The sequence below is a fragment of the Cricetulus griseus genome, chromosome 6 (assembly GCF_003668045.3).
Source record: "Cricetulus griseus strain 17A/GY chromosome 6, alternate assembly CriGri-PICRH-1.0, whole genome shotgun sequence".
Taxonomy (NCBI): Eukaryota; Metazoa; Chordata; class Mammalia; order Rodentia; family Cricetidae; genus Cricetulus; species Cricetulus griseus.
Genome location: NC_048599.1, coordinates 112412373 through 112989088, shown reverse-complemented (window position 1 = coordinate 112989088; position 576716 = coordinate 112412373). Strand labels below are relative to the sequence as shown.

Sequence of the window (576716 nt, the reverse complement as noted above, 5' to 3'; positions counted from 1 at the left end):
GCAGCAGGATGCATCCTGTTTCACATCCATTCTGTTAGTCTGTGTCTTTCTATTATGGAATTCAGTCCATTGAGAGATATCAATGAGGATTGATTGTTTATTCCTGTTACTTTGTTGTTGGTGTTGGTAGAGTGTGTGTTTTGCTGGTGTGAGATTATTTCCTGGGTTTTTATAGATATAGTTTACCTCCTTGGGTTGGAGTTTTCCTTCTAGTGTCTTCTGTAGGGATGAATTGTGGATAGATATCATTTAAACTTGACTTTATCATCGAATATCTTGTTTTCTCCATCTATGCTGATTGAGAATTTTGCTGGGCTAGTAGTCTGGTCTGGTACCCGTTGACTCTTAGAGTCTGCAGGACATCTGTCCAGGCTCTTCTGGCTTTTAGAATCTCTGTTGAAAATTCAGGTGTAATTCTAATAGGTCTACCTTTATATGTTATTTGGCCCTTTTCTCTTGCAGCCTTTAATATTCTTTTTTTGTTCTATATGTTTAATGCTTTGATTTTCATGTGGCGTGGGGACTTTCTTTTCTGGCCCTGTATATTTAGTGTTCTCTAAGCTTCTTGTACCTTTATAGGCATGTCCTTCTGTAAAAAGAAGTTCTTAACTGGTCTAAATAATAAAAACACAGAGTCAGATATAGAGAAAAATGTTGAGAGATCAAAGAGAAAGAGCAAGCCAAAGCTACCTTTACCTCCTTAGCATCTTAGCAGACAGGAGTGAGTTCCTGTTTCTTCTTGTTTATATCCTTTCTCTGCCCAGCCATCTCACTTCCTATCTGTCTGTACAGACCTCCAGACCTCTAAGGTTAGCTAGTGGTAAGCTCCATCCTCTGATCTTCAGACAGGCTTTATTTATACAAGCAAGATAGCACCACATCTTTCTTTAGGTTAGGAAATTTTTCTTCCATGATTTTGTTAAAAATATTTTCTGTCTGATCTGGGGTTGGTGAAGATCTTTTCCCATTCTTTAAGCTGCTGTTTTATCCTATTGATGGTGTCCTTTGCCTTACAGAAACTTTTCAATTTCATAAGGACTCATTTATTATTTGTCTATGTTAGTGTCTATGCTATTGTTGTTCTGTTCAGGAAGTTGTCTCCTGTGCTTTTGATATTATTTCCCACTTTCTCTTCTATCAGGTTCAGTGTATCTGGATTTATGTTGAGGTCTTTGATCCACTTGGACTTGAGTTTTGTGCAGGGTAATAGATTCAGACCTATTTGCATTCCTCTTTATCCAGTTTGACCAGCACCATTTTTTGAAGATGCTTTCTTTTTTCTGTTGTATAATTTTGGCTTCTTTGTCAAAAATCAGGAGTCCATAGATGTGTGGATTTATGAAATTTAATTTTGTCAGATATTAAAATGGTTATACATGCTTGATTTTTCGGTCCATTTACTTGGAATACTTTTTCCATTGTTTCACCCTGAGGAAATGTCTATCTTTGATGGTAAGGTGTGTTTTTTGTATGTAGCAGAAAGATGGATCCTGTTTCCCAATCTAGTCAGTTAGTCTATGTCTTTTTATTGGAGAATTGAGACCACTAGTATTGAGACTTATTAATGAACAGTGTTTACTGATTCCTGCTATTCTGTTATTATGGTGAAGTTTTTTTCCTTTTCTGATTTATTCATCTGGGATTATTTATTTCTTGTGTCCATTTGGGTGTGTAAACCTCTTCAGACTTGAGTATTTTTAGTGCCTTTTGCAGAGCTGGATTTATGGATAGAAACTGCTTAAGTTTGGTTTTATCATGGAAACAAGTATTTTTCACACTTGTCTGTTGTGATAGATAGTTTTATAGGGAATTATAATCTGGGCTGGCATCTGAGGTCATTCAGAGCTTGTAGAACAGCCATGCAGATCCTCTGGATTTCAAGGTCTCCATTGAGAAGTCAGGTGTTACTCTGAGAGGCCTGTCTTTACATGTTGTTTGGCATTCTTCCCTTGCAGATTTTAACATCTTTTTTTTGTGTGTGTACCTTTAGTGTTTTTATAATATATTATGCATTGTGGGCTATTTTCTTCTGGGCCTCTCTACTCATGGTCTTCCAGAAAATTGTTAGGCATCTCTTTCTTTAGTTTTGGGAATTTCTATGAATTAAAAAAATATTTCCTGTTCCCTTGACTTGGGTTTCTCTGGCTTCCTCTATACCTATTATTTGTAAGTTTTGACCTTTATAGTGTCCCAGAGTTCCTGAATATTTTCTGTCTGGAATTTTTTAGATTTAATACATTTTTGATTGAGGTATCAATTTCTTCTATTTTGTTTTCAACATCTGAAATTCTGTTTCATGTCTTTTAATCTGTTGGTGAGGTATGCCTCTGAGGTTTTTGTTTGACCTTCTAAAATTTTCATTTCCAGTTTTATTTCAGTTTCTGTTGTCTTTAGTGATTTTATTTCTTTATAAACTACATATTTGAACCGTTTTCATTATTTCATTCAACTGTTTGCATTTTCTTGGGTGTAGTTAACCTTCTTAGGTTGGAATTTTCTTTCTGGCATCTTCAGTAAGGCTGGATTTGTAGATATATACTGCTTATATTGGTTTTATCATGTAATGTCTTATTTTCTCCATCTATTGTGACTAAAAGCTTTGCTAGGTATAGTCATCTGGGCTAGCATCTGTGGTTTCTTAGAGTCTGCAGGACATATGTAAAGGCCTTTCTGGCTTTTAGATTCTCCAATGAGAAATCATGTGAATTCTAATAGGTCTGCCTTTATGTGTTACTTTGTCTTTTTTCCTTGTAGCTTTTAATATGCTTTCTTTTATTTTTAATAATCTGTACATTTAGTGATTATTATATAGTATGGAACTTTTTTCTGGTCCAATCTATGTGTTGTTATTTTTGCTTCTTGTACCTTCATAAGTATCTCCTTTAGGGTAGGAAGTTTTCTTCTATGGTTTTGTTGAGACTATTTCTGTGCCTTTGACCTGGGTTTCTTTTCCTTCTTCTAGTCATATTATTCTTAGATTTCATCTTTTCATAGTTTTCCAGATTTCCTGGATGTTTTGTGACAGGATTAAAGAAAATTAGGTTTAACATTTTTCTTCTATTGTGTCTTCAATGCCTGAGATTCTCTCTTCTATCTCTTATATGCCCCCGAGGCCTCTGTTCAAGTTCCTAAATTTTTCATTTGTAGATTTCCCTCAGTTTGGGTTTTCTTTATTGTGTATTATCACTTTCAGATCTTGAACTGTTTTATTCATTTCCTTCCACTGTTTTTGTTTTCATAGATGTCTTTAACAGATTTATTCGTTTACTCTTTAAGGAATTCTATCATATTCATAAATGCTATTTTAAAGTCTTACTTGTGTTTCAGCTATGTTGGAATATTCAGGGCCTTCTGTGGTAGGGTTGCAGAGCTCTAGTGAAGACATATTATCTTGACTATTATTGATTGTGTTTTTATGCTGGTATATAGGTATCTAGGATTAGGAAGATTGTATTTCTTGGTGTTAATATCTGGTCTTGTCTTGTCTGGATGGGTGTTTTGTTTCTTGGTTTCTGTTGCTTTCTCTGGTTCTTAGGATGGTGTCATTGCTGTGTTGCCTAGTAGGAAATTTTCCTGGTATTCTGACAGGTGTGGTCACTGGGGGTTCCAAGTGCAATTGATATGTTTCTGGGCATTGAAATTTGATGCTTATGAATAGGAAAGTGCTGAGAGGGTGCTGAGGGCATCCACAGGAGGGAAGAAAGCAGGGTTTTCCAACACGATCTGTTTAGTTTCCTGGGAATGGGGGCAGAGAGTGAGGAAAACCCACAGCAGAAGGTCTTCTACAGAACTCAGGATGAGATGGGGATTGGATTTGGTGGAGCTGAGGGAGGAGTGAAGATCTGCAGTTAGCCTACCTGTTTCCCTGGTCGGAGTGGCCTGGGGGTTCCCAGGGAGGATCTGCTGGAGTTGGGGGCTGGGATAAAACAATGAGTTAGGAAGGGAAGATCCACTGGAGGGTGTGTGTGTGTGTGTGTGTGTGTGTCTGTGTGTGTGTGTGTGTCTGTGTGTGTGTGTGTATACTTACATAGACCATGTCATGCACATGAAGGTGAGAAAACAACTTTATGGAGTCTGTTCTTCCCTTCCACCTTCAGGTCATTTTTGAGGATCAAACTCAGGCTGCTAGGGTTATGACCCAAGCACCTTTACCCACTGAACCATTATACTGGTGTCAGTACATTAATTTTGGAAGAAAATTAAGATCCAAGCCATAATCTCTTCTGAAAATTCTATCATGTTCCTTTCTGGTTTTTATTTGATTGAGTTACTAAATTTTTAATAATTTAATATGAGTATATATACATTTAAATAATTTATATATGTTCCTGACTTTGGTTAGACTTTAATCCTTTGCCTGCCCAGTATCCTCCTATGCCTCACTAGGCCTGGATGTGTCTTTGTTTCTACTAAGTCTTTCTTACCCTTCTTCTTAGCTTTCATACCAATAAAAATATTCTTCCATTTGGTACATTCAGGAAGGCCATTTTCTCTTTGAAAATGAGGAAAAGTACCTTGTATGTAATGTTAGCCTTTCACCAGCAGCTTATTTCCAATGACTGTTGCTAGTTTTTAAGAAGAAATAGAGTAGACAAAGGAACAAGTTTTAACTTTGAAAAAAATCCAATGTTTTAAAGCTACTATTAAAATAACATTTTGTTTTTACTATATAGTAAGATAATGCATTTTTATGGGCAATTAGGGTATAGTTAATATAGCAGAGTTGTTGTCTCTTGTTGCTTTTGGCTAAGCTTTTATCACTGTTCTGTTCTGTTCTATGCTCTGTGCCAACTGGCTATGTGCCTTCATGCCTGGAGTGGCCATGCTGCACCACTGGTGTGAACTTCTTTAGGATGCGGAGGATTGATAGGATCCAAAGCTACTGCACAAATCTTACAAAAGTTGCAAAGGGTAAGAAGATAAGTTCACCCCACTGGGAAATTCAAATAATTCAAAATTAAAACTGAGCCCACTTAAACTCAAGTCCAATGTACAAAGCATGATATCTCACTTTTTATCAGTTTTACTGGAAATTGTTTTTATGTACAAGTTCATGAGCAGGAGTAGAAGAAGAACTGAGAATAGTTGTGGATGTAACAATGAGCAAAAACCAGTGCTTATGTATGAAAATGTCATAGTGAAGCCAATTACTTTGTATGTTAAACAACAAAAAGAAAAAGAAAACTGATGGATTCAAAAAAACATCTTTGTTCCCCAGTAGTGGATACTGAATTTAGGGTCTTGTGCTTATTAGACAAATACTCTACCACTAAGTTGTAATCCTAACCCCAAATGTCAAGTTTTTAAACTTGTAGTTTTTAAAAATTAGTATACAAGATATTAGATACTATTACATAATTTTATTTATTTATTTATTTTGGTTTTTTCAAGTCAGAGTTTTTCTGAGTAGCTCTGGTTTTCCTGGAACCTGCTCTGTAGCCCAGAATGGCTTTGAACTCACATAGATCTGCCTGCCTCTGCTTCCTGAATGTTGGGACTAAAGGCATATGCCATCATGCCTGGCAATTATATTATTTTATTTTTTCTCTCCATTTTTATTTAAATTGAACAAGATTATTTTACATGTCAATCCCAGTACCCTCTGTCTCCCCTCCTCTCTGCCCCCCTCCCCCAACTAACACCCTACCTATCCCATACCCTTTCTGCTCCCCAGGGAGGGTGAGGCCATAGGAGGTCTTCAGAATCTGTCATATCCTTTGCTTTAGGGCCTAGGCCCACCCCCTTGTGTCTAGGCTCAGGGAATATCCCTCTATGTGGAATGGGCTCCCAAAATCTATTCCTATGCTAGGGATAAGTACTGATCTACTACAAAAGGTCCCATAGATTTCTGAGTTCTCCTTGCTGGCACTCATGTTCATGAGGTCTGGATCAGTCCCATGCTGGTTTCCCAGCTATCAATCTGGGAAGCAAGAGTTCCCCCTTGTTTAGGTCAGCTGTTTCTGTGGGTTTCACCAGCCTGGTCTTGACCCCTTTGCTCATCATTCCTCCTTCTGTGCAACTGGATTCCAGTCCAGTTCAGTGTTTAACTGTGGGTGTCTGTGTCTGCTTCCATCACCTACTGGATGAAAGCTATAGGATGGCATATAGGTCAGTCATCAATCTCATTAGCAGGGGAGGGCATTTACAGTAGACTCTCCTCTGTTGCTTAGATTGTTATTTGATGTCATTATTGTAGATCTACAGACATTTCCCTAGTGCCTGGTTTCTCTTTAGAACTATAATGGCTCCCTGTATTATTGTATCTCTTATCTTGCTCTCCTCTATGCTTCCCCCAACTCAAACTTCCTGCCCCCCATGTCCTCCTCACCCCTCCTCTTCTTTCCCTCTTATTCTCTTAGCTCACTCTCCCCACCCCATGCTTCCTATTTGCTCAGGAGATCTTGTCCCTTTCCCCTTCACTGGGGGACCATGTTTACTAGCTTCTCTGGCAGTGTGGATTGTAGGCTGGTAATCCTTTACTATATGTCTAAAATCCAATATGAGTGAGTGCATACCATGTTTGTTTTTTTGTGGCTGGATTACCTCTCTCAGAATGGTTTCTTCTAGTTCCATCCATTTGCCTGTGAATTTCAAGATTCCATTGTTTTTTTTTTCCCACTGAGTAGTACTCCATTGTATAAATGTACCACATTTTCTCTATCCATTCTTCAGTTGAGGGGCATCTAGGTTGCTTCCAGGTTCTGGCTATTACAAATAATGCTGAGGTGAACATAGTTGAACAGATGTCCTTGTTGTATGAATGTGCTTCTTTTGGGTATATGACTAAGAGTGGAATTGCTGGATCTTGTGGTAGACTGATTCCCATTTTCTTGAGGAATCACCATACTGATTTCCAAAGTGGCTGTACAAGTTGGCACTCCCACCAGCAGTGGAGAAGTGTTCCCCTTTCTCCACATCCTCTCCAGCATGAACTGTCATTGGTGTTTTTGATTTTGGCCATTCTGACAGGTGGAAGATGGTATCTCAGAATTGCTTTGATTTGCATTTCCCTGATGGCTAAGGATGTTGACCACTTTCTTATGTGTTTTTCAGTCATTTTTGATTCATCTATTGAGAATTCTTTATTTAGTTCTGCACACCACTTTTTAATTGAAATTTTTGGTGTTTTGGTGACTAGCTCCTTGAGCACATTGTATATTTTGGAAATCATCCCTCTGTCAGATGTGGGGTTGGTGAATATCTTTTCCCATTCTGTGGGCTGCCATTTTGTCTTGCTGACTGTGTCCTTTGCCTTACAGAATCTTTTCAGTTTCAGGTCATCCCATTTATTAATTGTTGATCTCAGTGTCTGTGCTACTGGTGTTATGTTCAGGAAGCAGTCTCCTGTACCGATTAATTCAAGGGTATTTCCCACTTTCTCTTCTAATAGGTTCAGTGTGTCTGGATTTATGTTGACGTCTTTGATGCATTTGGAATTAATTTTTGTTCATGGCGATAGACATGGATCTCTCTGCAGTCTTCTACATGTTATGCCAGCATCATTTGTTGAAGATACTTTCTTTATTCCATTGTATAACTTGAGATTCTTTGTCAAAAATCAGGTGTTTGTAGGTGTGTGGGTTAATATCAGGGTTTTCAGTTCTATTCCATTGGTCTACCTGTCTATTTTTGTGCCAATATCAAGCTGTTTTTAGGACTATAGCTCTATAATAGAGCTTGAAGTCAGGGATGGTGATGCCCCCAGAAGTTCCTTTATTGTACAGTGTTGTTTTGGCTATCCTGGGTCTTTTGTTTCTCCATATAAAGTTGAGAATTATTCTTTCAATGTCTGTGAAGAATTGGGCTGGGATTTTGATGGGGATTTCATTAATCTGTAGATTGCTTTTGGCAAGATTGCAATTTTTACTATGTTGATCCTACCTATCAAAGAACATGGGAGATCCTTCCATTTTCTAATATCTTCTTTAATTTCTTTCTTCAAAGACTCAAAATTCCTATGATATAGATCTTTCATTTTTTTGGTTAGCATCATCCCAAGGTATTTTAAGTTGTTTGTGGCAATTGTAAAGAGTGTTGTTTCTGTGATTTGTTTCTCAGTGTATTTATAATCTGTATATAGTAGGGCTACTGATTTTTTTGAGTTAATCTTGTATCCTGCCACTTTGCTGAAGGTGTCTATCAGCTGTAGGAGTTCCCTAGTAGAGTTTTTCAGGTCACTTATGTAGATTATCATATCATCTGCAAATAGCGAAAATTTGACTTCTTCCTTTCCAATGTGTATCCTCTTGATCTCCTTTTGTTGTCTTAGTGCTCTAGCTAGAACTTCAAGGACAATATTGAAGAGGTATGGAGAGCATGGATAGCCTTGTCTTGTTCCTGATTTTAGGGGAATCGTGTTGAGTTTCTCTCCATTTAGTTTGATGTTGGCTGTTGGTTTACTGCATATTGCCTTTATTATGTTTAGGTATGTTCCTGTTATCCCTGATCTCTCTAAGACCTTTATCATGAATGGGTGTTGGATTTTGTCAAAGGCTTTTTCAGCATCTAGTGAGATGATCATGTGTTTTTTTTGTTCTCAGTCTGTTTATATAATGGATTACATTGATGGATTTTCGTATGTTGAACCATCCTTGCATCCCAGGGATGCAGCCTATTTGATCATGGTAGATGATTTCTCTGATGTGTTCTTGGATTCGATATGCCAGTATTTTTTTTTCAAGAAACTATGTCTACTTTATTTCTTTGAGTTGTGATAAAGAAATTTCATTTCTTTATATGAGGAAGATATGTGAGGAAGATAATATAAATACGTAGAATAAGCCGGGTAGAAACAAATAGAATAGTCAGTTTGAATATTTTTTCCAAACAAGACACACTCTAAAAAGCTAGGCTGTGTATTCCAGATGTTACAGTTTTTAAGAACATATTGTGTATCTCAACTTTGTGAGGCCAGGCATATTCATTTCCAGTCATCTCCTGTGCACAGTGATTGATTGGTTATAATAGAGTCGTCTGATAGGCTTGCAGAAATGTGACTTGCTATATTTTGAACTAATTAAAAAAAAGACGTATTAAACATTGGAATCTAATGTAGTTAGCAGAAAAATTCATGTCTATGTGGCCAAAACAAAGTATTCTAATGACATTCATCTTTGGCTTGCTATTTTAATACTGAAGAATTATACAATCTCAGTCCACTGTTCCTGCAATGAATAAATTCACAAGAACATGCTCCATTCCTTAGGCTCCTTAGAGAAATGGGCTGCATACTTTCATCTTGTTCTTCATTACTCCTCTTTTGTATTGTTTTATTTGTTTCTATTTTTTAAATTTCAGCCCTCACTTTGAATATTTCCTGGCATCTACTACTCTCAGGTGAGTTTGCTCCTTTTTGTTCTAGAGCTTTCAGGAATGCTGTTAATTCTCTAGTGTGACTATTCTCCATTTTCTTCATGTGTGCACTTAGTGCTATGAACTTTCCTCCTAGCATTGCTTTCAAAGTGTCTCATAAGTTTGGGTATGTTGTGTCTTTATGCTCATTGCATTCTAGGAAGTCTTTAATTTCTTCCTTAACCCAGGAATGGTGCAATTGTGCATTGTTCAATTTCCACGAGTTTCTAGGATTTCTGCAATTTGTGTTGTTGTTGAATTCTAACTTTAAAGCATATGATGCTGAAAAGAAAGTATATTCTTTTGTGTTTGGATGGAATGTTCTATAGATGTCTGTTATGAGCCATAACTTCTATTAGTTCCTTTGTTTCTTTGTTAAGTTTCTGTCTGGTGTTTGTGTCTAGTGGTGAGAGTGGGGTGTTGAAGTCTCCCACTATACGTGTATGAGGTTTTATGTGTGATTTGAGTTTTAGTAGTTTTTTTTTTTTTACAAACGTGGATGCCTTTGTATTTGGGGCATAGATGTTCATAATTGATACTTCATCTTGATGGATTTCTCCGGTGATGAGTAGGAAGTGACCTCCTTCATCTCTTTTGGTTGATTTCAGTTTCTATTTTGTTAGATATTAAATTTTCTAACCCTTCTTGTTCTTGTGTCCATTTGATTGGAAAATCTTTTCCCAACCTGTTAGTCTGAGGTACTGTCTGTCTGTGAAGTTGAGTTGTGTTTCTTGTATGCAGCAGAAGGATGGATTCTGTCTTCTTATCCATTCTGATAGCCTGTGTCTTTTTATAGGCAGGTTAAGACCATTAATATTGAGGGATATTAATGACCATTGATTGTTCATTCTTGTTTGTTTAGGATTTGGTGGTGGTGGTAGAATTGTGTGTTGATTTCCACCCCATTTTACTTTTGGGTGTTGGTAAAGTGGGATTATCTATTGCCTATGTTTTTATGGTTGTAGTTAATTTCCTTGGCTTAGAGTTTTCCTTCCAACACTTTCTGTAGGGCTGCATTGGTGGATATGTATTGTTTAGATTTGGTTTTGCCATGGAATATCTTGTTTTATCCATCAGTCCCCAGCCTCAGGTGTCCCTAAGCAGGACAGAGGACCTGGGTCAGAAGCCCAATTACATCATTTTAGATAAAGTATTTTAGTAGATTCTCCTTTCTCCCTTATCCACCCACCCTCTGTTACCCCATTTGCCCTTCTTGTAACCTTCTTTGTAGTCTTTTTACTGTTTTCATATCCTATTTGACCTGTTACCCATACTCTGTCCTTACTCTCTCTGGGTTTCCTTTCTAGGATTAGGCTTTACCTACATTTACTCTCTCTCTCTCTCTCTCTCTCTCTCTCTCTCTCTCTCTCTCTTCTCTCTCTCTCTCTCTCTCTCTCTCTCTCTCTCACACACACACACACACACACACACACACACACACACACTCATAGACTAGGATCTGCATCTAAGAGAACATGCATTTTTTGCCCAAATGACATTTGGTACATGAAAAGAATATGAAATGTCAGGTCCAAGTCCAAGCAAGTCTAAACTGGAGATGACAAATAGGCTTCATCTCATGTCAATATCAATTGCCCAACAACCTGCTTAGAAGATTGTGTTAAGAATGATCCTGAGCTGTGTTAAGTTTGGGGAAATAGTTATACTGTTTACCAAGGATTAAGATAGAGTAGTAATAACATTCGTGTTTATCCAAAAAATCCCATTATTACTTCACAACTCTAAATGCATTCCATAGACAATTTGAAGTTTATGGCCTATATTTTAGAAAGTGAGCTTTTACATTTAAAATATTTATTATTTATAATTTTTGTTTATTTTAATATGTCTTTGTTTGAATTTCTAAGGACTATTTTCCATGCTTTAAACACAAGTCACTTAACAATCATGAAATGCCATATAAATGATGGAGTAAGTCTTTCAAGGATAATGGTATAATTGAGCTCTGTCATGTGGGAGTGATGGCAGGCTATCACTCAAGTTTTTCACAGATTGGCATTCATTCGTTACTTTAAGATTAATCCCTCAGCTCCCCAGCTTTGTTATTTCATTAAAGTTAATCCATTTGTTATGGGTGAATTCACAATAAGCATCTCATAAAAGTACATTTGTTAATTTTCATAGAGGACCTTCTCTGTAATCTTACTTGATTAACTTGACATTTGTAGCTGGTCATTTGGAAAGCTAAACTTAATCTAAATGTTAAATTATTGTTTTATAATAAAAAACAAAATGCACTAGAACTTGGATACTCAAATCTATGGACTTACCTATCTTTCCATAGGAATATCTGGATGGGAAATGAAGTTTTTGTTATAAATTAGGCAAGGAACATTAGATTGAATGTATTTTGGAATTTTTTTATTAGTTCTAATTAGGAACAAGCTTGCTTCACATGTCAATCCCTTCTCCCTCTCCATCCCCTTCCCCCCAGCCCTCCCCCCATTCCCCCAACAGCTCCCCGCCCCAGCCCCATCCACCCTCCACTCTCCAGGTAGGGTAGAGCCCTCCATGGGAGCTCCCCAAAGTCCACCATATCATCTTGGGCTGGGCCTAGGCCCTCCCCCATGTGTCCAGGCTGAGACGTGGGATGGGCTCTCAAAGTCCCTTCTCACACCAGAGAAAAATACTAATCCATTACAAGGGCCCCCCTAGAGTGCAGAGGCCTCCTCATTGACATCCATATTCAGGGGTCTGGATCAGTCCCATGGTGGCCTCCCAGAGAGCAGTCTGGGGTCGATGTGCTCCCCCTTGTTCAGGCCAGCTGTTTCTGTGGGTTTCACCAGCATGGTCCCAACCCCTTTGATCTTCATTCCTCCCTCTCTGCAACTAGGTTCCAGAGTTCAGTTCAGTGTATATCTGTGGGTGTCTGCCTCTGCTTCTATCAGCCACTGGATGAGGGCTCTAGGATGGCATAAAAAGTAGTCATCAGTCTCATCATAGGGGAAGGGCATTTAGGCTATCCTCTCCACCATTGCCTAGATTGTCAGTTCTTGTCATCCTTGTAGATCTCTGGAAATCTCCCTAGTGCCAGATCTCTCCTCAGACCTATAATGGCTCCCTCTGACATGATATCTCTCATCCTGCTTTCCTCTCTCCTTCCACTAACTCAATATTTCTGCTCCTCCATTTCTTCCTCTCCCCTCATCTTCTCCTCCTCTCATTCTGGCAGCTCCCTCTTCCCTACCCTCATGCTCCCAATTAGCTCAGGAGATCCTGTCCCTTCCCATTCTCCGGGGTCCATGCATTTTCCCCTTAGAGTCCTTCTTGTTTCCTAGTTTCTTTGGTGAAGAGGATTGTAGGCTGGTAATCCTTTGCTCTATGTCTAAAATTCTTATATGAGGGAGTACATACCATGTTTGTATTTTTGGACTGGGTTACCTCACTCAAGATGGTTTCTTCTAGTTCCATCCATTTGCCTGCGAATTTCAAGATTCCATTGCTTTTTTCTGCTGAGTAGTACTCCATTGTATAAATGTACCACATTTTCTCTATCCATTCTTCAGTAGAGGGGCATCTATGTTGCTTCCAGGTTCTGGCTATTACAAACAATGCTGCTATGAACATGGTTGAACATATGCCCTTGTTGTATAAACATGCACTATTTGGGTATATACCCAAGAGAGGAATGGTTGGATCTTGAGGTAGACTGATTCCCATTTTTCTGAGCAACCACCATAATGATTTCCAAAGTGGTCTTACAAGTTTACACTCCCACCAGCAATGGAGGAGTGTTCCGTTTTCTCCACATCCTCTCCAGCATAGATTGTCATTGGTGTTTTTGATTTTAGCCATTCTGGCTGGTGTAAGATGGTATTTCAGCATATTTTTGAGTTGCATTTCTCTGATGGCCAAGGATTTTGAGCACTTTCTTAAGTGTCTTTCAGCCATTTCAGATTTCTCTGTTGAGAATTCTCTATTTAGCTCTTCATCCACTTTTTAATTGGATTGTTTGGTGTTATGGTGGCTAGCTTCTTGAGTTCATTTTATATTTTGGAAATCAGCCCTCTGTCATATGTGGGGTTGGTGAAGATCTTTTTCCATTCTGTGGGCAGCTGTTTTGTCTTGCTGACTGTGTCCTTTTCGTTACAGAAGCTTCTCAGTTTCAGGAGGTCCCATTTATTAATTGCAGATATCAATGTCTGTGTTACTGGTGTAATGTTCAGCAAGCGGTCTCCTGTGCCAATTCGTTCAAGGGTATCTCCCACATTCTTCTAGAATCTTCTAGAGGATTCATTTTGGCTGGATTTATGTTGAGATCTTTGATCCATTTGCACTTAAGTTTTGTGCGTGGTGACAGATATGGATCTATCTGCAATCTTCTGCGTGTCCGAATCCAGTTGTGCTAGCATAATTTGTTGAAGAGGCTATCTTTTTTTCCATTGTATAGATTTAGCATCTTTGTCAAAAGTAAGGTGTTCATAGGTGTGTGGGTTAATATCAGGGTTTTCAATTCGATTCTATTGGTCTATCTGTCTATTTTTGTGCCAATACGAAGCTGTTTTCAGAACTATGGCTCTAATTAATAGAGCTTGAAGTCAGGGATGGTGATGCCTCCAGAAGATCCTTTATTGTACAGAGTTGTTTTGGCTATCCTGGGTTTTTTGTTTTTCCTTATAAAGTTGAGTATTGTTTTTTCAAAGTCTGTGAAGATCTGTGTTGGGATTTTGATGGCGATTGTGTTGAATCTGTAGATTACTTTTGGCAAGATTGCCATTTTTACTAGGTTGGTCCTACCAATCAACAAGGGAGATATTTCCATTTTTTGGTGTCTTCTTTAATTTCTTTCTATTTTTTCAACTTTTTTATTTGAATGAGAAACAGGATTGTTTTACGTGACAATCCTAGTTCCCTTCTTCCTCTAATCCTCCCCTATGACCCACCCCCCAACTAAAAACCTATCTATCACATATCCTTTCTGCTCCCCCTGGATGGTGAGGCCTTTCATATGGTGTCATCAGAGTCTAATGTATCCTTTGTGATAGGGCCTAGGCCCAACCCCATGTGTCTTGGCTCACGGAGTATTCCTCTATATGGAATGGGCTCCCGAAGTCCACACTTATGGTAGGCATAAGTACTGAACTTCTACAGGAGGTCCTGTAGATTTCTGAGGTTTCTTCACAGAAACCTATATTCCTGGGGTCTGGATCAGTCCCATGCTGGTATTCCAGCTATCAGTCTGGGGAGCAAGAGTTCCCCGATGTCCAGGTCAGCTGTTTCTGTGGGTTTGATCATCCTGGTCTGGGCCCCTTTGCTCTTCACTCTTCCTTCTCTGCATCTGGGTTCCAGTTCAGTTCGGTGATTAGTTGTGGGTATCTGCTTCTACTTCTACCAGCTGCTGGTTGAAGGCTATAGGACAGCATATAAGTTAGTCATCAATCTCATTATCAGGGGAGGGCATTTAAGGTAACCTCTCCTCTGTTGCTTAGATTGTTAGCTGGTGTCATCTTTGTAGATCTCCAGACCTTTCCCTAGTGCTTGATTTCTCTGTAAACCAAAAATGTCTCCCTCTATTATGGTATCTCCATTCTTGTTATCATCTATTTTTCCCCTGACTCAACCTTTCTGCTCCCTCATATCCTCTGCATCCCTCCTCTTCTCCCCTCCTCATTCTCCTAGCTCCCTACCCCCTCTTCCCATGCTCCCAATTTGCTAAGGAGATCTTGACCCTTTCCCCTTCTCCAGGGGGACATGTATGTCTCTCTTAGGGTCCTCCTTGTTTATTAGCTTCTTTGGCTGTGTGGATTGTAGGTTGGTAATCCTTTACTCTATGTCTGAAATCCATACATGAGTGAGTGCATACCATGTTTGTCTTTTTGTGATTGGGTTACCTCGTTCAGAATGGTTTCTTCCAGTTCCATCAATTTTCCCACAAATTTCAAGATTTTATTGTTTTTTTTTTCTGCTGAGTAGTACACCATTGTGTAAATGTACCACATTTTCTCTATCCATTCTTCAGTTGAGGGGCATCTAGGCTGCTTTTTGTTTCTGGCTATTACAAATAGTGCTGCTATGAACATAGTTGAATATATGTCCTTGTTGTATGAATTTGCTTCTTTTGAGTATATGCCTAAGAGTGGAATTGCTGGATCTTGTGGTAGACTCATTCCCATTTCCTTGAGGAGTCACCATACTGATTTCCAAAGTGGCTCTACAAGTTGGCACTCCCACCAGCAGTGGAGGAGTGTTCCCCTTTTTCCACATCCTCTCCAGTATGAACTGTCATTGGTGTTTTTGATTTTGGCCATTCTGACAGGTGGAAGATGGTATCTCAGAGTTGTTTTGATTTGCATTTTCCTGATGGCTAAGGATGTTGACCACTTTCTTATGTGTCTTTCAGCAATTTTAGATTCCTCTATTGAGAATTATCTATTTAGTTCTGTACCTCACTTTTTAATTGTTTTGTTTGGTATTTTGGATACTAGCTTCTTGAGTTCTTTGTATATTTTGGAGATTAGCCCTTTGTCAGATGTGGGGTTGGTGAATATCTTTTCCCAGTCTGTGGGCTGCCGTTTTGTCTTGCTGACTGTGTCCTTTGCCTTACAGAATCTTCTCAGTTTCAGGAGTTCCCATTTATCAATTGTTGACCTCAGTGTCTGTGCTACTGGTGTAATGTTCAGGAAGTGGTCTCCTGTACCAATTAATTCAAGGGTATTTTCCACTTTGTCTTCTAATAGGTTCAGTGTAGCTGGATTTATGTTGAGGACTTTGATTCATTTTGACTTAAGTTTTGTGCAAGGCAATAGGCTTGGGTCTAACTGCAGTCTTCTACATGTTCACAACCAGTTATGCCAGCACCATTTGTTGAAGATGTTCTCTTTGTTCCATTGTATAAATTTGGATTGTTTATCAAAAATCAGGTGTTCATAGGTGTGTGGGTTAATATCAGGGTTTTCAATTCTATTCCATTGGTCTACCTGTCTATTTTTGTGCCAATATCAAGCTGTTTTCAGGACTATAGCTCTATAATAGAGCTTGAAGTCAGGGACGGTAATGCCCTCAGAAGTTCCTTTATTGTACAGGGTTGTTTTGGCTATCCTTGGTCTTTTGTTTCTCCATATAAAGTTGTGAATTGTTCTTTCAAGGTCTGTGAAGAATTGTGTTGGGGTTTTGATGGGGATTGCATTGAATATGTAGATTGGTTTTGGCAAGATTGCCATTTTTACTATATTGATCCTGTATATCCAAGAACATGGGAGATCTTTCCATTTTCTGGTATCTTCTTTAATTTCTTTCTTTAGAGAGTCAAAATTCCTACTGTGTAGATCTTTCACATTTTTGGTTAGTGTTACCCCAAGGTATTTTATGTTGTTTGTGGCAATTGTAAAGGGTAATGTTTATCTGATTTCTTTCTCGTTGTATCATCTGTATATAGTAGGCCTACTGATTTTTTTAGTTAATTTTGTATCCTGCTACTTTGTTGAAGGTGTTTATCAGCTGTAGGAGTTCCCTGGTAGAGTTTTTCGGGTCACTTATGTAGACTATCCTATCATCTGCAAATAGTGAAAGTTTGACTTCTTCCTTTCCAATCTGTCCCTTTCATCTCCTTTTGTTGTCTTGTTGCTCTAGTTAGAACTTCAAGCACAATATTGAAGAGGTATGGAGAGAGTGGACAGCCTTGTCTTGTTCCTGATTTTAGAGAAATCACTTTAAGTTTCTCTCTATTTAGTTTGTTGTTGGCTGTTGGTTTGGTGTATATTGATTTTTATCATGTTTAGATATGTTCCTGTTATTCTTGTTCTCTCCAAGATCTTTATCATGAAGGGATGTTGGATTTTGTCAAAGGCTTTTTCAGCATCTAGTGAGATAATCATGTGGTTTTTCTTTTTCAGTTTGTTTATATAGTAGATTATATTGATGTTGAACTGTCCTTGCATCCCTGGGATGAAGCCTACTTGATCACAGTGGATGATTTTTCTCATGTGTTCTTGGATTCGATTTGCCAATATATTGTTGAGTATTTTTGCATAGATGTTCATGAGGGATATTGGTCTGTCGGTCTCTTTTTTAGTTGTATCTTTGTGTGGCTTGGGTATCAAAGTAATTGTCGCCACGTAAAAAGAGTTTGGCAATGTCCCTTCTACTTCTATTGTGTGAAACAATTTGAGGAGTACTGGTATTAGCTGTTCTTCGAATTTCTATTAGAATTTTTCACCAAAAACATCTGGCCCTAGGCTTTTTTTGGTTGTGAGCCTTTTGATGACTGCTTCTATATCATTAGGGGTTATAGGTCGATTTAAACTGCTTATGTTCTTGGTTTAATTTTGGTAAGTGATATGTATCCAGAAAATTTTCCTTTAGATTTTCAAATTTTGTGGAGTACAGGATTTCAAAGTATGACCCGAAGATTCTCTGGACTTTCTCAGTGTCCGTTGTTATATCCCCTTTTTGTTTCTGATTTTGTTAATTAGCATGCTGTCTCTCTGTCTTTTGGTTAGTTTGGATAAAGGTTTGCCAATCTTGTTGATCTTCTCAAAGAACCAGCTCTTTGTTTCATTGATTCTTTGTAACGTTTTCCTAGTTTCTACTTTATTGATATCAGCCTTCAGTTTGATTATTTCCTGGCATCTACTCCTCCGTGTTTTGCTTGCTTCATTTTGCTCTAATGCTTTCAGTTGTTCTGTCAATTCTCTAGTGTGACTATTCTCCATTTTCTTCATGTGGGCACTTAGTGCTCTGAACTTTCTCTTAATACTGCTTTCAGAGTGTCCCATAAGTTTGGGTATGTTGTGCCTACATTCTCATTAAATTCTAGGAAGTCTTTAATTTCTTCCTCAACCCAGGTATGGTGCCATTGGGTGTTATTCAATTTCCATGAGTTTGTAGGTTTTCTGCCATTTGTATTGATGTTGAATTCTAAACTTTAAAACATGGTGATCTGATAAGATATATTGGGTTATTTTGTATCTGTGGAGGTTTGCTTTGTTGCCAACTATGTGTTCAATTTTAGAGAAGGTTCCATGTGGTACTGAGAAGAAGGTATATTCTTTTGTGTTTGGATGGAAAGTTCTGTACATATCTGTTAAACCCAGTTGGGTCATAACTTCTTTCAGATCCTTTGTTTCTTTGTTAAGTTTCTGTCTGGTGGTCCTGTCTAGTGGTGAATGCGGTGTTTTGAAGTCTCCCACTATAAGTGTGAGTGGTTTTATGTGTGGCTTGAGCTTTAGCAATGTTTCTTTTACAGATGTGGGTGCCTTTGTATTTGGGCATAGATATTCAGGATTGAGACTTCATCTTGATGGACTTTTCCTGAGATGAGTATGAAATGCCCTTCTTCATTTCTTTTGATTGATTTTTTGTTTGATTTCTAATTTGCTAGATATTAGGATTGCTACACCAGCTTGTTTCTTGGGCCCATTTGATTGGAAAATCTTTTCCCAACCCTTTACTCTGAGGTAATGCCTGTCTTTGAAGTTGAGGTGTGTTCCTTGCATATAGCCGAAGGATGGATTCTGTCTTTATATCCATTCTGTTAGCCTGTATCTTTTTATGGACAGGTTAAGATCACTGACATTGAGGGATATTAATGTCCATTGATTGTTGGTTCTTGTTTGTTTTGGATTTATTGTTGGTGGTGTCATTGTGTGTATTTTGCCCTCCTGTTTCTTTTTGTGTTTGGTAAAATTGGATTATCTATTCCCCATGTTTTAGTGAGTGTAGTTATCTTTGTTGGGTTGGAGTTTTCCTTCCAGAACTTTCTGTAGTGCTGGATTTGTGGATATGTATTGTTTAAGCCTGGTTTTGTCATGGAATATCTTGTTTTCTCCATCTATAGTGATTGAAAGTTTTGCTGGGTACAATAGTCTGGGTTGGCATCTATGTTCCCTTAGTGTTTGTAGGATATCTATCCAGGACCTTCTGGCTTTCAAAGTTTCCATTTTGAAGTCGGGTGTGATTTTGATAGCTCTGCCTTTATATGTTACTTGGCCTTTTTCCTTTGCTGCTCTTAATATTTTCTCTTTATTCTGTAGATTTGGTGTTTTGATTATTATGTGCCGAGGGGACTTCTTTTTGTGGTCCAGTCTGTTTGGTGTTCTGTAAGCTTCTTGTACTTTCATAGGCATATCCTTCTGTAGGTTTGGGAAGGTTTCTTCTATGATTTTGTTGAATATGTTTTTTGTAACTTTGAGCTGTATTTCTTCACCTTCTATACCTATTATTCTTAGGTTTGGCCTTTTCACGGTGTCCCATTTTCCTGGATATTTTTTGTTAGAGATTTGTTGGTCTTGAGATTTTCTTTGGTCGATGATTGTATATCGTCTAGCGAGTCTTCAACAACTGATATTTTTTGAATTCTATTGGTTATACTCATATCTTTTGTTCCAGATTTTTTATCCAGCCTTTCTATTTCCAGCATCCCCTCGTACTGTGTTTTGTCTATTGTGTCTATTTCAGCTTTCATGCCTTGAACTGTTTCAAGTGCTTCCCTCGCTTGTTTGGTTGTTTTTTCTTAGCTTTCTTTAGATTCTTTAAGAGATTTGTTTATTTCTTGAATTTTTTCTTTTGTCTTTTCCTCATTTCACGTAATTTTTTGGTTGTTTTTTTCTTCTATTTCTTTAAGGTGTTTTCTTGTTTCCTCTTTAAAGGTCTCTATCATCTTCCTAAGATAATTTTTGAGGTCCATCTCTTCTTCATCCTCTGTGTTGGCCTTTTCATATCTTACTGGTGTGGAGTCCCCATATTCTGGGTGGTGTCATGTTGGTTTTTACTATGTTGAGTGTATTCTTATTCTGTCTTCTTACCATCTCTTCTTCCAGTGGGTGCAGGTGGGATCTCTCTATCTCCTCTTGTCACCCGGTTGTACGTGTGGGCCAAGACTTCATGTCTGCATCTCTGGATGGTTTGTGTCTCCTGGTAGTCTCCTCACTTGGTAGGTTCATGCCTTGGTAAGGGTCAGGCTGGTGGAGGGGAAGGAAGAATGAACTGTTTTTTGACTCAGGGAGTTCCTCTCTGGCTGAGTGGGTCCACTCTAAGCAGGTGCAGTCCCAGAGAGATCCAGGGTTAAAGGGACTTTGGGCAGGAGTAGAGCTACATCAGAAGAGGGTACATTCACCTCGGTAGGGGTCAGGCCAATGGAAGGGGAATGAGGAGTCCATTAGACTGATTTTTAAGAATGTTTTTTTCAATGGGTTTCATTTGTCTCAGATGCTCCTGTGTACAAATGCTTAGATGATCACTACTGAAGTATGGTGTTCTGGAGAGTTTTTTTTTTTTTCTTGCTTCTGGCTGGCCAATTTCCCTTCGATGGACACATTTAATAAAAACATAGTAATGCAATTAGTTAAATGTCAGCCATTTTTTTGGTCGTGGCTTCTATTTGTCTTTTAAGCTGATTTTGCATCTGTGTTCTCGTACATTAGACATCTAGAGTTTTATGCTCACAGGGAAATTTTATTTCTCTGAATTCTAGAATTTTGTAGAATGTCTTAAACTATTATTACTAGATTTAATTTTAGTGACTAATTGTAATACTCTTTAGTTATGTCAGCTGTTTAAAATAATGATAGTACAGTGATGGAGCGATGGTAAAGTAATGAGTTGTATAGCATAGAGAACATTTTAATGGATAGTAATACTTGGTAAAATATTCCAGAGTATACTGGCTTTCACACATTTTTGTTGTTGTTGTATGCTCTAGCTTTAGCCCTTAGACCTCCCATGCAGACAGCACATATGTCCCATGAGGCTGTGCCACAAAAGTTGGTGTATTTTAGTTTGTGGTAATAGTCTTAAGGAAACAGAATTAGATTCCAGATGTTATCTAAGTAGAGCACAATGTTTATGAAAAATTTAGTTTTGCTTTTTCCACATTATATGAGAATATGTTTTTAAGAGTTTTCTTCTTGTAAATCTGCATATATGTCAATCTGGAAAATAAAAAAAACTTACCCAATTATAATGGTTTCATAATAAATATAAACATATTAAGCTTATAGCAACACCATCTTCCTGAGGAAGTTTCTAGTTCAGATATTTTAAATATTTATATCATAGCTTCATAGTGTTCTATTTACTTAGAACTTGGGCTGAGTGGGCAGGAAAATGCTAAGATTTTAATTTGTTTCAGTTCTGTGACTTCTATATGTATTATGGAGTACATCATGAAAATAATTTTGTATATTCCTTGTTTTGCTGACAACTTTGCCAAATTATATGATGCTGCTACAACAGGAATGAATTCACAGATATGGCTTGGGGGCTTATTGCTTCTTTTCTGTATAAGTGGGAAATTTCCAGTAATTCCTATCCTAAAATATGTAGTATTTTAACTAATTTTGGGGGTATTTCAATAATGTACATAATATCTTAATCATAGTCATTCCCCATACCTCTGATATCCTCCCAGACCCACTGCATTCCCATTCAGCCTCATGTCCTCTTTTTTTATACACCACTGAGTCCAATTTGTCCTGCCTATATTTGCATATGTGTGGGGCCATCCACTGGAGAGAGGGGCCACACACCTAAAGAAAACCTCCATCTTCAGATATAGCAGTTTTCAATCCCATTAACAGTGGCTAAAGGTTTGAATTTTTTACATCCATCAGGTCATCTGTTAAATTTTTTCCTGTTGGGGTGTGTGTGTGTGTTCGTGTGCTGGTGCTCTCACCTGCGTCTGTGGAGTGCCTGCCCTTCTCTACTATTCTCTATCTATCTATCTATCTATCTATCTATCTATCTATCTATCTATCTATCTACTTACTTATGGAGCCTCTCACTGTACCTTGCTATTTTTATCTACACTGGCTGGCCAGTGAATACTTGGGATCCTCCTGCCCTTGACCACTTCCTCAATGGGGTTACAGCTACACACTGCTGTGCCTGGCTTTTATGTGGATATTGGTGATACAATTTATGTCCTGATGCTTCTACAGCAAGGATCTTACCCATTGAGCAGTGTTCCCAACCTAAGGCATCAGTTTTTATATTTGATTTTAGACAAAAGTCTAAGAAGAAATGAAACATCAGTTTTCTTTCTCTGTTTTTTTTTGGGGGGGGGTAATAAGAATATGGTATATTTATACCCTTAGAACAAATTGGATGTTCAATTGTAAAGATTTGTGAGATCTTGTGGTTTGGCATGTCCTCATATTATAGACTTGGTGATCTACATGGTGCATTTTTGAGCAAGAAGGACTAGAAGTGGAGAGTACACAGTGGAATGAGGTAATAAGGAGAAGCCTGTACCCCATTAAGCTGCAAAGAACTATTTGGGTTTCTCAAGGGTCAAATGAGAAAATAGCTGTGATTTGCTATCTTGGCAGAAGTTGTATCAAGACAGCTTGCTACCAGACAAGTGTAATTTGCCAGAGAGATTTTCATTTGTGTTTCACATAGGTGTTTCTAGGGTGTACATTGAAGGAGCATTGGAAGAAGACACACACATTAAATATGGATTTTATGCCTTGTAGAACAATATTTTCTTAATTAAAGGCAGAAGTTTTAAAATGTCTGCCACAGAGAGTCAGTATTCATTTGTGGCCTATGAATAGGGATTAGGTATGTTCCCTCTATTCCTACTTTCTCTAGGACTTTTATCATGAAGGTATGTTGGATTTTGTCAAAAGCATTTTCTGCATCTATTGAGATGATCATGTGATTTTTGTCTTTAAGTCCATTTATGCAGCTTGTTTATTGACTTCTATATTCCTGTGTTTCAAGAATTAAGCCATCTTGCTTGTGGTGTTTAATCTTTTTGACATGGGTTTGTTGCATTCTGTTTGCAAGTTTTTCATTGAGCATTTTTGATTCACGTTCATCAGGAATATTGGCATGTGGTTTTCTCCTCACCTTTACTTATTTTTGGTATTAACGTGATACCGACTTTGTAGAATGAGCTGGAGAGCACTCCTTCTGTTTCTATTTTTTGAACAGTTTAAGAAGGATTGGTTATAGATCTTTGGAAGTCTGGTAGAGTTCTTCTGTGAATCCATCTGGTCCTGGACAGTTTTTAAGTTGGAAGGTTTTTTATTACTATTTCCATCTCCTCATTTGCTATGAATTTGTTTAGGTTGTAGACTTCTTCTTGGTTCGGTTTTGGTGATTTGGCTGAATCTAGATTTTATCCATTTCTCTTAAGTTTCCCAAATTAGTGGATTGTAAATATTCCCTAGTAGTATCTGATTTTCTTCAGTGTCTGTTGTAATGTTTCCCCTTTCATTTCTGACTTTGTTAATTTGGGTCCTCTACTCTTTTACCTTTGGTTACTTGGGACAAGGGTCTGTCAATCTTATTTATCTTCTCAAAGCCCAGAGAATGAGAGAGAATTTTTGCAAGCTTTGTATCTGACCGAGGATTAAGATACAGGAATTACATATTAAAACTTCATAAAATAAAGAGTCAAGAAAACAATTCAGTCAATGGACCTGGGATCTGAATAGAGAGTTCTCAAAAGAAAGGAAAAATGGCTAAAAATATCTTTAAAAGTTTTACCATCCCTAGAAATTCAGGGAACACAAATCAAAACAACTTTGAGACTGTTATCTTACCTTTGTCAGGATTATCAGGTAAGATCAATAAAGCAACTGCCAACAAATGCTGGAAGGGGTGCAGGGAAAGGGGAAACTTCATTCACTCTTGGTGGGATTGCAAGCTGGTTCAGCCACTCTGGAAATCAATGTAGGGAATTCTCAAAGAAATGAAAATAAATCCTATGACCCAACTATACCACTTCTTGGCATATTCCCAAAGGACTCAGCATCCTATTCTACAGATACTTGGTCAGCCATGTTCATTGCTGCTTTATTTGTAGTAGCTGGGAAATGCAAACAACCTAATTTTCCTCCAACTGACAAAGAGATCATGGAATGCACTACCTATACACCATAGGATACTGTTCAGCTGTAAAGAAAAATGAAATTATGAACTTTGAAGGTAGACAGAATTAGAAAATATATTGAAAGAGGTGACTTAGACTCGGAAAGACAAACATTGCATGTTCTCTTTCATCTGAGGCTCCTAGCTCCAAATCTTCAGACATGAGGACATGTCCTAGAGTAACAGCAGAAACCAGAAAAGTACAAAGGAAGTGCTATGGGAATGTGGGAGAGTAACAGGGAGTGGAATAGGAGGGTACAAGTGATCTAAAGTGGGAAATGAGAAAAATGGGCTCTCTAATTAGAGAATGGGATGGGAGATATATACAGAAGATGGAGGGAGGAAGGTAAAGTATCAGTAAAGATAACTGAAAAAGTCATAAGGAGTCATGATATTAATTACCCACCTAAAATACCTATAATACATGTAAGTCAGTGTATATAAATATACATATATAGTTTAAATAAAAATTTCCCATCTAGGGTGAGAATACTCTCTCCAGGATTCAAAGATGACCATCTTAACAAAAACTCAACACTAAGAATGAGAAGCTGTCTTCTGAGTTGTTGGTCAAGGTTGTTCAAGAGAGTCCCCAAACATGACATGCTATTGTCCTGGTTGTCCATAGGTAGAAGTTAAGTCCCTGTTTCTGAAGATACTATGCACTTCAGACAAAGGGCCCAGAGGACCCTGAGCTGGAACTGACCTTAATTCCTCTTCTCTGGGGACTAGAAGGCACCATGGAGCTACCAAAGGAGGGAAGTAGCCAACAATGTTACTCAGCTGTGATGCCTATCAACCACAACAATGAGCAGCATGGCAAAATTCCTAAGGGTGTAGGAATGGCACTTATACCTTAGCCATAATCAACAGCTCTTTAATTGGACTTAAGTCATGCTCAACAAGAGGGTTAGTACTGGAGGCCTAGGCAACTACCCAGGGCTAGTGAAATCATGGATCTTGGAAGGGAACATACAAAAACCACTTTATTAATCAAGCATAATCAGCAACTACTTCAAAACATTTGTCTTTATGCCCGTATTTAAATGTCCTCACTACTCATCAAGGGGATGCCTCTTTGCAACAGACAGACCACTACAAAAAACAACAACCAATTAAAATGCAGAGTTGTGCAGTTCCAACCCAATAGATGCATCTACAAAAAACTCAGACACCTAAGGCTCGGGGATCGTTATGGAAGAGGGGGAAGAAATATTGGGAGAGCCAGAGAAACAGAGATTTTTCTATGAGATTGTGTCTCCTAAAAATGTTAAGAAGCAGCTAGGTGGTGGCGGTGCATGTCTTTAATCCCTGCAATTGGGAGGCAGAGGCATGCAGGCCTCTGAGTTTAAGGCCAGACTGGTCTACAAAGTGAGTTTCAGGACAGCTAGGGCTATACAGAGAAACGGTCTCAAAAACAAACAAACAAACAAACAAACAAACAAACAAACAAACCCCCCAAATATTTGGGAAACAGTAAAAGCTGGCCTCTGTGAGTTGGAGGCCAGCCTGGTCTACAGTCAGCCAAAGCTACACAAAGAAACCCTGTCTCAAAAAGCTAAAAAAGAAAAAAAATGTTAAGAAGCTATACTCATGAAGTCTCACAAAGATGGCTGCTTAAATAAGACCTGAACAAGGATGACACCAATAGACATGCAGGTCTCCTATGGTCGCAACTCTAGACAAAGGGAGCCAAGGAATCCTGAAAGTGGGAGAAACAGTCTTCCCCAGGGAAGAGCACAGCAACTGGGTATCCAGTAACAGTCAGCCCTGAAAACATACATGCAGGTAATATTATATAGACTGTACAGTTTGTATTTATTCATGTACTTAGAAACATACGCGCGCGCGCACACACACACACACACACACACACACACACACACACACACACACACCAATTAATGAAAAAAATAACTCATGAATTTGAAAGAGAGCAAGGAGTATGGAAGGACTTGGAAGGAGGAAAACAAAGATTACTTTATAATGTCAAAATATAAAAAGTTAAAAAAATGAAAACAAATCAACTGAATGCGGATTAGATTTAGGTAAGGAGGAGCCATTGTTCTTACCTCTTGACTACAATAAACCAGGAAAATGTAATAGGACTGTATATTGGCTGAGGGAGAAAAGAGAATGACCCCATTCCTTTCCAACTTTAAATTTTGAGGCTAAATCCAGGATATGAAAGCTCATAAGTCAGGAGTTTCTAAAGATTGGGCTGTTTTATTCCCCAAAAGTGATCTAACAGAGTCTGCAGTCTTTCTGAGGTCAGGGAAGAAGGGAGGATAATGGAGTTGCTGTTGGACAGTTGATGGCAGTAATGGGAAAATGAAACTGTTTCCTTGTCTCCTGCATTCCAGAGCTACCTAGTCCCTGGGTTCCATAAAAGCCTTGTTCCATAAGCACCCAAATTTATCTTGATTTCATGCCTGTGTTTTGTCTATGTCTGAACCTGTTCCACCTGCACTGTTAACAATATGTGACAGTGACTGAGGGATGGATTGAAAAGAATTGCAGCCTACTAGTCGTTTTGAACTACCTGCCAAGACTAGTTTTCACCCAGTGATAAGACATTTTCACAGTGAGTGTGCTGATATGGGATGGCTCCCCTTCACTTTTTCCTGAAAAGGTTCTATCCTTGATACTCATGTTCCTTATTACTGGTGACTTAACTAAACAAATAGCGGACTTGGATGATTTTTACTCTGTAAGTCAGAGTTAAGTAACATTATCATTGCATTTAATATTTTCCAAGTAATATATATCCTCTTTATAATTATAGTTTTAAAAATAACCTATTCAAATGTGTGTTACTCTACTACAAATTTTGGACTGAAATTTTTTTGTTTGTTTTTATAGAGATGTTGCTGTAATTTTTGTGGATTTAAAAGTTTATCTTAAAGATTTCCTTTTATGTGACTAATTTTTCTTTTTTTCTTTTTCTGGTTTTTGTTTAATAGCTCACAGCTTCTAAAAGATCATAATCCATGCTTAGAGCTTACTTCTGTTCAAACTTTTCTCTTTTTAGATTTCATATGTATATGTATATATTATATATGCACATCTTTTTTCTCCCTTTTATTGAAAATAGATTTTTTTTCATACAATATATTATTATTATAGTTTTCCCTCTCTCTACTCCTCCCAGTTCCTCCCTACCTCTCCTCCTATCTGGATTCTCTACCTTTCTGTCTCTCATTAGAAAAGAACAGGCCTCTAAGAGATAATGGACAAACATAACAAAAATATAATAAGACAAAACAATCACATCAAAGTTGGACAAGACAAACCAACAGAAGGAAAAGGGCTTAAGAGAAGGCACAGAATCAGAGACCAGTAGTTTGCACCCTCTAGAGTCCCATAATACACTAACCTGAAAGCTATAATAATACACAGAGGACCTAGTGCAGACCTCTGCATGTCCTGTCCTTGCTGTTCCAGTCTCTGTGAGTTCATATGTGCTTTGCTCAGTTAATTTAGGAGGTTTGTTCTCCTGGTGTCCTCCATTCCCTCTCACTCTTTCACTCTGCTTCTTCTTCTGTGCAGTTCACTGAGCTCTCAGGGTAGAAAATTGATGGAAATCTCCCATTTAGAACTGTGTGTTCCAAGGTCTCTCTCTCTCTATTTGCATAATGTCTGGTTGAGGGTCTCTATATTTGTTCCCATCTGCTTGCTGAGGAGGAAGCTTTTCTGAGAATGGCTGAATAAAGCGCTGATCTATGAGTATAGCAGAATACCATTAGGAGTCATTTAATCACTTTTTTTTTTAAAGAAAAACACCAGTAGTATTGGGTTTTACCCAAGGTCTCTGGGCTTTCTAGTCTCTGGTTCTTAGTCACTCAAGTACTTTTGGATATGGGTTCCATATGGTAGAGTGGACCTTAAGTCAATTCAGACATTTCTGGTTACTGCCACCAGTTTTGAGGCACCATTGTGTAATACAAACAATAAAAACCCAGAGACGAATATTGGGGGGTTCAAGCTGAAGTTCAGAAAAGCAAAGCTGCCAAGCCACCAGAGAGTTCTTACCTCTGCCAAGGCTCAGACAAAAGTGGGGTGATCCTGTCCTCACAGTGACTGTAGACTGCAATGCCCTCCTCCAAACTTCAGACTACCCTGAGTTTCTGTCTCTTCCTTATATTCCTGTCTCTGCCTAGCCATATCACTCTTGGATTATCACATCCTTAGTGCTTGGATTAAAGGTGTGAGTTCTATTTCTCTTTTAGACTGATTCGATCTCATGTAGCCCAAGGGTGACCTTGAACTCACAGAGATCAATTTGTCTCTGTCTCCTGAGTGCTGGGATTAAAGGAGTGTACCACCACTGCCTGACCTCTATGGCTGTGGCTAGCTTTGCACTCTGATCTTCAGACAATCTTTATTTGTTATATCATAAACAAAATATTACCACACTTTCAGGCAGGACATCATTGCAGAATGAAGGTTTGGTGCTAGGTAGGTATTTCTATTTCTTTTTTTTTGTTAACACACAGACTACCTCCCTGACCAAAGACACTAACACATAGGTGTGAAGTGTATTCAGGCACCAGCTTTACTTCTCCCATGTTCAATGAATTGTGTAGGTGTTGTCTTCAGCAATGGGTCCTTGTCTTGGCAATAGCGTGTTGGGTTGTTTGGGAATTTCCATGGGACCCCTTTGGCCAACAACTCAATTAGAAATAGCCCAGTCCTTGTACTGGAAGCTTCATTTGTGGACAAGAGATGGCCAGTTGGGATTCCATCTCTCACATTATTTGAAGACTTTGTTAGGATCACTTTCATATATTTCAGGAAATTTCTACTGCGCTAGGTTATATAGCACACCTCAAATGTCCCTCAATTCTAGTTTTCTCTTCTCTACATTCCCTCCCTCAATCTCATTTCCCCTCTCTCTCCCCATTGTTACCCATTTTCTCCTGTTCCCCAGTTCCCAGTCTATGCCTAAGATGGATTCTATTTCCTCATCCCAGGGAGACCCATGGGGCTCCCCTTGTCTCTTCCTCTAGACCTAACCTCTCTAGGTTAGGTATGGATTGTAGCTTGGTTATCTTTTGTTACCTGGGGGACCAGACTCCAGCAGTTCAGGGCTCAAAGGGAATCCACAAGAGTCTGAATCAGTGCATACTATGACTTTTTCTCTGAGGGTGTTAAGGGAAAAGACACTCACACATACTCTCTTGATGTTTTCCTTCAAACCTTTTTTTTTTTTTTAAATTCTTTGAGTTCTCTATTCTTAATTTTGCTGGTGATTTTCTTCTCTCAGTTTTAATGTATTTTTTTTAAAGATTTTATTAGTTTATTATGCATACAGTCTTCTGCCTGCATGCCAGCAGAGGGCACAAGATCTCATTCAAGGTGGTTGTGAACCACCATGTGGTTGCCGGGAATTGAACTCAGGACCTCTGGAAGAACAGTTAGTGCTCTTAACCTCTGAGCCATCTCTCCAGTCCCCTAATGTTTTCTTTCTAACTCATTTTAACTCCATCTTTATTCTTTCCCTTACATCTTATATACCCCAGCAAAATCTTTCAGGCAATATAAAAATTACGATGTGGTTACATTGTGTTTTTTAAGTGAATGGTTACAATGAACACAAGTGAAAAACAGCATGTTTCCCATATCCCTTACATGATTAAACATTTTACATACTACACATGAATAACAAATTATCCCAGGAACTCACGTACATTCATACCCAAGCAACTTGTTATAGATTAACAGTGTAGGCAAGCAAGGTGTTTTTTTTTTTTTTTTGTGTGTGTGTGTGTGTGTGTGTGTGTGCGTGCGCACGCTTGTCAGGCTGCAGTTTGTGGTTACAAAGAAAGGGCCAATCACTTTATTACTTATTTTGAAAGGTGATCTTACAAAGAATCTTAAAGGAATCACAAATCTAACCTTTTATATGAAAAAAGAATCAGCTAGTTCTACTTTAAATATTTAGTTTTGTGCATGGTGATAGGTATGGATCTATTTGTATTCTTATACATGCATCCATCTAGTTTGACCAGCACTATTTGTTGGAGATGCTGTCTTTTTTCCAGTGTGTATTTCTGGCTTTCGTATAAAAAGAAAAGTCAGGTGTCCAGAGATGTGTGGAATTATGTCTGGGTCTTTAGTTTGATTCATTGATCAATGTGTCTGTTTTTGTGGCAATACAATGCTATTTTTATTACTATAGCTTTGTAGAACAAATTGAAATTGAGAATGGTGAGGTCTCTAGCAGTTCTTCTATTGTTCAGGACTGTTTTATGTATCCTAGGTGTTTTTGTGGTTCCATATGAAGCTGAGGATTTTTCTTTCACTATCAGAATTGTATTGAAATTTTGATGGGGTTGCATTGAGTTTGTAGATTGCTTTCAGTAGGATGGCCATTTTTATTATATTAATCCTGCAGATCAATGAGAATAGGAGGAGATCTTTCCATCTTCTGATATCTTCTTCAATTTCTTAAAAGCCTTTAAGTTTTTATAATACAATTTTCTCACTTGCTGGATTAGAGTCACCCAAGATACTTTTTATTATTTGAAAGGTATTGTATCCTTGATTTCTTTCTCAGACCATTTGTCATTGTTACATTGGAGGGCTACTGATTTTTGTGAGTAAATTTTGTATCCTACTACTTTGCTGAATGTGTTCTAGTGGAATTTTTAGGGTCACTTATATATGTATATAATCATATCATCTGCAAATAGAGGTGCTTTGATTTCTTCCTTTCCAATTTGTATTCCCTTGATTTCCTTCAGGTGTCTTATTGCTCTAGTTAAAATTTCAACTTCTATATTGATGAGGCATGGAAAGAGATGGTAACTTTGTCTTGCTCCTGATTTTAGTGGAAATGCTTTGAGTTGAAACTTGCTTTATGTCTGAGTATGTGGTCAATTTTGGAGAAAGTTCCTTGTGTACAAATAATAAGGTATATTTTATTTGTGTTATAGAGTCTGTAATATCTGTTAGATCCATTTGGTTTATAACATCTATTAGCTCCTCCATTTCTGTTTAGTTTTTGTCTGGGTGTTCTGTCTATTGGTGAGAATGGGGTATTGACATCTCCCACTATCAGTGTGTGAGGATCAATAAGTGATTTAAGCTGTAGTAGTGTTTCTTTTACAAACTTGGGTGCCCTTTTGTTTGGCACATAGATGTTATGAATTGAAATATTATCTTGGTGGACTTTTCCTTGGATGAGTATGTAGTGACCTTCCCTATCTCTTCTGATTAGTTTTAGTTTGAAGTCTATTTTTTCAGATATTAAAATGGCTATAACAGCTTGCCTATAAAGTATATTTGCATGGAATATCTTTTCTAATCCTTTCTTCTGAGGTAATAATGTCTGTCTGCCCTTGATGTTGAGGTTTGTTTCTTGGATGCAACAAAAGGATTGATCCTGTCTTCACATCCATTTTGTTAGTATGTGTCTTTCTACTAGAGAATTGAGACCATTGATGTTGAGAGATATCAGTGACCAATTATTGTTGATTTCTTTTATTTTGTTGTTGCTGTTATGGTGGTGGTGGTGGTGGCGGCGGCGGCGGCGGCGGCGGCGGCGGCGGCGGCGGTGGTGTGTGTGTGTGTGTGTGTGTGTGTGTGTGTGTGTGTGTGTGTGTGTGTGTGTTTCCCTTCTTTTGAGTTTGCTGGTCTCTGATTATTTATTCCCTATTATCATGGTTGTTGTTAACCTCTTGACATTGGTGTTTTTCTTCTAGCTCTTTCATTAGGGCTGGATTTGTAGATAAATACTGCTTAAATTTGGTTTTATCATAGAATGTCTTATTTTCTCTGTCTGTGGTGATTTAGAATTTTGTTGGGTTTGTTAGTCTGGGCTGGTATCTGTGGTCTCTGAGAGTCTTTAGCACATCTGTCCATATACTTCTGGTCTTTAGAGTTTCCATTGAGAAGTCATGTGTAATTCTAATAGGTCTGTCTTTATATACTACTTGTTCTTTTTCCCTGCGTCGTTTTATATTCTTTCTTTTTCTAGACATTTAGTGGGATTACCACTAATTGATCTAATTTATTTGGTGTTCTACAAACTGATATCTTGATAGGCATCTCTTTCTTTAGGCTAGGGAAACTTTCTATGATTTTGTGGAAAATATTTTTGTGCCTTTGTCTTGTATTTCTTCATTTATTCTTATTTGGTCTCTTCATAATATCCCAGATTTCCTGGGTGTTTTGTATCAGTTTTTAGATTTAACATTTTTTATTTCTTGCATTCTCTCAGTTTGGGTTTTCTTTATTATTTTTCCATTTTTCAGGCCTTGAACAGTTTTATTCATTTCCTTCCACTGTGTTTTCCTGAATTTCTTTAAGGAATTTATTAATTTCCTTCTACTCTTTGTTGATATTTTCCTGATTTTTTTCCAAGACAGGTTTCTCTGTGCATAGCTCTGCCTGCAGACCAGGCTGTAGATCAGGCTGGCCTCAAACTCACAGAGATTTGCCTTCTCCCCCCCCCCCCCAATGCTGAGATTAAAGGCATGTACCACTGCCCAAATTTTCCTGGATTTCTTTAAGGGATTTATTTATTTACTCTTTAAAAATGTTTATTATATTCATACAGGCTATTTTAAGATCTTTTTCTTGTATTTCCATTATGCTATGCTGGAATATCAAGGGCTTTCTGTGGTAAGGTTGCTGGACCCTAATGGAGATATATTGTCCTAACTACTGATTTTGTTGTAAGATGGTGTCTAGGAATCAGGGATTGGGAAGATTATAGTTCTCGGTGCTTTTCTGAGTTAGGATTTTTATTGTTGTGAAGAGTCACCATGACCATAGCAACTTTTATAAAGGAAAACATTTAATTGAAGTTATCTTACATTTCAGAGGTTTAGTCCATTATCATCATGGTGGATGGCATGTAGGTAGACATGGTTTTAGAGAAGGAGCTGAGAGTTCTACATTTTGATCTGCAGGCAACAAGTGAACTATGACACTGAGCATAACTTAAGCACAGGAGACCTCAAAGCCCACCCCCAGAGTTACACACTTCCTCCAATAAGGCTGCACCTTGATAAGGCCACATCTCCTAGTAATACCACTCCCTTTGGGGGCCATTTTCTTTCAAACCACCACAATGTTCTTGTCTGGTTTTGTTCTTGTTGGGTGCATGTTTTGTTCCTTTTTTCTGTTTCCTCTCTGGATTTTAAGAGAGTGTGATGGCTGTTCTTGCCTGACATGAAATTTTCTGTGGACATGATAGGTGTGGCTACTGGGGGTTCCATGTGCAATGTGTTTCTGGGAATTGGAACTTGGCACCTAGGAATGTGGATAGGCTAGGGTCTGAGGTGTTCATAGGAGCGAAGAAAGCAGAGTATTCCACCAGGATCTCCTTAGTTAGTCTTGCTGGAATGTGTGCAGGGAGTAAAGAGAGGTCACCACAGAATGTATATTACAGAGCTGGGGATTATCTGGAGGGACAGAAGGAGGGGCAGATTTACAGTCAATCTACCTGCTTCCTGTCAGGAGTCTTAACTATTTTTTCAAGAAAATGATTTGTTCAGTATTACACATTCAAATTATTAGAATATTTGGTTTTTGTTGTTGTTGTTTGCTTTTTAAGACAAGGTCTCATTGTATGGCCCTGGGTGGTCTGGAACTTGCCTTGTAGACAAGGTTGGCCTTGAACTCACAGAAATTCTCCTAACTTTTCCTGAAGTACTTGGGATGTGCCACAACACCTGGATACATTTAAACATTTTAAAGAATCTTGAACTATATTTAAAATATGTGTCTTATAATATTTTTAAGTTTTTATCTGCTACTTCAAACCTTTCCTGCATAGTTCTATTTGACTAATGTTCTGAGTATAGTGTATTTTAAAAGTGTCATTTTTATATTATGTTTTAATTTGCATGAGTTAATATTTATTGAACCCATGTTTTTCATTTCTGTCTTCTTCCCAAAGTTCCTTTAGTCTGTGTACCTTATGCAAACTTTCCCAGTTCTTTTGGGTGTCTACAACATACACTGCTTCAGTTCACTTGTGCACCTCAGCTCATCTGCAGGTGATGCTCTCTACTTTCAGATTTAAGGAGATCCCATCTTCCTATAGCAGAGAGAATTACCTACAGAGTGGATTGTGCCATGCTTCTGTCTAATATTTATGTGTGTCTAGAACATGAAGTCTGTAGCTCATGAATATTGAGGAAAATTTCATAATGTCTCAAGATTATAGGAAGTCTGCCTTACTTTGCCCTTCAGTGCTCAATTGTGAACAGAACCTCTCTGGCACTGGCATTTTGTACAGTTTCAGCTCAGCTTGAAACAATGAATGCAGCATATCTGATCAGAAGCAGTTGATCCCCAGACATGTTTATTGATGGCACTATCAAGGAAAACAGCATACTGACATACAATACAAAGAAACTTGGCAGACTTTATAGTGGCAATTCAGTTTTGGCATTTATATTGGTAAAAACAGATTACAATGCTTAGTGTAGCTCAAACCTTATTTAAGCTCACAAATGTCTGATTTGATCAGTTGGCATTGCAATGAGAGCAACACCTCTATCTCTAGGAATTCCTCTATGTAGTTTACACTAATGCTAGTGTCTGTGCCTTACTTTGAGTGTGTGTTACATAATTGAATCTTCTTTTCTTCCCTGATTGACCCCATTCAAAAGATTCTACTGAGTCACCATGCCCCTGTCAGTACAGTTTAAAAAAATTATAAATGAACAGTGACACTTAGTGGCTGGAAATATTCATTGCAGTTCTTTTCTGTTGGATTCTTTATTAACGTGTCCCATGGTAATAAAGTAAATGATACCAAAATTTAGTCTTCTTGGCAAAGTAATATATAGTATTTGAAGTGTTGTTGGTTTTGTAGCAGCTGTCATTCCATACCAACCCATTTAGTTAAAAAGCAAACAGGTGGCTCACACATATTGTTTTTACTACATAAATTTTAAAATTTTCTTCCCTCTTATTGAAATAAGTGGGGCATTTTTGCTGTTGATTTCAGCTTACCAGAAGAATATGCAACAGTACAATGAAGACATTGTTAAGAGTACTCCTCAATGTGCCTTCTTTCTTCCAAGCAGGAGTCTATTTTCCTGAATACGAACAATCACTTTAAATTAAATAAGTAACATATGCTTATATCTACGAAACTAAAGAAAAAGCCAGACTCATGGTTCCTGTGTCCTCAATTAACCCTTTGTTTTGCTTTGATGCTATGGCATACAGGAAGTTAAATTATAGAGACCTTTCTAAATGTTTAGTTTAAAATCAAGTGTCTATTCCTTTAAGATTATACTTTCTCCGAATTTTAATATATTTATAGGTTTAGTTTTGAACTTTTTGGAAGGTTTGGGGATAGTAATTATGTTTTATTTTACTGTAAAATGAAAGCATGTTATCTTGCCTGAGATTAATGTGTTTTAAGCCTCCTGAGGTACTGTGATTGGTGAGCAATTTAGAATATAGCCTTCTGCTGGTTTCACATGTATCTGATTAGAGGGGCGACAAAATACAGCAAGACAGTTACAGAAATAATGTAAGCCATGTTATTTGACTCACATATGAAACAAATAAAGTGGTTTGTGTGTGTGTGTGTGTGTGTGTGTGTGTGTGTGTGTGTGTGTGTGTGTGACAGAACTAAATTATGAGTTAAGAAGGAGAGTTGATACAGTAGTCTTTACAAGTGTTGTGACCTATCTCACTTTCTCTCTCGGTACTGGAGATTGAATGCAGGGACTCATGTTTGCTATACATGTGCTGGACCACTCACCTACATTATATTATTATCCTACCTTCTTCTTCTTCTTCTTCTTCTTCTTCTTCTTCTTCTTCTTCTTCTTCTTCTTCTTCTTCTGCTTCTGCTTCTGCTTCTGCTTCTGCTTCTGCTTCTGCTTCTGCTTCTGCTTCTGCTTCTGCTTCTTCTTCTTCTTCTTCTTCTTCTTCTTCTCCTTCTCCTTCTCCTTCTCCTTCTCCTTCTCCTTCTCCTTCTTCTTTTTTGGTTTTTCGAGACACAGTTTCTCTGTGTTGCCTTGGCTGTCTTGGAACTTGCTCTGTAGACCAGGCTGGCCTCGGAATCACAGAGATCTGCCTGCTTCTGACTCACAAGTGCTGGGATTAAGGTGTGTGCCACCAATATCCGGCTCCTCTTGTTTTTTTTTTCTCCATTTTTAAAATTTAAATTAGTAACATGATTGTTTTACATGTCAATCCCAGTTCCTTCTTCCTCCCCTTCTCCCCTGCCCCCCACTGATGGGGAATTACTGTTTATGTTTATCTTATTAATTGTTAAATAAAATACTGTTTGGCCAATGAGACAACAAGTAGACGGGACTAGGAGTCAAAGAGGATTCTGGGAAATGTAGTAGAGAAGTGCTGATCCAGGCAGGAAGTGACATAGCAAGGAGACTCATATTTAAACAAAGGAGAAACAGGAAGGACCCCCTTTTTCCCGTTCGCCTCCTCCAGCGGCAAGATGTGAGCCACCGACAAGGAGGGATGCCAATAAGGCGTCCTATAAGTCTTATAAAATATATAGATGTATGATAATTGAGACTGAGCTAACAGATGAAAATCCTAGTCATTGGCCAAGCAACATTGTACCTAATACAAGTTTCTGTGTATTCATTTGGGCCTAACTCGGTCAGGCGGCTGGCCTAAAGCGTACATGTGGTGGTGGGGCTCAGCGGCTTTTGGCAGAAAGATTTATCGTAATACCCCAATAACACCCTACCTATCCTTTATGAAGCATGATATTGCCATATAGCCCAGGCAGATCTTGAACTCCCAGTCTTCCTGCCTTTGCCTAGTGAGAGTAAGGATTATAGATTCGCAGTATTGTGCCTGGTTTTGGAGTTAACCCAGTGCCTTAGAAGTTTACTTTGCATAGCACACTAATTAGAATATGAGACTAGGCTTATAGAAGCATTTACTAATGCCTCAATGTAAACCCTCTATCCTGCCGAAGCATAAAAAACAATTAAATTTTTATTTATAATTATTGTTTGTGTATGGTATGTGCATAATATGTATGAGGGTGTGACATGTCATGGCACATCTGTGGAAATGTGAGGACAGCTTTTGTGGAATTGATTCTCTCCTTCCATGTTCACATGGGTTCTGGTAATTGAACTCAACAGGCTTGCTTGACAAGTGCCTTTACCCAGTATGTGGATAATTTTGGTTGTCAACTTAAAGAGGGAACCCAATTGATGAATTACTTCAGATTGGCCTGTGGACGTTTGGGGGGCATTTTTTTAAATTGCTGATGGATGTGTGAGAATCCAGCCCATTGTGAACAGTCCCTGGATAGGTCAGCATGGAGAGTACGCAGGATTCCTCTATGGTCTTCTCTTTAGTTCCCGCCTCTAGGTTCCTCCCTTGACTTTCCTTCAATGATAGATTGTGACCTGCAGGACAAGTAAATCTGTTCTGCCCTTAGTTGCATTTGGTTATGCTATTTCATCACATCAACAGAGAAACAAACTAAGACACCCTTTGAGACATCTTAGTGGACCCTATTTTTTCCTTAATATTCTTTCCCATAGGAAAATGAACAACAAAGTACTGAATGAAAAAATGTGTCAATACAGAACTTAAGAAAGAAAGTAATAACTTTTTAGAATTGAATGGAAATGAAAATACAGCATATCCAAACTATGACACACAGTGGAGGCATTTCTAAGAGGTAAGTACATAGCACTAACTGCATACTGCACAAAGTTGGGAAAATCTCATATTAGTAACTTAATGATAGATTAATATGATAACAAAACCTGAAAGCTGAAGCGATAACTCCTTCCGCCAGCTGCCTGGGGTCTGCTGCTGCTTCAGGGCCCCCAAATAACACATAGACACTCTATTAGTTAACATGCTGCTGGCCAATGACTAGGATTTCTTATTTGCTAGCTCTGTCTTAAGTATTAACCCATAATTACTAATCTATAATTTTTTCAATGACTTCTCTTACTGAGGATGCCAGACTCATGTGTCCTCTCTTCCTGGGATCACCTATCTTGCTTCGCTATTGGCTAACAGTGCTTTATTTATCAACCAATAAGACAAACATATACATAGAAGGACTTCCCCCATCAGAAAGCTTTAGAACAAAAAGCAGAAATAAAACACCAAAGGAGTAAATGGCAAGAAATAATCAATCTCAGGGCTGAAATTAATAAAATTATGAAAGAAAAACAACAAAACCAATGCAAAGAATCAATAAAACAAAGAGTTAGTTTTTTGAGAAATCAATGAAATTGACAAACCATTAGCAAAATTAACTAAAAGGCGGAGAGAGAAGATTAATAAAATTAGGAATGAAAAGTAACAACAGTCACTGAGGAAATCCAGAGAATCATCAGGACATAATTTAAAAAGTTGTACTTCACAAAATTAGAAAATCTAAAGGCATAAAGTTCTCAATATGTGTCACCTTCCAAAGTTAAATCAAGATCACACAACCATTTTAAATGGAACTATAACCCAGAGTTAAGTAGAAGCAGTCATTAAAGGTCTCCCAACAAAAAAGTACAGGGCCAGATGGTTTTAGCACTGAATTCGACCAGTCTTTCAAAGAAGTGTTAATGCCAATACCTCTCAAATTATTTCACAAAATAGAAACAGAAAGAAAATTGCACAATTCATTTTATGAGGCCACAGTTATCTTGATACCCAAAACAGAAAGACCCAACAAAGAAAGAAAATTATAGACCAATTTGCTTTATGGACATAGATCCAAAAACTCTCAATGAAATACTTGCTAACCTGGGATTGTCATGTAATTCAATCTTGTTTGTAATTCAAATAAAATAATATAAACAAAAAAGAAATACTTGCAAACCAAATCCTAGAACACATCAAAAAGTTCATCTACCATGATCAAGTAGGCTTCCTTCCAGAGATAGAAGAATGGCTCAAAATGCTTAAATCAATAAATATAATCATCCACCATATAAACAGACTTAAAGAAAAAAAAACACATGATCATCTCATTAGATGCAGAAAAGGCCTTTGACAATATCCAACACCCCTTCAGATTAAACGTACTGGAGAGACTAGGGATACAAGAGCCATACCTCAAAATAATAGAGGCAATGCATTGCAATACCACAACCAATATCAATATAAATGGAGATAAACTCAAAGCATTTCCACTAAAATCTGGAACAAGACAAAGTTTCCAACTCTCTCCATACCTAATCTATATAACTATTGAAATATTAACTAGAGCAATAAGACAACTGAAGTAAATCAAGGAGATATAATTTGGAAAGGAAGAAGTCAAAAAGTATATTTATTTGCAGGTGATATGATTATATACATAATTGACCCTAAAAATTCACCAGGAAACTCCTACCACTGACAAACACTTTTAGCAAAGTAGCAGGATACAAAATCAATGCAAAAAATCAGTATCTCTCCTACATACATGACAAATGGCCTGAGGAAAGAAATCAGGGATACAATACCTTTCACAATAGCCTCAAATATATATATTTGAATAATACAAGCACTGCAGGAGGTGTCACCATTCCCAACCTCAAATTGTACTATAGAGCTATATTAATAAAACAGCATGGTATTGAAATAAAACAGACATGTTGATCAATACAATTGAGCTGAAGACCAAGACATAATTCTACACACCATTGGACACCTGGTATTGATGGGGAAACCAGAAATACACACTAGAAAAATGACAGCACCTTCATCAAATGGTCTGGTCAGACTGGAGTGATGCATGTAGAAGAATCCAAATAGATCCACCCTTACCACCCTGCACAAAACTCAACTCCAAATGGATCAAAGACCTCAACATAAAACCAGATATCCTGAACCTATTAAAAGGAAAAATGGGGGATAGCCTTGAACTCATTGGCACAGTAGAAAAGGAAGTCATCCCAAACAGAACACTGATAGCACAGTTACTAAGAACCGCAATTAATAAGTGGAATCTTATTAAACTGAAAAGCTTTTATAAGGCAACAGATACTATCATTTGGACAAAGCAGAAGCTAACAGAATGGGGAAATTATTTTTTTCAAATTACATCTGATTGAGGGCTAATATCTAAAATACATTAGTAACTAGCACAAATAACTCACTTAAAAAACAACCCACTTAAAAAGTACAGATGTAAACAGAGAATTCTCAAAAGAAGAAAGTCAAATGCCTGAGAAACACTTAGACAAATGTCCAACATCCTTGGCCCTGAGGGAAATGCAAATCAAACAACACTGAGATTTCATCTTACACCATTAAGAATGGCCAAGATCAATAAAACAAATTACAACTCATGTTGGAGAAGATATGGAGTAAGGGGAACATTCCTCAATTGCTAGTGGGAGTGCAAACTTCTACAGTTACAGTAACCAGTGTGGTGGTTCCTCAAGAAACTGGTAATCTATCTACCTCAAGATTCACTTGGATATATACCCAAAAGAATGCTTTATCCTATTATAGGGCTACACTTGCTCAACTGTGTTCATTGTTGCTCTTTTATAATAACCAAAAATTGAAAACAGACTAGATGTCTGTCAGTAGATAAATGGATAAAGATAATGTATTACATTTATTCAATGGAATATTGCTTAGCCTTTAAAAAATAAAATAATGAAATTTACAGATAAATGAATTGAACTAGAAAAAATCATTTTGAGTGAAATAACTGAGACCCAGAAAGACAAATATGGTATGTGTTCATTTATAGGTGGATGTTAACTATTAAGTCTTTTATTAGCAAGCTACATTCCATATCACTAAACAAAGGTTAGAAATAAAGTAAGTTACTTGGGGGAAGGGATGGATCTCCTATTAAGGAGAAATAGAATAGATAATTTTGGATGGCTAGGGATGGGGAGTGCTGGAATGTGAGAATCAAATGGGCAGGAGGAGCAAGAAGGAGACATGGGAGGGGATACAGGGAAGGACAGATAAATCTAAAGGCTATTTGATAGGTTTTATGGAACCCTAATACAGATGAAGATTCCTAAAATATATACATATATGAAGGTGGTCTAAATGAAATTGCCAAATAACAGGGGTTGTGGAACTCCAATCAGACATTTTTTATCACAAAATGAAGCTTCCAGTACCAGGAATGTGTTACATCTAATCAAGTTGTTGGCCAAAATAGTCTCATGGGAACCACCAAACAACCAAGGTTGTTGGCAAAGCTATTGGTTGTTCTCCACAAACCAGTGTTAAGACCCTCTGAGGACAACACCTATACAACTCATTGAACATAGAATTGAGTAGTTACCTAACTAGAGCCTTCATCACTATTGTCTAGTGTTCATGATATTGGAAGGTACTCTTCACCACACCAAAGTAGAAAGGTAAGCACCAACTCAGCTACAAACCCTTTGATCTTCAGTGATGACCTGCCTGCAAGATATACTAGTGCAATGGTGGGACAAAATCTATGGGAATAACCAAACAATATCTGATGGAATTTAGGGTCCATCCCATAAGACTGAACCTATTATGGCCACTGAGAAGCAGGGAAACCCCCACTTGTAGGAACCTATTTTGTTTGTCTATGAACATTAGCAGTTGGGGATGACAAGGTCCCAGGCTCTTAATATTTCTTTGTGCTTATGATAACTTTGAGATATGAGTTTGCATAAAAGAGACAATTAGATAGTGAGTAGTGAGAGTTCCATTTCAGTTGGTGTGCAGAAAAATTCTAAAAGAATTCTGGGAGCCTAGATGCCCCTCAACAAAGAATGAATAAGGAACTTTTGGTACATTTACACAATAATTTTTACCATTACTACTCAATGGTAAAAAACAGTGACATCTTGAAATTTGCAGGCAAATGGATGGATCTAGAAAAAGCCATCCTGAGTGAGGTAATCCAGACCCAGAAAGACAAACTCGCAAGTGGATATTAGACATAAAGGACAACCAGCCTACAGACCACAACCCCAGAGAACCTAGGTAACAAAGAGAGACATACATGGATCTGCCTAGGAGGGGGAAAATGACAAGACCTCCTGAGTAAATTGGGAATGTGAGGGGAAGGGAGTATAGGGATGGGGGAGGCAAAGGGACTGGGGAAAATATGTAACTCAATAAAAAAATTAAAAAGGCAGAAAAATCTCCATGTAGAATATGGAAGATTTCTTGTATAAATTAAAGTACTGTAATGAAAGGATATATTTCTGAGTGAGAATGTAGTCTTCTACTACTAATTATGTAATCTTGACCATATTTCATCATGTAATCCTCAATTTATGCTTTTAAAAAGTGAAAGCATTGGAGTTGATGACCCAATGTTCTTTCTCACCTTATATACTAATTTTCTATATGTAACATGTCATGAAAACAAAGATTTTGCACTGGCTTTTAATTACCTACAAGGTGAAGACAGATCTGACCATCAGCATGACACAGCAGGAATTGCTTACTCAGCAATCATATCATTCTTTAACACAGATGTTGAGTAAATATACAATTGATTTTATTTCCTTCTTCTAGTTATGTAAGCAAAAAAGTTTTTGTTTTTATCTATTTATGAGGGAGGTAGAAAGAGACTGACACACACACACACACACACACACACAAACACACACACACACACACACACACACACACACACACACACACAAATACAAACACTGGCACAACTTTTGTAAGTGTAAACAATCACACCCTGATTAGATTTCAAACTATCTCTGCAATATTCATGATTGGTGCTGTAAACCCCATCAAAAATCCATGGATGAGTCAATCTTAGGCTCTAGAGGATAACAGTACTTTTGTATAAATAAATGAGCAGCCTTCTAAATATCTATGTTTACATGAGTAGATAAATGCTACTGCCAGCCTTGATCAGAAAAAATCTTTTCTTTGCAATACACAGAGGTGAATTTTGAGACTCATGACTGTGCAAATAAGGGACTCTTGAGTGCTCACCTCCAAAGAGGACATTTTTATCACCTCTTTTAAGGCTCATGGAATGTCACAGAGAAGGTGTTTTTTTTTTTTATGTAAGAACTGAAAGACTGTGGGAAGGGATGTGAAATGGTGTCTTCTGGGCATTACACAGCCATTGCATTTATAATATCCCAGCACTTGTGTTTTTCCACATTACACTATACAAGACTTGGCCTGTCATCAGTCAAACTTGGTTTAAGGTGGGCTTAGAGCCCTACTCTTTCCTGTTGATTTGACATAAAAAATTCAGAAAAAAGAAAAAGAATGGTAAGCTGGACTTCACAAATATTTAAACCATTTGCTCTTCAGAAAAGCTTGTAATGAGGATGAATGACTGGGAGGAAACATTTTCAAGAAGCATGATAAAAAAGAACATATATTAAAATACTAAAAGTCTGAAAACTCAAAAAATGTTTGAAATCAAATATAATTCTTGAAAAAAACATAAGAGAAATTTCACTGAAACAGATATACATATGTTCAACACTGTAAGCCATTAATGAAATGGCAAATTAAAACATGAAGTAACAGTACATGGGTGAAAAAAGGACTAAAGTTTTTTTTTTTAATATTAAAAGCAAATGCTGGTAAGATACAAAGACACCAGAGAGAGATGACTCAGTTATTAAGAGCATTACTTGCTCCTATAGAAGATCTGAGTTTGATTCCTGAAATCTACCCCAATCAACTCATAACAAGTTGTAACTACAGTCCCAGTATATCCAGCACCTTCTGACCTCCTCAGGCATCTCCACATACATATTCACACAAACATGCACATGAATGAAACTAAAAAGGAAATAAATCTTTTAAAAAGAGAGGACAGGAGGAAGGAAGGAATACAGGAATGAAGGAAGTCAAGAAGAAAGAAACCAGACCATTATTGCTTTGTGCCATTAGAGATGTAAAAGAGTACAACCACTCTGGAACACAATCTGGAGATTTTTACAATAGCTAAACATTGAACTGTCATAAGACACTGAAAATGCCCTCTTGGGTATTTATCCCAGAGGAACAGAAACAAAATCTGAACACAAATTTTTAGAGTAGCTTTATTTATAATAACAAAAACTGGAACTACCCCAGATGTCCTTCCATGGGTAGAACAAGCCACATTCCATGTAATGGAATATTATTCGATTAATATAACAATCTCAATGAATCTCCAGAGAACTATAATAAATAAAAATATCCAATCTCATGTCCTTAGACTAACAAAAATATCTAATCTCAAAAGGCTACAAAATATATAATCATATAATAGATAATTGTGCTTTAAGGAAGGCTGTGGGGAAAGTGGATATGGCTATAAAATGGTAATAAAGGATCCTCATAAAGATAGTAATATTGTATATCTTAAATATAAATATCAATATCCTAGTTATAACATTGCACTATAGTTTTGCACACTATTATCACTGGAGGAGGTACTAAAGACTTGACTATATTGTTTTTTTTACAACTTTATTGTAGTTTTATAAAAAAACTATTGTGGTTTTATATAAACAGTATATAGAATATTGTTTTTATACAAATCTATCATTGTGGGACCTGCCTGCACCCACTGGGAGAGGTTAGTACCAGTCTACCTGGTACTCCTGTCTACCTCCCACCCCTCCTTGGAGTCTACTGACCCAAGCTTGGGCATGTAGCCATGTCCCACCCACTAAATCCCCCAGAGACCTGAGGGCAGATCAAATCATCCAGCATCTGCCGCCATTGGAGTCTTGGATCCACCTGCACCCATTGGGAGGGAGACCTGGGGATACACCAAACAATCCAGAATCTTCTGCCATCAGAGCCTTGGACCTGTACCCACAGGGAGAAGGAAAGACCCCCACCTGCACCCACTGGAAGAAGGGATATGAAGACAATAGTATAAGAACACATTCAACAACAGAAAGACTAATTGTGATACCACCAGAGTCTAGGGATTCTATTCCAGCAAGACCTGAACATCCCAACACAGGGGAAGCAGAAGAGAATGACTTTAAAAAGTCATTCACAACTTTATGAAGATGATAGAGGCCCTTGAAGAGGAAATGAGAAAATCCCTTAAGGAAATGGAAGAAAAAACAAACAAAACCCACAACAAATGGAGGAAAAGACAAACCAAAAAATGCAAGAAAAAAAAAAAACAAAAACAAATCTGTTAAAGAAAGCAAGGAAAGCCAAGAAAAAATGAACAAGTGAAGGAAACAATTCAAACAGTTCAAGACTTGAAAGTTGAAATAGAAACAATAAAGAAAACATAGACTGAGGAAATGCTTGAAATAGAAAATCAGAGTAAATGATAAGGAAATATAGAATACAAGAGATGGAAAAGAGAATCTCAGGTATTGAAGACACACTAGAGGAAACAGATTCATCTACCAAAGAAAATCTTGCCCGCCTTCTGGTGCTCTGCTTGCCGACCTTCCAGTGCCCTGCTCAGAGCCACCTAAGGCCTGGGGTCTGCACACTGTGGATCCCATCCTGGTGGAGCCAGCCCACTCAGAGACTGTCAAAGCCCCTGTACTAGTCCTGCCTCCATCCACGGGAAGAGGACAGCCATCAGAGTATTGGATCTGCTTGCACCCACCAGAAGGGAACCTTGGTCCCATATCCACCAGGGGAGGAAGCAACTCCTTCTGCACCCACTGGAAGAAGGGATGGGAAGAAAACAATATAAAAACACATTCAACAACAGAAAAACCGATATGACACCAGCAGAGTCTAGGGACTCTACACCAGCAAGACCTGAACATACCAGTGCAGATGAAGCAGAAGAGAATGACCTTAAAAACATCTTCATGAAAATGATAGAGGCCCTCAAAGAGGATATGAGAAAATCCCTTAAAGAAATAGAAGAAAAAAATACTAGAAATCAACAATTCTCTTAAGGAAAGCCAAGAAAAACAATCAAACAGATGAAGGAAACAATTCAAACAGTTCAAGACATGAAAACTGAAATAGAGACAATAAAGAAAGCACAAACTGAGGGACTTCTGGAAATAGAAAAGCTGAGTAAATGATCAGGAACTACAGATGCAAGCATAACCAACAGAATATAAGAGATGAAAGAGAGAATCTTAGGCTACACCTGAGGATACACCAGGAAAAATAGAATCATTCACCAAAGAAAATCTTTAAGTCCAATAAATCCCTAACACAAAATATCCAAGAAATATGAGACACCATGAAAAGATCAAACCTAAGAATAATAGATATAGAAGAAGGTGAAGAAACCCACCTCAAAGGTGCAGAAAACATGCAACAAAATCGTAGACAAAAACTTTCCCAACCTAAAGAAAGACATGCCAATGAAAGCACAAGATGCTTACAGAACCCCAAATAGAGTGGACCACAAAATGTCCCCTCAATACATAGTAATCAAAACCCCAAACATACAGAATAAAGAATATTAAGAGCAGCTAAGGAAAAATGTCAAGTAACATATAAAGGCAAACCTATCAGAATTACACTGGATTTCTCCATGGAAACTCTGAAAGCCAGAAGGACCTGGATAGATATTCTACCTACATTAAGAGACCAAAGATGCCAGCTCAGACTACTATATTCAGCAAAGCTTTCAATCACTATAACTGGAGAAAACAAGATATTCCATGACAAAACCAGATTTAAACAATACATATCCACTAATCCAGCCCTACAGAAGGTTCTGAAAGGAAAACTGCAACCCAAGAAAGATAACCACAACCAGAAAAATCTAGGCAATAGATAATCCGCACTTTACTAACAGCCAAAAGAAAAATGGGGTGGAAATCTACACACAATTCCACCACTACCAACAAATCTGAAACAAACAAGAATTACAATCAGTGATCATTAATATCCCTCAATATTAATAGTCTTAACTCACCTATAAAAAGAGACAGGCTAACAGAATGGATACGAAGACAGAATCCATCCTTCTGCTGCATACAAGAAGCACACCTCAACTTCAAAGACAGACAATATCTCAGAGTTAAGAGTTGGGAAGAGATTTTCCAACCAAATGGACCCAAGAAACAAGCAGGATTAGCAATCCTAATATCTAACAAATTACACTTTAAACTAAAACCAATCAAAAGAGATGAAAGAGGTCACTTCCTACTCATTACAGGAGAAATCCACCAAGACGAAGTCTCAATTCTGAATATTTATGCCCCCAATACAAAGGCATCCACATTCATAAAAGAAACATTACTAAAATTCAAATCACACATAAAACCTCATACAGTGGGAGACCTCAACACCCCACTCTCACCACTAGAGAGGACATGAAGAAAGAAACTTAATAAAGAAACAAAGGAACTAATAGAAGTTATGACCCAATTGGGATTAGCAGATATCTATAGAACATTCCATCCAAACACAAAAGAGTATACAGCATCACATGGAACCTTCTCTAAAATCGACCAAATACTTGGCAATATAGCAAACCACAACAGATGCAAAAAAATTGGAATAACCCCTGTATCCTATTGGATCACCATGCTTTAAAGTTAGAACTCAACAACAACACAAATTGCAGAAACCCTAGAAACTCATGGAAGTTGAACAATGCACAATTGCACCATTCCTGGGTCAAGGAAGAAATTAAAGACTTCCTAGAATGCAATGAGCATGAAGACACAACATACCCAAACTTATGGGTCACTTTGAAAGCAGTGCTAAGAGGAAAGTTCATAGCACTGTGTCCACATGAAGAAAATAGAGAATTAAGAGCACATGAAAGTTCTAGAACAAAAAAAGCAAACTCACCCCAGAGGAGCCGACACCAGGAAATAATCAAATTCAGGGCTGAAATCAATAAAGAAACAAGGAAAACAATACAAAGAATCAATGTAATAAACAGTTGGTTCTTCAAGAAAATCAACAAGATAGACAAACCTTTTCCCAAACTTACCAAAAGGCAGAGAGAGAACATGTAAAGTAACAAAATGAGAAATGAAAAGGGGGACATAACAATGGACACGGAGGAAATCCAGAGAATCATCAGGCCATACTTTGAAAACCTGTACTCCCCAAAATTTGAAAATCTAAAGGAAATGGACAATTTTCTGGAAATGCCACTTATCAAAATTAAATCAAGAACAGATAAGCAGTTTAAATAGACCTATAACCCCAAATGAAATAGAAGCAGTCATCAAAAGTCTCCCAACCAAAAAAAATAATAAAAAATAAAGCCCAAGGCCAGATGGCTTCAGTGCAGAAATCTACCAGAAATTCAAAGAACAGCTAATACCAATTCTTCTCAAAGTATTCCATACAATAGAAACAGAAGGGTCATTGCCAAACTATTTTTACAAGGTTTCAATAACCTTGGTACCCAAGCCACACAAAGACACAACTAAGAAAGAGAACTATAGACCAATATCCCTCATGAACTTTGATGTAAAAATACTCAATAAAATACTGGCACAGTGAATCTAAGAACACATCAGAAAAGCCATCCACCATGATCCTAGGGATGGAAGGATGGTTCAACATATGAAAATCCACCAATGTAATCCACCATATAAAGAAACTGCGAAAGAAAAACCACATGATCATCTCCCTAGATGCTGGAAAAACCTTTGACACAATCCAACACTCTTTCATGATAAAGGTCTTGGAGAGATCAGGAATAACAGGAACATACCTAAACATAATAAAAGTAATATACAGCAAACCAACAACCAACATTAAACTAAATGTAAGAAACTCAACATGATTCCTCTAAAATCAGGAACAAGACCAGGCTGCCCACTATCTCCATATCTCTTCAATATTGTCCTTGAAGTTCTAGCTAGAGCAATAAGACAACAAAAGGAGATCAGGGGGATACAAATTGGAAAGGAAGAAGTCAAACTTTCACTATGTGCAGATGACATGATAGTTTACATAAGTGACCCGGAAAAACTCTACCAGGGAACTCCTCTAGCTGATAAACACCTTCAGCAAAGTGGCAGGATACAAGATTAACTCAAAAAAATTCAGTAGCCCTACTGTATATGTACAGACCATAAATGGGCTGAGAAAGAAATCAGAGAAACATCACTCTTTACAATAGCCACAAACAACATAAAATACCTTGAGGTAACCCTAACCAAACAAGTGAAAGACCTGTATTGCAAGAACTTTGAGTCTTTAAAGAAAGAAATTAAAGATAACAGAAAATTGAAAGATCCTGGATGCTCTTGGATAGGTAGAGTCAAGATAGTAAAAATTGCAATGTTGCCAAAAGCAATCTACAGATTCAATGTAATTTCCATCAAAATCCCAGCACAATTCTTCACAGACCTTGAAAGAACAATTCTCAACTTTATACGGAAAAACGAAAGACTCAGGATAGCCAAAACAACCCTGTACAATAAAGGAACGTCTGGAGGCATCACCATCCCATTGTTTTACTTTTAAAGGATTTTTAATATTTTAATTTCGTGAGTGTGTGTGTGTGTGTGTGTGTGTGTGTGTGTGTGTGTGTGTGCATGTACATGGATGTTTTGCTTGCTTGTAATTCTATATATATCACTTATGTGCCTGATTCTCTTGGAGGCTAGAAGAGGCCACTGGATCTCCTGGAACTGGAGTTACTGATAGTTGTGAGTCACTATGTATGTGCTGGGAAATTGAACTTGGGACTTTTGGAAGAGTAGCATGTGCTCTAACCATTGAGTGGTTTCCACGGCCACATTTTCTTCATATTAATGTGACATGATTGCTTTGAATTTTCCTCCATTTAAAAGGATGTTGGCTATAGGTTTGTCTTATATAACTTTTATCATGTTCAGGTATGTTCCCTCTAACTGCAGAGAATATTCTATAAGACTTTTACCATGAATGGATCTTGGGTTTTTGTTGAAAACTTTTGTTCCATTTATTGGGATGATCATGCGATTTCTGGCTTTATTTATGTGATTACATTTATCAATTTGTGTATGTTGAACCTGTTAGGTACTCAAAGCAGGCACTGAAAGGGTACGGCAGTGCTAATGGTAATGACTCAACCTCCACCTGAGCTGGGTTTTGCTAGGAAACCAACCTAAACTGTTTAAGAAGCCCTTAAATGCTGCCTGAATGCTGCTATCTGTAACTGTTAGTACCTCAGCTGTCTGAAAAAAACCCCACACTAACCACCTGGCTATTTCAGCCTCCCCTGCTATATATCTAGACAAAACCCAACAAGCTTTTGCAGCTGGATGCTGCCCTTTCCTATCCCAGGCAGCCTGATCATTCTTTATAAACTGTTTTTTCTCTCCATGGAGAATGGTTGTGTTTAATGGTTTCTTTTTATGCCTTCTTAGAGAAATATTCCTGCATCTTCAGGAGAAAGCTAACTTGATAATTGTTAGTGACATTTGTGATGCATTTCTCTATTTGGTTTGCCAGAATTTTGCTAATAATATTTCTATCTGTATAGGATATTGACCTATAATTTTATTGTGCCTTTATTTGGTTTTGGTATTAGAGTAACATTCTCTTCACATAAAGAGCTTGAAAGTTACTTCTGTTTCTATTTTGTAGAATAATTTTGTTAGCATTGGTTGTAGTTCTGCTGTAACTACAACTTGGACTGTTTTTAGACAGGAACTTTTTATTATTGCCTCAGCCTTCTTGAATGAGATGTTTGTTTATATTACTGCATTCATACTGTTTCAACTTTGGCAGATCAGATATATCTAGAATTTCTTCATTTATTTTATTCTTTATAACATAGAATATATTATTTCAAAGTACGTCTTTAAGCTTTTCTGAATTTCTCTGGTATCTATTGTGATGTTATCTTGTTCATCTTTAATCTTGTTAATTTGGGTCTTTTCTGTCTTTCTTTTGGTTGTTTTGGCTAATGGTTTGTCAATCTTGTTTTTTTTTTTCCAAAAAATTTCCTTTCATTGATACCTCATTTTTCTTTTGTTTGTGAGTTTGTTTCAATTTCATCAAGTTCTGGGCTGATGGTGAATGTTTCTTCCATATTCTCCTTTTGGATTTGGTTTATTTTCATTTTCACAAATGCTTTAAGTAAATCATTAAGTTATTAATTTGGTATCTTTCTGATTTTTAAAAAGTATTTAGGTTAAAATTTTAAATTAAAAATATGTGTATGTAGGTGTGTCTGCTTGTCTATATGTGCACCATGTGTGAGGAATGTTTCTGGAGGCCAGAAGAGTAAGTTGTATCCATTGGAACTGGAGTTATAAGTGGTTGTGGACTGCCCAGTGTGGGTGCTAGGAACTGAATCTGTAAGTACTTTTAACCTCTAAACCATCTCTCCAGCCCTCATTCTTTCTGAGTTTTAAAGTGTAGACAAATTAAAGCCATAACTTTCCCTTTTAGGACTACTTTCATTGTGTTTCTGAGGTTGATATGTTTCTTTTCTATTTTTTAATTTAAATTAGAAACAAGCTTGTTTTACATGTCATTCCCAGTTCCCTCTCCCTCCCCTCCTCCCCTGTCCCCCACTAACTTCCTATCCATCCCCTTTCTGCTTCCCAAGGATCCTTCAAAGTCTGTCATATCATTTGGAGCAGGGCCTAGGCCATCTGCCATGTGTCTAGGCTGAGAGAGTATCCCTCTATGTGGAATGAGCTCCCAAAGTCCATTCATATATTAGGGATAAATACTGATCTACTATCAGAGGTCCCATAGATTGCCCAGGCCTCCTCACTGACACTCACATTCAGGGGATCTGGATCAGTCCTATGCTGGTTTCCCAGCTGTCAGTCTGGGGTCCAGGAGCTCCCCTTGTTCAGGTCAGCTGTTTCTAAGGGTTTCACCAGCCTGGTCTTGATCCCTTTGCTCATCACTCCTCCCTCTCTGTAACTGGATTCCAGTTCAGTGTTTAGCTGTGGGTGTCTACTTCTGCTCCCATCAGCTGCTGGATGAAGGCTCTAGGATGGCATATAAGGTAGTCATCAATCTCATTATCAGGGAAGGGCATTTAAGGTAGCCTTTCCTCTGTTGCTTAGATTGTTAGTTGGGGTCAACCTTGTAGATCTCTGGACATTTACCTAGTGCCAGATTTCTCTTTAAGCCTATAATGGCTCCCTCTATTATGGTATCTCTTATCTTGCTCTCCTCTATTCTTCCCCAGACTCAGAGGTTGATATGTTGTATTTTCATTAATTTCAGGAACTTAAAGGGTTTTCTTCTTGATTTTATTTTCAATGACCCACTCATCATTCAATAGTGTGTTATCTAATCTTCATGAATTAGTGTGTTTTTATTTTCTAAGTTTCTGCTATTGATTTTATGCTTCATTTCACTGTGGTCAGACAGAATATTTGGGTTGTATCAATTTCCCTAAATAGATTCTGGGCCCCACAGAGTGCAGAGGTGAGCTGTTCGGCCCCTGCTTTGGGCCCAACTTCTGCCTGCCCATTCTGGGAAATCCCCCTCCAGAGTCTGCAGGCAGACTGAATAGATCCCTGAAGACCCAGGTACCCTGATTCTGCTGAGATCACTGGGCTACTCTGCCCCCAGGCAGTGCAGAGTGCAGAGTGCAGAGTGCAGAGTGCAGAGTGCAGAGTGCAGAGAGTGCAGAGGTGAGCTGCCTCGGCCCCTGCCTTGGGCCCAACTTCTGCCTGCTCACTCTGGGAACTCTTATCCAGGGGTCTGCAAGCAGGTCGACTCAGCCCCTGAGGACCAAACAGCCCAAAGTGTGCTGACATCTCTTCGCCATTCCTCCTCTCGCCCACCTGGAGAGCGAGTGCCTAAGACCTGCCTGCACCCACCTTGAGACCCATCAGAGTATCAGAGCCAATTGTACCCATCTTTAGAAAACCCTGGGCCCATACACATCAGGAAAGAAAGTGACACCACCTGTACCCACTGGAAGAAGAGATGGGAAAACAACAATATAAGAACACATCCATCAACAGGAAAACCAATATGACACCATCAGAGTCTAGGGATTCTCCACCAGCAAGACATGAACATCCCAATACAGATGAAGCAGAAGAGAGCAACCTTAAAAACAACTTCATGCAGATGATAGAGACCCTAAGAGAGGAAATGAGAAAATCCTTCAAAGAAATGGAAGAAAAGATGAACCAAAAGATGCAAGAAATGAAGGAAATCCAAGAAAATACAACTAAACAGCTGAAGGAAACAATTCAGGACCTCAAAACTGAAATAGAGACAATAAAGAAAACACAAACTGAGAGAATGCTGGAAGTGGAAAAGCTGAGTAAACAATCAGGAACCACAGAATACATAACCATCAGAATACAAGAGATGGAAGACAGAATCTCAGAGGCTGAAGATAAACTAGAGGAAATAAATTCATCAAGCAATGAAAATCTTAAGTCCAACAAATCCTTAACACAAATATCCAGGGAATACGGGACACCATGAAAAGAACAAACCTAAGGATAATAGGTATAGAAAGGTGAAGAAACCCAACTCATAGGTGCAGAAAACATATTCAAAAAATCATAGAAGAAAACTTTCCCAACCTAAGGAAAGACATGACAGTGAAAGTACAAGAAGCTTACAGAATGCCAAATAGAGTGGACCACAAAAGAAAGTCCCCTTGTCACATATTAATTAAAACATCAAATGTAAAGAATAAAGAAAGAATATTAAGCGCAGCAAAGGAAAAAGGCCAAGTAACATATAAAGGCAAACCTATCAGAATTACACTGGACTTCTCCATGGAAACTCTGAAAGCCAGAAGGACCTGGATAGATATTCTACCAACTCAGAAAGAACCCGGATGCCACCCCAGAATGCTATACCCAGCAAAGCTTTCAATCACTATAAATGGAGAAAAGAGGACATTCCACGACGAACCAGATTTATACAATATGTAACCACTAATCCAGCCCTACAGAAAGTATTGGAAGGAAAACTCCAACATAAGGAAATTAACTACACTCACAAAAGCATAGGCAATAGATAATTCCACTTTACGAAAACCCAAAAGAAAAAGCAGGTTAAATCCACATACAATACCACTATCAACAACAAATCAAAAACAACAAGAATAAACACTCAATGGACCTTAATTTCCCTCAATATTAATGGTCTTAACTCACCTATAAAAAAGACACAGGCTAACAGATTGGATATGAAGACAGAATCCATCCTTCTGCTGCATACAAGAGACACACCTCGAATTCAAAGAAAGACATTACCTTAGAGTAAAGGGTTGGGATATGATATTCTAATCAAATGGACACAAGAAACAAGCTGGGTAGCTATCCTAGTATCTAACAAGTTAGACTTCAAACTAAAATCAATCAAAAGAGGTGAAGAAGGTCATTTCATATTCATCACAGGAAAAATCCATCAGGAAGAAGTCTCAGTTCTAAATATCTACACCCTAAATACAAAGGCACCAACATTCACAAAAGAAACATTATTAAAACTCAAATCACAAATAAGACCTCACATAGTTATAGTGGGAGACTTCAACACCCCACTCTCACCATTGGACAGGACCACCAGACAGAAACTTAACAAAGAGACAAAGGAACTAACAGAAGTTATGACCCAATTGGGATTAACAGACATCTATAGAACATTCCATCCAAACACAAAAAAGTACACACCTTCCTTTCAGCATCACATGGAACCTTCTCAAAAATCGACCACATACTCAGCAACATAGCAAACCTCAACAGGTACAAAAACTTGGAATAATCCCCTGTGTCCTCTCAGACCACCATGCTTTAAAGTTAGAATTCAAAAACAAACAAATTGCTGAAAACCTACCAACTCATGGAAATTGAACAACATGCAGTTGTATCATTCCTGGGTCAAGGAAGAAATAAAGAAAGAAATTAAAGACTTCCTAGAATTCAATGAAAATGAAGACACAACATACCCAAACTTATGGGACACTTTGAAAGCAGTACTAAGAGGAAAGTTCATAGATCTAAGTGCTTTAATGAAGAAATTAGAGAATAGTCATACCAGAGAGTTGACATCACAGATGTGAAAGCTCTAGAACAAATGGAACCAAATTCACCCCAGAGGAGTAATCAAACTGAGGGCAGAAATCAATAAAGTTGAAACAAAGAAGACAATTCAAAGAATCAATGTAACAAAGAGTTGGTTCTTCGAGAAAATCAACAAGATAGACAAACTTTTATCCAAACTAACCAAAAGGCAGAGAGAGAACATGCAAATTAACAAAATCAGGAATGAAAAGGGGGACATACAACAGACACTGAGGAAATCCAGGGAATCTTCAGGTCATACTTTGAAAACCTGTACTTCACAAAATTGGAAAACTTAAAGGAAATGGACAATTTTCTGGACAGATATCACTTGACAAAATTGAATCAAGAACAGATAAGCAACTTAAACAGACATATAACATCTAAGGAAATACAAGCAGTCATCAAAAGTCTCCCAAGCAAAAAAAGCCCAGGGCCAGATGGCTTCAGTGCAGAATTCTACCAGAAATTCAAGGAAGTGATAATACCAATACTCCTCAAATTGTTCCACACAATAGAAGCAGAAGGGTCATTGCCAAACTCTTTTTATGAGGCTTCAATAAGCTTGGTACCCAAGCCACACAAAGACACAACTAAGAAAGAGAACTACACACATATATCCCTCATGAACATAGATGCAAAAATACTCAATAAAATACTGGCAAATCGAATCTAAGAATATATCAGAAAAATCATCCACCATGATCAAGTAGCCTTCATCCCTGGGATGCAGGGTTGGTTCAACATTCGAAAATACATCAATGTAATCCATCATATAAACCAACTGAAGAAGAAAAACCTCATGATCATCTCACTAGATGCAGAAAAAGCCTTTGACAAAATCCAACATCCCTTCATGATAAAGGTCCTGTAGAGATCAGGAATAACAGGAACATACCTGAATGTACTAAAAACAATATACAGTAACCCAACAGCCAACATCAAACTAAATGGAGAGAAACTCAACATGATTCCTCTAAAACCAGGAACAAGACAAGGCTGTGCACTCTCTCCATATCTCTTCAATATTGTCCTTGAAGTTCTAGCTAGAGCAATAAGACAACAAAAGGAGATCAAGGGGATACAAATTGGAAAGGAAGAAGTCAAACTTTCACTATTTGCAGATGATAGGATAGTCTACATAAGTGACCCGAAAAACTCTACCAGGGAACTCCTCTAGATGATAAACACCTTCAGTAAAGTGGCAGGATACAAGATTAACTAAAAAAAAAAAAAAAAAAAAAAAAAACAGTAGTACCTACTATGTAAGGATGATAAATGTGCTGAGAAAGAAATCAGAGAAACATCAGCCTTTACAATTGTCACAAACAACATAAAATACCTTGGGGTAACACTGATCAAAAAAGTGAAAGACCTGTATCACAAGAATTTTGAGTCTTTACAGAAAGAAATTAAAGAAGATACCAGAAAATGGAAGGATCTCCCATGTTCTTTGATAGGTAGGATGAACATAGTAAAAATTGCAATGTTACCAAAAGCAATCTACAGATTCCATGCAATCCCTATCAAAATCCCAGCACAATTCTTCACAGAACTTGAAAAAAAATTCTCAACTTTATAAGGAAAAACAAAAAACCCACGATAGCCAACTAGCCCTGTACAATAAAAGAACCTCTGGAGGCATCACCATCCCTGATTTCAAGCTCCATTATAGAACTATAGTCCTGAAAACAGCTTGGTAGACAAATGGAATTGAGTTGAAAACCCTGCTATTAACCTACACACCTATGAACACCTGATTGTTGACAAAGAAGCCAAAGCTATACAATGGAATAAAGAAAGCATCTTCAACAAATGGTGCTGGCATGTAGAAGACCGAAGATAGATCCATATCTGTCGCCATGCACAAAACTTAAGTCCAAATGGATCAAAGACCTCAACATAAACCTAGCCACACTGAACTTATTACAAGAGAAAGTAGGAAACACCCTTGAACGAATTGGTACAGGGACTGCTTCCTAAACATAACACCAATAGCCAGACACTGAGATCCACAATTAATAAATGGGACCTCTTGAAACTGAGAAGCTTCTATAAGTCTAAGGACACAGTCAACAAGACAAAATGATAGCTCACAGATTGGAAAAAAATATTCACCAACCCCACATCCGACAAAGGGCTGATCTCCAAAATTTACAAATAACTCAAGAAGCTAGTCTCCCAAACACCAAATAATCCAATTAAAAAGTGTGGTACAGAACTAAATAGACAATTCTCAATAGAGGAATCTAAAATTGCTGAAAGACACATAAGAAAGTGTTCAACATCCTTAGCCATCAGGGAAATGCAAATCAAAACAACTCTGAGATACCATCGTCCACCTGTCAGAATGGCTAAAATAAAAAACACCAATGACAATTCATGTTGGAGAGGTTGTAGAGAAAGGGGAACACTCCTCCACTGTTGGTTGGAGTGCCAACTCATACAGCCACTTTGGAAATCAGTATGGCGATTCCCTCAGGAAAATGGGAATCAGTCTACTACAAGATCCAGCAATTCCACTCTTAGGCATATACACAAAAGAATCACATCCCTACAAGAAGGACATCTGTTCAACTATGTTCATAGCAGCATTATTTGTAATAGCCAGAACCTGGAAGCAACCCAGATGCTCCTCAACTGAAGAATGGATAGAAAAAATTTGGCACATTTACACAATGGAGTACGACTCAGTGGAAAAAATAGGCAATGGAATCTTGAAATTCGCAGGTAAATGGAAGGAACTAGAAGAAACCATTCTGAGCGAGGTAACCCAGTCACAAAAAAGACAGTCATTGTATGTACTCACTCATATGTGGATTTTAGACATAGAGTAAAGGATTGTCAGCCTGCAGCCCAGGCTGCCTGAGATGCTGGTAAACAAGGAGGACCCTAAGAGTGACATACATGATGGTTCCCTGGAGAAGGGGAAAGAGACAAGATCTCCTGAAGAAATTGGGAGCATGGGGGGAAGAGTGTGGGAATAGGAGAATGATAAGGGGAGAAGAGGAGGGGTGAGCAAGATATGATGGGACAGGGAGGTTGAGTTGGGGAAGAACAGAAGAGAGCAAGATAAGAGATAATATAATAGAGGGAGACATTATAAGTTTAAAGAGGAATCAGGCACTAGGGAAATGTCTGGAGAGCTACAAAGATGACACCAACTAACAATCTAAGCAACAGAAGAGAGGCTACTTTAAATGCCTTTCCCTGATAATGAGATTGATGACTAATTCATATGTCATTGTATAGCCTTCATCCAGCAGCTGGTGGAAGTAGAAACAGACACCCACAGCTAAACCTTGAACTGACCTGAAATACAGATGCAGAGAAGGAGGACTGATGAGCAAAGGGGTCCATATCAGGCTGGTGAAACCCTCAGAAACAGCTGACCTGAACAAGGGAAAATTCTTGGTCCCCAGACTCATAATTGGGAAACCAGCATGGGACTGATGCAGATTCCCTGAATGTGGGTGTCAGTGAGGAGACCTTGGAAATCTATGAGGCCTCTTGTAGTGGATCAGTACTTAACACTACCATAGGAATGGACTTTGGGAGCCCATCCCACATGGAGGGATACTCCCTGAGCCTAGACACAAGGGGGTTGGCCTAGGCCCTATCCCAAAGAATATGACAGACTTTGAAGACCCCTATGGAAGGCCTCATCCTTCCTGGGGAGCAGAAAGGGTATGGGATGGGTAGGTCATTAGTTGGGGGGGGCAGGGGAGGAGAGGAGGGAGAGGGACCTGGGATTGACATGTAAAATAATTTTCTTTCTAATAAAAAATAGAAAATTTTTTTTTCCTAAATTTGTTGAGGTTTGCTTTATGTGCTAGTATTTGATATAATTTAGAGAAATTTCCAAAGGATGCTGATGAGAATATATATTTTTTGCATGTTTTTCTGGCCTGTTTTGTAAACATCTGTTAGTTCTGCTTGGTTTATGATACCATTTAACTCCCATGTTTCTCATTATTCTTTTGTCATGACTTGTATTTTAGTGAAAGTAAGTATTAAAGCCACATACACTTATGGTGTTGTGCCTAACTTGTGGCCTAATACTTAGCAATGCTTGTTTTATAAAACTGGTTGCACCAATGTGGCCTATATACACTTTGGATTGTAATATTCTGGTGGATTATTCTCTTGATCAGAATAAAACTGCTTTCCTGTTCTCCTTTAATTTGTTTTGGCTTGAGCTGTTTTGTTAGATTTAGAATAGTGATGTGGTAGTTTGGATGAGAATCACCTTCATAGCCTCATACAGTTGAATGCTTGTTCCCAGTTGGTGGTACTGTTTGAAAGCAACTAGGCAGTTATGATCTTTTTGATGGAGATGTGTCATTGTGGGTTTTTAGGTTTCAAGAGACTCATGGGATTTTCAGTTCTCTCTCTCTCTCTCTCTCTCTCTCTCTCTCTCTCTCTTTCTCTCTCTCTCTCTCCTTTTTGTGCCTCCTGATTGTGGATTAAGATGTAATCTCTCATCTGTTCCTCAGATCCACCGTCAAGGACTCTAGCATTCTAAAATCATAAGCCACATCACATACTTTGTTTTATAAGTTGCCTTTGTCGTGGTATTTTATTTCAGAATCAGAAAAAAGAACCAAGGCAGAAGTGGTACTGGGAGTGGGATAATGCTGTGACAAGTCTTATCATGCTAATTTTTTTTCTGAAGAAGACTTTGAGTTTAGGTCTAGGAAATTAGTTTAACATTTTAAGCAGGGTTTAATGGACCATCATATTAGGAACTTAGAAAACAACATTGCTGAAAATTATGTGAACTATGTAGGTCCAGTTCAATAGTTTTCAGAAGGGGAACAGTATTAGTAACTGGGCTAGAGACCACTCTTGTGATATATTTGCAAATGATGCCATTTCCTTATGCCATGTCCTGAGAGTTTTCCTGAAACTAAATGGAAAAGTAATGAACTAATTTCCTTGGCAGTGGTCTGTATCTGTTTCTATCAGTTGGTAGATGAAGCCTCTTGATGGCAGTTGGGCTAGGCTCTAGTCTTGTTGCAGGAAATGGCAACAGGCTATGAAACCACTATTGCTAGGAGTCTTAGCTGGGGACATCTTTGTGGATTCCTGGAGATTCCCTTGCATCAGGTTTTTACCTGATCCCAAAATGCCCCCCACTTTCCAGTAGTCTCTTTCAGTACTCTCCCTCTCTGCCCCCCACCTGATTGTTCATGTTCCCATCCCCACCCTCCCTCAGTCCACACAAGAAATCTCTTCTATTTCCCCTTCCCAAGATGATATGTGTGTCTCCCCATGAACCTTCTTGGTTACCTCTGGAACTGCAGATTGTAGCATAGATGTCCTTTATTTTACAGCTAATATCCACTTATGAGTGAGTACATACCATGTTTGTTTTTCATGGTCTCTGTTACCTCACTCAGGATGATTTTTTTAGTTCCATCCATTTGCCTTCAAATTGTCTGGTGTCCTTATTTTTAACAGTGGAGTAATACTCCATTCTGTAAATGTACCACATTTTCTTTACCCATTCTTCAGTTGAGGGACATCTAGGTTGTTTCCAGGTTCTGGCTATTATGAATAATGCTGCTATGAACATAGTTGAGCAAGTGTCCTTGTGGTATGATTGAGAATCCTTTGTGTATATGCTCAAGAAAAGTATAGCTGGGTCTTGTGGTAGATTGACAGTTGAATCCCAAGTCCTAATTGAGAAATCTGTATTATCTCTTTCTTCTAAGATTCAAGAGGTGGATGGGAAGAATTTAATAGCTAGTGGAAGTGACAGAATATTGTAGAATGATGTCTTTCTGATATGGTGTGGCCATTGCTTTCTTTAACACTCACTTGTGATTATCTGCACAAGACCTGCACATGATTGGGCCCATTAACATTTTATCATGGAGCAAGGGAGTAGGGAAGGGCCCAGGTGATCCAGTTCTTCTCTAAAGATTTATAGGCAATTAATGATTACCAGGGAGAGTCTTCTGAGGCCCAACCCAGTTCCTGTGGAACTATAGGCAGTTTAATGGCTGTTAGAGGATACAGACATGGATAAGTTTCCCATAGTTGTGTAAGCTGCCTCTTATCCAAGTTTCTGTAAGTAACCTTAATTAAAGGTAGAAGGTCATTGAGCAAAATAAAACCAAACCTGTGAAAATGGAAGTAGAACTGGAACTAGTTGGGAAGAGGAACAGAATCAGAAGTGTGAGGGTGATGACAGGGTAATAAGGGTGAATATAATCAAAACCCATGTTATAGATCTCTGAAACTTTCATAATAAAATCTCAGATTATGTATAAGTAATATATGTCAATAAAACACAAAATAGGAATGGGTTAGTTTTTGGGACAGGGGAAAGAAAGGCAAGGAAACAGGTTCTGTCAATATTTTAAAAAATGAAAGGAAAGAAAGAAAAATAAATTTGAATCCTGATTGACTATTTGCTTATTTGTTAAGCACTCAGCAAACATACATATGTAACACTGTATCTGTGACTAGGATTAGCAGCAACTCAAGGATAAGCACATGTATTTTGTTTTCCCTACTAGCTCAACATCTAGTAGAGGCGTCTACTCAGTTAAGCAAATGTTTACAGCATGTTATGGTAAGTCTGGAAGACATAGAAGACCTTAAACTCATGAGAAGACAATGTAAGTGAAAAGAATGGTTTGTTGGAAGGCAGAGTAGCATAAAATTATTTTGAGCTTATAGAAAATGGCAAGAATTGGTATAAAAAGGGGAGCAGGGATTTCATATTGTAAACAATGGAAGATCAGGCCAAAAGTAACTTCAAATATTCAAGGCCATGCTAATGAGGTTTTATACTTTTTGCAAGCAATGGAAAGTAATATTCAAATGACTTGAATGAGCACCAGAAGACAAACTCGTTTTGCAAACGTGCAAAGTATAGCGACATATATGATATATATGTATGAAGTGTAACAATTAAACCATTAACTCAAATGCAAACTAAAAATTAATAAAAAGAGAAAACGAATGAAAAATCCCCAAATGGCTTGTTTTTTTCCCTATTTGTATCTATATACATTCATTTCTCTTTCTATGTGCTGGGTATACTTACTACTTTGCCTTCATCTGTCTTTTCTACTTTTTATTATATGATCATTTGTGGTAAGACCATGGAAAGCAAGGTTGACATGGTTCAATGGGTAGAGGCATTTGCCACCAAGCCTCACCACCAGAATTCAACCCCTGGGACCTATGTGGTAAAAGAGAACTTATTTCTTTGGGTTGTCTTCTGACATCTACTATATGCACATGCCTTCTCTCTCAAATAAGTAAATAAATAAACTTAAAGAAAGAAAGAATTGGGAAAATAATGCTTGCTTAAATATTCAAAGTTACTAGACAGAAGTGTGTTGCTAAGACAGACACAAAGTGAACTCTGAAAATGCTATTGTTTCAGATCTGTTCCCATAGATTCCATCTTCACTAGTTGTTAGTATTGGGTGTTTACATTTGGTAGCACCTGGCTAGTCTAACAGTCACCTTACAGGTCTGTTGCCTTCTTACTATTTTAGCCTACTAATTAACAGTGGTTATTTTTTTAAGAATCTAATAAAATTACACACTGATGAGGACATATTAATTTTAGTAAAAAACAGTTCAGATTTATCTTGACAAATGGGAATGTATGATTCTAGCACATTATGTTAGATAAATGTATTTTATCATGCCAAATGTTCCATTACTTTTTCATTATTTTCTACCTCATTATCTGTAGCTATGGCCACTTTCTGTGTTTTTGAGTGTATTTCATTCATATTTTAACCATTCCCTTCTCCCATAATACCTTATGGTATTTCTAATGTATTGCTGTATTCTTAAGAAGCTCATATACAATAACACTTTATTTTTATGCTGTCTAAATCTTTTATTTAAAGACATCTGGTATGGTTGGCTCAGTGGACAAAATATGACAGTGCTGAAAAGTAGTATTAGCAATTCTTATGACTTTCTACATATTTCAAGATGTTTATGGCAGAAATTATATACTGTGGTAGATGGAGCAGCAGACTAAGAGAAACATTTATCATTGATATGCTGCTGCTTACTTGTGTGTGACCTTGAGAAAACCAGAAACATTTTTATTGTCTCCAATTATGCATAGAAATGTTGAGATTTTTAAGCATAATTTCACCCTTCATCAAGGAAATTTCTGTTTGCAACAGATGGAGTCCACTACAGAAAACCACAGCCAATCAAAATGCAAAGTTGTAGAGCTCAGCCCCAATGAATACATCCACAAAACACTCTCAAACCCAAGGCTCAGGGAACGTGGTGGAAGAGGGGTAGGCATATTTTAAGAGCCAGAGGATCAGGGGGGGTTGCTGCGAGAGTGTGTCTCCTAGTAATATCAGAAGCTACACACATTACAATGTCCCAACATCATTGCAAAAACATGACCTGACACCAATGGACTTGCAAAAGTGGTTGGGAAAGCCTGTGAGGCCTACACAAAGAACCATAGACAACTGAGGAAATCTGGGGGTAAGAGAGGTGGTGTTCCCCAGGGAAGAGCATGCACATTGGTTGTCTGGTGTCCCATCAACCTTTAAAATATGCATGCGAGTAAGATATGTTCTGAGCAAGTTATATTTAGGAGTATATATGTATATACATGTAAGAAGGTAATAACAATTACTGAAAAAAGAGGCCATGGAACTGAAGGAGTGTAGGGAGGGGGATAAGGGAGAGTTTTGAGGGAGGGAAGGGAATAGTGTTGTAATTATATTATAATCTCAAAAATAAAATAAAAATGTATAATATGTTACTCCGGCTGTTTCTAAAGTGGCTTATTTGGAAAAGATCCCTATATGATTAGTGGTAACTTTTTGTTTGAATTCCTTCATGAATTACAAAAGTTATGAAAATTAACTCTGAGTGGCACTTTTGTATGTGTGTGTAGTGCATGTACATGTCTGTGTGGGTGCCCATGGATGTTTGGAGGCTTGAGTTCAGTGTTGGATGTCTTCCCCATTGCTTTCCACATTACTGTATGAGACTGGGTCTGGAGTCTACCTGGCTGACTGTTAGGTTAAAGAGAACCACCATTCTGTACTCCACCCCTAGCAGTGGGACTATGGACACACACACACACACACACACACACACACACACACACACACACACACACACACCCCTACATTTACAGTTGCATGTAGCTGATGAGAGTATGAATTCAATTCTTCTTTCTTGCCTGATAGAAACTATACTAGTTGAGCCATCTCCTTAGCACCTAAACTTTTACTCATACTAAAAATTTTATATATTAAAATATACTAGGTATTGAAGCTGAATTGGAGGCTGTAGAGATGATTTAGCAGTTAAAAGAGTTCGCTGGTTTTGCAGAGAACCTCAGTTTGTTCCCAGCACCCATGTTGGGCACCTCTACTGTCTGTAACTTCAGCTCCGTGAATTTGATACCCTTGACTAGACTCTGAGTATCCGCACTTGCTCTCGCATGTGCGCATGCACACACACTCTCACACACAAATTAAAATATAAAAATAAAACACTTTAAAATAATTAGTGGGGTGGGGATATAGCTTAATGGTAGAAATGTTTGCCTAACATTTACAAGACCTTGGGTTTAATCTCCAGTACCAACACACACACACACACACACACACACACACACACACACACACACACACACTGAAACAAGAAACAAAACAACCCCTCTTAACCTAATTAATACTGAGTTAGTATTAATCTAAATTTGAAAAAAATTGTTAGAAATTTGCAACCTGTTTTCTGAATATATATTTGGTTTTTTTGAGACAGGGTTTCTCTGTGTAGCCCTGCCTGGCCTTGAACTCATAGAGATCTGCCTGCCTCTGCCTTCTGAGTGCTGGCATTAAAGGCATATGCCACCACCAACCAGCAAAGACTAAACTCTATTTTTCAGAAGTATTATTATTATTATTGTTATTATTATTATTATTTCCTACATAAGGGAAATAATGGCTGAAGGCAAGGGTGGAGTTACTTTGGAAACTTTTTGATAATCCTAGACTATCTCAGATTCCATCTAGTTGCCTCAAACACTTTTAAAATAGATTATATCTCTTTTTTTTCTGCTAATAGCTTTAGTTCAGGGGTATTAATGTATTAAATACTAACTCTCACAAACTTAATAATAAATGAATGATACTATATGAGACACAAACAAAAGCCATGTTATCATGTGCTATTCAAACCTGTGTATACTGTCCTCTGTTAGATGAAAATGTCATCTTGATTCAAGATTTTTTCAAACTTTGAAAGTCTTCATGTAGTTTTGTTGAGGGTGGGGTAAAGGAACCTGTACATGAAAACACAATTCACTCAGCTATGCATGCTTCTAATGATTTCCTGGATTAATAGAGTAATTTATTATGAATATTCCACAGTCATGGAAAACTGGTTGAAAAAGGGATTAGTTTTCACTTACTATGTATTGACTGTTTGTGATATTATTTATGTTCTTATTTAGGTCAAAGATCAAGGTTCAGACAGACTAGGGACCTAGATAACCTGTGTATTTTTTTTTTTTAGTGGAAGTGATTCTGAAATGGTACATGCTTAGCAGAGGTGCATGAGAAGAAAGATGCTGGGTTTCCATCTTATCCACATCATGCATGCCAGATATATTTTGCTTTCCTCAAGAAGTTGTACTATCTTTACTCCTTCTTTAAATCTGTTGCCTTTGTAAGCATAATACCAAAGGCAAATATCATGAGGAAAAAAGTGATAGGTTTACTATAAAATCTCTAAAGCTTCTGTTTGTCAAATCTAATATAAACAAGAGTGAAAGACAACTGTCAATCGGAAAGAATGGTGTAACTAACGCATATGGTGATCAAAGGCGAAAATCCTTACAAACCATTCTTAAAGTACAAAAGAACATGCAGTACATGCCAGGCCATCTTTTTTTTTCTGCAGAGCTAGGAACTTTTATTGTACAGATAAGTTGAGATTTAAAGAGATCTTTCACTCAGTAATAAATTATAAGCTTAGCACTGATTGAGTTGTCTGACTCCAGAGTCATGTTCTTAACCTGTAAACTGTACAGCTTTTCATTCCTGTAGATTGAAAGAAAGGTTTATACCAAGTACTAGTAATCTTCTCTAGCTAGTGAGGGTATTAAGATTTTGTTTTTAAATTTCTACAGTTGACACCAAAGAAAGTATAAAATTTATTTTTATATAAGACTTTTAAAGCATCATTAGATATTTGCAAATGAAAAAGTCATTATTTTCATCCCCCTTTAATTCCTAATAAGTGGATAATTTTCTTGTTTTTAAAATGACTAGTTCTTAGTATGTTATTTTCAGGTCAGCTTGAAGGATATTTTATTTATAATTTCTATATGACTTCTTCAGTCTCATTTGCTGATCAAGTTATATAGTTTTTAAATTTCTTTACAACTGTATTTACAACTGTATTTATCTTCTATTTGTGATTGTTTTTGATATACTTTCTTCCTTTACAAAAATACCTCCCATTCATTCTTTTGTCCCACAGTACAGATTACATAACCTAATTGTTCATAATTGTTCATAATTGGTTTAATTTCATTATTTGTTCAGTAACTTCCATTGTTACATTTTTCTTTCTGTAAGTATTATACTTTTTAGTTAGGATCTTGCTCTTGAGCGATTGGATTTTTCCTTTTGAGAAAATAATCTCTCCTGATTTCAGTCAGTCAGCTTATATTTGGAAGCATGGCACAGTTCTGGATGATTCAGTCTGAGAGAGAACAAGAACAACAATAACAAAAGATCTCTGGCACTCGTTTCTCCTGAGTGGAGATCCAATAGGTGTCTAGTATACGGTGGGTTTCTTATCTCTGCATTATCAAGTGCAAAGCAGGCAGGAATCAGAAACTTGCATTAGTAGCATCCCATCCTAAGAGAGCATTCTGAGGCTGCAGCATACATCTAAACTATGCCAGGTTTTCATGGTTTGATTTGCTGCAGTTCTAAGATTTGAACACTGAGTGGCACTAAAGCCTAGGTCACAGATGAAATATTAGTCCAAAATTTAAGATTCAGGGGTCTATTGATAGGTAAAATGACTTTGGAAAGTACAAATAGGATTTCTAAAAAGTTCTTTGAGCATAAATAAAGAAGATAGAAAGTTTAGTTTGACAAGAAGTTCTTTTGGGAACTGTAATCTAGCTACACTATTCTATCTGCAAATTGTTAGAGGCAAAAGGCAAGCTGCTTTGAAACAACCGAAGACAGTCAGACTCCTTGCACCGAGTATTCCCATTCTCTCTCAGTTTGTAAGGAGGAAGATTACATTCCTAGAGACAAATTTGAAGCTAGAATTAACCTTGAATTATGTGGCATTATAAATGCTTGTATGCTTATAGTTGTCAAGGGCACAGTAAGAATTACTTCTAGAAATCAAACTTCAAACCTTAGAGATGAATTATACGCATTTATACATTTTGTTATGAATTTGGTAGTTTTCAATGATATTGAAGTAAAATTAGAAATTAGTTATTAGATTTTGGTTATTTTGTAAGAAAAATGATTCTTAAGGTTTTCTAATTCTTTCAACATTAAATAAATGGAAAAAAATACGCAGGGACTGTAGAGAACTCAACAGTGAAAGGCATTTGCCATCAAGCCTGATCCCTGGAAATTATATGGTGGAAGGAGAGAACTGCATCTCTCAAGACTGTCCTCTAACCTCCATATATGCATGCCTCCCCCCCCCCCACACACACCGTAAAAATATAGCACAAAATAGCAGGCTTCCTTGTGTTGTTTTAGCTTGTGTTTAGGTTGGGATCATTTTCTCCACTCTCCCCTGCTCCTCCCTCCCATCCCCTTTTCTTCTCTCCTGCCCCATCTCCATGTACATTTCTGCCCAATGTTCCTCTTTTTATTTTCATATCACATGTGTTTTATTGACTTCCCACCACACTCACTCAAAACCTTCTATTTTCCATTCATAGGCTTCTTTATTTTTTTTTTTGTCTCCTGTCCACACCTAAATGCACAACTTTAACATTTAGAAACTAGGATCAGCATATGAAAGGAAACATGAAGTATTTGCCTATTTGAGTCTGAATATAATTTTATACATTATAAAAAAAGTCTCAATTTTTCTTTATATTTATTTCACTGTGTTTATATGTCACATTTTATCTATCCATTCATATACAGATGGGTGTGTAGGCTGATTCCATTTCCTGGCTATTGTTAAAAGAGCAATAATAACCATGGTTGTACACATATCTCTATGATAGGCTATAGAGTTATGTTCAGGAGTGGTACAGCTGGGTCTTACATCTGTTCACTTTTTAGTATATTGAGAAGCCTACACACTGACTCCTATAGTGACTATAACTTTACTTTCTCATCAAAAGTGATTAGGGTTTCCTTTTTTAATTTAAAAATTTATTTTTCATTTTACATACCATCCCTAGTTCTCCTTCCCTCCCCTTCTCTTGCCCCCTGCCTTCCACTTCTCACCCCACATCAAATCCTCAGGGGGGTAAGGACTTCCTTGGGGATTCAACAAAGCCTGGCATAACAAGTTGAGGCAGGACCAAGCCCTTTCCCCCTGTATCAAGGTACCCCACTATAGGGAGTAGGCACCAAAAAGCCAGTTCATGCCCCTGGGGTATGTCCTGGTGACACTACCAGCCCCCCCCAACACAGCAAGTCACACAACTGTCACTCACATTTAGGTCTAGTTATGTCCCATACAGGTTCCCTAGCCATTAATCCATAGTCCATGAGCTCCCACTACCTCAGGTCAGCTATCTCTGTGGTTGTCCCCAGCATGGTCTTGACTTCCTTTGTTCATATGTTTCTTCCTCCCTCTCTTCAAGAGAACTCCAGGAGCATAGCCTACTGATTGTGGGTCACTGCATCTGCTTCCATCAGTTACTAGATGTAGCTTCTACGATCACAATTAGGGTAATCTGATTTAAGGGGAAGGCCCATTCAGACACCCTCTCCATTATTGCTAGGAGTCTTAGCTAGGGTCATCCTTGTAGACCCCTATAAGAATTTCTCCAGCACTGGGTTTCTCCCTAATCCCATAATGGCTCCCTCTATTAAGATATCTCTTTCTCTGTTCTCCCTCTTTGTCCCTCCCCCAACTCAGAGTTCTTGATCTCTCATGTTCCCATCCCCCATTCCCTCCTTTCTACCTCCCTCCCAGTAGATCTGAACTATTTTCCCTTCCTGGGGCCTTCCATGCGTGCCACTCTTAGAACCCCCTTTTACCTAGCTTCTCTGGGTTTATTATTATAAATAATGCTGCTATGAACATAGTTGAACAAATGTCCTTGTGGTATGATTGTATATCCTTTGGGTAAATGCCTAAAAGTGGTATTGCTGGGTCTTGAGGTAGATTGATTTCCAATTTTCTGGGAAACCACCATACTGATTTCTAAAGTGATTTTACAAGTTTCACTCCCACCAGCAATGGAGGTGTGTTCCCCTTATTCCACATCTTCTTGAGCATAAGTTATCATTAGTGTTTTTGATCTTAGCCATTCTGACAGGTGTGGTGTTTCTCTGGATTTCTTCAGTATCTGTTATGCCCCTTTTCATTTCTGATTTTGTTAGTTTAGATATTCTCTCTCTGCCTTTTGGTTAGTTTGGATAAGGGTTTGTCTGTCTTGTTGATTTTCTCAAAGAACAACTCTTAGTTTTATTGATTTTTTTGTAATTTTTCTATTTGTTTCTGTTTTATTGATTTTAGCCCCCAGTTTGTTTATTTCCTGTCATCTACTACTCCTGGGTGAGTTTGCTTCTTTTTTGTTCTAGAACTTTCAGGTATGCTGTCTATTCAATAATGTGATATTTTTCCACGTTCATTATGTGGGTACTTAGTACTACGAACGTTCCTCTTAGCACTGCTTTCATAGTGTCCCATAAGTTTGGGTATGTTATGCTTTCGTTTTCATTAAATTCTAGGATGTCTCTAATTTCTTCCTTACTTCTTTCTTGACCCAGTGATGATTCAGTTGAGCATTGTTCAATTTCCATGAATTAGGAGGCTTTCTGCAATTAGTGTTGTTGTTGAATTCTAACTTTAAGCCATGGTGATCTGATGAGATACAGGGGATTATTCCATTTTTTTAAATCTGTTGAGGTTTGCTTTGTTACTGAATATGTGATCAATTTTAGAGAAAGTTCTATGAGGTGCTGAGAAGAAGGTATATTCTTTTGTGTTTGGATGAAATATTCTATAGATGTCTCTTAAGTCCATTTGAGTCATAACATCTGCTAGTTCCCTTATTTCTCTGTTAAGTTTCTGTCTGGCAGAGCTGTCTAGTGGTGAGAGTAGGACGTTGAATTCTCCCACTAATAGTTTGATGTGTGATTTAAGCTTTAGTTAATGCTTCTTTTACAAATGTGGGTGCCCTTGTATTTGGGGCAAATACGTTTAAAACTGAGACTTCATCTTGATGTATTTTCCCTGTGTGAATATGAAATATCCTTCTCCATCTCTTTTGATTAATTTTAGTTTGAAGTCTATTTTGTTAGATATTAGGACAGCTATGTCCACTTGTTTCTTAGGTCCATTTCATTGAAAAATCTTTTCCCAACCCTTTACTCTGAGGTAATGTATGTCTTTGAGGTTGAGTTGTGTTTCTTGTATGCAGTATAAGGATGGTCCTGTTTAGTTATTCATTCTGATAGCCTGTGTCTTTTTATAGGCAAATTGATACCATTGATATTAAGAAATATTAATGACCAGTGATTGTTAACTCCTGTTCTATTTGGTTTTGTTGTTGGTAGTGGCAGTGTTTGTGGGTTTCTCTTCTTTGGGGTCTTCTGTTATGAAGTTATCTGTTGCCTGTGTTTCCGTGGATGCAGCTAACATCCTTGGGTTGGAGTTTTTCTTTCTGTAGGTCTGGATTTGTGGATTAGGTATTATTTAAATCTGGTTTTGTCATGTAATATCTTGTTTTCTCTGTCTATGGTGATTGAAAGCTTTGCTGGGTATAGTAGTCTGGACTGGCATCTGTGGTCTCTAAGTGACTGCAGAACATCTGTCTAGGACCTTCTGGCTTTCAGAGTTTCCACTGAGAAGTCAGGTGTAATTCTGATAGGTCTGCCTTTATATGTTACTTGGCCTTTTCCCTTTGCAGCTCTTTGTATTCTTTCTTTATTCTGTGTTTAGTATTTTGATTATTATTTTGGTTCAGTCTATTTGATGTTCTGTAAACTTCCTATACCTTCATAGTCATGTCCTTTTTTGGTTGGAAAGCTTTGTCTGTGATTTTGTTGAATATATTTTCTGTGCCTTTGAGCTGGAATTTTTCTCCTTCTATTCCTATTATTCTTAGGTTTGGTCTTTTCATGGTGTCCCAGATTTCCTGGATGTTCTGTGTTGAGAATTTGTTGGATTTAACATTTTCTTTGATTGATGAATCTATTTCCTTTATTGTATCTTAAGTGCCTGAGATTCTCTCCTTCATCTCTTTCATTCTGTTGGTTATACTTGCATCTGTAGTTCCTGTTTATTTTTCCATTTCCAGAATACCCTTGGTTTGTGTCTTTTTTTATTGCCTCTATTTGTATTTTCAAGTCTTAAAATGTTTCCTTCACTTTTTTTAGTTTTTTTTTTTCTGGTTTGCTTGACTTTAAGGGATTTATTGATTTCTTACATTTTTGTTCGTCTTTTCTTCCATTTCTTTGAGGGAATTTTTCACTTCCTCTTTAAGGGCCTCTATTATCTTCATAAAGTTATTTTTAAGGTCCTTTTTCTTTTGGGTTGGAATGTCTAGGTCTTGCCGTTGTTGAACCACTACTTCTGGTGGTGCCATATTACTTTCATGTTGTTGAGTGCATTCTTATGCTGCTGTCTACCCATCTCTTTCTCTGATTGGTGCAGGTGGAGCCTGTGCCTCTGTGGGTCTCTCTTCCTCCAATCAGTGCAGATCTGGCCTGTGGTTCCAGGGATCACTCTTCCTCCAGATATAGGTGGGGTGTGTCAGGGATTCCATTTTTTCAATATTTTTTCCAAGATTTGTTGTAATTTGCTTTCTTGATTCTGACCTGGATGAGATGGAATCTCAAAGTAGCTCTAATTTGCATTTCTTGGATAGGCAAATATTTTGAATACTTAAAAATTATTTATTGGTTATTTGTATTTCTTCTTTTGAGAATTTTCTGTTCAGTTGGAAGACTTATTTATAGATTCATAGTTATTTATTGATGTCACATTTTTGCAGTTCCTGGTATATTCTAGATATTTACCTCTTGTCTGAAGTATTGCTTTTACTTGCAAAGACTTTTTCCCCAATTCCGAAAGTTGTCTGCTCATTCTGTTGGAAATTTCATTTACTTTTCAAAGGCCTCTCAATTTACAAACTCCATTTGTAAATTCCTGTGTTATTAGGGTCCTAATTGTTGACTATATTTATGGCTTATATCCTAAAATGCTTTCCCTTGTTCATTTCAGTGCTGCAGGCTTTAAATTAAGGTCTTTAATTCAGTTTTAATTAATTGTGCAGTCTGAGATATGTGGATATATTTCGTTTTTGCAAGTACATGTCCCATTTTCAGCACCATCTATTGAATAGGCCATCTTTTGCCTAGTATATGACTCTTGGAACCCTTTATAAAAACCAGGTGTGTATAGCTGTGTTGTTTTATCTCTGAGTGCCCTATTATGTTTAACTGTTCTACATGTCTATTTTTGTGCCAGTATTATGCTTTGTTATTGTAAATCTGTAGTATAGTATGAGGTCAGATAATGCAGTGTTTCTAGCTATGTTCTTTTTGCTTTGGATTGCTTTGGATACCCATGGTCTTTTGTGTTTCCTTATGAATTTTAGGACTTCCCTTTTTAGTTCTATGAAAATGTCATTGGGATATGATTGATACTGCATTATGTAGATTACTTTTGGCAGTGAAGCCCTTTTCATAATATTAATTATGACAGTCCAGGAGGACAGAGGGTTTTCCTATCACTTAGTGTCTTCTTCAATCTCTTTATTCAGAGTCCTCAAGTTTTCCTTGTAGAGATTTTTCATCTCTTTGCTAGGCTTATACTTATGTATTTTTAAAATCTTGTGAATGGAAGTATTTTCTCAACTTATTCTTAGCAAATTTACTATTAGTGTATACAGAAGTTACTTAGTTTTGTATGTTGATTGTGTATCCTGAAACTTTAAAGAAAGTGTTTATCAGATCTAAAAATTTTCTGTGGAATTTATGGAGTCTTTTAAGTGTAGAATCATGTCATCTGCAAAAAAGATAGTTTAATTTCTCTTTTTCTAGTTTTTTAAATTTTATTTTAGAAACAATCTTATTTTACATATCAATCCCACCATTCCCTTGGCCTCCCATCCTCCTATGTCCCACACCAACCCTCCAGTCCATCCCCACCCACTCCCCAAGAATAGTAAGGCCCTCCATGGGGTACCACCAAAGTCCATCACATCATTTGGGGAAGGACCTAGGCCCTCCTTGCTGTATCTGGGCTGCAATAGTATACCTCCATAGCGAATGGGCTCCCAAAGTCCATTTGTGCACTAGGGATAGACACTGGCTCCACTGTTAGAGGTCCCATAGACTGCCCAGGCCTCCTAGCTGGCACCCACATTCAGAGGGCTTGGTTAGGTTCAATGCTGGTTCCCCTTACGACTAGAGTCTTTGAAATCCATTTTATAGTTTTCTTTTATTTCATTGCTGTTGCTAAGACATTGAGCACTATATGAGTATGAGTGGAAAGAATGGGTACCCCTGTTTCATTACAGATATTAGAGGAAATGTTATTGGGTTTTCCCATTTAATATATATTAGCTATATGTTTGTCACTAACATACATACATACATACATACATACATACATACATACATATGTGATGTTGAGGTATGTCCCACGTGTCCCAAGATTTTTCAGAGCTTTTATCAGGAAGGCACATTGAACTTTACCAAATCAATTTTTCTGCATATATTGAAATGATTATGTGACTTCTGTCTTTTAATCTATCAGTATTGTTATATTTCTGATTCATGTATGTAGAATCAACCTTACCTCTATGGGATGAAGCCAACTTGGTTACGATATGTGACATTCTTAATGTGATCTTTATGTTTCAAGTATTTTGTTAAGAATTTTTGTATTAGTGTTTGCCAGGGAGATATGGTGTTTAGCTTCCTTCCTTCTTTCCTTCTTTCCTTCTTTCTTTCCTTCCTTCTTTCCTTCCTTCCTCCCTCCCTCCCTCCTTCCTTCTCTGCCTCCCTCCCTTCCTTTCATTCTTTCCTTTTTTTGAACATGTGTGTCTTTACTCAGTTTTGATGTCAGGGTTATACTAGCTTTGTAGAGTGAGTTTGGTAGAATAGAGTTTCCTCCCTTTCTATTTTGCATTGCAGTTGGAGAAGTATATTTTAGATCATCTTTGAAAGTTTGATGGAATTCACCAATAAATCAATCTGGGTCTTGGGCTTTTTAAGATGCTAAATTACTATTTCAATCTGAATGTTTGTTATGGATCTTTTAAATTGTTTGTATCTTCTGTCTTTAATTTTAGTCAGTCATAAGCATTTAGAAATGTATCCAATTCTTCTAGATCCTTCAACCTTTCCTAATTTATGTGTTTGCTGATGTCTTCTGTATTTTATTGGAGTCTGTAGAAACACTTCCCTTTTCATCTCTAACTTTATTCATTTAAAATCTTTACTTTTTTACTTTGGTTAGTTTGACCAGGGGCTGCTCAATCTTGTTAGTCTTCTCAAAAACCTATTCTTTTTCATCTAGTTTTGAACTGTGTCTATCTTTATTGCTCCAAATGGTTAATTCCTGCATGGGTACTAAAGGAACAGAATATTAGAGATAATAAAATTCTTCCTGTCATGGTAAAGAAATTTTTGTTTGATGAATTGCATTCCATTGTGTAAATATGCCACATTTCATTATCTGTTCAAATGTTTATGAATATCTAGGCTACTTCCATTTCTTGGCTATTGTGAGTACTGGCAACAAACATGGATTACAGGTATCTTTAAAGTAGAACATGGAGTCTTTGGGGTATATACCCAAGAGTGTTATAAATGGATCATATGATAGACCTATTTTTAAGGTTTTTTGAACTTCTACACTGATTTCTATAGCTATTTTATCAATTATCAGTCCTGTCTTTTTGGTTGATTATTTAATTAGTAGTGTGTATGAAGTAATCTTTTCTGATTAGAATTGGTTTAAAGTCTATTTTATTGAATATAAGAACAGTTATGTCTGCTTGTGGTGATATATTATTTATAATTTATTAAAGCTTGCCTGAGGATCCAGGAAGCAAACACCGGCCACAAGCTACAGAGATCAGGCAGTTGTGGTACACACCTTTAATCCCAAGACTCAGGATTAAGAGAGCCAGATCTGTTTTAGTTCAAGGCCGCACTGACTACACAAAATTGATCTAGTCTAAAAGAGAAACAGCTCACAAAAAGGTGATCTCAGCCCCTGGAATCACATGCCTTTAATCCTAGGACTAGGGAGGTGGAGACAGAAGTGGTATGACTGGGCAGAGAAAGGAATAAAAGGAAGGAGGAGACAGGAACTGAGAGTTGTTGCCTGTGAGGATTCGTGGAGACAAGATTGACATTTCGGCTGGGTAGAGGTAAGATCTACTGGCGTGGCTGCTTTGCTTCTCTGATTTTCAGCTTGAAGCTTGAATCCCAATGACAGTTTCATTTGTTTGAAATGCCTTTTCCATCTGAGATGGTGTCCATCTTAGATAGTGAGGTGTCTTTCTTGGAGGCAGTAGAAAGAAGGTTCCTATTTTCTCATCTCTGTTGTTCTTTTATTATTGAGAAATTGAGATCATTAATAATTGGAGTTGAGAAAAAGGAATGTTCTTTCCTGTTATTTTGCTGGGATTTTGGTATTTTCTTAGAGCTCTTGTGCAGAAAAGGTCTGATATATTCCCCCTTGCCATCTTGGTTACACTTTGCCTGCCAGTATCCACTGTTAGAGCCAGTTTAGTGGTCATGTATTCCATTAATCTGTTTTTGTCATGAAAATATTTACCTATCCTTCAGACTTGAGAGGTAGTTGTTAAAGTAGCCAGTCTGTTTTTGGTAGTTGTTATATTTCAGAGCTTAGTGTACATCTTTTCTGGTCCTTCTGATTTTAGAAGTTTACTTGGAATAATCAGCTGCTGTTCAGATGGGCCCACCATTATACTAGACTTGCTCCGTTTCTCTTGCAGCTTTCAGTACTCTTTCCTTGGTCCGTGTTTTTAGTGTTTTGATTGTAATATTTTATGGAGAGTTTCTTTTTTGGTCATGCTTATTTTGGTTTCTCTAGATTTGGGAAATTTCCTCTGGGATTTTATTGAAACTATACTCTAAATCTTTGGTATGGTAGTCTTTTCCTTTGCCTATGCCCTTACTTCATAGTGTTTCAAGCTTCCTGGATATTTTGATTATAATTCCTCTATTTTGTCTCCAATCCCTGCTGTTCCATCTTCTATGCAGTACATTGTATTGGTGATGCTTTTCACTGAGCTTTTTATTAGGCTTACTGATATTTCATCCATTGTTTCATTTTACTTTTCATTTTCTTTAGTGTTTCTGTCTCTTTTTTAAATTAGAGTTTTATATCTTGCATTGTCCTCATTAATTCATTCATCTATTTGCTTGTGTTTTCTTGGACTTCAGTAATTTTGTTCCTGTCCTACTTGTTTATTAAGGTGCTTGTTTGTAACTTCTGAATTCTTTTACCTGTTGGACAGTTTCAAGTTCTGTCTCCTGAATTTCATCTAAATTGCTCTTTCTAGAGGCCATTGGTATGATATTAATGATTTGTGTGTGTGTGTGTAGGGTTGCAGAGCAACAGTGTTTTGGTTTATCATAATGTTTGTGGTTTTGCAATCGGGTCTAGGTATCTGGATTTTGGATGCTGGTTTTATTGTTGCATGGGTTTTAGCCAACAAGGCTGGAAATCTAAGGTGTGATGGTAAGCATCTTGGGGATGCCTTGAGGGAAGGCTGGGGTGGGTGGATGCCCTGTGGGGACTCCTATCAGGGTCATAACACAAAGCAATCTTGTGAAACAACTGTGGTGTAGGTCTGGCATTGGAGTGAACTGGGGTCTGAAATAGGATTGATGACTAGGTCTCAATCTAGTTGGGCCTTAGCAGTTGGTCACAGAGAGGAACTGTTGGGCAAACTGATTTTGTTGGGCAAACTGAGGTTGTGAATGGGGTGTTCTAGGGGAACATGTGAAATGATGATGCTGGGTAACTGGGGTCTGGTTCAGAATGGCCAGGACTCCCTGAGGACAGGGAACTCAATGGTAGGTAGTGACTTTGTGGAGAAATACTGAGATGGAACCAAAGCTGAAATAAGTTGGGTGGAAAAATTGGTGAGAAGAGTAACTCATGAGCTATCAAAGTATGTAAGGAGATGTTGAGGCAGCTGTCTAAGAAATCTTTACATTACCCTAGCTATGTAGATGTATAAAATAGGCATGCAAATCAAAGCACTTAGTGAAAATAAAGTATAAATACACATAATATGATGTTTTTAAAATTCTTTGATAATTTTCTAGTGTGTGTTCTGATCATATCCATCCTCTCCCCTAATTCATCTCATATCCTCCCCATCTTACTACATGCCCAATGTTATGTTTTTCCTTTTGGAAAAATATTTTAAGCCATTTTTGGTATACATATAATTTTATCATTAGTAGATATGAAAACAGAATTGAATACTAAATAGATAGACATGCTTCTTAAATTTTGTATGAATAATTAAGTCTTGGCTGAATATTTGATTCTGTGTGATGTTGAGTCAAATTCTTCTGAACTTCAAATTCAATTTGTGACCTCACATGGTGTCATGACCCAGAGTTCAAGAAGCTGTGTATATTTATGAGTTAAAGCCTGAAAGAAAGTCTTTCAGGTTAGGAATGAAAGGATTCCTGGTTGTGCCATTTCTTTTTTTTTTCCTTTTTTTATTTAAATTAGAAACAATCTTATTTTATACATCAATCCCAGTTCCTTCTCCCTCCCACTCCCATCGACCCCCATTCCATCCCTCTTCTGCTCCTTAGAAAGGGTGAGGCACAACATTTGGTGTAGGGCTTAGGCCCTCCCCCATGTGTCTAGTATGAGAGAGTATCCCTCTGTGAGGAAAGGGCTCACAATGTCCATTCATAACTCAATATAAATGCTGTCCCATTGCCAGGGACCCCATAGACTGCCCAGGTCTCCTAACTGACACCCACTTGCAGGGGGCCTGGTTCCATTCTATGCTGGTTTCCAAGCTGTCAGTCTGATGTCCATGAGCTCTCCTTTTTTCAGGTCAGCTGTGGGTTTCCCCAGCATGGTCTTGACCCCTTTGTTCATCTCTCCGCTATCTACAACTAGATTCCAGGAATTCAGGTCAGTGCTTATCTGCGGGTCTCCGTTTCTGTTTCCATCAGCTACGGGATGAATGCTCTATGATGGCATATAAGGTAGACATCAGTCTCATTATAGGTAAAGGTAAAGGTAGCCTCTCCCCTATTGCTTAGTTTCTTAGTTGGGGTCATCCTAGTATATCTCTGGACATTTCCCTAGTGCCAGATTTCTCTTTAAACCTATAATGGCTCCCTCTATTAAGGTATCTATTTCCTTGCTCTCCTCTATTGTTTCCCTGATTCAACCATCCTGGTCCCTCATGTCTTCCTCTCCCCTCCTCTTCTCCCCTTCTCTTTCTCCTAACAACTTCTCCCCTTCCCCCATGCTCTCAATTTGCTCGGGAGATCAGGTCCCTTTTTTCTTCTCTGGGGGAACATGTATATCTCTCTTAGGGTCTTCTTTGTTTTCTAGCTTCTCTGGAGGTGTGGATTGTAGGCTGGTAATCATTTGCTCTATGTCTAATATCCATATATGAGAGAGTACATGCCATCTTTGTTTTCTTGTGATTGGGTTACCTCACTCGGGATGGTTTCTTCTAGTTCCATCCATTTTCCTGCAAATTTCAAGATTCCATTGTTTTTTTCCGCTGAGTAGTACTCTCATTGTGTAAATGTACCCCATTTCTTTTATCCATTCTTCAGTTGAAGGGCATCTAGGTTGCTTCCAGGTTCTGGCTATTACAAATAGTGCTGCTATGAACATAGTTGAACATATGTCCTTGTTGTATGAATTTGCTTCTTTTGAGTATATGCCTAAGAGTGGAATTGCTGGATCTTGAGGTAGACTGATTCCCATTTTCCTGAGAAACCACCATACTGATTTCCAAAATGGCTGTACAAGTTGGCACTCCCACCAACAGTGGAGGAGTGTTCCCTTTTTTACACATCCTTTCCAGCATAAACTGTCATTGGTGTTTTTGCTGTTAGCTATTCTGACAGGTGTAAGATGGTATCTCAGAGTTGTTTTGATTTGCATTTCCCTGATGGCTAAGGATGTTGAACACTTTCTTAAGTGTCTTTCAGTTATTTTGGATTCCTCTATTGAGAATTCTCTATTTAGGTCTGCAGCCCACTTTTTAATTGAATTATTTGGTGTTTTGGTGACTAGCTCCTTGAGCACATTGTATATTTTGGAAATCAGCCCTCTGTCAGATGTGGGGTTGGTGAATATATTTTCCCATTCTGTGCACTGCCATATTGTCTTGCTGACTGTGACCTTTGCCTTACAGAAGCTTCTCAGTTTCAGGAGGGTCCATTTATTAATTGTTGATCTCAGTGTCTATGCTAGTGGTATGTTCAGGAAGCTGTCTCCTGTACCAATTCATTCAAGGGTGCCTCCCACTTTTTCTTCCAAGACGTTAGTGTGTCTGGATTTATGTTGAGGTCTTTGCTCCATTTGGACTTAAGTTTTGTGCATGACAATAGATATGGATCTATCTGCAGTCTTTTACACACCAGCATCCAGATATGCCAGCACCATTAGTTGAAGAAGCTTTTTTCCCCCCTTCTCATTCTCCTAGCTCCCTCCCCCCTCTTCCCGTACTCCCAATTTGCTCAGGAGATCTTGTCCCTTTCCCCTTCTCCAGGGGACCATGTATGTTTCTTTTAGGGTCCTCCTCGTTTACTAGCTTCCAGGGCAGTGTGGATTGTAGGCTGCTAATCCTTTACTCTATGTCTAAAATCCACATATGAGTGAGTACATACCATGTTTGTATTTTTGTGATTGGGTTACCTTGCTCAGAATGGTTTCTTCTAGTTCCATCCATTTTCCTGCAAATTTCAAGATTCTATTGTTTTTTTCTGCTGAGTAGTATTCCATTGTGTAAATGTACCACATTTTCTCTATCCATTCTTTGGTGGAGGGGCATCTAGGCTGCTTCCAGTTTCTGCCTATTACAAATAGTGCTGTTATGAACATAGTTGAACAGATGTCCTTGTTGTATGAATGTGCTGCTTTTGGGTATATGCCTAAGAGTGGAATTGCTGGATCTTGTGGTAGACTGATTCCCATTTTCTTGAGGAGTCACCATACTGATTTCCAAAGTGGCTGTACAAGTTGGCACTCCCACCAGCAGTGGAGAAGTGTTCCCCTTTCTCCACATCCTCTCCAGCATAAACTGTCATTGGTGTTTTTGATTTTAGCCATTCTGACAGGAATAAGATGGTATCTCAGAGTTGTTTTGATTTGCATCTTCCTGATGGCTATGGATGTTGAACACTTTCTTATGTGTCTTTCAGCAATTTTAGATTCCTCTATTGAGAATTATCTATTTAGTTCTGTACCCCACTTTTTAATTGGATTATTTGGTTTTTTGGTGACTAGTTCCTTGAGCACATTGTATATTTTGGAAATCAGCCCTCTGTCAGATGTGGGGTTGGTGAATATCTTGTCCCAGTCTGTGTGCTGCTGTTTTGTCTTGTTGACTGTGTCCTTTGCCTTACTGAAGATTTTCAGTTTCAGGAAGTTCCGTTTATCAATTGTTGATCTCAGTGTCTGTGCTACTGGTGTAATGTTCAGGAAGTGGTCTCCTGTACCAATTAATTCAAGGGTATTTCCCACTTTGTCTTCTAATAGGTTCAGTGTGGCTGGGTTTATGTTGAGGTCTTTGCTCCATTTTGACTTAAGTTTTGTGCATGGCAATAGGCTTGGGTCTATCTGTAGTCTTCTACATGTCAGCATCCAGTTATTCAAACACCATTTGTTGAAGATGTTTTCTTTGTTCCATCGTATAAATTTGGATTGTTTTTTCAAAAATCAGGTATTCATAGGTGTGTGGGTTAATATCAGGGTTTTCAACTCTCTTCCATTGGTTTACCTGTCTATTTTTGTGCCAATACCAAGCTGTTTTCAGGACTATAGCTCTGTAATAGAGCTTGAAGTCAGGCCTGGTGACGCCTCCCGAAGTTCCTTTATTGTACAGGGTTGTTTTGGCTATCCTGGGCATTTTGTTTCTCCACATAAAGTTGAGAATTGTTCTGCAAGATTGCCATTTTTACTATGTTGATCCTGCCTATTCAAGAACATGGGAGATCTTTCCATTTTCTGGTATCTTCTTTAATGTCTTTCTTTAGAGACTCAAAATTCTTATGGTATAGGTCTTCCACATTTTTGGTTAGTGTTACCCCAAGCTATTTTATGTCGTTTGTGGCAATTGTAAAGGGTGATATTTCTCTGATTTCTTTCTCCACCAATGTGTCATTGGTATATAGTAGGGCTACAGATTTTTTTGAGTTAATCTTGTATCCTGCCACTTTGCTGAAGGTGTTAATCAGCTGTAGAAGTTCCCTGGTAGAGTTTTTCAGGTCACTCATGTAGAATATCATATCATCAGCAAATAGTGAGAGTTTGACTTCTTCCTTTCCAATTTGTATTCCCTTGATCTCCTTTTGTTGTTTATTGCTCTAGCTGGAACTTCAAGGACAATATTGAAGAGGTATGGAGAGAGTGGACAGCCTTGTCTTGTCCCTGATTTTAGAGGAATTGGATTTAGTTTCTCTCCATTTAATTTGATGTTGGCTGTTGGCTTGCAGCATATTGCTTTTATCATGTTATTTATGTCCCTATTATCCCTGGTCTCTCCAAGACCTTTATCATGAAGGGGTGTTGGATTTTGTCAAAGGCTTTTTGGCATCTAGTGAGATGATCATGTGGTTTTTCTTTTTCTTTTTGTTTATATGGTGGATTACATTGATGGATTTTCATATGCTGAACCATCCTTGCATCCCTGGGATGAAACCAACTTAATCATGGTGGATGATTTCTCTGATGTGTTCTTGGATTTGATTTGCCAGTATTTTATTGAGAATTTTTGCATCAATGTTCATGAGGGATATTGTTCTGTAGTTCTCTTTCTTAGTTGTGTCTTTGTGTGGCTTGGGTATCAAGGTTATTGAAGCCTCGTAAAAAGAGTTTGGCAATGACCCTTCTGTGCAATTGTGCATTGTTCAATATCCATGAGTTTGTAGGGTTTCTGAAATATGTGTTGTTGAAATCTAACTTTAAAGCATGGCAGACCAATAAAATACAGGGGTTATTCTAACCTTTTTGTACCTGTTGCGGTTTTCTCTATTGCCGGGTATGTGGTGATTTTAGAGAAGGTTCCATGTGGTGTTGAGAAGACGGTATATTCTTTTGTGTTTGGATGGACTATTCTATAGATGTCTGTTAAAATCAATTGGGTTATAACTTCTGTTAGTTCCTTTTTTTTGGTAAGTTTCTGTCTGGTGGTCCTGTCTTGTGGGGACAGTTGGGTGTTGAAGTCTTTCACTGTAAGTGTATGAGGTTTTATTTGTGATTTGAGTTTTAGTAAAGTTTCTTTTATGAATGTGGATGCCTTTGTATTTCGGACATAGATGTTCATAATTGAGACTTCATCTTGATGGATTTTTCCTGTGATGAATATGAAATGACCTTCTTTATCTTTTTTGATTGATTAGAGTTTGAAGTCTAAGTTGTTAGATATTAGGATTTCTATACCCACTTGTTTCTTGGGTCCAATTGATTGGAAAATTTCTTCTCAACCCTTAACTCTGAGGTACCATCTGTCTTTGAAGTTGAAGTGTGTTTCTTAAAGCATAAGGAAGGATGGATTCTGTCTTCTTATCCATTCTGTTAGCCTGTGTCTTTTTATAGGCGAGTTAAGACCATTAATTTTGAGGTATATTAATGTCCATTGATTGTTAATTCTCGTTTGTTTTGGATTTGTTATTGGTGGTGGTACTGGATGTGGATTTCCCCCCTTTTTTCTTTTGGCTGTTGGTAAAATGGATTATCTATTGCCTATGTTTTTGTGAGTGTAGTTAACTTTTTTTGGTTGGAGTTTTTCTTCCAGAACTTGCTGTAGGGCTGGATTAGAGAATATGTATTGTTTACATCTGGTTTTGTTACAGAATATCTTGTGTTCTCCATCTATAGTGACTGGAAGCATTGCTGGTTATAATAGTCTGGGTGGGAATCTGTGGTCTCTCAGTGTTTGTAGAATATCTATCCAGGACCTTCTGGCTTTCAGAGTTTCCATGGAGGAGACAGTTATAATTCTGTTAGGTTTGCCTTTATATGCTACTTGACATTTTTCCTTTACTGCTCTTAATATTTTTTCTTTATTCTATATGTTTGGGGTTTTGATTATTATGTGGCAAGGTGACTTTTTGTGGTCTACTCTATTTGGTGTTCTGTAAGCTTCTTGTACTTTCATTGGCATGTGTTTCTTCTAGTGGGCAAGGTTTTCTTATATGTTTTTGTTGAATATGTTTTCTGTACCTTTGAGTTGGGTTTCTTCATCTTCTTCAATACCTATTATTCTTAGGTTTGGCCTTTTCACAGTGTCCCACATTTCCAGGATAGGCTTAGGGTTTTGTTGGACTTAAGAGTTTCTTTGGTCCATGATTCTATTTTTCCTAGTGTATCTTCAATGCCTGGGAACCTTTCTTCCCTCTCTTGTATTCTGTTGTTTATGCTTGCATTTGTAGTTCCTGAGCATTTACCCATCTTTTCTATTTCCAGCATTCCCTCAGACTGTCCTATTTTTATTATCTCTATTTCATCTTTCAAGCTTTTCACTGCTTTAATTGTTTCCTTCACTTGTTTGGGTGTTTTATCTTGCCTTTTCTTGTTTTCTTTAAGAGATTTGCTTATGTCTTGCAATTTTTGGGTTTTCTTTTCCTCCATTTCTTGAGTTTTTTCCCCAAGACTGGGTTTCTTTGTATTGCTTTGGTGGTTGTCCAGGAATTTGCAGTGTAGACCAGACTTCTCTGGAACTCACAGAGGTACACCTGCCTCTGACTCCTGAGTGCTGAGATTAAAGGCATGTACCACCACTGTTGGGGCTATTTCTTCAATTTTTTTGCTTGTTTTTTCTTCCATTTCTTTAAGGGACTTTCTCATTACCTGTTTGAGGGTCTCTGTCATCTTCATAAAGTTGTTTTTAGGGTCATTCTCTTCTGTTTCACCTGTGTTGGAATGCTCAGGTCTTCCTGTTGTGAAGTCCCTAGACTCTGGTGTTGTCAAATTGATCTTTCTGGTTTTGAATGTGTTCTTATAGTGTTGTATTGCAGTGGGTGCTGGTGGGGTCTCTTCCTCTCCTGGTCACATAGGTCCAAGGTTCTCCTCTTGTGGGATCAAGAAGGTCCAATACTCCCATGGCTCTCCTATTCCAGTGGGTGGAGGCAGGATTAGCACTGCGATGCTGGCAGACTCTGGATGGGCCATTCCGCTGGGACAGGTTCCCTATGTTCAGTTCCCAAGCCCCAGGAGGCTCTCAGCAGGGCACTAGAAATGGCTGGTTCTGCCATTTCTAGTAATTGTTGTATTGGAACTTTCAACCATGGTAATTAGACAAATGAACAAAAAGAAAGTCCATTCAAGCTAAAAGTTGTTCCTCCTGTGAGATAAATTGATCTCATGTATAGAAAAAAACCCCACAACTAGTGGAGATAATAAAGATAATAAAGAATAAAGAATAAAATTCTTAGTAATAAATTTATCTAAGAAAACTATAAAATATCATTGAGTGTTCTTTTCAATGTAGGTGAGGGTCAATAATTGGGATTTTAGGATCAGACAAGAATTAATTTGCCTGGTAAAAGTTAATCCCAAACCAAGCAGGCAGGCAGAACTCCAGTGACGGAAAAGGCATTGGATCTTAGGAGGCAGTTTCTGGTAAGATTCAGAAATGAGGTAGACAACCTATAACTAGATAACGATGCACTCCTAAATTCAACAGTTTTATCTTAAAAATGGATCATGGTTAGCTATCATAGGAGCAGGACTGACCTTAAATTTGAAGCCAGTTGTTTATATAGGAAAATAGTTTTCAAGAGCTTCTCATTGGTCCAAAGCCAGTGTTAAGTTTTGACTTTTGTAAGATTTGTTGTTAGAAGTGGAAAATAATAATACAAGGTAGCAAGAATGTGTTGTGTGCCTAAAATATGTAAGGACAAATTCCAAATACTGTACATTTACTTTTTGTTCTAAATGATATATGATGCAACAATCTGCATATATATTTGATTTTTAATAACTAATTCAGAGAGTTACTATGAAGTTCCTTCTTATTTCATAGCCAATACAGAAATATATTTATTAAATTTAAATTTTCTGTAAAATGCTTATCATCAATATACATTAAATAATGGCCGGGCGTTGGTGGCGCACGCCTTTAATCCCAGCACTCTGGAGGCGGAGGCAGAGGCAGGCAGATCTCTGTCAGTTCGAGGCCAGCCTGGTCTCCAGAGCCTGTGCCAGGATATAGGCTCCAAAACTACACAGAGAAACCCTGTCTCGAAAAACCAAAAAACTATATACATTGAATTATTGCATTTTATAACATTTCACTTGTATAAATAATATGCCTATGCTGGTTGCTTTTTTGTCAACCAGACACAAGTTAGGATCATCTGAGAAGAAAGAACCTCAACTGAGAAAATTCCTTGATCAAACTAGCCTGTTAGAGCATTTTTTGATTAATGATTTATGTGAAAGGGCCCAGCCACTGTAAGTAAGGCCACTCCTGGGTAGGTGGTCTGGGGCTGTATAACCCAGATAGCTGAGGAAACCATGGAGAGCAAGACAGTAAACAGTGTTCCTTCATGGTCTCTGCTTCAGTTCCTTCCTTCATATTCCTGCCCTGAGTTATCACTGTGGCTTCCTCAGTGGTGGACTATGATACAGAAATGTTAGCCAAATAGACCTTTTTGTTTTGGGCCTAACACCTAAGTTGCTTTTGGCCATGGTGTTTACATCACAACAATAGAATGCAAACTAGGATAATGCCTAAGAAATAATTCCTAAATATATAAAGTTATAATGATCTATCTCAGGACTTACTAAACCTCTTTCACTTGTGACTTCTTTTTCCCTAAGAAATATTTATGTCTCCCTGAGTGTATAGTATGTAAAATGCATGTCAAGCATTTTCTAGTTATTCATCATAAACAAATTGATATTAAAGCCACTCTTGGGTATGAATGTAATTTTAATATTAAAGATGGACACACATTTGCATACTAATGACATTGATGCACCTGTTTAGATTTACACAAATAACTACATTTTGGATGAATATTTCATACCATAGGACCTATATATTTTTCAGAGTTGATTGATATTTTGAATTTATAATTGTCAATACTGAGAATGCTGCTTTACATAATTATGTAGTGCAAAAATGACAGATCTATGTTTAGTTAGGGCCATGGAAGAAAATGTTGGTAACTTTGTCTTTATTCGAAATCAAAATGTATTTAATAGATTTAAAAAATTTAAGCTAACAAGCCAAACAACAACTTTCAAAATCAAACATTCTCCTGGGTAAGGTGGTATTTGCATTTAATCCCAGTATTCAGGAGGCAGAAACAGGCAGATCTCTGCATTCTAGGCCAGCCTGGTCTACATCGTGAGTTCCAAACTAACCACGGCTTTATAGTGAGACTGTGTTTCAGAAAACAAAACACACAACAACTCCAAAACCACAAGCCAAAAACAACCGAGAAAACCCAAACCAAAAAAGAAAAAAAATCAAACATTCACATGGCAATATCTAATGATATATAATTTGATACATAATAAAAGGAATGATAGTAGGAAAATACTGCCTTTGCTTAATAGTTAAACTATTTCTGTGAAAGAGCCGAGAATTGTGTAGTAAAACCATTAAAATTTATAGCACACAGTAGTCCTAACACTGAATTGAGGTGTTTCAAGCAGTTTTCTTTGGCATTGTGTATTGTGACACATGCACATAGCAATATGGCATATTCTATACTCTGAACAGAAATTTGAGTGAAGTCAGGATGAAGCATGGGCAAGCAATGCAAGAAAACACCTCAGATTCATTATGTATTTGATTTTTGAATTAATGTAGGATCATCACACATTCAAAAATCTTTTGCTATTGCCAAAATTTTCTAAACCCTGTTGGGAACCAGACTGATCCAAGGCTTTCTCAGAGCCCCCGATGAAGGGACAAAGGAAATGCTAGTTCTGTATTCTTGGCTGCTACAGGCTTGGCAAGGTCTGGTTTGGGAATGAGGCCTGGACCTAGAAGTTAAGGTTTCAGTTCCAGAGAACCTGGTTTTCCCTTCTGAAGGGCTGTGGTTATCAGTTCTAAGGAAGCTGTGCATAGGTATCCTGTGTTCTCTTTGTAAACACTGATTGCAATTAGTTTATAAAATGCTGCACATCTTATTAAACTTACTTGGCATAAGACATAGCTTATGCAAGCCCTTCTGAGCACAGCTTTCCTATCTTCTCTGTCTTCTTATTCGCTGGTCCACTTTCTCTCAGGAACATGTCACTGAAGCACTGCCTGCTAGCCCAGGTCAAACCACCACATCATTATGTGACCCCCATATAGGCTTATGATGTGTATCTTAAGATGCTAGGATCTAACTCTTCTCTTCGTCACCAGAGCAAATCTACATCAAAAGAACATGAAAGAAAAATATATTGGAGCTATTTAAGATAGATTTGAGGAGTAATTTACTCAATATATATTTAGTTTAAAACACACATCTCTAGATGTCTTTCTAAAGACTTCTTAATAACCATATTGTTTATATTTTCTATTATTACTTACTATTAATACTTTCATCTTAGCAAAATGTTTCCTTTAATACACATGCTACCCACATTGTCTCATTTGTTGCAGAATAAGCATGCCCACGTAACAGACAGATTTCTTTATTTCACTGACCCTGCATTCTCTAGAATAAAAAAAAAACTCCCCTAAGGAATGAACTCACTGCCTTGTACATATTAGGAAAGCAGTGTACTATTGAGGTAGCATCTTTATTTTAAGACAGACTTTCACTAAATTCCATACTTTAGCCTTGAAATGGTGATCTTCATTCCTTAGCCTTCAGAGTAGCCAGGTTTACTATATGACTATGCCATATTCAGCACAATCTCTCCATGCATATATATATATATATATATATATATATATTTATGCAGTTCTTTATGCATTCAGTTTGCAAATGTCATATTGCATCTGGTAACACTTCTTTTAGATTCTGTATAAAATTTAGTCATTGTAGTTTGATAATTCCTTCATTAGACTATATGTAAGGAATCTATTATTTGTTTACATTTAAAAATGACCACTTCTGGTCTGGTGTTGTGTTTAAGATTGCTTACTTTTCTTGCAGAGGATGTGGGTTCCCTTCTCACCACCCAATGGTAGCTCACCACTGTCTGTAAATCCAGTTCCAAGTGATTTAATGTTATCTTTTGACCTACATGATCACCTGCATGTGTGTTACATACATAAACTCTGCTGGCACATTCACATAAGTAAATGATAAATAAAACAGAAAAACTGTAATTGCTATGCAGGAAGGCTACTGATTTGAATGTGTTAATTTTGTATCTCCCAGTTTGCTGAAATTTATCACCTGTAAGAACCTTTTTGGTGGTTTTTAGGGTCTTTTATATATAGAATATTATCTATAAATAGGAATACCCTGGAAAATTTTCTTATTTGTATATTTCCTCTCTTGTCTTATTGCTATACTTTAGACTTCAAGCACTATTTTTAATAGAATTGGAGAGAGAAGGTATCCTTGTCCTGTTGCTGGTCTTGTTGGGAACTCTGAGTTTTTCGCCAATTTGCATGATGTTGGCTACAGGTTTGTTGACTATAGCCTTTATTATGTTGACTCCATAACTAACTTCAGCATGACATTTTATTATGAAAGGATGTTGATTTTGTCAGGGGCTTTTACTAGATGATCATGTGATTTATGTCTTTGTATCTATTTATACGGAAGATAACATTTATTGATTTACATATATTAAACCATCCCAGCATCTCTTGAGCGAAATAAATTTGGTCTTGATCTTTCTGATATTAGCTGGAATTCAGTTTGTCAGCACTCTATGGGGCATTTTCCATCTGCGTTCATCAAGAAGATTGGGCTATACTTTTCATTTATTGTGTCTCTTACCTGGTTATGTAATCAATGTAATACTGATGTTTAAAAGGAACTTGAAAACATTTTCAAGTATCTTCCTTTTTATTTCTGATTTTATTAATTGGGTCTTGTATTTTTTCTATTAATTTGATAAAAATTGTCAACTTTGCTTATCTTTTGTAGCAAATTAACTCTTTCATTTTTTATTTTATTTTAGAGACAATCTTATTTTACATATCAATCCCCCCTCTGCCTCCCATCTTCCCTTGCCTCCCACAAACCCCCCAAAATACTCCCCATCCACTCCCCAAGGATAGTGAGGCCTTCCATAGGGGATCATCAAAGCCTGTCACATCATTTGGGGGAGGGTCTAGGCCCTCTTCGTGTATCTGGGCTGAAGTAGTATCCCTTCATAGGGAATGAGCTCCCAAAGTCCATTTGTGAGCTGGCTCCACTGTTAGAGGTCCCATAACCTTCCCAGGCCTCCTAGCTGGCACCCACATTCAGAGGACTTGGTTTGGTTCAATACTGGTTCCCCAGCTTTATGATTAGGGTCTCTGTGCCCTCACTAGGTCAGGCCAGCTGTTTTGGTGGGTTTATCCAGCACGGTATTGGCCCCTTTGCTCATCCATCCTCCCTCCTCCACAACGGGATTCCAGGAGTATGACTCAGTGTTTAGCTGTGGGTGACTGTTTCTGCTTCGAACAGAGGCTGGATGAAGGCTCTAAGATGGCAACCAAGGTAATCATCAATCTCATTGTAGGGGAAGGTCATCACAAGCAGCCTCTCTAATACTGCCTAGATTCTTAGTTGGGGGTCATCCTTGTGGATCCCTGAACAATTTCCTAGTGCTAGACCTCTCTCTAAACCTATACTGCCTCCCTCTATCAAGGCATCTCCTTTCTTGCTCTCTTCTATTCCTCCCCTGTCTCAGTATCCCTGATCTTTCTTGTTCTCCATCCTCCTCTTCTCCCCTTCTCTTTTTTCCTACCTTCCTCTTCTCCCCCCTCCATGTTCCCAATTTGCTCAGGGGTTCTTTTCCTTTCCCCCCTTTTCAGGGGACCATATGTTTTTTTCTTGGGGTGTCCTCCTTGTTTCCTAGTTCCTCTGGTGGTGTGGATTGTAGGCTGGTAGTCCTTTGCTCTATATCTAATATCTATATATGAGAGAGTACATACCACGTTTGTCTTTTTGTGATTGGGTTATCTCACTCAGGATGTTTTTTCCTGTTCCATCCATTTGTCTGCGAATTTCATGATTTCATTATTTTTTACTGCTGAGCAATACTCCATTGTGTAAATGTACCACATTTTCTCCATCCATTCTTCAGTTGACGGGCATCTAGATTACTTCCAGGTTCTGTCTATTACAAATAGTGCTGCTAGGAACATAGTTGAACATATGTCCTAGTTATATGAGTGTGCATTCTTTGGATAATGCCCAAGAATGGAATTGATGGATCTTGAGGTAGACTGATGCCAATTTTTCTGAGAAATTGCCATACTGATTTCCAAAGTGGTCTTACAAGTTTGCACTCCCACCAACAATGGAGGAGTGTTCCTCTTTCTCCACATCCTCTCCAGCATAGACTGTCATTGGTGTTTTTGATTTTAGCCATTCTGGCCCATGTAAGATGGTATCTCAGAGTTGTTTTAATTTGCATTTCTCTGATGGCTAAGGATGTTGAATACTTTCTTAAGTGTCTTTCAGCCATTTTAGATTCCTCTATTGAGAATTCTCTATTTAGTTCTGTACCCCCTTTTAAATTGGATTGTTTGATGTTTTGGTGGCTAGCTTCTTGAGTTCATTGTATATTTTGGAAATCAGCCCTCTGTCAGATGTGAGGTTGGTGAAGATCTCTTCCCATTTTGTGGGCTGCCGTTTTGTCTTGTTGACTGTGTCTTTTGCCTCACAGAAGCTTTTCAGTTTCAGGAGGTCCCATTTATTAATTGTTGATCTCAGTGTCTGTGCTACTGGTGTTATGTTCAGAAAGCATTCTCCTTACCAATTTGTTCAAGGGTACCTCCCATGTTCTTTTCTAAGAGGTTCAGTGTGGCTGGCTTTATGTAGAGGTCTTTGGTCCATTTGGACTTAAGTTTTGTGCATGGCAATAGATAGGGATCTACCTGAAATCTTCTACATGTCAACATTCAGTTATGCCAGCACCGTTTGTTGAAGATGCTTTCTTTTTTCCACCGTATAACTTTTACTTCTTTGTCAAAAATCAGGTGTTTATAGGTGTGTGGGTAAACATCAGGGTTTACAACTGTATTCCATTTGTCTACCTATTTTTGTGCCAATATCAAGCTGTTTTTTGGTTCACTTATGTAAACTATCGTATCATCAGTAAATAGTGAAAGTTTGACTTCTTTCTTTCCAAGTTGTATCCCCTTGATCTCCTTTTGTTGTCCTATTGTTCTATCTAGAATCTCAGGAACAATATTGAAGAGATATGGAGAGAGTGCACAGCCTTTTCTCTTCCTGATTTTAAAGGAATCACATTGAGTTTCTCTCCACTTAGTTTGATGTTGACTGTTGGTTTGCTGTATATTGTTAAGATGTGTTCCTGTTATTCCTGATCTCTCCAAGACCTTAATCTTGAAGGGGTGTTGGATTTTTTCAAAGGCTTTTTCAGTATCTAGTGAGATGATCATGTGATTTTTCTTTTTCAGTTTGTTTATATGGTAGATTACTTTGATGGATTTTTGTATTTTGAACCATCCTTGTATCCCTGGGATGAAGCCTACTTGATCATTGTGGATGATTTTTCTGATGTGTTGTTGTATTTGATTCGCCAATATTTTGTTGAGTATTTTTACATCGATGTTCATGAGGGATATTGGTCTGTAGTTCTCTTTTTAGTTGTATCTTCGTGTGGCTTGGGTATCAAAGTGATTGTAGCCTCGTAAAAGGTGTTTGGCAATGCCCCTTCTGCTTTTATTGTGTGGAACAGTTTGAGGAGTACTGGTTTTAGCTCTTCTTTGAATTTATGGTAGAATTCTGCACTGAAACCATTTGGCCCTAGGCTTTTTTTTGGTTGATGACTGCTTCTATTTCATTAGGGGTTATAGGTCAATTTAAACTGCTTATCTGTTCTTGATTTAATTTTGGTTAGTGATGTCTATCCAGAAAAATGTCTATTTACTTTAAATTTTCCAACTTTGAGGAGTACACGTTTTCAAAGTATGGCATGATGATTCTCTAGATTTTCTCAGTGTCCATTGTTATGTCCCCCTTTTCATTCCTGATTTTGTTAATTTGCATGTTCACACTCTGCTGTTTGTAAGTTTGGAAAAAGGTTTGTCTATCTTATTGATTTTCTCAAAGAACCAACTCTTTCTTTCATTGATTCTTTGTATTGTTTTCCTAGTTTCTACTTTATTGATTTCAGCCCTCAATTTGATTATTTCCTGGTGTCTGCTCCTTCAGGGTGAGTTTGCTTCTTTTTGTTCTAGAGCTTTCAGTTGTGCTACTAATTCTCTAGTGTGACTATTCTCCAGTTTCTTCATGTGGGCACTTAGTGTTATCAACTTTTCTCTTAGCACTGCTTTCAAAGTGTCCCATAAGTTTGGGTATGTTGTGTCTTCATTCTCATTGCATTCTAGGAAGACTTTAATTTCTTTTTATATTTCTTCCTTGACCCAGGAGTGGTGCAATTGTGCACTGCTCAATTTCCATGAGTTTGTAGTGTTTCTGCAATTTATGTTGTGGTTGAATTGTACTTTAAACCATGGTGAACCGATATGATAAATGGGGTTATTCCAATTTTTTGTATCTGTTGAGGTTTGCTATGTTGGTATGTTGTTGATTTTAGAGAAGGTTCCATGTGGCACTGAGAAGAAGGTATATTCTTTTGTGTTAGTCCCGAATGTTCTATAGCTGTTATTGGGTCATACTTCTGTTAGTTCCTTTGTTTCTTTGTTAAGTTTCTGTCTGGTGTTCCTGTCTAGTGGTGAGAGTGGGGTGTTGAAGTCCCCTGCTGTAAGTGTATGAGGTTTTAGTAATGCTTTTTTTTGTTTTTGTTTTTTGTTTACGAATGCTGCTGCCTTTGTATTTGGGGCATAGATGTTCAGAATTGAGACTTCATCTTGATGGAATTTTTCCTGTGATGAATCTGAAATGACCTTCTTCATCTCTTTTGATTGATTTTAGTTTAAAGTGTAATTTGTTAGATGTTAGGATTCCTACCCCCACTTGTTTCTTGGGTCCATTTGATTGGAAAATCCTTTTCCAACCTTTAACTCTGAGGTACCATCTGTCTTTCAAGTTGAAGTGTGTTTCTTGTTTGCAGCAGAAGGATGGATTCTGTCTTTGTATCCATTCTGCTAGCCTGTGTATTTTCATAGGCGAGTTAAGACCATTAATATTGAGGTATATTAATGTCCATTGATTGTTAATTCTTGTTTGCTTTGGATTTGTTATTGGTGGTGGCATTGTATGTGGATTTCCCCCTTTTTTCTTTTGGCTGTTGGTAAAGTGGGGTTATCTATTGCCTATATTTTTCTGACTGTAGTTAACTTCCTTGGGTTGCAGTTTTCTTTCCAGAACTTTCTGTAGGGCTGGATTAGTGGATATGTATTATTTAAATCTGGTTTTGTCAGGGAATATCTTGTTTTCTCCATCTATAGTGATTGAAATCTTTTCTGGTTATAGTAGTTTGGGCTGACATCCATGTTTCCTTAGCATTTGTAGAACTTCTGTCCAGGACCCTCTAGCTTACGGAGTTTCCATTGAGAAATTGGGTGTAATTCTGGTAGGTTTTCCTTTATATGTTACTTGGCCTTTTTCGTTTGCTGTTCTTAATATTTTTCTTCGTTCTGTAAGTTTATTGTTTTGATTATTATGTGTCAAGTGGACTTCTTCTTGTGGTCCAGTCTATTTGGGTTTCTCTAAGCTTCTTGTACTTTCATAGGTATATCCTTCTTTAGGTTGGGGAGGTTTTCTTCTATGATCTTTTGAATATGTTTTCTGTACCCTTGACCTGTATTTTTTCACCTTCTATGCCTATTATTCTTAGGTTTGTCCTTTTCACAATGTCCTGTATTTACTGTATATTTTGTTTTATGGATTTGTTGGTCTTGAAATTTTCTTTGGTTGATTACTGTATTTCTTCTTGTGAGTCTTCAATACCTGAGATTTTCTATTCCATCTCTTGTATTCTACTGGTTATACTTACCTCTGTAGTTCCTGATAGTTTACCCATCTTTTCTATTTCCATCATCCCCATCACTCTGTGTTTTCTTTATTGTTTCTGTTTCAGCTTTCAAACCTTCAACTGTTTGAATTGTTTCTGTTACTTTTTGGTTGTTTTTTCTCGACTTTTTTTGCATTCTTTAAGAGATATGTTCATTATTGAATTTTTTTGTTTGTCTTTTCCTACATTTCCTGTGTTTTTTGTTTGTTTTTTCTTCCATTTCTTTAAGGGATTTCCTTGTTATCTCTTTGATGGTCTCTAACATCTATAAAATTGTTAAGTTCCTTCTCTTCTGCTTCGTCTGTGTTGGGGTTTTCAGGTCTTGTTGGTGTAGAGTCCCTAGATTCTGGTGGTGTCATATTTATCTTTCTGTTGTTGTGTTCTTATTCTGTTGTTTTCCCATCCCTTTTTCAAGTGGGTTCAGGTGGGGGTCTCTCCCTCTCCTCTTGTCTCCTGGTGGCGTAGGTGTGCCAAGACTTCAGTGTTGGCAACTTTGTTCTCCTTACTCAAATAGAGGGTGTAGAGGGACCAAAACTCAAGTGGAGGGTGGAGGATGGAAGGAGTAGGGGGGCCAAGACTGAGGTGTGGCCAGATTGCCAGGGTAGGTCTCTTTGAGTTTATATATACCTCTACCATGTTTTGTTTGGAACACACTCATTCCTTGTAGCTGTCTGCTACCTTTGGCTCTTATAGTCTTAATACCTTCTTTTCCCATAGATCTGTGATGTTTGAGGAGAGGAGTTTGATAAAGACTTCCCATTTAGTCAGCACTGATTTGATGATTTCTTCTTATCTATTGTTTTGGGTAATGTTTCTTCTTGTTTTCCCAAGGCCTGCAGGTGCTTCATTAAATTATTAACTTGCCATCTTTTACTAAGGTTTTTAATTTAGACTTTCCACCAAGCCAGTATTACCTTGATAACAAAAGCAGAGAAAGATCCAACAAAAAAGAATATTAGAATCCATTTTTTTTCTGATGCATATAGAGTCAAAAAATCTGAACAAAGTACTTTCAGACTGAATTCAGAACACATCAAGAAGATTATCCACCAAGATCAATTTGGCTTTATCACAGAGATTCAGGGTTGGTTCAACATATGCAAATTATAAATGTAATCCACAACATAAATAGACTCAAAGACAGAAACCACATTATCATCTCATTAGACACAGAGAAGGCCTTGGATAAAATTCAAAATTACTTCATAATAAAAATCTTAGAGAATATAGGGATACAGTAGATGTAGCTCAGCATAATAAAGGGAAAATACAACAAAAGCATTTCCAACATCATTCTAAATGGAGAAAAACTAAGCACATCCCCACTAATATCAGGAACAGAGTAAGTAAGAATGCCCAGTTTCTCCATTCCTGTTCAACATAATGCTTGAATTCCAAGATAGAGCAATAAGACAAAAGAAGGAGATACAAACTGGAAAGAAAGAAGTTATTTGGGACACCTGAGTCTGGGGGACTGCTCAAGGGATCCCATTTCTGTGGAATCCAATACACTCAGAGACTGCCAAGACCCCAGAACCAGTCCTGCCTCCATCAACTGGACCAGGTAGGCCACGGGCTGTTTCCGGTCTGGGTTCTGCTGCCCTGCTCAGGGACACCTGAGATCGGGAGACTGCTCACGAGATCTGAACTCTGTGGGTTCCAACACACACAGAGACTGCCAAGGCCTCAGTACCAGTCTTGCCTCCATATATAAGAAGAAGAACAGACATCAGAGTATTGGAACTACCTTGGTCCTGTACCCACCAGGAGAGGAAGAGACCCCTGCTACACCCACTGGAAGAAAGAATTAGAAGAAGACAATATAAAAGCACATTCAATAACAGAAAAACCAATATGACACCTCCAGAGACTAGGGACCCTACACCACCAAGATCATCACAATGCAGATGAAGCAGAAGAGAATGACCTTAAAAACATCTTCATGAAAATGATAGAGGGCCTCAAAGAGGATATGAGAAAATCCCTTAAAAAACTGGAAAAAAAAAACAAACCAAAAAAATACAAGATATCAACAAATCTCTCAAGAAAACAGTTCAAGACCTGAAAACTGAAATACAGACAATAAAGAAAGCACAATCTGAGGGAATGCTGGAAATAGAAAAGCTGGGTAAAATATCAGGAACTACAGATGTAAGCATAAACAACAGAATACAAGAGATGGAAGAGAGAATCTCAGGAGTTGAAGATACGCTAGGAGAAATAGACTCACCAACTAAAAAAAACTTAAGTCCAACAAATCCCTAACACAAAATATACAAGAAATATGGGATACTGTGAAAAGACCAAACCTAAGAATAATAGGTATAGAAGAAGGTGAAGAAATCCAAAGCAAAGGCGCCGAAAACATATTCAACAAAATCATAGAAGAAAACGTTCCCAACCTAAAGAAAGACATGCCAATGAAAGTACAAGAACCCCACAGAACACCAAATAGACTGAGCCAAGAAAAGGGTCTCCTCACCACATAATAATCAAAACACCAAACATACAGAATAAAGAGAAAATATTAAGAGCAGCTAAGGAAAAAGGTCAAGTAACATATAAAGACAAACCTATCAGAATTGCCCCTGACTTTTCCATGGAAACTCTGAAAGCCAGAAGGTCCTGGATAGATAGTCTATTTACACTAAGAGACCACGGAGGCCAGCCCACACTACTACACACAGCAAAGCTTTCAATCAACACAGATGGAGAAAACAAGATATTCCATGACAAAACCAGATTGAAGCAATACATATCCACCAATCCAGTCCCATAGAAAGTTCTGGAAGAAACACTGCAACCCAAGGAAGTTAACTACAACCAGAAAAATATAGGCAATAGATAATCCCACTTTACCAACAGCCAAAAGAAAAATGGGGTGGAAATCCACACAAAAGTCTACCACCATCACCAAATCAAAAATGAACAAGAATGAACAATCAATGGTCATTAATATCCCTCAATATTTTTTTCACCTTTTTTTTTATTAGTTCTAGTTAGGGAACAAGCTTATTTCAAGTCCCTTTTCCCTCTCCCTCCCCTCACCCCAAACTTCCTCCCCCCCCAGCCTACCCCCCACCCCATCCACCCACCACTCCCCAGGCAGGGTAGGGCCCTCAACAGGGGCTCTGCAAAGTCCACCAAATCTTCCTGTGCTGGTCCTGGGCCCTTCCCCATGTGTCCAGGGCCAGAGTGTAATCCTTCACATGGGATGGGCTCTCAATGTCCCTTCTTGCACCAGGGAAAAATACTAATCCACTACCAGAGGCTCCCTGGAGTGCAGAGGCCTCCTTATTGGCATCCATGTTCAGGGTTCTGGATCAGTCTTGTACTGGCCTCCCAGACAGCATCTGGGGTCGATGTGCTCTCCCTTGTTCAGGCCAACTGTTTCTGTGGGTTTCTCCAACCTGGTACAGACCCCTTTGTTCTTCATTCCTCCCTCTCTTCAACTAAATTCCCGATTTCGGCTCAGTGTATATCTGTGGATGTCTGTCTCTGCTTCCTTCAGCCACTGGGTGAGGGCTCTAGGATGGCATAAAGGGTAGTCATCAATCTCATTTTAGGGGAAGGGCTTTTGGGCTATCCTCTCCACCATTGCCTGGATTGTCAGATCGTGTCATCCTTGTAGGTCTCTGGAGATCCTCCCTGGTTCCAGATCTCTTCTCGGACCTATAGTGGCTCCCTCTGATATGGTATCTCTCATCCTGCTCTCTTTCCTCTATTCTTCCCCCAACTCAATGTTTCTGCCCCTCCATTTCCTCTCCTCTACTCCTCTTCTCTTGCTCTTATGGTAGCAGCTCCTTCCCCCCTACCCTCATGCCCCCAATTAGTTCGGGAGTTCATGCCACTTCAATTCCTGGGGACCATTTATCCCTTAGAGTCCTTCATGTTTCCTAGTTTCTTTGGTGAAGAGCATTATAGACTGGTAATCCTTTGCTCTATGTCTAAAATTCATATATCAGTGAGTAAATACCATGTTTGTCTTTTTGTGACTGGGTTACCTCACTCAAGATGGTTTCCTGTAGTTCCATCCATTTGCCTGCGAATTTCAAGATTCCATTGCTTTTTTCTGCTGAGTAGTACTCCATTGTATAAATGTACCACATTTTCTCAATCCATTCTTCAGTTGAGGGGCATCTAGGTTGCTTCCAGGTTCTGGCTATTACAAACAATGCTGCTATGAACATGGTTGAACATATGTCCTTGTTGTATGTACATGCACTATTTGGGTATATACCCAAGAGAGGAATGGCTGGATCTTGAGGTAGATTGATTCCCATTTTTCTGAGCAACCGCCATACTGACTTCCAGAGTGGTCTTACAAGTTCGCACTCCCACCAGCAATGGAGGAGTGTTCCTTTTTCTCCACATCCTCTCCAGCATAGATTGTCATTGGTATTTTTTATTTTAGCCATTCTGACAGGTGTGAGGTGGTATCTCAGAGTTGTTTTGAGTTGCATTTCTCTGATGGCCAATGATTTTGAGCACTTTCTTAAGTGTCTTTCAGCCATTTCAGATTCCTCTGTTGAGAATTCCCTATTTAGTTCTGTAACCCACTTTTTAATTGGATTATTTTCTATTTTGATGTCTAGTTTCTTGAACTCCTTATATATTTCGGAAATCAGTCCTCTGTCAGATGTGGGATCGGTGAAGATCTTTTCCCATTCTGTGGGTGGTCGTTTTGTTCTACTGACTGTTTCCTTTGCCTTGCAGAAGCTTTTCAGTTTCAGGAGGTCCCATTTATTAATTGCAGACCTCAATGTCTGTGCTTCTGGCGTAATGTTCAGGAAGCGGTCTCCTGTGCCAATTTCTTCAAGGGTAATTCCCACTTTCTCTTCTAGAAGATTCAGTGTGTGGCTGGATTTATGCTGAGATCTTTGATCCATTTGCACTTAAGTTTTGTACATGGTGACAGGTATGGATCTATCTGAAATTTTCTGCATGTCCGAATCTAACTGTACCAGCACCATTTGTTGAAGATGCTATCTTTTTTCCATTGTATAGATTTAGCACCTTTGTCAAAAGTAAGGTATCCATAGGTGTGTAGGTCAATATCAGGGTTTTCAATTCGATTCCATTGGTCTATCAGTCTATTTTTGTGCCAATACCAAGCTGTTTTCAGAACTATGGCTCTATAGTTGAGCTTGATGTTAGGGATGGTGATGCCTCCAGAAGATCCTTTATTGTAAAGAGTTGTTTTTGGCTATCCTGGGTTTTTTATTTTTCCATATAAAGTTGAGTATTGTTCTTTCAATGTCTGTGAAAAACTGTGTTGGGATTTTGATGGGGATTGCGTTGAATCTGGAGATTGCTTTTGACAGGGTTGCCATTTTTACTATGTTGATTATACCTATCCAAGAGCATGGGAGATCTTTCCATTTTCTGTGTTTTCTTTAATTTCTTTCTTTAAAGTCTTAAAGTTTTTATTGTACAGGTCTTTCACTTTTTTGGTTAGTGTTACCCCAAGATATTTTATGTTGCTTGTGGATATTGTGAAAGGTGATGTTTCCCTGATTTCTTTCTCATTGGATTTATCATCTTTATATAGTAGGCTACTGATTTTTTTGAGTTAATTTTGTATCCTGCTACCTTGCTGAAGGTGTTTATCAGCTGTAGGAGTTCCCTGGTAGAGTTTTTCGGGTCACTAATGTAGACTATCATGTCATCTGCAAATAGTGAAAGTTTGACTTCATCCTTTCCAATTTGTATCCCTTTGATCCCCTTTTCTTGTCTTATTGCTATAGCCAGAACTTCAAGTACAATATTGAAGAGATATGGAGAGAGTGGACAGCCTTGTCTTGTTCCTGATTTTAGAGGAAACGCTTTGAGTTTCTCTCCATTTATTTGATGTTGGCTATTGGTTTGGTGTATATTGCGTTTATCATGTTTAGATATGTTCCTGTTATTCCTGTTCTCTCCAAGATCTTTATCATGAAGGGATGTTGGATTTTGTCAAAGGCTTTTTCAGCATCTAGTGAGATGACCATGTGGTTTTTTTTTCAGTTTGTTTATATAATATCCCTCAATATTAATGGTCTTAACTCGCATATAAAAAGACACATGTTAGCAGAATGGATACAAAGACAGAATCCATCCTTCTGCTTCGTACAAGAAACACACCTCAACTTCAAAGACAGACGGTACCTAAGAATTAGGGGTTGGGAAAAGATTTTCCAATCAAATGGACCCAAGAAAGAAGCAAGGGTAGCAATCCTAATATCCAACAAACTGGACATTAAATTAAAATCAATCAAAAGCGATGAAGGTGGTCACTTCCTACTCATCCCAGGAGAAATCCATCAGGATGAAGTCTCAGTTCTGAACATTTATGCCCCAAATACAAAGGCATCCATGTTCGTAAAAGAAACATTACTAAAACTCAAATCACACATAAGACTGTACACACTTCAACACCCCACTCTCACCACTAGACAGGAACACCAGACAGAAACTTAACAAAAAAAAAAACAAAAACAAAAGAAGTAATAGAAGTTATGACCCAATTGGGTTTAACAGAGATCTAGAACATTCCATGGAAATACAAAAGAATATAACTTCTCAGCACCACATGGAACCTTTTCTAAAATCAACCACATACTTGGCAACATAGCAAACCTCAACAGGAACAAAAAAAGTTAAAAGAACCCCCTGTATTTTATCAGACCACCATGGTTTAAAGTTAGAATCCAACCACAACAGAAATTGTAGAAACCCTACAAACTCATGGAAATTAAATAACGCCCAATTGCACAATTCCTGTGTTGAGGAAGAAATAAAAAAGAAATTAAAGATTTCCTAGAATTCAATGAGAATGGGGACACAACACACCCAAACTTATGGGACACTTTGAAAGCAGTGCTAAGAGGAAAGCTGATAGCGCTAAGTGTCCACATGAAGAAACAGGATAATAGTCACACTAGAGAATTAATAGCACAACTGAAAGCTCTAGAACAAAAAGAAGCCAATACACCCCGGAGGAGTAGATGCCATGAAATAATCAAACTGAGGACTGAAATCAATAAAATGGAAATTAGGAAAACAATACAAAGAATCAATGAAAGAAAGAGTTGGTTCTTTGAGAAAATCAACAAGATAGACAAACCTTTATCCAAACTTACCAAACAGCAGAGTGTGAACATGCAAATTAAAATCAGGAATGAAAAGGGGGACATAACAACAGACACAGAGAAAATCCATAGAATCATCAGGTCTTATACTTCGAAATCCTGTATTCCGCAAAATTCGAAAATCTAAAGGAAATGGACAATTTTCTGAATAGATTTCACTTACCAAAATTAAATCAAGAACAGATAAGCAACTTAAATAGACCTATACCCTCAATGAAATAGAAGCAGTCATCAAAAGTCTCTCAACCAAAAAAAGCCCAAGGCCAGATGTCTTCAGTGCAGAATTCTTACCAGAAATTCAAGGAACAGCTAATACCAATACCTCTCAAATTATTCCACACAATAGAAGCAGAAGGGTCATTGCCACACTCTTTTTAGAAGGCTACAATTACCTTGGTAACCAAGCCACACAAAGACACAACTAAGAAAGAGAACTACAGTTCAATATCCCTCATGAACATTGATGCAAAAAAATAAAAAAACCTCAATAAAATACTGGAAATTGAATCCAAGAACACATCAGAGAAATCATCAACCATGATCAAGTTGGCTTCATCCCAGGCATGCAAGGATGGTTCAACATATGAAAATCCATCATATAAACAGACTGAGATAAAAATCACATGATCATCTCACTAGATGCTGAAAAAACCTTTGAAAAAATCTAACACCCCTTCATGATAAAGGTCTTGGAGAGACCAGGGATAACAGGGACATAACATAATAAAAGCAATATCCTGAATACCAACAGCCAACATCAAATTAAATGGAGAGAATCTCAATGCAATTCCTCTAAAATTGGGGACAAGACAAGTCTGTGCACTTTCTCCATAACTCCTCAATATTGTCCTTGAAGTTCTAGCTAGAGCAATAAGACAACAAAAGGAGATCAAGGGGATACAAATTGGAAAGTGGAAGTCAAACTTTCACTATTTGCAGATGATATGATAGTCTACATTAGTGACCCGAAAAACTCTACCAGGGAACTCCTACAGCTGATAAACACCTTCAGCAAAGTGACAGGATACAAGATTAACTAAAAAAAAAACAAAAACAAAAAAACCCCAAAAAACCAACCATGAAACAAACAAAACAAAACAAAAAAAAAACAACTCTAGCCCTACTATATACAGAAGGTACATTTGTGGAGAAAGAAATCAGAGAAAAATCACACTTTACAATTGCCACAAATAACATAAAATACCTTGAAGTAACGCTAACCAAAAAAGAGAAAGACCTCTACCATAAGAATTTTGAGTCTCTAAAGAAAATAATTAAAAAGATACCAGAAAATGGAAGAATCTCCCATGTTCTTGAATAGGTAGGCTCAACATAAAAAAAAATCTTGCCAAAAGCAATCTACAGATTCAATGAAATCCCCATCAAAATCCCAGCACAATTCTTCACAGATCTTGAAAGAACAATTCTCAAATTTATATGGAAAAACAAAAGACCCAGGATACCCAAAATAACACTGTACAATAAAGGAACTTCTGGAGGCATCACCATCCCTGACTTCAAGCTCTATTACAGAGCTATAGTCCTGAAAACAGCTTGGTATTGGCACAAAAATAGACATGTAGACCAGTGGAAATGTGTTGAAAACCCTGATATTAATCCACATACCTACAAACACCTGATTTTTGACAAAAAGCTAATTTATACAATGGAATAAAGAAAAATTCTTCAACAAATTGTTGGCATAACTGGATGCTAGCATGTAAAAGACTGCAGATAGATCCATGTCTATTGCCATGCACAAACTATAAGTCCAAAAGGATCAAAGGCCTCAACATAAATCCAGCCACACTGAACCTATTAGAAGACAAAATGGGAAATACCCTTGAATTAATTTTTACCGGAGACTGCTTCCTGAACATTACATTAGTAGCACAGACATTGAGATCGACAATTGATAAATGGGACCTCTTGAAACTGAGAAGCTTTGTTATGGCAAAGGACACAGTCATCAAGACAAAACTTCAGCCCACAGACTGAGACAAGATATTCACCAACCCCACATCTGACAGAGGGCTGATTTCCAAAATATACAAAGAACTCAAGAAGCTAGTCCCCAAAACACCAAACAATCCAATTAAAAAGTGGGGTACAGAACTAAATAGAAAATTCTCAATAGAGGAATCTAAAATGCCTGAAAAGACACATAAGAAAGTGTTTAACATCCTTAGCCATCAGGGAAATGCAAATCAAAACAACTCTGAGATACCATCTTACTCCTGTTAGAATGGCTAAAATCAAAAACACCACTGACAGTTTTTGCTGGAGAGGATGTGGAGAAAGGGGAACAGTCTTCCACTGCTGTTGGGAATGCCAACTTGTACAGCCACTTTGGAAATCAGTATGGTGATTCCTAGAAAATGAGAATCAATCTACCACAGGATCCAGCAATTCCACTCTTAGGCATATACCCAAAAGAAGCACATTCATACAACAAGGACATGTGTTCAACTATGTTCATAGCAGCACTATTTTTAATAGCCAAAACCTGCAAGTAACCCAGATGCCCCTCAACTGAAGAATGGATAGATAAAATGTGGTACATTTATACAATGGAGTACTACTCAGTGGAAAAAAATCAATGGAATTTTGAGATTTGCAGGCAAATGGATGGAACTAGAAGACACCATTCTGAGCGAGGTAACCCAATCACAAAAAGACAAACATGGCATGTATTTACTCACTCATATGTGGATTTTATACATAGAGTAAAGGATTAGCAGCCTACAATCCACACTGCCAGAGAATCTAGTAAACAAGGAGGACCCTAAGTGTGACATACATGGTCCCCTGGAGAAGGGGAAAGGGACAAGATCTCCTGAGCAAATTGGGAGCATGGAGGGAGGGTTATGGGAACTAGGAGAATGAGAAGGGGAGAAGAGGAGCGTGAGGAGGACATGATGGAGCAGAAAGTTTGAGTTGGGGGAAGAATAGAGGAGAGCAAGATAAGAGGATATCATAATTCAGTGAGCCATTATAGGCTTAAAGATAAATCAGGCTCTAGGGAAATGTCTGGAGAGCTACAAATATGACTCCAAGCAACAATGTAAGCTATAGAGGAGAGTCTACCTCAAATACCCTCCCCTGATAATGAGAGTGATGACTGACTTATATGCCATCCTATAGCCTTCACCCAGCAGCTGGTGGAAGTGGAAGCAGACACCCATAACTAAACACTGAACTGAACTGGAATCCAGTTGCAGAGAAGGTCAAGTGATGAGCAAATGGGTCAAGACCAGGCTGGTGAAACCCACAGAAACTGCTGACTTGAACAAGGGGGAACTCTTGGTTTCCAGACTGATAGCTGGGAAATCAGCATGGGACTGATCCAGATCCCATGAACATGGTGTCAGTGAGGAGACCTCTGAAATCTATGGGGCATTTTATAGTAGATCAGTACTTATCCCTAGCATAGGAATAGACTTTGGGAGACCATTCCATGTAGAGGGATACTCCCTGAGCCTACACACAAGGGGGTGGGCCTAGGCCAGATCCCAAAGCACATGACAGACTCTTAAGACCCTCTATGGAAGGCCTCATCCTCCCTACAGAGAAGAAAGTGTATAGGATAGGTATGGTGTTAGTTAGAGCTGGGACAGCAGAGGAGGGGAGGCAGAGGAAACTGGATTGAAATGTAAAATAATCTTGTTTCTAATTTAAATAAAAATGGAGAGAAAAAAGTAGCTCCAATGTCATGAATAAAAAAAAAGAATCTTTATTTGTAGATTATATTATTCTATACATAAAAGGCTCCAAACTCCACCAGAAAACCCCCACAGCTGATAAACACCTCCAGCAAAGTAGTAGCATACAGTATTTTTTTGTTTGTTTGTTTTTTTGCCACAGGGTTTCTCTGTGTAGCTTTGGAGCTTATCCTGGCACTCGCTCTGGAGACCAGGTTGGCTTCAAACTCACAGTGATCTGCCTGCCTCTGCCTCCAGAGTTCTGGGATTAAAGGTGTTTCCATCAATGCCTGGCCGTAGTATGCAGTATTAACACACAAAATTCAGTAATCTTTCTATAGCCCAACAATATGCATACCAAGAAAAAAGAGCAGGAAAACAAGCCCATTTAAAATAGCCTCAAGGAGGAAGGATGGTAGGACCCAGTAGGATCAAGAAAACTCACAGAATCTACTAACCTTGGCTCATAGGGACTCATAGAGGCTGAACCAACAACTAGGGAGCTTGCATGGGACTGATCTAGGCCCTATCTATCTATCTATCTATCTATCTATCTATCTATCTATCTATATGTGACAGTTGTTTAGCTTAGTCTTCTTGTGGGACTCCTGGCAGTGGGAGCAGGGGCTGATTCTCAGAATTTTGCTGGCTTTTGGGACCCTATTCCTCGTAGTAGGTAGCCAGTCTTAATACAAGAGGAAGTTCTTAATTTTAGTGAAACTTAATATGCCATGTTTTGTTGATATCCATGGGAGACCTGCTCTTTTCTGAACAGAAATAGAGGAGGAGTGGATGGGCATGGAGTAGAAAGGGAGTGGGTGAGGGACTTGGAGAAGAGGAGGGAGGGGAAATTGTGGTTGGAAATGAATAAATAAACAAACCTCAAAAATAAATTGGAGTAAGTATAATCAAAGAAGTTAAAGTTTTGTATACTGCAAACTTTAAGACATTGAGAAAAGAAATTGAAAAAAATCCCAAAAGATGGAACGACTTCTCATGGTCATGGATTGATAGTATTGATATTGTAAAAATAACCATTCTATCAAAAGCAGACTCTAGATTTAATCCAATCCACAGATGCAGTTCTTAAAATTGAAAAAACTCTTAAATTTCATTTGAAAACACCAAAGACTTAGAATAGCAAAAACAACCCTCAGCAACAAAAACCCTGCTAGAAGAATCACCATCCCCAATTTCAAGTTATTCTACAAAGCCATCATAATAAAAACCATGGTATTGCCATAAAAGAAAGACATTGATATATGGAATTTAATTGAGTATAAGCTTACAGTATGACAGGCACTGATTTTTCACAAAGAGGATAAAATTACATATTAGAGAGAAAGTAAGATTTCCAAAAATCATGCTGGTCAAATTGGGTAAGTGTGTGTAGAAGAATGAAACTTGAAGATTGATATCTCACCCTGCACCAAACTCAACTCTATATGCATCAAGGACTTTAATATAAGATCTGTTATCCTGACTCTTATAGAGGAGAAAGTAGAGAATACTCTTCATTTTAGAGGCACATGAAATAACTTTGTGAAATAGTCCCCAGTATCATAGGCATTGAGACCAACAATTCAAAAGTGGGACCTCATGATACTAAGGAGCTCTGCACAGCAAAGAATACTGTCATTTAATAAAGATGCAACATTACCGAATAAAAAAATTTTTCTTTACTAGTTTTATATCTGAAAAAGGAATAGTATTTAGATTATATAGAGAATTCAAAAAACTAAATATCAAAAAGTAGGGGAGTCTTCACATGTGTAGAATGAGTAAGTTATATTCTATGATGGGGTAAGACTTTTCAGTGATATGGCTGCTTTGAGTTCCTCCCTGCTCCTGTAAGTAACCCCTCACCAAACATTTTGCACATAAACTCAGTATGCTCATAGATCCCCCCCCAACAAATGGATCTCAATTAGAAAAGAAAAGAAAAACCCCATCACAGTTAGACCAAAGGAGGGCCATTGAAACCCATAAAACAACTCAGGTTATTGCAAAGGCTATTGCAGTTGCTCTCCACATACTGATGGTGAGGACCTAGTGCTGAAGATGACAGCAATGCTTATATATCTCTTTGAACATGGAGAAGTCAAGCTGGTGCCTACCGAGATCCTTCACCCCTCCTGAATAGCGTTCGTGGTACTGGAAGATACTCTGATGCTACTAAAGGAGACAGGTAAATACTAACCCAGCCACAAACCCTACAATGTACAATAGTGACCTACCTGCACAGTATGCTGGTGCAATAGTGGCACAAACACTGTGTGAGTCGGTAATGACTAGCTGATCAGATTTAAGGCCCACACCATGAAATGTAACCCATGTCTGACACTGCCCACGTGTCCAAGAACTTGAGTCTAGATAGGTCATGGACCTAGGGGAAAATCAAGTACTATTGAGCTGCTAAAGGAATGTAGCAATAAAATGACTCCTAATTACATTCTGCTATACCCATTGAACAGTGCCACACTCAGTTTTCACCACAGAAGTTTCTTCCTGCAGTAGATGGGAACTAAAACAGAGGCACATAACTGGACAATGTGATCAGGTGAGAGACCTTGGATCATTCCATTAAATGGTATGTCTTCATCAAACATCCTCTAGGGATCAGGGAGCTATGTAGAAGAGGAAGTAGGAAAGATTTTAAGAAGCAGAGGGCACAAGGAAGCAATGTCTCCTAGACACAATAGGACTAAAATAAGGAAACAGTGTCTTCTACACACAAACGTACATAAGAATTCACAGAGACTGTGGCAGCATGCACAGGGCCTGCACAGGTCCAAACTAGACAGGGTCCCAGTGCTAAGAGAAGGTTGTGGACATGAGCTCCCATCCCTAACTAAGAAGCTATCTCCAATTTATAATTGCTTGGAAAGGAAATTGGTTTTCTTCAGTAGATTCTCACAGGGACTAAAACCACACTTATGGACAGGACTCATCTCTAGAAGTAGGTGGCCAACACAGATCTAGAAAGATGTAGATTATCTGTCTCATATTGCTTTAGTTGAGTATTTTTTTTTCATCTTACTGATTTTTTGCTTGTGTATTATGGCTTCTAATTTTGGGTTTACATTTTTTTTTGTGCGTTTGTTGTGCCTTTTCTTTTCAAATAATCAGTTTGTTTTTAAATTTTCCTGTTAGTTTTTGAAAAAGAGAGAGAGAGAAAGAAGGCATTGAGTTGGATAGGTGAAGAGGTAGGGATATGTTAGACACAGTCCAAGAACTGAGGCCTGTGACGAGAATTCTGAGTGCTTGTGAGAAAATTCCAAGAAAATAAGACAAAAGTCTATGACCCCAGTTTCTTCAAAACACAAAGTTGTTCTTGGAATGTGTTTTCATGCTCCTCCCAGGTGTAGCAGATAGGGGTGACTTTACTTCAGATTATTCATTGTAACAGGATATTGTTATTTGTTTTTATGCCTCTATGGAAAAAAAGATGTTTTTGCCACATGTGGCTTGTCACCACATGCGATTTATCTGACATGTGTGGTTTGCTTTTGTATTTATACACTTTACTGATGTGACTCTTCTTAATCCTCAGAGTATAAACTGTCTTATGCTCTGAATACTGTTGACTATTGCATGAAACTTTAGTCCACCTCATTTTTCGGCTCCAGTCTCTCATGTACCACTGCCTTTAGAGCTGTAAACAGGGAGGACCCAGGAGGAGATGTGTCAGGGGAAGTTGTGATCAGAATATAGTATATGTATTTTAAGTTAGCAAAATAAAATAAATAATTTACAAACAGAAAAATTAGAGATACAATACTAAACAGAAAGTTCTTAAATGATGAAATGCAGATGGCTTAGAAATATTTTAAAATATGTTCAGCATCCTTCAACATCAAGGAAGTGCAAAGAAAACTCCTTTGAAAATTCATCTTACTCAAGTCGGATTGGGTAAGATTAAAAAAAAAAAAAGACAGTGTATGCTGGCAATGATACAGGAAAAGGGGAACACTTTTTTTCCTTATTTATTTATTTGTGATAGGATGAAATCTAGTACAGCCACTATGGACATCATTGTGGAGGTTTCTCAAAAAGTTAAAAATAGATCTATCTAATGATCCCCTCTTAAGCATATACCCAAAAGACTCTATATCCTAATACAGAGATAATTGATCTTACATGTTCCCTGAATGTCTGTTTGCAATAGCTAAGAAATTTACTCAGCCTAGATGTATATAAACGGATGAATAAATAATGAAAATATACATTTATACAATGGAATATTATTCAATTGTTAAAGAAAATGAAATTAAGAAATTCTCAGGCAAATAGATGGAATCAGAAATAATTATTCTGAGTGGAGTATCCCTGACCTAGAAAGAAGCATGTTGTCCATTTTGTCTCATTTGGATGCTATATTTGAATCTTAAAATAAGTGTGTTTAAATTGGAATATTCATAGAGGCCAGGAAGTTAGTAAGGTGCCATGGGTGATGCTTTCAAGTTGGGTAAGGGTGAATGTTGGTGGTATATAGGGAGAATGGCTGATAATGGAGCAAGAAGTGTTAGCTGGTATGAGGGATGGGAAGGCAGGGTAAGAGAAGGGACTGTGGAGAATGAGAACATTAAAGACCTTTGAAGAAGTCATATTGAAACCCAATACTTTAGAAGTTTCCTGAAATATATACATATACATAAAAAGTATTTCAATAGAACTACTCTATAAAGGGAAGACATTGCCTCTTTTAGATGCAGCTATCAAATAAAAACTCCAGTGCCAACAAGGACTACCTTTTTGGAATTGCTAGTCTATTGCTGTTCCACAGATACCCAAACACTGAAGACTATTGAAATTGCTCTTGCTTACTTACCTTCCAGAGCTTGATGGTAAGCCCCTACTGTGGATGGCACTATGCACTTGAATCATATAACATGGAGAAAGCAAACTGGTATACCCCCATGGAAACTTCATCCCTAAAGGTTAGCTCTCATAGTGCAAGGAAGTGCTATATATACCACTGATGGAGAAAAGTAATTGTCAATTATAGTCAGTTGTGGACCCTGCAAACCACATTAATGACAATTCTGACAAGTTATACCCATTGCTGCGATAATGTCATGAAAGTAATGACTCACTTTTTGATTGGATTAAAGTCTACACGAGACTGAATTCATGCCTACCACGGTTATCAATGGCAAGCCCATCTGGCTAGGTCAGGTGAGGTGGCATATGCCTTTAATCACAGTGCTCAGGAGGCAGATTTTTGTGAGCTCATGCCAGTCTGGTTTACATAGAAAGTTCCAGGGTAGATAAAGATATATAAGGGGATTTTGTTTCAACAATAACAGCAGCAAGAACAACAAATGCCCCAAACCAAACAAAACAACAAAAACCTCCAAAATCTATGAGTAGGTAGGTCACAGTTTCTAGTGGAGAGCCTACTAGCACTGATCAGCTAAATGAACATGCTATTAAATAGCATCCTAAGTACTTCTTTGTCTTTTGCTTTTTGCCTTTCCAATAAATAATTAACACAGAGACCCACAAGTGGTTAATGTGGAGAGAACAAGAGACTGTGGAGGGCTCAGCCCTAAAAGGGACATACCCCTTCCTCTCAAGCCTTAGAGATCATTGTAGAAAAGGGAATGGCAAGAGCGTATGAGATAGGAAGTGAATGACTACAGTGAAACAGTGTGATACAACTACTACATACATAATATCTACTCATGACACAACTGCACAAATCAAGCCAGACACAATTGCAGTATGGAGGGGAGAGGTAGTCACAAAGTGTCACCCCTAGTTGAGGAGCTTTTGGAAAGTGATGCTAGCAGAGGCAGAGTAAGTTTTCTTTAAAGATGTGGACCCTGAAGGTTAGGACTAAGGTTCAGGTTAGACAGAGGATTAGGGTTGAAAAAACAAACAAACAAACAAACAACAACAACAAAATAGGTGTGACCCCTAGTAACTCTACCATTTTCTAGTGGATGGACTCACAACAAGTCTTTGGCATCTCTAATGTATTTTCTATCTTTATTGATTTGAATATAATGGATATTTTGTGTAATAGATTCATATAGTATGTGGTCTTTTATCTGTGTCTTTTAACCCCCAGCATAAAGTTTTTGAAACACATTAATGCAATTCATGAATCAGTATTTTGTTCATATATGTAATATAGGGAATTCATTCAGAAATTCATATCTAGAATTTGTGATGTTTCCACTTTTGTCTATTTCAAATTATGCTGCCACTAATGTTTGCATATACATTTTTAGTAAAATTGTTTTCATCTGTGGAATATATATATATATATATATATATATATATATATATTTATACATATGGACTACTTATGTCAGTTTCCACATAGATTTTTAGGTGTAGAGTTTCTGGGATATATAAAACTATATTTAACATTTCAAGAAACTACAAAGTGTTTTATATAATGAGTGTACCATTCTTCAGCCATGAAGATTCATGTTGTTCATATCTTTTACTTTTATTTTTGCAGTAGAAACTCTCTAAAATATATACATATTTGAAGGTGATCTAAATGAAATCAAATAATGGGCGCGAGGACAGAGCTCCAACTGGTCATTTCTTGTCAACAAATGAAGTTTCTAGTACTAGGATTGAGCTATATCTATCTAATTAAGTTGTTGGCCAAAAGAGTCCCATGAGAATCCCCAAACAACCCATGCTGTTGCCAAGATGATAGGTTGTTCTCCACACACTGACAAGGCCTCATTGCTCAAGACAACACCTCCACAACCCATTGAACATGGAGAGGTCAAGTTGGTGCCTACATAGAGCTCTCACCCCTATGTGCCAGCATCTTTGTACAGAAAGGTACTCTGCAGGCTAACAAAGGAGAAATGGAAGCACCTGCCTAGCCATAAACCCTTTGATCTGAATGGTGTCATGCCTGCAAGATATGCTAGTGCAATGGTGGAACAAACCTCATGGGAGTAACTAAGAAATGTTTGAATTGACTTAAGGTCCTCTCCATCCATATGGAACCATATCCAGCACTGCTTGGGTGACCAAGAACCTGATACTAGATAGCCCAGGGACCTAGAGTAAAATCAAATACTGTTTTCTTTTCATTTTTCTTTAAATTAGAAACAAGCTTGTTTGACATGTCAATCCCAGTTCCTTCTCCCTCCACTCCACCCCTGCCCCCCACTAACTTCCTATTCCATACCCTTTCTGCTCCCCAGGGAGGGTGAGACCTTCCATGGAGGATCCTCAGAGTCTGTCATATCCTTTGAGCAGGGCCTCCCCCATGTATCTAGGCTAAGAGAGTATCCCTAAATGTGGAATGAGCTTCCAGAGTCCATTTGTATGCTAGGGATAAATACTGATCTAATACCAGAGGCCCCATAGATTTCTGAGGCCTCCTCACTGACACCTACATTTAGCCACTCTGGATCAGTCCTATGCTGGTTTCCCAGATATCAGTCTGAGGTCCATGAATTCCCCCTTGTTCAGGTCAGCTGTTTCTGTGAGTTTCACCAGCCTGGTCTTGACCTCTTTGCTTATCACTCCTCCCCAAATACTACTGTTATAAAACAAACAACAAAATACAAAGCAAATAGCACTAAAATAACTGGTAATGACATTCTGCTATACTCATAGATGATTGCTTGCTCAGTTGTCATCAGACAAGCTTCTTCCTACAGCAAATCAGAACAGATTCAGGGACCCACAGCCTGATATTATACAGAAAATAAGAAACCTTGAAGCACTGAACCCTAAACGGGATGTCTCCATCAAATCCCTCCCCTCAGGGTGCAGGAAACTCTGCAGAAGAGAAAGGAAATAGAGGACACCAAGAAAACACGGTGCTATAAAATTATCATGATCAAAACTCACATGATCTCATAGAGAGTGAGGCAGCATTCACAGGGCCTGCGTGGGTTTGCACCAGGTCCTCTGTGTCTATATTTTGGCTTTCAGGTTAGTATTGGTTAGTGTTTTTGTGGGATTTCTGAGTCCTGGGTCCTATGGAAATTCCCAAACAACCCAGTTTGTTGCTAAGGCAATGGGTTTTTGGTGCAGGAAGGTACTGTGGAGGCTACTGAAAGAGAAATGTGGATACTAATTCAGCCACAAAACCTTTGACCTACAATCTGTCCTGCCTGCAAAATATGCTAGGGAAATGGTGGCACAGAAGTTGTGGCAGTAACCAAACAATGTCTGATATGATCTAAGAGCTAGTCCTCGAGAAGGAACTCATACCTGACACTTCTAGGGAAACAAAAAAATCAGAGATGGGATAGCCCAGAGGGAGACCTAGGGTAAAACTAAACACAACTGGTGAAAAAAGTTTTGAGAAATGACTCCTAAAATTCTGCTATACCCATAGATCAATGCCTTATCCAGCCATCATATGAGAAGCTTTCTCCAGCAATAGTTGAGACAAATGCAGAGACCCACATCTAGCTAGACATTATGTGGAAAGAGAGAGTCTAAATGAGAGTGCTCCATCAAATCTTTCCCCTTTGAGCTCAAAGAATCTAGCTGAGACTATAAGATACAGAGGAAATGTAGGACACCAGGAGAACAAGGCCCTCTGAATCTACCAAATAAGGTACATTATAGACTCACAGAGACTGAGGCATCTAGGACAGGGCCTACATGGGTCTGTACAATTCCTCTATGTATATATTACAACTTTTAGCTTAGTATTGTTATAGGACTTCTGACTGTGAGAAAGAGTAGGTCTATGACTCTGTGCCTGTTCTTGGGACTTTTCCTCCTGTTGGGTTGCCATGTCCAAATTTGATATGACAGTTTTTGCTTCATCTAACTATATTTTATTTTGTCATGTTTAATTGTTACCTCTTAGAAACCTGTCCTTTTCTGTTGAAAGATAGAAAGGGAGGGGAGAGGAGAGGAGGAGAAGGGAGGGAATGGGAGGTGGTATCTGGGGAGAGTAAACTATAATCAGGGTATTTTATATGAGAAAACAATTTCCTATGAAAGAAAAAAGAATCAGAGACCCATTCTTTCACACACTTAGGAGTTCCATAAAAATACTAAACTGAAAGTATACACACACACACACACACACACACACACACACACACACACACACACACACTGGGGCAGACCCATGTAGGCCATGTGCTTGCTACTTCATTCTCTGTAAGTTCATATGAGCTTTGTTTAGTTGATTTAGAAGACCTTTTTCCCCATGGGATTCCTTTGGCCAACAATTCAATTAGATATAGCTCAGTACTGGTACTGGAAGCTTCATTTGGTAATGAGAAGACAAATTGGGACTTCATCTCAATCATTATTCGGAGACAACATTAGGATCACATTCCTATATTTAGGAAGTTTCTGCTGCACTAGGTTTCCATACCATCCCCTCATTATCTCGCTCAACCTCATCTTTTTCCTACTCCCCTCATAATCCTTCCATTATTGTCTTCCCTTCCTCCAGTCTACAAGTATAAGATCTATTCTATTTCCCCTAGCCAGGGAGACCCATGTGTCCCACCAACACCTTCCTCAATATCTAAAATCTCTGAGTCTATGGATTTTTTTTAAAAATCATTTATTTAGTGGTTAATACCCAGGTATACCATAATTATCTTTCTGGGTCTAGGTTACCTCACTTGGGATGATTTTTTTCTAGTTCCATCCATTTCCCTGCAAATTTTATGATGTCATTATTTTTTAGATGGCTGAGTAATATTCCATTGTTTAAATGTTTTCTTTATCTGTTCTTCTGTTGAGAGACATCTAGGTTGTTTTCAATTTCTGGCTATTATGAGTAGAACAGCAGGATGAAGCATCCTTTGGGTATATGCCCAAGAGTAGTACATTTTGAGGTAGATGGATTCCCATCTTTCTGAGGAACCACTGTATTGATTTCCATATTGGTTGAACAAGTTTGAATTTACACCAACACTGGATGAGTGTTCCCCTATTTGACATCCTCGATAGCACAAGCTGTCACTTGTGTTATTCCATGAAGACAGGTGGAAATGGAATATCAAAGTAGTTTTGATTTTCATTTTCCTGTTGACCAAGGATTTTGAACATATCTTTAAGTGTTTCTTAGACATCTGAGTTTCCTCTATTGAGGATTCTCTTTTATTGTTCAGGATTGTGTTAGGTATCCTGGGTTTTGTTCCCTCCTTCCCCCCCTCCCCCTCTCTCCCCCGCTCTCTCTCTCTCTCTCTCTCTCTCTCTCTCTCTCTCTCTCTCTCTCTCTCTCTCTCTCTCTGTGTGTGTGTGTGTGTGTGTGTTTCCATAGGATGCTGAGAACTGTTCTTTCATAATGTTCAAAGATTTGTTTTGGAATTTTGATGGGCATTGCATTAAAGCTGTAGGTTGATTTTGGTAGGATGGTCATTTTTATTGTATCAATCCTACTGATCCAAGAGAATAGGAAAACTTTCCATCTTCTGATATCTTCTTCAATATTTTTCTTTAAAGACTTGAAGTATTTATCATATAAGTCTTTTACTTTCTTGTTTAGAGTTACCCCCAAGATAGTTTATATTATTTGCAGCCATTATGAAGGGTGTTGTTTTCCTCGTTTCTTCTCAGACCATTTATCATTTTTATAGAGGAGGGATACTGATTTTTTGAGTAAATTTTGTATCCATCTACTTTGCTGAAAGTGTTTATCAGTCTTAGGAATTCCCCAGTGGAATTTGTAGGGTCACTTTTGTATGTAATTATATCATCTGCAAATAAAGATACTTTGACTTTCCTTTTCAATTTGTATCCCCTTGATCTCTTTCAGTTATCTTATTGTTCTAGTTAAGATTTTAACTACTTACTGTATTGATTAGGTATGGAGGGAGTTGGCAACCTTGTCTTATTATCAGTTTTAGTGGAAATGTTTTGACTTTATCTCCAATTAGGTTGATACTGGCTGTGGTATTGCAGTAAATTGCCTCTATTATTTTGAGGTATATCTCTTGTATCCCTAGTCTCTCTAAAACTTTTATCATAAAGGGGTGTTGGATTTTTGTCAAAGGCCTCTTCTGCTTTTAATGAGATTTATTTTTCAGTCAGTTTATATGGTGGATTGCATCTATTGGTTTAAGTATTTTGAAGTATTTTGAGCCATTCTTCTATCTCTGGGAGGAATCCTTCTTGAACATGGTAGATGATATTTTTGGTGTGTTCTTGGATTTGGATTGCAAGCATTTCATTGAGGATTTTTGGATCTATTTTCATAAGGCAAATTGGTCTTTAATTCTTTTTCTTTGTTATGTCTATGTGATTTGGATATCAGGATGGCTGTGGCCTCATAAAATGAATTGCATCAACACTTCTTTGAAAGTCTGGTAGAATTCTGTGCTAACACCATCTTGCACTATGCTTTTTTTCTTTCTTTCTTTTTTTCTTTTGGTTGGGAGAGACATTTAATGGCTGCTTCTGTTTCACTATGGGTTACAGGTAGGTTTAAGTTGCTTATGTGATCTTGATTTAATTTTGATAGGTGGCACATATTAAGAAATTCATCTGTGTCCTTTAGATTTTCCAATTTTGTGGAGTACAAGTTTGTAAATTCTGACCTTATGATTCTCTAGATTTCCTCAGTGTCTGTTGTTATGTTCCCCTTTTCATTTATAATTTTGTTATTTTGAATATTCTCTCTCCCCTTTTGTTAATTTGGTTAACAGTTTGTCAATCTCATTGATTTCTCAAAGAACTAACTGTTAGTTTCATTTATTCTTTGTATTGTTTTTGTTTGTTTCTATTTTGTTGATTTAAGCCCTCAGTTTGATTATTTCTTGCCATCTACTTCTTTTGTTGTGATCTCTTTGTTTTTGTTTTAGAGCTTTCAGATGCATTGTGAAGTTGCTAGTATGAGATCTCTCCAGTTTTTTTTTCTATAGGCACTTAGGGCTATGAACTTGCCTCTTTGAGCTGTTCCATTGTGTCCCATAAGTTTGGGAATGTTGTGTATTCATTTCATTGGATTCTAGAAGGTCTTTAATTTCTTTCTATAGTTCTGCCTTGAACTATTTTTCATTCAGTAGAGTGCTGTTCAGTTTCCATGAATTTGTAAGCTCTCTGCTGTTTCTGTGGTTGATATACAGCTTTAATCCATGGTGCTCTGATAGGATTCAGGGAGTTACTTCAAATTTCTTGTTTCTGTTGAGAGTCACTTTGTGTCCAAGTATTTGGATAATTTTGGAGAAAGTTCCATGAAGCACAAAGAGGGTATATTCTTATGAATCTGGCTGAAATGTTCTGTAAACACCTATTATGTTCATTTAGTTTATAAAGTTTGTTAGTTCCAGTATTTCTCTGTTTAGTTTTTGTGTGGATGAACTGGTGATTGATGAGAGTGGGATATTGAAGTCTCCTACTAGTGTGTGACATCAATATGTGAAATAAGTTGTAGTAGTGTTTGTTTTACAAAGTTGGGTGCCCTTTTATTTGGGGGCATAGATATTGAGAATTGAAATGTCCTCTTGGTGGATTTTTTTATGAGTATGTATTGTCTTTTCCTATCTCATCTGATTAATTTTGGTTTAAAGTCTGATTTTCTTAGATATTAAATTGACTATACTAGCTTCTTTCTTATGTCATTTCCTTAGAACTTTTTCACCATTTACTCTGAGGTAATGTCTTTCCTTGATGTTGAGGTGTATTTTTTTGGATGTAGCAGAAGGATGAATCCTGTTTTCACATCCATTCTGTTAGTTTGTATCTTTTTATTGGGGAATTGAGACCACTGATATTTTGAGAGGCATCAATGACCAATGATTGTTGATTGATTCCTGTTATTTTGTTGTTGTTGGGGGTGTGTTTGTGTGTGTTCTCCCTTTTGAATTTGGTGGTCTGAAATTACTTATTCTCTGTATTTTCATGGTTTTAGTTTGTCTCCTTTGGTTGCAGTTTTTCTTTTAGCACATTTTGTAGGGGGTGGATTTATAGACAGATATTGCTTAAATTTGGCTTTTTCCTGCAATAACTTATTGTTTCCATCTGTGTAGATTGAATGTTTTATTGAGTATAGTAGTCTGGGCTCACATCTGTGATCTCTTACAGTGTGTAGCATATCTGTCCATTTCCTTTTGGCTTTTAGAGTCTCCATTGACAGTTAGGTGTGAATCTTATAGGTCTGCCTTGATATGTTTCTTGGTCTTTTTACCTTGCAGCCTTTAGTATTCTTTCTTTCTCCTCTATTTGTAGTGTTTTGACTATTATGTGCTCAGAGGACTTACTTTTCTATTCCAGTCTATTTGGTGTATGCTTGTTGTGTGTGCTTCTTATAACTTTACAGGCATCATTTATGGTTAGAAAAAAATTTCTTCTATGATTTTTGATGAAAATATTTTCTGAGCTTGATTTCTTCTATTTTTCTTAGATTTGATCTTATCATAGTGTCCCAGATTTCCTGCATGTTTTGTGTCAGGAATTTTTTAATTTAAGCATTTTCTTTGATTGATGTATTCAGTTCTTTCATCACATCTTTAATTCTTGAGATACTCTCTTCCATTTCTTGTATTCTGTTGGTAATGCTTAGGTTTATAGTTCCTATTCACTTACCTAGATTTGTCATTTCCAGAATTCCCTCAGTTTGTGTTTTCTTTATTGCTTGCATTCCATTTTCAGGCCTTGAACAGTTTTATTCATTTCCTTCTACTGTTCTCATTTTCATGATTTTTTTTACCATCTCAGATACATTTTGTTTTTTAAATTTTTATTTAAATTAAAAACAATCTTATTTTATATAACAATCCCAATTCTCTCTCCCTTCCATCTTCCCTTTTCCCCCACCATCTCTCCATCCCATTCCACCCCACATCCACTCCTCAGAGAGAGTGAGGCCTCCCATGGGGAATCCTAAAAGTCTGTCACATCATTTGGGGCAGGACGGACTTCCCCCCCCACACACACACACCAGTATCTAGGCTTAGAGAGTATCCACTAGCAGGGAATGGGCTCCAAGAAAGCCAGTTCATGTACTTAGGATAAATACTGACTCCACTGCCAGGGGCCCCATAGACTGCCCAAGATCCCACCTGACACCCACATTCAAGGGCCTGGTTGAGTCATATGCAGGTTCTCTAGCTATCAGTCTGGAGTCCATGAGCTCCTACTTACTCAGGTCAGCTGTTTCTGTGGGTTTCCCCAACATAGTCTTGACCCCTCTGCTCATCATTCCTCCCTCTCTACAACTATATTCCAGGAGTTTGGCTGAGTGCTTAGCTGTGAATCTCTGCTTCTGCTTCTGTCAGCTACTGGATGAAGGCTCTATGATGGTATTTAAGGTAGTCATCAATCTCATTATAGGGGAAAGGGCAATAAATGTAGCCTTTCCACTATTGCTTAGATTCTTAGTTGGGGTCATCCTTATGGATTCCTGGGAATATTCCTAGTGCCAATTTTCTTGTTAGGTCCATAGCAGCTCCCACTATCAAGGTATCTCTTTCCTTGCTCTTGTCTGTTCTTCCCTCAACTGGACGTTCCTGATTTCTCAAGATAAACATGGTATTTACTCACTCATAAATGGATTTTAGGCAGAGCAAAAGATAACCAGCCTATAATCCACAACCCCAGAGAAGCTAGGAAACAAGGAGGTCCTTAAGAGTCCTGGACCCTTCATGCCCCAGAAAGGGAAAGGAGCAAGATGATCTCCTGAGTAAATTGGAAGCATGGGGGAAGAGAGGTAGGAGAAAGAGGAGGGGAAAAAGGGAGGGGAGGAGAACATGTATATTTTTTAAATAAGGGATTTATTAACTTCTTTAAGGACCTCTGTCATCTTAATCCAGACTGTTTTAAATTTTTTCCATGTACTTCAACTGTGTTGGAATATAAGCTCTAGTACAGACATACTGTCCTGGCTGTCATTGATTGTGTTTTTATACTGGTATCTAGGCATCTATGATTCTAGGTTTAGGTGCTGATATCTATTGTGTAGGTATTTTGTTCCTTGGTTTCTGTTTCCTTCTGAATTTTAGGAGAGTGTGTTGGCTGTTTATTGCCTGGAGGAAATATTTTGTGGTTCTGATAGTTATGGACATTGGGGTGTTCTAGGTACAATATGTTTCTGGGTAATGGGAGCTGACATTCAGGAATGAGTATATAGGAAGGATCTGAGGAGATACACAGGAGGGAGGAGAGCAGGGTATTCTACTGGAACCTGCTTATTTAGTTTCATTGTAATAGGGACTGGGAGTGAAGAGAAGTCACCACACACTGCACTAGAGCCAGGGATGAGACTTGAAGGTGGGATCTGGAAGAACAGAAGGAGGAGGGAAGATCTACAGGCAGCCTACCTGACTCCCTGGCGGGAGTAGTCTGTGGATTAGTAGGGGGTGCCTGCTGGAGTAGGTGGCTGGGATAAAGCAATGAGGGAGGTTAGGTGGAGAAGGTCTGTGGTATCCACAGGAAACATGGACAGGGAGTGAGGGAGGCTACAGAAGGTGTTCTTTTGAAGAGCTAGGAATGAAACTAGAGGACTGGATTTGGAAGAGAGGAAGGGGTGATGAAGGTCTTCAGTTCCCTTACCAGTTTCCCTGGCCTGCTCATCTGGTGGGTCCCCAGGGAATGCCTGGTGATAGTTTAGGCTGGGATAATAGGATGAGTTGGAGGAAGAAAGGTTGGGTGAGAAGATCATTGTGAACCCCTGGAGATGGGGCCAGAGAGATAAAGGAGGCAATAGCAGGGTTTTTGCTACAAAGCTGGGGATGAGCCTGGGATCTGGAGGAGTAGAGAAGAGGGAAAGATCTGCTTGCCTCCTTGTCAGGAGTGGCCTTTTGTTTACAGGGCATGCCTGCTAGGGTTGGGGGCTGGAATAAAGCTATCAGCAGAAGGTGGGGAGGGGTCAGGGGGAGGATCTGTGCCATCTACTAGAGATGGGGTGGGGAGTGGCTGCCACAGGTGCTCTGCTGCAGAGCTAGGGATGACACTGTATAAACCCAATTTCAATAAAAGGAAAAATCATTTTTATTTATGTGTGGCTATGTGCACATGTATGTATAGTTGTGTGACATCATGAGTGTTTGTGGTGGTTATATCTGTATGGGGAATTATCTTCCTCAGTCATTTTCTATCTTATTTTTTGAGACTGGTTCTTTCATGAATTCTGGAACTCTCCAATTTGTTAGTCTGGCCAGCAGTGAGCTCTTGGGATTACCCATCTGTCTTTCCCCCACTAGCTAACTATATACAGACACATAGCTTTTACATGGGTGCAGTTTAACTATTATACCATCTACTTTGCTCTGTCCACATCTTTAGAGACACTTATACATCTTTTAAAAACATTTTAAATCTAGTTAAAATATGTCATTCACCCACCCCCGGCTCTCTAATCAATCCTCTCAGATTCACCCCACTGCCTCCCAATTCCATGGCCTCCTGATCTTTAACCATGGCTTTAATATACACATATAAATGGATAAACATGTAAATACAACTTGCTGTGTCTAGTTCAGCCTTGCCTGCATATATATGTTTCTGGAATTGACCACTTGCTATGGTTTAACCAATCTGAGGGCCCATTCTGAAAAGGTTGCTTTTTATGTTCTCAAAAGTTAAGTGCTTATAAATTTTCATCTAGGAGTGAGACGCTATGAGACTTCATCTGCATTGGATGTTAACTGTTGTTAGAACTGTTCAGGTCTTGTTTAGGAACAGGGAGTTTGCTGTGAGACTGTCTCCTAGGAATTTGAGAAGCTATTCCCATAAAGTCTCATAGACATGGCTGTCTAAAAATGAGCTTAACCAGAACAATAGCAGTAGACATGCTAAGGTGTACTGGTAGAGAGGGCCAGCCCAGAAGGTCTCAACCTTATAGAAAGAACCATAGTCAATTAAGGAGTGCTGAGAGTAGGGCAAATATTTTTCAGGGAAGAGCACACCAATTGCTTTTCTGATACCAAGTGGCCAGCCTCCAAAACAAACACAAGGTAGCATTATACAGACTGAGCAAGTTGTATTTATGTAATTAGGAGTCTATCATCTATCTATCTATCTATCTATCTATCTATCTATCTATCTATCTATCATCTATCATCTATCTGTATGTCAATATATGTTTGTAGCAATAATTAATAAAAAGAGAAGTCATGAATTTGAAAGAGAGCAAGAAAGGACACATGGGAAGGTTTTGGTGGGAGGAAAAGGAAGGGGAAAATGATGTAATTATATTAAAATCTTAAAATAAAAGAAGCAATTAAAATAAATAATTTTAAAAAGCAAAAGATTCTTGGTAAGATATGGAAAGAAAGTAGTTTACCCCATGAGCTCATTTAAGCAAATCCTTTTAAATCTTTACTTACTCTAAACCGGCTTTGTGTTAAACTAATTGGCTGTAGTAACCATGTTTTCTGTTAGTACTGTTTATAAAAGTGCAGTGCTGGAGTTGGGGTCAGGTTATCAATCTGATCTATAAGGCCATATTGATGCTTATTTTTATAACCATTTCACATTGGTATATTGAAATAGAGAGGAGGGGGGGAGCCAGAGAAGAGAAAAGGGAAAGTGGGGAAGGAAAATGGAAAGTAGGAAAAGAGAAAGTATAACAGCTGCACGGAGCCCCTAAGAAGCATCTCAACAGGTACTACATTCTTGAAATTATTGCTTATCAAAATGACTAAACACTATGAAGTCAACTGCTTTTATGACCTGCTTATAATCAAGTATAGTGGGTAATTACCAATACGGAGTCAGGTAGAAATATAAGGGTATGTAATAGGGAAAAGCCTTACTTACAGAGCAACCTAGCCAGCCAGCGTGGTAGTGGTCTGTACAGCAAGAAGCAAAGAGAGACCGAAAGCACAAATGTAGTCACACTACGTCACTCTGACCACTCCCTCACAAGCCTGGTCAGGCACACCTGTAGCCAGCCCCTAAGAAGGCGTGGCTACAGCTTCCCCTACAATCAAGTACAGATATTATCTGATGAATCATGGCTTATAATACACCAAACTATAATAAGCAGTTGACATAATTAAACAATGTTTAATGATAGTTTGTTAGCATAATTAAAAAGCGTATTCTTAATTTTATTCCAATCCTTTTAGAAAAAACTTTAAAATTAAAATGGCAACTGAAAAAACATTAAAATGAACAGACATCCGACCTTTTCACCAAGCAGATCCTATCCATCCTTTAACAAGGTCAAGCCCAGTGAGTCTACCTGACTCTCTTGTTCATACCTGTTCTAACACACCAGATTTATCTTGAGTCCCTCATACAGTGAGTGGCCCAGCTCAGTCTGGCAACTGCAGTCTGTGCACCTGCAACAAACCTCTAGGTTTCCAACCTTTGTACCCAGGTGGATCTACTCCCAACTCCAGGCTGAGACCAGGATGGACATCTTTTCTATCAGCCCAGTCCCCTCATCCACCTGACTTCATTCCACCTAGGCCATTTCTAACCTTAAGGGCCAACCTTCCTGCACATCTTCTCTTTTGGCCCAACTTGCTCTGTCCATAACAGACTCAGAAGTAACAAAAGAAGTCCACATGCCCAGATATCATTGTAAAAGTAACAGGAATATGAAAGTCCCAGCCATTATCTCCTGTCCCAAACCCACCAGTCTGGAAGAAATGTTTGTCAATGGGAATTACCCCAGGATACAGAATTTAACAGAACAAACTTCATCAAAGAATTCAGAGATGACGAAGAAACAACTAAGTGAAATTCAGGAGAAAGAGCTCAAAGAGAATAGATGTCTGGGTAATTTCCAAGAAAACATACAAGTAAGGCTCGTGGAAATGACAAAGACAATACAGAATGTGAAAATGGAAGTCAACCAGGAAATAAAAACATTGAAGAAGACTTAATCTGAAGTGAAGATGGCATTGAAACCCCTAATAGCACAATCAGGAAACTCAGAGGAACCCTTACATGATTCTCCGGCTCCCACTGCTTCCCCATGAGCCCAACTCCGTGTCCTTTCCCTCTATTTTTAAAAAACAAACAAAACGAACAGCACAACAACAATAAGAAAACAAGAAACACGTACAGAAACTCCCCACAGAAACAAAAATCTGAAGCCAATATATACAAGAAAAAGACCAATAAGATACCCCCCAAAAAAACCCAACCAACTGAACAACAACAACAACAACAACAAAACAAACAAAAATGCTCAGACAAGGCAATATGAGACAAAAGGACTAAAAAATACTATGAAGTTAATTTTGTGTTGGCCAGTTACTCCTGGACATGGGGTCTACCTTGGAGTGTGGTCAATATACACAGTGAGATTCCATTGAAGACAACTAAGTTTTCCTTGGCCAGTGGGTAGCGGTTGCAGTTGGGGTGGGGGATCTGTGTCCACTTTCCTCTCTCAGCACTGGAAACTTGTTTGCTTTGACACTGTGCAGGCCCTGTGCATGCTGCCACAGTCTCTGTGACATGTGTGCACCAGCTGTGTTCAGGAAGGCAATTCTTCCTTGGCATCATCCATCCTCTCTTTCCACCTTCCTTTCTATATAGCCCTGAACCATGCCTGAGGAGGTTTGATAAAGACTAGGACTGAATATTTCAAGATCTCTCTGTCTGCACTGTTTATTTGTGGGTCTCTGTATCAATTCCCATCCTCTGCAAAAAGAATCTTCTGAGATGGTGACTAAGTGAGGCACTGTTCTGTGAGTACAGCAGAATATCATTAGAAGTCATCATATTGCTATTTTTAAAGGTCTCTCTCTCTCTCTCTCTCTCTCTCTCTCTCTCTCTCTGTGTGTGTGTGTGTGTGTGTGTGTGTGTGTGTGTGTGTGTGTGTGTGTGTGTGTGTGTGTAGGGGGTACAAGTGGACAGGAGGAAGGGAGACACATGTAGAAGCTAGAGACAACCTCAGATGCTGGTCCTTGCCTTTCAGATTGTTGAGAACAGATCTCTTGTCATCACCATGTATTTCAGGTTAGCTCATTCACCAACTTTTAGAGAGTCTCTTGTTCACCTTTTGTATTGTTGTAGGAGCTGGAATTGCAAACGTTGCTACCATGTTCTGCTTTGTATGTGTTTTGAGCTTGGTGTAGGAGCTGAGATTATAAATGTTGCTACATGCCCTGCTTTATAAGCATTCTGGGAATCCAAACTTAGACCTTCCTGTTTTCATGGCAAGTATTTTATCCACCAAGTCATCTCCATAGCAGTAGAAAACCCATTCTTGTCCAGAAGGAGAGAGAGAGAGAGAGAGAGAGAGAGAGAGAGAGAGAGAGAGAGAGAGAGGAGGGAGGGAGGGAGGGAGGGAGGGAGAGAGAGAGAGAGAGAGAGAGAGAGAGGAGGAGAAAGAGAGTAATCATTAGATAAGAAAGCCAATACTTCTCTTCAGCAGCAATAATGATATAATAACATTTGATCACTATTACCCCATAGTGGTTGAAAGTAGAAGTCAGCTTATATTTGGTAGGGAGAAATGATAAATTAATAAAAAGGAGAACAATAGAAATTCAGATTTAGGTTCAGATTCAGGCATAAAATGTTCTAGGAAGACCTTTCTGAGTATGGTCTTTTAGTTTTATACCTAAATGATAAAATGGAGCTATTTAAAGATCTGAAGGAATTGAATTCTATTCTAACATAAAGTAAAAACATGGTTACTTGCAAATGCTTCAAATCTGTAATTAAGTATTTGAGTTAACTGTATGATTTTAAAATCACCATTATAATTACCCTATTAGTATTCTGTTAAGACAACTGGAACTCCTTTCAGTTCCTTATTTATTTGTTTATACCTTTGCTTTTCTGTCTCCATTCATGTCATTCCCTTAAATTAAAATATCTTGTTTGTCTATTTCTGCCTGCTTCTGGAAATCTTATCCCCTTTTCTAAGTAAGACTAGTTTCCATCTTCCCATGGATCTTCCTGGATAACCTCAGTTACAACCAAATCTTTCCTCTGAATTTCTATAATGGTGTGTGTGTGTGTGTGTGTGTGTGTGTGTGTGTGTGTGTATACACTTTTATATTCTGTATCAAATCTTTCATTAACGCCATTGTTTATACTTACTATCATCTTCTGATGCTTTTCTTGTCTATTTTATTCTGTATTGTCTTTTTATAGAATAGTGAGTGTTTGATGTAGAGTAGAAGATTTGTATATTTGGTATTATATGTTTCTAAATGAAGGCTATATATGTATTGTGTATATATATAAGTGTGTATATATATATGTGTGTGTGTCTGAAATGTGATAAAATTGTAGATAATTTGAAGTGGTCAATTTGATTTATGCAAATTTTTAAATTTTAGTGAGTCCTTCACTTAAAATACCCTTTTTATCAAACTGTATTTTAACAATATCTGTAACATTTTAGTTAATGAGGATGGATAATATACTTTAATTGATCTTCCATAGTGTATACAATACTTGGTTTCTTCGAATGTGGTCTGCAGACTAGCTCCATTGGAATCAATCTGACCTACTGAATTATGCATTTTAGCAGGATTCCCAAGTGGTCTAGAATTGTCTTGACCAGAAGACTGTATAAATGTTTTATTTTTGCATAGAGTTCTCACAGAATAAATATTTGTTAAAAGATTATGGGTCATCTGCTCCAAATGATTTGACAGACTTTGAAGATCCCCATGGAAGGCCTCACCCTCCCTGGGGAGCAGAAAGGGGCTGGGATAGGGAGTTACTGGTGGCCAGGGGAGGAGGGAGAGGGACCTGGTATTGACATGTAAAACAATCTTGTTTTTAATTTAAATAAAAAATAGAGAAAAAGATTATGGGTCATATGCTTTGCACATCACAAATCTTTTCTTAAAAATTAAATTGAATAAAAACTTGAATACATACTAGTAGTCCATTTTCTGGGCAAAACAGTACAACTGTCAATTGTTAAATATTCCAGTAACTGTCAAGATACACAAGTATAGCAATGTTAAAATAGGGTAGAAATTATTGAAGTGGAGCTGACTTTGAAATCAGGACATCTGGATTTAAAATTCAGAAGTTAAGTATTACTGTGTTTTTTAACTCGGAAGTATAAGACACTTCTTTGAGTTTTTTAGTTCCCTATCAAAATACAGTCAGTGTGTTTTTAGACCGTGCCTGTCTGTGACAATAAAATGAAGCCACACTTCTTTTAATGCTTCTATTAAATAAGGATCTTTTAACTTGTAAGAGACAGAAATACAATTTAAACTTCAGTTTTTTTGTGGTTTTTTTTTTTTTTTTTGTGTGTGTGTGTGATCAAACAACAGGATGTGTTGGTTAATATCTAGATCTCAGGGATACTTATAATTTGTCACTCATTACATTTCTTTTTGTTTTCTGTTATCTGTCTGTATATGTATCTGTTTATCTATCTTTTGAGACATGTCTTACTATGTAGCCCCGACTGGTTTAGACTTACTGTGTATACCAGGATGCCTTTGAAATTACAAAGGCACTTTCTCTGCTTTCTGAATCCTGAGATTGCTGGCATGTGCCACCATGCGCGCTTGGCCTGTGACTTAAAGTCATTCTCTTTCAGGCAGTTTTCTTAATGGAGACATGATCTTTAAAATTTCCTCTACCCCTGAGACATGGGAGTCAGGAGTATTTCATATCAAGTTTAAGGATGCAAGAGAAGGGCACATATTAGGTCAGACACCTATCCTTGTTCCAACAATCGCTGGCCAAAGAGCTGACTTTGACTCAGAAGTAAAGAAGTGATCATTGTGATAAACAGATAAGAATAGACTTCTAGAATGAAGCCAAAACATTGACTCTAAGCTTCCATCCCAGAGATACCATAGTTATTTTTTCTCCTACTTTTGTTCCCCTGGTTAATGTGGAAAGTACTGAAGAAATACTTATGTTTCATTAATCTGTCTCAGTGCTGCTTTGTGCTATCAGTTATCCACATTAAGACCTCTTCATAGAGATAAACTGGTAACTGCAGATAATCTAATTCTCCAAGTCACTGTTTCTCATGCAAATTACTCCCATGTGGCAGGGCAAACTTGATATTCTCCAAAGAGAATTCGACTTGAATACTATATCTAGGGACCTGAATCTTCAACTATCAGTTCAGAGAAGTTCCTTTTCCTGCCCTGTCTAAACCCTGCCTCAGCATGATTGACAGAAATCCTCTATAAGAATCTTACAAAGAATTGAGATGTGGGTGATCCAGCCCCGAAGTTGTGAGTATGGGAGAGTTGTCCTTATTAGTCATGTGGCAGCATGGATGGAGGAGAGATACCCTTCACCGCACCCTTCCTGAGTCAGGTGGAAGAGATGGCCCCACGGTCATAAGGGTAGGAAAGCTGGTCCTGCCCCTCATTAGCTGCAGCACTCAGGAGAGTGGCCCCTACTCTATGTCTGGGCAACACAGCAGAACTGTCCCTGAAGATGTATTGTAGCAGAAACCAGAGGCCTCTAACCAGAACAATAACTCTTTGCAATGAATGCTTCCAAGTAAAGATATGTGGATAAAAGGGTTTACTGTATGACTCACTGTGTCACACAACAGTTTCCATGATGAGATTGGTTTTTCCTTCTCTTGTTTTTTATTTCTCTTAAATTTTATTTCAGTTTTTGGGGGGGAGGGGAGGTTGCAAGGGCAGAGAGTGGATATGAAGGGATGGGGAAATAAATGGAAAGGAGATGAATGTTGTAAAAAACATAAAGAATAAAAAGAACGAAAGAAAAAATCTTGCTGTCACCTAGAGGTATGGTCTGGTCTTTGTTGCTCAGAAAAAAAATGGAAATATTGAGTATTCTGCTTTAAAAGCTTCTGTCTAGTCATAAATAATGTCTTGAGGTCAACACTAATATATGTAGGTATCTTTTTCTCGTTCTGGAAAGATACAGTTGTGGTAAAGATTTATCTATTGCATGTTATTTAACAGCACACACTGAATATTCCATATCAACATACCTGCTGGTTTTCACAGATTTCTCCATGATGGCACTCTCAAAATGTAATATCACTCTGGGGAAAAGGAGCTGCTGAGACTCCCTCTTCCAAAAGAAAAAAAGATCCAAATAATTTTTCCTTTACTAAGCATATTAAGTTAGTAATAATGTTATATTATAAACTATGTAACACATGTGTTATGTGTTCTTTAAAGTGTTTTGTATGTATGTAGTAGAGTTATGTGTGGTGATTATTTTTGTAGAAGTAGTTTATTAAGTAAGGTTCTACCTCTGACTTAATGTAGCAACATAAATTCAAGTCCTGCTTGTTCATCTGTTCGTTTAATTTTTGCATATGCTCATTCATTTACTTATTCGTTAAAGTGTTTCTTGTTACAGCTCTATTAAACATTCAGCACCAAGATAGATGTGGGAAAACAGGGAATAAGACAAACTTAGTCTATACTGTTATAGACCATACTGGTGAAATCTTTTGAATAAGGTCCCAAATCAATATCTTCTCTATTCAGAGTTGGGGGGAAAACAGCAAAAACTTTCCATGCTGTTATGAAGAGAGCTGCATTGTTGTTACCTCTGATGTCCTGACCTGACTCTGGGAATTGTATTGAGTTTACCATAATGATTCATTCATTCATTTAGCTGAATGGCATTTTTTGCTTCCTGTCTCCAGCTGATCTATGTCTACCAGACCACAGGAATTACCATTTCATGGTGAGAGAACTGATACCATGATACAGTTTAAAAATATTTGTGTACTTCTTATGTAATCAGGCATTTTAATAAAGGAAATAACTTTTATTTATTGCTGATCAAATCACTAAACCTCCCCTAATAAATGTTCTACCTCCCATTTTTGATGAAAATATTTGCTACTTATTTTTACATGTTCTTATAGCAGTGTTGACTATTATTACACTCTTGTAACAACATGAATTAACATGACTACATTATTTTACTAACTTGTTACTCAGAGAGAAAGCAAAAGGATATATAAATAGGATATTGTAAAATAGTTTATAAAGATAAAGTATCTTGTGTAGTTTGTAAGTCAAGCAATAACTGATACATTTTTAAGCACACTTTTCAATTCCGTCCTAAATGTTTTTGTTCCTCTTTTTCAATTTTCAAGGGTATAATTGTTAATGCTACGATGTCTTTTCTATTGTTTCTTAAATTTTATGCTACAGGGCTGGCAAAATGGCTCAGCAGGTGAAAACACTTGCCATGTAAGCCTGACAATGATTGATTGTGAAATGACTATGGCATGCACACATGTAACCTCCCCCCCCAAACACACATTTAGACACATAGACACCATTCACCTCCCACTCTATTAAACTACGCCTGTAAAAATTCCCCACTAGATTTCTTGTGGGTAAAATTCACATAATTCGGCATTTTTGGGCAGTGGAAATGGCTTCCCTTTTGCTCAGTCTTAAACTTACTAATATCTTTTCTATTATATCCAACATTTTGTCCCCCAGCAAACACATCTAGAATCTCGTAATTTCTCAGGTGATCTGGGCCTTCAGCCTTCCTTCCTTGTGGATCTACATCTTTCCACTTGTTTTCTTTGTCAGAAATTGATTCATGAAGATAGTGTCACAGTCTATCACTTTATTTGCTTCAGAACTGTACTTAAATTTCATACATGTAAGATCCTCTCTGGCTCCCATATAACAGTAGAATCCAGATATCCTTATTCTCTTTATTGTGTTTCTTACTGCTCTTGTCATAACCTCATATACTATGTGCTTTATTCATTTACCTGTTTATTCTTTGATTGCTTCATTTTTCTTCTTCCAAAGTATTATTTTCAATGTCTTGTTTTTTTTCTGCTGTGCTCTCAGTTACTAGGACAGTGAATATCAAATATCTGTCATATAAAATCTTCAAAATAGCAATTTGCTGAAAAGGAATCATCATATATATGTATATATATATATATATATATATATATTATTTTTAAAATATTTTTTGTCTTTCCATCCCAACCAAAGTTTCCCATCCCTCTCCTCTTCCCAACTCCTCCCCCACCCTACTTCCCACCCCCACTCTACGCCCCATCCACTCTTCTGTTCTCTAGTGGGCCTCATGTGGATATCAGCTAGTCAAGGTATGTAAAGTTGCAGTAAGACTAGGCACCTCTTCCATTAAGGCTGGACAAGGCAACCTGGTAGAAGTAAAGGGTTCCAAAAGCAGTCAACAGAGTCAGAGACAGCCCCTGCACTCAGTGTTAGGAGTTTCACAGGAAAACTAATTTACACATCTGTCACATATATGCAGAGGTCCTAGGTAATTCTCATGCAGGCTTCCTGGTTGTTCGTTCAGTCTCTGTAAGCTCCCATGAGCCCAGGTTAATTGGTTCTATGAATTTTGGTGTGGTGTCCTTAACCCCTCTGGTTCCTACAATCCTTCCTCTCCCTCTTCCATAGGATTCTGTATAGTCAGTAACAGTCTAGATAGGTTTGCTTTCCATAGACCTGGAATACTAAGCAAGAATATAATACTCATCCATCTTAATTTTAAAATAAAAACTAATGATGAAAACAATAAAGCATTTATCTTACAAAAATTCTTGTTTGTGTAACTTTAACTCTCTTGTCTTTGAACAGTACATTTCAGTTTTAAATCTTCCTTTTAATTAATATGAAAACTGTTTTGAAATGATGCAGTATAGATTAAACTTAAAGGAAACAAAGTTCGGTGGATCAATACAATGTGAACCCCCTTCTCTCCCTCCCTTTTCTTATAGCAAGCAGCCCTGTCTTTGTGATTGCCCACACTTTTTCCTGTATTTCTTCAGAAACTTGTGAGATTAGGGATTAGTTTTATTATCTTTTACTATCTTTAAAATGGTAATAACAATAAGAAAAGCACTTTCTAATTTTCAAATTAAGTGAGTATCCTGATATTAAAAACTAGATGTTATGTTCACATGTAGGAGAGCTCACGAGGTTAGAGAAGCAGTGCCATTTGACAGATACTAAAAGACAAACACCTTTTCAAAACTCGTTTTATTCACATTTTGTTTATCTTGAAATACTTGGTTTCAGTAAGTGTGCTTGTTTGTGTGTTTGTGTGTGTGTGTGTGTGTGTGTGTGTGTGTGTGTGTGTGTGTGTGTGTATTTTAAAGGAAAGTTGAAATACAAACATGGAACATCACTAGGTTTATAGAATAACAACAATAGATTGTAAGACTACTTACCAAAGGGTTGGAAATGGTTTAACTTATTGGAAAATATTTTATAGCAATATACTTAGACTCAAAAACACACAAAAATTGAAGATGCTGAGTGCCCACTAAAAATTCCTGAACATTTAAAAATATTGATCTTTCTTCAGGGATCTGTTCATTGTTCTAATTCTAGAGACAGCTAAACTCAGATGTTTTTCCCATTCCAAACTCACTTCCAACTCTGTTCTTGCCATCAGCATTTGGCATATCTAGCCAATTGACTCAATGAAATAATGATATTTTCCATTATTTGTTAAGGAATTAAAGGAAAGTTGAAATGCAAACATAGAGCATCACCAGGTTTATAGAAAAAAAGTCAAAATTATTCAGGAAAATAAAAGCCATCAATGTCTTTATGTCACATGTGTGTGATATTTGTAATGCCCTAAAGTGTGTGTGTGAGAGAGTGTGTGTGTGTGTGTGTGTGTGTGTGTGAGAGAGAGAGAGAGAGAGAGAGAGAGAGAGAGAGAGTAGCTGATTCAATTCTCAAAACAGTATAAACTTGTTCTTTGACTAACTTTATAAAACAGAGGTTCAAGAGTTCAAAAAACTTATGCAAGTTGACATGGACATTATATTACACATGAGTTCAAAGCTCCCCTTGCTTCCTTCCTTCCTTTCTTCCTTCCTTTCTTCTTTTATTTCTTTTTTCCACTCTTTTGTCTTGTCCTTTGTTTTCTTAAATACTGAAAATCAAAGTCAGAGCTTCCCACATGCTGGGCAAGTGCTCTACTATGGGACTGTCCCCTACCCTCGCCAGCAAAGTCTGTTACTACAGCCTCAAAGATCAGTTAAGGACCTAGCATCTTTTGTACACATAAGAAACCTTTTATACAAATTTTAATAATTAGTGAATGTTTTATCTTCAGAAAATTAACAATTGGATAAATGCTTCATTATCTTTGACACTGAAGGAAAATTGGTTGGAAATTTATGATTTACCACATGTCTAGAAGAAATAGAAGATATGGGGAAGACATTATATGTGTGGCTAAACAAAGACAAACAACCTAGCTCAGGTCATTACCACTGCAGGATTTCTCACCCTGACACATGGGATTATCACTCCAATTATTTTCTGTCAAGAAACAGGATCACATGCCCTCCCCCAACCCCCCAAAGTCTTTTCTGAATGAAATTTGAAGAAGCCTTGCTATAAATAGAGCAGCATTGCATGCATGATTGCTATAGAAATGTTGCATTTTTGGTTTGACCACATTCATTAAAAACAAGCAACACTTTCTGACTTCGTATCAACGTTGAGTGTGGATGTGGAACTAGTAATTCCTTATGCTAATTAGATTCAGAACAAACATTTATTTGGTACCTAAACTAACTAGAGATCTGTTAAAACATAATGTAAAATGTTTGTTCTTTGAGGCAGATAGCGTTGGTTTGAATTCTTACTCTGCTTCTTAAATTTGCATGAAGCTCAGAAAGTTGTTTCACTTGGTGTATTTCAGGTTTCAAATATATAAATTGATGTCAAAGCATATTTATTAGGGTTGATATGAAGGGTAAATTAAATAATTATATGAAATGTTCCGTATGGTACCCGATATATCTTGAAGACTAAAACCATGGTGGATCATTTATTGTTAAACAATACATAGCATATTGGTTCATTTAGGAAGTAGATAATGTTTGCCATTTGCTAAATAATTACTGATATTTAAGCCAAACTTTTTCTTTTTTCTTTCTGAGATAGGATCTCCCTACTTATCTCTGATTGCCCTGGTACTACTCACTAGTACCAGGCTGGATTCAAACTCACAGAGATCCACCTGTGTCTGCTTCCAGAATACTGGGATTAAAGGAGTGAGCTACTATGCCTGGCCAAGTCATTTTCTTTTAAGAAAGATACATGCTATATTTTGAGTAAGAGAATATATGAAAATCAAGTTACAATAAGTGATACACAGGCCACTTAATATAAACCTTTCAATTTGAAAATACAGAACATTTACTCCCCCCTCCTCCTCTTCTCCCCTTCTCTGTCTCCTAACTCCCCTTCCCTGCCCCTCCCTGCTCCCAATTTGCTCAGAAGATCTGGTCCCTTTCTTTTCTCCAGGGACTATGTATGTCTCTGTTAGGGTCGTCCTTGTTTCTTAGCTTCTCTGTAGGTGTGGATTATAGGCTGATAATTTTTTGCTCTATGTCTAATAACCATATATGAATGAGTATATACCATGTTTGTCTTTTTGTGACTGGGATACCTTGCTCATGATGGTTTCTTCTAGTGCCATCCATTTGCCTGTAAATTTCAAGACTCCATTGTTTTTTTCCCGAAGAGTAGTACTACATTATATAAGTGTACCACATTTTCTCCATCCATGCTTCAGTTGAGGGGCATCTAGGTTGTTTCCAGGTTTTGGCTATTACAAATAGTGCTGCTATGAACATGGTTGAACATATGTCCTTGCTGTATGAATGTGCATTGTGGCTGCTCTTGGCCACTAAGTCCGAGTATTGGATGAAAGCCTGGAGATTTGGATGAATCACAAGACTCCTGGTCCTTTTCTGAGAGAATGTCTCTCACCTTTATTGTGCAGAAGCCTTATATACAAACTTACAAAAACCCAGGTCAAAGGTTTCACAACAGGATTTTGATCCCAGTGGGGTGAGGTCAGGAAAACAGGAGGTACCTGTAGTTATGCTGGAAAACAACTCTTAAGAGACCCCGTGGGGGCTGGGTCCAAACATCTCCCCCTTCTTTATATATAACAAAACAGTTATCAAGTAAGAACTATAAGATTTTAACCATTCTATCTTAGTGTGTTACTATCTACCTTCAACTCCATCAAAGACCATAGAAGAATAATATATAAACTCTAGAACTGACAGAGACATATTGCTTCCCAGACAGTCACCCAAAGTTTCCTGGTAACCTTGGGGCATCCATCTTTAGCCTACAGGCCACAATGCGTTTGGCAGACCTCCCAGCAAAGCAGGAAATTCCAAACTGTCCACCTGCACTGGCAGTCCGTCTGCCATCCCTTTTCTGTGTCTTGCAGAATGTCCAGTAGACTCCCTCATGAAGCAAGAAATTCTAAACTGTCCTTCACTGGCTGTTTGTACTCCTCCATGAAGCAGGAACTCTTTAGGCATTTTCCTGTGGGTGCTGCATGTCCAGTTTATAAAGCAACAGTTTAACAGTTCAGGCAAGAGTAGCTTCTTGCCCAAATGGCTGGTCTTGCCATGTCAAAGTCAAACTCTGTAACAAGTTTCTTGGATGCCCATCTTTCTTTCAGATATAATTAGTGTGCCAGGAGCAGTTGTGTCTCACTGTCAAGAAAAACCCTAAACCATTTAAATACCATATTTTCTGTAGGTCTTTGAAAGGTTTGGAAATATCTATAGATCTAGAAAACCTAACTAATATCAACAAATGAAGATCCATTCCAATACAAAGTTTCAACAAATGAGGATCCATTCCAATACAAAGTATCATTTCTATATCATATTCCTCCTTTTTCCTTTAAAAAGTGATTGACTGTGACCAGTACCATTTCTAACCAACTAAATTTAAATGAAAACAAGTATTTGGATCACCTGGGCCACTGCTTCAGGGGGTCCTGCCCCATGAAACCACATCACTCTGGAAGCCTGGTACCATACCATCCCTTCTCCCTCCATGGAAATAAAAGCAGAAATTTCCCTCCCAAGTAACCTATACTTTAACAATTGTTGCTCCTTCCCCAGCAATTAACGATTTAAAGACAACACAATAGCATTCTTTTGTTAACAGTCACACATTTACAATCACACTTCATACACACATGTGTGGCCACACCATTCATACAGGACATACATACATCTTTTGAACAAAAGTCACAAAGGAGAGGAGGTGTCAGGGATGGCCATCCTTACCATAGCTTGGCATCTTTGTGCATTTCTGTATGGTCTTTTAATAGGGCCTGGGTCTTTTCTTCATCTATTTGGACATATTCTCCTTTCTCATCTGATGTGACAGATGATGTGGATGGACTTATTTGTGGAGCTGGGTTGTTAGTGCCACTGGGTTCAGGGGATGAAGACATTGGGTTCTGCATAGGGACATAATTCTCCTCACTGACTCCGGAGTCTGTATTGGAGATGGAACGGTAGGACTGGGAGGAGCTGTAGTTAAAGGTGTGGTTGACCGTGGACCAAGACTTGGTGACAGGTGACTTGAAAGGGAGCTCACTGATACTGGCTTTGCTTTTCGGCCAGGCTTGAGGTGGATATTGACCGGGGGTGGCTGGATCTCGCTTCCTCGGCTGGCAAAGTGATGGGGCATTGTGCTCATGAGGATGTCAGAATCTGGGTTTATGAGCACATAGTTGTCATCAGAGCTGGCAGTGTCTGATCGATCCACAACAGTCTTTTCTAGAGATTTAGCAGACCAGCAGACTGTTTCTCTGCCTCGTGTCGGATACATGTAGTCACTGACTAGAGGTCTTTGTTGAGGGCTACCCCACCAAGGTGTCTTGGGGTGCCGTGGCGGGGGAGCTATGGCTGAGTCCACTAGGTCTCCAAATTCCCTACACAGGGTGTTGCTGGGTACCTTGAAGGTATACACATCCTCACTATCTGTTGCAGACCCTGTGAGGCGGCTGCCTTTGGTGTGGCTATGTGAAGTCAGGCTACAAGGGGGATGAAAAGCACTGTATTGGCTTGGCTTGGGAAGGCTGTAGAAGTGGTATGAACCTGACCACTGACTCTGTTCATACAGTGTCTATTGCCCTGGGTAAGTTTTTGTGCAGCTGTATCACTCTCCTGTCCGGTGCTCTGAGAGAAGCTGGCATTTCTTGCATTTTATGCTTTGGTGCAAGTGTTGATACTCCTGAGGTGCACTGGTGGACAAGACAGCCTGGATGTGGAGCTGGCTAGAGGGTGAAAGGGCTGAGGACTTTCTTCCTCGGAGCAGGTGATGACTGGAGCTGCTGCTGGTTCACCACTCATTTGACCTCTCCGAAGGATAAACCAGTGTTTCTTCCAAACATAGACCCCCAACTTTTCCTCAGGAGGCAATTTCTCCAGCCAGCTTGTGCACACCACATCGTTGCTGTCTGACTGGAGCCTGAAGCAGGCTCGAGTGGACAAAAGCATGGGCTGCTGGCTCAGCTGGCTGCTGGTGGGTAGCTCATGGAGGAGGGATTCCTCAGTGGCGATTTCCTGCATTTCTTTAATAATTTTTTAAACATTATTGCTTAAGCCAAAGTTAAAATTAAATCTTACCTTGTCTCTTTAAACTTCATCTGTGTGATGGACTGTGATCTCTATTCCAATTCAATTCTCTTAGGAGTTGAGGCACCCCTTTTCCAGTGCTTTTACGATCCAACTTTCTCAGGAGTTGAGGCACCCCTTTTCCAGTGCTTTTACAATCCAACTCTCTCAGGAGATGAAGCACCCCCTTTCCCAGTGCCTTTATGATCCAATCCAACTTCTTAGGAGTTGAGGTATCTATTTTCCAGTGCCTTTCCAATCCAACTCTCTTAGGAGTTGAGGTACATATTTTCTAGTATCTTTTGCCAATCCAATTCTCTCAGGAGTTGAGGTACCTATTTTCTAGTACCTTTTGCAATCCACCCTCACAACTCCTTACTTGCTTTCCAGCCTTCTGAGGGTGATCACCCAGGGTCCCTTTTCTTTCCTGATCTCAGTGAGGTCTCCATTTGTGGCTGCTCTTGGCCACTAAGTCAGAGTATTGGGCGAAAGCCTGGAGATTTGGATGAACCACAAGACTCCTGGTCCTTTTCTGAGAGAATGTCTCTCACCTTTATTGTGGAGCAGCCTTATATACAAACTTACAAAAACCCAGGTCAAAGGGTTCACAACAGGATATTGATCCCAGTGGGGTGAGATCAGGAAAACAGGAGGTACCTGTGGTTATACTGGAAAACAACTCTAAGAGACAACTGTTGGGGCTGGGTCCCAACAGTGTTTTTTTTTTTTTTTTTCTATATGCCTAATAGAGGAATTGCTGGATCTTGTGGTAGACTGATTCCCATTTTCCTGAGAAACCACCATACTGATTTCCAATGTGGCTGTACGAGTTGGCACTCCCACCAGAAATGGAGGAATGTTCCCCTTTCTCCACATCCTCTTCAGCATAAACTGTATTGGTGTTTTGATTTTAGCTATTCTGACAGAGCAAGATGGTATCTCAGAGTTGTTTTGATTTGCATTTCCCTGATGGCTAAGGATGTTGAATACTTTCTTAAGTAGCTATCAGTCATTTTAGATTCCTCTGTTGGGAATTCTGTATTTAGTTGTGTACCTCACTTTTTAATTGGATTTGGTGTTTTGGTGACTAGCTTCTTGAATTCTTTGTAAATTTTGGAGATCAGCCCTCTGTCAGATGTGGTGTTGGTGAATATCTTTTCCCATTCTGGGGGCTGACGTTTTGTCTTGCTGACTGTGTCCATTGCCTTACAGAAGCTTCTCAGTTTCAGGAGGTGAAATGATTTCTTTTGAACCTATTTAAAGTCCAAGATGTAAATGAAAACATTCTTACTTAATTTGAGAGCATATGAAGTAATTGCATCTGTATTTTGTAGATGAGATTTTAAGGTCATAGTAATAATATCATTTTTATTAATTCTATTTCAATCTCATTTTATAATTTAAATTGTTTATTTTTTGAAAATTTCTTACATGCATATGTTATTTATATCATTTTCATGCCCCTTTCTTCTCACTTCCACCCCTCTCCTGTTCCTTCATTCCCTCTCAAATTTATGGCCTTAACTTTAAAATTACACACACACACACACACACACACACACACACACACACACACACACACCACCTACTGAGTATATTTAGTGAACATGTGTTGAAAGCAAATCACTTGGGATTGGATAACCTATCAGTGAGCTTGTCCCTGAACAAAACTTATTTACCCTCTCTCAATAATATTGATTGTAGCTCAGCATCTAATGAGGGAACCTTGTAAAACTTCTCCTGCCCATGTTGGCATGACGAATCTGGTGTTCAAATTGTGTGGTGTATTCAGGAAAAGCTCTTACCTTCAAGTTCTAGGAGGCAACCAAGGACAATGGCAATGACCTATATTATTTTGGGAGCCTCTTGGAACTCCCATGACCAACAACTTCAAAGCTTTCTCATGCCTGGCATTCAGGCTTTTATTAGTCTATGGTCTTTAGATGAGCATTAATACCTTGATGGTGTAATTCATTTTAAACTATATATACACTACACACCCATGTTATAGCACGTAGGTGAATACACACACACACACACACACACACACACACACACACACAAACACACACATTGCATTTTAAGTAAATGATAAGTATATTTCCCTCTGGCTTTTCCAAACTTCCTTTGTGTTAATGTTCCTCTCTTTCCCTGTGTATTACTTTCCTCCCCACTTCAATCATATTTGATAAAACTCCTTCTGATTATAGTTTAATTTTTAGCTAAAATAATATTTGTAACAACTTTAACTATTTATTTATTTTGCTCTATTATTCAATCTTGCTTCAGAGACAATTAGCTTTGAAGTACATAAACAGAAACGAAAGAAAAACAAATAAACAAAACCCAAGAAATAAACCTCAACTAACCTTGTTTCTGTGTTTTACATTGAGCAATAGCTGGCTTTTCCATTCATGTGCCATGAATGTAGTAATGCTATCTGTGCTTTTGCATTTATATATTATACATTAGTATTTTTTTACTTTGACATAAACTCAAATTTATGGGAAACCCCTTTCTATGCCTTAAACTTGAATTCAGATATTATCTCCCTGGGGTGTCCTCCTCGATACCGCCTGCTTTCACTTTGTTCTGAAACAGGTGCTCATTCATGTACCTGTCACAATCACACATGCCTTAGAAGTCATCTTCTTTCCATACTGTAGTCTCCTTGGAGAATACGTGTCTATCTGTTCCAGTGCCTCACACATTATTGGGTTCATAGGAAGTATTTGGTAAATGTTAAGTGAATGCCAGAGACAGAGACAGTGAGTGATAGAGAGAGTTAGAGAATGAAAAGACAGACAAACAGACAGACAGACACACAGACAGACCAAGGCTTAGTGTAGGCTGAGATAAGTGCATCCATCTCAGGTCCAGCGGCAGGCTCCCAGCATAGTCATGGAGGATGCTGTTTCTGCCTAATGTACTCTGTACTGCTGCTGACATCATCTCGTGCAACCAAGTAGCTGCAGTCCAATGATCCTTCAATCTAATCTAAAAAAAATGTTAAGTGAATGCAGCAGTCTGTGTCTTTATTTATGAGATGATTATGTTTATGAGAAGTATTAAATACTTAAGTCAAAATTAATTTTTTCACCATAAATAAAAAAAATCAAAATTTTGCCTGTTGAATTATTACTTAGTATATTTATATTGAAGCAAGATAGTGTCTTGTATCATAACCAAGTTTGCATTTATTCACATGTCTTGATTTATCTCATTTACTCATTGTATTTAATTCTTAGGAGTGGATGATACAATAGCAAATTCAGTGGAATTTCAAGAGACTAAATGCAGATGGGTACTGGTTCCAAACAGAAGCTTTGTAAAGAAAGCTGAAGGTACAAGGCATTCATGCTAAAGGTTTACTTGGAATGGTAGAGAGGAGGAACTGGAAACGAGTAAGACATTTATTTTCAGTGAATAATTTTTATGTGTGTTTTTTCTCTATTAGTTGAACCTTGGTTTAAGATGAAGAGAGAAAAGGGGAGACAATGATAGCTATTTCAAATAGATGCATAGGGATTGAAACTGGAGAGACTGTTTGCTCCATTACCAACTAGAGGCTTTGAAATGTTACTTCATTCTTGACACAGCCTGGCTGAAATAGCATAGATAAATCTTAATGGTGGTAAAGGATCTAATCCAAGATTTTATGCAGGTATTATGTCTTTTAGATAAGGGCTTCCATTTCATATTTATAAATTAACACTATTTTTAAATGTAATGGAAGTGGCCGGGCATTGGTGGTGCACGCCTTTAATCCCAGCACTCGGGAGGCAGAGGCAGGTAGATCTCTGTGAGTTCCAGGCCATCCTGGTCTCCAGATCCAGTGCCAGGATAGGCTCCAAAGCTACACAGAGAAACCCTATCTCGAAAAACGAAAAAAAAAAAAGTAATGGAAGGAATAAACAAAAGGAATTATCCGTACTAAATTCAGAAAAGTAAAAAAATCAAAATACATGACAAATATTAAGAATGGCAATCTCTGCTTGGTGAGATTATAAATCACTAATTTTTTGTCTCTATATCATTATTAATTTTCTTGGCTAAATATTATTCTTTAGGTTTTACCTCCTTTTCCTATTAACACATTAATTAGGCAATGTATCCCTACTAAATGATACTTTATTAAATTCTGGACAGCTTATTCTGTGGTTGCCACAGTACATTGAAAAGTCACTACTTTCCTCTTTAGAGCAGAAGGTACCACAATAATACAAATCTTTAATGAAATTACTGATGAAATACCATCCTAAATTATTTTATGGTATGTCCAAATTATAGTTCCTGATGAGATTCTCTTTCCAGATTTTTGTTCTTTCTTATTCCTAAGAAAATAAGTCCATTTATAAATAAATAATTAGAAAGACATTTTGAATTCTCTGACAGTTATAGTGAGATCAGAATAAATATTCAGGCTGTTAGATTATGTAAGATCATGTAATGTTTATCTGAACATTTTATATAAAATGTATAAGAATAGTATTTACCAATAGCTTGTTTACTTATGATAAAGTGAAGAAATTGCTGCGTTTTAATTTTTTGCCCCTTTTTCCCTATGTAACAACTGTCATCTTTGACAGAGTGCAAACTGTAGACTATTTTTACCATAACTACATATTATTTACTATAAACACAAATTTTTCTTGTTCATAATTTGAGCATATGTAGTAAAATTTACACATGGAGCACTCTGGATTATGATTTTTTACTTGATGTAAAAAGGATCAGTAAAAGATTATTCTACTTATTATTATTTAGATCAATTTTGTAATAAGTGTGATGTTGATTATTTTCAAGTTAGGGACAGAAATGATATATTCAGGACTATTCAGCAAAAACAGTAATAATTAGACAAAAGTCTAATAATCAGAGAAGTAATAAGTTGACACATGTTTTTTTTTTTGTAACAGAGAAGGTAAAATTTCACTTTTTTCTACAAAAGAAACCCCTTAAGGATTTGAAATCTCTATTATAAATGTGGGGGAAGTGTCATTAAAAGTCATTTTGTTTTCTGGTTTTGTCTCCTGTCTCTTTTTAGCACATATTATTTTTATTTAATTATGCTGTCAAATAAGGTCTCTAAACTGTGACCATTAGAGAGCAGAGTCTGTGTTTTGTTCCCATGTTTTTTCTAGTGCACAATAGGCCTTTGGTTCCTACTGAACCGAGGTAGTTTGGATTAAGATACTGTTTTCCAGTGCTCGATTGAGGAAGTAGGCTGTGCCTGAATTTCTCTTTAGCATAAGTGGAGACAAAAATGTTAAAATCAGAAAATTAAAATTGTTTCAGTTTCAGGATTGGGAAAAGCAGCTATGAGCTAAGAGATGTGTGGGTTAAATGTCTCTTTAAGCTTGAATTTCAGCCCAACTCTGGAATACATTACTTAGTTTTCGTATTTTTCTTCTGGTTATTGGCTAAATTAAAGTTAGAGCCCAAGAACATCTGTAAAATGTAGTTAGTGACTTCCCAATTGTGAATAACAATATCCCACATTGTATGTCATGTTTTAGAGTAGGTATTCTTAACTTGTCACATAGTGGTCAGAAATCATTTTTTAAGCTGTTGAGAAAGCATTTTTGAGACAGGCGTTGGTGGCATACACCTTTAATCCCAGAACTCAGGAGGCAGAGGTAGACAGATCTCTGTGAGTTTGAGGCCAGCCTGGTCTACAAAGCTACACAGAGAAACCCTGTCTCATAAAACAACAACAACAAGAGAGAGAGAGAGAGAGAGAGAGAGAGAGAGAGAGAGAGAGAGAGACAGAGAAAACATTTTTGATGTCTCTTGAGTTGGTTAAATTCAACTCAGTACTTTGGATTCATTTTACAAATCAGCATAATATGTTGTAAATTGCTCATAATGTTTTTATAGTCCCAAAAGATATAGACTTGTTGGGACAGAACATAAAAAAACATAAACATATAATGCTGTGATGCATTATCATATGTAAAATATTTTTGAAATATTAACATAAAATATTTTTAATCTCATTGCCAACCTAATGTTCAGATATTTTATATTTAAAAAGACCAAAACAAAGGACGTTGAATTCCAAGCTAGAATGCAATACAAAAAAAATACTGAAAAAACTTTTATTGTTATTACTTTTTGCAATATCTTCTAGTAATTTTTAGAATCCAATGTTTCCTTTGAATACAACCAATATTAGATGGTCTCTTAATCAAGGTAAGTATTGTATTAATATAAATATCTTATTCCCAGATCTTAAAATAGTAAAAAGAGGTAGGAACTGAGAGTACATTGATGGCAGGATAATTTGTACACTCAAGAGATGTGATGAAATTGATCTCAGCAAGAGTCTCATGATACAGGACATATTAAGGAAGGAAGAACACCATGATGGCTACATCTCTTTCCTAACCAACAAATGGATTGTTCAGGACATAGACAGCTAGAGGTGATGTTGGCTCTTTTGTTCAATGCTTTCTCTGTATAGTTGGACTCTGGCCGATCTCTACATTCATTTCATTCTTCAGAGAGGAAAATTCCCCTTTAATATTGCTGGATATTATGGGAAAATAGCATTAGTAAACACAGTACCTCTAACAAAATAAGACTGACTGACTGAAAATAAGACTACTGTCACATTTTTGTAGGGTGTATAGAACATTAATTTATTTCCCTTGATGAATTCACTCATACAGTTTTTAATATGATGCTGCAAATTCTGGCTGTTAGATTGTTCCATTAGATTCTTATTAGATTTTTAATCAAGAGGAACTGATTTTTAATCATCCATCCCAGTGGTTCTTAGCCTTCCTGATGCTGCAATCCTTTAATACAGTTCCACATGTTGTGGTGACCCGCAATCATAAAATTATTTCATTGCTACTTCATAACTGTAATTTTGCTGTTGTTATGAATAGTAATGTAAATATATGATATGAAGGATATCTGATATGTGACTCACAGGTTTAGGACCACTGATCTAGACCCAAGAAAACTTTACTGTAGAACAAATGCTTTGGATTGGGAATTATACAGAATTCACTTCGGAGCAATTTTCAAAGAGGACACTCAGATAATTTCGTTTCCTGGCCTCCAGGAAGGATTCAAGGTAAGATGTTCTCATGCAAGCAAGTGAGGGAGCTCATCCCTGATGGCCAGGATCCAGAGGCAGGATAACCCAGACAGAAACAAACATGACTGAAAAAAAGTCAATGAAGTGATTACTAGTGATATTCTGCTATGCTCATAGATTGGTGCCTAGTCCAACTGCCATCAGAGAGATTTCACCCAGCAACTGATGGAAACATATGTAGAGACCCACACTCAAACATTAGGCAGAACTTGGGATATCCTGTGGAAGAGGAAGGATTATAGGAGCTAGTGGGATCAAAGACACCGCAAGAAAACCCACAGAACCAACTAACCCAGGCTCATAAAGGCTTACAGAGACTGAGTGGGACAATTAGGGGGCTTTCATGGGACTGACCTAGAGGCCCTCTGCATTTGTGTTACAGTTGTGTAACTTGATCTTCTTTTGGGACTCCGACCACTGGGAGCAAGGACTGTCTCTGATTCTGATGTCTGCTTTGGAACCCTTTCCTCCTACTTGATTACCTTGTCCAGCCTTATTAGGAGAGGAGGTACCCAGGCTCACAGCAACTTTACAGCTGGCTGATAGCCACAGGAGGCCCTCCCTTTTTTGAAGAAAAACAGGAGGAGGAGGAGTAGATGGGGTGGGAGTAGGGGTGAGAGAAGTGACTGAGAGGAGAGGAGGAAGGGGAAAATGTAGTGGGGATGTAAAAGGAAGCAAACAAAAGATGTACTCATGCATTTCAGATTTGCTTATACAATTTGGAGTTTCTCTTCTCTTCTGTTTCTCTTTACCACCAGAATTTGGAAACCAATGACACTGAGCTAGAAAAATTCTTTTGTTTTCTTAGTAGAAATTCCATTATCTAGTGATGAGTAGTTTCTTTCTGGCTATTATCGATTTTATACTTATCTCTTTCACTAGGAGTTGGTTAGGGTATTGATTGTTCTAGTATCTCAGGTGTTGGCTATTAACTTTAAGATATTTTATGAAGTAGAGATAGTAGATTAAATGAGGGTAACATTCTTTCTCTTCTTTCATTTTTGCCTGGCAAGTATTTGAAGTTTTTCATCAGAGATGCATATGAAGATTTTTTTTAAATATTACTATTATTGCTTTATATTTGTGTGTATTTGTGGAGGTCAGAGTACAACTTGCAGGAATATATATTCTCTCCTTCTACAAAGTGTGTTCTGCAACATAGGTCATTAGACTTGGTGGCAAGAGCCTTTTCCTGCTGAGCCATCTTATTGAGCTTGAGCCTTAGTAGTAGATCTGATGAGTCCTATCACACTGGTACTTTTAGTAAAGCACTGAAGCAATGGTTGGTTCAAGCAAATATGTCCATAGTTTATTAGTATATATTATAGATAAATGCTGATTAATTGGAATTTAAATACAATTTTGTTATTTTTCACACTTGCAATTATCAGACTTTTCTTAGTTATATTTAAGTTAATTTAGAAAAATGTATAAATTGAGTGACTTAGGAATACTTACTTGAATAGAAATAAATGTTTAAAAGAAATTTTTATTATTTTATTCAAATTAATTACTTCTGATTGCTGGCTATGATTATTTGTATGGGTAGGACATTTACTCATCAGTTTGTTGTAGGAAGTCAAGTTGAGCCCACTGCAGTGAATTATTAATCAAATAATTTGTGATTTAATTCCATTTTATAATCTAAATGTCCTATGAACAAAGCAGTTACATTACACTCTAAAAATAATATTTTCCTATAAAGCAGTAAAGACTTATTATAAGAATTGTATTGAAGATGAAAACAGTAAAAGTGATATATTATTTTAGTGTATTATTAATATTATTTTATATAAATCCCTGTCAGTTAAAACCTATAAAATCAGGTGACTTTTAAAGTTTATAATAAACCATAGTCATAATTTTCAGTCATCCTCTTTAACCCGATAAGATCTTTACTTTTATTTATTTTTAACTTTTATATTCTTAGGCTGAGGTCCAGTGATATATGGATTTCGTTACTTAAACTAATACAACCAGGAACAGTGCTGGTTCACATCTGTGATCCTAGCACTTGGGAGGCAGAGACAGGAAGATAACTAGTTCAAGGCTAGCCTTTTCTACTTACTGAGACTTTCTCAGAAACCTAAGAGATGGGTAGGTATATAGCTCAGTGGTTGAGTATTTGCTTAGCACATCCAAAGCTCAGGCTTTGACTCCATATTCAGGAAATAAATCCATAGCTAATTTCAGGGAATATGTATGAAGCCACTCAATGATCATCACCAACTCCTTCCCTCTAATGATGTTCTTTGATGCTATTCCTTCTATGAATTCCCTAACTAGTTAAAGGAAAGGAATATGTGCTTGGACTGCTCATCAGATTTGCTATCTTTTCATTGTGCTTTAATATCAAAATATTTTCAGTCCCTCTCTTTTTTGAGAGACAAAATTTAGAAAAATTTATCTTATTTTAAATAGTGTATAGTTTACCAAAGTTTCTCACAATTTAAACACTGAAAATTTTGTCTTACTAATTTAACAAGAATTTAAACTTTTAAATGAGTGAATAGTTCAAGCTCAATGACATTGTGAGGTCATATTACATCAAGTATCATACTAAATGATAAAGGTAAGAGAACTATTGCATTGATATAACCATGTTTGATTATTTCCTATGGGATTCTGGAATGCAGTGAGAGTGTCTCAAGGTGTCAAAATCTCAGGCCAGCATGAACTCATTTGTATAAGAAGTTTGCATCTCAGGCAAAATTTTTAATGCCCTTTGCACTTGCAGCATTGTCGGCTGCACTTTGTATGTGTATCCAGGTGTGGGCAGTGATTCAGGGCTTTGGGGATCTCTCTTACCGGCCCAAGGATCCAAGGCAGTCAGTGCAAAACCTGGCCAGCAGCCCGAGTGAGTAGGAGCCATGTGACTCTGGTGAGTTGGAGTGTGCAGTTGCCTCCTGCTTCAGAGCTACCTGATCGGAATACTAAGCAGAGCGAGCGCCGGGCTGAGTGGAAGACACCGAAGACACTGCAGTGCAAGGTGCTTTTTCCAGAGGTGTCACAGAACATGGATATTAAAGACCAGGGAGCCCAAATGGAGCCGCTGCTGCCTACGGTAAGAGACAACCTGCTGTCAGATAGCTTAACCGCTTTGCCGCAGAACCTGTCAGGCAAGTGGCGCGCTGCTAGGTGCTGGGAGAGTGTACTTTTGGGGTGGTGGATAGCTCCCACAACATATGGACAGGGTCTCCTCCCATCTCCGGAGAATGAAATGCTTATAGCACAGAGCACATGCTCCCCCCACCCCTTCTCAATATGGATGCAGCATGGTGATGAAATGTCTCATGTTTGTTGCTGTTTGAAGAAATGGCTAGGTTTTAGTATAAGCAGGGGCAGTTGTGTGTCTTTCTCCCTGCTTATCTTTCTGTTTCTGTGGTTTTGCAGTACTGGCTTAAGCCCCTGCAAAGAAGCCCCCCTTTATCCTATTTAGTCCTGATACATTTCTTCCCTGTGCTTCATCCTCAGACAGTGAGGTGAGGGAATATGCTGCTATTGCGGCTCTAGAGACTTTTAGTCTCCACAGAAAACAGGGGAAAAGGATCGTCTCTCTCTCTCTCTCTCTCTCTCTCTCTCTCTCTCTCTCTCTGTGTGTGTGTGTGTGTGTGTGTGTGTGTGTGTGTGTGAGAGAGAGAGAGAGAGAGAGAGAGAGAGAGAGAGAGAGAGAGAGAGAGAGATCTGTCAGTGTCTTTCTCAAGGGGAAGTGTATCACCGTTCATGTACGTGGACGGTATGCATTTTGAGAGACAGGCATACTATTCACACTTGAGTGTCTGAAAGATTGCTGGACTGTCATTTGGAATTAGCCCATCAATTTATCGTTGGGTCCTTTAGCCGCCTGCTTAGATTTAATTTTGGGAGTGATTGATTTGCCTGTCTTATACACAATCCCTCTGCCTAGCACACAGACTTTGAATTTCAGGCAACATCCTTTTCAGTCTGGGGCAGCTCATGCTGCTATGTTTAAGGGCAGCGTGGAGGAGAGTGCGGGTCAGCATTTACTTGATGAAGCAGGGATGCCAAAGGTTCGTCCCTAACCTTCTATCAGCGTGATCACGGTTCAGAACAACAGAAATTTCCGCAGCCAAACCACATAAGTGTTTTTTTTTTTTTTTTTTTTTTTTTTAAGCTGTTCGGTTGTGACCCACCTTGCAGACTAGGACCGCTACAAACTGTCTTATTTCTAAATCCATTCCCAACTTGCGAACACAGAGCTAAATGATATCATAGAAGGATAGAGTAATTTCTGGGCCACTGATTTAGGGCCTTTGGCTCCAGCTGGGCTCTAATGCTGCAAAAAAGATCCGGGTTTGCTTCCTGCATCAGCTGTGGCTACTGAGCATGCCCAGTGCTCCCCAGGACGCAAGGTTTGGATAGGGAGGGAGCAGAGAGGTGGGAAGAACAGAACCTAAATTAAGAGCAAGGGCAGTGTCAGAGAGGGGGCTGGGAGGGGGAGAAGTATGTCAGTTAGCCTGCCTGCTTAAAGCTAGAGCCATTTGTGTGTGTGTGTGTGTGTGTGTGTGTGTGTGTGTGTGTGTGTGTGTGTGTGTGTGTGGCTTTGAAAAAAATTGAAAAAATGAGTAAAATATTTGTGTACACCCTTAACTTGAATACATACATAAATTATGGCTTAGTGGTTACTCAGAATAAATAGTGTTAATGATACTAGGAGCCCTTGGTCTATAAACGACAGGGAGGAACTATACACAGGAATTACAGGATAGAGATTTAGGAAAGATTAAATATAGAGGGAAAAAAATCCCTTTTGTGTCAGGGGGTTGGTGGGGGCTGGGACTTGTCCTAGAAAAGCAGGCTCAGGCCAGTTTGATGTGGCTTATGGGTTGTCACTTGGTGGGAGCAGTTAAAGGATTTAAAACCAAATGAGGATTATCTGGAGGAATTTAGAATTGGATGACATTGCTAGGCTAGATGGGCAACTGGTTTGTGGCTTAAAAGAGCAAGGGACATAAAAGTTTGGCTAGGAAAGAGGATCTACAATGTTTGGCAGAGAAATTGAATGGCCACATTTAAAAGTTTGCATTTCATGGGCACTGATGGCTAGTATAGAATAGCTTTACATTAATGGTAATGCAGAATCATGTAGACAATGTGTTACGAACATATAAGCCTAAGAAATTAGGAAGAATGGTGAATTTTTGGCCTGATTTTACATTTCTTTAGTGTTTTTAACTTCTCCAAATGCTTTAATTTTAAAGGTCAGATGTGCTATGTGAATCAGCTTTTATTATTTTTATTTTAAAGACAATGAAAATTGTGGCACATGGAGTCAACAAATAAAATGTTGAAGGTTATACGTAGTAAGGAAGCCAAGACTAGATATAGGTCTTCTAAAACTCATTAAGACTTTAAATCAGGCTTACTAAAATCAGTCTCTGGGCTCTCTCTCTCTCTCTCTCTCCATATATATATATATATATATATATATATATATATATATATAGTGTGTGTGTGTGTAAAGAAAAAGCAATAGTTGGGGGTTTATTTGAGAAAATTTATCATATGACTTTGCAAACAATTATCTGAGTGGCAATGTGACAAAATTATTTAGGAACATTCTGTGCCAGGTCCTGGCAGTGCTATTTACTCATTCTTTTTCTGTAACCTTGGAAAACTTAGGTCTTACATTCCACAACTAAAAAATGGGAAGGATATGGTATATGCCTTTTGCTTAATTTATTTATATTCTTTCATTTATTTCTCTGGTATAGGGTGTCACTTTGCACACTATGGCACATGTGTGGAGGTCAGAGGACAACTTGCAAGAGTCACTTCTCTTCTCTCATCATGGGTCCTTGAGCATGAATGGACTCAGGTCCTTTGGGTTAGCAGCAAGCTCTTTTACCAACTGATTTGTCTCAGTGGTCAAAGGCCACATTTTAAATGTGGTTGGATTATATAGGAATGGATGATGGAAGTTAGCATCTTTTTTGCATTTATTTACATTTTACAAATGTCTAAAATTATTGTTTTATTTGTGGAAAAGAAGTTTTGAAAATATTCTATAAATTATATTAAGAAATGGAAAAGTTAGGAAAAGAGAACATAGATTGGCTAAGTAATATTTTTATTTAATTCAAATCATAATCTAAATTATAATTTTAATTTGAAACAAAATTGTTACACATTACTACATAGGAAGATATAGTATAAGAAATCAATGCTAATTTTTACTTGGAAACCTACTCTAGGAATAAATATACGCATCGGATGCTAAGGTCGTGAGGTGGGTGGGAAAATCTGAAATGTAGATGTGTTAAGTTTATGGTAAAGTTTTTGAGGTCACATTAAGGAAGTGTGATAGTTTAAAAAATAAAGGAAAAATCTGGGCCAAGGTGGCACTCTAAATATAATCAGAAGACATGGTCATATATTTATAATATCATTTTAGTGTAGCCTTTGATGATGGTTACTTTAGAAACTGAAACTGTACCTACACAGATAAAAAGTGCATTACAATGTTCTGAGAGTGAATGAATAAATGTGAATACCACTTCCAACCTTTGAAACTTCAACAACCAAAGTAACTTCATTCTCACAAGGCATAAGACCATTTGGCTTTGAGTGTTGCCTCTGTTAGTATATGCAGTAACCATTAGCTAAGATTTCCTATGCATTTATGTGCAGGGACTTTAACCTAGGAAGTCACACATTGAGGTAAGCATTTTTCTATTGAACCACATCCCAGTCCTTTATTATATTTTTAGATAAAAGGGATGTAAGTTGAATATTTAATACTTTTTAAAAATTTTCATAGTCTTACTCTGCAGTTCAGACTGGCTCAAACTCAAGAGCATTCTGCCTCAGCACTGGAAGAACTAGGATTGGAAATATATACCACCACACCAGACTTTAATACTTTGGTCATAAAAATTACCTGGTATATTCCTTGGGTTATGTTATTTTTCTTTAGAAACAAGAAACAATTCATTTATAATATACCATTGATAAAATAGTGTTTTTATTTATTATTAATTACTATTATTTTAATCATTTTTTATTTTAAAACAGTCTTTTCTCATTTTACATACCAATCCCACTTCCCACTCCCTCCCCCGTCTCCTGCTGTTTCCCCCCCCCATCCATTTCACAGAGAGGGTGAGGCTTCCCATAAGGAGTCAATGAAGTCTGGCACATCTATTTGAGACAGGACCAAGGCCCTTCCCCCTATATCTAGGCTGAGCAAGGTATCCCTCCAAAGAGAATGGATTCCAAAAAGCCAGTTCAAGCACTAGGGATAAATCCTTGTCCCACTGCTAAGTAGCCTCATAAACTTCCAAAGCCATACAACTGTCACCCACATTCAGAGGGTCTAGTTTGGTCCTATTCAGGTTAAGCCCCCCTCCCCTGCAAAGTCAGTTCAGAGTCAGTGAGCTCCCACTTGCTCAGGTCAGTTGTTTCTGTAGGTAACCCCAAAATGGACTTCACCACTTTGCTCAAATTATCTCTCCTCCCTCTCTTCGACTGGACTCTGGGAGTTCAGGCTTTATATTTTTATATGAGCATGCTAAATAATGGGTTTTCCTATGAAATCTCATATATACATACATACATATATATATATATATATATATATGGAAACTACTATATATACATATAAATACCATATATAGTATTTTCCTTATTTATATATGTACATATATAAATATACATACTACTTTATTTATTCTCCCTTTATCCTTTATTTTTCCTTCTCTGTCATCAATTTACATTCTTTAATAGGTTTTCTTCTACTTACATGTCTCTCTCTCACACACACACATGCACAATGTTTTACCTTTTTTTTGCAAATGACACAATTTCATTCTTACGATTAGCTAAAAATTCCACTTTTAGGTCATGTGACATATTTTATCTATTTGTCTGTTGATATGCAACTAGATTGCTCCATATCACACTATTATCAGTGATGCTATAGTAAACATGGTTCTTGTAGTATCTCTGTGGTATGCTGATTTAGATTCTTTTGAGTAAATAGTGATGAGTATAGCCAGATAATATGGTGGCTATGTTTTAAAGTTTTTTTGAATCTCCATACTTATTTCCATGTGACTATACAAACCTATTTTCCCAATAGCAGTGCACAACGGTCCTTTTCGCCCTACCAGTATTTGTTGTTTATTTTCTTTGTGATAGCTGTTCTGACAGGACTAAGCTAGAATCTCAGTATAGTTTTGATTTGCATTTTCCTCATGACTGGGGATGTTGAACTTGTCGTATATCTCTATTAAGAACTGTCTGTTATGTTCATTTGCTGATTTATTAATTGACTGGGTGATTGGGGTTTGGGATACTTTATTTGGGTTCTGTGTATATCCTACCTTTATACTTGTCTGTTATCATCAGATATAATAAATAACTAGCAGTGATTTTCTTGATTCTCTGCAGGCTGTCTTTTCACTCTGTTGCTTCTGTTTCTGTGAAGGAGCTTGTCAGTTTTAAGTAATCCTATTTGCTGGTTCTTGGAGTTATGTACTATAGCATTAGTTTCCCTTTCAGAAAGTCCTTGCTAAAGTCTATATTTTGAAGTGTCTTCCCCACATTTTTCTACAGGCATTATGAGTTTTCAAATCTTATCCTGAGGTCTTCCATCTTGAGTTAATTTTTTGTTTTTAGGTGGAGTATATTGCCTGAGAGATACAGATCTAACTTCATTCTTACTTCATTCTACAAGTGGATATCTAGTTTTCCAAGTTCCACTTATTAATTGGCTGGTTTTTCTGAAATGTATTTTTTTGCACCTTTGCAAATAATTAGATGGCTGTAGCACCATAGGTTTATTTTGGGGGTCCTCTACTCTGTCCTATTGTGCTACATGTCTTCTTTTGTTCCAGTGTCATGTTATTTTTGTCCTGATGGACTCTGTTTAATGATGTGAGTTCAGATTCTGTGACATCTAGCATTGTACTTTATGACAAGGGTTGCTTTGACTTTTGGGGATTGGTCTCTTATGCTTTATTTTGTTTTCTTTATTTACAAAGAGTTCCATTAGAGTTTTGATGAAAATTGCATTGAATCAGTAGGTAGGTTTTTGATAATAGAGCAATTTTCTCAATATTAATTCTGAATAGGTTTTATATTTTTAGAGCAGTTTGTGTTCACAGCAAATTTGAGCAGAAAATGCAGAGGTTTTTCATATACACTTTTCCCATCTACATATATAGCCACTTTTATCAGAAACATTACCAACCAGAATGGTTTATTTTGTTACAGTTGATGACACTCTTCAGTTAGTGGTAGGAGTTTTGCTCCTACCTTTCTACCTCAATGTTGGAATTTTGTTTGACTTGAGCTTACTCACATCTTATGCATGCTTTTATTGTTATTAACTAAACAGTCACTGCCAAATCCTGGATCATCTAGATTTTCTCCTATGTTATCCTCTAGTGGTTTTATAGTTTTGTAGTTTTTAAATTTCTGAGTCATTTTGAGTTATTTTTTTCCTCATGTATGTAAAGTACATGTTGACATTTAATGTTTTTCCGTATGTGGATATATAGATGTTCCAGAGTTTTGTTGAAAAAAAATATCATTTATCTACATTGTATTGCCTTATTCTTTGTCAAAGACCAGGCATAATAGATCTTATAGGTCTGTGGGTCTCTTTCTGGTCTCTATTCTGCTCTCTCAAGCTACCTCATATATTGCTGTAGTTTTATTGCAAGTCACAATGTTGGGCACTGTCAGTCCTTTAGATTTGTTACTCTTCTTCAAAAAAGTCTTTTGAGGATTATTCCATCTCTACAAAAACAGATAATCTTACTGATATCTACAAAATGATTTGCTCATTTTCTTTTGCTTGTGATTGCATTGAATCTGATCAGATTTGGAAAAACAGATGTGTAGCAAGCATTCTTGACAGACTCTTTGGATCACCAGCCACAAATAATGACATGGATACTTATTATTAATTATGAAAGCTTAGCCTTAGCTTAGACTTTTTTCTAACTAGCTCTCATAATTTAATTAATCCGTTTCTCTTACTCTATGTTCTATCACATGGCTCAGTTACCAGTTACCTCTTCTTAGTGTGGCACATCTGACTTGCTCTGAGTCTCCTGGCAAAATCACACACCTAGATTCCTCCTCTCAGGTTATCTCTCTCTGCCTGGAAGTCCAGCCTATACCTCCTGCCTAGCTATTGGCCATTCAGCTTTTTTTTTTTTTACACCAATCACAACAATACATCTTCACACAGTGTACACATATTTCACAACACAGATGCCTAGAAAATAATGAGTTTTCCCTTTCGATGGACATAGAGTATTTCGCCATTTTCCATTTATTTAGTCATTTGATTTATTTTGTCAGAGTTTTTTCTTAAATGGACCTTGTATATCTTTTGTTAAATTTATACCTAATTATTTTTGGCATCAATATAAATGTTAATATGTTTTAAATTTTAACTGTACTTGTTTAGTGCTGGTAAATATTGACAACAATTAATTTTTGTATATATCTTATTTCTTGTATTTTGTTATACATACTATTTTTGTTGATTATTTAGGATTTTCTACATAAACAATTATTTTATTTCGAAATAAAGAAAATTTTTTATTTCTTTCTTCCCAATCTATATTTCTCTCTTTCTTTTACTTTAATGTTATTGTAGTTATGGCAGTATTACAATGATAGGAGTAAGAGGGGCCATCCTGGTCTAAGTTGGAAAGCTATGAGTTTCTCATCATTAAGAATGATATTAACTGTAGAATTAATTAACCTGAGAAAGTTAATCTTTGTCCCTAGTTTATTGAATTTTTATCATGAAAAGGAGATGGATTTATGTTAGAGATCCCTTAATGTTCGTAAGAAATGTCTGTCTGTAGCTTCCTTCCTTCTTTCTTCTCTCTTCCTTTCTTTTCTCTCTCCCACCTTCCATTCTTTCCTTTTTATTTTTTAAACAAATGTGCTTGTTTAGTTTTATTATTAGGACAGTGCAGTTTATTTGAATTTTGCAAGGATCCCTGTTTTTTTTTTTTTGTAGAATCATTGATAGAACATATATATATATATATATATATATATATATATATATATATATATAAGAGGACTATAGAAATAAACTAAAAGCTAGAGTTTAGACTAGTCCCCCTGTTTTTTGAGACAGGGTGTCACTATATGCCCTGGGTGGCCTGCACCTCTCTATATAGACCAGGCTGGCCTCAAGCTCAGTGATCTTCCTGCCTCTGTCTCCTGAGTGCTTGGATTAGAGACATGAGCCACCATGCCTAGAAGACTAGTTTCTTGATTCACAGATGATGAACCTGAAACTGAGAGACATAAGGAAATATGTTTAAGGACATATCGTTTCTGATAGTTAAGAGCGAGAGCCCAGCCTAGTATCTGAATCTTTTGATTCCATGTTCATCGTGTTTTTTATCATTATATAGTTCCTGATTTAACATAGTGGCACTAACTGAATGACACATTGAAATGGTATTTAGGCAAACTTTATGAAGCAATGCTAAATATTATTTCAGGCTGATAGGTACAAATACCTCAAATCCTTATGATAGTCCTGAAATGATGCTAATGTCTTCATCTTCACAGATGAAAACTGAGGCTCTGATAGATGAGGAACTTACCGTGTTTCACATAAATAATGAATACTTAGCTAGAGTTGGAAAATATTTCATCTAATTAAAAAGTAATTCCATTCCTTCAAAGCTAATTAAAGATTCTAAGAGCTAGAAGTTAGGGAGTACTTTACAGACATCCTCTCTGTGTGCTGCCCATATACTTCCAGTGTGGGGCTGCCGCTAGTTTCTCATCTATGAGTTGAAATTTGGGATTACTTCTTCCCTTCCTGCTGGGATGTTGTTTGGCTTGAAAGAAATTTTGGGCTGGGCATTAAAATGTTTTAAGACAAGATTAGAGTGACAGTTGCATTACTTGTGGAATATTATTTTAACTAGGCAAAAATGTGTTATACCTGATTGGTCTAATGAAAAGCTGAATGGCCAGTAGCTAGGCAGGAGAGGCAGAGGTGGGGATGCTGGGCAGAAAGAATAAGTAGGAAGAGAAATTTAGATTAGAGAGAGGAGAGAAGGAAGAACAGAGAATGAGGGAGAAAGAGTAGGACATGCTCAGGGCCAGAAATCAGGCAGCTGCCAGCCAGCCACTGAAGGAAATAGGAAAGTAAGACACACAGAAAGAAAGAAAGGTAAAAAGCCCCGAGGCAAAGGATAGATAATGAGAAACAGGTTAATTTAAGTTAAAAGAGGCAGCCAGAAATAAGCCTAAGCTAGACTGAGCATTCATAACTAGTAAGAAATCTCCTTTTCATGATTTGGTAGCTGGATGGAGACCCAAAAGAAAAAGCCTGCTACAATTACTCTATAAATTTACTGAAAATCTTTGTTGAACTGCACACTTAAAATGAGAAAATTAAGTGATATGTACTACACACAAACAAAATTATTTAAATTAAATGGATGAAAAATGAGATTTCCAAAAGCCAAATGTGGTGTCACATGCCTTTCTTTAATCCCAGTACTCATGGGGCAGAGGCAGGAGGGTCTCAGAGTTCAAAGTCGGACAAACTCCCTTTATGAAGGGGAGAAGTAATCCCAAATTCCAACTCATAGATGGCAGCCCTACACCAGAAGTATATAGGTACCACAGATTAGAGAGGAGTTCTGTGAAGTACCATCTAATTTCTAGCTTTTAGACTCTTCATGCTCCACTTTTACAATATTCTCTGAATCACACAGGTAAGGGGCATAGTATAGATGTCTCATTAAGGGCTAAGCACTTCACAGTTACTTATCTTCTGTACTCTGAGCAAATGCATATTTCTATATTAATTTAAACCTGCTGCAAAACTAAGTTTCATGACGAGGATTGAGAACTGCACTAATCTATAGACACAGAGACAGCTATTTAGAAGGCAGTTTGATGCTGTGTCCATTTAGTGAAATAATCATAGTAAGTTCTTCCCTAGGGTCTGTAACCTCCCTAGGCATGGGTCATTGGCCAGAGTATAGTGCCAGCCATGAGTTTTGTCTCACATAGTAGGTCTTAAATGTAATCAGAAAGCAAAATATTTATGTCACTATTACACCAATCGGGCATGCTTTGTCAGGTCTGATGTTTTTGTAGTTAGTAGGATTCACAACTGGGTAAGTGTATTGATGACTTTTCTCTCCCAGTAACCTGCATAGTTCCTTCCAGCACTGTGAATGCTATCCAGTAGAGAGAAAATTTCTAGATCAAGACCAGCTCCATATTTGCATTGCCTATAATCCAAGTATGTAGTTTTTTTAGCAGTATAGTCTTACTGTCTAGTTCTGGTAGATATACAAGGGCAAGGACAATACCCCCCAAAACATAGAGTTTTAAAATATAAGTCACAATAAGTAGTATATGAAGTCCTCACTCTCATGTTTCCTTATTTAGTATTTATTACATAATGTTTAGCTATATGACATCTACATTAGTAATATGTGCACACATATATTTATATCATGTTCTTCAGTGGGCTTGACTTCCTTCAAAGCTGTCTGTTTTAGGTGATTTTGTGTTACTGTCATACAGCAAAATGCATTGAATTTCTTAAATATTTCATGAATAATTTGTTAGACATTAATACCAGTGACATGAATGAAGAGCTAGATCTTCAGGGTTGGATAGTGGGAGTTGTTCTGATTAGACCTTATGCCAACTTTCATAAGTTAGCTACATGTTCAATGTCTTACTTTTCTTATCTGTAAAATAGGAAAACTTAATAGCATCTACCTTGAAGATTTGTAAGAGTTAGAATATATATATTCTTTGTCTAATGACAAGCAACTCTGATTACTGCTATTATTATTGGCTTCATATTTTTACTTTTGAAGGAAAATCATTATATCAAGGATTTAAAACTTGATATACATAATTTATTCAACCATTGACTCAATAACTTGATTTATGTATTTGACAGTAATAGAGAAATGTGTCAATAGTATAATCTGGCAAGTATACAAGTACATCTTTCCTAATTATAAAATTAAGATTTGCTTTTTACAATAGCTTAGAAAGCATTGAACATAAATGTAAAAGTAGACATTTTATTATTTTCTTAACTTTTTATTATAGATAAATTTACTCACACAGTGATCATAAAAACAGTACTTAGAGCTGAATATAAATTTTATGCCTCTTATCCCGTTGTTTACATTTTAAATAACTATAGATAATTTTAAAAAGCAGAACATTGATATTGATGCTGTTAACTTGGCTTTCTTATTTACCTTATCACTGGGAATGTGCAAGAAAGATGGCTCAGTTGGTAATGTGCTTTCTGTACAAGTCTGAGGACCTGAGGTAGGATCTCTACTACCTATGGAAAAAGTTAAACTGTGATGATTTTGCCTGACATCCCAGGGCTGGAGAGGTAGTGACAGTAACCAAGGTGCTCACTGGCTAGCTGGTGTAGCAGAATTGAGAAGTTTCAGCTTTAGTGAGAGATCCTCTCTCAAGAAAATGGGGAGAGCAATTGAAGAAGACAACTGAATTAATGTCTGGCCTGCACACACACACACACACACACACACACACACACACACACAGGTGCAAACACAGACACACAGACACAAACACACACAGACACACACACATAGACACACACATACACAGGCACACACACAGACACACACACATAGACACACAGACATATAGACACACACAGACAGATACACACACACACACACACACACACACACACACACACACACATTAAACTTTTTATCAAAAAACCCCACTAATTTCCCTACAAATATCCTATTAAATGTGTTTAATACACAATTCAGAAAGCCACATTACATATCATACCTCTTTAGTCTTCTCTAATATGTGACCTTGATACTTTTGACATATATAGATCATTTAAAGATATTACTATTATTATTAGTTGTTTTTGAGAATTTTGTGCAATGTGTTTTCATCAAATTCACCTTCCCTTCCCCTATTCCAGAAAGGATCCCCAACGATTTCTTCCCACCCAACAAACAAAAGCCGATTATTTCTTATTGTGCATTTGTTTGATGATTTTTTTTAATTTTTAAAATTTTTTTTATTAGTTCAAAATAGGAACAAGCTTGTTTCACATGTAAATCACTTCTCCCTCTCCTTCTCCCTCTCCCTCCCCTCACCCTTACCCCTCCCACCCCACCCTATCCACCCTCCACTCCCCAGGCAGGGTAGGGCCCTCAACGGGGGCTCCTTAAAGTCCATCACATCATCCTCGGCTGGGCCTAGGCCCTTCCCTATGTGTCCAGGGCAAGAGTGCATCCCTTCATGTGGGATGGGCTCTCAAAGTCTCTTCCACCAGGGAAAAATACTATTCCACTACCAGTGGCCTCCTAGAATGCAGAGGCCTCCTCATTGACATCCATGTTCAGGGGTCTGGATCAGTCTTGTACTGGCCTCCCAGACAGCATCTGGGGTCGATGTGCTTCCCCTTGTTCAGGCCAACTGCTCCTGTGGGTTTCTCCAACCTGGTACCGACCTCTTTGATCTTCATTCCTCCCTCTCTGCAACTAAGTTCCAGAGTTCAGTTCAGTGTGTATCTGTGGATGTCTGCCTCTGCTTCCATCAGCCACTGGATGAGGGCTCTGAGGCTAGGGCACCGGCCGCAGGACAGAGCTTGTTTGAAGATTTTATAATAAGATTCAAGTTGTAAAGTTTGGTCACTAATACCATAGAGATGATGTTCCCTTTTCTATGCTTCATATCACTTGACACAAGACCTCTTTATTTGGTGCTTTTAGCCTTGATTATGGAGGCATTTCTTAGCTTTTGCTATAACAAGTAAAAAAAAAAAAAAAAAACTTTCCTTTTGTAATAAAATCCTGGAGATCCTTTGAGATGTGCAAGTGTGTTTCCTTCAAGCTTTAGCATCCTCATGGTGCATATTTCCTGTAGTAAGCATTCTAGTATTTCCTGCATAATTATTTTCTTATTCCCATATATATAATGTAAGATCTAGGCCACTTGGTGGTCTGGAGGCTCAGGGGGAGGATTCTAGCTACTGGGAGGCTGAGGACGAGGATTGCCAATTCAAAATCTGCCTGTGCTACAGAGTGAGTTCAAGACCAGCTGGGACATCTTAGTGAGACTTGTCTTTAAAAAAAAAAGAGAAAGAAAGAAAAAGAAGCCAATAAATATAGTTCAGTGGTTGATTATTTGCCTAGCACCGAGCCATTGCTAGACTCTGGTCCCAGAAAACTCTTCAGGCGGGACATACTGTAGGAGAAGGTTTTGTGGCAGGCAGGGTTGGTGTCCTAGTCCTCCACTTGAGGCTTTCCTGGTTACAACAGATGGCTAATTCATGCTGTATCCCCATTACTAGTAGTCTTTTCTAGAGTTGCTCCCATAGATCCCATGGAGTTTCCATTATACTAGGCTTCCACCTTGCCCCAAATGCCCCCAATTCCAGTCATTTCTCCCAGTATTTTCTCCTTCCCTCCACCCTTACTTGATAACTTCCTGATCCCAACCCCACCTGCCCCCAATCCATCCACGAAATCTATTCTATTACCCTTCCCAGAGAGATTCTTGCATTCCCTCATCTTAATCCTTCCTTGTTGCTTGGTTTTTCTGGGTCTGTGGACTGCAACATGATTATCTTTTACTTTACAGCTGACATCCACTTATAAGTGAGAACATACCATGTTTGTTTTTCTGGGTCTGGGTTACCTCACTCAGAATGATTTTTTTAAATAGTTCCATCCATTTGCCTGCAAATTTCATGATGCCATTGTTTTTTAATAGCTGAGTAATTCTCCACTGTGTAAATGTACTATATTTTCTTTATCCATTGTTTGGTTGAGGGACATCTAGGTTGTTTACATTTGGTGGCTGTTATAAGTAAAGCTGCTTGAGAGTTCATGATTGCTATAGCTGTCTTGCTCTGCAGATGAAATTTCTCAGCCTCCTGTATTCTGATGCTTTCATTTTTTTCTGCTCTATCTTCCAACAACATTACCTGACTCTTGAAAGGGATGTTAAATAAATTATATAATATGTAAAGATAAACTATAGATTTTCATTTGGAAACAAGATAAGAGGTTTCCTTATGTTTTTTTCATATCACTTTCATTTTGGCTTACCTTCTCCCATCTTATTTCCCCATCTCCTCTACCTCCACTCCTTTTCTACTCTCAAAGCATCTATGTTCTATTCTCTCCATTCCTTAAGAAATCTTCCTCCTCGTAGCTTCTTTCGAATCTCCTGGCTCTTACAGGTCCAACTTGAACACACAAAATTAGAGATCTGAAGTAAGGATCCACATATAAGAAAGAACATGCTTTAATTACCTACCTCAATATACTTTTTTTTTCAGTTTGAGTTATTTACCTTCAAATTTCATTTTCTTTGCAACTGAACAAAATTTCAGTTGTGTGTATGTAACACATTATCAGTTGATTGTATGGTAGTTCAGTCTCTAGCTTTCTGAAAAACTCTTCATTGATTTCTATAATTGCTACACCAATTTACACTTCCAACAGTGAATATGGTGTGCTCTTTCCCCACATCCTCACCGACATTTGTTATTTAATTTTTTTCTTTTCTTTTTTTTTCTTTTGTTTTGTTTTTATGAAATAAAGTCTCCCTTTGTAGCCATGACTGGTCCTAAACTCACTATGTAGAATGGCCTCAAACAGAGATACTCTTGCCTTTGTCTCACAATGCTATGATTAAAGACACATACCATTAAGCCTATTATCATTTGATTTCTTGAGACTGGAGCGACATGGACTCTCAAGTAGTTTTTATTTGCATTTCTTTGGTGGCTGATGATGCTGAACACTTTTAAAAGTAATCATTGTTTCGTTTTTTTTTTTTTTTTTTTTTTTAAACAGATAGTAGGAAAAGTGATTTGTTCAATGTGGCCACATTGGGAAAAACTAATTAGAAATTCCAGGAAACCCCTAAATCTTAGGTGTCTTGCAATGAGATTAAAGTTTAAGTAAAGGTCCTAGAATGTGTTATCAAAGTAGTACTAGTCAAGTTTTAGTCCTGCCCACTATTGACTCATTGTTTGTGCTTCAGTCTTAACCTGTAAAGTAGTCTGACAAGTTAGAACTTTATGAATCTTTTTCTAAGAGACAAGATTGTTCTCTAGCTGGGGCTTTTTCTTCTCTTAGCATGAGATTACTGGGGAAATTTTCATTTATCTGGGGTTCATTTGGGGTTTGATGATTAGATTGAGTGATATTTCATTTCTGCCAGGCTTGTTATAATTCCCCAATTTTTTGCTTTAATACTTCAAGCTTGAAATAGAATAAGCCTTTATTTGTAACAATATAACAAAGAGAATGTGGGTAGGAACCAATGTTAGAACACATTTAGTACCACATAGCAATGCCTAAGAACTACTTTTCATAATCTGTTGGGTTTTAGTTAATTTTGCAAGGACTGACACAATCAACTCCATCTTGTTGATTTGAGTCAGGGTCTTATCATGAAACTTAGCATAAACTTCTCTTATGGGGTCTGAGAGTTGTTCTAGTATATGGTTAGAAAGATAAAAATTAAGAGGGAAGTTTTATACCAAACTCCTTTAGTAAATATTAGTATTAGGTTTGCCCTGGAGCCTTTGAGCTCTGCAACTGAGAGTTCTTGGCCAGATTTATAGTACCAGGAATGTGTTTCTTCTGTGGAACAGTCCTTAAATCCAATCAGAAAGTGGTTGGTTATCTCGCTAACATTTGTGCCACTATTGAATCCATGGGCATACTTGATATGCCAGGCATTACTATAGTTTACAGGGTCCACACCTGGATAACTTTTAACCCTAGCTACCTACATAGTACTATGAAAACTAGCAAACAGTGGAGAGGCTTCCTGGTCAGTATTATCTTGATTTCTCCATGTCCTGTAACAAAAGTGTGTGGTGTCTTCAATGAGGGTCTTAATGTCAAATTCTTGTAGGCAAACAAAAGCAATGAACAAAGCCTGTATTGTTTTGAAGGGTCTTTGGGAAACCTCTGACAAATAACTTGAGGTGAGGGATCTTACATTTGGCACTGAGTTTTTAACTAACACTAGGATTCTTGAAAAACTCATTTGGAAACATACTATTGTGTGTGTGTGTGTGTGTGTGTGTGTGTGTGTGTGTGTGTGTGTATTCATATAAACATATTATTCACATAGAACTATTTAATCAGAGTCACCCTACATAGGGTATAATGCTCCTCCCAGAAGATATAGGTTCTCATACATTTCTCTTAAACCTGTGTCTGAATATGTAGCAAATTGGTTGCAAAGATGCCTTGAAGAATGAAATTGTGAATAATCTTTAGTATGTGAATGACTAATATGATTTAATGAGTTTGGAATTCTGATTAACTACCTTTAGGTAATTTATTTCCTTTATGGCAATATTTTATTGAAGAAGAATCTAGCTGAAAAAGAGGCTTTAATATCCACTATTCTTCAAAGGAAAATAACAAATTAAGCAAAATTAAATTTATTTTTTGAAAACATTCTGGAGGCGATTTGGATTATAATTGAAATTTTAGTCAAGTCTTAGTAAAATGAAAATCAATGGATCTTCACCTGCCTAATGCTTCTAATAGCAAGTGATAAGAGAGAACAATTTAGAAACAATATTTAATAATCACAAGCAATTGTGTATTGGAAGGGCCTATCTATCATTCCTAAAGGTTATACTATATTAACATGTAAATTCTCTTACTAAGGACCTGGTAGGCTAGTTATAATTATCTTATTTATTGGCATTTATGCATGAAAAGGATTTGGGGAATGTCTATTATTTCCCCTCTTAATTTTATATACTTTTACATGCCTTCAAAACCTCAAGAGTGAAGTGTTTTAATGGGAATTTTGTCAAGATTAACAGTTATAAACCAGCCACCATGGTGTATGCCTATAATGCCAGCACTCAGGAGGCAAAAGTAGGAGGCTCTCTGTGCGTTTGTGTCCAGCCTGGTCTACATAGTGAGTTCCAGGACAGCCAGGGCTACATAGAAAGACCCTTTCTCAAACAGCAACAAATAATTACAGATATAATAGTAGTATTTTCATATTGTAAACTTCTTATAATAATATTTGCTTATAGTGAGGGATATACTTTTATCAAATGTGTAGATCATAACAAAAACTTAAAGAATAACTTACAAGAAAGAAAATGTGGTTTTTATTAGTCTTGTCTTAATTTTGCCACTTTTTATACAGTTTAGTGATTAGTTTTACTTTTCAACTTTGTGTTTATTTTTTGGGCTGGAGAGTGGCTCAGCTGTTAAAGGCTAGGCTTACAACCAAAAATATAACTTTGCATTTATTTCTCATAAGTTATTACAATGGTTCAAATTGTGTGAATAAAGATACAAGAGTTCACCTCTAGTTATCTTGGATAAAGTCTGCACAAGAAAACACCCTACATTGCTTGGACTGTCACATTTTCAAGAAAGTTTGATTTTAAAAAGTAACATTGTCAAAGAATTTTATGTTGACTGAACACTCGGTTGGAAACCAAGTAAAGTAACTTAAGTTCAAGAGTCAGTTAAAGTAATAAGGAATGAACATTTATCACAAGCTCTGGGTGTGTGCTTAGAAGTTTCATCATAATTCATGTCCCCTTTAAGGGTCTGTAATATATAGGAAACCCTCTGAAAGTTAGTAAGCAACTACCTAAGGACGAAGAAAGGAGGATAACCCAGGAAAAGGATGACAGTGTGCTTCAGGATGCATATGATATTTTAATTTTCATATAAAGACAAGTACTCATGTAAAGCTTAGCTACTGAGATATAAAAAACATTTCATATTCTTTAGAATTCTTCCTTCCTTAAATGGACTTTTATCTGTATTGTTTCTTAAATTTTCATTATCTTTTGTAGGAAGAGTTCTATGACAACATACTTTTAAAGAAGTTTTTCATTTTGCATTTATTCATAGCTCTGTAATAGGTACTATTCTTGTGGAATTGTCATATCTTTTATTCTGGGAAATCTTAGAGAAGATATTTGAAAAACCTACCCTTTCTTTTTTGAGAATGATTATAAAAGATGTTCTTAATAACAGACTGTTAACAAAATTTGTTGTGGGAACCCTTTCATTGTAGAGAAAACCAGTTTCTCATATTCAACTTTGAAACAAGGTCATTCATCAGTTATCCTTCAGGTAGTGACATTTGCATGCTCATTTTGTTTATCAGTGTCACAATTCTGCACATTGGAACATATTAATTTCAAGTGTTTCAATCTGCCAAGCCAATTGTGGAAGGAATATATTTATTTTGATATTTGAATTGTAAGAGGTTAAACATAAAGGACTTGAAGTATTGATTGATAATCAAATGACATCTACAAATCAATGCCCAACTAATATATTGTGCATGTAAATGTAACAAAGTAACTTTTTAATGTTATGTTTGATGAAATGAATAGAAAATTTAGTACAAAATAATTCATGTTTTAAGTGCTGGAAATGGCTACCCCAATTTGAAGTTAAATTTGAAGCCAGGTTAGAAGGCACAAAATAGTTTCTTAATAACAGACTGCTATGAGAAGATGAAAGCACAACATAGTTAAGTTGTGTACACATAGCTTTTTGTGTATGTTTTCTTACAGAATAAAGGAAAAGCAGGTTTTATTAGATAAAAATAAAAATACTAACACCTTTTTCAAATTTAGAGTTTTTAATCTTAAAAATAATTTGTCTCATTAGTTTATTTTTTTCAAAAATTGAGTGTGTGTGTGTGTGTGTGTGTGTGTGTGTGTGTGTGTGACAAATCTTACTGTCATTCATTTGTCATGTATATCAGGTTAGTTGGGTGAAGAAAGTGAGTGTGGGCCACGTTTTCACCACCAGTACTTGCTACAACATCCTAATGTTAACTCTGCTTAACAGAGTGATGGCTGCTTGTAGCAGCTCTTTCCAGGTTTTTTGCCAAGAAGCACACACATGATTTCATTTCTGCCTCTGCCCTCCATGAAATAATTAGGTCAGATGTTGTTTTCTTCTGGAAAAAGAATGATAAATTCAGGCTCAGTTATCTGACCATAATCTAACAAGTTAATGGCAAAGTCACTACTAGAATTCCTTAAGACGCCTTGACTCTGAATTTAGTTAACTTTCTGCTACTTCTCTTAAATGATGAATTATCACATTTTCCTCAATTGATGGTAAAACTATCCTTTTCTTTTTTAAAAAATAAATTCATTTATTTTACACCCAGCCTCAGTTTTCCCTCCCTCCTCTCATCCCAGTCCCTCTTCCCCATCCCACTCCCACTCTGTTCCCACCCCCTGTCTCCTCCTCCTTCTCCTCCTCCTCCATTTCTGTTTCTGAAAGGACAGGTCTCCCATGAGTATCAATAAAATATGGCATATCAAGAAAATGTGAATCAAAACGACTCTGAGATTCCATCTCACACCTATCAGAATGCTAAGACCAAAAATACAAGTGACAGCTTATGCTGGAGAGGATGTGGAGCAAGGGGAGCACTCCTCCATTGCCGGTGGGAGTGCAACTTGTACAGTCACTTTGGAAATCAGTGTGGCAGTTTCTCAGAAAACTGGTAATAAGGCCAGCAAAAGTCCCAGCTATACCACTCTTGGTCATATACCCAAGGGATGCTCAATCATACCACAAGGACACTTGCTCACCTGTGTTCATAGCAGATTCATTTGTAATATCCAGAACCTGGAATAAACTATCCTTTCAAAGACAGGAGTTTCATGTGATCATTTATACTCATTAACTTACTCATTATTAGAATATATCTGGAAATACACAGTGTATGTTACTGTGTGCTAAGAATTTGGATTCCATTTTCATGTAGAAGTTAGGTACAGAACATTAAAAGTGTTAGTGTGATATTTATTGGAGTTTTGTTATTGCTTGAGTATTTGATAAATATCACCAAAATCTTTAAAGACAAGACTTTTCTTCTAATATTTTAGGATATGTATATGTATATCTATACACACACATCCCATCTCTATGTATATCATGGAGGATAAGATTTCAGTTGATGATCACCATGAATGTGGCTCTCTTACACAGTGTCCAGAATTAATCACTTCTCTTAATTTGGTGAGTAAACTTCCATATATCACAAGCACTCATAGATAATACATAATGTAAATGTTCCCCAAATGTTTCTATTTTTAACTTAGGTAACACATTTTTAGAGATTTATTCATATTTATGTTTGACTTACTTTATCTGTTATATATTTATTTCCTTAATGAAAATTTAGATTAGCTGATTTTAATTTTTTAATTTTACAAATAGTGTTTATATGAAAAGTCTGTGTGTTCTCTAGTGTGGATACTGAGATGTCTAATTGAATTAAAATTTTTACTTCATGCTAAGGAAAATTGACCTCCAGGCTGTCTGGTCCAATTTTTATGTAGTCTTTCAGTTATTTGTCACCATATGCCTTTTCCAAATTATGTTAACATTAACAATTGCTTTTCATCTTAACAGGTTAAAAAACAGTATGTGATTATTTTTATTAATCTGCTTTTGCTTATACTATATTCTAAATATTTTTGGCCATTTTTTTCCTTGTGGATTTCTTGTTAATCATTTTTTTACAGTTTAAAAAAATAGACCTTTCTATTTATAAATAATGCTCTTTCAATTAATTATATGCTACATTTTATATTTATTTTGCTAACAGTTTAAAAAGTTTTTAAATGTGATTTAGTCTAATTTGTCAAGTTTTTCTGTTATTAAATTTTTCTTTTATTCTAGCTCATAAAGATATCCTTCCACATAGATAACAATTAAATTCAAAAGTATTATATAACCTTAACTATATCTGTTTGGGGTAGTGTTTTTTTAATTTTATTAGTTCAAATTAGGAGCTAGCTTGCTTCAGATGTCAATCCCTTCTCCCTCTCCCTCCCCTCCCCCCAACCTCCCACCTGCCCCTAGCCATCCCCCCTCCACTCCTCAGGCAGGGTAAGGCCCTCAAAAGGGCCTCCCCAAAGTCTACCACCTCATCCTGGCCAGGCCTAGGCCCTTTGGGGTAGTGTTTTAAGACAGAGTTAATAGCTTTCTTTGTTCAAGTTCATAACTATATTCCATATGTATAACATTTTAGGGGGTGGTTCAAGGCAGGGTTTCTCTGTGGCTTTGGAGGCTGTCCTGAACTAGCTCTTGTAGACCAGGCTGGTCTCAAACTCACAAAGATCCACCTGCCTCTGCCTCCCCAGTGCTGGGATTAAAGGCGTGCACCACCACCACCAAAAATTTTTAAAAAAAAAAAAAAATCTGTATCTCCCTGCTGCCTTCCTGATTAAGCCTTTGCAACCCCGGTATCCCCTTGCCTTTCACTTTTGTGTCACATCCCCTCTCAATTCCATGTAACCTTAAAAAAATCTCATTGTGTCTGTTTAGTGCTACAAGTATGTGCATGGTTGTAGGTGTATACTGAAATATGAGTTGCCTCTTAGGGCTTATGTTCCTGAAGAAAATTGACTCTACTCCTCCTAGCAGATATCATTTACCAATGGACCCTCAGCGTGGGCTAGGGTTATGTTGATTCCATGCCTGTTCTATGGTGAAATTTTATTTGACTTGATATTAATCAGGTTTTGTGCATGCAGTCACAGCCATTTGTGTAACTGCCCTGACCTGTCCCAGAAACACTATTTTGCTATAGTCAGCCATTAATCTCTGGGTATTAAAATCTTTCTATCATTTCCTCTATGATAATCCTTGAGTCTTGGGAGGAGGGAGTGATTATATATATATATATATATATATATTATATATATATATATATATATATATCCCATTTAGGACTGAACACCCAACACTCTTATTCTCTATATGTCCATCAGTTGTGGGTTTCTGTGTTAATTTCCATCTACTGCACAAAGAAGCTCTCTGATAAAGGTTGAGTGGTGATACAATAATCTATGGGTATATGGATAATCACTCACAAGGCTTAATATAATGTCCATTTAGCAGAATAATTGTATTAGGTTCACTCCAAGGGCCTGTCCTACTCTTGGATTCTTGACACCATTAATAAGTCTGTACTTTGGAGTAGACCTTAATCCTATCGGAAAGCGGCTGGTTACTCTCATAGCTTTCACACCAGTGATTGTATATTGCCAGAACAGTTGCTACATAGTGCTATCACTCCTCCTCTCCACCTCCTCTCTCTTCGTCCAGTATATTTCCTTCCAAAACTATAAAAGCTAGCTAGTAGAGATAATGCTTCCATATCATTACCAGATTGTTTTCTCCATGTTCATGACTCAAGTATGTGTATCTTCAGCAATAGGTCTTAGCATCAAATTCTGGAGGATAACTGAGAGCAATAGCAATGGCCTGTGATATTTGGGAACCTGCAGGACACCCCTGACTATGATTCAAATACTACTAATATTTTTAAAACATGATATATTGACATAAAAATATAGTAATTGATTGTTTCTAACAAGATTTAAAATGCTAGTCTTTGTCTAACATGTTCAATTTGACATTTCATCTTCTATTTGGCACAGTCATCCTTGTGTATTGGATGTCAACATTGAACTAGAATGTCAACTTCATGATATATTCTACAAAAGTAGTATTTAGTTACTGACACATGCCTTTACTTTTAATGATAATTTATAATTTTATAGACATAAGTGCAATAGACAAAATGAGGTAAATAAATCTGTTGGCACATTGGAGGCCCTGCTTATTAGCTTCTAGATGGAAAATCTTTAAACTTAATTGTCTTGGTTATTGTCAGTTGATTGTATTCCTTTGTTCTTTCTCTTAAATTCCATAGTCCCATTTAGACTTTAACAGGGTTTAATATGATCACAGCATCTGTCTTCAGCAGAAGTAGTGATTTTATTAATGGTTATATTGAAAGAAAATTAGTGGGAGATTGTTTAAGAGAAAGGACTTTTCAGTATCCTTCAAATACCATTTGTCATGATACTTCTGTACATTGTGTACTCATGATGGGATGAATGAGTAAAAGGCCAAATAGAACATACACAGAAAGGATTAGTAAGTGATATTAATTTGACAAAGGTTTAGTTGGAGGCATTTAGTCATCAGGGAAATACATAGAATCTTAAATATTTCCCAACCCCAAAACATCCTCCTTCCTTCCTTCCTTCCTTCCTTCCTTCCTTCCTTCCTTTCTTTCTTTCTTTCTTTCTTTCTTTCTTTCTTTCTTTCTTTCTTTCTTTCTTTTTGGTTCAAAAAAATACCGAAGTAAGATATTTTAACTTTACACTACATTAATATATATCTCAGATATCTGGAATTTCCAGGTCCAAGTATCAGAGCAGAACAATCTTACTCTCTATAAAGATAAATAAAGTAATGGTTTAAGAGCTCTGAAAGAGGATTCAGAAGAAAAATGTATCAAGTAGGAAAAGAAATATTTATAAAAGCTATGAGTAGATCAATAATTAGCAAAAGTATATGATAGCTTATAGCTTGAGTAGAGTAGAAAATTAGGACAGTTTCATTTGTATGCATTTTTGTAGGAGACTAAAGAGGATCTGAATAACAAAGGCCATGGATTATATCAATAGATTTTCCATGTGGCAATGTACCCATTTCACTTTCTTTGGGATTACAAACAAACAAACAGCATGAGTACTATGAATAAAGAATATTGATTAATTGATATGCACAATGATGTTTCATTGTAGAAAATATATTTCATCAGTTAGAGGACTGCTATAGTCAGAATTACTTATTTGTAATTTTGCAAATTTGTACATTTGTAGATTTGTAATTTCCTTTTAAAAATGTTCTATTTTCAGTTTATATGTGAAGCATTGTAGAGTATATTGCTGTGGAAATAAAAACCTTGGAGTCAGAAAGTCAAGATTTTAGTACCCTGCTTCTTTTGAGATAGGTTTCACTATGTCAGGCCTGCCTTGAACTCACAGATCTCCCTGACTCTGCCTCCCCATTGCTGGCACTCGGATAATAAAAGAGTGGTAGTGAGGAATTGTCTTGATTTGGTTAGCCTGTGGATGTGGCTGTGGGAGATTGTTGATTGTTATGTGATGCAGGAAGACTCTTATTTTTGGCAGCATATTTCTCTATGTCAAGAACTAGAGAACACAGGAGAAAACTAGGCGAGTACAATCAGGCAGCATGGTGCATTTACTCCTCTCTATTGTTAACTGTGAAAGAGTTGTGACCAGCTGTGACTTACCCATAAATATGGACTATTGCCAGGAATTTTAAATCATACAAATCCTTTCCTCCCCTATGTTACTTTTGGTCAGGGTATTTTCATCATAGCAACACAAATGTAACTGTAACATCCACTGAGATACAAGTGAGCCTTTTGGTACTTTTTGTAACCTTAAGTATAAATAATAAGTAGAAATACTTTAATGATTTAAAAATAAAAAGTAAGTTTTTGTTTCATTAAATGTGTGCAAGAAGTAATATAATATAAATCCTTCTGTTTTAGTTTTTCAGTGCTAAGAAATTAAGCCCAGTGCTCTGGACAGTCTAGTTAAGAGCTCTAGCACTGAGTACAGCCCTAGTCTTTGATATTTTGAGGTAGGGCCATACTGTGTAGTTTAACTACAATTCTCTTGCCTCAGCCTCCTGAGTGCTGAGATTATAGGTATGCATTCTTACTGTGAGCTGTATAGAATCGCAGTGTATGTAAGTGTAAATCTTGGCTCTTCATTTCCCCTTTGATCTCTTTATTTAGTCTATATGATCACAAGTTTCGTATTCATAAAATAATATTCATAAGATCTAACAACTCCATTTACAGAGTAATTGGAATTAAATACGGTGCAATATGTGAATAGTCTTTTGTACACAGTACAGAATGTTTCTGATAAATGTCAGTCCTGGTAACATTTAAAATATACTCACTTATCAGTAATCAATTTGTGGGGCTCCATTATTTTTTACTGATAATATCTGCCTCACTTGTACAATTTTGTACTTATTTTATGTTCTTATAGCATGTATGCTTATATTATAGTTATTTGTATATATCTGTTTCAGTTAATAAATGCTAGCTGCTAAAGAATGGAAACAAATCACACTCATTTTATGTTATCTGTCATGTGTAAGTAATAGGAAGTTTGTCAATATGACCTAGCCATACTATCCCTGAGCTTATACTCAACAAATTCTGTATCCAATTACAGAGCTATTTGCTCATCCATGCTAATTGCTTTTATATTCACAATAACTAGGAAATGAAATCAGCCTAGATGTCCATCAAATGATCAATGAGTAATAAAAGTGTAGTACACACACATAACAGAATTCTATTATTCTGTAAAAAACATGTAATTAGGAAAAATTCAAGTAAACATGTAGAATTAGAAGTATCATAGAGAAAGATGAAGAGCCAGGCCCCAAAAGATAAATGCCACATCTTCTCTCTCATGTATGGGAACTAAGTTCAAATCTCTAGATTTGTGTGTTAAAATTGGAGTACCTATAGAAGTCGTGAAAATAGGGGCTACTGGTGGAGGGAGGACTTTAGGGAGGGGAGACAATAGAACACAGGTGATATGAAGGGATAAAAGGAATAATGGGAGGGAGATTTAAATAGGGAGGGGAATGGAAGGAGAGAAGGAATAATTAACACTAAGATGTTTGAAAAAGCCATATAGAAATATACTATTTTAGAAGCTTCTCTATATTTATTACATATATAACTAAACAAAATAATGTATGTTCAAGTTTAAATGGATCTTCCCTATATAGGGAATAATACCTCTCCTAAATGTCATAGGCTGTCAAAAAACAAAGTTCAGCTTTGGGTGTGCAATATCTCCCTATGATTTGTTGGTGGGGTGGTGGTGTTGTCAAATAGGTCCCCCTCCTCAAACAATACAGGTTATTTTACTGCAACTGCTCTTGGTGGCACACCAGAACTTGATTAGTCACAGGATATGAAGTAATCAAGTTAGTCAATTCTCCCTACTGTCTTGCTTTCATGGACCTTCATATATTGGGGATGAAATGCTTTCAAGTCAGGTGTTCTGATAGTTGCACACCCCTGTGAGCATGTTAATGAACATTGGATCATACATTTTAAATGGGTGCATTGTATAGTCTGTAATTTAATTACAATTAAAGGGTTAGCATACGAAACTGCATGGAATCCTAGCATTGTGATACAACTAAATTGTTGTCTACTTTCCTTACTTGTCCTGATTTTGTTCTGCTATCTTTTTTTTTTATTTTTGGCTTGTTTGATTTGGAAAGGCATAAGTTTCTCAAAGTAAAAAATTCAATTGCGTTAATGAAGTTTCAATAGAAACTGGTAGATAGATATAAGAGAATCATTGTGTCCAGAGATCATATGGTACTTTTACCATATTTTGTCTAGGCAACATGCAGTCCTCTTGGTTGAAAGTGAAGGACAAAAGTACATTGTGTATTCATTAAATAACAAGGTCCCATTTCCTCTTGCATTACATTTAGGCATAAGGCTTGATTAACTGAGTAAGCTCTAAGAACACTCCAGATCATATGCTGTCAGTATAAAACTGTAGCCTTAACAATTTTAACCTTGTATCATATAATTTTCTTCTCCCACTGCTTCTCATTAGGGTTTTTCAGTTTAATTTGTTCCTCTTCTAATGTAATGCTAATGTCATTGAAAGGCAAGATAAGAATAACATTTAATGATAATGTTGATGAAACAGAGTGAATGGAAGTCTTTCTCTTGACTGGATTAAATGTAGAAATCTTTAGTACCGTCTGAGACTTGGTTTGTTTTTGAACATGCTTCATGGAATTTTACCCTATGACATTTTCTTCCAAAAATATACCTCTTTGCCTTTTGGTAATACTTACATCTAGGGCCTAGATTGGTCCCCTGGTTCTCCATAGTGATAGGTCTAGAGTCCATGATTTTCCACAAGCTTGGTTCTGTTGTCTCTGTAGATTTCTCCATTATGATCTTGATCTCCCTTGCTCATATGTTCCCTCTTCCCTCTCATCACCTGGATTCCTGGAGCTTGACCTGGTTCTTGGTTGTTGATCTCTGAGTCTGGTTCTATCAATTTTACTGGATGAAGGCTCTATGATGATAGTTGTGTTATTCATCAATCTGATTACAGGGGTGGGGAAGTTTGGGTATCCTCTCTACTGTTGCTAGGAGTCTTAGTTGGGATCCTTCTTGTGGATTCTTGCGAGTTACCCTAGCACCAGGTTTCTCCCTAAGCCCATTGCTCTTCCACTGCATCCCTGCATGCCTAAACCATCTTGTTCCCTCCTGGTCTCATCCCCTTCCAACAACCCCCCCCCAGTTTTCCCTTCATATATCATCTAATTTCTCTTTCCAGGGTGATCCATGTGCCCTTCTCAGGGTCCTCCTTGTTACTTAGCTTCTCTGGAGCTGTGGACTTTAGTTTGGTTACCCTTTACTTTTCATCTAATATCCATTTATGAATGAATACATACTATGATTGTCTTTCTGAGTCTGTGTTACCTCACTCAGGGTGGTTTTGTCTAGTTCCATTCATTTGCATGAAAATTTCATGAGGTCATCACTTTTTACCGCTGAGTTCATTGTGTAAATGTATCATTCCTTATCCATACTTTGGTTGAGGGGCATCTAGGTTGTTTTCAGGTTCTGGGTATTACAAATAACACTTCTGTGAACATTGTTGAGTAATTGTCCTTGTGGTAATGCCCAAGAGTGGTGTCACTGGGTCTTGTGGTAGATTGATTCCCAATTTTCTTAGAAACCAGCATCTTATGTAATAAAACACACACACACACACACACACACACACACACTGTATGTTTTGATTGCATGGGTTTTAGTAACATATTGTTTATAAACTTTGTTCTCTACTTGACAGTTTTTTTTCTGATTTTTCATGCAGTAGTATTTTCTAATAAACTATGTGATGACTTTGGATAGCTCCATGATCTTGTGATAAAAATATGAAGGAAGGAATAGAATAGTTGACTATTTGGGTCTGGGCGATCAACTTAAATACCTAAAAGTTACTTTGTCAATAAATTGACGTATCAACCTTGGTCAAAGTAAAATATTGATAAAAAGTAAAATAAATAATTTATATCTAGGAATTAAAATAATGGGAAGCATTTTTGGGGATGTGTGACCACCTGGAGCTGTTACAGATTTCTGTTCAGTGATTTGTTGTAAATACCATTCCCCAGCATATATAGGAACTATGACATCTATTGAAACACCATTTTTTATCACCTGGATGTATATAGTACCTATTTTAAAATGTTTAAAGCAAGTGTGTGTGTGTGTGTGTGTGTGTGTGTGTGTGTGTGTGTGTGTGTGTGTGTAGTGTTCCATTAAGAATATCTCCATGATCTCTGGTTCACCAAAATATCAGGAACCCAGAGGATCTGGGAGGAGTCCCACCTTCTTGTCCTCACTTGCACATCTAAGATTTTCTACTGCTATCAGACCCTGACAAACCTGGAGATGCTGGGATGCTATGCATCTTCTGTTTAATTCCCCTCTCACGTAGGAGAAACCCAGAGTGGCATTGGGCTTCTGATCCCAGAAAAACAAATAGGCCTGCACACTTGTTTCTGTTCTAAAAAGTGCCATGAATAAATTCAGATGGGCATATTATAAAAAAGATCATTAAATTAGCCTAGATAATCTGCTAAAATTTGCTAAGGTATTTTCAGTATCTTTTAGAAAGTCTTTATACATATAGATAGGTTTGTGAAAAAATATTTTTGCAGTTCCTTTATGAAAAAACAAACATACCTTCTCTTCAATAGAACTGTAATTGTTTTAAAAAGAACGTGCTACTTTAAAAAGGAAAATTCCTATTTCTGTTAGATTAATTAACATTTATTTATTTATTTTAACATTGTATATTTGTCCAGTATTGTTTTTCTCTGTGAATTGCATCTTCATGCCATGCTTTTCATTTGTCTATAACCAGTTAAAGCTTTCTTGTTGTGTCAAAAATGTCATAACTAGAATATCAAGGAATTAGAAAGAATTATAATATTCATATGTGGAAAACAATAACTTATTTTCCAAATATAGTGTTTTTTATCTCATCTTCTTCTAATTTTTAAATACAAATTTTAATTGTGTTTTTGTATTGGTTAGTGCTCATGGAGGCCAGAAGACAGCTTCAGATCCCCCTGAGCTGGAGTTATAGGCAGTTGTGAGCTGCCTAACTATGGTTAAGGGAACTTCACACCAGTCCTCTCTCTGCAAGAGCAATCTGAAAAACTGCTAAACCATCTCTCCAGCTCTTGTCTTTCTATTTTTAAAAATACATTCAGTTGATATAGCATTAGAGAATGATACACTGTCATTTTGCTTTTGTTGACAATGTTAGGGGATTAGAATTTTTATTCTTATATTCTTTATTTATACCCATTGTTTTTCTTTGTGAATGTATATTTATTTTCTCTATTTTTTGAATCTTTGAGAGGCAGTATAGGAAATAGAGGAACTTTCCCATTTTATTTAATAATATTTTATGTTAACGAACATATTATTATTTAAAATATATTTCTAGAAAAATATTATTTGAAGTATATTTCTAGAAAAAATCTTGTATGGCATCTAATAAGTGACTTATTTTAAACTTTGAAGAACATACTCTGTAAGCAGAATTGTGGGAGTGTAAGTGGGGTCATTCTGGCATTATTCCCAAAACAGTAGCAGCTTTTGATGCACACTGCTGGTGGCAAGTCCTTAGAATGAATTAGTTTCCTCCTTGGAATTGATAAGTAATATCATGAACTTTAATTTTTCATAAAATCACTTTACTTTAGCAAATATCTTTGTTTTCAGGACAATGTATCAGAGAGGCTGTATAGTGCAATGAAGACAAAGGCAGATGATAATATAGCCTGGCCATGGGCATGAATAAAGTCACATTTCCAATGGAGCTGCTGTGGTATTCTGCATTGCCATTGAAATGCGACATTTACATTTTAATCAGTGAAGTCATTTTGTTTGTATAGTGCTATTATGCTTTGAATGGCAACTACTTTTACAAAGAGAAGGCAGATAGCTAGGTGAACTCATATGGAATAAAAGCATATTTCAATATGGGTTTCACCATTTGTGGCTCTTGGGACTTCAGTTAAGAGCTGAATATATAGGATTATAATAAAAGATTTATTATATAATATAATTATATTATATATAATTATATTTATACATATATATATATATTAATATTTGACCCAGAAGGTCAAATATTAAGTTACTTGATGGCTAGAAAAAGGCATTTACTTACATTTTCCAGAATAAACTACATTTTGTATGAGGGAGTTTTTGTATTAACTCTGATATACAGCAATTCACTCATGTCTACAAGACTGCTACATAAACCAGACAGGGCCTAGAGGGCCAGCTTTTCAGTACAGTTTGCCTTCATGTGTATTGAACAGTGTTTGCTCTTATGTGTTTAAATTTGAGTCGTGTGTGTGTGTGTGTGTGTGTGTGTGTGTGTGTGTGTGTGTGTGTGTGTGTGTGTGTGCGTGTGCAGATCCCTTAATATAGTCTTTTGGAAAGTTGTTCTTTAATAGGAAATTATTTTATTGAAATAAACAGTTTTTGTTTCACCTACAAGTGAGCACAAATGTTCTCAGGTTTTTAAGATTTTAATGTTAACTCTTTTCCAAAATAATAAAACAAGGAAAGGTATCAGACATCAGTGATATCAAACAATGTGAATTGAGATAAAACTGTATTAAAAAATTTCCTAACAATAAAATCATTTTTATAATATCAAACGTAGCCTGTAGATTTCTCATGACATAAAACTGTGTAAAAAAAAAAAAAACTTAGAAGCTTTTAAATGATATCCTCTTTGTTCAAGTGCTGGTTCCTTTGGTATGCTATTCCTTTTGTTACCTGGGGCAATTTTTCCAATACGTAACACATGTGATTTTTTTCTGCATTTGTAATAATCAGCTTTTCCTTGTGCTCATTAAGGGGGAAAACTGCAGCCAAGGTATTAGCACAAAGCAAGGTATTAACAGTGCCCAATCTCTACCAAATACCAAGTTCCTTTGTCTATTACCTAATTAACATACTTTAATGAGTTCACGAAGTTTAATGAATACTTCATATAAACTCAGTGCTTTCTACCTCCTCATTTAATCTGACACCTGATGTAACAGATCTGGCTTGATATTATGAATAATTTATGAGCCAGTATTTCTCAGATAACAAATAAAGAATATAAAACATTTAATATGGAAGGAGTTAAAGATTTGCTATTTATTTACTTGAATATACATTATATTTCCCAGCAAGCTATTGAAATGCAGGGTCTAGTTAATAATAGCTTGAAAGAAACAATGTAATTTATGTAAATATATTTCTGTTCATGCTAACCATTTTAAAATGCAATGAACCATTTAATTGTAAAACACACTGCTTATAAGTTATCTTCTATAAATAGACTTGCTTACTTTGACACTATCGAGTTGCTCTGCAAAGTCTTTTTAGTTTTAAGATATAAATAATAAACAGTGTTCACATTAAAACTAACTTAAATTGTTGAAGTAAGAAAAAGTATTAAAGACAATACTATTGGAGACAATACTATTACTAAGAATGAAATCATATTGATGAACATAGGCATGCAATTTCTGTATTCATATCCACATGAAGCATTTCATTTACCACTATATTTGCTAATGAAACAGATCTGAGAATTGTAAGCACTGTCTTAAGGTAGAATTTGGGTGTTTATTCTTCCCACAGCACCACACTGGAAGAGAGAAACATACTAATAAGTTATCTAACATTATTTAGCAAATATGAAAGATCAGCAAATATCACTGTTGTGCTTTCGGTTGTTCTAGTGCCAGGGAAACAGTTAAAAACTGGTATCTTTGCTATAGGGTCTTACAGTGCATTGGGGAAGTAAACTAATTCATACTTGTAGTGAAGTATAGTCAATCTCTAAAGACGTTTATTAGACTCAACACCCCCTTATTGTTCATTGACAAGAAGTAAGCTTTAACACTTAGAAGTTGGACAAGAAAGACACTGTGATGCCTTGCTTACTGTTTCGGTCAAATGTCCCATATGATCCTTAACCAGAAGCTGATGTCATGGATACTTTAACACATCAAAATGTATCTATCAGAATGAGTTGTATTAGTGACTTTGAGAATATGTACAGGTACTTATATTTAGGTCATTCCTGCCTTAGTTAAACTAGTTTAGTTGTACTTTTGGAGTTGTCTTTGGACTATGGTAGCAGGGTTTTATATGTTCAGGGTAGATTTTGTTTTTTGTTTTTAAGACTGAAATTTTCTAGGAAAAAGAGTGTCAAATAAAGAAGATAAATGATGTAAAATTATTCTTATTACTTAAAAGATAGAATAATAGATACAATGGTCAAATAAGAGGGTATTAAGACATTAATGAGTCTACATTTCTTTTTTTGGGAGGGGGCGGTTAGAGACAGGGTTTCTCTGTGTAGCTTTGGAGCCTATCCTGGCACTCGCTTTGGAGACTGGGCTGGCCTCGAACTCACAGAGGTCCACCTGCCTCTGCCTCTGCCTCCCGAGTGCTGGGATTAAAGGCGTGCGCCACCAACGCTCAGCTACATTTCTTTTTACTTTTTTTTCCTCCTGGTATTGGGGACTGAACATAGAGCTCTGCATATACTCAGGAAACTAGGCCACTGTGCTGTACCCCATCCTCTTATTTTATTTATTTTTTTAAAGATTTGAGGCAGGGTCTCACTAAGCTGCCCAGGTTGACCTTGTGTTTATTATGTGACTTAGGATGGTAGTCCAAGAACCTCCAGTCTCACCTACTAATTATATGAGATAATAGGCCTGTCACTAGGCGTGGCTTTCTTCTATACTTGTAAACTGATTTAAAGTTATTTTTTTAAAAGTATTGTTAAAGTATATTGCACTTGCAGAAGCAAAGACGATATGAGTTATGTCTGTTGCAGAAACTATGATTTTAGTTTGTATATTAACTGATAAATAATTCTAAACATAACCTTGAAAACACCATACTAATTAGTATACAGGACATCAGGTTTTTCTGAATTCTGCTGAAGTCTAACTATGGATTCAGAATTTGATGCTTAAGAGCAGAATGCTGGGGTATGGTGGAGAAAAGCTATGGAGATGTGAATGTGTTTCTGATGAAAGGGTAAATGAACTAAGAAAATTTAACTTGCAGAAGATTCAGGGAGGCTCTGAAGACTATTTATAATTATCTTGAAACCTCACGTACAGACTTAAAACTACTGTGTGTTATGAGAGGACAGACAAGATTCAAAGAGTAAATAAAAGGAGCGGTTTTCATCTTCAATCGGAGAATGACCCCTTCTTGGCCACATTGAGGACAGAGTTAAGTGATAGTACTCTACCAATCCCATGACTATATCACATCCAAATGTTTTTCCTTTTAAAATTAATTTTAGTGGATTAAGGAATATATAACATTTTTACATATATTTCAATTTTATTGTTTTCAAGTATTTCCACATTTTATTTTGTGGCATATTACTTAACTTAGTGTTTTTATTCCCAGAAAACACAGATATACAATTTCCTCTTTAGAGGAGATTGTTTACATATTTCTAGGTGTATTAATTTATTCTCACCCTGGTTTGTTAATTTATGCTTCACCTTAGTTTAAGCAGAGGGTGCTAATTCTGTGTTTTAACCTTTCCGTTTATTTCACCTTAATTGTTCCAAAAGATGCCTTGATTCTTCATTAATTGATCAAGCTGTTTTTTTGCTTTGTGTTACAAATTTGTGTGGAGGGTCTCTTCTCTTAGAAACAACAGTTTGTATCTGGTTTGTGTTGAAGCATGCCTTATGTCAATGTTTTTGGAAGAAAATAGCTTTTGAGTAACTTTTGAAATACTAGACACAGCTATATGATATAAAAGTTTCCAATGTATCAGATGAAACTATTTGTTTTTAGTCTTACTTACTGTCTTTGACTTTTGTGAAGAAGGAAGTTAAATTCAATGTTTTTATTACCCAGTTGGGATTATACAATCTCCTAGGATTTGTGGCCTTTGTGGGTAAACATTTCTTATTCAAGAGTACTGAGAAGTCATGTGATCTGCTTCATTTGTTTTAAGCTTTACACGGACACACAGATCAGTGATTTCTTTTTGAGTTTAAGCAGATTAATAATTAAAATGTGCCTTTGTTCCTTTTGTGCAATTAATTTGCCATACAAATACTGTCACATATACTTTTTACTTTTTTTATTTTTGAGATTAGGATATAACTACAACATTTTTCCCTCCTCTTTTTTCCTTTTGAACCCTTTCATGCAACTCCCTTGCTCTTTTTAAAACTCATATAAGTAACATTTAAACCGAGAGATAATTTTATACTGATGGACAATATTTTGAAATATTAAATTGGTAGTAATATGTAATATATAAACAGAGTGCATAGTCGATACTTTAAAATATGGTTAACCTTCAAATTCATATGGTATAGGCAGAAAGTTTTATTTTTATCTTAAAGATGATGTTTATTGTCACTGCTACTTTATAAAAAGTGTAGTGAGTCAAGACATAATTTAGATTATAATCCTGATCTCCAGCCGTGTGACTCAGCGGAAATAATAACACTCACCATGAAACCATAGCTTAATTTATTCTCCAAATGCTGAGGGGAAAACAGCCTTTGCAGGGTTGTAAATGCAAGGTCTGAAGTGAAACAGCTCATGGTCTTTCTTTCTCTTAGAGAAATATCTAAAGGGTGCCTTTGAAAATGTGATGACAAAATACAAAATTTCTAATACTAATGAAATGACAGACTATCCGTGTCCCACCTTTGTAGGTTAGAGAATGTAGTCTTTCTCAGACTGGCTGCTTTCTTTGAGTTAAATGAGTTTGAACATCTGTTTTTCGGGGTATTTGAAACAAATGTTTTATATAATATTTATCATTTTGTGTATAGATTTTCCGTGAAAGACTATATATGATAAGCCATTCGTAATTCAGAAAAATGTACCACAGACATTAGCCTCATAATCCAAGCGATTGCTCTAATTCTGTTAGTGTTAAATCCTAAAGCTAAATTGTACCATGTATCTAATTTTATACTTCCTTAAATGTAAGAATGCTTTGAATCTATCTTGTTATTTTTTTCACTTAGTTGCAGCTACTGTCACTAATTTAAAAATGTGTGCTCAGATGTACAAGGTAAAAGGAAGCATTTTAAGATGGTGCAGTTCTGGAAATGAGGACAGTTATTTTAGGTTATCAAATAAAGGTCAAGCCATTCTGGTACTTCCAAAGTCTCGGGCCAATGCTCATGCCATAGGAAAGTAGCATTATTAGACAAGAAAATTGGTTTGGCATGGGAACTGATGGAGAAATTATATACTAATCAATAGACTCCCTTCCAATTAGCACTCTCCATGAAGCAGTGGGGTAACTAAAATGGAATTAGCAGCATCATTCTTGTATACATGTTGAAAGAATCTGGCAATTTACCAAACTCTTCCCGGCTTACTGTGTAACCCTGAAATTTTAGTTTTCATATCTATAAAATAGTCACTCAGAGTACTACCTTCATTTCAGCTGATTATGGATACTGTATAAACCAGTTTCATTAAGTCAAAGTGTACTGTATCTGACAGATACCCAAGTAACTTTGAAATAGTGACTTCCATTGCTGGTATTTGTTTGCTTATTTATTCATTTGTGTGTGCTTATTTGCATGTACAGATGCACATGTGTGCACAGGTGCCTACAGATATGGAGGTCAGAAAGCAACCTTGGACAGAATTCCTCAGGACCATCCATTGAAATAGGGTCTTTTTCTTGCCTGAAGTTCACCAAGTAGGTTAGTCTAGATGGCCAGTGTGCCCCAAGGATCCAGATGTCTCTGCCTCTCAGTGTTATGGTTATAAGCCAGAGCCACCATGTCAAGCTTTGTTTTTTTCCCTTCAGTAAAGAATGCACAAAGTTTTATTGGTAAGATATGCCATCTTTTCATTGCTTCTGACATAGCAGGCGTATTTCTAGCTTTGACAGAAATCTTTCATGCTCAGTCAACTTGAAATCCTAACACACATAAGATCTTAAGATGACTAGCTGGGCGGTGGTGGCACACGCCTTTAATCCCAGCACTCAGGAGGCAGAGGCAGGTGGATCTCTGTGAGTTTGAGACCAGCCTGGTCTAAAGAGCTAGTTCCAGGACAGCCTCCATAGCCACAGAGAAATTCTGTTTCGAAAAACCAAAAAGAGAGAGAGAGAGAGAGAGAGAGAGAGAGAGAGAGAGAGAGAGAGAGATCTTAAGATGACTTATTATTTCCACACTATATATGGGCATCTAGAAAACAACTTAAGAAAATACAGAGTTTCTATTCACTGGGTAGGAACTACTTTTGGTGTCTTAGTTGTGAGAGGAGAAAGCCTCCATTAATGGCGTATTTTTCCTGGCCTGCTAACATATCACAAGAAAGTGAAGTCATGACAGAGAATCATTCTTATCTACAGTTCTCTAGCTATTCTTGCTCATAATTTTTACTTTTAATAAAAAAAAAATAGAAAACTGAGGAAATAATGGGAGCATACTACTTTGCCTGTTGATTTTCTTTGCATAAAATCGGCCTTTAGCCAAACAGCAGCACAAAGGACAAATCTGCAGGAATTTTTATATGTATGATTTTTGTCTTTTCACTGAAGAAATGTTCTGGTAGAAGTCTGTATACGGGGATCATATAGAACCCTACTACATTAGAAGCTTCCTAGAATATATACATATGTTTTAGTTTCGGTTTCTATTACTGTGATGAGACACCATGACCAAGGCAACTCTTATAAAGGAAAACTTTTAATTGGGGCTGGGTTATAGTTTCAGAGGTTTAGTCAATTATCATCATAGTAGGAGGCATGGCAGCATGAAGGCAGACATGGTGAAGGAGAGGTAGCTGAGAGTTCTACATCTTGATCTGCAGACAGCAGGAAGTGAACTGGCTTGAACTTCTGAGACCTCACAGCCTACCCCCTAGTGACACACCTCCTCCAACGAAGTTACATCTACTCCAACAAGGCCACATCTCCTTATAGTGCCACTTCCCATGGGCCTGTGGGGTCCATTTTTATTCAAACCACCATAATATATGAAATAAATCTAAAGGAATCACCAAATAATGGGGGGGAGTACAAAACCCCAAGTAGACTTTCTCCACCAAAATAAAACTTTCTGGGAATGTGCTGGGAATGGGATACATGTAATTGGCCAAAGGGATTCATGGAAATACTCTCCTCCCTATAAAATACAGGATATTGCCAAGACTATTGGTTGTTCTAGACTAACTGATGGTAAGGCTCTATTGCTGAAGATGACACCTATGTAACTCAGGAACATCGAGCTGGTGCCTACATAGAGCCTTTACCCCCACTGACTATTTATTTATTCATGGTACTGGAAGATACTCTGCATGCTACCAGAAAAAGGTAAACACCAACATGATCTGCCTGAAAGATATGCTGATTCGGTAGTGGCACAGAAGTGTAAGAGTGACCAACCACTGTTTGATCAGATTTAAGGCTCAGTCCATGAGATGGAGCTCATTCCTGACACTGAGAAGGTGCCAATAACTTGAAACTAGATAGGCCATGGACCTAGAGGAAAACCAAATACTATTTTTTTTCCAGTGGCCTGTGGTTCCCAGTGAATGCCTGTTTGAGTTGGGGCTTGAATAAAGCAATGAGTAGTGGGAGGGAAGTTAGGAGGGGAAGATCTGTGTGATCCATTGGATATGAGGGCTTTCTTATCTGGGAGTCTTCTGCAGAGCCAGAGATGAGCCCGAGAGATTGGATTTGGAGGAGAGAAGGATAGACCTGTTGTTAGCCTGGTCCGAGTGGCTTATGGGTTCCCATGGAGTGCCTGCTGGGGTTCTAGGCTCCCTATTGTCTTTTCTTTGTCTTTCTCTCTCTCTGGCTTGCTCTCTGTCTTCCTCCTTTCCTTCATTCTATTTTTTTGGACTGGATTATTTGGTTTTTTGATGTCTAATTTCTTGAATTCTTTATATATTTTGGATATTAGCTCTTTGTTAGATGTGGGGTTGGTGAAGATCTTTTCCCATTCTGTAGGCTGCTGTTTTGTCCTTTTAAAATTATTATTTATTAAGTTTATTAATTTATTTTACATTCCAACCTCAGTTTCCCCTGCCTCCTTTCCTCCCATTTCCTCCACTCCACTTCTCACTCCAATTCACCTCCTGTTTCTGTTCATTAAGGGGCAGGCCTCCCATGGCTATTAACAAAGCATGTTATATCAAGTTGAGGTAGGGCTAAGCTCCCCCTCTTGTATTAAGGCTGGGCAAGGCAAACAGTATGAGGAATAGGTTCCCAAAAGCCAGCCAAAGCATTAGGGACAGCCCCTGCTCTCTCTGCTAGGAGTCTCATAAGTAGACCAAACCACACAACTGCCACTCATATGTAAAGGGCCTAGATTTGTTCCATTTAGACTCCAGACTGTAAGCTCCTGTGAGCCCAGGTTAATTGATTTTGTGGGTTCCCTTGTGATGTCCTTGACCCCCTGGATCCTATAATCCTTCCTCCATCTCTTCAAGCAGGATTTTCTGAGCTCAATGCTTGGCTGTGGGTCCCTGCATCTGTTTTCACCAGTTACTGGATGAAGGCTCCCTGATGACAATTGGGGTAGTCACCAATCTACGAGTATAACAGAATCATTACATTGACTCTCCCTTTCAATAGTGTTTGGTTCTATCCTAGGTCTCTGGGCCATCCAGCCTCTAGGTCCTGGCACTCCAGGCAGTGTCAGGAGTGGGCTCACTCTTGTTGGATGTGTCTGAGGCTGGACCAGTCATTGATTGGTGACTCCCACAATCTCCATGCCACCTCCTCCCCTGCCCTTTCTACAGGCAGAACAGTCTATAGGTCAAAGGTTGGGTGGTTGGGCTGGAGTCCCAATATATCCACTGGAAGTCCTTCCTGGTTATAGGAGATGACTACTTCAGGCTACATACCTCTTATTACTAAGAGTATTAGCTGGGGTTATCCTTGTAGATTCCCAGGAGTTTCCCTTGCACCAGGCTTCTACTTGACCTTAAACACCCTTCCTTCCAGTCATTGTTTTTAGTACTCTTCCCTTTCATTCTTCCCCCAACCTGATCCCTCATCTTCCCTTCTCCACCCACCCCCAGTCCATCCATGAGATCTCTTCTATTTCCCCTTTCCCAGGAGATCCAAAATCCCAACTTGAGCCTTCTTCATTACCTAGCCTCTCTGGGTCTGTGGATTGTAGCATTGTTATCTTTTACTTTACAGCTAATATCCACTTTTAAGTGAATACATTCCATGATTGTATTTCTGGGTTTGTGTTATCTCACTCAGGATGATTTTTTTTCTCTAGTTCCACCCATCTGTCTTCAAATTTCATGTCATTGGTTTTGACATCTGACTAATACTCCATTGTGTAAATGTACCATATTTTCTTTATCTATTCTTCATTTGATGGACATTGAGGCTGTTTCCAGGTTCTGGCTCTTATGAATAAAGCTGCCATGAACATAGTTAAGCAAGTGTCCTTGTGGTATGATTGAGCATTTTTGGATATATGCCCAGGAGTGGTATATATGGGTCTTGAGATAGACTGATTCCCAATTTTCTGAGAAACTGCTGTCATGATTTCAAAAGTGTATTATGTTGAGGTCTTTGATTCACTTGGATTTGAGTTTTGTGCATGGTGATAGATATAGATCTGTTTGCTTTCTTCTGTATGCTAACATCCAGTTATTCCAGCATCATTTGTTGAAGATGCTTTCTTTTTTTCCATTGTATAAGTCAAAGTCAGTCTTCGTCAAAAAACAAAACAAAACAAAACAAAACAAAAAACCAAACACAACATTTACATTTACATTAATTACATTTACATTGGATTTACATTTGGGTCTTCAATTCAATTCCATTGATCCACCTGTCTGTTTTTGCATTGAATCTATAGATTGCTTTTGGAAGGATGGTAATTTTTATTGTATTAATCCTACTAATCAATGAGCATGGGGAATCTTTTCATCTTCTGATGATCTTCTCTGATTTCTTTCTTCAAAGACTTAAAGTTATTCAAATACAAGTCTTTCACTTGCTTGGTGAGAGTTATCACAAGATAGTTTATACTATTTATGGCTATTGTGAAGGGTGTTGTTTCTCTTATTTCTTTCTCAGCCCATTTATCATTTATACACAAGAGGGCTACTCATTTTTTTAGTTAATCTTTTATCCAGCCACACGACCAGAGGGGTTTATCAGCTATAGGAGTTTCCTGGTATGATATTTGAAGTCACTTATATATACCATCATATCATCTACAAATAGCTATTGACAGTGTCCTTTGCTTTACAGAAGAAGCTTTTCAATTTCATGGAGTCTCCTTTGTTTATTGTTGATTTTTGTGCCTGTACTGTTCTGTTCAGGAAGTTGTCTCCTGTGCCAATGGGTTCAAGGTTATTCCCCACCTTCTCTTCTTCAGGTTCAGTGTATCTGGTTTTATTTTGAGGTTTTTGATCCACTTGGACTTGAATTTTGTGCAGGGTGATACATATGGTTCTATGTGCATTGTTCTACATGCTGACCTCCAATTAGACCAGCACCATTTGTTAAAGATGACTTTTTCCCATTGTATATTTGTGGCTTCTTTATCAAGGATCAGGTGTCCATAGATGTGTGGATTTATATCTGGATCTTTGATTAGGTTCCCCCAATCCATCTGTCTGTTTTTATGTCAATACCACAGTTTTTTTTTTATTACTATAGCTTTGTAGTACATCTTGAAATCAAGGATGGTGATACCTCTGGAAATTCTCTTTTTCTTATTCAGGATTGATTTAGCTCTCCTGGGATTTTTGCTTTTCCATATGAAGTTGAGAATTTTCTTGTTAAGGTCTGTAAAGAATTGTGTTGCAATTTTGATGGGGATTGCATTTAATTGGTAGATTGCTTTTGGCAGAATGGGTATTTTTTACTATGTAAATCCTACCTATCTATGAGCATGAGGGATGGTTCCATCTTCTGATATCTTCTCCAGTTTCCTTCTTCAGAGACTTGACCATTTGCTTGATTAGAATTACCCCAAGATATTTTATATTGTTTGAGGCTATTAGGAAAGGAGTTGTTTCCCTGGTTTCCTTCTTAGTGTTTGCCATTTGTATATAGGAGAGTTACTGATTTTTTGAATCTAAATACTTTGCTGAAAGCGATTTTTAGTTGTAGGAATTCTGTGGTGAAATTCACTTTTTTTTTTTTTTTTTTTGGTTTTTCGAGACAGGGTTTCTCTGTGGCTTTGGAGGCTGTCCTGGAACTAGCTCTTGTAGACCAGGCTGGTGTCGAACTCACAGAGATCCACCTGCCTCTGCCTCCCGAGTGCTGGGATTAAAGGCGTGCACCACCAACGCCCGGCTGAAATTCACTTATTTATACTATCATAATTATCTGCAAATTATGATACTCCATCTTCTTCCTTTCCAACATGTATACAGTTGATCTCCTTCAGTTGTCTTATTGTTCTAGCTAAGACTTCAAGTACTGTATTGAATAGATATGGAGAGAGTGGACAACCTTATCTTGTTCCTGATTTTAGCAGAATTGCTTTGAGATTCTCCTCATTTGAATCGATGTTGGCTATGGGCTTGCTGTAAACTGCCTTTGTTATATTTAGGTATGTCATAATATCCCTAATCTCTCCAGAACCTTTATCTTGAAGGAATGATGGATTTTGTATGTATGTAATGAGATGCCTTTTCTGTATATTATGAGATGATCATGTAAATTTTTTCTTTCAGTTTGTGTATATGGTGGATTACATTTATTGATTTTAATTTATTGAACCGTTATTGTATTTCTGGATGACTTGATCATGGCAGATGATTGTTTTGATGTGTTTTTCAATTTGGTTTCCACATATTTAATGAGTATTTTTGCATCAATGTTCATAAGAGAACTTGGTCTGTAATTCTTTTTCTTTGCTGAGTCTTTATTTGGTTTGGGTGTCAGAGTAATTGTGGTCTCATAAAACAAATTGTACAGTGTTTCTTCTGTTTCTCTTTTGTTGAAAAATTTGAGAAGTATTGGCACTAACTCTTCTTTGAAAGGCTAGTAGAATTTTGGTTAAAGCCATCTGTTCCTATGCTTTTTATTTTTAATTTGTTTGGGAAAATTTTAACAACTGCTTGTATGTAAAGTGTTTTTCTGATCTTTATTTAACTTTGCTCAGTGTTTGTTGATAAAATTATCCATTTCTTTTAGATTTTTCTATTTGGTAGAATACATGTTTTAATGTATGCCCTAATGATTTTCTGTAGTTTCTAGGTACCTGTTTTTATATCCCCTTTTTATTTCTGAGTTTGTTAATTTGGAAATTCTTTCTCTGCTTTTTAGTTAGTTTGGATAAGGGTGTGTTTATCTTTTTTTTTTTCCAACAACCAACTCCTTGTTTCATTGATTCTTTATATTTATATTTATATTTATATTTATATTTTACTTTGTTTCTTCTTTCTCTCTTTCTTTCTTTCTTTCTTTCTTTCTTTCTTTCTTTCTTTCTTTCTTTTTTGTTTTTAGCCCCCAGTTTGGTTACTTCTTGCCTTCTACTTCCCTTGGGTATGCTTACTTCTTTTTGTTTTAGAGTGTTCAGGCAAGCTGTAAAATTGCTGGTATAAGAGCTCTTCAATTTTTTAAATGAATGCATTTAGTACTGTCACTCTTATTCTTCGGATCACTTTCATTGTGTCCTGTAAGTTTGGCTATGTTGTACATTGATTTTCACTAAATTCTAGAAACTCTTTGATTTCTTTATTTCTGCCTTGACCTACTATTCACTCAGTAGAGAGTTGCTCAGTTTCCATGAGTATATAAGCTCTCTGTTGTCTTTGTTGTTCTTGAAATCCAGCTTTAATCCATATGATCTGATAGGATTCAGGGGGCTATTTCAATTTTTTTGTATTTATTGAAACTTGCTTTGTGTCCAAGTATGTGGTCAACTTTGGAAAAAGTTCATGAGGTGCAAAGATAAGGTATATTCTTTTGTGTTTGGGTGAAATGCTCTATAAATATCTGCCATGTTCATTTGGTTTATAACATTTATTAGCTCCAGTACTTCTCTGTTTAATTTTTGTGGGGATGAAATATTCACTGATGAGAGTGAAATTTTAAAGTCTCTCACTATCAATGTGAGTCAATATGTGATTTAAGCTGTATTATTTTTTCTCTTCCCAACGTGGGTGCCCTTGTGTTTAGGGCATAGATGTTAAGAATTGAAATGTCATCTTGGTGGATTTTTTCTTTTTGGATGATGAGTGTATATTGTCTTTTCCTATCTCCTGATTAGTTTTGGTTTGAAGTCTATTTTGTTAGATATTAAAATGTCTACACCAGCTTCTTTCTTAGTTCCATTTGCTTGGAATATCTTTTCCCACCATTTACTCTGAGGTAATGTCTATCCTTGATGTTGAGGTGTGTTTCTTGGATGTAGCAGAAGAATGGATACTGTTTTTGGTTCTATTCTGTTAGTCTCTATCTTTTTATTGGGGATTTGAGACTAGTTGATATTGAGAGACATCAATGACTAATGATTGTTGATTCTGTTACTTTGTTGTTGTTGGTAATAAAGATGATGATGATGATGATGATGATGATGATGATGATGATGATGATGCTGTGTGTATGCTTTCCTTCTTCTGATTTTGCTGGTGTGGAATTTATTTCTTCTGCTTAATAGGTGATGCTAACCTTAGGTTTGAGTCCTTCTATCACTTTCTGTAGGACTGGAGTTGTAGATAGATATTGTTTAAATTTGACTTTATCATGGAATATCTTATTTTTCCAGCTATGGTGATTGAAAGTTTTTCCGGGTATAGTAGTCTCTGCTGGCATTTGTTTTCCCTTAGACTCTGCAAGATGTCCAGGCACATCTGATTTTTAGAGTCTCCATTGAGAAGTCAGGTATAATTCTAGTAGGTCTGCCTTTATATTTTACTTGGCCTTTTTCTTTGCATTTTTAAATTTTTTTTATTTGTTCTGTATGATTAGTGCTTTGATTAATATGTGGCAAGGGGGCTATCTTTTCTGGTCCAACCTATTTGGTGTTCTGTATGCTTCTTTTACCATTATAGACATCTCCTTTTTCAGGTTAGGATATTTTTCTATGATTTTGTTGAAAATATTTTCTGGATCCTTCTCCCTTTCTATTCCAATTATTCTTAGATTTGGTCTTTAAATACTGTACCAGATTTCCTGGATAATTTGTGTTGGGAATTTTTTTTTTATATTTAACATTTTCTTTGACCAATGCATCAAATCCTTCTATTGTATGTTCAATACCTGAGATTCCATTTCTTGTTTTCTGTTGGTGAAGCTTGCCTCCGTAGTTCCTGTTTGAATTTCTAAATTTTCATTTCCTGAATTCCCTCTGTTTGTGTTTTCTTTGTGATTCTATCTCCTTTTTCAGGTCTTGAAAAGTTTTATTCACTTCCTTCAAACATTTCTTTGTGTTTTCTTGGCTTTCTTTAAGATTTTTTATTTCTTCCTATTGTTTGTTTGTGTTTTCCTGGATTTCTTTAAGTGATTAATTCATTTCCTCTTTAAGAACCTCTGTCTTCTTCAACTAGTTAGTTTTAAGGTCATTTTCTTGTGCTTCAGCTGTATTGGAATAGTCAGGTTCTGCTATGGTATGATAGCTGGGCTCTAGTGGGGACATATTGCCCTGGCTTGTAATTAATTGTGTTTTTTTTTCTGGCATCTATGCATCTGGGTTTGAAATGATAATAAGTCGGGGTACTAATTTATGAGTTTGTCTTTGTTGAGTGGCTATTTTGCTCCTTGGTTTCTGTTTCCTCTCTGGATTTTCAGAGAACACAATGGTTTTGTGTTGCCTATTTTTACTGGCCTGCTCAGCTGGTGTGTTCCCAGGGAATACCTGTTGTTGGAGGCTGGGATACTAGGATGAATTAGGGGAAGGAAGGTTGGTGGAGAAAGTCTTTGTGATCCATTGAAGGTGGGGTCACAAAGGAAAGGGAGAGGGCAGTGGGTTACCTACTATGGAGCTGGGAATGAGACTGGGAGACTGAATGGCAGGAGCAGTAGGAGAGGTGTTGTTACCTTCGAATGTGTGGCTTTTGATAGTGCCTGTGGGGTAGGAGTCTGGGACAAAGCAATACGTGTGGAGAGGAATGTTAGTGGGGAAGTGCTGTGGACTTCAGGAGGTGGCAAGGAAAGATTTGGAGTGGACAAGAATATGATAAAAAAGGAGGGAGTATGAAAATCAGTTCTGGCCTCTTGCCAAACCAGTCATGTGGCATTTGTTATTGGGCTTCAGTGTTCCAAGGAAAGGGCTCATCAGGCTGGTCACCCCATAGATAAACACACAGTGTCCGAGAATCTTCTGAATCTTTTGAATCACTGTGAGAAATGAGTTCATCCCACTTTTAAAGATGTATTTATAAACTGTATACACACTAATATACATTAAATAGGATAAGAAGACTAAAATTCTACTGACAGTTAACAATTACTAATAATGTATCAGTTTTGTGAAAAAAAAGTTTACGCTTTTCTTAGTTAAAAATATAAGTGAACAGAACATGCAGACTTTTGAGAAAGAACCAGAGAATTAAAACAAAGTATTATAATATGAGATTCCCTTTCCTTTCTCAAATTCCCAGTGCTATTTCATATGGGTTAGTAATTTTATAATAAACTTTGTAGTAAGGTAGGGCAGATACTTCTTTGTAGATGGGGAAATTTATGCCACAGAGAACTTCATTTGTTAAACTTCTTAGTAAATGTAAGAGACTCAGCTTTGTAGGTGTTAGGCTATTTTTCCTTATGGGAATTCATTTAGAAATATCAGTGATTCCCAGATAAAAAGGAAAATGATGAACTCCACAATGCTTTTTAGTTAGTTCTTGTGGAGTGGGCCCTAAATCCAATGAGAAAGTTGTTGGTGACACCAGTGGGCATATCCTGATAGTATTGTCATCATTGTTCAAGGGTTTCATGTGGATTCTGGGGGTGAAGTCAGAACCTGATGGAAGACAAGTATTTCATCTACTGAGCCACCCCCTACCCACAGGTAAAATAGAAAAGCTTGTATTAATTTTGAATAAGAGTCTCAAAGTGGGAGGGGAAGGAACAGAACATACATTTTACCCCAACTCCTATAAAAGTTAAGTGTGAATGAAATTCTATAAAATGAGCAATGATGAGTGCAATCTACATTAACAAACATTAAATAAACAGCGCATTTACTTCTCCATTCAATAAAATGCAACAAAATTTAAAAGATTAAAAACTTTTAATGGTCATAAAAGTTTAATTTAAATGGTCATAAAGCATTTAAATTATAGCACGGTTTTACAATGAAGATTATAAATTTATTTCAAATAGATTTTAAAGATATAAAAATCTGTATTTAAAAATTAATGTCTCACCAGAATGCTCACATTGATTTTTCATCTAAAATGGTGAAAAACATGTATGGAAGGAAGTGTCATTACATGGACATTATCTCCTGAGGCAATGGAGTATAGTAAGATGATAGAGAAAATGGCCTGAAAGACACCTGGACTTGAAACCCAGAACTGTTACTTCTGAATGTGTAACTTTTGGAAAATTCCTTTACCTAGTGGCTTCATGAAGATTATTGCTAGAGTTTTTGATATGGTTATCCCACTTGTCCTCTTGGATTTTGATTCCAGTATTTGATTGTCATAATGATGATGAAGAGATAACATCAGGTGAAGAAATGACTCTACACATAACCCATTTAGTTTTCCCTAATTCAGAAAGAGAATAATTTTCTCTCTTGCACAAAGTGCACTTGCATCCAGTACCTATTTGATGCAAGATGTGCATGTCTGTCATTGATTTGGAAATCTATAAGAAAGAAATCTTTATATTAAAGGGCTAGAAGTTTAGTTAGAAAGACAGATGTAGTAAAGAACTGAAGAAAGTGATTTTGTTATGATCATTATTCAGACACAGAAAATAAAACCCTCGATAGACAGCCAAATCAAACACCTTTTTTAAGTAGAACATTTCTCTACATGGCCAAATATCAATGTTTATCTCTCTCTAATTTATAGCAACTTAATGAGATTTTAATAAAACCTTCTTAGCAGCAGACATATTCCATTTCAGCATTTTTCAGAAAATAAATTTGACTTCAGTATGAAAATTGTGAATTGGTAATCGAGCACTTCACTGTAGCTGTAATTAATTTGAGTGACAGTGACCTTTAAGGTCAATGTTTATTTACATTATGTGATAAGGGGACAAGTCTTACTTGGACATTGTCTTAATTGTGCCTGTGAGGCCTTTTCATGAATCTCTTCTGACTCTAGTTTTGGATTTTGTTTTTCAAAGAAATCACTGATGACTTTCATCATGGTAACTGTCCCTTTGGTACAGGAAGGACTGTCCTGGGGCCTGTTCACTGTGTCTGCCTAGAAGAGAAGTTTCCTCCTGCAAGTGAAACAAGAATGGTACCAAGGATTTGCAGAATTCATGTCTTGTCCTGGTAGCCTTTTTATACATAAAATTCCAATAATAAAAATATTAACTTTGTTGTTGTTTTATTTTTATTTGGGGGAGATAGTTATATTTTAAACCAAAATGTAAAAATAAAGCAGTATATATTTGTTAGCTATTCAGCTATAAGCAGGCCTCTTAACCTTTTTGTAATTCCTTTTTAAGTGAAATGACACAACCTCTGTGAAAGGACATAATCTTTTATAAACTTCTAACTCCGAGAACTATATTTTTATAATGTACTTTTCATAGGCCTTTTCCCCCTTATATTTTCTTTTAAGTGATTTCTATATTCTCCTTAAATCTAAAGTAGTTAATACCAGGCTTAAATTTAAAATTATTATTTTCTAATCTTTTGCTGAAAATTTATGAAAAACATGTCAAGCATACACTGTTTTAAGATTAGTACATTATGACTTGATTCAGCTATGTTATGCATTTTATTCTACTGCTTCCTCAATGAAATAATGTGTTATTACATTTTAATGTAAAATTAGAATTCTGTATTTTTGTTTTTACTAAGAAGCTGGTAAAGCACCTTTTATGCTAAACATCTAGGCTACAATTTGAGGGCCTAATACCCTGTACAGGTTTAAATGTTTTTATGAATCACTTGAAATTACAGAAACCACACTTTGTGGTTGTCCCTTGTGTGCTCGTTTTGGTAGAGAACTGGAACCCACAATCTGCCCCAATAAAGAATTTTCTAGATCAGGCAGATTAGCAAAATATGTTTCTTGGGGAGATTCTTGTAACCATTTGGTATATTCATGGGTTTCAGTGGATAGAATGTTTAAGCTTATGCCCCTTCTAAGAAGAGTATGACATGTGATTGTGGCATGCATCACAGATGCAGATGCTGAGACTCAATTTACAATGATTCAGCCCTTCAGTACCTGCATGCTGGTCTGCATATTAGTGGCATTTGCAAGTGTGCCAATCTTCTTCCTTTTCCTTATTTTCTATTTAATATCTTATGATGTGTTGAGATACTATAACATTTGCTTATCATTGTCTGCCTAGAAATCCACACTGTAGCCAACACATATCTTTAAAACTATATCACAAATTAAGAAATTATATAGTGATATAAATTTTATGCTAGTCATTACAAAATGGAATGGACTCTTCCTCTACTTTGTAGAGCAGAATAAACATGTTAGAAATATTGATATTAGATGAAGTAGACCTGACTGTAATTCAAAATTTCTCAGGCCAAGTGTACTTCATGTTGCTTCAGAGAACAACATTCGGGTATAATTGGCAAGCACAGGGTGGTCATGCTCCCTGTGCATGTCTGTAGTGCTGTGTGAATGGCATGTCTGGGTGTGGTTATGTGGTGCTCCCCAGAGGATATTTAGAAATTTTCCTCTTTATTTTCCCATTCTGAATTCATCACTATTTCTACTTTGTAAATCTCTGTTATGTCTTTCCTAGTAAGCATAGGTCATTTTGTGTATGTATTTGCATATATACTATGGTAAAATTGTCTTCCAAGTGGTCCCTGCCTTCATTTTGAACAATATTTCACTCATTCTTGTATTAGATGTTCTTCCTGAGTCCAATTACTTGAACTTATGTTCCCACTGAAAATTCCGGAACCGTTTCTCATTTTTTGGAGCGAAATCAAAACTCTTTAGCATGCCATCTGAGACTACCATTCTCTAGCTTATATTTCTGGCCTCATATCTTGTACTTCTTAAAATGTATTTAGAGTTACCATGAATTCTCCATTGATTCCATTTTTGGAACCCATTATATCTCATACCTTTGCATATGTATTTCTGTTTGTGTTTCTCTGCCTTAAAGACTTTGACAAAGGTTCATTTACACTGAGTAGCCGTTTCTGATACACCTGGTTTAAATGCCTCTCCTCTGTGTTCTCACAGAAATCTAGTCTTCTTAAGGGTAGGGCTGCATTTAGTTAACGATAAATAAGACAAACATGTAGCTATAGTTTTTCTATGGATAGTATTTTTAATAGATAAACAGGATATAACAATGTATTTCTAAGAGAGAAAATATAGCAAAGCTATTGGGATTAAATTGCATTTTATGTGTAGGAAATAGGTGAGAAACAGCTCAGGGAAGGTTGTATGGGAAGGTTGAACTGCTTGAAGTACTTGATGAGTGTGCATGGGTAATTTATGTTGATGGGGGCAGGAGAAAAGGCTAAATGAGGGTCTGAGATCAAAAGATAGAGGGCCTTGAGAGTCTGACAGAGTTTGACATGAATGACAAGACAGTCATTGTAGGTTTTTTTTTCTTGAAACAAAAACCAAAACCATAATTTCTTTATTGAATCTTGGGGAATTTCACATCATGTGCCCCAATTCTGCTTATTTCCCAGTCCCCCCATATTCAGCCTTCTTCCTTGCAGTGTTACCCCAAAACAGAATTAAAAAATAATAAAACCACACCAACTAACCAAACAAAAAAACCCTCTTTGCTCCTCCATCTTTCCCACCTCTCCAACACCTCATCATTTGTCTTAATGGCATTGTTAAGTGTGTCACACAGTATATGTACCCTTTTTTCAAATCATCGTTACTTACAACTGTTCATTGTAATGAGTCAGTGGTGGTGTTCAAGGCCTCCGGTTTCTGGTACATCAGCATCACTGGACCCTCCCCAAAACTCCTCAGATGTATACCTCGGCCGCCCGTCATGGAGATCCTGTCTGCATCATTCCAGTTCCACAGAACCAGTCTCTTCAGGCGCTCCAGCAAATCATAGATGGGTGGGTCAACCCAAGGCCCGGATGTGGACCTGGGTGGTAGCTGAGCTGGTCAGTCCAGGCCACTGAGGCCAACCCCCCCTCAAGAAAGGGGAGGAGCCAGCCACCCATGCCATCAGCGCCAGTTCTCCCCTGCCGGTGGTGAGATGTTGGGGCATTTCTCTTGAGTGTTGGGAGTGGGCAGCTCTCCTGTAAGGGTCAGGGCCAGCTCTCTTGCTGCAGTGTCCAGCCAGGAACAGGTCCAGCTTTCCCAGGACCATGGAAAGATGGGCCAACTCAGCATGACCTTCTGATTTCATCATGCATGGTTCCTATGGCCTCCTGTGATGACATGGGCCACAGACATCAACACAGACCCTAGCTGCTGAAGGACCACGGCTCCAGACATGGCCATTGGCCGCAGCTGGGGCACTGACAACACCATGGCTTCAGGTGACAGTATAGGCCACTCAGATCAGCATGGTTCTGGCGGGCCATGAAAGGACTTTAAACAGGGATATAATATAATAAAACAATCTTCATGAAATATTAACTTAACCCTGCTTTATCATACTGTACTCAACAAATACTTTTGTGTAGTTAGTTACATGTGCTATATGATATTCCGATGTATTTATTCATTGTGGAATGACTAAGGGATATTTTTGGTAGCAGTCTATGGCATGCATTTTTAATAAAATGTCTGAGTCAGTGAAATCAACCCGAAGCTCTTCATGATAACAAATGAGAAGATCAGAATTCAGACTATGGTAATAACAAGGTGATACACATTAAGAGATACATGCAATTAATATTTTAAGGATAAATAACATGATGGTAAAATTTAATGTTTTCAACTTTCCTCAGTTCAGTAAGAACCCAGAAATATTGACTTTGTGTCTATAAGAAATATCTTGCTTCTTAAAGAAATGTTGTGTTCTTAAAGAATATCAAATTAACTTCTCTGTATTCATTTTGTTTGAAATGAATGCCATTTATTTAAAATCCTCATTATCACTTACCATCCACCTTAATCCATTTATAACTCTCATAGAAAACATAACAGACTCACAGTCTTCCTTTCCCTGCAGTTGGCTGCCAACATTCGTGCTCATGACTCATATAATTCCTCATTGTCACCACTTTACATCAGCCATGTACTGTTAAAGACTTAATCATCATGTGGCACTAATCCACAGAAAATCAGATGCTCACATAATTCTGAAACCAGAATATATGGTTTATATTCACTTTAGAGATGAGGAGCTGAGCCTGGAATATTAAGGGTCTTAGCTTGTGTAACACAGCCTGCTAGTTTTAAGTCTCCTGAATTTTAGTGCAGCATGCTTTTCATTAGTTACATAGTAGTCCTTAATCTTACATTTTTATTTTCAAGAATATGATTAAGATTTTCTTAGGTAGATACTTAGTATTTGTGCTCCTTGAGTTCTTATGCTGTTTGAACAACCACCTTGACCTTGGGAGCTACTTTCTCTAGGAACAACTTCAATTCATTCAGCACCTTTAATCTGAGTTCTTGCTTGATTGGCAGGGCATCTATAGCTATTTATACACTCCCTCTATTAATATGATAACATTTTATTTTAAATCTTGGAGCTCTTCTCCTTACCCCCTTTTATTTTATCCTTTCCCCCTCTTCTCAATTCTGTGGTTTTTCTCCAAGAATATAAGCCTAACATACAAAGACAAAACATGGAATTATGCTGACATAGGCCTCCTGATATTTGGGTTATTGAGTCTCCTATTGCCATACCTAATCTTACTTCTCCTTTGAGTTGTTTTTATTTTTCATATTTTATTGAAGTATGGTATATGTATATAAATATGTTTAAAGTACAATGACTTCTTCACTAAGATAAACTGTGCTGCTGTGTGAACATAAAATGCATGGTTGACTGGGCCTCATTGGGTAATGGACTTCCAGAGCAAATAGAACAGAAAGTTGCTCAGCCTTAGAAGATGTAAAATTTTCCTATTTAGAAAAATGTTTGTTTTCCATTTTGGAACAACCAGGGCTGTATATGATTACTATTGTATTCCTCAATCAGCAAGAAAGTTTATTGGCAGCAAGTCAATGAATAATTGTGTCACATGATTATATGTAAAAAGAAAATCAGGGGATATGTGCTGAACTATTCTCTAGAAAGGATTCTCAGAGAATGCATTTAGAGCATTCTCTAAATGCTAGAGCACCAACCGAAGAGCAAGTTTCACAGGACAGGATGGTGGATAATAGTGTTTATTGTAGCAGAAATGTCAAGGGGAAAAGGGAGGAGAAAAGCTTACAGAGTTTTATTAGCATTCCTAGAAGTTAGAAATATTCTTTCTTTTGTCTTCTTTTGTTTGGTGGTTGAAATGTCTTTAGAGATTTCTCTGGTTTCAAAAATTCTAGCCATATTTTTGGCTTTTGGGTACTTTAAAGTATAATAGGTCCTAGAGAATCTTGTAGTATTATAATTAGACTAAAATGGAGAATTGTTTTACTTAGAACTTGTAAGTATTTTTTAAGTTACATCTATAATTTTTGAGATGAGGTCTTACTAAGTAGCCCAGGAAGACTGCAGGTCTGTGACTATCCTGCCTCAGCCTCCTAACTGTTAAGATTATGTGTGCTATACCATTCACACCCATTCATTCTGTTAAAAAAAATCTGTGGAAAAAAGAAAAATAGTTGAGAAAAGACAATCAGAAATAGAAACAGAGAGAGAGAGAGAGAGAGAGAGAGAGAGAGAGAGAGAGAGAGAGAGAGAAACCACAGGAAATTTTCATCATTGTGGTAAACTATATAATAAATTTATAATTTTAAATCTTTTTAAACCAAACAGTCATTTACTCATTTGTGTGTGTGCCTCTGTGTATCTCTCTCTCTCTCTCTCTCTCTCTCTCTCTCTCTCTCTCTCTCTCTGTGTGTGTGTGTGTGTGTGTGTATGTGTATGTGTGTGCTTATGCAGGTACACACATGTACAATGGTGCATATGTGGTGGTCAGAGGACAACTTATGGGAGTTGGTTCTCTCCTTTCAGCATGAGAGTTCTGATGACTGAACCTAAATTGTCAGGCTTGATGGAAAATACCTTTACCTGTTGAGCCATCTCACTGGCTCCAATGTAAACATTTTTGAATGCACCTTTCAATGGCATTAAGTATATCCAATTTATTGTTTGACCATCATCACTACTCATTCCCAAAATGTTTTCATTACTCCATATTGAAACTTTGAACTGATTAAACAACTCCTCGTTGTTCCGTCTCTCTGATCTAGGTAAAGACCATTCTACTCTTGTTCCAGATGAACTTGACTCCTCTTCTTACTGAAATCACACAATATTTGATTTGTTCATTGGATCTTGTTTATTTGACTTAGCTGGTTTCCAAGGTTTATTTATGCTATAATATATCAGAATGCCATTTCTTTTTGAAGCTGAATAACAACCTCATTGTATAAACATGTAAATTTTTGTTTATTTATTCATCTGAAATAGACATTTGGCTTCTTTTGGTTATTATGATCTCTCTCTCCCTCCCTCCCTCCCTCTCTCTCTCTCTCTCTCTCTCTCTCTCTCTCTCATTCTTTTTCTATTTACTTTGCTGTGTGACCATACTGACTTCATCTCCTCTCCTTATAGTTTAGTTAAGTTCTCCCTATTCTATTTTTCAGTTCTGTTCATCTAAGAAAGTTTATGGTAGTGACTTGGAGAGATGATTGAAGGGCATATTCTCTGCTGAAAGTAGAAATCAGGGCCATCCTTTTCTCATTATTGGGAAAGCTTTGGAATACGGTCTTAAAAGACAAGCAAAGAACCATGACCTTGGAAACCTACGTAATTTGTTTTACTCATGTCCTTAACAATAAAATGTAGAAATAATACCTGTCTCATAGGTTTGTTACAGGAATTAAATGTGCTTTCCTCACAGGAGGATAGTAAATAAAATGAAGTGTCTTGATGTATGTCATTTTTCTTGTATCATTGAAATCAATGGCTTGTTCTTTTACAAATTTAAGCTTAATGCTTGGGATTACAAAATTTAAAATACCTATTGAGGCAGAATCATTCAGGGAAATGAGAGTGCTATAGCAAGAGACAGCATCTTCTGTAGATGTTGATTTTGGGACACAAGAAGAGACTGTGAGAATTAGCCAGAAGGATTGTTAATTCAAGGCAAAAGACTACATTACATGGAAAGACCCTGTTTGGAAAAAAATAGAAAGAGCCAGTTAGAGTGTCACATGATATGCATAATAAGCAATGAGATTTCACATGGAGCCAAGGAGAAGCATAGATAGACTAATTACAGGCATTGATTTATAACTGAATTGGTTATAACCCATAAAATGTAATTTTGTTAGATTTTTGGGTAGGTATCAGTCAGAAGTTATCTATTTAGTTAATAATTAGTTATCTAATTAGTGAATAATTCTTTATTAAATTTGTTTATTTTATCTGTGTGGGTGTTTTATCTGCAGGTGTGTTTGTGTTCCATGTCTGTGCCTGGTGTCCACAGAGGCCAGGAGAGGGTATCAGATCCTTTGGAATAGAGTCTTAGGGAGCTATGAGCTATCACACTGGTGTTAGAAGATGAACTTGGCTACTCTGGAAGAATATCCAGTGCTCTTTTCCACTGATCTATCTCTCCAGCCCCAAGGCTAATGATTCTTTTCCTTAGTTCTGTGTAGATCTATTAAAAACTAACTGCAGCTACCATTTGTTGGGTATTTACTATGTGCTGATTCTAGGCTAGTGTAAATGTCCTCTTGTATCATCCTCCAATCATTCTAAGTTATGAGCCAATACCAACCCAATTTAGAGATGAAGAAATCAAGGTCTAACAAGACTGAGTAATTCTAGGTTTGCATAGATTGTAAGGGGCAAAACTAGCATTTGATCTCAAACATTTCAATTTAACTATACTTTAGCAACTAAACAAAAACAAATTTCTTTTTTAATGTCTTGATAATTATCATTCAGATTACTTGTATTAATATTAAATACATTTACACAAAATATATTATGAAGTTTGTCAATGATTAAGATAGAAAAGGATAACTAGAAAGTTGGCAATAAGGAAGGATCATTGAGTTAATGTTGAGTTTTTCTTTAAGAGAGCAAAACTAAAGAACAACTCACATATTTACAAAGAAATACACTATAATACATCAGATGATTTGAGATCAAAGATATTGGGGAAGAAATGGATGAAACCTGGAAAGGATGCTATGCTGTCACTTATTACTACATTTTAAAATTAATAATATTAAGATTACACTTTAGTAAGGCTTTGTTTTTTGTGCATACATTTGGTAATTATTAGCCTTGTGCTGGAGAGTATAAAGGTTTGCAGCTGAAGAAGCACACACTCTCCAACTTTTGAGAGGCTATAGTATGGTGATGGGAATAGATAAGCAAGCACTATAAATAAAGCATAGGGTCCCAGGGCCAGAGCTGTTGATCCCTAACATAAAGGTGGAGAAAGGTTAGCTGGTATAGGGAGACTCAGGTTAAAACTCAGAGGCCTGCAGATCAAGTGGAAATGATTAAAAAGCATAAAAAATAAAAGTTCAAGAAGAATATGAGTAAAACATTGAATAATATGACACTAAAAGGTTCTATGTATTCATTATATAAAACATCTTTTTTTCCAACTTTTTTTATTTGACTTAGAAACAGGATTGTTTTACATGACAATCCCATTTCCCTTCTCCCACCTGTCCTCCCCTACCCGCCCACCCAACTAAAACCTTATCTGTCACATATCTTTTCTGCTCCCCCTAGATGGTGAGGCCTTCCATAGGGTGTCATCAGAGTCTTTCATTTCCTTTGGGGTAGGGCCTAGGCACACCCCCGTGTGTCTTGGCTCAGGTGTCTGGCACACTTCTCCATTTTAACAGGAACCCTCCCCCTGAAAGTCTCACTCTACATCACCCTGACCACGCCCTCGCAAGCTTGGTCAGACACACCTGTAGCCAGCCTCTAAGTAGGCGTGGCTACAGCTTCCCCTACAGAGTATTTCTCTATATGAACTGGGCTCTGAGCATGTAATATTTAAACTCAAATCCTTTAGACTAGGATTCCAGAGGGGAAGTTTTAAAAACACATAGTAAATAGTCTTGTGAGTGAAGAAATAACTCCCCCAAATCTACTGACACCATCAACAATGTGTGTGGAGGCCAGGCCAATCCTAGATGTAAGTCATCAGGCACTGTTCACTTTTGTTTTTTCATTTTTATTTTTAAATTAAAATGTTTTTTTTCTTATAGAGACTTTAAAGAAAAAACACTCAATTAGATATGTTGTAGATCCTATAAAATGCAATAACCACCGACTATTGGTAATACAAACAAGAATATAAAGCCTTCAAAGACAATTCCATGAGTACAAACTTTTAAACTGTGGCCAATTTATAAGTGCCCATTTTCCAGAAAAGTTTTAGTTTCTTTTTTCTATTTTTGATTTATAAATATTTGTTCAAATATACTGATGGCACTCTTGTTTCCTGAAACTTTGGAAGTTGTATCTCTAAGCAAAGACCCCTTTCAAGAATCCTGTGTAAATGACCTAAATTTTACTTGGATCAACATTTGCTTTTGCACTACAATCATGAATATATGAGTCTAGTTACAATCATAGTTAAATATTATGGAGGGAACACAACAGAACAAATTACATATATATATATATGTATATATATATATGTAATATATATATCCCACTGATTTACAATATCATGTTTTATTTCTCAGTGGTACTTGGGTTTAAACCCTCGACATCACCTGTGATAGATAAGTGCTGCATCACTGTGATTCATTCTCAGCCTGTAAAATCTAGTGGTTTTGGTTCAGATGCAGGACATGGCAGTCAGAAGAACAGGTAAGAGGCCCACCTGTCCTCAGAACTATTTCTTACCGTCAGTTCTGATCCCAAGATCCACACTGCTGACACCTTTTCCAGCCCCACCATTTGCCCCTGCTGCCATGCTCCCACCCCCACCTTATTCAGATAGGATGGCAGGAAATAATCAAATTGAGGACTGAGGTCAATAAAATAGAAACTGAGCTGAATTCTTGGAAGCCAGTTGTAGAGAGGGAGGAGTGATGAGCAAGGGGTCAAGACCATGCTTGGGAAACCTACAGAAACAGCTGACCTGAGCAAGTAGGAGCTCACAGACCCCAGTCTGACAGCTGGGGAGCCAGTATAAGACTGAAACAGGCCCCCTGAATGTGGATGTCAGTTGGGGGGCTTGAGCAGTCTATGGGGCCTCCGGCAGTGGAACCAGGATTTATCCCTAATGCATGAACTGGCTTTTTGGAGTCCATTTCCTATGGAGGAATACTGTCTCAGTCTAGATACACAGTGTGTGTGTGTGTGTGGGGTTGCATGTCCTGCCCCAAATGATGTGACAGATTTTGATGATCCTCCCTGGGAGGCCTCACCTTCCCTGAGGAGTGGATTGGGGATAGGAAGGAGGGTTGGTGGAGGGAATAGGAAGACAGGATGAAGAGGGAACTGGGACTGGTATGTAAAATAAGATTGTTTTTAATTAAAAAAAACAACACTGTTCTATGTCCTTAGCCATCAGGGAAATGCCAATCAAACCACTTTGAGATTCCATCTTAAACCTGTCAGAATGGCTAAGAAAAAAACACAAGTGACAGCTTATGCTGGTAAGGATGTGGATCAAGGGGAACACTCCTCCATTGCTGGTGGAGTACAAACTTGAACAGCCACTTTGGAAATCAATATGGTGGTTTCTTAGAAAATTAGGAATCAACCTCAAGACCCATCTATAATACTCCTGCACACATACTCAAAGGAAGCTTCATCCTACCACAAGAACACTTGCTCAACTATGTTCATAACAGCTTTATTCATAACAGCCAGAACCTGGAAACAATCTAGATGTCTCTCATTCAAAAAATAGAATAGAAAATGTGGTACATTTACACAATGGAGCTGTTAAAAACAATAACATCATCAAATTTGCAGGCAAATGGATGGAGCTGGAAAAGATCAGCCTGGGTGAGGTAACCCAGACCTAGAAAGACAAACATGGGATGCACTCACCTATAAGTGGACACTAGCTGTAAAATGAATGATAGCCATGCTACAGTCCACAGACCCAGAGAGGATAAGTAACAAGGAGGGCTCAAGGGCAGATACAACTATCTCCCTGGGAAGGGGAAATAAAATAGATTTTGAGGTTGGAATGGGGGCAAATTGAGATGGGAACAGGAGGGATCAGGTTGTGGGAGGGTTGGAGCAAGAGAGTACTGGGAGAGAGTACTGGAGTTGTGGGGGCATTTCAGGGGCAAGGTACAAATGTAGTGCAATGGAAACTCCATGGAATCTCTGAAGGTGACCCTAGCAAAGACTCCAAGTAATGGGAAATACAGAGCTTGAATCAGCCATCTCCTGTAACCAGGCAAGGCTTCCGGTGGATGAGTTGGGACACCAACAGCCGTAAGATATTCAACTTACAATTTTCCTGTCTGTGAAATGTGCTGGGGTAACAATGGTGTAGAAATTGTAGGAATGGCCAAACAATGACTGGTCCAACTTGAGACCCATGCCACAACAGAGAGAGAGAGAGAGAGAGAGAGAGAGAGAGAGAGAGAGAGAGAGAGAGAGAGAGAGAGAGATACCTGACACTGCCTGGAGGGCCAGGACCCAGAGGCTTGATAGCCCAAAGACCTAGGAAAGGCCCAAACATGACTGGAAAAAATCAATGAAATGATCCATAAGGATACTCTGCTATACTTGTAAACTGGAGCCTAGCACAATCATCCTCAGAGAGACTTCATCCAGCAACTGAGAGGAGCAGATGCGCAGACTCACAGACAACATTAGGTGGAGTTCAGGGAATCCTTCATAAGATGGGGAGGAAGATTGTAGGAGCCAGAGTGGTCAAGGACATCACAAGAAATCCCACAGAATAAACTAAGCAGGGTTCATAGGGCTCACAGAGATGAGCAACAATCAGGGAGCCTGTATAGGTCTAAGCTAAGTCCTCTACATATATGTTATGGTTGTGTAGTTTGGTGATCTTGTGGGACTCCTAACATTAGTCTGTCTTTGACTGTTTTGCCTGATTTTAGGACAATATCAGTTCTTTTGCAAAAAAGAAAATGGACTTTTAGAAAAGCTTCAATATAGGGCTGAATATGCCAGAATGGTGCAGAAGGCCTAAATTTCGTGGGGCTACTGACTTCTCAAATGTTTTAATTTCAATTTAGAAAAACATTATTTCTCAAAAACTGAATACAAGATTAAGAAGGTATAGCTTGCTCTTTTTGTGACAGTTCTTGGCTGAGTATCCTAGGATGGCCTCAATCCTGTGATCTTACATTAGCTTCTCAAGTTGTGGGAACACATGTGTGCATCACCATCCCTGGATCTGAAAATAAAAATTTTCAAGCTAATGCTGCTTTTACTAGGTTTCGGCAAGCCAGGAGAAATAAAATCAATATAAAAAATTACCCCAGTAGGGATCATTTCTATTGGGAAAAACAGGGCAATAAAAAAGCAGTTAAAGCAAATGGCTTAAGAAATTGTTCACAGAGAATTATAGGGAGTAAAAAAGGCACATTGTGTTTTAAAATGTAATAATGAAAAGCTTAAAAAAGATGATGAATATATTTTAAAATGTTTGTGGTCACCATTAAGAAAACACAACACATCCTACCAGAAAACATAATAGTATTCTTCCATTCATAAGCACAAAATTTCTTGAAAATTAACCAAGTTGAAATGGAGCAGGCATCTGCAGTTATTTAAAACTCCCTTCTAATTTAAGAAAACCCATGATTATGTAGAAGTTAATGAAAACGGATCTAAAAATTTTGAAGGTCCTTTTATTTATTATTAATTATTTGAATAACATTTTTTCATTTATTTTGCATACCAACCAGTTTCCTCTGTCTCTTCTCCTGTCCCATCCCCTTTCCTATCTACCCCCCTTCCTATTCACTCTTCCCCCATCTCCATTCAAAAAGGCACAGGCCTCTCATGGGCTTGGAGGAATTTTAGAAGCCAGGGGAGTCTTGATGGGGGAACCCACAGAGACAGCTGACCTAAGCTCTCTGGAGCTCATGGATGATGGACCAACAGTCAGGGAGCCTGAATGAGACTGACCTAGGCCCTCTCTGCATGTGTGTAACAATTGCGTAGCTTGGTCTTTTAGTAAGGCTTCTAACAGTGAGAGAAGGACCTCTCCCTGGTGTTTAGCTGCCTTTTGGTAACCTGTTCCCCAAACTGGATTACCTGGCCCCACCTGTATGTAAGGAGAGGAGCTGGATCCTGCCTCAAGGCACTTTTAAACAGACTCATTCTATCTAAAAGTTAAGACGAGACACCTTAGTACTTACTATCAAATACATCCACGTGTTGTCAGCTTCTTGAAAAGCTAAAGTACCGTATTTGTCAGTTATCTGAAATACCAAGAAAGGTATCAAGGCTTTAAATTTTATAATGGTTAACCATAAATCACCAATGGTCTTGTAACTAACTACTGATCAAATAAGAACACAAAATATGTTTGGGAACATTTTCTATTTTATGTACTAAAATATGTAGGCATATAAAGAGATACTCATAAAGTTACTTTTAAATATGCATTACAGAAAATAGCAATTTTATAAAATTGAGTCTGCTTATTATAAATATTAGTTTTGGATTCATGATTGAAGGTGAGGATTTTATTACTATGAAGGGCATAGTCATAAATTTTTAAGCTTGTCTCTGTGGAAACACCATATAAGAAACTAACTGGATAATTCTGTAAAGTGTTAGGAGTGACAGTCTTGAACAGATTTTTTTTTTCCTAATTCAGAAACCTAGCTTCCAAAAAATTATACTTATTTAATAAGAATATTAGATACAGATAGAAATTTAGTAAATGAAAGATTACAGAATAGCAAAAATAATGACTTTTTTTGGTGGGGGAATGTTGACAAATTCTGCTCTGGAGGTTGAAAAGTAGGTTAGGTTGCCTGTCCAGTGAGCTCCTGGGACTGCAAGCACATACAAACATACCTGAGTTTTGTTTTGTTTTGTTTTTTAAAGAAACAGGTTTCAATGGGTCAAAATCAGGTCTCATACTTGTGTGTCAAGCCTTTATTAACTGAGCTAACCCTTCAACCATGGTAACCAAAATATCAAAATATTGTGTTTAGCAGCTATAGGAGATTTCTGATGGCCTCTTCAGGGTCTTATACATAGAATCATATCATGCTCACATAATAGTACCTTGATGTCTTTCTTATTTGTATCCTCTATGTCTACTTCACTTGTTTTATTGCTGTAGATAAGACTTCAAGTACTGTGTTGAACAGGAAGGGGCATAGTGGGCATCCATGTTTTGTTCCTGTTTTTAATGGAAATGCTGTGTTTCTTTCTGTTTAGGATGTTGGCGTGGGCTCTCTGTATATTGCCTCTATTATGTTAATATATGACCTCAGTTTCCCTAGACCTTCAGGACCTTTATCGTAAAGGGGTGTAAGATTTTGCCAAAAGCGTTTATTTTGGTTTTCAATAATATGATAATGTGGTTTATGTCATTGTGTATATTTATGTGGTGTATTATGTCTATTTATTCACATTGAATCACTTCATCTCTGGGATGAAGCTTACTTGATCATACTTTTTGGGGGGACACCAATCAGCTCCCAAATCATGACACAGAGTCTTATTATTAGTTATGAATGTCAGAGCTTATATGCTTGTCCCATTAACTTATAACTTAAATTAACCTGTTTCTCTACATCTGTGTTTTGCCTCAGGGCCTTTTACCTTTCTTTTCTTCTGTATGTCCTACTCCCTGCTTGCTCTGTATCTGGCTGATTGGTGGCTGCTTGTCTGGCTGACCCCAGGTATCTCCCCTCCTCTCCTCTCCTTCCTCCTCTCTTCTCCTCTCCTCTCTTCCCCTCTTTTATCCTCTCCTCCCCTCCCCTTCCCTTCCCTGCCCTTTTCTTCCTTCCCTCCCTTCTTCTCCCACCCCTCCCCTCCCCTGTTTTCTCCTCTCCTCTTCTGTCTTCTCCCACTCCTACTCCTCTTAGTGTAACTAAGTAAAAATATTTTTCTATGTGAATATGATATAGTTAATACATTTGTCCTCCAAGAAATAGCAGTATGATATTTGGAGCTCAGTAAAATGGATACTGAATAAATATTATAACTTTAAAATTCAGAGAAATTGAGACACTAAGGTCAGTTCAATAGAGAAAAGATTGTTTTCCCACTTTCATTTTCATGCTTATGAAGTTTTCTGTCCTGTACCACAGAAGAAAGTGAACTTTTAGTTCATTTGCAGTAAGCATTTGTTTTGAACATTATTTACAAATCGAGGCTTACTGCTGCTGTTTCACTCATACTGCTTAATTTGTTCTTCCATACCCAATGCTGGTTGTTTGGAAAGAGAAAGAGAGGAGTAGGTCTGGTTACTTTGAATTTCATATTCTTCTTCTGTGTGCCTGGTTTCCTTTTTTTTTGTTTTTCAGGAGATGGTTTTAGAACAAATCCTCCTGGCTTTGTCTTCAATCCAAAATCTCACTATTATCAACTGTTACCTGAGGTTTCTGAAAGGTTTCTATCTCCACATTTCTACTTGTTTATTTCTAACATTTAAAGGTTGCTCCTGTGTTTTACTATTACAAATCCTAATGCCATCTCTACCCTTGCTCTTATATCGCTTTGCTGTGATTTGTTTAGGCCGCTTTTATAAGAATGCTTTTGCAGTAATTCAAAGGTCTGCTAATAGTCACAGCACTATCTGTAGGGAGGGTTAGGAAACACTCATTGATCAAGTTCAATACCTTCTCTATAAGTGCATTCTCCACCCAATAGACAGTAAAAAGAACAGAAATTCAATAGTATGTTATTTTTGTGGTACTAATTAACTTGCTGAATGACATTTACGTTGTTTCCCTACTTGGGTTATATCCTTGAATCTGCCTTTCGATTTGCAACAAAAAGGCCAGTTTTGGAATAACCATCTAACTACAGAAAGATATGTTTTAGTGTTTTTAAAAAGGCATGTGTGTGTTTGTGTGGGTGCAGAAGCCAAAGGTCCATGTCATATGTCTTCCTCTATCATTCTCCACTTTATTTTCTGAGTCAGAGCCTGTACCGAACCTATTCCCGGTTGTCTAAACTATCGAAACAGAAGCACCTGGCCACTCCTGTCCCTGCTTTCTAGTGCTGGGACTACAGGTGTTCGTTTCCATGCCTGGCCTTTTACACAGATACCCACTGAGCCAGCTCTCCAGCCCTTGGCTTAGTCTGTCACCGATCCCACACATATTCACGTGATTCAGTGAACTCTATTAAATATGGTGAGGAGGTATGAAAAGCAAAGCATGCATAGGCCTTTGTCTTTAGACCTTACTAAGTAATTACAGGTAAGATTAAACCTAGAGAAAGTGAAAACATTTTAGAGAATTCAGGCAATTAAAATTGAGGCCTGAAAGTTTAGGAAAGGGGAGTAAGTCCATAAATATTGGATCATGGACTCTATCTTAGTAGGGTTGCTGAAAAAAATTAAATGTAATTGTTTCAAGTGAAATAGGTAAAGCTGTGCCTGGCACAGAGTAACTGCTGGTAAGTGCATCTTTCAGATACAAGCTGGCTTGTCAGAGTGTCAAACGGAAAAAGTCAACTACATTAAATAAACTCATGAAAGCATCAGACAATATACAATTGAGATTCTAAGATCTGAGGATGGCAACATCAGCATTCCAATCTAGTGGAGTGTAGCATGTTGAAGGTAAAATTCAGGGTTGTTTCACAACTGTTAGACTATAGCAGCCTTCACAGTCACACAAACATTAAGTAAATCTTTGATTCACCAATTAGTAACACTCAACAAGAGGCTTAATCCCTTCATATCCATTTCTTCATTTTTTTAAACTATAGATAATACTATTATCTACCTCAGGAGGCTACTGTTAAAGTTAAATCAAATATACACATATTATATTGTACACAAAGATACACAATCAGCAGAGAATTCCATATATACGCAGAAGAAATGATACTATTCTTAGTGCTAGTATTAAGAAAAAAAAAAAAAACAGCATATCACTGAAACTGCTAAGTTAAAGGTAGGCTATGACCCATTGTGGTAATAGTGAAGGAAGAAAGGCATGTGTTTTAGGATTAAAACTAGCAAACAGTATTTTGGAAATGTTTCTAGCTTGTCATTATATTGGTATTTTATTAGTTTAATTCATTTAATTCACAATGGGCATTCTATAGGTTTTGTTATTGTCTCCATTTTACTGATAAGGGACTGCAGTTTACAAAGTTTGAGACTGTGAAATGTTAGTAAAGGCAGTGTTATGGTATGAACCAAGATCTAGATGTAGCAACATGAACAAAGCTTGTGATCTTAAAACACAGCAGTTTATCTATGAATAGTTTGTATTGGGTATATGTTCAGTGTAAGTGCACTAGTTAAAAGGAATGGCAAGTTTAATCAAAACCAGCCTCGGGGACCATAAAATAGGACAGGGCATTCATCAGGAGTTTTTGACCAGGAAACGGGATAATGGTTTTTGATAGGTTGAAAATAAAGCTCTGTTTTAAAAACATTACTTGACTTGGTGTCCAGGTGATGGATATTAAGACAGTGACTGTATTTATTTCATCATTTCTCTGTGAGTATTGTGAGGTAAATGCTGCCAGTGTGGAGATGAGTAAGAACAAAGGCAGGACCATTGTTGTTGTAAAGGGAAGAAACTGGTCACCTCCCACTGTGTGATTGCTCCCCTACCTTTAACTTAGCAGTTTCAGTGATATGCTGTTTTTTTTTTTTTTCTCTTAATACTAGCACCAAGAATAGTATCATTTCTTCTGCGTATATATGGAATTCTCTGCTGATTGTGTATCTTTGTGTACAATATAATATGTGTATATTTGATTTAACTTTAACAGTAGCCTCCTGAGGTAGATAATAGTATTATCTATAGTTTAAAAAAATGAAGAAATGGATATGAAGGGATTAAGCCTCTTGTTGAGTGTTACTAATTGGTGAATCAAAGATTTACTTAATGTTTGTGTGACTGTGAAGGCTGCTATAGTCTAACAGTTGTGAAACAACCCTGAATTTTACCTTCAACATGCTACACTCCACTAGATTGGAATGCTGATGTTGCCATCCTCAGATCTTAGAATCTCAATTGTATATTGTCTGATGCTTTCATGAGTTTATTTAATGTAGTTGACTTTTTCCGTTTGACACTCTGACAAGCCAGCTTGTATCTGAAAGATGCACTTACCAGCAGTTACTCTGTGCCAGGCACAGCTTTACCTATTTCACTTGAAACAATTACATTTAATTTTTTTCAGCAACCCTACTAAGATTATTTTTATATAAGAAGAAACTAAGGCCAGAGAATACATACAGATCCCAGGTTCAATTGGGATTTTAACTCATTAATTTGCCTCTGTAACCTGAGCTTTTGACTATGGGACTGTGAGGTTTTTGTTTTGTTTTGATAAATAAAGGGTAGGTCTTTAAGTATCTTTACTTTTGTCATTCAGTTGTTTCTTTAAAATCATATTTACTTATTATCTTTGACCCTGCATGTATCAGAATTAATAAACAGCAAATATGATTCAGTTCCCCATAACTAGTAACTTAAACACAGTTTTAGTGTAATTGGGCTGTCTGGAGAATGATCTATGATAGCTATACAGTTTTAAATGATGTTTATTAAGAATGTAGCAAAGCAAAAGTGAAAGAGTAAGTAATAGGCAGCAGATAGTTATACAGTCAGTTCAGGGGCTTGCAACATCCAGCAGAAATGATGGGGGCTCTCCTGCTAAAACAGTCAGGTGGAGTTGTGCAGAGAGCTTTCTTTCCAGAGATGAACTTCCAGCCACCATAGGCATTTTATAACATGCACAGATAGCAGCAGTAACATCTATAGAAATGGTTTAATTAGGGCTATCAATTAAAAATACTATTTAAAAAATACTGTTAGATGTTTGGTATGTTTCTTCCTCCTTATTATAATGAGCAGGCTGTCCCAAACAAGGAATCTCAGGATAAAGTATAAACATGGGCCCATCTCTGTTTTCAGTCTACATTCAATAAGAGCAAGCAACATGGTATTTTACCAATGTAATTTAAATGATAATATTTCTTTCTTACATATGGTTTCACTTCTCATGTTTTAGCTATGGGTGATCCAGAAACTATTAATAAAAATTTTCAGAAATAGAGACCATCTTTATATAACATTTATTGTAGCATTTACTGTAATTATATTATTGCTTATTGTTACTAGTTTCTTAAAATCCTTAACACATGTGTTAAACTTTCTCAGAGGTATGTATGTATTAAAGACAAGAAAACCAGCACCCACACTCCTTGGTACTAGTTGTTGCTCCAGACACCCACTGAAGGCCTTGGAACAAGGCCTTTGAAATTTAATCATTTTCTTTTTCACTTCTCAGCACTGGAATGGTAATTTGTGAAATAAGTTTACACAGAAAAACATTGTGTATATACATGGTATTTTGGTACCCTGTTATATTGTTCCTTATCAGAAGGTTTGTTGAACAGATATTTGAAAGGTTTCCTAAGGCTGTTTTCTTTCTGTTTCAACGAATGACTCACTCTTTCTAGGTCATTTCATTCTATAAATGTCACAGAGGAAAAATAAAGACTAAGTGTGCACCTTCCATTTCACTGGGCTATAATCAATCTACTTTGTTATTGCTTGGTAACATTGATTCAAAGGGACATTGTTTGCTTGACAATCCTGAGTTCACTCTCTAAGCAGGGACTATCATTGTAATTTATCTGTAGGTTTATTTATCCTGAAATTTCATTGTTCATTGACAACTAATAAAGATAACTCTATTTTGCTTAGTTACTAATTTAAGTAAAGTCCACTTGCCTTAAAGTAAGTCTGCCTTTGCTTTCCCTTTTAAAACATTTATATTAACTTACTGAATCTATTTTTTACATAAATACTGTATGATAATCGAATTTGACAAAATAATTAAGCAGCAGATATCCCTGTTGGAGAACACAAATAGATAGTGAGACTTTTGAAGAGAAATTTTATAATTTTGTCTCAAGCCTCCAAAATTCACATTCCCCTCTGGTACTGTTAAAAATATGTTTTTGGCCCAGTACTCACTGGGAAATTATGGAAAAATATTTAAGGAAGGAGAAATATATAAAATAGTGTACAAAGATGTTGATTGTGTTGTTATTTATAAGATTGGAAGTAAAATAGAGGGTGTTAAAATACAGTATCTCTTATTGATTCAACTGCAGTTAGCTGTTAAATATTATATTGTAGAAAATACTGACCTGAGCAAATATATACAATGTATTTTTAATAGAGAAGAATTTAATGTCATTTTAGTAAATATTAAACATTATGAATGAAATATTAATGTATAATTTCTGCATATGAAATTTTTGATTGATTTCCTATCTTTTTGATCATTGGGTTTCCCTGTGTGTATAGCTGTGAAGTATAAAAAAGTCAGTCAAATGTAATGACAATATCACCTTCAAAATTGTAACATTTTTATTAAGTACACAGTTTTACTAAGAGAAGTAGCAGAATGCTGATGAAATTAGAAGAATTAGAATCTATTGAATTTTGAATGAAAAACACATGAGTTATTATTACAGTTTGTTGTTATAAATCTATTGAAACATTACCAGTTCATGTAGGACAGATGAAGTTTTTTGTTTTGTTTAGGTTTTTAGGTACAGGCACTTTATATGAACTGGTATGTCTGCTCTAGTCCACCTGACTCTTTAGAAGCAGTTGTTATTTATTGTAATAATTATCATTTTCATAAGAATGATCAGTTCCTTCACATTAGGTTCTTTTTCCATTTGTTTTTGTTGAGTACTACATTTTTTGATGACCTGTGCTTCCAAAAGCAACTATAGTTCATGCACAATAGAAAGTTAAGGTAGCTCCACATCTGTTCATCTTGAAAGAATTACTTTGGACCAAACCATTATGATGAGGAAAAACTCTATTTTGTACTATGGTTTTCATCTGTCACCAAAGCTAGCTTGAGAGCTAATCTGTCAAAACTACTCTGTATTAGCATTAGCCCAATATCAACAAAAAATGAAAACCTCATTTATGCAGCAAATGATAGAGAAGACTCATAAGATTAATTTTTAAAAGTAAAGATAAACTAAAAGTAGGTTTTATCATTTATCATGAAAATAGAGCAGAAATGTAACTGAAGTACTAGAAAACCTGAAATTTAAGGAATACTTTTCAGTGTAAAAAGAAGTATGTGAGAAACAAAGGTATTTGTTCAACTGGTATCAGAAATTATTTTCTACTTTTATGAGAAATTTTGAAGTCTATAACTTTTGTATTTATAAAGTGAATAATAATATTAGGAGACAATATTTTACAGTATGTTGTTTGTTTTTTCAGTGTACATTTTACATAGCTGAGATTTTACTTCATAGATAGGCATACTATTTTTCATTAAATATTTTATATTAATCAGCTTTTTAATGCTATGACAAAATACATGGGAGAAACAACTTCAAAGGAGAAAGATTTGTTTTGCACGTGTATTTAGTCCCTACCCACTTGGCTCCATGGATTCTCTGGCAGGGGGTGACTGAGACTATGAGAATTCAAGGGCATGGAAAGGAAAGCTATTTACCTCCTGCTGGCCAGGAAGCCCATAAATTTTGGGAAGAGAACAATACTTCAAATCCATACTACAATACCTTCAGACAAAATCTCCAAATCAGAACTTAGGCAAAGTTGAACATTTTAAGGAAACTTTGTATTTTTTGCCATCTTACTGTGACAGAGAAGATTGATCTGTACTTTTAAAAACAGTATATTGGGCCAGGTAGATGATTCAGTGAGTAGGTACCTGATGCTACAAGCCTGAAGACTTGGGTTCTAGCTTTGGGATCCTCTTGATGGAAGGCAATAAGCCACTCCTTCAAGCTGTGTTCTGATTTCTGTGTAGGCCATAATATGTGTGTATGCACATGTACACACACACAATAAGTAACACATATGCTATGAAGTGCAAAACATGTAAATAAAGTAAAATACCAAGGCAATGACTTTATATTTAGAGAAACTTTGAAACTAAAGATAAGGGTTCTGATTTCTGGCTCTGACTAAATTTCTCTACAGTTTAGTTACCTCATATGTAAAATGAGAGTTTGGAATCCTTGTTAACTGAAATAAAATCACAAAATGTGGTAGTTGTCCAATGTTGTCCAGAATGTCTTCTAACGTTGCTCAACTTTTAGTGTTTAGTATGCTCTTATGTTTTACAGATCAATTAAATCACTGTTACCTTCAAATTGGGCTCCTTACCTTATTAGAGTCTGGATGATTATTATCTCTGTCAAGTTCATCTACTGAGAACCCAGCCACCAGTATGATGATAACTCACCAATATGATGGCTATCCCTTTTAGAATTGCATTTTTTCCCTTGTGGAAAAAAAAAAGGGCCCCAGTAAGTTACTATGCTTGCCATGTGAATTTCAGTGAAGAAAACCTTCACTAGGCATTGTTGAACCTAGTGACTACTTGATCTTGCATTTCTTAGCCCCCAGAACTATGTGATACACATTTCTTCTGTATAAACACCACTCATTCTATTTTGTTGTAGCAGAACTAAGGAACCAAATCAACTCTTTTGCTTTTCTTTTCTGCAATGTTTTGTCTACTCTTCATCCCTTTTATGAAATATCTGTCAGAAAAAGTATATAAACAGTCTGCTTTTCTATGAAAATTTTACTGCAATAATAATGCTACGAGTATAAATAAATAATTTTAACAGCACTATAGTGACATAAAGATATATTTCATTTATAGGGGTTGGAGATTTAGCTCCGTGGTAGAGCACTTCCTAGCAAGCACAAGGGTTCAGTCCTCAGCTCTGAAAAAAAAAAGACAAAATAACAACGATATATTTCATTTTAAGACTTATTTATGTACATGTGAATATGTGTACTTGTGTGGTTCTACCCATGAGACCAAAGAGGGTACTGGATTCCTAAGAGCTAGAGCTGCTTGATGGTGCTGAGTACTGAACTCAAGTCCTCTAGATGCACAGTGATGATCTTAATCAATGACCTGTATCTCAAGACCCCACATTTCTTTTTTTAAATACTACTATCTTATTTTATTTTTTTATTATTTTTTATTTGAATTAGAAACAAGATTGATCTACATGACAATCCCAGTTCACTTCTCCCTCCTGTCCTCCCCTACCACCCCCCCAACTAAAACCATACCTATCACATATCCTTTCTTCTATTCTTCCCCTGACTCAAGCTTTCTGTTCCCTCGTGTCCTCGGCATCCTTCCTCTTCTTCCCTTCTCACTCTCTTAGCTCCATCCCCCCTTTTCCCATGCTCTCAATTTGCTCAGGGGATCATGACCCTTTCCCCTTCTCCAGGGGACAATGTTTGTCTCTTTTAGGGTCCTCCTTGTTTACTAGTTTCTCTGGCAGTGTGGATTGTAGGCTAGTAATCCTTTACTCTATGTCTAAAATCCTCATATGAGTGAGTACATATCATGTTTGTCTTTTTGTGATTGGGTTACCTCATTCAGAATGGTTTCTTCTAGTTTCATCCATTTTCCTGCAAATTTCAAGATTCTATTATTTTTTTCCGTTGAGTAGTACTCCATTGTGTAAATGTACCACATTTTCTCTATCCATTCTTCAGTAGAGGGGCATCTAGGCTGCTTCCAGTTTCTGGCTATTACAAATAGTGCTGCTTATGAACATTGTTGAACAGATGTCCTTGTTGTATGAATGTGCTTCTTTTGGGTATGTGCCTAAGAGTGGAGTTGCTGGATCTTGTGGTAGACTCATTCCCATTTCCTTGAGGAGTCACCATACTGATTTCCAAAGTGGCTGTAGAAGTTGGCACTCCCACCAGCAGTGGAGAAGTGCTCCCCTTTCTCCAAATCCTCTCCAGCATAAACTGTCATTGGTTTTTTTTTTTTTTTTTTTTTTTTTTTTTTTTTTTTTTTTTTTTTTTTGCCATTCTAACAGTAGTAAGATGGTATCTCAGAGTTGTTTTGATTTGCATTTCCCTGATGACCTATGGATGTTGAACACTTTCGTATGTGTCTTTCAGCTGTTTTAGATTCCTCTATTGAGAATTGTCTATTTAGTTCTGTTTCCCACTTTTTAATTGGATTGTCTGGTGTTTTGGAGACTAGCTTCTTGAGCTCTTTGTATATTTTGAAGATCAGCCCTCTGTCAGATGTGGGGTTGGTGAATACCTTTTCCCAGTATGTGGGTTGCCGTTTTGTCTTGCTGACTGTGTCGTTTGCCTTACAGAAGCTTCTCAGTTTCAGGAGTTCCCATTTATCAATTGTTGATCTCAGTGTCTGTGCTACTGGTGTTATGTTCAGGAAGCGGTCTCCTGTACCAACTAATTCAAGGGTATTTCCCACTTTATCTTCTAATAGGTTCAGTGTGGCTGGGTTTATGTTGAAGACCCCACATTTCTTATAGTTTAATTGGTCAGTCATGTTAAATTACTATTATATTGTTCTAAAAATGGACAACAAATAAATGATCTTTTGTTTAAAAATATTTTATCATTAGATAATAGATTAAGAGGTATGTCTTCAGGTTTTAATATTATTGCAAGAATCAAGAATGATGGCAAGAAATCCCTGAGGAAAATTTAATAATATACGTTCATTTTTCTTCAAGAGAAAGATAAAAGTTCATAATCATGCTTATTTCCCTTACATTCATTTAATAACTTTATTCTATTTACATATTGGGAAGCCACAGAATTTAAACCAAATATCCCTCTTCAAGACTTTCAATTAAATTTTTTCGTGGCTTCTATTAGTTTTTCTTTTTCTTTAAATTTATTCTTTGCTCATATAATATATCCCAACCACAGCCTCCACTCTTCCCATGTCCCCGTCCCCCAACAGACTTCCTCTCTCCCCCAATCCATTGCTCCTCCATTTTTCTTCAGAAAAGAGCAGGCCTCTCAGGGATATTAACTGAACACAACATAACAGGATGCAATAAGACTAGGAACAAACCCTCATATCAAGGCTGGACAAGGCAACCCAATAGAAGAAAAAGGTCCCACAAGTGGGCAAAAGAGTCAGAGATACCTCCACTCTCACTGTTATGAATCCAACAAAAACCCCAAGCTAACCATACAACCACAGCATGTATGTAGAGGGCCTAGTGCAGACTCATGCAGGCTCCCTATGAACCCTGCTTAGTTGACTCTACGGGCCATGTTGTTGTGGTGTCCTCCATCCTCTGGCTCCTACATTTCTAACTTCCCCTCTTCTGTGGGGTTCCCTAAGCTCCGCCTAATTCATGTTTGGCTGTGGGCCTCTATACAATGTATGTTGATTACATTTACCTTCACTCCTCTAACACCACCTCCAAGACTCACCCCTTTCCTTACCTATTCTTTTAAAAAATCAAGTCCAATTTGTATTGCCCATATACTCTTGGATGTGCCAGTTAATATATTGAAATGTGAGACATATAAACAAAAATAACAAACCCCAAATAATGTGATGAAAATATATTGATTATAAAATGAGATATACAATAACATAGGAGATTAGGAATACACTTGACATTGCTCTTCCCCTTATTTCCTATATCCCTTTTTAATTCTATTTCTACTAACTAAGCCATGCATCTAGATAGAACCTTTTATCTCCATGTTTATTGCCTTTTTGTCTATCATCATGTAATGATAGAGTAACTAAGATCCTACTAACTTTTCTGTCTTATTCCAATTTTATTTTACTCAATTTTTGTCTGTAGTGGGGCTAGGATAATCTGAAACTACAAGACTGGTTATTTTGGTGGATTTCACTCACCTAAGCCCAAAATTCAAATTTTTTTCTGGGCCTTCCAAAGCTTCTCATGCTGGGTCCTTGGCTTTGCACTTGAAAGTCAAAACCTTGGTGTATTTATTGCTTCTCAAATGTGACTTTTCAGAATCATCTAGCCTTTAGTAGTACTCACTGGGGAGACCTCTGATCCCAAGATTAGGAAGAATTACCTGCCATTGCTCCATATCTTTCTTTATTTCTGCTATCAAAACAAAGGAATCCTATGTAGCATCTCCGTTTGTCTTGTTTAACTATCTCCATTTCTGTGAAGTAAATTCTTTGTGGTATTCAAGGTCTCAGCACATATTTAGTATCTGATAGATGCAAATATTCACTACTTTCTACATGTTATGAATGAACGTAAAAGGGAGATGGTGTGGTATAGGAAGGCTTTATGGAGAAGATAATCCTTAAATGATGACTACTATTGGATTATGAGGATAAGTACTACCTAAGTGAACAATACATGTGTACTTGTGATTTTATTCCTTAGGTGGAACAGTCAAAATATCAAGTCCTTGTCTAAATGTGTGCATCTGAAAGCAGTAATTTCCTAAAAGAAAAGTGTTCATCAGGCCACTAGGAAGCCAAATTTCATCTTTTAGGGGGGTGGGTGGGTGGGAAGGTGAGTTAAGAATCTTTAATCAATCCATAGTAATAATAGCAAAAACATCTAAAGTCCCCTACTTCTTTTTAATTTACTTTTAAAATTTTTATTTCTTTACTTTCATTGAAATTTTTTCTCACATAATATATTCTTATGTTTTCCCCTCCCTCTACCTCTCCTAGTTCCTCCTCCCTCCTCTCCCATTCAGATCCACACATTTTCTGTCTCTCATTAGAAAACAGTTTTTTTTTAAAAAAATATTCATTTTACATACCAAACACAGTTCCCCTACCCACCCTCCCCTCCTCCTGCTCCCCCTCCACCTTCCCTAACCCCATCCTCCTATCCACTCCCCAGAAAGCACAAGGCCTCCTCCCATGGGGAGTCAATTAAGCCTGGCACATTAAGTTGAGGCAGGACCAAGCCCCTCCCCACTGCATCAAGGTTGAGCAAGGCATCCCGACATAGGGAATGGGGTTTAAAAAGCAAGTTCATGCACTAGGGATAAATCCTGGTTCCACTGCTAGGGACCCAACAAACAGACCAAGCCACACAACTGTCACCCACATGCAGAGGGCCTAGTTTGGTCCCATTCAGGATTCCTAGCTGTCATTCTGAGTCAATTAGCTGCCATGAGCTTGGTTCAGCTGTTTCTGTGGGTTTCCCCATCATGATCTTGACCCATTCCCCCTTGCTCATGTAATCCTTCCTCCCTCTTTTCAACTGGTCTTCAGGAGCTCAGTCCAATGTTCGGCTGTGGATCACTACATCTGCTTCCTTCAGGTACTGGATGGAGGTTCTATGATGACAAGTAGGGTAATACTATTCTGATTTAAGGAGAAGGCCAGTCCAGGCACCCTCTCCACTATTGTTGGAAGTCTTAGCTGGGATCATCATTATGGATTCCTATGAATTTCCCTAGCAAAAGGTTTCTCTCTTACCCCATAATGGTTCCCTCTATCAAGGTATCTCTTTCATTGTTCTCCCTCTCTGTTCCTCCCCTATCCTGTTCCCTCATGTTCTCATCCCTCATCCCCTCCCCTCTACCTCCTAACCCCCCCCCCAGTTTACCCAGGAGATCACATCTATTTCCCATTCCAACGGGGATCCACAAGTCTCTATTAGGGTACAAACAGACTTCTAAGGGATAATAATAAAATAAAATGTAATAAGTAAAAACAAACTAACATATCTGAATTGGTCAAACCAAAACGAAGGAAGAGACCAAGAGAAGGCAAAAGAATCAGAGATCCAGCCATTCCAACACGAGGAATTTCATAAAAACACTAAACTGAAAACTTTAATGAATGTGCAAAGGACTTGGTGCAGACTGGCACTGCCTCAGTTTCTGTGAATTGTGTGAGCTTTGATCATGTAGGTGTAGAGGCCTTGTTTTTCTGGTGTGCTCCATCCTCTCTTACACTCTTTATGGCTTCTCTTCTGCAGGGTTCTCTGAGGCCGAGGAAGAGGGATTTGATGGGGACATCCCATTTAGGGATGAGTGTTCCAAAATGTCTCACTCACTGAATAATGTTTGTCTGTAGGGAGCATATGTAATGGCATGAATGTGAAGGTCAGGTGACCAGTTCCTGGGGGTTCTATCCTCTCACTTTGTGGACCCTGGGAATTAAACTCAGATCTGTAGACTTGACAGCAAATGCCTTTACATGCTGAACTGTCTCACTGACCCCAGATTCCTTTTTCTTATGTAGTGTTTTAAATTTATTTTTTGAAAATTTCATACACGTACACAATATATCTTGATCATATCCACCCTGACTCTTCAGATCTTACCTCATTGATTTCCCACCCATCTTCATGTCTTTTCCTCTTCTGTTTCTAAAATGACAAAATTCTTAAGACTCATTGTTTGCACGATTATATGTATAAATTATGGAATATACACCATCAAATGTGAGTAGGACAAGGATAATTTAGCAATTTATTGTCAGTCTCCATTTTATCTAAGGCATTTTTTGTGCCATACATTAGCTATTATGAAATTTCAGTAGTTTAGTCCACAGGAATATAAATAAAGTATTGCAGTGTTATTAATTCAGCATGTACTGAATGTGAGGACTGTTTAAAGGTAAGGGACTATATTTTATTCTAATATTGAATTTACTTAATTTGATTTCTCGTCTTAGTCTTTGTGTTTTTTTTCTTTACCCACAAATGCTGTTTAATCACACGCTGAAGACAAAGAACTCTTTATTTCCAGACTTCTTTATCAGTTGTATGGTTTCCTAAGCAGCTGTGTGTGGTGAACAGGCTCCTTCCTAGTGCTTGAGGAGTAGGTACCATGATATTTCAGGCTGCTTATGCAAAGCCTTTCACATAGGCTTCTCTACTGAACAACCATCAGTTTTAGGACTGTGATTGTGTAGTAACTTTTTCATTTTTAACTCTTTATGAGAAGAATTAAAAACATAGAAAGTTTTAATTGGATTATGTATTTCTGAAGAATAAATAATAACCGATTCCTGACAATACATGTAAATAGCATGTACATGTTTATATTGATCACAGTAATCTATTGTCTCATGAATAGCAATTTTTCATTTTTAGGTCCTTCTAATTTTGGTGCTTTGGAAGGAAGCTTTCTTGAAAAGAGAGTACAAATTTACCTATTACATCATTATACTACAGCTTAGTCATATATGGAGAAACCTGCCTAATAGCTAAGATGACGTTTTAATATGTTGTTTGCAACAGGCACATTGGATACTTAATAAATAAAGCATTGCTCATTTTTAAAGTAATGATAAGAAATTAGCCTCTCTCAGGATGTGAATCCATGTAGTAGCAGAAGTGGAAACCTGGAGCTATGTCTGACCTGGGATGATGCAGAACTGCTCCAAGCAGTAAGCCGAGTGTTTTCAGACGGTGTTAACAGCATCAGCAAACAGCACTGTGTCAGCATCTCTCAGCATGCAGTGTTGGGAACTGCACAGAGGAGACGATGAGCAGTGCATGAGAGCTGGTAATTTGATGGTGGTTTAAATAGATTCTGATGGACAGATCTGTCTGCTGTTTGGTTTCTTCACTAGCCTTGGAGATGCCGAGACATAGAAATGGGCGAGCTTATTCTTTGTAAGACAGGAGATACGGTCTTTTAGGGGTTTCTGGAAAGAGAAAGGTCATGCAGCCTGGAAGCTGTGAGCACTTACAGTCTCTAAGTCATCAGGTATGATCTTGTGAATTGTGATGATACTATTAGTATGTAAGGTTGCCCAGCTCTTAGTCATTTGGAATATGTTAATCAACATAGTTGCTTATTAACTCATTTTTCATTTGGATATTTGCATAGGTAATGACTATAATAATGGGTAAAATATGAATTAAGAAGTGTTTGTATATGTGTATGAGTTTTACTTTAGTCTTTTTTGTGATAGAGATGAGGAGTAAAGGAGGATATACTTTGTGTGATTAGAAACAAGGTTTATGGCTCTTTAGATTTTTTTTCTAGGTTAGTCCTGATTACATTCAGACTACGTATTTTACTTGAAATGATAAAAATAACATAAAAATTAACCTGATAATAATATATCATAACCATCTGCCTATAAATACTAATGCATTGCAAAATAGTTGTTAATCTGGGATTTAATCACAGTATTCAGTGCTATTAGCACTGTATTGAGGTACAGAGCAGTGAAAGTTTGGTGAGCAGAATAATGTTTATCCAGGCTGTAAGCTAATTCATGAAATTTGTGTTTTATTCTCTGGAATATTTTAAAGCAATTTAATAATTTTTCCTGTCTGGTGATGCTTTTGGAGCTTTTAATTTACATTGCTGCTAAGACATTAATTACATTTGAAAGCTGACTGTAAGTTTGTTTTACATAAAGGAGGCTTGTGGCTTCTAAGTGTCTTCAAGATTCTTTGACCCAGAGAGATTCAGCATTTGCTTACTTTCATTTTCAATTTACTCCATTAAACTTGTTAGCTATAAATTGGAGAAAATCCTTAGAAATTGGGATTTATATATTTGCTTTGTATTGAAACTCTGCTATTTGTTCATCTAGATCTATAACTATATCTATATATAACCTTTCAAGTTAAAATTCATTAAATTAAGGCTTTCCTCAGAATTATAATCTCAAGAGAATTATGTGACTAATATTCAGATTTTTAAAGAACTGTATTTTATTTAATTTTAATGTTTCACATTGCTGAGTCAGTTTTAGAGAACTATCAAATACATTAGATATGTTATCAAAAGAATATGAATGCTAAAACATTTCTCAATAGGACAGTGTTGACTTCACAATTCTTAGCATGACTATTATTCACTTAACTTCATCAGGCTAACAATTTAGTATTCAAAATGAATACATTGGAAAAAGTCTGAAACAGTGAATAAATTCAGTTAGAGGCTGTTTTTCCTTTTTAATTAAAAACACATTGAAAGCATTCTTTCTACTGATATTGGATATAATTTATATGTTATTCTGGCTACTTAGCAGCTTACATCCTTATTAGTTGGGAAGACTGCCATATTCTTAAGCTTGATTAATTTTAGAATGATTTGGATATACCTTTTAGTTGCTACAAAACCTGTTTAATCTGTTAGAATTTATTTCCAGTATTTGCATGTATTAGTCACTAGAAGTACATTTTGTTTCTTGGCATGGCTTCAGGATTCCTCTAGGCCTTGGTTTCCACAGAATTTGCTAATTATTCACTGTATTTATGACCTTTCAGAAGAACCAAACCATAAAGTATTTGGTTATGTTCTTTTAGAGACACTTAAAAATCATTAATTTTATTATATGAAAAATTTGTCTCAGAATTGCTATTCCTAATACAAATCAAGAAAATATCTGTTACAGTGTCAAAACTCCTTGCATTGAAAAGTAAAATGCAGACATTTAATTGAAATGCAGCAGACATTTAAATGGAATGCCCTTCATTCTTTCTCTTCGGCAAGATGGTTTTGAACTCTGAACAGTGGAGTTCCTTGTGAATCTTCCTGGGAACAAGAGGTCTCCTTTTTACAAAGTTTACCTGTGTCTGCACTATTTTACAATGTCATTATACAGCATAAATATTTCTAAAGATAAGCTATTCATAAATAATTATTTGGATAATCCTTTATTAGAGGAAATATTATGAGAAACCTGATTATTTGTTGGATATTTATTGTATTTAGTGTTCTGTGAAATACAGAAAAGAAAGGCATTTATTCTTTTCAAGATACAAATGGGAAAACACATACACATTAGTTCAGATATTTTGGGTTGATTCTTAACAGTGGTTTGTTACAAGTAATTTTAACTTAATCTGTAAACTGGTGGACCTAGTATGAGTTACACATTACTGTTTTTTTCCTCCCATGTACACGACGTAATATTAGAGAAATCAAAGGTAGATTTGAAGTTAGATTAATAATTATGCAGAGTGCACTTTTATTATCAACTAGAAGATTGAAAATTCAAGGCCAGACTGAATTATACAGAAAGACCTTGTCTCAAAAAATGGTTGTAGATTTATAAGTCAACATGAACTATTTTAAGAGTCAGTTCAACCTAGTCCGTGGCAGGCAGTTGAGGCAAAAACCCTGAGACTCATCTTTAAAATAGGGATGTGGCTGCAATGCCAGGAGAGGTATGAATAATTTAGTAGGTACGTGTATTATGGAAGGGTTAAAACATTTGAAATACATAACAGCAAATATGGGTGAGTCTAACTATAACTAGATAATTTGAACTGTACTTGGAACAAAAAGTATCTGATTGTACACATCAAATTGAAATTTCTAAGAACTTTAAAATTTTGAGCCAGGCTCCCTGTATAGTGCAGGCTTGCCCAGACTTCCTGTGTAGCCAGAGTAGTTGGAAATTTGTTAGTCTTTAGACTCAGTATCCCAGTTGCTGGGATCATAATTGTCCATTGCCTCACCTGGCTGAAAAAGTCAAGATCTGATGAAAAGTGCCGGAGAGTGGTCACCCCAGGCTCTGAGGAAGGGTCGTCGGAGGAGCTGTAATGGAAGCAGCTCCTTCTCTTCTGTTTTGTATTAACATGCCTGCTGAAAATAGCAGAGAGGTGGGTAGAACAGATGCAAATCCCCTATTTTCCAGTCCCAAACTGGGCATTTTGCCCAGTAGTGCCTCCAAAGTGCTTTGCTATCTTGTATTAAAGCCTTCAATTAAAGAAATATAGGGCTGTCTTACAAATTGACTCTGGTTTGTAATAGCAGGGCTAATGTAAGAGGCTATATGTAGTGCAGTTAAGTATCAAGTCAGCCATATCATCTTGGTTCAAACTTAGCTATATTATTAATTAGATGTATGATCTTTAGTCTTTATTTGTAACCAAGGGATAGTGATGGTACCTACCCAAAAGTATTGTGAATATTAAATGAGTTAATATACATAGAGTACTTGTAAAAGTTTGTGGGATATAGTATGCTGATTATTAATATCCTTTTTAGTATTTGGCAAGTTGATTTCATTATATTACTAGGATATATTCATTGTACATGATGATTGATTTCAACATGTCTTTTTAACGCATGGATATCATGGATGGAATTAGTTTAGAAGTTTGTTAACGGATGGATTGATGAGTAAAATGTGTTGATTTACTCAGCCATAAAGAACAAAATCAGGTCATTGGAAAGAAAATGGATGGAGCTAGAGATAATCATGTTCTGTGAAATAAGCCAGACTGGGGGATAAATGTTGAATTTCTCTCTTATGAATCCCTGTTTGAATATATATGTGTATATGTAGATGTGGAAGGTGTAGAGTGGCCTAGAAAGAAGACATGTGCAGTAAAAGGTAGGAGGCAGAAAGAATATGATATACTTGAGTGAAGCACAATAGCTCCTAGTTCAGCTTTAGCTCATTGGAGTAAAATGAACCACCACAGGAGAGGTTTCCTAGAACCCTAGAGCATAGAGTCTTGAACATTACATTATAATTTTCAAATTATGAACATATTATTTTCTTCTGATCTACTGATTCCTGGGGAAAAAACAAAATAAAGAACAGAAGAGCAGCTCTTGTATTTTTGAAGTTGTTTAAGAAGTCTAGCTCTTTTGAGACTGGGAATGAAAATTAAATTCCTGAGTAGATTTAGTAGTTAGTTGACACAGTAGGGGGTAGAAGCAAAGTGAAGGATTTTAATAAAATTCTCTATCAAAATTGCATATGAGAGCATTACTCAGTCTCCCCACAAGCACTCAGAAGTCCCAGATTTCATATCCTAAGAGACCGCCTGCTTGTCCCCAATGTGACTCTGTGTTATTTGTAGGTAATCTGATTTAGCCGTGGCTTTGAGTTTGACATTTCCTAACCAAGGACAATCTAGTGGGATCATTTAATACAGTGAATACTCATGTCACTGTGATAAATATTTGGACAAAAAGAACTGTGTTGTAGAGAAATTTGATACAGTAATTTTTATTCTAATCATGGGAGCCAGTGGCTACTTTATCTCGCCTTTTTGTATATTTAGGAATGATAAAGTAATCCATCACTGGTAATATAGTAATATCACCTCTAAGCTAATCTCACACATTAGAGGCTTGCAGGCTGCCCAAGAATAACAGAAAAGATAAATAAAACACCTGATCAAATTCCTTTGTGATGGCAGCTGGGATGTGATTTGGTATTAGACCTAAGAAAATGTCATCTGTATTGAAAAGTCAAAATCTAATACTATTTAAAAATATAGCTTCTATACCAAATATGTCAGAAGTAAAATTTGTGGTATTGGGAAGATGGTTCATTTTGTAAACTGCTTGCCTTGCCATAATGAGAATCCAAATTTGAAAAGATGAAGTATGCTTTCAATCTTAATGAAAACGAAACCAGAAGAAGCCTTTAACTTTGTTTGTAAAACAATAGAAAACATAATCAAAGACATTTTCTTGAAAAAAACTCCTGTTTATCCAAAGTCATTATGTGTGGTTCTTAACCCTTGTGATTGCTTAGTATTGCTTGGCTAAGAGACAAGGTACGGGCTACACATGGAAGAGGTTTAGCACGTTTTTCTTTTTTTTCCCTCCATTTTTATTAAAATTAGAAACAAGATTATTTTACATGTCAGTCCAAGTTCCCTCTGCCTCCCCTCCTTCCCTGCCCTCCCAACTAATACCCTACATATCCCATACCCTCTGCTACCCAGGGTGGGTGAAGCCTTCCATAGGGGGTCCTCAGAGTCTGTCATATCCATTGGGATAGGGCCTAGGCCCACCCCCTTGTGTCTGGGCTCAGGGAGTATCCCTCTATGTGGAATGGGCTCCGAAAGTCTATTGTTTGGTAGGGATAAGTTCTGCTCTACTACAAAAGGCCTCATAGATTTCCGAGGTCTCCTCACTGACACCCACATTCATGGGGTCTGGATTAGCCCCATGCTGGTTTCCCAGCTATCAGTCTGGGGTCCATGAGCAACACCTTGTTCAGGTCAGCTGTTTCTGTGGGTTTCACCAGCCTAGTCCTGACCCCTTTGCTCATCGCTCCTCCTTATCTGCAACTGGATTCCAGTTAAGTTCAGTGTTTAGCTGTGGGTGTCTTCTTAAACTTCCACCAGGTGCTGGGTGAAAGCTCTAGAATGGCATATAAGTCATGCATCAATCTCATTATCAGGGAAGGGCATTTAAGGTAGCCTCTCCTCTGTTGCTTATATTGTTAGGTGGTGTCATCATTGTAGATCTCCAGACATTTCCCTAGCACCTGATTTCTCTTTAAACCTATAATGGCTCCCTGTATTATGATATCTCTTATCTTGTTCTCCTCTATTCTTCCCACAACTCAAACTACCTGCTCCCTCTTGTCCTCCTCACTCCTCCTCTTCTCCCCTTCTCATTCTCCTAGCTCCCTCTCCCTTCCGCTCATGCTCCCAATTTGCTCAGGAGATCTTGTCTCTTTCCCCTTCTCCAGGGGACCAATGTGTGTCTCTTTCTTAGAGTCCTCCTTGTTTCCTAGCTTCTCTGGCAGTGTGGATTCTCCTTTGCTCTATGTCTAAAATCCATATATGAGTGAGTAGATACCCTGTTTCTCTTTTTGTGACTTGCTAGGAATGGTTTATTCTAGTTCCATCCATTTGCCTTCGAATTTGAAGAATACATTTTTTTTTTGTTTTTTGTTTTTCTTTTATTCCCTGGTGAGAAGTACTCCATTGTGTAAATGTACCATATTTTTTCTATCCATTCTTCTGTTGAGGGGCATCTAAGCTGCTTCCAGGTTCTGGTTATGACAAATAATGCTGCTATGAACATAGTTAAACAGATGTCCTTGTTGTATGAATGTGCTTCTTTTGGGTATATGCCTAAGAGTGGGATTGTGGTAGACGGATTCCCATTTTCCTGAGGAATCCCTGTACTGACTTCCAAAGTGGCTGTACGAGTTGGTACTCCCACCAGCAATGGAGGAGTGTTCCTCTTTCTCTGTAACCACTCCAGCATGAATTGTCATTGGTGTTTTTTATTTTAGCCATTCTGACAGGTGGAAAATGGCATCTCAGAGTTGTTTTGATTTGCATTTCCCTGATGGCTAAAGATGTTGAACACTTTCTTCTGTGTCTTTCAGCCATTTTAGATTCCGCTTTTGAGAATTGTCTATTTAGTTATGTACCCCACTTTTTAATTGGATTATTTGGTGTTTGGGAGACTAGTTTCTTGAGTTCTTTGTAAATTTTGGAGATCAGCCTTCTGTCAGATGTGGGGTTGGTGAAGATCTTCTTTTCCAAGTCTGAGAGCTGCCGTTTTTGTTTTGCTGACTGTGACCTTTGCCTTACAGAAGCCTCTCAGTTTCAGGAGGTCCCATTTATTAATTGTCAATCTCAATGTCTGTGCCCCCACTGTAATGTTCAGGAAGCAGTCTCCTTACCAATTCATTCAAGGGTATTTCCCACTTTCTCTTCTAATAGGTTCAGTGTGACTGGATTTATGTTGACTTTTTTGATCCATTTGGACTCAAGTTTTGTGCATGGCAATAGGCATGTATCTATCTGCAGTCTTCTACATGCCAGCATCCAGTTATGCCAGCACCACTTGTTGAAGATACTTTCTTTATTCCATTATATATTGTATAACTTTAGCTTCTTTGTCAAAAATCAGGTGTTCATGGGTGTGTGGGTTAATATCAGGGTTTTCAACTCGATTCCATTGGTCTACCTGTCTATTTTTATTCCAATAACAAGCTGTTTTCAGGAATATAGCTCTATAATAGAGCATGAAGTGAGGAATAGTGAATGCCCCCAGAAGTTCCTTTCTTGTATGGGGTGGTTTTGGCTATCCTGGGTGTTTTGTTTTTCCATATAAAGTTGAGAATTATTCTTCCAATGTCTGTGAAGAATTGTGCTGGGAGTTTGATGGGGATTGCATTGAATCTGTAGATTGCTTTTGGCAAGATTGCCATTTTTACTGTTGCTTCTACCTATCCGAGAAAATGGGAGATCCTTTCATTTTCTGTTATCTTCTTTAATTTCTTTCTCTATAGACTCAAAGTTCTTGCTGTACAGGTCCTTCACTTGTTTGGTTAGCATTACCCCAAGATATTTTATGTTGTTTGTGGCTATTGTAAAGAGTGGTGTTTCTTTGATTTCTTTCTCAGCCCATTTATCTTCTATATATAATAGGGCTACTGATTTTTTTAAGTTAATCTTGTATCCTGCCACTTTGCTGAAGGTATTTATCAACTGGAGGAGTTCCCTGGTTGAGTTTTTCAGGCCACTTAGATAAACTATCATAGACTCTGAAAATAGTGAAAGTTTGACTTCTTCCTTTCTTATTTGTGTTCCCTTGATCTACTTTTGTTGTCTTATTGCTCTAGCTAGAACTTTGAGTACAACATTGAAGAGATATGGAGACAGTGCACAGTCTTCTCTTGTTCCTGATTTTAGAGGAATTGCACAGAGTTTCTCTCCATTTAGTTTAATGTTGGCTGTTGGTTTGCTGTATATGGCTTTTATTATGTTTAGGTATGTTTCTGTTATCCCTGATCTCTCCAAGACCTTTATCATGAAGGGGTTGTCTTCTGTCAAAGGCTTTTTCACCATCTAGTGAGATGATCATGTGGTTTTTCTTTCTCAGTCTGTTTATATGGTGGATTACATTGATGGATTTTCATATGTTGAACCATCCTTGCAACCCTGGGATGAAGCCTACTTGATTGTGTTGGATGACTTCTCTGATGTGTTCTTGGATTCTATTTGCCAGTATTTTATTGAGTATTTTTGCATCAGTGTTTGTGATTGATATTGGTCTGTAGTTCTATTTCTTAGTTGTGTCTTTGTGTGGCTTGGGTACCAAGGTTATTGAAGCCTCATAAAAAGAGTTCGGCAATGACCCTTCTGCTTCTATCTTGTGGAATACTTTGAGGAGAACTGGTATTAGCTGTTCCTTGAATTTCTGGCAGAATTCTGCACTAAAGCCATCTGGCCCTGGTTTCTTTGGTTGGGAGACTTTTGATGACTACTTCTGTTTCATTAGGGATTACAGGTTTATTTAAATTGCTTATCTGTTCTTGATTTACTTTTGTTAAGTGAAATCTATTCATAAAATTGTCCATTTCCTTTAGAATTTCAAATGTTAAGGAATACAGGTTTTCAAAGTATGACCTGATGGTTCTCTGGATTTCCTCAGTGTCTGTTATGTTCCCCTTTTCATTTCTGATTTTATTAATTTGCATATTCAGTCTTTGCTGTTTGGTAAGTTTGGATAAAGTTTTGTCTATCTTGTTGATTTTCTTGAAGAACCAACTCTTAGTTATATTAATTCTTTGAATTGTTTTCTTAGTTTCTACATTATTGATTTCAGCTCTCAATTTGATTATTTCCTGGCATCTACTCCTCCAGGGTGCATTGGCTTCTTTGTGTTCTAGAGCTTACAGTTGTTCTGTCAACTCTCTGGTGTGACTATTCTCCAGTTTCTTCATGTGGGCACTTAGTGCTTTGAACTTTCCTCTTAGCACTGCTTTCAAAGTGTCCCATAAGTTTTGGTATGTTGTGTCCTCATTCTCATTGAATTCTAGGAAATCTTTAGTTTCTTTTTTATTTCCTCCTCATCCAGGAGTGGTGCAATTGGGCATTATTTAATTTTCATGAGTTTGTAGGTTTTCTATAATTGGTGTTGTTGTTGAATTCTACCTATAAAGCATGGTGGTCTGATAGATACAGGGGGTTATTTTAATTTTTTTGTACCTGTTTCGGTTTGCTATGTGGCCAAGTATGTGGTTGATTTCAGAGAAGGTTCCACGTGGTGCTGAAAAGAAGGTATATTTTTTTGTGTTTTGATGCAATGTTCTATAGATGTCTGTTAAACCCAATTGGGCCATGACTTCTATTAGTTCCTTTGTTTCTTTGTTAAGTTTCTGTCTGGTGTTTCTGTCTAGTGGGGAGAGTGGGGTGCCAAAGTCTCCCACGATAAGTGTGTGAGGTTTTATTTGTGATTTGAGTTTTAGTAGTGTTTGTTTTAGGAACATGGTTACCTTTGTATTTGGGGCAAAGATGTTCATAATTGAGACTTCATCTTGATGGATTTATCCTGTGATGAGTAGGAAGTGACTTCCTTCATCTCTTTTGATTGATTTTAATTTAAAGTCCAATTTGTTGGATATTAGGATTGCTACCCCTGCTTGTTTCTTGGGTCCATTTGATTGGAAAATCTTTTCCCAACCCCTAATTCTTAGGTACCATCTGTCTTTGAAGTTGAGGTGTGTTTCTTGTATGCAGCAGAAGGGTGGATTCTGTCTTCTAATCCATTCTGTTAGCCTGTGTCTTTTGTAAAGGTGAGTTAAGACCATTAATATTTAGGAATTTTAATGACCATTGATTGTTCATTTTTGTTTGTTTTGGATTTTGGTGGTGGTGGAATTCCATTCCATTTTTTTTTTTTTTTGCTGTTGATAAAGTGGGATTATCTATTGCCTATGTTTTTCTGATTGTAGCTAATTTCTTTGGGTTGGAGTTTTCCTTCCAACACTTTCTATAGGGCTGGATTGATGGATATGTATTGATTAAATCTAGTTTTGTCATGGAATATCTTGTTTTCTCCATCTATATTGATTGAAAGCTTTGCTGGGTATAGTAGTCTGGGCAGGCCTCCGTGTTCTTTCAGAGTTGGTAGAATATCTATTCAGGTCCTTCTGGCTTTCAGAGTTTTCATGAAATGTCAGGTGTAATTCTGATAGGTTTGCCTTTATATGTTACTTGACCTTTTTCCTTTGCTGCTCTTTATATTCTTTCTTTATTCTCTGTTTTTGTGGTTTTGATTATTATATTCCAAGACCTTTTTTTTTTGGTCCAGTCTATTTGGTCTTCTGTAGGCTTCTTGTACTTTATTGGCATGTCTTTCTTTAGGTTGGGAAAGTTTTCTTCTATGATTTTGCTGAATGTTTTCTGCCCTTTGAGTTGGGTTTCTTCACCTTCTTCTATACCTATTATTCTTAGGTTTGGTCTTTTCATTGTGTCCCATATTTCCTGGATATTATGTATTAGGGATTTGTTGGACTTAAGATTTTCTTTGGTCAATGACTCTATTTCTCCTAGTGTATCTTCAACTCCTGAGATTCTGTCTTCCATCTTTTGCAGTCAGTTGGTTATTCTTGGGTCTGTAGTTCCTGATCGTTTACTCAGCTTTTCTATTTCCAGCATTCCCTCAGTTTGTATTTTCTTTATTGTCTCTATTTCAGTTTTCAGGTCTTGTAACTATCTGAATTGTTTCCTTCAGCTGTTTGATTGTATTTTCTTGGCTTTCCTTAAGAGATTTGTTGATTTCTATTTTTTGGTTTTTTTTCTTTCATTTCTTTAAGGGATTTCCTCATATCCTCCTTGAGGCCCTCTATCATTTTAATGAAGATGCTTTTAAGGTCATTCTCTTCTGCTTCATCTGCATTGTGATGTTCAGGTCTTTCTGGTCTAGGATCCCTTGACTCCGGTGGTGTCATATTGGTTTTTCTGTTGTTGAATGTGTTTTTATATTGTCTTCTTCCCATCGTTTCTTCCTGTGGGTGTAGAAGGAGTTTCTTCCTCCCCTGGTGGTTACTGGATAAGGTTACCTTCCAGTAGGTGCAATTTCCTAGTCTCATGGATGGAGGTGTGAATGGTATAGGGCTTTGGCAGTCTCTGGATGTGCTGGCTCCCCCACCCCAATGGAATCCACTGCTGTGAGCAGTCCCACTGGCCTCAGGTATCCCAGAGCAAGGCATAAGAAGGAGGCCAGAAACAGGCCGAAGCCTACCAAGTGCCTTGGATAGAGGCAGGATTGGTACATGTGCCTTGGCAGTCTCTGGGTGGGCTGGATACTCCCCAATGGGATCTGCTGCCTTGAGCCTCAGGTGTCCCCGAGCAGGGCAGAGGACCCTAGCACATTTTTCAATTCTTCTTTTAGTATCATAGACATTTCTGGAAGAAAGTTTGTGCTTTGAGTTGCTATAAAGCTTTCAAATATTAGTTTCTTTCTTAAGAAGCAGGCAAAAGACATTTAGAGATATAGGGCCCCTTTACCTCAAATCTTTGTAAACAGTATGGGAACAACAGGATTAAAAATTGGATATTTCATCAGACTTGTGATTTAAAAAGTGATAGATAGGATCCAGTGAAGTATACTGCACTGCATATACTTATGTATCCAATCTACCCATCCTTTGTATTCTACTTTAGTTAGAGTTTGTATGAATATACTGAGAACTATGTACATTGTAGAACAAGGCAGTGTAAGCACAGTAACTAACCACTGAGTTTTCTAGTCCAGGGCTTCCTTGTTTAATTGTCATATTTTCCACTTAAATGACATTTTCTTTTTATCTTAGAAAGTCATTTAACCCTCTTTTCATTAGCAAGATCTGCCCCCTGTTAAATTGAGATACTACTATGGAGATCTCTATACATGGTGTTGAGAGTTACATGACTTCTTGAAATGCTGATAAAACTGACTAAGGTCCTCATTTATGTTCCTAGATTAATTAATATTCATTATGATCTTATTTCTACTGAATTTTGTAATGTTGTGGTATGTATTTATTTAAAGTAAATTTAAATCATCTCTAAATTTTATTTTATGTGTAGTATGGTACAAAAGAAGTTAAATAGCTTATCAGAGATTAAAATTGTCAGCATCTGGGAAGCCTAGCTCTAGAGATACTGCTGTCAGTTACTGTTGCAGGGTACATACCAGGGGTTTGCCACATGTGGGCCGAGACCCCTTCAGGGATTGAATGACCTTTTCATAGGGGTCTCCTAAGACAGTTGGAAAACACAGATATTTACATTGCGATTCATAACAGTGGCAAAATTACTAAGTAGTTATTAAGTAGTAATGAAACTGACTGAATTGTTGGAGGTCACTAGAGCATAAGGAACTGTATTAAAGCATTAGGAAGGTTGAGAACCACTGTTATATACATACAAATGTATAGAGTGTCATTGATAAGTATTCTGCAATTTTCATGGAAGACTCCCTGGAGGAGGTGTGACAGTGCATCAGCTTCCATTATATTCCTTGTTTCTGATTTCCTTTTCATTCAAAATAATACATATAGATGGACAGGGCTGGCACATACCTTTAATCCCAGCACTCTGGAGGTAGAGGCAATTGGGCCTCTAAGTTTGAGGCCAGCCTCATCTACAGAGTGAGTTTCAGGACAGCCAGAGGTACACAGAGAAACTCTGTCTCAAAAACCAAGAAGAAGAGGAAGAGTAGGAGGAGGAGGAGGAGGAGGAGGAGGAAGAAGAAGAAGAAAGGAAGAAAGAAAGAAAGAAAGAAAGAAAGAAAGAAAGGGAAGAAAGAAAGGAGGAAGAAAGGAAGGAAGGGAAGAAAAGAAATAATACATCTAAGTTCACCAGCTCTGGTACTGCAATAGCTCTTCTGTAAATTGTGGTTGCTCCTTGCAGTTACAGTCTTTCTGTTCGATATTACTTAATTAGGGCAATCTATTGTTTGAAAAACACAAAGCAAACCTCACCACATGTGTCTCTGGGAAAGCTCCTTAGCCCCAGTGTCTCAGAATATTCATCTGGTCAGAAGTGTAACGAGATGGTATATGATCTGTATTGCATAGCAATGTTCATGGAGACGATAAGGGTTAGACTGGTTGATAGGTATTATTACTGCAATTGTATCCCACAATGAGAAGAGTCAGAGAACTAAGAAACTCAGGATGTAGCCTCAGAATCCTTCAATGGTTTAATTTAGATAGCAATCAGAAAACCAGACCTTAGTTCTAGTTCTGCTTCTGGTTTGGGTGTATTTTAACCCCATATCAGTTACAGTAAAATTGTTAGTGTTAATGTGGTTTTCATCCATCAGGTGTAATCATTTATGATATATAAAGAAAATCAACTGTCAAAGTAAAAGTAGCTGGGATTTATCTACCATGAAGTCACTGATACCTCTATAAGCCATGCTGTCTATCTGGAATTTTGTTATTCATTCTGGATATCTTGTTTGTCCTATAATATTTAGTTTTATTATAAATTAATGAAGTTAGCATTTATTTATACATCATTTATACTGCTCAGTCAGCATCCAGTATAACATTTACATACTTGTCATTTAAAAAATACACACCTACATATCTTCTCCCTTCAAATATTAAATCTGATATCAATTGTGTCTTTTAATACAGCAGTTTCTGACACATGTTGTGATTAGTAATAAATAAGTAAATGCATTATGATTTATTAATTATAGAACTCTAAAAATGCATTTCCAAGGTTAATGAAATGTTGCTTATGACCTGGAGAATAGAGAACTATGTCAACAATTATAGTGAATAAAAATAGTAGCAGAAAAACTATTAGTAATAGAACAATAGTGATGAGGACAAATATTACCCTGGTTGATGTGTTTCTCTGAAAACACATTAAATATGAAGTAAAGCCAGATACTTTGCTATTCTCCAAAAATAGTATTTAAAGTATTAAAAAAACAACAACCAAAACCAAACCCTTTTGGTCACCAAAGAACAAATGAGTAGGGGAGAAGGAGAATAGAAGATGAAAAGAATTTTTGAATAGAAGCAGAAGGAAAATGCCAAGTGCCCTGATCTATTAAGGGAACAGAATTGTAGTGAGGCAATAGCAAATGCTGAGAACAATCCAGTATATAATGAACCATTCTGAAAAAAAAAGGAGAAAGAGAAAAGAAAAAAAACTATTGGGTATGCCTGAGATTACGATGTCAAAATAAATAGTATTTATCAATTTAAAAGTCAGTTGCAACTCTAGATCATCTTATTCAGTCACTTCAGACAGCCGGATAAATCTCCTTTTCTGATTCAATGAATTTTTTTTTCTCTAGAGAGAGTTAAGTAGTCTCATAGGATTAGGTGAGCTAGATATACTTCAGGGTAAAATTCATGATCTAAAAAAGAAGTAGTGGGACTTTGTGCCCACTATCACCCCTTTGTGCTTGGGTTTTTCCAAGCTTGCACAGGGGTCGTACATGCTGCCATAATTTCCTGAGTTATATGTGCAACTGCCATATTGTGTCCAGAAAACAGTTTATTTGATGGGATCTATTGTCTCTGGCTCTCATACTCTTTTTGCCAAGTCTTCCATGAAGACCACTGAGTATAGGGTGGGGAGTGGTATATGATATGTATGTCTCCTCTAAGGGTGAGCTTTTCAAAGTCTCTAACTCTTGTCATGTTGTCCAGTTGTGGGGGTCTCTGTGTTAAATGCTAGCTACTGTAAGAAGCTTCTTTGATAAGGGTTGAGAGATGTACTAATCTATAGAAATAGCAATAAGCCATTAGAAGTCATTTAATGCTGTATCTTTTTATCAGAATAATTGAGTTTTCCAAAAGGGCCTACAACCAATCTAGACACAGGTTCTTGATCCTATTGACAAGTATGGGTTCCATCTCGAGGAGCAAGCCCTGGATCCAATCATAAAGTTGTGGTTACTTTACTACCATAACATTTGTACCACTATTATACCAGTGGCCTTACCTTTTCAGGCAAGCTATTGCTTGCAAGATTCAAGTTGGGTGAGAATGAGGGTTACTTTTCATCTCTGTAGTATACCAGCAGCATAAAAGCTAGACAGTAAGGGTGTAGCTTCCAGATTAGTACCAGCTTGATGTTTCCATATTTTGTGAATACAGTATGTGGTGTCTTCACCATTAAGCTCTGTCAAATTCTAGATGGCATTAGCAATGGTCTGTAATGATTGTCGGGGGAGGGCATCTATGTGACCCCATTGGCCAACAACTCATAAAAAGGTAACCCATTCCTGATACTGTGGCTTTTAATTGCATTTAGGTGTCTAGTTGGGATATTGCATTTTCATTGTGGGTAGCTCCATTAACTCCTCCCTTTTTATATGTGTATAGGTATATATTTAGGAAGATTTTGTAGTTTTAATATGACACTTTCAAAAGGCTTTCAGTGTTAGTTATCCCTCCCTATCTTTCTTCTTTTCCTGCCCCCATCTTCTACCCCAATTTAATCTTTTATGCTCTGTTACTCTCCTTTAACCCATTATACCCACTGTTTCCTATCTCTCCTTCCTTGACAATATCATACCCCTGTGGTCTCTTACTAAATTACTGAATTCTGAAGTTATTCAAGACTCACATATTTCAAGAGTCAATGTTAACATTCAAAACTGGAAAAACATATGATATCTGTCTTTCTGGGTTATGTCACTCAGGATGATTGTTTTCATATCCATCCATTTACCTGTGAATGTAATAATTTCCCTTCTCTTACCAGCTAATTAATATTCCACTGTGTAAATATACTATATTTTATAATTCACTCATTAGTTGATGGACATCTAGGCTTTTTCCGTATCCTGGCTATCATGAATAGAGCAGCAATGAGCAGGTATTTCTATAGTAGGATATAGGATCCTTTGGGTATATACCCAAGAGTGGTATAGCTGGTGTATGTCCTAAATCTATTTCCAGTGTTTTAAGGAACCTCTACATTGATTTTCACAGTGGCTGTACCAGTTTATACTCCCACCAGCAGTGAGTAGGTGTTTGCATTTTCCTATATTCATGCCAGTACATGCTGTCATTTGCTTCTTTGATCTTGGCCATTCTGACTGGGGAAGATGAAGTTTCAAAGAAATTTTAATTTACATTTTCTGATGTCTAAAGATGTTGAATATTTGAAAAATGTTTTTTGTCCAATTGTATTTCATCATTTTGGAATTTTCTGTTTAGTTCCATGCCCCATTTAAGAAGTGGTCTGTTAGATTTTTTTATGTTTTCTATATATTCTAGACAGTAAACTTCTGTCAGATGTGTAGCTGGCAATATTTTTTTACCATTGTATAGATTAATTTTTCATTTGAATGATGATGCCCTTTTCTATAAAGAAGGTTTTTAGTTTTATGAAGTCTCATTTGTCAATTATTGGCCTTAATTCCTGTGCCATTGCGGTCCTGTTCAGAAAGTTCTTTCCTGTGCCTATAAGTTCAAGCATATTTCCTATTTTCCCTTCTGTCAGATTTTGGGTATCATGACTTACATTAAGGTCCCTGATTCATTTAGAATTTAGTGCAGTGTGACAGGTAAGTATTTTTTTCATTCTACATGTGGCTATCCAATATGATCAGCACCATTTGTTGAAGATGCGCTCTTCTCCAGAAGCTTTACCCCTGCTGTCTAGCTTTTATGTTGCTGGTATACTGCAGAGATGAAAAGCAACCCTCATTCAAAATATCAAGTGGCCAGAGGTGTGTGTACTTATACCAATCTGTGTTATAAGTTCTATTCCATTGATCAATGTATCTGTTTTTTATGTCAGTACCAACCTGTTTTTAATACTGTATCTCTGCAATATAGGTTAAACTCAGGTGGTGTTATTTCTAGAAGTCTTTATTATTCAGGATTGTTTTGGCTTGTGTGTGTGTGTGTGTGTGTGTGTGTGTGTGTACATGTAGGTAGACAGGAATTCTTACCTCTATCTGAAGATCTACTGACAATTGATAGCTGTTGGGAGAGGCTGTTTTCTTTAACAGTATAGACTCTGGTTATCAGACAACAGTCTTATTGAAGTCCACATATCCAAGATGGTAGGTGTAAAAACTTGACAGCCAGTTTGGAAATCAGTATGGCAGTTTCTCAGAAAATTGGGAATCAATCTACCTCAAGGCCCAGCAACATCAGTCTTAGAAATATACCCAAAGGATGCACAATCATACCACAAATATATTTGCTCAACTATGTTCATTGCAGCATTATTCATAATAGCCAGAACATAGAAAAAACTTAGATGCACCAGATGGCCAGATTGGGGGAAGGATGGAAAGTGGGAGCAATGAAAGAGATATCTTGATAGAGGGAACCATTATGGGGTAAGGGAGAAACCAGGTGCTAGGGAAATTACCAGGAATCCATAAGGATGATCCCAGCTAAGACTCCTAGCAGTAATGGAGAGGGTGCCTGGACTAGCTTTTCCCTATAACCAGATTAGTGACTACCTTAGTCGTCATCATAGAACCTCCATCCAGTAACAGATGGAAGCAGATGCTGTGATCCACAGTCAAGCACTGGACTGAGCCCCTGGAGCTTAGTTGAAGAGAGAGAGAAAGGATCATATGAGCAAGGGGGGGGGTCAAGATCATGATTGGGAAAACCACAGAAACATCTGACCTGAGCTAGTGGTAGCTCACAGACTCTGGACTGACATCTGGGGTTCCTGCATGGGACTAAACTAAGCCCTCTGAATGTGGGTGACTCTTATGTGTCTTCATCTGTTGGGGGAGTGGCAGTGGGACCAGATCCTTTTTTCCCATTTTTTATTTAAATTATAAACAAGATTGTTTTACATTTCAATCCCAGTTCCCCCTCCTCCCCTGCCCCCCACTAACACCCTACCTATCCCATACCCTTTCTGCTCCCCAGGGAGGGTGAGGCCTTCCATGGGGGGGTCATCTTCAGAGTCTGTCATATCCTTTGGGATAGGGCCTAGGCTCAGGGAGTATCCCTCTATATGGTATGGGCTCCCAAAGTCCATTCCTTTGCTAGGGATAAGTACTGATCTACTACAAGAGGCCCCATAGATATGCGAGGCCTCCTCACTGACACCCACATTCATGAGGTCTGGATCAGTTCCATGCTGGTTTCCCAGCTATCAGTCTGGGGACCAAGAGCTCTCCCTTGTTCAGGTCAGCTGCTTCTATAGGTTTCACCAGCTTGATGGGATCAGATCTTATCCTGAGTACATGAATGGTTTTTTAGAGCCCATTTCCTATGGTGGGATACCTCGCTCAGCCTTGAAACAGGAGGTAGAGGCTCAGTTCTGTCTCAAATTGGTGTACCAGACTTTGTTGCCTCCCCAAGGGAGGCCTTACCCTCTGGGAGGAGTGGTTGGGGTTGGGATGGGGGAGGTGGGAGTGGAGGAGAAGGAGAGGGAGGGAAACTGGGACTAGTATGTGAAATGAAAAAAAAGTTCAAATAAAAAATTTTGTTTTTCAAAAAAAATTGGACTTAATGAGCCTTAAAAATATAAAAACACAAAGTTGAGTGAGCAGAGAAAGGGTTTGGCTATGAGAGTAATTGTATGGGGTAACTATATTTGCCAATACGTGCATACGTATTTAGTTTTCCCATGGGAAATGTTAAATTGTATTGAAAACAATTATATATTTATGTTCTTTTTCATATACACTGTTAAAGTTGATTCATACATGGATAAATAATTATGTAAAGTAGAGGGTGCATTGGTGTGTTTGATGTTCAGAAACATCTAGAGATGCTTAATACAAAATTATTTTCGATGTAATACATTTCAGGGTAACTTCAAAGTAGCTTCAAAGCCTACCCATAGGTCTCTCCATGTTCCCTGTCTCACAATTCATGTTTTGTGGAGTAAAAAGGGGAAAGAATTTATTCATTAGGTCTCTCTAATAGTATTGATCCTTTGAGCCATAACCAACATAGAGGACTTTAAATACATAAATTAACAACAATTTGTATCTTGGATATTTTCAGCCACAAAGTCCATTCATTTAATATATTTACTGCATATCCAGTGACCATTTAAGGGAGTTATGTATGTAAAAATCTCAAAATGAAACAAAGTAAAATTCATTTTCAACACAGTTTCTGGTTCATTTTTACATAAAGAAGTGTTACAATTCATTGAAATGATGAGCTATAGTTTGAGTTGAAATACACCTATAATCCTATATTTGAAAGTCAAGTACATTTGTGTGACATAAAAGCTGAATTAATATGGATGAGGCTGTTAGTTTGGTCCCCTGCCCAGTTTGTCATTTGTGTTCCATAGAAACAGAAATTAAGTGAGATAGTGATTTCTTGGTCTTTGAATGTGAATGCCTGACTTAGTTTTTGACATAATATGGGAAAGAACAGGAATATTTTTAAGTGTGATACATATTTTAATACATTTTGTACACATAATAAAGTAATTTGTAAATTTATCAGTAATAGTTCTAAATGGACTGAATTTTATTTTGTTCAGAAAAATTACATAAATTGCATCTTTAGTTTTTCTATTGATTCTTCCTGCTTAAACCAAGAGTTAAATATATTAATAAAGAACATACCAATAGCCCATAAATTATTTCTTCATTTTAATTTCTCTCTAATTTTTCTCATTCATAGTGTATATTTCTTTCCTGCTCTCTCCTGGGATATGTCAGAAAGACACAGGATATCAGGCTAAAAATATGTCCTTCTATTGCAGCTTATACACATGTGAAACACACAATAGTTGATCTTATTAGGTGAAATGCATACATACTTCTTTACCTCAGGGCCAAGTACATTTGTAAGAAATGGATGCCAACTATCAAGATTATCTTCTGCAATTAAAAAGCATTTTTATAAGTAAATAATTCAGTACCTAGCAATTTTATGTACCTAGCAATGGTGTCTCCATACTGTCTTAGAATCATTCTTTTTTTGTAGGATTTTCTTTTCATTCATATTCAAAAGATAAATTTTATTTTATTTTTTATTTTTTCCAACTTTTAAAATTTGAATTAGAAACAGGATTGTTTTATGTGACAATCCCAGTTCCCTTCTCCCACCCATCCTCCCCTACCCCCCACCCAACTAAAACTTTATCTGTCACATATCTTTTCTGCTCCCCCTGGATGGTAAGACCTTCCATAGGGTGTCATTGGAGTCTTTTGTATCCTTTGGGATAGGGCCTAGGCCCACTCCCATGTGTCTTGACTCAGGGAGTATTCCTCTATATGGAATGGGCTCCCAAAGTCCACACCTATGCTAGGGACCTTCTACGGGAGGTCCCATAGATTTCTGAGGTTTCCTCACAGAAACCCATGTTCCTGGGGTCTGGATCAGTCCCATGCTGGTATTCCCAGCTATCAGACTGTGGAGCAAGAGTTCCTGGATGTTCAGGTCACCTGTTTCTGTGTGTTTCACAAGACTGGTCTGGACTTCTTCACTGGTCCTTCTCTACATCTGGGTTCCAGTTCAGATGGTGATTAGTTATGGGTGTCTGCTTCTACTTCCACCAGCTGCTGGATGAAGGCATATAAGTCAGTCATCAATCTCATTATCAGGGGAGGACATTTAAGGTAGCCTCTCCTCCATTGCTGAGATAGTTAGCTGGTGTCATCTTTGTAGATCTCCAGACATTTCCCTAGTGCCTGATTTCTCTGTAAACCAAAAATGTCTCCCTCTATTATGATATCTCCATTCTTGTTATTGTGTATTCTTCCCTTGACTTATATTTTCTGCTCCCTCGTGTCCTCAGCATCCCTCTTTCTCTCCCCTTCTCATTCTCCTAGCAACCTCCCCCCTTTTCCCGTGCTCCCAATTTGCTCAACAGATCTTGAACCTCTCCCCTTCTCCAGGGGACCATGTATGTCTCTCTTAAGGACCTCCATGTTTATTAGCTTCTTTGGCAGTGTGGATTGTAGGCTGGCAATCCTTACTCTATGTCTAAAATCTGCATATGAGTGAGTACATACCATGTTTGTCTTTTTGTGATTGGGTTACCTTGCTCAGAATGGTTTCTTCTAGATCCATCCATTTTCCTGCAAATTTCAAGATTCCATTGTTTTTTTTTCCACTGAGTAGTACTCCATTGTGTAAATGTACCACATTTTCTCTATCCATTCTTCAGTTGAGGGGCATCTAGGCTGCTTCCAGTTTCTGGCTATTACAAATAGTGCTGCTATGAACATATGTCCTTGTTGTATGAATCTGCTTCTTTTGGGTATATGCCTAAGAGTGGAATTGCTGGATCTTGTGGTAGACTGAGTCCCATTTTCTTGAGGAATCACCATACTGATTTCCAAAGTGGCTGTAAAAGTTGGCACTCCCACCAGCAGTGGAGAAGTGTTCCCTTGTCTCCATATCCTCTCCAACATGAACTCTCAGTGGTGTTTTTGATTTTGGCCATTCTGACAGGAGTAAGATGGTATCTCAGAGTTGTTTTGATTTGCATTTCCCTGATGGCTAAGGATGTTGAACACTTTTTTATGTGTCTTTCAGCCATTTTATATTCCTCTATTGAGAATTGTTTATTTAGTTCCGTACCCCACTTTTTAATTGGGTTTTTTTTGGTGTTTTGGAGACTAGCTTCTTGAGTTCTTTGTAAATTTTGGCGATCAGCCCTCTGTCAGATGTGGGGTTGGTGAATACCTTTTCCCAGTCTGTGTGCTACCGTTTTGTCTTGCTGACTGTGTCCTTTGCCTTACAGAAGCTTCTCAGTTTCAGGAGGTCCCATTTATCAATTGTTGATCTCAGTGTCTGTGCTATTGGTGTAATGTTCAGGAAGCGCTCTCCTGTACGGATTAATTCAATTAATTAATTAATTAATTCCCACTTTGTCTTCTAATAGGTTCAGTGTAGCTGGATTTATGTTGAGATCTTTGATCCATTTTGACTTAAGTTTTGTGCAAGGCAATAGGCTTGGGTCTAACTGCAGTCTTCTACATGTCTGCAACCAGTTATGCCAGCACCATTTGTTGAAGATATTCTCTTTGTTCCATCGTTTAAATTTGAATTGTTTGTCAAAAATCAGGTGTTTATGGGTGTGTGGGTTAATATCAGGGTTTTCAATTTTATTCCATTTGTCTACCAGTCTATTTTTGTGCCAATACCAAGCTGTTTTTAGGACTATAGCTCTGTAATAGAGCTTGAAGTCAGAGATGGTGATGCCTCCAGAAGTTCCTTTATTGTATAGGGATGTTTTGGCTATCCTGGGTCTTTTGTTTCTCCATATAAAGTTGAGAATTATTCTTTCAAGGTCTGTGAAGAATTGTGTTGGGATTTTGATGAGGATTGCATTGAATCTGTAGATTGCTTTTGGCAAGATTGCCATTTTTACTATGTTGATCCTACCTATCCAAGAGCATGGGAGATCTTTCCATTTTCTGGTATCTTCTTTAATTTCTTTCTTAGAGACTCAAAATTCTTATGGTACAGGTCTTTCACATTTTTGGTTAGCGTTACCCCAAGGTATTTTATGTTGTTTGTGGCAATTGTAAAGGGTGATATTTCTCTGATTTCTTTCTCCACCAATGTGTCATCGGTATAGAGTAGGGCTACAGATTTTTTTGAGTTAATCTTGTATCTTGCCACTTTGCTGAAGGTGTTTTTCAGTTGTAGGAGTTTCCTGGTAGAGTTTTTCGGGTCACTAATGTAGACTATCATATCATCTGCAAATAGTGAGAGTTTGACTTCTTCCTTTCCAATTTGTATTCCCTTGATCTCCTTTTGTTGTCTTATTGCTCTGACTAGGACTTCAAGGACAATATTGAAGAGGTATGGAGAGAGTGGACAGCCTTGTCTTGTCCCCTTTTTAGAGTAATTGCATCGAGTTTCTCTCCATTTAATTTGACATTGGCTGTTGGCTTGCTGTATATTGCTTTTATTATGTTGAGGTATGTTCCTGTTATCCCTGATATCTACAAGACCTTTAATCATGAAGGGGTGTTGGATTTTGTCAAAGGCTTTTTCGGCATCTAGTGAGATGATCATGTGGGGTTTTTTTTTCCTCAGTCTGTTTATATGGTGGATTACATTGATTGATTTTCGTATGCTGAACTATCCTTGCATGCCTGGGATGAACCCTACTTGATCATGGTGGATGATTTCTCTGATATGATCTTGTAATCAATTTGCCAGGATTTTATTGAGAATTTTTGCATCAATGTTCATGAGGGATATTCGTCTGTAGTTCTCTTTCTTAGTTGTGTCTTTGTGTGGCTTGGGTATCAAGGTTATTGCAGCCTCTTAAAAAGAGTTTGGCAATGTCCCTTCTGCTTCTATTTTGTGGAACAATTTGAGGAGTATTGGTATTAGCACTTCTTTGAATTTCTGGTAGAATTCTGCAGTGAATCCATCTGGCCCTGAGCTTTTTTTTGTTTGGGAGACTTTTGATGACTGCTTCTATTTCCTTAGAGGTTATAGGTCTGTTTAAGTTGCTTATCTGTTCTTGATTCAATTTTGGTTAGTGATAACTGTCCAGAAAATTGTCCATTTCCTTTAAATTTTCAAATTTTTTCAAAGTATGACCTGAAGATTGTCTGGATTTCCTCAGTGTCCGTTGTTATGTTCCCGTTTTCATTTCTGATTTTGTTAATTTGTATGATCTCTCTCTGCCTTTTGGTTAGTTTGGATAACGGTTTGTCTATATTGTTGCTTTTCTTGAAGAACCAACTCTCTGTTATATTGATTCTTTGAATTGTTTTCTATGTTTCGACTTTATTGATTTCCACCCTCAGTTTGATTATTTCCTGGCGTCTGCTCCTCTGGGTGAATTTGCTTCATTTTTTACCTCATCTTTACAGTAGGCAAACAGTTAATCATGATAATACCTACTGCCTCCACCAATCTTGTGCTTAGATTTCTGAAAAACTTTCTAAGGAATTAGTAAACAAATCAGAAAGATTAATTGGAGGTATGTTTTATTGCCATGGACTTTCTCACAGGGTCTTAACTGCCTTTAATAATTTATCAAAGGGAAATAGTAGAGATTTTGATGCTTTTCTTTCAGGATCCTCTGTTATCTCAAATTAGAATTCATGGAAGTAGTTATCTCTCTGATCATCCACTTACATGTCTTATGATATCAACGACAATACCATTCTCAGAGTAGATTTAAATATTTTGCTTTCCAGCTTAAAAAATTAACTGTTAAAACATAAAACTTGTGAGTGTTAAAGGATTACTATGTTATATTGGATGCAGGTGTTTTGGGTGTTTATGCTTATCTGTGGCTCATTTCTTTAACGTTACTCACTTTGTTTAGTTGGAGAATGATACAACCTCTGTCATCCAAGCCCCAAGGAACATTACTTGATGTTCTGTTCTTTCTCAAAATATCTCTGACTGTAAATCAGCTGACCTGATCCTCCCTCTAGATCTCAGAAAGTGGAGTCCCTTCATAGTAGCTTTGTACTTAGAACAATACTGTTTTGTTTTCAGGAACTTGCTAAAACAAAAATGTTAATTTACTTTTGCCTAAGCATCTTAGTTCTTTGTATTGGCCTCTTCCTTTCAGCCATCGGATATGCAAAGGAGTGACGTGAAAAGAAAACCATCACTCTTGTGTTGAACACTTTCCTATCCTAATCTGTGTTTCTTTCAGTTATTCCCTTGACAACTTGAGAAACACCACCAGCTGTAGTTCAGGAACCCACTGGACCCTCAAGATAGACTTAAGCTAGAACTCTGTTGGTTACTTACAGTTTTCCAGCCCTGCTCTGGCTATACTTCTCTGCCATTAATGTCAGTTCAGGACCAGGATCCAGCAACTCCTATGTGTTTGTTTCCTTTTTCAGTGCTTAGCTGTCTTGGTAAAAGAAGGTATATTCTTTTGGAGATGGTTATAATAAAGACTATAAATTTGGGTTAGTTTAGCAGGATTTTTGTTCAAGTAGATCTGTATTTTGCCTTATTCAAACATTCAGACTTGTAAGCTGAATCAGTTATAGGAACGTCATTAAATCAGATAAGAATTAGTAGACTATCTATTTACCTCCCTTTTTCATTTATTGTTCACTTGTTTTTATTTTATCACCTCTATTTAGTTGTTGTACATGTGTAGACATGCCAGGGCACATGTCAGGAGGTCAGGGGCCTCTGTTCTTTTCTTCTGCCATGTGGGTCCCAGGGATTGAATCAGCTTGACAGTCTTCTTAGCAAGTACCTTTACCCTCTGAGCTACCTCACTGGCCCTAATGACTTATTTTTGAGACAGGATCTTGCTATTGTGTCCCAGACTGTGTTCAAACTTGCCATCCTCCTGCCTCAACATCTTGAGTGCCATGGATAGAGGAATGCACCACCATGCCCAGCCTCCCACCTTGATCAACTAGCCAGAATTTTAGGTCTCTGTGAATCAGACCATTTTTATCAGTGTTTTGATTTTGTTATCCTTATGATAAACATAACTGTCTTGTCTTTGGTAATTAAGTTCTGTCATGTATGTCCCAGCTCCAGTTGTTCTTATTGCCTTTAAGGATCCCAGCTCAAGGATAACGTTGTTACTGGATTTAGTCAAAGATTGCCATTTCAGTGAAAGGAAGTTGTCACCAGTATCTGATGGTTCAAAGTGGTTAGGTGGACAGAAGGAAAAGTTTGTTCTATTTTACAATGCACTCTTTGGTTTATAAATATTTTTTTTTCATTTTTAATAGTCATGTAATAGGATTGACTTAGAAATAGATCCCAGAAGTTTTGTTCTTTTGAGTATTTCCCTACTTTGTTCATTTTTCATTTTAAAATCATTTTTACATTTTATCATGAGCAGATAAAAGTTGGAAATAGTTTTACTTTATTCAGTATTTTGTACTCTTTCTCATCCTGTGTGGTCAAATTGATTACATTACTTTCCCCTTATTTTGCTGATTTCCAAATTATTTAGTATGTTTTGAGCATGTGTACAATATTTATATGCTTAGTAACTGTCGAGCCTTTCTAAGCTGGAAAATATAAATGGAAACTAAATGAAGATTTAACGCAGATGATAATAATTTATAATCTTGTTCAGTAATTTGCCCCACACTGAATCAAAGTAATTAGAGTTTTCATTATCTAATAATTGCCTACTAATTGCTTTCAAGGGATTAGATCAATTTTTAATGGAAGCAGAATTATTTCACCTTGCCATAACATTTGTGGTGTCAATACTAATGATTTTCCTATTTCCCCTGTATAGTTAAAAATGTGATCTTGTTAATAGCAGTTCTTTATCAGTGATAAAATGACTGTTATTAAATTGACAAGAGTTGTTTCTTGTTTTTCATCTCACTAACAAATGATGCCAACAGGAATGTATAAGTATTGTCAATGTTAAGTCAAATAATTTACTACTCTGAATATATGACCCAATTTATTTTAGCTTCTCTGTTAAACCAACAGTTGATAATCTAGCAGACAACATCTCTAAATAGTAGGTCATATTAAAGCTTACTTTTTGAAATTAAGAGAATATGTATACATATATTTATTTTATTTTATTTTTCCTTACTTTATAGAGAAATGATGAAGAAGCAGTTGTGGATAGAGGTGGAACACGTTCTATACTCAAAACACATTTTGAGAAAGAAGATTTAGAAGGTGAGACATTGTTTTGGTGGAATGGTTGATATACTTTCCATAGGCATTTCAAAGAGAAATGTTACGTTTTCACTTATGGAAAATTGAAAATGCTGACATGAAAGCAATGATAGTGTGCTGGTGTGATTGTTCTGGTACGGCCTAGAATGCCAACAGGAAGACCTGAAAAGGGGGAGAGGCATTTGTTCATACACAGATATTTGTTTAATCCATTCAATATTCTAGAGACTTTTTGGTGCCATCTTTTTAAATTATCACTCTGCTGAGGATTTAAAATGAATTAGATAATGAAAAGAAAAAATAGATATTAATATCACAGGTGATATGCTAGGACAAGAAGAACTTGTTACCAGAGTAAGCTTTCAATAGAAGAAAATTAAGAGAATTAAGGACAGTTGATATTCTCTTATATTTTTGATTGTGAGCCTAGTCTTTAATAGCTGAGTCATCTCTCCAGTCCTAGGACAGTTGATATTCTATTCAGGTATCAGAAGGAAAAAGAAACTCCATTTCTATGTGCTCTCTTGAATGAGAAGGACTGCTAACACAGTGGACAACATAGTACATTTTAGTATACACACTCTAACAGCAGACTGCAGTAGGTTTGAATGACAGATCTGTCCCTTCAGTCTGTCCCTTCAGTAGCATAGGGCCATTAGTTAACTTTCTGCATCTCAATTCTCTCAATTTTTAGCATAGTGATAGCAATCTTAAGAATTTTTAGAAAATCAAGATACAGTAGTTCCAATAATACCTAGGAATAGGATAGCATAGTACTAGCAGTTATCAAAATGCAATTTAATGCTCATGCAGAATTAAATTCTATGTTTTGAATCTAACTTTTAAATTTTTTCATATCTTAGATATATGGTATATAATGTTTGTTATTTGAATGAGAGTAAAACCTAGGTAGTCTTAAGTATAGGTAATCAGAATTAATTATCCATTGAGTGTCATTCAATTTAAACATTAAATAGCAGAATGTTTTTCAATTTAAGCATTGAATATAAGCTTTTAAATTGCAATTAGTTTAATAGTTTTTGAGTCTCTAGTTGCAAGAATTCCATAGTACATTAGTTACTATAATAATTTTAAACAATTTTTATCAACACAGACATTGTTAATATACATTGTCTATTACAGATAATTTATATGGTATACAGAAAATAATATCCAGGTTCAAAAATGTCACACTTCTTAGATGAGCCTAGTGATTTGATATACCACACATTTTTATTGTATAAATTAAAGATTAAAAACCCTTGAAAATTGAAATTGTAATGTTTCATATAAAATAATTTTTCCTGGATTTGAGTACCAAATATATTACTGTTTTTCCCTTAGCATTCTCCATTTATTCAACTTTAACCATGTAAGGAGCATGTGTGGAGACACTGTTAGTCTTAAAAATAAGGTTTATCTTTCACAACCCATGTTGTTTAGGGCCTAAGTATAGTAATCTGTTTGATTCTAAGTATAGCAGAACCAGACAGAATAGGAAAAGTTACAGAGATGAAAATGGACTTTAAAACTTAAAATGAGACAATATAAATTTTCATTTCTTAAAGAACAAATTATAATAAGCACAGTGTATTGACTGTGGAAGAAGCAGTGAAGCAGTCTAACTTCAGTGAGGCAAATTATTTTAGAATCCCTAGGACAAAAGAAAAAGAGCTGAGAATCATCACAAATGTCATGCACTAAATACCTCACACACCTGTCTTTAAGGGTACTTGTGCTAGCCAGCCCATCACCATAAGGGACCAGATTCAGAGTCTATCAATGGAACACTCCCTGGGCACCACCCCATGATGATGTCTAGGGAAACGGCATCTCCTGAAGCAGTCTTTAAAAAAATTAAAAGAAAGCTAAAGTGTATTATGTTTATAGGATATTTTGTCTTTCCCACTGAAATTTTCTTTTTGTTTACTCTCTGAAGGTTGAAACAAAACAGAACCATCAGTTCAGATTCTTGAATTGTTCTTTCCTTACCTTTCTGTTAATATTGGCAAGAGTATTTGGGGGAGGGCTGTGTGATATTTTCCCCACATACACTGGCATGTTAACTGGGTATGTTATTCAGGTCTTGGGATTTCATGGGTGCAGATTTTCTGTCTTATATCGAAGACACAGTCTCTTAGCAGATGTCCTGAGCCTCTGGCTCTTACAGTCTTTCTGCTCCCTCTTCCCTGAGGTTCCCTGAGACTTATGTGTAGCCACCAGACATGGTGAGGATCCCAAAGAGTCACATGTGCTCTCACTTCCCTCCTCCTTCATTAAGGTCCTTCTAGTCTTCTGGCAGCTTACCTCAGACAGCCCTCTCTTCTCAGCCCATTCCCCTTCCTTTGGGACTCTCTGACCCAGCTATATTTTAAGGAATCCATTGTATTCCGTCAGGAGCAAACTGAAATACAATTTCACACTTAATCATTATGAATTCAGGAACAAGAAGCATTTGGTTTTATATGTAGTTCCATAAGTAGGTGCTGACTTTAAATTTAGAGGGTACAGTCACTGCTGTACCCACTGTAATATTATGGGTTGAGATTTTTCATGTGATTGGTTAGATATGTCTGTTTGCCTTTGATACATTTTATAGTAATGCTAAATTGGTCTTTGGTTTCAGAAAGTACATTGATCATGCTTGAAAAGTTATGCTTATCCTCCCTAAAAAACACAACAAGAAAGCCGACACAAAAAGAAATTAGCCTAGAAATATGTTCAATTTCATGGAAAAGCCATCTTGGATTTAAATACTGGCATGGATAAACCACAGATAGATAAATGAAAATTACTACTTAATAATTCACAAATAATTACAGAAAAATACTGAATTTTCCTTAGATATAAAATGCATTATTGAGAAATAATGTAATTGTTGTAATTTCAATATTACAAACATTTTCTATGCCAAACATTTTTAGAGAATATAGACTGATTAGTAAAAGAATTTTCGGGAATTGGCAGAACCCAATTGGATTGTTCTTTATTTGTAGCAAGCTTTCTTGTTGCACTATCTTTGGATTGCCAGCCCCTAAATAATGACAGAGACTTATGAATTATGTAAGTGTGGCTTTAGCTTAGGCTTTTTTCCAACTAGCTCTTACAACTTAAATTAACCCATCTCCTTTGCCACGTGGCTTGGTTACCTTTGTTCTGTACCTTACTTCCAACTTCTTCAGAGTCTCTGGCAAAATCTACAGCTTAGATTCCTGCTCCTAGTTTCTCTCTTTTTTTGCCCAGAAGTCCCACCTATTCTCTCCCACCTAGCTGTTGGCCATTTAGCTATTTATTAAACCAATCAGAAGGCACCTTAGTCAGAGACACATCTTTACAATGTCAACAAATATTCTGCAACATTTACTGGTGTCTATGAGTAGGCATTTTCATCCTAGAACAGTAGTTCTCAGATTTCCTAATGCTGCAACCCTTTAATACAGTTCCTCATGTTATGGTGACCCCCAGCTATAAGATTATTTTCATTGCTACTTCATATATGCAATTCTGATACTATAAGCAACTCCCAAATTGATTGAAACCCACAGGTTGAGAATCCCCATTTTAGAATGTAATGAATATAACTAGGTCATTTGTAAAAAAAATTACTCATAGACCCAGGTGTTGGTGGTGCACTCCTTTAATCCCAGCACTTGGGAGGCAGAGGCAGGTGGATCTCTGTGAGTTCGAGGCCAGCCTGGTCTCCAGAGCGAGTGCCAGGATAGGCTCCAAAGCTACACAGAGAAACCCTGTCTCGAAAAACCAAAAGAAAAAAAAATACTCATAGAAACAAAGATGATATTACATTAAAATTTTTAAAATATTTCTTTTCAATTTTAAACTAGAAAAAACATCTTATTTATATTGATTTACTTTTCTTATCCTCAGAACACACCAAAAGACAGGCACCTGTGCTGTTAGTACGTCTATAATTTACACCCAGGTTTATAAGATCTGGATGTAATGTCAAGGATGATTAGTTTAGGAGTAATTGGGAGAGTACCAGTGATGAAGGAGCAGCACTGAAGCTATAAAGGTAGAAGTTACTCCCTTTGTATAACAGAAAATAATACGACTTTAAGGAGCATATTTAGTGATGCAGATAATACAAAATAGATGTTTCCAATGGATAAGAGGTAGGACTGATATTAGAGACAAAGACATTTTATTAATAGAAATATTTTCAATTAAAATTCTCTATTTGAAAGTTGTTGTTTCCTAGGATTTATGTGTATCTTAGCTACTAGACCTACTAGCATAATTTAGCATTCTAAGTGCAGCTAGTAGAAATGCCAGGTGTTTAAAAATATCTTTGAAGTCTCAGGTACAATATATTTAGCAGAAAATAATCACCTTCTCAAAAACAACAGCTTGAAGTAATATATTGGTTACTTTATTCACATACATTATGCATTCTGATGAGTGACAACAATTGTATAATTTTTTTGCTCTCCAAACTCTTTTGTTTGTTTCACAGGTTTTATACCATTTTTGTCTTTTCTTTCATCTAAAACCAACAGCATACAATTTAGAAGTTTTACGTGTTTATTTTGTACATTATAATGTACATGTTAATAAGTTCTCTGAATTGATATTGGTGACATCTTTTCTATTCCCACTGATTTATTCCACCTGGTCAACTCCTATGTACTGCCTACTGTGTCTTTCCCACCATCCAGCCACCTTAACATACCAGCATGTCCTTTCTAGGCATTATTCTGCTTCCTGGGACAGTACCTAGTGAAGGATATCAAATATCTATAGTTAGAAAACCTTGAGATTGTGGTGAAGGCAAACCTCAATACAATTGAGATTAAGCATTTTTTACTTTTGGTCTTCCATGTCAGTGTGGGATTAGTACAATCTAAAGTGTGATTTACATTTAGAGAAAATACATTAAAACTTTGAAATTTATTTTAATTACCTTCTAACACATACATAGAATACCCAGTTAAATTTGAATTTTACATAACTACTCTATGAATGATAGATAATTTTAATAATGAGTGACATTAATATGTATGGCAATGTAATATTTTCATATATTATTTCATATTTGTTAAATCTGTAGATCTTTAATAGTGATATAGAGATCTAGCCCATTAATATGTCCCTTTAAAAATTGAACCTAAAACAGGTTAGAGAGATAAATTCAGTGGGTAAAGGGCTTGCTGCTAAGTCTGATGACTGGGGTTGCAGCCACAGGATCCAATAGGTAAGAAAGAACCAATTCCCACAAGTTGTCCTCTGATCTTCATAGGAGAACTGTAGCATATACATACCCCCACACACATGAATGCATGAAAGCATGAACATATACCCGATAGATAAATAAATGCATTCATAAATGTAATAAAAGAGAATGGAGTCATTTATTTCCTTAGTTGTCTTTGCCTTCTAATGGTTCACATCTGAGTATCACATAGTTGTTGTTTTCACTGGGAAGTAGTTAACTGTTACCTACAGAAGCAGCCTGCCCTGTGTGGCATACCAAATTCAGAGAATGATCAGTGAAGTGCAAAACTTGATCCTTCTTTCCTGAAGTTTGGACCACTCTGCTGTGCTTCCTCCACTTCAGGGTTTACCACAGGGCTAAACGGGCCTGCTGTTGCAAATGAAGCATGATTTGGCTTTCTCCTGTATTAAGTTGTGTCCTAATTTTCTCACAGGTGTTATTGCTGACAGTCCTCAGCAAGCTCCAAGAACACAAATACCTATCTAAAACTTTTTTTCTAGGAGCTTAACCTGCCCATTGAATATTCCCTGGAACCCATGTAGTTTTAAAGCATAAAGTTGTCAGATCCTTCATTTTGTACTGTTAGCTTATGTGGTTAAGACTTACTATAGTGTAATGGGTGTTGGCTTGGCCTTATCTAACATACTCCCTATCCAGTCTTCAGGCCCAGCCTTACCTGCACATCCTGTGACACTACTTAGCCTGGTGGGTCCATCTGCATGACCTTACTCTGCCTGCACCTTCCCCAATCCTGAAGCCTAGACCAGGTCCTACATCCAGTGTCCTGCAAACTTCAGGGTCAGGTTTTACATTCTATATGCTAAACAAGCCCCCAGTGTCCATGTGAACTTATCCCATCCATATCATACCCAACCTCTAGTCACAGCATGGTCCACAAATTCTGTGCTATATTCCAGCCTGGTGAATCTGGCTGACCCTGTTATCCATGTACTCCCCTGAATACCCATGCCTATGCTGCAATTCATAACAGAAACCCAGCCCAGACTGTTGATCCCACCTGTACCTTTCCCCACCACCAGATTTAAGTTGTGTAGCACATATTTTGTGTCCACATCAGAAATACAACCAAATCTATAGGTCTTCTCACAAAACACAAATGATATGAAAGCTAAAGACAGTATGCTTCCATCCTAATTCACCAGTCTTATAGTAATAGTGTACCATGAGAGTTATCTAGATGAACACCAGCCTGCAGAAATTCAAAGAACAATCAAAAAATTCAAGAAATTTAGAGAAGACAAGGAAACATGTCAATGATCTTAAAAGGAATGAACTTAAAACAAATACCCAAGCAGTGCTCAAGAAAATATTTACATAAAGATGATTGAAACAATGAAGGCAGTACAGAAATTGAAAACTGAATTCAATAAAGAGATAGAAATATTGAAGAGAACTCAACCTGAAGTGAAATGGAATTGAAAAACTTAATAACCCAATTTGAAAACTCAACCGAAATATGTACCAATAGACTGGAACAAGAAGACAGAATATCAGGACTCATTGATAAAGTAGTAGTCGTCTTGTGTAGCAAATACAAGCACGAGATGAGGAAAATACATAGGAAATATTTACAAGATACCTTCAAACTATCTTTAGAAGCTAACTTCAAACATTTGAAAGATAGTTATATGGAAGATAGCATACACTTTCATTTTGTTACAAAGAAATAATAGGATTCTGTATTAAAAATAAAAACTGTTAAATTGCTAGTGCTACCCAACACGTGGATAAAGCTACTTAGCAACATTTTACTTTAGAAATGAGTTGAATTTGAACCCTGTCACTGCTTTAGAGGCAGTGGAACCTGAGAGAATGGAGCTGATAAATAAGGCAGACTAACGCCTCTTGCAATAGACAACTGTATTCAGAGCCTTGGACAATTTATACTCTGAGGTTAAGAAATGTCACCCGAGTAAAGTTCTCCTGAGTTCAAACTGTATACAATAACAAGGACAAGCCACACATGGCGAGGCAAAAACATGTTCTTCCACAGAGGCATACAAATGATAGTTTAACATTTATTTGAATAACAACAGCAAGCAATAATGAGTAATCTTCAGTAAATCACTCTATCTTCTACATGTTGGAGGAGCAAGAAAATGCATTCCAAGAATAATTCTGTGTTTTGAAGAAACTGAGGTCACGAGACTTTTGTCTTATTTTCTTGGCGTGGCTCATAAGCACTCTGAATTCTCCTCACAGGACTCCATTTCTGGACTGTATTTCAAGAAACTTCCATTTACTTCACATTTTAAATGAGAGGTTTTAACTGGGCAATTTCTAAAGCCTTTCCCAGTTCTAAATGTTACGACCTCTAAGTGAAGTTCTAAACCTGGAATGTACATTAGAATGGGTGTTTCACATCGCCCCTGTTTAATGTTTCAATGCATTGAAGCTTTTTAGCCTGTGCACGTTCTGCTAGTAGGAATTTGAAAAAGGATGTCTTATCTATCTAGATGAAGGACTTCACAGGTGTTCAATGAAATGTTTGTTTTAAAAAGCCACGGACTGGCAAACATAATTTGAATTACAGTTGATGTGAGAAAGTGCCACCCCACTGAATTTTGGTATAGAAGGGGTCTGTCTGACTTCATAGACTCTTGTCGGTTAGCTTTCAAAATGTAACTTTGAGGTATGACCTTTAGCATTATGTGAGTATAGCATTTCTCCTGGGATTCTTACTCATAAGTTTCTAAGGATTTCTAATACTAAATGAATCCTATTTAATGAGAATTTATGGAACCATAGAGAATTTCTTTAGTTTTCCATTGACACCTACCTCTCTCTAATTAGTCGCTGTTATTAAGTGGCAGGTAATATTCCTGCTACTAGGAATATAGCAGTGAACAAAAAAACAAGTTAAAATTATAGAGCCTGTATTCTAGACATGCTCTTCAAATTCTGTCTAAGCAGTGTGATACAGAGTGCCAGTCCAATTGGTCTAATTCTCCCTTGAGCCTAGATTTATCCTACTATTTATTCTCTCTGCCCATCAGCCCTGCCTATCCCTCTCCTGCCTAGCTATTGGCCATTCAGCTTTTTTTCTTTTTTAAAAATGTATTTATTTATTTTACATACCGACCACAGTTTCCCCTATTAAACTAATCAGGTGCATTAGGCAGGCAAGGTGAAATAAATAAAACACATCTTTACATGATTAACAAAGTCAGCAGAAACAAATGTAACACACTTTTACACAGTTAGAGTAATATTTCACAGTATAAACAAATGTAAGACATCTTTACATAGTTAAAGATATATTCCACAACAACTTCCATTTACTTGAGAGCAAAAGACATGCTCTCAATGTCTTTTGTCTCAAAAGATATTGGGGTCATGCTGTAGAGACTGCTTAGTAGGTAAGTGCTTCTCGTGCATGTAACAGAAAACTGAGTTTAGAGACTTAGAACCTGTGGTTCAATAACTTGTGCTGTATTCTTGGGTCTTCAACAGTGAGTTTGGAAACAGGCAGAATTCCAGTATTCATGAGTGAGGTAGCCTACTGCATGCAGCAGGAATCAACAGAAACATAGGCTTGAATTCCCAAAAGCCTAATACAAGATAGAAGACATAGATTGGCATTTGAGGATGTCTTTTGACCTTCAAACATGCATTCTGGCATAAGTGCACCTCACTCACACATATGAACAAGCATACAAATATATGCACATATACACATATGCACATATACACATCTCTCACACAAACAATATATTGGTGCCTAAAATATTATGATATGAAGAAAATTCTGCATTTCAAAGTATACATCAATGTATTACAAAACAGAACAGCTTTCAGTGTTTTATAGATGCCATAAAATTAGGAGAACAGTGTTTGCACTTGATGCTGCCATTGGTGTAGAATATTCACTGGCTCCTTGTGCTTAGGGAATGATTTGTCACAGCTGCATCCACTTTATTATAGACTTTGGAGACTAATTCTGTCCACTAATGGTTTCCTTTTTTCCCACTTAAATGATCAATTGAGGCATTTACAGGTTGTCTGGGATTGACAGATAATAAACTGAACCACACTGCACCCTTCAGTGCCAGGGTCTCAGCTGAGCAAATCAGCTGAAGAGACCTGTTGAGATTTAGGTTACTCAACAGTGTTTTGAATAGAACCCACGACTATTCTAGTTAAAATGCAAAGAGACTGGCTAGTTTATAAGTTTGTAAAAATTCTAAGTCTGAAACTGCAGCAGTTCCAGATGCCCACAAATGAATTAAAGCAGAGATAAAATCTTCATTATAAATGGGGAATTGACCATCCGAGTGGCCAGGTTTGTTGTGCTTACATTGGTGGATAACATCTGGAGGAATGGATTCAAGACATATGATAAAACCTACACAGAATTAGATTGATGGCCATCTGGTGGGTATGAGTTCCAAAACTTCCCGTAGCCATTTGAGTCTATGCAGAATTTGGAGTATGTCTAGGTAGTTGTTAAACCTTGCCTGATTACTGGGGAATTTTGTTGTTGTTTAGCAAATACATTTCTTTAATAAGAATTAATACTATAGTTGAATTATTTATAACAATGCTGCTCATTGCATGGTGATAAAATTTAAGAGTAGATTTGTTGAATTTGAATGTTCAGAGGCTTGCACATATCCCTAGTGTATGTCCAATAACTTCTTGAATATTTTCATCAATTCCTAACATGCTTACTTGCTTTAATAGAGCTTCCAGGTGTTCCTTTTCAGAAACAGTAGCTTGTCGAACATAAGATGTTTCTTACAATCCTTAAAGGGTCACACAAGAATGTTCCAGTGGGTCTGGGTCTGATTTGGGATTTTGGGATATAAAATGAATATAATTTTTTTCCTCCCCAAGTTGGTTTTTGGTAAGTCCACAGTAACAAAAATCAAACTAGGGTATTATTTACAGGTCATCAGTTTGAGTGGATCCTAGTTATTTGTCTGTCCTGAATTAGTTGACTATGGCATCTGTAGTCAACTGATAATTTGTCAGCCGAAGCTGATGAAGTTTCTGTTTTGTCCCCGTCCTTGACCCATTCAGTCTCACATCAACTCACAGAGGCTTATATTAATTATAAACTATTTGGCTGATGGCTCAGTTTTCTTATTGGCTAGCTCTTAACTGTTAACCCATTTCTATTAATCTGTGTATCTCCACATGGTCTCGGCTTACCATTCATGCCCAGGCCTCTTGCTTCTTCAGCAGTTAAATGGCATCTCCTTGACTCTGCCTTCTACCTTTCTCTATCCCTGTTTGGATTTCCTACCAGTCCATTGGCCAAAACAGCTTTATTCATCAAGCAATAGGAGAAACATATGTTCACACCATAGAGAAGGACATCCCCCATCAGATTTGTTATCCCTCAGCTAACAGGGCTGACAACAAAGACTTTTCATGATCTATCATCATTCACTCTTGATTTGAATATGCTTACATGGTGGCTTGAATTCCCAAAAGCAATAGAGAGTAGAAACCTGTGCACAAATTCTCTTCAAGTCTCTGTGACACATTTGCTGATTTCTATTTGTCAAAGTAAGTCATACCATCAAGTGGAGATGCAAGAGTTGATTGAATAGATTCCCCCTCATTTATGTATGTATGTATTTATTTTCATAAAATGTTATTTGATATTTTTTCTCCCTTCTGTAACTCTTCCAAGATTCTGTGATCCTCCCCCACTTCTCTCCCTACCCAACTTTATATTCTCTTAAAAAAATCCACAAAACCAAAACAAATAGAAAAATCAATAAGACAAAAAATGCCCTCAGTCCCACGCCCTCACCCAAAACACAATCAAGTTCATTTTGTGTTGGCCAACTACTCCTGGGAATGGGACCTGCCTGGTAATGTGGTTGATATACCCAGTACATTCCATTGAAGAAAACTGATTTTCCCTTTCCCAGAAGTTATCACTTGCAAATAGCATCTCACCTCTAGGTGAGACTTTGAATCTACTTTGACTTTTCAGCTGAAATTTTGTGTAGGTTGAACTTGTGCAGGTCCTGTATGTGCTGCCACAGACCCTGCAAGTTCATGTGTGCATTAATCCTTCTGTGTCTCTGTTTCCTTGGAGTCATCCACTACCTCTTGTTCTTACAGTCTTTTTACCTCCTCTTTCACATAGATCCCTGAGCCTTCAGGGGAGGAGATTTGATGAAGACAACCCATTTAGAACTAAGTACTACAAAGTGTCTCCCTGTCTGCACATTGTCCAGTCTCTGTGCTCATTCTTGTCTACTGCAAGAAGAATAATCTTTATAGAGGGTTGGAGGGTTGGTTGAGCAATGTACTGATCTGTGGTTATAGCAATATGTCATTAGGAGTTATTTTATTGCTCTGTTCCTTTAGCAGAATAATAGTGGTTGGTTTTCTGCTAGGCCCATGACAGTAAGGTTCTGGGTCACTTAAACAATGTAAGTTATGAATTCCATTTCATGGACTGGGCCTTAAATCTAATAAAAATGTGGCTGATTACATCATAACGCTTGTCCTACTATTGCGTCTGTGCCTGACTTGCAGGCAGGTCATTATTGTAGGTCATAGGATTTGAGATTGAAGCTTGCAGAGTAATTTCCAGCAGAGTGAACTCTAGTCAGTGGATTGAAGCATCTAGTTAGGCACCAGTGACTTCTCTGTGCTTGATGGCATAAGTAAGTGTTGTCCTTAGCACTAGGACCTACCATCAGGTTGTTGAAAGTCACCAAGAATCTTGCAATATCCAGTGATATTTGCAGTACTCTTTGGGATCCCTTTGGCTTATGATTCAGCAAGATGTAACTCATCTTGGTGGCATAAAATGTCTAATTGGGGCATTATCTCCTTCATTATATGTTGACTCCATTTAGATTACTTTCATATATGTGTATTTTAGGATGTGTCTCCACTATAGGCTTCCATATAGTTTTCTTTTTAAAATCATTTTGCATATCAAATGCAATTCCTTCTCGCTCCCCTCCTCCCCCTGCCTCTCACCTCCCCCCAACCCACGCCATCCATTTGTCAGAAATGGTAAGGCCTCCCATTAGGAGTAAACAAAGCCTGACACATCAGTTGAGGAAGGACCAAGCCCCACGCCACCCCCAAATCAAAGTTGAGCAAGGCATTCTACCATAGGGAATGGGTTTTGAAAAGCCAGCTCATGCACTAGGGATAGATCCTGGTCCCAAGGCCAGGGGTCCCATGGACAAACCAGGCTACAAAGCTGTCACCCACATGCAGAGGGCCTAGGTTGGTCCCATGTACTCCTGACAAGTTTGGGTCAACTGTGGAAGCAGATGCACAGATTCACCCTGAAGCACCAGGCAGAGCTACAGGAGTCCAGTCGAAGTGAGGGAGGACTTCTCATTATATGAGAATGGACTTCTCATTATATGAGAAAGGGGGCTCAAAGTCATGATGGGGAAAGTCAATATAGTTTTTTCAAAAGGCCTTTAGTGTTAGTTGTCTTTTCCATATTCCTTCCCTCACCCTACTTTGCTATTCTTCTCCCTATTAAATCCTTTCCTTCTAGCTTCCCCTTTATGTTTACATAACACTTCCTTCTATTTCTACTTCCTTGGAAGATCTTCTCTTCCTCCCTGGTCTCTTAATAGGTATCTACCCTCTGTGGTTATTTGGATTGTAGCACACATATTGAAAGTTTAAAAGTGAATATTTATATATAAGAGAAAACATGCAATATTTGTCTTTTTGTGTCTGGGTTTCCTCACCTCAGGATGATTTGTTTCTAGCTTTATCCATTTACCTGCAAATTTTATAATTTAATTTTCTTAACACGTGAGTAATATTTCATTGTGTAAAAATATAATGTTTTACAATTATCTGTTCATTAGTTGATGGGCATCTAGGCTGTTTCCAATTTCTGGTTACTATGAATAGAGCAGCAACAAAAATGGATAAGCAACAATTTCCTTAGTAGGACTGAGAGTCCTTTAGGTATATGCCCAAGAGCTGTATGGCTAGATTATGCCACATTACCTCTTACACTAGTTGGAGATCTTAGCTATGCCTCTTATGATGAGCAACTGTGAGGCTTTCAAGACTTCTGCTTCCTACCTAGTGCAGTCAGTAGTGAGGCTTTTCTTTGGTAATGAAATCAAATGTGGACTAAGGGCAGGCAAATGTGACCAGTATGCATTTAATGCTTCCTTTTTCTTTTAGCAAAACAAAACAATACTAAACCATGCAGCAGTCTGATTATATCTTTTTGCTGTATGCACATATGAATTCATGTTGCATTCCTTCCTTTTCCCTATTGTTTCCCCTCAGCAAAGACTTTCTGTTGCATTAAAATTCTTTGGTACATTATAATAAATGATGTTTTCAGACTCTTTCAGAGTCTGCATTGTATTAAAGATCACATGTTTATTCAGCTTAATGTATGTACTTGACTATTTCTTGGATTGACAAAACCAAATGGTTATAGCAATCCAGGAATTATGTACCAGCTGTGTGGTGTAGTCATTTCACAAAATAAAACACAATTCTCTTCATGAGTAGATGGTATGACTTCCTTCAAACCAGACAAATAAAAAAGAAAGGGGCTTAGCTTTTAAATATCATTACTAACATTAGTCACCAAATGTATCTTTCTTCACTGTGCAACGTAAACATTACACATGCTGTGGCTACCCTACATTAAGAACTGCTTTAGTGCTGGTGTTGTTCTATAATTAAACTGTTTACAATTTTGATCCTTCTAACACAATAGTATCAACATAGTTTAAGTGTCAAACCAAGGTTTAACATGGTTTGCTCACAGAAGTAATATTATTTTTATTGAGTCATTGTTTTGCTCTATGGAAAAAAGTATTTTTTCCCTTTACTGACATATGCGTTAAAAAAAAAAAGCTATGCCCTTTGGGGAGACATTTTTTCCAGTCCACAGCTGTTTTCTATTTGCATTTATTATTCTCAGAATTGATTTGAGTTCTATGGAAATTCCTGTGATCTTGAACTTCTCATCTAGCAAAGACTCAACAAGAGAAGACTTTGGATTAAGTTTTCAGAGACTGTTTAAAGAAAGCACTCAGGCACAATTTGGCAAGAAATTGAGTAGAATAATCACATTTTTAACTTTCAACTTGAATTCCAGGAATGACTGATTTTGGCTATGCCAATAATATTGTTATAAGACATAATTTTTTATCTTGATCATGTACTTTCCACTCCCCCAGATTCTCCCAAATCCTCCCTACCTACCCAGTTTCATCCTTTCTCTCTTTCTCTCTCTCTAAACAATTATAAAACAAAAAATGAAGGTTAAAAATACCCAAAACAAAAACCAAAACACACACACACACACACACACACACACACACACAGAGAGAGAGAGAGAGAGAGAGAGAGAGAGAGAGAGAGAGAGAGAGAGATTGTTTTGTGTTGTTCAACTACTTTTGGACTTTTAGCCTGCCTGGAGTGTAGATGGTATACCTACCTACTGATAGTCCATTGGAGAAAATTGGTTTTCTCTTTCTTAGCACGTATCAATTGCAAAGAGCATTCTGTTTAGGGTTGAGACTTTGGTTTCAATTCTCCTTCTCTGTGCTGGGATTATGTTTGGTTTTAATGTTCTGTACTTGTCTCAAACATTTTTCCTCAGTTGATACTGTTTCTGCTTATCTTTTCAAGATAGTCACATCTAAATGATCCTACACTTAAGATCTTGCATGGGTCTGCTTCAGATGGGTCCCTAGAGCTGAAAGAAGAAATGGACACATGTACGAGTCTCTAACCCAGAAGTTATCTCCAGTTGATAACCACTTGCAAATAAAAATTTAATTTCCTCCAGGAGAGTTTCACTGGGGAAACAAACTACTCTTAAGGGTGGACTGCATATCCAACAGTAGATGGCCAACAGAAAACTCAGCTGCATCTTTGGAGGTTCCTTGTCTCATGTCAGAAATTTTCCCTTTGTCTTATTAATTTATCTTATCACTTTAATTTTATGTATATATTTTTCTTCTCTCTTTTGCACTACAAGTCCTTTGCTTATATATTACTCTTTGCAGTTTAGTGTTTTTATGGGATTTCTGAGTGTGCAAATGAGCGACGGGTCTCTGTTTCTTGTGCCTTTTCTTGGACGCTTTTCCTTCTGTTCATTTGTTTTGTCCAATTCCAATGTGTTAGGCTTTTAAAAATTTATTTTATTATTTTCTCATTGAAGTCTGTTTGTTTTCTAATGAGAGACAGAGAAAGTTGGTCAAGTTGAGAAGGGATGTGAGGAAGAACTGAGTTGAGTAGAGGGAGGGGAAATTATAATCAGGATATATTATGCGAGGAAAAAAGACTATTTTCCATAAAAAAGAAAAAATCTTGTGGAAATTTTAATTGATTTATGTCTGTTTTAAAGTTTTCTTTTCAGCAAAAAGTTGGCTTTTACTTATAAAAATAAAAGTTACTATCTATGTAATCTTGAAAAGTATTCAGATCAGGATCCATAATTTCCAGTTTATCGTAGAATAAGGCCATCATAAGCTTCTTGAATTCCTTTTCTTAAGTGATATATCAGATGAGAAAATGCAGTGTTGGATATAGTATCATGGGAAACACAGATGATCCCTTTGTTTCATAAGCCAGGGTTATGTAGAAAAGTTGGTAAATATAGAAATAAGCAGGAAGACAATGACCTGGGACTTAGAAAATTTCTTGTCCCTTCTTACTCCATTAGACCCCTGATGGTTGACAGTGTGAACAGAAAAGCAAAATAACAAGTATCATTGTCTTCTGTGTAATAGATACTATGTTCAACATTTTGTCTTATCCATTCTATTGTCTGTATATGTGTAGATACTACATATATGTTATCTTGGCCAAAAGGTTAAGGTGTGATATGCCCTTGTAGAAAATCTGAATTTCAGTAAATTTTAAATATTTATGTTCTTTATTTAATTAAAAAACAACATTAGATTTTGGGATCAGAAGCAACTTTTACAGTAAAGGCCATGTTAACTGTGCTTGCTCTATGTTTACTAAACAAGCTTATATAAACATAAGGCAGAGACAAGATTTGAATGTAAGCATTTGACTCAAGCTCAGAAAACTGACTTTCAATTACTACTTTCAATTACTACTTTCAATTGCTACTTTAAATTTACCTCATCCCAAAGCAATGTCACCATGAATGCAGTGATAAACAAGATGAGATACAGACAGATATGAATTCATGTTCTTTATTTCTTGCTTAAAGGCCTCATTACCAGTAAAAGCAGTGCATTTTAGCATTCTGAAGAGAATTAGTTAAAACAATTACAGTTTTCACTTGCCTGTGTGGATCCATTGAGCAATATACAGAAAAAACAAATATAGAGACTATTTTTAACTTGATGTTTTTCAGAGGATTGATCTATAATTATGTCACGTTTATGTTATTAATCGCCCTTACTAATGTATAAACATAATATCAGATTTTCTTTCAGGTTAGAAGAATGTCAGTCTTGCTTCTAATCTTTCTAGAACTTGGGGGTATTTTGATTCTGCCTCAAAATAAGTATTTATGCTTTTTAAATTAAACATACACAATTTTAATACTATCATAAAACTATATAGATGATTTATTCCTTTAAAAGAAACACTATCAGCCTAAGTAATATGCATTGAATATCGAATAAATCTAATAATTTAATGAAATGTCTCCTGAAATTTAATATTACCATAAGAATTTTAGTTAGGGTTCTCTCTGTGTGTTATTTAGCCTGGAGTGCAATTACAAGATGCCACAGAATGGCTTACACAATAGAACTTAATTTTTTTACATTCCTAGATGTAGGGAATCTGGCAGTGGTAGGTTGGTTCTTGCTTTGGCTTATAGGCAGCAGTCTTTCACTACATTCTCACATCACTTATGTGTCTCTACTTAGAAAGTGATTGATGGCCTTACTGTCTCTTCTTTTCAGAATACTCGTTGGATCTAAGTTTTATTTATTTATTTATTTTGTTTTGTTTTTGGAGACAGGGTTTCTCTGTGGCTTTGGAGGCTGTAATGGAATTAGCTCTCATAGACCAGGCTACTCTCCAGAGATCTGCCTGCCTCTGCCTCCCCAGTGCTGGGATTAAAGGTGTGGGCCACCACTGCCCAGAGAATCTAAGTTATTTTATAATTGTTTTACTTTAATTGCCTCTACGAAGGCTCAGCTTACAAAATAGTCACAACTGGGTTGAATATTTAATATATGAAGTTTGGGAGGAGACAAATAGCTCCAGATATTGGTATTATGGACTATGTAGTATTTTGCACTTGAGAACGATTTTAGAGCTATAAGTATTTTCTTAAGGGAATAACTTAATAATATAAACTTAATAAAATAATAAACTTTTTTGAAGTTGTGCTTTACTTACTTGTAAAAATTTCCTTTAATTGCTTATATTTTCTTAGAAAATAAATGTACTCATTCCTATTAAGTGACATGTATAGCTGGGAATAAAGTTACTATAGCTATTTATGTGCAACTTTTTCTTTGTACACAAGGATTAAAGCAGTTAGGTAAAATCTAATGAACTAATTTGATATTTAAAGTAAATTCCAGATGTGTAAGATATTCAGATTGGATGATAGACCCATGTTATTTAGAATGTAATCTAGAATAAGACCTTAAACTTTCCATTAAAATTACCTCAATGTTGGTGATAGACCTACATGTAATGCACAAAGGAGCAATAGATATTCTAATAATCTTGATGAAAGATAATGAGAGTCCAGAATAAGACAGTACCAGTTGGGATACTGAGGAGAGCATTGGAAGAATGGATAGATGGCATATTCATTTTAATTGGTAACAGTTCCTACTTGGAACAAAACAATATGAGTTTCATAGACTTGTTGAAGATGGCATGCCTCTGAGAAGGTTGTTTAGGTGAATATGTCTGATATATAGGACAATATGTAGATTGTGAGTTCAAGAGAGAAGTCTAGCATCACATTATATGTCTTAGAGCCTATAACACACACACACACACACACACACACACACACACACACACACACACACGGATAGACAATTACATCCCCAGCTTTTAATGAGTAAATACACGAGGAATCAACAAAGGAAACAGAATGAATGAAACAAAACACAACAAAGAGGATGACTGGGAAAAAAAAAAACAAAACAACCTTGTCATTAGTTGAGACATTATTGTAATTTTATTGTAAATATTAATAGGACATTGATAAACTAAAACAAGTATAGGGAGAAAGCAAATATTTTTATTTGTTTATTGTTTTCCAAGAAAGGATTTTTCTGTGTAACAGTCTTGGCTGTTCTGGAACTCACTTTGCAGACCAGGCTGGTCTTGAACTCACTGAGATCTTCCTGCCTCTGCCCCCCAAGTGCTGGGATTAAAGGAATGTGTCTCCACCATCCAGCCAGATAACCTTTTCTAATGAAGACTGTAATTATAGTATAGTGAATGATACCAGAGAAATCATTAAGATAATAATAAGGATAGTTGCAAAATTAGAGCAAAATGCCAAATATTGTTAATGTTTGGTTTTACATCTGTGGTATTCTTCACTAAGTATCTTTAAAAAGAAAACTATACAAAAATGTAATAATATGCACTAAGGTTTATGCACCATAAACACTCAACAATTAATTTACTGTTCTGAATTAAATTGAACTGAGATTTCATTAAAATGTAAATCATCATCTTCTGTGTTCTAGAATAGTGAGAGTTTTAACTTGTGCACTTATTTTTTAATGAAGGTCACCGAACATTATTTATTGGAGTTCATGTACCCCTGGGTGGAAGAAAAAGCCATCGTCGTCACAGGCATCGTGGTCATAAACACAGAAAGAGAGACAGAGAGAGAGATTCGGGACTAGAGGATGGACGAGAGTCACCTTCTTTTGGTAAGCATCATTCTTGTTTTAATAAATTATTTCCCCAATGTATAAGCCACTGTTTTTTTTTTAAATATCACCTCCTTCTTTCCTCCCAAACTGTTTGAGTATCTTTACTGAGGCTTAGACCTAAGATCTGCCTCATTAGGGACACATTGATTCACTGTCTCTGAATAACGTAACTTCTTGCACATCACTTTTTCCAAGTTTCTTTAGTAGGGTTTGCTTGAAAACTATTCTACATTGGGTAAAATCAAATACTCAGTCACATGTTGAGACTGAGACCATCTTCTAAACACTGCCACACTCAGATGGAGATTTGATATTTTGTATAGTGAAGATATATGATAAATATTTCTATATTGAGAGAAAGCTTCAAAGAAATATTCTGAAGGAGTCCAAAGAAAATATTATAAGATATTACTGCAAGTGCCTCAAAATTGTTCAGAATTTACTTTCCAAAGACTTGAAGAACAAATGGGAAGTGCTCCATGGAGCATGAGGTTTATCTGCTGGGAATCTGGGTGTTTCACACCATATGTTGTAAAGTGGTGTTTGAGTCTTTAAAACAGGGAATAATTTTGAGTTACAATTTCTAGGTCAGCCATCAATATAACAATGTCTTTGGAGAAGTATTTGGAGTTTGGTACTCTTTTTTTGAGCTTATATTCTATTCAGTTTATTATAAACATACCTTTAAAATGGTTATGATTATATTTCTTTTTTTATTTAGAAACAATCATGTTACATATGAATCTCCCCCTTCCCTTTCCCTCCAATCCTTGCATGCCCTCTGCTAACCCCCTCCAACCCACCTGTGACCTAGTGAGGCCTTCATTGGGCATCTTCAAAGGAGGGCCTAGGCCCTCCCCCAAATGATATGACAGACTTTGATGATCCACCATGGAGTTTGGTACTCCTGAGAATTCTCTCACCTGGCACATGCTCGATACCATCAGACATAATGCTACTTGTTATGTGACTCAGGGTTTTAAGAATCTGACTGTTTGAAAAGGAAAGACCTTCTGAATAGCTAAGAGTAAGTACTCTTATGTCACAGACAAGTGATGACTGCTTTCAGTTCACCAGAACCAGTAGCTGGAATGTGATTTCTTGGTGAGTTCAAAAGTGATTGTGTAGTGGTGGCAATGAGGATGTTTGATTACATAAAATATTTTCCAATAACAAATACAGTTAGATAACTTTAATTTTTAAACAATTTCAGATACAAGTATATATGTGTTCATGTGCATATACGTGTGTGTGTGTGTGTGTGTGTGTGTGTGTGTGTGTGTGTGTGTGTGTGTCCATATGGGTACACATACATATGTATCTGTATCCATGGGGGGGGGAGGTCAGAAGCTCTGACATCAGATATTTTCCTCAGTTGCTGTCACCTTTATTTTTCCCAAGATAAGGCTTCTTTGTGAACTTGGAGTTCACTAGTCAGCAGACTGGCTGGCCAGAAAGCACCGGGAGTCCTCATCTCTCCACTTTCCTATAGTTCTGGGGTGTAGACATGTACTGACAGGCCTGGCTTATATGTGGCTTCTAGGGATCCAAACTCAAGTTGTCATGCTTGCTCAAAAAGCAGACAACTTCCCCAATCTCTATCCCCTTACTTTTTATGCTGTTATCAATAATTACAGCAGTTTTCATAAAAATTCGATGGTAAATATTTACTACTACTCTCTACTGTAACAAATGGAAACTGTTCAGTTTTGCATCTTCTTAATTTTTGAGTCATCCTTTACTCACTTTGTATAATTTAAATTTTGTTTTTAGGTGGGAATATCAATGAGTATTTTAGAATGACCAGTTTCAAGAGTGAACTTACAGTCACTAAAAATATGAATTACATTGATTGAAATTCAGAAAAATTGATTTTTCCCTTCAGCCTCTCAATGTCACAAGAAGATTAAAGATGATTATGTCAGTTACTGCTCATTAATCTCTAAGCAGTAGAAATAAATTTGAGAATATAAAATTGCCAGTTATTACAAATGTGGTACACAAAGATACTGTGTGTATTAGCATAGTCTTGGAATTACATGACTTTTCTAGGTTTAGATGGCCAGTTGAATGCACATTTCAGGAGAAATGGAACAGGTATAGACAAACTTGAATTCAAAGAGCTATTTTTTGAAAGGTAATAATAGCTTTTTGCTCCTATTTTAACTCCCAACTTGGTGATAGATAAGAATATATTTAATTTTTTATTTTCCTTAGTATAATAGCAGTATTCACAGGTGCTAAAACATAGGTTAACACTTGCACAACTCACTGAACTATGATTCAGAAACACCCATTTAACAACCAACTGAGCTGACCCTAGAATCCTGTCTGCTTTTCCCAGATCACTGCTCTCATTTCTCTAGGAAGGCTTGATATCCTCCTTCTTAAATGGAGTTAGTTTCCTGTTGTTGATTTTATATAAAAGACATCCTTCAGGATGCCCTTTTTCAGTATTCTTTTTATAAAACTCATTAATGTTTTTGATACAGCTTTATTTATTCATTTTCATTATTATATAACATACAAATGGACTTTTGTATGTTAAACATTTTAGTGTTGATAGAAATTTAGAGTGTAGGAGCAACTATGAGTAAAGTCATATGGATACTTTTATTTATGTCTGTCAGTGAACATTTTATACACATGAGTCAGACTGGTTATTGCTGCACCATGGAGTGTGTATATTTTGAACTTTAATAGATAATACCAAATACCTTCTCCTCACTAGATAACATAGTTACACTCTAACTGATGTACTTATTTCACTCGACACTTTTTTCTAATTACTTTTGTTCTTATTTTTCAAAACAATCTATTTTTATTTTACATACCAATCCCAGTTTCTCCCCCTCCCATCCTCCTGCTCCATGAACCTTCCCCCAACCCACAGCCCAATTCATGCCTCAGAGAGAGCAAGGCCTCCCTCCCATAGGGAGTGAACAAAGTATGTCACATGACATTGAGGCAGGAGCAAGACCATTCCCCCTTGCCCCCCCCCCCCCCCCCCGTACCTAGGCTAAGCAAGGTATTCCTCCTTGCTTAGTGGTGGCTGTTGTGTCTCCCCAGTAGAGAGTTCTTTGAGACCCAGCCCAGTGTAGCCATTGGGTGGTCCTGGTAGAAAGTGTTTCTCTGTGTTGCAGGCTAACACAAAGGAACGGAGATGGACGAGAAGAAAAGGTTGATAAAGTCTTTTGGAAAGAGCTAAACTTGGTCTCCACCAACAAGCAGAGTCCCCAGAAAATGGAAGTATGGTGGGAGGAGGCACTCCCACAGACAGGCTACAGTAGGACAAAGAATAATGAATGAAGGAATGAAGGGCTTGGAGGAACCCTGGATCCATGTTTTAATTCTCTTAATGATGCGTCTCCAGATTCTATTATAGTCTACTCAGAGGAAAAGATATTATTCTTTAGGAAAATTTATCTGTTTTGTCATTTTTACTTCCACTTTATGTTTTATTAACTATAAACACAGTTTCTTGAACTTGATTATGCTATATTCTATATCTAGTTTATGTTAAATACTTACTTGCTGTATTTTGCTATAAACTTATTTTATAAAATTTTGGCTGAAGTATATATTTCAGTAGCTTATGATTTCAGAAGCTGCTACTAAATCAATAAAATACCAGTCTTTTAAGAGGAAATAGTTAACATTAACTAGGAGAATTTTTCTTTTTTTATTATATATATTACATAACATATATCATACTACCTTAAAGTACCTACTTCTGATAGACAAAAAATAGACATTAGACAATACATTATGAATTTCTATTGCAACAAAACCCAAATCCTTTTAAATGATATTAAAATATTGCTGAGGGTCACAAATAGACTTTGATGAATAGTGCATAAACCCATAAAATTATTTTTATTGTAAAGAATTAAAAGCCAGAAATAAGAAAGAATATGTTATTTTGAAACAAGTAAATGGTCTCTATCATTAAAGAGTAAATTGCTATTTTCTTTTTTTTTTTACATATTAACTAGCAGAGTAGGGAGACTAAAGGAGAAGAGAAATAGGGTAAATGGCGGACTGCCATAGCCGGTCGCCATAGAGAGGCAGAGAGGTGCGTAGGTGGGAGAAGAGAAGAGCAGAGCAGAGAGAGTAGAGAGAGAGAGCAAAGAAGAAGCAAAGAGAGAGTGAAGCAGGGCAGAGTAGGGAGACTAAGAGAGAAGAGGAACAGGGCTTAATGGCTGACCGCCATGGCTGGTTACCATAGAGAGGTAGAGAAAGTGTGTAGATGGGAGAAGAGAGGAGCAGAGGGAAGAAGAAGCAGAGAACGTAAATTGCTATTTTCTATGCTACTGTTATTGTTATTGTGTCTTAGAGAAGTCTTTTTGAGTGACTCTTTATTCTTGAGTAGGAGGTTGTTATTTCTTGTTTACTTTTTGATTTGTACACTGGAGGTATATTGTGACTCACCTTGATGCTTTCTAGAGGGATACACTAAAAATTCTCAAGTTTAAGTCTCATGTAGATAGTAATTGAATTTTATGGGTGGATGCATAGTTCTATAGACACCCAAATTATAGATGAGTAGTAAACTGATATAATTAGAAATAGCAAAAGGAAACATGTTTTAGAGCTATTAGGAGCATACCAGTGATAAGGCGTTCCCCCTGTAAGGTATGTCATTTGAAAGCAACTAGAAGGTTGAGGACGCTCCTTTATACAACAAGAAAACAATTGTGCTGCCTGCCCTACACATATCCAAAGGAAATATTGAACTGATTTCTTAGTGTAACCATAGATTACAATAATATTATATTTATGGTTATTTGATGTAGTGTTTTATTGTAAAATAACAAGTGGTAGCAAACCAACTAGAAATAATGTATTTGCTGAGATCAGGTCAGGAAACAAAAGACAATCTCTAAGATAGTATCCTTGTAGGATAATATTGGGCTAGATCCTTATCTCAGACAAAGTAGTTAAGAAATGCACCTGGCACACCTTTAAATGTATCTGTTTCTTAGGAATTTATTAGTCTCGTTTTCAGAAAACATGCTTCATTTCCTAAGTTAGCATCTTCCTTTGAAGAAGTAATGAATCATGAGATTTAGCTATTAACTCAATTATTGCAATTAATAGCTCATCTTACATAAAATGTAGTTTGACAGATTTCTTAAAATATTTCTTAGTAATACTAAACAGCATTATTATTACCTACAAAGAAAATACTTTGCCAGTGCCCAAAACTAATATGCAGTAAAAATGTAGTTTCCTTTTTCACTTTATAATATATTGACATGCAAATTATGTATGACATATTGCTGAATCTTGTAGACAATATTGCACAAATTATGTATTTGTTCAACATCAATTTTCCTATTTATTGCCCACCAAATTTTTTAAAATTTCCCTTTCTGCTCCCAAATTATTCCCTTTCTCTGGTTATTCTCCAAGTGTCAAAACATCTTCTGTCTCCATTCTTCAGTTTTTGAATCATCACCCAGCATTAGTTACTTTTTGTTGTGATAAAACACCCTGGCCAAAAGTGACCTATGGGAGAAACCTGTATTTTGACTTGAAGGTTCAGGGTTGAGTTCAGAATAGTATGAGTGGAATGGCAGCAGGTAGCCAGAGCAGAGTGTAGAACATTCAAATCTCCAAAGGGACATACACAGCACGGAATGCAATCTGGAAGTAGGTGTAGCTGTAAATACTTAAAACCCACCCACAGTGAATTATCTTTTATTAAGGCTCCACCTCCTAAAGGTTCTACAACTTCCCTAAATGGAACCAGGAACCAGGCTTTGAAATATGTGAGCCTATGGGAGATATTTATCATTTAAACCATCACACAATCATTGTAATAGGACTTCACTAGTTAAATGCCACCAGTGTCCCTGTTTCTAGCCCTGTGCACTTTTCTAGAATCATAGGGATGTGTAGGGTTTCCACCCAACAACCTTAGACTCCTTTTTGAATCATGCAAGTTGCCTTTGTATAAATTTTTCCCTATAGTCTTTACTACTCTTCCAGATGCTTTTCCAAAATGGTGAGACCCTTAAAGGTTAGCATTGTGCAATGGCAACTTTTTACCAAAGTTGGGTAAGATGTCTGAATGCCACTGTCATCCATTACAGTAAGACAGTGCCCGTTAAGTGTTTGGGAGGTATTATATAGTCACATCGTTAGACAAAAGAACAACACACTCCTCATCCTAGGATGTGCTACATGAAGCAGGGGCCTGGGCATTTCTCTATGCAGTCTTGGGAAGGTTGGCTTGTGCTTCTTGGCTTGGCATAGGCACAAGGACTGACTTTAGCCCACTACGCCTGCTGCTGGAATCTGCCTCTTAGCTATGATAGGCTCTAGACCAGAACTGTTTTCCCATCAGCAGTGTTACAGGGTCTCAACAGGTGCCGCTTGGGGGTGGAGGGAAGTAGATGAGACACCAATGACACAGGCACCACGAACAAGCTGAAACAAGAGGCTCAGTTTGTTCCAGGAAAAGGCCTTGTATATCCCTCTACTTTGGCCGAAGGAGGGCAATCCACTGAGTTGGCATCTGCTGAGGTGATGTGGTCACTGTCCATAGGTCCACATCATCTCTCATCTGCTGTTGTCAAGGCCCTCTGGCAGACCCAGGCTGGATGTCAGGAAATATCTACTGTGCACACTTACTCTCTCTGTCTAGGCAAGCTATCAGGAGATATCAACTGCACATGCTCTAATCAGCTGTCAGGCCCATTAAGGGTTTGTTATCCCACACATCTGGATTCTGAAATGGGCTGGACAAAACACTTCATCCTCAACAAAGTTCACACTGCATCCTCTGGGGGAATAGTTGTTCATCTCTTAATCTTTCCTTCCATGAATTTCTGCTCAGAGTTTATAGTCTTCCAGAAATTCACTAAAGGAATGTTTTTGGCTTTCTGTTAATTATCTGCCTGAGAATTCTTACTGGGCACAGATCTTGTCACATTTTATTTCTAGTGAGCTGGATAGTTACCTTTGCCTGCTTTTTTCTTAACATTTCCAGATTGCTTTAGCACCTTATGAATCTGAATGATGTGCCAGTTTAGGTGATGCTAGTCTGCTAAAGCCTCCCCCATTACATAAAGATCATGGCCCTCTCTAGGGCTCAGCAAAACCACTAAAGGCCCATATTAGTTCTGACGTCTCTGATGAATTAACCTTTATCTTACCTCTTCTGTGAATTTGGTCTTATCTGGGCATCAAATACAGGCTTTGCACACCCAATTTCCTCAATAATGCCTGTCTTTGCTCTTGAAATGGACATCAAACACTGTCTCTTGCATACCTATTTATTAGGTTACGTATGCTGTTTCTCTTGAATTGGGCACCAACACTTCCTCTCTAATGCCCAGTCTCTTCTGTAAGCTTGTCTTTATCATAATCTGGTGTCTGATCTTCATGAGAATTTCAGGAGATAACCAATTGTCCTTAATGGCTTGTATGAGCCAGTAAATCAAAGACGAGGGCCCCTTGTTTTGCTTCATGTAATATAGCCTTTGTCTCTAGGAGTGATGGATAGTTGTTTTATTAAGTTTCTTGCTTCCTCTGCACTGAATCCATCCACAGTATCCCTCAGGTTCATGAGCTATGCTGTGATTGGGTCTTTCATTCCTTCTTTAGTCTTTCCTAAGTCAGGCAGTTCAAGTACTGGCTATCTACTGTTCATTGTAGTTTCTTGTGATGATCTGTTAATCCCATAGTAAGACTTCTATATACATGTCTATCAACTCTATCTTGCTCTCATCTTCCTTACATTCTTAATTTCCCCATATGTTCCAAGGTTTTAAAAAAAGTAGTTTTTAGCACGAATTTAGTTTGTATCATTCATTTTGTGAGGTTTTATAGTCTATAGAATACAGGCATCCTATTTGTTTCCATAAATTTAGTCCTAAATATTCAAGCCATTTGAATAATATTTGAAGCCATTGTATTTTGATTATTAAATTATACTGTATAATAATCTAGTGTATAAGAATGATCTGAATAGAATTATACCCTGTAATCTTGCTATGTATGTCTCTAGTTATTTTCTTTATTTTTAGGTTTCATGTGATATTTTCTTTGTATATAAACCATGTCTTCTATGATATAGTCAATTTTATTTCTTCCTACACAGGTTTTCTATGCATATACACTTATATATTTGTGGCCCCAAATTATGTTAGACAGTATTATGTTAAAATTAGTTGAATGCTCAGGTGAGGAAAACAAGGGGTGTGGGGTTGGAGTTGTATCAAAGGTATCAACTGGGACATTAAAGCTTGTAGCTGTGATAAACATATGTCCTTCTGTGTGTTTTTCCATAGATACCCCATCACAGCGAGTACAGTTTATTCTTGGAACTGAGGATGATGACGAGGAGCACATTCCTCATGACCTTTTCACAGAACTAGATGAAATTTGCTGGCGTGAAGGGGAAGATGCCGAATGGCGAGAAACAGCCAGGTAAAAGTTTGGGCCATAGAGTGAAAATGTATTTCTTTATAAATTACGTCATCAGAAGAACAGAGTCCCAGTGCAACAATTCTGCAAGTGTCTAGGGTTTTTGCAGTTTTCTGAATTGCTCATCTGGCCTGGGCAGATCTTATAATGGGATATGGGTCAGAATTACATCTGCAGGCAGTAATTAAACAGTGATGCTGAGTCAGCTACAGCTGCAGTCTTAAAGATAAACAGTAACATGATTTGTGAACTATCAACACAACAATGGAAATCAAAAGTAATTTGTTTCTATCTTTTCAGCTTCTGACTTATACTCCAATTGGTGATATCATAATTTCACTGTGGGGCTTTTTTAAAAATAAAGAATAAACATGAAAAGAGGCTTTAGTTATAGTCCTCAATTTCACATAGTATTTGGTAATGTATAAAAATATTTTATCTTGTTTTTCTAGGATAATTTAGTGTTTTTTAATGTCTTCTTAAAAGACATTATCCTTTTCTATCCCAAAGGCTATGACAGATCCTGAAGACCCCCTATGGAAGGCCTCACCCTCCCTGGGGAGCAGAAAGGTTATGTGATAGGTAGGGTTTTAGTTGGGGGCCAGGGTGGTAGGGGAGGGAGAGGGAACTGGGATTGACATGTTAAACAATCTTGTTTCTAATTCAAATAAAAACATGGAAAAAACTAAGATTCGCTTGTTAATCATTTTGATTAGTACAAAAACAATATTAAAATTTTATGATGCTATTTCTAGTCATAATAATAAATGTTTTATTGTAATTATAAATATGTAAAATTGAATTACATACTTTATAGATATGTCAAAAGAATATTTGCTACATGAAAATACAAATAAATCATCTGGCTATGTATGTTTAAAAAAGATAAATCTACCTTTTCTATCATTTGTAATTAATATTTTGGTAGTGCCATATAATTGATGAATTACTATAAAATCAGTGGATTAAAATTTATACCATTCATTAATTTGTGATCATTTACACATAATTCATGTATTTTTAATTATTTATGGAGTATCAAATGGTTTATAGAACAGCAGCAGCAGGAGAAAAGGCATTAGATCTTGCTGTCAATAATCTCACAGTCTTAGTCTAGACACAAGGATATAGTTGTAAATGTTGTGTATTCAATACTGTGGCTAAGGCATGCATAGTAACTGGGAAAGCCTAGGATTTTCCTTGTTCTACTGATTTCCAGATTTTTATATGACTATGACTCACATGAGGTCTAAGTAAAAATGTAGATTTTGTATGTATTAGGCATAGAACCACAAGTTTTGCATTTTTTTGTATCAGCAACATAAATTTATACAATCTTTTAAATTATCTCATTGTTATATAATTGAGCTTTATTTAGCCAACATTGATAGAAATTTAGTTTTTTCCAACAAAATTTACTGTGATGATTCATTTCTGTATCAAGCTTCTGTTTGATGCTATGTTTAATACTTTTGATTTGAGGACCACATTCTCTATGGCAAGAAACTTTACCACAAGGTAGCAGAGAACGAGTCAGAATAACTACACAGGATGGATGATTCCTGAGCTCACTCAATTTTTTTTTAGTTTTTTAATTTGCTGTATTTTGAGATTTTAATTCATGTCCTCTCTTCCCTCTCAGCATCATACACTTTACACACACACACACACACACACACACACACACACACACACACACACACACAATACTGTATTCATATATATATATGTATATATATATATATATTCTTAAATATGTAAATACAATCTGATCAGTCTATATAATATTACTTATAGTGAATGTCACAATAATTACTGAAAAACGAGGCCATGAATTTGAAAGAGAACATGGAGGGATATTTGGGAGAGTCAGGAGGAACAAAATGCATGGTAGTTTGAATGAGAATCATACCCCAATATGCACATTTATATGAATGTTTAGTTTTCAGTTAGTGGAACTGTATAGGAAGGATTAAGAGGTGTGGCCTTGTTGGAGGAGATGTGTCACTGAGAATGGACTTTGAACCTTCAAAAGTCCACACCAGGCCCAGTGTCTCATTCTCTGCCTGCTGCATGTGGATCGGGATGTAAAGCTCTCAGCTCTATGCCTGTGTGCTTCCTGCCATGATGATCATGAACCAAGCCCCTAAAATTCTAAGCTGGCTCCTAATTAAATGATTTAAATTATAAGAGTTTCCTTGGTCATGGTATCTCTTCACAGCAACAGAACAGTAACTAAGGAGAAAAAGGAAGATGCAAATGATTTAATTATATTAATCTCAAAAGCTGAAAGTAATGATTATTGAAAAGCTAAAAATAGATTTATCATACAGCTGAGCTGTATCCTTCCTAAGATGACTCTTGGTGGCTGTGTTTGGAGTTGGCCAAGCAGAAAAGCAGAAGGGTTGATATGTTCACCAGAGGGAGAGGATGGGCTCTGAGTACATAATAAGTACAGAGGTTATTGTTTTGTTAATCTATTTCCCATTGTAAGACAGTTCTAATTAGACTGTTTTTGATGTTGAGTGCCCTCCTTAGGGGCCTCATGCTGAAAGCAATTCATTTAATTAGATATTAAACTTGAAGCTGTACTAGTTTGCCTTAACTCTGTCCAACAGATTTAGTGTTAAGTGTTCTTCCATGTTATTGAATGAATGATAATGAATATAATGAACAATACTGGCCCATTTGATGTTTATTGAAAATAAAAATACACATTGAAGTAGTTTATTTGAGACAGGGTTTCTCTATGTAGCCTTGACCATCCTGGAACTCACTTGGTAGACCAGGCTGGCCTCAAACTTAGAGATCTGTCTGCCTATGCCTCCCAAGTGCTGATGTTAAAGCTGTGTGCAACCATGCCTAGCTACACTGAAGTAATTTAAAGGGGGGAAAGGAGGGATTTTCTTCTAGGCAATCCTGGTTAACAACAAGCAACCAAGCCAAAAGAAAACTGCCAATATTTGAAAACTCAAAAAGTATGAAATAGTAGACTATCTTAATTTATGCCTCCTTCAAGGGGTATCACTATTAAAAGTTCCTTTTGAAACTTAATATGCATGTTTTCCTTCTTCAATTTATATTATAAAGTGCTTAACTTGGTTTTAATTTCATACACTTATAATGTTTCTTATATTGACCATATAAATTTTATACTTTTTCTTAAATTATGGCATTGCATTAAACTAGATGGATGAAATTTAGTTAGCTAGACTGGATAGATGTTCATGTTTGTTTCTTTTCCCAATAAAATTGTTGTAATGATCTTTTACACATATATTTTAGCACTATATTGTACTTATTTATGGAGGATAAATTCTTTTTTTTTTAAGATGAGACATGTTGACTAGTTTATTATATGGCCTGGCAGAGTAGGGAGACTAAGAGAGAAGAGGAACAGGGATAATGGCTGACCGCCGTGGCCAGTCGCCATTGAGAGGCAGAGAGAGTGCATAGGTGAGAGAAGAGAAGGAACAGAGAGTAGAGAGTAAAGAGAGGAAGCAGAGAGAGTGAAGCAGGAAAGTTGGAGCTTTTAAAGGGAAGACTGTGCATGCACACTGAGGTTCCACGCATGCCCAGAGATCTCCTGCGTAGCAGGTGACGTGATGATGACGTAGCACGTTTTCTTGTGCGTGCCCTGTTGTCAGGGAGCAGGGTCTGTCTCTTAAAGAGATAGAGCCAATCAGCATCAAAGCCTGAACCTTTCATTCCCACCTCTACTTATTATTTAAAAAGGTGGGGTGTTAGACATGGCAGGTTAAGGAATAAGGGCGTCGAATTCTCAAGACTGCTTCCTGCTGACGTTGGGGGCATTGACCATCTTTGGGGGACCTGAGAAGGTTGGGGTGCTGCCACGTCCTGGGGTAGCTGGTTTTTTCATTGCAGTCCAGGCTGTACGGAACTCCCTGACGCCTCTTAGACCTGTTTGTTTGGATCCAATTCAGCTCCCTGGAACTTACAAGAATCCTTAGAGTTTGTGGAAACATAAGTATTAGACACATTAGCAGCTTATTCATGTTAGAAGCAACTTGTCTGAAAGCATTACCATTTTAAAATTGACAGATTTTTTTTAGGATAATAAAAAGCATCTTAATCTTGACCTAGTAGTTATGATCATACAGTGGTATTGTAGAACTGACTATGAACAGTAGCATGAGAAATAGAGAAATCAGGAACATATTTCATTCTTTTTAATGTCTCAACTCACTTTATCATCACATAAGCCTTTTTATCCTCAGACTTTTTATACCTTTAATTCACACTTTACATTACCATCTTAGACATTCCATTCTCAGACCTTCATAACTTGCATTTATCCACTGTGTTAGACCTTTCCATCCTCAGACCTTCATAACTACATTCTCATAACTTTCATTTATCCACCATGTTAGACCTTTCCATCCCCAGACCTTCGTAACTACATTTTCCTATCTTCACATAGATAAATCCTAAAATACCTGTTCCTGGAATCTGTTTTGCTTTAAGCTGGCAAGACTACCAGTTGTCAAAAGCATCAGAGTTCTTGAGAAGGATAAGATTTTACCTGAATCAATGATTAAAGAATAACAGAGACTTGCCAGCAGGCTGCATGGAAAGCCACCCCAAGGTCCTCCATCCATAGTAGTAGACTGCAGGACACCTGCCTTCTTGCTAATAGCATGTGACCTGTGGATTACAGACTATAGGAAGACTCACCTACCGTTACCCCAAGCAACTCGGGGAAAGTCTATTCCACTGTCATCTTGTCCACGGTCTGGAGTACCTTGTTGAGGTGAAGGGCAGAGTTGCTCAGTGACTAGCATTTCTTCAGTGCCCTTGGAGGAAATAGGGTGGAGCCAGAAGTTGGCCTATCTCTCTGTTATAAAAAGCTTTTTAACAAAACATTTTAAATGCCATATTCTCTAGATCTCTGAGCATTTGAGGGCTGTCTGTTTAGTATCTCAGCACTTAAATTTGCCTTTAGTTAGAGAAAAATCCCCTTTTGTAATAAAAGCTGTACCTTTGTAAATGGCTTATAGGATGAACTGAGTGGTATAAATATTTTGTTAATTTGAAATAGACCTTTGTGATTTTAAATTTTGATCATCATTTAAAGATATATGAGTTAAATTTAAGTTGTATAGACTTAGCTTATATTTTAAGTATAGTTAAATTAGACCTTTATGACTTTAAATGTTTGCCATCGTTTAAAGGTAGATAGCAATTTAGAAATATGAGACTTTGCATAGTTTAAGTTGCATATAGAGCTAGATAAGTACAAAGTTAAATTACAGGTACAGAGACAAGTAGGACTGGATAACAGTAAAAGGGGGAACCAGAATGTAATCTCTGATCCGTACATTGTAGCAAACGGACAGGAGATTTAAAGGGACAGAGTAGACTTAAACAGAGGGTCCTGGAAAGGCACAGTATTTAGTAAACAAGCCATGAACAACAGAGCCAGTGAAAGAAGAAATCATAGACAAAAAATAAAATAAAAAGCAAAAAGATCTGGCAGAAATCAAAAATTTGGTAGACAGGTTTGCTGGCACAGGCCACTGGAGCTGGGCGTGCCTACAGGTAGGTCACATGACCAAGATGGTGGCAACCATAAGCCACTTTTGTCTGTTTACCTGCCTGTTGGATGAAACCAGAAAGGTTCCTCTATGCATTTCCCATTGGTGAGGCAAGTGGAAAACCGGCAAAAGCTCCTCTCCGGATGCACGTCTGCCCATGGGAGTTGCAGGGGCCTGGCCCCGAAGGGGACACAGCTGTCCCGAAACCGAAAAAGGACCCAGCGGTCCGAACCAAAAAAGCAAAAAAGCACCACTCCTGGAGCGGGATCCCATGCCTGACCCTCAGGAAATGAACCCAACAAGTGAAAGAAGAAATAAAAGGCAAGATGTCTGGTGGCAGTGCTTGCCAGTGCAAGTCACTGAACTGAGTGGGCAAGCCTAAGCTAGGTCATGTGGTTTGGATGGCACATGACCAAGATGGCGGCCCCTAGGTTAGCCCACAGGGCTGAGATGGGGGGAGGGGCGGGAGAGGGGGACGTAAGCACATTCTCATCCGCCGGAAGTTTTTCTCCATGAGTGAGGCAGTAAGACGTGTGAAACCAATAGGATACCGGAGTCCAAACAGCAAACCTCATTCGTGTGGAAAAATGAAAACCAGCAAACAAACAAAAGCACTCTCAGAGCGTCTCAAACAGACATTGCCAACCAAGAAGAAACACGGTCAGAGATAGAACAGAAGAATGAGGTACATTCCCAGGTGAAAGAAAGTTCCCACTGGGAGGCAGAACTCTGCTCATTTACCTACTTGCTGGCAGTAACTGGAAGGTACTGTAAAATGTATTTCCCATGGGCAAGGCAAAAAAAAGGTTCAGATTGCTCTGTCTGAGAGCACCCAGCAGAAAGCCCTTAAGAGGCTCAGCAGTCCGGAAACCGAAAAAATGTACCCAGTACACCAAAAGGCAGTGAACCCCAAAATGGAGTGCTGGGTCTGCCCCATGGGAAAAGGGATATCTTACCGGATTGCAGCGAACAGGCAGATGAGTGAGTTCCAGAGATCCTTAGTTGGAAAAGTGGCAAGTTGAAGTGTACAGAGTCCTGGCATCTCAGGGCACTGCAGGTAGGAGGAAGTACCAGGAAAAGCCGAGATGGAAGTGGGTTATGAGTTCAGATTTTAGGATCCCTGAAATTTCCCATGCCCCTGGCAGAAGGAGTTACAGAGAAAGCTGATGCCACCAGCAAGCTTTGAGAGTTTACGGAGAGAGTCTAAACCAAGTCGGGCGCCAATGTTATGTTTTTATTTTAAAAAAAGGAAAAGAGAAAGCTTTAAGATGAGACATGTTGACTAGTTTATTATATGGCCCGGCAGAGTAGGGAGACTAAGAGAGAAGAGGAATAGGGGTAATGGCTGACCGCCATGGCCAGTCGCCATAGAGAGGCAGTGAGAGCACATAGGTGGGAGAAGAGAAGAGAAGGAAGAGAGAGTAGAGAGTAAAGAGAGGAAGCAGCAGAGGATAAATTCTTAACAGCAGAATTTTATGTAATAAAGAAAGAATTTTTTTCTTTGACTGTGATAGCTATTACAAAATTACTATTATAAATTTGGTGTATAAATTTACTCCCTCCAAATCATTGATCCTCACTAACTCATGCTGTTTTTCTATTTCAGATATAAAACATACCATTATTTATTTTTTATTAGTGAAATTTGACATATTATATATGCTTACTTTTACCTATGAAATAATATTCCTTTACCCATTATGTTATTTTTTACTATTGTTTTTTTGTGTGATTTAAATTGATGGTGTGCTATTCTGTTGTTACTGTCTTTAATGAAAACTTTTCATAAAGTAGTAAACCTCACCTCTTTCCAACTGCATCCAAAACAATAAGGTAAGCTGGACATGGTGGTATGCTCTCTTAATTCTAGGCAGAAGTAGTTGATCTCTGTGAGCTTGAAGCCAACCTGGTCTACATGGTGAATTTCAGGCAAACTAAGGCTACGTAATGAAAATAGCCTAAAAGCAAAACCAAACAACATTAAAAAGAAAACAAAATGAAACAAAATCTTGATTTTTCAAAAATACAAGATATATTTGCTTATCTTTATTTGGTAACAAAAAAGCAATATATAAGTTCACCTCTACAATGCTGTGATGTAACTCTGCCCCTTTTGTGTTTAAAACCTTTATAATGGAATAAAGTGCACACATCCCTGTTTAAGGGTAGAAGCATTGGTTCTGTATTGGCTACAGGAAATAGATGTTCCTGGTTGGCAGGAAAGGAGAAGTGTTGGATGAGATAACTGTACAGTGAATTAATTGAAGCAAATCTCTAATTTGTTGCTAAGAAGCACTCATTTTTTGAGATTTTTTTTTTTAGTTTTTGAAATTATAATTACAATGTTTTGTCCTTCCCTCTAAACCAGTAGTTCTCAGCCTTTCTAATGCTATGACCCTTTAATACAGTTTCTTATGTTGTGGTGATCCCAACCATAAAATTATTTGAATTGCTACTTCATAAATATAATATTACCAGTGTTATGAATTGTAATGTAAATATCTGATATTCAGGATGTCTGATATGTTAGCCCCCAAAGGGTCATGATCCACAGGTTGAGAACCACTGCTCTCAACCCTCCTAAACATGACATGCACAGTCTACATAATGTTATTTGTATTTTTATGGACTTATGTTTTCAGGAATGACCATTTGTTATTGGATAAGCACTCGTTGTATTCTTCCTTGGAAAAGACTATTTCTTTTTCTCTCATCATTCCTTAATTGCCTGCAGTTATTTGTGTAGGATTGAGGACTCATGGGCTTTTCCCCCTTTTACTTTGGTATTTCTGTTGGTGGTGTCAAATTTTCACTTCATGTTTCCCTAGTCATGTTATTGAGATTGTATGGGTGTAGCTTCCGATATCACTAGGAGACACAGTCTCACAAAAAATTCCTGATTCTCTGGCTCTTACAATCTTTCCTGATCCTCTTCCAAAATGTTCTCTGACCCTTAGGTATACAAGTGTTTTGTAGATGGATTCACTGGGACAGGACTCCATAATAATGCATTTTGACTGGTTGTGGTTTCTGTAGTGGTATTCATCTGTTGCAAAGAGAAGCCTTCTTGATAGATGTGAAAACTACACTTATCTGTGGCTGTAAGGACAAATGTTTAGATTCTTTTTTAGGGACTATGCTGGTTTAGTAAATAGTGGTTGTAGATTTTCCTCCAAGATCCATGACTTCACTAGTACTGAGTAGTTAGCTAAGTTTCCAGTACCAGACATGGTTTTCCTCTTGTTGAGCACATTTCAAGTGCAATTAGAAAGCTATTGGTTATTGTCAATATATGCATACCATTACTGTACTCTTGGGTTATTATTGCCTTTTAGATCTTCTTTACTTTCAACCTTCATAATAGAAATGAGAATTGAAATTGGAATCTATTTTTCTGGCCTGAGTACCTCCTTGTTATATGAATTGTTGGAAATTTTCCACTTTCTGGATCATAAAATGATCCATTTCTTTAATTCAGAAATCTGCTTATAGCTTTTCCAGTCCCAGAAAGCTGGGAAATGGCAGAAAGAACATTAGAAATATCTTTCACTCTCAGAGTTGAGCATGTTAGTATTTCATTATACTCTAATGAAGTGACTGGAATCATCCTGAATGAGCAGTGTGTTGCTGTATATTTACAAAGAATAAGAGATGATTTAGTTAATATCACCATCCTATATTAATGCTAGATAGGATTCATGTTTATAGCTGTATGTTTAGAGTTGGAAGTATGGCACAGCTGTTTAAAGTTCATGGAGACATCTAATGAACAAGCAGAATAGACATTTAAGAGAAAGTTATGTGCATTTTGACTGGGATGTAACACTTCAAGGAAAACAGAATGTATTTGTTGGATATTTAAATTTTGGTGAGTTTTAAAGTGACAGAAGTAGCTTTGTTGCCTTTGTTCATCTAAAAATAATTTGGGTTAATTTATGAATCCATCTGATCTTTCAAATGCAAATTGATTCTATTAAATAATTAGAATATGCCTTGAACCACTTCTTTCTTTTGGTTAGTATTCTATGTGGAATTAATAGCTTTTTACTCTAATAACAAAAATAAAAATATGTATTACCAGCATTTTGAAGTTATCATATACCACATTTGAATGATTTATAACAATTACTTTTCCCAAGCAAAACTTGAACAAATTTTTAGATTTAGAAGTTAAAGTTTTGAAACTTAGAAACTTAATAAATGTTTGTGGAAATCACTGTTTAGTTTAAAACCATAAAAGAAATATATGAAAGGCTAATGAAATAACAAAATTATAATGTTCTACTTAAAATAGCATGCAGTAGTATTAATATAAAGTGAGAAAGGCTACCACAGCTGTGTATTCATGGAGGCAACATGCTTCACTCACTGTGCTTGCCCTTTAAAGATGCCTTTTATAAATGAAACCAGAAAGGGCCAAATAGGGACTAGTACTTAAGTCTTTGATATTTAAAGGTAGCGCTGAAAAGTGTTAGTACGTCAAAACAATTTTTGACGCCATGAAGGAATTTGATATTCAAGATTAGTAAATATTCATATCATCTGGATTTTTTCAGTGGATTGTGAAGTGTAAAGATCAGAAGGATTAATGCGTCCCTGAAAACATGCATGCTAGTAATATTATGCAGACTGAGCAGATTGTATTAAAATATTTAGGAATATATAGATGTCTGTACATCATGTACATCTATGTATACAACAACAGTTAATGAAGAAAAAAAGAGGCCATGATTTTGAAAGAGAGCAAGGGGCATATGTCAGAGGGTTTGGAGAGAGGAAAGGGAATGGAGAAATGATGAATGGAGAAATCAAAGAAATTATTAAAGAACAAAATGGTGCCTTTAAACACTGGGTTTCTATAGTTTCTTTTTCCCATAAAGTAAATTGTTTTGCAGATGATATTCACTAATCCTACCTGAGCTGTCTTAAAAGTGAATGTTTTATCTGGAGACATCTTGCTTCCCCCAAAGCCACAATTTTTAAAACTATAGAGTTCCTTTCTGTTTGATAGAACCAGAGAATAAAACTTCCTAAAAATGTTAAGCTGAGTTAGTGGTAAATAATACCTGCCAAGTTAATTTCCCTCAAAAATATCTGTTTTTAAATGGCAAAAGAATTTGCTTTGTGTATTTTAATATAAGTGGGGCAGATTTTCCTCAACTTAATCCTCAAAGAATTCATGAAACACCTATTTAATGTTGTTTATTAGGAAGTGAATGCAGTGTGCTAATCATGGGCCAGAACAGATCCAAAGTCACTGAGTGAATAAAAGCAGTTTGCTCAGGGTGTAAATCCCCGACCTCATAGACAAAATACCATGTATTTGGCCTACAAATTTTATATTTTATTATTTGTATCATCCACCAAATTAACTTCATGATCTGAGACTTCTATTTGTTTTCGTTTACTATTCAAACAAATGTCAGTGAATTTATTTGGGGTAATTGACCCATTAGGTCATTAATTGAATGAGACATTTTGTAGCTTACCATATATTCAATGGCTAAAAGTCTTGAAACAGGATCTAATATGTCCCACTACCTCTTTATCTGTATATTTGAAGGATGAAATTGGATGAAACACAGAAAACATATACTCATAAGTTATGTATTATTTTTTTAATATAGTCTCCTTAAAACATTCACTTAAATGTCTCTTAAAGCTTTTGGCATCATTCTGGAGTTGGCATAAAGCACAGAATCTTGAAAATGTGGTATTTTTAGTAACTTGATATTTGTAACTTTATGGAAAGTGCCTTCTGTCTTCTCCCATAAAGTTCATAACCTATGGTTACATCAAACCATCCATGCATGTAACTTATATTTGGTCATTTTAGCTACTAAGCTGCTTAGGACTTCCAAGACTCCATTCTTTTTTTTAACAGAAACAAGCCCTCAATTGGAAGCATTTAGTATAAATGAAGCAATATAGCACTTGGGTTTGTATTTAAAATGTCAGTTCATATACATACATAGATCTGCAGATCCTAATCAAGAACCAAGAAACAGACCAATGTGCATGGCTAATTGGTTTTTGACAATTGCAAAAGATATGAAATAAAGAAGAAACTGTCAATGCTCAAAGGCATAAAAATAAACAGGAAAATGTATAGAAATACAGCATATTTTCCAAAGAATGTGTATGGCATATATATGCAAAAATATTTTATGTATGTGTGTATGTGTAGGTATCATATACAGATTCACTGCAATTAAACTTTAGGGGATGACAAATTAAAATATAGAAATTAAGAAGTCTTGGAACACAGCAGGTCCTGTTATGGGCACGGATGGTTTGATGGAACCCTTGTTTCTTTGAGTGTTATAGGAGAAGATAGAACATACACACACACACACACACACACACACACACACACACACACACACACACACACACACACACACATGTGTGGCCAATGACATGTGAAGTATTCACTACCAGTAATATTTAGAAAAAGGCAAATTAAAACTTCTGTGACATGTTACTCTTTAACTACTAAAATAGTTAAGATAAAACATTGGCAAAATGGTAAGTTCTGGTAAGAGTGCAGAGGATTTAAACTTTTCATATTTTTGCTGCTGTGAGTAAAATGCTAAAAAAAGTACTCTGGCAGATTCTTATACAAATAAGCACTTATTTTTTATTTGATACAGCAGTTGTACTCTTAGGCATTTGTTACACAGAAGTGAAAACCATGTTGACACATTAATTTCTCTTTTATATGAATGCTCATATAAAAGAAAAACTTATGAACAATAAATTCCAGTAAACAAACCTTGGTGTATCTATCCTGTCTATACAGAAGAGCATTATTCAGCAGAGAAATGGAATAAACTACTGATGCATGCAGCAACTTTGATGGATCTCAACTGAAAAGTAGACAATTCTGAAACCTTTCCAGTTGCATTGTTTTACATCTTCAAGATTATAAAGAAGCAGTGAAGATTAGTTTAGTGATTGCCAGGGGACAGAGACTAAGTGAAGGTTTAGAATACAAAGATGTGGCATCAGGGCTTTATTGTGTGGCTCAGGAGCATGTCTGAATCTTTTCTGTGACAGAAATGACATGGATCTACACGAGGGAAGAAAACACTCAAATTATACGTCTTGCCAGCATTCTTAAACATATCACACACACGTGCGTGTGAGCGCACTCGTACACACACAGACACCACTAAAGGAAAAGAACTCAGGAATTTGAAAGAAAGCAAGAGGGAGAACATGGAATAGTGGGATAGTTTGGAGGGAGGAAAGGGAAGGGAGGAATGATGTAACTATAGCATTATCTCAAAATAACAAAATTATTAGTAAAAATAAAATGTTTACTTTAAATATGATGGAATAATATAGAAGCCCAATCATCTCTCCTCATTTGTATATAAAAGTAAAATTTAACTGTAAATACTCTTTTTAAAGGAATTTGTTCAGTTTATATAGATGCAACAACCTTTAAGTATCTTAAAAATGAATTTGTGTTGCAATTTATATAAATACTACATAAAATTGTATATTTGTATATATATACATATATATTATATAGGTCAGTTAACACAGTTATAATCAAGTAATTAAAAATGGTATGTATGATAGAAAGAACTGCATCTCTAGAAACCATGGGAATATTTTACATGGAACAAAAATATGTTCTCCCACAAACACTATTAAAGCTTTCCATAATCCATTGCTTTTAAACCTAACATGGTTCTTCAGTGAAATTCGTGCCAGCCGATGTGATACTGTAGTCATCATGGTTTTCTTCTTCCTCCTCCTCTCTCTTCTCTATCTCTTTCCTTCCTCTGCCCCCTCCCAGCCTCATCTTCCCTTCATCCTCTCTCCTATTGTCTGAAAACCACATCACCTGTGAGTAGCATGAAAAGTGACTGGAGATTTAATAAAAGTTGTTTTCTTACTAAAAATTATCAATTTTAATCTTTCACAGATGATAATATAGAAAAACTGTATAAATATAAATAAGGAAGAGAGCAGAACTTTTTCTTGACAAGATTGTTTTCAGCTATGGTTGAAAATTAAACGTATTAGTTACTTCTTTTCTGTTACAGGAAGAAACATAGGAACTTTAGGCTGAAAATAGCTAAAATAAATGAAGCTGGGGAATTCTATAATTTTAAGAAATGCCCAGAGACTCTGGGGAAAACAAAGTTACAACAAGCTGGATTTTAAGAGATTGTTAGCCAGGAGATTTTTCAGCAATTTATTAATGTGCTGAATTTGTTTAATGTTTATGAATATGAGAAATTGGCCCAGAGCACTTTAAGACTTTGTCTTGTTCACACTGTAGTTTGTGTATATATTGCTAATAAAGGTCAGATTTCTTATTGCCATCTGAGCCCAGGGACTTTCTCTATTAGAGTCTGACTCAAATCACTCATCAAGATGTTAATTTTTGTGACATTACCACTCAATGTGATCACAGCTTAATACACACAGAAATCCGATTATGTACTATGTGTGTCATATATATGTATATATGGCAAGAAATACTAATTAATTAAATGTATAAAAGTCATATTCATTCTCACCTGACTTGGATCAGCAGGTCAGTCTTCAGTGACAGGATCTTGAAAGAGATCAGAAAGCTCAGAAGATAAGGAGATAGGAAATAGAGAAGATAAAGTTTGCATTTTGGAGAACTTGCCCACAGTCTTAGATCTGAAAAGTAGGTTGTAAGGATCTAAAGCCAAAGTCCCCCAAAGGCCCTTGCCCCAGATCATTCCTAGCTCTGCTAACATGTTCCTGGTTTTAGAGAAGGAGCTGTGTCCCTTCTATATATATCAGGGCATCAGGAGAAGCTTTGGTGACTCTCAACAATGATCCTAACTGGTTTGTTTATTTGGTTCGTTTGTTGGTTTTTTTTTTTTTTCTGGGATAGATAGCTAAGGTCATGATTTATATCAGTTGGGATCTGCTGAGTTATGCTATAAAATACTCTGCAATCTTAATGGCTTAATATTGTTCGTTTTTGACTAATTATACATGTTCATCATGGATCAATGTAGGCTCTGTTTATATGTTTGTTGTTAAGGACTTTTGCTTGATAGAATAGCCTCCATCTTGGACATGATTGGTTCCCATATCATGGAAAAAGAAAGATCAAAGGAGTCACATGTTGGCAGTAAAATATTTTGTCTTGGAGATGACACACATAATTTGTACTCTGAGCTCATTGACTGTAACTCTAAGTTACAGTCACATGGGTGCATATAATTAAAAGGGAGTCAAGTACTGATGTCCCACTCTCTCAAAAGGGCCAACACTAATTATCATCAAAATAGTATGAGTATTGTGGATGTGTAAGGGGCAGATAACTTCAGGAATCAATCAAATGAAAAATTCTTAAAGGGTCTGGGGATAGAGCTCAGTAGGTAAAATGCTTGCCACACAATATAAAGACCCAATACCCAGGTAAAAAGCCAAGCATGTAGTGGGTTCCTGTGATTTCCAGCTCTGGAGAGAAAGAAACAGGAGGATCCCTTGGGCTCCCTGGCCAGCCAGCTCAGCATAATCAGTGAAGGCTAGATCCTAATAAGACACCTCAAAAATAAGGCATTCTCATTCCTAAATGGGATGTCTTTATCATACCCTTATCAAGGCTCAGAGGTCTGTGTAGAAGGGACAGATCTATGGAAGATCCAGAAGTTGTGAACAACCTCAAGGAAACGAAACTATTTTCCAGACACAAAAGGACTGATACACATATGAACTCACAGACTGTATCAGCATGTATGAGACCTGCACAATCTCAAGCCACACAAAAGTCCCATTAAGGAGGAGGAGAAGTGGGCACAAAATCTTACCACTAGCCAAGAAGTTATTCAAAAGTGATAGCTGCTGGGACAGGGAAAATGGCATTTTTTTCCCTGATGGTCTAACACTGGGTATATCAACCATATTCCATGGCAGGCCCCATACTCAAGAGTAATTGGCCAAGCAAAACCAAGCTCCATGTTTTTTGATGTTGTTGTTTTGTTTTTCATCTTTATTTAAAAGAGAGAAAGAACATGAAGTTCAATGTGTAGGGAGTTGTTGGGAGGATCTGGGAGGTGTTCTGGGAACAGAAAAAAATAAAATCAAAACAGCCAAACTGGAATCCAGTTGTAGAGAGGGAGGAGTGATGAATAAAGGGGTCAAGACCATGCTGTGGAAACCCACAGAAATAGCTGATCTGAGCAAGTGGGAGCTCACGGACCCTAGTCTGACAGCTAGGGAACCAGCATAGGACTGAACCAAGCCTCCTGAACATGGGTGTCAGTTAGGAGGCCTGGGCAGTCTATGTGGCCTCTGGCAGTGGAACCAGTATTCATCCCTAGTGCACAAATAGACTTTGGGAGCCCATTTCCCATGGAGGGATACTCTCTCAGCATAGATACACAGGGGAGGGCCTAGGCCCTGCCACAAATGATGTGACAAACTTTGATGATCCCCCATGGAAGGCCTCACCCTCCCTGGGAAGTAGATGGGGGGTGGAATGGGGGAGCCAGAGGGGGACAGGGGAGGATGGGAGAGAGAGGGAATGGGGGAGTTGATATGTAAAATAAGATTGTTTCTTTCATTATATATTTAGAAAATTATTTTTTCTCCATTTTTTATTTAAATTAGAAACAAGAATGTTTTACATGTCAATCCCAGTTCCCTCTCCCTCCCCTCCTCACCTGCCCCCCACTAACACCCTACCTATCCATACCATTTCATACCCAGGGGGAGTGAGGTCTTCAATGGGGGGGGTCTTCAGAGTCTGTCATATCCTTTGGGATAGGGCCTAGGCCCTCCCCCGTGTGTCTAGGCTCAGGGAGTATCCCTCTATGTGGAATGGGCTCCCAAAGTCAATTTCTATGCTAGTGATAAGTACTGATCTACTACAAGAGACCCCATAGATTTGCGAGGTCTCCTCACTGACACCCACATTCATGGGGTGGATCAATTCCATGCTGGTTTCCCAGAAATAATAAGATTGTTTCTAATTTATGTAAAAAAATTATAAAAAATATATTTTATGAAATTCTCAAAGAATGGATAAAACCATAAAAGATATGGTGGATGATTCCTAGGGAGTGACACTAGCGATGGCCTTCACATGCACCCATGTGCACTTGCATCCCCTCCCCCAACATGCACATCCATACACATACACAGATAGCAAGACTCCTTAGCTCCGTGGGGGTGGTCCAAACCTGTAATTTCAACAATTGGGAAGCAGAAGAAGGAAGGCTAGCCTGGCTACATAGCAGACCCTTTCTCCAGCTAGAACTCCCACAGCCTCGCTCCCAGCAACAATAAGCAGCAACACAAAGAACAGAATCATAGAATAAACAAACAAATAAAGAAATAGAGAAACTATATTGACAAAATGTTCTTTGAAGAGATTGTTGTCAATGATTTAGGTAGAAAACTTGATTTTGTTTTTATCCTTCATGGTTTCTTTATAAACATAGGTTTCCCCACTGTGTGTAAATGCTAGGTGGGTGTAGCTCTTTCCTAGTCATTTGCTATCAACACCCTGAGTAGTATTTTGCTCCTTGATTACTAGGGACATATTCATGGCTTTTTTAAGCTCCTTTTTACAGTGCACATTCTAACAAACTCTTTGGGTCCTATCTGCTAATACGTTTGATTCTCTGTCTCATTTCTCACATGGAGTTTTCATCCATTGAAGTTGAGTCATTTTATTACATAAAAAGCAATATAATATCACATAGAATGTTTTGTGTTTTCACTTGGAAAGAGGAAGTATGGCCAAAGTGATAAGGCCAGAGGCATGAATGAGGGAAATGGAAGAGGAGAGGCAATTTAGGTTAGAATTCATCAAGAAGTGGTGGATTAAACAGGTCCTCTATTAAGATTAGGCAAGTCCCTAAAGCATTGAATAGTTGATTCCTGAATAGTAAAAATAAAAAATTGACTTCCTTTATCTTTCCTGTTTGTCTTGATTACAGATGTTTCTAGATATTGCTAAGTATTTCTTTTACATTTAGAAGAGAGTAGTTTCCATTTGGCTCCAGAAGTTTTGTTCCATCCTTGGCATAAATACCCATGGAATAATGTCCAATTTCAATTCTTGTATATCCAGGCCCTACCACTGATTGCCATAACGAGCTTTCTTCCAGACAAATATAACAAGAATTTCCCCACAAAATAAGTCTCAAACTGCATAAGCCTCAAACAAATGTATTGGAAAATTATCTTTTTAAAATACTGAGATTTAAGACTTCCAACAGAAAAAATCGAGTACTCTTTCACTTTCTTTTTCAACTACAAACATTTCTCCACAAAGGAAAATACTTTTTTTATTAATCCTATGATAGTGACACTAGTGAATGTTCATTAAAAACATTACTGCAAAGCTACATAAATTAATACAAATTGAACCTCTTTTTGTTTTTAATAATCTATTTTAATTGAAATGTTGGTTTAATCCAATTAAAGAGACAGTAACAGTACACTGGGATACCTTTTCCTTATTTCCCAAACCCACAAAAAATCATCTTTTTATAGCTTTTACTTTTGTGTTAAGGGATAATTCTTCTATATTATGGTATTTAATATATTCACAAGAATATGCATTTGTACAGGTGGTTGAAGTTTGAAGAAGATGTGGAAGATGGAGGAGAAAGGTGGAGCAAGCCCTATGTGGCTACTCTTTCATTGCACAGCTTGTTTGAGTTGAGAAGCTGTGTTCTGAATGGAACTGTGCTGCTGGACATGCATGCCAATACTTTAGAAGAAATTGCAAGTAAGTGTTTTGTTACTTTATTTAATTCTGATGCTTTCAGCTGCTTTTTATTATTCCTTGTCCTGATAATTCCAGTGAAAAATAAGTTGTCATGGTCTGTGTCAGGGACATTACAACAGTTTTCTCTTATCCCTTTATTTAAAATAAAATAAACTAGATATAATATAAACCTTAACTCGCTTATAAGTAGTGATTTATCTGTAACAAGAAAATAGACAGCCAACTTCAATATTTACTATTTTCATTAGCATATTGAGACCCCACACAAGGAAACACAGGAAGTAAAAAACTAGGTACATATATTGAGAGCTAGTGTAAATTTTCTAAAAGCTAGATTACTTTTCTTTAAGGACTCTAGATCCTAACTTCCTTTATGTATGAAGTCTGTAGAGTTAGTGCTTTCTAAACATCTTTATAGGAGAACCTGACTTAGATATTGTTTTCGAATGGTAAAATATTTTACATGAGTGTTTTCATTTTTTCATCAGATTTTGATATGTTTTTAACAAACTCAGATAATTCCTTAAAGAGATTTTGTTAGATTTGCCAGCAGAAAATCCCATTTGTATCTGGCAGGTCTGTTAAGAATTTCTGGTATAATTAAAGTAGGATTTTCTTTTGGACAAAGTTAATTTAAAACATATCTATTTCCCTGAGTTTCAGGGAACTCAATAAATCCAAACTTCATCCCTCAAAATATTACTTAACCTTTTGAAATCCAAAAATCTCCAGATATGATTTATTCTGATGTGGAGATTAATTATGTCAAAATGCTTCCTACTTATATTCATATACATTGTAGACAATTTATGGTCTGTGCTAATCTCTTTAAAACTCAGAATTATAAAGATTAAAAATGGAAATATTCTCTTTGAAGTGTGAATACTTTACCCTGATTCTGTCAATGAGAGAAGGAAATTAAAACCAAGCTAAAGTTAGTATCATGACAAATTATCAATCATAACTCATAACTCATTAAAACAGCTTTTGTTACTTTCTCATTGGAGGTTAAATTAATATCTTGCTCCACTGAATACAAACTAAAGATTGGTAGGGGAATCCATTATTAAAAATCAGGTTCATGCCAAGTGTGATGACATATACCTTTAATCCCAGCCCTTGGGAGGTAAAGGCAGTCAGAACTTCATGAGTGTGAGGCCAGTCTGACCTTCATAATAAGTCAGGCTAGCCAGGGTTATATACTGTGACCCTGTCAAAAACAAAACAAAGCCACACAACCAGGTTCATATTCTGACAATCCCCAGTCTAGAAAGTTAAGTATGCTATTTAGTATCCACAATGCTGTTAGTGTTGGCAGCCAAGTAGAATTTACAGCTTCATATTTCCCACTCCTGCCTCTTTGTCTTTGAAAGTTAAGGCAATGTGTTTTCAGAGTATTTATATGATAGATTTGAAGAAGACAGAGATTTATAAAAGTTTCTTGGTAATCGCTATGAGTTGATTATGCTAAAGCAATTGCCTAATTATGATGAAAAATGATTCTTCAGTTTTCAAGCCTTTTTGCACAATTCCTGATAGGTTTTGTAATTCTCTCTATCTTTTCCCTTCTTGCTTCTTTTCTTAACAAGATCCTGGCATTGGGTGTTGCCAAGTTCACTATATTAAGCATCGTTGCCTGCTGAGTTGTGAGGACCTGACTCTGGGCCCAAAGCCAATATGGTTCATTATCTGTTCCTAACTTTTCAAGTTAATGCTGATAAGTATTATTGTGGTTAAGAGAACAGTGTAAGTGATGACTGAATCCTATGCAAGCCTTTGGTGCTTACGTCTCACTCCAGCACGACTGATTCTGAAGCTAGAAGGTTAACCTTTCCAGTTTAGTAATGCAGTCTGTAATGTACGTGTGCTAATGAACAGACATGTATTTCCTATGTATCTGTTTGAAGTAAAACTTATATCTCTGTAATTGCAAAGATAGAAATTAGGGGATTTTATATTGCCCAAATGATTGTGATTCAATGGAATTTTATGATATGTATGGTTTTTATATGGTCAATGTAGGTTCTGTTTAGCATACGAGACAGGGAAGTCATAATATCTTATTTCTGGATTGGCTGTAAAATTGTGTTATATTAGTGTTTAAATAACTTCTTTGTAGCTTCCACTATTATATATAAAATACATATTTTATGTACATTTTTCTGTCATAGCAAGTTTTCAAAGTAATGTCATATGTTGACAGTTCTTTAGTTCCTTTATTTTGTTTTAATTCGGAGATGTTATAATTACTGATCTCCAAAGAACCGAAATACGAATTTACATTTCATCTTTTAATGCCATGCACTTTTCAGATTTGAATGGGACTTTTAATCACAGTGGATGACTTCCAAATACTCCACACACACACATTATTGCCAGCTCCCAAATATTCATTTCTAACTTCTTTCCATTGTGAACAGAAACTGACAGAGCAAACTATATTCCTTGCTTTGAATATGGCCCACTGCCTAGTCTTGTAGGCCTTTTGATCAGTGATTTGGGACATTTCACATGGCTGAAAATGAAAAATGAAAAAGCTTTTATAATATAAAAATTGTATGAAACTAAAATTTCCGCAATCTTTAGAAAGTTTTAATGTAGCGCAAAGGCAGAGTTGGGTAGTTGTGACAGAAACTGCTTATCGTCTGGCTCATGGAAGAAAAAGCTTGGCTAAATAATTCATTTCTTGTTCTGTACAAAATCTATATGAATTTCATCTTCAGTGACAGTGATTGATTCATGTCAGTCATATGTATGATGTCCATGCCAGGTGAAAACGAACCTTTTATACAAGAAAGTGGCAAAAGCTAATCTGTTTCTTACTGGATATGAACAAGGATATTTCCTTATTGCTACTGGCAGCCACCTTATTCCCATTAAAAAAAAATAAAACCTATTGTAAGGATTCAGGTGTTGTGCTGGTCTGCTCTGTCACCTGGAGGACTGCACACAGGCAGTACCCTGGTCAGCCCAGGTGCAAAAGAAAGACCCTGCCCACTTATGCTTTCTTTTTCCTGCTGTTGCCCCGGGGCAGACAGGACTTTTCCTGTCTCCCTCTTCTCCTCTGACCTCTCTCTGTCTCTGTATCTCTTTACCTCTTTTCTCTTTCCTTCCCCTCTTTCCCTTTCTAATAGAACTTCTCACTAAGCTCTGTCTGCATGGCATGTTTGTTCCTTTGCCTCGGTCACCCTTGCCTGCCATGAAATCTGCCAAGTTTATCATCTCACAAAGAAATGGAGCTAAAGCCAGGCTCATTTTGATTTTCCTCTTCTGCAAGCTAATCATGTGAATCAGTTTAACCAGCTTTGTACTTTTTATATCTAGTTGATACTGTTATAAACTATGCGTGTATTGAAGTTTTCACAAATTTCAGAGACCTATACCAAGATTAATAGAAAATGCAAAGAAAATCATCTTCTTATTGATTGTCCTCAATTTGCTAATCAGTTCTTGAAGGGCATTATATTATTTTCCTTGGTGTAATACATGATACATATATTGTTACGCCTGCCTTTCAAGTAATAATATTGTGCTTTTTCAGCTTTGCGAGGTCACACAACTAGAGTTTGTTCCAAGTCCATTTTGATTTTGCTCAAAAAGAAATCCCAGTTTTATCAGGGAAAAGTTTGCTAATATTAAAGCCTGCAATGTACTAAATATGGCAGCAGGACAGAGTTTGTTGGCATTTGCTTTACATAAGCTGTACTTCCCAAAAGCAGTTAGAGTTAACATTTGATTTTCTGAAAGCAGACTAGTTACACTGAGGTTCAGTGAGGTGATATTATGTTACTAAGGAACTTCAAATGCCCATAAAAAAGCTCTTTATTTTATTGGCATTCTTGATACAATGCATAGAAAGTATCAGTGTACTCAGTTCCATCTTCTGAATGTCTATGTTTTACAGTTACAGTTCTGTGTTACCTAACATGTTCTAAGGGTGCCACTGGATAAAAAGAAGATTTTGTAACAAACAAGAGTCTTTTCACTCTAAACCCTGGACTAGATGCTGGAGAGCCCTCCTGTGGTTCCTACCATCACTTACAGGAATCAAGAAAGTTATTCTCTTCTAGAAAGCCATAGAAAAGAAACAATTAAAATATGTGTAAATCCAGGTGTGTGGCTACTGCACATCTGGAATATGAGTTCTTAGGTGGCTGAGAAATATGGAGTATAAGTCTGAAGCAAGCCTGGGTTGCAAAGAGGGACTCAGTTTAGTTAGTGTGATTCGCATTTTTCTGTTATTAAAAGTGATAAACCCAACTTTGAAACTACCATTCATACTGCTATAAACTTTGAGTGTATTGGAGTCTTCATAAATGTCAAAAGGAGACCTATACTCTACGTGTGTGTGTGTGTGTGTGTGTGTGTGTGTGTGTGTGTGTGTGTGTTTGAGAGAGACAGAGACATATCTATTAGTTTGAGATTACCCTCATAATATTCCTACCCATCAGTATGAATAATGTATAAAATAACTTTCTTTAGTACAACTTAGTATATTTGAAAAAATAATAAGTATTTTTTAAAATGAGTGATTTATAATGAAAATTCACATGTAGCAATCCTATAAAAGATAGACTTTTATTCAAAACATAACACATTGAAATATCAAAGGAATTCCTTCCTATTTTAGTTTGAACAATATTCAAGGTGTCCATTTTAAACAGAAAAGCTGTGTTCCTTATCTTCTTCCTTTGTTCAGATATGGTCCTTGACCAGCAAGTCAGCTCAGGTCAACTGAATGAAGACGTACGCCACAGAGTCCACGAAGCACTGATGAAACAGCATCATCACCAGAACCAGAAAAAACTCACCAATAGGATTCCTATTGTCCGATCTTTTGCTGATATTGGCAAGAAACAATCAGAACCAAATTCCATGGATAAAAATGGTAAGTGCTCTTTTGTATCTTCTATGGGACCATGAAGTAGTAAATTGTTTCCAAATACTTAACGCCTTTTATTTGAAAACATTTTATTGAAATTCATAATTTTAGTAGAATTGGTTTTTGTGTGTGTACTATATATTGTTCTCATTTTCACCATCAAAATTTGGACATTGTAACAAAGAACGTTTTTCTAAAAGGCTCCTGAATGAGTAAATTAAACCATATCTAATGCCAACTTACAGATTTAAACAGCAGATGTAAATGGAATGCATCTGGCATCGTGACCAAAATCTGAGCTTCTTCTCATAGCTGAGAAGAGCAATGCAGTGGTGTGCATTGTAGTGGCCGTTTAATTGAAACAGTAATGATCACTATTTACTTTTTGTAGAAAAAGAAGCTTTTCCCATCTGGGCCATAGTCAACAGATTTCATTACTGCTAATAAAAAGATCCTGCAGTGGCTTATGTGGCTGCACCTAACTGAAGCCTATTCTCTGCTCTTGAGCGTGTTTCCGTTTTCACTGCAGCATCTTAATGTACAAGGAGCCTCCTCACCATCTTCACATGACATCATGCTTGAGCACTATTATTTTCTAGTGACCCTATATTTTTGTTTTCTTCTTGAATTCATCATCATTTACATTAATAAATTGCTTAACTTCTTATCATAATTTGAAAAAGGAAAAATGAAGGTACCAGGAAGATCCTATGGATTTGTTATTCTTCTGTCAGCTGTAAATGCACTTCAGTTCTAAAAGACAAAAATTAATGACTGGGATGTAGCTCAGTCAGTACCATGCTTGCCATGTGTTCCCAGTACTCCAAGTTTTATCTGCAGCACTGAGTAAACTGGACGTTGTGGTACATACCTATCCCAGAATTTAGGTAGAGAGTAGAGAATCTGAAGTTCAGGGTCAGCCTCAAGTACATAGAATGTTCATGATCAACCTAGCACATGAGATACTGATTTAAAAATCAAATAAAAATGAAAATATTTTCAAATTACTTATTAGAAAAACTGACTTAGGCAAATTGACTCTAGCACATGGATTGACAGCACAGAATATTTGTATGATTGTTTTCCATTTTCAAACGTTTCAGAAATACTTTACAAATATATGAAGATAAGTTTTCATGAGACTTTGTATTATACAGGAGTTTTCATACTACTGAATGAAATGTACACAAATAAAACAAATAGTTCAGTGAAGGGTCAGTTTTGTTTCAGAGTATGTTGAGGTCATTAAGTACATTAAGTCTCAAGACAACATTAAATAATAATGAATTATATATTTCTAATTGAATAGTTTATTTTAAAGTATTTATTTCAGATTTAGGTGCTATGAGAGAAGTGTCTATTTCATTGAAAATGCATGTATATAGAGTCCTCCATTTTCTTAAGCTGGAAGGAATTTTTTTACTCTGGTCACTACTCTATTGCTATTTGGTGTTCTCTATTTTTGTCTGTTGTTGCTTCATGTTTCTATACTGAGCCATATCTTTATAAGAATATATTATCTTTTACTTATTACACACTATAAAGCCAACAAAGGTATTGAATTTTTTTAATTTCTAATAAATTAAAGACAGAAATGAGATATAGAAGCTGTCCTTGACTGAATATAAAGCATCGATATTACATAGAAGCATATATATTATGTATATGTAGAATTCATTAGAAGTGTTACAAGCATGCTATGACATATATCAACTTATATTAGAAGATTCTACTGACTATTTTGAGGATGTAGAACTCACATTGAGACAAATACTATATTTAAATTAATTCATATTCTAAATTATAATTTAATTTAAAACATATAATACATATTAATGTGAAATTGAAGATTTTATAATCTGATATATAAATGTAGTGCTTTTTTTTAAGGAAGCTCGAGGACAGTTTTATTAGAGTTTAAGAGAAAAACCCCTGGGCAGACAGGCTGTAAATTCTGGCAGCTTCCCAGAGGAGGAGTATGAAGAAGAGAAGGGGGAAACTATGTTGCTGAAGTTATTGTTGCTTTTACAGTTCTAGTACTTATTTGGTTAGCCAATGTTAATAATTTTGATAAGCAATCTTAATAATTTTGACAAGAGATTTGAGTTACTAGATTCTAAAACCCTTATTAAATTATACCATGTTTTAATGTTCATAGAACTTGGGGACCTTTTGAACAAACAAACTCTGTCTTCATTTCATTCATTTTATTGGAGATCAGATAATATCATATAGACAAAAATGTGTTTATTTAAACAGGTAATGATTTTACAAGCTGCAATTTCTATGATTTTCACTTCAGTTTTACTGAGGATAATAGTTATATTTGAAATTTTCATTACACTTTAGGGGAATGAAAAGAAGGTGTGAGATTTACTTAACTGACCAGTTATTGCCATATACAGACCTATATTACTGTTGGTGTTTTAACCCTTGTTAATTTAAAGAGAAAGGACAGAATTACAGCTGTGAATCACAAGTCTATGTGTCGATACATGTAGATACATGTAAATACAAGGTTTACAGAAACTACTTTTGTTTCATTTCTGAAATGGCTTAGTTTTTCTAAAAATGAGGATCTGAGTAACTCTGTTGCCATCTGTACAGTCAACCTTTATATGAACACATACAAATCTTTCCAGGTTGTGTGTTAGGGTAATAGAAACTTGGAAGCACTTATAATAAGATTCATATATCCAATTAAGTATTGTTGTGCAGCATTCTGTCAGCAGTGGTTTCTAAGCCTGGGCTTCTAACACCTCCTCATGACTCTGTTTTGCTTCCTCACACACTTTACATAATTATGTGTGCTGAGAAATCTGAAAATATGTGTAGACTTCACCAATTTAGAAATAAGTTTCCTACCCACAAGTGAAAGAATGTGCGAAAGACCTTTGCTACTAAGGTTCTCCATCTACTTATGACCCTTATAAACTGACAAACTTTAGATAAACAAAGAAACTGGAATGCATAAGCATAAATATAGAATTGACATTCTGTTTCAAAACATGGATTAGGGACTTAATTTTTATGGTGTGATAGTAAAAAGAGATTCAATGGAGTTTTGACATGCAAAAGAGTAAATGTAGTATTTCTCTTACTTAAAAAACTCTTCTGCAAAATATTTTACTCATAAAGATTGATTTTTCTTCTTTTAAGAGGACAAAATTAAAATTAATAGAAGATTTTCTAAAATACTTGACAATAGAACATACTTTCATTAAAAGAAGAAAGATATAGAAGTAAGCTCTCTATCCTTGTTAAATGTCTTTCTGATTTAGGGTCAAATTTTTTAAATGCTCTAAAAAAAATCAAGTGCTGTTTACCTAAAGAAGTCTAAAAACAATTAGAATAGGGTTCTGTTTCCTTGATTGAATTGCTCTGTGGGTATGCTAACTTGCTTGTTTTTTCAAGGGTTAAACATCCGACACTTCATTTCAAATGTAGGTCTTTCATATTTCACATATTACGACAACAAAATAGGTTATTGTCTTTCTCTTCTCTTCCCCAATGCATGCTTTGTTTGTAATTTTTTCTTAGTAATTTATGATAAGTTGTCAATTTCACCTACAAATACATCTACATCAATTTCACCTACAAATACATATACCTACGATATATATATATATATATATATATATATATATATATATACATATATATATGTATATATGTATACATATGTATATATATGGTACATATATGTGTAAATATTTTTGGTATACTGCACATTCTCCTCAGGGTTAAGATGCAAGATGCTATGGATTCACCATGCATTTTAAATGCCAACATGCTGTGTTTAACTTTCACTTTTCATTAAGCATCAAAACTGTGAGAATTAAAATGACTGATTCTGATGTTTCAATAAAAAGTGACAGTTACATTTGGCAAAACAATGGCAAAAATAATAGAAAATAGTATCTACTTTGACATTAGAACCCTGTAAAAATGTACTGAAATGAGAACTATCAATACTATTCAAGTTATTTCTTGAAACTAGAAATATTTTTCCAAACACAAATGTGACTTGTGTTGGATGGTCAGTAAGTCAAAAAACAAATTAATGCTTATATTTATTATTTAGGTCATGTATTCACTTACATTGCAATTCTATTATAAATTATGTTAATTTCCTAATTACATGTTTCTGATAATTCTTGGGCCTCATGGTTTCCAGAGTATAGGATATCTTCATTCCCCCGATACATTCCTATTGATTTCTGTCTCTTCTTTTGCTTCCACACCTTTCCCTGCTCCTAGTTAGAATACTTTCCAGGTGCAGCTTTTATGTAGACTCTGAAAGGGTTACGTGGCTTCTGTTAATTTCCTCTAATTCACTGTTCAAAGTGGAGAACATGTAGATATGTATTGAGTATTTTGACCCAGGTGGATTGAACCTTTAAAACAGAAACACATATGTATTGTTGATATTTCTTTGTGGTTTTAAACTTGTTTTACTACCGTAAAATCACTTTTATTGTTATAATGCTGTACTTTATATTTCCAGATGCATGATGTCTTTATGTGTTTAGAAATTCATTCTTTTAAAAATATTGTGTTATCATAAATAAGATGGCATGTAATATTTATCCTTCATAATGATCTACACTGAAGGAGAAAGCTAGAATATTATGTCTTAATATTACTGGAGAGATTAAGAGATTCCCATATATGGAAAATGTAAATGAAAAATGTTGAAAGAAAATTAAATTATGGTAATTATTGACACAAGTGATGTGTCTGTTTAAAGGCTATGGAAAATTGGTTCTACATTTTATGAGCAAATATATTTCTAAGATAACATATTTAAAGCTTTAATTTATTATTTGAAACTAATTATTTTCAGACATACCAGTTTTCAACAATTTTAATTGCATGCATACTCTTTCTGTTTTTGAAATATAGCTCACCTAATCATAATTTTCTAAATATTTATCTCTCTTTCTTCATGTTTTCTATTTCCATAAATAAATGTATTGTTGCACATGTATGTAACTTTGTCATTCATCTCTATATTTCTTCATTTTGCTCTGTCTTGTGTCTGTCTCTAACAGGCTCATCTCATCTCTGTACCTCCCTCATCTCCTACCCTTTGGGTACTCTAAATGCGTTGAAGGTTCTGAGGTAGTGTAAACCAGCTTGGACTCTAGGACAATAGTACTGTACCTCCATGTCTTCATCCCAGTTTCCTTCTACTACATATGATTTATGCTGGATTAACCACTAGCAAATAATGGTACATATGTGTAACAAATTAGCTAATGATTTGAATTAGACCAGATAAAAAATTTTAAAACTTCTGTTTTCCATCATTCATACACACAGTTTAACATATAGGAGAGAACTGTATTAAAGACTCAAATATGATTTAAAAAAAATCAAACAGCTGTTAATATAAATGCTATATACTATACACTTTATCTCATATAATGAAACATACTAAATTTTTATTGAAATATAGAACCATATATCTAACATAAATAAATAATTGAGATGAATTAAACATGAAATTTGGATACACAGGATGATGTTAGATTTCTCAAATATTTACATTTAAATAGTCATAGGCATCAGTTAATTTTAATGATATTGACTTTTTATCAAGTTTTAAATAATTTTTAGGAAATATAGTAAGAATAGTGAATTCATAAACTTTTCTTCATGGTATTTTAATGCCTTAAGATTTACATGTTATAATATTAAAGGCAATCTAAGTTTATAATGCCATTTGATTACAGGAAGTTTTAATCTGGACAATAATCAATGGACAAGGTGAAGGGATTAGAAGGAAATGGGCAAAATATCTGTTTGTAAGCATAGTGCCAAAGTAACTAGAAAGGTATCACAAGCCAGAGGTATTTGCAAAGTTTCCAATATATGAGTGTTGATTTCTTACTTTTGACTTGTTTGCCCTGGAGAGGTAAATATTGTTGCAAACTCTTTTCTCTTCCATTAGGAAATAGTCACTATGCCTGAAAATTGTTATTTTAGGAATGACAGTTTTCATCATAGAAGTCAGCATATTAGAGATGCCCTTCCCTAAATTTGTTAATTCATTTTATGTGATAGTTTTTGAGTTCATGGAATGCATTTTGGAATATAAACCCATAATCTGAAAAGTGGGTGACAGCTGAATTAAATAAGATCTTAAGCAAAAAATTATGATGGAAAACAAAATTATGAAAGCTATTCTACAGTCTGAGGAATCTAGTAGTTCTATGGAGTATTACAATGCACACATTTTAGCTTTGTATATATAACAAAAATGAATAAGCTTTATTTAAAGTCTTGAAATTTTCCTAAATAACATAACCAAGCTTTTTGGTTTAGATCTTAAATGATACCTACAGATTTTCAGAACCCTAAAAAGTTCTCAAAACTGATTTATTTATATTATTTTACTTTAATCATTTAACGAAAAGTTTTAGAAGTAACACTACAATTTTAAATGCTATTTAAACTTTGAAGGGCTTCGTGTATGATAAATATATTTATGTATTATTCTAAAGTATAGAAAATACAAATACTTGTGGCTTCTGTACCTATATCAGAGGATGGCTGTACTGTAGCATATATTCTCTGTACTGTAGTACTCATTCTCTGGACATGTCTGTACTCTGGAAATAGCAAGAACTTATTGTCATCTAGCGTACTTCCTGCTTGATATCCACAACTAGGTCACTATTAATATCACCTAAAATATTCAGAGATAGTAGTTCCTAATTCACTTCCTAATTACCAGCTATGTAAGGTAACATTTTATACTTTTTAATATTAAAACAAGAATAGCATAGAACTGTAAATCTCCAAGTATATTTATCACAATTATCATATAATAGCAGCACCTGAGAGATTACAAATATTTACAAAATGAAATGTAAGTACCAATGTTTAAATGTAGTTCATAACCTGAATATAACTTATAAAACATTGTTCCTGTGATACATGAATGAAAACAAAAACTAGATATTTTTCAAATTTTAATTTCTAAAGTATTTGCTATCTGATTCAGTCTCATCAAAGTTGATTTTGTATTGGGTTGACTCTTTTAGATATGTGTTTTCTTACATCTTTAAGCAATTGGTATTCCATGTAGCTTATGACCTTATGACATAAATTATTATAAGAAACATATACATTTTTTTAATTTTTCTATAATGAGTCTTACCAGTGAATTTACTGAACGTTTAATAAATTTAGTTTTAAATATACGTAATATCATGTAAATACAGAGAAATGTTGTGAAACTGGTGATTGAAGACATCTGTTAGTAGCACAAATGCATCATGTAAAAAGCTTATTTAAAATAACAGTTATAATTTTGAGAATGGTAAATTGCAGGTAGAGATGGGAGAATGAAAAGCTCGTCTGACTTTTTCTGAAGGGCATGCATTGCCTTGGTTTATGTATTCAAAAGTCAGAATCTGTGTCTGTGGGTTGAGGTGAATTTTCTTTAAATTTCCATTTTATCTTTACCTTCACAGCATATATTATTTTTCTGTTTGATGGAAGCAGAAAATATTTAAATTCTAGAAGAATATTAAATCTATTACTTTCTGAAAAAGTTATTTTAATCCAAGAATTATTATCTATGAACAGATGATCTCTGATTGACAGGCTTACTAGTCTAAGCAGTAAAATTATACTAGTATTTAAAATAAATAATTTGGGTTTTAACTATATTTGATGATCAAGGGAAAATTGCAAAATTTTTTATGTCGCTATTTAAGGGAACTAAGAGAAGTACAGAATTGGCAGCAATCATAAAAGATAAGAATAAAGTTGAATTTTGAAAAAAAATTGAGATTTCCTATTAGAGAGGGAGAAGTTAGGTACAAAGTATTTCTTGTGTTTGGGATCAATGAAGGAAAAGAGGAACTTCGAAGCCACTGCAAAGAATATAAATATAGTCAAGGCTTCAGTGTTGAATTGTCATTACTTGTTGCACAGTGAAAATAATAGGTGAAGATGGCCAGAAGACAGGAAGAGAAAATTAAGTAAAATGGGTTAGTTATCATTTAATTGCTAACTTTTGTGCTTGCAAAGACTGTTACATAGTGAATGATGGATGTTAATGCTTTCTAGTCATTGTCATATTCCCAGCTCCGATATCCTCATAATTAACCTCACCTTTCATACAAGGAGGGACAACTACAGCATAATTATATTTTCAATCATGTTGGTGGAAAATCGATACAACTCTAGTATAGTTATCTCTTCTTGGCTAGCAGATGAATATTAGAGTTTACGTAACTGAATAGTTACAGGGACAAGAGCACATATTTCTAATAAGCTCCATCTCCAAATTTTATTGCTAAAGAAAGTAGTAATTTGCACTTATAACTGTAATAGAACCTAAGAATACACTGAGCCCTTACTGATATTCAACCTTTCTTAGATTGTCAAAACTTCTTTAGTCAGAGCTTGGAATTTATCTTTTTAAATATATGCAGTTAGTTTTGATTGATACTTTGAAGTCAATGAACTTTAAATTATGGTTAAATTTAATTGTTTTGAAGGCAGAATTTCTTCAAAGAGTATAATAATTTAGAGTTTAAAATTGATAATTGGTTTAAAGTTCTTGATTGACTTCTCCCATTTCTATCTGTAACTGATAATCCCTATATTTATGTAGTTCTATTTAATTTAATGTTCATGCTTACATCATAAGCTTATTAAAAATTCTAGTTAGTTTAGTTAAATTGAAGTTCATCTTTCACCCAGTATGCCTAGAACTGTGTAAGTAATTGTTTGTATTCTGTAATAACAATCTCTTTCAGCAGGTCAGCTTGTTTCTCCTCAGTCTGCTCCAGCCTGTGCTGAGAATAAAAATGATGTTAGCAGGGAAAACAGCACTGTTGACTTTAGCAAGGTAAGCTTTTCTTTCTTCCATCTAAGTAAGCTGCTAAATCACTAGTCGAAGTGTGTTACCTGTTGACACATGCATTCACATGCCTTTATTTGGTTTCTCAACCAAAGCTTGAAATTGTTATAGACAATGTGAGAGTTCAGTTCAGGGCTTTGCTTATTTAGGAAAACAAGTGTGTTAGTTTTACGAATCATCTTTTGGATTCAGCCACTTGTTGTAATGTATCTCTTGCAGTAAAAAGGACACGTGGATTTCATAGGGAGCTTAATCTGTTGTTTTAAAATATTTGCTAGATTTCGCCCTCAAAATAATCTTCCTATTGTCTAGAAAACAAATCATCTGATATAAATCTTTTGTCTAGTTATATAATTAGAAGTCAGTGTAAGGATACCCTAGAAGGTAACAATAGAAGCTTGAATAGAAACATGTCTAAGGGCTGGTTATGTTGAGAGTTATTTCTTGTTGGATATTATCTAAATAAAATAATTTATTTGGATATACCTTTAAAAATGAGTTAATGAAAATGAAGAAATTTTTGTTTAATGCATCCCAGACTTTGTATATGAGCTATGGTAGCTGTGACAAAGTAACAGTTGAGTAGATCAGAGAAGTTTTAATATTGGTCAAAAGTAAGAATGTTGAACAATTTTATCTGAATGGCTGATAAGGAAGTAGTTAGTACTTGATAAAGCCCTTAGCATTAGCAACAGGAGGAAGTGGGAATGGACATTGTACGAGGAAATAATCTAAACCAAAGTTCTGAAAGTTTAATGACAGTCTGCTCCTTGGACCTGTTTTAGCATCCTGGGACAATATCTACATGAGCTAGGCTAGTTCTGTGCATGCTTTCCCTCTGGTGCCTGATGGAGTATTGTGGGAGCATGATGTACCAGCTTAAGTCTGTTAATTGTGCGTGCAGGGACTGGGAGGCCAACAAAAGGGGCATACTAGTCCATGTGGGATGAAACAAAGGCATGACAAAGGACCTCCACACCAGCAAGAGAGAGAGGTGAGGGCATATTTGGGCTCTATTTCTACAGTAGTTCAAAGCTCATTTCACTGTATGGAGGCATGTACTTCCAATATTAAGCCAGTTTACATGTATTCCATCTGCCACTCTAAGAATTATATCTTTAAAGCATTACATCATCATTCATCTGTAAGTTATAGTAAAACTGTCACAAACTGCCATAAATTTAATTTCTGCTGTTCTTAATTCAAAATAAATTCAATCTTAAAAGTGATAATATAAAAAATGACTATCTTATAACAATGGAATATATGACATTTTTCAAAAACAGTGATTTTTTTAAACTACGGAGATTAATTATCCTTTAAATAAATTATTTTTGAGCTAAAAATACCCTATACATTGAAATACATTTCCATATTACTTTGGAGTTTATGGTGACTTACCTTCATGACCTTAAAAAATAATTCAACACCATTAAAGAGATGTGAAGATCACCAATTAAAGACAGGACAGTAGTCTCATCCCCAGCACCCTCTAACAATTAGAGCTACAGAAATGTGAAAAATAGATTTTCTCTCTTTTAATCCTTTCCTTCATCATTTCATTTTCATTTGCTGGCCCATCTGATGTAGAAATTTAGACTAGCCATCTGCATCCCTCTGTCTTTTGTTCATAGCACTGTTCATTGGAAAGAACACACCTTTTGAATGCTATGTGTCTAGAACAGGCTCTGTATACTGCAGCCTTAATATTGCCCAAAATAAGTATCATGCATGTTAATTGTTTTGTTGTGGAGATTTAATGCTATTACAGTTTGTCAGACTCAGCATAAAGTAGCTACTCAAGGAAAAGTGACCACTGTATTAAGAGTGGGAATGGTAGTGTCAAAATAAATTCCAGACCAGATTTAATATGCTGGTTTCCACTGAATCTTTAGCACTTTTAACAATGTTTGAGACAGATTTTTTGAAGGAATCTTGTAAGATTCAAAATAGTTTTAACTCCTCAGTTTTAGAGCATTAAAACAAAACTAGAAACATTCCTAGTTTTATAACCTGGTAGAGCAGAAAATTAGAGTTTGGAGAGCATTGTTGTGACCCATCACTATGGAAACAATTCTTAGTGCCAGATTTTGAAGGTATGCAAGTTAAGATGTTTTTAACCAAATTATTTCAGTTTGGTGGTCAATTCATTATAATTCAGCTAATCTCCACAATACTGTGTCCATTTCAATATCTTAATGTTATATGGATAATAAATCTCAAAGATTGAGATATTAAAAAGGCCCTTTTACATTTTATGTAACCTGATCCTGTGTTCTATCAGCCTTCAATCTATATATTTTTAGCCTCAACAGTGATTAGGCCCATCAGGCTTATTTAATTAAGTAACAAATTAACATAATCTACTACATCAGATTATGGCTCGTCCCATTAAGCCTTCAAAAAAGTAGGTGTTTCAAAATCCTGTAAACCTCTTTGTTCTACTTATTTATAAACACAGGAGAAATGGCTATTTTATGTCAACAGTGATTCTTTTATTTCAAATGCCCTAAAGAAGTGTTCCATAATTACCTACCTAGAAAGAACCTCTCTTTTTTGCATCTTTCTTCTGCTGTGCACGAAGCATATTAGGATTAAGAATCTTAGTCATATCATTTAGGGATAAAAACTGAGTCCTAGAGAACTTAAAAATGCCACCTGCTCCCCAATAGTGTCAGGCAGGCACCATTTACCTTGAAAGAACCTCTATTAACTGCTGTGCTTTTGCTAATAGGCTTAAGACTCTAGCTTTCTCCTTAAATCTTCATCTCCTTTTCTTTCATCTCTAAGATGCCTTGATCAGGCATCTCCAGCTCCATCATGGTCTTCTCTCTTATCTTGTTGCGTAGAGATAGCTATTTTCACCAACAGTTTAAATCCCAAATAGCTAGAATCAGCCATCTATCCCTTCTTGGCATATCTGTAGGGCCCACAGAGTCTAGAAATATGGTATAAATCCACAACTCCCAAAATGTAGCTTGATTCTTCAAAGTTCTCTTCAAAGCACTAGAAACTTCTAGGATTTTTCTATGTCCATTTCAAGTGTTTAGGTCCACTAGAGGATTGTCTTAGAAAGACATCGTAACCAAGACCCTCAAGTACTCTTTAGGTAGCTATAAATTTATACAAGATTAAATGTGTTGTTCTTAAATGTAACCTTTTGTTTTAATAAGAGGTGGAGATATTTCTAAAAGAGATTCTTTTTGAATTGTGAATGTAAGCATAAAAATATAGGACTACTCTAGGTATAATTTAATCTGAAAATATAACCATGATTAATGTATTGTGAAATATATCACCTTCACTAAATATCCATGTAGTACAAGAATAACATAATATGATTTCAATACAATGATTGATCACAGACACATATGAGTATAATTTATTATATTTAAAATAAAACAATAAGTTTACTGATCTTGAAATCAGATTCCCCATAGCTTTTTCTAGTAAATTATATATCTGGTTCAATATTATTTAAAAATCATGTATAATGGTCACATTTTTGTAAATTAAACTTCTTAAATACACTATGCAATCCTTGACTCAACTGAATTTCAATTTAAAGCAATAAATTCTGTATGTGCTCCTTCTCTGAGATCTAGAATCATGTATCTGGTTCAATGTTATTTAAAATCATGTATAATGTCACATTTTTACAATGGTCACATTTTTGTAAACTAAACTTCTTTAATATACTATGCAATCCTTGACTCAACTGAATTTCAATTTAAAACAATTAATTCTATATCTACCCCTTCTCTGAGATCTAGACTTTAATAGCAAAGACTTTTATATTTGTTGAGTAAGAAATGAATTTGAAAAAAATCTTCTAGGTAGAATTTATACTTAAAGCATTACCAATAAATTTCATATTAATTGCAAATTAAGTTTTTATTTTAAATTAAAATTTGTATTATATCTGTTTGTGTATGTGAGTGTGTGTGTGCTTGGGTGGGGGCATTTGTATGCTACAGTGTATATGTGAAGATTAGAGGACAGAATGCAGTAGTCAGTTGTTTTCTTCCAGCACTTAGGTTCAAGGGATTGAACTCAGGTCTTATATTTGGCAGTAAATGCATGTGCCATCTCAGAAGCCTCTATTGATCTTTGTAAAAAGTTCATTTCTCTCTTAAATTTCTGTTCTATTGTATTAATAGTTCTTTCTATGGGTTGATAACATTTAGTTATTTATTCTTTTAAATTTTGAATTTAAAAAAATATTACATATTCCCCATAGTACTAAGAGTGGCTAGGTAGGCTGTTCAAATGTGAGGGATTGCATTCAGATTCCTAACACCCGCATAAATGCCAGCAGTCCTGGTCAACTGCCTGTAAACCTAACACTCAGGAAGCAGAGACAGGGATCCCTGACACAGGCTGACTGGGTATATCAAAGGAATCAGTGAGCTCTGGGTTAAAGAGACATTGCTCCATTGTATAAGATAGAGGAAGATATCTGACATTAACTTCCAGCATTCACATACATGCACACACATATGTGTGCACACTCACAAACATGTACACATGCACATTTATCACACGTGCACATTCACAATAACAACAACAAAATATCTCAACATATATGGTATAGGAAACCTTTATCCTTTTCCTGGAATCTTTTCCATTATGGCAAAAGTATAAACATTACTAATTTAAAGCATTTCAAATATCACAATAAGGCCACAAATGAGCCATGCTTACCCATGAATTAAAAGGTTACAATCTACAAAATCAAAATATATGGCAAGTAATATTTGTCATACATAGTTGAAGAACTTATACATTTATATTGGAGGTATATTTATAGAAAAAATGATGGAGCTTGTAGCTTATAATATTTGTGAAATATTTATATGCATACTTTTATATCATAAATGATTCTGTGAGATAAAGTATCACTATACCATTAATAGAATGATACATATTGTTATTTTTTCCTTGTGGTTTTTTTTTTCAGTGCTGGAGAGGCTATGTAAATCCAACTACGTGCTAGGCAAATGCTCTACTATTACAGCTATATAAACTGCTATTAAATTTAATCCTTTTAATGAAATACAGATATATGTACTGTGTTTCACTATTTTAATAGTCATAGCTTATAATATAAATATATTACATATCTTTAAATAAATGTACTAATACTGTAATTCCAGAAACATTTTAAACATAATCTTTAGACTGTAGCTATTGATTTATAAGGTATATTTAAAATTCTTTTAATTTTGAGGTTATAATATAATTATATCATTTCTCCCTTTTCTTTCCTCCCTCCAAACTCTTCCATATATCCTTTCTTGCTGTCTTCCAAATTTATGTCCTCTTCTTTTAATTGTTATTAAACAAATGCATATATGTGTGTTTATGTACATATATGTTTTAAAATATAAGCTACTTGGTCTGTATAATGTTACTTATGTGCATATAAGGTAGTTTAAAACTTCTTGGAATAGGATTTTCTGATTTTTAAGCCTTCAAAATAATTTTCTTATCTAAAAACATCTTCTTAGCCTCATTGATACATGACAGCTCTCTCTTTCTCTCTCTCAGTTATTCTCACTTTGATTCTTGGTCCTCTTTTCATTAGCATAATTGCATAAAACCAATTACTAGGGCAGATAGACTTCTAGTCCCTAAAAACATCGTTCCATAAAAAGCAACTCAAATGAGTTAGAAACAAGAAATAGGCCTTGCAAATTTTACTTTAAAGTCACTGCTTCATTTTCATTGAAGCCCCATGCATAAAAATGATATGTATTTAAAGACTATTCTACATGCATTTTCAGACATCACCCTTTTCTTTTAGCATTTCTTCTTTTTAGTGGTCCTTTTTGTTTTATTTTCATTCACTTAAATCACAGACATTTCATAGTAGAAATTCAATTATAGGTCTACAGTAATTCTAAATGCTCTACTTTTAACTTATTTTTCTTTATTCTGTCATACCTTAGTTATATGGTGAATAACTTAAACTGAAAAATTTCTCAGGCCAACTATACAATATAAAGAACATATTACAATTAGAACTAAAATAAATGTTAAAGCTATATTATGTTATTTATTTTAAAGTAGTCATATGTTGAATATTAGTTGAAACATAAAATTCATCTATTATAAAACATTAAGTTTGTTGACACTATAATTAAACATGATTAAAATATTTGCTTTTGATGCTCTCAGGTTGATCTGCATTTTATGAAGAAGATTCCTCCAGGTGCTGAGGCTTCAAACATCTTGGTGGGAGAGCTGGAGTTCCTAGAGAGAACTGTAGTTGCGTTTGTCAGGTTGTCTCCAGCTGTCTTGCTCCAAGGCCTGGCTGAAGTTCCAATCCCAAGCAGGTAAAAGTATCCAAGCAGTTTTTGTGCTTGTAGATTAATTTATTTTAGGAAATAGTAATATTTTAATGAAATTTTCTGATAGATCCTTGATTAGAAATGAATGTATTATCCATGAACCTGCTGTTTCTTGTTTATTAACTTGGAGGAGTGCTTTAAGACGTACTAAACCCTCTCCTTCTCCTTCTGAAACTTCCTATTTCATTTTTGGCATGCTCCACAGTGTAGAATCCAGGTCTGTTTCACAGTTTTTCAAATATTATATTGAGCACACGGAAGAGGATTTCAGTGTGTAGTCATAACAGAGAGGATCATGGAAAGACAGCTATGTTGGATTAGGCCTTCAACATCTGTGGGAATGGCTGGGTTGGGGTCAAATGTTTCATGTTTCAAGCCTAGCATATTTGGTCTTTCATTCCAAGATTTTGAAGAATCTTTGGTAGTCATCCAATGAAAATAGTTGATTCTGGTCAAAAGACAAAGTTTAATTTGGTTACCTGGACATGTTTCTATTTAATGATATATTAAAACTAATAGATAAAAATAATAAAAACTGAGTTTTATTATTAGTGATTCCTGCTTAATAGACAGGTGCTCATGGGTAAAACTTTGAGAAAACAAAAAGTAGAATATTGACTTTAGGATTGTAGATTTGCTGCTTTATCTAGGAATCTTATTTCGGTCTCTCCTGAGACCGTTTCATCTGAGTCCTATTCACACCTGGCTTTGTTTAGCCATGGCAGAGCCTGTCTACTTAGGGAAACTGAAAGAGTTGAGAAGTGCTGTGGCTTTGTCAAGTGGGTTTTAAGAATATTTTTAATTCTGTGAACATCTGACTATAAGTCAAAATATAACACAAATCACTCCACAATTTAGTTACAGATAAGATTAAAGAAGTAGGGAATAGTGGTAGGAGAAGCCTCATTCTGTAGGGACCCTTTTGGTAAGGCATCTCTATAGGTGTTCAGTTGGAGCACTTGTTTGCTTGATCTGAGTGACAAACCTGGTTACAATTATGGTTATAGAAGTCAATTTCCATGTATTCCATTTGAAAGACACTGATTCACATATCAACTTTATTTCTTTTTTTCCTCCATTTTTTATTTAAATTAGAAACAAGATTATTTTACATGTCAATCTCAGTTCCCTCTCCCTCCCGTCCTCCCCTGCCCCCACTAACACCCTATCTATCCCATACAATTTCTGCTCCCCAGAAAGAGTGAGTTCAACTTTCAATTTAAAATGGGGAGGTAAACTTATTGTATTAAAATAGTATATAATTGTGTGAATAAGGCTATATTTTTCTACACATAAACTACATAGTATTAAGAGTTTCTGGATGCCAGGCAGTGGTGGCGCACACCTGTTGTAGAATTTTATTGTAACTAGGCAAAGATGTGTTACGTTTGTTTATGCTGTAGAAAATTTTTTAACTCTGTAAAGGTGTGTTACATTTGTTTATGTTGCATTTGTTTAATCATGTAAAGGTGTGTTGCATTTGTTTTACCTTCTCTGCCTAGGGCACTTGATTGGTCTAATAAAAAGCTGAATGGCCAATAGCTAGGCAGGAGAGGGGTAGGTGGGGCTGGCAGGCAAAGAGAATTAAAAAGGGAGGAATCTAGCCTTGGAAAAGGAGAAAAGAGGATAAGAGAGGAGAGAATGAGGGACATGCCCAGAGTCAGAAGCCAGGCAGCTGCCAGACAACAAACATAAGAAATATTGAAAGTAAGATATACAGATGGAAAGAAAAAGTAAAAAGCCAGAGACAAAAGATAGAAACAGGTTGATTTAAGTTAAAAGAACTAGCCAAAAATGAGCCTATTCTTGACCAAACATTCAAAACTAATAGTAAGTCTCCATGTCATGGTTGGGAGCTGGTTGGTGGCCAAAAAAAGAAAGCCTGATATACACACCCTCTAATCCTAGCTCTTGAGAGGCAGAAGCAAGAGGATCTCTGTGAGTTCCAGGGTAGCCAGGGCTACACAGAAAAACCATGTCTCAAAAAAACAAAACAAACAACAACAACAAAAACATGATAGCATTATCCTTTTATATATTTTTCTAGAATAAACAAATGCATAGTTTCTTCTATGAAAATCTAGGATTCTGATTTCATGTGTCATGTTTTCTAATTGTAGAGACATTGTAGCTGTTTCAAAATCTCATTCAGTTGGATATTCGTATTTCACCACTGAGAAAGGTATTTGGAGACCTTTGAGAAAAAAGAGGGCTGCTTATGACATTGACAGTTGTTGTATTTCAAAGAAAAGAAAAATTCCCAATAGTAGAGTATAGCCATAATAGTGTTATATACCCTCACTTTGAAAAGTGTCAGGCTTTTTCAGCAAAGTATGTGTAGAGACAATGAAGAAAAAAATTGGGGCACAACAGAACTACTGTGCAGGGACAGATTGAAAGGACTGGGCTATTTATTTAGTAAAGGTGGAAAATGGAAGATTAGACAAATAGAATAAAGAAAACTATCTTTGAACCCCAATTATCCTCTCTTAGGAGGAAAAAAAGGGCATGCCATGACTACAAAGGCAACCTGTAGTGATTAAGTCAGAACAGTGATCTTTTAGGGCTTTATAAAGAGCACATGCAATAGAAACTTTAAAAATAGCAAGATACAGGTTAGAAATTTTCTCAGAAGTGTTATAGCTGATAAAGCTTCTGCCATCACATTCAACTATTCTTGTTTTTTATATATTAACTGTGTGCACACACACGGGGACAGAGAGAGTCTAATTTTATTTGGGCTCAATTATAACTGATAGAATTATCAGTTATCTAATAGATGCTTCATATAAAATGATGAATCTCAAGATAAACCCTTGTTGTCAAAGAGGAAAGCTAATGGTGTGTCTATCATACAGTAGGGACCATAACTGCTGTTTACCTTCAGTGGGTTGGCTTTCATGGGATATACAATTAGGCTTTGTGAATCCTTTACATGATAGCATTATCTTTTTATATATTTTTCTAGAATAAACAAATGCATAGTTTCTTCTATGGAGGATAGAGAGCTTTTTGAAGTAATACTGAAAACCACAAAGATTATCTTGATTCTTCATTTTTGCCTTTGACATAATTGTTTTTAAAACATGTATCCTTAAAATAGTTAAGTCTTTGGGAATATATAACTAGCACTGTTGGTATTGCTTGAAATGCTTTAGTTAAGGTTAGTATACAGATGTACACACTTAAATATAAGCATGTAGATTTGCATTTGTCTCATAAAATTTTATTTCCATAAATTCTTCTGTAGCAATGGGAAACAAAATCTATAGTCTATATGCCACATGTAGTATTTCTGTATTTGAAAATTGCCAAAATATGAACATTCTAATTCTAAATTAAATCAGCAGCCTAATTAAAATTTAAAAAGCACAATGATACAATCTCTAAAGCTTACAGTTAAGCAAAGCATGGAATTATATTAACTAAGAACTACATCTGATAGAGTCGTCCTTAATAATGTAAACCACTTAGCACAAGAGCACTACAGAATACTACTGAAAAATACATGGCATTCTTTAATTTTCACACCTTTTTCTTTTCTTCTGCCCAACTAATCTTTAAGTCCTAGCAGTTTTTGTGTTCAATAAAAGTGTGTATATAGTGACTGGATGTTAATAATATGTTCTCCCTTAATGTATAATACTATAGTGCCTTTCTTCCACTTGAATGTTTCTTCATTTTGTGTACTTGTGAACTTTTCTGCTTCCTGTACAAAAAGATTTAATTTCCTATCATTCTCTTCTAAGGACATAAAATGTTTACAGTTCCTAGTCACAAATGCATGTGCTATGTAGACAGTAAAATGCAAAAACCCTGGGGATAAAAACAACCCAGTATTCTCATTGCCTGATGACATTATACAGAAGTCTCAAGCAGAAAAATTTTCAAAATCATAATGAACAGTCAGAACTTACACAAATATTTCACATCAAAGTCCTCCGTTTGAGTGATTCCATTGAGATGGGTGATTCTGCTCTACTAAGTTTATTGTTACATTTCTAGCTCAAGTTTTTTTTCTTCTTAATTACAGATTTCTGTTCATTCTTCTGGGACCCCTGGGAAAAGGTCAGCAATACCATGAGATCGGCAGATCTATTGCAACTTTAATGACTGATGAGGTATTTATGTGTGTTTATAATGAATATTTTCCTCACAAGATAAATTTATGTTTGAAGGTCCATTTCATGACAGTTTTCTGGGAATCATATTTCTCTGTGTTGAGTCCCATTTTCCCAAGTTTTCACTACTGACTTTCCTTGAGAAAAATTTATTCAAAAGGATAAATTAAAGCCATGAATAATAATTTTAAGAGAACACATGGTCATAAAAACAGTTAAACATTTATAGTATATTGTATTTTCAACAGTACATAGGCCAACATTGTTAGCACTACTTATATATTAATATCATAGAAAATTTGTTGGAGCAAAAATTACTTTGCTGTCTAAATAAAAATAGTAGTTAAGATGCATATGACACCAAGAGCTGGGCAAACTCTGCAAGCTCTCTCCAATTGCCTGACTATCTATCTATCTATCTATCTATCTATCTATCTATCTATCTATCTATCTATCATCTATCTATCTATCTATCTATCATCTATCTATCTATCTATCTATCTATCCATCCATCCATCCATCTGTCATGTATCTCTGTCCTTATCTCTATCTGTATATCTATGTTCCTAACTATGATCTTAAAACTATTAATGGAGCTGTAGATGGATCTTAAGGGGATGCTGATCTCTGTTATACAAATGTATTTATTTATAAAGCAAAAGCACCTGTGTGGTTCTATTTTGAATTATAAATGCTTTCATTAGCTTCTCAGAGAGATGTAAGTCTTAAAAATATAATATCTTAAAAACCTGAACCCATGAAAACTCAACAATAATGACTGATCAAATAAGACTGACCAAGAACACTAATAGATATGCTAACATGAAAGAAGGTACTCCAGGGCCCCTATCCCTTGACAAAGAGCTATAGGTAGTTAACAACCACTGAGAGAGTTAGTCTTCCTCAGGGCTGAGCTTAGCTATTCAATACCAAGTGGTCAGCCCCGAAAATGTACACACAATCAACCCTAAATAGATTCGGCAGATTTTGTTAATATTTTTATTCATTTATATATGTGACAATAATAATCTTTATGAAGAGGTCATGAATTTGAGATGGAGCATGTGGAAGGAGTTAGAGGGAAGAGATGGAGGATTGTTAATTTATTCAGGTATTTATTAGATGTGAACTACATATGAACACTTGTGCAGGTGGTAGATAAAATATAGACAAGAGCAGTTTTATTCATTGACCAAATAGTTGAAAGACAGGGTGTCATAGAAGTTAAATGTACAACACCATGAAATAAATACTAGGGAAGAAATCTCAAGAGCAGTGAAGGGAGACAGAGAAGGCATGATAAAGAGAAGACTTTTTGAGCCAACAATAAACAAGAACAAAGAAATTTGAGATGTGAGTATGCCTGGATCACTTGGGACATTTAGAACAAAAGAGCTTAGCAGAAATGAGGCCAAAGAGATTAATGGACCAGTTGGGTAATGGAACATTGGTATAGCACAAGATAACTTAGAATGACTTGGGAAACAAGTAGAAGAGTAGGGAACTGAACCACAAAGTCATCCTTAACTCATCCTTGACTCCTCCATTTCACATCCATATCCAATCCATAAGTAAACCTTTCAGACTCAGACAATGTCCAGAATCCTACCATGTCTCACTTTCTACATGGTTTGTGTCTCATTTTTCCCATCATCTAGATTTTGCTGTCCCATTATCTAGGTTTTGCTGTCCCATCATCTATATTTTGCTGTTCTTACAAGGTCCACACCATTGCATCAGTCTGTTGTAGAAACTATCTGCTTTTGCTTTGTTTCATTTGACTAGTAACACATTGGTTAGAGCAATACCTCTTCTGCTCAAAGCCCTCAAATAGCTTCCTATTGCTTTCCGAGATTTGACCAATTGTGGTTTTCTATAGCAGCCTCCTATTGAAAAGAGAAAAAAAGAACTTCCTTCGATGTGAGTTACACATATCTGTGGATATAAGACAGATATTTAGAATTATAAATTATGATGGGTCAGTAAAGTAGCAATAGTATGTTCTCTTCTAAGATCCACTACCTCACTAGCCCTGGCTGGTTGGCGAGGTTCCCAGTAAAAGACATGATTTCCCTTCTGTTGATCAGGGCTTACGTCTAGCAATAAGATATAGATGGTACTGTTGTGCCCTTACTGTTATCAGACCATGATGGGTGTTATTGTGGTTTATAGATATTGCAGCAGGTTAGCAATATTGGTTGCTTTCCTCATTTAGAAACATGCTAGTCACCTGTCGGTGCTCTGAAAGCTAGTCTTCAGGAAGGAGGCTTTCAGATCAGATTCAGCTCAGGGTGTCTGGTTCTTGTGACTGAAGTATAGCAATACTTCATATTGTTTGTGGAGTCTCTTGGTCTTCCTGACTAACAGCACAAATGGGTGTTTCTCATGCCTGGTACTGGGGTTTTTGTGAAAGTCTATGGTTCCAGGGGTATTATCGTCAACCCAAGTAGGATTATTTCATTTGAAATATATACTTACAGACTTGTATTGTTGTGTATAACTTTAACAAAGAATATGATTCCTAATGCAGTTTCAGACCCCCTTAGCATTATTTTACTCTCCTCTCTTTCCTTCTGTGTTGGCCCCACACTCCCATCCCTACTAAATTCTGTCACAAATATTTTGCCCATTTCCCCCTTAAAACTCACTTATTCAGATTAAGTTTCTATTATTAATAATAAATGAGTGAATGCTACACTACTGCCACTGTTTCCTCTGCTACCACTACAGCCACCACCACCATTCGACCCTTACAGGTTGTTAAAACTGGGTAAAATCATCATAGTCTAGTGTAGGTCATAAACAGTTAGCTTGAAGGGACTCCATATTAATTTGCATGTGGATGTGTATGGCATTTATTTATGTACTTACTTATTTATCTATTTTTTTAATTTGAGTCACACTCCTTTAATCCCAGAACTGCAGATGCTGAAGTAGGCAGATATCTGAGTTTCTAGGCAAGCCTAGTCTACAGAGTGACTTCCAGGACAGCCAGAGCTACACAGGGAAACTCTATCTCAGGGGAGAAAATAAGCTTACCATCTGCTCTTCCAGAGGACCTGGGTTCAATTCCCAGCACCCACATGACAACACACAACTGTCTGTATCTCCAGTCCCAGGGGATCAGACACCCTTGCCCAGACATACACACAAGCAAAACACCAATGAACATGAAAATACATTATTTATTTATTTTGTTTGGTTTTGTTTTTAAATTAATTTTTATTTAAATGAAAACAATCTTATTTCACGTTCCAATTCCAGTTCCCTCTCCTGCCTGTCCTCCCATTCCCTCTACCAACCAACCAATTCCACGCCCCCATCCACTTCTCAGGGAGGGGGAGGCCTCCCATCACCAAAGTCTGACACATCATTTGATGCAGGACCTAGGCCCTTCCCCATGTATTTAGGCCTTCATAGAGAATGGGTTCCCAAAGACCATTCGTGCACTCCGGATAAATACTTATTCCACTGCCGGAGGCCCCATAGATTGATCAGGTCCCCCAACTGGCATCCACATTCAGGGTGCTTGGTTCTGTTTTATGCTGGTTCCCCAGAGCCAGTATGGGGTTCCTGAGCTCCCACTTGCTCAGGTCAGCTGTTTCTATGGGTTTCCCCAACATGGTCTTGACTCCTTTGCTCATCATTCCTCCCATTCTACAACTGGATTCCAGGAGTTTGGCTCAGTGCTTAGCTGTGAATCTCTGTTTCTGCTTCCATCAGCTACTGGATGAAGGCTCTAGGATAGCATTTAAGGTAGTCATCAATCTCATTATAGAGGAAGGTGATTTAAGGTAGCCTCTCCACTTTTGCTTACATTTCCAGTTTGGGTCATCCTTGTGGATCCCTGGAGACTTCCCTAGTGCCAGATTTCTCATTAAGCCCTTAATGGCTCCCTCTATTAAGGCATCTCTTTCCTTGTTCTCTTCCTCTGTTCTTCCCCCAACTTGACCTTCCTGATCCCTCTTGTGCTCCTCCCTCCACCCCTCCTCTTTCTCTTCCTTCCTTTCCCCCTCACCCATGATCCCAGTTTACTCAGGAGATCTTGTCCCTTTCCCCTTCTCTTAGGGTCCTCCTTGATTCCTAGCTTCCCTGGGGTTGTGGATTTTAGGCTGGTTATCCTTTGCTCAATGTCTAATATCCACTTTTGACTGAGTACATACCATCTTTTTTTTCTGTGCCTGGTTTACCTCATTCAAGATGGTTTCTTCTAGTTCCATCCATTTGCCTGCAAATTTCAAGATTCCATTGTTTTTTCTCCCACTCAGAATACTCCATTGTGGAAACATACCACATTTTCTTTATCCAGTCTTCAGCTGAAGGGCATCTAGGTTGCTTCCAGGTTCTGGCTATTACAAATAGTGCCAATATGAGCATAGTTGAACAGATTTCCTTGTGGTATGAATGTACATCCTTTGGGTATATACCTAATAGTGGATTGCTGGATCTTGAGGTAGACTGAGTCCCATTTTCCTGAGAAACCACCATACTGATTTCCAGAGTGCCAACACCAAATTAAATGGTGAGAAACTCAATGTGATTCCTCTAAAAACAGGAACAAGACAAGGCTGTTCACTCTATATCTCTTCAATATTATGCTTGAAGTGCTAACTAAAGCAGTAAGACAACAAAAGGAGATCAAGAAGATACTAATTGGAAAGGAAGAAACCAAACTTATTATTTGCAGATGATAAGATAGTTTACATAAGTGGCCTAAAAAATTCTACCAGGGAGCTTTTACAGCTGATAAACAACTTCAATAAAGTGGTGGAATACAAGATTAACTCTAAAAAATCAGTAGTCGTCCTATATATAGATGATAAATGAGCTAAGAAAGAAATCAGAGAAATATCACCTTCACAATAGCCACAAACAACATCAAATATCTTGGGGTAACTCTAACCAAACAAGTAAAAGACCTTTATAGCAAGAACTTTGAGTCTTTAAAGAAAGAAATTAATAAAGATAGCAGAAAATGGAAAAATCTCCTATGCTCTCAGATAGGTAGGATCAATACAGTAAAAATAGCAATCTTGCCAAAAGCAATCTACAGATTCAATGCAATCCCCATCAAAATCCAAGCACAATTCTTCACAGACCTTGAAAGAACAATATTTAACTTTATATGGAAAAACAAAAAACTCGGGATAGCCAAACAACCCTGTACAATAAAGGAACTTCAGGAGGCATCACCATCCCTGACTTCAAGTCCTATTATAGAGCTTTAGTAATGAAAACAGCTTGGTATTGGTACAAAAGCAGACAGGTTGACCAATGAAATTGAATTAAAGACCCTGATTTTTTTGATAGAGACAGGGTTTCTCTGTATTGCTTTGGAGACTGTCCTGGAACTCTCTGTAGACCAAGGTGGACTCTAACTCACAGAAGTCTGCCTGCCTCTGCTTCCCGAGTGCTGGGATTCAAGGCTTCCACCACCATCGCCCAACTTGAAGACCCTGATATTAATCCACATACATATGATCACCTGATTTTTGACAAAGAAGCTAAAATTATACAATGGAAAAAAAAGCATCTTCAACAAATGATGCTGGCATAACTGGATGCTGACATGTAGAAAATTGCCGGTAGATAAATATCTATGGCCATGCACAAAACTTAAATCCAAACAGATCAAAGACCTCAACATGAATTCAGCCATGCTGAACCTCTTAAAAGAGAAAGTCAGAAGTACCCTTGAATGCATTGTCATAGCCGACCACTTCCTGAAAATAAATTATTTTTAAAAACTGTTTTAAAAAACCTGTATTAAAGCCCAATAAAGCCTATGGTTCACCAAAAATTTCTATAATTAAATCTTTTATTTAGTAATTTGGTCTCTATAATCTAATATAATCATTTCACTTACAAAACCATTTTAAGAGGATAATCTGAATCTTAAAATCAATGATTTATATAAGGTAACACTGTGCTTTTCCTGCTTTAAAACATAAATGTAGCTGTTTTCCTCCATCAAAGGTGCTTTTGTGGCAGATGGAGATTATTACAGAGATCCACACCTGTAATAAGCCAGAAAATAAATGACTGTGGAAGGCACAATTACAATGAAATCCAAACCCTAAAGCTCAAGGAAGATCATGGAAGAAATGGTTGAAAGATTGGCTATCTAGTCTCAGGTTGTTGGCCATCCAAGTAGTGTCAGTAATGGATTCCATTCCATGGAGTGGGCCTTAAGTCAAATCAGATATTTGCTGATTACTCCTTCTAGCTTTATGCCACCATTGCCCTAGAATACCAATTGTAGATCAAAGGGTTTGTGGCCCAGTTGGTGTTTACTTTTCTCTTTTGGTGGCATGTAGAGTACCTTTCTGTACCAAAGATGCTAGCACATAGGTGTGAAGGCCATGTAGGCACTAGCTCAACTTCTCTATGTTCAATGAAGTTATGTATGTGTTGTCTTCAGTAGTATCAGTTAAGGGGCCCTGACATCAGTTTGTAAAGAGAAAACTGTCTTAGAAACAGACTGGGTTATGTGGGGATTCCCATGTGACCTCTTTGGCCAACAACTCAATTAGATGTAACCCAGACCCAGGGTCATTGGTGACAATAGATAACTAGTTGGGGTGCTCTGTCTCACCCATTATTTAGTGTTTTCATTTAGATCACCTTCATATGTGTGTATATGTTAGGAAGTTTCTACTGTATTAGGTTTCCATACTACCCCTCAAATGGCCCTGTTTTGGCTATCTCTCTCTTTGTAGCCTCCCTTGTTGCCCTCTCCTTCTTCGTCCCCACTTGATCCTCCCATTCTAGCTCCGCCAATCCATCCATCCTAGATGGATGCCATCCTAGGGAGATCTATCTGCACCACCACCCCCAACCCCTTACTCTATACCTTACCTCTATGGTTCTATGGATTGCAGCTTATTTATAATTGAGTTAACAGCTAATATCCACAAATAGGCAGATGCAAAACATGTTTGTATTTCTGGGCCTGAGATGCCTCACTCAGAATTATTTTTTTCTAGTTCCATCCATTAACCTGCAAATTTCATGATTTCAGTTTTTAATGGCTGAGTAATACTCCACTTATAAAGGAAATGTGTCACATTTTCTTTATCCATTTTTCTGTGTGGGATATCTAGTTTGTTTCCAATTTATGGCTATTATGAATAGAGCAGCAATAAACATGCCTGACCAAGTGTCCTTGTAGTAGGATGAACATCCTTTGAGTATATGACCAAGAGTGTTACAGGTGTATCTTGGGGTACATCAATTCTATATTCCCTACTAAACACCACATGGTTTTTAATAGTGCCTGTACAGGTGTGCACTCCCACCAGCAATGGAGAAGTGTTCTCCTTTCTCCACATCCTCTCTAGCATAAGCTGTCTCTTGTTTTACAGGTCTTAGCCATTCTGACAGGTATATGATGAAATCTCGAAGTAGTTTTGATTTGCATTTCCCTAAAAGCTAAGGATGTTAAACATTTAAGTGTTTCTCAGTTATTTGAATTTCCTCTATTGTTAATTCTCTGTTTAGATCTATACCCAATTTTTAAATTGGTATATTTGTTTTCTTGATATCTATTTTTTTAGGTTCTTCTAATATTTTAGATATCATTCCTCTATTTGATGTGTAGTTGGTGAAAATCTTTTCCTATTCTGCAGGCTTCTGCTTTGCGTGATTGCCAGTGTCCTTTGCCTAACAGAAGCTTTTCAGTCACATGAGGTTCCATTTATTAATTATTGATCTTAGTGCCTGTGCTACCGGTGTTCAGTTCAGAAAGTCTCCTGTGCTGTTGAGTTCAAGGCTATTCCTCACTTTTTCTTCTAACAGGTTCAGTGTATCTGGTTTTATGTTGAGATCTTTGATCCATTTTGAGTTGAGTTTTATGCAGCATGATAAAATGGTTCTATTTGGATTCTTTTTCATGAAGCCATTCATTTTGACCAGCACCATGTGTTGAGATTTTTTTCCCAATGTGTATTTCTGGAATATGTATATGTATGTGTGTTGTATATATATACATATACATAATCAGAAATATACATACACATACATAGATATATACATATACATATGTCCATAGGTAAATGGACTTATGTCTGGGTCTTCAATTTGATTCCATTGGCTGAAATGTCTGTTTTGACCAATGCTGTCTTTTTTTTTTTAATGATAGCTCTGTAATAGACCTTGAAATTGGGGGGTGGTACCCATGCCCCCCCCGTACATAATTCTTCCATTACTCAGGATTGTTTTAGCTCTTCTGGGGATTTTGTGTTTTCATATATATGAAGCCAAAATTTTCTCTCAAGGTGTGTGAATAATTGCATTGTAATTTTGATGGACATTGTATTGAATCTGTAGACTGGTTTTGGTAGGGTACATATTTTATTATGTTAATTCTACCAATGTTTTTAGTATGTTATTATGTGCTACTGCTTTTCTTCTGTAGGTATTTCATGATGTTGCTTACAAAGCTAAAGACCGCAATGACTTGGTGTCAGGGATTGATGAGTTTCTGGACCAGGTCACAGTTCTTCCTCCTGGAGAATGGGACCCAAGTATCCGGATAGAACCTCCAAAAAATGTTCCTTCCCAAGTAGGTATATTTGAAAACATTTTCTTTAATTCTAATACTTTGGTTTCCTTTAAATTCAGGCCCCTAAAATAATGCAATGCATCATAAAGTATCAAGTGATATAACCTATTCCAAGAAAGCAAAAATATTAATTTACAAAATGTTCTTGTTAAGACCTAACACATTGAGAAATTTGGCATTTTGCGCATGAGTCACTGAGTGAGTCTCATATGCCTGGAAATATTTCAGGCCCGACATGACAGATATTGTATTATGGAGATACTAAATGTAATGGCATAAAACATGACCTGAGATAAAGCTCATTATTTTAAGGGTTTTGGAAGTTGACAAGGATTGGGAAAATAAGAAGGATAATTAACTATGTTTTGTACAAACTCCATATTACTGCTAATCAAAATGGAAATTGGGAAAAGCTTTTCATCATGATTATTTTTGTATCATTTCATGTATGGTATAATTTTTTTAGTTCTGCCTATGTAAATCAAATGTATATTTTACCTATTCTATATTACAGGAGGAAATAATAAAGAATGTTGTTAATGTTTATAGCATTGTCTTATCTTAGGCATGACTGTTGAAAATGATGGTCAAATATCTGCAGTCCTATTTTCATGTTTCATCTTTGTTCCTGTGGGATCTGCTTCCCATATTCTTCCAGTTGCTTTTGACCCCTGGTCCTGCAGAGTCCAGGCTTGTCTGACTCCGATGTTCTGACTGAATTGACAGATGGGTCTACTGACCCAATCCTGGACTTAGATTTTTAGGTGTTAGAAGTGGGCAAACTGAGGCCTGGTGGTTATAGTGCACACCTTTAATTCCAGCACTTGGAAGGCAGAGGCAAGCTTGTCTCTGTGAGTTTGAAGCCAGCCTGATTTACAGAGTGAGTTCCAGGACATGCTCCAAAGATACAGAGAAACCATGTCTCCAAAAAACAAAAACAAACAAGCAAAAAACCCAAACAAACAAAAAAGTGGGCAAACTGGCAAGTATATTACTTAACCATGAGACCATGAGTATGTAAAAAGGTCATGTTAACTCCTCTGTCAGCTTAAATATATATTAATAGTGCAGGCCTGTATTTTTATTTGAAGTCAGTCTACCACTACTAAAGTCTATTTACTTTTCTTAATAATTACCATTTTTTAGTTGTGTAACTGAAACCATGTAATTTAAGTTCCTCTACTACTAAAGTAAAAGCAGTGGCTTAGAGAGGGATTGTAAGGGCTTTCTCATTTCTCTACACATACATGTCTCTGTACTGATGATATTAGAAATGGCAACATGACAGTTTCTAAAATAATAGAAAAAAATTCTAATTAATGATATTTAGATAAATTTAATGAAAGTGACACTTTGTAACTCACTGTAACACCAATTAATACTTGAAAAGTTAAAAGTAAATTCATTTAAACTACCCTGGTGTTGAGGAATGGTGTTTTTGAGGCAAGGTGAATGGTTGGAAATCTGTATTTCCTATTAATTTTATGAGAAAATAAGAATTAACAAATTCCAGGTATTGGGAGAGTGTAATGTAATGAACATTGAATTAGGGATTCTAGTATCTAGGTTCTGCCATTGTGTGTTTGTTTGTCCTCGAATAAATGGTTTATCCTCTCAGTATACTGATGCTTTGTTTCAGAACTGATCAATAGAATTTCTCCAATAAAGGAAGCATTCCATAGTAATGCTCCCTAATCACCCAGCTACTATTAAATGCTAGTAATGTGGCTACTGGGGTTAACAAATTAAATTTTTATTTTAGTTAATTTAACCTTGTGTAGACACATGGTTAGGGGCAATAATATTAGAGAGTAAGATTTTATCCAATGTATATGAATTATATACATTGTATAATTCATTATAATATTAATATTTTAAAACTCAATGATATATTTAAATACTAGATCATAGGAGCTCTGTTTTCTTTTATTATGGGACTAAAATGAATTAGCATATATTATGTACCTTGAATTCACACTCATTTAAATAATGTTAACCTCATCAAATAATATTTGCACTTTTCATTCTTTTGAAATGAACAGATGACAGCATTTTTAATACATTTCCTTTCAGTAAAAAAAAAAAAAAAAACAACCTGTCATCTTAAGAGATCAGCCTGAAATTCTTTATACTCTAATGTCAGTCATCATGATCATTTTCTTATATGTTCCTCCATCTTCTTTGTTCTCTTCATGTCATGTACTTGGTTGTCAAAATCACAATTCCATGAGGATTCAAATTTTACTATATACCCACACCGCTGTTACCACAGCAGAAGGGGAAAGCATGATTTCATTGATTAGCTTCCCATCACTTAATGATCATGGGGCTCAAATGATCCCTTCATGCTACATGTTCAGCATCCCATCCCTCTCAAGGCCAGTCATTGGTTTTAAGTGACCATGGCACAAGTGGGCTCCAATTTTAGCATACCCTCTGTGACTCTTAATGCTACATGTTTACTGTTCCTAAGTTTTATTAACATTTTGAAACAATCAAAAAGATCTTCCATAGATTCTGACCAGCACATTCATTTGTCAGCTCAGCCTTCCCTGTATGGCTTCTGATGTAAACTAACATTCCAGTGTGCACCAGATCCCCTCTCTATGGTCTCCTCAAGAACTTTGCTCTGTCAAAACACCTCTCATCATTGTATCAGTCCTTTGTTTCTATTACATCATTTTATTATCCCACTTTTAAGTCACTATCTTTAAAAAAAGTAACTGCTTTGTTATCATTATTATTGTCAGTTAGTTACATACTTTGTTTCCCTTTGCAATAGAATGTTGTAGAGAAGTTCTCTATACTATGTCTCTACTCCATAAATACCTATCTCCCCACTTTAATCCACTAAACTAATTACCACCAGCGTCACCCACAATGAATAAAAACTGTGATAACTTACTGATCTATGTTGCACTTAATGCAGGAATAGCAGCATTTGATAGAATCGGCAATGCCCTTATCTTTAGTGTACTTTCCTTGCTTAGTTCCTCAACAACAGTCTCTTGTTGTTTCTGCAGTCTCCAGGGACAGTCCCAGTTTTTTTTTTCTGGTTCTTCCACCTCTCTCTGATTTCCTTATGTTGAAACTATCACTTAGACCATAACCATGTTCTCTCTAGTCATATTTTCTGCTATCTACATTCATGTTCTTAGTAATATCGTCCAATCTTAGAATGTAAACCTTTTCCAAACTTATTTTCTAAACTAAACTCACATCTTCCTATCTTACATCTCCACTTGAATATTTGATAGATGTGTAAGCTGACTATTTTGAAAGTTTAAGCCAAATTGTATGTGGTCTTAAGTCGTTATCTTTCTCTGTTTCTGTAATTATAATTTTAAGACAAGCAATATGTGATATGTTTCCAGGAGTATATAAGATCTTTAAGTTTTCCTCAAAATCAATTGTAATTGTATCTTCCAAACACAGTTAATAGCTAAATACATTCTTGTAATTGATCAGCCCCAAGTAATTGGTTATTTCATCTTATAACTTATATAGATTCTCCCAGAGAATTCTGTTGGCTTTGATTTCAGTGTTTATCATTATTTGTGTTTCTTTCTCACTGTGACCACCCTGATTCTACCTTCCATCACCTTTCTCATGGATAGCTGCCTAACTGGTTGCTTCATTCTGTGTCCTAGAATCTCTCCCCATCATCATAGTCAAAGTAATTCCCAGTTCTCTTATATCCTTTCTCTCTTCAAAACCTTGGAAATATTTTTCATTTCATGGAGAATAAAAGCCAGATAGATACACTGGCTTATTACGTCTCTATACTGTCACCCCCCCCCCCTTTTCTGGTACTTTATCTCTACTATTTCTTACTTCCTGGTGTTCTTCAAACCTTCCAGGCATTCTGATCCTAAAGACTATAGCACTTGCTGGTCTTCCTTGGTATCCTCCAATTATTTAGCATGCCTATTTCTCTACTTCTCTTAATTTTTCTCAAATGGCCCTTTTCCTCAGGGCCTATTCGAAAACTTAGTTTATAATTGCCACTCTTGCCTTCCCTTCCAGTCACATCAGACACCTTGTGTTCCATGCAAAATAAATTCATTTTCCATAGATTTACTTCTTTTTTTTAACATACTATAGACTTAAATATTTAATTTTTAATTTTTTCGGTATTTCCTATGAGAATATATGCTCTACAAGCCTAATTTATCTACTTATCTACTTTAGGGATCTTTCACACATATAAAAAATACATGTGTTTGTTTCACAACTACAATAGGTTCTATTTCTTAAGAATATTTATTGATATTATTTATACAACTTACATTTTTTCAATGCATTTTATTTCTTGAGAAAAATGTGTGCTTTAGGATGGTTAATATCTTAATTATCTATTTTATCAACATATGGCTCTTTAAATTTGTAAAGCAAAAGTTAAATTATGCAAAGGAGATTATTTTTACAAATGGCCAGATATTATCACTTGTTTTCTGAGAAATTTAGAAGCTGTGACATGTTTTCCTAGGTAATTGGAAATAATGATGGCCACTCTTAAGTCATGTTATAAATATTTTATATTTACCTGTGAAAATAAGCCTCTCATCAGTTGAAATATATCTTCTTTTTTACCTTTAAACTTTAGTCTAGTGCTGTAGAAATTGTATAAATATTAAATAAGGAACTTTCCTATATTGTGCTTATACAAAAACACATTTTGTTATGTGTGAAACATGTGTCATTCTATCTAAATGTCTCATTGTGCATAAGATAAACTAATGTATCAATTTTGTGCTTCACAGTCATTCTAGTTTGGAAAGGCAGTCAAGTAAAAAATTAATTACACAACTTAAAAGTTCTTTATTCTTTAAGTACTTTTAAAATCCATTCATGTGATCTAAGATAACCAGAGATGTAATTTTAGGGAGACTTTCTGATTTGTTTATCTCAGATATCTCTGTCAGAGACAAAAGTAAGTGGAATTAATCTGAGGGAAAAGAACACTTGCATAAACCTCAGTTAATCTGCCATTGGCTTAAGTAGAAACTTCCTTTTGTAATAGAATTGCATCTGAGTCATGAAGACTTAATAGCATAAGTTATTCCTTTCTAGAAAGACATGATATAGAAGAATAAAGACAATAGTACTTAAAAATAGTAAAATGGTATACTTTTTCTTTCTTCTCTTTCTTTTATGATATAAATTATGATAGGGCCTTAGACATGATAGACAAGTGCCATTCCAGTGAGCTATGTGTATCCCAGCCCTAGAATACTGACATTTTCTGTATACCATTGCAACTATGGTGTCTATATCAGTATATTGCAAAAAATGGGCACTCCAAAACTGGTAGGTGTATGAATTAAAAAATTGCCATCACTCATCTAGTTAATCCATAAGGGAAGAATGAAGGTTTTAGGAGATTGGAAGGATTTTCATAGGTTAAGCAGTCACTAAGTCACAGAACCTATGGACTTAGCCCTTCTACACATGGCTTTACTGACAAAAAAAGGTTTTGTCATTAATGTCTGGCATTACAACAAAATATACACCAACAAAAACTTTCCTGCAGGAGAAGAGGAAGATTCCTGCTGTGCCAAATGGAACAGCAGCTCATGGCGAAGCTGAGCAACATGGAGGACACAGTGGACCTGAGCTCCAGCGAACTGGAAGGTTAGTACAAACCACTTGTATGGGACTTAAACGGTGTGCCATTCTTATCTGTCAGGAACTGTTGTTTCTAGACCTAATTTATTTTATATTTTAATAGCTACTCTTTGAGAGTGAAATGCCAATTAATTTGATTTCTCTGAAGTGAGTAATGATTGTCACTACTGTTAAAACAGAACAGTGGCTAGACCATTCCATCTTATCCTAGTCTTTCATTTTATGAAGCATAAAATACATTCACAGAATCTTAGAATGAATCTAAGGAAACTGTCAGTTGACGATTCCAAAACAGCTTGTTGAAAGCTTCAAGTTCAAGATGGAAATAAAACTAAATACCAAGAATTAAGTCCTGTAGACTTTACCTCATTAAATGCTAGTAGGATGTATATAATGGTATTTTTATTATTATGCCTGTGATGTGAAAGAGCTATATGATTTACTTTTCTAATCACACACCTTTGAAGAGATGAAAGCTTCAATTTATTTCATAAAATGTTTTTTATGGGTTTTTGACAGCTTGTCTTTCTGCAAGCAATGTGTGAGGAGAAAATCAGAAACCCTTGGGTGGATGTCTCTTCAGGGAACTTGTGTGGACAGCCTCCCTATAATTAAAGACAATTGCCAAGGCTTTGTAGGAATGGTAGCCCTCCCCTTGGGCGATTTTCTGTACTGCTTGCAGTATGCCCACTGAGCTGATGTTCCTGTCCCTGACAACTCTGCATTTTAATTCTGTGTTTTCCCTTTATCGCTGTTTGTCTCTGAGGAAATATGTCCTTTAGCATCTTCCTTGGCTTCATACCTATTTTTAGATGGTTCAAGTTTTTCCTTTTCCCTTCACTGGAAGCCTTGTTATTCATTCTGTTTGCTTTCATACTTTCAAATACAGTCTTTTTATTTTTGGTGGTGGTATATTTTTTTTTCTTTTTCTCTCAGGTGTAACATGCCACATAGCTTAGATTTTTTTCGAGTTCACTTTCCTTACTGCTTCCTAAATCCTCCCAGGTCAACAATATCCGGTATCTTCGCTTCTCCAGCGTTCTTCCACAGATTCTGTTGCTGACATGACTTGAAGTATCCATTACTCATCTGCTCTCCTGGAGTTGCTGGTGCACATCTGGGCTGCTCTTGCACTTTCTTCTGTAACGAACTCCCACTTCTGGATTTAGATTTTTACTGATAAAAGCACATTTATTACATAACTATATAATAACTATGCAGACTAATGTATGATCTAATAAGTGATTAATTACAAAGCAGTGGTCTAATATAAAATGCTATCAAAACTATAAATATTAACTACCAATTAATAGTTCATAACTATCTCAATTTATTTTTAGAACTAGGTAGGATATAAACCATACATGAATGCTAGTAGAATAAATCTACTTTGCGTTATGACTTTGACAAGCTAACATTATTCAGAAATAGAAACTGTTCAGCATAACATGCATATGCTTTACCAAACAGAGTTAGAGTGACCTGGGAAAATTTGTATACCTATAAGGTCCACATGTTTTCTGGAAGTGCCTCTGAGTTTAAAATGTCCTTTTGTCTCAAAATTCCATTTCTCTCAATTCTTTCTTGTTGAAGAAATTATTAGATAAACAGTGATTTTACACTCACATATCATTAGATGGCTACTAATAGACAATTATTATGTCTCCATCAGATCAGGGGAATTTAAAAATAGTAGTGAAGAGCTGATGAGATCGCTCAGTGCTGAGCCCAGAACCCACAAGTCGTCCTCTGACAACTCACAGACACACACAGTAAATAAATAAATAAATAAATAAATAAATAAATGAAAAAAATCAGTTGAGTATAATTTCAAGGTCAAATATAACTTGGTTCTTAAGAAAACAATTATCTTTGTGATAACACTGCAAAGAATACTCATCAGATAACAAACATTTAATTTTTATGATCCAAGAACATTCTGCATAATATCAGAATTCAGGAACCCCACAGGTTTTGCTTTATTATTTGTTTTGAGACAAAGTCTTGCTGTATGTTTCAGATTGACCTCAAACTCACAACCCTTCTGCCTCCTGCCTCTGGAGTGCTGGCCTTTTGTCATGTGCCACCCTATACAGCTTTAAAATATTTGTTTTTAATCATTAACTTTCACATAGGAAGCATATTGCAATTTTACTTTACAATCACATCTTTATTCCTTGGAATAAAATGAACTTTTAATATCAAATATTAAATTTCAATGTTATCAAATATACAAATAATGATAATACCTACTTATTAGTGTTCTCATTACTAATACACTAAAGAATGTTAGTGCTCAGATTTTAAGCATCAGTTTACAATTTAAAACTTCTGAACCCAAAACAAAACCCTTTGAAGTATTTCAAGGTGTTTTTCTTTATCATATTTGAAATAAGTGAATTATTTCCAGGAAAGGCCATTGTAATTGATAGATGTTAGAATGTGTGTTGGCAATAGAAGATCAAAGTAACATTTATCTGATTTTATTATATTAGGTTAACTTCTCCGTTTCCAAAACTAAAAACAACCTCAGAGTCTCTCTGTCTCTATTGAATGCTGTTATCCACATGCCCGTTTAGTTGTCCTCTTAGGTAAGGTTTTGTTGAGATACTTTAATGTTGGCAGAGGGATAGTTGACTGGAGTCATGATTGAACACCGCTTTATCCGCTTTAAGGTGATGTTTACTACCAGTACTCACAAAGACCAGTTGTCTCTCTGTCTCATTTTCTGATATGATAAATTAAGTGAAAAGTATTAGAAAATACTTCCAAGGTTGACAATGAAGGCCTGAGTTTACATGGTGTGTGTTAATGAAATGACACAGACATTGAAATAACCCACGAATCTCATTATTTGAAAATTGATTGATGAATCTTGTTTGAGATCTTAGATGAGATATCTTGGATGAATCCCTGGATCTTGTTTGAGAAACCCTGATGATTTTTAGTTGTAGGCACAGGCACACTATTTGGGGTATTGTAGTAGTGTGAAGCTATTCCTGTAGGTCATTATAATGCAATGTGGTAGTCTAATATGGGTCTCATCTGTGCTGGTGGAAAATATTACTGTGACCGGGCAACACAACAAATGCACATTTTAACTTTTTATCTTTGGGTTTCACTATTGTGTTTTTCCCCCCATGTCTTAGGATTTTTGGGGGACTTATATTAGATATCAAAAGGAAAGCTCCATTCTTCTGGAGTGACTTCAGAGATGCTTTCAGCCTGCAATGTTTAGCATCTTTCCTGTTTCTCTACTGTGCCTGTATGTCTCCTGTCATCACATTTGGAGGACTGTTGGGAGAAGCAACTGAAGGGCGTATAGTATGTATTATGCTTTTCTCTAAACTTTCAACCTTAATCTGGTTTGTTTTTTTTTTAAGATTTGTTGTTATATAAGCAAGCATTGGATTTGGTGGGGTTTTTTATTTGTTTGTTTGTTTGGTTGGTTGGTTGGTTGGTTTTTCGAGACAGGGTTTCCCTTTGGCTTTGGAGTGGATTTGGGATTTTGAAGAGAGATTTGATACATGGTCCAGCAAATTCCTATGAACTTCCTGGAAGGCTAGTGGAGCTCGTGATCTGGGAATAGAATGTCTAGGAAATACATATTTTGAGTCTTAGACAAGGCTATGGCCTGATGCCATGTCGCTTGATCTAAAATTCTGTATCAGTTTTAGGTTCAGTCCAATTTTCAAAAACTTGAGCCATGCTTCTGTTAAGGCATTGATCCAGAAAATATTTAAATATCATATAAAACAATAAAAAATGAAGCAAGAAGGTATAGATTATACTTCCCAATTGCTGTCACTAATTCTCTACCCCCATATGACATTTTCTCAGCCTTATTTCTCATATTTTGCCTGGGGTTGCTAGACATAAAATGGTGAAGAGTAAAACTCTGAACAGACATATTTGAAATATTTGTACCTATTATGGTGACTGCCCATTTAGCTTAAGTAATGGATCCATCCACATTTTCTTTCACAGAGTGCAATCGAATCACTCTTTGGAGCATCTATGACCGGGATAGCCTATTCTCTTTTTGGTGGACAGCCTCTTACCATATTAGGCAGTACAGGACCTGTTTTGGTGTTCGAAAAGATTTTGTTTAAATTTTGCAAGTAAGTATTATTACTATTGTCTACTATATGCTTTTTTCTTCATCCAACATCAGTTTTGGAGGTCTGTGGGGAGAAGTGAAATTGGCTGGTATGATTCAGGTTGTCATTTTTGTCTCTCAATGGAAATGAAGGAAAAGTTAACAGATTTCTACATATATCATACATGAAATATTTATAAGAAACAAGATTCCATCTTAAGCACCAAGAAACCTCCATTAGTTTGTCCCCTTAGATTTCGCTATAGACAATGTCTTGCACTGAGAGACTCATGTGATGGGAAGTTACTCACTTTCACTGCCTGAATTAATCTTATTTCCATTATTTCAATAGTAGCCAGCTATAAAATGACCTTCTTTCCACACTTTCATATTTCTCCTAGAGAATATGGGCTGTCATACTTGTCTTTAAGAGCCAGTATTGGGCTTTGGACTGCAACCCTGTGTATCATCCTTGTGGCCACCGATGCGAGTTCCCTTGTCTGCTATATCACTCGCTTTACTGAAGAAGCTTTTGCTTCACTTATTTGCATCATTTTTATCTATGAAGCCCTGGAGAAGTTGTTTGAACTCAGTGAAGCCTATCCAATCAATATGCACAATGATTTGGAACTGCTGACACAGTACTCGTAAGTCTGATTTCTGCTCTTGGCTTCCAGGCTTTTCTTTTCACAAAAATTGCTATTGTTTAAGAAATATGATGGCCTTACTCAGCATAGAGTGTGCTTTAATTGACTCATGACCTACATCCTGACTTTTAGAGCTGAATAGAATTTTAAGTCATGTAATCAGCCACACATCTGATTCTTGGGTTCTTGTTACAGCATCTCTGCCAAGAACATAGTTCTAAAGCTCTGTTTGTCAAGTGTTTCATAAAATAAATACATAATTAACCAAGTCAATATAAATACAGATTGGTTTTGTTTTTCCAAACTGTATCATTTTGCTCTTCTTTTAAGTTCAGATTTAAAGTAACTAAGTGAAAGAAACTCTTTGATTCTAAGTTGTGGTAGTTTGATGTTTGAAGTTGCTATTGAAGACAGATAAAAATCAACAAACTTAAGGTTTCATTTTGCTTTTGGATGCTTGTGATAAAAAGTAGTGATGTATTAATTTCTGAAGGAGATATACAGTTCAAGACTGAGGTGTAATTGGAGCTTTCTGAATTGATTCACTAGAAATCAGTAAGTGCTCTAACACTGAACCCATAGAGTATCTGTGGTCATTAAATAGTACTTTAATTTTAGGATTTTTGTTCCACTTATATATGGAATTTCACAGAGCAAATGTTTGAAGTTATGTGCTCCTCATCAGTCACTTTAATCTCTATTCTAGCCACCAGCACCATTTAGATATAGCTTATATACTGTAAATATTTCTTAATTGCTGGAAATTCAATGTCAAAATTACATAGTAATAGTTTAATGTAGCAACTTTTAAAGAGTGAGGTAATGATTCGTTGTTAAAAACAACATGGTTCTTAGTATTTAACATTTTCTGGCCTTTGGAGAAAGCTTAAAACAAAGTATCTGTATTTGGAAGCAAGAAAATTCAAGATTTACATGTAGAATAATTTTCTGAATAATAAATAATATTGATGATATTGTGAATAAGGCCATGAAGGAAATAGGTGGATATCCTGGACACTCTGGAAAATGCAGATAAAAGAGTAATTTGGTCAGAATCAGATGTAATACAGGCACATGCTAGCATTTCTTTGATTGATTGATTGATTGGCACATTGCTACAATGCACAAGTAACAATCAGGGATAACTTGGAAGTGTCTTTTTCTCTTTCTGGACATTGAACTCAGGTTATCAGACTTGGTATCAGCACCTTGACCTGCTGAGCCATGTCGATGGTCATTTTTATGTTTGTTGAAAAGAAGGTGGAACTGAATTTGGTTATCTTTGTTAGGATATGTAATTATTATATGTAATTATTTCTGTTTATAGTCTCAAACCAGTGATAATTTAATGCTAGTCACTATACTAGAAGCTAGTGTAACTATAGCCAATGATATTCTTACATCAAAGACCTTACTTTATATGATAGGACATAAGAGAGACAGAATAATAAATGAGTTCTGTGTTGAGAAATTGGTACAGAATGTAAAGGTGCCACATCAAATGAGTATCTCACTTTGTTATGAACTTTGAGAAAGGTATTAAGAAGAAAGATAGAGATGTTGTCCACATAGAAGACATCATGCCCAGGATGTTGGAGTTTCACTAAGCTTTGAAACATTTGTTTGAAATCAAATTGATAGTGGTAAAGCCAGAAATGCCGCCAGGGTCTTATTAATTTGATACAATTTTTAGTGTATTGACAATACCAATAAGCTGTCTGAGAGAAAAGATATACAACAAATAAAACAGGTAAAAGCCATGATAGGAAGGCACCAACTGTTCTTGCAACTTTGGTGGAAGCTTCTTAGGTATTTAAACTGAAAAACACAGTTGAATATCCTTCCATGCAGAAAGAAAAGTCTTAAGCAGGGACTGGATCCTGGATAACATAACTAGTTCAAAGTTAGAGTAATGGAGATTACTGCAGGCATGTAGGTTTAAAGGATAAAGTGGAAGTGAGGAGAGTTGTAGGAGGCAAGAGAGAAACAAGGAAAAAAGAGAGAGAGAAGAAGGCAAGAGAGAATGTATCACAAATCTTTAGAGAAGAAAAGAGATACAACAAAATTAAAGAAAGAGCTTTTTCAAAGATCATTATAAACCATGAGAGAGAAAGTAGAATGAGAAGCCATTTAACCAAAAATTAAGAAAAGAGAAGGTGGCAAAGGAATGGAGAAAGTATGCCTACGCCATTTGGGTGCCAAAGACAGTAAAAATGCACCTGTTGGAGAGGGCAGTGAGACCATTGGAAGGGCAATTTATGACGTCAAAGAATCACGTTTGAAACAAAGAATGGAAGCAGAGAGAAGGAAGTCATAGAGATATTAGAGACAGTGTGAATAACATGGAGTTAGAGCTTCCAAGGAGGAAAAAAACAAGGAGGGTCAGACACATGATACTAATAAGTAAAACTAATGGCATGTGGATGCCTGAGAGTGGAGCTTACTGTGCCCATGAGCCTTCCTTAGCATGGTGACCAAAAGACAAGTGGCCCTGCTCCTGATTTCTGCATGCTTCCATCTCTGCTTTCTTAAAAACAAATCTTTCTTTAAAAATAATTTTTGATCAGTCTACAGATTGTTAAGTTTCATAATGAAATTTTCAAACAAAAACTGTTTTGTTGATTTTTCCTTCCCACTCCTCACCACGCTCTCGTTCCTCTCCACTCCCCTTAGCCTCCTTCCATGCACTTGGCTCCATTGCCCTCCTCTATTCCTTTAACAACCCTGTTAAAGGAATTCCATTTCCCCACCTCCAGTGGGGAAAACATTAAAAGTTAGGATCTCCATGGAGGAGAGAACATATGAAAGAATCTTCGCAATCTTAGTTTTCCTTGGAGAGTGCAGGCCGTATGTAGTAACCCAGCTGTATTCACTAAGCATGAACTGTGTGCTGCTCTCTGTGCTCATTGCCCGCACATACCTCTTCACCAAAGTTAGGGCGATAGAAAAGCTGATTTGGCATGATAGATAGTGAAGTTGTACTGTCAGTGGTACCTGAGCATTACAGAGACTGAATAACAGTCTCCAAAGGCAAAGTACTGCCCATGTGCTGGCACTGCCCTGAATCCTTATTTGTTTTTACATGGTGGTTGCTGCCAAATGTACTCCAGTTTGAATATACACACTCACTGATGAGCTCTAAACTCTACTGTCAGAATTAGTTTTATGAATTGAACAGGTTTTTTTTTTCGACAAATACATGGATTTTCTCAGGTATTGTCATGACTTGGTTTCTATAGCAGAATCCAACTTTTTTTGTTTTACATCATATGCTTTTAGTTATCTATACTAAAGAAATTTTAAAAGTGGCTGCTAAGAACAGCTGTTTTATTACAGTAATGTTTTGTGTAATCTGTTTGCTTCAAGAAGTCCTATGACACTGTGGTGATTTTACTAGTCCTGTCACTGTGCCCATAAGTTTTTAAGGTTCATTATACTAATGCCCACCTAAAGTTTTGTACATTAAATATTGCTGGCTTCCTGCTTTCACGGGTTTCATCTTAAAAGTTCCTAGAAAATGTTATGGCCTGGGCACACTGTATCTGAAATTGTGATTTTTGCAAACTGAATGTTCCTGTAAATTGCATATATGTTACACTATGTATGCCATATGTTGTGTTCAGGAATAAGATATTGGGAAAATGCCAGCATCTTTAGGTTCTACATTCTAGATATACTTTGTATTTGGACCTTCTATATTCAAATTTCCCTATAATATACCAACCAAATAGCAAAATCTTCTTTATTTAAATGAATAATAACAAAAATTCCCTGGATTTTCTGGCAACTTAACCTTATAATGTGGTAACACGTAGACCTTGCATTTGAAAATATATACTTCCCTTTTATTGTGCCAAGAGCAAGTGTCAAAATAATCTTTTTATTTTTGAGTGTATTTTGTACCAGATGATCAAACTGAATATGTCACATTAGCAATAAGTAATGAGTTTGAGGGATTCATTTTCCCTGGTAGCTTTGATTTTAAGGAATGGCAAAAATAAAATGTTATACTTGTATAAGATGAAATGTTTCTTCAGTATGTAGTAAAGTTCTCAAGGATAACTACTAAAAGAATAAGAATGCATGCATATGACAAGAAGGAAGATAGGGATCCCCATGGGTAAGAAAGGGAACTAGCCAGAGGGTGCTGGCAGATGGCGGAGGAAAATACATGAGAACAGTGAATGGCACCTATGTATGAAAATGCATAGTCAAAGTCATTGCTTTGTATGCTAACCTAAAAATCTAATTTTTAAAAAAGGCATATATTAGACTTTGCAAATATATGAGTTAAAGCAAAATTCAGTATCTATTACCTGAGTTTCTCATATATATGTAAACTAAAGTTAAATTAAAAATATATTTTCCAAGTTTCTTTAATCTTTTTATTTTTTTATTTATTTTTTATTTTTTGAGACAGGGTTCCTCTGTATTGTTTTGGAGCCTGTCCTGGAACTCGCTTTGTAGACCAGGCTGGCCTTGAACTCACAGAGATCTGCCTGCCTCTGCCTCCCTAGTGCTGGGATTATAGGCATGTGCCACCCATGTCTGGCCTTTTTTATTCTTCTCTCATATATTACATCCCGACTGCAGTTTCACCTCCTTCCCCACCTCCCAGTCTCCACCCCATGCATTCCTCCTCCATTTACCTTCAGAAAAGGGCACACCTACCAGGGACATCAAACAAGAATGGCATATCAAATTGCAATAGGTCTAGGTATCTCCCGTCATATAATGCTGAATGAGGCAGCCCAGTAGGAGAAAAATAGTCCCAAATATAGGCAAAAGAATCAGAGAAACCCCCAGTTGCCATATGCAGAGGGCCTAGGTCAGATCCATACAGGCTCCCTGATTGTCAGTTCAGTCTCTGTGAGCCCCTATGAGCTCTGCTTAGATGATTTCTTGTGGTGTCCTTGACCCCTCTGGCTCCTACAATCCTTCTCCCACATCTTCCACAGGATTCCCCAAACTCTGCCTAATGTTTGGCTGTGGGTCTCTACATCTGTTTCTATCATTTTCTGGATGAAGCCTCTCTGATGACAACTGGCAATTGGGCTAGACACCAATTTATTAGCATAGCAGAATATCATTAGGCATCATTATACTGATTTTTCTTTCTTTCTTTTTCATTTTTCTTTTGGCCAGTGGTTTTGCTTCTCTACTAGGTCTCTGGGCTATCCTACCTCTTGATACTGCCCTCCAGGCAGTGTCAGCAGTGGGTCCCTCTGTTGGCATGGGGCTCAAGCTGGATCAGTCATTGGTTGACCACTCCCACAATTTCTGCACCACCTTTACCTCAGCACATCTTGCAGGCAAGACAAATTGTAGGTCAAAGGTTCTTTGGCTGGTTGAGTCCCTGTCCCTGAACTGGAAGTCTTGCTTGGTTATAGAAGATGAGTATTTCAATCTCAGTATCCCCCATTGCTAGGAATCTTGGCTAGGGGCACCCTTGTGGATTCCTGGGAGTTTCCTTTGCACTGGGTTTATTAGCCTATCCTTGAGATGCTCCTCAATTCTAGTTGTCTCTCCCTGTACTCTCTCCCTCCATACTCCCCAACCTGATCCCTCCTTTTCCTGTCCCCACTCACCCCCAGTGCACCCATGGTATCTATTCTACTTCCCTCTCCCAGGGAGATTCATGCATTCCCCGCCCCCTTGAATTCTCCTTGCTTCTTTCCAGGTTTCTTTTTTTCTTTTTATTTAAATTAGAAAGGATCTTACATATCAATCAATTGATTTTACATATCAATCCCAGTTCCCTCTTGCTCCCATCCTCCCATGCCCTGCAACAATGCCCCAATCCCATCCCTTTCTTCTCCCCAGGGAGGATGAGAGCTTCCATTGGGGATCATCAAAGTCTGTCACATCATTTGGGGTAGGACCTAGGCCCTCCCCTGTGTGCCTAGGCTGAGAGAGTATCCCTCCATGGGAAATAGGCTCCCAAAGTCCATTTGTACACTCGGGATAAATACTGTTCCTCTACCAGAAACCGATAGACTGCACAGGTCACTTAACTGACACCCATGTTGAGGGGGCCTGGTTCAGTCCTATGCTGGTTTCCAAGCTGTCAGTCTGAGGACCATGAGCCCCCCCTTGTTTAGGCCAGCTGTTTCTGTGGGTTTCCCCAGACTGGTTTTGACCCCTTTGCTCATCACTCCTCCCTATCTAGAACTGGGTTCCAGGAGTTTGGCTCAGTGGTTAGCTGTGGGTCTCTGCTTCTGCTTCCATCAACTATTGGATGAAGGCTCTAAGATAGCATATAAGATAGTCATCAATCTCATTATAGGGAAAGGGCATTTAATGTAGCCTTTCCACTATTGCTTAGATTCTTAGTTGAGGTCATCCTTGTAGGTCTCTGGACATTTCCCTAGTGCCAGATTTCTCTTTAAACCTATAATGGCTCCCTCTATTAAGATAGCTCTTTTCTTGCTCTCCTCTATTCTTCCCCCCACCTCTCGACTCAATCTTCCTGGTCCCTCATGTCCTCCTCCCCCCTCCTCATCTCCCCTTTTCTGTATCCTAACTTCCCCCACCCCGTGCTCCCAATTTGCTCAGCAGATCTGGTCCCTTTCCTTTCTCCAGGGTACCATGTATATGTTAGGGTTCTCCTTGTTTCTTATCTTCTTTGTAGGGATGGGTTGTAGGCTGGTAATTCTTTGCTCTATGTCTAATAACCATATATGAATGAGTATGTACTATGTTTGTCTTTTTGTGACTGTGTTACCTCACTCAGAATGGTTTCTTCTAGTTCCATCCATTTACCTATGAATTTCAAGTTTCCACTTTTTTTTTTTCCTGCTGAGTAGTACTCCATTGTGTAAATGTACATTTTCTTTATCCATTCTTCAGTTGAGGGGCATCTAGGTTGCTTCCAGGTTCTGGCTATTACAAATAATGCTGCTATGAACATAGTTGAACAGCTGTCCTTGTTATATGTATGTGCATCCTTTGGGTATATGCCTATGAGTGGAATTGCTAGATGTTGAGGTAGACTGATTCCAAATTACTTGAGGAACCGCTATACTGATTTCCAAAGTGGCTGTATGTGTTTGCACTCTCAACAGCAGTGGAGGAATGTTCCCCTTTGTCCACATCCTCTCCATCATAAACAGTCATTGATGTTTTTGATTTTAGCCATTCTGACAGGTGCAAGGTGGTATCTCAGAGTTGTTTTGATTTGCATTTCCCTGATGACTAAAGATGTTGAGCACTTTCTTAAGTGTCTTTCAGACATTTTAGATTCATCTATTGAGAAGTCTCTATTTAGTTCTGTACTACTTTCCAGGTTTCTAAAGAAGAGTGTCCACTGCCAAGTGATGAGAAATTTGCATTTGCCTCTATTGACTGCTTCATTTCTCTATACTCCAATATTTGCTTTATCCTCCTTTATATATGAAAAGACAGTCATTTGTTTTAAATAAATGCTACTGATTGGTATTATACTCAATGTCCTTTCTCTTAGTTATTCAACTAGATTTAAGTATCCTTTAAGGTTTTAAAACTTAAATAACAGTTTTGTGCCCCATAATCCTATCATAATGCTATATTAAAGGTCAAAGCATATGTAATACACTTTAGTTAATTGAAGATACGCAAAATAGTTTTCATCCGTGCCAAGTTTGACAAGTCTCTCTCTGTGTGTATGTCTCTCTGTGTATGTGTGTGCAATGTGTGTGAAGACAGAGAGAAGACAGACAGGCAGAGAGAGAGAGAGAGAGAGAGAGAGAGAGAGAGAGAGAGAGAGAGAGATGCTTATGGTGACCAAAAAAGGGTATCTGATGTCCTGAAACTGGAGTAGTTAAAGTGCTTTGTGAACCACCATGATGGGTACTGGGAGCTAAAACCAGGCTCTGTGCAAGAGCAGCAAGTGATTTTTCCACTTATTTGTGTCTCTATATGGAGATATTTCTCTGAAATTTAATTTTTTGTACAGTTGTTTTTAACAATACATTACTCTGTAAGTCTGCCTGCTTTTCTGAATTACTCGGAAAAGCTTAACTTTTTCTTTCATCTCTGGTCTAAGAGTGCATTCCCTAACATTTTGTACTTTCTTACTCTTTCTCTAACCACCCCCCCACCCATGGCTGCTTGTCCATCATGGCTGACCTCTATGCTTTCCTTGTTGGCTTAAACAGCATGGCTTCCCCTTTTCCCCTTCTCTAGGAAGCCACGGGGGGTTTATAATTTGTCTGCCTTGGACATTTTCTTTTAAACACTAATAACATAGATTTCAATTTTTAAAAATCATCGAATCTACAAAATTTGAATAAATTTGACACACTAAAAGGATCTTAACATGGAATGAATATATATATATATATATATATATATATATATATATATATATAATTATATATGGACATGTATAATTGTATATGGAATATATGTGTCCAAAAATTAGTTCTGGTTGAAAGTTTAAATGGGATATTGACTTGGTGAAGAAATCCTCTGGAAGAAGTCAGTAAAATAGGATGTTATCCTGCCACATAATTTTAAATATTGACTAGAAACACAGGACAAAGACAAAGGAAGTTTTCATAGTTCAGTCACTAATTAGAACTCACTAGTCAAGCAATAAGAAATGAGATTTAAGGAAACTGTATTCTAACTTTTATGTTTATTTTTCTATATACCATTGAATGCATTTATTCATAATTAATAATACCATTTTAAGAATATTTTTATGTGTTCTCTTTGAATAATCCCTGTTTCTCTACACTAGAATATTGTCCACAATGGCAGGTCAAGATGGTTGAGCACACTTTTGTTGATACTGTATCTTCAAAGAACTTGGCACATATAGTATAAATATGTTTTTATATGTACCCATTACCTCCTATAACTCCCTCGGGCCTCCCCAATGCCTCCTCTTCCCAACTTCATGCTCTATTCTTTTAATAACCCACAGAATCCAGTTAGTGCTACTCCTAAAACTTATGTGCAGTCTTGACATACATTGTGAATTGTATGTCATCTTGCAATGAAACAAATGCACCTGTAGGCACCCCATAAAATCTTTATCAACAAATGAGTTGTCAATAAATGAGTCATGTTGGGTTGGAGAGAAGACTCAGTGGTTAAGAGCACTTGTTCTTGCAGACAACCTAGATTCAGGTCCCCACACCCACATGGTAGCTCACAATAGAAAATATCCCTCCAGTTCTGGGGGATCCAGTGTCCTCTTCGGACCTCCATGAGCAAGAGCAACAAAAGTGGTGCACATAAAGATATGCAGGCAAACCACTTAAGCACAGCAAATAAATAAATTATAAATTTAGTCTCCTAATTCTTGATTTTTATTAAACACTTGCTGTCTTTGTTTTCTGCTCTTGATTTTGAACTCAAGTGCTTTTAAAACTGATACATACATACTTTTGTCATGTAATGTTTGAAAACATATGTACATTGTATAATGTTCAAATCTGTGTAAAATTATTTACTCAGCACTATTGTTTCTTTATGGTGGAAGCATTCACACTGATTCTTTCTAGCTTTTTAAAAAGAACAATATGTTATCATTATCTACATTATCGTTATCTACAGAAGAGCAGCATGACTTTTTATGTGACAATAGCTTATTACTATTCATAATGTCCCCTGCTCTACTGTTCTCCCCAGACTCTGGTAGCCAACATTCTGCTCTCAGCCTCTATGAGGTTAAATATTTTAAATTACATATGAGTGCAATCATGTGGTGGTTTTCTTGTTCCTGGTTTATTTCACTTAACACAATGACCATCCATGTTCATATGATGATAAATTATATACTGTTTTTAGAGAAATAGTATGTCATATATATAACATATTATACATATATGCACATGCATTTATATGTATATAAATTTTTCTTTACTCATCATTTTATGTGCACTTAAATTGGTTCTTTTTCATGCCTCTAATGACTCGTTATACAATAAATATGAGAGTGCAGATGTGTCTTTGACAAAGTGATTTCATTTTCTTTGGCTATATACCCTTTAGTGGTATTGATGGATCAAATGGTATTTGTTTTTTTGTTTTGGTTTTTTTTTTTTTTTTTTTAGTTGTCTTCATGGATGTATTTTTCAGGTGAACTTCTGATTTTTTTCTTTTTCCTTTTTTTACTTAAATTAGAAACAAGCTTCATTTACATGTTAATCCCAATTCCCTCACCCTCCCCCCTCCCCTGCCCCCCACCAACTCCCATCCCATCTCCTTTCTACGCCCTAAGGAGGGTGAGGTCTTCCATGGGGGATCTTCAAAGTCTGTCATATCATTTGGAGCAGGGCCTATATCCTCCCCCATGTGTCTAGGCTGAGAAAGAATCCCTCTATGTGGAGTGGGCTCCCAAAGTCCATTCATGTACTAGGGATAAATACTGATCCACTACCAGAGGCTCCATAGATTAACCAGACCTCCAAACTGACATCCTCTTTCAGGGGGTCTGGAACAGCCCTATGCTGATTTCCCAGCTATCAGTCTGGGGCCCATGAGCAATCCCTTGTTCAGGTCAGCTGTTTCTGTGGGTTTCTCCAAACTGGTCTTGACCCCTTTGCTCATCATTCCTCCCTCTCTGCAACTGGGTTCCAGGGTTCAGTTCAGTGTTTAGCTGTAGGTGTCTGCTTCTGCTTCCATCAGCTACTGGATAAAGGCTCTAGGATGGCATCTAAGGTAGTCATCAATCTCATTATCAGAGAAGGGCTTTTAAGGTAGCCTCTCCACTATTGCTTAGATTCTTAATTGGGGTCATCCTTGTAGATCTTTGAATATTTCCCTAGTGCCAGTCTATTATGGTATCTCTTTTCTTGCTCTCCTCTATTCTTCCCCTGACTCGATCTTCCTGATCTCTCTTGTCCTCTCTCCCCTATCATACAGTATTTCTGTTTTTAATACCTTGAGAAAATCCACATTGTCTTCCACAATGATTTTACTAATTTACATTCCCATCATGTGAAGAGTTCACTTTTCTCCATATTCTGGCCAGGACTCTTGTCTTGATAGGATTTGTTCCATTTTAGGGTTCATAATATTTAGGTCTTTAATATATTTTGTTCTGTCTTCTGTTTAGGGTGAGAAATTGTTGTTTAGTTTCATTCATGTATTGACTTAACTTATTCTAAAGATAAACTTGTTTCTGGAAGCAGTAGTAACAAAATTAGTACATTATTGATTTGTTTCATTCTCTCTGTTCCCCTAATAACCTACGAAACATTCAGGAACAGAGCTGTCTTCATATTAATTACCTCCCAAGACCCTAGAAACTGTGTAGATGCCCTGCATGTTTATCGACAGTGCCCATCAACAACTTATTCTTCATGTCCACTGTCAGCTATTTTACTTCCCTATGACTATAGTTTGCTTTATAAGTCCTAAATAGCCTTATCTTCCATACTTTCTTGTCAAGGACAATGAGAAGGCAGAAAAATTACATCATTACTCAATATTTAAAGGAGGGCTCTTTCCTTAAAAATGAACCAAATAGCCACATGTTATGCACCAGATTTTGGTGAGATAGAAAGACTATTCTTAGAGAGTTCACAGTCTATGAAGTACTGACCCAATTTCTCTTTGCTTCTAAGCTGACCTAAATTGAAGGATGTATTTTCAAGTATTTAGAGTGGAATTTAATGGTGTTTCAATTAACATTAAAATATCGATATTGAGATAATTTCATTTTGCTGCCTTGAGAAGTTGATGTTCTGACCTCTAATCCAGCAAACTTTAAATCAGAGAAGCTATACTCTAGAAAAAGCCTATATAAACTTTGCAAAGGTCCTCTGAATTTCTCTTTTTCTATACTTTTGTGTTTGCTCAAGTTTTGTGAAGCAGATAATATTTGTTTTAAAAAAGCAAGTTAGTGGTTTATGATATATCAATAATCAAATAAGGCATACTGGAGTAGGAGTAGAACACATTTTCTAATGTTATGCTTTTTCTAATTAGATGGTGTGATTGATATCTCTGTACCACTCAGCTTTATCTTTCTTGTTAGACACATTGCCTTGAATTCCATATAAAAATAATGTGATGCTTTGTATATGATTTGATACATTTACTCAAGGTATCTGCCATTCCTGTTGTAAAGTTTTGATCAAATTATTTTGGTTCATGTAACATTCTATGCTCTGTTCATTTCTTCATTCATCACAGCTTTCCTGGATGTTGAGGTGTCACAGTTACTTTCTTTAGTCATCTTTACAAGCTTTTCCAATAATTTGTAGTAGTGGAAGTACATTTCCTTTAAACTTAGAAATGAACATTCTAATTGCTCTGAACAATATACTTTTAAGATAGTTATTAACTAGCCAAATTTGGTTAGTTCAGAATATCTTCCTATTTATAAATGCTTTTCTTGGTAATATAAGGTGTTATGTTAACATTTTACATTTATTAGTTAACATACAGAATAATTCAAATAGAAAGTATGTGTGTGTGCATGTATGTGCCTTTGTGTGAGAGGGAAACAGATGTTTATTTTATATAAAATAAATAACCTGTGGTGTGGCTTTATTATTTTTATAACTCAAAATACTATTAAAATAAAAACATAAATATGTTTGGCTTCTATAAAACATATGATTCTGTAATTTTGTATCTTGTATTAATATATAATATGCTATGAAGCACTCTTGGGGACTAATTTAGTCAACAAAAATGCTTAGAAAACAAAGCCCTTCCAGTTTAGTGCACAAAGGAGGGGACTATTAATAACTGCTGAGGCAAAGGGACAGCATCTGTAGCCTAGGAACTAAAATTAGTGACATCGCTGAAGGGAGTTCTACCAAATTATGCTTTCCAGAAGACAGCCATGGGCACTCGCATAAGGAAGACAGATCACCTCCATTAGCCTCGGGGGGGGGGGGAAGCAAGGCATTTAATTACACTCTTTATCTAATCACTTTGTGGCCATTTATATAAACAAGATTGCTGGGAGAACTCGCTTTTCTTTGAAAAGCAAAGGATAGCAGAGGACATGTTTTATAAAAAGTGCATTTCAAGCTAATTGATCCATTACTACAAGGCATTTTATACTGTTTTTCGGAAATCAAAGGATTTGATTAGATGAAGATCCAAAAATCCAAAATCCAAAAATCCAAAAATCCAAAATCATCTTATAATAAAAGTCCTAGAGGATCTAGGTACTCAGGGGAATATTCATTATATTAATGACAATGTGCAGGAATCACACCACCAAATCACGTTAAATGGAGAAAAACTCAAAAGAATTTCTACTAAAATAAGGAATAATACAAGAATATTCACTTTCTTTATTCTTTTCAATATATGGTTTGAAGAGTTAGCTAGACCAATAAATGAAAGAGATAAAGGAGCACAAATAGAAAAATATGTCAAATTACCCCTATATGCAGATAATATAATTCTCTCTATAAAAGTAACTATGTACTCCACCAGGAAACTTCTTTTATAATTTTTATATTTGTAATTAGACCAATTTTAAATTAGAAACAAGCTTCTTTTACATGTCAATTCCAGTTCCCTCTCCCTCCCCTCCTTTCCTGTCCCTCCCACCCTCTTATCCCAACCCCTTTCTGCTCTCCAGGAGGGTGAGGCCTTCCACGGGGGATCTTCAAAGTCTGTCATATCATTTGGAGGAGGGCCTAGACCCTCCCCCATGTGTCTAGGTTGAGATAGTATCCCTCTATGTGGAGTGGGTTCCCAAAGTCCATTCGTATGCCAGAAATAGTGATCCACTACCAGAGGCCCCATAGATTGCTCAGATCTCCAAACTGACATCCTCGTTCCAGGGTCTGGAAACTTCTACAGTTGATAAATTATTCAGTGAAGTAGCAGGCATACAAAGTTAACATGTGAAAATTAGTAGCTTTCCTATACACAAATGACAAACATAATGATAAAGAAATTAGGCAAACAATCCCAATTATAGTAGCCTAGAAAATATCTTGGAATAAATCTAACTAAAGAAGTGAAAGATAGATTTATAAAATAAAAAACTGTATGATAGCAAAGAAAGTAATTGAAGAAGATACTGGAAGATGCAAAGAACCTCCCATGCTCCTGGGTTGATAGGAAATAATATTGTGAAAATTGCCATACCATCAAAAGCAAATTGTAGACTGGTGGAAATCCCCATCAGAATTCTAACTCAATTATCATGGAACTTGAAAAACACACACACACACACACACACACACACACACACACACACACACATGAGAGAGAGAAGAAAGAGAGAGGGAAGAGAGAGAGAGAGAGAGAGAGAGAGAGAGAGAGAGAGAGAGAGAGAGAGAACACAACCCTGGATAATAAAAGAACTAGTAGAGGAATCACTATCCCTGATTTTATGTTTATAGCTCCAGAGCTATAGTAACAATACAGAGAAAAACAATAATGTAGCAGAGACATGGTTCTTTCACAATTCTACTTTCTATTCTAAGAGCATGTGATAATCACAACAGTGACAATAACCACAATGATGGTATAGAACACCTAATTAGTATTTACTTATAATAGGTCCACCTTGGGGCTTTTGACGACATTGTTTGCTCTCACCATAACCTGTGAACTTGGTGACTGTCATCACCGTTTTATACATAAAGAAACAATAACACAGATCGCTTAAGTATCATGTCCAGGATCATTGCTAGAGACCCTAGAAGTTGGTTTGGGTGAAATTAACAAGAGAATTTGGTCTTTACTCGGGTTTTATACCCTCACAGCACTACTTCTTTGTTTTCATTTCATTTCATTGATTTAGATTTTAGGTTGGCTCCAGATAATTTGAATTGATTCATATAAAGGGAAGATAAGATATTTTCCTCATTTAATTCTTGATTCATATTTAAGAGCATGCAAGCCCAGCATTCAGAAGTCCCTTTCCAACCTCCAGGGGCTTTATAGAGATCACTTACCTTTTTTCCTGGTTCTGTACTAGGGATTGACCCTAGGCCTCATATTACTAGACAGATACTTTACTGATAGCTGCATGCCAAGTGCCAGAGATAACTTAAACTGTCTATGAAAGTGTGCATACTATGAAACCTGATGACTGAGAGTTCCCATATCCAGTGTGTGGACTCTAGAAAGAATGGCAATTTTCTTGGCTAGTCATGATGTCTTTATGTAACTGTTCTTCCAGCTTGGAACTGATCTGAGAAAAGGGATTAGCCATAGAACCCTGCCATGGAGGCAAAGTAACTAATGTACACTCCAAAATATGTCTCTCCTTTGAGTTTGCCACTTTTATATCAAATTTCTAGCTTAACACTTTCAGAAAATCACTGTTAATGTGTAAATGAAGATAGAATACCAGGAATGCAGGGGCATTTTATGCCCTTGTGCTCACTGATACGATGCAATTACTGGAAATAGCAGAGACCACTGTCCCAAGGAAATCCATACATGGCCAGTAAAGTGAATGGAGAAACCACATCACCAAGTTTATCCATGGCTGTGAGAAACAGGACACTGAACAGTAGGAATGAGAGTGGTGGAAGTAATGTAGCTGCCACAGTAAAGGGCAAGAGTGCAGGATATTTAGAGGAGATATCTTAAAGGAGACTGGTCCTGAAAAAGGAAATAGGGGTGGCATAGGGAATAGAGATCTCTTTATTTGATCAGGGACATTCTCACTTTTCTAGCTATCCTGATAGAAATGGCATCAACTTACATCTAGAGGCAGCATATCACAGCTGAAAGAGCAGGACTTACAGGGTCAAACAAACAAGGATTCAAATCTAATTCTATCAGTATGGGCTTGTCTCAGTTATCCCTCCTTCACATATGTAGTATGTTCATATAACCTGTACACACCCTCTTGTACCCTATCTATGTCATATGATATATAGTGCGATGTAAATAGCTGTCACCTGCACTCCTTAGGAGATGATAACAAGGAATAAGTCCACGTGAGTTCAGTAAAGATATGATTTTCCTCTGGAAATTTTTAAATCACCGTTGATTAAAACTATGAATGCAGTATGTGGGTGAGAAGAATTGACTGCATATGAGTTTACTTTGAAGGAAAATGAAGATAACTCTAGCATGTTAGGAATGCACTGATGTTCCTTTCATATTATGTTAGGGTGAAAATTTAACATTTGTCAGATGACTAAAAGGGAACTAGAAAACAATTTGTGTGTGTGATGTTAACCTATTCCTCATATTAAGCTAATAGGTGAGGATTTTCAACTCCATTTCTCATAAAACAAAGCAAATGTAGAGTGGTTGACTCATTTGCCCATTGTTACATAGATGATTGAGCTCCCTGACACAAAAACCTGTATTCTATCATAATGTCTGGAACTTGGGAACAGCCATAATTAATAACTATCTACTGCTGCAAACTGCACCTTTGTTTCTTTTTTGCTATTATTCTTCTCTCTGCTGCCAATGGAGAACACTGAACTGTCTGTGGTAGCTAATACTTCAATTTTACATTCCCTTAAAATCCTCATCACTAACTTTTCCCCTGCAACCATCTTCATGTGAGCTCAGCTGGAGGAACTCTATATCCCCCTAGTGAGAGCCAAAACTTTGCCTGTCCTTATGGGCCATCTCATGTAGGAGTTCTTTTTTTTTTTTTTTTTTTGTTATTTGGTTTTTCGAGACAGGGTTTCTCTGTGTAGCTTTGGAACCTATCCTGGCACTTGCTCTGGAGACCAGGCTGACCTTGAACTCACAGAGATCCACCTGCCTCTGCCTCCAGAGTGCTGGGATAAAAGGCGTGCACCACCAACGCCCGGCCTCAAGTAGGATTTCTTATACTTATATAGACTATATAACCCCATGAATCATGAAAGTACCGGGTAGTGAACAAAACAAGTTCCTGTAGAAGAAGCAGAGGAGAGAAAGCTTCCTAGACAGATAGATACTTTCCAGTAGAAATAACCTTAGCAGTGGAAGTCAGTTTACAGTTCTAGTAATATTACTACAGCAGCAATCTAATGCTACTTGCCAGCTGTGTGGTCTATGTGGGTTATCTTGGAACCCAAATCACCATTTGAAGTCTGTTTCTATAGGAAAATGCTTTCCAACAGACAAGGTAAAAGGATCATAAACGAATCCAATATTCATCACAGAAATTCATATACAGTGTGTACTAAAAAATGTGTATTGAAGCAGGGCGTTGGTGGCACACGCCTTTTATCCCAGCACTCGGGAGGCAGAGACAGGCGGATCTCTGTGAGTTCGAGGCCAGCCTGGTCTCCAGGGCGAATGCCAGGATAGGCTCCAAAGCTACACAGAGAAACCCTGTCTCGAAAAACCAAAATAAATAAATAAATAAATAAAATGTGTATTGATTGATCTTTAGTTGAATTGTCACTCATCACAAAGGCAAGCATAACACTGAGCTGTCTAGGGTTTTCACTTCAAACTTTAAATTAGAATTGTATGGCAAAGGTAAATGTGACCTTCAGAGTGTGAATTAAATGTCATTCCATTTTTAGTCAGTATGATTGTACAAATAACTAAAGAAGGATATTTATAATTTTCAGGAGCTTATAGTTTACAGAAAAGTAGAATGTCCCTCATTCTAGGAAATACTGCTAAGTGGTCTAGTATCCCAGAATTCTCCCAGAATTCTGATTGTTGGTATAGTCTTTCCAAGAATGGTTTAGGTGAACTAGCTACTTGCCTGTCAGATGGATGAGTACTTTGCCTGGGAAAATGACTCCTTGGGTATATGCTTTGGATACAGAAAAAAAAAACTGCTTATTTCAGAAAAGAAATTATTTTGCTCTTTCAGATGTAACTGTGTGGAGCCACATAGTCCCAGCAATGACACACTGAAGGAATGGAGGGAGTCCAATATTTCTGCCTCTGACATAATTTGGGGGAACCTAAGCGTGTCAGTAAGTAAAACATGGCACAAGAAGATATATCTTGAGTCATTTACTATAAGACTTTTATTGACATTTTTAATCAGTATTGCAACTAAGGTAAGAATTTTGGAAACACAAATTTATACAAGTGATAGCTTTGTGTTAAAGTTTCTCCATTTCAGTTATCCATCCACATGGGGTTTTCATTCCTCACAAAAAAATGATTCTTCTCATAGCTCCGAGTTGCTCTGAAGGTTCACACAAACAGAAGAATATGACTGAAGTCAATTGAAAACATTGAATTCTAGCACTAGTGACCATCATGGCGGGGCAGGTTCTCCCTTGCACATGAAAGACCAAAGCTATTCTATTCCACTTACTCCGAATGCTTCTCCCACTGTTCAGAACAGGGTTGGGGGAGAGGGTGGGCCTGACATTTTACTGTAAATACTATTCTTTGATGAATGTGACAGTTAAAAAAACTCTCATGTTTCTCAACAGATTTCCAACTTCCATTTTTATTCCTTAGTCTACAAAAAAAGGGAGGGGGCTAGATACACATTTTTGCCCATAAGGGTTAAATTCTGTACCTTTGCTTTATTTTCGTAGGCCCTTCTTTGTAAGTTTTTCTCTCACAGGAATATTTCTCTGTTCTTACTCTGTATCGTGTGTGTGTGTGTGTGTGTGTGTGTGTGTGTGTGTGTGTGTGTGTTTCTTAGAATATGTATTCATGAGCTTCACTTATTTCTGTTCAGTGAAAGCATAAGATTTGGGTAAAAAGAAATAAACAAGTGGTCTGCTTTATAATAAAAGCAGAAGTTCCTGAATAGCCACTTTTCTATTCCTTCCAGTTATATGCATTATTATTAAAATCTTTTGCCACTTTGCCTGCCTTTATGTTCACAAATTTCTTTATAGTCATCAGCACAAAGCTAAACAAATTATACCTCATTTGATCAAACACTACTATTTTAGTAAGTGAATCAGTTAATGGAACATGGAAATATTTTTGTTGTATAAATATTATAAGCCTCTAAATATTTTTATTTAAGAAAGATATGACCTATTATCTGTTTCTGTTATATATGTTCCTTCAGAATTAAAATCAAATGACTTACTCTTGGTTTACAGTTCAATCCTGGCCTATATTTTTTGACCTTTATTTTCTCCTGCCCTCCCCCACCATGTAGGAGACATACAATTAGCATAAAGCAGAAATTAAATGTTGAATTTTTTTTTTTTTTTGGTTTTTCAGGACAGGGTTTCTCTGTGTAGCTTTGGAGCCTGTCCTGGTACTCGCTCTGGAGACCAGGCTGGCCTCGAACTCACAGAGATCCGCCTGCCTCTGCCTCCCGAGTACTGGGATTAAAGGCATGCACCACCAACGCCCAGGCACAAATGTTGAATTTTTCATGTTACAGATTTTACTTTATAAAATCTGGTCATCCTGAAAAGAACAGTCTCTTGTCATTTTCTTTAGAACAAGCCTTTGCTAGCTCTTGTCTCCTTTTGTGGTTAACATTTATTCTTTCCTACCTACATTTCCCTACAAAAGTAATGCAACCAGGTTTTTTGCACCCAGAAAACCTTTCAAATTATCAGTAAAGTAACCAATGATGTGAACAAGAAAGAACAATGTAGTTTATTAAAAACTTAGATCTGGGGTCATGGTGGATGTGTTTTGTAGTGAGTATTCTTTCTAGATTGCCTGTTTATCAATTGTATCTAAAAAAATAAAAAAGCCTCTGTTTGTGTCACTTATCTCTTATTTCCTCTTCCGTACAAATTCAGAGTAATCCATTCTGAATTATTTAGAAAAATAATTCAAGTTTTTTATATTTTCTGAGTCACTTAGTGCTAATAGTAAAATTTACTCTATATATCAGCTAATCCTAATAGCCTTCTAAAGACAGACTTGTTACACTATGGATATAGTTAGTAATAAGTGAATTATTTTCAATTTTTTACATAATATTTTGAATAAATGTATTTTGATAGTGTTTTCCCCTTCCCACTTCCCCCTAGATTGTTCCCGCCCCCTGCGCACCCAACTTTTGAAAATAAAACTTTGAGCTCAACTAGAGGATTGTGAAAAATATTTTGGAGGCAAAGAAAATTTAACATTTGGTGGCTTGTTTTCATGTTTAAAGTTCTCTACTACAGGTTACTGTTCTAGAAGATTTCATATCATTTTTCATGAGTCAGTAGCAGAGTTTGTAATAGATACTTTCTATTCTTGACCAGAAACATTCTTAATCACAAGAATGAATGTTACACAAAGAAAAAGCCCTATGATTCTTAAGTCAATAAAAATTAATTAATTTATCTTATACTGTTTTTTCCTCAGCATGACCATAATTATTACCTAATGTATATCTTTAAAAAGCACTATATTAATGATTATTATAACTAGATTTGTAAAAAATACTGATGTAACAATTAATTTACTTATTGTATATTTGGCATATATTATATTATTTTACTTTATCATAATATATCTCATGATTACTAATTTATTCCTTGCTAACTCAGAAAAGGCAAAGAATCAGAATCAAAGGTTCAAATATTTGATAAATACAGAATGATTATGTTGAACTACTGTTGTGGAATATTACTTTAACTATGTAAAGATTTGTTACACTTGTTTATGTTGAGGAATATTACTTTAACTATGTAAAGACGTGTTACGCTTGTTTATGCTGCATTTATTTAATTATGTAAAAATGTGTTGCTGTTTTACCTTGTCCACCTACGTCACCTGATTGGTCTAATAAAAAAGTAGAACAACCAATAGCTAGTGAGAGGAGGGATAGAAGGAGCTGGCGGGCAGAAAGAGTAAGAAGGAGGAATCAAGGCTCAAGAGAAGAGAACTGGAAAGAGAAGAGAACAGGGGAGAAAGACAGGAGACACCCAGAGCCAGACAGGCAGCCAGACACAGAGTAGGACATACAGAATGAAAGAAAGGTAAAAAGCCCTAAGGTAAAACACAGATGGAGAGAAACAGGTTGATTTAAGTTATAAGAGTTAGTGGGACAAGCATAAGATGAGGCCGAGCACCTAAAAGATCCCGAGGTCTAAAAGAAAGACTGCTACAAACTACTTCCATCTCACATGTCTACTATTTAATTCAACTTTTATGGCAAGCCAGTATTTTTAGATTACTGTCTCTATACACATACATAAGTACTGTCAGCACTAGCTCAGAGTCAACCATTCTAAAGAGTATTTAGGCACAGTTTAAAATATTTCATATATGGACATAGTAGCAATTAATGAATTTTAAGAGAACAAGGAGGAGTATAGGGGAAGGTTTGAGGGAGGAAAGGGGAGGGGGAAGTGTAATTATATTGTAATCTCAAATTTAAAAGCAAAAAGAAAGAGCATTTGCAAGCGATTATCAGTTTATTGAAAATTGTTTCAATGCTTTTTAATGCACATATGTGGAAATACACTCATAACTCCAATTGTTATTTCATAAAACTTATTTTTGCCAACTTACAGAATTGTTTAAATGAAATGTGTTCATAGAGTAATTAATTAGTAGAAATATGTTTGCTACCAAGTAAGTATCTTTTGAGTTTAACCACGTTAGACTAAAGTGAAAGAAAGGTTTTGAAATTTTTTTTCATTTCTAAATTTCAGGACCCATTTCTCCCCCTGTCCCACTGTTTTTTATCCCACCCTCTCCTGTGTGAGAGACACACAACATAAAACTGAAAATAAATGCTGAATTTTGTAGGTTACAAAATTTACTTTTCAAAATTAAGACCCTGTTCCCTGGAAAACAAGAAAAACTAATACTTTACAATCTTCTTTGAGTTGAAATTAACTAGGCTTAGCATTGGCGGTTTGCTATGGATAAGGCAGCTGAATGATCTTTTACTAGTATCTTTCTTCTTAGGAGTAGAGGCTATGAGGCAGCTGTGTCCAGGGAATATGTAGAAGCCTTTCACACCTGCATCAAAGATTGCAGGTGTTCACAGATCAGTATGCACCTGTTTGGGACCCTCGCCTCCTCTACTTCAACATCCTGGGATTATTGCACTGCTTAGTAATTGTTCCAAATTTTCTGAATAGGCTCACAAAAAAAGATTGAAAAATTAAAGGATTCGGTTATTGTTTTTGTTTTTTAATTTATTCTGATTTAGATAATGAAAATCAAGGTTATAAATAGTGCCTAGAGGCTAGTAGTTTTTCAATAGCCATTTTCTGTACCTTGAATCAGCTTAACATGAATTTAACTAATAAGAAAGATACTGCCAGGTCTGTTAGGTGGTTATAAACTATGCAGACAGTATTTCTCCAGAGTCTTTAGATGGGGCACCTATGTCAGCTAGAATTTACTGGCTGATTGCTGGTTTCAGAGGATGATGTAGCTCCTTGTTCATCCTAAAACATTCTAGAGGCGTCTATGTTATGATATAGAAGGCTCAGCTCCTTGAGGTTTAATTCAGTGAAAATACTGTGTCCTCCAAATTTTCTTCCTGCTATTGCACAATTCAAGTTTTGTTCAGAATACCTAGATGACTAAAGAATTCAGTGGATTCTTTAAGCTTTTATTTTTTATTTATTTTGGAACAGAGCAATACAATTTTTAGAATACAAAAGTTTTCCAAGATGACAGAAATAGTTTTTTTCCCTTTCAAAATATTTAATGCTTATATAAAATGTTATTTTGTCTTGAAGTTCTTTTTGACTTTGCTGCCACCTAATGGCTAAGGCAGTAATTTGAAAATGTGTTTTCCTTTTCTTTTCTTTTTTTTTTTTTTTTTTTTTTTGAAAGAAAAACAGAAGAAAAGGGATATATGTGGAAAGCAGAATAATAGACATAAACTTTGCCTTACTTATGTAGTAGTTTTTTCTTCATTTGGTCTTTGAATTTCAATGGTTACCATAGGTCAATTTCTTTAGTTACATATCTTCATTTTCTTGTTGCCGTTCTTGTCTTCCTTGGTAGCTTTAAACAAGTTTTCCTAAATAATTATTGGTTTGGTTTTTTTCTTTTGTTTTGTTTTGGTTTTGGTTTTTTGAGACAGGGTTTCTCTGTGGCTTTGGAAGCTGTCCTGGAACTAGCTCTTGTAGACCAGGCTGGTCTCGAACTCACAGAGATCACCTGCCTCTGCCTCCTGAGTGCTGGGACTAAAGGCGTGCGCCACCACTGCCCAGCAATTATTGGTTTTTAATATGCTACAATTCCTACCGCAGAAGTGATGCATGTGCCCAACCCTACCACACAGCATCAATGAGACTGAAGTACATTGCTCATTCTCTCCATGCCTTGGCTGTCTTAGATATCAAACATAAATGAAAACATCTATCTTGTGCTGTTGGTGTGAAAAATAGTGAAACTGATACATTTAAATGCTTTGTCATGTATCTGATGTTAATATAAACTGACTTATCAAACTTACCACATTTGAAGTACACCTGATACCTTGAACTTAATAGAGGTTTGGTTTAATACCTATGCAAGTAGAATTTTGAAAGCAAATATCATATCTGCTAAATCCTTGTGGGAGCCATTGGTGAACAGTCTTGATATGTCAGCTGCAACTGACTAGGTGTTGTTTTCTGGAAGAAAAACACTGAACTTTCTTAACCGACTCTATTTCTCTTCCTGAGCAGGAGTGCAGATCACTGCATGGGGAGTATGTTGGGCGAGCCTGTGGCCATGGCCACCCTTACGTGCCAGATGTTCTCTTTTGGTCGGTGATCCTGTTCTTCTCCACAGTTACCATGTCGGCCACCCTGAAGCAGTTCAAGACCAGCCGATATTTCCCAACCAAGGTACTTGGACTCTAATATTTCTGACCCAAATATAAGCTAAAGCTCAGTTGTTGTGAGATCCCACATGCTTAAGGACAGGATAGTTACTGACCAGTGAGTGAAGCAAACCATGGGGAGGTTTTGTCATGAGGAACTGGCAAGTTAGAGGTAGGCTGTAGAAAGGGGCTGAAGGAAGCACTTTCATGACTCAGGTATCTGAGGTGGCACAGCCCTTCAGGTTTTACTTCTGAGTGTCAACACTTCCCTTCCCACTTACAGTTTTGGAAAGTGTAATCACACACCATATTACTGATTGTCACTTCCCCAGGAGGCAAAGGAGCCTATTCCAGCCCAACAAATATCTCAGAGGAGCAGCTATTACATTTCCTAATCACTGGTTCTCAGACTTCCTAATCCTGTGACCCTTTAATGCAGTTCCTCATGTTCTGATACCCCCAACCATAAAATTACTTTAGTTGCTACTTCATAACTGTAATTTTCTACTGTTATAAATTATAACTTAAATATCTGTATTTTCCAACGGCCTTAGGCAAACCCTGTGCAAAGGGTCATTTGTTGTGCAAATGGGGTCCCCACCCACAGAACCACTGCCTGTATGGAGAAGCCCTACAATGCTCATTAGAACATTATTTCTCTCTTGTTTCAAAAGCTTCAATCCTTTCCTCTATCCGCCCCCCATGCTTGTATCTGCATATTTGGGAGGTAAACAGAGAATCGGTTGAGTTCAACATTTAACACTGCAAAATAACATCTATGATGTCTGATTCCACCACAAAAGGGGACAGAAGATGAGACAGAAAATAAAGCCAAGGAAAAAAGCACTTACAGGTTGAGGTACACATCTCAAAAACATTCCACCTTGGCACGTGTGTCAAGAAGAGTCCCTTGTTAGAGAGCTGCTTTTTCTATCACCTTCTTTTTTGCTAAAATGACAGAGTCATTCCTTCCACCCCAGATTAATACTGAAATTGTCTCTGTATGTTGGAACCTTAATCCTGAATATTTTGTGTGTATGTTGCAAAAGCATACTAATAGAAAGCAAATATTGTTGATAATTGCTTAAGGGTAATTACTCAAGCATGTCCTTTTAGGACCGGAGAGGTGGTTCAGTCAGTGCAGTACTTGCCTTATAAGTATGAATGAGATCCTGAATCCAGAACCCCAGAACTCATGTGAAAAAAAAATGGGTGTATTGGTACACATCTGTAATCCCAGAGATGTGAGAATAGTGGATCCTACACGTGTCTGTGGCCTGCTTGGTGAAGTTCTATGTCACTAAGAAACTGTCTGAGGGCCAGTATCTAAGGAGGTTCTTTTCTGACTTGCTCGTGTGTGCCATGTACTGTGTGCCCTACACAATGGCTTTCTACATTGAGAAATGGCTTGAAACCTGGTTTGTATAGAATTCATTTTAAATAAAAGAAAATTTAAAACTTGCCCATATTGTTTTTGTATATTACTAATTGTCGTGCCTTAAGTAAAGTAATTAAAACAGGTAATTTTATTTAATGGTCCTTTAGATTCCTAATATTAAAATGTAACTTCTATGGAAGAGTCCTAAAATTCATTAGATTCAGGCCAGATGACCTAAATCTGTGTTCTGAATTTTCACATACTTGGGATTGAAATAAAGGTTTTAAGTAAATATTGAAAAGAAAATTACCATTTTCTGGTATATTCTTTAATTTATTTCTTTAAAGACTCAAAGTTCTTACTCTACAGGTCTTTCTCATTTTTGGTTAGTGTTACCCCAAGATATTTTATGTTGTTAGTTGCTACTGTAAAGGGTAATGTTACTCTGACTTCTTTCTCAGTGCATTTATCATCTGTATATAGTATATGTATTCTAGCATAGCTAGTGATAATACTTTATAATGTGCATACAATATAACATCACAGAATTATGTCACTGTTTGTGAAGTATGATTTGAGACTGCTTCTAAATATTCATTGTTACTTATAGCTCCCTCAAGTAACAACATTTTCATTATTTTTAGGTTCGATCCATAGTGAGTGATTTTGCAGTTTTTCTTACAATTCTGTGTATGGTTTTAATTGACTATGCCATTGGGATTCCATCGCCAAAACTACAAGTACCAAGTGTTTTCAAGGTGAACATAACTATTTTCTATCTCTCTGTGTCTACATCTTCATGTAGATGATATCTGTGACTCCAGTACATGAGATTTTCTTGAGGGCATGAACAATATACATTAATAGAATAAGAAGTAAATAATGCACAGCATGAATAAAATTGTGGTCTAATATTAAAAAAGAATCATAGAAATAAAACCTGAAGTCTGCTTCAACATTTTCCTGTTGGCCATTACAGTTGGAGTATATGTGTACATTACAACATGCCTAATCCCAAAGAATCATTCTGAAACCAAGGAACATGCATCATTGTGAGGCAAAACTGTAGAGTGAATGAGGTTTGAAAACCAGATAAAACAGGCTTTGGATAAGACTGCCAACCATATTACAAAGGGAGGACATGACCTTAAAGCCAGGAACTTACTGTCTCAGCCTGTTTTCTCATCTGTCAAACAGAGCTAGGGACTTAATCATAGGATTTTTGCTGTCAGAATGAATCCCTCTGGGACACAGTTCCAGCACCAGACATATTTTTAACCTTTTTCTGAGCTTCTGATGTGACTGAGTTTCTGGTTTGTATTTTTTTTAATTTTCATATAGTAGCCTGCATACATAACTAAAAGAAGTTACTATATTAAAACATTCTGTTTATGTATCTCCTTCTGATTCTAAACTAAAAGAATGTTCTGTCTTATTTATTTATTATCTTGTTTCTAAGATCGTATTCAATGTGTAATTTTAAATATAGAAAACAGTAAATTTGCCACCAGTAAATGATGTGTTATTTATTTAATACAGGTATTGATTGAGAATATGATTTTTAATTAGCCTGCTAGAGTTCAAATTCAATCTCAATTAATTACTAGCCCTGGAACCTTAGACCATTTACTATAGCATTCTATGCCTCAATTTCATCTTTACAGTGTAGAGGAGAGAAAACGAATTAAAAGACAGCATAGTTAGAATGGTGTCCTTAATGATGTAAATGCTCCATGAGTTCATTATTATTGAATGCTCAGACTACCATTTTGTAATTAAGAATTTTCTGTTTATATTCATATGACTTAGTTTGATTAGGTATATATCAATCTAGGTAGTAATGTGTATGATTAACTTTATTCTCAGCCTACAAGAGACGACCGTGGCTGGTTTGTGACACCGTTAGGTCCAAACCCGTGGTGGACAATTATAGCTGCTATTATCCCAGCTTTGCTTTGTACAATTCTAATTTTCATGGACCAACAGATTACAGCTGTCATCATCAACAGAAAAGAGCATAAGCTAAAGGTGTGTTTCAACAATGATTACAATATAAATAATTCTCATTTAGTTGATAGGAATTGGTGGTCACAGATTTTGGCTGTATTGAGTATTCATTTGTTCAGTATAAAATACTGTTTTCAGGTTTGTAGTTTGTATTGTTTTCCAGGACACTTTGTCTTACAGTGGTATGAAAATTTGCTTGCAACAATTGACTAGCCTCTAGAGCCTGAAACCTTTCTTTTAGGGGGGAAAACCAGTTCTTACTTTAGCATGCTTGATACTGATTTAATGAAATATTCAATTCTGGTGAAGTATGATTTTACCTACCAGCTTACTTATGTCTAAGATTCTTCTTTCCTTTATTTGACACCAAGTATGCTCATTATTATAAGAGATCATGTCTTCAGGTGTCTTTCACTGAATTATATCATTTAAAAAATTTCTAATGCCTAAAACAAAGGAAGACCATGGCCATAAGTATGATACATTGTAAGTGACATCTTTGAGCATTATTGCAGATTGATAATAACTTTTCTAAACAACTAGATTTTATTTAATGTATTCTGACATACTGTTTTGTAACTGTAATTAAACATTTTCACTATCATTCAATCTGTATGCAATATAAGTATTATTGGGTATGTAGATGTTAAATCAATAAAACATTGGATGGTTAAATATAATCAGAATTAATAAAGGAATGGTACAGAAGATGGTAAAAGCCAGAGGAACAGGAAGTCTGCTGTGAAATAGGGAATCTACCTGTGAAACCTCAGCAAGGATAACACCAATAGACATGTTGAGATGAAGGGGGTGGATCTCACCAGATCCCACTATTAGACAAAGAACTACAGACAACTAATGACTGCTAAGAGAGGGAGAATTAGTCTCTCCCAGGGATGTGCCCCCTAATTGGTTATCCAGTACCAATTGATCAGCAGGTTATATTTACATATTTATGCATTTGAGTGTGTGTGTGTGTGTGTGTGTGTGTGTGTGTGTGTGTGTGTGTGTGTTATGTATGTAACAACAATAAAAAGAGGCTAGTCTGAGGAGGAGGTTGGGGACATAGCAGATGTTGAAAGAAGGGTACATGGGAGGGTTTGGGAGCAGGAAAGGATGGGTGGGATTAAGTAACTATAATTAAATTTTTTTTAAAAATCAAACCTTGTAAAACAGGACATGTACAGTCTTATTCTGTTCAGAAATCTGAAGAAATTGCCTGCTGCTTTTTCGTATCTTTTAAACTAAAAATTATTGCTGAAGTAACAGATATTGTGCTATGTAAAATTTTATAAATATATTATGATAATTAAAATATCTGTGTAAACTATTTCATTGATATAACAATAAGCATAGTTATAAGAATGCACAATTACTATTAATAAATTATAAGGAGTTTGGGGTACATATTAGGAAGAATGAGCATTCCTCATTCTCTTGAAGAAAATAATTTAAGATGAAACCTCTTTTAAAAATAATTAATTCAATTTGCTTGTGTATCTTGTTAAATAAAATGTTTAATTATTGAAGGTCTATATTTTAAATCTTTGTGAACTCTTAGGGATACTGGCTATTGTGGCTGACACTTGAAATCCTAGCATTTGGGAGACTAAGTTAGAAGGATCTACATTAGTTCAAGGCCACCCTGACTACATAATGAAATTCTCTCAACTACAAATGAAAAAAAAAGAAATAAATTCTTAAGAACTAGCCCATTGATGTGTTGACCTAACCAGTTCCCTATGTGGAAGGAGAGACCCTGACTTACAATGTTGATAATTTTCATGGTGCAAATGTCCCTGCTATGCTACCAATTGATCTCAACTAAAGAAAATTTTTATTTATTTTTATTCATATATTTATCTTAACCAGTGTAGAGAAAAATTTAATCAAATTCATATTCCTCCATGATTTAAAAAAAAAACCAAAAAACTCCGGCTCAGAGTAATCAATCACTAAGAATAATAAAAGCAATATATGACAAGTCCACAACCAACATCATACCAAACTAAGAAGAACTGAATGTGTTTTGTCCAAGACCAGGACATGGCAGCCTTCTCTGATCACTCCTGTTCTCCACAGCACTAAAAGTCTGGGGCCCAGCAATATGACAAGAGAAAGAAATAAAAGCATACACATAGAAAAGGAGGAAGCAATTTATCTCCTGTACATGAAAATCATTGATTAATTAGTTTTTGTAAGTGATCAAATTGGCTGCAAAACATTACTAATCTAGGCCATTTGATATTAGAAATTTTGAATAACAAAATTATTTCTAAAAATAAGGAATTCACATCATAAGTTTAATAGCCTCGTTAAATTCAATATGTTTAATTTAACTTAGTATTATTTAAAAGTTTAAAATTTAATCAAAAAACAAATATCACCACAACTTTATTAGTAATATGGCACAACTCATCACAGCTAAGCACAGCTATGTGAAGTGAGTGTGACACTGATGCTACAAAGTATATTAACCTGTACTCCCTAAAGTCTGGGACTCACTTAATACTACATGATGCTACAAAGTGTATTAACCTGTACTCCCTAAAATCTAGGAATCACTTAATACTACACATTCTGAGTGTTTTTTTTAGTAAAAACATTTTCTCTTTTTATGTTTGACTTAAAAACCAGAGAATATGAAGAGTTAAAGGAAAAAAGTAAAAATTCTATATTTCATAATTCTATAATCTGACATGGCATTGCTTATGCTTTTAATAAAAACTTAGGTAGCTTTTCTTTGGTTGCATACACACAACTCCAGGTCCATGCAACATGCCCAGCTCAAAGCAAGCATTTTGCACAGAACATTTACTGCTTGCTTTTCCACACAAGAACAATGTCTTAAAGATCATGTCAACCACATAAATTAAATTGTCATTTTAATTAACTGTATATGTTATTACATTCATGTTTTAAATTGAACTAAATAGCTGATATTTAAGGAAAAAAGTAAGATATAAAGCCATCATTTGGCTTTCAACAGAGTAGTTTAGCCTTTGTAACAACAGGCAGAAATGCCACCTTGCTGAAGCCTGGCCGTCTATCCTGAGTGTGGGATAAAATGCTTTAGGTTGAGCTATTCCAAACCACTAGTGGAATCCTAATTTAAAGACTTGACATAGATGAAGATTTACTGAGGTTGGTGTCATCTTCTCAGCTGTCATATACCCTTCTCCTTCCAGGCTACTCAGTCTTGTGGATCACAGGTCCTTGTTCTTTCCCTATGTTCTTCATACAAATAGATTATAAGTCTTTCACATTTACCACTCTTGCAAAGTTCCAAATAGATGCATCAGTTTTCTCCTTTGCATTGAGGACAGTATTGCTAGCATACAGTGAAACTTCCTTTAAGGGGTATTTTAAAGTACTAGAATGCATAGAATGGAATGAAGAACTAAATCTTTTAATATTTGTCCCTGATATAAGCCCAAGGCTATGTTACATTATCTCTTTTGTTGCACAAATAAATCAGTATAGATTTAACTTTTTTTTTTTTTTGGTTTTTTGAGACAGGGTTTCTCTGTTTAGCTTTGGAGCCTATCCTGGCACTTGCTCTGTAGATCAGGCTGGCCTCAAACTCACAGAGTAGATTTAACTTTTAAAATTTAAATTTTAAGTCAGCATGGATTTAGTGAACAGAAGACTGGATCCATCACATTGTGCTGTACTCCACCAGTCTGTCAGTCTGTCCTTGACCACTGCAGTCTGAATACTCTGCACTCATGTTGGATGTGGATATTTTCAAAGCAGGTTCCCTCCAGTCTAGCCATAATTTAACAACAATAAACGCTTATTTTCTGCATATATCATTTCTCTCCTATAAGTTCCACTAATATAATCTACTGTTCTTGGTTTTCCTCCTGACAATGAAAATATAACCTTCTTAGAACACTGCTTACTAAGAGTAAGAGTTTATTCCATGACTATTCAACCTGCCTGTTGCTACACTAAAATTTTTTCAAAGTTTCCTGGCTTTGGCTTGAGCTTCATGTTCATGAAAAGATGTTTTCTGAATGCAACCCCAAATCACAAGCTAACTACACTTCCAGATTTTACTAGTTTTTAAGTTGACAGCTTATTGTTGCTTTGGTTGCAACATTGTCTGGAATTGTTCCGTGAATCATATTTTTTCATTTATGTGTCAAGCACTTTGTGGTCTTCACAATGTGTATCTGAGTGCACAATCATCTCTTTAGGTCACCTCAGAATCATGTCATTTTCTGTCTCTTCCAAATGTATTATAGACCTTTTTGATTTTTCCTCACATCATTGGCAGAACTACTCATTTTCTTTTCCATGATATTTTTTATGACAACAAGAAAATGTTTTTACAATAATCTTTGGTAGTAAATACACAATAAAGTGTTGAGCTATAGAGGCTAAAACCCAGCTCATTGGATAAGTTACTATACCTGAGAGTGAGGGAGCATAAAATTAATAAACCTCGGAATCAGCCCACTGGCTTCTGTGTCATGCAAGCATGACAGCAGCCACAAATATCAAAACATGACCAGGAAAATTATCATGTATTACATAGATGCAAATTAAGTCTGTATTCTAGCATTGTTTTCTTTTAGAGTTGAGGGGCATGGGTAAACTGAGTCCTTTTTAAAGGCATTAAAAACAAAAGCCTGGTTTTGTTTAGAGCATGCTCCGTAAACGTGAAAATAAAGAGAGACATTATTTTGCAGAAAAGAAAGTTTCTGTTAAGATACAGCTCTGGGATTTTCTACATGTTTCTGTAGACAGTTCAGGCTTCTTTTGACATCATTTTTAATAAACAGCAATACAATCCCAGATCACTGGAGTAAATGAATGCGTTTGCAACATTCATTTGGCACCACATTCCCTTGATGATTATGGCATTTGATATGTTCTTTTTTGCCCTCTTTGTCAGCCTGGTTCTTCATGTCAATCTATAGTCTTTTATGTGGTTAACTTGACAGATGCAGGAAATTGCTGCCAAGCTTTGAAATGATTTTTTTCAGCGGTGGCATCTGGGTATCAGATGGTCCTCTTGGCTGGCCTCTTGTCTTGCTGCATGTTGGTTTTAGTGGGGTCTGGTGTAGCATCACCTGTTGCTATGCTCCCTTTTCCTCCCATATGTCCATTTCCCATGATTCAAGGATGAATGTGAGAATAAAAGCTACAGTTCTGTCTTTATTTTTGAAGAAAAAAAAACAGTACAGAAATATGTTACAAGGTGCAGAGTTCTCTCTCTGACAAAGGGATACTTCCTTTTGGCTGGCATGCCTAATCAGCTAATAATTTGTTTGCAATGAACAAGTTTTTAAAACATTTTAAAAGAAAGACAAGGAGGATGCTGATTAATGAGTGGAAATGTCAGAACTGCTTTATTTCCATTAAGTCAAATTATTCTTATTGTACAGCATAATTAAGGGAAATCATGTATTCATTTTAAAGACAAAATTATTCTCTCTGAAATAATTATCTTGCCCACTTCCAAACCCAAAATTCCACTGTTTACATTTATACCATATTTTTTAAAACCAAGAAGAGCTACATGAAATGATTGTTATGAATGAGAAAGACATTCTTCATATTAGTAAATTTAGCAGATGTGGATGCTTAGAAAGTCCAGAATCTACTAAAACAATAAATATATTTTTAAAAATCCCTCAACTCTCAAGAGCTCTGTCATCTTCTCTCTTTAGGTATTCATCTTGTCTCCCCCCCCACCTCTCATACATCCCATTCACTTTTGTTAGGATGGCAGCTCTAAAATATTCCAGTGGCACAATTTCATTAAATCCCCTCAGATGTAGCAGTTTGAGTAGATTCTAATTCATATTATTATTTGCAGTCCCTAGGACAAACACACTTGTAACTGTTTCAGGCATTGCTTTTCAAGGGCTTGAGTTTTATGCTATGAAACTATAGTTTACAATTTTTTCAGGTCAATTTTTTATTTAAATTAGAAACAAGCTTGTTTTACATGTCAATCCAAGTTCCCTCTCCCTTCCCTCCTCCCCTACCCACTACCGACTCCCTATCCCATCCCCTTTTGCTCCCCAGGGAGGGTGAGTCTGTCATATCATTTGGAGTGAGCCCATTCCACACAGAGGGATACTCTCTCAGCCTAGACACACGGGGTTAACAAAATGTTTTACCAAAGGCTTTTTCTTATGCATATTTGGTTATGTTGACACCAGGATGGGGGATGTTTTCCCATTTTGTGGATCTCCACTGATACTTTATCCTCTCTATCCAGCCAAAATTTATTCTACAATTTCAATTATCATACTGAATTTTAAGATGGTTGGATGTGTTTCTAGAATACTTGTTTCCTTATAAAAGTAAACTCAGGAGACAGAGTTAAGAGGACTGACCATGAGGTCAAGGCCAGGCTGCTCGATATAATATAATGAATTACAGGACACTTAAGCTATACAATATGACACTGTATCAAAAAATTCAATATGTAACTTCTATTGTTTCTTATGTGTTAATAATTATGGTAAGAAACTGGAAAATACTGAGAAATGATTTGATGTTATCTGTCCTTAATAATAAACTTAGTTTTATTATTGTAGATCCCAACATGCACTGCTGTTTATGATACAGCACACATTACTCTCAATGACTTCTAGAATTAAATAATTTATTTATCATAATTTAATGAGATGCTTTTTATTGTTATTATCAACTTCTCTCAGATAGGAAAAGTCCTGAGATTTATTTTTTATTATTTTTAATTTTTTAATTGAAAATAGTTTCTTCTCTCATACACTATATCTAACCAGTTTCCCCCCCTCCGCACTTCCAAGCCCCCTCCCACATCTTCTCTCCCCTAGATCCACACCTCCTCTGTTTCCTCTTCAGAAAAGAGTAGGCCTCCAAGACCTACTCCGGACAAACCAGACAAAACAAGATACAATAAGAGAAGGCAAAAGCCCTTATATCAAAGCTGAACAAGGCAACCCAAAAGGAGGAAAAGAGTCCCAAGGGCAAGCAAAAGAGTCAGAGACACACCTGCTCCTTCGGTTAGGAGTCCCACAAAAACACTAAACTAACAGCCACGACATACACACTGAGAACCTGGAGGCTGACCCATGGAGGCCCTGTGCTTGCCATTGTCTGATCCCAGCAATGTGTTTCCAAAACTATATTACACTGGCTTTCTTGAAGCAGTACTGAAAATAATAAAAATAAGAACTAGAACACAATGTAAATCACTACTTTTGCTACCTCTGGAGTTTTTACACTTTCTATAGCTACAGGGCACAGCAGGAGAGGCCAACAGACACTCTTGGGTATCTTTTGAGTTCTCTCCTTGGAAATCTAATCCAATCAGCTTGTCAAGAGAGCAGTCTCTGATTACCCTGGCACCAACTTTTCCTCACTCCATTTCCTGCCTGCACTCAAGTGCAGCTTTGTGAGAGTGGAGTGGAATTACCGAGGAGGCAGAAAAAACTAAATGCTGTCATTCAAAGGATGGCTGGATTCTTTGGCACTTGAGAGGGGAACAAAATGAAAATAAGGTCACAATGTACTGAGATAAAGGAGAATAAATAAAGGATATTAGACTCTATGGTATTATTCGTTCCAGTTAAACATCACCCACTAAAATGAGAGAGGACTGCTGGAAACAGTACTAAGAGGCTTAGTTCCAGGGCATCTGCTATGGAGGGAGACTCATTATGGTCAGGAAGTGGTGTCTATTCACAACGAAGCCATCAGCAGCTGTGTTGCTGACACAGTACCTTCTTTTCCTTTTTGTTTCTCTAACAGAAAGGTTGTGGCTATCACCTGGATCTGTTGATGGTGGCCATCATGCTGGGGGTATGCTCCATTATGGGCCTGCCATGGTTTGTGGCTGCCACAGTCCTCTCCATCACTCATGTCAACAGCCTGAAGCTGGAATCAGAATGCTCCGCTCCAGGAGAACAACCCAAATTTCTTGGCATCAGAGAACAGCGGGTGACAGGGCTCATGATTTTTATTCTTATGGGTTCATCAGTTTTTATGACCAGTATTCTGAAGGTAATGAAATTATCCCTAATGAAAGAATAAATATCTTTAAGGTAGCATTTTAATATGAACACAAATTTGCAAATATTACAAGGCATGAGATAAAAGTGACTTTGAAAAACATACATAATTTTCCTTCACCAAGAGTGAATGAAATTTTGTCCCATGTTTTAGAATCCTTAAGTACTTGAAAGTATAAATTTGTTATACTTCCTGACTGTAATGATTTTGATTTGTAATTTCCAAGCTATGGGAAATGTCATACTTGCCGAGTAGCTAGTAACTAAATTCACCATAATCCAGCCCAGGTTAAAGGTTCTATTATTTTGTCAGTCTATAGATTGAATGTTATTTGCTATAAGTCAGTGATACAGACCAGACAATGATCATGCCATGGGCACACAGCTTTTTATTTTGAAGGCCTCACACAAACACTGCATGTGAATCTTCATTGCATATAAGAAATGTTCACATTTTTAAATTATCAAATTCTGAGTAGCAGTAAAGAGGGATTGTTTTATGATATAAATCTGACAGATATTCTTGCAGCATGTTAGCTGTATTATAAATTATTATCATTCACTTTGATTGCTTAAGTATAAAATATTAATTGAATTACTGAATTTTTTTCTTGGTTTTTCGAGACAGGGTTTCTCTATGGCTTTGGAGGCTGTCCTGGAACTAGCTCTTGTAGACCAGGCTGGTCTCAGACTCACAGAGATCTGCCTGCCTCTGCTTCCTGAGTGCTGGGACTAAAGGCATGCACCACCACCGCCCAGCTGAATTATTGATTTTTTGCAGCTTCTTGTAGCTAATCATTGAAAATTTGTATTTCTGTTATATCAGTAATAGGACACTGGATAAAATGAGCTAACCTAATAAAAGAAATTTGAATAATCCACATGTTAACAAATATCTACCATAATTAAGGACCAAATTATAAAAGTAAACTTTATTCTTTACCTTTAATTCAAATATTTGACTAATTTAAAATAGAATGTAAATTATCTTTAAAGTGGCTAATAGTCGATATTTATTGTGGCACAATAACAATTTACAATATTATTTCTTAGGAATCATGTGGTTTTTAGGATAAGTTCAACACTTAGAACTGAACTATTATTATCGTCTCTTTTAGACATTGAGAAACTAAGGAGGAGGCAGCTTTTGTAGCTGCTTAATGTTATGCAGGTAGGAAATGCTGAGGCGGAGTCTGAAACTATGTCTTCCAATTCCATACTATACTCGCTTCTAGAGCGTTTTCAATTGTCCATATTCCCCCTCTGCGGTAAGTGCAAAATTGAATGAGCACAAGTTAGAAAATAATGTTTCCTGTTTTCTAATTGTTCTTTTACAGTTTATCCCCATGCCAGTGTTATATGGAGTGTTTCTTTATATGGGTGCTTCATCTCTAAAAGGAATTCAGGTAAATTACTTTACTTTTAAGGCATATTTGTTGTAACTTAAAGTGTAGATGCTGAGTCATGTGACAGCAACCATCATTTCAGGAGAGGCTTTCTGACCACATGTAAATTTTATGAAAGTGGCCAGAATTGTAGATACTAAAGAAGATTCTCTGCTAAGTGGACACACGCTCTCATTTATGTGCTGAATATCCAGCCCCAAAGATGGATAAACTTAAATTACTGTATGTATGTGTGCATGTTTGTGCTGTGTGTGTGTGTGTGTGTGTGTGTGTGTGTGTAGGAGAATGCATATATACGTGGAGGAAAGAGGGAAAACCTGGTGTTCACTGTGGTTAGGTTAGAGTGGCTGGCCAGTGAACCCAGAGATGTTTCTAATCCTGTTACCCCAACTCTGAGATTGCAAACAAGCACCACCATGACTGTCTTTATTAAGTGAACTCTAAGGATGTAACTTCAGTCTTCATGCTTGTATGGCAAGCACATTGACTGTTGAGCTACTGTTTGTCATAAATATATTAACACTGAGAAAAAGTTTACTTTTCATCACCCTTTTAGAAAATGAATTAAGTTCATTTCACAATATACACAAATGCAGTCTTTGATAGTTATCAAGTCATGTTTATGAACTCTATCTAAAACAAAAGAAAAATACCTTTTGCAAAAGATTTATTTTGGCACATGGTTTCAAGGGATCTCAGGCCATCATAGCAGGGAAGCCATGGTGGAGTAGTTCTGTGCACATCAGTGGGAACATGTGGCAGCAAACCAGAAAGCAGAGAGTGTGGGACTTGAACTGTTGGTTGGCTATAACTTTCAAAGGCCTGGCCCTCAGGACAGATTTTTGCTATCCCACACCACTTGCTAAAGGTTCCATAGCCTCCCAAAGCAGTGCCACTACTGGAGATCAATTGTTCAAAACATGAGCCTGTGGGGAACACTTAAGACTCAAACCATATCTTGAGCAGGAAGGAGGACACAAAGACATAGGTAGGAGGGCCATGGCAGGATGGAGGTAGGAGGGCCTTGGCAGGATAAAGGTAGAGATTGTAGTTTTCTGCCATAATGTAAGAATATAAGAAACTTGAGAGCTTCAAGAATTGGAAAGATGTTCCCTCTTTGGGATCACAGAGGGATCCATAGTCCTGCCAAAATCTTGATTTCAGAGTTTTGACCGCCACACCTGGACATTACATTTGTATTGCATTATACCAAAATGCTGTACTACTTGGTTATACCACCTTCAGAATACAGATTTCTGCTTAAATGTATGTTTCAATGTATGTCTTTGTTTATGGTGATGCACTTTGACCAGAACATTTCATTTTCCTCATGAGAGACTACAGTGAGGCGTATTTTATTGTATAGATTTAAAAAATAACTAAAAATAATATGAAGGGCAACTTTTGCTATGGTGTGACTACCCTAAGTGCTGATCAAAACATGCAGATGAGTTAGATCCTGGCTGGGACTCAAGAAACACAAGGTCTCTATCCCTGAGGAAACTGACTTGCTGCCTTCTGACTCTGAGAGAAGCAGCGTGCAGACCTTGGAACAGTGTAGGCTGTCAGACTTAGGCAAAACTTCAATACACAAAGTGTAGGGACTCTAGGCTTCAAGGAAGTGAGGGCATGATAGGGAACTGGTGTGTTTTCAAATTTTACTCAAAGATTTAATTTGCTCATTTAAAGTATCATGCATGAAATGCATTTTAATAGAATTAGTTTAGTGTTTTCATTTGTTTTTGATTTTTGAGGTTTTTTTTTTTTGCCTTTGGCAAAAGTTTCAATGATTTTGTCTGTAAGTGGAAAGCATTTATTATTAAGCCTCAGGCTCACATAAATAGAGCAGCAGAAATTTTAAAAAACAAAGTGAAATAATTGTGGGTAGATCCCAACAGATTTTCTTCTAATTCCATTCAAATCATTTTTTTTTACTCACGTGGTTGAGAATTAAACAAAAATGTCAAGTTTTGGAATCACTTAGGATGTGATCCTTTCAAATGAAATAGAGGAGAACATCAAAGTCCTCCAACAAAATTTAATGAGTTTTAAATCACATTAATGAAATAGGAAACCTAGGCACACTTTGACAGGTCTCACACTGAGAAACAGAATTGGTGGAAATTTAAGTGAACAGCTAAAATTCCTATTGGGAAGTGAAGCTAACTGGATGGGGAAATATTATGTGTCACTACTGGGACATGATGAAAGCCAAATGCAAAATGTAGAATATATTTATCACGATCGTTATTCCTGGAGTGGTACTAGGCAAGCACATTAGCTGTCTATGTTGGATATCCTAAGGAGCATGCTACTTTGTTACCAAGCAAATTGGAGGACTCTTTATGTCACCTGGCTTTTTGGCACTATTAAGGAACTTACTATGTAGGCTTCTCACTGTGAAATATGGCAGAAAAAACAGATCACAATGTTCTCATGAATGCTGTTTCTGTATTCAAATATATAACCACATCTATATTCATTCCAACATTGCAGGGATCCAAAGTGAAGCAAATGTGCCACTTAAACAATAACAATTGAAGCACCCACTCCCACTCACTGAAGCACACTTATGCAACAACATAGCTCCCTAAATGGATAATGATGGGTGGGGAAAATTCTATAGGAACAGACATTCAGTTGTAAACTAAAGGATTTTATTCTCTAGTCTCACTTTATTCTTACTTCCACCATGCACAAAATTATGTCTGTTTAATGATTCCTAATTTTAAGAGATAGTTATGAAGTAGAAAAGACACACAAGAAGCAAGCCAAGAATGAGGTTAGCAGTCAGTTATGTCATGGGTTTCAGCAAATAACTTTGGAAGATTATGAATGAGTATTAGTGCATGAAGTAATGTGCATTTGATTATAGTTTACATAACTGAAGAATGGTTGTTCCATGCACAAGACAGAGAATACCAAAGGGAAGATAGATTTGATACCCTATCACACCTATCCCATATCAAATTGGGTTTTGACAAAACAGGATGATCTAACCTTAACTCTACAGATGGTTGTTTTTCTGAACAGTAAAGTTTGAAACACTTGATGATAAGTAGCTGATAGTTTTCTTATGGTAGCTGAGAAATATTTTATTTATCAATGTTCTTTTGAAAATGCATAGGTTATGTTATCATAAAGATTTATGAAATAGAATGACTGACTGTATCAAACCCTTGCTTTCTAAATAACCACCTCTCACTGAAAGAATTATAAATAACAAAATTTAGCCTAAAAATTAAACAAGTGGCTCACACAAAATAAAATATGTAGTAAATTTAGTTATTCAATAACATTTGTTGAAGTAAGAGCCTATGAAAATTTAATTTATAAAATAAACTTTAAGTCATTTTATCGATTATTATGACAAAATTGAAATAAAGATGATCCGCTGATTACGCTGGATCCATCTACTACAGTGGCCCAAATCAGATAGTTTGCATTTCTGTATGTATCTGCATTGACATGCACTGTATGTATATATACATGCAGGTATGGATGAAGTTACATGTGCTTGTGTATGATCAGGTTCACATGTATATGTGGGTGTTCATGTGGAGGCCCTAGGTCAACACCGGGTATCTTCCTAAGTCACTTGCTGCTAGTTTTCTGAGACCAGGTCTCTCAAGGACATGAAGCTCACAGATTTGCCATACTGGCTGGCCAATGAGCTCCAGGGATTGATGGGTCTGTTTCAGGCCCCACCACAGCCAGGGTTACAGATAAGTTAAACTGTGTTCATCTTTTATGTGCATGCTGGAGATCTGAATTCAGATCCTCAGGCAGACACTAAAGACTCTTTTCTGACTAAACTATCTCCTCAGCCCCCAAATATAAAATATAATAAAACACTTTGGTAACAAAAGTATATGTAGACCAGATCTTCATGCAAGATGTGTATATTTCTAAAGACAGCATCAAAACCTTTGTTGGGGATCAAAGTGGCAAAGCCAAAACAGTAGGGTTCAGTAAAGAGGAATCCAAGGCACTCTACAGAGCAGTGGGATTTGAGTGGTGCTTGGGGGAACTGCAGAAGGTCTGGGAATGCTAAACATGTGAAAGCCAAGGCCATGAAGGTAGATGGCACACTCCAGCAGAGAAAAAAGCACACCGAGCATGTGAGGCCTAGGAGACCAATATTTGGGGAGAAAGGGGAGAGATCACAATGTGATAAGCTGAAAGAGGATGATTTTATTTTGTCTACCTTAGTGCTGGTTCTCCAGGTAGCAAACTGTAGCATTGGCTTTACTATATGCAAACCCATTTCAATGACACCCTGTTAAAATAGGAAATATAGTATACTGTTCAATAAATAGAAGTCCAAACTGTATGTCACTTCCAATGTCCTGCAATTTTGGTAACTGTGTCATTTGAACCTAATATGAACATGCCAAATATCTAATTATCCTATGGTTATTGTTTGTTGTCTTGTTCTTAAATACAATATACTGTTTGATCTTTTAGTTATTTGATAGAATAAAGCTCTTCTGGATGCCAGCCAAACATCAACCAGACTTTATATATCTAAGGCATGTACCACTCCGGAAAGTCCATCTCTTCACAGTTATTCAGATGAGTTGTCTTGGCCTTTTGTGGATAATCAAGGTTTCAAGAGCAGCTATTGTCTTCCCTATGATGGTATGAAACCTCCCTCAATGCTCTCTCTTTCACTCACTTTTGTGAAACACATGAACTAAAACTTCAACAATAGAATTGCCTCAAATTACTTTGAACATTGACTGCAGTATAAACTTGGACACTAAAATAGGGTTTGAAGAATATTTTGCATTTCATTGATTTAATGTTAGGTTTTTTCTTGGTCATTCATAGTGTGGTAGTTAATGGAAAGCAGTATGGAAAATGTAAATATTTGAAAATTAGCATTGAGATATACTAACAAATATGAAAAATTAGGGAAATTTTTAAAATAAAATTTAATTGAATGTTTCAGACAAATTTTAAATGCATTTAAAAGTATAGTGAATTTGAATAACTATACATAACTCAAAAGTATTAGCATATATAAGAATCTTCTAAGATACTCCCTGAGCCAAGACACACCTGGGTGGGCCTAGGCCCTATCCCAAAGAATATGATAGACTCTGATGACACCCTATGAAAGGCAATACCCTTCCTGGGGAGCAGAAAGGATATGTGATAGGTAGGGTTTTAGTTGGGAGGGGGTGGTCGGAGAGGAGAGGAAGGAGAGGGAATTGGGATTGACATGTAAAACAATCTTGTTTCTAATGCAAATAAAATCTGCAAAAAAAAAAAAGAATCTTCTAATGTTCACTTATCCTAGTTTGAGCTTTTAATTATGCATTTAGGGAAGCATAATCAAATATATTTTGTAGTTTAAATTTTTTTTCTTTATTAAGAAGCCTTCAACATTGAATAAAATCTTAGATTCCATCCTGGCAATTTGATAAGAAAAGGAAATTAAGAGGAAGAAAGATGAGGCCACATGTTTTATACACACGTGTTTTCAATTTTTAGTTTAATATCAGTCCTAATTCAAATTCATCTGTATCTCCTCTTTGTTTGTTTGTTTGTTTGTTTACATTTTAAACAACTTTATTATTTACTTCAGGTGTTAGCCCTGGTATTTGTGAGAAAGTTGATGGACTTCTTGTTTACAAAACGGGAACTCAGCTGGCTTGATGATTTAATGCCTGAGAGTAAGAAAAAGAAACTTGAAGATGCTGAAAAAGAAGTAAGTCAAAATAAAACTTGCTATTTTATTTAAGGGAGAAGAACAATTGCAGCTCTTTGGTAAACTAAATTGTTGCTTTTCATTAAATGGTGATTATTAAATATAGCAGGTAGAAACATTTGGAAGTTTAATGTTTAAAAAATACAGCTGGGTTGGAGAGAGGGGGCAAAGATCTTACATGAGTAAGTCAACTCTACATGAAATACCTGCATTTAGTTACTCTCCAAATAATAAGGCTTATTTTTCTGATTTCTTGGTCCTAGATGGGAAAAAGATTGCTGAAGCATAACTGTTTCTGAGATACAGTCATGTAATGTTGATTGAATGTTTGAAAAGGAAATAATCTGATAAGTCACTACTGGTCATTTTTCTTGCTAACAGATTTTAATCAGTAAATTTGAATAAATCGTTATTCTTAAAACAGACAAAATATTTAAAAGAGAAACATGACCTGATTTGCCTATAAAGTGATCTGAGGTTTGAAAACATATTTGAGAAAACTCTGGGTTTTAGTTATCTTCACAGATGACTGATTTATCATGTTCTGTTTCATAAGAAGAAACAAGTTAGATATAAGTCTCATGAGATATATAAAGTTCCTATGTCAGCCTGGATCTTTTATGAAGGCTATTGAATTATACATATTTTAAGCACATAAAAGCTATAAGGAATGTAAGTGAAAATAATGACCTATGCAGCATTTTTGGCAAAGATTACAGAAAGCAAAAACAAAATTTCCCTGTATAAATGAAATGAAAGGAAGCATCTTAGAAGAATTATTCATTCTTTCCAGTTTTGTTTTCACAGGTGTTTACTAAAAGCATTCAGTTTCTTTGCTATAGAATATTTTTTGGATCATAAATAGTTTTCTTTTTCCTTGTAGATAACTTTATTGTATACATAAAAAAGGTTTTAGTTTTGCTCAGTCATTTAAATAGGCCAGATTGGACTACAAATCCAGATGAATTTTTGGCCAAGAACATTCTAACAGCATAGCTTTATAATATGTGATTGGTGGTTCCTCTGTCCATGGTTTCCACATTTAGGGACATCATAATGGTGTATCTTATTTCTGTATGAATGTTTCAGTTTTCTAAAATGTTGTAGAAGGCATATATAGAATCACATTTCTAGTAAAGTTAATGCAACATTAAAATACTGTGAAATTGTCACTGGTTCTTTACTATTTATCAAATTAGTAGTAGATATTTTTAAAACAATAATTTAACAGTCCATATAAGATGTGCTAAAACTTATCCCACCTGAAAAAATTTCCAAGGTTTAAAGATTGAAGGGAAGTAGTTTTGAAGACATAATTTATAGCCTATGAATTTTCCCCATCTTCCCAATGATTATGCTACTAAGCTCATTCACCTAGTAACACACATATTATGTTTTCTTTTTATTTCATGTCAAATATCTTTACTGTTTCTGGTGGAATAAGGTAGAAGCACACTTTTCCATAGAGTACCATCCCTTTCACACAGTATTCTCTTGAGGCCATTTTCAGAATGAAATGGTCTTAGAGTTTCATTTCACTTTGTGTTTTAAAAGCTCCTGAGGTAAATGCATGTAATCTACTATGCTATCATTGAAATTCTTCTCTACTGTTATAGAAAGGCAATGTTAGCTTCTCCTGTTTCTCCATGACATTGAAGAGAACAAATTGACAGTAATCATAAATTTATTAAAACTAACCATTGTAATTTTGCACAGTGATATCCAGCCAAAAGATTTATCTGAGATATGATTATTGCTAATAGAATTAGTCATTCCTATGGTCCATAACCACTTATAATATATATAAGTGGCACTTACATATATGTGTAATATATTTGCATGTTGGGAATTTATTAACTCCACTGAGACCTTGTATAGAGTTTTTTAACTTTTTTCTATTATATCACATTAAATGTTACTGTGCTCTGATGGTGTTTACTGTTTTGTGAATTTGAAAGTAAAGATTTTAGGAGTAACTAGATATCACTAAATTTCCAAGAACTTATGCTTTCAGCAATATAAAAATAGAATAAGACCTACTGGGGGAATTTCATAGTTGAATCCTTCAGTTCCAAAGAAGAGGGGGAAATAAAACCTTTCAATATATTTACCAGAAGGGTTTAGAAATCCTTAAAGTCTCACACAGATTATGACAATGATGTTTTCATATGATCCCAACTGCATGGAAATAAATAAGAAACCCAGTGTTTCATTCATGGAACAGCCTATACTCAAACATTAAAAAGCAGTTCTAAGTAGTGCAAAGAAGACATACACCAAAGGAATGGAGAGATGGGGAAAGGGCGAGTCAATAAGCTTATATTCTCTTTAGAATTAGCATTGGAAAAGGAGACTTGTTGAGGCGTGGAGGAGGACATGCGGAGGCTGACACTGAAGCTTAAATCCAAGGTTCATTTTCTACTTGAGGACCCAGATTTGGGTATTTTCTTTTTTCTGAACTTATGAATTCCCCTGAAAGATATGGTTGTGCTGTAGTGTCTTGTACCAATGCCTAGTTCTCCAAGAGATTGTACATTAGAGTGGGTAATGGATAAGTTCTTCAGAAATGTTCAAATTAATTGAGAAACTCTGATTGTGATCTGGCAAGATGATAAACGGCAGAAATGTCTTAGCTCCCTGAGACTTGAATTTAAAGTGAGCTCACCTCTGATCCTTTTGATGATAGTTACAAGCTTGTACCTTTATCCTTCAGGGTTTTCCTATCAGTAGCCCATTTCTGGTCTTATGGCGCTGAGAAAACATTCATTTGACCTTAAAATTCAATAATGAGTTAAGCAGAATAAATAGCTACACAGGCCAGTCCAAGGTCGCAGAGCTTCTGTTCCAAATTTTCATGCACTTCATGCATATGCATATGCATATGCTTCAGTTTTTAGAAAGAAAGGATTATAATCAGGGTAGAAATGAATATTGGAACCCTGACATTTTGCACATTGCTCTGTGTAAAGGGAAGGCTGCAGAATCAATTCTGGATGTCCAAATGTGCTCAGAGTACCAACATGCCTTCCTTCCTACTTAAATGTTCTCTAGGACATTGTACACATGACAAAAGGACCACTGCTAAATACAGGAGATTCCAACAGAATGTTTGCTCTAAAGTGGAAAGCATGGGTGCCAGTGTTAGGTAGAGGTGGAGATGCAATTCTGTGGAGTATTAACATCCACACCTTCTTCATTACTGAGGGACCGCTCTAACATATATCCTATAGAAGAAAACAAAAAGAAGGCAAGTGGGGCCTTGTGATTGTGAAAAAATTCCAAGAAAGTACAATCTAAAAATAAGCACAATTAAACAAATGAAAGCAAATGCTTTACTTCTCAGAAAGGTAAGAATTGGCTGTGGATTTAGGAACCTCATCCTAATTACTAACATAGATAAATGTCTTTTATAATTCAACTATACAGTGGGACAAGTATGTTTATCTCCTTCAGCAGCACTTTCCCAAAAAGTGGTTTCAGAGTCTTTGCTATACTGGCCAGCACGTTGCAATATTTTTAAAATGTATATTCATAGGCCTGTTTCATCAATGCTGTGCATTAGAGCGGACAATCTATTTTCCTACATCCTCCAGGTGATTTTGACATCTGAGATAAGTCTTTTATTAGACACACATAACCAGTATCTATAATACAGAAAAGTTCTTAATACAAGATTATTGGGTCAGAATTTTTCACTTAGAGTAATTTAGATGGTTATTTAAAGGTGCTAAATCAGGACCAGTGAGACTGATTGCTCAGTAGTAAAGGCACTGGCCATCAAACCTTCCAAAGAGATTAATTCCTGGAACCCACATATAGGAGAAAGCAAACTCCTGAAAATTGTCTTCTGACAGCCACATGTGCTCATCTCACACATGCATGCACACACATATGCATACACACACACACACACACACACACACACACACACACACACACACACACACACGGCTGAGTCATAAATTCTGATGCCTCTATAAGCTCTGGCCCAATTTGACCTTTTAAGTGTTTACTGTTTTATGTTATCAGCTCTTTAATCTGTTGGAAATCAGAAATTAAAAGTATAATATTTATTGTTTACAAATTTATACACATGCAATATCTGAAGGCGATTGTATAGTTGAGAGAAGGAAATGGTAGGAGCTTCTTAAGTTATGTATGCCTTATTTGCCTCTTCAATAAAGTGAAGGGTTAAACATGACTCCTGAATCTTCTCCCATCCCTTAGGAAGCATAAATAGCAAAATGAGCACTTATTTACTCCGTTAATAGCCTAAGTATCTTTGTGAATGCTGACTCTGCTATTGTTTAAACTTTGATATTTTTGAGGGTTCCACATAGATATATGCCCCCAAATATTTATATATATATTTGCTCCCAAATATATAATTTGTCATCTATTTTAATGAAGGTAAAGGACAGAGTACATGCCAGGTACTGTAATAAAGCAATTATTTTTCTGCTACTACAAAATAAAGTGAAGACTAAGGATGCAATGTCATTCAGTTTATTACTGGAATCTTACAGATTATATTTCCCATTTCAATTCACCATGGGCCTTTGGCGTTCGTGAAGTAGTTGCTCACTGTCATGGGAACAACTTCTTTAGTTCTATCTTTTATGTATGTCTCATATTTCTTTCTACCTGAAGTTTCTTCTTCTCTTCACTCTCTATTCCTGTATTCTTTATGATAATCTTTTATTTCCTTTGAGACTCATGTTTATATCTTTCTTTTCATTTTTGTATCTCAGTGCTTTGCAGCTACCTGCCATATAGATCATGTTACTATACATTCATTAAGTGAACTGATTAGTAGTGTCTCTATTCTTCTTTGATATGTGCCTAAAACATCATGCATCTTCAGTCAATGTGTGCTATTGAGTAGATTCCTTTTCTATGTGTTATCTTTCTGTTCTTTATTAGATGTGGAATTACTTGTTCTCCCCTTATTTGTATCTGAAAACTGCTTTGATAAACATCTTAATTATAAGATAGTCTTTAAGTCATAGCATAAGAAATTCTAAAGTCTTGCTGGAAAAAAAAAACTTGCTTTAGCTATTCCTTTAATATGTTGAATTTGGGTTCCATGATGTAACTCAGTGAATCATTGATGAACCTTGTGTAAATGAAGTGCTGAATGGAAACCATGTTAAGCACTTCTGCAGTAGTTATCTGGTCCATTTTACTCAGCTCTCTGTCTTCTTCCATGATGAGATAACCTGGACTGTGAAGATCAAGGTTAACTGCCTGATTTGACAGCTCCTCTATGAGAAGGCTCCATTTTTACCTCCCCAGCAGTGCCACTTAGGATGCAGCTGTCCCTCCATCACCACTCCCGGGCCCACCCAGCTCCCTTCTGGCACTGAAGACAGCAGCAGCGGCTGCTCTGCCCCCCTTCACTTCAGATAAGCATGGCTTGGAAATGCTATCTTTAGAGGTGATGAGTTTTTGTTTGGATAGGATGATGACTAGTATAAAGCCCACACACACTAACAAGCCTCAGAGTGCAAAATAATTATTGAATGCAATTTGAGAGAAAAATGGAAAATCATAAGGAAAAAAAATGTTCACAAAACCTTAGCCCCAGACTTTGCTGCTAATGGATCTGCCTTTTTTTGCTGCCAGGTGACAAGGTACTTATCATACTCTTATTCTCTTCAGCTTGTTTCGCATTTTAGTCTTTAGTAAATATTTCTGGTTTGACCAGAAGAGATGCTATACATCATCTTCTAGTGAACAACTAAGGACAGATTTATACTTTGTTTACATCCTGGTTTGTCATAAGGGATCACTGAAGGTCTCTTCATGTCCCTTCATGTGCAGCAATATAAAATGTATAAAAAGTAACATTTTTCCACCTGAATGGATAGATGTGTTCTGACTCTGACTCTACAGGTTACACATGTTAATATGCTATGTTATATCCCATATATCTTGACAAACTAAGTTGCAAGGAGCACCTCATTCTGGGCTGCAGATTAGCTCTCCTTATACTTAAACAAGTACTTTTAATTAATGGTCTTCTTGTTGTAAATTAAATATAACTTGTTTCCCATAAACTCACATATCTGAATGCTTGGTCCCCAGATGGTGACACTTTCTTAGAGGATTGTGGAACTTTTAGGAAGCGAAGCCTTTAGAGCAAATTGATTACTAGAGGTGGACCTTGAGGTTTTAGAGCTAAGCTCCACTTCTTACTGTCTCTCCTTCCTGACTACTGATGCAGAGTGCCAAGCTGCCTCACACTCCTGCCACGATACCTTCCCTGTCAAAATGGACTGTTTTTCTTGTTAAAAGTCAAAATAGTCCTTCCCCTTAACCTGATTCTTACTGGTATTTGTTCACAATATGAGAAAAGTAGCTAACACAGAAATTGGTTGTGGAGAAATTAGGCTATCACTGTGACAAGCTTGACCATTCACCTCTTGGCCTTTGGAACAGGTTTATAGCAGGAATGTGGAAGAGTTTAGAATGGGGATAGAAAAATATCTAATACTATAAACAAAGATTTACTGTCTATCCTGGTGGGAGTTCAGAAGACTGAAATGCTGAAAGAAATGTACACAGTGGAGGACCCAACTCCTGAGGGTTCAGAGGGGAGCAAGGGTTCTATTGGAAGCTGGGCTAGAGACAATTTGTTTCATCTTATGTCAAAGAATTCATTGTATTCGGTATGCCTATGTTCTGAGAACTTCAGAGCACATAAATTTGAAAATAATAGAATGAATTGTTTGGCAGAAAATGTCAAAATTGCCCAGGTATTCATACTGTGTTATGGTTATTACTTATTGTTCTTATCCAGGTTTTCAGCAGAGAGCAACAAATGGAACAGAAAGGTATAAAAAATGTCCAGTTTGTGGGGAAAACTATAAGCTTAAAGTTATATGCAAGGCTGTTGCTGATTAGGCAAGTATAGTCATTAGAAATTAGTTCTATTAAAGAGAAATCTTATGCTCTCTGTACAGAGACAAGAGAAAAGATGACTTGGAGGTGAGACTCCACCCACTGTAAGCTCCATCTTGTGAAAGTAGAAATTCATTTTTAAGTTTAAACTTAAATGAGAATGAGAAGGGAAGAAGAGGAGTGGTGAATACTGCTGAAGGCATTGCCTCTTCAGAAACAACTATGCAACTGTTTTATAGGGTCAGAGTACAAAAGCGGATACATCTGTCTTTGTGGAGGGCAAGGCTTCATCTTGAGCTGGTTGAAGGACTTGGCAGCACTATGTGGTAGCAGTTGTATAGGCATGGAAGATGCAATAATAATAGAACCAATGAAACTTGTGCTGTGGTTTCTAAAGGCCACTGAGACTAGGAAATGTATCACAGGGTTGGAATCCCAGCAAGAAGCCCCCGCCCCCCAGAAGGGAATATATGAAGCTGTGAAGTTGAAGATTGGGTTACAAAGAACACCTCAAGTGGGAGATGCCATAAAAACAGAATTTCTACACAGCAAGAGAGAAGAGCTGGCAAATAAAGAGGCTAAACTTTATGTGCTACTGGCAATAAAGCAGGAGAGGTGGGGCTACCTAAGCCCTTTGGACCACAGATGATTCCATCATGAGTTCCAGATGTTGGACATGAAGCTTTAGGGTTAGGGTTTTCGTCTTGCTTTTGTATGATCTTTCCTTTCCATATCCCCACCCTTCCATTTAGAAACAGGGATGGTTACTCTGTACCATTGTATGTTGAAGGCATTTACTTTGCTTTTTTGGTTGTACAGGGGATCACAGATGAGTTATTTCCCTGAGTCTCAAAGATGACCATGCGTCCCCCTGGAGAAGGGGAAATGGACAAGATCTCCTGAGCAAATTTGGAGCATGAGGGGAGGGGAGGGGGAGCTAGGAGAATGAGAAGGGAAGAAGAGGAGTGGTGAGGAGGACATGAGGGACCAGGAAGTTTGAGTTGGGGGAAGAATAGAGGAGAACAAGATAAGAGATATCATAATACAGGGAGCCATTATAGGTTTAAAGAGAAATCAGGCACTAGGGAAATGTCTGTAGATCTACAACGATGACACCAACTAACAATCTAAGCAACAGAGGAGAGGCTACCTTAAATACCCTTCCCTGATAATGAGATTGATGACTGACTTATATGCCATCCTATAGCCTTCATCCAGCAGCTGGTAGAAGTAGAAGCAGACACCCACAGCTAAACACTGAACTGAACTAGAATCCAGTTGCAGAGAAGGAGGAGTAATGAGCAAAGGGCTCAAGACCAGGCTGGTGAAACCCAGAGAAACAGCTGACCTGAACAAGGGGGAATTCTTGGTTCCCAGACAGATAGCTGGGAAACCAGCATGGGACTGATCCAGACCCCATGAATGTGGGTGTCAGTGAGGAGGCCTTGGAAATCTATGGGGCATTTTGTAGTAGATCAGAACTTATCTCTAGCATAGGAATAGACTTTGGGAGCCCATTCCACATAGAGGGATACTCCCTGAGCCTAGACACAAGGGGATGGGCCTAGGCCCTATCCCAAAGGATATGACAGACTGTGAAGACCCCCTTTGGAAGGCCTGGCCCTTCCTGGGGAGCATAAAGGGTATGGGATAGGTAGGGTGTTAGTTGGGGGGGGCAGGGGAGGAGGAGAGGCAGAGGGAACTGAGATTTACATGTAAAAATAATCTTGTTTCTAATTTAAATAAAAATGGAGAGAAAAATAAAAGATGACCATGCACCTATGGGAGAATAGAACAGAATGGTCTAGTTTAATTGTAAATTTTCCTCTGTAGATTTGTGTGCTTGAACACTTAGTTTACAGCTAGTGACACTTTTTAGAGTGTTGTGGAACCTGAATTGGGTGGAACCTTGCTGGAGGAAATTGGTCACTGAGAGACCTTTGCATTTTATGGTTATAGCTGGGCTTCACTTCTGTTTTGCTGTCTGCTTCCTGACTACTTATACCAGGTCCCTCATGTACCTGACACCTTACCTTCCCTAACTGTTAAACCATAAGCCTAAGGAACCCCTCTTAAGTTGACTCTTAGCAGGTACTTGGTCACAGAAGTGAAGAGAGTAACTTGTGCACCTCTTAGTCCTAATAGCACTGGCAATGATAAAGACATAAATGGGCTTTGAAAGAAACAAATTCCTTACAAAATAGCACCAGAAAGTGAACAGAATTATTTCCTTGGGTACAAGAAGATATATAATTAGCCCCACAGAGTATAATACACAGTGAAGTATCAGAGGGGAACATATAAGCACAGTTAGTAGCAGAGCTCATGTAGTCTCCTCACCATTAATCCACAGCATAGACTGAACCTGGAGCTTCTGGAGGCATCAGGGTTGAAGTCTCCTCACAGGGGCCTGCCTTGGTTAGCAGGTTGGTAAAGTGCTGCAAGAATTAGCTGAGACCTGCCTTCATGTTGCATTACATGGTTGTAAGTTAGCTAGCTTTAGAAGCAACTGAGAACATTTTAATACTTGAAATAATTATAAATATGGCATTGAACATTTTGTCTGGGGAATGATAGCAGTAGCCAAGGCCACATCTCTTTAGCAACTAGTTTAGGTCAGTTGAACTAAACTGAGCTCAGGAAGCTGGTTTAAGCTAATCTTTGTTTAACCTCAGCTGTGCTAAGCTAAGGAAAGGGGGTAAAAGATGACCTCCACAACTGTTCTTTTTTTCTCTCAGCATTTCCCAGTTGGACAGGATCACCTGGTTCCTTCTGTCTGCACATCTTAGAAATCTATTTCAGGGGTCAGAGACAACAATTCTAACATTTTAAAACGATCCTAAGTAGTTAATCGAACTAGGCCAAGGCCAGCTGACCCATTTGAAAATGAATGCCTTAAATAAGGGTGTATGTGTGCACACGCACATACACACACACACACACACACACACACACACACACACACACACACACAAAATCACCTACATATGATATAAACATATGTAGTACATGAAAAATTTAATGAGAATGTCATCGAAAACTAGAACATTTCTGTATGATATCCTTAAGCATATCATCATTTCAAATATATATATGTATATATTAAAAAGGCTTATAAATGAAGGAAATGTATACATGAATATATTGTTTTCACCCTTTAGAGAAGGGTGGATTATTGCTGTTGTAAGAAGAAATCTGAAGCATGAAACAGAAACTTAATATACATCTAAATTGAGTGGGTATTTGTTTGTTTTTCCCTTCATCATGGCCAAGTGACAAACCTCTCTCATTCTTGAGGTGTTATATATACATGTTTTATGGATATGTATGTATGTTCATGCAGGTATACCTGATCAATATCAGGTGTCTTTCTCTATTACTTTCTATTGTAATATTTGAGAGCAGGGTCTGTCTTGGAACCTGGAGTTCACCTGTTGGCTAGGCTAGCTGGAAAAAGAACTCTAGGGACTTTCCTGTCTCTACTCTCTCAGCATTGGGGTTCCAGTTTCTTGGTGATCCCTGGCTTGTACATGGTTTCTGGGAATCTGAATGCAGGTTCATGTCTAATTAGCCAACTGAACCCTCTCCCTCAGCCCTAAATCTATGTTTTAATGCATATAAGATGTCTTCTGTCTTTTTCCAAGTCTCTAAAGCAATTCTCAAAATGTGTCCTCAGACCAGTATGATCAACATCACCTGGAATCTGTTAGAAATGTACATTTGTACCCTCTCTATTCCAGGCCCACAGAATCAGAAGCTCTGGGTAGGACCCACAAAATGTTTAGTATTGCCTACAGGTGACTCTAAAGTAGACTTCTCGGATCAGTGATCCAAATATGCAGCCCTCATCTCCGCCTAATAGAGCATTTGGGGGATGTCAATTCAATTTATAAAAAACAAACTCTCATAACATTACCCATAATTTTGTTCTTGTAAACTTTAGGTTATTTCTTAATGTGCTTGGAAATTAACCATGTTTCACATGGAATGACGTGAGGGAGATTGTTGTTAGCATTTAAATTACTTTGTGTTATGAGATTTTCATTAATTACTTGTGTTCTTAGTAGCTGAGGCTTTATGAAAGGACCTGTGCTAGCATTAATAAATGCAAACAAAGTAGAAGGTCCTGAGGTTAATGAGATAATAAAACATTAATCTGTTTCTCCTTTAATGTAAAAGGGAGACCCATCAGGTTCACTTTATATATGGTACATTTGTCTTTCCAGGAAGAACAAAGTATGCTAGCCATGGAAGAAGAGGGCACAGTACAACTCCCACTGGAGGGACACTACAGGTAAAAGTATGTTTAAAACACGTCTGTGAGAGTCATAGAATGTGCTGGTTATACTCTTCATACCATGTGAAAGTAAACGTCCAAAAAAATTCAAGACAAAAACAAAACAAAACAATTACAGGTTGCAGTAAGTTCTGCCAGCACTTGTGCGTAGCTAAATAATATAAAATGAAGTGGGAACAGGGAGTTGCCTTTTCTTTTCATGTTTTATAAGATCACTTTCATACTCCCAGAAATTATCACCTGAAGATATTTATCATTCACTTCTAGCATAAATGAGATCCGTGTCTGTAAGATGATCTTGGGAAAAAATTTTATTCTGAGAATTTGCTCCTAACAAAAGTAATTTCCAAAAAATAACTAACTTTTGAGTTAAAGGAGTCAGTCATCTGTGTCATTTAAGAAAATATTCATACAGTTCTGTAAAATACACTGATCTTTTTACACATAGAGACAATAAAATGAACTTTTGTTAGTTACAATGAAAATTCTTACAAACATTTGTCCCCCTTCCTTCCCTCACTATTCCTCTTCCCTTCCCTTCCTTTTCCTGCTCCCTTCCTTTCTTTCCTCTACTCTCTATCTCCTTCCCTCTTACAGAAATTTTAGTTTGGATAATTTCCTCATAAAGTGTTTTAAGTACTATTTGGTACCAAAATGTATGGTCTCAGAGTTCTTAGGCTATTCCAGTAAATAAATAAACATGAAATTTTTAGAGGGAGAGATTTGCCATGGTACTTAAAGACAAAATGAGAAAGAATCTACTGGATCTCAGAGTCGTACTCTAACACCATATTCTCCCCCAAAAGTTTAGGTGTAATTACCTGCAACTTAAAAGTGAACACAGCTGGTGAAGTATTTTAGCTCTTTTTTTCCCTCTAATTTAAAATACTCTTGATTACCCAGACTCATAGCTGGGAAACCAGCATAGGACTGTTTCAGACCCCCTGAATGAGGACATCAGTTTGGAGGTCTGCGCAATCTATGGGGCCTCTGGTAGTAGACCAGTATTTATCCCTAGTACATGAATGGACTTAGGGAGCCCTCTCCACATAGAGGGATACGCTCTCAGCCTGGACACATGGGGGAGGATCTAGGCCCTGCTCCAAATGATATGACAGACTTTAAAGATCCCCATGGAAGGCCTCACCCTCCCTGGGGAGAAGAAAGGGGATGGAATAGGGAGTTAGTGGGGGGCAGGAGAGAATGGGAGGGAAAGGAAATTGAGATTGGCATGTAAAACAAGCTTGTTTCACATTTAAATTTAAAAAGGATATCACAGAAAAAATTATCTAAACATATAATTTTGATACCTTAGCTTATCTAAAATTATAAAAACAAAATAAATAAAATAAAATACTCTTGATTGAATCAACATATTCTCAAGTGAATTCCATGGAAATTAGCTTTATGACATGCCACTCCAAAATTGTTTTGTGGTTAAGTAAGTTCAAAACACAGTTCAAACTGCATGCTACTTTGTAAATTCATAAATGAAGTATGCATATGAAATAATAAAAACAGCACTGCCCCTTTAAAGTTTAACTTTTCTTGGTTCAAAATTTTCCAAACCTCTTTGTTCATAAGACTGTCTCATAATATCATGATGTGCTTGTTTTTCGTGTAATGCTTTTTTGGAAATTAGTTGATCTATTCTGAGTTTCTAGGAAATTCTATATTCTAGAAGGGTAGAGGAACTAAAGACACATTTTTAGATTGTGTAAGGCTGATTCCTAGTGTTTCATTTACCTTAAATGTTGGGTTTGTTGTCCTCTTCTAAACAGCTACCAATATAGTTGACATGAAGCCAGCTTAGGAGTTGGGTTAATGTGATTATTTTTTCCACAGTAAAGAATGTTACCCATATGTACAAAAAATAGTGCTGTTTTTATTACAAAAGTTTTCACTGTGTCTGTGATTACTTTATGCAGCCATTTGATTATGTTTCTAGCTCTTGTGAGGTGTTGAAGCTTCATGAATGTTTTCTATAATTGTTTTACATTTAAAATATAAAAAAAACAGAACAAAACTATCTATAATGATAAATCTTTCCACCAAGCCACCCAAGTTCCGCCCGCCACCACATTAAGGTTCCAAGTAACACAGAGAGATTTATATTAGGTACAAATGCTGCTTGGCCAATGACTAGGATTTCTCATCTGCTAGCTCAGTCTTAATTATCAGCCGTAATCATAAGACTTATCTTATGGAGGATGCAGGCAGAATGTGTCCTGTCTTCCTGGCAGTCACATGGTGACCCCATACAGAGAGCAGGAGGAAGAGCAAGAGGAAGAGAATGGCTTACTGTTTGTCTCTGCGTATATATGAGTCTGCCTGCTATGTCACTTCCTGCCTGTATCACAATGCTTCTTTTTACTACATTTCCCAGAATCCTCCTCGACTCCTAGTCCTGCCTAACTTGCTGCCTCATTGGCCAAACAATGCTTTATTCAACAGCCAATAAGATAAACATACACAGAAACACATTCCCCAGTCAACTATTGGCATAGAACTATGTGTCCAGCTGTAGCTGACTTTTGGGGGGAAACGGTTGTTAACCAGTGATCTAGAATGCTGTTGTCACTGTATTCCAGTAGAACAGAGGATCATGACAAAGCATATAAATATGAATAGCTAATACAATGTTGTAGATGGCAAAAAGAAGGAGAGAAAGGAAAAGAAAAGAAAAGAAAAGAAAAGAAAAGAAAAGAAAAGAAAAGGGGAGCTTAAGGGGGTGGAGCAATGATTTAAAATGGCGGCAGCATGGACCTCCTGAGCAGCTGAAATTAGAACAGAATTGGAAGCAAAAATCTAAGATGGGGATAAATTAAGAAAACAGTAGCTCAAATCTATATCTACACAGCTAGAATATTTCTGTTAGATTTTTTGGATACTTTTTAATAACTGAGGGAGTTGCTTTATATTTCCCAATTTTAATTATTAAAATATGTTACCATAATAAATAAAATGAAATATTATTGGACCTGAAAAGGAGATAAATTTAAGCATATGTTAGGACATATTAAACTATGAGGACATTGTTCAGATGACATAAGACATTGACACACACACACACAAAAAAAAAAAAAAAAAAAAAAACATTGTGTGATCCATCTTACATGAAGCACTTAAAATAGCCAAAGCAATAGAAACAGAACATGCAATAGTGCTAGCCAGGGCTGGGAAGGGGAAGAAGCAGCAGGAAGTTATTGTTAATATAAAATTTCAGTTTTATGGGGAGGGTTTATAAAATTCAGTTTTATAAGATGAAAAGAATGCTGGAGACAGATGTAGTAGTGGGCTATACATTGAAAATGCCTTTTATGACTTTTAATTGTACATCTTAAAATGTTTAAGATGTGAACTCTGTGTTGTATGTACTCTACTATGCAAACTTTAGATAAAATGTTCCACACAGTTATAAAATTATCATATATTTATCTTCTCTACCTAAATGCCTCATGATTTGTTTATTGTATATTATTTCATTTTGGGTAAACTCCCATCTAGAGATGACCCATCCGTGATCAATATTTCTGATGAAATGTCAAAGACTGCCATGTGGGGAAACCTTCTGGTTACTGCTGACAACTCAAAAGATAAGGAGTCACGCTTTCCTTCCAAAAGGTTTGAATTTTGAAATAATAAGGTTATAGTAATGCTAACAATTTTGTTGTATAAATTCACTAGGAAAAGATACTATTGGTTTTAATCCAATTTAGACTTCAGATATTTCAGAAACTTTTTTTCAAAAGGGAGAATGACAATTTTTACAAACATTATGTTTTTCATTATCTTCCTTTCAAATTAAAAAAAAAAAAACCTGCAAAACTACCACAGTGGGGGGGAAATGGAGCTATTAATGACCCCAGTGCATGACAGTTTTGAACCTTCATTTTGGCCCATTCTTTCTTTGTGTGGTTTCATTGTATTTTTTCATCACACATTTTCCAGGACCACTGTAGGTGCTAGGCCACATTCCCCACTCCCTGTTTCCTTTTGTGACAGTGATTTGGCACATGTAACGGTCATTCTACATTTAGTTCATTTCTAGTTCCCTATTTCCAAGTCTCTGTCAAACTTCCCTGACCTCACCCTGAACACCTATCCATTGTCATCGTCTGTAGACACATGATCTGTAGCTATGTTGGTGATTTTAAGTGCATGCTGAGGAAGAATGTGTCTTTAAGCAGTAAGGGAATCCTGGTGTTTTCCACTGAATTTTCCAGGACTTGTAAATGAGTGTGGATCTTAGCATGCAGCCATCTTAGATGCTGATCAGAAGGAAACTCTGTTATGCTAGTTTTGCTTCTCATAAGAAAGTGGTTGATGTTTGGGGATGGTGTAATAATGATTTAATTTATTTATTTTTATAACCTTACATTAACTTTTTCTACTTAATTTTTATATTACATTTTTTTTGTCATAAGCTCCCCTTCCTAATCACTCTAGAAGCTGATTCCCCAAAGGTAAGACCTTTTCCCTCAAACCTATTCCCTGGTTGCCTTTCCTTATGTTAAATGGTGTCTTCTGGAAAGCTGGTCAGCCTATGTCATCCGTGTGAGTTTTGGGGAGGCAAAAGGCCTAGAGAGTCTTGGACTCCAATCCAACTGAAGACTGATTCTTATGGCGTTTGTATCTACTCAGTTCTTTAAGGGGCTCTGAAACATGAGGAAACAGTTTTCCCCTTAAAGTATACAAATGCATCACAGATAAAGCAACAGAGCTTACAAAACCATACTTAGAAAGTAATGGCATCAAATTTCTAGATTGGGAAAAGAAAATTTGCCCCTTTAATTTTGAAAATTGCAAATGTTTCTGTGATACATCCTAACTTGCAAGCTTCATGAGACACAATCAGAGCCGTGGACTAGAGAGAGAGAGAGAGAGAGAGAGAGAGAGAGAGAGAGACTACATGAGTCTTGGGGGGAACCTCTTATTGCTAGTTTTTGTCACCCCAAAATGGCATGCTGCTTTAATGTCATCTCTCTAGCAAGCAGAGTAAACAAGACAGTGACCCTAGTCACCCCAGAAGCTGGGGCAATCTTTCCTTCCTCCCCCCTACCTCCCACCCCTGCCACTTTTCCTCTATCATTGCTTGTCTGAATTCCTCTGATTGCCTGACTCTAAATTTCTCTAAAACTTAGACCAAAGGAGGTTGACATAAGTTTCTTAGTAGGCTATTGCTAAGTGTTTTGAATAGTGTCTTTGAACAGGGATTCAAAACCAGCATGTATTCCCCTTGCTTGGGTTAAGCAGCAGTAATGTTGATTCTAAAACATGATCTATCTTTCTTTCTTCAAAATCCTTGTTATAGTCCCTTTGAATAATCCTTACAGTAATTTTGTGTTTTGTCAGAACTCCTGAAAGAAACTCAGAGTAGTAAGGAGGGAAGCTTAAGCCCATGAAATCTGTGCCTGTGATTTCATATCACAGGAAAATTTGGCACTTCTCTAATTTATTTTAAAATATGAAATCCAGGTTCATGGGCTCAAAATGAGACACCAATCATGGGAACCGGGCAGAGAATTTGAGACAATGAAACTTACAGATGCTTTTCATTCTGAATTGCATGGGTCCATAGTCTAAACTCTTCCTGTTTTTTCATAGAATTGAGAAATGGTTTTATTATGTGTGATACTTTCTGTTGTTCTTAAAGTAAATATTAAAGTCAAATGGTGCCCTTTACAAGATAACCTAGTTGTTTTTAAATTATGCCTATAACTCACGTAAGGAGGAGATTGATTCTAGTTAACAGTGTAACATACTTGAAATGTGTCTACTTCTAAGTAGACCATCATGCATATACTGGTATAATTGTGTGTTTCTTGTTCTTTTTTTAAACATATATACACACTGATCTAACTTCAAACCATTAAGGAATGAAAGTTCAATCTAGTTTTCTCTCTCCCTTGCCCTTTGCCATGTGTGCATTCATGTGTGTGTGTGTGTGTGTGTGTGTGTGTGTGTGTGTGTGTGAGAGAGAGAGAGAGAGAGAGAGAGAGAGAGAGAGAGAGAGAGAGTTGCTATATAGCACAGGTTGGCCTTGAACCAGTTGTGCTCCTAAACATGTGGCTATAGCTACCACTTTTCTTGGCTATTTGACGTGATATAAATTATGTCAGTTTGTAGTGTCTTTCATCTTCACAACAGTGGAAACTCTGGAAGGAAGGAAGCAGTTTCTAGAAATCCTAAAACCACCAATGTTAGTTGCAGTGATACCCTTCCAAAGCTACTGCTTTCCCTTAGCATCTGTTGAAAAGAGTGGAGTATAACAAAGGAAGGCTGCACATTTGCTGGATGGCAGACAGCCCACTTGTCAAAACCAAAGAAGGCCTAGAGATGAGGTCACTGGGATCCATATCTCTGGTGACCCAAGTTCGTTCCACACAGACTTTGATTCAACTCTCTCTCACTAGTTATTTCCATTTTGTTTCTTTCTATAATATGTCACAGGAAACTTAATTACCTGTGCAAATGAGGATTAGAACCGCAGTATCATATCAGTGGTTTTGTTCACATTTTGTTTTTGGAAATACTTTATCTAGTTTGACTGTCAGTAGATGTTAGAAGCTGACCACAATTCCAGCTCATCCTGAGGATGTCTGCTTTGATCCTGGCCAAACAGTGCTATGCACTCATATGACAAGCTCCTCCACAGCATCTTTTTATTTTAATGGTCTTGAATTTTGTTTTCATTTCTTGAATGTCTTGCTTGGTAACTAGCAAGAAATACATAAAGTAAAAACTTCTAATAAATAACTTTCAAACTCAACACTTAAACTCCAAGAGAACATGTGAGATAAACACTAGATGCAGGCACTCAGCATTAAGCAACTTTGTATCTTATACTTGTAAGTACTCTTTCAGTCAATTAGGATTGGCTAGACACTCTTGGGGAATTCTTCCTCAGACACTCCAAAGAATAGCCCAGCTCATCCTGGACTGACAAAAACTTAAAAAGCCTAACTTCCTAAAAACATTAGGCAAATTATTTTCCTATTCACTAAGTATGTTGTGTAAGAATGACTTAAAAAAAAAAAAAACAGTGAATCCAAAATGATACCTTTTAAATCACACTGTGTCCTGCAAAAGAGGTGGTTGCTTAAGCTGGCACTGGAGAAGGTTGCAGCAAGCAGTGATTAAAATTTGTACCTTTGCACTGACAGGTTAGCTAGTGGGTAGCCTGGCTCTGCTATGACTGTTCTGCCTTGGATTGTGTTACTTGTGTGTGATTTCTATGTGGCAACTATTGTTAATAATCCCAAGGATTCCCTTTTTCATATATACTTTAAATTTTCAATGTTGATCTCATAGTGTACTTGCTATTTGCCATTAGCAGTGTGTGTGTGATTAATATTTTACAAATCATTTTAACTTTATAAAATTGTATGCTATTTAGCTATATTATAATTTGTAGTTTCCTACTGTTGCATACTTGTTCCTACTGTTTCCAATTTTTTGATTGTTTTGGTTTTTAAAAGATTTGTCATCATCATCATCACCACCAACACCATCATCATTATTATTGAGACAGGTTCTCACTATGTAGTCTAACTGGCCTGGAATTGATTTGTAGACCAGGCTGGCCTAGAACTCACAGAGATCTGTCTGCCTTTGATGCCCGAGTTCTGGGATCAAAGGTGTGCACTACCATGCCTGACTCAATTTATATTACTTTTAATTATGTTTATGTATCTGTGTGTAGGTATATGCTTATGAGTACAATGTCCAAGGAGTCCAGAAGACGGCACTGGATCACCTGGAACTTGAGTTACAGGTGGCTGTGAGCCACTTTATGTGGGTGCTGGAAACCCAAATTGGGTTCTATGCAAGAACAGAATCTACTCTGATGTTCTTAGCCACAGACTCAACTTTCTAGCACCTTGTTTTGCTTTTAAAAATATGGGTTTGTTTAAGGGGATTTTTTGTTTTGCTTTTTTGAGAGAGGGTTTTTCTAGGTAGTCCCCCATGGTTTCTTTTTTAAATAATAAAATAATTATATATTATTGTATAATATATAGTTATATGTGTAATTATATAGTTATAGCAGAATGTCATTAAGAGTAATTTTATTACTATGTTTTCTTTGCTTTGCTTTCAACAATAGTGTTTGTTTTTAGCCTAGTGTTTGTTTGGGTTATCTAGTCTCAGGTTCTTGGTCACACAAGCAGTATTGGGTGTGGGTTCCAGCTATGAATTGAACCTTTAGTCAAATCATATATTGGTTAGTTACTCCCACAAGCTTCATGCCATCATTCCTTAGCATATCTTGCAGAAAGAACACAATTGTAGGTCAAAGAGTTTGTGGCTGGATTGGTGTTCATGTTTCTCTTTTGGTAGCTTGCAGAGTTTGTTCCTGTACCATACTGTAGGTGTGAAGGCTCTATGTAGGCAACAGCTTGATTTTTTTCTTGTTCAGTGAGTTGCCTCCACAGCTTCTCAGAGAGTTTGAAGAAAACAAGTCGTTCAAAAACCACATTTACTGCACAATCCGTGAACAATTGCAATGCTTTATAAAGTGGACTCCTAAGAAGGTTTCTTGCAGTGGTGCCTATAAATGTTGGGGAAAAGAACATTTTCAGTAATCATAAAATATTTTTATGAATTCTTTGAGGAATTCATACAATGTATTTTGATCATATTTGCCCCCAACTCCTTCCTGATACACTCTCATTGCTCTACCCTCCAACTTTGTCTCCATTTTTATTTATTAGGCCGTGGGACTCTTGTTTGTGCTGGGTGTGGGGCCATCCATTGAAGCATGGATGAATTACCTGGACAGATTTCCTGCTACTACTCTTTCTGCCTCTCTTTTATCCTCCCTATATCCTCCTTCTATCATGGAGTCTCCTTCTTTGCTATGATTTCTTAGGCCTTTCCCTAACTACTTGACAAATGCTGTTCAGAGCAATATTTGAGTTCCATGGAAGAAACTTCCTCGCAGATTTCTCAGTAGCATGTCAATAGTGGTCTACTTTTTGCTCACTGTTGAAATGTCACTTTCTTATTTTTATGTTTTTAGTTATTTTATTTTTATATTATACTATAATTATATCATTTATATAATGTATGATTATATCATATAATATGATCATACCATTTCCCTATCCTTCTTTGCAAACCCTCATGTATTTCTCTCTCCCTGCTTGCTTTCGAATTCATGGCCTATTTTTTCATTAATTATTATTACATACATATATGTATATGTATATACATATATTTCTAAATAAACAAACATAACCTGATCAGTCTGTATAATGTTACTTGTGTGTATGTTTTCAGAACTGACCAACAAGGATAATTTCATCTATTGTGTATTCCTAGATCTTCCCAATACCTGACAATATTTGTTTATTGCAGTATGAAATAGTGTGTATGTGATATGTGTTTGTTTAAATGAAAGCTTAGTTGATTAGGATTTAGAAAAATATAATAAGAAACCCAGATCAAGAGAGAGAGAGAGAGGCAAAGAGTTCATCATACAGTTAGAAAATCCAAAGAAAGCATTTTCATAGAGGTCTTGAGATGACTATAATACTTCTGCTTCTCCAAATTAGTTTTAATGATTATAAAATCATCATTTAGTAAGTTATTGTCTTATGATACAAGACACCAATGTAATTAAAGCAGATCAGGAGTAAGCTTATCTGTGGATCAAGTTGTATTCTCTCTCTCTTTGTCTCTCTGCCCTTATTACTTAGTGACAAACTGTGCCACTTACCATTGAGAAATAATTTATTTCCCAAGAAGTTATGTGATACCTAAGTTCCTAAATATTGTGTACATAGAAATTATGCTAGAGTTGAGGCCACTGTACCTCTTCCCTGCCAAGACTCCTATAAATAGAATACAACATCCTATTTTCTAAAAGACCGAGTGTATTAGAAACAGAAATATCAGAATCAGTATTCTAGAAGTGAGCCACAAGAAGACTCAGAGGCCATCTGGTCCAAAGCTCAATTTAGTGTTGAAGAAACCCAGAGTGATTAAATCACCGGCTGTAGGTCACACATACATCCCCCACCCTTAGCTCTGGGAGACCAGTCTGAGACCAGGTACTCCACCCATACCTACACCCCATTCTGTTGGGCATTATTGGCTTTATGTGACAGAAGAGGTGGGGACAAGTGACGTCCAAGGACAAGTTAATTTGAAAAGCAGAATAGCAGACATTTGTCATATAAAAGGAACTTAAAGTAGAAAAAAAGTGAGTCATGCAGATAGAGAAGTTAAAAATACAGAATTAAGGCACTCAACACATCATGTGCACACTGTCATCTCTTCTCATGGAAGGAGAAAAGAAAAGGGAAAAAAGTTGCTTAGCTCTGACCTGTAAGGAGTATGTGCTGAGAAGTGTGGCAGGCATAAACCCGGGTGCCATAGACACTCGCTCACACCAGCTCTCAGCTCTGGCAGCGTGCCACAGATGGCAGAAGCTCCGGCACTTCTTACCTGATGGCGCCGGGTGGTGGTGACAACTGAGAAGGGCTGTTTCTAGCTTGAATTGGAGAAAAAACAATTTTAAAAACACACTCTTAGAATCTGTTTAAGTTATTGACCACTAAGAAAGATGCTCAGGAAGTCCCATAGAAAACATAACTTGGTTCTTTTATCACCCAGAGAACATTTGTAAAACCAAGAGTGCTACCACCTTCAACTATTTCATAGATGTGTATTAAGGGCCAAAGTTAACAGTAAAAAGTATGTTGATTCTTCTAGTTCAGGGTCTCAGAGGCTGGATCTACATTATTCTTTATGCCATAAAAGGAGGTGGTTGGGGCAGAGAGAACTCCAGTGCATGGGATTTTGCCAGGCACCAGAAGTACTGGAGGAAGGAGCGTGTTGTCCTTTTGGAAGCATCCACTTATGGTCCAAGCTTCCTTTGTTTGAGCACTATATTCGAACTCTCCATGAAAAAAAAAAAAAGTTACATGTGAGAGTAGAAGTAGTACAAAATGGTGAAAATAGTGCAAATAACTCAAAAAAAAAATGGTAGTCATGTTATCAACCCAATCATCATTGAAGTCAATTGGAAGATGAAATGAAACAGGCTTCTGCCGTGTGAGTTTTTTTCTAGAAGGAAATGGAGCATCACTCCTCTGCTGTGTAGTCTGAGGCTTCCTTATAAACACAGCACAGGTGTGCACAGAGCCATTCTCTCAGGCTAGGAAATCTATGTCTGTACTTCCTACCAAGACATCTTCCTTACCATAGATCAAGGTCCCATCCAGGAACAAAGGAAAAGCCATTTGCAGCAGAGCCTGGAAAGCCCTCAGCAGCACCTTGTTCTGTCATTTCTAGTCAATGCTACCTTAATGGGGAGCATGACTGGCATTTTCACCAATTATCAATTATTAATTTGCCCAGATGAGGAGCGTGTATTAATCTTGCATGCTTTTAGAGCTGTTTGGAAATGTCTGCTTTTTTGTTTCTCTGTGTCTGTTTTTGAATTTCCCCCTCTCTGCAGTTCTTGATTTCTAGCTCAAAGAGCGCAGAGGATTAATCGTTGCTGTGTATCTGTGTTGCAGCATGAGAGAGCAATGCCTAAGGACTCTTTTATATCTTTGGGGCTGATGGGTATAATGTCTGAAGAAAACATAGCTCATAGTAACCAACCTGGATACTAGTAGTAAATTTCTTCTTTTTTTTTTCTTCCCGCTTTAGCATTGAAAGCCGAAAAGAGAAGAAAGCTGACTCAGGGAAAGGTGTTGACAGGGAGACTTGTCTATGACTTGATCTTCAATTTATTTTTTACATATATTTGAGAAGAGTGTCACAATTATTAATAAAACCGCTTTGATCATGTATTGTATAGCCTGTCTCCCATCCCAAATACACCCTCATACTGTAAGTAGTGCAATGCTTGTTCCACTTCTGTTTAACCTCTGAGCAGTGTGACCCCCTTGTGAACAGATACAATAGCTAATGCAAGAGTCCCCCGTGTTAACTCCTGTGAGATGCTCACCAAGACAGCATTCTCACTGTCAGCATTATGAGAGCAATGTTAATCTAGTTTGTATTTTCCTACCTTAGTCACCTGGAGATACCTGATCATTTTATTCAGAAGAGTTTTGAAGGTAGTCTTACTTTTTATTTTCTATACCTTAGCTGTAGTGACTTGTTTTGAAAGGCCCAAATCAAAAGGTTAGTTTGAAAGCATTTCTAACAATTGTATTTCTGTATTTCCTTACTTAATATGATGCATTTAATACTTAATATCTAAGTGATACTTCAAATTATGTGAGAAAGAAATTTTTTCATACCTTCCTAAAGTCACACTGCAAGAGAGTCCTATAGTGTTTGCTTAGAACTCACGTTGTAACCATGTGGTCAAGTACTAGGCTTCTGTGAAATGCTTTACAGATATTTGAAGAGTTTTTGTGAGATTTTTGTCATTTTAAGTCTTTACCAGAAATGTGCTATTGAATTTCTCTCCCATTGCCAATGGTTACTTCCCAAATACACCTGTGACATTTAGGTGTGGATTATGGAACCCACATTGTGAGTCATTTTACATGAAATGCCCTCCCTGTACAGCTGCTCTGAGGATAATGGTCACATACTGCTTAATACTGTTCCCTATAATATTGTCATGTTAGACCAAAAAACAGGTCTCCAACTGTAATTGTTTTTGCAAAGTTCTTTTCCACATTTTAATTAAATGCATGTTTGTGGAAAACTTTGAACTAAAATTCAGATTCTCTTAGAGGTTATGTAAATATTTCAGTCCATATGAAACAATCCAACTTTGCTAAGCTTATTGAAACAGGAAGGAAGTTATGGATTTTTAGTATTACTATATATAGATTTCATTTAATTTTAGATGAATGTGAGCTAATAAAACTGAAATCTCATAGGATTCTTAGCTCCTAAGGATTATCAAAAATTGACAGCCTTATATTCTTTCAATGTCCAAATTTAGAAAAATTCAGAGCCCTGTGGCTTTTATAAACTATATGTACTCCATGTAAATGCACATAATTGGGCAAATCTCTCTGTTCCTAACGACGGGAAAAACAGCAAAGTCTACCTTAACCTTAACATTTTGATATCTTTTGAAAAAATTTTTCAGTCTTTTCAGGAGCCATTTTTTAATGAAATATGAGATAAAATTATGAGAAGAATTTGCATTTAGTAAGGTTTGTATTTATAAATGGTGAAGAAAAATGCAAAACTATGTGTTGCAAATATGCTGCCTTTGTGTATGTTGTAACCTGATACTCCAGCTAAACATTCTCACTGTCTATGATTTACCAAGTCAATCCCAAAGCAGTCTCCTAGTGTTTCCATATATCACTACCTGTTCTGCTAAAAATGACCAGTGAATTCAAACCTTCACTGGCTTGAACAAGCAATCATCCTATGAAATTCTGTATTTCTGAGTATTTTTATAGTAATTTTGTTCTTGTGTGAATTTTAATGCTATCTCTATCTTAATCTTAATATTTTGAAATCACATAAATATAAGAAAATGTAGTATTATATATTTACTCCTAGTTTCAGATTCCTGGTCAAAATTACTGAATATCTTGAATGTAATTTATTGCAATGTTTAAGTAATGTGTAAATGTGACTAGGATATTGTGTTTTTCCAAGCTAAGAAATGTTATGTGGAAATAAATATTTATCCTAACTAATTTTCATGCTCATTTTAAAGTGTGTGTAATGTGTCCTGTCTTTATTTTTCCTTCATATTAACCAACAAATCAGGTAAAGTATTTTAATTGTCTAAGCATATTTAACATATCCCCATTGTTAAAAAAAAATGTGTGACATAAACATTTCAAGAGGACTCAAACAACTTGAACTTTATGAACAGAAGATAATGAGAAGTTTGTAAGGGTGCACATGCTCGCCCACGCCCCACCCCTACCCTCCACCCCCCCACCCCCGCACAGAACATGCATGAGTAACGTTACCTCTATGGCAAGAAAAAGACTCATTAGTAGGATCCACTATTAGAATTCATGGATGCCTGCTTATAACTTGTGTGGGAAAGCTTTCCCTAAATGTGCCCTTTCTGGTTGCCTTTGAGGTCAAATGGGACTGCAATTCTTTTGTGGCCATCTAATAGATTGTTGGGAAGATTGTATTCAGAACTGTACCTGCTGGCTAATATTTCTCTTGACTAGTAGGCTTACTTGTAATTGCCCCTATTTAACAGCATCAGTGTGTTTCCTAAATATCTTGTTGGGATGATTCAGTCTCCTACCTACACACATCCAGTTTGACCACTTGTTCAAGATGCTGTCTTTTTTCCAGTGTGTATGTCCATAGGTGTGTAGATTTATGTCTGGGTTTTCAGTTTGATCACATTGATCAACATATCTGTTCTTATGCCAATGCTCTGCTGTGTTTATTACTATAGCACTGTAGTACCACTTGAAATTGTGAATGGCAAGATCTCCAGCAGTCATTTTATTGTTCAGAATAGTTTTAGCTAGGGCAGTAATTCAGACTCATAGTCTGATAGAGACGCTCCAATGATGACTTCCAGATCTTTTAGGATTCTCTTAGGTGTTCCTTTCTGGACTAACTTCTGTGTTTCTGTCCATCTAGAGTCCATTTTCTCCTGAGTTGCCTTTCTGTCATTTACAGACAGATTTCCAGTTAAGAGAATAAAATAAAACATCATCTGGGTGGGAAACATTTATAATATCAGCACTCTGGAGGCTGAGCTAAGAGGGCTCCCAGGATTTTGAGGCCATCCTGGGCTATCATGGACTTGGCCTAAATAAAGCAACGTGCAGTCTTTAAAAAAAAAAAAAAAGATTGCAACCTCTGATAGTTTTATGAAAGTCATATAGTCTCTGAGTATTTTGAGAGAGTGGTTGTGGTTAATAATCAGAGATGACCTTCTGATTACTTCTCTTAGTACTAATGACCTCATTTTTTCTTACTGTGGACTGAGCTTATAACTAGGTCCACTTTCTTTGGTGTGTAGAGGCATAGGCTTCTGTCAGACAACCTCATTTCTCTATTTTTTTATAAGCCCCTTGATGGTAACAGTGGTGTCTTAACCTTCCCTGTTAACTCTAGAGGGTCTAATTCTGTGCTCTGATATTTACCCAAACAGCAAAGGTTGTTCCAGTTCAGTGTTTCAGGAAATGCTGGTGTTCAGTTATGATAAAGGATATGTCACATTAGAGAACACCAGCAGTACATGACACTACACAGAACTGGCACCTGAGAACATGGAGGTTTAACACCAAAATCTATGCAATGTATACAGCCACCATAGTAGGAAAAACAGCAAAATGCTGTGGCTAGGAGGAAAGAAAACTGGAAAGGAAGATGCTAAGCACTGCATATGTAAATCACAGCCATGCAACAGTTCTGAGGTAGGAAGTTTTGTGCCTTTTGCAACTCAGGTGGAGTTGAATTCAGAGAGTCTGGATAATGTTCCTTAAATACTATATTTGTCACAACTGTTGGTTATCTTGCCCTGTGTGTCCTGATTTCAGATGAAGGGCACTATATCTCAATCTTGAGGTGAGAAAGGATTTTGTTTATCCCTAATAGGATATTAACTTTGGTTCTTAGAATCAGAATCAAATTGAATACAATTTCTCAATATACTATACTTTCTTCATCACTCATTTCTCCACAATAACAATGGAACTATAACTAAGCAGTGAATTCCATTTTGTTGCTCACAATTCACAAAGTTATGATTTTGTATAGAAGTAACCTAAACAGGCCCATCCCTTAATGTACCTTCAAGGACCTTCATCTTCATGTCTCTTGAATCTCAGAATTCAAACAATCCCTGATCAAAATGTTTCTAAAACAACTATGTCTGCATCAACATGTATTTGTTTTTCCTCTTATACACAGCATTTACATTGTCCAGGATATTACAAGAATCTGGAGATTATTTGAAGTATAGGGGAAGACAAGCTTCTATTTTTATAGTCTATGCCATTTCACAGGAGATATTTGAAGATCATTCGATTTGGGTACCTATATCCACAGGGGAATCTAGAACCAATCCCCTATAGATAGAGAGATGGAGATAGGATTTTGGGTATTGGAATGGTCACAATGTTGAATGTTGATTAATCTCAGTATCATGATGGATGCTTCTTGAGAAATTTCACAAGCTTGGAGAATTTCTTCAGAAAGGCTATGTAGAACAAGGACTTATATTTAATTTGTTGACATTTATGGTCTATAACAGTGGTTCTCTACCTAGGGTCACAACCCCTTTGGGGGTTGAATGATCCTTTCGCAGGAGTCCCCTAAGACCATCAGAAAACACAGATATTTACATTATGACTCATTGTTAGTAGCAAAATTACAGTCATGAAGTAACAACAAAACTAATTTTATGGTTGGGGGTCACCGCAACATGAATTGTATTAAAGGGATGCAGCATTAGGAAGGTTGAGAACTACTGCTCTATAGGCACTGAAAGACATACCTTTTTCAATAGCAGTAAAAAAAATCTCATTTTATTAATTCAAATTCTAGGGCTTAAATGTTAATATTGTCAGAAAATTATGACATGCAGAGAAATGATCAAATACTGTGTTGTTAATATGAGGCTCTGAGATTTCTTGTGGGTTAGCCAATGATATTATGGTTATGGTTTATAACCCCCATTTGTGTTTCATTCCCAGCCATCTGTATCCCCAAAAACATCCTGAATATATGCTTCAGGTCACTCAGGACGTATGTGAAAATACTGCTGAAATAACTGTCATAAAGTTGGCACAACAAAATTATCTTATTTTAGGAAAAAAAAACATGCTTGTGTTTTGGTATGTTTTTTCACTTAGAATTTATTGAATCTTAAATATTGTACAAATCTAGTAGTCTTATAAGTCAGTATTCTCACTCCAACTTAGTGCAAAAGCAGTAAGTGCCAAGAAGTGGAACTGCTAATACTCTGATCAAGAAACACAATGCCCAGAGCCACACAGACTGAAGTGATCCTGGATCATGAATCATTTCTCCATTCTGTTAGCACATGTGCCCCTGGGTGCTGAGGCACTCTGAGCATAGTTTTTGAAGGAAGGCTTGGTGATCTGTGTACTTTCAAAGGTTGCATAAGCCCATAAGAGACATGTCTATACGCCTTGGTGACATTGCTAGTTCTTGTGTGTTTCAAACTTACCCTTAAATTAAGTTTGTCCATAATTTATGTATCAGTTTCTTTATCTAATTTACAACTCTTATTGACCAGTAAAATCTGTCCTACGAGGGTCAAAGAAAAACTGAATTTATTCACATTATCACCATTTGAAACCCTCCTTTCCTGAAAAATATGTGCTGTGATATTTTTATTACTTCAGGCTCCAGAAACAACATATTTAGAAATGAAAGAAACAAAAATATTCATGGTATTATATAAATATTATGTAATCGTGAGAAGTATTAATACAAAACCTGGGTTATTATATGATGTGGTTTAGGATAATGAACCCACAAAGGGTAGCTTCTGTTTAATTTGCTCTTATGTTTCCATGCTGTCAGGAACATGTGCTACCTCTGCTCCTTGATCTAGGACCTTGTAGACTGGTCTTGCTACACATGTGCCTGAGCTATATGAGTTCATGAATTAAATTAAATTTTGTCTTTCATAGTATATAAATGACTGTATTATTATTAATCAGTTTCTTGAAAGCTATGTGTTAGTTATGAGAATTGAAATATCATGGGTATTAGATAAACTCTTATGAATTATTTAACTTTAGACAGTTTTATGTATCTAAATTTTTTTAAAAGCTGAACTCTTTCCATGTTTACAAGACAGTCTTGGATTTCTAACAAGTTAAACAAGAACCTTTGAACAAATGTGTCCATATGTCAATGCCATTTAAGTTTGATTCAAGATGGAACCCATTACCTCTGAAAAATGGAGGCCTATTTAGTAAATGACCAGGCAAAATTCCAGTGTGGAGAACAGAAATAATAACACACAACATTCTCATTCATTTTCCATTAAAAAGCCAATGAAGTTAAAATATTTTAATTAACATGCTCAAAGAAATGAAGTAAGAAAAACTGATGCAAGTATTCCTTCATGTTAGAATTTGAGACACAAATATTTTCAACTTTTAACAGGGCGAGTCAATGTGTTCCAAGCTGCCTCTTTTCACTAGGAAACATCGGTGATTTTTCAGAGCACATTTACAATGCTTTGCCATCACCCTTGCTGTGTTTTTGTAGCACCTATAGCCATAACTGGCACCTGGGGGCCTTACATTGCTGGCAGTTTCCCTTGCATTTCTTTGGAGTCTATTCAACTGCTGTGGTTTTACTGAGAACTTGGTGCTTTGCATATGTGATTTCCTGAGACTGTTTGAGTAGTCTTTCTCAGAAAACTGTGCCAGTCTGGCAGTGAACAGCACTTCTTGAGGCGAGCTGACAGTAGCCTGGTTGGGTTGGTATGCTTGGACCTGCTTCTATAGCCATACTCTGTAAATCTCTCCCTGTTCCCCTTCTCTTGTTGCTGCCCTAATGACATCATCACCCTCATCTTGTCATCCCTTTAAATAAGGGAACAAGATTTGGACTAGTCTAGTAAGAAAAAAAAATGAAATTCTTTCTCAGGAAATGTATGCAGAGCTCTTGTAAAAAATAATTTATATTTGTTGTTTCAGCAGCTGATGTGGAAATAATTTTAAATGATAAACAAATCAGAGTGAAAACTCCAAATTGCTGTAAGGTAATAATCTGTTGTGAAGACACACATCCTTACTTAGGACTGCAGGTATGAAACTGGAAAGTAGCCTGAAATTTCTCGTTGCAAACATTATTAAGATCGTCATCTTGACAGTGCAGTTTTGAGATAATGGGAACAAATGTGTTTTTAAATAAGCAGTACAAGTTTTGCTGTGCTACTGCAAGGAGAGGCACTGTTGGAGGAAATGGCTCATGTGAGTATAGATATGCTGGTGAGCTGAGCTGCTCCCAATCCCATGGTCTTCATCTGTATACCACTGCAGAGATAAAGAGGTCAGAATTAGGATGCCAGCTGTGTTGCAAAAGGAAATATTCAAATGAGTGCTTGCATGGTGTTAAATGGGAATAGTTAATAATCTGAAGTGTGATCAAAGAGGGTGTCTAGTTCTTCCCCAGAGCTTTTCAAGACATGGTCAGTCCTGAAGAAGTCTCTGGTCCTCTTTTCCAGGTACTGAGAAAATCCACTGTACATTTGGATTTACTGCATAGGACTTTAAACATAGGTATATTCTAATTAAGATACCCAAATCAACTTCCAAATATGAGTCAAAAGTCACTTAAAACCATACCATAAATGGGAAGGTTTATACCTGCAAGCATGCTATTTTAATGGGTGCTAGCAAGTATCAAATTTCTCTACACTTGAGTAAGCATTAAAATAAATAGTTTTTAAAGTAATTTTTCCAATATAAGCATCTAAATGGCTAGAAAAAATAATTTAAATATTAAAGATATATATGTGTATATATATATAATAAGTAAAGTCAAAAGTCAAATGTATTATTTACCAACAGTTAAATTGTATACTGCTAATTAAAAATTCTGTCTATGTGACATTTATGTAAGAGTCTCCAACCTGAGTCAAACACATAGAAACTCATACCTTACTAAATGACTGGGAAGCTTCTGCCAGCCTAGCATGTATTACTGAGACACAAGTTAATTGTAAAATCATGCCTCAAGTATTATCTGATTTTGCTTTAAATAGTGGGAAAAAATAAACCAAAACCTCTACTGAGAATCTGGCCCAAAAGATATGGAAGGTTTTTTCAGTACAAGATAGAAAACCCACTCCTAAACAGTGGGCACTAATGGAAATGAACACACAGCAAATTATGTGTTAGAAAAGAGGGGGGCAGGGTTTTCTAGGCAAAAGAGATAGCGAAGCTGTATTTTAAACAATAGTATTATTAGTACAAGACTATATATACATATATACATATATGTATATATATATGTTATCTGAAAAACTCTAATATAGAAGACTAAATACCCACCAAAACATTCTCTGTATAGGCAAAGACAGCCTCAGTCATTTCTGACTGTATTTTTAAAAAGCCTAATTGCTTGTTGCCTGCAGTTGTTCAACAAAAGATAGTGTAACAATTGCAAGAACTGAAGCATGCTGATTATTAATATCCCACTGTTGTTAGGATGGCTAGTAATCATAACAGAATGGATTTTACATTTCAGTTATTATCATGCTGGTTTCACTTTAGAATTACTCTGCCACACATTTATGGAATAAGTGATTACTTTCAAATCAAAACAGGGAGAGACTGAACCATCACACGAATAGAAGAATGGTGTTTTGACACTCCCAGATATGTAATACTATGTTTCTCAACCTCAAACTGTCTAATATTTACTCTGTGTATGACTCAAGGATATCACATCTCCAACTTCACACTGGAATAATAAAGCCCTCTTCAGTCCCACCTTCTGAGACATCCTTGGGGAAAAAGTAACCCTCAAGAGGAAACTAGACCCACCAGATACTTTGTTCCCCCTGAACAAAGTCTTATTATATACCATTGCTTGGAAATCCACGCCAGCATCCACCAGGGCTTTGGAGATCTGAGCTGACTGCTGAAAGTGAACATTATCTGCGGGAAAGAAAGGGAACAAACAGCCATAAACAAGTAGCTAATAGCCTCTGGAGTGTTCAGATACCGAGGGGGGAAGCACAAGAAGAAAGTGAGTGAAGTTCTAGGACTCAGCATCCCATTTAGCCCAAGACAAGTGAGTTGTGGAAAGCAACACTGTTTTATTGAAGTAAATGTAACAGTCTTGCCCCTCATGCTTTTGTTTTGTCAGTAGTGAAATTGCAAACCTGTCTGTGATACTAAAAAGTCTAATTAACTGAAACTCACCATCTGCTGTTCCATGAATAAGGAGGTACTGAACTTGTTTAAAATTTTCAGCTCTGCTCATGACTGTTGAATTCTGAAATTGGGAAAAAGAATGTCATTATTCAAAAAAGGATCTGCCATAACTGATTTTTCACTTCAGTTTACAAAATAAAATGTTTTCAGCTGGGGCCCCCTTTGATACAAAATATAGCAAACCGATATTCAAGCAAATGCTGTTTCCATGCATGGCAGAATGCACAGCATGCCCTGTGCCTTGGAGAAGGGACTGGAAAGGAATAATGCCACATCTTCCCTGCACATGGAAGAAGAGGGCACCTGTCCCCTAGGCTGCATGCAAACCCCCCTTGAGTCCCAGAACACAGATTGGCTGTGTCCTATGCATTAGCAGAGGGCAGAGTTTCATATTAGCAATGTATGTTCCATGGGTTTCTGCTGTAGTTCAGCCAAAAAGTGTATTACCATGGCAACCATGTGTCACATGGTGCCATACATGCTACATTTCAAAGAGCCTGTACATAGCATTTGCAACTAAACATACTCTGCAATATGTCATGTGAACTTTGGTCCACATTGCTAGGTTCTAAATGAAAAGCAAACATTACCTCTCTGGAAGCAGATGTTTAAAACCTAAGTAAGTGTAACATATAGGGGGGCAGGGATGAAAAAGATCAAGGCTGGCCTCATTTTTAATATTAGAGAAAAATGGCACCATTAAGGGTTATTCCCAAGCCAGCCAGGGTGACAGGATGGAGGGTTAAAAGATCTACTTTGTGGTCTAAGTCATCTAGGGGCTCCCATAATAAGGGTCAGAGGTCGTGAGTGGAAAAAAAAAAACTTTAAAAGCATAGGTCAGACTTTTAACCCCAGCACTCTGGAGGCAGAAGCAGGCTTATCTTTTTGAGCTCAAGGCCAGCCTGTTCTACAAAATGAGTTCCAGGTCAGCAGGGCTACATAGTGAGGCCCTGTCTCACAACATAAATAAATAAATAAATAAATAAATAAATAAATAAATACCCAAACGTTAATAAAAGCTTAGGTCAGATGATTTAAATTTAGGACTAGTTACAATGTTGAGATGAAGGGAAAATGCCAGCTAGAGACTGGGAAGAGAGAGTCTGTTTTGGGTTGGGTAGGAAAGGGCAATGACATCTCCACAGACTCAAAAGCAGCCGGCTAGTTCTTCCTGAGTCAAGGTCTGCATTTCAGTGATATCTCTATCTACAAAACTAGTGCACACTTAATACTTTTGCTGGGAGTCCTAGTGGTCTGGCCAGAAAGGTATGGGGCTACAGATATATGCTAAAGTCTAGTTTTCAGTTTCAATACTGCTGAGCTTTGCAACTGAAGACATACATGCTGCACTCTGATTCCTGATTTCTGCAAAGTGGGAATAAGGATAATTCTACTTAGGAGTCAAGAGACATGGTAGAAACATTGTTTAAAGTAAATTATTGATGCTGACTGAAAATTCTGTAGCACAGTATTTCTGGAAAGTGACATACTGTCTACAAAATTCAGTGCAGTTACCCAGAATGTTTCCATGGACTAAAACTCCTTGGATCATCCTGGACTGGATAGCTCAAAGTAAATGCCTCATCCTGTCTATGCAGGCTAGTTCCTGCTCAGCCTGATCATATTACATTTCTGACATAAATTGAGAATTTCTTCATAAACTTACCAAATAAACATTGCAATTCATTACAAGTTTTTCTTTAATTTTTGAGAAACTTTCATCTGATGGGATGTCCTACATGTATCTATCCATTTTGAATCCATTCATCCAGCATGCTTGCAGGCATGCCTCTGTCCATCACAACACTGCCACTTTTATCTCTGCATCCATCTGTTTATCTAGTCAAACAACATTCATCTGTATCCAACTAAATAATAAGGTCCATTATAAAAATGACATGCTTCTATTGTTATTATTAGCATGTAATAATACAACTAAATATTTATCAACTAAATAAGTAAATGAAATCATACAGCACTGGCATTATCTAATATAATTTAGCTTATGTTTGCAGAGTTAAGTGGGAATGGAGTAAACAGAATAAAATATTCTCATTCTGTAATCTATTAAGTCATTTTGCCCACTTCCAACTAACTGCTACACCATGGCAAGTAGTAACCCTAGCTACCATGGCTTGAGCATTCCTTCTGTGCCTGTCACTGTGCTAACTATCTTGAAGGGGCCATGAAAGTGAGTCCAAGTCTCACACCTGTAATAGGTCAGTGCTAATCCTGTGTTTTGTAGGAAAAGTAACTTGTACCACAATTCATCCCCAGGAAGTGTCAAAACTGGACCAAGCCTGGGAAAAAAAAACAAAAAACAAAAAAAAAAACTCCTTTATTTTGTTTCTCTGCCATGTCTTCTACAGTTGCAAAGGACTTATGATTGCCTTCCTGCAAAGGAAAGGTATGAAATAAAATGGGAACTAGACAACCTGGAACTTGAAGTACATAATGGTGGGTGCTTAGGATTCTGAGCCGAAGTGGTCTGAACAACCCTGTAAGTGGTAAAGGATGTCTTTCCCCTCAGCAGGGATTTGTCACTTAAGATAGCACAGAACTTGGGGCAATCCTCTGTCCTCCAAGAGCTGATCAAATCAAATCGTCCTAAAAGGCATTGTTTCACATCTGACATAGTTGGAGATGGGAAGGTGGGGTTGGAAGACTCATGACTCATTCTGAATTGCAGGGCCACAGCCCCTTAGGGGACCTTTGAAGTGATCTCATCTGGCAGTCATGGGCTCAGCCTGTGCTGACTGACTTCCTGCCACCTTGTTTCTGCACAAGCTCAATTCCACCTTCTGCTCACAGCTGATAATTAACTTCAGCCCAGACCTGACCCAGATATACAACTGTGTTGCCTCCCCTCCCCTCCCCTCACCTCCAGCAGCCCCATGGGCCTGCCTTTCCTGGCAGCATGAACAGCAAAAGCTGCTCCAACCACCTCTCAGTGCCATGAGATGGAGAAATGTCATTGAAACATAGAGTAATAGTTGGGAGGCATATAAATACACAGGACAGTTAGCAAGGAATGTGATAACTACTGGAGTTTGGACCAAAACAGTTTCTGGCTGCCTTTTTTTTCTTAAATGGAGTGAATACAGGCTGAAAGAAGACAATTTTTATAAACAAGTAAAACCCTGAGCCGAAGATAAATGTTGTGATGTACACACTGTAGCTGTGATGAACTAGACATGGTGAGAAATGCAACATACTGAGAAAAAGACGAAAACTGTGATAAAAGTGTCATGATGCAAATTGTTTTACATTAACAATATTACACTACAAAGAAAGAAAGACAAATACTTTAATGCAGCAAGAGAAAAAGAAAACAAAAGCTTCCCCGGCAGTTGCGAGATCAGTGTGCCATTTCTGTGCACGTTTCCCTGCTCGTTGGGAGAAGCCTCCAAAGGGACCTTCCGATGAGAGAGAGAGAGACAGCTGCTAGAAGCACACCCTCCTTGGGGCTTTCAGTGCAGAAAACAAACCTCCACCCCCAAATGCAATGATGTCACTTTGCCTCTGGAACCTCTGCTGAGTGGTCCCCTACTGGACTATGTGACGGGTTTCTCTATTGAGACTCTCTTGCCTGCTCTATGGCACACTTCAAGCTGTAGAGGAAACAGGCAAGCCAGTGTAGGAAATGCACGCATTCCTCCAATATATGATTAATGCCCAGAAAGATATTAATTATACTACTTAACCCACCCAAATTGGATGATCCCCATTGCCTATCCATGGAAACAGAAATAAAAAAGGAAATGGATGACTAAGTTACAAACCGAATAGTCTATCACCAACGACGAAAAAGGAAGCTCAGAGTGATAAATGGGCAAGGATGCAATGGTGGTGCAGTTGGCACTCTCCTGAGGCTAGAAACTTCCGGAGAGCCCTGCTGCCAGCAACAGTCTGGCAGAGGGAAGTGGAAAGGATTGGTCCAGTGGCAGTGCCGATTCCACAGCATCTCTGTGAGGAGCTTTTCCTTCAAACCCCAAGAAGAACCATCTGTAGCTGCTTTGTTGGATCATGCTGGTTCCTCAGCTACCTTCCAACAAATAAATCTTTGTATTTTTGAAATAAAGGAAAGAGCTGATAAGAGTAGGGACATGCTGCAAGAAACAGGAGGTGTAAGAATTTTCAAGCTACCCCTCTTGCCATCTACAAACCAGAAGGACAGTTTGCTCCCTGAAGATAAGGATTGTGGCAGCTGCTGTGGTTTCAAAGCTTCCTTTGTGGCAGGTATGTGGGGTCTCCTATAATCACTTCTGTGACTCTTGGAGGCATGTCTGGTTACTCCCATTATTCAGAACAGAAAATTGAGGTACAGAGAGGAAACATGACCTCCCCAAGCTCAAACTTCTACGAGTAAAGGAAGCAGACTTTTAATGCAGGTCATTTGAACTCCAAAGCCCAAACCTCTCTTCAGTATATTCTAGTCACTTGACATCACAGCCAAAATACTCACTACCATCCACAGGTCTTGTAGAGAGTCAAGCAGTCACTGGGTCTAAAGGATAAAAACCTATCACCTCAGTAAGTTGTTGCTTTGGGCTTATTAGATTACTCTATGGATTCTTGTCCCATAATCAATGCTGTATGGATAATATTAAATGGCACCATTTGGGAGGATCATCATTAATACCAAGCAGAGGGCACAGAAAACATTTAAGAAAAACTGAATCCAACCCACTAAATAAGATGTTTTACTTGTGTACATCTCTCAAACAACTGCACCCATGAGTTGCCAAGTAAAGAGCTCCCATCAACCCCAGACAGGGGGCTCTACCTCAGGCCTCACAAGCAACACTGGCTGCTTGAAAGATCACACAGCAGTCAACATTTTATCAGCACTCCACAAACAAGTTAAGGTTTGGCTTAAATCTGAAGGTCTCTCTCCCTTTGGCATATTCTGGGATAATAGAACAAATGTCAAATCAGTACAAGATGGCATATTTACAAAATTGCACCCTGTTTTGCATAACCTAACGATGCAGCAGTTCTTAAGGATTGAACGTTTCAAATCTGCTAGCAGAAGACTGCCAAATCTATGACTGTTTCCTACACTTGCCAAAAGCCTATCAAATTCTGAGCAAAATGCAAAATAAATCTCCTCTACAAGTTAAATCAGCCCTTCTGTGTGTTCCAGGCTGCCCTCTCCTCTTGGCAGCGAGGCTCAGGACTGGGGCCCCCACTCCTCCTGCCCTTGGTCTTCTACTTCTCTGTTTATTCACAAGACAATTCCTTCCCCAGTCTACATCCTGTCATATTTATTGGTCACCATGTGGTCTGCTCTTCCCAAAGCTATCCTGCAGTTCACTGGATCTGTCTAGGAGGTCCCAGGAAGCCTTTCTCTCCATCACTGTCTGTCTTGTTGTCCCCCCGTCTCTCACTGTAATCTGTTGAGATCCTCTCTGACCTCTCTCATGTCTTCTCCCTTCCTTCCTTCCTGGTTCAGATAGTGTCTCTTCAACATCTATATGTTGCTTAATATTTTAGTGCCTCAGTTTCCCTGTCAATAAAATGGTGGTAATCAGAATAATTACCCTTTTTCAAAGTGTTTGCGGGAGTTTGAAGCTGATAATTCATGTAAAGATCTTAGGATAGAGTCTAGCTATACTAACACAACAAATGAATAACAAGTGATGCTGGATAGGGTTTGGAATCCTACATTTCTGGCTCCTCCTCCTCCCCTTCCTTCAGGCTTCTGACATAGATTCCCAGCCTCCATCTCTACAATTTAGAAGTCCCTTGTCTTTTTCATACATATTGGATAGTGTATGATGTTCACCTTCATGTTTTGCTACCTTTTAAAAATTATCTTCCTTGTGTTTTACTTGTTACCTACAAGTAATAAACTTTTGAACAAATCAAATGCCAGACACTTTGAGTGGATGAATGGAAGTTTCTTATGTGATAATGCCTTGCAATTCTGACTGCAGATGGGCTTTGAGAAATTGTTCACCCATTGGCCAGGCTTCCACTCCCTGAGGTATGGCTACACTGCTGTATGCTAATGGCTACTGGTGGTAGAGTTGCATCCTTGGTTGTCTGATTTCTTTACTTAAATTTGTTGCTGTTTCTGTCTGTTATGCATGGAGACTGTGTTGAGATCTGCCCGAAGATTAGCTCATCCCTCTCTCCTCTCTGGGACCAGCTCCTTAGGGTTTCTCCTTGAGGTCCTTGGAGTCTTTAAGAGTTCCTTCCCTGTCACTTGGCCATAGGTGTGTGGTCATCTTCAAACAGTCTTATGCAGGTGTCACTGAATTGAGTCTAAACCTCCCAGGACCCTGTAATTTTCATGGCAGCTTTTAAAGTATAGGAAATGATGATCCCACTGGAGTCAGTCACACAAGTGACTGCTAAGGTGGGTATACTAGCTTTGAGCAGAGCACACACCGACAATTCAATTGGCATCTCTTTCCTCAGTAGTCAAAGGACCCAAATTCACTAGGTGTGTTCCTCTTGGAGATCTGGGTTCCTCTAAAGTCTGGGTCATTTATCCCCTAAGACCGAATCCTCTCATCTGGGTTGTATGAAAAACTATATTCTCTTCCAAACTCCATAGTTCTGTATATCAATGGCTTCTTAGCTAAGAACATGAACTTAGTTACTGCACAACAGCACACTTTGTGCATTCATAATTCAGGATGAGACTCTGGCTAAATGGATTTTTTTTTTCCAAAATATTTTCTTGACCCATGGAAATGCAGAGTGACAAAAACCTTTAAGAGATTGTTGAATTAGCTCTTATGTGTTTTCAAGGGTTAGGATGGGGGGGCAGAGAGAGAGAGAGAGAGAGAGAGAGAGAGAGAGAGAGAGAGAGAGAGAGAGAGAGAGAGCAAAACAAACCTGGGACAGAAAAGAAGTAAAAGATTAAAAGATGATGGGGTCCAGAGGGGCAGCTGGGGCCTCGGAGGAAAATAGAATCTTTGAATATATTCTTGCCAGAGACAAAAGCACAGGCTCATTTAAAAAACAAAGGAGGGCAGCTTTATTCTAAAGCCTGCTGTGCACCAAAAATAGGCACTTAGATTCAGTTCTCCACTCAGATTCAGATCCCCACACAGATTCGGTCCTCCATGCTTAGAGGAAGCAACTGAGCACAGTGGAGACGATTGCGTTAGCGCACTTGCCTCACTTTCTCCAGCCCACCTTAGCTATCGCCCTCCCAGATAATTCCTCTGAGTAACACATTGGGAACCTTTAGCTCCCTGGTACTGGCAGTTTTAATGTGTCCATTGCCAGCAATGCATTTCATGCCAAGAAAACCCGACTCCTGGCGTGGAAGGATTAAACAGTCCTCGGGTGCCATCTGTGCAGCGAAGTGAGAGAGTGACTTCGTGCACCCAATGTGCGTGTGTTGCCATTGGCAGGAGGAAGTGACTTCTATTTACATGACTACCTCATGCAGGGAACACCTAAGGGGAGAGATGAAAATGGCCACCACCGTGGGGGGTACAGTTTGGGGAAGTGCGGATTGGTGTGGAAAACAGGAGCCTATAGAAAAGGCTGGAAAAAAGAAACATGAAGTAGCAGATTAAAAGTGCCATCTTACATAGTATTATAGAGAGAGAGCTGGGAAATGTTCTTAGGAAGCCGGGCAGGTGTCACGACATCCTTTGCTGCCAGGGTTTGAACCTAACCCTGTGCCCCAGGCCTCAATAGTTCTTCAAATGGGGGTTTTCTAAAACGAACGCTTTGGCTTCTTATCAACGTTCTTCAGAGCCAGGCTTTAGGCTCCTAGGCAGTAAACCTCTGCGTTTTCAGGACTTTCAGTGCTTTGACGTAGCCAAGAAAATCCTCTTTCAGGTTGGGTAGTTAAGAAGAAAAATTCGAGAGTCAAAATAAGAAAAGTGATGTAGAAATGTCACTTGTGTCACAGTATTTTCCTTTGAAACTCTTTATTATGTAGAGATAAGCTGTAGGTTTATGTTTCATAGGATACTCAAGGAGTGAAATGTTGAAGACTTGTAGTGTTGAGTGACAATATGGGGTGGTGGAGGGGAAAACCCAACGCAGAGAAACTTCTAACCCAAGTAAACTGAAATGAGAGTCCACAGTCCCACAAAGAAAGTAACATAATGTTTACACAGAGAGATGCTCCTTCAGAGATAAGATGGTTGAAGCTTCCTGGTACATGGGAATTGGGGACAAATGACAACCCAGGTATAAGGGACCCATAGCAATGTCACAACATGGCAGCTATAGAAATACTGAATCTCACACTTAAACCAGGCCACTGTGAGAAGGAGAGTGACTACTTAGCTGAAGACCAAAGACTGGATTTGACCGGGTACACAGGAGAGTACCATTAAAACAGTGTGTGTGTGTGTGTGTGTGTGTGTGTGTGTGTGTGTGTGTGTGTGGTGTGTGTGTGATGTGATATGCAAGCAGGGTATAAAATGGACTGGACTGTGGGAAGACACAGCAAGAGTGTACAAGCTGGGCTACCATCATGAAGGGAGCTAGGTCCCTTGCCAGCAGCATTGTAGTTATGAATGAAGTAAACAATGTCTGAAGCAGATTAAGGGATGTAGAGCAGAGTGAGAAGAACGCAGTATGTGGTATCTGATGAAACCTCTGACAGAAGTAGGAATAGCCTGATTATGAGGCTTCTTTGGAGGTAAAGATGTCCAGTGTGCCATTTTAATTTGCAGGTTTCTTTTCTAGCATTGTCTCAGAAACATTTAAAAGTATGCAGGCACCAACACAAACATGTCCACCTGCACGTACAAGCTTAATAATAAAGTTGAAAGTGGCAGGTAAGAGTAAATTATATATACATACATACGTACATACACACATACATATAAAACATACACACAAACATACATACACAACATACACACACATTTACACATACATATACAACATATACACACACACATACATATATACACACCCACATACATACACATACACACATATGCACACACACATCTTGCAAAAGTAGAGACTTTGAATTCATTTTGTTTTGATCAGATGGTTTCAGACTCCACAGTAATAACGATGGCATCTTACAAAAATGTACATATATTGCTCAGAGCAATGTGTTACTGTTATGCCTTTGTATTAAGAGTCACAACACAGAGAAAAATTCGTGTTGACATTATTCTTGTTTTTCTTTCTTTTTAATTCATTCTCCCAGGGGAAAAAAAAAATGGAGAATAGAAATGTCAGGGATGATTTTCCTTGTTTTCAAAAAGCTTTCATTTAGTTTATATTTTTTTTCCCTCAACTAATATGGCCCACAGAGTCAGTAAAGTTTTGAGAGTGTCAACGTGGTGTTGTTTCCTACAGCTGCATCAGGGTGACATCCACATGGCTTTGCTGTGGCCTCCAGACTAGCAGTGGCAGCAAGTGATGACTGCAGCCAGGTCATGTTTTAAATACTGAGGCTTCTCTGGAGACTAAGATGCCCACTGCTTCCCCACTGTTAGAAGCTGTGTAGTAACTCACGGACAGGGCTCTTTAGGGTACTACTCATCTGCACCTGGTACCTCACCTGCTTCATGCAAATTCCGTGTTAAAAAAATCTACATAATTGGCTATGAGTAAGAAAATTATAGGCATGCATTTACCTTTTAATTATCATAATATCATAAAAAGTTTAATATCCTGCTAAAGGCTTAAGGAGTCTTCTGGGTCCTAAAAGAATATGTTGAATTTGACATGTTTTCTAAACTGAAATTTTTATAATTAAAGTAATTATCTGATGTTGCTTTGTATTTCCAAATGAATGCATATTGTGACCTATATAGCATATGATAACGACTGTAATTATGCAAAATATAGTAGGGGAAGCTATTGGAGAATCTCTAAACCACCTGTGTTATTTCTTTTTAACAAGAAATTTGTTGGAAATAATATATTTTTTGTAAAATAGACACAATTAAGAAGTTCTTAAGCCATTTATCCCCAGTTATGAGATTGGCACAGCTCTTTGTTGCTTACCCTGTAATGGTCAAGGTTGTCTTCTGGAGTTGGGAGACCCATGTAGCGCTCTGTGTACACTGAGTCTGTGATGGGAAAAAAGAAAAGAGGTTCAACTCCTCCAGTAACAATGTGTCTTAGATCTATTGCATCACTTTACCTGTCCTCCTGTGCCTTAACTCATGAAAGTACCCGCCCCCCCCCCCAGCAACCCTTGCTGATGCAGCCTGAGATGCTGATGCCCAGATCACCCACTCTCACTCAGGATTTCCCTGAACTCAGTCCACAGGATCAGGGCTGTGGGAGCCCGGACTAGATAACCTAAAATACAATCAGCAACTGACCTGCAGAAAAGTCAAATGTGCAGAGACCCACTCAATGAAAGTCTTCTATCTGGTGCCTTGGTTATCTTGAAAGTTATGGTAGTAAGATAAACACACGCCTTATGCTATGGTAATCTATCTCCCTTGGGAAATACCTAACAATGATCAATTATTAGTGGCTTACTTAAACCTTATATTTTAGGCAGGTTGAGATTCACTATAATAAAAAGAATTTAACAGTCCATATTGACACAGCTGTTTCATCATAATTCAAGTTAAACATTTATTTTCCCTCACTTTATGGGAGAGGTCTCAAGTTTTGTGCTTTAAAACTTGAGCACTGTGAACAGATTACATTAATATCTGTCTGCTCAACTGACATAAGCTCTTTTATATATAAATATGGTGGAATAACAGGTTGCACAATTGGTTTAGTTATTTTGGGTAATTAAACATAATTTTACTCAATTAAAAAAAGAAATTCTATATTATATATTTGCCCTAAAACATCAATAATGGAACTTGCTGCATAAAAAAGTTTCATTGCTGTTGTTTTTTAGTTATTAGTGTTTATTCATTGTACAAAGTGGTGGGTTTAATAAAGACATTGCATTCAAGAACATCCTGTACTGTACCTACATTGAGCCCATCACCCCTCCTGTTTCCTTCCTCTTGAATGCTTGTCTCCCTGGTTTTCCCAGATAGTTGTTCTTCTACTTTCGAGTTATATGGATGTTCCTTTATATTTCAATGTCGATTCTAAGTTCCACATATGAAGGAAAACATGTGTATTTCGGAATCTGGTTTCTTTTGCTTATGTAATGTTTTAAATCTGTCTCCTTAAATGGCTAGATTGGGGTAAATAAAGTAGAAATCATGTATTGCCTTTGCACTTGTCTGTCACTGGCTTGGACAAGCATTTTGACATTAATTTTATGAATTCTTTAAATTCTTTTATTGCTTAAGTTCAACACTGTAATGCTTCTGGATGACTGAGGGCATAAATTAGACACACCCTGGTGAGTGTTTGCTTTTCCACTACTACCTCCCTTGTCTCCTAAATTAGTAACAGCAATGTGTATTATTTTACTTAAAATGAATACAGACTACATATAATTTTATGTATGTAGAGTACACTCCTATAAGAATATAATATCTTAAAGGACACTTAAAATGCAAGGCAATAAACTTTTCATGTATATTTTATTTTTTTATTTTTTTAAAAAATCAAGTATTAACCACTTGGCTTGTATATTTGACAGAGCAAAATAAAAATTTTCCCAACATTTATTCTACAACCTTCAATCTATTTGTCTTAGAACATAATGCCTCTTTCTTATCTACACTAACCATGTTTACATGAATATTAAGATCTGAAAATTTTACATATATATTTTTAAAAATATACATAGCTACATAATTTAGTTGTGAAATTTTAGAACAATGTCTTAAAACACCACTTATATATTCCTTGTTTGCAATTTTGAATAAAATTAAGAAAATTTACACATAAATTCAAAGCTCTCTTTTGTTACTGTGTATTAGGGCATCTACATTTAATGAACTTCTCTCACATGTCTGCAAGCTCTCAAAGGCTACTTTATTATTTTATTGACCACCAGAGGTCTCCAGAAACAAACCATCCAACAGAACAATTGATTCCAAACAAAAGTATCACATGAAAACAACTCCATTGTGTGCAGATTAAATTGTAACTGCACCTGCCAAGTTTTTAACGGAAAGATAGTGATGTTTTGCACATTTCCCTTAGCTTAGAGAGGCATTCAAGGAGGTGTTTTCACAGGACTGGTACTACCATACAGTAGGATATCACTATCAATGACCATATTCTTTGTCAACAATTCTGTTCTCACACTACTACAAAAGGACTGTAGTGAGGTCAGAGAAGATGCTAGAAAAATGCTGCATCTCCTTGCCACCCCTCGGTGTTCATTTCTGCTGAGTCTTTCCCTGGGCATTTTAGTCTCAGAAGAATGATGCTGTGTGGTCTATCTCACAATGAGGATGATATTCTAGTACTAAAAGACAGTGGAGAAGCAAATCACTCTGGAAATGCATCTGTTCCCTTCTTCTCTTCCTCTGACGCCCAACCCATATTTGATCTTCACTCAGAAGGGAAGAGATACACACTTCCTTTCCACCATTAATATGTGAAGTCCCAAATCAAATTTGAATAAAGACAAAGAAACATTTATTTGAGAAATGTAGCATGAAGCCTGTTTAAAAATTTTGGCAACAGTTTTGTTGATAAGAAGAAATTAAATGTGTAGGTAACACACAATAGCACTCTGGCTTGAATAACAGCAAAATGAGACCATTCAATACATCTCTGTAAAGAGCCACAGAAAGGAACCAGCCCATTATTTTCCAGAAACACAGAAAACTAAAAAAAGGAATGGCTTTCTCGATGGAATGTTAAAGTCAACACTTAATAGTTATTTGCATATAACAGCAGTTACATACCATAGTACTCCCACCGTGACACAGGTGCCACAGCTATTCCACACTTGAACACGCCACTTCCCGATCCCAGGACCATTGAGGTTACATACCCTCCATATGACTAGGGAATGGAAACAGTTATTTTTATGGAGGTAAAGGAATAAGGACATATGGTAAGCGAGTCGCGGTTTCCACATTTCTCACATCTTTATATACTGTGCCTCTTTAGAGATAGAAAGCATGGTATAGAAGGCTTAAATTGGCTTTAATTGGGCAGTATCTAAAGAATACACTTTGAGAATCCTGGTCCCTTTTCACAGAGATGAGAAAACAAGCATGGGACATTAATGGACCCTGGTGCCATATATCCAAATGAAAGAAAATAGTAAATAAAAACAATAAGCCACAAAACCTTTGCTGATTAATAAGCCCCCCCTCCGCCCCCCGCCCCCATGCCTTCCTCTTCTCCTTTCTCTTTTTTCCTCTTCTGCCCACCCTTTCCTCCTTCCCCACTTTTGCTCTGGGCTCTTTATCATAATGAACAGAGGTACGTGTCTAGCTCAGTAGACATTCCAGAAGCCTGCTGCTCTAAGACCCAACACTCGACAGACATGATTTTCATCTCCAAATATTTGCATGCAAAAAATTAACCTGTACTGGCTTATATTCACTAAGGAGAGCATCCAAATCCATGAGTCAAACAAAATAAAGCAAAACAAAACAACAAACTACTCACCCAGCCCCAAATTGCAATCCGTTTGCTGTCCACAAATCCCATTTTTAAAAATTGTCTAAAAACATGAAACAAGTTCACAAATCAGTTTTCTGCTGTGTATAGAAAACTAAGCTAACTGCACAACTGTGAAGGCCAAACACTTGTTATCTCCTTTAGTCTATTACAAACTAAGAGGTACCAGTGCCAGCAGTCAAAAACCCCTGAGATAAGTGTCTACCATGACAATATCAGAACTACAAGAACAAGATTTGAGTTATTTGAGTACATAAAATTGTGTGTGTTGTGGTGTGTGTGTGTGTGTGTGTGTGTGTGTGTGTGTGTGTGTGTGTGTGTGTGTGCATGATTCAAAGAAAACAAATCCTGGCAGTTTTTTTCACAGCTTTATATAAAAATTTGCAGCCCAGATGCACTTTTCTTTACATAATTGAATTTAAATCTCTCCAGATGTTTTTCAGTTTGAAAGTGGTTACCCCCTGCAATAGAAAAACGAAAGGGCACAGAGAACAGCTGAGTAGGGCTTAGAATTGCCTCTGGACTCTTACCTGAGAATTCAAATACTAATGTCTAACTCAAAACCTGTACTGGGTGTTGATCTGCTAGCTCGGCACCATTAAAAGAAAGTATATTTTCTTTGATGGATTAAGGAATATCTTTGCCCCAAAATGTGTTAGGTGTTAAAATACAGGTTTAAAAAAAATCTTTTGTTTTATACATCTCTGTCCTAATCTTATGCTTAAATCCAGTCTTTTTTTTTTTTTTAACTTAAGGAAGTTATCGAATAGAATGTACAGGTTTTTTTTTTTTTTTTTTTTTTTTTTGGTGTTATGGGAAGTGTGGAGGTCTTGCATTGATGGGCAGTTAACTGTTTTTAATTGATGATGCATGTCCAAGGCTACAAAGTCGTGGTACCAAAACAAATTAAGAGCACTTTTCAACTCTCCTCCATGTCAATCAGTATCTTTAAATGCAGAGTATCTATTGATAGGGTCTGAGTCATGACTGCACAGGATAATACACCTTTACAAGGAAGACCAGTGCATGCTCTCACAAAGCTCATGGTCATTTTCCTGTCCCAGAGGAGACAATAAACAGAAGTGATTCTTTTTGCTGCATTCAATAAAAGTCCACCTGAGTTTGTATGTGATTTTGAACTTCATATAAACATTGGTAATTGGCTTCCTGCATTCAACATTATTTTGAGATTCACTTGTATTGCTGGGTTTAGCTCCTTTTAGTTGCTGTAACAGTGTTTTGTTATATAGGTAATACTTCCTATCATTTTTGTCTTAATGTTTTGTTTTATAAATATTGAATTCGGTAATTTTAGCACTTTTAGAGCTCAGATCCATGATGCTATGGAAACCATGGCCTCCTCTCAGAGTGACATGACCAGTCTTGATAGATAAAAAAAAATTTACAACAAGGTAACCTCTAATTCATCCTTTCTTTAATCTCAAATTTCTTTTATATTTTAAAGACAATAGTCAGTAATTAACTTTGGCATAGGGAATTTCATTCACTTAGGAACACTTAGCCAACATCTTTTCTTTTCTTTGATTAATTTTCCTCAAAGGTATTTTTCTCAATACATGGATCATTCTGCATTCCTTGGTCTATAATTTTACATCACTATCTCAAACCACCCATTTATTAGCCTTCTCCAAACACCTATGCAAATGGCTGGAAACCCAAAGGTTACATATCCAATTTACTAGCTGGATTCCATGGAACAGAAAAGATGGAATGGACTGGATTCCAAACCTACTTTGCCCTGACAGTTCTGTGTCTTTACTTGAAAAACACGATAAGAATACCCACTTCCCGGGGTTGCTCTGAAGCTTAAGTCATTAGCCTACCACAGTCTGCTCCTCTCTTTTAATCCAAAACACGTCAGTTTATATTTCTGGGTAAGAAGGCCAGAATGAGATGGTGTTCATACTTAGGGAAGCCCTTATAATTGTGATTCATGACAGTTGTATGCTACAACTTTCCAAAATAGAAGAGTCACCCTTATCCAGGATGTAAGAGCTATTTTTTGGAGCTTCATAGTTACGACCCCCTCCAGAGCGAATGCACACTCAACTTCTCTATCAGTTTTGACCATAAGGAATGGGCTCAACTATTTAGTCTGATGTTCACGTAGTGTGATGACTAAATTAATTTTCAATTTGATTGTACAGAGATTGTGTCTATGGGGAAATGACTTAAAGAGGAAGGTCCACACTGAATGCAGACAATATCTTCCCATCAGCTAGGGCCCAGAAGGAATAAAAACAAGAAGAGAAAGCTGTCTGCTGTTCCACGAGGCAAGTAGGACACTGTGAGTTTTGCTGCCATGATTTTCTACCTCACCATGTTCCCAGAAGCAACAGAGCCAAGGAATATGAGCAGAAATCTCTGAAATCATGGTTAAGAGTAAATAATTCCTCCTTCTAAGTTGTTTAGTCATGTATTTATAATTGCAGTGAAAAATCTCACTGACACTGAATATTGGCACCAAGACATAGATAGGGTCATTACTGTGATTGATAAAATTTCATACTACAGAAATCTTTGGAACTAGTTTGGAAGAGAAATTTATAAAAATGTTTTGAAGGACCCAGCTAGAATGATGTTAGCAGAGGTTAATGAGAGATTGTGGTGGGGGGCTTGAAAACCAGGATGTGGATAGGAATGCAGGCAGCAAACAGTGCTCATTAGGAGTCAGACGGGGAAAAGGAATTTGATTAAGAATTGCACCAAAGGTTATTTGCTTTAATTGTAGTCAAGGACTTGTCTACCTTTGGCCCATGCCCTAAGACCTTGTGGGAGGCTGGGTTTAATGGTGAAAGACTAGTTTATTTGGGGGAGGAAATTTTAGGACTGCCTAGCATTCAGTGTGTGGCATGATAATTGCTGACTACAATTATAAGGTGAGATTGTCAGCAAAATACACAGAAGAAAGGGCTGAAAACACTGTAGTTTATTCCTAATCAATCAAGCTAAGGACAATGGATTGAAATCTCTCAAACCACAATTGAAAATGAACCTACACTCTTGCTCCTTCAAGTTCCTCCTGCCAGACATCTTATCACAGCTGCCAAAAATCTGACTGACATGCTACACTCATCCCTCAGTTTACCAGTGTGTTCCATCTCCAGGCTCCACTTGGAGATGACAGTAGTGTGTGTATGCTAACTCCCTTTCTTGAGTCAAATACAAGAAGAAACTTAGGAAATGCCTTCTTAAAACTTCATCGAAATTTCTAATGACACATCTTCACCTAAATGTATTACCTGCACTAAAAACCTACAGGGAAGAAGGGCCACACATCCCCCCCCCAAAAAAAAATTTGCATTCTTCACATTTTGCAACGTATAAATAAATAAAGAGAACAGTAAATGCTATTTGAGTTCATCTCTAGTTAGTTACCTGGCTGCTTCAATTTGATCTTCAACTTCCAATGTTCCCAGTCTTCTGTTGATTGCATGCATGATCTTATCTCCTTGGTAACCACTTCCTCTGCCATCAAAGCTAGCTACTATGATGTTTTCTGTACTTGCAAGGTAAGTGGCCCAGTTGAGTCTGAAGGCAGCATCTGCTTTTTGACTACAGGGACCTGCATATCTGTGAAAAGTTCCGACTGGTAAGACTATTGCTTTCCCCTGTTAAATAAAGAACACTTGCATATTTCTCAATCGGGAGCCTGAAAATCATTGTAACCATTGGGTTGTCAAGAATGGGCCCTTTAAATTTGGCAACATGACCATTATGGATGTGTGTTTCCTTTAAATTCATTCCAAAGATTTGTACTTGAACATTATTGTCAAATACATTCTACATTTAAAGTACTGTGTAATCTTAGAAATAGAAGTAATTCATCGAATAGTGGGGGTAGGGGAAATTGTCTTATAAAAACAATGAAAATTTGTGTAGCTTTACATCTCCATTCAGAAACACTCCTAGTCTACACATGTATTCTTAGGTTGGGGTTTTCTTAAGTACTGCGACCAGAGTATCACATGCTTTCGTTTCCCTATGGATCTTGCATACCAAAGTATGAAGGAATGCCAGTACTGAAGACTTCAAGGATAAAGAAATATAAATTTGAAATAGGTGTGCTATTCAGTACGACAAGAGTTTTAACATCCCGTATTTGCAATCTTTACCTGCCACACATGCAGCAGTATGCACAACCTTTATCGACACCTTGGTATACAAGAGATGATCCCTATAGCTCATTTCGTCTTATTTCAATGGTATCTCTGCACAGTCTACATGATTCCTGGGTATATACAGATCTTCTCTAATAATAGCTCCCTCCTAAATCATCTATCTCCTGCTCATTGGCTGCCTCAACCCCACAAGCAACAGGCAAGTCCTGCAGGCAAGCCTCTACTAACACGTTCTTGCCTCTTCGTGGAGACAGAAGTTAAAAGAACTTTCATTTCAACAAAATATCACATTATTTTAATTTTAAACTAGATGATGAAGCATTCTAAATTTAAACAGGAGAAACGTATTCATGCATTCAGATATGAGTAAACATTTTTTTTTTTTGTAACATGAAATTCCTTGGCCCCATCAATGTCAGAAAATTTGGTAGATTGAAAGTGCCCTTCTCTAGCTTGCTAAGATGTTGAAGAGGAAGGGTGGAGGTGAGGACTTGGAAATGCCAGTGTGACTCCCTTAAACTTCTAGGAAGCAAAGCAAACCACATGACTATGACAGAGAGAAGTATCTATCTTATCCATTAAGTCAGGAGGAAACAGAGGGTGGGATTTGTGAGTACAAAATGGGAGGAGGAAACAGTGCTCAGGAAGGAAGAGGCACACCAGCTCAATTTTTCATCAATCTGTACCCACCGAGAGGTACCGCAGTTAGCTGCTAAATTACTGACTGCTTCAATACTTACACATCTAAGAGCAGAGGATATTTCTTGGATTTATCAAAATGGGGAGGCAAGATCATTTGATACCAAAATCCTAAACAAACAGAAAGATTAATTAGTGTGTTAAAAATAAGGATTAGTGTGAGGTTTCATTCCTTATTTCTTGGTAATGTGTCTATAGAGTTTAACAATTTGTCAAATTAGATAGAAAGGGGAAAGGATCAGCTTAGGATCATGTTTTTAAGATATAAACTCTCTGTTTGGTTCATCAATGCAAGTTATTTTGGTCGTAAAACGATTAAGTTATTTCTAATACAGCCGTGAAATCCATCAGCGCCTTGTAAAATGCAAGCGCGTTTTAGGATTCCTAATGTTTTGTTTCTATGCTTCTGTTCTTTGGCATCTTCTCTACTTATCTAGCTTGTTTATGTTCTAAATTTTCCTCCCAAATGTTTTCCTCTTCTTGAATTTCCTTGAAGCTGTTTAGAATCTGTAGTGGGCCATAACTCCCTTTTAAAATTCTGATTTAATAGCATTTTTATAATTCCTATTGCCATCCCAGACCGCAAAGCAGAGCCCCATTTTCATCTCAGTCTTTCCCAGAATGAAGACGGCTTCTGTGGAGCAAACTGCTTTCACAGTCTGCATGCACTTCCCTGGGTTCTTCCAAACACCTGTGCTTGAGAAAAACTTATCTCCAAATAATGAATCAGTCTTCTTTGCCCTCAAAATAATTGAGACTAATAAATCTTAATCGAATCTATATATTCAGGAAGATTTAAACAGCAGGCTCAAAATAATTCTCATCTCTAGAAATGTTTCTTACATTTAATTTCCTGTTTGTTCCTTGGTTGAGTTTAGAATGATTTTGGTTAAGGAGAAAAGAAAGATTCAGTAGTCCAATATTTATATAGGTAGGCTTATCTCCAATTTATATTTTACTAATTGTGTGTGTGCTTTTTATTCAATGTGTCAGTAGGAAGAAAATTTTTTAATTTTCTATTGTAATTTTAATCAAATATCAGACTATTAGTCAAGCTGACTGATATTTTCAATGCACACACCCATTACTATTCAATCTCTATTTTGTCTGGCCAGCACTTATTGGTTATTGGGGGGCGGGGGTTAGCTCCATCTTTTTGTAAATGTGCAGTTATTCTATGAGGAGGAGTTCTTTCTGGTCTCAGGAGCTCACCTCCCTGGTGTCTTTTGTCAGGCCTTGTCTCAGTCCCTCTTTCTTGCAGTGCAAATGACTGTAGACTAATGCCACTCCCTCCCCTGTACTGTCAGTGCCCTCCCACAATCCCTGTGAAAATTTCCTTTTAACCATGAGGCCTTGCTGGCCCTAAAACCTTAAGGACTCCCCGCTGTGTGCCCACAGAAATAGAATCCCATCTCCATATTCATTGCAGAACCCTGCACCAGGCTGTCAAAATGAGCTCTTTACATTCAAGATGTCTCAGGGACAGGGAGCAGTGGCCCCCTGCTGGGTCAGAAGGCTCCTGTTAGCAAGAGCCCTGGTGACTCACAGGCACATTCACTTCGAGCAGCATGCTAAGTTATTCTGCAGAAGTGGCACTGCTATCCAGGGCCGGTCCTACTGTTTACGGATGACAGAAGTTGAATAATACTTTAAAAGAGTAACCATTTACTCTTTTAAAATATTTATTTATATTAGTTTAATTTATGTTTATAGGTGTCTCCCTGTGTGGATGTGTGCAAGTAAGGGCAGGTGCCCTGGGGATCCAGAAGAGGATGTTGGAATTCCTGGAGCCAGGGTCACATGTGGTTTGAAAAGCACTGGATGCTGGGAATTGAACCCAGGTGCCCTGCAGGAGCAGTGCCTGTTCCCAACCGCTGAGCCGTATTTCCCATGATGCCAAATTTAAAAAATGAAACTCTATCAATTGTGATTTATTTCTTCCCTTGCCATAAGTTATTGTTTCTTAGTGGGAAAAGAAACTGAATAGAAACAAGCAATTCTAGCTCAAATAAACCTGTTGTGTGTTTGTTTTAACATCCTGACCAATGGTCCCTTGAGTGTAATCCATGCTTATGCCACATTGAGTCTTGAGCTAAGTAGGAAACAGAAAAACAACAGAATTCCCAACACCCCCCACAACAATAACAACAACCCTGAGGTTTCAGTACTTTAGAAATGGCCTCAAATTTTACCATAATCATTTTAGGTATTTTCAAACTGTATAGTTCAAAGATAAAATGTATCAGGTGTGATTTCACTTAGTCATTTTGTCTTTCTAATCAATGCTTACTAGGAGAACAGACATACTAACTGGATGAACTGACCCATCATCCCCAAGTGCATTTTCCCCAAGTGCTCACTTGACAGAATAAGTTTTAAGTAAAGTCCTATTTTAAAACACACAAAAAAAAGCAAAAGCAGTAATTCTTGTGATAGTGTTCCATGGGGGAAAAAATAACCCCTTAAATTATATTTATACAACAAAAAGCACTTGGTTCAGACCAAATTGTCACATTATTTATATTTTATTGTTCTTTCCACGAGAAACACGATTCCAAAAGAAATTTAACTTACTTGTTTCATTCAAAACAATGAAGTCCAATTTTTTCGAAGGCATTTGGATATCCTGCAGCATTTTATCCAAAGCAGAATTGTCTTCCAGGACTCGTAGCTCTAAAACAAATATACGAAAAAATATATGACTCCTAACAGTGCAAAGAATCTAGATCATGCGATGCAATAGTGAGCAAGTGTGCAGGTTAGCACCTGGGCTGTGCACACTTCAGCTCCAAAGCTTATGTCCAAGTCATTGTTGAGAACTAAAGCCAAGGGAAAATCTCATGATGGTACTATTGACACGTGCTCTCCTACAAGCCAATGGAAGGGGAAATACAACAAAATACCTTTATGGTCAGTGCTGCGATGCAGAGTATAGAGGGGCAGACCAGGACCTATGAATGTAATCAGTAAAAAATATGTGTTAGATGAATATAGCATGCGTGCATGGGCTTTCAAACAGACCAGCTATTACTGTCTGACAGAACATGAAAGAGCTATTGCAATAGATAAGAAGCTTAGCTGTTTCCTCCTCATCCCCAATTTTCTTTTTCTTAAAAATAGATGTAATCAAGTGAAGGAAAGGCACAGGTCTAAGTAAAGAGGGTAGGAAATGGAACTCTGTCCTGCTGGACATCTTGAGCAGGTTACCCAAATGCTCAGTTTTCTCATCAGCCAGCTGAAATGACAAATTAAACTTTTAAACTCTCTGTCTGTTACCCCATGCTGACCATACCACCTTTCAAGCCCTGAACTCCTTGGACAGTGAGTGGGCAGAACTCTGTAGCCAGCTTCACCCGCCTCTCACCCTCGCCCCCGTGGGCCCCATTCAGGGGAGTCAGGGAGCCAGGCAGGCGGCACACCTGCAGCGCCTGACTTGGATAGGCAGCTTCATTCTGGCATGCAAAAGTGTTTTTCTCACAAGCCTGTATCTTGAGTATTTATCCCAACTGTGGTAGCTGTGGAGTAGAAGGTAATGTATAGCAAACTCTCTTGTGAGCTATTTGATTTTAATGCATTTAAATGATAGCTTTAATTTTTATATTTGCTGAAAAAAAAAAAAAAAAAAACCACAGTAAAGGCACTGCTAGACCTGGATTTGAATCCTGGCGGACTCGCTGGATTAGTTAGGTCACTGTATCTACATGCCAATATCATATAAAGTGAGATAATGTGCACTTTTAAAAGATTTATTAAGGCTTAGATAAGATCATAAATATTAAGCTTTTAGCACAGTGCCTAATATAAAGAACATTCCCAAGAAATGATGGCAAAATGTAGCCATAGTAAAGAATACTAAAGAAATGCATCATCGGGAACAAAATACACCAGGGAGGAAAGAACAGCATAAGTAGTTTGAAGTCCCCTTTTGCTATTGGCTAGTCTTTCTAGAATATCTAAATTCTTTCTTTTATTTTGAGAAACAGCCTGGCACAGCATTAGAGGGAGGGACTCAGGAGAAGTCCGTTAGAGTGCTTTGAATGTTCTGTGTGACTAGAATCTGCCATTGTGCCTTCCCTTGCCCAGGCTTCTTGACTTGTAATCAATACTAACAGTAGCAATCTCAGAAGAGGACAGGGCAGTAAGAGCTCTCGGTGACAGGCACCATGCACAGTTGCTTATTCAGGTTAGGGGTGAATGCATAAAACAATCATTTAAAACCTATAGCACTTGGGTGTATAAGAAAGAACTCAGAGGGAAGAAATGTGTTCACATCACATGATATGACTGGGTGGAAAAGAACTGAGGTTTGAGGGCTCCTAAGTTTGCAAAGGCAAAAAATCTGAGCAGAGAAGAAGGACTAGGTGCTAGGAGGAAACCCTTAGGACCACCTCCCTCAGGGTGGTAGGGACAGGAGCTCCCATAGGCCAGCCATCTGCTTTTCCTCACAGCCAGTGCAAACTTACCCGAACATCTCAGCTGGTAGTACTTTGCCTCTTTACTAAACGACACTGAATAATACTGACATCTTTCTGGATACAGATCACAGCTAATGCACTTGACATTTGTGTGGTCAGTAAGTTGGATTCTGTAAAACCAACAGTGGTGATTAATTGCTTCATCAAGGGCTATGCAAAAGGAAGAAACTAAGCGATGCTGTGCTCTGGTTTCAGTGGAATTAGACTGCCAAAGTAACACTCCAGATTCTTTCTCTTTGTCATAAAATACATGTATTGATTCACAATAATCTCAATCCCCCATTTTTAGGAAATGCCAGTAAACAACCTAAAAAAACTCATTGTTTTGGTTATATATGACTGGTAAAAGCAGAAACAGAAGTACTTATGAGAGAGAGAGAGAGAGAGAGAGAGAGAAAGGAAGAATATGTCAACATCTCAACAGCACTCTTACTTATAAAGATTTCTTCCTCCTGGCATTTCTTTATGTTCATTACTAATGTAGTATCTGAGAAGAAAACAAAGGCAATATATAGTAAACATGTTTTACAAAAATGTTAAATACATCCCCTGATCGCCGACCCCAGGCACACACAGCTGTACTGCATGAGCGTGTGCCCTCTGTCAACACGTGCTGCTTGGCTCCTCCACCACACACCGGAAGCTATCTGCCTCCATCATCTCTACCCAGGACATTTCTAATGTAGGAATTCAGGGAGTTCTTCCTGGATTGAAGTGGTAAGTAAAAACTCAATAGAGGGCTTTTATATGGAAAATATGCCTGAGCAGCTAGGTTGAAACAGAAAACCCTTCACCCCAAGTACCAATCCTGTTTTCTGTCTTATGACACACACTGCATGGATGTAGGGGACCCAGAGAGCAGCAGAGTCCCTTCTGTGAAGTCTTCAGAGACTACTCTGGGCAATGGTAAATTCCTCTATAATGAGGCCAATAAACTAAGAGGCAAGATCCCAATGGAAAGTAACATGCCTTTTGCTGACAGCTCATGTATGCTATTAGTAGGCGCTTACAGCAAAGCTGTCCATGTTCCAAAGAGCAAGGCCGAACAGCAGCAGATTAAAATTGCCTTTCTCAGCCTTTCAAAGAGTCCATGCAAGTCTGAAGTTAACAGAAGGCCAGAATGGCCTCTGCAGCCATCCAAGACGTTCCACAGAAACTGCAGCCCCTCCAGTGCAATGCAGGTAAGACCAAGAGGTAGAGGTAGAACTGCTTGGTGGCATGGTATCAAGTCTGCTGAGCATATGTGAAAATCATTAAGGCTTCCGTATGTTAAAAAGAAAAAAAAAAAAAAGGATTGAACACATTCCAAATCGACTACTCTTTGTGGGAGATTTTCCTGCATTTCTGGGAGAGAGGGTGTGATTATAACGTGTGGGTTTAATGCCTACTTCCTGATCATTAGAGTATACTCACAGATACTCGCTGGTCAGCGCTTCGATCCCAATGACTTCCCAGGCTCCTTTTGTAATAAATGTGCAGTCCTGATTGAGATTTTAAATGTGAGATTTATTAGACTCTCCTGTTAAAGTTAAGTAGAGTTATTTATATCAGGAATTCAAATAGCCCATGAGGTTGCTTTGGGGACATCAGTGTCCTATCCCTTCATCGCATGCACCACTGAGGAATTTGATTTAGTCTATTTGTACACATTGCTCAATGCCACCAGTGACTTCTGTTTTAGTTAGGAAAAGAGGTCAGATTCAGATCAGCTGCCTAAGCATACTCACTTTCTGATCTTTGGGGAAGTGGCAGATGTGTTTGTAACCATCATTGTCGCTCATGATCTTATAGAAACTGCTACCATCAGAGGTGAAGAAGGGCTCTGCAGGCCTAAACTAGACAACGACAGAGGAAAGAAATATCACAGTACCAGTCTCATCTCACACCAACTCCAGTTTTTGGAGTCCTCTCCAATACCTGTGTTTTACTAGAAGGTCTAAAAAGGAAAGTCTTTCTAACTAGAAAACAGTAAGCAGAGAAGAAACTCACAGGCTAATTTGTTGGGGACACATGTGGAAATGTACACAGATGCCCACAGTGGATATGGGACACGTAGAAATGTTTCCATTGTTCTGGGACATTTCCTGGGAGAAGGATAATGGAGACTTCCAGCCATGTGGGTGTGTGACCTAAGCACACTTTCTAGAAAGCAACATATTATCTAATTTCAGGTTGGAAGTGCTTTGTAGTATGGAGAAATTGTCATCCTGCTTTTACAGTTGATTTTTTGTTTGTTTGTTTGTTTGTTTGTTTTGTGTTTTAGTCAGGCATAATTTTTAACCACTTCTGGACTAGATGACCTCAGGCATATCTATTGTAGATTTCCCATGGAAGCAGTCACACAGTTATTTTTATCCTAAAACGTTTCATTTTGCTGAAGATGATCAATAATTTACAAAAAAAATGTGGTTACATGGAAATATAGAACAAAATTTTCATTTAAAATAAAAAAGAGTTCAATAAAATATAGCTCTCCGAAAATGATGTTTAAATAGAAGAGCGTCTCTTCCAGCCTGGAAGGACCATGTTTCGTTTTAATTTCTGGTTCGTAGTTATACTTTGAGCAGGTAGGGGATGGTCTTTTAAAATTGTTGGTTCTCTTCGCCCTTGATGTTTCCTCTCTCATCGGCTCCCATTTGGGGAAGGGAGGAGAGCGCTCGCCTCTTCTATTTAGTGATTCAAAGTGAATTCATTTATGAAGCAAGCTGAGGCGTGCAGTACACTTGGTGTTCCCATTACAGAGCTCTCAAACACATTCCCCTCTCTAGACCTATGTTCACAGCCTTATCTTTTTAATACATTTCCCTGTTTCCCCTGGATGGAGTTGTGCCTAGTAGAAATGTGTGAAAAGTGGCATCTGTCTGGTTAAATACAGAGAGGAAAAAACATATTTTTTTCAAAGAGTCGTGAGGAAGTGTAGCATGTCTCTTGCCATGGAGGAAACCACTTTTCATGTTGGCAAACCTCTCCCCTCTGCCCAATCAGCGCCTGGAGAGAAAGGACATGCGAATGTTGTGGCAGCTCTCAGCCCAGCAGAAAGGGGTCGTCTTCCTGGACTGAAGCCTCACCTCTCTCACCCGGGAGATGCGAAATGTTTACAAATTTTTGTGTCACTTTGTTTCCCTTTTACAGAAGGATGAACACAAGTAGTCAGAGAAGCTAGATGCCATTCGGTTTTCATCTTTCACGAAAGGTGTCATGGTGGCTAGAGTCCTTCCCAGTACCCACCGCGCCCCCCCCCTCCACTTCCTGGTACTTTCTTCCACAGTCTCAGGCTTGGGTGTGTGATACTGTGCACGTTCATGTAATGTGGTGGGACTGACCAGAGCCGTGAGTCGCTGAGGGTCACCCTGCTCTCCCATTTAAAGCTCTTCCTCAGAGAACCTACCAACGTGGGCACACACATGGGTGTGATTTCTCCCAGAGAGGGTCACAGAGCACACTGTAGGGTTGGTGCTGTTCCTCGTGGCTGTAGTCCAGGCTGGGTTAAAAACCGCTTTCTGTCTCGCAAGTGAAGAACTCAAGCAACAGGTCAAAGAGAACACCTGCATCCTGGCGGCCTTTCCCTAGTGGTTGCCTTTCGGCTCCCTGGAAGCTGCAGTTGGCCCGGAGAACATGCTTTGTTTTGTTAGTTCTGCTCTTGACTTTGATGTTTCACTTGTCCCTCTACCTTCTTGGGTGTGCAGTGCATTCACTATAGGAAGCACAGCTAACACTATGGGAAATGGGCCAACTCACATCTCTATCAGTGACAGCATAGTGCCTTGGCATAGGACAGTTACACATTAACCACCTCTGAACAGTAGTCAAGAAGCATAAATTCCATAACTCAGAACACTTACTCTTCCGACCCATCCCGTAGTGCTCATTTCAACATGCTGCTGTGCCTGGGGAGAAAAAAAGACAGTGCAGTGTTTCAAAGAGAAGATGGCGAAATCCATTTATTTATTTATTTATTTAGATGGTGTCTTACGTATCTCAGGTTGGCCTCAAATTGACAATATAGCCAAAGCCTTGAACTTCTGATCCTGTCTCAGCTTCCCAAGTGCTAGGATTGCATGGGTCCACCACTATGCTCAGTTGTATTTAGTGCTGGAAATTGAACCAAGGTCTCTGGGCATGCTAATCCAGCATTCTGCCCACTGAGCTACATCCCTAGCCCCACAAAATGCACTCCAAATGAAATTACACTTATGATATAATAATTGAAAATAATCTCTCATCCTATAATTCTATTTATGTTAGTATTTTTTCATGTAATTGCATTTGATCATTTACTTCTGTTGCCCAGAGCTCTGACCTTGAGCTGCCCTGAAGCTCCAATTGGCATTTTAAGTCTGACATGCACAGAACTGGATACTGTCCTTTGATTTCCTCTAGCCCTCCAGCCTTGTTGTAGACCTTCTCTTTCTAGCTACTCAGTCTAGATGCCTACTCTGTTTGCTCTCTTCTCATGGAAACCTCCATTAGCCCCTTTCTTCAGCTTTTCTGTCTTTCCCTACAGTTACTGACATCATTTGTTTCATCGGATGTTTCCAGTGGTCTACTGCCACAGTCTCCTAACTGGATGTTTAGTCATCTTTTATTCCTTCTGGTCCATTTTCCTCCCTACTTATCCCTTAGCTCATCTCATTTGGCAACAGACAGCTCTTTTCCCATTATACTCTTCATTTTAGAATCCTGAAACAGCTTTCCATAAATCCAAACACCGCAGCATGGCCTCTGCACCTAAATCTAAATCTCTAGCCTCATTTCCATCCTGTCTGTCACCTTCAGCTTCAGTGGTAAGTACATCCTGTCCCTCCATGCTCTAAGCTGTCCTTGCACAATCCTCAGCTTCGATGGACCTTTCTCCTTTATCTGTCCACATGGGACATCTTATCCTAGATGACTCTGCATCTTCTCCCAAGCCACTTCCTTGTCTCATTCCACCTGACTCCAACAGAGTATCTGCTATTACCCTCTGTATCTATCTTAAACCCTCTTATGGCCCAATACCCTGATACTGTGATGAGTCAATAGCAGAAAGCAGAGAGCTTCTGCTTGGCAATTTGAGTTCAGGTGTGTCCTATGACTTAATGACTTAAGCACCTTTACCCTCACTGAGTCTCAGGTCCCACTGTACCAGTCATATTGTAAATGTTCAAAGCGCGAAGTCTTATGGCATATCTTCAAGAACTTACCCCCTACCAGAACAAAAACATTTTTGGGAAATGCAGGCTGTCTAGTTAATAAAAAAAAAAAATCCCATAACTTAGCAACAAGGTGGGGCCATTTTAAGAAATGTTTCTTGCATAAATAAATGAGTGGGTCAAAATATGGAGCATCACTCAAGTTCTCAGATGAGACTCCACCCTGCGCCCATCTAGGACGAGAGCAGCGAGGAGTATGTAACACAGGTTTCATGACCAGAATGAAAAAGGAGGCACAAGAAAGCAAGACTTCAGCTCCTGCTTGTCCTGAGGCTGCTGGCTGTCAAGAGGGCTTTACTGAAATACTCAGCCAGAAGGACTTCAAGGTGTCCTCGATGGGAACATCAGCTGGATCAGCACTCAGATCCCCTTAGCATTGACACTCTCTTGGGCTCATGGGTATTCATTCGTTTAGGCTCTAAATCGGGTTTCTGCTTAGAGACGGTTATAGTCTAGTCATGGATCTATACCCTCCTGGTTTTCATTTTATTTCCCAATGCTCAGCTAGCCAATTCCCATCCTCCATATTTTATCTGTTAAAATAACCATCATTTTGCCTGCAGGCTCTGGTCTACTTTCTGATTTTGAACATGGACGTCAAATTCTGTCCCCTGGGTTCTAATCACTCCTTTCTCCCCTATCCACAACTAACATACCATGACCAGTGTCTGACAGACAAGACTAACCTGCTGCCTCAGGGCTGGACATAGACTCAGAGAGAAGAGAAACTAAAACATTTACTGTTCTCCAACCTTCACTATCTCTGAGGACATGGAGCCTGTACATCCATCACATGTCAGTCACATGCTGTTGGAAAAGCAGAGCATCCCAGTGAAACCTTACCAAGGGACAGTTCCATGTTAGGTCAGTCTTATTATAGTCACAGATAGCCATCACAGAGTAGTTCTGAATCCTCCTGAGCCACTGCAAAGAAATTCTTTCTTCTGTAACCCATGCCACATCACACAAATAGTGATCCCTGAAGAGAAAGAAGGGGAGGGGGATTTTTCAGAAAGTGTACAACTGGGGAGATGGCCCAGGGGAGAAAGGACTTATCTTGCAAGCATAATTGAATTTCTGACCACCACAGTCCAAGGAAAATCCAGGCAACTATGGCAACCACCTGTAATCCTAGCACCAGGGAGGCCGGGAAAGGGGATCCCTAGGTCAAGCTTCTAGCTAAACTAGCCAGAATTGGCAAGTTCTAGGTTTGGTTAGAAACTCTGCTCAATAAATAAGAGTAGAGAACAATCCCAAAAGATGCCCCCCTGTCAACTTCAGGTTTCTACAGGCATGTGCCCACATACATGCAAGTACCATCACGTACACACCACACACACACACACACACACACACACACACACACACACACACACACACACACCCCGACACACATACACAATATGAGCTGAGCAATCGTGGTGCACACCCTTAATCCCAGCACTCAGGAAGCAGGGGGCAGGCAGGTCTCTGTGAGCTGGAGGCCACCCTGGTCTACAGAGTGAGTTCCAGGACAGGCAAAGCTACATAAAGACCCTATCTTGGGAGAAAAAGAAAAAGAACTGTAAGTTTTTCCAGACCTTGTTGCAAATGAACATTTTCTTTGAAAAAGTATACCCAACAAGGAAAATAGCAGACACAGCCTAAAATGGCTCAACACACGTGACTAAAACCATATGTTTAGGACTGTTAAGTTGCAAACTGGGCCACTGGTAGAGGAGAGTCAAAGGTAAGACTTTTCCATCTCCTGTCTGCTACCTGAGAGTAATAGAGTGAGTTCAGAGACACTGACAGAAATGCTAGAATGTTCTGGTAATTTAACACGCTCCTATTGATGGTGTTTGCTTGGAAAACTACTATTGCTAATCAGTACCACTGGCCTCCAGGAACTTGTCAGAATGCAGGGTCAGAGGGCACTTCTCATCTACGGAGGAGGAAGGAGCCAGGTCCCCTAATCTAACCCAGCTTTTCAGCACCCACCCAAAGCAGAGTTGCCAAATGAGCAGAAGAGTTTTAACTCTTACCCAGGATGAGTAAAATATCCTTGCAAATAACAGGGAAGAATCAAAAATAAGACACGGTAAATGAAGTTTTTAAAAATTAATATTCTAGACCAAAGATTAAGAAACATTTAGTTAGGACCAAAAGAGAAAGTATTTTTAGCTTTTGTGGTCTACATGACCTTGCTACTAGGATGAAACCGGGGATAATCCTTTTGTCGACTTCGCTTCCAGATTGGGGAAAAAAAAAAGTGAACTCATATTCCTATGAGTTTTCAAATCAAAGAACTATAAACCAAAACACATTTCTCAATAGTCAAGACATGGCCCTTGTGAATGTACTACTCTGTAGTATTTTAACCCAAATTTATAGAACCAGTTCCAGCCAGGCGTCCTCCCCAGTACATACCTTCAAGGACTTTTGGAACTGTGTTGTGATTTAGAGTAACATTTGTGGAATTTATAACTTACTCTTCTGCTAGCCTCCCTAACATACTTTGCTCTGGATGGTGTCTGTTCTCAGAGGTATTTGCCCCTCCTCAGGTCTGTTTCTGTGACTATTCATACATCACTTCTCTTCAGTGTCTGACCAAAGCCCTGCCCCCTTCTGTCAGGAGTCTTTCCTCATATCTTGTTTTCCTTCACTCTTATCACTCCCCTAATTTGGCCTCCCCTGGTGGCAGCCACCCTCCCCTTCAGTTATCCTGTACTTCTGGCTTGGCTGCCCAGTCCCTTGAAGCAGGAGCCACATGAGTCTTGTTCATAAAACAGTATGCAGCTCTCAGGAAAGACAAAACTTAAGTTCTCTGTTTTTGTCTCCCTTTCTTTCTTAGGCTCTGAAGCCTACAGAAGGTGTTAATTGAGCACCCAAGATCCAGCACTTTAAGCCCCTGGAAGCTTCGAATTTCCCCTTTTATGGCCAGGATACCCTAGGTTTCATGTTATTCCACTGCAGCTTTCAGATGCTAAGGACCAGCACAGCAAACAAGCATCACCTTAGCTCACTTTATGATATCTTCCCGTTTACATCACACCCACCTGTCTTGGTGGCCATGTTCTCCTGCACTACACAAACGGTTCTTCAGTTGGCCTCTCTTTCTTCCACTTGGACCCTTGTTCTGAAATGACTAGCCGGCCCTTATTTCTCTAGTGCTTAGTTGAAACACAGTCCCATGTCAGTGGGGTTTTCTTGGAAAGCCACTGCTGCTAAGTCAGTACCACTAATCCCCAGGAGCTTTTCAGAATGCAGGGTCTGAGGGTACTTCTCACCTCCAGGGCCCCTAATCTAATCTAATCCAGCTCTTATGCACCCACCAGATGCAACATTGTTAAAAGAGCAGAAAAAGAGTTAACTCTTACCCAGGATGAGTAAAATCCTTTCAAATAACAGGGAAGAATCAAAGATAAGACACGGAAAATGAAGTTCTTTCAAAATTAATATTCTAGACCAAAGATGAAGAAACATTTAGTGGGGGCCCAGATAGCAACTATTTTTTAGTCTTTGTGGTCTACATGTTGCTGCTGTCACACAGCCAGAGTATGGAAGCAGCCAGAGACAAGGCTGACACTAACAGACAGCAGTGGCTGTGTTCCAGGATAAAGCTACAGTTTCAATGTCATGAATTCTTCTTGGGACCGAAGTGTAAAACCATTCATAACTGTGCAGGATGTGAGGATATAATGTCAGCTGGGATGGAGTGGAATCAGGGATCCTTTTCTGTTAGCCCTCCCTGGTTCTATCCCAGTCATTCTTGCCCATTAAACAAACAAATACAACCGTAACAACAACAACAAACTCTTTGGAGGCTGAAGCAGGCAAATTGTTGAGAAAGTTCAGAGGCTGCCTAGGCCACAAGGTAAGACCATGTCTCAGAAAACCAAAATCAGAAGAAAATAAAAAGGAAACTCTAAGGGGGATCTGAAAAGACCTGTGAACTCATTCCTTAGGGAGAAAAAGCCTCTTACTCAAGGCACATGCTGGCACTCAGGAATGTTCTTCCTCTTTTTAAAAGTGTTCTGGTGGCAGAGAGGCAGACAAGGGCAAGAGAATTCTTTCATGATCCCTCATCACCCATGGTAGGTAGCTTTATCTACAAAGACCATGCATTATATTTCAGGCTTAAAAGTCCACACTTTTTGCCATTTGAAAACACTGAGTAATGGAATGTGGGAGAGTAGCCAGGAATCTCGTGTGCATTGGCCACCTTCCCTGTCCATTTCTAGATAAAGGTTAATGAACTTGGATCTGATACTTAGTCACATCATGGTTAGTGGCCCAGAGTGTACTCTGCACTCTGAGAGGGCTCAGTGGAGGCCTTTTACCAAGGTAGTAGACAGTCTGTTTTATAAACATACTTCCCTCTAATTACAGCCTTGAGCCAATATCATGCCAGGGTGAGGAGACTTCAGAACCATGAAAAGGATGCAAATGGATGGATGGCTAAACTGAACCCTTGACTCAAAGTTTAACTCCCCATTGTAAATGTATGTATGCATGCATGCATGCATGTATGTATGTATTATGCCAGCAAGAGGTTACCAACTATCCTTCATAGGATAACATGCTGACTGAGGACGAGGGCAAACATGGAACAGACTGCCCCTCTTGTAGTGAGTGGGAAATGCTGGAGGGCCCCACACCTACAGCCAAGCCTTCTTATGAGCCTGAGCTTCTTGTCCTAGGCTGAGCATTGTGACCCAACAACAGATTCAAGGTTTTGGTGATGCATTAGTCAGTCAAAAAGGGAATTTGGTTGATTTTAATGCTGAAGCAGTGAGGTAATTTCTGCACTTAACCCACATGAACTTGACTCAGGAACTGCCTGAGTACTTCCCATAACAGCCATGGCCACTCTGTGAGGCAGGTAGCATTGTAGTTCCTGCCTACTAGATGGTTATACACAAGCACAGAGAGGTTACATAGCATTGCCATGATCACCCAATCACAGGGTTTTGGAGTCAGGGTTCAAATCAAGCAGAGAGCTTCCAGATTTCCCTGACCATACTTGCCCCTCCTGTAAATAGTTTGCCTGGCCCACTGAGAAGTTCTACTAGTCTGTTTCACACTTGTGATTCCTCGAGCGTACAATCCCTTTCTCTATGAAATCTATTTATTCCTTGAGAGTTATGTACATGCTAAATTTTTATGAAGAAAGTTAGCTGGCTACCCTCACAGCACCTACCTTTGAATATCCTGCTGTGGCAACTCTTGCCAAGTCATTTCTTGTCCTAGCAAAGGGGAGACACTTCATAATAGGCTTTTAGGTGACATCTCTGCCTCTAACTTGTGTAGATTTGTACATTAATGATACTAAAGATGATCTATGCTTTGCTAACTGGAAGGAATAATGGAGGGGGAAATGCTACCCAGAGCAACCGCAGACTGTGCAGTGATTAATTCAGTGAATCACCAGAGGAAGCAGGCGTACTGCCAGCGCCGGCCGTGGGCTCCATGCCACCCTTTGCTCTGATAGGAATGCCAACTCTCCTGGGTCCACTGACAGATTGCTGAGAAGAGGGATGGGTGGGGCGAGGTGCAGAGTCTCTTAGGAAACAGCATGGTGTAGAACACAAGCCTGATTGTCCACTTTCTTACAGGTGTCACTAGCTTGCTGGTTGGGGGAGGGCAGGATGGAACACCAGTCCTGTTTACCTCTTGCTTGGCAACCTCAGGTTTTGATGAGCCTAGTGTGCAGACCAAGGGTCATCCAGTGTTCAGAGAGAGAGAGAGAGAGAGAGAGGGAGTCTTTATCTACTGTGTCCCTTAGGACCAGGGAGAACAAGGGCAGAGTAAGTCCTAAGCTGGGTGTGATGGACCCCTAAGCAGATGTTGGGGGGAGGGTCACCTCACTTCTCATACCCTCTCCAGTCCTGTAGTTTGGCCATGTGCTCTCTTGGTCCTCTGTTCTTGGTCTCTTGGTCCACAGTTCCTCTCTAAGTCCACCTGCACTCTGCCCTCTTCTTTCTCTCTTCTCTTCCTCTCTTGCCCCTTAACTCAGCCTGCTGGCCATGTTCAGCCTGCTTCTTTCTTTCTCTTCTCTGGACCCCTCCAGATGCTTCTGACTGTTTGCTCTCCCTCATATCTACAATAAAATTCTTCTCTTCAACCATACATCGGAGCAGTCATGTCCTCATTTCCATTCAGTAAGTAAAGGTCTCTGTCCTAACCCCCCTTTCCCATGCTAACTTGCTGTGTGATTTAAGCAAATTGTTTTCTCTCTGTGATCCACAGCTCGCTCTTGGTGGAGTTCTAACCATTCTGGAGACCTCCGCAGGTCCTCTTTACTAGGGAAAGGAGTGGGGAAAAGACTGAGGCTTGTCTAACACAAACAGCAATCTTCCATTAATCCCCTAGAAGTGTATCACAATATTGTATCTCATCTAAAAAAAAAAAGGCTCTCAGGTCCTTTAAAGAAGTTCATAAACCACTTCTGAGGTCTACAGTTGGTTCTAAATGGAAGTGTTTTCTGAACTGCAGCTCTCCACAGACAGGCATTAGTTATAGATTGCAGCAGGTGCATCTTGGCTATTCCTGGATAGCCTCATGCACTCCCACACCTTGTGGGTTCCACCTCAGTGCCTTCCCCACCACGGCCCTGCTGCAATCCACTGCTCTAGTGCACATTCTGCAGAAAGCTTTCTTTGATCCCTCTGGTCATGGAAAACCCACCCCACCAATTTGGAATACGTCCAACCTGTTCCTCACACCTCCATCACTTCACTCTCCATGTTATTTGTACAAAAGTTTGTTCTATCCTCTCTGATTAGAATTGCTAGAAGGACCTAGGCCCCCTTTCACATTCTTTGGATTGCAAATTGTGGTTTTTAATTAGTGTTGACTTAAGAGGTGGATGACTTGAATCTAGAAACAGATTTTAGAACCCTTGGGCATAGTTTTATACCTTGGAAAAAGCTTATGGGAAAAATTACTAGATTTAAATTTTTTACTGATAAGATTTCTTGCCTGAATGAACATGCTAATACTAGGGAATTCTCTGAGCACAGAGTCCAACCTGCAGGGAATTCTCTAAGAGTACAACACACAGCCAACTTGATAACATCAACCCAGAAGAACAAGGTGCTTCCCCATCACAATGATGACATCTCTGGGTCCCCAAGGGCACCAGCTGTTCCTCATAGGCTCCCTTTCTTATCCAGAGAGACAGACTGAACAGGCCCTCCCATGGTTAAGGTCTTTCGTCTAACCTCTGGGCCTCGTGCTTTTATCTGTACAAAAGGCATGTCACAAAAGCTGTTGCAGTGTGATAGCTGCTACTTAAACCAAGTCAGCATAAATAATGGCCTCAAATAAAGGGCTCATAGTAAATTATACCCGCTCTGGCTTTTATAGGAAAAATAACTTGGGTCTTACAACGCTAGCTGGCAGGATTTCAAACATTATTTAAGCAAGTGACATCTTGAAGGATAATCAACTATAGGGATTCCCAAATGTGACCCATAGTTTCTCTGAATTTCTCTGTGTCTGAATGAGGGTGTTCAATCCTGTTTTAAAAAGTTTTTAAATTATCATTGAGAAGCACCTGTGAACTTCTCCATAGTCATGTGTTGGTTACAGACTGACAGGTCTCAGTGGGCACCTGTCCGTAGACAGTATATTGCCATGCCCAGAAATCCCTTGTGGTCTTTATCCTACACCACTCTCTGCTCTCCCCTCACTGGGTTCCATTCCTCCTTGTAGTACCTCTAATATTCCATCACATTCCTGACATAGGGCTTTGGATTTCCTCTGCCAGTAATAGTCCCACAGGGTATTCCATGGAGCTCAACAGGCTCCATCACCTTTGCCCACCTTGGCTTTCTTTGAAATGTTTATCACCATCTGGCATTTTAGACTGATATCTGTTTGTTCATCTGGTATTGTCTGCCTCCTCCAATGACACCTGCCCTATTCATTGTGTGTGTTCATCATTAGAATTGTGACTAGCCTGAAGATATGAAAAATTTCAACAGGAAGTTGTTGGATAAAAGAATGAATCAATGATGCAAGATGATGCTATGATTGATGCTGCCATATGTGTCTGAAATGCTCTACCCAGCAAGTGGGAAACTGTCTACACCCAAGGACTCAGGTGAAGGGTCTTACCCTGTTAACACGGACTCAGGAGCAGTGACTTGGACGGGAGCGGCACTAGGGGTTGAGCTGAGAGAGTCTGTATTTACAATAAAGAACTTTACAGTTGGATTCACAGCTCCTGCCTAGGAGGAAAAAAAAAGTCACAGAATTGATAATGATTTTTGTAAAGTCTCATCATTACATAAATTTAAACTGCATTAAATGTCTGAATTATGGCTATCTAGTTATAGCAATTAGACAATGTCAATTTAATAGAAATAAAATGAACATAAAGAAAACCCTTTATGTGTTCAGGTGAAAATCTATATTCATGTGTACATGTGTATCTTTATAAAATGTGACTGTCCAAACACTCATGATTAAATCATGCATGTCTGTTCATAATCAGTGTGCTTTGTGCCAGGAGAGGACAAATGTCTTAAAACTCAATTGCATCATTTGCCAATGTATCCTGATTCTATCGGACAAAAGTTTTTGGTGGTTTAACTGTGAATATCACTTGTATACCATCAAAGGCTCAGTCCACCAGGAAAATTAGCCTGAGCCCAGAGCCAATTGTGCTAATTAAGCAGGCGTCAACTTCGATCCAAGTCCAGGTTAATGTGTTGGAGCTCAACAGTCAATATTATGACAGAAGCCTGTAAGACCTTTAAAAATGTACTCAAGGATCTTTATTGACAGATTAGTTAGAAATAATATGATTTTTAGAGAATGTTTTATGGAGCTTTTTTTTCTCCCAGTTTCGCTCATCAAAAAATAACATTCTCTGAAAACACATCTCCATATTTAGTTTAGGATCTTTTTTTCCTTTTAACTTCCTTTCCTTTCCTAAAATGGCAGATCTTCATAAGGCAAATTAAGTGAGTTGGTAAAAATAAAAATTCCTTTTTTTCCCGAATCATTTACGGCAAAAATACGTTGTTAGCTTTTCCTGTAGACGACGCTGTGGCCGTTTTTATTATGGTACTGAAGAATTCCTGGCTCCCTTCTGAAGCCCTATCCTGGCTTACATTGCTTGACAAAGCTCCTTGATTTTAATGCACACATTGTGGTTAGCAGGGAACAATCTTGTAACCCAGGATGCGACAAGACTATCACAAATGCAGGACGTACAAAACTCCCGTTAGTGCCAAACCTGTAACAGAGCCACTGAAACTCATCCTGCACTGAACCCTGCTAGTTAGTAATGCAATCTGATATATAACCAGGCTTTTCAACTTCAATTCGGTCTCATTCCAACTTCTACAAATGAGATGAGCTTCTGATTCAATGGCACCAGCTGTTCCTCATAGGCTCCCTTTCTTATCCAGAGAGACAGACTGAACAGGCCCTCCCATGGTTAAGGTCTTTCGTCTAACCTCTGGGCCTCGTGCTTTTATCTGTACAAAAGGCATGTCACAAAAGCTGTTGCAGTGTGATAGCTGCTACTTAAACCAAGTCAGCATAAATAATGGCCTCAAATAAAGGGCTCATAGTAAATTATACCCGCTCTGGCTTTTATAGGAAAAATAACTTGGGTCTTACAACGCTAGCTGGCAGGATTTCAAACATTATTTAAGCAAGTGACATCTTGAAGGATAATCAACTATAGGGATTCCCAAATGTGACCCATAGTTTCTCTGAATTTCTCTGTGTCTGAATGAGGGTGTTCAATCCTGTTTTAAAAAGTTTTTAAATTATCATTGAGAAGCATCACAGCAAGCTGTTGAAAAGAGACTGACAATATTTTCATTAGCAGGAAGGGATTAAATGCAACCATTCTCCTCCCATCAAATCTCAGCACCAGGACCCGAAAGGGGCGCAGACCTTTGGGTATGGGATCCACACTGTCCTAGGGTACTGCAGTGACTCATCAGAGTAGAAGGAGTATTCAATGTGTGGAACCCCTGTGTCGTTAAACTGGGCATATGCTAAAAAAGTACTGTTTGGAGACCACCACAGCGCAGAGTAGGCACCGAAGACTTCCTCTGAAAAAAAAAAAAAGACATAAATTGTTCTGTTACAAGAAAGCTGATAAATTGGCTTTGGCATTCAAAATATTGTTCTCATTAGCTTTAGTAATTATAGTAGAGTTCAACTAATGAACCATTTCACATTTGCTGGGATTCCAAAATCAAAGTAATACAAATGAATAAAAATAAGACCTCCAAGGATATATATCTAGGCTGTAAAAATAAGTAACCCATTGGACCATTTTAGAATATTTTAGTATGCAATATTGGATATAAGCTCTATATTTTTTCTTTATCTTATAATCCTCTAAATTTATGCCTCAAAACATACTAAAAGTAAATTTCACACAGGAGGCTGATTTTCCATTCTAATTTTCAAACAGTCAACACGCCAGCATGCTCTCCCTGACTGGGCTGAGTTTCTACTGAGTCCACGAGGTACTGGTGGGTGGTACAGAGCTCTAGGCTATCAAACCAATATGGTGCCCAGAGTTTACTACTCTGGCACAAATGAGGTGTGGGAAAGGATAGATTTAGAATGGAGAGAGCTCCACAGAACCCTACAGAGAAACATTTCTTTTGCGCAGCCTAGAAACTCCCTGCCTTAGCACCCTCCCATAATATTTAGAGAAGAGGATAAAAGATAGAGGCAACTGAAGGCAAGGTACAGCTTTCAAGTAGATTGTTGGACTCACTTCAATCTCTGACAAATGTAATTCCTCCCTGTGAGACCTATGAGACCTTTCCATGGGACAGTTGACCTCAGGCTCTTAAAGTGCCCAACAGGGGATGGAAGATTCAGCTTCTTTGGAGTGAATCTGTACTTCTTCCAGAGACTCGCATGTTACAAATATTGATTTCCAGCTTGTGGTGCTGCTGGGAAGTGGTGATAACTTTAATAGCTGGATCCTTTTAAAAGAAACTTAGATCATTGGGGTGTGACCATGAAAGGTATCTTGGGATCTTGGGTCCTTTCTCTTTGCTTCCTTACATCCATGGGGTAAAGAAACCCTTCTTCTACACACTCCTACCCAGGTGTACTGTGCTGAGCCAGTATCAAAGCAATGTGTCCAGTGACCAAGTGAACATGAACTGAATCTCTGAAACCCCGAGTCAAAATGAACCTGTGCTCCTTTAAAGTGTTTTCTTGTGCATTTCATTACAATGATTAAAAAACAGATAAACATACAGGTAGACAGTGGAAAGTCCCAATCCTCATCTCAGGTCACAATGTAAGTAAAAATCTCAAAGCATAGATCCTAGAATCTTAGGGTTAGGAAATTATGTATGCCAATCAGTTTTTCAATATCTAAAACTTCTTTGCAAGTGGCTAGAAAATACATTTATTCTTGTTTTAAATTATGTGTATGTGGGTATGCACATACGTGAGTGAAGGTAGCTAAGGAGGCCAGAGGCATTGGATCTTAACAGAACTAGAGTTATGGACAATTGTGAGCTAACTGGTATGGGTGCTGGGAATTGAACTCGGGTCCTTTGCAAAAGTCACACAAAAAATAATGAGCCATCTGTCAAGTCCTCCAAAATATACATTTTCAATAACAGCAATAGTGGCTGCAGAACTAAGAATAATAGCAGTAACAAAATACAACAATTATCTTATGAGGAGCTGACATTTGATGAGTGCCACGTGCCAGAAATTTATAATGGTCACATTTATTATACCACGAACTCTTTATTATAACCCATTTTACAGGTGATGAGAACAAAACAGGGCTAAAAATAATTTAAAGAAATCACCTTAAGTCACATGGCTGATAATTAATAGAATCAAGAATAAACCTGACAGGTTTTAGAGCATGCTTGTCATCTTATATGATGCAGCTCACACCTGTCTCATTTCCAGCAGCTTTAATTTCAGAAAACCTAGCCCTTGGTGTGGCAGCCTTGTCTCCCTTTAACTGTTTCAAAAGTGAATCACTGAGTTCAGTTTATGTAGTGGATTTGGAATTTATAAACCACATCCAACTTAGTCTTTACAGAGAGTCCTAAATGAATCTATTCATCAACCATTTTATAGAAAAGAAAACTGAGGTCAATTAAGTGAAATGTTTTACCCAGGAACTAGAACTTGGGACTTAGAACTGTAACTCAAAACTTTCCCCTCAGAAGTCCTTCATATGCTGCATTCATAACTCATTATTTAGACTTTTGCCTACCGATTCTTGTCCACAACACACCTGCAAGGTTATACATCAGTGTAATTAGGGTATGGGATCTAGTTTTTTAAATTACTTTCAAACACTGTAAGGAGTATAGTTTGAATTAGTACTTATTTTTAAGGCAGAGTATGTTTTTCTCTAGTTAACAATGTGGTGATTTCTCTCTAGGGACTGAAGCCCCATCTTTAGAGGAAGGCCCCATGAAAGCTGTGAGGGTGTTGTCCTGCATCCCATGGGTCAGATGTGAACATGCCAAATGAAATTCCTCCGGTTACAATTGCCCCAGACAGACAGCTGAATTGGTTAGATTCTTTTCTTAGAAACACCCAGGTGTTCCCACAAAGAGCCACAGGTTGGGAAGGTGGCTGTACCAACTCCATGTTGGAGGCCCTGAAAGACCCTCAGTGCTGCGCTGTCCACCACTTAAAGAACTTAAAAGTTCCTTGTGGGTTTTAATCAAACACTTACTTCTGGACAACAGAAACATATCATTCTCTTGACATTATTCCTGCCCATTCAATTAACTTGATATTGGATGAATGGGAATCACAAGGAAAGCTTGCAGCTAAACTGCTTCTTAATTTTGAAGAAGAAATAACAGGATGAAATAAGGATGGTCTTCCCAGCAAATATGAGGCACCCTTGTGAATTATGTGGAACGGCCTCAAAATGTCCTTTATCTTGGCAACCAATACACAGAAAATGCTTTCTTAATAGTTCCTAAATCTTTTTATCCTGAAAGACAGACTAGTCCCTTTTAAGTTTTTTTTTTTTTTTAACTTTCCAAATTATTTTTGCTTTCTTTAAAAACAGGAAATCATGATTCCTCCCAGGTTCGTTTGAATGGACACAAATTGTTTCTAAAACAAGCAATTTCTTTCCTTCTGTTTGGCAACTGCAGACAGTAGTTATGTCTTTTTTTTTTTTTAATATTGTGGAAGATTTTACTTTCCTTCGAAACCTCTAGGCTAGGTAGGCCTCCTTGGAGAAACATCTGATGTTAATCTGGATGTTGTTGTGCCCTGGTAAAGCTAGAAGAGCAACACAGAAAGGCCCTTTGTGGTCAGAAACCAAGACAAGCAGGGCATTGTGAGACAATGGGGGCAGAGGCAGCACCAGGAACAGGTAGGGCTTCTGTGTCACTGTGAAGTCTAAAAGAGATCCCACAATAGGTTTAAGTACACAACTTAGTTTGGATCTTACTGAATGCCCCCAGTTTTAGTATGGCAATGCTGAAGTAGTCTTAAAAGTTGTAGATTTTCTAATTAAAGATTTAGTCTCTACCTTCATAAACCCAGTCAGTTATCCCATTATATATTCCATCTTCTCTTCCTGTCGACGTGATCCTCTGACTAGGTAAATGTGGTTCGATTTTAACGTAAATATCATTCTTCCAAACATATGCCTAAAGGGATGAAAAAAAAACATATTGATATCAGTAATCTCATTACAGCATGTTTAATCTTGGAATCTTAACATACTACTCAAGTAAGAGAATAACCACAGAGAGTATGATTAAGTAGGAACCTCATTCTTAAATTATAGGTACACATTCTATAATCTTGAAATAATAATAAAAATCCCTAATATGTTGAGATATTAGGCTTGCAGCTGTCACTATATGGAGGAAGAAGTGTCTGTAAAGACCTAGCACAACCTACACAGGATGATGTATGTTTGTTTCTCTTGCTTGTGATGTTAATGGAGGGAATGTACCTGCATTCCCGGAGAGGGAAGTGCAGCTACAGAAAAACATCCCATCTTGTTATTTAAATTCTTTTGTGCTTTTAATATTCTTCTAAGACCATAGAACATCTACAGTGATTTTGAAGAGAGACTCAAAAAATACACAATTAAGGAGAATGAAAGAGTTTCATAAACATTGTTTGCTAGTGAATGAGCAACTTTCTAATAGATGTCTAGAACATTTAATGATTCTATTTTGTTGGGCTCACAAAATATTGTTTGGGACAATGATCTTATATTTCTAATATAATAAATGAATGGGCTTTCAAATGTCTACTTTATACTAGGGTGAGTAGCATCTGCCTACGAAAGATTACAGCCATCTATGGGGCCTCTGGTAGTTCAGTATTTATCCCTAGCATATGAATGGACTTTGGGAGCCCATTCCACACAGAGGGATACTCTCTCAGCCTAGGCCCTGCTCCAAATGATATGACAGATTTTAAAGATGCCCCATGGAAGGCCTCACCCTCCCTGGGTTGGGAATGGGGGTCCATGGGGGGAGGGGAGGGAGAGGGAACTGGGATTAATATGTAAAACAAGCTTGTTTCTAATTTTAATTTTAAAAAAGAAAAGAAAGATTACAGCCAAGCTTTCTCTGACAGCAGGAGAAATTTACTAACCAATTTATGACCTTCTTGTGACCATGTGATCCACTGTGTGTTATTTGGAATCCTCTCTTCTGTGATCAGCTGTCTGGAGAAAAGGTAAGAGGATGTATTGCCAAATGAATAACTCCCTGAGAGATATCCCTTATAACTACATTAGGAAAGCTTGTAGTCTTCATGCGGGAATCACTGACCTTTTATCCAAGTCATAAACACTATATGAAGCTGTGTAGGAGTGCCTCCATTGCTGTAAAAGAAAATAGACCTCTCAGGCTTCTCTGATTCTGATAGGCTGGCCATTTGCTCAAGATGACAGGAATGCTTACATGTTACTGAATAAATTTCAAATTTCATCACATATTATCATTCCTTAAATTCTTAGAATTTCATAATTGAAAATATCCTTGAAATCATCTAGTAGAAAGTAATGGAGAATTTATTCACTCTTGTGTCACCTCCTCCAAGGACCTTCCACATGATCTCTGTACTCCAAAGCGTCAGTTTTGATATTGAGTGATACTATTCTGAGAATAGTACAATAAGGGTGCTTGCTTAGAAAAACTCAAATTTTCACTTTTTGCCACATCACTACTAAAATATTTAGATTTTTTTTTTACTCTGTTGGTGGTGGTATTGAGGACACATACTTAAGGCTTTGTACAATGATAATGAAAATATCTAGTGTTGTAATTTTTAAAGCTATCTTGGTATATATTTTAAAGTAGGTACATGTGTGTCTTTAATTTTAAGCAATCAAGCAGTTGAAAATGAAAGCAAACTAAATCCAAGGTACCTAAAAGAAAGGAAACAATACAGTAAGACCAGTATGAAATAGAAAGCATATAGTGGTAAAAATCAACATGGTCAAACGTTGACTCTAAAAGACATAAAAATTTGATACAGTTAATGTAACAGAAAAGTAACATAACAGAATAAGAAGTCACTATCACAAATGAAAAATGAGACATCACAACAGACCTTATAATCATTAAGTGAATAAGAGATCATTATGAACATTTTAATAAGTCATAAAAAGTAGAAACAAGGAAAATTTTCTTGATGTAGTCTTACATCTAATAAACATGTAAAATCAATGAGTAAAAGTAACGAAAAAATGCCATATCCAAACAACTTTACAGCAAATCCCTTGATATTTAAAACCTATATACAAATGTTTACAGAAGCTTTATTCATAATTGTCTAAACTTGGAAGCAGCTAAGACATCCTTCAATAACAGGTGAATGGATTAACAGACTGTGATAGAGAATGCAATAAAATACCATCCAGAGATAAAAATAAATAGTTAGCAAGCAATCAGAGAGGTTAGTAATGGTGCGACTTCTTAGAAAAGGCAAAACTATGGAGACAGTAGTGCTTGGTGGTGGGGAGGGAAGAATAGACAGAGCACATGGGACTGTTCACAATGAGACCTCTCATCTCCATGACTCCTCCATGTTGGATACATACTGTACATTGTCACAATTCACAAAGGACCCCAATGTAAAACTGTAGACTTGAGTAAATGTTCCTGCATTTTCATAAATGTAACATCTTCAGTATAGGATGTTTATAGAGAAGACTTGGGAAAGGAGCACAAGGAAAGATATAGGGGCCTTCTGCTTACTTTCAGCAAACCTAAGGCTGTTACAAAACATAATATCTACCCATTTCAAAATACATTAGAAGGAGGACTGATGAGCAAAGGGGTCCATACCAGGCTGGTGAAACCCACAGAAACAGCTGACCTGAACAAGGGAAAACTCTTGGTCCCCAAACTGTTAGCTGGGAAACCAGCATGGGACTGATCCAGACCCCCTGAATGTGGGTGTCAGTGAGGAGACCTTGGGAATCTATGGGGCCTCTTGTACTTATCACTTATCACTTATCACTTATCACTTATCACTTATCAGTACTTATCACTACCATAGGAATGGATTTAGTAGCCCATCTCACAAACGGGTTGGCCTAGGCCCTATCCCAAAGAATAGGACAGATTTTGAAGACCCCCTATGGAAGGCCTTGCCCTTCCAGGGAAGCAAAAAGGGTATGGGATGGGTAGGGTGTTATTTGGGGGGGGGCAGGGGAGGAGGGGAGGGAGTGGGACCTGGGATTGACATGTAAAATAATTTTCTTTATAATAAAAAACTTAGCAAATAAAACTGTTTTATATGAAAAAAAAACTATAGAGCTATGACTTGGAAGGAGGAGTTCTATGGTATCACATTCCATTTCTATAGAGCAAGTAGTAACTGGAGATGATCCCTGTATATTTTTGTAACATTATATGAATTAATAGAAAATGCAGAGAGAAATAATCTAGGCTTTAGGAGGCAAAGTAAAAACAGGCAGGGGGTATGTGATGTGTAGGAGCACACCCACACATTTGTGAAAAACTGCATTTGTATGTGTACGTTGATAAAATTAAAGATACTTTTGAAATTCCTTGTGCGTGCATGTGTATTCTCCAATAGTTTCACACATAAGAAAGAGGGTCTTATTATCACTAGAAGCCAAACTACAATAAAATTCACATTTTGTCAATAAAGAGAAAATTGGCTACATGGCAGCCGTGCTGAGAAGCAGTCAGGGCTCCTAACCTTACCTACTTATCACTTCTCACCCTCCTACACCCTCATGTCAACAAGTATTTATTAAATTCCCATTCGTTGTAAGTCATACATTCCTTTCCCGAATCCTGAATTATTTCAACACACCCCATGCTTGTTTCTTGGCAATCTCAAACATAATATTTTCCAAAGCCAAAAGGTGTGGTAAAGTCTAGAAATACTAAGAAAGACTGAGATCAACTCAGGATCATGACAAAACCCTTATGAGGTATAAAATTAAATAGGTTTATCAATCTACATAGTCTATAAACACTGGTGGGCTCACCTATCAGACACTGCTCCCACTAATGGGCACCGAACAGAGCAGGGACATGAGAACATTCACTACAATAAAGAAATCACAATAAGATGTACCAAGAGCTATAACGGAGACAGGCAAGGAAAGTGTGCAACCCTAATTGGGCTCTGGATCTAGAGAGGAACCTGTGGGAAAGAGGATTCTCAGGCTGGGTTCTTAGTGGATGACTGACATGGAGAATGGGAGAAAGACTAACAGAAGCTAAAATGCAAAGACAAGTAAGGCCATGTTTAAGATCCTAAGCTCAGAATCTCCCACCCTGGAATCAAAAGTCTCTGCTTTATAAGGTCAGACAAGCTTCCTTCTAAACTTGTTTTATTTCTCAGGAAAACCAGAAAAGAACAGCAACAATGGCATGTGTGTGAGGAAGCTTGTGAAATACTTCCAAGACTGTGAAGTATGGTCGGCATGTGATAGGTATCACAGCTCCATCTCCAGAGTGTGTGGCAGTGACAGCGATGCTCGGAGAGCATCCACACAGATGGCAGGATACCTATTCACTCACTCACACAGTCAGTCACTCATTTGTCTTTATTTACAACCTAGAAATAGTGATTGAAGATGTCATGGAACAGGATTCAAAATGTACTAGATCATGCAGGGCTAAAAAGATGCAATAAAATTAGCCTTTTCTAGTCTTTTCTTTTTTTTCCCGGAGGTGTTTATCAAAAAAAAAAAAAAAAAAAAAAAAAAAAAAAAAGGAAGACACAGTCCTCTATTTGAAGCTACCCAAGAACTCAGTGTTTTTCAATGACACATGCATTCAACTAACATACTAACATATATTTCTGAAGCATCTACTATGTGGTCCAGTCCTCGAATCTGGAAGTACAGTACAAACTAGAAAACGGGGAAACTGGCAAGAACTACGGCAGGCAATAAATCAGCAAAGAAGCAGCAAAATGGTAGAAATGTTAGGAAGAAAATGAAAGAGAGTAACGTGATACAGTGATCTGAAGAGTGTGAGATAACCAGAGTGGTGGGGAGCCACGTTAAAGTGATCCAGGATAGCCTGGAAAGAAGCTAATAAAGACAGAAAACTGGAAGATGCTAGAAAAGAAGGTTCCAGCAGAAAGCAAATGCTTTGGCTCTTGCATGGGCATGTGAGTGATGCTTGAAGAAAAAGAAAGCAGAGCCCTGTGTCTCAGAAGTGAAGCAGAAAAGAGGAGTGCTGGTCAAACATAATGAGTGCAGGATAGGGTGCTTCAGACGGCAGACTGAGGTCCACACACAAAGGCTCTGTCGTACTATGTACGCTGCTGTCTTATTTTGTGTAAGGGATGTCATTGGAGGCTATAGCTTAGCACAGGTACAGCTTAACCTAAGTTATAATGTAAAGGAAACACACTGACTACTGCCTGGGTGGATAGAAGGATCTAGAAAACACAATAAATTGAAAACATCAGGGATGGAAAACACACATCACTAATGCTGATGTCTGTGTCCAGCCAGGGAGCGACATCTGGTAGTGCATCATACCACACTTGTCAATGCAGACTAAATAGTACCCTGGGCTGGGTTTTCACCCTGCTTCTGCTTTATGCTTCATGCATTCGCTTTTAACATCCATCACTGCCATCCACCAGTTTGCAGCTCTGGCTGCTTGTTGGAATAACCTACACCATTTGAAAATCCTGATAGCAAGTTAATCCCAGAAACTTGAACTGATTAGTGGCCAGATAAAGCTGGACACCTGGACTTTTACATTTTCATCAAATAAATTTGTTTGGAGGATTTAAATAAGGAGCACTAGGTTAGGCACACCAGCACATTAACTGAGAACAATGGCACAGGCATCTGATTTGATGGGTTTAGCAGAACATGGAGTCTTCTAGGCAGGAAACAGAACCCACGAGGTGGCTCCAAGGTAAACACATTGACTGAGTGACACCATCCTGAGATGGCAGATAGAGGAGGGAGTGCTGGCTTGGCCAGAGTCCAGCAGGGTTGGTCAGTGAGATAAGACCACTCAACATTATTTATCCCAGGAAAAATGTCAAGAGTAGAAATCACTGCATTTGTATTCTCTTTTCAGTATAGAGCATCTCCAGAGGTTTTCAGTCTTACCAACCCACATTAAAACTGCCTATACTTGACAGCTGTTAACAACTGTAAAAAACCAAAATGTTCAGCTAAAGTGACTGGTGACCATGGAGAGGATGCTTGACTTGATGATAACTTTTCCAAATGCCTGGGAACTCTTTGTTCCATAGGTGACTGGGAGGAGCTGAATGTTCTCAGTAGGACCTTTGTGACTAGAGGTTAGGCTTCATTCAAAACTGGCTTGAATATGGTTGGAATGTAGTCTGGGGCCTTGTTGAGACTGTCTTCCTTTGGAAGATAGGGATGTTAACATCTTTATAACAAGTACTTACTGAAGCTCATACTATGAGAAGAGGGTGACAAGGACTAGAATACTGTGTGGATAAGTCAGACACATAAAGGTACTTTAAAATCATATAAATTCCCATGATAAATTTTACTAAGCTATGTCATTAGTATTCCTAATGTATTAATTATGCCTTTTAGTACTTGAAATCATTAAAATGCATTCCTCTGAAGATAATCAGTAGATTTGTCATTTAAAAAAGAGAACATACATTTAATGCAGATTGAATGGGTTTTTCTGTCAGCAGTGTCACCAGAAATCATCCTTATATAGGCATATACTTGAAGTCAGTTAGAAAACAATGTATTCATTTTAAGATGTCATGTAAGAAGAAAGAAAATTCTTTACCTTCACATAGTTGTATTCTAAGAGAACGAACCGTCGATCGGGTGACACTGAATAATCACTTATAGAATCTCCAAAGGCTTCCTGTTGGTCAAGTGGAAGAAAGAAAACTGAATGGTTCGAATGCCCTCACTGGCCATTCACTAAGTAGAGGGAGCCCCACACATATGGATTATGCCTTGAGAATGTCCAGTCATGAAGAGATAACACAGTCACCCACACAGATGGCAGTGATGTTCAGTGGGCAATGATGACAGTTAGAAAGCCAGAGACGGAAGGATTAGCTGAACAGGTACAGTTCAGGGGCACAGAGGGAACTCTGCAAACAGGAGAGGCAGCATGGACAGCATGGGAAAGAATGTGCGCGTTTAGAGTATGTTTGAGGGCTGCAAGTAACCATAATATAGGATGGCTGTGCCAGCATGGTGGGAGATGGGAGGACATTAACTCTTAAAAATTACATCATGAACGACAAACCAAGGGATTCTTAGTATGCAAAGGTGATAGTACCATATCTACTTTGTTTATTTTTCACAAGATACTCTGGTGATATGTGCATGAGGTCAGAAGGAAATCATAAGAGGAGTTGTATCAGTCTGGTCTCCAGAATAGACAGACACACAGTGGGAATGGAAATCAGTGAGGTAGTTGACATGCAGCCTCAGGAATCAATAGTGTTGCGTAGCTAGTTATAGGGAATGGTGGGAAAGTTAAAGATTATAAAATTTCCAGAGTAAGTGGCTTAGAGATCTGAGTGATTGTTTCCAAGATTGGGAATTGAGCAAGAAGGATATGATGGCTTGAGACACTAGGACACTGAAGGGGAGAAAATGAGTTTAGCTTGATGTTCTCAATTTAATATGCCCACGGGAGCTGTGTAGGGCCTAGCAGGCTTTTGGAAAGTGAAGTTTGCATCTTGAGAGGTTAGTGTTAATGTATGTAGGAGAATCAAGCCAAGGAAGACAAACACCAGGGCCATGGAAACACATGCTCTTCCCCCAAGGAGAGCACCCAAAGTGAGAAAAAGGGGCCAATGAGTGAAGACAAAGCCTGAGGAAAACTTACATTCAAACACACAGGTAGAGGAGGAATCATCAAAGGAGATTAAAAAGTAGCCAAGGCGGGAGCATTTCAAGAAGGAGAGAAAGATCCGCTGGGCCATGTGCTGCAGAGTCCAACAGGGTGAGAAATGAATCCTCATGATTTGAAAAGAAATGAAACAGTCCCCAGAATTCCATACATGAACCAAGTGTGTGACTAAACATACAAAGGTACTGTTCGCCAAGAAAATGGAGCTGTTTCCATGTTCAGCATTGAATAGCAAGATATTGTTTTCTTGTTTGTAGAGGTATTCATAATCTAAAGAGAGAAAATTGCTAGATCAGTATTGCAAGTGGCTGTCAAACACTTCCATAAGCTAAATTTTCAAAACTTAGGCTCACACAGGGCGGGCGCATAAACATTCTATGCTGGGCAAACAGAAGCAAAGGACATTGGACTAACACCTGTCCATATGTCCATCATTCATGCCAAGCTCTCAATTCACATTGCACTCTTTACAGCAGATAGGAAAGTGAGGTTTCCCCCTGTCTGCCCCTTTGCAATTCATAATTCATTTTCTGATCTTTCTTTCTCTTCCTTTCCTTTCTCCCTTTCTTTTTCTCCTTTTTTTTTTTTTTGTTGTTTTTGGTTTGTTTGTTTTTTGGTTTTTCTGTATAGCCCTGACTGTCTTGGGACTCACTCTGTAGACCAGGCTGCCCTCAAACTCACAGAGATCCACCTGCCTTTGCCTCTGCCTCCTGAGTGCTGGACTTAAAGGTGTGTGCCTCCACTGTCCAGCTCCCCTTTCATTTCTAAAGAACAAATATTCTGCACAGAGTTTTACAAGCAAGAATTGCATATTCTCACTACCCTAAGCACTCAGCAAACCAAGTTCACTGGAATGAACACAAACATAACATTTTCATTGCATAAGCCTTACCTGATAGCCACCGCAAGGAGTAGGACTTGACTCGAAAAGTATTTTTTAAATAATCAGCTAGCAAATAAGTTCTGCGGCTATCAGCTGCCGCATCATCTGTTGGGAGGAAAATATTCAGTAAGATGCAAGTTTGGAATAAAATAATACACCTGATCACAAAATGTTAAAATGAGCTCACAGAATCCGAAACATATCTTGAAAGATTTCTGATTAGGTAAGTGGAATAAGAATTCTTCTAAGTATAAAGTGAGTATGTTCACTATTATGTAAGTGAGTTTCATGGAGAATGTCTAGACCAGCAATATCAACAGAAATGTAATGAGTGTATTTCCCAGCAGCCAAAGTTAAAGACAAAGATAATTTAATTATAATGGCATATTGTATTTAGTACAACAAGTAAAAATATTATCATTTCAGCATTAACCAGTATTTAAATATTATTAATTAGACTTTCCATAATCTTTTGTGTACTCGTTCTTTAAAATCTGGTACCTAAATTTGACTTAGAGCACATTTCATTTTAATTGTGTTCATTTCAAGTCAATAGGTATATAAGGCCAGTGACCACTGCAGGGAATGACACAGGGCCGGATCACCCTATGCTGTGGCCTTTAAGACATTTCTAAGTCCTGTTGTTCTTCAGAGACCTTTGGTATATGTTGATCACCCCCCTGAGAAATCTTGTTTCTATCACTACTCTTCCTTAAACTTGGTGGGGTCTGTGGGCTTTTATATTCTGCTGGTAGGAACCCAAATTCAAAGTCTGATATCATTTTTAAAAGTTGGAGTTCTCTCTCTCTCTCTCTCTCTCTCTCTCTCTCTCTCTCTCTCTCTCTCTCTCTGTGTGTGTGTGTGTGTGTGTGTGTGTGTGTGTGTGTCTGTGTGTGTGTGTGTCTGTGTGTGTGTGTTTGTGTCTGTGTTTGCTTGAGAAAAAAATATATATATATGACATGGATTATGAGTGAAAGTGAGATTATGCCTTACAGGAATTGGTCCCCTTCTTCCTTACCTTCCTCCATACTGGATCTGTACCAAGCACCTTTACCCATCAAACCATCTTGCCAGTCCCTGAAATAATTTTTTTATTACCTCTTTTATTTCCTTCCACTTCCGTGTAAATGACCTTGTTGATTCTTCCTGAGAAATGAGTTTCTTAGGTGTTGTGACTTTGAGTCCTCCATTGCTATCCCCCTCCATAGCACCCACCACTTTCAGCCTGGTGCTCTTGTCCTCACAATTTCCCTGGGTTTCTCTCTTGCCTCCAGGAGCACCGGAAGATCTTTGCTTGGCACTAACAGCCCTCCACTGTCTGACACCGCACTCTCTCCAGCTCATGTCCACCGCCTGCAGATGCTGTCTCATCCAGTTATGTGATCTGCCACTGAACACAGGTACCCTCTCTGGCTTGCCCACCTCTGCTCCTCATCCTCAACCATTTCCCTGTAAAGGCTTGAACTACTTTTGTTCTCTGTCTCTCAGCTCTTTCATGAGGACTTCCATTCCATCTCCTCTAACTTGCTTCTCATATCCTTTTAACTTTTATCACTTAGTGACTTGTGTTGAGAGCTAATTTTTAATTAAACTGATTCATTTATATATGTATGCAATGCATACTGGTTGCTGTCACCGACCCACCTTGTCAATTCCTACTCTTCACTACATGTCCCTTTTCCATGTCCACATCTTCGGTTTTGTGACCTAATGAGTTTAACCAGGGCCATCTAAGTGAGTGTGAATATGAAACTATCCACTGAAGCCTGATGGGCAAAGCAGTAGATGCCTATCTGAGGATAATGATGCCTCTCTTCCAGATTCCATCAGTAGCCAGGATGGGTAGGACCACATTTGTTCCTTTCTCATCCATAATTACTACTGTCAGGCCCAATCTTGTGCAAACAACTGCAGCTATGTGAGTTCATGCTTGAAATGGCTATGTCACAGCATTGTACAACCTTCCCATCTCTGTATATCCTGGATCTTTCAGCAGTGTTTCCTGGGCCTTCAAGTGTGTGGCAAAAATGTCATGTTTAAGGCTGAGCACTCAACTAGTCCCTATTCTTAGCATTTTGAACAGACAGGAATCTCTGCATTCCCCACCATGACCCTCTGCATAGGAGGAAATTCATGTCTCATACTGTTAAACCTGGTAATAAAACACATAACTGAGACAGTCACAGACCCCACTGGATAACATACTACTGTTGTTCAGTTAAACTGACATGATGGAAAACTGCCTTCTAAACATCTATTTTTATACCCATAGACCAATGCCACTCTCAGCCTTACTGACGGAAGCTTCTCTGTACCATGAACTGTGGCAGTGAGAACCATTTTTCTGCTCACTGTGCAGTTTCCTCAGTCAGGCCACATGCTTTTTTTAAAGCAGTATTGGGGGTGGGGGAGTAAGTTTTGTTTTATCTTGGTCTTGCTTCAACACCCACCCACACACGTTTTATCACTTGATGCAAGATTTCATAACACAATATTCCACATAAAGTGACTGTTTCTCCGATCCCACAGACTGATAACAAAGAACTTAATTTTTTCTCTCTGTCCTCAACTTTTTCATGTACATGGAAACCTCTACCCACAGCATCAGCTGTGCCATAGGCATTCCAGGAAGAGCTGCACTCATAGCCCTTGGGAAAGTCATTCTCTTACAGAAACTGTTCCTTCCAATGAAGTTCTTAACAGTTGTTCCTTTTGACCTGACCCAACAACGTCTTGTATTGTCCATAAAACCTTCTGCTTCCACAGATAAACTTGCTACTTTACCTTATAACTTCACTGATGTTGTTATCGGTGCTACTAATCACTAACATATGTGTTAGTCTGAAGAGACATAAAAACCCATTTGTTTTCAGTTCAACCCTGTGTATGTGTTTCCCTGAAAGTTGTGAAGATTTTTGTGTTTATGAGCAGAAAGACAGCAAATGGGCAAAACCTGCCGTTGAGTTTCCTTCAAACAAGAAGTTAAGCACTGTGCTACTGAAAATATTTTTGAAACTCCTGCAGTGGAGAGGAATGGCACAACTGGATTTGTTCACCAGTGCTCTCAATTGTTTGTGCCCATCCAGCTACTCTTTGCTACCTCAAATGTTAAGAAGCAAGTAAACACTACTGGGTATATGTATACTGCCACCAAGAGCTACTAGTCTGATATGGACACAAAACACATCCCCAAATTAATAGAAATGGAAGTATATTAACTATAGACATTCATAATTCTATTCTTCTTTTCTGGCATAGAGTTGGTATGTACCCATAGAAGGGTACATTTCATTATATAACCACATGGATATATGATGCAAGAGACACTACCATAGAACATATATCATTGTCTCTTGGTTTTGTAAGTAGGGAAATAAATGAGTACCCAATAATAGGTTACACAGTTGTATTCTATTTAAATGATAGTCAATGGAGATTTACTTGCCCAGGTTTTCTCAGGTTTTCTCAGATTTCTCACTTAAAGTGTTAATAATTTTTATTAATAATTATACCAACTGATTGATAATTAGAATTAATAACTGAGTCCAAATTCCCTTGAGATCACCTTGTATCCAGTGGGCTATTATTTCATTCATGCTGCCTTCCCCAAATGCTTAACTCTTAGCACTCCTCTGACATTGCTCAGTTCATTTTCTCATCAGCCTATAAGCCTTTTGTCTGTGTACTCAAGCTCCCTTCTGCTCATGTGTATCTACACTCTGATGTTCCAGGCATCAAGGATGACTCACTGCTGCTATGGCCCAAGACAACCCTGCAGGGCCCACACCTGCCTTGCCTTGGGTTGGGTTCCTTTAGGTACTGCTGCTATGGCCCAAGACAACCCTGCAGGGCCCACACCTGCCTTGCCTTGGGTTGGGTGAGGCAGCACTTTATGTGCTTAGTGAGCTAAATGCAAACCAGTTTCTATATATTCATGAACAGTCCCAGAGCCTGGCCACCCTGGAGCAAGTAGAACAACAAATATTCCCTAGTATATGTGTGGCTTTTTTTTTTCTCTTGTCTTGCTTTTTGATAAGCAGGACACATTGGAAGACAGTTTGGAAACATCTAGATAAGCGAGTTCTGTGAGATGTGAGTGCCAAGTCCAGGTTTTGACCTTTATCAAGTTCACAGTTTGCTACCAAGATACAACCTATTCTGTCACACTCACGTAGGCCATGCCCATGTTCATGTTTCTCCTTCCTTGTCTCCTTGCTCCCTGACATGGCACTGCTGCAGCAACAGATGAGGGTCCTTGGCTGATTGCATAGTTTTCGTGGTGAGACCCGGGACATGCCGTTCATTTGACTTATTGGTTGAAAGCATCATGCCAGCCAAGGAAAAAGGTTAATCATATGTTTTCTGTCAGCTCATAAAGAAATTCAATCCTCTTTCATGTAGAATTTTAGGGAAGAGATTAGATATATTTGGTTTTACTTCCTTGGCTGAAACTACTAGGTTGAACCATGTGGAAATGCCAGTTGTCACTCATAAAAATCAGAATAGTAGCATTCAAAATGGATCGACCTAATAATAAACTCACCAAAGGCTTGGGGTAGTATGATGAATTCTAGCTTCAGGATCAGAATTACTTCCAGATGAAAAGTAATTCCAGAATGATAAGATCCAGATAAAAGAGACTACAGTTTGGCAGAGCAAACTTGATTTTGACCAATAGTCATAGTGTGTGTGAATTATATTTTGTTTTAAATAATTATGCTCATTCATCATTAGTCTTTTATCTTTTGAACTCTGATTTGTAATATTTCTACTTTACAAAGATGAACTGTTTTGGAAATTAAATAGCTAATGAAATACTTCTAAAAAGAAATATGCTCCTTATGACTCAAAAATGCAAGAAGTTGTTAATAAAAAGAAAAACAGGCATAGAGGTATCTGGTTATAGTTTGAGGGTGCCATATGGCAACCAGTCAACATTCCGTACTGATGTTTGTTTCTATGATGAGTATAAAGAAATAAAACAGGTGTTACTTCAGAATTCACTCTTGTAAAATATCAGCCTTGACAGACAAAGAAAGAAAATTCAGTAAGAAGGAAGAAGCAATTAATGGAGAGGCTTCTCAGACCCTGAGGCTAGGTTACACAACCAGCCCCTATTTCCACTGAATCACAAAACACCAGAAGAATGGCATAGAAGGTGACTTTGAAAGCAAAGGACCTGGTTTTGAGCATAGACTTGTCTATTGCATGTAGGCTTAGGGGAGTTAATGAATCCTTGCTATGACTCACATCTAACCCATTGCAGTAGTTTTAAGAGGTGCAACCTTGGAAAGAGGTGACTAAGTCCTGAAGGTTTTACTTTCAAGCCTTATAAAAGGGATGGAAGGAACGTTTCCCTCTATTTTCCACCATGTGAGACTGCTGCTGTTAAAAGATGGCATCAAGAAATCAGTCTCCTAACCAATGCTGAACTCGTTAGCACCCTGACCTTGACTCTCCAGTGTTCTACAACTATGGGAAATAAATGTCAATTCTTTGTGATTACCCAGCCTTAGATATTTTGTCATAGCAGCACAAAATAACTAATACAGAAATTGATACCAGAGAAGTGAAGAATGCTAAGCAACATTAGAACTAGGTAATGGATAGAGCCTGGAATTATCTTGAAGCACTCGCCAAAATATGCTTCATGCTGTTGCTGTGAATGTAACACTAAGGACAATGATAGCAAGGGCTCCAAAGAACAGAGCTTCATAGAAAGCCTCCGTCTTCTTTGAAATTATTCTAAGTGATCATGTTAAGAAAGATGGGAGACAGACTCAACTAACATGGGGCTCATAGGGGCTCACAGAGATAACCAACAACCAGGGAGCCTGCAAGGGACTGACCTAAGCTCTCTGCATATATGTTATAGTTGTGTATAGTTTGCCCTTCTTGTGGGAGTCTTAACAGTGGGATCAGGGGCTGTCTTTGACTCTCTTACCTGCTTTTGGGACCCTTTCCTTCTACTGGGTTGCCTCATCCAGGCTTAATAGGAGAGGAGGTACCTAATCTCACTGCAACTTGATATGCCTTTCCTGAAGAGAAATGGAAGAGTGGATAAGGAAGGGAGGGAAGGTGTGCAAGGAGGGACTGGGAAGGTAGGAGGGAGGGGACGCCAGTTGGGATGTAAAAACAAAACAAAAAAGAAATATAAGAAAAAATGGTGGGAGAAAAAAGACAGCACAGGCTACTCTGATGAAGTCTTAGACAGAAATGCAAACAGTCTTTTGGGGACTGGAGGAAAGGCCATCCTTTCTCAGAGTGGCAAAGAACTTGGTGTCTGTGCGCAAAGGCTTTCTGAAAAGTAGACTACAGGAGCTATGACGATAAGTTGGTGAAAGGAATTTCTAAGTGTTCAGGGTATTTGGTGGGTTCTCTTAACTGTCTATAGCAAAATGCAAGACTAAAGACATGAATGACAGAAAGAGTTGACAATAAAAAGGGGAATGGAACTTAAATACTTGGAAAATGCTGTTTAACTAGGTAATAATGATGAGAAGGCCATATTTGGAAAGAATGTCAAGGGTTTGGGCAAGTAATTATTTGATACAGAGGTTAATGTATAAGAAAGGCACTTGAGGCTCTGGGCTCCAATCTGCTTTATGGTACTCAAGATGAATGCCCCAGACTGGGTAAGACTAAATAGTAGATGTTTATGGAGACTGGGAAGTACAAGATCATTATTAGTTCATGTCTTGTAGGCACCTTGCTGCTGAATTATAGAAAGGCATAAAGTATCACATGGCAGCAAAGTCTACAAGACAGGGCAAGGGTATATGTAACTTCCTTTTATAATAAACCTGCTTCTGCAAACACAACAATAATCCACTTGACAGTGGAGCCCTCACTGCCTGACACCTGATGGAAGGCCCATCTCTAACATTTCTGCATTAGAGTTAAATTTTCAACACAAAGTTCAAAAATCACAAACCATAGTGCTATTCACAAAGAGACTGGAAGAATGATTTTAAACACATTTTGGAGATTATTGGCCCTGCCTTTTCATCATAGACATGAGCATGTCAAGGCAAGGAACCATACCAAAACAGGAGCCTTGCATGTCCACAGGAACACAGTATTACTGCCCTGAGTTGCCTTAAATCTATACTCCCTGAATTCTGGTGTGGTGTTCTTCTGATGCTCCACGTGCAGCTCTAGCAGGTCTAAGAGTGTCTCAGTGGCCACTTTGCAAGATACTGGTCATACTCCTTGGTGGCATACATGCGGTACATGCAGTATCACCTCTACAGACAAACATTATGCATGATCTTTGGAGGCACAGCAGTCATCACCTGGTCTCAGGTTATTTCAGAAAGCCATAGGGCCAATACAGAGAACTGTCTTAGCATTGCTCTAGAAAGCCCCAGTGGGACAAAGTTCAGCAGAGCAATGAGTTTGAGTCTACCAATGAGATTCTAGAACTGGGCAGGGATAGGGGAACTAACTCAAAACACCAGCCTGGGGAAGCCACAGGCACAAGACTTAAACCTATAAAAGATACTATATGGGTTGTGCTTAGCAAGAGACTGAAGACCTGCCCAAGTATGTCTAAAAGTGAACATTGATCCAAATGGTTTTCTCAATACACAAAGAGTTAATGAGGCTTTCCCTGTTGGGGTTTGAGCTTACCCAGGACCTAGTATTTCTTTCTTTCCTTTTTCTCTCTTTTGAAATAGAAACACCCATCCCATTTCTGTCCTACCACTGTAGGTTAACACATGTAACATGCTTGATTTCAGTTTCACAGCTGGAGAAAATCTACCTCAGGATGAGTCTTCTCTTGAGTTTCATTTGTTTCTGACTTAAATGAGGCTCTTCACTTGGCACTTTTGGGTGGATGCTAGAATTAGCTTCAGGAGTTAAGAAGGGTACTGAATGTACCTGGCATGTGAAAAGGACATGCTTTGGTTTGAATGTTCTTCACAAATCATGTGTTAAAACTCATTCTCTGTTGTGCTGCTAAGAGACAGGGTTTGCAGACATTACATGGAGAGAGAGTCCTTGGAAAACACAGCTGTAAATGGGGTGTCTCCATCAAATTCCAACCCTCAGAGCTCAGGGAACTCCTCAGAAGAGAACACAGAGAGAGTGTAAGAGCCAGAGGGGATGTAGGACACCAGGAGAACAAGGCCCTCTGAATAAACTAAACAAGGCACATAGGCTCTCACAGAGACTGAAGGAGCAAGCACAGGGCCTACATGGATCTACACTGAGCCCCCTGCAAATATGTTATAGCTTTCAGTTTAATACTCTTATGGGACTCCTATGTGTGTCAACAAGTGGGCCTCTGATTCTTGAAACTGCTCTTGGGGCTCTTTTCCTTCTGTTGGGCTGCTTTGTCCAGATTCAATGTGATGGTTTTTGTTTTTATGTTATTATATTTTATTTTTCTGTGTTTGGTTGTTATCTCTTAGAAGCCTGGTTGTTCTGTTCTAATGAGAGGCAGTATGTTAGTTAGAGTTTCTATTACTGTGAATAGACATCATGGCCATGACAATTCTGACAAAGAATTGCAATTTCAGAGGTTTAGTTCATTATCTTTGTGGAGAGCATGGAAGCATATACACGGTGCTGGAAAAGGAGCTGCTACATGTTGGTATGAAGGCAACAGGAAGTAGACTGTCTTACTGGGCTTGGCTTGAGCATACATGAGACCTCAAAGCCCAACCCCACAGGGACACGCCTCCTCGAACAAGGCCACACCTCCTAGTAGCGCCACTCCCTTTGGGGGCCATTTTCTTTCAAACCACCACAGACAAAAAGGGAATGGATCTGGACAGGATGGGAGGGGGAACTGGAAGGAGCAGAGGGAAAGGAAACTATAATCAAGATATATTTTATGAGAAAAAATTCTATTTTCAATAAAAGGAACAAAATGAAATAAACTAAAGACAGAGCTTGTAGGAAAGTGATTGAATCATGTTCACTCGGCTCTTATGGAGAATCATAACTTTATATAAAAAAACAACTGGAATAAATTAACCTGCCCTCTGTCCTGTCCTCTTGCCTTTCTGCTATTGAGGAGATATTATAAAGACTCTCATCAGACACTAAATTCTACTTAGTGCCATGGTCCTAGGCTTCTCATCCTCTATAATTGTAAAACAATTTAGGTTTTTACTAATTACCCAATCTTTGGTATTTTGTTATAGCAACACAAAATGGCTAAGACAGACTTTTAAAGACTCAAGTTTCCAATACACAAATTTGACATAATAACATTGTAAAGCTTAGGGGAGTTTTCAATGATGAGATGAGGTAACATAACCAATATGCTTTATTCAAGACCTAGATTTAGGAAACTCTACAGCTACTCATGGCAGCTTTATAACTTGGAAGTCATTATTGCCAATAAATGAATGGTGTTGTATTTCCAAAAAAACTTTATTTACAAAAGCATATGGCCAATGTGGAGTGTTAAATAAGTGCCTAGACATTTCTCAAAACAGTGAGCAATATGACAAAGCACACACTTCTCAAGATTAGATTAACAGACACTGAGAGTGATGTAGATGGCCTGGAATCAATAAGAACACGGCTCTACAGAGCACCAGAGAGTAAATGGGCCCATATTTGGGTCAAGATGAAACAATGCTGTCACTGGTACGCACCCATGTTTACTGCTGCCAAGAGAAGGTCCATGAGGATCCACACACAGAGCCAGTGCTACTGAGGGCCACAGGCTTGCTTATTTCTTTTGGAAGTAAAACTGACCTTTATTCTGACTATAGCTACTCTCATCACTTGATAGAACTCTCTTGGGAATAGATAAGACATAAAAACAAAGGCCTAAACTAATACAACAGGTATACCCATGCCTTGCTAAGTTGCCTGGCAGTGTAATCTGAAGTGATAAGAAACTGGTGAAGGAGAAAACTTCTTGAGTATAGGGATAAATGACTTACAGAACATATCAAATTGCTTCAGCCTAGGGGGTAGTTTCTCTGATCACAAATTACTGAAAATAATTGTGGAGAGATATTGACAGAGGGTGTTGTCTTGAAAGCTGGGAATGATCAGCTGGTTTTGGGAAGAATACCCATCATTTAGGGAAGCTGGAAAACTCTAATATTGACTAACTGAAGAACTTCCCAGAAATATTTATAAGCATAATCAACAAAGCAACTCTTTGGGACAGATGTTCCTAATCAAAGATCCAAGAAAAAGCAATCATTAGAAAATGTCCCATAGAATGGTTCGTTTTCCAGTGTTTACCAGGCAAAATTTTAGCATCATGGAGCACATGGTAAGTGTTATTATTTTTCAACTCCTAGGACTGTTAAGAAACAAAACACTTGGAAAATGTTTCCAGAATCACATTTATATATCTTTTAGTATTATTTTGGTGTCCTGGATAGTTTTAGGCATTGTATATTTTATTAACTCACTTATTCATCTTAGTCTTACCCAGTGTTAGAGATAAGTAGATCAAAGCACAGATAGTCATGATCAAAATGTTATGACTAATAAACATCCAAGACACAACTGAATAGGCAATGGGCTCCAAGGGGTGTAGTTGTGACTTTCTTTTAAACCGCTCTAAACATTTGGGCAAGTAACTGCACATGGTCAATGCTTTGAGAGCATACTTTATGAAATGGTGGGAATGAGTTAGGCCTTATGGAGGTGTAAATTCAATGCTTGCAGCTAATTGAAATAGGCAGTCAACTGAAGGTGACATGAGAGGTGGCTGTGTTCTCTTCACAATCAGAGAGCAGCCTCTGGAATGTGGTAAGGATAACAACTCCTGGGAGAATCTGATCCATTGCTATTCCCTCTTATTTGCGATTTTCATCTTCATTTCTCTAAGCTCTCAAAAACTAGTCAGGTAAGGCTCAATACAGATTACTTCCGTTTCTTTAAAAAGATCGCTAGGCTTTAAAATTACAGAATGCTGAGTATCACATGCCTTGTGATAATACATTTTGAAGAGTATAAAATTACCTAGTGAAAATCTACTTCTTCATCAAAGTCGCACAGGGACTCAGGTTCTACTGGGCTCATTGTGTATCTGTCTCTCCTGTTTGCTTAGTCTTTTCCTTGGTGCTCCAAGGATGGGGAGGCTTCCTTTCTGATACCCCCTGGCCATCCTATGCCTTACAGCCTTGGTTTCCTGACCTGCAAAGGCCATGGTCATTGTCTCATCCTTTCCCTTTCAAGCCTTTCAGTTTCTCTTCACTATTTACTTCTTCCCAGTCCTTAAGTATACATGAGGAGGATCCCTCATAAGGAAATGCTTGCCAGACCTTGCCACCTCTTTGGGCCATCTGCCTATTCTCATGTGCTAGTGCCAGCCCCAATTAGCTGCAAGCATTGAATTTACACCTCCCTAAGGCCTAACTCATTCCCACCAGTTCATAAAGTCTGCTCTCATAGCATTTACCATGTGCAGTTACTTGCCCAAATGTTTAGAGTGGTTTAAAAGAAAGTCGCATCTACATCCCTTGGAGCCCATTGACTATTCATTTGTGGCTTGCACATACTACCGTCTGTGTCCATAGTCTCAGGTCTCTCCTCTCACCTTCACCCATCATGCCTCAGTCCATCCTGTCTCAACCCAAACTTACCTCTTCTTCCCCACCTCCTCTTCTGCCTACTTTCTACACCTGATATTTTACCAATTGACCAGGACATTTTACATCATTCTTTGAATGAACAATCTAAAGTGTCTTTCTTCATCAGACTATAATTACACCAATGGAGTGAATGCGCCCTTCTTTGTCAAACCAACTACCACTGCACAGATAGCAGTTTTGCATGATCTAGTACAGGATGATTTGAGTCTGTGTTTATGAACATATTATGTAAGGAATGAAATGCGTACCCCATGTTGTCCTCTGACTTCCACACACAGGCTGTGGCATGAACATTCTCACACACAAATAAACGAGTGTTAAAAAAAAAAAAAGAATATTCTTCTTGTGTTAACTCTAATTCATGGAATACTTATTCAACACATACAGCGCTATTCAATGTTCTGGGCACTAGAGATGAAAAACTGGCTCTCTGGAAGCTTGCATTCTAAAAGGGAAGACTTGGGGGCAAAGACGTTGGCCATGGTTCAACCTAGGTGGTAGTAAGTGCTATGGAGAAAACAAGTCAGGGAGGGAGGAGGAGCATTCATTTCAGGATGTTTCTGCTTTTACCAGGAGAGGCTGAAAAGCCGATGGATAAGAAGCATTTGAGACAAGATCTGAAAATGAGCAAGGGAGAGTTGTTGCAGACTCAGGTTAATAGTCTCTGGAGAGAGAGGAGCAAATGGGAGGAGTTACAAAGAGACAGGAGGGAGCTCAGACAAGTGCTTGCTGCTCAGACTAGATAGCCAGCTGGTTGCTGCAATAGCTGTTTTGACTTTAAGGAGATGGGAAGGCCCTGAATGGTTCTGAGGCTAGAAGGACATGATTTACCTATGTTTAAATATGACCACTGCATTTGTTTCCTATTGCTATTCAACAAATTAACATAGCCTCACTGGATTAATAACCAATCCCACCTCCTAGTCCCCCACCCCTACTCCACACTAAAACTTAAAGGAGTTGAGACATCAGCTAGATTCTTTTGTCCATGTAAAACTGTCACAATATCTAGAGATCTGAGGTTATTTTACTTGCTTTTCATTTGTTTATTTTGTTTTTATGACCATTTGTTAATTTTAGTCTTACTTTTCCTAAATTAATTTTTGTAGGTCTAATTTTTATTGTCTTTTAAAAATTTGCTTATTTACTTCCTCTCTACAATTCAGTTTGTAGAGAAGGAGGAGAGATGAGCAAAGCAGTCAAGACCATGCTGGAGAAACCTACAGAAACAGCTGACCTGACCTAGTGAGAGCCCACAGACCCCAGTCATAAAACTGGGGAACCAGCACTGGACTGGTTCTATTCCCAGCACCCTCATGGTGGCTCCCAACAGTCTGTTACTCCAGTCACAGGGAATCTAATGCCCTCTTCTGACTTCTTTAAGCACATAGTACAAAGATATGCATGCAGGCACAACATACATACACAAACAATAAAGCAAATAAATAAAGCATTTACTTGTTCATTTTATATTAACTGTTTTTGTCAAGGTTTATGGCTGCAAATCAGATAAAATGTGATAGTTTTTGTTTCCTCTTATGAGAAACAGGATAGTAATTTTCTTTAAATGTTTCTGACTTCCTCTGTTGCCTCAAACTTGTATCTTAAATATTGCAAATTCAGTTTTTTCCTGCTTATGCTTTCTTTGGAGGTCAAGATAAGGAATATGCTGTAGTCAACATGCCCTTGGGAAAAGGGAACATCAAAATACAGTCTCCAAATGAGGAGAGAGTTACAAGATTCAGTTTTCTGGAGAGCAGAGCTAGCTGGGAACTTACATCTTCCTAATGCAAAGAACAGAGGGCAACAGCAAGATGGATAGCAGTCTGCACAGCCCATCTCTCTTCTGCCTTTCAGAATGCTCAACTCAACTTAAATGGTCCCTCTTCCCTGCATTAAAGAAAGACGTTGCTCTCCAGTCCTAGAAAGGCTGATGCTTATTAGTCTAGTCCAATCACACAGTGATCTGCTTTCCTTACTGATAGTTAATCTAAAAATAGAGAAGAAGCAACATTTTAGTCAGCTTGGAGATTGGGGAAGTGGAAGAATTATATCCAGGCTGAGTAATCATTAATCTTTCTTTCGTGCTTGGCTAGGTTCCATATAAACTTTCCTGGATAATGCTTGACATTTGTTTTTGAATGCTCCCGTAGCTCTTTGATCATTTACTAGAAGAGCTCTCGGGAGCAGTTAATGTTCAGGTTTCCTTTAATATTGTGAACCATTTGAGCACAGAGGTCAGAGCTATCATCTTTACATTCTTCCTAACAGAGTGCCACCATTTACAATATATACCAAGGATATTTGCTGAATAAGAACATTGCAATACAGGTCTAGGAGAGTATTATAGAGCAGGTCCCAGCCTGACCTTGGGAGAAGAATTGGCCTCAGGTATTTCTTCAGATTAGCTCATGAAAATTCTCTACTTGGGCTATTCACCTAGTAGCTCTAGGAACCCTCTGCTCTCCTCCCTTCATTCCTCACATTCCTACACTGTCTAACCTCTGAAATAGAGCTCACTAAAGCAAACAAACTGATTTCATCCCCAGGACACCATCATCTCCCCTTCCACAGGAACAAACTAGCCCCTGCCCTCTCCACACAGGATTCAGACACAAACACTTTTCAGTGTCACTAATATCATGCCAATCTTATGTTTAAACCCTCCAGTAGCTCAAAATCATATTTGGATGATGGGGGATGTCCTTCTGTATGCTGTGAATATATGTTTCTCTTATTGGTTGATGAATAAATCTGTATCAGCCAATGAAAATGCAGGATATAGGCAGACAGGAAATATAGGCAGGACTACCAGACTAGGAGAATTCTGGCAAGAGAAATGCAGAGAGTCCTGAGAGAGATGCCATATAGCTGCCAAGAGAATAATCACCAGTAAGTCAAGACCATGTGAATATACACAGATATTCATTGGGACAGAAATTTCCATCTACAAATGGCATCCAATGTGAGGCAGATGTATCTCACATTAATCCTGAGAGAGCTTGGGAAGGAATTCTAAACAAAAAAGAACAGGCAAACACACTTATTGGTAGCAGCATTTTCTCTGATGGGCTCTGTTTGCTACGGATAAGTAGAGGCTGAAGGATCCTTTAAGAGAGGCTTCCTGACTCAGTGTTAGCAGCAAAAAGAGCAGGGCTCTTTTAAGAGGCCCTGCTACCAAACAATTAAATGGTGTTTACAAGCAGGCAGAGTCATGCTTTGTGGTGGTGACATGGACCTAGAAACTCTTCAGAGTTGTGGCAATAAGCATGGCTCCCATAAGCATAAGTAGCTCCACCATGAAGCTAGACTCTCAGAAAGCCAAGGAAAGGGTCTGTTGCCATTTTAATTTTAGCCATGCTGTTTAGTAGATTAAAGACTCATGTGGTCAGAAAAAGATAGAGATACACAGCAAATACAGATTCAGAGGAACAAAGCCTCTAAACGGTATACAGTGTGTTTAAAAATATATGTTGGCTTTGGAGAGAAAAGAAAAAGAATAGAGAAAGTCCTTAAAAAAGAAACAGAGTAGCTGGGTATGGTGGCACATACTTTAATCCCAGCCCTCTGGAGACAGAGTCAGGCAGATCTCTATGGTTTCAAGGCCAGTCTGATCTACAGAGTGAGTTCCAGGACAGTCAAAGATACACAGAGAAACCTTGTCTCAAAAAACTGAAAATTAAAAATGAAATAGAGAAAAAAAGCCATTTAAGGATGGAAAAAACACAGAGAGTCTGGATACTGTTTGTTATTGTGTTGTCTTTGAATTATTTGATTGCTGAGGAAAGAACAACAGCTGCTAAAAGACATTTGATTATAAATGCCTGCTGGAATAGTCCAACCTATATATTTTGAAAATGCCTTGACTTCAAAATTTAAGTCTAAGGACATGTTACTTTGGAAAAGAGGTTCTGCTTTTGTTTGCACAGAAGATGGAAAGTTGTGGATTCCTTCCAGACTAATATGGTTTGATCAAACAAGACTCCCTGAAGCAGTGGCCCAGGTGATCCAACAGCCAAGACAACTGGGATGACACAGTCATACAGACTGCTATAGTCAGGAGTTGGCCACGATTCTGGGTTTTCTCAGGATCCCCTTGGAATTGACAGTGCCCCCAAACAGCAGGAAGCCGTTTAGAGAGAACTATGCCCACATTCCCAAATATTGTTTATAAGTGTTTGTTTTCATTTAAATGGGGTTGGTGACATGGACTTAGAAACTGGTAAATGATCTCAGTCAATCTCTTTCTGAAGATAAAAAGGCAATATGAGATAGAAATGAATACTTTGCATTGGCATGGATTTGGTTTATTGATACAAATTTAAGGTCACTTTTGTTATATGTATATTTCTACTCTAGATATTGTATTTATAGAGCTCTTTAAAAATGCAATGATTAATTAAATGCAGATTATAGATATTCACCTATAGTTGTCAAAACTTACATTAGTTAGATTTTCTAGATATACAGAGACATATTTCAAATGGATGGGTATTCTTCAAAACCTTTCCAACACCTATAGAATATGGCATTTAAAATGGTTTAGTTAGGTTTTTCATGACAATGAGGCACAACTGCTCCTGGCAACACCAATTACATCAGAGAGAAAGATGGGCATCAAAGAACCTCCATATGGAGTTTGCTTCCAATATGGCAAGACTAGCCATTTGGGCAAAAAATTGCTTTTGTCTGGACTGTTTGACTTTATGCTGTATTAACATGCAGGACCCACAGGAAAGTGACTGCTGAACTTGCCAAAGCAAGATGGGACAGTCCTTCAGTGTTCCTGCTTCATGGAAAATCTGTCAAACATTATGCAGGACACAGAAAAATGACGGGCAAACTGCCAATACAGGTGGAAAGTTTCAAATTTCCCACTTCTCAGAGAAGTCTGCTAGACACTCTAGGTCTATAGGCTGAAGATGGATGCCCCAATGTTACACAGAAACTTTGGGTGACTGGCCAGGCATCGAGATGTCTCTGTCAATTCTAGAGTTTATGTATTATTCTTCTGGGGTCTTTGATGGAGTTGAAGATAGTTATTGTTATGGTTTCCTTTAGTTATGATAAAAGATAAATTACATATAAAACTTTAGACTCATAAAGATAAGATAGAATATTTTCTTTAAATTTTGCCAAATGTTAATGGACTATATATTGTTAACTATAGTTCTTGCTTGATAACTTTTGTCATATATAATTTTACTATGTTAAAATTAAAATCTTCCTTTTTCTTTAGACAAACGTGGTTTCAGGTTATTCTAAAATTGAGAGACTACCTTCTTACAGAGGTTTTAAAGGAGTTATGAAGACTTAAGGTGGAAATATTTACATGATATTGATTCACAACAATGAAAGGACTAGCATTCAGCCATAAGGCAATGATTAAACATTAACTCTGAGAAACTGGTCATCAAGGCATTTCTTCAAATCAGTTATTTCTGAGAACTGGCAGGTTCAGGGGAGGCTATAAGACAAAAGATTTGGCTTCCTATACTTAATTGTAAGCCCTGAAGCTTTCCATACCCTAGTGTCTTCAAGTTTTAAATATGAATCTCTCTCTCTCTGAAATTGATTATTCTATGAAGATTAGATGGAATAATATAACTTGTATCAGTAGCAAAGGAAGTGTAATATATTGTTGGTGATAAATCAAAATGAGCCGTTATTACTATTACTACTTAATAAAGCAGGGGTGCAAAACAGGAACAATTAAGGGTACATGAGAAGGAAAAGACACCCCCCCAACACACACACACACACTGGAGTCTGCTTCAAGACTCATCAGCTGAGAGTCAAGAATACCATTAACAAAACTCACTGAAAAGGTTGTCTGCTTGGAGATGTTTTCTATAGAGATCTTTTCTATAGAGATCTTTCCAATAAGAATTCTTAAATAGCCACAAACCATGTTTAGGTCCTAAGCATGTGTACCTTTCAAAATGGTCTTAACTCTTGTCCTAGATGAGAACCTACAATTTTCTGGATATTTTTACAAACAAGCCTATAAACATATAATTCCCTGTATGACCTTGCGTACTGGGCTTTATCTTATCAGCTGTAATCCTGTCCAGTGCACCCGGTAACAGCCCTATGATCTCACTGAGTTCCTTAGCAACCCTTTGAGATGTAACATCAGAAAGCACCAAGATTTTTTAATAAGGCTATTGCAAAAACACTTAAGTCCAACTCCCTCTTAAGAAGCTCATACCTACACTGAGGTGTATGTTACTCTTTCCCTGGATGCCTCTTTCCATTAACTTCTATGTTAAAAATCTCTTCCGTAATGAACTCCAACTCATTCTGGCATGTCTTGAAATTCTTTTCTGTAGTGAGGTCAAGGATCCCAGCTTCACCTCAGTGAGTGGAAGTCTCTGAAAGGAATTTCTCCTGTTATTGCAGGTGGCATCATGGAACTTCCATGTGTCTCTTGGCTCACTCCCACTGTCAATAAGACCATTCAAAAGCATAGATGATGGCCTGGGGTATCCCAGTGATTACAACATTTGCCCAGCACTCATGAGGCCCTTAATTTAATCCACAGGATTCTCCAACATCACATAGGGTATTTGGATGGGGAAGTCTAGAATGTTAATTCTTTAAGTTGTTGCCTGCAAATAGCCTTAGATAGGAATAGAGGCCTCTGGAATAGGTTCTTTTCCTCAAGACATGTAGGATATAGAGATTAACAGTGGAGACTCTATGTTATAGCTACATAATCAGACCCGGCTGATTCTACACTTGATCACAAGCTAACAAAATGACAGTGGGGTTTAACAGTATCAAAGTAGCAGCTAGAGGCACATGGTCTATGTGTAACTCTCTATAGAAAACCGAGAAAGTTTCTTCATTTCTTTGGCATTCATACCCCTAGATGGTCCAGTGCTATGTGGCTTCTGGTGTTTGTCACACACACACACACACACACACACACACACACACACACACACACACACCGTGTTGTATCAGGGTTGTTTTGTACTGCTATTACCAAACAACAGAATTCATGTTGTGATGGCCACTTCTGAGACTATGTCATGACAGGCACCAGGCCTTCCTGCTTTTAGCCCTTCTTGTTATTCCTTCAAGAGAATGCATCTGCCTTGCTGATTTAAGAGGCTTATAGCAGGGAAACTTAGGTCTCTAGCTAAGCACTAGGTGAGTGGCCTTGCATAGGATCCTCCATCTTCCTTTAGCCTTTCAGGTGACAACCTCAGGAGAGACCTTAAACCACAGTCCCAAGGTGATCCACACCCAAATTCCTCACCCATAATCTAGGAGATAATGCCTGTTGCCTCAGGCTTTGGAGAAATCCATTCTTCCTGAAAAAGTAACTTCTTTTTTTTTTTCAAGTGGAAAAGATAATGGTACTACTTTCTCCAAGAGTACTCTTAAGGGTTACATGAGAAATGGATGAAAACCCTCAGCCCAATACAAGGCACACAGAGTGAACATTTGCTGACTGTTAATACACACTTTCTCCCCACAAAAGCCAGATGCTTCTGTGTTCTTTGCAGCCACCTTCCCCTGGGGTCTCAGTAATTAACATTAAAAGCACACCACACCAGCTCAGGACAGTCCCTTCAGGTTGTTATTCTTTGACCATTAACCAGGCAAAGTCCTGTCTCTCTCCGTCTCAGATCCCTTTTGAGAGGAGGGGACAGGATTTCCAAGGCACAAAAGGCTAAGGCTCATGCTATACCCAGGGAAAAGAAAGCCCGAATTGCTGGCCTGGAAAAGACCAACCACTGATGACAGGAACACTCAGGAAGGCTCACAACAATCAACTGTGCTTTGACAGAGCAGGGTGTGGAGAACTGTCCTCTGGCATACACAAAGCTTTCTTTCAGGTCATTTCTGTTCTTTCGACTGGGAATCGATTTTCTCAGGTAAACTTTACAGATGTTATCTTTTCTCTCTGATGACTCTCTTCATATTTGGGTTTTCTTTTAGGACTGGGGGTGGATGAGAAGTCAAGTTTCTTACCAATTAGAAGACGGTATTAAGGAAATTTACTTTGGAGCAGAGAAAGTAACAAGAGGGCTGTTTTTATTTCATAATTAAACTGAATGATAGAACTATTTGACAATGAAATGTTCCAAATATCACACTGTTGTAATAAAGCGTGTGGGGGACTTTGGCGGATTCCATGGCAGGCAAGGAACAAACATGCCAGGCAGACAGAGCTTAAGTGAGAAGTTTTATTAGAAAGGGAAGGGAGGGGCTAAGGAAAGAGGTAAAGAGACACAGAGACACAGAGAGGATAGAAGAGGGAGACAGGAAAAGTCCTGTCTGCCCCAGGGGAACAGTGGGAAAACATCGGAAGTGGGCTGGGGTTTTTATTTTTAGAGGGTCCATTGCACCTGCGTGCAGACTACGTTGAAGCAGGGGAACCCTGTGCTGACCAGGGCACTGCCTGAGTGCATTCTGTCTGGTGACAGGGGCAGGCCAGCATAATGCCTGAATCCTTACACACACTATAAAGTGAAGTAATCACAAATTCTGAATGAGAAGGCTTCATTTCCACTTGGCAGGTAACATGTGTTGATATGTTTCATTGCTGATTCTCTGGGAAGCCCAATGTAACTTGTCTCTAACAAGGGAAGTGGAAGTTTAAAGAGCTTTACACACACTACACATAAACCAAGCAGTGAGGTTTTAATTTATTTTTTTCCTAGATAAGGGCGAGCTTCTCAGCTAACTTCTGATTTCAGGAAGCTTTTTTATCTTTACAAATAAAAAATACAATAGTTTGAACTCTCTCTTCCCCAGTTCCCTGTGTTTAGTGCTTCTGGTTTTCTTGACATCAGCATTTCATATGGAAACACTTGACCTTGTTTAAACTAGCCTCACAGGGAAGAACTTAGGTTTGCCCTTCTCTTCCCCTGTCCTTTTAGCTGTTTAATTCTTTGCTTTGTACATAATCTAGGTCTCTTCTGTCTTCAATGAAATCTCTCCTCTTTTTCTTTCTCCCTCTTTCAATTCCCCTCTCTCTTTCCCTTTCCACTCCTCCCTTCCTGCTTTATCCTTGCCTGAGGTGGTGTGATGTTAACCCTTGGGCGTGGGGTGGGGTGGGCAGGCATCTATCTCATCATCTCATCAGGATGAAGCCGGCTTCCTTTAAGAATCCCTTACTGTGTGGCACAGCCCAGGAAAGGTATTGCTGACCTAGTGGAAATGCTACATGCCTGGCTTGTCATCTCTACCCCTTATGATAAGAGTTGACACAAGATGACTTTCGTTTTCTATCTAAACACACAGCAGAATTCAGAAGTAGAAAGAAAGAACAATGTTAAGTGTAAACAAGCTACCAGGAAACTGGGTTTCTATCAGGTCCCCAGGAGGCATTCTCTGCTACCCTCCCCCACACTTTCTTGAGGTTAACCGGTCACAAAAGTGTACTCATTCATATCTGAGTAGTTTCCAGCTTCCAATTGTGAGCTGCACCTTGTTTGGGGCCACCTTCCTTGCTTTTCCTTCCAGTCCACCCTTCTTCCACTATCAAGCTCAGGAATCCAGGCATGCTTGAAATTCCCCCATATATTAAAGGGGAGGAGTCTGGAGAGATGGCTCAGCAGTGCATAAGAGAGCTTGCTGCTCTTGGAGATCAGGGTTTAATTCCCAGCACCTACGCAATGGCTCCCAAGCATCTGTAACTCTAGTTCCAAGGAATCACTACCCACTTCTGACTTCCACAGGCACCTGGAGCAGGCAAACACTCATACATAAAGGAGAATATACATATCTAAATATGTATATATGTTTTATATGTATGTATGTATGTATGTATGCATGTATGTATATATCTTCCCATATCTTTACATCAAGCCCATTCCTTGCTTCCCCTACACGCTACACCTTTTTCTCTGGCCCTCAGACCTTTAGAATCCCTGAGCACAGAATTTGATCTTTGTGTGTTGCCACACAAACCATTTGTATTTTCTAACACTTCAAGCTCCTCCATATTCCCAAGAGAGTTCCTTCTGCTCCTCTGGGCAGTGTACTCAGGCCTCTCAAGCTTAAATCCTAAGAGTCAGTGAAAGGAGACATGTGAGTCTTCTAGAAAGCCCTCTGCAGAGGAACATCCTTGATATTTTGTTGAGAGAAGACAGTGAATGCTGTTCACTGAGAGGGCAAAACAGGCACTCTGGAGTCTGGATAACATATCCAGTAAAATAAAAAGTCTTACAGCTAATGATAATTTGAGCAAGCCCCTTGGAAGGCAAGTTCATGACTTGGGCCTCAAGAGTATTCATTGTCCATCTGAAGTAGGCTTAGCCACAGGCCTTAATCCCACTAGCTTCCCTTGAGGAAGTTCTGTGGTTACAATTTTTCCTGGAATGCTGTGATGCCTCTGTGGTTTTGTTAAGAAAAATCAGCTATCCAGGCTCTACTTTGAGATTGTCTGACTCTAGATATGGCTCATCTTTTCCTCCCATGGACTTTTGAATGTTACTTAAGTTTTATTTTTTATTACTTCGAGATAGGGTCTCATATCTTCCAGGCTGGCCTTCAGTTTCATCTGTAGCTGAGGATGGCCTTGAATTTTCGACTCTCCTTAGTCCTGGGACAACAGAACTACACTGCCTAAAACATAGTAACCACTGATATCTTAATTCAATATCATCTGTAGTGAGTTCAATTATTAACCTGTGGTACCTTTGCTCCATCATTAAATGGGATGTTTCTGATAGCTCTACATGCGAACTTTCAGTTGTTGCCTTGAAATCTAAGACCACTTGACTACAATTCCACCCAGAAAGGCTGATTCAGAGTGTGCAGTGAGTGATTCAGAGTGGCCGATGGGAGAAGAGTCAGAGGAGACCTGCATTAACTATTCTCACTCGCTGGCATCCAATAGTGGTGTCTGTTTTGTACCAAAAGCTGGGGCTAAACGGGAAGGCTCTAGCAATCTGAAAACACACACTGGTGACTTTCAGTGAAATAACCCACCACAAACTGGGTGATTCCAGGTTACTCTGTTACGTGCAGTGGCGATTTAGTGCTGTAGTGTTTCTAAAATAGTCAAATAGTTGCTTCTCCACACTGAATCTTACAACCAACGAACTCTCATCACACCTGAAGGAAGAAAGTCTCTGGGTTTCCTGTGTTTTTTGTTTTTGTTTTTCGAGACAGGGTTTCTCTGTGTAGTTTTGGAGCCTATCCTGGCACTCGTTCTGGAGACCAGACTAGCTTCGAACTCACAGAGATCCACCTGTCTCTGCCTCCAGAGTGCTGGGATTAAAGGCATGCACCACCAAGGCCCAGCCTCTTTTCCTTTTTTTTTTCAAAATTATATCATGGGGCTTCCTTGCTCATTTCCCACTCCACTTAAGAAATTCATGTTGCCATGTTTAGGATTTTCAAAGGATGCCTTATTTCTTTGGAAGATCTACAGCCACCGTCTTCTAAAATCACTTTGAGGTTAAGATGTTTGCAATTACATTAAATGAAAAGAAACTGCGCCTTTCTCCCAGTTTCAGGAAGTGTGTGTTTGCTTTACACAACAAAATAAAGCCTCAAGGCTTACAACCTAAGCACAGGAGCCCCCAGAAGTAGCAAAGTTATTTGGAGTCTTGTCAGTCTTCTAGGCTATAACCAGGTACACTGACTGGTCCAGGGCCCCAATAAACTAAGCCCACTTTGTGTGATCACATGTCACCTGACCCCATCTCCAATCGCTCTATCATTTTAAGATGTTGCAAGGTTTCTACCTTTGTTCAGCAGAACCAGTGGCACGGTGATGACGGTGACAAGAGCAGCTACACCAAGCAGTCCCAGGAGAACTTTCCACGGTGTCTGCAAGCAGGTCAGGATTCGAACAATTAGAAAGAAGCCTTTGTCTCTCCTCTGGGAAGAGGGTTGTGACCTCGGGCCCCTTCAGAGGCCGAGGGGTTTGCAGGTGCACAAGTATACTGGTAAGGTTTGGGGTTCACACAGGCAGGAAGCCTTGAATTTTGGCCCCGAGCATGATCTTGTGATCTTGTTGATATCTCTCCTCCCACCCACCCGTCTGAAGCCAAGAGAGGGTGCCGCCGCGTGCGGTCCACGGGCGATTGTCCCCGATCTCCAAGGCTCAGTGCCTGGGTCCCAGTAGGACACTCCACAGTTCTAAGGGAGAAGCCTGTGCACGAGACGCGACCTTCCTTCACCTGTTAGGATGGCCCGTGGCTTCCGCCTAATGGCAGCTCCTGGTTGCCTCCAGGAAATCTGGGGCAGTTTGGGGATAGTTTGGTGAAACAGCACCCACAGCCCGAGCCCGGGGCCAGGGAGGTGAGAGGCGGGGTGCACTCACCTTCATGGTCGAGCGGCTCCTCTGAACTGAGCTCTGGGGCTTGAGCGCAGGCAGAAGTTAGCGCGCAGAGACGGACGTCCTGCGCCGCTGCTCTGCACGCAGTCGCCCTGCACTCGCCGCCAAGTTTCGGCCCGAGTTAAACATTAGTGAGCGCCAGGCGGGCTCAGTGTAAAGGCTTCGCTGCACAGAGTAGAGTGGGCGCAGGGCAGCGGACCGAGTGCGGAAGGATCGCTGGGCGAGCCAGGGAGTGGCACGCAGGACGCCCGTGAGTGGGGGGACACGGAGAACAGCGATCCCCCTTCGCTGAAAGGGACATTGCACGGTGGGGTTTAACAGCTGCTCCCTTGCATGAACAAACCAGGGAGCTGAGGTCCAAGAGGGCATGGTGTTTGGCAGATTCACAGCTCACTGCTGAAACTAACTGCCACTTCTCTCTCTCCTAGAGGTGGTATGTCATGCTGAGAGAAGGATTTGAGTGCCCATACTATCAGGCCCACAAAGGGCGAGAAAGGGTGATTGGTCACTTTTGAATGACACTTCAGGCTGAATATCAGGATTAATCTTCCCCAGGGAATTTTCAGTTATTTTGAGGGCGTCTTCTTATCAACACACACACACACACACACACACACACACACACACACACACAAAAAAAAAAATAATAATAATAATAATAACATTACCACTTACATGGAAGTTATTTAAGCACGGCTCTACAGTTTACTGTGTTATTATACAGGGAGGAGGATTATGCACACGGCACACTGTGTCACTCCACCAAGTCACTTCACAAGTTATGGAGCTTCAATTAAGAGTGCAGGACACTGACAGAATACCCAAGCACTTGACCTTGGGTTTTCTTGTCTCCACAATTTAAAGGAGTGTATTTCTGTATAAATCATCATCCATCCGTGGCATGCCATACAAATGGACTATAAGATACTCAGAATGTCCTCTTCATTAAGTCTTCCGAGTATCCAATCTGTTTCTATCTCCCTCTCCCATCACCTGAAGAAGTTGAGTCAAGATTTACTGGAGTCAGCCTGGCAGTGGTGGCGCATGCCTTTAGTCCCAGTCAGGCAGAGGCAGGCAGATCTCTGTGAGTTCGAGACCAGCCTGGTCTACAAGAGCCAGTTCCAGGACAGCCTCCAAAGCCACAAAGAAACCCTGTCTTGAAAAAAAAAAAAAAAAAAAAAAAAAAAAAAAAAAAAAAAGAGGTTTACTGGAGTCTTGAGCTGGAGCTGAAGAGGCAGTCTAAGAAAGCCTAGAGAGAACAGTATGAGACCCACTCCTGTCCCTCACTGTCAGCACTTGGGGGACTTACAATAGTGGAGCAATTACAGTAGTAGCAACACATCAGCCTTGGGCTTATCCTGTAAGCCTGCACCAAGGGTCATTGGATGGAGTCTATAGAGTAGATCATCTTGTTTTCTGGGATAAATCTTCCATTCATACTCAATTATTTCCACACTCAGTGCACATTTTGAGAGACTTTCATGCATCAGTCTTTTGATGGTGTTTTTTAATAAATCCTTAATCATCAGCTAGTCAACACATTAACTGCCACTGGAGTCAGCATAGCTATTCTATCCCATCACTCTTTCCCCACCCAGAATGGAAAAGCAGATGTGCCTTTCAAGGTTCTGTGTCTTAGGAAGATTTCCTGAGTGGGGCTTTGATATTAGTAGCTATCCCGAAAGCTATGCCAGCTTTCCTTGCTAAAGAAGGATGCTTCTTGCTCCACCATTCTCTGCTTACGGGGCACTCCCCACAAAGCCACTGAGGGAAAGCGCTGAGGAAGAGACATTAACCCCATGGGAGAAGGCTGTCAGAATCTGAGTTCTCTGCACAGTGCTTGTTTTTGCCTTGTATTATCTGGTGGGTTTGTCTCTTCCACAGCACAAGCCATTTCTATCTAGTGGTCCAATGATAAAGGCCCGCTTTATCATTTGGAAGATCAGGCAAGACTCTGTTCATTGTGGAGATCCCATTTGTGTAGTTGGTGATACCAAGTGAATCTTCTAAAGGTCCTCGTTTGGAGATAGGTCCTCTGCATGTTAAACAATGAGGATTTAATCCAATATGATTCATATCTTTATAAAATGGGGAAACAGACACATTCACGGAGGGGAAATGGCATAGAGAGAAGGGGAAGAATGTCACCTATGAGCCAATGAGGACAAGAGCAGATATTTCCTTACAGCCCTGGGAAAGAATGTTCTGTGTAGGACCCTTGAGTTCAGACTTCTAGCTTCCAGAACTGAGGAACAAATCCCTATTCTTTGAACCGCTCAGCTTGTGCTAGCTAGTCTGAGCAGCTCTAGAAAACTGATGACTTGATATTTCCCGGCTGTGCCTTAACCTCTCCTGGAACCTGGGAGCAAGGCAGTTGCTGAAATTCAGATAGTAAGCACTCATTTGCCATTGTAGCCACCTTCAAGGAGGTTCCCTATGTTTTGGCATAATTAATTATAATAGAGGAGAAATAAGAAATTAGTGAAACACATGGTATGGAACACGTTTAATCTGAGTACTGAGGAGGCAGAGGCAATGAGTTCAATGTCATAATGAATTCCAGTTAAGCCAGGGCTTCATAGTGAGACCCTGTCTACAAACATTGGCAGGATGTTGCTCAAGCATTAAGAGCACTTGTGATTCCAGTGGACATTAGTTTGAGTCCCATTCCTCAATGAGAGTTCACAGCTATCTATAACTCCATTCCTAGTGGACCCAGTGTCCTCTTCATGCCTCTTTGGGCACCAGGCATGAGCATGGTATACAGGCATACATGCAGACAAGTCACTCATACACGTAAAATACATTTTTTTAAAAAGAAGTTAATAAAGATGCCTTTAAACCCAAGACATTTTTCATAACTCTGTTACTGGGCCTGACTGTTTCTGCCATTACCACTAAGGACTGCATCTACTGGATCATAAAACTCACGTTGCAGGGAAACTTGTGCAATAGCACAGGCTTGCAGAACTTCCTCTCACTACAAGATCTACCCAAAAGAAACAGCCCTTCAGATCACTAAGCAAAGGGGTAAGGAAGCACACCTCATTACAATATACAGTGTCTCCAAAATCTAGAGTTCTGGTGAGCATTGTTCTTCCTTGTAGTGAATGTGACTGCTGGAGTGACTTATCTTCCCCATAAGGGGGGATGGCCTGACTTGTTGTATGTAACTAAATCCTTGAAACTTTTTGAGTGAGAGGGGCTTTGAATTAGTGAGGTTCTTGGATAGGGACAATGAGCAATACTCCTTACTCAGGAATGTACTTTAAAGTTTCCTTATTGGTGTGAAGGTATGGCACCTGTCTTAGTTAGAGTTACCGTTGCTGTGAAGCGACCCCATGACCATCACAACTCTTATAAAGGAAAGCATTTAAATGGGGTGGCTCACTTATGGTCCAGAGGTTCAGTCCATTATCATCATGGTGGGAAGCATGGCAGCATGCAGGTCAATGTGGTGCTGGAGCTTCGAGTCCCACCCCTTGCAGGCAATAGGAAGTGGACTGACACACTGGGTGGAATCCTGAGCATAGGAAACCTCAAAGCCTGCCCCACAGTGACACACTTCCTCCAACAAAGGCCATACCCACTCCAACAAAGCCACACCTCCTAATAATGACACTCCCTATGAGCTTATAGTGGCCAATTACATTCAAACTGCCACAGTACCAGAGTCTCCTTGGAGGCCCATCTTCCTTAATATATCTTCATAGTTTGGAGAGTAATCCCAGTAAGTCTCCAGGAACTGGAGCAGATGAGAAAAACAGATTCTCCCGTATAACATGTGAAGGAGCAGAGCCCTTTCTGAAACCTTGATGATTCTAGGGAAAATTATCTCAGATTGCAGCTTCAGGAACTATACTGGAGTGAATTTGCACCATGGAACAACAGGATGGGGGAGGGGTGATGGAGGAAAAGAGGTGGGCAGGAGAATCAACAAAAGCATATTCTCTTTGAATATGCCACAAGGAAGTCTAATTCTTTGTATGTCCATTCAAAGAACAAACAAACACATAAAGTGACTCAGTTTGTGGTCATTGGTGGCAATAACAACAGGGAACTTACTATCAACAGACTATATCAACAAACAATGGTGTTGTTTTGTTTTTAGATATTTATTATATTTGAATGTATTTATGTGCATTATGTGCATGCAGTACCTGTGCAGTCCAGAAGAGGGCATTGGATCCCCTGGAACTGGAGTTAGGAACGTGCCATGTGGTGCTGGGAACTAAACCCAGGTCCTCTGCAAGAGTGGGAACTCTTAACTGCTGAACCATCGGTCCAGCCACCATAGAAGTATTTTAATTCCAGAGAAATTTGTATAAACCCAGGGTCAGTGTTTAACACTACGAGAAGGAATAAGTACACCCCTTTTCATAGGCCCCCCCAAATTTCATATGTACTGAGGAAGGCTTGGGAGAGTATTTAAGGTATGTCAGAATCCTTTCTCGAAAAGACCTAGTTCCACCAGGCTGTGAATTTCCATCCATGGACTGTGAATTTTTTGAGTCTAGAAACTTACTGATAGACAACTATGACGTGAGTGCTTTCTCCAAAACTGTTGTTGAAATATGTTTGGTATCATGATAGTGTTAAGAGGTGGGGCATTTAGGAGGTGGCTAAGTTGTTGGGGCACTGCCTTCATGAATATGAATATGAGGTCATTATCGTGGGAGTAGGTTAGAGGTTAGCTCCTATGAACAGACTAATTATAAAAGAGGAGGGTGGGAGCTCTGCACTCTTCCCTGCTCCTCCTCTCACCATGTGATGCCCTCCACTGTTGTCTGACACAGCAAGGCCTTCATCACTTCTCAGTGTCTAGAACTGTAAGTCAAATAAATTTCTGATATTTATAATTTATCCAGTCAATGATATTCTATTATAGTAGCAGAAACTTATGTCAGACTCTGAGTTTTTTCTGATTGCTTGAGTCAATCCATAACTTAAAATGCTACCATCTATTGACTCCACTGTTAAGTACCGCATATTGTTAATGTTTAGATATCCTGAAAGGTCCACTTTTAGCAACTTGTCTCCATAATGATGCTTCTGTGAGGTAGTGGAGCCTTTAGGTAATGTTTCTCTTGTGGACGGTGCTTATTTCATGGAGGCATGACTTAAAAAAGGAATGCAAGACTCCAATCCTTCCTTTTAAATTTGACAACCTCCAAAGCAATACAGAGAAATACCGTGTTGAAAAACTAAAAGAGAAAAATTTTGCTTTCTAGGAATGAGAAAAGCAGTTTAGCTCTTCCCCAATGCTTCCTGCTATAATACTCTGCCTCATTATAAGGCTCAAACAATAGACCAATTAGCCATGACTTGAACCCTCCAAAACAGTGAGCCAACAAAAGCTTTTCTATTTAAAATTTTAGTATCTCAAGTACTTTGCTATTGCAACAGAAAGCTACATCTGATCATAATAGTATACCATTTATCATGATCATTATTATTATAGGCTAGACACTCAGAAATACCACAGCATCCTTGCAACTGTTATGGTAATGGCTCCTTTGAAGGACCTGAGTTGAAGTTACCTATAGTAAAGAGCAGATCAAATGTAACACAGAAGAAATAAATGCTGCATGTGATAGGGGAAGTCCTTCTATGTATATGTATGTCTTATTGATAAATAAAGCACCATTGGCCAATAGGGAAGAAAGATAGGTGGGACTAGGAGTCGAGGAGGGTTCTGAGAAATGTAGTAAAGAGAAGTCTTGTGATCCAGGCAGGAAGTGACATAGCAGGCAGACTCAAAATATAAGCAGGGACAAGCAGGAAATCACTTTCTTCCTCCTCCTCTCCTCTTTGTGGGGTGGCCATGTCATCTCCTGGAAAGAGAGGATGCAAGTCCAGCGTCCTTGATAAGTTCTTATAAAATATATAGATTTAGTAGTTACGGTTGATAATTAAGACTGAGCTAGCAAGTAAGAAATCCTAGTCATTGGCCAGCAGCATTGTACCTAATATTAATCTCTGTATGTTACTTTGGGCGTCCACGTGGCAGAGGGGCGCAGGTGGCTGTGGAAAGATTTATTGTTACATGCAGGCTTTTTTTTTTTTCCCCCTTTCAATGTCTTGCCTCTCTATGGCTGAGCCCAAGAGATACAGAGGCAAAAGGAAATGGATAACTGACAATGGTATTTGCATAGGGGTGTCTCCCAAGGGGATGGACAGGAGCACAAATAGAAATGAATGAAAAAAACAGCACAAACCAAGTGAGGCTTTTTGTTTACTAAACTGTCTCTTTAAGGAGAGTGGAAATATCTCACTTATTCTCTCACCTGTCTCTTCCACTCTTCTCCATTACTAGCAACGTGCCTGAGGCACATCAGAAGTCACTGTCATTGAATACCTGTAAAAATAGATAAATATAAACCTCATATTCTTCTGTGTGCTCTTAGAGTGGGAACTGGAAGCCCAGAGGCAACAGGATATTACTGTGGAAAGAGGAGAGGGAAGAGGCTATCTGGCTGCAGGGCATGGGGAAAAATGATGAGGGACAGTGGCTGTGGGACACCTATTGCTCTTTACTGGACATTTGTCTCTTTCCAAGCAGGGAACTCTAAGTTTACCCTTGAGGATGAGATCTTGTTGCTCCTGGGCCACACAGCAGACCTCCTGTGGAGCTCAGATCAAAGCTCACCTCTCCCTGGTTACCCCCAAGTGCTCAGTAAATACCTGTTAAACCAGCCTGAAGCCAGTTTCCAGAGACCTTTGTGCTCTTCTTTTGATGGTGCTCTCAGGAGAGTGTGTGGGTTTCTTAATTTGAAGAACTTGCTTACTTCAACCTCTGACTTAAGAATTAATTATATGATTCATGAGAAAATATATTATATCCATAGAATCTGATTCTTCAAAGTGGCTGAAGTTATGAGGACAGCTCTTCCTTTGTGTTGTCTGGGTAGTACACACATGGGGGATGTGCTGACATGGGAGATGTTTATGGATTGGCTTTGGATGGTGGGAGGGATGGGCTATGGCTCCTAAGGTTTAGGGAGAGAAATAGCAAAGATTAATGAAACAGTGCTGGATCCAGGGACCAGACTAGACTAAAAACCAACCAACCAACCAACCAAGCAAACAAACAAACAAACAAAAATCCCTCAAATTCAGGGAAGGTGGGGAGGGGTTATATTCTAAGTGGTAAATCACATAATGAGAAATGATTTATAAGAAGCCTTCTTGATTTTGGTTATCCTTTTATGAGTAACTAAAATAAGGAAAAAGTATATAATAATGACCAGAATACAATGAGAAAGAAGTATGCCATTCATTTTTAGAAAGACTTGTAGTAAATGCACAAATCATAAAAATACATGTTGGTTTGACAAGAACAAGCCTGACTCTGCCCTTACTCAGCATGCAATCTCAAACACACAGGTATGATCCAGTATGACCACTACAGTTGCTCTAGGGCAGCAGAATCATGTTTTGGTGTGCTGGCTATACTTGTGGGAAATATGAACCTCTGAGCTTCTACAGCTGAGACTCAATATGTACAAAAACAGTATCTGACAATGAGGCCCCAGACTTACAACTTTTTCTAGAAATCTACCCAGAATGGTGAGGGTTGCATGGCTGCCATCATCCCTGTCTTTGACCTCTGCTTCCAACTCAGGTGATACCAGCAAAGATCCCATGTGCTCCTCATGGTGTTGTTTCTGTAGGTGTTGTTTCTAGTTAGCCTGCTTCCTGTTTTCTCATGCCAACAGACTCCATGAGGGAAGACCTCAGTCTTTCTCATTTTCACTCTAAAGTTTTTACACACACTCTCCTGCCTGTCTTTGAATGTTGCTAAGTCCCATGTGGTATAGGATAATTCCCATGTGACAGTCAGTTGTGAAAAGGCAAGCTTTGTGTGTTTTCCTTTTGGTGTTTTTCATTTATTTCCATGATACAGAGTGGGAGGGCAGCTTCTGGGATCTTATATATCTTAAGATTCCATTGATGATGCTTCTCCTTATAGCTCAACAGCTCATTCTGTGGTCTCTACTTCCTCTAAGCAGCCTAAAAACTGTGCTTACCTTATTGATTCCATTCTTTTATCATTATACTCCGCCCCCATGCTCTGTGTGTGTTTCAGTTCTGTTTTATGTATACATATGTTTTGCCTACATGTAGGTCTGTGCACCATGCTGGCAGAAGTCAGAAGAAGGCACTGGATCTCCTGGAACTGAAGTTATGGATGGTTGTAAGCCACAGTGTTTATGCTGGGACCTAAACCCAGCCCTTTGCAAAAGCAGTAAGTGATCTTAACCTCCAAACCACCTCTCCAGCCCACCATACCTTCTTAATAATTCTGATGTGTGTGGATATATATATATATATATATATATATATATATATATTATACCATTTTAGCAATGGCACACAAATACACACACACACATATATGGTGAGAGAGAGCATTGCTAAAATACTTGGTAAAAACCTTCAAAAGAAATCTTATATAAAATGATAATGTTATTGAATTTATTAAAAGTTTATTGAAATCCATGTTCTAGTGGATACTTTTGAAGATTTCATTAGAGACATTTCCCTCTTTACAGTTAAGACTTACTGTCACATCCACCATTATATCAGCCTGAATGCATTCACAGGTAAACTAAAACTGACCCTAATGGAAACTGAAAGATGTTCCGTGCTCTCTGAAGAGCTACTGGGCTAGGCAGTGTACAGATCTCAAGTTGAATCAGGCACATACCATTATCAAAGGGTTTACAAGCCCACTCACAATTGTAATTTACCCGAGGTTAGCAAGCAAAACTCAGGAGCAAACACCAGAAACAGTCAGGCTTTGCAGGTCTTCCTGAAGGGTTTTCTTGGGATGGGGAACTGGGAGGTCATTGTGTTCATTCTGAATGAGGTAGTTTTTCAGGATCCTTCCTATAAGTGCCTCACCTTCCATTTCCCTTCCAGCTCTTGCTATCTCTTTTTCAATTTCCCTCCCTTGCTGAAGATCCTCTTTTGTAATACTTTATCCTCTTCAAGATCAGGACATCTTTCTCCTTTTTCTGTATTACCGGATTGTATCTATTGTGACAAACAATCCTGAGGGGGGTAGATAGAACTGTCCAAGCATTTTATCAGAGCCTTAGCTCTGTGGCCCTTCTCGATTCTGAAACCCTGTGCCAAATATATCCTGCACAAACTTCCTTCTGTACCCTGAGTATATCTTATGGAAATAGTCTGTGGACTTCCTGTCTGTCTTATCTTGCTTCCAGGATGACAGCCATGCTTTATCAATGTTTGTATTTTTAGAAAAGCCACCAGTGCTGGGCTGAAGTAAATACAACCCATGTGGTCAGCACACAGAGACAACTGCCTCTTGGAATGGTTCATCCTGCCACCTAGAAGGCATCAAGGAGAAGAAAGTGAAGATTTTACAGGCAGACAAGTTTGGCTCTGCCACAATGCAATTATATGCCCTTGGCTTTAAAAGTTTACAACCCAATTCCCAGAATTGTGGAGGTATAATGATCCCTGAGTCATCACAGCTCTTCCAGAGGTTTTGCATACCTCCGCGCACCAGTGGTTCCTCCAGGTAGCTCTCTGATTAGGATCTCTCCCATGGATTGCAAACCCCTAGAAGGTCCCTACCTGGGTGACTCAAAGGGCTATCAAGTGTACCTTAATCATGACCAGCACAAATTCTCCACTCATCAGATATGATCCTTTCCAAGAATACTCCCCCTTGATGAAAAGAACCATCCACACACTGCCCAAGCCAGATCTCCTCTACTGGCAGCTCTCTGTCCCCAGACATGGACCTCTTCAATAAGCCTCTGCTACATTCACTCCCCTAACCCCCCCAACCCCCGTCCTTCACCTTGACTCAGGCCTCCCTCTTTCCCAGCCTGTGCCTTGTGTCCAGCCTCTTCTGACTGGCCTGTCTTCCTGCCATTGCCCTATAAGGCAGCCTCTGTTTCTTCCCTGCTTAAAGCTAGGGTCACTCTCTGTGGCAGGATAAAGATTGCTAAAATCCCTTGAGCCATTGTCTGCCAAGTGGCCTCAGGGCTCCTCCCCAACCTCAACTAAGCTACATTCTTCTCTGCCTCCTCTGTGACTGTGTCTGTGTGTGTGTCTGTGTGTGCACGAGCCTCCCTACCCTCCCTTCTTCCTTCCTTTGAGACACGGTCACATGCAACTCGGCTCCTGAAACTTAGTAAGAGGAGCTGGCCTTAAACTCCTGACCTCCTGCTTCTCTACTCTCCAACTTCTTGGATTAAGTACAATGTCTCCCTACTTGGAATTTTGTTTACTTTGGCTTTAGTAGACATTCAGGAGTCAGAGGTCATACCCTATAGAAGACATGTTTTAGTGGGGTGTTTGGCCACATTGTATCCAGAGAGCCTTGTGCCAGAATAAAAACACACACACCACCAACAAGGCATCCCTTACTGTCTTAAGTAACAGTATAATATTAATGAAATGATGACTGAGCTTCATGAACACAATGCTGTTCTAGACCCAAGCTCTTGTAAGACTCCCCTGGAGAGCTCAGGCTTCCAGGATCTTAGCCCAGAACCACGGCCACCCCAATCATCAGGCTGAGTCGAAAGCTTGATTCAAACTGCATGAGGCTTTATTGTTGTTTAACGAGCTAACCCCATGTTAGCTCGGGTCGGGTCTTTCATCCACCCGCCATGGAGGATGACTACAAAAGACAGTTTAAAGTGGCTGCATAGAGATCTTATAGAGCAGCATGGAGAGTGTCTAGGGGTACACACAGGTTCAGGATTGGTGTGCTTCCAGGTTTGGAGGGCTTGCCCTATGTTGATTAGTCAACTGGTTGTTATGGCCCATAGGCCCTCCCAGGATGGTTGCTATGCTCTGTGCATCATTGCTGTGGGCTTGTCCGTAAAGCACACCCAGAGCCGTAAAGCATACCACCACGAGCTAACTTCTGATTGGTTCCTTGCCACGAGGCAGGTACCTAACCTGTAGTGACCAAAGCAAGGTCAGAAAAGCATGTGTCTGGCTGTTATGGCTGCTGAAATGGGGAGCTGGTCCCTTCACTCTTTGTGTGTGTGATGGTCAGTTACAACCATGAACTTTACAAGACTAAGAAAGTCCTGAGAGTAACCATTTAGGCGTTTCCAGTGGTTTTGAAGGAACCAGCTTCCCTTTTGGCAGCCATAACGGCCGAACACGTGTTTCTATGACCTTGCCCTAGACACTAGAAAGTCAGATTCCTGTCTCGTGACAGGGAACCAATCGGAAGTTAGCTGCTGGCGCTATGCTTTACGACCCTGGGTGTGCTTTACGGACAAGCGCACAGCAATGACGTAGAGAGCATAGCAACCACCCTGGGAGGGCCTATGGGCCATAACAATCAGTTGACCAACACAGGGCAAGCCCTCCGAGGCTGGAGGCACACCAATCGTAAGCCTGTGTGTACCCCTAGACACTCCCCTTACGCTGCCCTATAAGATCTTTTGGGAGCCCCTAGGAGCCGTCTTTTCTGGCCATCCACCATGACGGGTGGGTGAAAGGCCCGAGCTAACATGGGGTTAGCTCGTTAAATTACAATAAAGCCTCGTGCAGTTTGCAGCAAGCTCTCGAATCTGCCTGGTGATTGGGGTGACCTCAAACGTGGCCTGGGACCCCGGATACTTGAGTTTTCAGGGGTCTAACAGTTTAACCAAAGAAAGAAGATTCACTATCCCATGGGCTGGGGTATTAGACCGAAAAAACTAAAAATAAAAAAATAAATAAATAAATAAAAAGGGAAGACTACCAGACTGTCATCTTAGCTCCAGCATTCCCTCTCCCCTCTTTCCCTCCCCCCCTCCTCTCTTGCTGATCTCCCTGAATCTAAGTACCTTTCTGTCACCAAAGCTGCAAGCCATTCCTGTCGCCATGCCTTCCTTGTCACGTAGCCTCTCCTGAGCCTCGAGCAGAACACACCTCCCCACTTAAGTTACTTTTGGTAGGGGTTGGATCACAGCAATGAGAAAAGCCATTAAACCAGTGTTCTCTCCTTTCATCTGTGCCCTAAGTAAGACTGTCTGTCCTGCCTTCTACAGAGGAAATTGTGTCACAGAGAGACAGCCGCCCTCCCCTGCATTCTGCAGATGGCACCTGGACCCAGAGGGCTTGATCTAGAGGACACAGAATTATTTGCTATGCATTTTTGTATCCAGTAACCTCAAAGATTTTTGTCCATTTGCTGATGTACACTTGAAATAATGATTGGAACATGCTGGCTGCTTATTAGGAGTTTCCAGGCTCACTAAATGAATAAATGCTGACTCACTGTGTCTCTCCTTCCCAAGGGGGAGGGGCTGGGTTTTATTGTGTTTCTTCTCAGCATGTAGTCTAGCACATGGCACATTATAAAAGGGTTAGACCCATCTCTCTGCCTAGTTTCATTGCTACTAGAGACCCACCTGTCCAAAGACTTGGAATCGTTATCTGTGTCTTCTGAGTCTCTCATGGGTTGTAACACACCGTTTGCATTGGACTCTATGTGGGTTTTCAGTGTGTAGAAAAGAACATCTGGTCAGCTGCTCGTTCACAGCTGGAAAAACAAGTTTCCCCGGAGCCAAACCATTCCATAATGGAGAAAAACAGGGAGGAAACCTTTTGCCTCCTGTGAGTAAGTGGGTGGAGGGCTGCATCATCAAGTTATTTGAATTCCTTGGAAAAAGATAACACAAAGAAATATCACACAGCATGGAGATGCTGGTGGAGATTAGAGAGACTCACAAATGACTGAAATGTTGAAAACTACAACCCACAGACCTAAAATAATTGCAGGGGATTTCGAAGAGGAAAAGCCAGGTGGATCAACATTGCAGAGTGCGGAAGGGCTGTGCATGAACAGGATTCCCTTAGGAGGAGGAGGATAGACAGCAGCAGGCTTAGATGCCTCCTGAGGAGCTGGGATGAGGTGGGGGAATAATCGTACTGGATACAAGACAGCTTAAATATAAGCAAAAGCATATAAAAGGGAATCCTCACTTCCAAGTGATCCAGGCAGAGAAGAGGGGAAAACACCAGTAGTAGCAGTGTTTTGGGGGAGGGGATGGAGTAGGCACATGCATTGTGTATTTTTCTTTTCTAAATGAACACTTAAAAAAAAAAACTCTCATACATCTGAAAAGCATTATGATCTTTCTATAGTAGACGTTGGAAAGGTTGAGGTGATGATGTACACATACCAGACTTAGGTGGTCAGTTATTGGCATTTGAGAATTGCATAGGTTAATAGGCAAAGCATGGTCCCAAGGCCTCTGTTGTTTTATGACCTTGGTGACTTACTTTAGGTTGTGCCTCACTGTCTTTTCCAAGCTCCCCTCGGCAATCAGTATTGTGAGGTTTGAAGTCTTCTGCAGGACTGTGGCTGGCTCGGTGGATACCAGTGGAGTCTTCATTTGTATTGTTATTATTTCTTTCATTTCCAAGGTCTTGCCATTGTTTCATGAATAAAGAAACATCAAGATGCATTCTGAAGTCAGGAAAGTCTTTGACTGGAGTGAAAGGACACAGTTTGGTTTCCCTGATGGATTCTTGTCAAAAGGGGACTATGAGAAGCATTTACTCAACAGTTTGTTCTACAGTTGATGTTTGGGCTATTGGGAAGGGAGAATATATATATATATATATATATATATATATATATATATATATTCTCCAAATGTGTATCCTTAGGAAGGAAAGGGCTTATGGAAGGTATCCTGTCTAACTATGCCATGCATGTTCATCTTTCTTGCCTAGGAAGAATGCTGGGTTTTACTCTTTGTTCTCAGCATGTAGCCTAGCACACGGCATATTATAAAAATGTTAAACCCATATTTATTTATGGGCATAAGATACCTGTATTGCTAAATGTGTGTAGTGTTTCATGTTAGTATTATTCATAAAAGGCATAAACAATGAAGGGTTTTATCTGTGAGGGGTGGTCTAGGTTTAGTTACAAAACTTTAGCCTCCTGAAGGCCTCTGCCCTAAGTTGTCCCGACTAGTTCTCTTCTCAGAAGCTCAAGGACACTGCACAAGAGCAACTGCTCTTGAAATGTCAGGCTCTCCCCTCCCGGCCTTGCAGTTGCTCTGAAAAGAGTAATCACAGCTTTCTCACTTTTCAAAGAAAGTAAAATCTAACCACTTGGATTGGCAAGGTGCTCAGGGCCAAGTGTGTAAACTTTCCCTTTTCCTCCCTGAAGATTCTGAGTTTCCACCTTTTTATTACTGGGGGTAGACATTTTTAAGACAGCTTTTACTCCTTATTATCTTGAAAGACATCGATTGGTAAATAGGTCATTTATATTTAGTGGTTTCTCTTTGAAGTTTTATTTAGTTTCAAATAAAATTCGCTTGAAACTATATACAATCTTTCAAACCATTTGTTTATTCAAAGAAACTTTGAAGTCTGTCCAAACTGTTCACTGTTTGTACTGTAAAGCAAATCAGTCTTTATTGTTTTAGTGAAAACCATAAACATATAGAGTCATAATTCTGAATCTCTTGTTTACCCAGTCACCCCTGAGACAGTTCTTCCCTGTGGCCTGGTGAAGACTTGATTGTTAATAGAATATATGCTTTGTGGACATTGCTTGCCTTTGTCATCCACTAATGAGTGGGTTCTCTTTGCTAATCTCTACTGAAGATAAAAGGAGGGAAGGAAAAATACACATAAAGAGTATATTTGAATCATAAGAAATTGCTCACCCATGAACACCTTTGACCTACCAAAATCAACAGTTAATATAGTACAACTACCATGTCTAAGGTTTATTCCTAAAACAACACATTTTACATTATGTCAAATATAAATAGAACATTATAAAATCTTAGCATAGTAAAGTTAAGAAATTTGAAAATTATTTTAATCTATCTTTAAAGTGCTGTGCTGAACCAGTGATGGATGAAAAAATGATTATTCTGTACACAATAACTAAATATGAGTGTGATGATTATGCAAAATATCATAGTTTTCTATAAGGCCAAATCCAATAACACTTTAAAAAATGACCCTTTATTATGTTCTTTCAGTCAGGGGTGAGTGAGTTGTGTTTAGAAGGCTCAGGGAGTTTTGTATTGTCTCACTGAAGAATGCTTGCTTGTCTTGGTGTATGCTGCTATAACAAAGTACTATGGTGGCTCACAAACCATCAGATTTAGTTTTCATTATTTTGGATGCTGAAATTCCAAAGCCAGGGTGGGAGCCCTCTGAGTTGTGGGTGACCTTTGCTGTATCCTCAAACAGCAGAAAGAGAATGACAGATTCTTACCTCCTGTTAGTGGTCACTCTGTCATTCATTTTAATATTCCCCAAATCTCATCAGCAAATAACATTAGCATTAGGATGCAGACTTTGATATAAAGTTTGGGAGACACAAACATTTAGTTCATTGCAATATTTCATCAAGAAATGTTTTAGGGTCTGGGGAAAGGGTTCAGCGGTAAAATAATTTGCTGTAAAAGCAGAGGGATCTGAGTTCAAATTCCCACCACCACATAAAAACTGAGCATGGCCTTGTGTGCCTATAAACTTAGCATTGGGGGATGGAGACAAGAAGATCCTGGGAGCTCACGGCTAGCCCAGCTGAAACAGTGAGCTTTGGTTCAATGAAAGACTCTGCCTCAAAGAGCAAAACTCTCTTATGGTTCCTATTGTTGTGAAGAGACACCATGACCACCACAACTCTTACAAATGAAACACATTTCATTGGGGTGGTTTACATTTTCAGAAATTTAGTCCATTGTCATGGTGAGACATTGTGATGTGCCAGAAGACATGGTTCTGGAGAAGTAGTCAGAGTATCCTACATCTTGACTTGAAGGCAACAGGAAGTGATCTGTCTCACTGAGTGTGGCTTGAGCATATATGAGATCTCAAAGCCCGCCTCCACAGTGACACACTCCCTCCAACAAGGCCACACCTCCTGATACTGCCACTCTTTTGGGGGGCCATTTTCTTTCAAATCATCATAAAAACAAACCAATAAGGTAGAGAGAATAATAGAGGAAGACACCCAGCAACCTCCTCTGACATAATCTGTCCTCATGTGCTTGCTTCAACACGTGTGTATGGATGGACATGTGTACCTACTCATATGCCTCTGCATCTCCACACAAAACCCCACACAAATGCACATACCACACATACATATACCACACCACACACAAAATGTTTGAAATGTTTTATATTGCCCTATACATGAATGAAATAGCATATAAATTAATAAACATGATTGATAATCATTGTAATTAACTGTTATAATGAAAATTTGAAATAATGAAGCATTTTGAGGTTATGGCTATTGTCCAAATGTTGTCTCCTCATTTTATATTTGGGTCTCGGGTTCATTAATTATTCACAACTCAGAATTAACCAAAACAGTTAACACTCTCAGCTACCATGCATCTAATAAACAGTCTTAATAAAGGAACTAATTAGTATTTGGTGGCATGGGGCAGCCCAAACATAAGGAGAGACCGAACAATATCACTCATTCCAGAATAAATCTCATTTCCTTGAGAAAGGAAAAATAAAATCAATACTTTCTGCATTTGCCCAGAAAGCCATGACCTCACTATTAACACCACAAAGTTAGGCAATGGCCCTTGATCTTTTCAGAGATAAACACCTTAGGATATTTGGCTGCCTCACTACTAGATATTTTCCTTCTAAATGTTGAAGGTTTTTTTAAAAGGATGAGCTGTTCTTTAGGGCTATGAGAAGAACCAATTGTCTTTACTGGGGATTGACATTTGCAATAGTTTCCCTATGGAACTCCATAAGATGGTCTTGGCGTATGGCAGTTGTTCGAACACTTTCCTTTAGGTATAGGATACCTAGAGATGGTACCATTAGGAGAAACTTAACCTTACTGGTAGCTAACCTTCAGTGTATTTTTCCTCCCTCAGACCATTTCCCAGAGTTGATCCTTCCACTTTCCAATCTACAGTATCACTTAGGATTGACACTACCAGGCCTTCAGCCCCTCATCCACCAAATCCTCTATATCTATCACTTCTCAGTTCTCTGCTCAGAAAGATGGTCTTCAAATAGAGAGGTGTGACCCTCTGGCTTCTAATCTCATGCATATGTTTACACATAAGTTCCTTTACAGTTTCACTTTTATCTCATCAGCCCCACTTCTTTCCCCTTGTATCCCAATCATTCGTTCTCGCTCTTTTCCCACTCAGGACTGTCTTTTAAAAAGCTCCCCAGAAATACCATCAAATCCCAGTACATGGCTTATCCTACTCATCTGAAAGCCTTTGCTTAGAAAGTGCTCTCTAGAATTGGTTTCCTTAGTAGCCTCATCCTCGTATCCTTGCATCACTAATCATGTTATATCCCCATTGCCTTCCTGCTTATCTGAAACTCACCCTACTCTGCTAGCCTCTGGAAAAAGTGGTCCCTAGTCTGTTTTGATCACTAGTATATTTCCAGCACACACTACCTTACTCAGAATAGATACTAAATATATCCATGCCTACCGAATGAATGAATAAATGAATGAATAGACAAACATGTAGACACACAGCTATGTCTTGGGTAGAGCTTCTATCTTCAAAGACTATGTAGCCTGCTTTACTTTTGGTATGTTATAAAACGGTGGGGAATGTTTAAAAAAACAATTTTAAATTAGATCTGGGTTCATGTCACAGCTTTACAATTTACAAGCTGTCAGTTTAGGTAATTTATTCAACCTTCCTAAATCTTGTCACAGGCATCAGCATAGAAACAAAAGATATATACCTCCTGGGTTGCACTGAGGTTAGAAGCAGTAGATGTAGACTCCAATAGGCAAAGCTGTTGACTTCTTTCTTATCTGCTGATACTTGGTTTACCCAGTCTGGGGACTAGAGATACCTTTCGCTATTTATAAGATGAGAAGCTCATAGAATTTTAAAACTGCATTGAATATAGCAGCATGGTATGCTCACATTTACTTAAGATAATATTTACAAACTAGGCATGATGGCACATGCCTGTAATTACAGCTCTGGGGAGGTGGAGGCAGGAGAATGGCGAGTGGCGAGCATAATAAGACTTAGTTTCAAAAACAGAAACCAACACAATGCCAAAAGAGTATATTATTTTGTAGAGCATATCTATAATATATAAAATATCTTATTCTGTTGTAGAGGTAATCATTACAATTAGATTTCAAGCTGGGGATGTAGCTCAGCAGTAGAGTACATGCCCAGTGTGTACTAGGCTCTGGGTTCATGTAGCAGTACTACAAAAAAAAAAAAAAATTACATTTTGAGTTAGGCATTGTGGCTCATGCTTTTAAATCCAGTACTTGGTAAGCTGAGACTGTAGCAAAGAATTTGATGCCAGCCTGGCTACATAGTAATTCCAGGCCAGCCTAGTTTGCTGAATAAGACCCCATCTTAGCATTCTTCTTCCTGACCCCCATGAAAAGACAGATTGCAACATATGGAGCTCAGCTCATACTGTTTAAATTTTAGCTAGCTTTTAATTTTCAAATGATATTATTTTAGTTCTTCTTATCATCAATAAACTTAAAAACTTACATTTTGAATGAAAATGGAAAAAATAGAAGTTGTATTCTTAGTATATAATACTTAAATTAATGGCACATGTTATGGATTTAATCTTTCCCCTAAGTAATTGTAGTAACCATTAATCTTACATCACTGTGCGGTGAGTTAGGAGATAGGCAGGGAAGGCTTCCAAGCTCTTTTGTGGTTATTTTTCCAGAAGAGAGTAAAACCTGAGGGAGGAACCTCCAACATACATCAGGACAGTCTAATTTCTTCAGAAATTCCAACTCAAGGGATACTCTGGTGTGTTTTCTTTGAAGGCCCAACTGTGGCTAATCATGGCCAAGTGTTTTGATGCAGTTGATTTGACTCTTAAACGAAACTGGATCCTGACAAGAAAGTTCAAGAATTATTGTCGGCTTTTTTTTGCATAACTTAGAAGCATCTACAAAGGCATATGTACTACTGCCCTGGCAGACATGTACACACGAGCACAGTGTAACACCTCCATCCTCCATGCTTGGCACGTTAGCGTGGATGTTCATTTTTATAGCCGCTAACTTATTAGCTGTGGATTACGTTGTCACTTTGTGTGTTACATTTCCAAGCATAAGAAGTGTGAGCGAGTTCTAAGACATGTGAAATGAAGGATCAGCTTGGGAAAGCTGGTCTTGAAGGCACCAGAGAGGGGAGAGAAAGACTTCATCATGTGGTTCATACAGACTGCCAATTCCTTGATTGACAGCTCTCTGTATGGCAAGTCTTGAGGGATTGGGTATTTAAATCTTAATTACAAAAAAGTGTTACAGAATACTAAAAATCATTCAAGGAAATTGGAAGCCTTATAATGTAGCATTCCTCTATTAATCTCTTATACAGAATAAATTTGATTGACAAGATCTGTATAAATTCTGTAAAGGAATTTAGGTAATTGGTGAAAAATTGAATGGAAAAATTTAAACTACGTTCTAGAAATGTACCCTCTTGTGTAAATTAAATTGTCTCAAAATTGCATACATAAAAATAAAACAGACTAAACTGAACTTGCTCAAAGATATATTCTTAACTGGCCTAAATAACGAAAATCTCATTAAAACACTTCAAACAAACAAACAAAACAATGCAAAGCTGCTGTACTTAGAATGAAAAATCATAGAAATTTACTACAGAAAAACAATATTAGACTCCAGAAGATAGAAATCAAGAAACTGCCTAGAAAAAAAATTAAAATAAAATTTGAGGAATATTCAAGAATACCACATCTTATTAATTATTTAATTCAACTAACTTTGTAACTAACTAGGTAACTAACTTTGCCCTAACCTTTAGCCACACACAGAGAAAGTGGACATAATACAAGCAGAATTAAACAGTTCATGAGGAAAACATCCATGAAAACAGACAATAGTATTAAAATCTCATAAAAGCATATAAATGGCTGGGCATCTTCTGCTTTTTTTCACTCACCTGTGCACACTTTACACCTTTCTCTGCTTTGCTTTTTCACTGAGAAGGCTAATATAAATGGGCTGCATCACGTGTTCCTGTGTTAGCCATACTTCTCCAGAAAAGCAGAATATGACTCATGTATGTATCTGTCAATTCTATGTTTCTAGTCTATCTATCTATCTATCTATCTATCTATCTATCTATCTATCTATCTATCTATCTATCTATTTATCCATCATCTATCATCTTCTGTCATCTGTTTACTATCATCTAGCTGTCTACTATCTACTACTATCTACCAATCTTTGTATCTTTCATCTAGCTATTACCTTAGATATACAAACAGACATTATGAGGATTGGTTCATACAGTCATAGAAGCTAAGTGGTCTTATGATGAGCTCTGTCTGCATAATAGAGGCCCCCCAAAACCAGGAATAAGTTCGGGTCCAAATGCAAGGGCCCAAGAATCAAAGCAGCTGCTGTCATAGGTTCTAGTCCAACTTCTGATGTTGGACTAGATGTCCAGGAGGACAGATGTACAAAGCAGGAAAGAGACTCTTGAGCCAGATTAGGCAGAGAGACATTTCTTGTTCCTCTATATGTTAGACCTAAGCTGTCAACACTTCAGACAATACCTCATTGCTGAGGGTAACTTCTTTCATTAGCTTATTGATTCCAGTGCTAGTCTCCCCCAGAAATCCCTTTCCAGACACCCTTAGAAATGACAGCTCTGACAAGTTAGCACACACATAAAACCAACAATCATAGTTCTTCCCTTTGACTTTTGGTTGGATCCAGCCAGGGAGGCCTTGGCAGCATATCAAAAGAAGAGAGAAGTATGGGGGGCAGGGTATGGGAGAGGCAATTTTGATCACAACCTGTATTGGCACACAAAGTTACAACTCCACTCCAATTACATATGCAAGGGAGCCATTTAGATGAAGACAGCTAGGGCAAAGAATCCTATGGGGATTCCCAAAAGGCTTCACAGGGAATGGGCTCTAGAGTTAGGCCCTTTTGGAGAAGTAGGAACTCCCAAGGAAATGGGAAAGGATTTAATAAAAATTGCACATATGAAAAATGTGTGAAAGCATTCAACAAGCAGCAATATGAAGCCGATTGGAAGAGTGTTGTCATGGAATTTAATTGAAAGAATAGGGGTTGTTCTAGTTAGATGACTTGGCTTAATCTAGAATCATCTGGAAAGAACTGAAAAACTACTTCATTCATATCAGCTTTGGGGAAATTATCTTGGTTGATGATTGATGTGTTTTGTGTTATAATCACATGTACCACAAACATGCACACATGCATTCACAGGTGTTTACGGGATCAAGAAACAGAAATGCTCTGCTTCTCTGTCCTTCTCATCACTTGACCTATGGAATCAATGAGAAACCTATCACTAGGGAAATTCCCAGGAATCCACAAGGATGAGCCCTATGAAGAAGCTAAGCAATAGTGGAGATGGTACCTTAACAGCTCTTCCCCTATAATCAGATTGGTGACTACCTTAATTGCCATTATAGAACCTTCAACCAGTAATTGATGGAAGCAGATGCAGATGCAGAGATCCACAGCTAAGCTCCTGTCCAGCTGTAGACAGGGAGGAGAGATAATATGAGTAAAGGGGTCAAAGCCATGATGGGGAAACCCACAGAAACAGATGACCCTAGCAAGTGGGAGTTCACTGACTCCAGACTGACAGCTAGGGAACCTGCATAAGATTAAACTAGGCCCCCTGAATGTGGATGACAGTTGGGGGGGTCTTGGACAGTTTATGAGGCCCCTGGCAATGGAGCTAGTAATTTCCCTAGTGCATGAACTGGATTTTTGGAGCCTATTCCCTATGGAAGGATTCCTTACTCAGCCTAGTTGGGGGGTGCGGGGGAAGCGCCTTGGTCTTGCCCCAAATGATGTGATAGATTTGACGATTTCCCCATGGAAGGTCTCACTCCTCTGAGGAGTGGACAGGGGTGAGATGGGGTGTTGGTGGGGTGCATGGGTGGACAGGAGGGAGAGGGAAATGGGATTGGTATGTAAAACAAGATTTTTTTTTTTAAAAAGAAAAGAAACATGGAAATGTATTTTTTTTCCAAGACACATTAGATTTATTCAAAGAAAGTGAGCAAAGCCTTAAGTGGCCTTTCTGTCACATACCTGAGACAAGTTAAGCCTGAGGAACACAGCAATCCACAACTTCTCTTTGTACTTCTGGTAACTCTGTATTCTCAGCATTCTTCCTTTTTTTTTTTTTTCCCTCAGGCATCACTATCTTTGGAGGTAGAGCTGGGCAGGAGAGCTAGACAGTGGATTCTCTGCCTAGAGAAGAATGTACCTGATGCATTCACAGATGTCTTTTTAATTATCTTGACTTTTCGGGAAATGCTAATTGAAACCACTTCAAGATTTGCAGCCGAATGCCTAGCATCAAGGGAAAAAAACAGACAGCAAATTCTGATGAGAACATGGGGAGAGAAGAAGCTTTATTCACTTACATTGGGAATGTAAATGTCCATAGCCACTCTGGAAATCGGTGTAGAGGTTCTCAAAAAAACTGAAACCAATAGTACCTATATGACCCAGTTATACTAGGGATATATTCAAAGGACTCTGTAAGATATTCTATTTTTATTGCTAGGGTATTCACAATAGCAAGAAAATGGAGCCAGCCTAGATGCCCATCAACTGATGAACAGCTACTAAAAATGTGTACACAATGGAGTTTTATTCAGCCATGAGGAAACAATGAAATCAAAAAGTGTTCAGGAAAATGCACAGAACTGCAAAATATCATAGTGAGTGAGGCAACTCAGGCTCAGCATGGCAAATGCCACATGTTTTCTCTCATATGAGGATCTGAGCTCCTAATTTTTTATTTGCATTTATGTGGAAGAGAAAGCAGGTAGAGGCCAAGAGAAAATTGAAGGAGACAGCAGAAAGGAAGCGCTGTGGGGGATGGTATAGAAACAACCCAAATTAAATAGGTATGAAAATACAACGAGGGAAGCTGTTGCTTTTTACTATAATTTATAAAATAAAATAAAAATTATCTTGCCCTTTCCCACATTTCTTCACATGCCCTGTTGCAAAGATATTTTCCCTAATGAATTAGTCTTACAAATTTCAAGGCTTGTAATAAATACCTTACAAATTTAAAGACTTATAATAAATATGATTGTCATATCCTTAGATGGTTGCTAAAATGGTAATGCTACTGGCTAAAAGCCAAAGGCAGGCAATTTCTTTATGAACACTGACAGGCATGTGATGGGGAATGTATTGTGTATGTTCATCTTATTGATTATTGAATAAAATACTGTTTGGCCAATGAGACAGCAAGTTAGACAGGACTAGGAGTCAAAGAAGATTCTGGGAAATGTAGTAGAGAAGTGGTGATCCAAGCAGGAAGTGACATAGCAAGGAGACTCATATTTAATCAAGGAGAAACAGGAAGTGTCCCCTTTTTCCTTCACCTCCTCCAGTGGCGGGATGTGAGCCACTGGCAAGAGAGGGTGCCAGTGAAAGGCATCCTCTATAAGATAAGTCTTATAAAATATATAGATTTATGATAATTAAGACTGAGCTAACAGACGAGAATCCTAGTCATTGGCCAAGTAGCATTTGAACCTAATACAAGTTTCTGTGTATTAATTTGGGCCCTAACTTGGGCGGGCGGCTGGCGTAAAGTGCACACGTGGTGGTGGGGCTCGGCAGCTTTTGGCGGAAAAATTTATCGTAACAGGCATGGGTTAGTAATTTTCTTGTTGATGTTCCCATTGCCCTCTTCTAGAGGCAGCAATGACGCTATTGATGGGGAGACATAGAAAAATTCTTCTATCTTAAAGATATGAGTGGCCAGTAAGTTTGTCACTGGTAGAAAGATACTTTGGGCAAGGAAGCAACTGCTCTGGCAAAGACAGGGAGAGTGTTGTGGAGATGAAATGTAAACTGTACTTTCTCAGACCACATCTGCCTTAGAGAAGATGACATTCGATGCCTGAGTTCCCCAAACCCATTTCCCAGCATCTAAGCTAGTGATTACCACTGCAATAAAAGCTAGTTATTATTGTTTCATTTTGTTTTGTTTTTCAGAAGTCACTTGAGCTGCTGTTGATGTATAGGCAAGGCTATGGTCCAGATCTTTTTATGGATATTATGGCAATGGCTGCTATTCTAGTTGGACATGGATACTGCATGTGTTGATGTCCAATCTTTGATTTAGTTGAGGTTCGAGCACACTTTTCCATGAGGCCTTTGTGGTGCCTCCTGACATAGAACTTCAACAGTATACCTAATTACAGGCCCTCCTTCTCTTTGCAAAGTTTTATGGTTGGGTCAGGGATGATAACCGGGGCAGGCCCTCCAGGATGCTCCTCTAGCCTTCTGGGTAATCTGTGGAGGCAGAATTGGGGTTAAGTGAGGATGAGGCCCCCCTGTGGACAGAGTATTTGCCCCACCAAGGAACAAAGCAGTCTGGGACACACAGAAGCAACACACAGTGAGTGTTGTGTTCTGAGTTATGTCTGCTGTGGCCTGGCAACAGATTTGGGTGTGAGCAGTAATCTCCATGCTAGTTTGAGTTAATAGATGGTCAGGCATAAAAGACTTCCCACAATCCTCCCACGGAGGGGCAGTCTGTGGAAGTAGAAAAGTAACACAATGCCTGCAACCACAGTCGTGCTGGTACCCAGGGCACTGAACAAGTCCCCTGGGATGGGATGGACCTTGTAATTCATATGCTTTCCATCCACTTCCTTTAAGTAGACTCACCTTAGACTAAATGGCGTGACAAGAATAAATGCTCTGATATAAAATATCTTCCTTCTCAGATTTCATGCCCATTGTACAATGGCTCAACTCTGAATGCCTTATACATGACTTCACTTCATCCTGGAACATGCTTGTCTCCTGGCAAGGATAAGGTAGAAAAACCTGTCTTCATACGTATTTGATAACAGGGATCAGCCATATATTCATACTTCAGTAGGCCAGACCAGTCTCGTCTCCAAGCCTGAAGGCAAGATGTAGCAAGGTCAGATCCTTTTTCACTGGGCCATGACCAGTACTAAAGAACCCCTCAGAGCTTGCCATGCTATGTAAACTTGAGCAAGACTCTTCACCCACTGTGCCTTAGCTCTGCCTCTGTGTGAGGAGGTTCACAATGACAATCACTTCTTCAGAGTCAGAAGCTAGGATTTGGCATTTAGGCAAAGGCAGAATGGAGTCTCCAATTCAAAGGCCATATATATGTAAGATATTAAAGAACTAAAAAGCTGCACCTGAATTGCTGTCACTCTTTCTTAAATATTATTCTCAAAAGCTGGGCAATCTTCTCTCTTCAACTCTTTATTCAATTCAGGAAACAACAACAATAATAAAATAAATGCAGTTCCAGTAGGTTTACATAGAGTTTTACTACAATGTGGTTTCATTTTTCTTTGTGACTGAGTGATACTCTATCTTGAATATGTGACACAATTGTTTCTACCCATTCATCTACTGATGAATACCAGAGCTGACTCTCTTAACACGGCTGTTATACACAACACCATGATAAATATGGGTGTGCTGCCTTTAACTCTTTGAGCTATGTATTCCAAAAGTGGTCTATATGAATTACATGGCAGTTCTACCTTAAGCTTGTGAGGTATCCCTGTGCTAATTCCCATGAGGATTAATTTACATTCCTATCCCTAGTGTATAAGGAGCCCTTTCTTCCACACTCTTTGACAATATTTGTTGTATTTTGGTCTCTTGATAACACTAATTCTGACTGGGTAACATGGAGCTACAGTGTAGCTTCTCATTTTCTTGATGGGCGCAGATGTTGAACAGTGTGTGTGTGTGTGTGTGTGTGTGTGTGTGTGTGTGTGTGTGTATGTATGTATTTAGGCCATTTGCACTTCTTTTGAGAACCGTTTGTTCTTGCACATTAATTAGCTGGATTTTTTGCTCTTTTGGTATTTAAGTTTTCTTTTACATGTTCTGCATGTTGATATCTGTATTAATAGTTTGTTTGATGTGTGGCTGGCAAACATTTTCTCCCATTCTGCAGGCTGTATCTTAACTTTGATAATTGTTTCCTCTGTGGTGTAGACATTTCCATGTGATTCCCTTTGTCTATTCTTCTACTATTTATGGCTTATATGTTTGTTCTGAAATCTTTTCCCTGTATTTTCTTCAGCAGCTTCAGGCTTTATATTAATGTCTTTGATTCAATTTTTGTGAAATTATATAGTTTCTGTGTTCTATAAAGAATATCCTATTATTTTGACACAATTTGTTGAAGCTACTTTCTTTTTCCAATATATGTTTTGGTTCCCTTGTGAAGAATTAAGTGGCTACATCTGCCTGGCTTATTTCTGAGTCTTCCATTCATTAATTTCTGGGTTGTTTGTGTAACAATACCTTGCTGGTTTTGTTACCATGGCTGAAATCAAGAATTGTGAGGCCTACAACACTATTCTTTTTGCTTGAGATCCCTTGGGCTATTTAGGATCTTTTGTGCTTCCACGTGAATTTTAGGATTTCTTCCCTGTTAATGTGAATAATATCATTGCAATTTTGATGGGAAATGCATTTAATTTGCAGATTCTTGTGAGTAGGGGACAAGTCCCAGGTGACTTGTGACTGTTATGTAGAAAAGCTACTATTTTTTTCTGTTGATTTTTTATAGTCCTGCTCCATTGCTACAAAGTTAATCAGATCTAAGTGTTTCTTGATCCAGTCTCTAGGATATTTTAGATACAGGATCATATCATCCTTGGTCTTTCACTCTATGGATCACTTTTATTTCATTTCCTGGCTTTATTGACAAGCTAAGAAATCAAACATTATACTGAACAAGAATGGGGAGATTTGACACCTTGCCTCATTTGAATTGAAATGTAAAAACATTTCTCCATACAGTGTGATATTGACTATGCTTTTTTCATTCATAGCCTGTTTATGTTGAGATGTTCCTTCTGCTCCTACTTTTCCCAGAACTTTTAGCATGAAAGGATGTTGAATTTTGGGAAAGGCCTTTTTCCACACTCTCTATGAGACCATGTGTAATTCCCCCCATCCTGATTATTTGGGGTTGCTATATTTATTTATCTGTATTCATTAAATCACTTTTGTAACCCTGGAGTGAAAGCAAATTGATTGTGATTATGTTCCTTTAGTGTTGATGAATTCAGTTTGCTTGGATTTTATTGAGGATTGTGTGCCTCTGTTCATCAAGGAATTGGTCTATAGTTTTTGTGGTGTATCCACACTGGTTTTGGAAAGGGTGAGGCTGGCCTCAGTATTGTGAGGTAGTTCCACCAGAAAACATATGAACACTCTTAAAGTTGAATAGAAACCCTGTATTGTAGGCCAGTGACTGCATAGGGAACTTGCCCAAACCACACAACCCTAAGCCTCACCATTGTTTTTATGCACAAAACCCACAACCTGGTTGACACATTTCAGTTAGCAAGAAGCAAAACTCAAGAAGCCCCAAAGCAGGTTAGTATATTTAGGCACTTCCCCAATCCTGGAACTATGGACTAAATTTTTGATGGATTATGTCTTTGTTCCTGTTTTGACAGGTGTTGGGGCCTCTCTGCTTGGTTCTAAGGTCAGAATGGTGCTTCCATCATGGGGTCAGTTGTACCAAGGGTCTCAGGGCCTTTCCATCAGAATGAGCTGGGAAATGTTCTTTCCCTTTCTATTCTATAGGGTAGTTTGAGGAACATGCCATATTTCATTTAATTCTGGAAGAATTCAGCTGCAAATCTGAGGAAATACTTTCAGCATTCTTTCTTTGTTCTGTAGCTTTGTACTTCAAGTAATGTGGAGAGATTCTTTTCCAGTCATGTTTATTTGGGGCTCGGCATACCTCCTTCCTGAACTTGGACATCTATATCTTTCACTAGACATGGCAAATTCCCTGCTAAACTTCATTGATTGAATTTTCTAGGGGTTCTTATTCCACATCAGTCCCCTATACCACACATCAGATTAAGAGGTTTTTAATCCTGTAGTTACGCTCCAAACTTATTGATTGTAATTTTTCTTTATTGTTACTTGGAAATACATTTCTCAACCTCATCCTTAATTCCTGAAATTCCTTCTTCTGTCTGGCTAGTCTCCTGGAGATACCTTACATTGAATTTTTGGTGTGATTTATTAAACTTCTCACTCTCAGGATTTTCCACCTCCCCCCAGTGTTTCTGTCTTTTTGCCAGGTTTCCAATAGTTAGATTTTTCCAGGTCTTGAATTGACTTATTTAATTCATTCTTCTGTTAATTTGAGTCCTCTTTGAGATCACCAATCATTTTTTTTTTAATTTTTAATAGCAGATTTTTAAATTCCTTTTTTACCATCTCAACCATTTCAATAGCTTTGGATTCAATTATTAAAGAGTTATAAACTCTTGATGGAGTCACATCACCTTGTTTGTCATATTTCTTGTGTTACTAAATTATAAATTTGTGCATTTGTTGAAATGGGTATCTCTTCTGGTTTTATGGAGAGTGTTAGTGACTAGTTTTCCTTGAAAATTCAGCCTACGGTGCCACTCAGAGAAGAAAGCAAACTGCTATAACAGCAACACTGTCAAAAAAGCAGATAGAGAAATACAATAAAAGCTAATCAAGACACTAGACTAGTTCATTACCGTCAGCTATAGGAAAGAAAATGGAAAAAGGTAGAAAAATATGAAGTTTATCATTAATAAAGGTAAAAGTGATAGCAATAAAAGAATGAAATGACGGTAGAAGAAAAAAGAACATAAAATAAAAAATATTACAAACTAACAAAAATATGCAAATAAAATTGGATGAAAATTAAAAGAAATAAAATATGAACATAGAAGGTTAAAAATAAGAATATAAAGTAAAAACAATTCTAATATATTGTTTTTTTAGTAGTTAGTTACTTATTTACTTTTGACAAAGACTTGGAGACGCTCCTGGAATTTAGTCTGGGGTGAGAGGTATGTAGTGAGCTGTGGCTTGCATCTATTGTGCCTTTCTATTTCCATGAGCGGGCTGATGATTTGACCAAAGCACTGAGTCCACTTGCAGATTTTTCCCTTCTTTGCTGTTGGCCTTAACCAGTTTTGAGCTCTTAGCAAATTGCCATTTAATTTAGAGACTTTCTGGTCTGTGTATGCAGGGATATGAAATAGCAAGCCAAAGGGTGTTTCCTGGGTGTTTGTGCAGGATGGAGGAAACAGAGCGCTAATATCTGTGCTGGAGATACTGACAGCGGGAATCGTACTCTGCCTGCTGGTCTCAAGGCTTTCACATCCTGTTGAGCAGGAAACCACCTTGGGAGATACAAGCTTGCAGGAAACAGCTGACCTGCGAGGAGTGGAGCAGAACAAGCTCCACACAGCCTGCAGGCAGTCTGCAAGACCAAGCCTTAGAAGCTTTCTCGTTCTGTGATGCATAGACATGGCTTGCACCTTTCCACAGAGGGCGAGGCTGCAACCTTCTGTGCCCTCCACAGCCGGTCTCCGCAGCTCCCTCCACATGAGATCCTCCTCTCAGCAACCATCTCTATTGGGCCTCTTACTGCTGTTCCCCACCCAGAAACCATGGCAGGACATCTCCATGCTGCTTAGCTTGAGGTCGTTTCTTGTTTTCAGTTCCCCAAACCATGGGCCCTCTATTAAGATGGTGCCTGGCAAAGGCTACAAATTCAAGAGGTTTCTTTTCCATGCTGACCTGCAAGGCAAGAAGGATTGCTGTTATACTAAATCCCTGCCCCGCCCTAGACTCACAGCTTGTGAAAACTGTGGATTTCTCACATGACTGGAACGGTCAGTTTGTTGTCATCAGGGCTTTCTTCTGCCTTTCCTTGTGGCTTTAGGTTCCCCTCCCTGGTAGTCAGTTAGAGCTGGGGACAGCTTCCTTCTTTTCTCTGTCTTGCCCATTTCCCCGAGCATTTTAGCTGTCCTTCCATCTTTTCCTTGATTCCTGATACCCTCTTTCACAGTCCTGAGTGTAGTGTCCCTTGTACTCCCTCAGTCGTTCCCCAAGTGAAGCGGCTTGTACACACGGAAAGGTGTCTTGTTAGAACTGATTTCTTTCCCCTTCGTTTCACTTCTAAAAAGAAAAGAGTTGTGTTTCATAGAGAGGACATGAGGGAGCAGAAAGGTTGAGTCGGGGGAAGAATAGAAGATAACAAAAAGGAGATACCATAATAGAGGGAGACATTTTAGGTTCATAGAGAAATCAGATGCTAAGGAAAGGTCTGGAGATCTACAAAGATTTGACACCAACTAACAATCTAAGCAACAGAGGAGAGGCTACCTTAAATGCCCTCCCCTGATAATGAGATTGATCACTGTCTTATATACCATCCTTTAGCCTTCATCCAGCAGCTGGTGGAAGTAGAACCAGACACCCACAGCTAATAACTGAACTGAACTGGAATCCAGTTCCAGAGAACGAGTGATGAGCAAAGGAGTGCAGACCAGGCTGGTGAAACCCACAGAAACAGCTGACCGGAACAATGAGAAGCTCTTGGTCCCCAGACTGATAGCTGGGATACCAGCATGGGACTGATCCAGACTCCAGGAACGTGGGATTCAGTGAGGAGACCTTGGAAATCTATGGGACCTCCTGTTGTAGTTCAGTACTTATCCCTAACATAGGTGTGGACTTTGGGAGCCCAATCCATATAGAGGGATATTCCCTGAGCCAAGACACACTGGGGTGAGCCTAGGCCCTATCCCAAAGGATATGATAGACTCTGATGACACCCTATGGAAGGCCTCACCCTCCTTGGGGACCAGAAAGGATATGTGATAGGTAGGGTATTAGTTGGGGGGAAGGAGGGGAGGAGAGGAGGAGGGGAGGAGGGGAGGAGGGGAGGAGGGGAGGAGTGGGAACTGGGAGTGACATGTAAAACAATCTTGTTTCTAATCCAAATAAAAAAAAGATGGAAAAAAAAAAAGAAAAGGTAACACATGAGCTGTCCCATCGGGCTTTCAACCCATGCCCTTTTCCTTCTGCAGAAAAGCTGGTAATGGCCATTGGCTACTTCTCTTAGCTTCCAAAGAGGCTGGGACCCACGAGGCAATAAGGAGAGGGTGATTTAGGATTTGGAAACTGAAAAATAGTGGCTATAGCTCAGAGGTAAGGAGGGAAGAGGAAAGAAAAAACATGACAAGAAGCCTGTCTGGAGAGAAAAGAAAATTTCTCTGGGAGGGTCGAGACCCCTTGGGGGTTACATATCAGATATTTACCTTGCAATTTATAACAGTAGCAAAATTACAGTTATGAAGAAGCAATGAAATAATTTCATGGCCAGGGGGTCACCACAGCACGAGGAAACTCTATTAAAGGGTTGAAGCATTAGGAAGGTTGAGAACCACTGCCCTACAGGGTGTTAGAAGGAAGGTTTTCCAGGGGTTTTAGGAACAGAAACTCCTGAGATATATAACACAGAGGGATTTATGTTTGGCTGCAGAACAACCTGGATAACAGCTACAGACCCACCATGGAGCATTGTTTGTAGAACACACACACACACACATATATACTCACGCATAAGCATGCACACAGACACTTTTGCACACACACATACACCCCCCCCCACACACACACAATGTTCTGGCATAGATAGCATGATCAACAGCATTTGGTGTTATATGCCCCTTTTTTTCTTCCACAACTATTGGTGCAGCCTCTCAGGCACCAAAATAGGTGTTTTAGGTCTAGGCAAGTAATCTATATTATTGCTGCATGAAGGGAAGGACAAAGAACTATGCTGATGCCCTTTTCAGATATTTCCCAGGACTGACTCCAATTCATTCACTTAAAAATCATTGTTGACAATCTACTCATATGACTGCAGCCAGGCAGTGTTTTGCTCTATTCCAGCTGGGTATCCTGTTTTAGAAGAGTTTTTTTGGAAAATGGACATTGAATGAATGATTAACAGACATCCAAGCAAGTAATGGGAATTTAAAGGCAGTATTTGGAATTGTATGATCAAATAATTTGAATTCTATTTGAAAAAATGAAGTTAATAGCTTGAGTTGAAATCTTTATCCATAATATATTTTGTTGCCTGTGACACAGACATGAGGTTCAGCCAGAGCAGCCATGATTTATTGCTCCTTTTGCTACTACAGAAGTCATTAAACATCTATTTCTGGTTGCTACTCTACACTTCTCCCACTGAAATACTTTCTCTTCCCCTGTGCATTTACTTATAAGACAGGAAAGCATATTGTTCCAGTCATTGCTTAAAAAATACAGCATTTTCCAATGGATGCCCTTGAACTCTCACTTTCAGATGCTGTGCGATACAGACTCATAATCATATTCATTCTTTCACCTTCCTTTTACATTGTAGAAGATTATGACAACTTTTCCTAGTGCTAAGTCAGGTATCAGTGGCATAGACCTTTAATCCCAGCACTTCACAGGCAGAGTCAGATTGATCTCTGTGAATCCAAAGTCATCCTGGTCTACATAGTGAGTTCTAGGTCAGTCAGGCTGCTTAGTGAGATAATAAAATAAAACCACAAAATAAAACATTGGTGATCCAGGGCTATTGCAGGGACCAAATGCTGCTGATCATGCAACTACGTTAAAATGTTAATACTACCTATGTCAGAACATTGACTCTGTGGTGTGTGTGTGTGTGTGTGTGTGTGTGTGTGTGTGTGTGTGTGTGTTATAGAAACAATGCTCTGTATTGGGCCAGTGATTCAATTCTTAGACTCATTCTTATCTGAGTTTCCCTTTCTACGCATAAAAAGATTTAGGAAATACCCTGTTGGTTCACTAGTCTCTTATAAAGTGGTCATTGTTTATAAAAGGGAATGTCATCTGCAGCCATCTTGAAGGCTTTGTGTCCACTGTTACTAAGTCTCATTGTAGAATGCCATGCTCACTTCTCATTTTGTGGTAGTTTTTGAAACCCTCAGTCCCAGATATAAGTATAAAGATTAACACCCCACTCCCTATAGAGGATGTTAATTGCATTTGTGTGGTGGTTTAAAAGAAAATGGCCCCCAAAGGGACTGGCACTATTAGGAGGTGTGGCCTTGTAGGAGGAAGTGTGTCACTTTGGGGATGGGCTTTGAGGTCTTTTTCTCAAGTTTCACTCAGTGTGACAGTCAGTCAACTTCCTGCTGCCTCTGAGTCAAGATGTAGGATTCAGCTCCAGCACCATGTCTCCCTGTCTTGATGATAATGGACGCAACCTCTGAAACTGTAAGCAAGCCAGCCGGATTCAATGTTTTCTTTATAAGAGTTGCTGTGGTCAAAAAAAAAAAAAAAAAAAAAAAAAAAAAAAAAAAAAAAAAAAAAAAAGAGTTGCTGTGGTCATGGTGTCTCTTCCCAGCAATAAAAACCCTAACCAAGACAACATGCTAGAGATAAGATAACAAATCAATACATGTTGATTACAGTAAATTTGGAAAAGTATAAAGAAAAAAAAATCTTAGTCATGTCCATAGGACTCTTTCTAGTCTCATGTATGAGTTTATATGCATGTGAACATATATGTGCAAATACGTTTTAAGGAAAACTGAGAATAGCCTATAAAAATAGAGTATTTTGTGTTCTGCATTGTATCTGAACACTTTCCACTGTAAAAGACTCTTTAGAGCACAGGTTTTTTTTTATTTTTTTTAACTGCTTCACAGTATTTACTTAGAGAAGATTGTTGTTCTCTCTAGTAGTGATTTTAGGTTTTGCTGTTTGGTATTTAAACATGAAATCATTTTCACAAATATAGGCAGAGCCAAAACCAGTAGTCAGGTTACAATACTCAGCCCCAGCTTTATTAACCATTCTTAGATTCTTGAATTTAGACATCACCTTTGTTATGTCCTATATAGGCTCTAACAACAGTTTCCAAGAAACTATTCTATCCTGCAAGCATGGTTTTGGTCATTTCTCCTCAAAGATCTGGCCTTATCCTCTGTAGCTGATAGAGTTCAATGGATGTGTGGCTCTGTGATTTCAGGGACAAGGTCATAAAAGGAATTGCATGTTTTGCTTCGTGGGAATTCAAAAGACGTCTAATTACGTGGAGTTGCTGCCTTTAAGTAAGCCTAGGGAGTCATGTGCATAATGTTCATAGCCAATAATGAAGAGTGGGAAAAAGAAGAAACAGAAGGAGAGGGAAATTTAAAAGAGAGTTTGTGTGGATAACTCTAGCTGATCCTAAGCATTCTAGTGTGAAAAAGCAAGGCAACTTGAACATCAAGACTAGCCAAGCTTCCATGCCATGCTAGGGCCAGCCACTAATCAGTTAATCCTGCATGTGTTGTTCACAGCTTCTCCTTAGAACAATTTAAAGGCAGGAGTTATTTATTTTGGCTTGTAGTATCAGAGGTTTCGGTCCATTACTGGCTGGATTTATTGCTTTTATATGGAGGCAAGAGTCCTTTGACAATACAGAAGTCTTTGGAAGACATTCCATATTCAAACCCAACTTCCCTCTTCTGGCTTCCAAAGTCTCAGGGTTTTCTCATAACACAAGATACATTTCAAAAGTTCAAGTGTAAAGGTTATTCTGGGATTCAAGGCATAGACATGTAAAAAAATAGATGCTTAGGAGATTATAATGGCACAGAGCAAACATTCCTAACTGAAAAAGGCAGGCATGAGGAAGAGTGAGACCAATGTGAAACTGAAATCCGTCAGCACAAACAATACATTCTTAGATCTATGGCTGGCATCTGGCGGATACACTGGTATAATAGCTTCTCATGGCTTGGGTATGCCTTCCCTGTGGCTTTACTGGTTTCATCCCAGAAGACCAATCTCTTGGGCTAAGTATTGCTTGCAGATTTCCTCAGAGGCTGTTGGTGTTCCAGGCATCTCTAACTACATTGCTTTTGGGGGTCTTGTCTGCTACATCCTGCCTAGAATCTCAAGCTTTCCTTTGACATGTGTAGTGGTTTGAATGAGAATGTTGTCCATTGGATCACATAGTCCCCAGATGGTGGAACTATTTGGAAAGGGTTATGAGCTGTGCCTTTGTTGGAGGAGGTATGTCACTGGGGGTGGTCCTTGAGGCTTCAAAAGAATCAATTCATTCCTGTTGTGGTCTCTGCTTCCTGCTTGTGATTTGAGACGTGAGATCTCAGCTGTTCCTGTCCCCATGCTTTGCTATGCCACCACGGATTCTAAACCTGTAAAACTGGAAGCCCACTTAAGCACTTTCTCTTATAAGTTGCCTTGGTCATGCCGTTTTATCACAGCAATAGAAAAATAACTAATACAATGCGCAAGAGGATGCCTTCATGGTCCTGTTATTAGTGCACTCTTACAGCATCATTGCTTCCTCCCAATTCAAGAAATAGTCAGGTCCCCTTGGACCAGCTCTGCAAAGTACCAGGATGGCTATGCATGAGCATGGTGAAACTATTACTGAGCAAACACATTTATGTGACTCTGGGAGAGCAGAGCCCATTGATGGTACTGTTAACTGAATGAAAACCCTTGAAGGAGTTAATCTTTTATGCCTTTAGAATGTGGTAAATAAGGTTTTGCTGATTCTTGAGCGGTCCCAAGGCATCTTTATTACTGTCCATGTGAAGTTCTTTGCTTCTTTTTTATACTTGATTTTAAATGCACATTTTTACTTAGCATCTACTAACCATAGTGTGCTTCATTATTCCATTCGTGTACTCACACACATTTTACTTTTTTTATAATCATCTTCTATTATGCTTTCTTATTTCCTTCTCTCTTCCTTTCTCCTTCTACGTGCCTAACGGGTTCTTTACTTGCATCTCCTTTCCCCCTTGTGGTGGTATGAAAGAAAATGGTCCCTGTAGAGAGAGGCACTATTAGGAGGTGTGGCTTTATTGGAGTGGGTGTGGCCTTGTTGAAGGAAGTGTGTCAGTGTATGGGCAGGCTTTGAGGTTTCATGGATGTTCAAGCCGTGTCTAGTGTGTCAGACCATTTCCTGTTGCCTGCAGGTCAAGATGTAAGAACTCTCAGCTCCTTTTCCAGTACCATGCTTGCCGGCACGCCACCATGCTTCCTGCCATGACTATAATGGTCTAAACCTCTGAACTGTAACCAAGCTACCCCAATCAAATGTTTTCCTTTATAAGAGTTGCTGTGGTCATAGTGTCTCATATGAGAGAAAGTGCTACGTACGAGAGAAAGCGTGAATCTTAGTGTCTATTCTGTTACTGTCATAAAATACCCCAACAAAGCATCTGAAGGGAGAGAGGGCTTATTTGGGCTTACAGTTCCTAAGAGATACACTCCATCATGGTTGGGAAGACAGGACAGCAGGCATGGAAAGAACAATGGCCATATTGGAGACTGGCAGTACTGTCTTCTTCCAATTCAAGAAATAGATAGGTCACCCTGGAACATGTCTGCTTCAAGGTTTTCCCCCAGTGACCCATTTCCTGCTGGGAGAGAGACTCCACTTCTTCCAGCTTCCACCAACAGTATCACCATCTGGGGAATCACATGTACTGACATGGGAGCTCAGGTCCCTTTCACATGCTACAGACAAAAACACTCACTTGTCTTGTGAAATTAATTCATTTCACATAGCATCATCTCCTTTTTTCATCCATTGTCCTGCAAACACAGTTCTGTTTTTCATGGTTGAACAATATATATATATATACTTCATGTCCATCTGTTCATGGACATCTAAGTTGGTTCCCTGACATGATACTTGTGTTTGGATCTTTATTTCATGTCTCTAATATCTCCAGCAGCAATGACTTGATTTTTATTTGTTTGTTTATTTGTTTTGTGTTTCCCTCCAAACATTGTTTGCCTAAGACCATTCTCCATTCTCTTGTACCTAAAAGATGAATTTTAGGAGAACAGCAAAATACAAGGCAGAGAAGGAATGATGAAGGAAGAGAAGAAAGAGGCCACTTTCCTGCATTTTGTATTCTTTCCGAGGAAGAAAACTTCATGGTACCACAAGAAGTAGGGCACACCTTTCTCTCTAGCTTTTTCTCTCCTTTGTAATTAAAGTACAGAAGGCACCTTTTGTGGATACTGGAGAATAAGAGAAAGGACAGTCACCTTCCTTTGAGATGTAGAAGGAAACTTGGACTTTGGCGGAAGCACGACAGTGTGTTCCTTGCGGTACCCAGAGCCAGAAGCTGGCTTTAGGCATGGGCATCATTGTTTTGGTACTTCATAGTCAAGGGTCCTTCTGCTCTGACGAGACAGCCAGTCACCAATGTGCAAAGCCAGATTGGGACAAAGGTACAGCAAGTATCTTTTCTGATTTATTATTTTGTCTTTCAGATTCCTTTGTACAGGAATCCTGGTGTTCACACAGTTAAGCTGCACGGTGCCCTGTGTGTATAATATCATCTAGGGCGTGGTTCTCAACCTTCTGGATGCTGTGACACTTTGATACAGTTATGTTGTAGTGACACACAACTGTAAATTTATCTTGTTGCTACTTCATAACTGTAATTTTGCTACTGTTGTGAAGTATAATGTAAACATCCCATATGCAGGATATCTGATATGCAAACCCAAAGGGGTCATGACCCACAGGTTGATAACTGCTGATCTAGAGTATGGCACACTGTATGCTATTTGAGGTTAAATCCCTTTGCATGACCCAGGCAGTGGTGGCGCATGTCTTTAGTCCCAGCACTTGGGAGGCAGAGGCAGGCAGATCTCTGTGAGTTCGAGACCAGCCTGGTCTACAAGAGCTAGTTCTAGGACAGCCTCCAAAGCCACAGAGAAACCTTGTCTCGAATGCCCCCCCCCCAAAAAAAAACCTTTGGATGTTAGAAGCAGGCTCAAGACTGGCTGGCCCTGTTGTATTAGAGGGAGTACTCTCCTACCTTGAACATATAAGATCTTTAAAAACATAGCAAACAAAAATATTCTGGGAACTCCTCCAATGCATCCTCATGACCATTGTACTGAGGGCAATTTGAGTAGACATTGCAAGCATCGATTGGAGACTTCTATAGAAAAGAGATGAAACACTCTGAATATGCTGGGTCTGTGTCAGCTGCTGCCAAATATCTAATCCACAAAGGAAGGCACTCATCTCAAGCATTCTATCAAGGCCTGGTTGCTTGCTGTGCACCATGGGAGATTCCTGGAGAGCCTCCTTCTTGCTTGCTTTATTTATTTATTTATTTTTAGTTTTTAGCTATCTTAATTCTGATTTCTGATATCAGCTTTCAACATTTCTCTGCTCAGATTATCCACTTTAAACAGGCATCCCACTGACAGTCCTTTGTTCTCCCAGAGACTGTGGGTACTGAGAGATTTTCCACAGTGTGTGATACCTGACTCACCTTGGTGCAGAGTCGATTTTGCCTTGTACAACTTGAAAGGCCCTTTATGTGGGTGTTGGTTTCTTAAATGTGGGGTGGTCCATCTTATTATCACTTCTAGTTTGTTTTAAAATCTAATGTTTTGTTATCACACCCACTAAATCCATCCAAAGACTGTCTCTCCCCCATCTCCCAAGACAATTAAGAAAACTCAACCCAGGTACCTATTATGCAGGAGTGGAGGGGTAGGGCGTGTTTGTGATGTGAGTCAGTGTCTGATAGTTGTTATGTCCATTTCGTCTTGTTATTGGGCCTACAAGGCACAATATTCAGCCACCAGCAACTTTGGCAGTCTTATGGCAGGCTACTTCTGGAGGGTGGAATACAGCAGGTTCATTGGCATGATAATAGGCTAAAGTAAATAACTGATAGTGAATAAGAACTAGATAAAACCTGAGAGCCACTGTTTATAATTTGGGGTATTCTGTCATCCTTATAATACGTGTTGCTATAGCCACACATATTAATGCTTCTTAGAGTGTGGCTTGAGAAATGCTGGCTAAGGAGATTTCTGCAGTTTAACCAACTGACTTTTAATTTAAAGATTCAGCTAGGTATCAGCTGTATTGGGGAGCCCTTTTTTGTTTCTGACCAGTGTGCTTCTCTGTTTTACCACTTACAATGGAGCACAGTGCTTGGGTTACCTGCCTTCTGCCTACTGGCTTCTCAATTTAAGTACATTTATCACAAGGTAGGGGTGTCTTTTATGAATTCCCAAGTGGATGAATGTGGAACACTGGAAGAACACTGGAGCCATAGTATAATGCCAGAACTTTTCCCAAGTAATGGCTACAGTGCTGCTCATCTTTCAAGTTGTTGGAGAGGAAAAAAATGTTAGTAAGTTATGCCATTTTATTTCACAAACATAACTGGGTAGTTGCATGGAGTGGAAGATTGTCAAAATATTCCAAAATGTTTTAAAACTGTTTCTACTTTTTCAGCTTTAGGAGGCCATTATCTTAGAATATTCACCAGTAGGCAGGTCATCTCTCTGTTGTTTCTAAGTCCTAGTTTGGGGTTCTCCAGCCAGGAATTCATATTTTCTTATAACTCATTTCTATTCCTAGTCTGTAACATCCTAGCAATAAGAATGGTCCCCAAGGGAACCCTAAGTATATTTTAATAACCTTTCTTTATGATCATGCTTGGTTTAGTTTGGACATGGCTCAGGCAAAAGAAAAGGGTGGAAAAACAGCCTTGTGCACTTAAAAAAGAAAACATTATTCCATAAGATTCCTTTGGGGAATACATTGTGGTCTTATTTCCATTTTTATTTTTATTATGGTTTATGTTTCTCAAATAATCGGTGGAAGGCTTAATACAGAAAACAAGTGGAAGAGAATTTAAAGTTGATTTGATGGCTGGATAACAAAAAGGAATATAAGGGAGGTTTTAAATATTTGAGAATATTTACATTCTTAGAGAGTATGCATGGTGTAAGCTAATGTTTAGAGGTGGTCCCTGCATTAATATAGAACTGAAAATAAAGTCAGGGGGAAGATGGCATAAGTTATAACAGCCAAACTAGACGACTAACAAGAACAGAAAAGATAATTCAACAAGTTCTGCATGGAATAAATTCACTATGGTAAGAAAACTGTTTAGTTTGAGAACATTCCTACATTTTCAAAATAACTCATCGCATCATTTTGTATAATGGATGAGTTTCTTTCAGTGGTCATGGTTTCATAATTTGTAAAACCTAACAAAAAAAGCCTAACCTTCTAGTTAGAGTTTTTATTTTTATAGTTCTTTTCTAGAATGCTGTGGCATATTAAATTACATTGGGTTGAGCATTTTAAATTCCAAGAGATACTGCTCTTAAAGGCACTCAAATCAGCAGGCAGAGAGGACAGACTTATGGGTTTCCAGCAACCATTAAGTCACAGGGGTTGAGTGTGATTACAGAATGGACCCTGACTCTTTTCAATGAAAACATAGGGTTTCACCAGATGTAGGTTTGGGTCTCAGGTGTCTGTTTTATAGAAACACTAACATAAGTGATACATAAGTCCTCCCTCTGGGGAGTTTCATGGATGTAGTTCCTGGCAGGGTAACCCTGAATCTGAATTGGGTACCATTCTCATTGGTTAGAGTGATCAGCAGGTCCCAGATCCTGGCAGTCAAGTTCAGAGACTTACATGGATACAACTTGAGGTTCGATGCTGATAGATGCCTCAAAGATGGTCAGGTAGCAATGGTACAGGAGGAAGGGTACAGGGCTTTCTTGTTAGTGGGTTGTGATAGGTATCATGTAGAAACTTTGTTGTTGTTGTTGACCCTGGGGAAGGACAGGCATTCTTGTAAGGACAGGCATTCTGCTAGGAGGTGTTGCCCCAGAAGAAAGAGGGCAGGTAGATTGGGCTGTTGTGTCTACAGTCGTGCTATTCTTGTGTCTGTGACAGGGTGTCAACCCCAAAGCACAGTGGCATAAAGGAAAAGAAAAAAAAAACCAAAAACCCCATATTTTACTTATGGATTCTTTGAATAGGGCATAGTGAAGGCAACTTGGTTTTGTGAAGTCTGGGTTTCATTCAGAAAGCTGAGTGGCCAGAGTCTAGGATCACCTTGTCACTCACATGGATGGTAGCTAACACAGGTGGTTAGAGGTTAAGTCAAGGGTTGTTCTGTGCACTGAATGTTCATACCCCACAGGTCAAACCCAACCCACAAAGTCAAGGCATATGCAAGTAGGCCTTTTAGGGGACAAGGTCTTTTAAGGGACAAGGCCTTTTAGGACACGAAGGGCAGTGCACTCATGAAAGAGTTAATGCTTTTATTTAAAAAACAAAAACAAAAATCACCCCTTTACCCTCTCTCCTTCTGACAAAACAGAAAGAGGATGCTTGGTGGAACCTGCCCCACGGGGCACCTTCCTGTAAGTACTTAGCCTCAGACTGTGAGAAATAAATTATGTGGTTCAAGCCACATAAGGGAGGACTTACGTATCACTTATGTTAGTGCTTCTATAAAACATAGAATGTTTATGACATTCTATTGCAATGACCCTCACCTGCAAAGACAGTTATCGACTGGAATCCCTAGCTCTGAATTTCCCTGGTCAGAAGGTTAAGCAGAAACTAGCTTTGTGACCTGTGACCTATACAGGTACACAGGTTCCATATGCGGATGTTGGGGGTATAATCCCTGAGCTAGGCATTGGCTTCAAAATCTTAATGATGAGTAAGCTCATTTCCACATTGTGCAGGGTCTGACTAATTAATTATATTACTAAGAAAGAGAGGGAGAGGAGGAGGAAGCAGGGAGGAAGGAGGAGGAAGGGGCGTGGTAGTGAGAGGGCAAGGGGAGAGAATTACCCAGAAGCTACATGGGCCTTTGCTTCCTTTTGACCATATCTAGGAAGTCGGGTGATCTTCCTTACAGTACACTGAAATTTGTTAGAAGTGCATGCTTGAGGTGTTCCATATTCAGAGGGAAGAGAATAGATTATGCTGCTTGATGGAAGGATGTCAAGGCTCTGGGAGAATATGTGGGAACATAAATATTGCTATGGCCATTTTTGGAAAATACAATCTGCCACACATGCTCTGTATGTATTTCTGCAGGTGCCACCTCCTGGGTTAGTTTTTATTTTGTTTCTTGTGTAATCGAGTGTTAAAATTAAAGCTAGAGACTGAGACGCCAAGATGGAATTGATGTGGTATTGCATAGCTAGATCCCAATATACATAACTCTCTTTCTGTGGCTTGAATCTCTACAAATACTTTTTTCCACATGGGGAATGGTAATGTGAAGATAGGCATGGAGGGGATATCTTTGGAGAGAGCATTTCTCTCATTCTCGTTTACCCGAAGCTTAGTAACAACACACCTCTGTGAATCCACTTGGAGGGTCTTGAATCACATTTCTCATAGCTGGGCAACGCAGAGGGCTAGAGCCTAGCATCCACTGAAGAGGACAATGAGAAGAGGACAAAGTGATTCTGCAGAGGCGATGTGTAGAAGGGGACAAATTGATGCAGCAGAGGGGATGTGGAGAAGGGGTTGAGCACTTGCCGAGTAAGTGGCAAGCCCTGGGTTCGACCCTTAAAACTTTAAAATATAAAATTTATTTGTATTAAAGAAAATCGTGTTTTACTATAATCTATCATTTATTAATTTATTTAAATTAAACGTTTTATATTATCATGACTTCAATTGCTAGGAGTTTTAGTATTTTTTAAAGTTAAGTTCATCAACAGACCAAGCAGCTCTGCGGGGTGCTCATGGACACTCTCATGAAGCACAGATCCAGCGGAGACTCCAGGAGATGCTCCTGGACGCTCCCACGAAGCACAAACTCATTTCTAAACAATTTCCAGACCCAGAATATCGAAAGGTGGTTTTAGAAGGATATTTCTTAGGTCCTTCTCGATTTGGCTTTAACTCAGAAACTGACCAGTAAACTTGAAGTTAGCGTCTGGAAGTCACCGAGGTCTGAAGAGAGTAAGTCACCGCAGTGAAACGGATCACCAAAGGGCAGGAGGAAGTCCAGTGCAGAATTGTTCAGTTTCTAACTGTGAGAGTAAATGAACTCTCCTTAGTGTTGAAGCGACCGGGGGGCCCTGTTGTCCTAACATAGGCACTTGAGTAAAGTTCTGGGATGTGCTCAACTGTTTAGTTAACGGCAAAGGAATGTCAGCCCTTCCTGTAGACAGGAAGTAGTTCACCTGTTTTGTCACTGGGCATTCTGTTCATTTGTCTGTCATACCTGAACCCGAGACCCAACAAAAAATCACAGACAGCAAGTTAGGACAAAAACAAACAAAACCCAAATTTCTAACAGACTTTGCACTTTCATGAGCTATTTAAAATCCTTCAGAAGGAATCCCATTCGTCCCTTTCCTCACTCAGCCACCTAGGCCTACCACACTGAGTTCAATATTTGCCCCTTTCCTACATGGGCAACTCTAGGAGGTAATGCCTACTGTCCTAAAGAGGCTGAGCTTCAGTTAATCTACGGGTTGACTGACAGAAATCCCATCTCTCATTGTCACCATACACCTAAGTCTTTCCCATGCAGACAGAAATGACTGCATTAACCATCAAAGCCAGGCATGGTGGAGGGTTTTAACTCCACAAGCAAAAGGACAGAGAAGTATTTTCTACAATGTATGGGCTCCCTCCACCGTGCTCAGCCTAGCTCATCAGCCTCTAGAGTTCTGGCACACAAGCAGAGCCCCTTGAGCCCTGATCTCAACTAGCCCTCAGCCCACCCATGCCTGGACCTCAGTCCCAAGCTCTAAGCTGAATGCTCGATTTTTTTTTTTTTTTTTTTTTTTTTTTGGATCAAGCCATCTGATGCTTCTCACTCTGTTGCCAAGGATTTCTTTTGAGGATGTGACCGCTACTGCTATCCTTCATGGTTTTCTCCGGTCTGAGTTCTAGGCTCAACTCTGCTGAAATGCTTCATAACCTCAAACAATTATATTAACTCAGCGAATCTCAGTTTATTCATTCACACACTTGGGATTAAAAAGAAGGATATTGTGGATAAGTAAATGAATAGACCTGACAGCACCTTATTAAAAATTATAACGCATACCATAGATGTATGTGTGGTGTTAGTATAACCATGCTACCAAGCTAGAACTGAGATTTCCAATCCTCTTATTTGAGCCCTGACTTTTACTTATCATTTCTGCCCACCCCCCAACCCCACCCCTGTCCCTCATCTAGATCTTCATCTCCAGGACCAGGCAGAGTAAATAGCAACATCCATCTGTAGGGAGAGATCTTACTAGGTACCTGTGGCACTGACCACGCCCATTTGGGTGTGGCGTACCCCGCATGTGGGATTTAGGCCTGAGGAGGGGACAGGCTTGCTCTCTGGAGGTTCCTGTCGGATCTTGGAGGGCAGCTGAGATTGGATGCTTGGAGAGCTGACCCTGGGTTATTGGTTTCTCATGTAAGGGATTAGCCTATGTCACCCCTATCGGGTGTATGGTGATCTTATTCCAAGATCCATCTCCTCTCTGGACCATCTTCTAGGGACAGTGTCTTCTTGCTGCTCCATAAAAAGGCCAGCTACTTCCTTTCAGTCCCCCTTGTGCTCCTCATGGGCTTCTCTGTTGGAGTACTTTCTTCTCTGGCCTAACTTCCTATGACTACAAAAACCTGTAAAATTCCAGTTCAGCCAACGCTCCTCTCCCTTCTTCCCTCGGAGCTGTCACAGAGGATAATCAGGACAGCAAAGAGTTCTGGCAGCCACATGAAGACTGTTTTTAGGGATGGAGAGAGCAGCTCTGGCAAATATTGCCAACATCTCAAGGAAGGTAAGACCTTAGCATTGATCACTAGATTGGGCAATGTGGAAGTTGCTGATGATATGGGAGCAGAAGAGTGAATTACCTAGGCTCAAACTAGAGCCAGCAGCAATAGCTAAGTTAGAGTCAGGCAGATACAGGCAACTCTTAGAAGGATGATAGCTGGAGAGAAATAGAGGAAAGAACATTTGTTAAGTCAGAGACAGAAAAGTGGAAGGGAAGAGATCATTGCAGAAAGAGAAGAGGTAGAGAAGGAACATGTCTGCAGTTATGGCTAAAGTAGGTCAGAGCAGATGGGCTGGGCATCGACCCACCCTGGAGGCTGGTCTTGAGGGACATAGATAGCTCGACAACAGTATTTGCAGGGAAGCTAAATGCCTGTGCACCAAGAAAGTGGGTGGGTGGTTGCTTCGGTTAATTACAGAAGAGGCAAAACTATCTGTTATGAATGAGGTATTGGAATTTGAAAAAAAGGGGGGCGTGGGAAGGCAAGGGTTAGTTACATATGGCAAGTGGACTACTTAACAACTGAGAAATCTGATGCAATTGCTGGGCAATGTTAGTCACCCTCTCCATAGCCACAGTCATGCATCTGAATTGGTATAATCAGTGCATTTTCTCTAGATATCCACATCTGTTCAGGCAGAATAAGCAGAAAGCTGAGTTTAGCCAATCAGGTGCTATCTAGTACAGTACAAAGAAAGCAAGGAAACTGAGGACAAATGGGAGCTGGAAGGTGGGGGAGGGGGTGAGGCTGAAGGAAAAACTAACATAAAACCTGAAGTTTCCAATAAGTGATGATTGTTGAATAGAGGGATTGTGAGTATTAAGGTATAGAAATGGAGCTAAAAATAATATTAAGAGTCATTAGTCAGAAAAGTAAACAAAACCGTACTTAAAATCAAAGGACACATTCATGGGGATGAGTGGTCTAGGGTGCGTGTCTGTGTGTGTGCATCCTGTTTCGACAAATAGTTGCCTCTTCCAAGATTTGAAATAGAAGACATTGAAAAGCAGCAGCAGCAGGGACAGAGAACTTCACTAAGAATCCAGAGAGGAGGAGGATTAGAAAGCACGAAACATAACTATCTTTAAAGATAACAGGGAGTAACCAAGTAGGTAGTGGTGGCAGAGACAGACGGAGGTGTGGACAACAAACTGTTTCCTCTAGCATGATGGGCAGACCTAGCCTAACATGGCCCCCGAGGTGTTTGATATAAGCAAATGGTTTGTGATGTTTTTATTCTCAAAATTATCCTTCAATTTTAGCCAAAAATATTAGAGAAGGAGCAGAGAAAGGAAGAATTTGTAATGATTATAATTCAGTTATCACAGCCCAGCTTAATAATTAGTTTCAAAGTAAGACCTAGGGACCTCTGTGCCTCTCTATTTTTTTTCCTGATCACGAGTCTTTTCATAACAATACTAAGATGTCATTAGCTCTCGTTTACTCTCTATAGCCTCTGAGTGCAGTGAAGATATCCAGAAGCATGAACATGAGGATTGTGTGCAGATGCAAATGCAGAATCCATCCTCTGGCCAGGGAGGAAGAGACCAGAGACACTGAGAGCTGGAGAACCAGGCCAACCTCTTGCTGTATCTTATCTGTCCTATACAAGATATTTTGTAAAATTATTGTTTATGTTAACTTATAGGGGACAACTCTTCTAACTTAAACTTATCAGTTTGCTTTGATTTAGATTATGTTGACCATGAACATGTATTGACTACACAAATACATACCAGTATTTAAGAGAGCATAGGGTTCCTGACACCAAAACTGTGAAGAATCTCTGACTTTGGCGACTTGCTGGGAGATGAAGGCTTCCACAGGGAGAGGGGGCGAGGTCAGCTGCAGAAGGCTGAGAGGCAGGGTCCTGCAGGCGAGATCATCTCTCAGTAGCTGTGGCAGGGAATGTGTGTAGGAAAAGTTATCAAACAGTGCTCTGCTCCCAGCCCCTCTCTCTTTTGTTTTGTTTTTCGAGACAGGGTTTTTCTGTGGAACTTTGGAGCCGGACCTACAACTCACTCTGTAGACCAGGCTGGACTCCAACTCACAGAGATCCGCCGGCCTCTGCCTCCCAAGTGCTGGGACTAAAGGCATGTGCCACCAACGCCCTGTAACCACCAGCTTTCTTAGCCTGGAACATCATGAAGAGTATTCATTTTATAAATTATTCAGAAAAATTGAGCAAGAAATGAGTCTATATTAGAAAATGCTGTATTTCTGCCATCTCCATGAAGTCTAATTGTTACAAAGGCTTTGAAGTTTGTTTCTTTTCTTTGATTGTGAGCACAATACAGATCACTGTAGAAATGCAGAAAATTCTCAAGTCTTTAAAAAAAAAAAAACATGAATTTTGCAAGGCAGCAGTGGTGCATGTCTTTAATCCCAGCACTCTGGAGGCAGAGGCGGGAGGATATCTATGAGTTCAACGCCAGACTGGACTATGAAGTGAATTTTGGGATAGCCAGGGTTACACAGAGAAACCCTGTCTCAAAAACAAAAATAAAAACAAAAACAAAAAAAGCAAAACCTAAAAAAAAAACCTTGAATTTTATTTCATGAGAGAATGAGTTAGCATATACATTTCTTTTATGTTTTCAACAAAGTTGATATCATGCTTATTGTTAAAACATGTATTACTTTATGTCTGTTGTAGTTATTAACCTCTTTTGATGTTTGTTTTCTGGTTTGATAATCATTTGGCATTATTATGCACATGGAGTGAAATATTCTATTTAAGTTATACAAATAAATTTAAACTTCTGCAATTGTATATAAACAGTTGTCTCACACTATCGTTTTTATATTGAATTTTTGAGCACACCCTTCCAAGAATATTAATTTATTTTACATACAATCACTCCTGAAAAACAAACAAAAAAAAAAAACCAAAACAACAAACAAAAATCCCCTACCTCAGCATATGTGCATCATTGATTCAAAAGTGTTTAGTTTATTACTGAAAAATATAATAAAGATATCTTTCTCCAGAATTGCTTGTATTTTTGTTAGTCTTGCTATTTATTAAATTTGTTAAATTTACTGACAATTTAAACAATATTTTTCACATAATTAAATGAAGTTAGATTTTGTCTGGAAACTTGTAAGTAAGAAAGATTATGGAAATGAAGATATCATTGAATAGAAATGATGGAGACAGCAATATTAAAATGCACTGTAAAATAAGAAAAGATAAAACAATATGGTTTGATAATAAAGATGGAGAAATAAAAAAGTCTTGGGAAGTATAGCTTAGCATACCTGTAAGTGGTGTGTAAGTATTAGTAGTTTCACCAGTAAGCAGCGACACTCATATATGTTCAATAATCTTTACAAAAAATATCATGGTTTAAAAAAAAATTCTTTTTCTAAAAAAGCTAGTTTAGCAAGATAAATTGGAAGAAAGATGTATGGTGCCATCTAGTGGTTATTTGTATAACTGCACACATATGGTTCCATGTCGTTTTTCCATGGCAAAAAAATTATTCTTCGAAGATTCCAGGAACATAAATCATTCATTAATAAAATATTTCATACATGCCCCTTCAGCACTAATTTAAGAAAAATCTAATTTTAGTGTTGATAAGATAATTGCTAGGTCCTCAGAGATTAAGTTAGCCTGTGTAATTTCTGAAGTTAACGTACAAGAAATTACAATTCCAGACATTTACATAAACAAGCATGCCAACCTGTCATACTTTTTTTAGTAACACAATGAAACAAAAGAACAATTTGAATAAGAGCACGCTGATTGAAAATTCATACATGGTAGCAGAACCTGCCAGTTATAAGTTCTGAATAAAGAACACAATTGGAGAAACCACTTCTCTAGATTGAGGCACCTATGAAGGCTTGGCGCTTGCCCTGGGCTGCAGATTTAGTTCCTGGGTTCACTGGAGAATGCCCGGTTGCCCCTAGCCTCCAAGTAAGAGCTACACATGTGACCATCTCCATACTGGCCGTCTCCACGCTGATTCTCTGCCTGCAAATATCCCAATCAAACAAAACCAAGTTGTTACGTTGGCCCAGGAGCAGATCTGCAAAAACAACGCTTCCATTTCAGGGAACAAGCCAGCGCTCTCCATAACATGCCTACAGTAGTTAGCTCCCTGATGCAATTTCCTCTTCTCCTTCACCATGGCTACTTGGGCCACCATTAGTTCCCTCCACTGGAATTTTGGGAGTGCGAATGAGATAATGGGGACAATGCTTGTCTGGCTTGAGTGGAAGCTTAACATTCGGAAGCTTCAGGTGGCCGTGGATGTAAACCTGAAGTTCTGAATAAACAAGGAGGAGGGACAGAGTCCAAGGAGTCCCGATAGGAGATAAATGAAGAGACCCCGATGTGCCCCACTGTTGCTCTGAAGAGCCACTCCTTGAATTCTCACTATCTGCCCAAGGAGCCCTTCTGCTGAATCATATGTAAATACCTCTCGGTCTTTTGATCCCGAAGTGTGTGAAATATATCGACTGAAGAGACAGATAGTATCTGTATCACTCAGTGGCTGTATCACTTCCAGATCAAGTCTAAATTCTTTTGCATGACCTATGAGATCTCTCATGAACTCTCAGTGTCCCTCGCGTCAGGAATTTTCCTTCTCCTTCCTTTCCTTCTCTGTTACCCTCCTCTCTACACCCAGGCAGCAGATGCCACTTCGCATCACTTACCCGCCACTTAATCAGGCTATTTTTTTTCCCAGAAAATGTTTTTGTCACTTTTCTTTCCTCGACAGCTGCGTTTTACCCTTCAGACACAAGTTCAAGCAGCTTAGATCTCTCAGACTTGGACAGTTTTACTGGAGTCATCCCATCTTTCATTCCATGGCCCTAACCCTGGTACAGCTTTGCTGACTGTATCAAAAATGGCCTGTTCACTTGGACGAGTCCAAGCTCAGACAGATGGATAGATGGTGTCTGTCTTCCTGTTGCTTTGTACTGAACCATTACGATGGTAAACACCTACATATCGGTCCGAGGTACTAATGAATATATACAAGAATAAGTCTTATTTAAGTGAGAGCAAGTAAGGCTTGAGTGGGCTGTATAATGTTTCCCGTGAAAAGGCTGCACCTAAATGACCTCATTTCTCCCACAGCTGGAACTTGTAAACCCTTCCTTCCTTTTATGAGAGCTGCTGTTTCAGGTTTCAAACGAGACTCACACTTCCACTGTGACTCTTAAGTCAAAGCTAAATGCACATGAATCGGTATAAAGATGATTTGTATTTTGTGGACATGGGTGGTCCAGACACCCACAAGGAGATAAATAAATGTTTGAAGTGGGTCCCTCAATGATTTTTTCAATGGATGCCAATTTGGCAAGCTTGACTGGGCCCTACCAGTGTGAGGAACCATGATTTTGGTATGATGTTGGGGAATTTGTGGCTTCCATCTGCTGGTTATCTCACAAAACGGAGAGCTGAGAAAAATCACATACTGATTAAATCATAGAATCCCACACTTGGAAGGGACTTCACGAGATGATCGGGCCCGCCTCCTGAAGGTCAATGCATAAATCATTTTGTGCAGATGGCTGTTTATACTATTTTTAAAGCTCTTTAAGGATGGAGATTACACAGCTTCCCTTGGTAGTCTGATCTTCATGGTCAAGAACTTCCCTTTTTAAAAGCCCAGCTTCTCGATGCAGTTTGGCTCATTTCCTCTTTTTGTCAGCTCACTGTGAATGCAGGGAGTACATGCTCAACCTCCCCTGCTAATTATCCCTGGCCCACATCTCACACCCTCACAACTAATTATTAAGAGCTACGCCGTTTCCCCTCCTAAGCGACACAGTCACAATTCCTTTATTTTTCAGGAGACTTGTGTCCCCTAACCCGTTATTTTTGTCGTTTAATTTTTTCCTTTTGCTGTACAACCATCCTGTAGCTCAGTGCATAAAACTGGAAATCTCTTTCCCGTTTCTGTCCTGATCAGACGTCAATGGACAGCAGGGCTCACTCACCTTGCTGTTTAGACTGCTGCCTTTCTTTCTTGTTTCTCACGTGGATTTTGCTCTGTAATAAATCTCCAGCCAGTCACTGTCAGACTGCTACTTTGTATGCTTTGTGTGGCTAATCTGTCTTACTTGTGTTGGCTTCTTTCTTAGAAGTCATGTCCTGACCTCCAGAAAGCGAATCTGTTCCCTGGCCTGCCAAATGGATTTTCTTTGCAATTGTGATTAAGGAGCCTGAGTTGAGGAGACAATACTGGATTATCCAGGTGAACTCAGTGTAGACACAAATGTGAAGATAAATTAGAGACAGGAGGGTCTGGGTCAGAGGGAAAGCATGGAGTGGATGCTTGAGTGACAGGTTTGAAGATGGACAGGGGGGCCACCAACCAGGCACTGCTGTCTCTTCACAGCTGAAAATTGTGGCCATTGAATCTATTGAGTTACTGTGGAGAGCAGGGCCCTGCTGCTACCCTGATTTCAGCCAAGGAAAAAACTAGTTTGGATGGCTTATTCTTTTTTATTTTTCCTTTCAAGACTGGGCCTTGGAACTAGGGCTCAATGGCAGCATGTGAGATGAAAGCTCTCCCACTGAGTTTAATCCTGGGGTCTTACCTTTTTAAGATAGGGTCTTAAAGTTGCCCTGCCTGACTTTGAATTTATTCCTAGCAGAGGCTGTTCTTGAGTTTATAATCCTCTGACAAAGTCTCCCTCTTTGGAGCTGGGATTACAGATTTGCACCACTAGGTCTCGTTTGATTCTAGCTTGTGAGCTAGAGAATTGTAAGGGAATAAATTAGTGTTATTTGAAAGGACAAAGTTGTTGGAAATATGTTAGAACCACAGGAAGAAACAGTGCCCATTTATGAAGAAACTATCTGTGCTTGTTTTGAACTTAGAGGTTTTATTTTATAGATGTTTGGGGGGCCTAGGAAGATTTTTTTGTTCCATATTTCCTTAACACAAAGTCACAGCAGATGTGTACCAGATGATCAATAACCCCACTACTTCTTATGAATTATTTAAGATAGTTCTTCCGGTATGTTTTCACTTATTAAAAGAGTTCCCTGTAGGGCAATTCTCCATGAGCTTGGAATGACCCATCTGTGCCTTACTAAGTCTGTGAGAGAAGGATTAGAACGGTCACTTTTCTAGGGCTTCAAGACCCGAGAAAGCACAGCTATGTGCTCACTTAGCTGACAGTTGAGCCACTAGGCTGATTTTAAGGCTCTTCCCTCTCTCCTGGACCTCCCGACCTGCTGTGCCACCTGGTTTTGTGTCTCTAGACAGAGTGCAAACTTGTGAAGTATTTGAAGCATCAAGCATTGTCAAGGGAGATGTGTTACCCTGAATGTGACTTCCTCGGGGTGGGGTAGAATGCCAGTTTCCTAGAAATGCCTTGTATTTGTTCCAGATGTCAGATGAAAATGTTTCAAACATCAAGAAATAAAATTACAATTTTCAAAAAGTGAGAGGGATCACTCAAAACTATCTTGTGAGCAGGGAGAAGCCAGCATTGCTCTGTCTTGGCAGGAGCATGTGATTTCCCTGGGGGACATCACTTCAGAGGGGAAAGGATTCTAAATTAGCTTTCAGCAGAACATGGCTTGAACTCTGCTTCTGCCCCATGGAAGTTTCTGTCATTGTGTTACTCTCAAGTAGGACTTTATTACCTGTGCAATTTGACATGTGAGGCAGGGAGGGACACAGCTTCATTTCTGTGCTATACTTACCTCTCTGTTCTCTCTTTTGGAAAGGGAAGAACACAGTTTCATTTTTAATGTTACCTTTCTCGATTCTCCCTTTTTACGAGGACTGCCAATTTGTCTTCCTCTCATCTTAAACCAATCATAACAAATTTAGCCAAGAAATACCTGTTGGTTGTGCTAATTTGCCACTTTCCTGTTTTAAAAATCTAACCAATTAGTTTGATTTTTTGTATCATTATTCAAATATAGTTTAAAGACCCATCCATCTCCCCATCAGACTGTGCTCATACATCCCTCTTACACATAAACTTTATGGTGCCTTCACTTCTTTTCTTCCTGGCCAATCCTTAAATATCATAATGGTATGCAACTGTTCTTTGTTTCTCACTCTCTTGTCTCTTCTTAGTCTATTAAAATACATTGTGCTTGACGATCCCTTCATGACCCAATAGAACCTTACACACACACACACACACACACACACACACACACACACACACATACACACACACACACACACACACACACACACACACACACACCCCCTTAAGTTCTCGTGGGGTAGGAGTAGAAAATCTATTGGGTATCATTTCTTTCCTATATTCAAGGCAAACCCACTACTTCCTCAGCCATAAACACTGCTCCTTCTTAAGTATTCACTTTTCAGAGCATGACATCATTTAGATGCTGAGCCAGAAACCCACGATTCCACTGCCTTGTGGTACCCACAGCACCTCCTTAGCACTGTCCCTGCTGCTTCTGATCTCATCGCTTTTGCTGTCTCAGTCATCATTCCTCAAGTCATCATTTTTCAATTGAGTCATTAAACTGCCTTCCAAACTGCCTTCCAATGCTTGCCTTGAGTTTCAGAATTAACCTTTATTTTTCCAGGTTAAAAAAAAAGAAAATGGAAAAAAAAAAGAAAAGGATGGCGGACTTTCTTGGGTGAAAAAGATTCAAATGTCTGTGGCCTAAACCAAAGGCATCTAAGAAGGAAAAAAATCGTAAGAGAATTTGCAATGGGCTGAAGAGATGAGCTAAAATATTGACTCACTAAGAGCTTCAGTGTGCTTCTACCTCCTAGGCTGCTACAGCATCACTGAATATAGAGGGATGAGATGCAGTCTGTGGAAGCACACTATAAGACCATTTATGCTGATGGGATGAGCTGAGGTAGCAAAAGTTTTACCTGAATTGCCAGGTGTGGCTGTAAAATCCATGAATTATTATCTGCATCACTTGGCTCTCCTGGATATTTTGCTATAAACTAGGAACATAGCAACCTTCCAACCTCCTTTCCTCCCTCCTTTCATGTTTTCTTTGTTTTGAAGCTTTTTATGAAACATTTAAGAAAACATGTATATGAAATGCTTCATACCCTCATTGGTTGTTTATAGCAGGTCCTACTTTCTAACACTCCTCTTGCCTTTGATGTCATCATGTTTTGCCAATCTCCTTGGAGTGAATGGCATCATGTTTCAATGTGCATTTTGTCTGATTTCTAGTGACTAGTGATTTCATTTTCATGTTTTATGGGTTCTCTGTTGACAATTTTTGATAATTTTCTGTTAAATATCTTTCCTTTTGCTATTAACATAAAGAGTTGTCATATCTTATATCTTAAATGTAATATAAAGTCCCTGAAGTTATATTAGACTTAGGAAGCTGAAGATTAACAATTTCTGACATATTATTTTCTGGCTGACACCTATTCTGCCCAATCCTCAATATGTAACTATTTATTATTTATAGTTGTAGTGTTTTACTAGCAGAGTAGAGATATCCTGTAGTTGTAGAATAAATTGATTTATTCCCATAATACAATAATATATACCTATGAAAAAGATCCATTTAGATATGTAAGAATCACAATGAATAAATTTTAAAAATATTGCATAAATTTTAAAACATTAAATGTTTCCAAAAGGTCATTAAAGCAGGATACTCTACTCAGGGTATAGGTCACTTGTCAAGTACTTGCCTACCATTCCTGAGTCCCTGGGTTTTATACACACCATGGCAGAGTAAATTAGCTATAAAGTGGGTACAATTCAGGTAAACTTTCAATACACATGCTATTTTGTTTTTTATTTGATTTATATTATGTAAAGGTGGTTTAAACATAAATTGTAAACGGGAAACATCAACACTAGTTTGGGAATCATTTTACTCCCAGGAGGGAAGAAAAGAGAAGATATGGGGGTTGAATACCTGTTCTATGCACTCAACTCTTAACCCTTGGATTGGCAAAATAATGTATCATCACAGGTACTGTAATTATCTGTTAGATTTTGTTTTCTATATTGTCATACGATATCTTAATTATCTGTTGTATTTGTTTTGTAAATTTTCTTTGTACTTACACTTCGTTATTTTAAAACTTTTAAAACACATTTATCTTCCACCATAAATTATTCTTGTAGTTATTTCATATAAACATTGACCATGATTTAAATCACACAAATTAACAGTTATATGGCAATCCAAATTTGAAGGTGCTCTGTGGTGGATTCACAACTTAGCAGATAAGGGAGTTGTCTGCTTCTATAAGCAATAAAGCCTAGTGGTTAAGCAAGGTAGAAAGTCATAGAAAATTTTAAAGTGTAATTAAAGGAACATACATCTGTTAGCCACTTGCCTTTATAACACTCTAAAATGCACAATCGTTGAAGCATGGTGCTTAGTACAGAATCACTGCACTGTTGGGAAACCTGTGTTCTTTCATCCCTATATTTCCTACTGTAATAGTTCAGCTACTGTACTGAGTTTTGAAGCCAAACCCTCAGAGCCACCATTCATTCATCACTTTTTTTTTCATCCTTTTGTATGCTGTCTTGAGATGCCATAGTAGGGACAGACAAACACACCCCTCTTGCTAGATCCACATTCAGTTTGAGATCTGCCCTGGTGGGTGTAGTTATATCATGAAAACTGACAAAAGCTTCAAATCAGGGTCTCCCCTGTTGTCCAAGGAGAGCAGGCTGTTAGGTTGGATGGCTACTCATCTCCCATTTCCTGTTAATTGAGTTAACTCCCCTCCGTATTGTATATCAGACCTGTCTCTGGTTTCATCTTGATTGCTACATACTTAGACAAATCACTATTATCTTTTTCCTTCAGTCATCACCTCACACAACAATCTGGTTCCCATTTTCTGCTCAAATCCCTATCCTCACAGGCAACCACTAAACTGTCCCCAAACCACTGTGGACTATTCTTAAACTCTATATAAATAGAATCATACAATGCATGCCATTTTGTGTTTATCTTTTTTTTTTCTTCTGAGACAGGGTTTCTGCTGTTCTGGAAACAAACTCAGAGATTCTCCTGCTTCTGCTTTCCAAATGCTGTGATTAAAGACACATGCCACCATCGCTCGGTGCTTAGCTGTGCTTATTTCCTTTTTGTGACACAGTATTTGTTAGATTTATTCATGTTGTTTCATATGGTTTATGCCCCATAATATCTCATTGTGTGAATTTATGAACTTTTCTCTTTTCTACTGTTGTTGGACTTTGGGTTGTTTCCAGGTTTTGGCTATAGAGAAAACCATGGAGAACATTGTCTTACATTCATTTATTGTGTGTATGGGGTAGGGAAAATGTGTCTTGGTATACCTGTGATGGTCAGAGGACAACTCGTGGGGGTTCATTCTCTACTTCCTCCAAGTGGATTCTGGGAATGGTACTTAGGTCATCAGACTTGCTAGCAAGTGCCTTTACCTGCTGAGCCATCTTGCCAGGCCATTTTTTGGTTACTTGGTTTTCCATTTTGTGCACATAACTTTATTCAATCAGCCAGTAGCCTATGGAGGGTGAGTTAGGTTATTTATTTATTCTTAGTTTTCATAAGGTATATACTTAAACATCTAACAAAAAGCCCAATGATTTTCCTAAATCTCCATTTTCTACTACCAAGAATGCATGTCCACACTTCAGCCATTTTTTATCTATTTCCTTTGTGGGTTTGAAATAAGTACATAATGCAATAATTCCATTTTACTCACATTTCATGGAGAATTGATGTTAATTTTTATCAAAGGTTGATGTACTGGATATGGAGTTAAGAATGAAACCCTTAAGGGCCCAGGCCCAGCACAGGAAGATTTGGTGGACTTTGCAGAGTCCCGTTGAGGGCCCTACCCTGCCTGGGGAGTGGTGGATGGATGGGTTGGGGGGTAGGTTGGGGGTGGGGGAGGAGGGATGGGGTGAGGAGAGGGAGAGGGAGAAGGTACTTACAGACTTACATGTGAAACAAGCTTGTTCCCTAACTTGAACTAATAAAAAAAAAGAAAAAAAAAGAATGAAACCCTTTTGTTTTGCTTTGTGATCAACAAATGACAGTAGTAGATTTTCTAATGGTGAAACACCTTCACAAGCTTGAAATAAATCACTGCTGATCTTGCTGGATTGTTAATGCTTCACAGATGCTGTTGAGTTTCACTTAAAATCAATATTCATCAGGAAATAAATCTATGTGATTTCCCTTATTTTCTCCTCTTGGTCAAGTTTTATGTTAATGTTACATACAATACTAATTTATAGCTATAATATTTAAGATACATAAAAAAAACTGACCCTAGTAAAACATTTGTACCTGGCGCCTTCCTTAAGAAATAGTTTTTGTTTGCTTGCTTGCATGTTGTGGTCTCAGGATCTAACCCAGTGCTCACACATGCTGGCCAGGTGCTCCATTACTGACCTACATCCCAGCTCCACGGATAGTTCTTGACATTTCCATTTAATCTATGAAGATTGGTTTACTCTAAGGTTTTGCTTTTAAACTCTTCTAGTAGTGTCCTTTCAAAAAATATCATCTGAAAGGCTCTACAAATTTCATTAGGTTTTCAAATACCTTTGTTCATCAATTTCAACATTCTTTTTGTCCTAATTCTTATTTAAATAACTCATTTAGTTTCACAGACTGCTTCTCATTTTCCATTTAGATAGGCTACTATTTTTTCTATTTCTTCCTTTCTCTGTGGACAGTCACAACCTTTTTAGTCCTATTGTTTGTTTTGTTTTGTTTTCTAGATTTTTTATTTATTTATTATGTATACAGTCTTCTGCCCACATGCCAGCAGAGGGTTCCAGATCTCATTCAAGGTGGTTGTGAGCCACCATGTGGTTGCTGGGAATTGAACTCAGGACCTTTGGAAGAGCAGTCAATGCTCTTAACCGCTGAGTCATCTCTCCAGCCCTAGTCCTATTGTTTTTATTACATTATTTTATACTTGATTTGTTGCCATTTAAATTTCAACAACCGTAAATGCACTTTTAATGCCAACAAATGAGTTCACTGTATTTATTGATATGGCCCTGCAAGCATTCTTTTTATGTCTGTTAATAGGAAACACATCAAAGGTTTGTGGTGTATTGCAAGGTTGTCCAAGGTGCTTCACAGTTCTCTGTGCTCTGCTGTTCCTCTCCTCTCACACATTGCTGCGTTGAGTCTCTGATATTTTGAATAGAGGGTTTTCGTTTATGTTCATGAGTCCCATGCTATTTCCTTTCAGGTAAAATCCTCCTGAGATTGTTTGTATGAAAAGTTATCCTTGTATTATAAAATGAAATGGGAAGTATTCCTTCTTTTTTCCTTGTTTTGAATAATTAATGTAATTTTTTTTTTCTTTTTTGCCCTTTAAAAAAAATGTGTAGAAGAATTTACCTGTGAAGACATCTGGACCTGAAGATCTTTTTGAGAAAGCTTTAAAATAAGATATCAAATTTCCAAATTGGAGGACTACTAAGATTTTTTTCTGTATAATTATCTATCATTTTAAAGAAATTTTCTATTCATTTCACTGTCAGGCTTATTGGATGTGTAATTTAGTACAGTATATTTTCATTCCTGCTAGCTATCTGTAAGTTCTTTAGAGATGTGCATTCTTGTGGGGGCATCTTGGCTTCTTTTTTTGTGTGGTTAGGGCTTTATTAACTTACTTATCTATGCAAAGAAGCAACTTTCAGCTTTTATTCTTTTTCCCATTTATTTATTTGCTGTTTATTTATTTGACAGAGTGTCATCATGTACTTGTAACTGGCCCGGAACTCATAGATTTATCTGAATTTGCCTCCTGAGTGCTGGGAATAAAGGCATCCACCAGCATGTCTGGCTTTCAATGTTTGTTATTTCATTGTTTTCTCATTTCCTTTCTCTTGCTTATGAGATTTGCCTTCCCTCTGACTTTATCTTCTCCAATTTTATTATAAAAGTTAATGAATACTTTTTAATATTTATTTATTTATTTATTTAATTTATTTATATGGGCCTATGTGTGTCACTGTGTGTGTGGGATGTGTGTATAGGCAAAAGAGAGCTTGCAGGATCTGGTTCTCACCTTCCACAACTTTTGGTTCAGGGATGGAACTCTGTGCTCTATTGTTCTGGGAGGGAATTCAACTCTGGTAGTGATTCCTGCTATCAAATTATTTATACTTTTTGGGGTTCAGGATGATCACTCTGCTTTGTCTTGTGGTGCATTAATGGATAGTCACAGGCTGGAAGTGATAGAAGTTTACACACTTCTTCCTCTGAGACTCCATGAAACTGCTGGCCAAAGGTGCAAGGAAAGAGAAGGCCGGCTGTCGCCTTCTCCCTCTTGTTTTGTTACTATCACAGTTGGGTTGTCAGTCTGACGCAACCAGGGCATTTCTTTCTGGATGTAATATCTTCCAAACTTTAGAGTAGATCATGACATCTGAGGACAATGGGCATGTTTTCATCATCACGGTTCAGTGTTTCAGTGTTCTCACAACGTTTGTCTGCAGTAGCCCGAGGTTGGGCCAGTATTTCTGCTAGCTCATGACAGCTTGTTTACAGTAGTTAAGTATCTAACTTCTCCATGGAACAGATATCCCTTGTTTCATTGTTTCCACTGTGGATCCCTGAGTCCTGAGGGATCATTTTCGCTAGAAAACAAAAACACTCTTTTGGTTTCCAGTTCCTGGCACATTGGCTCCAGACAAAACCCGTTCTCCTGTCTTGTAAGGCTACATCACCATCGTCACCAAGACGAACACACTACTCGGCTTCCGATTCAAGCTCCAGGTTGGATGGTAGCAATCTCAGCTGGACATCACTCGGCATCTTCCAATTCATGCCACCAGGAGCACCACAACAGTTATTCATCAAGGCCCTCACAGCCCTCCCATTCTGCTCCCCTGGATGGTGACACTAAGAGCTCCTTTGCCACTTAGATTATTGTAAATTGCATTTTAATAAATTTATTTTGTACTTGATTAAATGTGTACACACATACAACAGCACTTGTGTGGAAGTCGGAGGACCACTAGTGGGAGTCAGATCCGGCCTTGCATCACACGCATCCTGAAGATCAATGAAAGCTCTCAAGCTTGGCGGCCAGCCCCTTCACCCACCCGGTCATCCCTCCAGTGCCTTTGTCAGTTTGAAGCATCCTCTTTGTCTTCAGCTTCTTCGAGGACTTCTTCCTTGTATAAGATGTACACACGCCTCTTTGCAACAGAGTCTTCAATTTATAAATGTTTCAATTTCTTTATTCTGGCTCCACGTATCTTTATGTATAAAAGGTCTGTTTTAATAGTTGGTTCAATTTTCTATTCAGTTGGATGACATTAGTCTTCAATTTGGTTCCTTTCTGTCAGTGTGAAACTGCTATATTTGGGACGATGTCTGCCTTCTTACTCGGTTTTTATCTGAAATAGAGTTGACACTCATTTGTCCCTGATTCCCTATTTACAGATTCACCTTCTCTCTGAAATGTATTTGTAGCCTCAAAAAGCACTACCATGGCTATTTACAGGCATGGTAAAATGGTGAAAAATTTGAGTCATCCAATACAATTTCGTAGCTGAGTTCAAAAAAAGGTAAAGGTCGTGCTTTGTTGTTTGACATTTTATTGGTCACGCCTCTGTTTATGATGGCGCCCAAGCATGGCGCTGAAACTCTACTGCCTGTGCTCCGAAGCGCAACAAGTGGCTGCCTTTGTGCGTTCATGAAATGACTGCTAATTGTTTGAAAAGCAGTATGCCAGAAAGCGTTGTTCCACGACAGAAAGCTATGAACAGTGAAGTCCTGTTTCTCAGGATCAAGAAACTGTCAAATCTTTCTTAGCTAGCGCTGGTTGCCTTGCTTGTTTCGAAAGGCGATGCAACATGGGAAACGCTGAACATAAAGGTAAAGGAGACAGGCTCTACTATCAAGAGGCTGCAGAAGAATTTTTTTCTTAATACCTGCTAAGAGCTATGCAGGAAAAGGGTTATGTGGAAGAGCAGGTTGCAGTGGTGATAAAGTTGGCTTGTTTCCCAAGGAAATTGGCAAACAAACTTATACAAGGAAAAATGGTATTTTAGTTGACTAGAATGTTATCAAAGACTTGTTAAGAAATTAAATCTGCATTCCTGATAGGAGTAATAGCTCAGTATTTATGGTCTCTTTGTAGAGCACACTACCACAGATAATGATCATTGGCTGTGTGATTTGAATATTTATCTTATGTTCTTCCAATATGCTAAATTGTCTCTTTGTTTACGGGTACTTTTCCCACTGATTCTTTTGTTGTTGTTTTCCCAGATACATCAGTAGATGTATTTTCAATATATTTTTTCTTTTTTTATTGTGTCCTTTCTCTTGTTAAGCTATGTTTCCTAACACCTCTAAAACAACATTAAGTAGCAGTCAAAATAACAAGCATCTTTCCTGTGTTTGTGACTCTGTGGGGGATTCTTCCAATGCTTCCCACGAACTGAAAACTTTAAGCTAAAATATGTTTTAATATCTTTTAAAGTATCTGTTGGCTATTGTTACATGGGGAGATATGAGTTTAATATTTCCCAAGGACTTTTGTTACCTGTGGAGATGTTATTATGTTTTTCTTGGATCTACCAATATGATGAATTACATTAGAGGATTTTAAAATATAAAACAATTATAAAACAATTTTACATTGATAGCATGATTCTTTCTGGTGATGACATACTATTTTAATATGCAGTTGTATTTAGTATTTTAATTTAATTGCATCAGTTTCATAACTCAAGTTCATTTAGAAAATTTAAGCACAATTTATGCTCACATTTTGGTATCGACATTATACTCATTTCAGAAATTGAATTGATACTTTTTAGTCTTTCAGCATTCTAGACAAGCTTAGTTATGATTGAGTTATCTGATATTCAGGATTAAGTATAAATTACTGTTGAAACATATGGCTGAGAAACATTTTCATCCTTTCTGCATAGAGACAGTATCTTGCTATATAAGTCAGCAGCACTGCCTCAGCTTTCCATGTGCTGGGACTGCAAGTCAATAATTTGCATGAAAGAAAACATGGTGTCCTCATTGAATTGCCTTGATCTCCATTTGCTAGAACTGTGGAAAGTATTGTTTCATTATTCCTACCAGTTGGATAACTCCACCACCAACATAGACGTCTTCTATTACACGAACAGGCATGAACACTGACAGAAACCCAACTTTTGAGACTGTGGTTATATAGTCTGTGAGCCTCCCACTGTGAGATGCTTTGGAGCAGAAAGTGATGGTTTTGGTTTTGGTTTCTTGCCTGCCCTGAACATGTCTGTGACAACCATTTTAGGATCCTCTTATTGCCGAGGCCTCATTGTAAATCACAGGGAGTTGAGAAATGGAGATTGCTTTAATTTTCTTTTTTTCACAAGAGAAGCTTGAATCCAAAGGAGTTAAATGACTTCTTGGGATCCTTCAGCCAGCTCTAACCTCCTTTAGATAACAGTGGTCTTACAGTTTCTAAGGAGAAATTTTCTATTATATATCATAAATGAGTGATGAATTTTAGAGGTTTACTCCAAATCCACAGCTGCAGATTAAATTATACAAGTGAATTACTAAGTTACAAAGTTTGGAATCTTGTTAGTATGGAAGTCTACCATAGTGCAGTGCTACAGAGTTGGAGAAATAGAGGTTGCCATGGTGCTACACATCAGAGGAAAGCTCAGGCATGCCAGTCAGCATCGGGCTCAGTCAAGACACTGACCATAGTAGAACTAAGAGATCAGGAGATGGGATATTGTGGGGAAAGTCAGATATCTGCTGATGTCAGGTAGACAAGTCCGTAAGTGTGAATATACAGGCAGAGTAAATGAGCATAAGCAGTTAGGTATTGGTGTGTGTGTGTGTGTGTGTGTGTGTGTGTGTGTGTGTGAGTGTGTGTGTGTGTGTGTGTGTGTGTGTGTGTGTTTGTGTGTGTGTAAAGGTATCATACTGAACTGGAAGGTACCCGATTTTCAAAAGTGGATGTGGCTATTTGGCCCCAGGGAAGATTTGACTTTTGTGTCTAATCCTGCCTTATGACATTTTTTATCAAAATAAAACATAAATAATTATTTTCTATGACAGATTGATGGTTCAGTGTTAGCACAGTGCAGTAGAGTCCTGCATTGCCATTGAAAACATGGAGCTGTTCCTTTATGCTATATTTGAGTTATGGGCCACCAGCAGAGAAAGAATGGGTACTTGGAAGGAGGGACTTAGAGAAAGGAGACGACGATAAAGAAGGATGGAATGTTTATTGAAATCTATCCCTGATACATTGAAAGCTGAGTGCATTTATGATAAAGGACTCAAGGAAGAAGCTCTCTCTCCAGGTTCACCACTGCGGCTACCAGGTTGTCATGTCTTCTGTTATTACAATGCAGGTGTTGTGACTGTAATAATTTACAATTTATATCACAGAAGAATAATCTCACTGCTAAACATAAACAGGGTGGGAACTTTAAAATGAGAGGAAAATACGAAAATCCAGCACTTTCATATTGTAAAGTTGTTATCTTATCAACATCCTGGAAATACTTTATTTCGTTTACAATCTTTTGGCTACACAATGCTAAAGGGAAATGTATTCATCCACATGCAAAGCAATACGGCTTCAAAAATATAGCTTTTAAATGTAGAGAACTTAAATCTACATCCCAAGTGACTGGCGGGAGATGTGAAGATGGTTATGAATGGTGACATACTTATTTCCTATGGAAAAAGTAAAAGGAGTTGGTTAGAACAATAATAATAGCCAGATAATATAATTTAATTTATCCAAGAGACATTTCAATATCATTTAATAAAAATTGCTTGCCAATCTATTTATCAGCAAATCCCTCAGCATTTTTACTTTTAATTTATTTTCATTTAAGGAGGATTTGTTTAAAGTATATGAAAAATATGTATTTATAAATAATTATGAAAATTAACATCTATCAATAATGACATTTTGATTTGATTTTTTATTGTGCATTAATCATTTTCTTCCTTTCCTGGTTTTCTCTTTTTCAAAGCTGGAGACTGAGTCAAGGACCCTGCATATGCTAGGCAAGCACTGTACCACTAAACTACTTCCTGGCACACAGCTGTGCTTTTAAATTAAGTAAATAATACCACATATAATGACATTTTACTCATGGGTTAAATTATAGAGATTTTAATGTGGTATTAGGTTGCTGGTGCTTTATCTGTTGACACCCAGTTAATTGCTTTGTGAATAATTAGATAGAAACTAAAAGGAAAAGTTAAATATGATGGTATACTCCTAAGTGACTTCAACATTCAGCATACTTATTACCCAAGATACTTCTGCACACCAGAACAGCTAATGACTGTATAACCTACATTTATGAAAGTTTTGATACATTTCAGAATTAACTGAAAAGTGCTTACTTGTCAGTGATTTTGGTTTGAATGAGCCAGTTGATGAAGTCCCGGGTGGCAAGACTATCGAGAATCGTGTTCATCTCATCAGAGAAGGAGCCGTCAGCATGTCTGCGGCCGAGTTCTTCAACAATAGTGACTTCTTCTGGGAAGCTAAGAAAAGGAGGGCTGAAGTCAGTGTTTGATCATCTGAAATTCATACAGATTGCTGATTGTTGGTGATGGGTGAGAGCTGTAGAGAAAACAGGTTTGAGGGCTTTGATAAAACCCCTTATACAAGCCCACGGCAAATCGGAGACCATGAAAACATGTAGAATGTTTTGTTCTTGACCCTGAAACTAAACTTGTGTAGCTTCATGCCCTTTTTCAACAATTAATGCTGCCTTAAATGTTTTAGTTAGTTGACAACACAGACACTATTATTTAAACTATTCCTTGTACAAAACTATGCATTGTACCCTGTAAAACCAGTGACTGTGAAAGCAGACTTGCAAAATGTAGGAGATTAAAAGTTCATCTATTGTTGTATTTTCTTCTTCGATTCATTTGCCACAGTGGAAATTTCAGGTAGCCATATAGACTGGATTTCCGTCAAGATGCACCATTAGGTTTGTAGGCATGATGGTTACATGTAGGCTATCATATAAGTCAGCCTCCTCCCCATTTCAATGTTTCTCAGAAAGCATCTTTTTAACTCTGCTGAAAAATCAGGGTTGAACATAAGTTTTCTCCCACTTCCATTTCAAAGGCAAATCAAATGGTCACAAGAAAATGGGATGCTTCAAGGGTACACATGTTTAATGTCTAAGCAAGTAACTAAAGAACTTGTTCTCATTTTTTACCTTGAACATTGTATGGCTGTCTACATGACAGCCCCATAAAAGCTAAATATATGGTTAGATGTGGTTGATGACTCAACATGTTTTAATATTCTAATACATGAACATTAGTTGAACAAATATGGAACTTTAAGTTAGACTATGGCCATTTTACTATATATTGAAATGCTCTTAAGTTGTCATTACAGTTTTTTTTTTTTATTTTCATAGAATGGTCCTTTAAAAAAATCCTACATCAAGGAAAAACATCAGGTAAGAAACCCCTGACTTACTCTCGCCTTCCTCTGCCTTTCACCAGCCAAGCAATGAATTCCTTTGCAGCCTGGCCCTCCAAGTAAGAGCTCACATCGCTGGTAAAGGTCCCTTCAGCATGCCTCTCATACTCATCGTGGCGTTTGGCAATGTTATTCCTGAAAAAAAATGTGGAAATTAAATGAAAGCTTTGTCTCTTTGGTATTGTGATCTTCCATGAGAAGTGGTGGGAACTTTAGGCTCAGGACTGAATTGGCGAGAGGGCTGAGGAGTTCGGGAGGTGAGGGTGGCTAGAGGGTTATTTTGAAGTTGCATTTATGATATGTATTGGAAACCAGGTGGAGAAGGCTAAGGACATTTTAAAAGGGATGAAGAAGTCCCTTCGTCTTCCAGAGTGCCATTTCTACCTTCTCTGTTTCCTCATGCCATGGGTTGTTAAAGCTTCATTTACGTTTTCCTTTATCCTCAGTACAGGTAGGCTAGATACTAGGCCATGTTAGAGTAGGGACTTGGTATTAGTGAACATCCGGCCAGAGTTAGTTAACGCATCCAAAGGAAAGCAAGCGATGGTTTTGAATTATTATGAGAAGAACCATATGATAATGAATTAAAGAAAATACTTGAGCTAGTCGGAGAGAAGCAGAGGTGAACTTTTATCCAACACAAGTGTGTGCAGAAGACCCCGGGGGCGCCAGAATGAGCTGCTTGCAGCCGTCGCCATGTAGTACCCGTGAAAGGTTCATCTTAGACTAACAAACAGCTAAGGGTATGGGTGGTCTTTTGTTAGTTTCCCATGTTGTGTCATTCCCACTCTAGAGGATGAGAACAATTGTTTTTAACTCTATAAATTTGTGTTTTCTTACATTTCAGATGCCTTACCTATAGTCATTGGCAGGGACATTGTTGGCCCCAGGCCTGCTCTGACCACTTTGTCCATCTTCCTTGCTGCTAGACTCTCCACTTTAAGGTTATCTGGGCACAGTCACCTCTTCTCATTCCCACTCCCTTCCTTTTCATTCTACCCAGACACATCTATGTCCTTTTCCTGATTTTTAGATTTCTTCAGCTACTTGGTATGCATAACTCCCTTTCCCAAGTGGGCCATCCTCCAAAGAAATTGTGAAATTCCACCATCTCTGTGAAACTCTTGTGGATAATTTTCTCCAGTAGCCTAGGAGCAGCAAAGCCCCCAACACTCCTCAAACAACATCCAACATTAAAATGTATGCCTTATGATGGGTTTGTGTTCCTGTTTGCCGCCTCTCTCTTTATGCTCAGCGACTAGCTAGGCTGCAATTTTAAATGCGTGTGTTGGATTTTATTTTACAAGAGAAAGAATGTATCTATTTTTGTGCTTTACCAATGATCAACTCAGCTATGGGATAATCTTAATGTGATCATAGTCATTGGCTTGGACCCCACAAAGGCATGTTGAATTTGCTCTAACTTTTAGCAAGAATTAAATTTTCAACGTAGCAGGTCCCCAAAACTTGGTTTCCAATTTTAAGGTTAAAATGGATGAGAATGAATATTATTAAGACAAGTGTTTGCTTAAAACGATAAAAAAAAGTCTATGTCACGTTGGTGTGTGGTTAAGGAATTTGAAGAGGTGAATCATGAAAGTTGAAATAAAGGGTAGCACCCCCAAATTCAAAATCATCCAAATTGAATAAGCCTATTTGATGAGCATAATAAGCTAAGAGTTAGGAGAGTTTCTTGATAAGCATTTGTCCACAATATAGGGAGCAGGTTTAGACTCTTACCTGTTCCTCTTGGTGTTCATCAACCACTGCACGAAATCTTGGGCACGGCGGGAGTCCAAGTATTTGCTGTAGTCACTGGTGAATGTGCCCTGTGAGTGGCGCTTGTCTTCATTTATTTGATCAGAGTCCTCGAGCGGGTCTGTCTGGGAAACTGGGAATGATCTGAGAGCAATCGTGATTAAACAGCATAAATAATACTCCAGGAGCAAGTACCCTAAGGGTAAATGACCCTTAGTATATACTCTATGAGCAGGCTTATTGAGAAAGGCCCCCACTACCAAACAGAAGGCCCGTGCAGTAATGAGTCTGGGTGTTTCTGTGGACACCTTAGACTCTAAGGGACATGAGAGGGTCATTAGAGGGACCTGAGCTGCTCACAGGAACAGTTTTAGTGTATTGGGAGATACTTGTTCTGAATTCTAGCAACAGGTTTCTCAAGTGTTTTCTGAAATGGGATGAAGTAAGTCTTTTTAACTAATTAATGTACTCATGATTATGCTAATATGACAGAGGAGAGCAGTGACTTGAATATTTTAAAAGTTTAAGAATCTCAAATCATTTGTTTGGGCAGCAGATCTATGACCTCAATTTTGTCTTGCACATACTAATGTTTAAAAAAAAAGCTCAATTACTTAGTTATACAGTATCTAAAGATTGGAGAAAGGGACAAAAAAAAAAAAAACCCACCATCTGCTAATTTGAAAATTCCTGGTGGATGGATATTCCTATGTAACTGGTTGGCATGGTAAATATACAGGAATATCAATGTAATAGCCACAAATGGTATACTATTTTTACTCATTGAATTAAAATTGCTAAATATTGTAGAAGATAAAATATTTCTCTACTGCTCATGGGAAAGGCATGCACTTCCAGAACTTTTCTGAAAGACACATCAGCAAGATTTTTGTTTAAACTCACTCAAACCTTTTGACACAATAATCCCATCTCTGGAGATCCACCACAGAAAGTATTAAGAAATTTGGAGCCAAGTGCAGGTGGACACACTTTACTTTTCATATTCTTCATGGGCAAATTGTAAGACTTCTTAAATGACCAATAGGAGAGGAACATCTAAGTAAATATTGTATATGTATGAGGTGAAAAGTATGCAGCTCTTATATATCATATATGTAATGAATATTATACTAAAAGACAAAGATAATAATATAATTCCAAGAAACATGATTCATGGCCATGTAACCTGAGAGATATTTGTATTATAATTTATACAGGTATTGGGGAGGGACTTAGGGAAAGGGAGGTGGAGAAACTGATATAATGCTATTTCAACTAAAAACTTATTTTAAAAGTTTTTAAGATCCAGGAAAGGAAGACACCATATTTCTATTTTTTGAATTGTTTAATTTGGGTAGTAGAAATTTGAATACTTAAAAATTTTGTGTATTTTAAACATTTTCCATCTTAGACATGTATGCTTTTCATAATTAACAAAGAATGATGTTGTTTTTAAAGGCACATAAAAGGAACTGGAGTTGAAAGAGTTAAAATAATGCAGTTTGCCATGTGTGAGTAATGAGTGTATACAGCACCTTCTGAGAGCATCCAAAGGACTATAATTTCCCATTTTCATGGCTCACACCCTTTGTTGGTGAATATAAATCCTGCTTCGTATTCCAGAAAAGCCCACATTTGTCACCACTGTGCTTTCAACATTTCAAAACTGTGCAGGGAGGGCACACCTCCAAACCACAGATACCCTGCTCACCAATCACAGTTCTTTAAACTTTGTTCTAACCACACTGTCAGGTAAGGTAGAGTCTATAGGTTAGTACCTGGGTTTCTCCTCGGTGTTCTGAAGGGAATGCTGCCAGCTGCCTTGCACCAGCATTACAAAAAGTCCAGCCACAATGTAAATGTTCTTCATTTTTTTCTGCCTGTTGGAGCACAAAGTAGAAGGAGGGGAATGTCAGGGAGTAGGCAGTCCAAATGAGTTCAGTTTTGACAAAGTAAATGCTATATACATAAAAAGGTAATGCTGTCAATTCTATCCTTCTTATAGTTCCACTTCCCCCTTAATTTCAAGTAGAATATATCTCTCCATGAATTTTGATAAGCAAAAAATAACACAAAGGATATGTTCTACTATTAGGATTTTTCATTAATGTAGGACAGCTCTGTTAATGTTTAGAAGGCTCATTTCCAGACTTGAAATAAAAAGTGTCCACAATAAACATGTAAAATACCCTCTGAAGATGATATGCTGCATATGGTTAGCCTGAGTGGCGCCTTAGCCATAACACCACCCCTTCACTATCAGTCTGGCTTTCAATTAATCGTCCTTCACTTCCAAGCATTTACATTATACTGCATTTCAACCATCTTAAAGCTGCCTCGGGCTACAACTTGGCATACCAGCTGTCGGTTCAGATGTATTATTCATTTATATTTTAAATAGTGTAACTTGGTCTAGACTTTGTAATTATAAAGCGGCCAACAGATTTGAGGTATTTTAGGGTGCTTTGACCTGTTCTAAATTAAAGGAAAAAATCATTTTAAAGACAAGTAATTTGCAATAAGAACTAATGCTCCTGGCAACTTGAACAATCATAACTAAGAAATTAAAGATTAGTATCCTAGGGAAAATTAGTGCTTGCTTTTGAAGTCCCAGAAGTCTCTGGGTTTTCTGGTAATTAGACTCAGTCCAGGAAATGACATTTTCTACTAATGACACTATAGTTCTATCTGTAGCATACACCTGGTTTCTTGTCTGTCAAAAACAGATACTCTGAAACCATAAGATACCAAGCATATGATGATGAGGATGGAGACCAACATGAATATGGGCCAGGATGCCTTCGATGGAGTAAGCTCTTCTGCTTTCTGAAACCTTGAGTCCACTATGTGTCAAGGGCTGCTCTCTGCCGCTTTTCAACTCCAACGTTTTATTTTTGAGAAGTGGGAATTTCAGCCCAAGTTTCATTATGTTTCTCCATAAATAAATTAAATGAGTATTTTTAGCAAATGACATTTGGTTTGGAATAAGGATTTTACAAATATTATCATTTTAAAACATCAATCTTTTCTTTAGCATCCCAGTCATATTTACTATCTGTCTTTGGCAGTAAAACAGAGACTGTCATACCTGCAGTGGTAATGCTCTGAAGCAATAAGCCCTTGTAGAGGAATGGCCAATCACACAAAGCAACGTAATAGAAATTATGCATTCACGCTTCCTGAGCATCAGCATCTAATGACCAGTTTGACACATTTCTGTGCTTTAGTTTAGCCAGTTGGCAGACTTTTGTGAACTTGCTATATTTTCAAGTAATGTCTTTGCTTATACCTCTCACCAGTAACACCCTTTGTACAGCTGAAGAGTTAAAGCAAGCACTTCCCTTTAGGATTATAACACTATTGGAAAGCCTCCTATAAAACCCCGAACAATGCCAATTCAGAAGTCCATGAAGGTTGTGATGTCTTGGTCATATTTATCAGAGTAGACTTAGAGCAGGTAACACTGTGAGAATATATGTCTTCTACTGCAACCCAAAGAGAGTTCTCCTGATATAACTCAGTTTTTGAAAGTTAACAAAATTGTGAGCAGATATAATAAACTTGTTTTAATACTATTGTGGAGAATTAAATACATTATTTTAACATCAAAATCGTATTCAGTAAGGAATTTGTAGTTACTTCCCTCCTCTTTTAGCTAGTATAAGAAAGAGTATGGTATTTTTCAAAAAACAAAACTACCACAACTTTCCAATCAGAATTAAAAGGCGACTATAGTCACAGTACTACCTCCTGTGAAAAACCTAGAAAAAATAAACTTAGATATAGGAAAGAAGAGATCATACTATTTTCCTAGAATATAGTGGTGTTGTAGGGTACACATTTTCTACTTCCTTGTCTCCTTACCAAGAAGTCCCTAGAGTGTATGGAAAAACCCTCTGCTATGGCTGGCTCCGTTACTGGCCTTTGGGAATTGGAGCTTTTTCTTTATGAAGTAAAATAGGTACTTCAGAATATCTGATTTGTCTTTATAAAGAGATGTACAATATTCCATTCCAGATGTAGCTACTTTGGATTTTATTTACAACTATTGGTTGTCAATATTTTGTAAATAGCTGTTAGTTTAATAACTCATATGAAGAAATCCCCAGGCATCAAGGATGCTTGTTCTCTGCACCAAGGATACTGGCTTTTATTTACAAAGGGTTGATATATAGGTCATGGTATTTTGAAACATTTAATAGAAATTTGGGTACTTAAAAGATGATATTTAGTATCTTCTTTTAGAAAACAAGAGTTTTAATTGATAAAGAAAATTGCTCTTGTAGTCTAGTAATGTGCACTTTTCTTGTGAAATTAAAAAGCCCCTTCTGTTCAAAAGACTACATGCATCTATCAAATCCAAGGAAAAAATATTTATTTTTTTAAAAGTGTTTACTTATTTGAACATGCTGCTCTCCTTGTAACAAGTGCTTTGGTCTGAATCCTTGGTTTTTCTTTCTATTCTATGACTACATTGCACTATTTCTCTAAGTAATTTGTGAATTTATTATGTAGGTAAAAATCTAATCAATAAAATTTTTATCTAAATTATGTCCTTCATATTCCTATCAATAAAGTAAAAGATGAAAAAGCAGTATTTTCATTCATAATGCTTAAAAAATACTTAATATCCCAGCCCCCTCCAAGTAGACTTTACTTCACGCTGCACAGTGTGCCTCTTACCTGGTTCGACTGAGCGGAGAGCAGGTGCAGACGAAGGAGCCCACTTGGGAACTTTGGATGTGTTCTGTGCCCAAGCTCTGCCCTTCTGCACCAGGGTGCTGTGCTTTTATATATTCTCCAGGCTGTTTAGCCACGCAGATATTACGCTGACAATATAAATTTCTCATCTGTAAATAATGGGGTTTTGTTCAAATGATTTCACTCGCCCACTCGGTTTGCTCATCTGCATTCTATGCTGATACTGGGTTGAGACCTCAGAGACCCGGAAACTTTGTGTTTACTCTTGTGCCTTTCTGTTTGGGAATGGAAAGGGCAGTTTGGAAATCCACCCTCCAATCTCGGTCAGGCATGAAAAACCACTTAACGTGCTCTGAAGTGAATTTTGACGTCAAATGAACCAAGTCTCATTTGAGGGTCTTGTACTCCCTTGATTTGCTATTTGGCAATCATGAGTTCCTGAATAAGTGATTGATCATGCATCTAGGCAAACAAATCATTCACCAGCACACCAGCGTGTAGCAATAACTGCTCATCCACATTATATGGAATAAATTTGTATCCTTTTTGTGGGAGTTTTAAATGTCATTTGAAATGTAATGAGCACCATATTAATGAGACCCAGGAGAATGCAAAATGAGAATACCCAAGGTACGTGATGCTGATAGCAAAGTGTCTAGTGTTTTTAATCGAGTTTTATTGAGAAAGGGTGGGACACTAGAACACAAAAGAAAGATATGTGAGGAAACCTATTGAGATGGGATGCATGCTGTTACAGTTTCTAACTTCCTATATGTATATAGGTCCTTACTAATTATAGTACATAACAGATACAATTCTGATCATTTCAACAGAAGGAAACAGAAAATGGAAAATAACTAGGATGTACTAACAGATAGCATGAAACTCCTGTGATCATAAATAGATTTTCTTCCCACTGTCATCAATAAGCTATGTGACCTTGGCCAAAACACATTCTCTTTGTGACTCTATTGCTGACTTGTGAGAAGAGAGCAGTGGTTAAGTATTTCTTTGAAGTGAAACTCAAATTCTATATGATAATATCATCATACATTTCCCAATTAGAACTCAGTATTCAAATGTGTCAGCTCCATGGTATGATGGATGACTTATTTGGAAACAGATCATTGAGCAACTGGAGAATTACTCCAAATGAACTTAATTCTTCAGTAAATACATTAAATTAGTTGGTGGATATAGGTATACATTAAGAAACAGGTATCAGTTTCTGGGTTTTGTGCTAGTCTTACTGATGATACATGGTACCTAGAGTACAGTCCAAGGATCATCACCCATGAGACCTTATTAAAATTGGAAAATCTCATGGCCCAGTTCTAATTTACGGAATCAGAATCTGCATTTTAACAAGGACCCCAAGAAATATCTGAACAGGTTCAGCTGAAAAGCACAGTTGTATAAATTATCTATCTCACTTTCTCATTGCTGCTGCTGGTGTTTTGCTCTAAGGACAGCTCTTGGCAGAACCAGCAGATGGGGTGAAAGAGCAGAGAATGGTGTCCAGCTCAAGGTCCGGCATAAGGGACCCGAATACAATCATAAACTTGAAAATGTCGACCGGTTTAGCACAGACTAAACTGCTCTTTACCTTTAAGCATATGGCAGCCACACCTTCATTAAATGTTTTGTCACTTTTTTTCTCCTTTTATTCTGTTGTCCATTTACCCCCTCATTTTCTCATCTCTCAATTTCTCTCTCTCTCTCTCTCTCTTTTTTTCCTTTTCAGATACTATCCATTTGTGAAGCACCCATAAGGAAGGGGTTCTTAGGATGATGTCTAAAACCATAAATACAGCACCAGAATCTTGGAAAAACCTTCTCTCAGTGTCTCACCATACAGCACTTGTCTTTCTCCACCACTATTGCCTTCTGGTTACATTAGAAGTAACCATCCTTAGTTTTGTTTTCCCCCTCAGAAAAATTTCTCTAACTCTACCTACAGCCTACGAATTCTGGCTCTTGGAGGCAAGGACATCATGAAGATAAGCCTTATGATAATCCAGGGGTGTTCTGTATAGTACACTTCTCTTTCCCCACATGCTAGGAGGATCAAATCAGCATCTTAAAAGGCATTGTGCTATGAGACAATGTGGATGTATGCTAAGACCATCATTAAACTCGGTTTGTATGTGCAGATCCAATGGTAACTTTAACACCAGCCTCTCCTTGGCCTATAACTAAATCATAACAATTGTTCAAATATTTAGATGTGAGGCAGTGAAAGTGGTAGGCATGTATGTAGCAGATTAATATTAAAAAGTTTGTAGAGAAGCAGAGGAGTTGTGTGTTTGGGAGGGTGTTGTCTAGAATTGTTCTATTGGGGGTATCATGGAGTGCCTTTGGTTGCCAGTAGAATTATGTAATGATAGATATGATTTGCCTTCCTGGAAGGTTGGTTTTACTTACCTGTAATAAAATAAATGTTCATATTATGAAATATAATGGATGATTTTTGCATCGGTGTTTAAGGTAAAACAGGTACATAATTAGTAAAATTTTGGTGGTTCCTTTTGCCATGAGGCGTAAGATAAAGGACAACTTCCATGTGTCTTCAATCTAAGAAATACACATACCCACAATATGTAGAAGGCCCAGTGCTTGCTTGCCTTAGTCCCTCTGTTTTACTGTCTTGAGATTCTTATTAACAAGGCACAACACTTTTATTTTGCACACATTATGTAGCTGGTCCTGCTGAGGACTTCACTTCAGCCAGATGTCATGGAGGGTGTAACGTGGCTGTGCATTGATTTTTGATAGCTCTTGAGGATATTGAGACTGAAATGTTTGGGAATGTTTCATAATGCATTCTGGCAGAAAGGCTATAGGAGGGAAGGATAGATTGTATTGTTTGCAGAATACAATGTGACCTCTTTGGGGGGAAGTTGTTAATGTTTAAAAAGTTATTAATGCCCACAGACCCTGGCCCAGCAAGATTAAAGTATCATTTTGAAAGTTAATGGCACAGCTAATGCTACATATACTTGTAATGATGTAGGAAATGCTTTGTTGTAGTATTTTGCATAATCACAACAGGCTAGCAATAATCTGAGGAGCCATCCATACAGCACTGTTTATAAACAATGCAGGTGGTCTCTATTTATCAATGCAAAAGACTCCAAGAGAGGTTGCTAATTGAAAAAGACAGAAGCATCAAATAACCACCTATCTGAGTACCTTCTTTTGGTTGCAAGGAGAACAAATACAAGTTTATTTGCTTGTAATTGCATTAAAATTGGAAGAACACATGAGCAATTGACAAAAGTTTACCTATCTGTAGGATACAGTGTGGGGCTGTATAGCAGACAGTGGTAAGTCTTCTCATTACATGTCACTTATGTCGCTTTGACTATTTAGTTCAAACTGTTATACAAAAAACAACAAAATTCAACTGACAAGGAATAAAAGTACAGCTACATTCGGAAGAGACAGACTTATAGTAAATGTTTAAATATGTTTTATTTATCTTAGCAATTAATAAAAATAACTGAATTTTATCCACTAGCAATTGAGAAAGAATTGATAAATTGTGACATATATTTAAAAACAAGCACCAACAATGCTTGCACACAGCAATACAGATGAATTACACAGACATTGTGTATTGTAAAAGAGGCTGGGCACACAAAAACAAGGGCTATCCTGCTTGGATCCAGATACACAAATTCAAAAACAGGGAAAAGCAAAGTTTTTACGAGGGCCCAGACTGTAGCTATTTCTTGGAAGAAGTGAAGAGAAATTACCTTGAATAGAACTTTTTGGCAAGAAGATACTATTCTTTATTGCAATAATTGTCAAAAGATCCAAGCCAAAGAGAGTGATGTCAAGTTTTGTAAAATTTACCTAAGGGTTAGGTGGAAGCATAGATAACATCTCACACAAAACTGGTAATGTTCGGATGAGTGATGAGCATATGGATTGTATTATGTGGATATACTAACATAGCATATGCATGACATTTTCCATACCAAACAGTTAAAATAAAACTATGGTAGATGCTTGTTAGGAGTGAGATACAAGCACTAATTCACCAATTGTTTTGGAAATTGAGAGTTTGCCCTCTCAGTTACTGAGTAGAAATGAGGTAAAATATGTGACATTCAGAGGCACCTGGTGGCAAAGAGCCCTATGTGGGTTTGAATACTCTTCTGCATAGGAAAGAATTTGTCAAAATAGGATTAAATGATTACAACAAAACAAAACAAAAACTTACATGTGACGTTTGAAGTGTTTATGTCAATTGACATTTTTTTAGATTTGAAGATTAAAGGAAGATTGAAGGACATGTAAAAACAATGAAAAATTTAGAATCAGTAGAATATAATGATCAGATGTCCTTCTAGTCTTCATGAGTGACCTAATGGACTCAGGGATGAAGGGGAAGCAATGGAAGAGCTTCAAGGGGGTTTCTAAGTAAGCCAGAGGATGTGAGAAATACCCTTCCTGAGAGATATTTAAGAATCAGTTCATGACAGTCCATCTGGGAATATTGGGAGGATGCTTGTGGAGGAGGGGAGGCTCCCTAATAAGATGGATGGACAGTTTCTTGCCCCGAGGCTCTGAGACCCTGTAGAAACTTACAAGTCTGTGCCGGGGACCGTGTGTGTGGCATCATGGCTTAGCAGTCCTTGATTTTATCTTTTGTAAGATCCCCTGTATAATGAGATGTTTAAAATTGTTCTAAGTTTCAGTTGTTATTTTTATTCCTAAAGGGAACAAGAAAGAGAAAGAAAACAAAAATCACATTTGTACAAAAGAATCTTATTTCATAATTTATAAGCAGAATATATGTTTATGTGTATAAATACATATATATCATTGAATACATGTGCTATGCTGCTACTATTTTTTGCATATTGTAGCTATAAAAAAACAAACCATATGTCATTACATTTATCCAACCTCTTGCTCATCTGGAAAGATTTTTTTTCTTCTTCAGGCTTCTCAGAGTCTTTAATGTGAACCAATTAAAACATTGTCATTTTCAAAGTCTTCTCAGAAAGGAAGTAACTTCAGCCATTAGAAAATTTAACATTTGAGATCTGAATACTAAAAACATGCGGAAAATTTAAAATGAAGTCATCAACACTGTTGTCTATTCATTGCGCTTTGTAATCAGCTTTGCCCCGCCTGGGACTTGCTCAGCTTCGCCAAGTCACATGTAATCAGATGGATTGTGAAGATAGGCCCAGCTTTCTGGTGCCACTGAAGTGATAAAACTATGGAGGATGTTGTATAAAGCCATGGAGCCCACTGCCTGATTTTTTAACCAGAGCTTTGTTTATTTTAGTTACCATTTAATTATTTTATTGTTTCAAACCTAGAAAATGTTATTGTATGTTTTCATTTCCTAGTAACTACTAAAGTCATTTGTTCTGTGGTCAATGTCATTTCTATGGCTGAAGTTCTTCATTCCTAGCCATCCCTTGCTGAAAGGTTCCTTGAAAGGTCCCTTCTTTGTTGCTGTGCTGCAGGGAGCATATAGACTGAGCTCTCACTCCTGCTTCAGTAAGAATACTTTTCCATTTCCATTCTAATTCAAATCTTTCCTGTTGATAGACCCCTTTGTTATAGGTTCTAGGCACAAACCATAACAAATGTACAATTTGACTTATTAATTTGCATCTAACATTTTATTGTCCTCACCATGTGCATCATATATGATAGTTGATACTGATGAAAATTATTAAATAAAAATGATACATTTGAAAGTACATTTGAGTGAATATTCATTCTAGTGGTCAGCACACACACCAAGACAATATGTTTGTTGAATTTATTTTTCTTTTTCACCTGAATTAATATGGGTCTCAAATGTAAGCCTGGTCTTTTAAATGGTAATAGTTTGAATGGAATGTAAAGTATTTCTATTGACCAAGACCAGGCTTTTTTCTCAGTTCATGAATGAGAAGCAAACCCCTAAGAATAGAAATAGTTGACATTTATTCTATGTAGTCCTTAAGCCACTCAGAATCTGTTCTAGGTCTAAATCCACTCACAGATGTCAGATAGCCGAGTGCAAGATCTTAACATACTAAACAATGGCAACTGGGACTTGTGATTTGGTGTTCCTTAGAACACTCAGAGAATTGTCTGACCATTCTTGCCGTCAGAATATTGTTATTATTCAAAGAAGCCAGCCCAAGTTCATCGGCCATTACTCTCTTGTCCTCTTTCTGAGCCCTTTACAACTACCAATCTTTATTGTTTATATATATGTTAGATTTTGCTTCACATTTCACACTACTAGAACCACTCTCATGTAACCAATAATATCTCACATCTTTTGCTTTAAGGTTCATCCCTATTGCAGCAGGAATCAGTAGTTCATTTTTTATGGCTGAATAATACACCTATGTACACACAATACCGTGTTTAGCTTGCTCATTTCTCATTTGATGGGCATTTGGATTGTTTCCATTTTTTAACTATTGTGAATAATGTCATTTTGAACATTTGTGGACAAGACCTGGTGTGGATATATCTTGAATTATTTTGTGCAAATAATTAGGAGCAGAATTTCTAGGATATCTGATTACTCAATGTTCACCTTCCGGAGAAACTTCCAATTCCTTTCCTAAGTGACAGTGGAGGCTCCGTCTTTAGTTACCTGCATCACAAGGTTAGGCATATCACTTGGTTGATTTCTCTGTCTTCTATAGCTAAAGATGTCACAGAGAGTATTAGCAGTACTTAGGACTGAAATCTCAGTTTTTATAGTCTAGACTGAAGACAGCAGCAGTAAGGGGCAGGATGAGGTTGGGGATACAAAGGTCTCTTTGGAACAGTGAGTGGGGAGCTGGAAGACTATAATATAGATATCTAAAAAGTGGCTTTCTAATACCTGCAAGGCTCAGTTAGTCTAACTGCATAGAGACTATGAAACATGGCAGTGAGATGAAAGGAATTTGGGGTGAATCTTAGTTTTTTTTTTTTTTTTTTTTTTTATTAGTGGTTCTCATCCTGTGAGTTGTGATTCCTTTAGGAGTGGTGTATCAGATATTTTGCATATCAGATATTTACATTACAATCCACAACAGTAGCAAAATTATAGTTATGAAGTAATAATGAAAACAATTTTATTTTGGGGGGTCACAACATGAAGAACTGTTTTAAGAAGGTTGAGAACCATGACGTTAAATAGAAGTATGGTTAGACTAAGTAAAACTTAAATCTTAACTTTTTCTTTTATTGTAAATGAAAGTGGTTCTATTTTTTTTTTTTTTTTTTTTTGGTGTTTGTATGGTGGCAAGAATGGTGGATCAAAATAGGTATCTCCAAAGCATTAAAATGCCAAATACCCAGAAGCTGTCCAAAATGAGCTTTGAGCTACAGCAGAGTCCCTGCTGTACTGGAAGATAGAGATGACCTGGAAGTTCTTGTGGATTGCTTATACTGAAGCTTGAGATAATACAAAACAGAGCTTAGTAAAATTATCTAGGTGAAATCTGCATAACAATTCTACCCTTTAAAGTGAATAGAACAGTAGAGTTTACTGCTTTTAACCAACACCTCTGCTGTCTGCCAACCCACGTCATTCCAAAATAAAAACTCACATCCAGTAAGTAGCTTTTCATTTCCTTTCTCTCCAAATGCTTTGACAACCACCAATCTGAAGTCTGTCTTTTTGGATTTACCTCTTCCGGACATTCTGCATAAGTGAAATACACAAATAATCTTTTGTTTAGCTTCTTTCATTTATCATGTATCACCATTCGTGTTGTGGTATGTGAAACTAGTTTTATGCTTAAATAATATTTGATTGTATGTATCTGCATATATGTATAGATTTGATATATTTATGTATATCAGTCTACTCAGCCCCTCACCCATCGATTTGGCAGACATTTGGGTTGCTTACATCTATTGGCTATTATGGAGAATACTGCAGTGCCCATAACCAGTAGTACTTAATTTTGGGTTTGATTCATATTTCTCTAACAGCTAAGTTCGTTGAGGACTTTTGTGTACTTTCTTTAGATAAAGGTTCATTGAAGACCTTTGCCAATTTTAAAATTGTGTTCGTCTTTTTGTTATTGAATTGTAAGAATTCTTTATGTGTGTGTGTGTGTGTGTGTGTGTGTGTGTGTGTGTGTGTGTGTATAGATATAGGTATATGAACATAACTATAAAAGTCTATAAACACATAAATAAAAATATTCAGATCATTTCCCAAAATGCATAGCATTTTAATGAATATATATTTTTAAAAGTTGTATTTGTTAGTCATATAGTCATAGTTTCTATGACTTTACATATTTCCTAGGAAATATGACACAAGGCTGATGTGAACATTTTTATATTTGCAATATTCATTCTACATTGCAAAATTTGACAAATTCATAATTATTTTTAAAAATAAAACATGAATAAGTAAATACATTGTGGATCTAATAGAAGAATTTCCTACTGTGTTTTTCCTAGGACTTGGCTTTTATACTTAAGAAGATTAGGTAAATAATATTTTATGGCTCTTGATACTATAACTTGGAAAAATCAAATAATAAATGTTGAAGGTGCTTTGGCAACTTGTAGGTATACATGACTTTTGTTAAAACAAAAATTGATAGCTATTAACTAAAAAGAGATTCAGACCTGAAAGGCATTTTTCAGGGACTCTTGTGAAGTTTTATCTTTGTCTTTCTAAAAATGTAATCTGAAGAAATGAAACTATAGATTATATACTCAGTGTTGCTTCTGACTGGAGCATGTTCTTTGACAATCTGAGTGTGGCTGCTATTGTGTACTGCATGCCAATTTGGGGACCATTCTTTTTTTTTTCTTTTCTTTTCTTTTCTTTATTATTATTATTATTATTATTATTATTATTATTATTATTAATTCAAGTTAGGGAACAGGCTTGTTTCACATGTAATTCCCCTCTCCCTCTCCCTCCCCTCACCCCCATTCCTTCTCCCCCACCTCCAACCTACCCCCCACCCCATCCACCCACCACTCCCCAGGCAGGGTAGGGCCCCCAACCGGGGCTCCACCAAGTCTACCAAATCTTCTTGTGCTGGGCCTAGGTCCCTCCCCATGTGTTCAGAGACAGTTGGGGACCATTCTTAAGTGATATCAGAAAAGCATTCCCTATCTCATCCCCCACACCTATGTCCACGATTATGGTGTGGGAGTTGGCAGGAGAGCAGACACAGTAGTGTGCAGTGCAGGGACAATACTCCTTAGAAGACATCAGGAAGGGCACTGTGGAGTGGAGGAGAGATGGCAGGAAGATTGGAAGCCTGGCATTATTTGAGTTTAGGCAGGAGTGAGATTTACATATGAGATAGTTTGTCTGTTCACACATACAGTTTTGCTGTGGCCAGAAACAAGTTCTAGGTCTCACAGTAGCCACCACATTACAGAGAAGTATAAAGCTTCATTTTAAGATCAACCTATCCATTTTTATTGAGCAATCACTTAATGGATACTCCATCGACTGTACTTAAAGTCTAACAACTCCTAATAGAGAGCTTACTAAAAAGGCTGCACTTATATAGACACTAGATTCTTTTAATTTTATATTTTTTGGAGAACTTCATGCACAACCACTGTGTCTGTATTGATCCTGCCCCACTCCATCTCAAGCTTCTTCCATGTATTGAATGTTTGACTTAATTAATTACAGTAATTAATTAATTAAATAATTAATTAAATTAATTATTTATTATTAAATTATTAAATTTAATTAAATAATCAATTAATTAATTAATTAATGACAGTAATATATAGCCTGAAAAGGCTTTGCACTTCATTATCCTTTTTCTAGAGTATCTAAAAAGAGGCACTGATATTATCACATGACAACATGGGAGTAGTAGAGAGTTCACTGGCCCACAGTAGATGAGTCTGTTACACATACTTTTAAATCACAAACACATATATCTTTATTTTGAATTTATAGTTTTATATCACAGATTGATGGATATGGAGCTTCAGATATAATTTACACTCAAAAGAAACGAAATACACTAATACTTAAAGTAGAAACAGATGCCGGTGGGCCATTTAAAACTCAATCTTCTGGTTTCTCTTTTTGAAACTAAGAAGGTCTGGAAAAATCAGGCACCTAGTTTTATTCAGCAGCCGTGGAAGACAGCAGTTCTCATGCCATTAGGTGCTAACCACCTAATGGAGCTCACCGACCTCCTACCACAAGTTTTTGGAGACCTCATTGTAACTGACCGTCCTTGATCACTGGTTATCTTTCCTCATTCTGATTGCCTACATGACCTCAAAGGTTACTTTAACAGGGAATTCTATGTCAAGTTGTCTAATAGTTTATCTAATAGATTCACCAAGGAAGGTGGTGGATGGTGATGGTGGTGATGGTGAGCACAACACATTGAAAATGTTTTTCTCTCAGTGCAGCCAAGTCAGATGAACTATTTCCATATCAGTGTTCCTAGGGGATCTATGATTGCTTTCCAATGAAGCATTTTCCAGCCTGCCCCTAAAAATAAAACATTAATGTTCCATACTGATTTGAAAGCCATTGATCTACCCCTAGGGCATAGGGAGGAGAGGAACAGCTGAACCTTAGGAAGAGAGAAGCTCTGTCTAAAACAAAAGAACTAAAACACAGTTATTTGGACTATGACAATTTGAAGGAGCACAAGCTACCCTCATCTGCCCCAGTGTGATCTCAGAAAGTTCAGTTAACTCATGTTGAATCATCACTGACAAAAATTTGATCCACAATGTACAACTTCTGGAAGGCACATTGCATTGAATTGCTTCTCATGACTTCACATTACCATCTGAATTGAAACAAGTGAACCAACACAGTTTCTAGGAGTTGAACTTGAGATCTATCAAAAGGCAGAGATAGGATGCCATGGGCAGAATTGTTTTATAATGTAAAATAAACCTTTAGTACTTGAACTGTGTTTATTGAATGAAGTATGTTTTTAAAATTAGTACTTGAAAAGGTAAAGATTTCTATACCCAGAAGAAAAAGTCAGTAAAAGAAGTATTTTTTAAATAAAAGTTGTTAGGTTCCTCAATAGCACTTCAGATACTTAGCTGACATCTTGCAGTCTGAACATTTGGTGCCAAATGTCCTCAGTGTGTGGCATCCTTTTAGTGATTCATCAAGAGGCAGCAAGTATCTAAGTTAGGACAATGCAGTAGGCTGTTTCCATTTCCTAATCCAAATTATTTTTGTTTAAAAGGCTGATGTCTTTTCTATCTCTGATTAAATTCCCATCTTCCTTAACCCTGTTCTGCTGTGGGCACATGGTTCTCAGGGTTTTCTTCCTTATTTGTCTTTGGCAAAGGGGGGGGGGAGATGGGGGCAGCAAAGTTTTGCTACATGTTAACTTCCAGGAAGGCTAAACTATGTCTCCTTGGAAAGTTTTACATAAATATTCTAATTCCATGGCTCCTCTTAGGCACAGAATATGGGAATTGACTCAACAAATATTCATTGAGCTTTCTCTACTTCATTCCAGGTACAGTCTTGGTACTGGAGGTAGAGAGATGAGTAATAGATGAAATTTATGGTATTTGAAAGAACAAAATAATACACACGTAAGTAAGACAACTTCTGGTATCTCTAAGTGCTATCAATAAAGCAAAAGTAGGAAATGTAGCTGAACCGTTCTGATTGCAGTAAAGGCAATATTAAATTTGGTGGCAGAGACATTCTTTCAATGGCAGTGACACCTAAGCTGAGACACAACCCAGGGGTGAGACCTAGATATGGTATTACCAAGGGCCAAGTAGATAAGATATCCTGGGTTTGAAAACAGAAATAAGGTTGATGAACAAACACTACAAAAATCATCAAAGTGGGTCTCTCTGGTGTGTTGTAAACCACATGATAAGTGGATGCATGGCCTTCACTACTGCTTTGGCAGTTTGTGTTCCTCAAAGGTGATTATCAAACATTATGCCTTAGTGGTGGTTTCAAACATTAGGTTTTGCAGACAGATAGTTGCCGTGATAAAAGAGTAAATCCCTCATTCAGGATAAGCACCAAGGCAGGTGAGCTTCTTGGAGACTTACAGCCTTAATGTTAGTCATTCCTAAAAGGCCATTGTTCTAGATGTATGTGGAGAATTCCATACAAATGAGCAAGGATTCTAATCCATATTAAATTAGGATGAAAAAGCAATTATTGACTTTAGACTCAAGTTATCTGTTTCTTAAGTTACATTTTAAAAAACAATGAAGAGTGTTTTGTATGTGTAAATAAATAATCACAAAATTTTCTATGAGCTAGAGAAGAATTAGTTCTACAAATAGTATCTATTTTCAGCTTCTAATCAGCTCCATGAAATAGGAAGTATGATTATGTCTACTTCACCTTTAAGTAAAAGGAAATAGCAAGAATGTGTGAGAACTGATGAATTTTATATAGCTAGTAACTGGGAGTCAAACTAGATATTCTAACTTTGGCACATAGGCCCTTATTGTCTGTAGTGGACTTCCTCTAAAGTGAGTCTTTATGAACTGGTGTTTGTATGTAAAACAATGACATGTGACATATGATGTATTTCATTTGAAATAAAAGAAATTTTCTATAATAGAAAGTGTTGCTTTAATCTTCTAAAGGAAACAAAATAGCAGCAATGTTTCCTGTAGGTACAAAAAGCTGTGTATATATTAAAAATCAGTATCTAGCTACCATTTCTTTAAAAAAATGTTGTTTGTTCTTTGAGAATTTCATACAATGTATTTTAATAACCACTTCTTAACATTCGAAAAGTAAGTTATTGTCAGCATGATATAAAACACTTAGAACACATTCAAAGTCTATTTGAAAGGATTGCTCAATAGCAACCTAAATCCTGAGTGAGTGGATTTTGTTTTTTAACATACTGATCAGTTTTATACTCTATCATGTGTTTCGTTAAGACATACATTTCCAAAGTTTACTTTCTATTGTAGTGGAAAACATTCCAGCTCCCAGCAATTAATGACTGGCACAGGCAATGATCCATCGTTGCAGGTCAATGAACAGTAATTATCAAAGGAGGAAGCTGGGCTGTTAGACCATTGTGCTGCGACCTCCACTTGACTGTGTCTCGCTCATTCACAGAACACGGGCTGTCCGTAACCACAGAGCAAAGGATGCCATGCTGTACCAACAAATATTTGTTAAAACATAGGTTGTCAAAGCAGTGTTTTCAAAAAAGAAAGTAGTCAGTAATGGAGTATTAATTAGAAGTCAATGAAATGGAATCACGCTGGTCTAGCTTGCCAAAGACATTACCTGTGTGTCAAAAGAAGTGTTTTCAAGCAGCATGCTGGGACTGCATGCCAAAGATCCGAGCAGGTGGTCATTAGGGACTTTTGCTGCAAGCCAGATAATTTTCTCCCTGAATAGCTTGGTGAGGTTCAGGCACTAATGTCTCCATGAATTAAAAATTATCCCACATCAAATTGCCAAGGTACCTGTCCGTTATGCTGAGAAAGTGTTGCAACAACATTTTCTCAAGCTGCAAAGGATGTATTGCACTCAGAATCTTTCAATCTGTCTTACTGGACGAGCTCAGAATATCTGCTTTATTGATTCAATTTGAAATCTCTGTTAGGTGCCTTATTTCTTCCTTACAAACAGCATAATTGAAAGCATTGTTTTGGTATAATCTTCTAAGAAGACCACATAATCACCATTTAAATTAGTCCTAATTCATTTTACATTTGCTTATTTTACTTTCCCAGAACTATTTTTTTTAAACAATTAGAACATCTGAATTTTAATTACATTACCATCAAGAAGCTCATTAAAGTCACTTAATTGGCAACATTTCCAAAAAAACCTTAGCTGGGTTTAATATATTTTAAAGAGTTACTGTCAAAGTATAATTTCACCATTACAAACAGCTTGGCAACAACATTTGCATAAAGATCTGTCAGCTTCTGAAAAAATGCTTAAATGTTGGGAAAATCAGATTCGTTAAGTCGCCTTTACTGAAACAGCCTACAAATGGAAAAATTGTCACATACGTTCATCTTTGTAACCCCTGAAGTACACACACTATGCCAACCCAGGGATTCAATAAGTGCTCCTTGAAGGAAATAAATAATACACTTTGTACTCTGAGGTAGAGCTTTTTAAAAGTTAAAACGTCACTAGAACTTCCTTCATTTGTGTTAAGTTTAACTCAATTTCTCATGTACCTGCTTCTGTTTGCTCACTCTTTCTAAGAAATATTACATTATAATTTAAAAATTTGAAACCTTTTTAGGTAGTTACAGGGTCAGTACTACAGTGGGGGAAATGAGAATGTTGTTTTTTAGACACTTTATAATTTCCTCTTACTCTGTGAGAAGGTTTTGTTTTTTTTTTTAGTCACCCATAGTACATGAAATAGTGATTTCTTGGTTGTGATAAGTGGCTAGTCTGTAGTGTGCTCTTTGTAACATTGAGACATCCTTCTCCAAATGCATTCAAGAGTAAAATGGGGAAAAATAGAAATATTAGTATGTTAGTTTTTTTTAAAAAAGAGGTATGATGTTCTAGAAGAATCCATTTAATTTGGCATTTTTCTGTTTAAAATAGCTTCCATTGTCCTTCACAGCCCTTCAGTTCTTCCAAGCCCAAAGGAAAATCTAGCGAAGCAGAATAAAATGTAAATATTAAACAATTTCTAGTCAAATTACTGCCTTTCGCTCCTCAGCGTATTGCAATGTCTGGTACACAGCCAGATTCAACAAATGTTTGTTGAATGAACCAGTCAATGAATGAACATATATATAGTGAAAGTCCCATGGAAGACCTAGATTTTTCTACCTGGGGATCAGGCTAAGCTCCATCAAAAGGGATGCAGAAAACCTCTATTTCCCATGACTATAGAGGTGTGAATTTAATCAACTGCTGGTGAACTTTCTCTGTTATATGTTGTAGGATTTGGCCATGGAGATTGCTCTAGATATGGCTATTCACTACTGGTTTCTGTGTTGATGTAAGTAGCCTGTATCTGCAGTATCTCCCATGGTACCTACTACTCCATGTGGCAAGTATGGTTAAAGTGCTGCATTTTATTTTCATCTAATTTTTAATCGTTTAATATAGCTACAAATGGCTAGTGGATAGATTGGACTTTCACAGTGTGGTGTGATGTGAAGGAATGTGGTATATTAGGATAGAAATTCGGGTCTTATGGAGGCTTGTGACTGGAGAAAGGTTAGGAAAAAATCTGCATGGGAAAGACTGCCAAAGGCTCCCTGTGTCAAGGTGCCGTGTGGTTGAGATTCTTTAGTAGATGGGGAGATGCCTGGAGATTTCTTTTTTTTTGAAGGGAAAGGAGAACTGAGTCTCATAATATGTAAATTTGGGAACATTTATTCTTGTTTTCTCTCCATAATATTACAAATGAAATCTTGAAGATTCTTTTCTGACAAAAATCTCAGCTGCACGTTTATTTATTTATTTTTTCCAACTTTTTAAATTTGAACTAGGAACAGGATTGTTTTACATGACAATCCTATTTCCCTTCTCCCACCCGTCCTCCCCTACCCGCCCCCCCCCAACTAAAACCTTATCTGTCACATATCTTCTCTGCTCTCCCTGGATGGTGAGACCTTCCATAGGGTATCATCAGAGTCTTTCATTTCCTTTGGGGTAGGGCCTAGGCCACCCCCCGTGTGTCTTGGCTCAGGGAGTATTCCTCTATATGGACTGGGCTCCCAAAGTCCACACCTATGCTAGGGATAAATACTGGGCTTCTACAGGAGGTCCCGTAGATTTCCGAGGTTTCCTACAGAAACCCATGTTCCTTGGGTCTGGATCAGTCCTGTTCTGGTATTCCAGCTATCTGCATCTGGGTTCCAGTTCAGATCGGTGATTAGTTATGGGTGTCTGCTTCTACTTCCACCAGCTGCTGGATGAGGGCATATAAGTCTGTCATCAATCTTATAATCAGGGGAGGGCATTTGAGGTAGCCTCTCCTCCATTGATGAGATAGTTAGCTGGTGTCATCTTTGTAGATCTCCAGACATTTCCCTAGTGCCTGATTTCTCTGTAAACCAAAAGTGTCTCCCTCTATTATATCTCCATTCTTGTTATCGTGTATTCTTCCCCTGACTCATATTTTCTGCTCCCTCATGTACTCTGCCTAAGAGATACAAACAAGATGACCATCAGAAATCTTGTGACATCAATGAGTTTCACATTTTTGTGGGCTCTGAAAGGCCAGTTTCTATATTGATGCACAGAAAGTAACTGTGAGTCCCAGACCTTTGCTTCTGTAAGTAAGTTCCAAAGACAAATCCAATCAGGTCATTTCCCTGCTTAGAAATCTCCAGGCATGTCCTTGAGGATGCTTACTGAATGCTTCCAAATTCATTCCTGTGTATCTGCTGGTGTCTTACGGTGTCTCTTTTTAAATTCTGAGGCAACTGCAGAGATGGCAAGCTACCCAAAGTTTCTGATTGATGATAGGCATTGTAGCTTTCTATTTTTTAAATGAAATTTAGAATGTAAAACTTTAGAAACACCTTAGAGATGTAAATTTTTCTTGTTTAGCTATTGTTATTCATTTTATTTTTGTTAATTTAACAGTAATCTCAGGTAGAGTTTGTTACTAATTCTACAGAGATTCAAAGTAATGTAACTTCCAAATTTAATGGATTTTTATTTTAATGATTTCTTTTTAAAATTTATTTTACATACCAATCCCAGTTTCTCCTCCCTTCCCTCCTACTTCTTCCTCTACCTCCCCCCCCAAGGACCCCCATCTACTCTTCAGAAACGGTGATGCCTCCCATTGGGAGTCAATAAATCTGTCACTTTGAGGCAGGACCAAGCCCCACCTCCCTGTATCTGGGCTGAGCAAGGTATCCTACCACAGGAAATGGGCTCCAAAAAAGCCAGTTCATGCACTAGGGATAGATCCTGGTATCACTGCCAGTGGTCCCATAAGCTTCCCAAGCCACACAACTGTCACCCACATTCAGAGGGCCTAGTTCAGTATTATGCAGGTTCCTCAGCTGTCAGTCTGGAGTCAGTGAGCTCCCACCAGCTTGGGTCAGCTGTTACTGTGTGTTTCCCCATCGTGGTCTTGACCACTTTGCTCATAGTATCACCTCTCTCTCTTCATCTAGACTCTGGAAGCTCAGCTCAGTGTTTAGCTGTGAATCTCTGCATCTGCTTCCATCAGTTACTGGATGAAGGTTCTATGATGACAATTAAGGTAGTCTTCAATCTGATCACAATAGATGGTCAGTTCAGGTACCCTCTCCACTATTGCTTAGAGTCTTAGTTGGGGTCATCCTTGTGGATTTCTGGGAATTTCCCTAGTGCCTAGTATATTTCTTAAAAG

At 37.7% G+C, this 576716-nt stretch overlaps 3 protein-coding genes across 5 annotated transcripts; 1 reads left to right on the top strand and 2 right to left on the bottom strand.

Annotated features, from left to right (window-relative positions):
* Positions 1-250758: 250758 nt before the first annotated feature.
* Slc4a10 (solute carrier family 4 member 10) lies at positions 250759-406764 on the top strand. 3 transcript variants are annotated; one of them, XM_035446804.1, is made up of 24 exons: positions 250759-250836; positions 269773-269919; positions 278223-278361; positions 296501-296661; positions 301361-301549; positions 310327-310415; positions 316608-316765; positions 320814-320901; positions 329318-329464; positions 334998-335098; positions 338242-338416; positions 339080-339213; positions 339593-339838; positions 357546-357651; positions 363247-363408; positions 365406-365519; positions 366628-366789; positions 374527-374778; positions 376124-376192; positions 380660-380833; positions 381786-381908; positions 393038-393105; positions 396616-396732; positions 404773-406764. In XM_035446804.1, the coding sequence occupies exons 4-24, from the start codon at positions 296631-296633 to the stop codon at positions 404837-404839; spliced, it is 2772 nt and encodes a 923-aa protein (XP_035302695.1). In that variant the 5' UTR covers positions 250759-250836; positions 269773-269919; positions 278223-278361; positions 296501-296630; the 3' UTR covers positions 404840-406764. The 3 variants fall into 3 exon arrangements, with proteins under 3 accessions (XP_035302695.1, XP_035302694.1, XP_035302693.1); XM_035446803.1 differs by having other exon boundaries at positions 310324-310415; XM_035446802.1 differs by lacking the exons at positions 250759-250836; positions 269773-269919; positions 278223-278361 and having other exon boundaries at positions 296197-296661; positions 310324-310415.
* Positions 406765-411137: 4373 nt separating this feature from the next.
* On the bottom strand, positions 411138-488030 carry Dpp4 (dipeptidyl peptidase 4). The gene is made up of 27 exons (XM_035447071.1): positions 488025-488030; positions 487739-487881; positions 487444-487607; positions 464160-464255; positions 463446-463537; positions 462182-462262; positions 456713-456765; positions 456534-456606; positions 455449-455569; positions 451839-451999; positions 450042-450154; positions 442782-442917; positions 440589-440633; positions 438474-438581; positions 438160-438227; positions 437180-437233; positions 436735-436856; positions 435175-435222; positions 434846-434944; positions 432313-432382; positions 430830-431024; positions 427419-427473; positions 426704-426803; positions 423918-423982; positions 413952-414024; positions 413611-413684; positions 411138-412055 (listed from the first exon to the last, which is right to left on the bottom strand). The coding sequence occupies exons 1-27, from the start codon at positions 488028-488030 to the stop codon at positions 411954-411956; spliced, it is 2517 nt and encodes an 838-aa protein (XP_035302962.1). The 3' UTR covers positions 411138-411953.
* A 63830-nt stretch (positions 488031-551860) lies between these two features.
* Positions 551861-559481, bottom strand: Gcg (glucagon). The gene is made up of 5 exons (XM_027420059.2): positions 559411-559481; positions 556506-556607; positions 554710-554871; positions 552967-553104; positions 551861-552008 (listed from the first exon to the last, which is right to left on the bottom strand). Exons 2-5 carry the CDS (start codon positions 556595-556597, stop codon positions 551861-551863), a joined length of 540 nt encoding a protein of 179 aa, XP_027275860.1. The 5' UTR covers positions 556598-556607; positions 559411-559481.
* Between the last annotated feature and the right edge of the window lie 17235 nt (positions 559482-576716).

Excerpts from the sequence above, each read along its gene's own strand:
- Gcg (XM_027420059.2), bottom strand. The coding sequence starts at position 556,597 with ATGAAGAACATTTACATTGTGGCTGGACTTTTTGTAATGCTGGTGCAA. Across the intron at positions 554,872-556,505 it reads AACACCGAGGAGAAACCCAG|ATCATTCCCAGTTTCCCAGA; the intron begins GTACTAACCTAT and ends GATTGCTCTCAG. Across the intron at positions 553,105-554,709 it reads ATGAACACCAAGAGGAACAG|GAATAACATTGCCAAACGCC; the intron begins GTAAGAGTCTAA and ends ATTTTTTTTCAG.
- Dpp4 (XM_035447071.1), bottom strand. Across the intron at positions 487,608-487,738 it reads CCTCTCTTGGCTTCAGACGG|GGGCCCGAGGTCACAACCCT; the intron begins GTGGGTGGGAGG and ends CGGCCTCTGAAG. Across the intron at positions 462,263-463,445 it reads TCTTGGCGAACAGTACCTTT|GAAGCCTTTGGAGATTCTAT; the intron begins GTATGTTTAGTC and ends CTTGACCAACAG.
- Slc4a10 (XM_035446802.1), top strand. The coding sequence starts at position 296,487 with ATGCATTTGTACAGGTGGTTGAAGTTTGAAGAAGATGTGGAAGATGGA. Across the intron at positions 301,550-310,323 it reads AAATTCCATGGATAAAAATG|CAGGTCAGCTTGTTTCTCCT; the intron begins GTAAGTGCTCTT and ends AATCTCTTTCAG. Across the intron at positions 310,416-316,607 it reads GCACTGTTGACTTTAGCAAG|GTTGATCTGCATTTTATGAA; the intron begins GTAAGCTTTTCT and ends TGATGCTCTCAG.